This window comes from Zophobas morio, unplaced genomic scaffold (assembly GCF_036711695.1).
Source record: "Zophobas morio isolate AGI-343-1 ecotype UQ-CSIRO unplaced genomic scaffold, CSIRO_AGI_Zmor_V1 ptg000004l, whole genome shotgun sequence".
NCBI lineage: Eukaryota > Metazoa > Arthropoda > Insecta > Coleoptera > Tenebrionidae > Zophobas > Zophobas morio.
The window spans coordinates 13,897,647-14,413,113 of NW_026972109.1; the positions used below are offsets into that span (position 1 = coordinate 13,897,647).

The following is a 515,467-nucleotide window of genomic DNA, read 5'->3' on the forward strand; positions in this document are numbered from 1 at the left end:
CGTTATTCGGCTACCCTGTTTTAGAATTAAAAAAGCAGAGTTACCCGTGATAAAACCACAGCCAACTCTGATCCATTTTTTATGGGACGACATAATTTTTCTTAAACTGGTTAATTTTAATGTTTACGCTAATTAAAAAAAATCTATTGTACCAAAATAGAACATGCCGCATTTTATTTTACGTTCAGAGTAAATTATAACAGGGTTATTTTTTACACCAATACCACCCACAATATAAAAAAAATGGTCGAATCAAAACATCAAAAAATCGAAAAATTAAAATATCCGAAAACTGAAAAGGTCCCAGGGTTGTTGAAAAGTTGAGAAATGGAAAAATCTAAAAATTGGAAAGTCGAAAAATTTTCAAAATCGAATAATCGAGATGTTAAGAAATTGAAGTATCAAAAATCACAAAAAATGTACAATTTAAAAAATCGGATTATTGAAAAATCAAAAACCTGAAAAATCAAAAATTTAAAAATTCCAAAAATTGAAAAAATAGGAATATCGAAGAACTAAAAAATCGAAAAACTGAAAAATCGAAAAATCGAAACACCAAAAAATCGGAAAATTGAGAAATTCAAAAATCGGATAATCGAAGAATCGAAAAAGCGAAAAACTGAGAAATTGAAAAATTCCAAAACTGAAATGACGAAAAATAGGGAGAAATTATAAAAATCGAAACACCAAAAAATTGGAAAGTAGAAAAATCGAAACTCCGAGAGAAAATCCAAACATCGATAAATCGAAAATTTAAAAAATCAAAACATCTAAAAAAAAAAAATGGAAATCTCGGGAAATAGAAGAATTGAAAAATCGATTAACTGAAAAATCGAAAATTCTAGAATTTTAAAAATCCAAAAATTGAAAAACTGAAATTTTTGAAAGCAAGAAAACGTAACATTAAAAAACTGAAATATCAAATATTTAAAAATTCTAAAAATTGAAAAAATTGGATTATTGAAGAACTAAAAAGTCGAAAAATCGAGAAATTGAAAAATTAAAATGAAAAAATTAGGAGAATCGAAAAACTGAAAAATCTAAAAATCGAAACACCAAAAATCAGATAATCGAAGAATCGAAAAAGCGAAAAACCGACAAACTAAAAAATTCCAAAACTGAAATGACGAAAAATGAGGAAAAATAAGGAAAAATTATAAAACTGGAAACATTGAAAAATTGGAAAGTAGAAAAATCGAAACACGGAGAGAAAATCCAAACATCGAGATGCCGAAAATTCGAAAAATTGAGAAATCGTATGTAGGTGAAAATAGAAAAACTGTTAAAAATTGAAAAATCGAAAATTTTGAAATAACAAAAATCGATAAATCGAAAATTTAAAAAATCGAAAAATCGAGATATTGAATATACAAAAAATCTAAAAAAAAAAATGGAAATCTCGAAAAATAGAAGAGTTGAAAAATCGATTAACTGAAAAATCGAAAATTCAAGAATTTTAAAAATCCAAAAATTGAACAACTGAAAACTCTGAAAGTAAGAAAACGCAACTTTAAAAAACTGAAATATCAAATATTTAAAAAGATGAAGAATTGCAAAATAGAAATATCGAATATCTGAAAAATCGAAAAATTTAAACATCAAAAAATCGACATATTAAAAAATCGAAAAATTAAAAAAGCAACAAATCGAAAAATCGAAAAGCTGAAAAAGCGAAAAATTGAAGAATGGAAATGCAAACATATTGTAAAACCGCAAAACCACGATGTCAAAAAATTTAAAAATGCAAGAAAAATTGAAAAATCAAAATATTGACGAGAAACAGAGAAATTGGAAAATAAAAATATCGAGAAATTGAGAAATCGAAAAATTGAAAATTTAGCAACGTCGAAAATTGTAAAAATTTAGACATTGAAAAACTGAAAAGCTGATAAACTAAAAAATTGTTAAATTGAAACATCGAAAATTGAGAATTCATAAAGTAAATTGAGAAGTCGAAAAATTGAAAACTGAAAAATGTATCTACAATTTTGTTTTCCAATAACCAAAAGCCAATATTTCTAAATCAAAAAATTGAAAAATCAAAAATATAAAAATTCGAAAAATTAAAAAATAGAAATGTTGAAGAACTGAAAAATCGAGAAATCGAGAAATCGGAAAATGAGCATTTAAAAATCGAAACATTGAAACATTGCAAAGTCGATTAATAGAAAACCCGAGAAATCGACAAATCGAAAATCCAAAATTAAAAAAATCGAAAAAATTGAAAAATAGAAGAATCTAGAAAGTGAAAAATCGAAAAATTGGAAAATGAAAAGACCGAAAAGATGAAAAACCTAGAAATCCAAAAATCTAACATCGAAATATTCAAAAACTAACATCGAAAAAACGAAACATCAAAAAATCGAGAAATGGAAAAATCGAGAAGTCGAAAAATTGAAAAATTGAGAAATCGAAATAGAGCAAAATCGAAAAATTGAATTGTTAAAAATGAAAAAATTGAGAAATCGAAAAATTGAACAATAAAAAAATCGAAACAACGATATCTCTCGATAAATCGAGAAATAAAAAAATTGAAAAATTGAAAAACCGAAAAATCAGAAATTTTAAAAATTGACAAATTGAAAAACAGAAAAATCTGAAACAGAGAAGTCGAAACATCGAAAGATCGAGAAATCGAAGCATACAAAAACTGAAAAATCGAAAAACTAAAAATCGAAAAATCGAAATACTTATCTAAAATTTTATAAGTTGAAAAATTACAGTACAGAAAAATTGAAAAATCAAAAGATGGAGCAATCGGAACATCAAAAAACTGAAATCGAAGAACTGAAAATCGAAAAATAAAAAAAAATGGAGAACTCGAAAAATCAATAAACTGGAACAATCGAAACAATGAAAAATGGAGAAATCGAGAAATGGGAAATTTAAAAATCAATTCATTGAGAAATTGAGAAATCGAAAAACTGGAAATTTAGAACCGTCAAAAATTGAAAAATTGAACAATTTAAAAATGAAGAAACTCAAGTGTCAAAAAAATTCGTAAAACTAGAAAAATTGTAAAATCGAAAAACTGAAAAATTTTGCATTGAAATGTTGAAAAATTGAAAAATGAGGAATTGAAAACATGAAAAAAAAATGGAAAAATCAAAAAAGTGAACAATAAAAAACTGAATAAAATGGCAAAACTAAAATATCAAAAAATTAAAAATTAAAAATTCTAAAAATCGAGAAATCGAAAAATTGTTATATCTACAATCGCTTTGATTTTTTTTCCAAAAATCTCGATGTTTAGGATAGCGCATTCATAAACGACATCTTTAAGACTATGTTACTTTTTAACATTTCAGTGGGGTTTATTCCACAAAAGGAAGAGAGGAATAAGGAGGAGAATAAGGAGGGATAAATTTTGATTAACAATTTACATATGCTTCCAGTAACCTTAAACGTTTGCACGATTTCAAAGCATTCGATTTTGCAATTTTAAAATCAAATTTTGATTTTTTTTCAAAAATCTGGATGTCTAGGGTAAAAACTCAACACGAGTTCTGAAATCACATATTCAAGAGTATGTCATTCTAAAAAAATTAAGGGACATTTACTCGCCAAAATTGTAAAATAACGTCATCACTTTTTTTGGGAGGGGGGACATAAACGAAACAAATTTGATTGACGATTTACAATATTCCTAATATAGATATAAAATTTGACAACAAACTGTCCAGTAGTTTTGGAGATTATCTGTCTAGTAGGACATGACGAACAGACGGAAACGGGCGTTCTATTTTTTCAAGGATCGAGAAAACATAAAAGTAGCCAGTCACCCAATAGATTCGACTACCGTACTTCCTTAGCTTACGCTCAATGAGTTGTTGTGGAAATAATTGTGTGGAAGACATATTTTGTTAAATAGTCACTATATTATTGTTATTTTGTTTACATATTTATATTTATTAATGTAGTGTAAATTTATTATTGTTGTCCTGTAATTGAGAAATTAATCCTGTTGGACAATAAAGTATATATTATTATTATATATTATTAAAAAAAGTAAAAATGTGGCCCACGAGCGGATTAAATCCGCATCCTTCGTGTTAATACACGAATACACACTTGAACGTCTGAGCTAGGTGTTTTATTAATATAAATCATTATTATACAATTTTGAGTTTTTGCGAAAATCTAGATGCTATGACTAAAAACTCAAAGCGGATTCATAAACCACAAGTACTTAACATTTAATATTAGGATATTACACGACATGAAATATTTTGGGGCTTATGTAGTAATGTTAGTTATGTACTAACATTTTAGTTTTTCTTTTAATCCTTCTTATGCTAAATATGTATTAAAAAACAATATGTTGTAAGAAAATGAAATGTGGTAGATTGGATCGCTAGTCACTTGCTACCCAAATTTATTGCATTACTTTTTTAATCTAAAAGTTTTACATTTTGAGTCTCTACTTCGTAAAGCCATGAATTACAAACTCCGGTTAAAACTTGGCAGTAGCATATGTCTAAACAGGGCGTGTCCACTCGCACTCTAACAAGAAGAATTATAAGTAAACTTGTATTGACTATTGTATACTTAAAAAAATCCAAATCCAAAAGTGAGTAAAAGCCTTCATCAGTAAATGTCAAACAACTATTTTCTGAAACTTACGCAGATTTTAAAGCATACATGTTGCAAAAAAATTGAACGAAATGCAGAACCAGCATCTGCTATGACCACTATATTCTCATTTCTAAAAATTTCAAGAAAATTATGGATGAAACATTTTTAGAACCGAAATTGAAATCTATTTTGTCTCACCCTATCACTAGAACAAGCTGGGGAAAACACTTTCTGTTTTTTATCATAAAGTTAATTTCAATTTTCAACTTCATAATTCATGAATGAAAGATTAATAAGTGTCAAGATTATTCACGGCTGATTATAATATTTTACGTTAAAACGTGTGTACTCCGGCCTGTCCCACGTTCTGTAACTTGTAATTCCTTATATAATTTATCTGATAATGAAATAAAAAATCCTGAGACGTTAAAGCTTTTCATTTGTCGTTTTGGTATAAAGCTTTTAGAGCAAGCTTGTATTTGCAATTCAATTACGGATTCGCTGGCTGTCAGAGCGTGTAGTCCGGATCGAATGAAACATGTCGGTGTCTCCGGACTTTTTCCATTTTCAAATTGAGGGTTGGTGGTCGCGTCCTTCAATTGCGGCATTGTCAAGGCCGTCTCGCAAATTGATGTTGTATCCAGAAGAGTCGGATGTTCTCTTCTTGTGGTTATTTCGAGAAAACAGGTTTATATGGATTTATGGCGTGGATGTCGTACGTGGCAAGTACAATGAGCTTAAAAAGGCCCCGTCTATATTTATCCCATTATTGCGCACTGTAATCATTAGCATATCATTAGCGCGGAGACGGGTAATTACGGACGTAATAGAAAACAAAGTGCATCCCTTACTGCAGACGAACCTGTGTAGAACTCTAAGCCAAATTGATGGCAGACTTAATTCTATCTCGGACATCGAAATTAATGCTTTCACAGGATTAGTGGCGCTTTTAAGCCGATGCATACGCAGGGCCGAGCTTTGGATTTCTTGGAGATAACTGAAATTGAATCTTGGAGACGGTAATTCGATTAATTTCTGAAGAACTTTAGTTATTTAAAAGCGATCTCACCCGACTCGGATAAATTCCATTATCTAATGGTGAACAATTTAGTAATTGTAAAATTGTTCAAAGTTCAAACGACATTGTGAAATCCACTTTGGGGTGACAGCCGGTGTGAATCATACTCAAAATGCATCCGGAAGCTCATTTTTATTTGCTCTGCTTTTTAATTTTCCTGAAACAGGATATTAAAGAATAACGTGACGTGACTTTGAAACTGCAGGATCATGTGTGAGGTAAATAATGCAAGTGAGTCAGTCTTCTGATAAATTATGAGGTCTGTTGTGTTATGAAATTCGCCGCTGCACAGTCTGAAGGCTTGTTGAAACAATGTCGTTTGTTGTATATTCTTTTGCTTTCTAAAACTCCGCAGTTTTGTTGTTCATTCAAAGTTCAGGTAGCCGTTTGATATTTTTAAACGTTTATGCAAAAAATGTCATTTGCAATTTGGGTGTAACCTGCATGCATACATACATTTTCTGCTAATGTACTTTGACATTTACAATTAGGAAGTGCGAGAATTAATTTGCCGAAGACCACTTGTTCAGTCATGGTTAACCAAAGTTAATTTACTGTATCTCTATGGTATAATAAAAAGTGGTTAAAGGATAACCCATGACCTATGACTATCCCTTAAACCATTGTATTAGTTTATTAAATTACCATAATTTCAATAAAACATCTTGTTAATTTTAAAATCGTAATTAATACCAGTAATTAGATTTGTTGTAAAAAAAAGCTGTAGTCAATGCGGTCGTGTTGTGACCTTTTACACTTGGATGTACGTGTTATACATGCGAAATGAATATTGGTAATTCCCCAAGTGCGTTATTGAATTTTTAATCTTAAATGCGAGATATTTCATTGTTTTGAATATGATTTAATTTTTCCAAGTAAACATACATTGTCAGTACAAAACAAAGCGACTTTAAAATCTGAAAACTTTTCGAATACATTTGGAGGCTTTGGATAAAGTTTTGTATGACACCCGTGAGTTATAAATCTCTTGAGAAAGCAACTCACACTTTTCTCAGGTGACTTATTTTTTATGTATTTTATTTTTGTAATATTAACATTTGATACCAACAATGTATCTCTCGGAAATTTAGTATTCCAGAATTCAGCGAATCAGGCGGCTACATTATGCAGGAAGCTCTACTATTAGCAAATTTAATTTCCTCCAGCTTCAAGGTATACGATTCCAGCTCGCACCGGAATTGAATTTTTATTCAAATAGTGGGGTGCATGTTTAAAAAAAGTCGGTGGTTTAAAAAATCCAACTAAATTATTTCTCTCCTGCAACGAACCGAATAACACTAAACCAACAAGCCGATATCGCTCGTTCGTAGTAATTGCACAGTGCATTAAACCTCGAATGCGTACTTACTCAATCTCTCAATTAGGAAGTAGCGAATAAATTATTTAATTATCTTAATTGTCCACATTACCACAACTCGATACTTTATTGGATCAATTCAAACAAGAGTGGTCGGAATTCCACCACATTTATACTGTCGTGATGCCTATCATAGGATTTTTTTAGCCGAGACGGTCCTGCGCTTAATGAGATTACACTCAGGATCCCTCTCGATCCCTCGTTTCCTGCGACATCCGAGTGATATATCCAAACATGGGAGATGGTCATCTGGACAGTCGTAAAAGAGCACGCTTTTTATTTTATTATCGTCCTTAAACGCTCCAAGAATCTTGGCCGAAAGAGGATGGTTATTATCGTGGAGCACACGTGTCGTGGTAATTAATGGTAGTACGTGGGACGAATATCGAAGAAAAAATGTTATCGAAGGTAGAAGTGAAACTTTCACTGCTTTTCGGGTTGGGATCGGATTATTGGAAGATGTTTTACACACTGATACAAAAATGCTACATTGTAAGAGCGATGAAGCCGCAACGTTATCGTAAAGACTTTAATGGTCGTAAAATGGAGATTTTTCGTCAGTTTATGTGCCACCTAGAGGCGAAATTGTATAAATGATAATTTATTTGAGTGGTGCTCGCAAAGGTTTTTTGATTGAATTTTTAGTGTGGTTGTAGCGAAAGTTTATAACGCTGTTCCAGGGGATTCGAGGGGACAAACTTTAATATTAGATGCTCTAATAAAAGCTGAATGTTTAGGCTAAACTAATTTAGGACACGAGGGAGGCAGTGCTAAGCTTTTTACGGCTTTCATTATTTACAGAAACACCCTAACGGTAGTTTTGGGGCAAGAAATCGCCCTTTTTTTGCATAGAGGTGATGAAAAAGCACCCTCTCGTTCATACGGGGTAATTTATTATCGTCTCCATTAAGACTTTGTGTTGATTGGAGTTTTTGAAATGATTTGGCCTATCTGACTGAAACGTGTGCGAAGATAAGTTTTTTCATACTCATTAAGCGTTGATATCTCAAAGACGCTACGTCTTTGTTCTGACAGAAAATAATCGTAGAGTTAATGAGGCCCTTATAATGAAGTAAAGCTATTTTCAGGAAGTCTTATTTCCAGATGAATTTCGAGTGGATTATTTGACGTCCTCGTTTCCTGTCGTTTCGTTTTGTTTTTTTAGTGTGGTAATCGTCGAAGGTTTAAATGTCAAGTTGTCAGCGGAACAGACTACCAATGTCAGCAATTTTTTGGTACAATTAATCGTAGAACAATAAAAAAATTGGTTGAAGTACAACCCAACAAATCCCGTTTTTTTGAAAAATTGTTAATTTTTTGCGATTTTTGTTTTCTAACAACCCATATAAAGTTTGTAATTTTTCGACTTCAAATTTAAATTATCCAGTTTTTTAATTGTCGAAATTTTGAATTTTTCAATTTTTGGATTTTCCAGTTTTTCGATTTAAAATTTGTCGAGTTCTCAACTTTTCATTTATCTGCTTTTTATTTATTAATTTTTCATTTCTTCAAATTTTGCTACTTTGTGTTTCGATTTTTTATTTTCTTTATTTTAACAATTTTTCGATTTTCAATGTTCTGATTTTATAATTTTTTGTTTTTTCAATTTCAATTATTTCAGTTTTTCTTTTCTTCAATTTTTCGATTTGCAATTTTATAATTTTTTTTTCTTCTTCAATTTTTCAGTTTTTAGGTTTTCCAACTTCTGGATGTTTCAATTTTTACATTTTGCAATTTTTCGATTAGCAATTTCAGGAATTTTCAATTTTTAATTTTTCAATTTTTCGATTTTTCAATATTTAATTTTGTGGTAGCTCAGTATTTTATTAATAATAAGAATAATACAATTCAAAAGAAGGGTATGGATTCTCGAAGGGGCGGCAACCTCGGTGGGGATGGTGGCGGCTCCTGGGACTCGGAACGTTGTAGGGGATGACGGCGGCTGCGTATATGACACAGGGGACCTGAAATTTTTTTAGTTTTCATTTTAAATATGTATTATTAATTAATAATTATAATTTTTAAAATATTATACTTACAATTTTAGAATTTTTTCATTTTCCAATTAATGGATTTTAAAACTTTTTTATTTATTTGATTTTTCAATTTTTCGGTTTTTAATTTTTCAATTTCTGAATATTTAATTTATCAATTTTTCGATCTTTCAATGTTACAGTCTCTATAATTTTTCGATTCTAGTTGGTTTTTCTTCTTTCCAATTTCCGATTTTTGAACTTTTCGAATAAAAAAAACGGAAAAATTGCAAAATTGTAAATTTTAAAAATCAAAAATGAAATGATGAAAAAGTATAAAATAAAAACTTTAAGAAATCTAAAAATTGAAGATCAGAAACTTGAAAAATTGAGGAAACGAAAAATTTAAAATCTTAAAAAGAATTTAGAGTATTCGATTTGCTGTTTCAAAGTTGAATTGCAAAATGTTATACAATTTTGATTTTTTTTTCCAAAAATCTGGATGTCTATTGTAAAATCTAAACACGTGTTCATAAACCACATGTGAAGAAATCTTATTTAAAAAATTGAAATAATTTATTTATTTAATTTTTAATTTAATTTAAATGAAAATTAATATTTACTAATGTAAATTTTGAAGACGAAATCATTCTATTGTTGGTGAGGACGTTTATTCAAATTTTGCTTAGCAATATTCCTAAAAAACACATATAAAATTGAAACGTTCCCAAAATTGAATTGTTAAAAAATTGAGAAATGGCAAACATGAAAAATCAAAAATTTTAGAAATCGAATAATCGAGTGTCAAGAAATCGAAATATCAAAAAATCATAAAATCGAAAAATTAAAAAATCGAAAAATGTAAAATTTAAAAAATCGGATTATTGAAAAATTAAAAAACTGGAAAAGTAAAATCAAAAAATTAAAATGTCGAAAAATTTAAAAATAGAAATATCGAAGAACGGAAAAGTCGAAAAATAAAAAACCCGAGAAATCGAAAAACCAGAATTTAAAAAATTAAAAAAATTGAAAAATCGGAAAATTGAAAAATCGAAAAATTGGAAAATCGAAAGGCCGAAAAGGCGAAAAATCAAAAAACCGAGACAAATCGAAAAATCGAAATACCGAAATATTCAAAAACTGGAATATCGTCAAAGGATTCGAGAAATCGTGAAATAAAAAAGTCGAGAAGTCGAAAAATCGAAAAATAGAAAAACTGAGCAATCAAAAAATCGAAACATCGAAATCTCGGTAAATCTAGAAATAAAAAAATTGAAAAATCGAAAAATTGAAAAATTGAAAAATCCAAAAATCGAAAATTTTAAAAATCTAGGAATTGAAAAACAGAAAAATATAAAATGGAGAGAGAAGTCGAAAAATTGAAAGATCCAGATATCGAAACATCAAAAAACTGAAAAATTGAAGAACTGAAAATTGAAAAATTGCGAAATCGAGAAATCGAAATATCTAAAATTATAAAAATTGAACAATTACAGTACCGAGAAATTGAAAATTCGAGAAATCGAAACATCAAATTTTGCAAAACCCCAAAACTGAAATGAAAGAAAAATTGAAAAATTAAATAAAATTTGAAGAATGGCAAAAAATGGAAAATACCAAAACTGAAACATCGAAAAATTGAGAAATTGGGAAATTGAAAAATTGAAAAATCGAAATATTGAAAAATCAAAAACCGGAAAATCGAAAAATTGAAGAATTGAAAAACTGAACAATCGAAACATTGAAAAGTCTAGCAATCGAGAAATGAGAAAATCAAAAATCAATTCATCAAAAAATTGAGAAATTGAAAAATTGAAAATTTAGACACGTCAAAAATTAAAAAATTGAAAAATTGAAAAATGTAAAACTTGCAGAGTCGTAAAACTGAAATCGGAAAATTGAGAAATCAAAAAATGAAGAAATCGAGAAATCGAAAATTTAAAAAATCAAGAAATTGTAGAATTGAAAAATCCTAACAGCGAACTATCGAAAAATTGAATAATAATAGAAAAATTGAAAACCGAAAATTAAAAAAAAATGAGAAATTAAAATATCGATAAAATGAAGAATAAAAAACTGAAAAATCCCATAACTGAAATTGCCACTCCAAATTGGGAATTCAAAACGAAAACCCGAAAAATCCAAAATTCGAAAAATCGAGAAATCGAAAAATCGCTATATAGGTACAATTTTGATTTTTTTTCCAAAAATCTCGATATCTAGGATAAAAATTCATAACGGATCCATAAACCACAATTTAACATTTAACGTTTCAATAACATTTTTCGATAAAACTGTATGATCACTTTATCAATTCCTGGAGGGACACGAAGGGATACATTTTGATTAAGAATTTACCATGCTTCCGATAACCTTAAACGTTTCCAAGATTTCAAAGCATTTTAAAGTTAAATTGTAAAATGTCGCTATACAATTTTGATTTTTTTTTCCAAAAATCTGGATTTCTAGTGTAAAAACTAAACACGTATTCATAAACCATTATATAAAATATTTATAAAATTGAAATAATCTTTACTAATGTAAACTTTGAAGATGACGTCATTCTATTGTTGGTGGGGATGTTTATCCAAATTTTGCTTAGCGATATTCCTAATACACATATAAAATTTGACAACAATCGGTCCAGTAGTTTCGAATATTATCTGTCTAATAAAAATTCGGACAAACGGCAGACAGACAGACAGACAGACGGAAATAACAGACCTATTATTTCGTACTCGACGGGTCAGTCGTCCGATACACTGGATTACAGAACTTTCTTAGTTTATTTTATTACACTCAGAAAGTAATATGTGTCATATTTTTACATAGCTCTCTCGGCACGATTTAAAAGAGAATTTTATTTCCATTCTGACTTTTCTAGATATCTCTTTTTTCAAGAGCATAAGTTATATTTCAGAAGTAACTTTCGTATTGTAATTTTCAAAAAAATTTAGTCATAGCAGAACATTTTGTACACTTAATCGACCTTATTTTGTTGTACTTTCACAATTTAAACTTTTTATTTAGAATGTTTTGATAACCAGGGACGTTACTAGGTCGAGTATACAACTTGGCTGTAATGTTGAAAAGGATACTTCATAAGTCAGGCACGATGTAAAACAAATACAACAATTTTAATAAACAGTTATAAACCGTGGAATCAAGGTCTGAAAAATATTTGTTCTCAACTATTGGAGAATATCATACTGATTTTTTATAAAAGTAAAATACAGAATAGAATAATCTGTCATACCTTTCTCTTCTACATAATTTTTCAATTTTTCAACATTGAATTAGTGAGTTATTCCACCTAAGGTAAATCTGATTTGAATTTTTCTGCTTTAGTTACGAATATTTTTGTATTATTCATCACAGTGGTGTTGCTTCCGTCTTGTCTCACCAAAAAACGGAAGAAAATATTAAGTATTTAGATCATTTTCAAAGTATTAAGAAAAGATTTTTTTAAAGTTCACTATAAAAATGCTGAAATGCTAAGTAACATTATGTATAATATGTCATAAATTTTTTTCACATAACCATCACTAGTTGCGTCTATAGTACCTAAAGTTAGAAATAATATTAGCTGCTGTTTCGAGTCAATTTTAAGGGATCGTAATTAAAATAACAACAAAATTTTGCGTTCATTCTTTGTTATTATTAATAATTGAGTCATTCTAAGTGAATCTAGAAAAAACTGAAGCTGGTAATCATACTGATACAAAAATAATATTATTAATTATTTCTAGACTATAGTCTGTAGCACATTCAGAAAATTTCCGTGTTTTTCAAAATTGTATGTTCAAGAGAGGGGCTATTTTCCCACGGCACATAAATGATCGGCACTCTGTATACATAATACATAAGACGTTAATCATGCATTTTATACAAATACCGTAAAAGATTTCTTAGAATGTTCAGAGTACAGTAAATTTATAATCTGACGAACTGTGTAAAAACAGGGGTTTACTGTTTCACATTAAAATCAAATGGATCTTCACACTTATCAATTATGCACTTAATTGCAGTGTTACAGCATGTACTCCTTTCCACTTTTAAACTATACTTTTGTGGAAGTTCACTATTTCAGAACCAGAACTATAAAATCGTGTTCAATCCAAAATCCACCTGTTCTAAAGAAACTCTCGGCACGTGAGACCTTGCCCTTCAGTCTGCTGAACGATTAACCTTGCTGCGTCCCAATATCCGCCCATAACCCACCTCTCTGTCAAATTTACGATTTCCTACTTTTCGCAGAATAATTAAAAGCATCTCCGTCGCTAATTAAAGGCTCTTATTGTAAAAATCTTCCGAGCTGTGTTATCTCGAGGAAATCGAAGTTGCTCAGCAACGGAAATCGTTAAAATCGGAATAACCGCTGCTCAAATTCACGTTACATAAAATTTAACAAGAATGGCACGGCTCCAAGGCCGTCGAATTAATTAACGCGAAGATTTCGAGCAAAAGCCACAATAATTGCACGATTTCTTTATTACAAATTCCGATCGTTTGAGTGTTAAGTTCAATGGTGCGTTGATCAGATAATTGGGCGTATTTTGCAATAGTAAAAACCGAGTTAATTAAACGGGAAGCTTCGAGTGATTGAATTCTTAAGAGCTTGAGGGCGTGCGATGAATGAGATCTCGTCTCGCGTAGGGGAGGAAGTACCGTCTGAAAATCCCGAAGAAGTGGTTTTTGTTGTTGTCATCTAGATTCAGAAGAAAATGCTCGGGATTTCCGTCGGTGAAAAACAACGATTAAGATCGATACGCGATGACAAATTCGTTTTTGCATACATTCATGAGAAACCTGCAACAATAACGTATTGATTTATGGTCGGTCGTAACGAGAATATAACGCTTAATAATCGACTTTACTTGTACCTGTAAAATGTGTTAGTGACAGCAACATTTATTATCTCTGTCAATCTATCAATTAGTTTGTAAACAGATTCAGAATTCATTATCATCCTGCTACGAACGGCAGGATTATAATTAGCAGAAACTAATCCTTCGAGTTAATTCAATTACAGGCAAAAACCGTCTGATGAGTGTCACTTAAACAATGAAATTTCCAGACTTTGTTCCATTTCGAGAGGTACGATCTAGATTTGCTGGCTTACGCAAGAATTCTTCTAAACGCCGCCGGCACAAGGCCACTAAATGAAATTAATTGGGTTACTCTAAAGATGATTTGTTATCTCTAAACAATTAGCATAAATTTTAAAATATGTAATTGCCCTGCACGGGGTGACTCAGCGGAAATATTTTCGTTTTTTCAGACGCATTATATAAGCTTGGAAGAGATCTTCGTATTGTGTTAGAAATAACATAATGCGGGTGTTGTATCCGTTGAAAATTATGATTACCAAGCTAGGAATTAATTTCAAAATTGTTATTGTTAAGTGATTACGACGACGAAGATCCGTTTATAAATGCTGGTCTTCATTACCTCATTGCGTGTAGAATTTTTAAGCGAGAAAATGTTCTCTTGACCATTACGAAGAAATTTCAAGCTACATAGTTTTACATAAATAGCAAGCTTGTATTATTTATCAAATGCACATTAAGAAAAATTTTGACTGAAGGTATAAATATATATCACCTTTTTTTTTTAACAATATTGTATTTTACAAAGTGTACATTTAATGTTTTTGCCATTTTAGAAACGCAGTTGTCATATCAAAAATAATACTCAATATAATAGTATATAATTACTGACATGTTTGTGTTGTTCTTCAGATGCGAGGAAGATTCGGTATAAATATATTTATTATATCTACAAAACTTATTACTTCCCGACAGTAAGCGAAGGAAGTATTGTAATCGAGTCCGTCGGCCGACTCTCTACGTTTACGTTTTCTCGACCTTTCATGACCCCTAGAGTACGAAGCAATAGGTCTCCCTTTTCCGTCTGTCCGTCCGTCTGTCTGCCGTCCCGGATTTTTATTAGCCAGATAATCTCCGAAAGTACTGGGCCGATTGTTGTCAAATTTTGTATTTATACTAGAAATATCATAGATGGTAAAACGCAAACCAAAATTTGTCTAATCATCCCCATAATGTGATGACGTCACTTTAAAATTGTACGTACTAAATGGGTTTTAAATTGTGTAAAATAACATAGTCCTACACATGTAGTTTATGACTCTGTGTTGAGTTTTTACCCGAAACGTCCACATTTTTGGAAAAAAACAAAATTCTAAAACAACATCTTGCAATTTAATTTTGAATCTGCAAAACTGAATGTTTTGTAATCTTACAGATATTTTAAGGTTATGATAATCATGATAAATTTTTAATCAAAGTATATTTACTTATCCCTTCAAAAAAAATTTATCACGTCAGTTCAAAATTTTGCCGAATAAATCCTACGTAAAATGTGCAAAATATGATCAGTCTATACTTGTAATTCATTATTGCATTCATTTTTTTTAGATTTGCTTATATAGGGTGACTTAAAAAAAAAGAAATCAGTCAGTTTATTTTAATGAATAAATATTTGAAATCTTGCCGACGTTTTAAAGTCATTCAAAGCATGGTAAATTGTTAATCAAAATTAATCTGTTTATTCTTCCTAAATAATAATTGATGACGTTATCTCAAAATTTTAACGGTTAAATTCAAAAAGTTAAAAATATTTCTTATCGAGGATAATCTAAGGACGTAGGTACAATAATGGAGTCCGTCGGGCAATTTGGTACTTTATGCGTCCTTGCAAAAATGTGGATGACATCAACACAAAATTTTGTAAAAGAAAAACTCACTTGTAACAAATGGTTACCACGTTTCTTTACCATTACTCAAACATTAGATACATATTTTTATTTTAGTTAATAATGGTCGCCATAAAATACAATAAAATTCGCAAAATCAACTCTTTTAATTTTTCGAAAGAGCTGGATTTGACAAACTGTACTTCATGGGCGAGGGAAGTTCTGTCGAAGTAATCTTCCACCAATTTTGTTTGCCGTGTTAGTTAACGATGTCATAACTTATGACACATGTAAGTTTGAATATTAAATTTTTATTTCGAAAGATTTTTTGGTTCTTTTTAAATTGAATCAAAACCGCAACCGGAACCAATGATGATGTTTGCCAATGTGCACAAAGAACATAATAGAATAACTTTTATAAATCGTTTCATAAATCAACTTTACTGACAGTTTTAATTATGTGCATGATATTACAGATGAATCATTCCGAGTGAAGTGGGTCACCAAAAAAAATTTCATTCGATTGCAACCAAACTGTAAAAATTTCCTAGAACATTTATTTTAAGATATCACCAATTTTTTGTCTGTTCAATTTACTTTGAATGTTATAACAACGAATTTGGTTTCTGATTAATGCAGATATTAAATAATATTGTTACGTTGAACGGGTATTTAAAAACACCGTGAGTAAAACTCAACAATTTAATTCTCATTGACTCAAATTTAGCAATTATGTACAAAATAATTCCGGTGCAACTTGACTGGACTCTGTTTTCCCTCAACTCGACCCGTTAACTGAATAATAATCGTTCCCGAAGGTGGCCTCTATATAAACGTATACTCTCCTTCTAGAGGTTTCGTGATCGAGGTCTTTCTGGAACACCTATCGCGACTTTCGCTTCTAGGCTTTTCTTTAGCGAACGCCGCTCGACCGCCGTCACCGACGATGAGCACCCATCCTCGACGCATGTATTAGAAAACCCATAGGCGTCGTACCAGGGCGGCGTATTGGGTTTATTTTGTAACAATATACAGTATAACCTCGATAATCCGAATTAATTGGGGAAATGTGTGTTCGGATTAGCGATTTGTTCGAATCAGCGAATTTCCCAAAAAGCTGAAAGAGAATTGAATAACAACTTCATACATTGCTGAAAACAAATTTCAAGAAATAAAGCTTAACTTTATTAAACAGAAATCAAGTTTTCTTAACCAACAATAGATATTAGATACATTCGAAAAAAATATTACTCCGTGACCATAACCACGCTATATTTTTGGTATCAACACATCGGGATCTATATCTCTGAATTTAATCAAAATTTTTAGATGATTTTTTTCAAAAATGAAATTTCCCATTATGTATTCGTATTAATTTTCGAAATTTAACTAAATACTTTCATGTAGATTTTGGACCGCAGAAGTCACTTCTGGCTTTATTTCTTCGATAACTTAAACCGTTTTTCCAGAATCGTACATTGAAATATCGCAATTTTTAAAAATTTTAAAAAATTCGAATTTCACACCGAATTTTCCGAAAATATTCCTCCGTTATCACAAACATGCTATATTTTTGGAATCAGCACCTCGGGATATATATATCTGAATTTTTTCAGAATTTTTAGACAACTTTTTCAAAAATGAAATTTTACACTACTTGCCAAATAACCTACCTTCTAAGAAAATAAAAGGCGGGTGGGCCAGGCTAGTATTTGGCAGAATTAGACTCACTTTGGCAAATGACCTACTCTTCTAAGAAAAGGTACTAGCCCCGCCCACCCACCCTTTATTTTCTTAGAAGAGTGGGTCATCTGCCAAAATCAGTCTTATTTTAACAAGTACTAGCCCCTTTACAATTTTGGAATTTTTTGATTTTGAATTTTTCAAGTTCTCAAGTTAAAATTTTTCCTTTTCACGATTTGTCATTTTTCGTTTTTTTAACTAAAAGAACAAATTTATTCGAGCCGAAATTCTGAAAAATCGAAAAATCCAAAAATTGAAAATTAGAAACAAAATTTTCAGATGTTTTAAAGTTACGGTAAACATGGCAATCGCTGATCAAAATTACTTTTTACTCCCTTCCAAAAACTCACTGACAAAAAATCAAAAATCGAAAATTTAAAAAATAAACATCTATTTTCTCGACATTTTTAAAAATCAAATAATGGAGAAATCGGAAAACTGCCAAAATTGTAAAATTAAAAATCGAAAGTTTTTTTCAGTTGCCCAGAGAAATCAAAAATTGAAAGACAGATCAATAAATTGAAAATGTAAAAGCGAGAAATTGAAAAATTCGAAAGTTGAAAAATCGAAAAACTGAAAAATTTAGTAGTACTCGCTACGATAGGTGGGGCTAGTACTTGCCAAATAACTTACCCTCTAAGAAAATAAAAGGCGGGTGGGCCGGGCTAGTATTTGCCAAAATAAGACTCATTTTGGCCAATGACCTACTCTTCTAAGTCAATAAGTAATAGGTCATCTACTGAAATCAGTATTATCTTGGCAAGTGTAAGACTGATTTTTGCAAATTACATATCCTCTAAAAACATAAGGGCGGATGGGCGGGGCTAGTACTTGTTAAAATAAGACTGATTTTGGCAGATGACCCACTCTTCTAAGAAAATAAAGGGTGGGTGGGCGGGGCTAGTACCTTTTCTTAGAAGAGTAGATCATTTGCCAAAGTGAGTCTAATTCTGCCAAATACTAGCCTGGCCCACTTGCCTTCTATTTTCTTAGAGGGTATGTTATTTGGCAAGTACTAGCAAATTTCGTTCCATTTTCGGCGATTTCCTAAATTTAGCTATACTTTTTCTTGTAGATTTCGGGGCGCAGAAGTCATTTCCGGCCTCATTTCTTCGATAACTTCAATCTTTTTTTTAGAATTAGTTAATTAATTTAGGGTATTGAAATATCTCAATTTTAAAAAATTTCAAAAAATTTAATACAATACGTACAGAAAGAAGATCTTGCGTCATTTTTGCAAGTAGATGCATGCAGATATCGACTTCAACTAGCCTCTCTTCGGAATACTGGATGTTATACTGTATATGTAATTCTTTTTATAAAACCCTTATGATAAACATAATACTTTATTTATGTTTGATTTTGATGGTAAACAGGTAAACTAAGGAATAATTAAAATGACCAAATTTTTCAAAATTTTAAATCTATCAATCTAATTTTATCGAATTTTTTTGGATAAACTGTGGCTAATATTTGGCTTTAACTGTATTATAATATTGCATATAGAAGGTTATAGGTTAGATTTTCCGTGCCTAGTAAATTGATTCTTAATTAGAAGCGTAATTATTAATATGTCCATTAATAATTTAATTATTTATTCATTAATAATAATTAAACTAACATTATGTACTACACAGTGGTTGTGATGACATGATGTCTTATGGTGCAAGAATTAAATTCAGTAAAATACCTGACGTTAAAGAGTTTAAATTGTGGGTAAAAATTTAGTGTTACAACTTACCCCTGTTACAACAAGCCCCTAGTTCCCCTAATACACAAAATTAGTAAATTAATTTTAATTAATCAGTAACTTTATTTGTGAGATATTTCAGTGGTTAAAAATTTTTTTTATAATCCGAAAACATCGACTTAACTAAATTTTTTGAGTTCATTCTAAAAAAAAAAATAATAAATCTGGTATATTTATGTTTTCGTGGTCGTTTTACCAGTAATAAACATTCACAAAATATTCAGGAGCCACTTCTGGAAAACCTCAGTTTATTAATAAATGATAAAATGACAATATTGTGGTTGTAAATAATTGTTCATCCACAAATATTACAAGCAATTCCTCAATAAAATAATAATTTTGATCTTTATTTTTTAATTTCATTCATTAGTTTTCTTAGTTGATCAAAATTTACTTATTTAGCAGGAAAATTTATTTCCGGAACAACTTGTGTATAGTGTGCCCGTAAAATATAGCGTACGATTTTATTATTTTTTAGATTGAAAATGCATTCAGTCAATGCACTTCAAATCTCCTCTTTTGTATGCCAAACCGCCACCCACCAAGCCTAGACTCGTCAGTTTTCCGTTGCCAAAACCACATTTGTTACCTAATTTGTTCGATTATTCACCACGGTGGCGACCTGACCTGACCTTCTGTGAAATAGCCTCATTACCCAATGAACGACTTTTTCTTTAAACGCCCATTTCGATGAAAACGCCGCTTAATTTTTGAAACGTCCCTGTCGAATAAATATTTAGCATTTAATTACGCCAATCGTGAAAATTGCCCGATTTATCTGAATAAGTCATAGAAGCTGGTCCGTAGAATAGTTAATTTCAGATATTGCATTTCCAGCTGAAATCGTAATAGAACGTTCAATGTTTAATTATGCGTTGCCGTCCCATTTTCCCTTTTTCCCCTTTCCCCGGGAGTTCAGCAAAGGTCAAGCGCCATGTGCCGTGAAAATCCATTGCTTTTCCGACCGTAAACGTTTCCCGATCCATCTTTATAGCCGATATGATCCCAAATTGATTTATTTCCCTTCAGTACAAGAAAAAGCAATCCGCCCGAAATAATTATTGCTTCGCTTGCATTGTTTCGCTGTAGGAAATGTTTTAAAAATGCGCATTTAAAAATAAACAGAGAACGGATGTAAGACGACCTCAAGTACATCCCGACCTGGTCATCTCCTGGTGAATACTTTAGGAATTACGCCACGCTTCGCTAATTACTATCCACAATTATGAATAATCTATCTGAAATTATAGGATACTGCGGTCAGAATGGTGATGCTTGTTTATGAATTTATTGTTATTCGGCGGATTTTGCTGGAACCTTCTGATAGCTGATGGCTCCATGTTGTATATATTTTTCAATTACGAAGAAACGAAAATAATACCATAATGGGATATAAATAGAAATTGACGAAATCAAATTTTTTACCATCGAAGGCCGCGGCCGCGATGATGAGTTTTCTTCAGTTTTTTTATCAATAGGTTTGTTGATGAGTATCATCGTCTAGGAATTGGCCGTAGGGGAAGTGCGTGCAACTTGAAAAATTGGACATTTCGGAAATCTAATTTACGACTAAAGCAAGTAACGCGAGTAAAGATAATAGATATTTTTAAGATTTTATGTTTTAATGGTTGTCTGTCTCTCTAGGTACCGATCATTAACGTCTCAATAGCAAGGTTAAAACCAAGAAAATCTCGTTATAATAATTTCAATACCGTACCGTGTTGTAATCAAATTAAGCATTTCGAATATTTTGTATTATAAAAGACTACGTATTGACAATGAAATCGAGGTTATCATTAAAAATTATGAAACTTGGGGGAGATCAAAGTATACAAAAAGCTTTAAATGACAAGTAATAATTAAACTAAATTATTATGAATGAATCTAGTTCACTATACATATTAACGAGCAATCCTTTGTATGAAATCGTAGATACATACAGGATGTCTCAACGATCTGATAGTGAAAGATCAAATCATTGGACATTTGCCTTTGTTAATGGCAGTTTTGAAATGATACAGTTTTTTTGGAGGGAGACAAATTATTTATCATATCATTTGTTTGGTTAATAATAATAATTTTTGCAAAATTGTACAGACGGTTCTATTTATGAATAATTTGACTGTGGAAATATTTTTTAATTGAAAAGGCCTTCTGCATAAGATGATAGTATAAATAGAAGGTTTTGTTTTAAAAATGTGCAACTTTGTTGTGTAACTGTTAAATGCAACAGCCTATATAATTAGGGATAATTCTAAGTTGTACATGCAAATGGATCGATCAGATGGCGTCTAAATTTTTTTTCAGTGGCACAGGAAATGTGCAATCTTTCGTTCTCGGGACATTGCAACGTTGTATACTTAACAAGACTGAGAATCCAGAGACGAAATCATGTCATGCTTTAACGGAACTAAATTTTTTTAAAGTGTTAATTCCATGTATTTTTGTGTTTTTCTTTAAAAATAGTATTAGCAACTAAATAAAAAAAGCTCAACATTCTTAGTCACGCTAGAGGTCAGCAAGACAGAAACAGTAAAAACGAAGACACTAGAAGAAGACTAGATGATACAATTCATTATGACTAACTCGTCCATTTTTGCGATGTTTTCCCTAGCCAAAGTTAATTAACATAGATACATCTCCTAACATTCTCAAGTCTATCATTTCCTCAATTGACCCCGCAAATCACATTAACTTTTGTTTTCTCCGCCGTTAATAATTGTGTTATATTATTCAAATGACGCTTGCGTCACTACATTATGTTAATGACAGCTGGTGAGCAAGGAAACAAGAATTGTTTTCAATGTTAATTGCGCGATTTTCTCCACCAAAACGTGTTTTTTAGTTAAGCGTTACAACCTCCTCCTGAAAATTCCCATCCGCAGGTATTCCATTCCGAAGCCATGACCGTACCACTTCTCGGAACTTGCGTCTGCTGAGGTGCCATGAAAATTTTTTTGCGGCAGGTACTGCTGACCTAATAATAGTCTTAGTCATCCGCAGAATCCTGCTCACGTCACAATTATTTTTGTTTGAGAACTACAATTCATAAAAAATAAATTACACAACTAGTATGTCGTACGTAAATAATCTTGATGCGAGTCCCCCCGCTGTATGCAAATTCGACCAGATCACCTACTGTATGGCAAATATCGTTTCCACATGAGACTTAAATCATTGCTGGTTGACCTGGTGCGACCCCGTGTGTGTGTGTGCGAGGGTCATTTAAGAAGGTAAAATCGTGCAATTTTCTTCTTTAATAACACGGAATTATCAAAATTCTGCCGTTTTTGAAGATATTCCCATGAATGGCCTGATTGAAGCCGGGCTTTTCCATTGAGTCATCGTTGCCTGATTTATTGATTGTTTGCATAACAAAAACATGCAAGTTTTAACTGTATGCAAAATTGTCTGGGTCAAAGTCCCATTAAGTTCCAAAGATGGACAACGAAAAATCTCGGGTGGATTCTAATAGGTGCCATTTTTGATTTTTCGAGGATAAGATCTCATTAAAAGTTCGCCATTTTGGGACTATTATGGTCATTTTGTGAATTCATCATAATTGCATAGATAATAAAAATGTTATTAAGAAGGGCTCCTTGTATGGGTAAGTGGAACAGAATATTTACAAAATTAACATGAAAAAATCGTCCGGGGGCAATTACGGACTCGTTCTAATTTTTTTATGAATTGGTGCCACACTAAAACGGAGAAAATTAGCAGAAAAATACTGGTGAGGCGGCTGCAAGCGTCTTCCCAAAATAATTTCGCCATATTTATAGCAGTGCAAGGCAATAAACATCGTTCATAAAATAAAATCGTAATAGTGCGTCCTGTAGTTTATCACTGCATTTCGTAAACTTAAAGACGATTATGTCGTTTGGGTGTTGCCAAATTTGAACTCCAGTGGTTTCACGTTTCAATCTAAATTTAAAAATAAAAAACAATGTATTGTTTGTATTATCTCTTCTTTTCTGGACAAAACCGTCTATGAGGGGTTTTTATTCTCTCATAGTAAAACTATTTAAAACATAAAAAGTCTGCAAAATTACTCATTCAAACTTTCCTTGCCCGTAAACCACAATGCCGCAGGCCAAGACTAATTTTTTTAGTAAAGATTTATTTGTTTATTTTTTGAGATGACGGTATCAATTTTTGGGAGGGAATGAAATTCTAGTTAATGTTTACTTCTTATTAATGTATGCGTAAAGCTTCTTGATATAAATTGACTAGTCAATGGTGTTGCACTTTGAGGTGATATTTATTTAACAGGTTTTATATGACTAAACAAATTTCGGTTAGCACTTTCCGTCTGCACAATACACTTAACTATACCTAGAATTTCAAGTAAACGGTTCCACAGTTTCGGAAACTAACTGTAAAACTACGTAACGCCTGTACCACTTCGTTGACCGCTTTAATGATTCTCATTACTCATATTACAAAAAATTTCGTGTCATAGAAGGTCTTGAAAAAAGGTACTGGAAATGACGCCTAAAAACTGTAAAACTGAACTCATATTATTTTTTTCTGACAGGTGTAACACTTCTTGATCAAAGCCTTCTGTGATACAAACGTGCAAGTTATGAATTATTATAGAAACAATTAATCATGAGGTGATGATATACTTTAACGATATCGTTTTTATCTTTTCAGTTTATACTCGTACAAAAGGAAAAGGAGAAGAAGAAGAAGAAGGGGAGTAACGGATGATGTAGTTTCCAGACGAATTCATCTACATCGTGAAGAAAAGGTAAGTACGTAATCGACTGAGTCATTCCAACGTCAATGGTCCCTTCTGCTACGGCAAAATCGGTCGATGACCGTCAAGTTTAGTCCCTTCTAACAAAAATGACATCATATTCCTTAAAACACTCCATAGCGACCTTGAAACTTTCCTTCGTGATTCATTTAATTACATGGCGAATTCAGTGTTCAGGACGTCACACAATCTGGGTCGAGTTCCATTCATAAAGACCCAATTTTCGCTAATAACAGAAATGGGTAATACCTAAACCACGTCTGAAACCGTCTTTTTTATCCTGTCAATCTCTTCATTAGTGGCACCGTAATAATTTCGTATAAATTTTGAGATGACCGTTGCTCGACACTGTTCTTGTCTTTATACAAAAGATCCCAATCTCTTTTGTCTACTCCGAATGAAATTTATCTTATGACCGTAAATATGAATTTGGAAAGGTTAAAAGGTGGGTTTATCGTGATCAGAGGTTACAGGTCGGACAACAATCGTCCAGTTTACACTTTATTGACGGCGGTGCGAAACCGGGAAAAAACTTCGCAGACGAGACGCATTATATTATGTGTTCGCCTTTTTTATTGTTGTTGTAGCTAACAGGATGTGAATCGGTTGACACCCACATTGTTGTCGGGCATTAGTTAATAATCTAAGCGATAAAGACGGCAGTTATTGGATGTTTTAACAGTAAAAAATTGAAGAACGTGAGAAAAACGATCATCGGCTAAACGACGATCCTCCAGCTTCGGTTCTTTTGATGCGCACAATTTATTGAAAAGATGTAGGAGTTTACAGTTTGAAAACAAGCAATTTCTTTCTGGAGTAAAAACCGGATGTTGCACGAGCTGTACTCGGAGATGTCTACACTTCCCTTTAGAACTTTAAAAGTGATGAGCTTTTTGGGTAAAAATAAATTTATTTCCTGCGAAGTTTGCGCGAGAACTGAAAGTTGCTGCAGCAACGATAACTTTTGCGATTAATTTAATTTATTGATACGGTAAACTTTTGTCAGGGATGTTGTGAATAATTGAACATCTGAAAATGACTGAGGGTAAATTTTGAGTGTCGTGGGAGGGGTAGCTAACATCGTATATAATTTACGTGTAGATTAAGGCTGGCAGTTGCTGAAATTGTTGTTGATGGCGGTGTCTTTGCTACAATTCCTGTAGGAATTGTGGAGAGTCCCTAAAACCCATTTGCACTTGTGTACGTGCTCATGGCGTGATCTGATTTCTGTCGAGTGGCGTTGTATACATTGGCGTGTATAGAGGGGTAAAAAGACACATTTTTCTACCCTGCTAACGCAACAAATATTTCAAGACGTTTTTTATTCATTGTGGAACCTGACTTTTCTCACAATATTTCCAATACATATATAATAATAGTTTCCCGGATAATATGTAAATACTTCCATTGTGTCAAACAGTCTTTATAACTCTGGAATTTCAAACATTTTAGGAACTTGATGTGTTATTTTCTCAAACAGAAGTAAAAGTAACATCAAAAATTTGTTCAGTAAAGTTGACACGTTTATGGTAACGGTGATATCGTTTTTAAATCAGTGATACCAACCATAATATAATAGTTAGAGCCAGTTTTGAATCAAAAACTTCCCCATCACATGATACACGAAACAAGGGCTTGTCTATACGTATACCTGTTATTATAACTAAATTTTGAAATGTTTTGTAAATACTCTGTTTTCTGAAAATATTACCTCATATCTTCTCCTGTTCTAATTTTTTTTTTAAGTTTGTTGTTTTGTGATTTTTAAAAATTCAAATTTCTTCTTTGAGTATGTCAGATTTATACATGAATATTACGTTCCAAGGTGTGTCCCACTTTGTAGAATCCTCTATTTTATTTTTGAGTTTTTACGGATCTGCTATGCTATGATTTTTTTACTTTCTGAGCGTAAGCTAAGGAAGTAGTGTAATCGAGTCAATTTTTCGTTTCGTCAATTTTTTGGTTTGAAATTTTTCGATATTATTATTATTATATTTTTCATTTTTCAATTTTTCAGTTTTGCAAATTTTAATTTTTCGATTTTTCATTTTTATGTTTCCTCAGTTTTTCAAGTTCTTGATTTTTATTTATCATTATCCCGATTTTTTAATTTTCATTTTTTCAATTTGTATTAAAATTTTTCGTTTTTTCGATGTTTCTTTCCATTTTTTTATAAATTTTCGTTTATTCAATTTTTCAAATTTTTAATCGTAGATTTTTCAGTTCATAGGTTTTAAAATTTTTAAATTCCTCAAGTTTGCAATTTTTCGTTTTCCAATTTTCCGATTTTCCGGTTTTTGTTTTTTTTTTTCAATTTTTCTAGTTTTTGATTTCCAATTTTCAGATTTTTCAAAGTTTTCACTATAGACATTCCCGTTTCATTTTTGATCTTTCAATACAATTGTGCAATTTTTCCATTTTTTTTTTTATTCGAAAAGTTGAAAAATCGAAATACTGAAAAAAACCAAAAACTACAAAATCGAAAAAGTGGAAAATCGAAGAACTGAAGGAACGAAAAATTGAAACATTGAAAAACAAAAAATCGAAAAAAGAATAAATAGAAAAATTCGAAAGAGTCATCAAAATTGTAAAGTTGAAAAACTGTAAGACTGTTAAGATCGAAAAATTGAAATTAAATTACCAGAAATTGAAAAATTAAATATCGAAAAATGAAAAATAGAAAAATTCTAGAATCATGAAATTGAAAAAGTGAACTTTTTTAATCATAATTATTAGTACATGTTTAAAATAAAAAGTAGAAAAATTCCAATTGAAAAACTGAAAAAACGAAGAAATGAAAAATTTCACATTGAAAAAACAAAAATTATAAAATCATAACATTGCAAAAACCGAAATTTTGAAAAAAAACCCAATGAAAAAATTCATAAATCTAAAAATCGAAAATTGAAAAATCGAAGATCGAATCGGGTTTCACAATTTTCGTTTTTACAACTTTAATTTTTCCAATTTTTCAATTTCTCAACTTCCAAATTTTTCAGTTTTTCTAGTTTTTCAATTTGGAGGTTTTTAATTTTACAATTTTTCGACATTACAATTTTATAATTTTTCGATTTTTCAGTTTCTGAATTTTTATTTATTTTTTTTATACCACAAATTTTCGTTTTTTCGCTTCCTTTATTTTCTCAATGTTTCTTTCAATTTTATAATTTTTCGTTTATTCATTTCGTCAAATTTTTAATCTTTGCTTTTCATTTCCTCAACTTTCCAATTCTTAAATTTTTCAATTTTGTAGTCCATATTTGGATTTCTCAGTTATCCGATTCTCCGGTTTCCTTAATTTTAAATATTTCGGTTTTATAATGACATATCGATTTTGCAGTTTTTCAGTTTGAAATTTTCTCAATTTTTAATCTTTCGATTGTTCAATTTTTCGTTTTTTCAGATATTCGAGTTCATTATTTTCAATTTTAGATTTTTCAAATTATCATTTTATACTTTTTCGTTTTTTCATTTTAGGATTTTTCAATGCTACAATTTTGCAGTTTTTCCATGTTTTGATTAGAAAAGTTGAAAAATCTAAAAACTAAAAATTCGGAAAAAGATTGAGAAATCGAGAAACTGGAGAAATGAAAAAGTGGAGAATCGTAAAATTACAAACAAAATTGGAAGAAAAAACATACACAATCGTGAAAATTGTGAAGTCAAAAAACTGTAGCACTGATAGATCGAAAAATTGAAAAATCTAATAGAAAACATAATGAAAAAATTATTATTTTAACATAATTATTTTTGGATACATATTTAAAACGAAAGCTAGAAAAATCGCAAATCAAAATTTTATGAAACGAAAAACTGAAAACTCAAGAAACTGAAAAATCTAAAATTGAAAAAATGAAAAATTGCAACTCGGAAATTTGAAAAATCCACAAACTGATAAATTTCATATTGAAAAAAAGAAAAATTAAAAAATCAAAACAATGAGAAACCGAAAAATATTAAAAATAAAAAAAAATAAAAAACCAAAACGAAAAATTCCAAATCGAAAAATTGAAAAAAATAAAGATTGAAGAATCTAAAATTTAAACATCCAAAAGTTGGAAGATCGAAAAACTGAAAAATCTAAAAACGAAACCTCGATAAGTTACGCATCGTAAAATTGAAGCAATAAAAAAAAATTGAAAAATTGCAAATCGAAAATCTGAATAAGTTGAAATTGAAAAAAAATACTTATATATAAAATCAGAACATTGAAAAACTAAATAATTCTAAAAATAATGAAAATAAAAAACCGAAATAGGAAATTGCAAATCAAAAATTTAAAGAATTGAAAAACTAAAGGACCGAAAAATTAAAAAAATAAAAATTGGAAACTTGATTTTTTGACTTTTGAATTTTTCCTTAACTTAATTTTTCAAGTTCTTTATTTTTTTTTTATTTTCACGATTATTTAATTTTCATTTTTTCGGTTTTATATACATATGTAGCAATTTTTCGTTTTTCGATTTTTCAATTTTTTGTTTCGTCAATTTTTCAAGTTCTTGAATTCCAATTTTTAGATTTTTCAAAGTTCTCCTCACTTTATACTTTTTCGTTTTTTCATATTTTATTTTTCAATTTTACAATTTTGCAATTTTTCCATTTTTTTTTAATTCGAAAAGTTGAAAAATTGAAAATGTGACAAAATGAAAAATTGCACTGAAGAAACGAAAGATTGAGAGATAGGAGTGCTGAAAATCGAGAAATTTAAAAATCTAACAAAATTAATAAATCTAAAAATTAGAAAGAAAATAAACGAATCTAAAAATTTAGAGATCCAAAAATTTCGGCAAACTGAAAAACCAAAAATCGAAAAATAGAATAAATGAAAAAATAAAAAAAAATAAACTGATAACAAAAAATTGCAAATCCAAGAATTGTAGAAATGAAAAATTGAAAAATCGAAAAATTCACAAAATGAAAAACTTGTGAAATTTTAAATTAAAAATTGCAAAATCTAGAAATTGAAGAACAAAAAAATGAATGATTGAAAAATCGTAAACCGAAAAACTGAAAAATTTAAATTTAAAAAACAAAAAATTATAAAATCGAAGCATTGAAAAATTGAATACATAATTGAAAAAAAATAAAGAAAATAAAAAAACGAAAAATTGCAAGTCGAAAAACTGAAGAAACAAAATGAAAATAAAGAATTGAAAAATTCAAGTCAAAAAAGCTGCGAATATGTTATTTACACCATTGATTTTAACTTTATAGAAATTATCAGAATAAAACAAAAATCGCAAAAAATTTTTTAATCATTGTTAGACTTCACTTCACGGATGAGGGAAATAACCTCCGACCAATTTTTTAACTTTTGCAAATGTGCATTGTCTCTCCAAATTCAGACAACAAAATCACAAGCTTCAATGGAAAATGGGAAGACTCATATTTAGAGGCACGTTTTAATTTTGAAGAAATTTTTTAAATAACATTTTCTCCTAGAGAAAAATATTCAAAGAAAACCATTAAAAATTCATATGAAGCATTGGTTAAATAAAGAATAGATATAAAACCTTTTTACTAAAATTGCAACACACTAGATTTAAATTTTAATAAGAAAAATTTCCACATTGTCATGTCAGTAAGGTTGCTCATCTGCGGATAACACTCAAATTGTAAACAAATTTTCCAACCCAAAGGTGAATGATATACGTTGTAGTAGGAATACTATAAAATAGAATTATGTTGTTATTATTATTGTTTTTATGTCTCGCCCGCTGCGACCTATGTAGTAAACAATTAAAAAGCGATAAAATAAATTAGTAAAAATGTGCCAATACCGTTTCTATTTATATTGCATTTAAATTAATTAGCAAGGCTGCAGAGCTACAGGATCCCTAATTAAATTTTAAAGAGTAATAAACCGAAACCACAATTCTATTATCAGCGGGATTAATTTAAGAATAAACACGAAAACCTTGGCATATGTATTTTAATGAATTTTAAATGACTCTATTTTTCCCAAACTTTGCAACTTCGGACCCTATCATCTTCGACACAAAGAATACAATCAAACCATTCATTCTGGTAGTGACGTCGATCATACATATGCAAAAATGTAAACAATTAAGAAACATACACACAAAAGTAAAATTTAGATGTTAACACGAAATTTAAAAAAAACTATAAAGATATTACACGCAAAAAATAAAAATGTATGTATAATATGTGGAAGGGATGCCGAACTACGTCTCCAATTTAGTCTACTTCTTAATCAGTTAAATAGTTTCCTTGAATCGGTGGTTCGATGGAATAACCCACCGCTTAGGGCCGGAATTGCGAGCACTTTTCAACCACATAATCACAAACTCGGCCACTGGTTCTCCGTACTCTGGTTCAATTACCCACTGTTTGAACGACCACGAGCAATTCGGTCCCCCAGCAAAAACCCACTTCGCCCATAATCGTCCTTTGTTGTTCACGTCTTCGACGTCGGCATAATTTTCTCTTGGTGTTTTTTTCGTCATCTTTTTCCTGGCCGAAACACATGTGGGGTTTGTTAGCTTGATTGACGTGAACTTCTCAGAAAGGGGACACAATTAAGATGCACATGTTACGAATACTGTCATCGTAGAGGGTGTGCATTTCCGGTTGATATTTCGAGGCGAAAGGTCACGATCGGAGGGAAACAACCGTAATTGACAAAGAGCCGGAGCGTGGTCGTGGTGACATGAATGAAACGAATGTCGGGACCACCATGAGAGGAATATGCAAAAAAATCCGGCTGAGATTCTTGAATATTAAAATTATTGCTGAAAACAAGAGGACGAGACGTGGACAGTTTAGCATCGCATGTCGTATGACACTGAAGAAGCTGCAAAGGAGCATAAATCAAGAAGAGGTGACAAGGTATGAGGTATTTTATGGTCGACGTGAAAAAGGAGTGGTTTACAGCAAATGTGGATGATTTTAGGTTTCACAATTGGCACAGTGATATGAAAATAAACGTGGTGATAACAACTGCAAAGGGAATTTAAAGACTAATAATAACCGACTTTCTTTTTGTTGAATTTGGATTTTTTTAAATAGTCGCGAATATAACGACGCATTGTCCATTGCCGGAGACTGTAGTAGAAATACTACAGTCTCCGGCAACAAATTTAGAAAAACTTGATTTTTGCAGCATTCCTCGAATAGTGTTGCTGTCATGTTTTCAAGATAATCGTTATGTTGTGTTATATTTTTTTACTAAATTAACAAACCGTTGCCACCCACCTACTGTCACTTCAACATGAAGAATAATTACTCGTTTATCACGAGAAGAGGAACACATTTGGATGAACCGTCACTAATTTATTTTAACATCACGATGTTAAACCATGTCTTATTCACATAAATTATGTTTGTTTAAGTTGTCGATATTCAGAAATTTCTGAGACGAACAATTTGGTCCATAACATATGGACAACGGTTCAGTTTTCTAAATATAAATCCTATGTCCTTATAAGGTACCTACTTCAATTCGAGTTTCAAAAATCTTACGATTACGAAAAGAATAAAACTCTATTCTAAAGAAAGGCAAATTTGACAATCTATCTTTGATTTTTTTTGTGATTTTCACTTCGGCGAAATAATTTTAACACTAGGTAATGTGTAGTTGAAAATCAAATTTTGAATTTGAATTCTGTGTTCTAGTACGTCTCTGGATTAAGATTTTACCTGATACCGACATATCGACCCTGATTGTAATAATTAAAACTCGTTGTTAACAGCAGAGTATTTAAAAAAAACACAATATTAAATATATTTCGAATAATTAGAATGTCTTGAAAATTTTGTAAATCAAAATACTCACATTAAGTTGTTTAGTTCTTGGTTTGCACTAGTTTCATAAGATTACGCAATGAGCAATAAAGTTTGAAAAAATTAAAACTGAATAACACTGCTAGACATTTTAATCACATTTATGTCTGCAATAGACTAGTTTGAATGGATATTTCGCAAAACCGATTCCTTGGATTTTTAAAACTTCTGGTTTAATAACTTAATATACCTACTATCTAAACTGACTCATATTCTTAACATTCGTCGCTCTATTACTTATTGTTTCTTTGAAAGCATATTGAAAATGATTTCGGCATGAGTCTATCAGGAATATCTAAAAATAAAGTAGTCAGTGGTGCACAGTTGAATTTTCGGGGCACTTTGTGATTCATTCGCGATGAGAACAAATTGACTATTTGATCGCAAAAAAATGATTTTTATAATCAAAGTGGGAAAAATTCCAAAACCGCAACATTTTCGAGGTCTCATAGGTTTACATTTTTAAACAGACGCAACCCTCGAACCCTAAACCCTGCGCCGTCAATGCAAGGCCATGGACCTTCCATCTGAGCAGCCACCTCGTTTAAATTAAAACTACACAACTAAACTAAAGCCATTTAGTCGCATCCTTCTTAACGTCCACCAATAATTTATTACCCCTTCTAACACATATTACAATATTAATGCCCCATTTCGCGAATGACACAGACATGAAAGAGGGTGAATAAATTAAGCACCTACGTTGCATAAGCGGGCCTGCATTCTCTAAATATAAGTCGCATTACCAGATTTTTCTAACAAGCCGTATCTTTATCTCGAGCCGACCGGATATACTCATATACAATTTTTCTGCACCCAAGCTATCCTTCAAAGCTCGTAAAACGTTGAGCGGATGTTTTGCGACACTCTGAAAAGTTTCAGGTTTCATAGCCGGACATCAACGTAACAAAGTTAATTTATGTGTCAACCCTGAATGAGGGTGGTTTCATAATAAATGGGGTGGTTTTAGTGGAGTTCTCACAAACAGCAATGTGCCACCCACGGTGCACTTTTATCATGGGAATAACCTCAAGACGGAACGATTATTTCGGGTAAATCGCAATTGCCTTAATTAACCGTCAAATCTGAAGTAAAGTACACCCAATTATGCAATTAAAGGAAGAGGAAAGGTGTGAAATTATGAGGTAATGTGCTGGAAGAGATGTGCGAAATTTGAATAAATGTGTGGTTTTTGATGAGGGAATGTGATGGTTGTTGATAAGATGGTTTTTCTATGATCTGATGCACTGTGAAAGTGCTCTCCAGGATTAAGGTTTCGCTAGAATTGCCATTAAATATTAACTGCATATTGCATAATATAATAATAAATTGCCTTATAAACGAGAAGGATATATGTAGATAATTATATTAATAACGAACGAGTAAATTTATCGATACTTTTAAACAGAAGAATTGCTAAGTAATGTGGATTTTACGACCCGCGACTTGCAAAGTTTTATTAAATAATTTAAATTAGTCATAAGATTCTGATTTAATGTATCATAAAGTAATAACCATTTATTATCATTATTCAAATAAGGATTTCCTCTGTCATTGTTGAAAATGATCACCTTAACCAACCACAGCCGGTTCTTTGATGCAAGTTGTAAAATGTCCCGTTTCAATATTTAAATGAGTTTTTTCTTCATATTGTTTAAATTTCATAAAAAGTGTGACTTTTTTACAAACGGACATGGTCGATGCTTAATCCTTGATGTTTTAATTTATTATTATTTAAAAGCGTTGTATGAGTTTAAACTAGACAGTTTTTTTAAGATTTAGTCATATAATTGTATTAAATTGCAGTTGCATGTGCTATACTCACTAGAACCTCGTATCGTATCGCACTTATTCATTGTTGTTTTTTTTTAGTAGTAAGTCACAAGTTTAGGTAATCATAACGTAATTATTGATAAAATTCCATTACATGCGATTAATTTTCTCGGTAAACATTAGAGAACTATAATGATTATTATTTTTTTGCTAATTAATGAGTAACCTGAACATTTCACTTAGTCATTTGGACATTAAGAAAAAAAAACGTGTTTTTGTAATCGTCGAGCAAATTAGTGATTTTCAGTGGACTAGAGTAATATTCACTAATAACGTTATATTTCTACAGTTCCGACTCTTTTTGTATTTGTTGAGAAACACTGATCAGCGTTTTGTAACAGGATCTGTTTAAATATTTTTAATTAGGGGAATTTTAACTAAGGAAATATTAGTATGGTATTTTTATGCAAAAAAAACGTAGTTCATTTCAGAATCCAAACCCTGTTTTAGTTTTTTCTACTACTGAAATATAGTAGCCATTTTCCCGCTAACCATAAAGGAAATATGGGATGGAGATCTGTATAATTATACTATAACAGTATCATCATATTCATCGCCGAGGAATGCATAACTATCAGATCAGCAATTTTATCAAGAGTTTTACAGCATGTCGGTTCCCAAGAATTTACTTATTTATATATATATTTTTAATTAATTATGTTGCTTCTTATCTGGGCGCAAATTTATATAGCGACATTTTTTGCAAATTTATTTGCAAATCGTCTGACAATTTAAAGCACAACAAGGCATAAATTATCATTAAATTATAAATGCCTAAATCACGTTTTGCTGTATATCTCCAAAACATCAGCCAATAAACATTTTTATCAAGCTAAAGTCTACCGTTGCTTTAAATCAATGTTTCCGAACATTATCGATAGCATAGTTTTCATTAAATTATTAGAGCCGTTCCATATTGTTCATTGGAAGAGTTCACTAATTTGGACCAGCACTTCCATTATAGTAAATATTTCACAATTAATTAGTGCAACATGACTCACAAACAAAGCCCGCCTCTAAAAACATATCGGTTACAAAAACCTCCAACAGTGAAACAGTATCATGGGCGCAGACTTTCACAAATTTTGTCGGGGGCTTGCAGGAATTTTGATTAAATGAGCTACATATGTTACAACACATTTATATTGGGCGATAATAATCAAAATGTAAAAATTTGCATCTTCCATCGCCTGACATATAGCCATCATGGTAGTTTTTATATATTTAATTATTTAATCTGAATATTTTTAAAATGTTGTGTTTTGTATTTTGTCTAAAACTGACCATCTTAATGTTATAATTATGAAGTGGTTTTCAAAAATTCAAAAATTTTGTCAAATAATATAAAATCTTAGGTCTCACACCCCCTAGTGCACATCCTGTCGCCGCCTATGCCCGCCATACGTTACCCCATTATTAAAAAGTGTAAAAGCTCGTCGATACACAACAGCGGATTTGGCAAAGCTCGCCTCACATAAAAAACTCCGGAAGCTTCATCCGGAATATGTGCATGTTTGATTTTTGGGTCGGCTCCGGGCAGTGGCGTCCGTCGAGCCGGTGCAGTGCATCGGTCAGGCGCCGCGTCCTGCCCCTGACCTCTCGACCTGACGGTCACGATGCTAACGACCTCATCTGTTGCATATGCACACTTGCAAAACCAATTTGTCCCGTCTTCCGGCTGACTATTGCTACCATCTAAGGACAACTGGGTTACAACTAAGTACCTCCCATATTTACAATATCTAGTTAAGGAACATTATAATAGTCGGACGAGTCACGGAAGGATTTTTAGACTTGTCCTTAAAAAGGATACGTACGGTAGGGGCGGAGAAATGCATATGTATTAGTACTGTTAGAGGATTCGCGGCTGTTTGATGATGGTTTTTACGGTTTCGATCTTGGAACTGTATTGGTATCGGTTGTTCCGATTTAAAGTGGTATTGTGTTTCATGTTGACAATATTCAAAGTTATCGAAAAGATATAGTTCCCGGTCGACCATTGAACGGTATCGTGAAGGCAGTGACGGCGCCATAAAAGGGCGTAGAAAATAGGCAATGTAATAATTGCTTCATAACATGAAGTATCTCAATTGAAATGATAGTTTTCTGATATTTCAGCTTCAGTCGTCTTATTTTTTTCATTAGAACTTAATTAAAATAAAAAAATAAATAAATGTGGCGTGTCTTGTGGTACTAACTGTACACGATAACTGAAGAGTGTAAAATTCAATCAATCGACATAAAAAGACTTATGAAAACGTCTGGAACATGTCAAGCTGCATATTTTAATTTCTATATATATTTTCATAACATAGAAGATATTCCAGTTTTGACACGCAACATGTAATTTTTTTTTTTCAGTGTATAGGATGTCTCATGAATTATCGTCGGCAACAAATGACCCTGTCATCCCGCTTGATATTTTGATAATTATACAGGGTGCTATTGAAAGGTACGTACAACAAAATTGACAGTTCTTCGCGAAGTCTAAGAAGTCTGAAAAACTTATTTTGTGCTATCAAAATTATAAAGGGAAAATTAACCCTCATCCAACCTTTTTAGACGCTACTGAAAGATAAATAGGTAAAATTAATTTATTATAGTAAATCCTAGCAACTGTAACAATAAAACTTTTGTCAAGGCTAAATATTGCTATAGAAACGAGAGATGATCTTTTTATCAGAGGCGTACAACGAATTTGGACATTAATTTTAATAATTTTTATCTCTAAAAGGAGAACACTTTTACCTGAACTTTTTTTTAACTTTTAGCACCCTCACTTCGAGACCAATTGCCGATTTTATTTTGTACGTACCTTTCAATAACACGCTGTATAATATTACATAGCAAGAGTAGAAAAATATTATTTTTTTTTATATAAATCTTCCTGTTGAAATAAAAATTTGAATTTCTTTTATTCCAAAAAGGAACTGACTAAAAACTTGTACGAAAATTATGTATTCTATGACAAACATGTTACATCAAAAAATACAGAAAAAATTCAAAAGTATATTTTTTGGGGTGTTAAAAATATATGGAGTGTTTTACTTGGAATTAAATACCTAAACTTGTAAATGAAAAGTTTGCTAAAAATGCTATAGTGTTATTTGATATGTGTTATTTAATTTTATGGTCAAACTGTTGCAAAATATTCTGAAAGTAAGAAAAAAATATCAATGTTAACAGCGTTGAAAGGGCATGAAAATGTGTTGCTTTACTGTTCGATTAAGGTGTCGAACCTGAAATAAGAATGCGTGCCTCAGGAAACCCAATCTGGCTTCGTCACTGGTCCCCGGATAAAAACCTAATTTGCATTCCAAACAGGAAGACATTCAGATACATATTCGCGAAAAATGTCGTTGATCTCCGCGTTTTTTTTCCGTTTCGATTGCGGTTCGTGTCAAAACTAAATCAGAGATGAACCGTTGGTTAAAGGCTTCCCGGCAATATATCGTGATTAGCGCCGTGTTGTGTAGTACGCAACGATCATGTCAAGCTGTAGTAAAAATCATCAACAAGCTGGCTTTTGCTTTAAGGGAATACGTGGAAGAACTACAAAGTAAGAAACGAGAAATGTTCTCTTTATACTACTCGAGGAAAAACATTTCAATCCTTCTCCGTTCGACTCTAATTTATTCCTTTGGAGGCAATTAAGCCTTCAGGAGAGGCGAGTAATTGAAGAAGTAGACGGATCGGTGATTTTCGCTTCTTTTAGATCTGAGTCGGATTTTTTTTTGCGGTTATTTATGGGAAGTTTTGTCGGAGGAACTGTTGAAATTGATCCATTTAATTAGTGATGAACAGTTTAGATGGAAATTCTGACGCGATTGGTGTAAAAATATTATATTTCCCATGACACCGTATAGGTCGTTACTCTTCAAGACCATTAAACTTTGAGGTGCAAATATGGAGAAGATGTTTATTTAACATTTTATTGGCGAGATTTCCCGAATAGTAATGAATTTCAAGGTTCACGTCTCGAGTGCAAAGTGTAAAGTAGGTTTACAGTCTATTGATGTAAACTTTTTCGATTTTTGTTTACTTTTCACTCTGCTAAAATTGATGCTAATTTGGTACTTACCTACCATACTAGGGATGTCCTAATTTACCATGTTCATTATATTTTTTCCTTACATGCGGGTTTATTTTGGTCCGATTTATTGTGCCTTGACCGGAAAATTTAGTTCCTATTTTTGCAACTTCAGTATTTTCCGGTTTGGGCTAGTTAAAACTGCAGTTAGGTTCTGAATCCGTATTAGTGGAATTTCCAGAAAATGAAAAACTTTTTTCATTGAAGTTAGTTTTTATTTAACATAAAACACAGTGAATGAAAAATATAGCAAATCAGAGCAGCAGTAGCATAAATCTTTTATTTTAACCTTAATAAGTTGCTTTAATTCCTTATCTGATTTCATTATTTTTGTCGTAATGTTGTAGTTCTACTATTATATGGTAATCAAATCTAGTGCATGCATTTTCACTACTTTTAATTATGTTGTATGCATAATTTTTTCTTGACTTTTTTGTGCTTCCTGGAATTGTAGCACGATGTGATTTATTGCAGCTTGTAAATTATTCAGGTTTTAACACTAAATTATGTTAAATATGCCTATAATGTTTGCTTGTATTAAATTCTATTAATATTTCAACAACTAATACTTCTGTATAAGAAGATTATTTCACATAAGAGTTAAAACAAAAGCAATTAAATTAGTCATCACTGTCGTAAAATATTCACATGCAAATTTAAATCGTAATAAAGCTGTCATCATCTAAAGTACGTTCTTCTTCCTCATTCATTTAGTAATTAAATAAATTAACAAATTTATTCTACCACGATTTTTATATTCATAAATTCAAATTAGACAAAAGGCAAAAAATCTTGTCATGTTACGATTTATCAAGCGATAAGCATGAAGAAATCCTTGTAAACTATTTTTAATTTGTTATACAATGGCGGCATTAGTAACTTGATTGTTTTAACGATTAAAACAATTAAAAATGCAAAGTTGCATGAGTAGCGCTTTCGAACTAATAACGTCACCTATGACTGAAAAGTGGAAAAAATAGGAGCTTATTTTATGGTAATTTAAATTTTGGACGTGTAACTGAAATGCCTTTGTGACTATAATTCGGTAATATTATTAATAATAATTTAGATAAGTTATATTTTAACAAAAACCTAATTTACATTCCGAGCGTAAGAATCGAGAGTACAAAAAAATGGGTCTTCCGTTTCCGTTCGTCTGTTTGTCTGCCGACGTTCGAATGTTTCATGAGATTTTAGTTTTTTGCAGTGTTATTGTTATTATCTGCTATGTTTTTTATTTATCAAATCCCTAGAACGGCACACCCCAATGTTTTATTATTAGTATACTAAGTATATTGCATGTGTCGGAATTGACATACTGTCCTCGCTGAAATAATGTTGATCGAATTGTTTTTGAGAGTGGTGATTATCACGTTATTTTTGTAAATTTGAATAAAAATCGTTTGAACCAATTACTGTGGAGATTTGTTCATTTAAACTCGTAATTTTCCTTCGTCGTTTCTACAAGACAAAAAGTGCGGTACATCAAGATCGCTGCATTAAGCAGCGATGATAATGAGACATTACGACGTGTCATGGAAGTTGCCTGAAAGATAGATAAATCGCAAAAAATGTTATAAATACAGATAGTTACCATTTCAACGTGCACGAGATGGGAATTTTCAGCCGTAGCGCAATGCTGCTTCGAAGTAATTTTCCATGTTAATGTTAGATTACCAGGATGGAAGCCAACAACATAACAAGTATTATTTTATTGCGCAAATTTATTGCTTTTCTTCATTCCGCATTTTTTGCTCCTCTGGCATGAATGTCTCATTCTCGTTGGTCGTATCGTATAATTAACAAAGAATTCCAACGAAATTTGTCAAAATTGCCGTTTCACAATAACAGATGGTTGAACGACACATTATTCTGCAATCGGTCGCATGACAGGAGCTTTCCGAAAAAAAAAATTGAGAGATTTAATGGGCGATAAAACCATCTCCCGATAGCGCGCTAATAGTCGCAAATCAGTCGTGTTAAGCCGTGATTAGTTGATTCCGATAGATTTATACGATATTAATGACAGAAAATTAAATAATTAATCGCTACCGATCTCAAATTGACAGCCGTTATACGAGCGAATAATTGCTTAATTTTGTTCGACAATAAACGAAATTAATTTTTTGTGTGGCTGTGCCAGGTGACACCATTAGATGCGCTGTTTGGCCCCGAAATGACAAAAACCCATCAACTTTCTTTATACGGTAGTGTCGTGACAATTACACCACGATGACCTTGCACTTGGAGGTTCTAAACCTACACAAAGTGGACAGTGGATCAGGTCGAAGAAAATGTAGCATTTTGAGGGCATTGCAGACCAGTTCCCATTAACTACGAAATTTTAATGTGATCATGTATGTGGCTTATCAATGGATAAAGAACAGAACAATCTTTTTCGTTCTCATTATATTGTTCTAGAACAAAATTGAACGTATCAACCCCATCAGTCATTGTGTTGGTGGCTTCAATCGAGCATGACGCACTATATATCCTAGCACTTTCTGATTTCATACCGCACATCGGTCGGGATCCGCCGTTAATGAACCAGCCATCCTTTAATGAGTCGACGTTTAAAAATTTTTCAAGACTGTGGGAAAGCTCGTTCACTTCGGTTCCAATGAAAACCCTTTTTGTATGGTGTAATTGATAAAAAATCACCCGCTTCGCTTACAAATGTTCTTCTGTCGTGGATGCGACGAGGGCCAGCTGGAGCACTGCACACGGCAGAAAGAACATTCCTCCGACGTTTGTCAGAGAAGATGGCAGCCATCGAAAGCTGGTTTCACATTTTTTTGCGTGAACCGACTAAAACAAAGCTCGAACGGCCTTGGGGATTCTTTATTTGCTCTATGAAGATCCAGGATGAATCATTTCTTTTGTTGTTGGAGCGATTTTTCGATCGATTGCGGCAGCATCTTCACGACACATTTAAAGATACCGCGATGTTTGCGATGCACAGCCAAGGCCCAAGATTTTTTTTGTGCGGAGCGAGATTGCAGGCAAACACTCGGGTGAGCAAATATAGGTATAACAGTACTCGGCAATTTAAATAAATTTTACTGCAGCGACATGTCAAGGAAAGGATCTGCTGGGAGAAGAGCGAAATTGTTGGGAGAGGGCACCGCAAGTGCCGGAAGCGAATTATAAACAATACGACCCTGCATGCGCTCGACTTAATAAGTTAATTTGATCGTATCGCCGACAAGGAAGAGCTGTGGCTTGTGTTTGGTTAACAAAAGGGCTGGATGTTATGGTTTGGTGTGAAATTTCGCCACCGGAAAAGAACCTGCCGCTCACGTGCCTGAAATGATAACAAGAGAAGCGAAAAATAAACAGTAGGAAACGTAGAGCATGAATAAAGGTGAATAAAAAACGGAAAAGGAGAAGGAAAATCAGCATAAAAAATCTGAAGGCAATTTGAATACAAAAAGTAACAGTATCATACCAATTGTAAAATTCAATGATTTATTATTCGTACGGAGGGGAACATATGATAATATATTTTAATCGATTTTTTACAATACAAAAACTGGTGTAAAAAGTTTCGACAAAGCATGGCTCTATGCACGTTAGAATTTTTTCTTATTCAGATTTTTTGACGCGAAAAAAAATCCATATACAGTTTACTTAGCAAACCTTGAAATTAATGAAAATGTTAGTGTAGATGGATAGATAAATTTTAGTTAGCTATCTCCTAGGGTGATAACAACCTCAAAGCATGTGCTGAATTTCAGAGCCATTAGTTTATTAATTTTTAATAATAATATGGTTTAGGGGCCAACATGTAATGAAGTTACAGGACAATGAATACAAATAGAGCACAGGTGTAATTAGAAAATAGTTAATTGCAACTACTAGTACTAACATAACATAACATAACAAATCCCATGTAATGCAAATAAATATCTAACTATAGCATGAAAATATCCTCAAACAGTTTATTCATCTGAATGCACGCCCGACTCCCTGGTGACTTTTTCAGTAAATTTGTTTTGGCTCTAGGTGGAACGAATTTAACCGTCGATCGTGAATTAATTCTTGAGACCCTTGTTGGAATATACATGTTAGAATTTCCTGGCAATCTACCTCACCAAAAAGAAATTTTTAAAAGAATTTAGCGCATTGTCACTTATATCTTGTTATTAGGGTTAGGAAATTATGCTCGTGTAGAAGGGTTTCATATAGGGGTGGACTGTATCTCCTGAACCAGGGCAGGAAAAATTTAGACCGGAGCCTGAAAGGTTAAAATTTTATTTCACATAAAAGTATACAAAATTTGGTTGGATTCGAGCACCGGCGCTCTGGTGTACTACGGCTAGAGATTCCCAATCTCCAGATGGCCGAATCCACTCCTGTCCGTAATTAATTGTCGTAATTTGAAAATCTTATATGTATCTTCCCTGAAGTAATTTGAAAGAATTTTAGAGACGACTTGTGTTTTGTTTTTGAGGTAGTTTGAAAGAATCTCGGGGAACCTTTGTGCCTGGCTTTTGAAGTAGTTTGAAAGAATCTTGGGGACCACTTGTGTCTGGTTGTTGAAATCGTTTGAAAGAATCTCAAGGGCTACTTGTGCCTGCTTTTTGAAATAGTTTGAAAGAATTTCGGGGACCCTCTTTGTTTTGTTTTCGAAGTAGTTTGAAACAATCTCGGGGGCTATTTGTGTCTGGTTTCTGAAACAGTTTGAAAGAATCTCCAAGACCCCTTGTGTTTTCTTCTTGAAGTCGTTTGAAAAAATCTCACAGACCCCTTGTTTTTAGTTTTCGAAATAATTTGAAAGAATCTCGGGAACCTCTTGTCTCTGAAGTAGTTTGACAGAATCGCGGGGACCGACTGTGTCTGGTTTTTGAAATAGTTCGAAAGACTCTCGGAGACCCCTTGTGTTTTCTTCTTGAAGTAGTTTGAAACAATCTCGGAGACCCGTTGATTTTAGTTTTTGAAGTAGTTTGAAAGAATCTCGGAAACCACTTGTGTCTAGTTTTTGAAGTAATTTGAAAAAATCTCGGGGACCCACTGTGTCTGGTTTTTGAAATAATTTGAAAGAATCTTAGGAATCACTTGTGCTTGGTTTTTCAAGTAAATTAAAAGAATCTCGGAAACTACTTGTGTCTAGTTTTTGAAGTAATTTGAAAAAATCTCGGGGACTCGTTGTGTTTGTTTTGAAGTAGTTTGAAAGAATCTCGGGAACCACTTGTGTCTGGTTTTTGAAATATCTAGTTTGAAAGAATCTCGGAAATTATTTGTGTCTAGGTTTTGAAGTAATTTGAAAGAATCTCGGGGAACCCTGTTGTCTGGTTTTAGACCTAGTTTGAACGAATCTCGAAGACGTCTTGTGTCTGGTTTTTGAAATAGTTTGAAAGAATCTGGGAAACCACTTGTGTACGGTTTTTGAAATATTTAGTTTGAAAGAATCTCGGAAACTACTTGTGTCTAGGTTTTGAAGTAATTTGAAAGAATCTCGGGAACCCTTGTGTCTGGTTTTAGACCTAGTTTGAACGAATCTCGAAGACCTCTTGTGTCTGGTTTTTGAAATAGCTTGGAGGAATCTCGGAAACCACTTTTCTCTATTTTTGAACTAATTTGAAGTAATGGCGGAAACCACTTGTGTCCGATTTTTGAAGTAATTTCTAAGAATCTCGGGGACCTCTTGTGTTTGGTTTTTGAAATAGTTTCAAAGAAGTTCGGAAATCCCTTTTTTTGTTTTGAAGTAGTTTGAAAGAATCTCGGTGATCTCCATTGTTTGGTTCATGAATTAGTTTGAAAAAACTCAGGTTTTAAAGTAGAGTGAAAGGAACTGGAGAACCGCTTTTGTTTTTTTTTTTTAAGTAGTTTGAAAGAATTTCAAAGATCCTATGTTTTATTTTTGAAGGACTTAGAAAGAATATTGAGGACTCAATGTGTCTGGTGTTTGAAGTAATTTGAAAGTATCTCGGAATCCTTTGATCACGGGCGGATGGGATCTGCTGAACCAGTGTAGGAAAAATTTAGGTACCGGCGTCAAAAGGTCGAAATTTTACATCATTTAACAGTAAATAAGGCTACCCACAGCTTTGGAAAATTCCCGATTTTCAAATGGTCTCATTCGCCCCTGGTTTCATATTTACTTCCCTTTTTTGGATAACTCTCTTCCAGCGTAAAAGATGGATTTTTTAGAAACCGCTTCCGAATTCTTTTCAGATGGAAGATTTTAATAAAGTATACAGGTGGCTCAATAAAACCCCGCTATCTTAAACTTTGAGAACGGAATGAAATATTGAAATTCTGTGACAACCATTGTTCTTAGCTTGAAGGGACAAGCTTAATTCCGCACATTGTAAATTTGACGCATATGTCGGATCGGGGTAGCCACGTAAAAAAGTTTAGGGGCGTTAAATCTGGGCCACGACTTGAAAAAAAAATTCATAATAAATGTTTTTCCACAAACATCAAAGAATTATTGTAGTAGTCAAGATTTCTGATGTTAGCATTTAACAGTAGTAGCGCAATTATGTTTGCACATCTGTTACCATGACAATATATAGCAACTAGATATCTCTTCATTTAGAAGTAGGTATAATTTATATGTTTAAATTTCCCTGTACACGAACTGAATTCGTAATATTGTAAATAACATGATATAATTGATGTCATCAGCAAAACCCATCACAGTTCCTGAGAGATTTACAGTAGATCATTTATAAATAACAAAAAGGGCGGCCCCAGACTGAATCCTTGAGGTACCTGTTTTCAGATAATACCGAAAGAATGTAAAGCCTTATTACAATACTTCCTTAGTTTACGATCGGGAAGTAAAAATCAAACAAATTCACGAGTTCGCATTAATGTTAGTACGCAAAAAGCAGTATACGTAAAAAAGTGTAAATGAAAGGACTAAATAACAAATTAAAGTTCAAGTTTGTTATATCAGTATGTCAAGGGTCACATTCATGCCAATTTTTAATTATTCTCTCCAAGCAAAGGCCAGAATTTTTGAATTATGAATTATGAAAAAATATCATTCTTTTCTATTACTTATTAATAATTATTGTTGTGTTGTATAAGTTTTTAGCTAAATCTTGATTAACTGAAGAATTTTGGAAAAATTCGATCAAAACAACAGTGGTGCACAAATTGATCCTGAATCTTTCCGTTACGCTTTGAAAGAAAAAACACTTTAGGAAATAATCCATTCGAATATCTTCTTACTTCTTGCAATTTGTGTTCAATATTTACAATAAATATTTTGATCACTTTCTTTTGCCTCTCTTCGTCTGGACTTTTCGTCCGACGTTTGGGCCCCCGGGTATCTTTTCGACACGCATGTACACGCTGCAATTAGGCGCAATAAAACTAAATTTGCTGTTAAATAAGTCCGCGTTCGGGCCGATGTAAATGGATAGCCCACGTATAATTCTCGATTATCGGAGAGATCGTTTCGTGAACGTGCAACGCGGTCTAAATTACTCGCCGTGTAATAATGGCTGCTACAATGGTGGACATTGATGGATGTTAGCCGAACTGTCATGGAACGTTCGGTTTCGAACACTGACAATTTTCATGATTTATGCCCGTGTGTGATAGCCGATGAATTTTCGGTTAATTGGCTGGTTCACAGCAATTGACCATGTGGATGGGTTTGTTAACAGTGGTGCTGTTTGTATTCGGACATTTTTTGGATCGCTCCTCGGATTTCCGAAATTCTCCAGCGATCGCGTCACTAATGTAATGGTGTCACTTTTCAGAGAAGCTCTGCAGGATGAACGTTCAAGGATTTGAAGCGGTGGTCACCTCCTGTTTTATGTGTTTATTGAAGATTTTTATTGTTGGTGAGGTTTTTTTCTCGTGTTTTGACTGTGAGGGACGTGACATTTTGGTATGTGAAAAATGAGTGGCGTTCGGGAAGGTTGATTATTACATCGGTTTATGAATATATAATTAAAATTTTTACTTGCTTTGTTTGGTATGGGTTTTTACCACGAAATTTTCCAATATTATGCAGAAAATGTCACTACGCTAACTTAATTTGTCTGGTAACCCCATCAAAAGTTTAATGACGTCATTTCAAAATTTGCGTTGTATTACTTCCCTGCGCTTGTGTTTTCTCAACTTTCATGACCCCTAAAGTGCGAAGCAATAGGTCTTCCGTTTCCATCTGTCTGTCTGTCTGTCTGTTTGTTTGTATCTCTGCCGACATGTCCGGATTTTTATTATACAGATAATCTTCAAAATTACTGGACTGATTGTTGTCAAATTATGTATGCATAGTAAGATTATCGTGTAGATGGTAAAACACCAATTAAAAATTGGCCAATTATCCCCATCAACAATTTGATGACGTCATCTCCAGAATTTGCAGTACATATTATATTTGTTTCTATTTTTATAAAGTAAGATACTCTTGCATTTGTGGAGTATGAATATGTGTTAAGTTTTTACCCTACACATCCAGAATTTTTGGAAAAAAATCACAATCGTATAAAAACAATTTGTAATTTAATTTTGAAACTGTACAACTGAATGCTCTGAAATTTTGCAAACGTTTGAAGGTTATTGTAAGCATGGTAAATCTTTAATCAAAATTTATTGGTTTATCCCCTCCCAAAAAATTGATGATATCTCAAAATTTTGGCGAATATATCCTCTTTGAAATATATAAAATATTATGACCCTATACTTATGGTTTTTTAATGCACTCATAGTTTTTAGAATTACTTATACAGGGTGACTAAAAAAATTAATGAAACAGTTTATTGTATTAAAAACGACTGGGTCCAATTTGCCGAAAATTTGGAATTACAGTACTGTTATTATTAGTATTACACTACCTCAATCCAAATTGATTCACATGTCCTTGCAAAAATGTTGATGTCGTCATCACAAAATTTTGTAATGGCAAAACTCAGCTTTTTACATTTATTTTAACATTATATACATAGCTTTATTTTAACTTACAAGAAAAGCTTCATTTTAACTTATCATGAAAAAATAGAATTCGCAAAATCCAGACATTAATAATTTTTCGAAAAATCTGGATTTATTTACCTTGTACCATTTTTTGAAATCATAATTTTTCCTTTTTCCTTTTTCTTCGATTTTACAATTTTTTTTTTATTTTCTTGATTTTTTCAATGTTTTCGTTTTTCAGTGTTTCAATTTAATAATTTTTCGTCTTTGCAACTCCAAAGTTTTAAATTTTCCGTTTCTTCAAATTTTCGATTTTCAATTTTTCAATTTTGCAATTTTTCTATATTTCAATTTTTCATTTTTCGATCTTTCGTTTTCTCAGTTTTCAATTTTTCATTTTCCCGATTTTTTAATTTTCATTCACTTGATTGTATCTTCACATTTTTCGTTTTTTCATTTCCTTTATTTTTTGGTTTATTCAATTCTTACAAATTTTCAATCTTTGATTTTTTTCGATTTCTCAATTATCCGATTTTCCTATTTCTTTAATTTTCAATATTTCGATTTTATAATACATATTTCGTTTTTTCGATTTGAGTTTTTCAATTTTTAAGTTTCTCAATTTTTATTCTTTCAATTTTTCGTTTCTACAATTTTTTCTGGATTTTTTTAGTTTTCATTTTATACTTTTTTATTTCTTCATTTTTGATTTTTTCAATTTTACAATTTTGAAATTTTTCCAGTCTTTTGATTCGAAAAGTCAAAAATTAAAAAATTAACAATCGAAAAACTAAGATATCGAAAAAACTGAAAAATTGAAATTCTGAAAAATTGCAAATTCGAAAATGTGTAAAATCAAAAAATTGCAAATCGAAGAACTGAAGAAACGGGAAATCGGAACATTGAAAAACTAAAAATCGAGAAACTAAAAAAATCTAAAAAAATTAATCAATCGAAAAATTAGAAATAAGACCAAACGAATCGAATCGAAATATTGGAAAATCCAAACGAAAAATTACAGCATTGTCAAAATTGTAAAGTCAAACAACTGTAACATTGAAACATCGAAAAATTGGAAAAAATTAAAAATCGAGAAATCGAAAAAATTGAAAAATTGAGTAAATGAAAAACTTTTAAAATCCAATATTGAAAAACGGAAAGATTCTAAAATCGTAAAATTGAAAAATTTTTGAAAATAATTATTATTATTACATACATATTATTTCAAATGAAGACTAAAAAAATTTCAAATCAAAAACTGAAGCAGCGAAAGATCGAAAAACTGAAAAATGTAGAATTGAAAAAACAGAAAATTAAAAAATGTAGAAGTTGAAAAATCAAAAAATTGAACACCAAAAAATTGCAAATAGAAAAATTGAAGAATCCAAGAATTGAAGAATTCCACATTGAAAATAAAAGTGGATGGACTCGACTACTTACGCTTAGAAAGTAAAAGAAAAATTAGAATATTCGAAAATATAAAAAAATAAAGAAACTAAAAAATCAAAACCAACAATAATTGCAAATCGAAAAATTGGAGACATGAAATATCGAATTGAAGTAATGAAAAATCGACAGATTTAAAAACTGATAAACCAAAAATTTAAAAATCCAAAAATTGCAAAATATAAAACTTGGACATCCAACAGTTGGAACACCAGAAAACTGAAAAATTTAAAACTGAAAATTCAAAGAGATGCGTACCGTAAAATTAAAAAAAAAAAAAAATTAAAAAATGGAAAATTGCAAATCGAGAAATAGAAGAAACGAAACATTGAAAAAATTGAAATTGGAAAAGCGAAAAAATTATAAAGTCGAACATTGAAAACTCGAACAATTGAAAAATCTAAAAATTGAAAAATTAAAATTGAAGTATCCAAAACTTCGAAACTTGGAAAACGGATAGCGTAAAATTGGAGAAACAAAAAAAACGAAAAATTGCAAATCGAAAAATAAGGAAATTAAAAACTGAAACTCAAATCGAAAAATTGCAGAATCTAAAAATTGAAAAATTCAAAGTTCGAAAAATTGTAAACCAAAAAACTGAAGAAACAAAAAAATAAAAAATGAAGAATTGGACAATTTAAGTTAAAAAAGCTGCAGGAATATTATTTGCTCCGTTGGTTTTTACTTTGGAGTTTATCAGAACACTAAAATCGGAAAAAAATTATTGGACGATTTTTATTATGAAAAACTCACATGAAACAAATGTGTATATTGATCTTTTACCTGTAATTTAACAGTCCACACCTATCTTTGTGAGCAACTAGATTTATTTGCTTGTACTTCAGGGGCAGACGAGGGCCTGTCTAAATAAATTTAGACCAATTTTTAGAACTTTCTTCCTTTCTGTGACCCGTTGTCGTGTCAACTTTTTGAAATGCCGTGATTTTTAGTTAAACTATCAGTAATCTTGTTATGGATGACCTTTAAAACGTTTCTGTATTGTCATTTTTATTTCTAGAACGCAGCTCTCTGACAAATTGTTTCAAAAAGAAGAAAACGTGCATACTTAACATTTCAACTAAATCTGGCGCTGACATTGCGGTTATAACAAATTACCGCATTAAAGCCACCAGCGATTTCTTCAGTAATTAATCATCATTCAGAAATCTGGTGCAAATTTGTACTGTTGCACTTCCCTGGCTCGAGAAAAAACTTATTGCCCTTCATCCTAATTTATACGGAATCATTTTAATAATTTGAGGTAATTTATTGTGGCGGCGCAACCGTCTTTTAAAATAATTGCATCCCAGAGTTACTCTTTTTTAAAATAAGACCTTGTGGACTCACGGGGGATAAGAAGTCTTCAAAAACACTCAAGCTTTGCTGCAACTAGTTTCCAAGTCGTGATCCTAGGAATGCGATTTGCAAAAAACCGAAGCAATATTTCTACAAGATATCGCCGCGATCCACCTTTGATGTGCGACCTGTCTCATAATCTCGCCTTAATTAAAACGAGACGAAATCGTAAACGATTAATTAAACGGAATCATCAGTTAAAAAAATAACGGTGCAGCAATTAAAAGTCCCAGCGCGTATATCGGCCGGCAATATTTTACGCGAAGGTACGTTTCCCTCAGCGAATTGGGTAGTTAATGGGCCGATTTGCATCCGATCCGGCCGGCCCGACCCTGAGAGGTCGTTCAAATAAAACGATGGACCATTTACTTAGAATTAAACTCCAGATTATTGAAGACGTCCCTCGGTGAGCAGCGCAAATATCGACGGATAATTGTGCAAAATGGTAAGGAATGTTCAGGTGGAAATTAAGCGGTGAGACCAACGACCGGAGTTTATGAACCCCGAGCGCTTTGTTATTACAGAAACAATTACACACGAACAAGACCTAATGAGCATATTTTCTGCGTACAACAATTTCTTCTTCCTGTCTCCACGGCCGAACAATCCTACGGAACCGAGCGTCGACTTTTCTATGGTCTGGTGTCTGCACACTGCAAGTCGAAAAATTATTTCGTTGTCGTCGGCGAGGAAACAAAGATCTGAATGTACGTCGACAGCTCCCATTGCGAACATGAAAATTTTTTCTTTGATAGTATCTGGTTCCCTATTAACTTTCCTTTAAAATAAACAACGTGGTACTTCCATAGGTATCGTGTGTTTTTTCTTTGTTCAAAGTGAGTTTGTAACAATCTTGTACCGTTAGATCGTTGTTCTTGTATCCAGTAAAATTTTATTGCCTGTGAACTTAAAGACGTTAATAAATGACACTCTACCGGTAGCAGGTAGAATCTCCTGCCAGGAACGTACTATTAAAATTTCAGTGTACCGTAACTGTTACAACTTGTATTTCATTAAGAAAAATATCTTGAGTCGCGTGGGTGTCGTTTACATTGTATTTTTTCAGCAAGTTTGTATAGCATGTTTTGCTACTTTGTAAATAATTTTTTGACAACGTTAAATCTGTGTCACAAAGATTCCGTTTGTCCCTAATAACAGCTCCAAAATTGTACCCATGGAAATATTTTACAAAAAAATACAGAAAATTATTAACCGAAAACTACAGGTTTCGTAGAAACAGCGGATACCTTTTACTGAAAGTACAGTTTTGAAAATAATTAGACTGGTAGTTATACCTCTAACCACTGAAGCGGTTACAAATGTAACATGACATTTGTTTATGCAAATAAATTTGATCGTACGCCGAAATTAATGTTATAATGAAACCGTGTCACTTTTTCAACTTCTAGTTTTTGTTTTAATCAACTTTTTTTCTTTTCCTTTTATGTTAAAGTATGCTGGCAAAACATTTTGTTGACAAATTTGTTTGGAATGTATAGGTCAGGCAAAAACGAACAATTGACGCACATCCTCTTACGAAAAGTTGGAATTTCAACAGCACCCACAACGTCGGGAAGATGAGTGTTTTTGAAATAAGACGGAAACTAAAAATCCACAACGCAAAAAAAACGCGATTTCGTCATGTAAATGTAGAAATGTTGACATCATGGGTTTGAAGTTGTGGATCCGACGTTTTTGTGAAGTTTCGGTCAGAAAAAAATATTTCACTTCGGATTTATGGCGAAAATTTTAAAAATTTGTTTTCATAAATTTCAGAAAATTTTAAATTTCTAATTAAAAAAGTTTTAAGAATGTTTGCAAAGCTTGAGAAATATTATATCAGAAAATTTTAGATGAAGTTACAAACATCTTAGACTCCAGAGGACGGTTGTTTTTATTATGGACAATAATTTTTTCCCCATGATTAAACAGTGCCCTTCAACACACCACACAGGGACGGACTCGAATCTTTCCTCTCTAGTGTGCGTAAAATTGATGTCATTTAATTTGTAGCCTGTCCGTAATGCAACTCTTCGAATTTTTCGGTAAAGCCATTTTTCGATTAGCAAAGTTTTGGTTTTCAACTTTCGGATTCTACTTTTTTCGTTTTTTCAGTGTTTCAAATTTTCCGTACCTCGATTTTTAATTTTTCCTTTCTCCAATATTTTGATTTGTAATTTTTTTTCACTTTAATTTTTAAATTTTTTAGTTTTACGTTACTTCGCCTTTAAGATTTGCAGTTTCTATATTCCACAATTTTCCTACTTTTGGATTTTTCAGTTCTTCAATTTCTCATATTGTACTTTTTTTTTGAAATTTCAAATTTAAAATTTCAATTTTTCAATTTTTCGAATTTTCAGTTTTTCGATTTTTAGTTTTTCGTTTCCCTAATTTTTTGATTTTCAATTTTTTGAGTTTTCAGTTTCCATTTTTTAATTTTTAGATATTATTGCGCTTTTGAATTTTTCGATTTTTCAATATTTCGTTATTATTTTTAGATTTCTCAATTTTCCGATGTCTTATTTTCTTGTTTTTTCAATTGTTAGATTTCCAATTTTTTTGTTTTTATTTTGGATGTTCCCATTTTTCGAAGAAACACATCGAAAATAAAAGAGCTTTACAATTTTTCAAAATTTCAGTTGGAATAAACTTGTTGTTTTTGTCCAAAATTTAAAAACGCAAAAACGAGACCTTGATTATTTAAAAGCTAAAATTTGAAAAGACTAAAAATTGAAAACTAGAAAAACTGCAAGACAAAAAATTGAAGACAAGAAAATTTTAATTGTCGTTTAATTCAAATAAAGGAAAATTAAAATATCTATAAAGTGAAAAATCGAAAAATCAAAGGAACGAAAAATTGAAAAACCGGAAACTTAAAAAATCTGAACATCCAAGAAACAAAAAATTGCAGATAGAAAAACCAAAGGAACGAAAATTTGCAACATCGAAAATCTAAAAATTCGAAAAATTGTAAACTAGAAAACTTGAAAGCGAAAAATTGTAAAATCGAAAGACTGTAAAATTGATTATTCTAAATCGAAAAAGTTAAAAATCTAAGTAACTATAAAATCGAAAAATTGCAAATCTAAAAATTGTAAAATCTAACAAAAATTGGAAAATCGAAAAACTAAGGAATTTAAAAACTCAAAAATGGGTGCTATTAAAGAAATTCTCAGTGAACACAGTATAAACAAACGCGGTCAAAGCAATTAAAAATTAATTAATTAAGAAAAATTTAAATATAAAAATTGAAAACTCCAGAGACTGTAAAATCGTGAACATTTCACTTTTAATAAATTTGTTCTTTTTGAATTAACTTAAAAATTACAATATGGGAAAATGAAACATTAAACATTTGAGAACCTGGAAAATTTAAAACCTAAATTAAAAATTGAAATCTCAATTAATTAAAGTAAGGAAAAATTGCAAATCAAAAAATAAATACCAAAAATTGTAAAAATGAAAAATTAAACATTGAAAACTAGAAACCCTAAAATCGAAAAACTGTAAAGTCGAAAAATTGAAGAGACAAAAATTCACAAATGGAGAATTTGAAAATTGAAATAATAAAAATCGAGAAGCTGGATAATCCAAAAACTGAATAAACGATCTGCAAATTGAGAAATCGAACTAACTCTAAAATCGAGAAATTGAAAAAAATCAAATGTTGATAAATCATTGAAATCCCAAAAACTTATTGTACAACTTAAAAATTGCACAATAAAAACCGAAAAACTGAGAAATCGTAAAACCAAAAAACTGTATACCTACCTAATTTTTAAACATTCGAAAATGGGTGCTACTAAAAAATCCTCAGTTAACACAACAATGTAAATAAACGTGGCGAAAATAACAACATTTGAATGACACCGATGTGCTTTGTTGTCATTGTCGAAATTAATACATATACTCTCAATTCAAAATAATAAATTTAAAATTATTTAAATATAAAAATTGAAAAACTAAAAACGACAAAATCGTAAAACTGAAGTTCAAAAATCAAAAATTGAAAAACCCAAAAGTTGAAAATACGAAAAACTGCAGATCGAAAAATTGAAAATTCAAAAATTAAAAAAAAAAAATAATCAAATAGAAATTGATTTTGCGGCATAGAAACATTACACATTACACGTTTTTCAGTTTGCTTTTTGTTTCTAACTCTTTCTCTAATGTTTGTATGTAATTTTCGATATTTAGATATTTGAGCATCTGGTGTTTGCCTCATTAACTTCTCAACTCATGAGCCGCCCGTGCCAGAATTGCCGTCAATTGAGACAGTTATTGACAAATTGTCATTTACTTAAAGATTTGGAAAATATTCAAGTATGTATAGAGTTTTCAACAGTGAATTTTTTAAACCATGAAATGGGCAAAAAGTCAGAGCAAAAATGAGGAAGTTTTAAAATTTTGACGTGAAACATCTACGTGTCCGTAAGAATTCATAATCGGACAAAGCCGTGCGAGCATGCAAAGTCACGTTTACTCCAATCCGAGTAACACACGGAAAAGGTAAACAAAAAGAATAAAAATATTTTATCATACGAAAAACTTGTTGTTACCTAAAGGGACATTGCTTTGTTTCCGTTAAAATAAACACATAAAAGCACATGTCATTGCTCTTAAAAGTTAAAAAACTGTGAATCACAAAAAAACTCGAAAGAAGTCTAATCAGAGTAAACTTAATTTAATCCAAAATTTTGACTAGTCAAATGTACATTAACTGACGAATGAATATTTATGAGAATTTAGTAAAATCGCAACTGAAACGGTGACGATACAGCTGTAACTAGCAATTGATATTTTTAGTAAAATATTTAAGTTTGTCCTTCGTTTTAATTAATATTTCATGGTAAAGGTTCTCATCTGGTCCACTGATCTTAATTTCTGTTTCTATTTTCTAACCTAAAGGTGTAATGTTGACCATATGGCTTTAAATTTCGACGCATGGATTGTTGTTCTGATCTGTAACTTTGGTTATTTAATAGTCACCAACACCTTCCTGCTTTGGCAAAACTGGTTTCAGCAAAAGATCGAATGAAATGGTTGCAGATTCTGTCCACTGTGAAATCTTATCCGCCCACTGGGCAATTCTGAAAGTCAATTTCTTTTTATCGCGACTTTTATCAAAAATTGTTTCCAATCAATTATCAACAAATCAACCATTTTTGATCAAAAAGCATTTGGTGATAGTAAATTGTTTCATACTAAATACATGAGGATGGATAGATACATTGTAAAATTTGGTTGTAAAATTTTGATTTGTTTCCCGATCGTAAGCTAAGGAAGTATTGTCAAGGGGTTCATCCAGCAACAGCTAATTTCTTATTTCCTCAACGTTTCATAACCCCTACAGCATGAAAAAATAGTATCCCCGTTTCTGCCGGCTTGTTATTTGTCGTCTGTCGTCTGTAGTCTATTGGTTACATTATTATTAGACAAATAATCTCTGAAACTACTGGATTATTGTGAAATTTTAACGTGAAGAACTATAGTTTGTCTGATCATTCCTACGAACAATTTGATTACCTACGTCATATCAAATTCTTCAAAGTATCTCCTAGTTAAATTTTATAAAATAACATATTTCTATACCTGTGGTTCATGAGTATGTCTTCTTTTTAACCGTGGACATCCAAACTTTTGAGGAAAAGCACCAAAATTGTGTAACATTTTAAATTTAATTTTGGAATTGCAAAATTGAATGCTACATATATCTTTTAGATTGCATTTTTGCACCAAAATTAACCAGTGAAATCAATAACAGCTACTCATAGGAAACTGTTGTTTGCGTAGAACCTCAGGGTTTTACACTGTGGCTAATAATTTCGTCACTTATGATAACGATTTAGGTAGTTCTTTAAGAAGCGGTAGTCGTTTAATTCATATAATTATGATACCAGCTCAGTTATGACAAATAATTTTACTAAGAAAATTAGAATAAAGAAAGAAAGTTGGGTACGGCCAAATGTCTTAAGTATCTTATACATCGGTATAAATACTATTTTTTGAATTCCATAGCTCTGATACATTTTTCGTGGAACGTTTTTCCCTCCTAATTAATTTCCATCCAACGTACGTTTTTATAGCCGTGGAAAATAATATCGTATGCATCACGTGCTCAGTGTTATTTTGCCACAGCTTCGCCTCCTTTGATAAAATTGACACTCCATGGGCATGGGTGACATAAAAAACTATGTTGATGGTATCTGAGAAAAACCCATCCATATTTGTTTATGTTAAAGAACAAAACTAAAAAAATATTCTTTAGACATCGAACATGTTTGAATGTTACGCCACCACCTACAAAATCCAGATTAGTAAATTTCGCCACCTCCACAACTCACCACTTCCCACGCTTCGAAAAAATAACGAAACCCTTCCGAGCAACTCACGGCGGCCGTAAAGCAAACGATACGCCTTTCCGATAAAAACTCTGTTGTTGCTGTTGTGTTGTATGTCGAAAAGTTGTCCGAGCCGAGAGTGCAGCTCCTGCTGCGTTACACGCAGAGTTACAGTTCGCAGCAGAGTTATGGGGTTGCACACGCCGCCCTCTATCCTTGACCTCGCCAACTTGTTCTTGTCGACTCCCAGTGAGACGCACCGGCAAAGGCCCGAATTACTTATTAATAAGATACGCTTTTTTATTTGCTCGTTAGGGCATTCTTTGAACGTCTGCAAAAACCGAAATGCGAACCGAATCGCGGCGGGGAGGTCGGACCGGCACCTCCCTACATCGGTTTCGGGTTGATACTTTTCTAATTAAGTTGCTCGGTCGGACGTAGATTTAATGATTTAAGGCAAGTTGGACAGAGGAAGGCTGCTTTTTGGTTTTATTGGGTGGTGAGGCGGGATTTTTTGTCGCTGTTAAGTTTATGTTGAAATATAGAACGTTTCTACTGCCTATAGCCTTAATTGTAATGCAAATAGACACGAAATTAAACGTCGTTGAAGACGAATGTGGAGATATCTAAACGTTCATCTTGAGTTTGGTGTCTAACATGAGATAATATGGTGGTATTGTTAAAATATGAGATATCTTTTCATAAATTTTCAGAGAAACTTCTCGTCGCCTATTATGTATATGTTTTTTTTTTTTAACATATGCAACAAAAACAAAAATCAAGACGAAAAAACCCACAGATTTTTAAAACTTTTACAGAGCTTTATTCATTTAATCCCGGGTAGCTTTACTGACAAAAGTAGCTTATTTATTTAGACAAGACTACTTATACTCAGAACGTTAATTTTGTATGCACTAAATTTTTATGACGTGAGATGTTGGATGACACAATAGTGGTATTAGTGACGATAGCCGACAGAATTTTTTTTATTTACGTAATGTTTCTTTTGCTTTTCACGTTTTATTTCATTTTTAATCTGTTTTTGTAGATTTTTTTGGAATGAAATACGAGTTTTAAATCTTTCGGGATTCTACCTGTTACTGATACAATATCTTTTAGGGTCAGATAGGATGACACAATTTTATTTTATTTTATTATTATTTCTTATTCTTAGTATCCTTTTGCTGAAGATAATGTTACGTTGATCTGTGAATAAAATCGGCGTGGGTAAAACTCAACAATTTATTTTTTAGTAACTCAAATTTAGACGAGCAATTAATCATTCAGCGATTATGTACACAATAATTCCGACTGGAATGGATTTATACACCCATACAACAGACTCCTTTGACACCTGTTCCCCCGCATATCCAAACCTCAACACAACACACCATACCCCCACACCAAACGAAGCACACGCAACCACTAGTCCTTTATATATCACTCGTACCGTTCATTTATCCAGATCCCATTCTTTCCTCAAATACACGCCTCAATTTCCCCATCACTCTGATCACCCTACCTCCCAGACTCTCGACTTGCGGTCTAAAATTCATACGCTCACTAATTCTTATACCCAGATACTTCACCTCTTTCACATACTTCACACGCTTATCCTGAACCCTCACATTCGGCGATCTCGAGTCAGACAACGATCCCTTCAGAAGCATCATAACCGTTTTCTCCCTGGAGATATCGACACCCAATCCATTCCCCCAAGCAACCACCATTTCCATCACTTCCGTTCCCGCATCCTCAATCTCCTTTCTATTATCCGCCTCAATCATACACAACAGATCATCTGCATACGCCACACACACCCCTTCTTCAAATCTCTTCCAACAATCCATCCATCATTACATAATGATGGATTGTTTGGAACATTCCAAACCGCCGATCCACAGATAGATCCTTGTGGACATCCTCTACACACCTTCCTTTCCACCTCATTTGCTCCTCCTACCACACATACTTTCCGATCTCTAAAATAACTCGCCCAAACTTTGATCTCCTTACACCCAACTTCCATCAATTTACTCAACACTGTATTCCAGCTCAGATTATCAAACGCTCCTTTAAAATCAACAAAAATTCCCAACACGTACTTCTTTTCCGACCACTCCACAACCTGTTTTACTCCTATCCTGTATTCCCAATCCTTTTACGAATCCGAACTGAGCCCTCGACCTTCTTATTTAATCTTCGTTTAATTACTAAATTAGATAATTTTGGGATTCGAGGCCCATTATTGAAATGGATCAGATCATTTCTTCATGGTCGTAAGTTTTACGTCAGAGTGGGCGATTCGGTATCCTCTGAACGGGTGGTTGTGTCTGGTGTCCCGCAGGGTTCTGTATTGGGACCACTACTTTTCATCCTCTACATATCGGACTTACCTCATTTAATTTCGTCAAATCATGCTTTCTATGCTGATGACTGTAAACTGTATGCTAATCCTATTCTAAATTATCGAGAACTGCAAACGGATTTAAATACTGTCTACCGCTGGTGCTTAGACTGGTTGATTCCGTTGAATAACGGCAAGTGTAAAGTATTGCACTTGGGTACCAACAACCCCAAACACATTTACATGATAGATAATGAGGCAGTAAAGATGGTGGATAGTCAAAATGATTTAGGTGTTATAATAACATCTGATCTATCTTGGTCCAATCAAGTGGCTTACGTCGCACGAAGAGCAAATTCTGCATCCTATATGTTATTCAATGCATTTACACACCCTTCACGAGATACATTTCTGAAATTGTTTAAGTCGTAGGTATATATGGCCAATTTTGAAATACACCAATGTTGTGTGGTCACCAATTTTACAGCGAGATAAGGAATTGCTGGAAAAAGTTCAAAGAAGGGCTACAAAAAAGGTATTGGGTTATAGAACACAAAATTATCAAACCCGATTAAGATGTCTAAATCTTACATCATTGGAACAACGACGGAAGAGGGGAAACTTGATAATGGTTTACAAGATTTTTCGCAATCCAAATGTGTGCCACCTCAAAACCCTTTTTGAATTGAATACTAACCAATTGCGAGGGCACGTTTACAAATTAAAAAAGCAATCATTTAGAACTAATGTTCGAAGGTTTTTCTTTCCTAACAGGGTGTTTGATGAATGGAATAATTTGCATAGTGAAATCGTAAATGTGACAACTATTAATATGTTTAAGAACAAATTGGATCAGTAACTCTACTTAGGAAAATTTATTTGAAGGAGCATAATAGGTCTTTGACCTCTGCTCCATTTTTTTCTAATCATAATAATAATAATATTTCAAGTACCCTCGCCGATGTCCCCACCAGTACTCTCTCCAACACTTTTCCCATCACACTCAAAAGGCAGATAGGTTTATACGACCTCCGTAATGACCTACCCTTATCCATGCCCTTCAAGAGGATGACCAGTCGCGCTACCTTCCATTCGTCCGGAACCCATCCTTCTCCCATACATGCATTAAACACCTTCAACACATACTCCGGAACAGTCTTTCACACAAGCCCCATCATTTCAGGCATCACACCATCCATTCCCGGTGACTTCTTCTTCCTTATACTCCTCACCCTGCTTTCAACCTTATCATAATTCACTCTCTCCACCCCTTCATACAATTCATAGTTCACGGGAACGTCAACTGGGAAAAACTCTCTCAACATCTCCATTGTATCCCTCCACGTTCCGTCCCATACGCCTACCAGTCCTTCGTTCTTCTCACTCATAAACTGCACCCCACGGACCTGCATTGCCGAAAAACCGGACAAAATTCCTCCACCATAAGACCTTTGTCTCCTTGATGGCCTTTTTATAATGTCTGAGCAAGCCTTGATACTCGAACCTGCACCTCTCGTTTCCGTCCAAATTCCTCTCTCTGCCATTTTTTTCGTGTTTTTGCAACTCGACCTTTTAAATCTTTTAGTTGTTCGGTCCACCAGGCTGCTCTTTTACCTTTACCTTTAACAAACCTTTTTGTCGCCTTGTCTATAGCTTTCTAGCTGCTCCCCACCCAGGATTCTCGCGAAGCTTTCAGGACTGGTCATATAGGCCTCCCTCCCAATTCCAATTTGAACATCTCCCAGTTGACGTTTCCCATGGTCCTCTTTTTTTATCTTCGCTTTGATCTTCGCCCGCACACCTTCCACACCGATCAATACACAATTGTGGTAACTCACACCCCAGTCTTCCTTAACCTCCCACGTGTCACACACAAACCTCTCCAACCAGCCACCATTCACTACCGTGAGGTCAATGTCCAACTCTTCCATTGGTCCGCTAAAAGTGAACAGATCAGATTTCAACTCCCGACCCCTCCTCTCACTCTCACGACCTGTCCTCACATACTTACTATACCACAGGGGGGAGACGGCATTGGTGTCCATACCTATCATCATCGCCTTTCCCTCACATCCAACCACCACCTTCCTCATCTATTCCAAATACGGTCCAATCTCATCCCCATATCGACAATACACAGACGCCACACCCATACTACCCAACTCATTACAAGGGTGGGGTTGTTGCAGGAACCGTATGCAAGTCCTTCTCGAACAGTCGTCGTCACCGTCTCTAGGTTTATTCTAGAGCACCCATCGCGACTTCCACTTCCAGGCTTTTCTTTAGCGAACGCCGTGCGGCCGCCGTCACCGACGATGAGTCACCCGTCATCACGGCACATACTAAAAAACCCATAGGCGTCGTATCGGGGCGGTGTATGGGTTGATTTCGTACCAACATTTATAAGTTGCTGCTTTAAAACAGCAAATTATACAACTAAATAGCTCCCGAGTCCGCGCATTACCACTCGTTTCAATTTATAGCACTTTTTTTTATTAGTAAAGAGGCCAGCCTAAGTTCTAGTTCTAGCCTTAATAATATCTTATTTGAGTATACCATTTCCCATGTGTGCCTTATCTAATCCCAGCTCAGAATTTACAAAATTTTTAAATCTACCCTCGTCTAACTCTCGTTTGTTACGCTAAGTTAATTCTTGGCTCTATTACAAAATGCAAGGTTTTAAAAACAATCCAAACAATTATCCTTTCTATTTTCTTAGGTAATTACTGCTAACATTAAATCAAGCTATTATTATTGTGTTGTAAATAGTTACAGGATGGTGCGAAATTATAAAACTGCGAAAGTAATGAAAAACGCTGAAAATACATAATTTTTATAGCTGTGACAGGCGAGTTTAGTGCAAATGTCCACAATGCCTTAGTTTATTCCATTTCTATCTACGCGATCAGAAAAATTATTTTAAGGCGACTAAATTTTCATATTATCTAATATTTTTCTAGATCTCCAGGTCTTCATTTATCTTATTCCGAACATAAGAAAACAAAGTATTGTAATAGTGTGCATCCGGTAAACTAATTTCATATTTTGGCGACGTTTCATAACTTCTGGAGCATGAAACAGTAGATCTCCTGTTTCCGCCTATCTGTCGTCTGCTGGCAATTTTATTAGACAGTTAATCTCCAAAACTGCAGCACTTATTGTTGGATCTATTTTAGGAACATCCTCATATATCACCTTTATTTTTGACCTTAGACCACCAAGTTTATGGGAGAAAAAAAACACAATTATGTAACAACCTTTTATTATATAACTTAGAAACTTAGGGGCCAATTCCAAGTTGGCGGCGCAAGTCACTGGTGCAGCGCAATTTTATAATGCTAATTTGGGTATCAAATGCTGGTTGCTAGGGGTTACGGAATCAACAAACGCAGTTGTGTCGAATTTTCCATTGACATTTGCACCATGGAGTTGCGGCACCTCTAGTAGGCAGTGCAAGTTGGCGCAATTTATCTCGAAAAATTGCGTTTGTTTATTCCGTCACCCCTAGCAACCAGCATTTGATACCCAAATTAGCATTACAAAGTTGCGCTGCACCAGTGACTTGCGCCACCAACTTGGAATTGGCCCCTTAGACTTATCATAGGCATGATGAATCACTAGCCTAAATTTATCTGTTTAAATGTATAAACCGTTATGAGTGTGCACTTGTGGTTTATTAATATATTTATATTTTTACTTCCCGAACGGAAGCTAAGGAAGTATAGTAATCGAGTCCATCGGATCATCAGCCACTTTTTTGTTGTCTCGACGTTTCATACGAAAAAAGTTTCCATCTGTCTGTCTATCTGTCTGTCTGTTTGGTGTCTATATCCATTTTTATTAGACACGTAATCTCCGATTTACCGGACCGATTGTTGTCAAATTAAAATTAGAAATATATCATGTACTTAGATGATTAAACGCTGACCAAAATTTGTCTAATCATCCCCACCAAAAACGTGATGCCATATCCTCAAAATTTTTAACAAAAAATACTTCTTAAATTTTATAAAGTAATATACTCCTACACTTGTAGTTTACGAATCCGCGTTTAGTTCACATGATAATTATTTTAAAAAATGTTTCTGCAATATTAGCTGCGTGTTGTATCTCGGGCGCGTCCTTCTAGCTGCTTGGGCTGGAGCGCCGCCAACCAAGCGTCGAACAAGGTATGCGCTAGTGAGGTTCGAATCTCATTCGCATCCCCGTTACATCTTTTTTTTAGCAAATCAAGAACGAAACATAAACACTCGAAGTTAACCATGTAATTACTAACAGTTAATTTTCTCGTTAAATATACATACATATTATCTATCGTTCGCACTTCAATTTTCGCAGTTTATTTTATTGGCCAAATTGAGAACAGTTCATTCCAGTTTTATTTCCCGAGCGTAAGCTAAGGAAAGATAGTAATTAAAACCATCGGACGAAAGGCCAATTTTATGTTTTCTCGACTCCTGCAGTACGAAAAAAGTAGTTTCTCGTTTCCGTCTGTTTGTCTGTGTGTCTGCTGGACCGATTGTTGTCAATTTTTTTATGTATTTTAGAAATATCATGTAGATGGTTAAATGCTAACCAAAATTTTTGTAAGCATCCCCATCAACAATTTGATGATGTCATTTCAAAGAATTCTATGTTTATTTGATTATTTATTTCAACTGTTATACAACAATATATGTAAGTATGTATATAAGTGTGGTGTACGAATCCGCCCTGAGCTTTTCCTTAAGTGCTTTTTTTTCTTTTTCTTTTCTCTTTTTCTCTCATATTGTGTATTACCTATGTTTATGACGTCGTAACTAATTTTTTATTGGTCAAATTAAGCACGAATCACCCCATTTTCCCGAAAATGTGAGAATACGCACGTATCTATACAATAATGACAAAATAAGAATTATAATACATATTCAGAACATTTTGTTTGATTGTAGTGTAATTAATAATTTTAGTGCACTGTTTTGAGAAGGCAAACTCACCCAAATTCAACTAATTGATACGTGACATTCTTTCGATGTATAAACATAATTTAAACACTTGAACTTCAAATTACTATTACCTAGTGCTGAAAGCCATTTTATCCCGTTAGTTAAGTGCTTTACATTGTCCGTACGGCGCAGGGGCTGCGGGGGTGTTTTTTATGTCGCTGGTTTTTACTTTGCAAACGTTATTTCAAAACGAAAATCGTAAATTTTATAATTTCTTTAAAGAGCTGAAGTGACATACGTGTTCTTCATGTTCTGCCACAGCGAATTTTGTATGTGCTTAATCGTCGAACTCTTTCAGTGCATAAACATAAGCATCTTCTTGTTTCTTTACCTGTGCTTTAGCATCCCACACATCTTTAAATTTTATAATAAGAAAATAAGTTCCCAAAATAAAATTCCATAATTTTTCGAAGGATCTAGGTATATTTGTTCGACTGTACTTCAGAAGCGAGAGAAGTTATGTCTAAGTTAAGTGCCATTTACCATGTTCTTGCTTGACTCCATTTCTTAAAAACTTTGGATAATAAAAATATCAAACTGACAGATAATTTCAATGGAAAACAACAGTACTGCCACGATAGTTTTTTAAGAAATTAATTGCACTAGAGGAGTTTTTTTATCATATTGTATTTTCGTTCCTCCACCAGGAAAATAAATCCTATCAGAAAATTGAGTAAAGATTATAGACTTTCTAATTTCGATGCAAAAACTCAAACAAAGGTTCGAGTTTTTTGCACGAACTCCGGAACTATCTGATAATTTTTTGTGTTTAAAATTATTAATTTGTGAACTTGTATGCAGTGTGTACGGTAATTTTTCCGCTATCGTCTTAGAATTTTTTACCGATAACTGCAAAACTTGTGTTCGTTGCGGTTTCCAGTGTCCTCGTGTCTATTATTTAATAAACAGCATCACAATTATTGACGTGTAATATTGTAAATAATGGTTTGATTGTTATATTAATAAACTGAAGCATTTATTCATTTTAAGCAAAGTGTTAATCAATTTTCTTTTTATTTACAGTGTGTTGGTGGTTGGCTGAGGCAGAGGCGTCCGTCGGTGATTTTTTTGAAATTTAAAAGGTAGGATTTTTTATTTTTACATTATGTTACCATATGGTGCAATTATTTTTTATTTTCTTTATTGAATTAGCTCTGGTCTAGTGCATGCCATTGTTGTAATGTGTGAATGATAAATTAATAACCTCTCTAGTCGCACTACTAATTAACAGATTAACCCGAACTAATCCAAAGGAATCACCTTATTACCACACTTCAAAGTAGATGTGACAATAACAATTGATTTCATTAATAAGTTCTTCATTGCACCAAATTTACGAGATGCAGTTGCACTAAAACCTTGATATTTTCCGTCCACATTAAAGTTGAAATATCCTGTACAAACAGGATGATGAGTTACGGTAAACGCTCCATTTTTGTCTTTGCCAGAAAGAAACAAAAACTGCCATTATATAGCACAAGTAACATTAATATATTACGACAACCCTAAACAAAAACGAAAACATCGCACACGTCTAGCGTTATCATTATCCACGAACAAATTGATCTTATATGGTGGAGTTGTAATGAAATTCAATTAGAGTTTAATTAAATGAAATTATCTCAAAACTAATGATGTTATTCTTTATAATAACGTTATTAATACGGTTCTTACCAGCTGTTCAAACAGAAACAAGTAGAACGATTTTTTGTTCAAAGGAAATAATTTGTCTTGTAATTTTGGTAGAAAACTAGACACAATTATAGCAAAAAAATTAGAACAAACGGTGAAGTAGAAAAACGCCTACGATTATTGCGGGTCCTCTTTTGTGATTTTAGAAGTAATAAAAACGGGGCAAATTTAATTAAATGAAGGAGAAAATGTGGGAGGGAAGACAAAATGACGTCTTGGATTAAATTAGAAGCAAGACAGCTGGGGCTTTTGCGATGAACTTGCTACACCGGTTAATTTTTTCTTAAAAGTGTGAGTCTTTTACTTTTATTCAAAGTAAAGCAGTTATAAGTTATAATGATTAATTTTGCGGATTTGCATTTCTAACGATAGCAAATTAATTTTCGGTATAAATCTTAATTTTACAGTATTTATGATTTTAATATATGGCATTTAATTAACGCCAAAATTGGAATTTAGTGGTCTCGTATAATCTCGGATATCAGCGCCCAATAGAATATCAAATAAATGCCAAAAAAGAGCTAAATTTACGGTTTTCTTTGAACTTCTCATATGTTAATTTTTTATTTCCGAATCAAGAAAAATTGTTTCATTATAATTGGATCTTGAGTTACTTGAGTATTAATTTCAATTGACGTAATAAATTGTAACAAAAAAATACATCCTTTTACCTTTTGCGCATAAGCTAAGAATGTCGTGTAATCGAGCCAACTGGACGACCGGCTACTTTTATGTTTTCTCGACGTTTGATGACTACTAGAGTATGAAAAAATAGGTCTCTCGTTCCTGTCTGTCTGAATTTTTTTTGATCCGATTGTTGTCAAATTTACGTTTATTGGGAATATCGTGTAGATGGTAAAACGTTAACCAAAACAATAGGATGATGTTCCAAAATTTACATTAGTAAATATTATTTCAGTTTTATAAAATAAGATAATTCTTCACATCTGGTTTATAAATTAATGTTCAGTTTTTACCCTAGATATCCAGATTTTTAGTAAAAATCAAAAACAACATTTTGCAATGTAACTCTGAAATTGCAAAACCGACTACTCTGCTCTTTCAAACGTTTTAAGGTTATCGTACTAATGGTAAATCGTTAATCAAAACTTATTCCTTTATGTCCTTTCAAAAAATTCATTAGGACATCTCAAAATTTTGTTGAATAAATCCTCTCTGAAATATGCAAAATATTATGACTCTATAATTGTGGTTTTTCAATGCACGTATATAGTTTAAAATTACTTATACAGGGTGATTAAAAAAATAAGTCCATTTTCCCCAAAGATTTGGGAATACAGTATTTCTATTATTAGTATCACACTTCATTTATCCAAATTGATATACGTGTCCCCGTAAAAATGTTGATGACGTCAGTTTGTAATAGGAAAACTCATTCCATTACATACATATTTTTATTTTAACTTAGCGTTATCATAAAAAAATCAAATTTGTAAAATTGAATTTTAGAAGTATAATTTTTCGAAAAATCTGGATTTATTTACCTTAGACTAATTTTTTGATATCCCAATTTTGCATTTTTTCATTTTCTTTATTTTTAAAATTTTTTCACTTTTCAATGCTTCGGTTTCATAATTATTAGTACTTCTAGGTTTCTTTGTTCTTTCAGCTTTATTTTTTCAATTTTTAATTTCTCAACTTACGAATTTATTAATTTTTCGATTTGCAATTTTTCAATTTTTCATCTTTCCATTTTCCAGTTTCTCAATTTTTTATTTGTCGATTTTTCAGTTTTCCGTTTCTGCAAGTTTCCAAGTTCTCGATTTTTATTTTTCATTTTCCTGATTTGTTTATTTTCATATTCTTGATTCTATATCACAATTTTTCATATTTTCGTTTACTTTATTATTTCAATATTTCTTACGAATTAATTTTTCGTTTATTCAATTTTTCAAATTTTCAATCGTTGATTTTTTAGTACCTCCATTTTGCAATTATAAAATTTTTCAATTTTTGGATTTCTCAATTTGAATTTCCGATTTCTTTAATGTCCATCATTTCCATTTTACAATAGTTTGCTTTTTCGATTTTGCACTTTTTCGATTTTCAAGTTCTTGATTTTTATTTTTCATTTTCCTGATTTGTTATTTTCATTTCCTCGATTTTACATCACAATTTTTCATATTTTCATTTACTTTATTATTTCAATGTTTTTTTCGAATTTTTAATTTTTCGTTTATTCAGTTTTTCAAATTTTTATTCGCCGATTTTTGAGTTCCTCGATTTTCTAGATAAAATTTTTCAATTTTCCAATTTTTGGATTTCTCAATTTGAATTTCCCATTTTTTTAATTTTCATTATTTCTGTATATCCAATATTTTGCTTTCTCGATTTTGCACTTTTTCGATTTTTAAGTTTTTCCATTTTTTGTCTTTCGGTTTCATAATTTTTCGTTTTTCAACTTTAATTTTTTCAATTTTTCAATTTTAAAATTTTTCGATGAATTACAATTGTTCATTTTTCGATTTTTCAGGTTCCCAATTTTTTGTTCTTCGATTTTTCCGTTTTTCGTTGTTGCAATTTTTGAGGTTCTTGATTTTTGTTTTTCATTTTCCTGATTTTTTATTTTCATTTCCTCGGTTTATATCACAATTTTTCATATTTTCATTTACTTTATTTTTTCAATGTTTCTTTCGATGTTTTAATTTTTCGTTTATTCAAATTTTCAATCGTTGATTTTCAGTTCCTCTATTTTCCAGTTTTTAAATTTTTCAATTTTTGGATTTCTCAATTTGAATTTCCGGTTTCTTTAATTTTCATTATTTTCATTTTACAATATTTTGTTTTTTCGATTTTGTACTTTTTCGATTTTTAAGTTTCTCAATATTTTGTTTTTCGTTTCTTCAATTCTTCATGTTCTCGATTTTCGATTTTTAGAATTCTCAAAGTTTTTATTTTATACTTTTTCGTTTATTCATTTTTGATTTTTTAATTTTACAAGCTAGCAATATTTGAAAAACTGAAAACATGAGAAATTGCAAAATGGAAAAGGCGGAATGTCGAAAAATTGCAAATTGAAGAACTAAAGAAACGAAAAATTGAAACATTGATGGTTTCTCAATGAGAAACTTAAAAATCGAAAAAATTAATGAATCGAAAAATTAAAAAGAAGGAGAAACGAATCGAATCGAAAAATTGGAAAACACAAAAATTAAAAATCGAGAAATTGAAAAATCGAATAAATGAAAAAGTTTTAAAATCGAATAATTGAAAAATGGAAAATGTATAATTATAAATTATATTAATTGATATTTGTTACAAAATCGAAAATCGAAAAATTACAAATCGAAAAATTCAAAATCCAAAAATTGAATATTTCACACAGAAAAAAAGAAAAATTATAAAATCAGAACATTGAAAAACCGAAACGAAAAATTGCAAGTCGAAAAATGCAAGAAATGAAAAATTGAAAAATCGAAAAACTGAAAATTGAAAACTCGTAAACTGCAAATCTAAAATTTGAAATAATCAAAAGTTAGAAAATCGAAAAACTGAAGAACTAAAAAATAAAAACTCGAAGAGTTATTGAAAAAACAAAAAAAAATACTAAAATAGAAAAACTGAACAAACGAAAAATTGAAAGAACAAAAATTGAAAATTCGAGAAATTTAAATAAATTTAAATTAATTAAATAAATAATAAAAAATAATAATAAAATAAACTGCAACATTGAAAAAAATCGAAAAAAAGTTAAACTTCGAGAATAAATGAAAAAGTTTTAAAATCGCATAATTAAAAAATGAAAATTTTCTAAAATCATAAATTGGAAACGTGAAAATTAATTAGTATTTATTACATATTTAAAATGAAAACTTTAAAAATTGCAAATCAAAAATTGAAGAAAAGAAAAACTGAAAAATCTAAAATTGATGAAACGAAAAATTAAAAAATCTATAAGTTGAAAAACCCAAAAATTGAAAACCGAAAAATTACAAATCGAGAAATTGAAAATCCAAAAATTGAAATATTTCACACACAAAAGCGAAAAATTGAAAAAATAAAGCAAAAATAAGAAACCGAAACAAAAAATTGCAAATCGAAAAATTCAAGAAATGAAAAATTGAAAAATTTAAAACTGAAAACTCGTAAATTGCAAATCTAAAAATTGAAATAACCAAACGTTAGAAAATCGAACATCTGAACAACTTAAAAATGAAAACTCGAAAAGTTATTGAAGAAACAAAAAAAAATAAATAAAATAGATTAATTGAAAAATCTAAAAATTGAAGAAACAAAAAACTGAAAAAATAAATTGACAATTGAATAATTGCAAAAAATTCAAAAGTTGGAAAATGAAAAACTGCAAAAATTTAGACCTGAAAACTCGAAAAAATGCAAATCGAAGAACTAAAGGAACAAAAAAATGAAAACTTGAAGAATTAAAAAATCTAAGTCAAAAAAGCTGGGGCAGTGTTATTGATGCCACAGGGTTTAACTTTATAGAGGTTAGCAGAAAAACAATCGCAGAAAAGTTTATAATTTTTGAAGCGGCATTTGTTGGGCTGTAGTTTAGGCGCTAGGGAAGTTCTGTCGAAATAACCTTAGACCAATTTTTTTGGAAGTATTACTTTTTTAAGGTGGCAATTTTAAATTTAAACGGTTCTGATGTCATTTCAAAAAATTATTAAATAAATCTTGTTAAAAAAGCATGCCTCAAGTTGTATGCAGAAAATGCATGGTTGCCTATTTTTAACATCGGATTGACTGGAATAAAAGAACAAGAAGTAAGATAATAATTGTGCAAAGCCCATAAATGACTTAATTTACTCCCATTTCTTTTGCTTTTAGAAGTCGTATTCGTTTTAAATTTAGATTTAACTTTGAGCTCTCGGGGCCTCAGAAGTTTGTGGTCGATATACTTCAATTCATAATGTGTAACTTTTATTAAATCCAAAAGCTTCTTATTTCGTCTTGAAAGTTCTTACGTTTTTCATTTTAATATTCCACAAAAGAATAATCAGCCTCTTAAACCCCTTCTGCGCAACTAATCCCTACACAGTGCAAACCTCGCCTCCAACCATAGAACGAATCGTAGTGAATATCGAATAACAGACATAAAGAAGGATATGCGTGCTTATTATGCAGGCCATTAGCTAAACATTAATAAACGTGATGGTACGTTTTAATGCGATCTGTTGTACCGGTGGCGCCCAAGCAGCGATTTCCCTCGATCCTCGGTCGTCCTGAAACAGGACCGACTTACGTCGACTCCATCTACGAAACAGAGCTCGAACGAAAAGATGTTACCGGGATTTAATTAGAACGTGAAACAGACGGTTTGCCAATTACCGTCGGTGCCGTAGATCCGCGCACATTTCTCTTTCGTTTTGGGATGATCCGAGAAGGCCGCTGCAGGGGTCAAGGACGTCTGTGCGTGTACGTGTGCACGTGGGGATGGTGCCGGCCGCTAATTGGGTGCCATCCTGCGTCCTTGTCGCAAGGACATGTGTCATACGGTCGCAGGGTTATTACCACGACAAGCAAACCGCAGGAATCTAATAGCGACCAAAACAAAATTCCTAGGATTATTACTCCTTGCCAGTGGCGGGCCCAAAGGGGAGGTAAGGGTTTCGTGGTTGCATTATTTCTCGAATTTTTAGCGCGAGTCCCGAATTTTAAACTCCGGGTTGTGTTTGTTATGACGAATCCCCACAATGCCGCAATAAAGGAGGTTGTGAAATTTTAGATGCATTTATAATCATTTTTAAAATGCTTATCAAAATTCGCTTGATCATCGCCACCAAAAATTTGGTCACATCATCTCCAATAATTCCTACCATTTTTCTATCTTAAATGCGCAAAATAATGTGCTTCTATACTACTTGTGATTTATCCGTCTAGTCTTAGTTTTAACATTACACATGAAGATTTCTGGGAAGAAAAAATGGGTCGGAGGTTATTTATTTTTTGTTTCTTCAGTTTTTACGATTTGCAATTTTTCGAGTCTTCAAGTTTAAATTTTTCAGTTTCAGTTTTCCAAGTTTGGGATTTTTCAATTTTTAGATTTTGGAAATTTTCGATTTGAGTCTCCCGAGTTTTCAATTTTTCGATTCGAAATTTTTCGTTTTGTTTATTTTCTTTATTATCTCAATGATTTGATTTTTCAATGTTTCCAATTTACTTTTTTGTTTAAATTTGTCAGTTTTCCAACTTGTGAACGTTTCAGTTTTTAAAATCTGGAACTTTTCGATTTAAGTCTCCCGAGTTTTCAATTTTTCAATTTTTTTGATTGTCAATTTTTCGTTTCGTTTTTTTTATTTTCTTTATTATCTCATTGATTCGATTTTTCAATTTTTCGAGTTTTCAAGTTTAAATTTTTCAGAATTTCAATTTTCCAAGTTTTGAATTTTTCAATTTTTAGATTTTGGAAATTTTCGATTTAAGTCTCCGGAGTTTTTTGAATTATCAATTTTTCAGTTTTTCGATTGGCACTTTTTGGTTTTGCTTTTTTTTATTTTCTTTATTATCTCAATGATTCGATTTTTCAATGTTTCGACTTTACAATTTTTTGTTTTTTCAATTTTTCGTTTCTTCCGTTATTCGATTTGTCAGTTTTTAATTTTTCATTTTTCAATTTAAACTTTGCCGAGTTTTCAATCTTTAGATTCTTTAATTTTTCATTTCTTCAAATTTTCGATTTACACTTTTTCATTTCAGGTTTTTATTTTCTATATTTTCACAATTTTTTCAATTTTTCAGTGCTCCTATTTTATAATTTTTTATTTTATCAATTTCAGTTTTTCATTTCTTGAATTTTTCGATTTGCAATTTTTCAATTCTTTATTTTTTGTTTCTTCAATTTTGCAATATGCAGCTCTTCAAGTTTTCATTTTTAAATTTTTTAGTTTTCCCGGTATTTATTTTCTTTATTGTTAAAATTTTTCAGTTTCTCGATGTTTTGATTTTCTAATTTTTCTTTTTTTCAATGTGAAATTTATGAATTTGCGGATTTTTCAATTTTCCGATTTGCACTTTTTCGTTTTTTCAATTTTGGATTATTCAGTTTTTCGAATTTTCAATTTTTCGTTCCATAAAATTTTGATTTGCGATTTTTCTAACTTTCGCTTTAAATATGTGTCTAAAAATAACTATATTAAAAAAAACGCTTTTTCGATTTTACGATTTTACAATTTTTTCATTTTTCAGTTCCCAGATTTTAAATCTTTTTCGTTATGTATTAGATTTTTCAATTTTTTCTATTTTATTTTTTGTAATTTTTCGTTACTTAGTTTTTCATTTTTTCGATCTTTCAGTCTTCAGTGCTATAGTTTTTCAAGTTTACAGTTTTGACGATGGTATAATTTTTTTTTTAATTTTTGGGTTTTTCATTTTTTCAGTTCGATTCATTTTTTCTTCCAATTTTTAGTTTGTAATTTTACGATTTTCCTTTTTTTCGATTTTTAATTTTTCGATTTTTCGACTTTTCTAATCAAAACATCGAAAAACTGCAAGATTCTTAATCTGTTTTCTTTACATGTACCTAATCGCGCCACAAGAGGTTCTCATTTGCTCCAAGTCCCTTTCCATCGCACACTATATGCTCAAAAATCTCCGTTATGCCGCATGGCTAAACTGGCGATGGAGTATAATGATCTGAACTTTTGTGGTGTGTCAATTAATGTTTTTAAGAGGGAGCTGAAGAATGCTTTAAATATGTAAAGTGTAACTATTGTTATGATTTGTAATGGTATATTCCGTAAATAAACTATTATTATTATTATTATTATTATTATTATTATTAAGATTGTAAAATTAAAAACACGAAAAGTATAAAATGAAAACTTTGAAAAATCTAAAATTGTAAATCAAGAACTTAAAAATCTGGGAAAACGAAAAATTGTACAAACGAAAATGAAGAAATAAAGAAGGATAAAATGCAAATATTGAAACATCTAAAAATCGCAAATCAAGTATACGAAACATTGAAAAGTCGGAAGATTAAAAATTGAGAAACTTTAAAATCGAAAAACCGCAAAATCGAGAAAACGAAATATTGTAAAATCGAAACATTGAAAATTAAAGAAATCGGAAAACGGAATAATTCAGAAATTCAAAATTTGCAAAATTGAAAAATTTAAAAATTGGAAAGCGGAGGAATTGAAAAAGCAAAGATTGAAAATTTGATGAAATGAATAAACGAAAAATTATAAAATCCAAAGGAACGTTGAGAAAATAGAGGACATGAAAAACCGAAAAATTGTGATATAAAATCGAGAAAAGGGAAATAAAATCGGGAAAATAAAAATCAAGAACTTGAAAAATTGAGGAAACGAAAAAAAATTGGAAAAATCGAAAAATTAAAAATTCAGAAACTGCAAATTGAAAAATTGGAGAAACGAAAAATTGGGAAATTTGGAAATCGAGAAATTGAAAAATTGAAAAGATTTAAGTTGCAAAAACGATAAATTATGAAACCCGATTCGATTTGCGATTTTTTGATTTGCAATTTTGCGAGTCTTCAAGTCTAAATTTTTCAGTAGGTATTTCAATTTTCCAACTTTTTAATTTTTCAATTTTTATATTTTGGAAATGTTCGCTTTCAGTCTCTCGACCTTTCAATTTTCTATTTTTTAATTTTTCGGTCGGCAATTTATCGTTTTGTTTTTTATTTTTTTATCTCAATGTTTCGATTTTACAATTGTTTGTTCTTTCAATTTTAATTTTTTGAATTTTTCGTTTCTTCAGTTTTTCGATTTGTCAGTTTTCAATCTTTCATTTCTTCAAATTTTCGATTTGCAATTTTTCGTTTCGGTTTTTTATTTTCATTATTTTCACAACTTTTTCGATTTTTCAATGCTCCGATTTTATAATTTTTTTTTTGTCAATTTCAATTTTTCGATTTGCAATTTTTCAATATTTCTTAATTTTTTTGTTTCTTCAATTTGCGATAAACAGCTCTTCGACTTTTAAAATTTAAATTTCTCAGTGTTCCGGTTTTCCTACTTTTGGAGGTTTCAATTTTTAGATTTTCCAATATCTCATTTTTTAAATTTTTCGATTTGCAATTTTTCGTTTTGGTTATTTTCTTTACTTTTAAAATTTTTCTTTTTTCAATCAATTTGTGGTTTTTGCAGTTTCTCGAGTTTTCAATTTTTCGTTTCATAAAATTTTGATTTTTGATTTTTCTAGCTTTCGTTTTAAATATGTATTATAAAAAAATGGTCATATTTAAAAAAAAATCACTTTTTCAATTTTACAATTTTAGAATGTTTTCATTCGTCAATTATTGGATTTTAAAAGTTTTTCATAATGTATTATTCAATTTTTCCAATTTAATTTTTTAATTTCTCGTTATTTAATTTTTCCATTTTTCGATTTTTCAGTACAGTATGCTACAGTTTTCCACTTCACAAGTTTGATGATTGTTGTTTTTGCAATTTTTGGGGTTTTCCAATTTTTCGATTCGATTTATTTTCTTCTTCCGATTTTTCGTTTGTAATTTTACGATTTGCCACTCTTTCGATTTTGATTTTTCTCAACTTTTTCGGAATTTTTAGTTTTCGATTTCTAATTTTTCGATTCTAAAAATTGCAAATCAAGAACTTCAAAATCTGAAGAAACGAAAATTGAAAAATCGAAAGATTAAACATTGAGAAACTTTAAAATCGAAAAATTGCAAAATCGAGAAAACGAAATTTTGAAAAATTGAAATATTGAAAATTAAAGAAATCGGAAAATCGTATAATTGAGAAATCGAAAAATTACAAAATTGAAAAATTGGGAAGTGGAGGAATTGCAAAACAGAGATTTAAAATTTGACGAAATGAATAAACGAAAAATTATAAAATCGAAAGAAACGTTGAGAAAATAAAGTCAATGAAAAAACGGAAAATTTTGTTATGAAAAAAAATTAAAAATTCAGAAACTGAAAAATAGAAAAATTTGGAAATCGAGAAATTGAAAAAATTAAAGTTGCAAAAACGAAAAATTATGAAACCCGTTTGATTTTTCGATTTCCCATTTTCGAATTTTCGATTTTGATTTTTCAAATTTTCCACTTTTGAACATTTCTATTCTTCAGTTTTTTTACGTTACGTTATTTCCAATTTTTTTGCTATTCGTATTTTCGTTTTTTTAATTTTTCTATTCTGCAGTTATCGATTTTTTAATATTGTTACTTTTTGATTTCTCGAGTTTTCGATGTTTCGATTTTGGAATTTTCGTTTTTTTTTCGATTTCTCGATATGTATTCAATTTCTCGAGTTTTCATTTTTTCAGAATTCCGATTTTTCAAATTTTGTATTTAAAAATTGATAGAGCGAAAAATTATAATATCTAATAAGACACAAAAAATTGAAACATTTCAAAGTTGAAAAACAAAAAATAAAAAAATTGTAAGTTGGAAGGTTTTCGAGTGATCAATTTTTGACTTTCCAATTTTTCGCTTTTTCAAATGGAAAATTGAAAAATTGAAAAAAGTGAAAATACGAAAAATTGTAAAATCAAAAAACTGGTTAATGTATAGAAGCGCTACGCGTTTTTTCAAATGGGTTTTTCCATTACAAAATTTTGTGGAGTGAGTCGTTTAATCAATACAATAAACTGCCCCACTCATTAATTTTTTTGAGTCACCTGTATAACTAAATCTAAAAGCTATGATTGCATTGATAAATCACATATTACAGAATCATAATATTTTGCATATTTCAGACAGGCAAAATTTTAAGATGACGTCATCAATTTTTTGGTTAACGATTTACCATGTGTACGATACAATTTAGGTTTTTTTTCCAAAAACCTGGACGTATAGGGTGAAAACTCAACACGGATTCATATTATGCAAATGCAGGGATATCTTATGTTATAAAAATAAAAACAAATTTACGATTGTAAATCTGGAGCGTTTTACCATCTACATGCCAATCCTAATATACATACAAAATTTTACAACAATCGGTCCAGTTTCCTTAAAAATTTTCCCGGTTATTCAAATTCACGTGTGAAATATATCCAAAGCAGTTCACCACCATTATTTACTAGTCGTGAAATTTTTTTTATAAGTGTAATTAAGAACAGTATTGAAAATTGCATTAATATTTGTAGATTTAGCTACATGTAGTTTTGCTTTTTGAACACATTTAGTAAAACGGTAAGAAGAAATTATTTTGACAAATCTAGCACACAATTAAGATCAAAACCTGGTCAGAAAAACTACAAACTGTAAACTGTACTCAAAGACGTTATAAAAGCTACCAGGATGTATGAATCAGACTTTAAAATGTCAGAGGGACAGTTAAAAACAGATATTGCACAGTTAAGGAGTAGGTGGAATTTACGAACAAAACGCCTTTTAACCCGACTAGAAGATTTTACTAATAACGTTAATAATTTTTCTTCGGAAGATGAATGTTGTTGACTGTAGGGATTTCCAACAATTCCGGTCTCCGCTGCTTTGTTGGAAAGATTTGTTTGACAAAAACTGTACAACTTTTGAGTTTGCAATTGCAATTTAAGGTATTTCTAAACAGTTATTGTTTGTAAAATTTTGTAGAACTTCAGTTATGTTAAACACATGTTCGCATTTTGTGTGCTCCTCCACAAATGGGTCCGCCACTGCTCCCCGCGACCGTCAATTTGCAGAATTGTAGTCATCAACGACGACACAAAACGAAAGAAAAGAGCTAATTGACTACTGAAGTTACCATTGAGGCGATGAGAAAAAACCAACAGCTCTTAGCGACGGAAAGCAGCGAGTTACTGCCGAGAGAGCTTTTTTGCCACTCGAGTGTTTAACTAAATGAACGAGCGATGAATTTAATTAGCGGACAAAGGATACACGCGAAAACGAAATATGAAACATAAGCTGACTTGATGAAAGGAGGCTGTGCCAAACTGATAAACGCGGGATGCTGGAGATAGGCTCCAAGATGATTTATGTGAAGGAATAGTTGATAAAATCTACGAAGAATTATGGCCACCTTGCAGCATTTTTAACGGATAGTGTACTTGAGGAGAAATTGTTTTCTTCCCACACTTGCCCAAGGTTGCTGGTGCCATTCATCTTGCTTCGAGTGGATCCAGATCGGGCCAGCTTGCGGGCAGTCCACGCAAAACGGTGACATATGGAAACAGATACGGCCATTTGAAAACCGCTAATGATTTATGACCACGTTTGTATTTAAAAAGGGGACACTTTAAGATTAAAATAACTGTTGCGGCGGGAAAATTTACTGCGTATTTTTTTGTCTTCTACGTATTATGCGTGTGTGCTACTTGTCAACGAAATTTCCCATTCCCCGTTTTAAAGGTTCTTGTCTTTTGGAATGCGGTATAAAACAAACTTACAAAAAATTTTCGTTTATGTCTTGTCACAATGTTTCCATTCTTATCACCTCAAAATTTTGCTAAATAAATCCTATCTTAAATGCGCGAAATATGATGAGTTTTTACTTGTGATTTATCACTGCATTAATTTTTTTTGCTTATACGGGGTGTCTCAAAAAAATTAATAACTGAGTCAATTTATTCTATTGATTAAATCAAGAATTGCAAACCTGAATATGTATATTGAAATCTTGCAGACGTTTTGAAGTTAATGTAAGCATGGCAACTTTTGTACTTTTACATTCATATTACATACATATCTTTATTTTGACTTACAAGGGTAAAAAAAATGAAATTCGCAAAATCACATCTTATAAATTAATCAATAAGTTGGATTTCTTCTACTTTACTTCAGGAGCGAGGGAAGTTCTGTCGAAATAACCTTCGACCAATTTTTTATTAGTTGCCAAAATAGCCTTTTTTGAGTGATTAGTATTACAACAAGGCTACATAAAATACTCCTGTTTCACTTGTTGTAGAACGGTTGAGCTGATTCAAAACATTACCACCTAAAAATAAATGGAGACAAATCGAACATTAAGAAGACCACTGTTTTCTTTACTAAGCCTCACTAAAAAAATGTGTCATGCAATGGTTTATTTAGAATTGTATTTATTAACGAGTATACCCAAGAAGTGCCATCCTGGACGTTCTTTCCTTGCCTTGTTACAATAAACAGCAAGATTTATTAAGAATTTGATTTCCTTAATATATCGCCATCTTTCCAATTATATGGCTTGTGACTGGTTTTCTTTTCCGGGTAAATCTCCCCAGGTCGCTTTTGCGTCACGCCGCCAATAAATTTCCGGACCTCTATATACACAGCTTCGGGCTGAATAGTGCACGAGCTTTCTGAAATTGGCAACGTGTTTAACACCTTGATTGTCCTTATCTGGTCCGGGACAAGCGTCCGGCGCTCCTGGCAGTTTCCTCCGTACGAATCCGGCTCGTCGAAGAAGCGAAGTACCGTACAAGCAATCCGAGGTGTTTGACCCACGAAATTCTCACAATTATCTCATTCTTTCGATGATACTCTGTATTGCTTTAACTCGCTGTTCGGCAAAAGCGCGCTCTTCCGGTCGACCATCATCCGATTGTGTTTTTGATAGAGCAATGTCAACGTACCTGTTCGAACTTAAAAGCCTGACCTATCGCACAAATTCGATGCAAGATAAAAAAGTAAGTGGATGAGTACCACTTAAGGAACACGCATAATAACCGCTGGTAATCAGTTTGCTCCTTACGTACGCATAAATGGTAATTTCGAAAATTGGCGAGTTAAACGCAACTACCTCCGACGTGACATCATCGGGTTTTAGCCAAAAATGCAGCCTTTATCGAATTCCCCGAAACTGCCAAGACCAATTTGCGGTGTTAACATTAACTGTTTTATTTTCGTTTCGGCCATTCCACCATGGTTTTATTACTTCTGCTGAAAAATAATTACAACTAATTGCCCCCATTACATTTTTTATCTTCGCGGTAAAAAACTCCGTTCCTGCACCGAAAATGGAGACGTTGCACCTAAAACTTTCCTACTTTATTGAAATTCCATCCCAGGTAATTATTATTTCCGCGACATTTATGACCACGATAATCCTAACGGGAATATCCGTATAATTGCAGTGTCAACGCACTACCCTTTGCCCATGAAGACGACCGAAAAGGAAATTGTTCCATTTGGACAATCCCGACTGACACTCCTTCTCATTTGCACACCATTCTCGCGTGTAATCAACTTAAATTACACAAATTCACACTTTTGTCAAGTTCAAATGACTACACCGCGTATTTCTTCGGAGACTTCAACAGGCGGTCAGGCTGGTAGCCGCGAGGAAACAATGAGGTAGGTGTGTATGTGCATATGCATAAACCCTTCATTTTTATCCTTTTTCTGTCTTCTGGTTCTTCGTCTCATCGAACAATGGAGCGTTTGCTAGTTCAAGGTCTGGCGACGCCCCAGGTTCTCGCAAAAAAATGACACACGTTTCAAAGGAAATGAAAAGTTTTACTATATACACATACACATCGACAACAAGAAAAAAATTTTGAAAAAACGAATTGTTGACAAAGCAAGCAAGAACAATGGCCACAGAATCAATAAATATGATGATAGACTGAACCAAGGCGTACGTGTTTTGCGTATTTATTTGTTATTATTTTCTGACCGATAACTAAAGGAAGCACTGCTACAGTCATTTTGACGAATGTCTGATTTCACGGTTTTTTGGCACTAAATTCATTTGGTCCTTAATCTGTCTAATTGCGTGCACCTGTGTTGACGATTCTTTACACAAATAGTTTTTAGAATTACTTATCAGTACTATTTATCAGTACTTTTGACTTAAATATGTTTCTTTTTTCTCAGTAATCTATATGGATTTAAATATTTATAAAAAATTACCACCTGTATGTACGTCCAAAACGAAAATAAATTTCCGCCTTAAAATTATCGTGAGGATAATAAAATGTCAACAAAGATTGTTCATGTCTCTAAAATATGTAAGTATGACATATTCGTTTACCTGTAGTTTCATGACTCACCTTTGGCTTTACATTTAAGACTTAACATATAGATCATCAAACTTATCTCATAAGTTACATAAATGGCTTATTAAAGAAATTTAGTCTGATTATCCCCATCAACGATGATATGACTTCATTTACAAGTTTTACAATAGTAAATGTTTTTTAAGTTTTATAAAATAACACACTGCTCTACTTGTAGTTTATGAATCCGTGTTGCGTTTTTACCTTCGGCATCCAAATTTTGTACAAAAATAAAAATTTTACAATTTAACTTGCAAATTACAAAACCGAATGCTCTGAAACCTTGCAAACGTTTTGAAGTTATCGGAAACTTGATACATCGTTAATCAAAATTCGTCCGTACGACCCCCTATAAAAACTGATGACGTCATCTCAAAATTTTACCGAATCAATCCTATCTAAAATGTACAAAATATGATGAGTCTTGTATTTGCCTTTACATTTATATTTTTTAGAATTCCTTATACAGGGTGATTAACACGAACACGTACACAGACGACAGACAGGTTAAAACAAGAAACCACGATGAAATATTGAGAAAAAATGAAAGTAGCCATTCGCCCGAAAAAAATGGACTCTATTTCAATATTGCTTGCGCTTCGGAATTAAAAAGTTATTGTAAACGTAAAAAATCTAAAAAATTGTTTTTTTTTTTTTGGGGAAGGAAAAAGGAAAAATTTTATGATACCGAAATTAGTTTGTCTATTTAAATTAAAAAAAAAGTGCTGGAAGAATTCTATTCGAGAGAAATACAAAATATTTCATCTGCAGTACAGTTAGAAAAAGAAAAGAATTTATCAGGGGTCATACTTCTAGAGTATTTTATGAGTGGTTCGCCGTCAAAAAAACGTTCAAAACATAGAAGACATGGAAAATAAGTAACAAGATTTTTTAGACAACAAACAGGAACAGGAGTATATGGATTTGGATGTCAGATCAAAGTTATAGAAGAGCGTCGAAAGAGAAGACATTTGGAAAATATTGTTTCGAAATCCTGAAGAAATTAAAAATTTTCCGTTCCTGGAATTTTCTAGATTCACTGGAAAAATTCATGCTTAAAACCGAATTAGTTCTAACAATATTACGAAAATTAGAAAATTGGGCCATTTGATTCGTAATATTATAAATATCTGACATTTGACAAATGGTTAATTTCATGTTTTTCTCGACCTTTCGTAACTCCTGCAGTATGAAAAAGTAGGTGTTCCGTTTCCATTTGTCTGTTCTCTGAAACTACTAGACATATTGTTGTGAATTTATTTTAAAATGCTCATTAAAATTTGTCTGCTCATTCCCGCTAAATATGTGATGACGTCATATCAAACTTTTATTAAGGAAACCTCACTTGGAACTCACGCATCGCATGTTTGTTTAACTCTACTTTAATTTCCAATCTATTTTCATCTGAGCTTATATGGGGTATCTTAAAAAAAACAAAATTCACATAATCAAATTTTATAAAGTTATCTAAGTTTTCGTCTGTCTATGTCTATCTGTGTTGATTTTTATTAGACAGACAATCTCCGAAACTACTGGACCGATTGTTGTCAAATTTTATGTGTATATATGTATGTTAGGAATGTCGTGTAGATGGTAAACGCTAATCAAAATTTGTCTAATCATCCCCACCAACAATGGAATGACGTCATCTCCAAAATTTACAATTTTGCCGAATAAATGTTCTTTATATTTTACAAAATAGCTTACTTCTGCATGCGTGGTTTATAAATCCGTACTGAATTTTTATCACAGATATCTACTTTTTTGGAAAAAAAATTGGTAGAAAGTTGTTTCAAAGAACTTCCCTTGCTCCTGAAGTAGAATGAAACATGAAAAATAAACAATTTTACAAGATTAATAGAGACAAAATCAATGTAATCTTGACAGGTACTAGCCCCGCCCATCCGCCCCCTGTTTTCTCAGAGGACATGTCATCTGCCAAAATAACTTTTATCTTAGCAGGTACTAGGCCCGCCCACCCGCCCCCTATTTTCTCAGAGGATATGTTATGTGCCAAAATAAGTCTTATCCTAGCAAGTACTAGCCCCGCCCACCCGCCCCCTATTTTCTCAGAGCATATGTCACTTGCCAAAATAAGTCTTATCTTAGCAAGTACTAGCCCCGTTCACCCGCCCTCTATTTTCTTAAAAGGTATGTCATTTGCCAAAATGCTAGTATTTGCTAAGATAAGACTGATTTTGGCAAATAGCATAATCCTCTGAGAAAATAGGGGGCGGGTGGGCGGGGCTAGTCCTTGCTCAGATAAGACTGATTTTGGCAAACGCCATACCCTCTGAGAAAATAGAGGGCGGGTGGGCTGGGCTATAATTTGCTTAGACAAAACTGATTGTGGCAAATGCCGTACCCTCTAAGAAAATCGAGGGCGGGTGGGCGGGACTAGTCCTTGCTAAGATAAGACTAATTTTGGCAAATGATATATACTCTGAGAAAATAGAGGACAAATCTAAAAAATATGAATGCAAAGTTAATTCACAAGTAAGAACTCTTCATATTACATTTTGGGTAGAATTTATTCGGCAAAATTTCAAGATGACGTCATCAATTTCTTAGAGGGAATAAACAGATATATTTGGTTAGATTCGTACAATAACTTTAAAACATCTACGAGGATTCAAAGTATTCATTTTTGCAATTCTTGATTTATTCAATAAAATAAATTGATTGATTCATTAATTTATTTGTGTCAGCATTTATAAGCAAATCTAAAAAATATGAATACATTGATAAATTACAGGTTTAGACTGGTCATATTTTGCACATTTTAGATAGGATTTATTCGGCAAAATTTGAGATGACGTCATCAATTTTTTGGGGTTGATAAACAGATAGATTTTGATTAAATGTTAGTATGGTCACAAGTACTTCAAAACGTCTGCAAGATTTCAAAGTATTCAGTTTTGTAATTCTTGATTTAATCAATATAATATATTGACTCAGTCATTACTTTTTTTTGGGTGACGTCATCAATATTTTAAGGAGGATGAGCAAATACATTTTGAAAAAAAATTACCATACTTATGATAACTTTAAAACATTTCCAAGATTTCAAAGCACTCGGTTTTGCAGTTCCTGATTAAATAAATAAATTCACGCATTCATTAATTTGTTTGAGTTACTCTGTATAAGCAAATCAAACAAATATGAATCGAATGATAAATCACAAGTATAGACTCATCACATTTTGGACATTTTGGATTTTCGGCAAAATTTTGAGCTGACGTCATCAATTTTTTGGAGGGGATTTTGATTAAAAATTTATTATATTTATCATAACTTTAACATATTTGCAAGATTTCAAAGCATTTGGTTTTGCAGATTCAAAATTAAATTGCAAAATGTTGTTTTTATTTTTGTTTTTTTTTTCAAAAATCTGGACGTTTCGGGTAAAAACTCAAGATGGAGTCACAAACTATGTGTAGGACTATGTTATTTTACACAATTTAAAACCAATTTACTATATACGATTTTGAAGTGACGTCATCACATTATTGGTGGAGATGATTAGACAAATTTTGGTGAGCCTTTTACCATCTACATGATATTTCTAATATAAATACAAAATTTGACAACAATCGATCCAGTACTTTTGGAGATAATCTGTCTAATAAAAACCCGGGACGGCAGACAGACGGACAGACGAAAAGCATGAAGGACGAAAAAAGATGAAAAGGACGAAAAAGGACGAAGAAGGACGAAGAAGGACGAAAAAGACGAAGGACGAAAAAGGACTAAAAAGGACGAAAAAAGACCAACGGCGAAAAAGGACCAACAACGAAAAAGGACTAAAAAGGACGAAAAAAGGACGAAAGACGAAAAAGGACGAAAGAGGACGAAAAAGGACGAAGGACGAAAAAGGACGAAAAGGACAAAAAAAGACGAAGAAGGAAAAAGGACGAAAAAAACGACGGACGAAAAAAACGAAGGACGAAAAAGGGGAAAAAGGACGAAGGACGAAGGAGGGCAGAAAACGGCGAAGGACGAAAAAGGACGAAAAAAACGAAGGACGAAAAAGGACGAAGGACGAGAAGTTAAAATCCTATTTGTAAAAACATTGTACGATTTAATTTTGAAATTGCTATACCGAATGCTCTGAAATCTTGCAAACGTTTTAAGGTTATAGTAAGAATGATAAATCATTAATCAAAATTTATCATTTGTAGCCTCCCCAAAAGAATGATGACGTCAACTTGCACTTTTGTCAAATAAATGTTCCCTAAATTGTATAAAATTATATACTCCTGCAGGTGTAATTTATGAATTGGTATTGAATTTTTACACTAGAAATCCAGATTGTTAGTAAAGAATTCAGAATTGTATAACAACAACAACATTTCACAATTATTTAACTTTGCCATTCCAAAGTCTCACAATAGTCGTAACAACTACTGACTCCAAATATCGGCACGTTTTGCTCCATTCTAGCTTAATTAATTCAATAGTCCTCTTCTCTATTTCATGGAGAGAAAATTCTTTCGAAGTATATGGATAAACAGTTGAAATTTACTGAGAATACATGTTTCCCGTTGATTATTTGCTTTAAATACATACATATATTATTTCATATTGTCCGCACTTGTTCGGACCACATACTCTTAGAAATTGCCACTGGTTTTTAATTTATAGAGGTTATCACACAACAAAACTCGTAAAATATTTTTTTTAATTTTTCAAAAATGCGAGATTTGTTGGACTGTACTTCAGGGGCAGTGGAAGTTCTGTCGAAATAACTTTTGACCATTTTTTTACTTCGTCTGCTTTATATGATAACGGAACAACGGTATTATCTTTAGGAACTTTCAAACTGTTACTAAAATGTTGTTCGAGTCATGTAGAATTCATTAGTCATTGACATGTTAGTACGCGAGTGTTACATTTCACAGTACAAAATATTATTTCAGGGACAAAGCTTCTGTTTGTTGACATACCGCAAATTAAACTGACACTAGTAAAAAAACTTATAATATTTAGATATTGTGGTTAAATTACGTATTGTATATTTATTTAAAAAAAAAAAAGTGAATGTACTTAACAAACGTTGGTTCATGGTATGAGCTACGTACTGAAGTGTGAGGTCTAATAATACATAATAATAAATAAAAAAATGTAACTTATCTCCTTTTGAGATATTCCACTTTTCCCCACCTTTCCCTACTACAAAATGATAAAATATTATAATTTCAAACATATTATTTAAAATTCGTGATGTCTTTATTCATGTCAGCAATTTTAACGCTGTATATAGAAATCAAGAGTAAAGAAAAAAGGTCCCGAATTCGAAGCGATTTGGCTTGAAGTCAAACTGCATTAACAACCTAATGTTTATGCTAGTCGTATATAGTGAAATCTGGCTACCAAGTTGAAGATTTTCACCGTTTTTGCGAAAAAACATCGTTACGACATGAATAGAATCACGTCGTTGCTTCTTGATAGAGCAGACAAGGAAGAACGTCGATTTGAAGATTACGTAATGGCGCCTCGTCTACTATATGTGCTATTTACTGTTTTCTATTCCTTTCAGTATTCTACAGCTTCTTAAAATAGAATACGAACGTGATGAATAATTTAGCAGTTCGCCGTAAAGCGCATTATTATTGCGCACCTTATTTATAACCATGATTTCAGCAAAATATTTACCTTTTCATGGCACTTCTTCAATCCGAAAAGCTCTGACGCACGTCAAGCTCAAAGCTCGCTCGCAATTAATCAGACGCGAACTCTCGAGGAAAAGTAAGCGATTTGGTGAATGACCTTGAAAGTCAAGGACGCGTACAGGCAATTTTTTTCTCGCAATTAAGATGATTTGTAACCACTCGGCGGAGATTTGAGGCTAATAAAAATAAGTCATCGAGTTCGTTTTTTTATTACATAACTAACTGCTCTCCAAAGACCGTAAGGAAATATTTGCAGATGTAAAAGTGACGAAAAAAATGGTCCGTTATTAAAAGGTTGAACATTTTGCACCTGATGGCGGACACGTTCGCCGTGTGTTCGGATTTTTTGGACGAAATCGCGCCGTCGAAACGTACGGAAGCTTGAAACGTTTTAAATTTATCAGATGATTATAAATATTTCGGTTTGGTAGCCGCTGCTTGTCAGCGTTATTAAGATTGGCTGATTTAGGAACAATTAAGAGCTATTTTTAGAGATGCCGAAAACGGTTCTCTATTAATTACTTGGATTTATTGATATTGACATTAATATGTTGATGGTTCGAATTCTCCGTCGGTTGTCTAAGGTAAATAAATTATGAGATGTTGTTGTCGGTGTCCTTCGATTACGACAAATCGAGAAAACTTCTAGGTCAAGGTTTTGTTTTTATTTCAAAATTATTTGAAATTGTCGAATGTTTTTGTAATTAACATAATTAAAGCCGATAAACACTTAAATTAATTAAGAAGGGACGTGGTTTACACAACCTCAGAAACTGATGTCACTCTTGAGGTGGCAAGACGTATTTCCGGCATTTTGTTTTTCCTTTCAATGCGGACAGAGTGGTCAATTAATGATTTAACATTTTCCGACTTCTTATCTAAATGAAGGTTAACCCCAATGGGGTCTCTAATATAAATAATCTTTTGTTTTATTAATAAATTTGTGGTTTGTCATTATGTTTTAAGAAAACGGAAATGAAAATAAATTTGACGATTCGAGTAAAATACACAATGTTTATTTTTTATGCGGAAGTTTTTTGAGTTGGAGCCAAGTTCGTTTGTGGTTATTCCTGCAGCTTCTATGATTACATTTCTGCCTAAGCCGGATTGTGGTTACTTAGCGTTAAGTGTAAAAAATTAAAAATATAAAGCTGTTTACAAGGAATTTTAATGTTTGATGATAATGGACTTTGGTGGTAAGATCATTTTCAAAAATCTGAAGGCTGGTTTTTCGTTGTTGAAGTGAGTAATGAAGTTCTAGAAAAAAATCGTGATTTAATATTACAGCGAGTAATTAAATAAGAAATTTATTGAACTTGACCACAAAATTACGATTTTAATTTATTCAGTTATTATCTGACTCACTTTGATATAAAAAAGGCACATAAAAATAGAAATGAAAGAAATGTAAAAAAAACTAGTAAAGTGAAAAAAGTAAGATTTACCTGATCTAGCGTTCTTTATTAGTTTTCTTTCGACTTCACTTTTGGTTTTTCTGTTACTATGAATTCAGTTGACGAATTTATTTTACGAAGATATATTTTTCTCGTTTTTTTTTGGAATATAGTTTTGTTTTGCTATTTCTAGAATTGAATTTTTGGTTTATTGTATGTTTTTATTCAAATAGGGTCCATTTTGCGAATGACTAATTTCATGTTTTCTCCACACTATTCAAAATTTGGCTGTGTATTCCTTCCAAAAATTTAATGACGCCATTGCTACTAAATTTTCCAATATAAGTCGTATCCAAAATGTACAAAATGTTCGGAATGGGACTATTTGGCGCGGCCGACTTGGCGCGGCCAACTTGGCGCGGCCGACTTGGCGCGAGTCATTTTGGCGCAAAGCCAACTTGGCGCAGGGACACTTTGGCGCAAGCCATCTTGGCGCGAGTACGTCAGTATATAATACAAAAAATATTTATTGTTCGTACTTTGGTTGGCACCCTGTTATTTATGCTAAGTATAGGCAACCAAATACACATTTTCATTTGCACAAATTCCAATAACTAAATGATCCACGGAGCAAGAAGTTTCACGTTTAGGAATATGTTTATAATGGGGTGCAGGGCGCGAAGCGCCCGTGTGTCCATTAAAAAGTCGACATTACCCCTCCCCGCGTTGGAGACTATAAAAATTAGGTATGCTAACAACGGGTGCAATTTTTGTATATTTATATCTATTTTTGTTGGTGCGAGTTCATTCGCGCCAAGATGGCTCGCGCCAAGATGGCTTGCGCCAAAGTGTCCCTGCGCCAAAGTGTCCCTGCGCCAAAATGTCTCGCGCCAAGTCGGCCGCGCCAAGTTGGCCGCGCCAAGTCGGCCGCGCCGAATTGTCCTAGACCGCAAAATGTTGTGTACTTATCTACGCAATGAAACAATTTATTTTACCGATGAAATCAAAAACGTTTTACTTCTCGATCGTAAGCTAAGGAAGAATAATTGTAATAAAATACATCAAGCGACTGGCTACTTTCACATTTTCTCGATGTGTCATGACCCATAGACCCGTTTTCCCTCCGTCTGTCTGTGTGTCTGTCCGTCCGTCCGCCGTCAATTTTTGTTAGACAGATAATCTCCGAAACTACCGGACCGATTGTTGTCAAATTTTATGTGTATCATGTAGATGGTGAAATGCTAACCAAACTTTGTCAAATGATCCTCACCTGTGGTTTATTAATCCGTGTTGAGTTTTTACGCGGGATATTCAGATTTTTAGAAAAAAAATCAAAATTGGTTAACAATATTTTGCAATGTAATTTTGAGTCTGTAAAATCGAATGCTTTGAAACCTTGCAGACGTTTTAAAGGTCAAATTTTTAATCAGTATATACTTATTTAGCCCCCCCAGAACATTATTGACGTCATCTTCAAATATTTCTCAATAAATCTTATTTAAAATGTGCAAAATATGATGAGTTTATACTTGTGATTTATATATAAAGTGGGAGAAATTAAAAAAAAATATGCATAAGTCAATTTATTTTTCTGATTAAATCAGAAGCTGCAAAGCCGAATACTTTGAAATCTTCCAGACGTTTTAAATTGATGGTAAACAGGGTAAAAAATAAATCCTATCGAAAATATGCAAAATATGATGAGATTGATGTGAATTAACTTTTTCTTCTTTTTAATTAAATGTATTGTGATTTTTCATTCGTCGCCAGATCGGGAGGCGGAGTTTAATTGCAAAATCTATATTTGTCTACAAAAATTTACCATTTTAAACATGCTTTAAGTTTCTTCTTGTGAAAAGAAGACTACATATGTTAAGAAAAAAAGGGTACAATGTAAGCCCCGCCCACCCACCCTGTCTCAATTGTGATGATTTTTTTATTCGTCGTGAGCCAAAAGGGCGGAGCTAAGTGGCAAAATCATTACTTCTCCACAACAAAAAACTCGACAACATTTTTCAAAGAATTATTAAATAATTTAAATAGTTCAAAAAAGTGAGGTTTTACAGGAATGTTAGTTTTTTTACATAGAATTAAATATAATTAGTGTATTTGTTTAGTATTTTTTTACACTATGTTATTCTACAGTGCCTTTTTTAAATGATTGAATGCTAACCAGTGCCCTCTGGTAGACAGTTTCTACACCACATAATCTATTATCATCAAAAATCGCCCGAAACTGGTGGTCAGCAACCACCCGCACAGTACAAAGATGACGATTCCACAGTCTAGTTTTAGAACAAGATTTCTGGAGTTGCCGTTTTTTTTTATAAATGTATGTATGGAAGTAAAAGAGGTAAAAGTAAAATCCGAAAGCTCACCAGGTTATGAGGCCAGAGTGCGGCACATACAAAGGCAGTAAAACTAGAAGCAAAAATATTTATTCTGTTTTTTTTTCTTCCAAAATTTGATTACGTTATCTACAATTTTGCTGAGTAATTTGAATTCAGAATGTGCAAAATAATACGTTTTCATTCTGTCGTCGATTTTTCTTTTCTTTTTAATCAAACGTATTGTGATGAATTTTTCATTCGTTGTTAGATCGAGGGGCGGAGCTTAATTGCAAAATCCATATTTGTCTAGAAAAATGTACCATTTTAAACATGTTTTAAGTTTCTTGTTGTGAAAAGAAGTCTACACATATTAAGAAAAAAAGGCAAAATATAAGCCCCGCCCACCCGCCCTGTCTCAATTGTGACGATTTTTTTATTCGTCGTGAGCTAAAAAGGCGGAGCTTAGTTCCAAAATCCATATTTGTCTACAAAAATTTACCATTTTAAACATGTTTTAAGTTTCTTCTAGTGAAAAGAAAACTCCGTAAGTATGTTAAGAAAAAAAGGCAAAATTCGTATTTTTTAGAATTGCTGATGCAGGGTGACTCAAAGAAATTAACGAATTAGTCATTTTATTTTCCTAATGATATCAGAAACGCCTTACTCCATTTACGCGTAGCACGCTTCTTTACATTTACTTTAACATTACACACATATCCTTATTTTAAAGATTCCCTTAAGAAAAATTAAATTCGGAAAATGATGATAATTTTTCGAAGAAGTTTAATTGTACTTGAGGGTCGAAGTAACCTATGACTAATTTTTTTTGTCAGTTTTATTGGAATAAAAAATTATTTGCGTTCTTAAAATGACGTTTACTTACTCAATGAATGGGATAAGTAAAATTTATTACACTGCTTAGATAAAACAGTTTTTCTAAAATTGTCAAAATTTCACATTATTTAATGATTCTGTTTCCTATTTGTTTTGTGCAGCCTTTGCATAATCTAATTATGATCTATTTTCACATGTTTTTTTTTCTTGTTTAGTCTGTATTATTCTTCAGTTCTAATTCAACTAACACAAAATTTTGGCTATACTACATTCGAATATTCTTCACAGGCATAATATGAATAATTTTTAGTAAGCTAATGATTTTTTATGATTTAAACAAAACCATTAAACGGACATATTTTAAACACAATTTAAATAATAATTAACGATAATGCGTTGCTCATTAATAACCCCAACAAAAAATAACAATCTGGCAAATCAACGTCATTGTAGAAAAAAGTCCACGATAAATTTAATCCTATAAGTTACGTGGCCATCAGTATGTTTTTAGCACCAGCTTGGTTCGGTCCGTTTCAATTCAGTTTTGAAAATTGCTCATGACAACCGTAATGAAATCGCCGTGCACCGTAAGTTTTCAATATAAGATAACCATAATGTGATTTGACCACCCATTAAACCCATCCCAGAGCCTCCCATTATCGTAACATGCCCAGAACTCAAATAAAAATAACTCAAAAATGCAACACCTGCATTAAATTTCCAGTTTTATTGTTATTGCAAAAATTTGTCTGCTATTCAACTAAATGCACCCATAAAAAAATCCAAAAAAAATAGAAAGCTGTTTGGGTTATTATTAGACAGCGGATTTCTGTCGGGCTACGTCACGATATAGGTGGGGACGCGCTGCATCGCCGGGACTCAGTAGCGGGTGATAGGTAATCACTGAATTTAATTGGCACTTGATTCCATAAATACAATTAACGATTTATTAATCAAACGGCCAAGTAAATGAGAACTGGAATTAACAGCAGAGTGCAACGAAGCAGCGTTATTCTAATCTCAAATAAACGAAGTGCAGCCCGTAATTTCAATGAATTCCCATCCCGTACGAGCCGTACCGAGTTTGGCCTTGTCTAGCCCGACAGAAATCCGCTCCCTAGTTATTATCCAACATTAAGGCCGTAAATTCGTATTATTATAATCATTAGTGTCACAGGAACACCAAATGTGTGAAATACTTTACAATCGTGCGTCTCTCTGGTATAAACAAAACAAAAGAAGTTAACGAAATTTCGTCCATGTCATTTACCTCCCACGGTAATGCTATACATCAAACGTTACGGTTACTTCGTATATATGTAATTTTCAGGAACAGTAAACAAACAGTGGCTTAACTAAACAGCGAGTCTAGAAAGTGTTCACGGTATGTAAATAAACCCGTGGAAAAGTGTTCGCCATTCGAGAAAATGTTGTATCTCCTCGGGGCGAAAATTCGACCCAAATTTATCCCTGCACGCACTTCCGTCATGTTTTTAGGTTCATTACGGTCGTGATGCTCGAGGCCTTGTGAGTCTCATCATTGGCAAAACACAACAAACACCCGCGTAATCAAGCCGTATTACTTCACACGACCTTCGATCCGTTATAAAGTTATTACGTGTGCCATTGATTGATCATCGACTTCTTCCGTCCCTCAACCCTGGGGCACAAAGATTTAGTACCAGGTCGCGGAGGGGACAACGTTTTACACCTCTCAGGCGGTTTTTTAAAGGACAGTGTCTGAGAGCTTGAGGCGGTAATCATAATCACGGAAGTAACTCAAACTGAAATTTCTTAGCTGTCTTTCGATAAAACTGCAGGGGACAGCGATGGTACTAAAAGATTTATTCAATCTTGGCCTTGGTCAAACACCTACAATTTAAAGGGATCTTTTGTTTTTATTTATGAAGTAATCCTTTTATACTATTTTTCCTGCAGTTTGACGAGTCGTTGTCGACGTGACCTTAGAAAAAATATTAACTGTAGATGCTTAATTTTTATGTTTTGAGATGCATTGCTGTTAACTTGTTTAAGGTACGATAAAAATTATTCATGCATAAATCACGTACAACGTTTATGCTACACTTGGTTTTATTAAACTTGTAATAATTTAAAAATTAACTCAAAATTATTGCGGATGTTGTCAGTTTAAAGAGCTGGATACATATAAAACACTTCCAAATCCGGGACGAACTGATGATCTTTTTATATTTAATTATGATTGCACTTTATGCCGCTTATAAAATGATGAATAATTTACGTTTATGACAAATACGTCCTTTTACTGCTCTCCGTCACAAAAGATTTTATCAAAGATTTATAGTCGTGTTATCTAAGATTTAACAAAGTCGCAAATAAAACGTTATAATGTAAATAAAACTGTGAAATGCAGTTTGCACATTTTAAAGATTCTGGTAAATTTTGTTTTAATTTGCTGGTCAACTAACATTGAAAATTGGTGGTGTCATCTGTCATTTTTTTCATAATTCTCGTTCTGAAATAATGATTCGTAATAAAATGACTTCCAGTGGGTTAATTAGATAGATATTGAGAAAAATAAACAATATAATGATTCCAAGATGCCTACGAAATCCCCAAATGAACTCGTCAGAAGTCATTTGGGTGATGTTCACTGTTTCAAAACCAGAACTATAACCCTGCCTTTTCATTTAGTTTACACATGTTTTTACTTATTATTTCTTTCAATCAAAATCTTTTCATAGCTACAAAAATAAACAGTTCTGCAAAATATATTATTATTATTATAGCTACAAGTACCATTTGCGGTTTTTTTTACAAGTTATGTTTTCCTTTTTTGTATGGTTATCCTTTATATCCGCAATTATATGAACTAATTATTCATAATTATGAAGATATTTACCACTAATTGGACAATTTTACGAACCCTCATGAATACAGTTGAAACCGCAGACGATACTAACGTTGAGCACAGTTGTAATGGTGAGAGCTGATGATATGGCCTTTAGATATTTAAAACATATAGCAAACCGAATTTCGACAGTAAATGAATCTTTTACTTTATATTTATTATGTTTATGACTATTTTTTCCTGAAAATTCCTTTAAATATAGATTATATTAGGCAAATATTATTATTATTTTTTTAATCCTCTCTACGTTTACATGACTACGTATAGAATTTTGAAAACAAAATTGAGTATAAATCAAAATTTTACAATTTAAATAAATTCGAAACTATATAATCTATTGCTTTCAAATTTTGCACGTTTTTTATTGACTAAAAAGCACTAAAATCAGTCTTAACAGGTACTAGCCCCACCCACCCTCCCTCTCTTTTCTTAGATGGTATGTCATTTGCTAAAATCGGTCTTAATTTAACAGGTACTACCCCCGCCCACCCGCCCTCTCTTTTCTTGGAGGGTATGTCATTTGCCAAAATCAGTTTTATCTTAGCAAGTACTAGCCCCGTTCACCCGCCCCTATTTTCTCAGAGGATATGTCATTTGCCAAATTAAGAGTTATCTTAGCAAGTTCAACCTTCTGAGCAAATAAAGGGCGGGTTGGCGGGGCTAGTACTTGCTAACATAAGTCTTATTTTGGCAAATCACATATCCTGTGGGAAAATAGGGAGCGGGGTGGGCGGGCCTAGTATTTGTTAAGATTAAACTGATTTTGCCCCTATTAATCTTGTAAAAACTTGTGAAATTTAAAGGTGTTAGATTGTAAATTTCAATAGTAATCAGGTAAATTATTAAATCGACCCGAAATGGGCAAAATGTGATGAGTTTTTACTTGTGATTTATCATTGGATTCATATTTTTTAGATTTGCTTATACAGGTGGCCCAAAAAAATTATCCACTTTATTTTCTTAGATGGTATGTCATTTGCCAAAATCAGTTTTATCTTAACAGATACTAGCCCCGCCCACCCACCCTCTCTTTTATTAGGGGGTATGTCATTTACCAAATGCAGTCTTACCTTAGCAGCTACTAACCCCGCCCACCCACCCTCTCTTTTTTAGAGGGCATGTCATTTGCCAAAATCAGTTTTACCCTAGCAAGTACTGATGACTAACTTTTACCAAAAAGAATTTATTATTTTTTTGGGACTCCTGAAATCCCATACATAACGTACTGAAGAGTTAATCCGCCATTTTACAGACACCCGGTAGTGTTCCTTTGTTTTTAAATATACCTAATCTAGTTATCGTAAAAAAATAAAATAATGTTAAAGCAAATTTTACAGTTTGCCTTAAAAAAAATAGAAAAAAATTAGCCGAACGTTATTTTGAGAAAACTTCCCTCGCCCTTGAAGTGTAGTCCGACAAATCTAGCTTCTATCAAAAATTATATAATTTTAGTTTGCGATTTTCGCTTTGTAATAACCTATATAAAATAAAAACCAGTGGTGCACAATATGAAATATATTTAAATCGGATAACCAACGGGAAAAATGTAGATATTATCAGTTTCTCAATACATGCTTAACTTCGATTGTTTATGTTTATACTTCGAAGGAATGTCAAATCTGCGGTTAAAAGAAAATGAAATATGATTCATTTTGTCTCCTCGACACAGAGGATGACTAATTAATTAATTAAACACTAATTAGAACTGATTGTCTAGCGTAAACACACTCCTAAATTTATTTAGCAAAATTCTAAGATGACATCATTATTTTTTGCGGAGGAGCATAAACGGACAAATTTTGATTAAAATATCTGCAAGATTTCACAGCATTCAGTTTTGCAATGTCAAAGTTAAAATGTGAAATGTTGTTGTACAATTTAAATTTTTTCCCAAAAATCTGGATATCTAGGGGGAAAACTCAACACGGATTCATAAATCACACATCCAGGAGTAATTCTATAAAATTTAAAAAATATTTATTTGGCAAAAGTGTAAAATGACGTCATCATTTTTGGAGACGCATAAACGAAAAAATTATGATTAACGATTTTTTTTTTCAAAAATCTGGATGTCTAGTGTAACACTTCAGCACGAATTCGTAAACCACAAGTGCAGGGGTATCTTATTTTATAAAATTTAAATAACATTTACTAATACAAATTTTGGAGATGACGTCATCCTACTGGCGGTGGGGGTGATCAAACAAATTTTGGTTAGTGTTTTACCATCTACATGACATTCCCAATACAACTATAAAATTTGGCAACAGTCGGTCCAGTAGTTTCGAAGATTGTCTAAAAAACAAAGGGAATCCGGGGTGCGATTTTGTTTCTCGATCGAAAAAAACTCGATATCGATAAAATCTCGTTTGCTGATTGGTTGAGAGGCTGAGTTGGTGAGATATTTCTGTCACATTTCTCGATTCTGTCACGAAATCAAGTCTTCATGGAGTGATATTTTCTCGATCGCTCTGAATGAAGTGATAAATTTTGGAGACATAACCTCGAAATTTATGTCAAAATAGAAGATCAAAATCGTAATTCTGAGTTATAAGTTCTTAAAATTAAGGTAATTGTAAACTTTTAAGTAATTAATAAGCATATATGCAAAGAATAAATGCAATTAAAAGCTACCCAATGACATTTATCGCAAGTGATAATTTATCACTTCGATAGAGAAACAAAATCCCACCCTCGGACACCTATTTTTTCGTATTCTAAGGGTCATGAAGGGTCGAGAAAATATGAAAGTAGCATAGTTTACACTGGAGAAGTAAAAATTTATTCATTCGTTCCATCTGGAAAGTTAATGACGTCGTCCCAAAAATTTGTTAAATAATTTACATAAAAATTAAAAAGTGTTTTGAGCTTTCGTAATATACCTATGTTTATTTTTTAGTACTCTTTAAACAGGGTGTTAAAAAAATTAAGAATGGATCAGTTATTTTTATTATTTTGATTAAACCAAAAAGATTATCTAATTTTTACAAAAAACCTAGTATAACATTGTCTATTATTGTTTATTTTAACATATAAAAGTTATCGTAAAAAATAAACAAAACAACTATTTCTTGTTTAATCATAATTATTTTCTTAATTTTATAACCTCTTATGGCATTACAACCTCGTAAACTAGAAAATAATTTACATTTAGAGCACTACCAAGTGTTTATTCATTACAATTATACATAACCAGTTAAACAACAACAATAATCTACTGAGCTAGAAAAAACCTTACGTAAAACATTTAATTAAATAATTGCCATAATAACAAAATTTACCATTATCTTTACCTAAATTTGGCTCTACTTCCGCAGAACTGGAATTAATTTTGTATCTCTCTGAAAACGGTGAAAATCTAATAAAAATAGAGTAGTGGTAATAGTAGATGATTAATAATTAATTATTCATAATATTGGTGGAGTGGCATTTATTCGCCATAAAATCTTGAATTGAAAATATTACCAATAATAGTAACTACACAGTGGGCAAATTTTTACGATGTTCGATAAATCAAATTTATGCCCGCCTTGAATCATTTACGTCAAGTTTCCCACATGATCTGCGCAGATCAGATTAATCGACGATTATTATATGGCAACAAAATTATTTAATTAACGTTTATTATCATATTTCTTTTTTCACGAACCTCGAGCTTTTTATAACCTGCCAAAAATTATTGTGCGAAGGTTGTTCTTTTGCGGGCACGCGACGGTTTTATAACGGAGTTTAAAGTTTATTGTCGAAATTAAAACCATCAAACGACACATTATTTAATAAAATTTATTTTTAGAGCTTATTCACTTCTGTATACAATTACACCCAAAATGGAAAGTATAAGGTTTTACAATGTGTTATAATGTCTCGTGTAATTCCAAGTGTCAGGTGTCCAAAATAAACAATAGCAAGGAATTTCGCATCATCATAATCCTGTATAGTGCCGTCCGGTTGTGCTCTGAAAGAATATTAATTCGTGAATAGGTGCTCAATAATGCCAAATCAATTTGACTCCGATCGATCAGACGAGAACTCACCGTTAGTCACCATTGGTGGTAAAACACTTCGGACTAATCTCGACGTTAATAAATTTGTTTCTCAACGTAAAATGTAACATTAAGTCGAACAAACAGGAATAATATCAATGCGTTTAGTGGCCATTAGCATATGTATTAGCCGTGCACTAATCGATAATAAGTGTCTGAAAGTATTAATCATTTTTTTAAACAATTTTAATCACAAACGCAGCGCCCGATCGTAGACCTTTTGACCGAACATTCGTAGAAACACACACAGGCGAAAACAATGTCCAAAGTGGGAAAAGTCGATCGGTAGCAATTTGTGATCGAAGCCTGAAATTCAATTAAAGATAACTGACTGAAGCCATCACAAAAAGCTCTATTAGAATTAATGAACTGTCCGTCGTGATGCTATTAAGCGGAGTATGATTGAAAATTAATCGGTACGAGAAGATAACTTTCATTTACAAATCAATTTGTGTAGACAAATGGGAGCTTTTACGATGGAGCTTTTTACAATCGGATATTGCTGTTTGTTTAATAATTTAATAAAAGCGCTGTCTAGACGCACACATAAATCGCAGGATAATTTATTCTTTTTTGGCGCATTTCTAGCGAATTTATAGGCGTCCAAGGTGTTGAGACTTATGCGAGTCTTTAACGTTCACAAACTGGATTTCGTTGAAAAAAATAAAACAGTTTTATTGATTAGGTGTCTGAGTAGCGTTCCAGTAAAATTTACACCCTTCGTAGGCCATAAAATAAAAATTATGGCATATTAATGGCTCCTCGTATTATTAAGTCGTTTTGGAAATTTTATTTATTGTTATTATGCAGGGGATCATGTGTGCGATTAGGCAAATCAGGCGACCGCTGGGCCGAAAATCTCCTTTCGAAGAAATCCTTCCATAAATTTCTTACTGCTATTTAATTTAATTAGCGATTTTCGCCGAATCGCCGTTATTCAGACGGAGACTTTAATGATGAGTTAAGGCACGAAGGGTTTACCATTTGGGTAGTAAGCAGCGGTATATTTAAAGAATGTAAGCGGATTTTTTTTGTCTTATAGTACGTACTATGATATAAGTCTTCTAGTAACTTTTTAAGGAAGTATTGTAATCGAATCCATCGGGCGACTTGTTTCTTTCATGTTTTCTCGACGCTGATTTGTTTTTTTTTTGTTGTGATTTCTCCATGTAATCTATAGTTACACTGTTCTGTAATTATTTCTAATTTTCCTTATCAATGCAGATACACTCATAACTTTTTAGCAAATTTTCCTCTATTGCTTATTTGACATTGGGAGAAAAACAAAACCAAAAATTGGTCGAAAGTCATTTCGCTAGAACTTTCCTCGCTTCTGAAGTACAGCCCAACAAATCTGAAAAATTATAAAATCTGATTTTTCGGAATTTCACTTTTTCGTGTTAACCTCTATGGAGTAAATATAGAAGTTATTAGTCACAGTGTAACAGAAGAAAAACAAGGTTTTACCTTAAAAAAACCGTTAGGAGGCCCGAGAAGATTTAATATTCTTAAAAAAAGACACTTGGAGCCCTCGAGAAGGTTCCGCCTAGTTTAAAAAAGGACAGTTGTGACCCCCGAGAAGGTTTCACATTCTTAAAAAAAAGAACAAATGGGACCCCCGACAAGGTTTCACATTTAAAAAAAAAAGAGTTGGGACCCCCGAGAAGGTTTCACATTCATAAAAAAAAGCCATTTGGCGCCCCCGAGAAGGTTTTACATTTTTAAAAAAGATGTTAGGGACCCCGAGAAGGTTTCACATTCTTAGAAAAAAAGACATTTGGCGCCCCCGAGAAGGTTTCACATTCTTAAGAAAAAGGACAAATGGAACCCCCGACAAGGTTTCACATTTTTAAAAAAAGACAGTTGGGACCCCCAAGAAGGTTTCACATTCTTAACAAAAAAGACATTTGACGACCCCGAGAAGGTTTTACATTTTTATAAAAGACAGTTGGGACCCCTGAGAAGGTTTAACAATAAAAACGACATTTGGCGCCCTCGAGAAGATTTCACATTTTTAAAAAAGACAGTTGGGACCCCGAGAAGGTATCACATTCTTAAAAAAGACATTTGGCGTCCCCGAGAAGGTTTTACATTTTTAAAAAAGATAATTGGAACCTCGAAAAGGTTTCACATTCTTAAGAAAACATATTTGCAGCTACCGAGGAGGTTTTGCACTTTTAAATAAAAAGAGGCGTTTTCTCGGAAATGGGACCCCCGACAAGATTTCACATTCTTAAAAAAAGACAGTTGGGACCCCCGAGAAGGTTTCACATTCTTAGAAAAAAAGACATTTGGCGCACCCGAGAAGGTTTCACATTCTTAAGAAAAAGGACAAATGGAACCCCCGACAAGATTTCACATTTTTAAAAAAAGACAGTTGGGACCCCCAATAAGGTTTCACATTCTTAACAAAAAAGACATTTGACGACCCCGAGAAGGTTTTACATTTTTATAAAAGACAGTTGGGACCCCTGAGAAGGTTTCAAATTCTTTAAAAAGACATTTGGCGTCCCCGAGAAGGTTTTACATTTTTAAAATAGATAATTGGGACCTTGAGAAGGTTTCACATTCTTAAGAAAACATATTTGGACCTACCGAGGAGGTTTTGCACTTTTAAATAAAAAGAGGAGTTTCTCACAAATGGGACCTCCCAAAAGTTTCACAATCTTAAAAAAAGACAGTTGGGACTCCCAAGAAGGTTTCACATTTTTAAAAAAAAGCCATATGAGCCCCCGAGAAGGTTTTACATTTTTAAAAAAGATACTAGCGACTCCCGAGGAAGTTTTACATTCTTAAAAACGACAGTTGGAACCCCCGAAAAGGTATTACATTCTTAAAAAAAGGACAAATGGGACCCCCGACAAGGTTTCACATTTTTAAAAAAAGACAGTTGGGACCCCCAAGAAGGTTTCACATTCTTAACAAAATAGACATTTGGCGCCGCCGAGAAGGTTTTACATTTTCATAAAAGATAGTTGGGACTCCTGAGAAGGTTTCACAATAAAAAAGACATTTGGCGCCCCCGAGAAGATTTCACATTTTTAAAAAGACAGTTGGGAGCCCCGAGACGGTTTCAAATTCTTAAAAAAGACATTTGGCGTCCCCGAGAAGGTTTTACATTTTTAAAAAAGATAATTGGGACCTCGAGAAGGTTTCACATTCTTAAGAAAACATATTTGGAGCTACCGAGGAGGTTTTGCACTTTTAAATAGAAAGAGGCGTTTTACCACAAATGGGACCCCCGACAAGATTTCACATTCTTAAAAAAAGACAGTTGGGACCCCCGAGAAGGTTTCACATTCTTAGAAAAAAAGACATTTGGCGCCCCCGAGAAGGTTTTACATTTTTATAAAAGACAGTTGGGACCCCTGAGAAGGTTTCACAATAAAAAAGACATTTGGCACCCTCGAGAAGATTTCACATTTTTAAAAAAGACAATTGGGACTTCGAGAAGGTTTTACATTCTTAAAAGAAGATATATTTGGAGCTACTGAGAAGGTTTTGCACTTTTAAATAAAAAGGGGCGTTTTCTCTTCGAGAAAGTGGGGTAATTTCATCAATGAAAAGTTTATGACGTAATAAACATAGGTAATACATAATGCGAAAGAAAAAGAGAAGAAAAAAGGAAAAAAAACTATAAACCAAGTTTGGAATCGAACATGCGACGTCCGGTCCGCATTCCTGACTCGTAACCACTGGACCAGGATCGGGATGCCCTACGCTAATGCTAAACTGTTATTACACCATGCATTGTTTTTGCAAAAATTTGGGAGGTTAGGGAAAAACTCAAAGCGCATTCGTGCACCACATTTATAGGACTATAGGGGCAATTCTGAATCAAAGTTGTTAAATTTAAAGGGTGTTAAATTGCAAATTTCCAGAGTAACGAGTTAAATTCGTAAATCTGATTGGCTGTTTATTTTTTAACAACCTTTAAATTTTAACAGGTTTGATTCAGAATTGGGCCTCATATTGTTGTATAACAGTTAAGTCAAATAAATATAGAATTCTTTGAAATGACGTTATTAAACTCTTGGTGGGGATGATTAGCAAAATTTTGGTTAGCATTTGACCATATCTGCATGATAATTTTTATATACATACAAAATTTGACAACAATCGATCCAGCAGTTTCGGAGATTACGTATCTATTAAAAGTAGATACAGACAGACACACAGACAGATAGATAGACAGAAACAGGAGACTACTTTTTTCATACTCTCGGGGGGTCATGAAACGTCGAGAAAATATAAAAGTTTCGTTTCGTTCGGTGGACTCAATTACTCAATTTATTAGGAATAGAAGATTTACCACCTTCGAGTAATATTATTTCTTCTAGACTCTCGACTGTTTATCTTCCTAGTGGCTGGAATAGTTACAACATTTTGTACTGTCAGTTAGAATTGTTTGTATAATTTTCGAGCCAAATTTTGGCAATAATTAGACGAAATTTAAAGTATGTTAATTGTCTATAAACAATTATTACCAAAAAATAGTCTGTCCCTTATACGAAATTCGTTTGTTTAAGAGAATTTAAAGTTAATTCACTAATATATTCGACAGAACTTGTATTTAATTTGTATTTAACTACGGAAAAATTTTTGAAAATTTGAAAAAGGTAATTACTGAAAAAATATTGATTTAAAAACTCACCAATATCAGTCTTGTCTTAACAAGTACTAGCCCCGCCCTCTATTTTCTGTGAGGATAATTAAATTGCCAAAATCAGTCTTATCTTAGCAAGTACCAGCCCCGCCCACCCGCCCTCTATTTTCTTCGAGTGAATATCATTTGCCAAAATCAGTCTTATCTTAGCAAGCACTAGCCCCGCCCACCCGCCCTTTATTTTCTTAAAGTGTATGTCATTCGCCAAAATCAGTCTTGTCTTAACAAGTACTACCCGTCCTTTATTTTCTTAGAGGTTATTTTATTTGCCAAAATCAGTCTTATCTCAGCAAGTACTAGCTCCGCCCACCCGCCCTCTATTTTCTTAGAGCGAAATCAGTCTTATGTTAACAGGAACTAGTCCCGCCGTTTATTTTCTTAGAGGGTATTTCATTTGCCAAAATCAATCTTACCTTAGCAAGTACTAGTCCCGCCCACCGGCCCTCTATTTTCTGAGAGGGTATTTTATTTGCCAAAATCAGTCTTATCTTAACAAATACTAGTAATTCTGTTTACATGAAATGAAACTTGATCACCAAATTGTAAGTTTTGAATTGCCAGGTTGTCATAATATATATTAATATTAAACTACAAATTTTTAATGTTTTCTTTATTTCGGGTTGGAATGTAGCTTAAGAAAAAGCAACGTAAAATAAAAAGGAAAATTTTAGAAGAACGAGGTACTTCTAGAGAAAGTAGGAGTTTAGAAATGAGAGAGGTTTTGTTCGTTGTTACCATTGTAATTAAGTAGATATATGTAATTAAATCAATTTTATTTTTGTTCAAATATATTTTTAATCAATAGAGATTATTCGGGGTATGTTTAATGAGTGGTATACCGTAGTCCAAATTTTGTACTCTGATTTCTTCTATAGTTCAAGATTTCCCTTTGTGAATTTCCTCCTATTTTCTTCAAAGTATGCACCACTTTATTATAAATATGCAGCTAAGTATGCCAAACATGCATATGTAAATACTTAATTTGATTACTATAAAATGCAAAATAAATGCCTCACTCTCTGCCGAAATCTTAGATGCCCATGCAAAATTTGCATTTAGTCCAAACGAATTGAATGATATAAAAAATATGTACAGGTTTTTTATCAGAAACTCACATTGTCCCAATATATTAAAAGTTGTTAGGGCTCATATACTTCCTTAGCTTACGCTCGAGAAGTAAAAAGTAATAATTCTGAAATTTGGCAACCATAGCAGTAATGCACTTTAAATACCGCGATAAGAAAGCTTTAAAAATAATCGGTAAAATAAAATTGTTGACTTTATAAATTATTAAACAGTACCTTTCCTTGAATAGCAAAATGTCTTTCTAACGTAAAAAATCGGCGGAATCCGTTCTAAATCTTTCAATGTCACCTAACGTCATCGCCACGGATGCACAAAATCCAAGCCTCATTACAATTGTTTCTCGCCGTCGCGTCGTGCATATTTTAAAACAGAATATAAAATATTCACGGTTTTATTAATGCTTTTCAAGATTCTCAAAAGACATGTTTCTTAGGTTTTTTGCGTGTCATCAAGTCGTTAAAATTTTTGCGGTAAGATACGTGACTAGACCTACATAACATTAACTACATTTAGAAAATCCAGTTTTTTTTAACCCCCATGAAGCAAACTTTAAAATTAGAAATCTATTCTCTTATTTTTCACACTGGCATTTTTAAGTATTTCAATAATTTTATCTTTACAATATGGACAGGACCTAGTGCTACAACTATTGGGTGATTTTTTAAATTTCTGCTCTAGTGACCCTGTGAAATTGAAACTGCTGACGTAAGCGTCATGGGTAACTAGAGTAGAAATTTAAAAAATCACCCAGCTTAAAAATGCTATATGTGTTGTAAAGAAAAATCTTCGATTGGATAGGTCCGACAACATTTTCATAACACAAACTATTTTCCGAACCAAATTAAAGATATGACACATTTGTATATAAAACTGTAGAGTACGTACTGCACCAGTGGAGGGAAAATTGTATTAATTGTATATATTTCGTTGTATATTTTCCTACTCACGATATTGATTTGTACTGATAGGTACATCGGACACTTTTACGGTCTTATGTGCCATAAGAAATGATATATCGAAATGATGATTAGATGTTATATTAGTGTCACGATATGTAAAATAGTGACATATAATATCCTCCGCGTATTTTGATATATCAGTCATAATATACAGAGAGTGTGAATATTCGATATTGAAATTTATAACTTGAGTTTCCAGTAGTTTGTGGTAAACAGGAACTGGTTACCCCGCCGCTTAGACGACATTGCGACAATTTCATAATTTTAAACCCCTCTCTTAAGATAAGTTAGCTTAAGTGCTCCATCAGCAGTTAGCACTACAATTACCTTCACTATAAATGGCAACAACGTCCCGACCACAAAAATTGCACGATATATATGATTTCTACTGCTCACCGCAGCGTGTAGTAAATAATAATAGTTAATGTTCCATGTAGTCTTGTCACATTGTCTATGTTTCCCTAGTGCAACCAACAGTCAATAAACCCCAACCGGATGCGTTTAGGTGATGTGTCAAATTTGTCCGGGCGAAAAAACGCCTCCTAATGGCGCGCCGGACAAAGGAAAAAACCTGAGAAATTTTAATTCCAAACTAATTTGCCACCACGAACTGGTCATGCATTATTGGTCATCTCTGGTTAAAGATGTTTTTTTTTCGACCTCTTGTGTGTTGTGTTCGTTGTAGTTGCTGAACAGGTGTCTTCTACCCGGCAAAAACTGGACTTTAACTTCATAATACGTGGATCTCTGCTGAATGCTCCGTGAGTCACAGTGACAGATTAAACGTTATTGCTGAAAGGACCAAGGCCGTGTAATTCACGAGATGAACTTTCAAGGTACTTGCGCGCATCATCGCGTCGTGAAAAAAATTCGTCAGAATGGATGGAAGAAGGCTTATCGTGATGCCATCTCGGTTTTGGTGAGACGTTTGCGAGCTAGATTTTCCTGACGGCGGTGCGCTCGATACCCGCAGGAAATGGTAAAAGCTTCTAGGAAACTGGAACTGGAACAGGCCGAGAAGTTCACATTTTTACCCAACATATGATTATTGGGGGCACACAGCTGCCACTAGCCACATGCAAAGGTTCCATTTATATCTAAAAGATGTAAAATTGGTATACATCCATTCATATTAGAACTCAGAACTTCGCTGGAATCCCTCGAGCTTTTAGTAACCAATAAACGACGCGCTCTTGCTAACTTACAAAAATATCGAGGTAAGTTCAACATTTGAAGCTTGATTTAGTTAAGAACATTTTCTTTAATGGTCTACCATTCCGACAATAATAATAATAATAACATATTTTGCTACGTCGGGTACATAATAAATTGTAATAAAAATAATGCTGACATGTATACGAATAATAGAGGGCTCAGTATAGAGCCTTGCGGAACCCCTCTGGTAATTTTCATTGAGCTTGGAAATACATGTTCATCAAATTTCAACATTGGAATATTGTATATTATTAAAAGAGTCGGGTCCCCGAGAAAGTTTCGCAATCTTTAGAAAGACATTTGGAACGCCCGAGAAGGTTTGAAATTTAAAAAAAAAAGACACACACTTGGGACCCCGAGAAGGTTTCACCTTTTTTTTTTCAAATACACTTGGAAACCCCAAGAAGGTTACATATTATTAAAAAAGGATAGTTGGAATCCCCGAGAAGGTTTCACTTTCTTAAAAAAAAGACAGTTGGGGCCCTCGAGAAGATTTCACCTTCTTTAAAAAAGACAGTTGGGAAGTTCGAGAAGGTTTCACATTATTAAAAAAAAACAGTTGGGATCCCTGAAAAGGTTTCAACTTCTTTAAAAAAAAAGACAGTTGGGGCGCCCGAGGTTTCAATTTCTTAAAAAAAAACAAACTTGGGATCCTGAGAAGGTTTCACATTATTAAAAAAAGTGGTCGAAAACTGTTTCGACAGAATTTCCATCGCGCCTGAAGTACAGTGAAATATATTCAGCATTTTTCAGTTGAGTTTTTACTTTACAGAATTTTGTGATAATGACGTCATCAACATTTTTGCAAGGACACGCATATTAACTTGTATTGGCGCACTGTAATAAAAAATATATATAAAAATAACAATATTGTATTCCCAAAATTTTCTGGGAAAATGGAATGAGCCGTTCCTGATTCAATCAATAAAATAAATTGACGCCTTCATTAATTTTTTTGAGCCACTTGTATAAGCAAATCTAAAATGATAAATCACAAGCAGAAACTCATCATATTTTGCACATTTCGGGTAGACTTAGGAAATTAATTCGTTACTATGGAAATTTGCAGTTTAACACCTTTAAATTTCACAAGTTTTTAAAAGATTAATAGGGACAAAATGAGTTTTATCTTAACAAATACTAGGAAACTATTTTCTCAGAGGATATGTCATTATCCGTACTAAGTCTTATCTTAGTAAGTACTAGCCCTGCCCACCCACCCTGTACTTTCTTAGAGGGTATGTCATTTGCCAAAATCAGTCTTACCTTACCAAGTACTAACCCCGCCCACCCGCCCTTTATTTTCTCAGAGGGTAGTACTTGCTAGTACTTGCTAAGATAAATCTTATTTTGGCATATGACATATCCTCTGAGAAAATAGGGGCGGGTGGGCGGGGCTAGTACTTGCTCAGATAAGACTGATTTTGGCAAACGCCATAGCCTCTGGGAAAATAGAGGGCGGGTGGGCGGGGCTACTACTTGTAAAGGCAAAACTTATTATTTTGGCAAAGACATAAACTCTGAAAAAGTAGGGGGCCGGAGGGCGGGGCTAGCACGTGCTAAGATAAGACTGATTTTGCCCCTGTTAAACTAGTAAAAACTTGTTAAATTCAAAAGGTGTTTAATTGCATATTTCCATAGTGACGAGTTGAATTCCTAAATCTGATTCGATATTTATTTTTTAACAACTCAGTCATTAATTTTTCTGAGACCCTGTATATGCAAATTTAAAAAATATTAATTATATATTAAAAATAAATCATAAGTATAGACTCATCATATTTTGCACATTAAGATAGGATATATTCAGCAATATTTTGAGGTGACGTCATCAATTTTTAAGGGGGGATGAGCAAATACATTTTGATCCAAAATGTACCATGCTCATGATATCTTTAAAACATCTCCAAGATTTGACAACCATAGTAGTCCAGTAGTTTCGGAGATTACGTGTCTAATAAAAATGGATACAGACAGACAGGGAGAGGGAAACGGGAGACTACTTTCTTCGCACTGTAGGGGGGTCATGAAAACATAAAATTGGCCATTCGTCCGATGGACTCGATTAGAATACTTCCTTAGCTTACGCTCGTAAAGTTATAATATTTACATATATAACGAACAATAGAGGGCTCAGTACAGAGCCTTGCGGAACCCCTCTGATACTTTTCATTGGGCTTGGAAAACATGTTCGTCAAATTTCAACATTTCAATAAACAATTAAATGAACTTATGGATTTAGATACTAGAGTATGCACAAAAAATTGGTCTAAAGAGTTTAGACAGTACTTCCCTCGCTGTCGGAAACGTGACGACTGCATGTCTATTATGTTTTTTTTCGCAGTAGATTTCATTTTTTTTTGAGTCACCCGGTATGTGCAAATTCAAAAAATATGAATGGAATGATAAATTACAAGTACAGACTCATCATATTTTGTATATTCTAGATAGGATTTATTCGGCAAACTTTTGAGCTGACGTCATCAGTTTTTTGTAGAAGATAACCAAATATATTTTGACTAAAAATTTATTATGCTCTTTATAACCTTAAAACATTTGCAAGATTTCAAAACATTCGGTTCTGGAGTTCCTGATTAAATCAATAAAATACATTTACCCATTCATTAATTTTTTTGGGTCACCCTGTATATGCAAATCCAAAAACTATGAATGGAATTATAAATTACAAGTACAGACTCATCATATTTTGTACAGTTTAGATAGGATTTATTCGGCAAACTTTCGAGCTGACGTCATCAATTTTTTGGAGGGGATAAGCAAAAATATTTTGACTAAACATTTATTATGCTCCTTATAACCTTAAAAGATCTGCAAGATTTCAAAGCATTCGGTTTTGTAGTTCCTGATTAACTCAATAAAATAAATTCACGCATTTATTAATTTTTTTGAGTCACCCTGTATATGGAAATCGAAAAAATTTGAATGGAATGATAAATGACAAGAAGAGACTCACCATATTTTGTACATTTAGGATAGGATTTATTCGGCAAAATTTTGTGGTGAAGCCATAATTTTTTTAGGGGGGATGAGCAAATACATTTTGATCAAAAACTTACCATGCTTATGATAACTTTAAAACACCTTCAAGATTTCAAAGCATTCGGTTTTGTAGTTCCTGAGTAAATCAGTAAAATAAATTTACGCATTCATTAATTTTTTTGAATCACCCTGTATATACAAATCCAAAAAATATGAATCGAGTGATATATCACAAACACAGACTCATCATATTTTGTACATTTTACATAGGATTTATTTGGCAAACTTTTGAGCTGACGTCATCAAGTTTTTGGAGGGGATAACCAAATATATTTTGAGTAAAGATTTATGATGCTCTTTATAGCCTTAAAACATCTGCAACATTTCAAAACATTTGGATTAGCAGATTCAAAATTAAATTGCAAAATGTTGTTTTATAAGTTTGATTTTTTTTCCAAAAATCTGGACGTTTCGGGTAAAAACTCAATTCGGAGTCGTAAACTACATGTTTAGGACTATATTATTTTATACAATTTAAAACCCATTTACTATGTACAATTTTGAAGTGACGTCATCACATTAGTGGTGGTGATGACTAGACAAATTTTGGTTAGCGCTTTACCATCTACATGATATTCCTAATATAACTACAAAATTTCACAACAATCGGTCCAGTACTTTCGGAGATTATCTGTCTAATAAAAATCCGGGACGGCAGACAGACGGACGGACAGACGGACAGACAGACGGAAATGGGAGACCTATTTCTTCGTCCTCTAGGGGTCATGAAAGATCGAGGAAACGTAAAAGTAGAGAGTCGGCCGACGGACTCGATTACAATACTTCCTTTGCTTACGCTCGGGAAGTAAAAAAAGAACATTGCTTATTGGTAGTACTACATGATCAGTGATTTATGATTTTCGCAATAACAAAGGACTGTCTAAATAAACTTAAATCATTTTTTGTGATTCTGTTATACTTTCTGGTGCAACCAAGTGTAATGTTACAGTATACAATGTATGTATATACAAAATTATGTGTTTTCTAGCAATGGAAACGTATGTGTAATATCCTCTTTTAATAGTAGAAATAAAAAGAAACGCAGAATTATACAAACTAGAGAACATTTGAGGTTCATAAACATATATTCTCATTTTCAAGAGTTTAAGATTGGAAATAAAACGGATCACTACTACCGAAAGACAATAAGATCGAGGTAGCTGGGTTTTCTTGCAGTTGTGGCGATCAGCTTGAGCAGTACGCAAAATGTAGCAAAACTGGGACAGCGCCTTTCGGACCATTGGAATAGACTTTCCTAAAGTGCTAAAATCGGCGTAGACGCCCCCCTTAAATAGGATTATGTAAAAACTATTGGTAGATCCCTGATACCATAACTGACATTTTCGTATTGTGTGCAGCTCACGTGTCGCTGAGGAAATAAAAGTTGGCTTTTACGTTGCGTTTTATATGTCAAAATTCTAATTTATTATTGCACTATTGAACTTTAGTTTCTGAAGCACTGACGCAAATCCTAGTTGAGTACAATAAGTGGTTTACGCTATCCTAGGAAGAGGAAAATTTGTGGCTTTTCCTCTTTTAAATCTCTTATTACAAGAATGTGATGTTACAAGACAAGTGAATATTTTTAAAAATTAAATGAACAAAACAATTATTCGTTACCATTTTCCGTTGACTGAACCCAGGAACTACGCCATATTAAAAATTAATAAATAACCAAAAACGCTTGGGAACAACGAAATTTACCTAATTTCAAATCGCAAAGCGAGCAATTTTTATTTAATTTCCATTCTGAAAACAATCGAGACGAACGCGGAGTTTTTTCCCAAGATCACCTCGACTGTGACCCTAGAAGCAAAAATGAGAGGCGTCCCCTCTGGTGCCTTTAAATTCATCAACTCTCTCCCACGCATTTCCGATTCCATGCTTAACGGTGCGAAAAACACCAAAAGATCAAATCTTGTGTCATACTCATAGCATACGATTTTTTTGAATCTAGTAATTTGAAACGATAAGTATACGTTCATTACCGGTGCTACTGAATCGTGATTTGATCAAATCAAAATTCAAAGGGAGATGATCATTGCCAATCCCGAAATTATAACGTGCCGACAAAAGCACATTAAACTCGATTACTTTTTTACTAGTGATCAAGCCAGGTTATTATAGGCAACTCTTTCGTAGTCTCATCTTCCCATGTGCTACAGGGTGATCCCGTCACAGCTCGCAAAACCAACACTTATAATGGCGCAGCATACACACACATACACCTGAGTTTGCCGAGCTTGTTTCCATTCCCAAGGTAATTATTACGCGGGAGCAAATGTTTACCTTTTGTTGTTTATTTAAAGGTCTCGTGATATGAAACAAAAGAGTGACAAGTGCAAGTGCAACAACCGGTCGACGGTCTGGAGGCGGTGGATCGTTTCTCTTCGCATATGCACACATATTAGAACAAATTATACTGCGGAAAATTCGCGCCATATGGTAGTCGTTGCGTAAGTGTTTGATTTGCGGGCGGCTTTTTTCGACCGAAAAAGGATAAGGACACGCCGAATTTCGGCGACGTCCTGCAGGGCGGCTTGCAGTCGTAATAATTTATTGCGTGCAGAGGCTTGTCGTGCGATAATGAACGGTAGATGCTAAGACCCGTTGTCCAATAAGTCAGAAGGAAAAATTGATTTATGGAAACGGGTACGTCTTTTACGTTGGGAACGTGTGACGCCGGAATGGCGGAGATTCGAGGGTTCGGGGTCAAATGGCACGGGTGTGGCGGGCAGGATGGCCGATTGACGTCCTGAATTTTGGAAAATTTCATGAGCTTTAACTAATTTTTGGGATTATTACTTCGTGAGCGTAAGCGACTCGGCACTTTCATGTTTTCTAACCGTTTCATGACCTCTAGAATACGAAAAAAGTGGTCTTCCGATTCCGTCTGTTTGTCTGTCGTCTATATCAGTTTTTATTAGACACAAACGTATCTCCGAAACTACTGGACCGATTGTTATCAAATCTAGTATTTACATTAAGAATATCATGTAGATGGTAAAACGCTAACCCAAATTGGACAACATTTGGGAGTACAGTAAGCGGAATTAATTTTAATACCAGTAATTTAATCAATACTTAGTTAAGAAGACACTAGAAAATTGCAGAAATTGAACAATTTTTGTTTCTTCAGGCTTTCCAAACAATGTTTTTCAAAAGTCTTCTCACTCGACGCTCTTCTGTAACTTTGATTTGACAACCAAATTCATTTCCTGTTTGTTGTCAAAAAAATTCTTATGGCACTCATTTTCCATGTGTTCTGTGACTTCAAGAAATTTTTAAGCTTTTTCGTGATAACCTATCACCTCATAAAATATTGTAGAACTAAGTACATATATGAAACCTGATAAATTGTTTTCTTTTTCTCCAAGCATTGATTGATTTTAAAAATTTTTTACCTTCACATTAACTTTTTAATTCTCGAGCGTAAGCGAAAAAGTATTGTAACAGGGTCAATTTTTTCGGGCGAATAAGTACTTTCATGTTTTTTCGACGTTCCATGACCCCTAGAGTATAAAAAGTGGTCTCCCGTTGTCACCTGTATGTCGTCTGTGTTACATCTACGTTTTTGTCACTCTGTATAAGCAATTCTAAAAAATTGGTCGAAAGTTAGAACTTCCCACGCTTCTGAAGTACAGCCCAACAAATATTGATTCTCTGAAAAATTATAAAATTTGACTTTGCGGAATTTTACTTTTTCGTAATAACCTCTGTGGAGTAAATAATAATATAGATAGAACACGGAACAATATAGAAGGTGTAATAAAAAAAAAGGTTTCATCTCAAAAAAAAAACAGTTGGAAGCTCCGAGGACATTTAATATTCTTAAAAAAAAAAATGGTCTAAAGAGTTTAGACAGTACTTCCCTCGCTGTCGGAATCGTGGCGACTGCATGCCTATTATGTCTTTTTTCGTATTACATTTTTGTAGCGGGGCATTTTAAAATAAATTTATTACCTTTTTCAATTTTGTCGTTATTTGGCATTGACATCTTTGTCATTTTTTTGTGATTGATTATTAAAAAAAAATTAAATTGGACGAAGTCGTCTCTGGGGTGTATAATATATTGCGTATGCAAAAATAGCCAGGCGTGATCAGATAAAAGGAACACCTGTATAGTACTTGTAATTTAAGACAAATAGCCATAACACTTATCAATCTGTAGACGTGACGGTGAAACACAAACTAAACTAAAACATGTTTTCTACGAATTGCAATAACTGGATGACAGTGACGACGGTCCAGACTTTTTTATTGCTCTGACTTCCGTTTATTGAATAAAACACTACATTTTTTCGGTGTAATTCACATTTGCTTAATTATAACTTGTCTAGATCTAGGGGAGCATCCCCTAGCCTCCCACCAGCTACGGCCTTGTCTAGGCTTTATGAAATATCGAGAAAATTTGAAAGCAACAAATTGTCCAATGGATTCCATTACTGTACGTCCTTAGGTTATCCTCGATAAGAGAAAAAAGTATTATGTTTATACATTGAAAGAATGTCACGTAGAAATTGGTTTGATTTGAATGAGTTCGTCCCCTCAAAACAGAGATCAAAACAATTAACTAGTAAGCTACAATCAACAAAATGTTCTGAATATCATTATTATAATTCTTATTAAATAAAGATGTTTGTATTTTCACATTTTCGGGAAAATGAGGTCATTCGTTCTTAATTTGATTAATAAAAAATATGAATGCTATGATGAGTTACAAGTAAAACTCATCATATTTTACACATTTTGGGTAGAATTATTCGGCAATAACCTCAAAACGTCTGCAAGATTTCCAAGTATTCAGTTTTGCAATTCTTGATTAAAGCAATAAAATAAATTCACGCATTCATTAATTTTTTTGTCACCCTGTGTACGCAATTCCAAAAAATATTGTTGGAATGATAAATCACAGCTACAGGCTCATCATATTTTGCACATTTAAGATAGGATTTATTCAGCAAAATTTTGAGGTTACGTCATCAATTTTTTAGGAGGGGGATGAGCAACTACATTTTGACTAAAAATTTACCATGCCTATGATAACTTTAAAACATCTCCAAGATTTCAAAGCATTCGGTTTCAGAGTTTCTGCTTAAATCAATAAAATAAATTCACGCATTCATTAATTTTTTTGAGTGATGGAATGATAAATCACAAGTATAGACTCATCATATTTTGTACATTTTAGATAGGATTTTTTCGGCAAACTTTTAAGGTGACGTCACCAATTTTTTGGAGGGGAAAAGTCAATATATTTTGATTAAAAATTGATCATGCTTATCATAACAACTGTAAACCATCTGCAAGATTTCAAAGCATTCGCTTTTGCAGATTCAAAATTAAATATCAAAATCTTGTTCCATAATTTTGATTTTTTTTTTTTTTCAAAAATCTGGACGTTTGGGGTAAAAACCCAATTCCGAGTCATAAACTACATGTGTAGGACTATGTTATTTTATACAATTTAAAACCCATTTACTATGTACAATTTTGAAATGATGTCATCGCATTAGTGGTGGGGATGATTAGACAAATTTTGGTTAGAATTTTACCATCTACATGATATTTTTAATATAAGGACAACATTTCAGAACAATCAGTCCAATACCTTCGGAGATTATCTGTCTAATAAAAATTCGAGACGGTAGATAGACGGACAGACAGATGTAAACGGGAGACCTATTTCTCCGTCCTCTAGAGGTCATGAAAGATCGAGAAAACGTAAAAGTAAAGCGTCGGCCGACGGACTCGATTACAATACTTCCTTTGCTTACGCTCGGGAAGTAAAAAACAGTTGGGACTCTCGAGAAGGTTTCGCCTTCTTTAAAAAAGGACAGTTGGTACCCCCGAGGAGGTTTCACATTAGAAAAAGAAATTTGGCACCCCTCAGAAGGTTTTACATTTTTAAAAAAGACAGTTGGGACACCCGACAAGGTTTCACATTCTTAAAAAAAGACATTTGGCGCCCCTAAGAAGGTTTAACAATTTTGAATAAAGATGGGCGTACTCTCACCTTTTCGGGAAAGTGGGGTAATTTTATCAATAAAAAAATTGTTATTACGTCATAAACCTAGATAACAGACAATGCGATAGAAAAATAGAAAATAAGGATGAAAAGGAAAGGCCAAGTTTGGAATCGAACGCGCGACGTACGGTCCGCATTCCTGACTCGTAACCACTAGACCACGATCGGGATTCTGTTATTATACAGTGCATTGGTTTTGCAAAAATTTGGGCAGTTAGGGAAAAACTAAAAGCGGATTCGTACACCACATTTATAGAATTTTATTGTTGTATAACAGATATATCAAATAAACATATATTTCTTTGAAATGGCGTCATCAAATTGTTGGTGGGGATGATTAGCAAAATTTTTGTTAGCATTTAACCATCTACATGATAATTTGAATATACATATGTACAAAATTTGACAACAATCGGTCCAGCAGTTTTGGAGATTACGTATCTATTATAAGTGGATACAGACAGACGGAAACAAGAGACTATTTTTTTCATACTTTAGGGGTCATGAAACGTCGAGAAAATATGAAATTGGCCATTCGTCCGATGGACTCAATTATTAAATTTATTAGGAATAAAAGATTTACCACCTTCGAGTAATATCGTTTCTTCTACACTCTCGACTGTTTCTATTCCTAATGGCTGAAATAGTTACATTTTGTGCTGTCACTTAGAATTGTTTGTATAATTTTCGAGCCAAATTTTGGCAAGAATTAGACGAAATTTAAAGTGTGTTAATTGTCTACAACCAATGATTACCAACAAATAGTCTGTCCCTTATACGAAATTCGTTTGTTTAAGAGAATTTAAAGTTAATTCACAAACATATTCGACAGACCTTGTGTTTAATTTGTTTTTAACTACGTAGAAAATTTTTGAAAATTTGAAAAAGGTAATTCCTGAAAAAAATATTGATTTAAAAACTCACCAATATCAGTCTTGTCTTAACAAATACTAGCCCTGCCCACCCGCCCTCTATTTTCTGTGAAGGTATTTAATTTGCCAAAATCAGTCTTATCTTAGCAAGTACCAGCCCCGCCCACCCGCCCTCTATTTTCTTCGAGCGAATATCATTTGCCAAAATCAGTCTTATTTTAACAAGCACTAGTCCCATCCACCCGCCCTTTATTTTCTTAAAGGGTATGTCATTCGCCAAAATCAGTCTTATCTTAACAAGTACTAGCCCCGCTCTTTATTTTCTTAGAGGGTATTTCAGTTGCCAAAATCAGTCTTATCTTATTCCTGACTCGTAAGTACTACACCACGACCAGGATGTATATATACGCTGATGGTAAACTGTTATTATGCCGTGCATTATGTTTTTGCAAAAATTTAGACGGTTAGGGAAAAACTCAAACCGGATTCGGACACCAACCGTTAGGACTATATGTTGTTTAAATCAAATAAACATAGAATTCTTTGAAATGACGTCATCAAATGTGACAACAATCGGTCTAGCAGTTTCGAAGATTAAGTGTCTAATAAAAATAGATACAGAAAGTAGACAGACAGACAGACGGACGGAAACGGGAGACTACTTGTTTCGTACTCTAGGGGTCATGAAACGTCGACAAAATATAAAAGTGGCCATTCGTCCGATGGACTCAATAATTATACCTTATTAGCTTACGCTCGGGAAGTAAACACACATTTTGCACATTTTCAATGGATTTATTAAGCAAAATTTTGACATTTCATCAGTTTTTAAGGGTGTCGTACGGATAAATTTTGATAAACGATTTACCATGTTTCCCATAACCTTAACGTTTGCAACGTTTCAGCGCATTCCGTTTTACAATTTCAAAGTTAAATTACAAAATTTTGTTATATATTTTTGATTTTTTACAAAAGTAAGGATCGTCGACAAAACATAAAAGTACCGAACCGCCCGATGGAATCGATTGGAATACTTCCTCGGCTTACGCTCAAACAACTAAAAGTCTAACGCTATTTTATGGATCCTGTGAAAGTACAAATGAACTATTAAACAACGTAGAAAGAAGCATGCTGTGTATAATTTCCAGTGACTTTTTCTTAATAAAATTTTGTGATTACATCAACAACTTAAAGGCAATTTTCTAAGTTAAATGGTAAATCCTAGATATCCTCTTCTGTATCTATATTTTGTTTGATATGACGTAATCAGTTTGTTGATGGTGGTGATCAGACAAATTTAAATTAGTGTCTATCTAATTGTTGTGTCCCACTTGGCCCAAAATATACTACATGTACAGTTCCTATACTACATCAGTACCTAGTAAAATTTTACAACCGCTACTTTGAGGGATTGTTGGACAATGCAGGGGTGATTTATGGTTTTGTGGGTCCAACCTTCATGGTTAACTTTGAAATACCAATAAAATTTTATTAGGTACTGATGTAATGTAGGAACTGCAATTGTATTGTGTTTAACTATTATTAATAGATATACCGTACCAAGGCACTCAAGAATATTTTCAAACACCTTATAAAATAATAATAATGATAATGCAGTCGAGGTAACAACAGGGTGTATATTTTATAAGGTGATTTTAAAAATAACATTACTTTCTCATTTCATCAACTGCCGCAACCACTCTGTATATTCCTCCAAAGGATTGAAACTCCTGGCACGTAAACAATTTAAATTAACTTTCTCCATATCTAATTAAATAGCAACACGTCTAGACAAACACTGAGCTTTATCATTGAAATTCCTCATCGTACTACTAAAAATAACAACCATTATCGAGGACCTATCGGCACATCACGGTAGTTGCAACAGGCAGTCGATCAGGAAAAGCCTCCGTTCTAACGATTCGAGCGAAGATAACGCCAAATTACTGAAATTCTGCTTCTTAGCAGGAGTTCGGTGCAGCAGGAAAAAAGCCACACCCAAGAATTCGATCACTGATTGCCGGACATATTACCGTCAATTGCTTCGTGAGACGATTTCGACCACCATCACTCAAACGTCAAAATAAAAATTCGTTCTCCATCGTAACAACCAATAAAATATCGAGCCGTCGCGCATTTCTTCTGCCTCGTACCGCACGCGGACACCCTACAGTTAGCTATCTACAATCTTTTGACGTTTCTGTTGTGGCCTATGAACATGAGTTATACTCGAATTTTTCACGGCAGGGTTGGATTGTCACCAGAAGCGAAAATACGGCGTTGTCGACAATAGCGGCGGCGGCCGTACTCGCAAATATTACTGTAAATGAAATCTTGATTTGTGGCCGCGGATCAGGGCCGGACTGCGCATTGAAGTCACCGGGCGCATGGGAGTAAAACTTGCCTTTGCAACAAATCAGGGGCACAATTTAGAAAGATGGGACAGGAAAATACGAGTAAGTAGGAATGGGGCAGAAGAACAATGTACGCAGAGAAGACTTTAAAGCTATTTAAAAATAATCAACACTCACTTAGAGCTAAAACATACTTATCGTAAGTGGCATTGCTGTACTGCGATGAGTCGGCCCTGACTCTTCATTGTAGCCAGTCCGGCTCTGCAGCGCTCTAATAGAGGAAGCCAAGACTTCCAACTTTTTAATTGACTGGAAACCATTACGTATGCGGCTTCCATATTTCATTCGAAATTTTTTACACATAAAATAACCTCATTATGAGATTCGCTCGGCCATAATTAAATTACTAAGTAACATTCCGGTCCGTTATGGCGGCGATATGCGCCAAAAAACCGAAACTGATGGTGAGTGAAATCGCGCGAAATCGACGACGAGTGCTTTTATTCGCTTTTATTGTTGCAAGATGGAAGGAAGGTGAGGTTGGTGATGTCCTTAAGGGTCAAACATTCCGATCGTACAGTTATTTCGAGGATTGCGGGATTTATTGCCAATTTCCACATAATCGATTCTCTTGAATGCTGGACCGACAGGCCGACTAATTAATGCTGGAAGACCATCGGCAAATTAATTAATTGTTGGCGGAGGTCGTTATACTGCAATTAATTGGGGATTATGTGGCCGTAATCGGATGGTAATCGGCAATTTGGCAGTTGTAAGAGATGTTTGTTCAGACGACGAGGTGCTTCTGCGAACTTAACGAAGATAAAGAAAATTGGACTGATAATTAGCTTAAGAGCTTTTTTTGACAACCATTATTCGAAATTTTCAGAACGATTTTGGTTCCTACTCTTCATTCAAACGTTACAGATTATATATTATTTAATTGTTTTGTTAAACCTTTTTTACCTGATTTGAAAAACATAACCTCTTTCAAGAATATACCGTATTTTGCTATTTCGGATATAAAAGATCTCGTATTCAAGAATCTGTAAATATTATATAGTATTATTTAAAATAATAATCAATCTGATAGCAACAAATTCACATGCAAAGAAGAGAACAATGAAAGACTACCGTTTTTAGATCCACTTGTAATTAGAACTAATGATAGGTTAGAATTCGATGCTTTCAGGAAAAATACCGCTACACTTCGCTGCATAACTTCCGATTCTCATTACAAAGGAAGTCTCAAGGTTCTAGTCACAGAATTCTCACTTTCCTCCTAAATGAGCAAGAGGCTTAAAATATGATAAATTTAATAAACAGTAGAAAAGCTGTAGTAAAGGTGTTAATACGAAGTATTGTAGAAAATTTAGAACTTTGTAGAAGAAAAAAGTGTTGCAAAAATTTACCATTTTGAACGTGTTCTGAGTTTCTAAAAATAAAAAAATCATCACAATTGAGATAGGGCGGGTGGGCGGGGTTAATATTTTGCTTTTTTTCTTAATATACATAGCCAGGTTTTCACAACAAGAAACTTAAAACATGGTTCAAATGGTACATTTTTGGGATTTTTAAATTTTCTTTTTTTTCGTTTCTTCATTTTTTGATTTGCAATATTTCTTTTTTCATTTTAAATATGTACTAATAATAATAATTTTTAAAATAATTAACTTTTTCAATTTTACGATTACAGTTTATTCATTTTTCTATTTTTGGTTTCTTAAATTTTTTATTTGCAATTTTTCTAGTTTTCATTTTAAAAATGTTAATGATAATCATAATTAAAAAAAAAAATCACTTTTTTAATTTTACGACTTTAAAATTTTTCCATTTCTCAATTATTGGATTTTAAAACTTTTTCATTTATTCGATTTTTCAACTTTTCGATTTTTAATTTTTCAATTTTTCGATCTTTAATTTTTCAGTTTTCCAATCTTCGGATGATACAGTTTTTCGATTTTAGAATTTTTATGATTCTATAATTTTTCGATTTTATAATTTTGGGTATTCTAATTTTTCCATTCATTAATTTTTTTCGATTTTTAAGTTTCTCGATTTTTAGTTTTTCAATGTTTCAATTTTTCGTTTCTTCAGTTCTTCAATTTGCAGTTTTTTGATTTTCCAACTTTGCGATTTTTATTTTTTCGATTTTTCAACTTTTCGATAAAAAAAATGGAAAAACTGAAAAATTGTAAAACTGAAAAATCAAAAATGAAAAAAAATCGGAAATCAAGAACTTGAAAAATTTAAAGAAACGAAAAATGCAAATATCGAAATATTAAAAATTGGGAAACTTAGAAATTGTGAATTTTCTCCATTTTTAAGTTTCTAACAAACTGTATTTATGTATTTTAAAATCGAAATATTCCAAATTAGGGAAATCGAAAAAGCGGATATCTGGAAAACCAAAAATTGCAAAATTGAAACATTTAAAAATTGAAAAATCCAAGAATTGAAAAATCCAAGAATTGAAAAATCAAAGATTGAACAATTGAAAAATTAAATAAAATCGAAAAACACATTAAGAAAATAAAAAAGGAAAAAACGAAACATTGTAAACCCATAAAATGAAAATTAAAAAATCGGGAAAATGAAAAATAAACATAAAAAACTTGAAAAATTGAGGAATCGAAAAATTGAAAAATCGAAAAATTAAATGTTGAGGAACTGAAAAACCGAAAAATGAAAAATTGTAATATCGAAAAATTGCAACTCGAAAAATTGAATAAACGAAAAATTCAAAAATTTGGAAGTCGTGAAACTGAAAAAATTAAAGTTGAAAGAACGAAAAATTATAAAACCGAAACACTGAAAAATTACAAAATGAATAATGAAAGAAAATGAAAAAAGGAAAAATTGTTTTATTGGTAAAATATAAATATTTTAAGCTGGTTCCGCGATTATTTTGTTTTTCTGGCTTACCTGACAAATAGCTAATTTCATGTTTTCTGGACGTTTAGTAACTCCTGCAGTATGAAAAAGTAGGTCTCCCCTTTCCATTTTTCTGGCGTCTGTTGGCGATTTTGTTAGAGAAAAATTTCCGAAACTACTAGTAAGATTTGTAAATTTGTCTACTAACTACATATTTTGCCTTTTTTTTCTTAATATATGTAGCCTTCTTTTCACAACAAGAAATTTAAAACATACGTTCATTACGTTCAAAATGATCGCTACCTCTTTCATAATGAGAAAAAAACTTGATAAGATCTAGTACTTTCCAAGATAAGACTGATTTTGCCAATTGATATACCCTCTAAGAAAATAAAGGCCGGGTGGGCGGGGCTAGTACTTGACAAGATAAGACCGATATTGCCAAAATAACATACCCTCTAAGAAAATAAAGGGCGAGTAGGTGGGGCTAGTACTTGCTAAGGTAAGACTGAACAATAATGCTTGGTTATATGACTCTTTGGAAAAAAGCTAAACTTACACCTCTTTTCTCTATTTCACCGACTTATTTTGACAAACTGTAGAATCTAAGATTAAATCAAATTAAAAAGTGGCCCCGCCCACCCACCCCCATTACATTTTGATCAGTCATTCTAATTGGGTCTGAAAAACAGAAGATGAATTTTATATTGATAAATAATAGAATCTAGGATTACATTTTTTAGGAGTAATCAAATTTAATTTTAACTGAATTTTCAATTTCACGAGTTTTCAATTTTTCAATTTTTCCATTTTTCTAAATACAATTTTTCGTTTCGGTTTTTATTTTACTTATTTTTTAAATTTTTCGCTTTTCACTGTTCGGATTCTATCATTTTTCTTTTTTTTTAATGTGAATTTTTTTCAGTTTTTGGATTTTTCAAGTTTTCAGTCTCCAGTTTTCGATTTTTCAATATTAAATTTTTTAGTTTTTTGTTTTTATTTCCCGAACGTAAGCGAAGGACCCATTGTAATCGAGTCCATCGGACGAATGCCCACTTTTATGTTTTCTCGACGTTTCATGACCCCTACAGTAGGAAAAATTAGTCTCTCGTTTCCGTCCGTCTGTCTGTCTGGTGTATGTATCCATTTTTATTAGACACGTAATCTCCGAAACTGCTGGACCGATTGTTGTCAAATTATATCGTTTATTCAAATCGGTTAGAAAATAAGCAACAACAGCGTCGTGAAAATTGAACGGTTGTCTGTGAAATGCCAGTTTTGTGAACAAATAGGTTAGTTTATGTGAGGTCTGACAAGCAAGTGCCAACCTAATAATTGCCTACTTGACAAATAAATGATAAATTAAGTCAGTTTGTTTACATTGTGAAAAAATTTAATTCCCATTTTTACTGAACACAACCGTACTTCTAGTTTTACATACGTCCATTGTAATCGAGTGTACTTTTACATTTTCTCTCCCGTTTCCGTCTGTCTGTCTGTCTATCCGTCTGTCTGTCGTCCCGATTTTTATTAATCTCCGAAAGTACTGGGCCGATTGTTGTCAAATTTTATATTTATATTACGAATATCACCTAGATGATAAAACGCTAACCAAAACTTGTCTAATCATCCCCACCAATAATGGATGACGTCACTTCAAACTTGTACATAGTAAACAGGTTTTAAATTGTATACATGCAGTTTATGAAGTCGTGTTGTTTTTTTACCCGAAACGTTCAGATTTTTGAAAAAAAATCAAAGTTATAAAACATTTTGCAATTTAATTTTGAATCTGCAGAACTGAATACTTTGAAATCTTGCAGACGTTTTAAAGTTATTGTAAGCATGGTAAATTGTTAATCAAAATATATGTTTATTTCTCCCAAAAAATTGATGACGACATCCTAATTTTTTTTTCTTAATATACGAAGTCTTCTTTTCACAACAAGAAACTTAAAACATCACCAAAATGGTAAATTTTTGTAGGTAAATAAGATTTTGCAATTATGCTCCATTCCTAGGTCTGACAACGAATGAAAAATTCATCACAATTGAGATAGGGCGGGTGGGCGGGCCTTACATTTTGCTTACGCTCGGGAAGTATGTGATGACGTTAGTTTAATTTCCAATTTATTTTTATTTGAATTTATACGGGATATCATAAAAACAAAATTCACATAATCAAATTTCATAATTTATCTAACAAACTAGACTTGTCGGATGGTGCTTCTAGAACGAATGAAATTCTGTTTAATTGATTTTACAATTTTTTACTTCTCGAGCGTAAACTACGGAAGTATTGTAATGGGGTCCATCCGAAGAATAAGTACTGTAATGTTTTCACGACGTTTTATGATCCCTTAGAGTATGAAAAATTTGGTCTCGCATTTCTGTCTGTCTGCCTCTTGTCTGTGTTGATTTTTATTAGACAATCTCCGAAATTATGGACTAATTGTTGTCAAATTTTATATGGACGTCAGGAATATCGTGTAGATGGAAAAAACAAAATTTGTGTAATCGTCCCCACCAACAATGGGATGACGTCATCTCCAAAATTTACAATTTTTCCACATAAATAAATGTTCCTTAAATTTTATATCCATATTTTTGGGAAAGTAATTCTAAATTGTATAAAAACATTTTATAATTTAATTTTGAAATTGCAATACACAATACTTTAAAATCTTGCAAACGGTTATCATAAGCACGGTAATTAATCGCTGACCATTCGTTTATGGACTCAACAAAAAATTATGACGTCATCTTACACTTTTGTGTAATAAATGTTCCTCTCTGTTTTGCGGAGACAAAATCAAACAAATTTCATTTTCTTTTAACACAAATGCCGCCGCTGACGCTTGTTATCTGAACGTGCTAATAGTCGAATTGTTGAGAAGTATAAACATAAACAGTTGAAATTAAGCATTTACCCAGGATACATTTTTCCCGTTGATTATTTATTTTAAATATAGGGCGTTCAGATTGTGAGGGTATTATTTATATCACTGGTTTTTACTTTACAGAAGTTATCACAATGTGACAAAAATCGCAAAATCAAATTTTATAATGTGTAAATAACCTTCGACTACCGGGGCTTAATTTCTGTGACAGTGTGTTTGGGCGATGTATAAGTATTTCTTATACTCCGCCGAGGTTTAAATAGAATCATCGTGGTTGTCAACCATAGTAACTATGATAAGATTGATAAGTCAATACAAGGCAGTTTTTTAACGAAGGAAGGAGAGAAAAAATAATCAAAAGAATATTAATCGTTTGAAAATTTAATATTTGGATATTATATTATTAAAGTATCACTTAATCTCTTAGTAAAGTATAGTTATATCGACATATTATTTGTATATGAAAGACGTCTGGTTTAGCTCCAACCTGAGGATGTTCTTTGTTCATCGTGTCTTATATTAAACTATAATAATAAAAAATGGGTTCATTTTTCTAAAAAAAGTTTTTTTTTTCAGATTTTTGATGCGCTACTCCATGATGAGAAGGTACTGTTGCTTTTGATTCTTCGTTTTTGCAAATACCGAAATTAGTACGAGATACGATGACCTATTTTAAAGCATCCAGTTAAATCGAAAATAGGTCAAAAAAGGAGTTAACAGCAGGTAAAATCCCATTAAAATTAGTTTTTATTTTTTTTTTACTTCTGAGACTTCTCTTCGTGTATTTTTATTCTTGACGTTGCTAAAAGTTGCTTATCAACACAAGCAAGGCAAATCGTCGGCCTTCACCTTCATGTTCCAATATGGCTTCCATCATGCCCGAGAGACTCATGACATCACATTTAAATAAATCGCACCTTGTTCTTTCCCAAATCGAACGTATCCCATCCGAAGTAAAGACGGCTGTTTTGTTTTTAAGAGCTTGTAACGTAGGTGGGGGGGTCGGAGGTTAATTTGCCCCGCAGGAGAGGCGTACCAGAACTGTTCCTCCAACAATAATTTAAGAGTTCGCGCAAAAAAAAATGATTCCTAGAATTACGAATTCCATCGTAAATTCTCCAAAATTTTATTGGATGTTTAATGAGTCGATCGCATTTTCACGTCAGATCGATGCGGGTTCATTAATCAAAGCGAATAAGAGGGCCAAAGGCGGTCATCAACTTGTCCAAATGTTATGCAACGCTATGTAGGGTAAGGTGGGGCAAAGACGCAAGTCAAGTACGAATTTTTTCGTTCGAAAAATGCGGCTTTTCTTCGATTTCTTCCGTTTGGACACAATGGTCCTTGAACTTGGCCGTTCGCCACCGCGGCCTCAATTACCAGAAATTAAGCACCGAAATTGGCAAATTTTTTCACATGCAATTACCGAAAACGTTCTGAAATGGAGCTTCAAATCGTTTCCTTCCCACATTAGGCGAGGTGTATAATTTAATAATGCGAGCAGACAATCCATGGTTGAGGGCACGCTGGTCTGAGCGCTACCGTTAGATCGACTCCCGACGAAACCATGACTTTCTCGCAACAACGAGAAAAACAGTAGCGGCGCGTTCCGACACCGCAATTACACATGAAAATATTTTAATTGCGAACAATGGCGCAGTGGCGGCGCCACCTGCAATCACGCGGGCATGCGACACATTCTGTGCGAGTTTCAGCCGATGACGTCTCCACTTTTCAGGTACACTGAACTTTAATTCCACCAACTATCTATCTTCATTGTAATCAAATTTTATTAGCGTTGCCACTCAACTCGAAAATAGATTTTTTTCTGCTAGGCAGCCAAACCAGTTCTCTTTCAATTTTAAGGCCCTATTATTGCGGACGCGAAATTTTTCGACTGTCAATTGAAAACAATTGCTTGGGCACGGCTTTGTCTGCGATATAAGCGAGTCATCCTGCGATCTTCAACGAGAAAATTCACCTAAAAGCGTAAACGGTTGCGTTCTATTTTGCCGAGATTGAAACTATTGCGCTGTTAATGATACTTACGTCAACGGACATACGTTGAAGCTCGTGGAAGCTCAAATATTTATGTACCTACTGCCTAAAAAATGCTGAATACATGTAAATCGAAGATTTATGGTGATTTAAGTCAATAAGATATTCACATTCTTTGGTAAAAATTTTACCTTGGGTGTACAATACTGATTGAACTATAACATTTGATTGAGAAAAAAATCCAAAAAATTAACCTTGAAGACGATAAGACGTTAAATATTTAAAAACAATTAAGACAAATTTTTAATGCATACCTATTAAACAGATATTAATGTATGTTTTGATGATGTTACTAACAGTACTTAATCAAATGCTTTATTTGTTTATTCGAAATTTATTCATTTAACCTTACATTAGTACGATCTTGAGGTAAATTTTTTGTGGACATAAAACTGGCATTGTTAACAATTTTTAATGCTGTCTGTTCTCGAAGCGTTTCTCAATTTTCATATAATACATTCAAAATTCAAATATTTCCAGCAAAATGTGTCAAAACTATTTATCTCAAACTTCCCTCACCTCAGAAGCACAACCGATATGTGTCATTTGCAGAAGTTATTTTTGCTGTCTTTCTAATAAAGATGGTAATTTTATTCTACAGTGCTTGTAGCGATTAACATTCAACAAGAACCTGTGAGCAAAATCTACGACTACGTGTCAAAAAATTCACCCAAAGTTTTATTTGAATTGATTAGGATGTTTCTGAGCTCCGAAAAAAAGTTTTCCGAATTACCCATTTGAACGGTAGTAGTTTAAAACCGAGACCCCGCGGAGAGACCGTATTAAAAAACTGCTATCAATTTTTTTGTTTTATAACCAGTCGGCGGATTAACGTATAAATCGCATTCGAAACGAATGCGCTTACAAGTCAACTTTCGGTGATCAGTAACAGTAAATCAAGATATACAGGGTGGGTCACTAAGTGTGGTCCTCGATATATCATTAATTTTTGAAAATAGAAAAAAATTCGGAGACAAAGTTATACGGTTTTTTGAGTGGTATACACTAAAATTATTAACACACAGATTTTGTTTTAATGGAACAGCCTGTATATTTTAACGTATTCTTGTCGGTCTTTACCTAGGTTTTATAAGCATAGTTATTCCAGTTTTCTTAAAATTCTTTAACAATGCAAGGGTCCAAAAAAATCGTACCAGGGTTCTTTGCACATCTATTTTGTAGACAAATAAACAAAGATATGCACTTTGTTGTGGTATCAAAAAAACTGAGTCTTTGTATAGGATGAATTAGCTAAAAGGGAATACCTCGAATATTTTTTTATTTATTAGCCAAAAGTAATGATACTAAATTTGCAAATGAAGAATAATAGTCCGCGTGCATACGTAAATTCGTTGCTTAAAAAAAAGCAATGAAAATAAGTTTCAGGTCATCACTTTTTTGGGGTGGATAAACAGATACATTTTGATTAAAAAGTTATTGTTAACTTCAAAACGTCTGGTAGATTTCAAAGTATTCAGTTTTGCAATTCTTGATTAATAATAAAATAAACTGACTCAGTCATTAATTTTTCTGAGACACCCTGTATAAGCAAATCTAAAAAATATGAATGGAATGATAAATCAAATATAGACTCATCATATTTCGGACATTTTAGAGAGGAGTTATTCGGCAAAATTTTGAGTTGACGTCATCAATTTTTTGGAAGGGATAAACAAATATACATATTTTGATTGAAAATTTTTTATGCTTATCATAACTTTAAAACATCTGCAAGATTTCAAAGGATTCGGTTTTGCGGATTCAAAATTAAATTACAAAAATAATGTTTTATAATTTCGAAATTTTTTCCAAAAATCTGGACGTTATTTTATATAATTTAAAAGTTATTTACTATGTAAATTTTGAAGTGACGTCATCACATTATTGGTGGGGATGATTAGACAAATTTTGGTTAGCGTTATCTACAAAAATATCGAAAGAATTATATAGGGGCGCTTGCGTTTTTAGGAGTTCACATGGAAATTTTTTCCCAAAAAATTAAATTTTAGAAACACAAACAAATTAAAACTGTCTATTTTTTTTCCTATGGCAGAAAATCTAATTGTTATTGATCAAGAATTTCGTGAAGAATGTACCTCAATTTTTGTTATTTATAATTCATTTCACTGTCTTTATAACGTTTCGCCGGTAAAATATCAATATAAAATTTTTCACAAATTGTTAAAAAATTATCACTACGTCTAAATTCGCGTATTTTACCTAGTCGTTTGCAACAAATTCCTAGCTCTGAGAACGAACTTATTTGCAAAAATATTGAAAAATACCAACGTTTTCTAGAAAAAATGCACTTCGTCATTATGCTTACTTAAACTTAAATAGATAAAAATTCCAATCTGTGATAAATCATTCGTATTAACGAAATTAAATTATGACGAACCTCAAATCGCTGACTCGAAACGCAAATGTTGAAAAAATTTTATTATAACTTTCTCAGACGGTATGTCATTTGTCAAAATCAGTTTTATCTTAACGCCGCTCACCCATCCTCTATTTTTTCAAGTCTACGTCGTTTTCCACATTGATTTCTGGATGTCGATGTCTACAAGAAAATGTCTTTAGCTAATTATCGAAAATGTGTGAAAAATGGTCGAAAATGTCAAAAGCAGTTTTATCTTATGAAATACTAGCCCCGCCCACCCACCCTCTATTTTCTTGGAAGGTATGTCAGTTTTATCTTATTAAGTACTAGCCCCGCCCACCCCGTTCTTCTCATCCTATAGACTAATTTTAGTTCTTTTCAACAAAAGATCATTCATTTCATTCGGACCGAATAAGATCAATCACTGAAATAGAGGCAGGGTGGGTGAGCGGGGCTAATTATGTTTGTGGTATACTATTTGCTATAAAATATGTCTTATTTTGTGTACTTAAGGTGATGTTATCGGTTTAGTTTTCAGTGAATTTACAGTAGATTTTGTTTCACAAATACTAGACAACTAGTTGGAATCTGAACCCAATTTTTTTTTTACAATATCTTTGATATGCTATTAGTGTCCGGAACTTATAAAATTGGAGAATAAATGACCTGTTTTGCTCCAATAAAATCGCAAATATGCTCAAAATCACGCTAATATTAGGTCCGATTGTGCCGACTATAGTTATAAAATTCACATTAAAGTAAGTCATGGACATTCTTTGAAGTGTTTACTATGATATTTCAAAAAGAAAAAAAAATGCCCGATTTGTAAAACTTCATAATTTTGATTTAAAACTGATCATGTTTGAAGCTGTATTTTATTCGTTCCATTTGCTGTCTCTTACTGCGGTCTCTCTCGGATCGGGGCATAACACCCAACGAACGTTCTTGGACCGATGGGATAATTTATTACTTCCGACATCTTTTCGGTGACAAATTTAATCTTTGCATAAATTTACTTCAGTGTAGTTAGTGAACTCGTTGTGACCATTGAAATATATAAAGAGTAAATTTTGAAATGGGACGAAAGTCGAAGATTCCATTTTCAAAGCCACGAAAAAGTCGAAAAAACTTTTATCAGAATTATTATGTCAAAAACCTACTAAAACGACAGACAAAAAATGCAGTTTAATCATCATTTGATTAGTTTTACTAGTATTATGCTTTTATTTCCTAATTTCTGTACATATAAATATTATTGTTTTTTAGACCCGCCGCTGTTTTTATACACTTACATAAAGTGTAAGTCAATGTTACTAATAGAAATTTTATTATTGTTACTTTATATAATCACCAACCCTATTGTTTCTCGGCTTTTTGTCAAAGATCAAAGTGTATTACCTGAAAGAATTTTATTTTGTTGAATAAAATATTACCATAAACCTTATAATTAGCCGGATAACCATTCAGTATACACAGGTAGTTTCTATACCTCTTTAGTTTGAACTTAGCCGATACCAACCAGCTAGGGAACCAGTTATAATTGAAATATGTAAACCAAATAATTGAAGTACTTAGTTTTAAGTAAAACAATTGGGTATATTTATAAATACGCATAAATAAAAACGAAACAAGTTATTGGTCTGTAGTTTATTTTATAATTTGCATTACATCATGACATATGTATAGGTACGTACTGATGCAGAAATTGGTGATTTTCTCGTTGCATTTTAGTATAGGGACACACTCAGTAGAACCATTTGGACACTTAAAATTGATTTTGTTTTACTTGCCACAAATTTTTTTAAGTGTTGCGAAAGTGATTATTTTGTGACCGAAAAATAACTGCATTTATAATAATTTTTGGGCTGAGTGCGTTTTTTGTTGTAAATCAATCAGTTTTCCAATTAAATTATAATTGCTTCAACTTACTATTTGTTGTCTTAATTTTTCGAAGTTCATTTTTGTACACATTCAGATTTTTATTTCTTATTAATTTCTTGTGGTCATTTTTATAAATGCGTATATGAAAATTGAACTGTTGACGAACGAAAATCGAACAATAATACACGAAAAGCGGGTGCCGAACTGTTACCAGAGATTATGGGTGTCATAAATTACACCCCAGCTTTCCTGAGTTCAACCAGCTTACCACTACTTCTCGTCTTTATTTTTCTACACGCAAACTTCTTGTGAAGACAATAACACGGCAAAATTAAAAATCCGACAGTTTTCTTTTAGCAAACATCCCCTTAACCTAACGTGATCTGACCTGTACTGAACTCGCTATTGTCTAAAAGAAACAAATTTTAAACATTTCTGTGGATATATAAAAACTACAGTACATCTTTAAAACAAAAATTAATAATAATTTCTTTTTTTATCTACAAAAATTTCATACCGAGCTATTTTGATGGAACTATAAAAATTGCTGTATTTCAACTGGCGATTTTGCAAAAACGGTAGAAATCTTTGAAGAAATGAAGCCAAAAATGAATTCTGGATGTAGAAATCTGCAAGAAAATGTCTTCAACTAATTTTCGGAAATAATATAAAAATTTCCGAAAATGTCAAAATTGAGTGTTTGGAAAAATTCTCAAAAAAATCTGAAATGTAGACCTTAACGTGCTGATTCGAGTTATAGTCCCTGATTAAGAAACCTCCGGAAAATTCGGTTTAAAAATGAGCTTCAATTATCTAGCTAGCCCCGCCTACCCTCCCTCTATTTTCTTAGAGAATATGTTATTTTCGAAAATCAGTTTTTTTCTTAGCAAGTGCTAGCCCCGCCCACCCACCTGCCTTCTATCTTCTAAAATAAAGAAGTTATTCGAGGTGTCCGTTTTTAACTGACTTACCTTGTCTAGTTGCTAAATTTTTTTTTAATAAAATATTCAATTAAAAAAAATGCCTGCAAATGGTGGAGGCGCCGGGATAAGTTGTTTTTTTTTTTTTAATATCAGTTTACAATTTTTTTGGATGGAAACGGGTTAGCACATTTTGATGCCCAAACTACATTTTAGGACCCAACTGACCACATTTCATTCGAGTGGTACAACAACACAACATTACCACAACAACAACAACAATCGTAACCACAATACCAATAATGTAACACTACAGCACTATAACAACACAACAACACCACTGCAACACTACACAAACGCTGGAATTATTTTAACACGAGATCAACATTGACATAGCAAATCGACTTAAGAAAATACGAGAAACAGATTAATGAGAACATTGTAAAAATTGCTTTATTCTTCTCGACATTTTTATACAAAATTTTTACACTGCTCACACCGGATGTACGTCTCGAAAATTAATGCATTACGTCATCGTTTAATTTAATTTGCTCGATTATCTAAATTCCTTGAAATTACGGGAATTCATTAACATTATGATTATTAGTCTTAATTATTCATGTCAATAAAATCATTCAATTTGTTGCGGAGAAATAATTCTAAAAATGCTGTCCCCCATACGTTATGATCACGAAACACAATTAGGCTTCACTTTTTCCTGAAATATACAGATAATCTGTTGATTCTCGTAACGGTTACCAACAGTCGACTTAAAAAGTCCTTGAAACTGGTGCCGAAAAATTCCAGCCATCTTCACTTCCGATGCGCCGCATCGAAATCGCCAAGGCGTGGTGTTCGCGTCAAGTGGGTTCCGTCGTTCTCACGCATAGATCTTACTCGAATCGCATATCCAATACGACAAGAAGTGATGTGTGTAGATGTCTAGATCTCAGCAACACACTTATTAGTATTCAGCAATAAATCGACGCGTTGCGAATTTTCAATACAGCAATTATGCAAGACTATTCGACCGAGAGAAGGCGCATTGTTTCACGAAATATGGACTGGGAAATCCTTCGATTAAATTCGGAACGCGTCCGTTAATTCGGATAAAAAATTTCGACAGTGCGACGGTGTCGCTGTCGCTGTTTCAAATTTAGCCAATTAATTGCTGAATAGAGCTGAATTCTATCGGCTGTCGGACGACAAAAGCGACAATTAAAGCGACGCACATTATGAATGAACCGCTGCATGAGACGTGCGGTTGTCCTCTTGAACATCTAGCGACTATAAATAAACCATAATTACACACAACCACAGACTGATTGCTAACACAAACACTCGGTCATAGCGTTTCACTAATAAATGGCAGCGGGAAGAACAACACAATGTACGTAATCATATTATTTATTTATGTACAATAAATTCCTGAGCAAAACAATTGCAATAATTAACAACAGTTCATATAATTTACTTGTATAAATCCTAAATACAGTATGTAAGTTTATCTCTTAATCGTTAATAAAAAAAAAACAAACAAAAAAATATTAAGAATAAAGACAGAGATTTTTATATATTGTGATATATAAAAAAAGTTAAAATAAGTACATACATTATCTCACTAGGTGCTAGAGAAAAATAAAACCCAAGATCTGAGGGGGGTAAATACTGTGTATATAAAAAACAATCAATTTACATAAATAAAATAGAAATGGCACGATGCGCTAATTTTGTTTGTATTGTGTGTATGCGTGTTAACAACCTAATCGGGAGACACGAGGAATGCAACATCTCACAACCCGATCGAACGTGTAAAACAGTTAAAGAGGTGACGTCAAACCCCACGCTAAATTAAATAAACTACAATAACGATTAATTTAACTTAAACAAGTACATGAATTCTTGTCTAGAAGTGAGAAGTACGTAGGTCATAAATCTGGAAATGGAAAAACTTTAGACAAAAACCGAACCGATGAGATCTTAGGGTAGGTCTACACTAGACGAACAAAACAGAAACACAATCTCCACACTGTTTTGTCGACTCGTCGCAGATCCGACTCCCAGAAACTCACCGTTATCTCGAGATCTCGCCCTTTTTGCTAGTGACTGCTCTTATTAGCGCCTGGGATTCTTCGAGGTTCATCCTAGTCCGGCCCACTGCATGAAATCTACAAGCTCCCTCACGGGCACGTCCCTCGCTAGCGCTTTTACACGCAAGTTTCGGTCGTCTGTCAATAGTACCACTTCGCTAACTAATTTCTTGGGTTCATCTGGGGAAAAATCACGATTATTGGTCTTGCCTAGATGCCGACCACCACATACCACCCACGCATGAAATACTTGCCAAAAACAAAATTTCAACACAGTCAATTTTAGACCAACAAACTTTTCGCCCACTGACCTAATCCTTGATTCCTTTTCGTATATTTACACATATTTTTTTTACCTTATTCCATATTAGTATAATATAAATTATGGATAGATAACGTCGCGTTTAATTTTTCACAAGTATTTCACGGTCACTCGGTATTTGACTGCATCGGCCTTTTCAGTAAAAAAAACCTGAAGTTCCGTTAACTTTACGAACAACTATTCTCGCGCGCTAATTTATAATATTCAGGATAGATATTTTTAACTTTTCAACCGGAATTTTGATGCCAGCAGAGATGAATAAATTTTCATAATCTTCACCATTAATATTTAGATCGCGAGTTCGAATAGGACAACACTTCTTTCATTAAGTTTCAGGTTTTTTGTTTTCAAACCGCAGAAACTTAATACCAAAACGTTATTTTTTTGCATTCTATAATTTTAAAATATGAGGTCACAAGCACAGATTTATCGTTTCGTTCGATAACGGTGTTCGTTAAAAAATATGCGGATAAACGACCGCAACCCTCTATATCCTTAGAACGAAGATATATTGCAATTCTGTAAACATCCTTGTTTTCAGTTTGAAGGAGGAAGTTTAGTCGTACATTACAAATACGAAGGATATTATTTGAAATCGACGTGGGCACAATCGTAAAGAAGAGTTAGATAGAATGAAAAATGGATCAAGGTAGAATGATGAGATAGAATGAATCCACAAGATGAAGGGTGACAACATAGAATGAAGAAACAGATGAAGACACAGGAGTAAGAGACGAAGAAATTGAAGAGAAAGAATGAAGAGATAGAATAACGCCACAAGATGAAAAGATAGTAGGAAATATGATGAAGACATACTTAGAAGGAAGAATTGATGAAAATCGTGTCTTCATCTATCTCTTCATTTTGTAAAGAGATGGATGAAGGCAGAATGAAGAATAGAACGAAATAAGGTTGAAGACGTACAATTAAGGAAATAGATGAAGATCCTGTCTTCATTGTATGTCTTCATTTATTTCTTCATTCCATCATCTATAATTTTCCATCTATATTATCCTTCATCTATATTTTTCCCCCTTCTATAATTTCGATCTATATCTTCCTCCATCTATTATTCCCCCTCCCCTTCTATATCTTTCATCCATTTCTCCCTTCATCTATAATTTCCCCCCTTCTACGTCTCCCATCTATATCATCCTTCATCTACAATTTTCCCCCTTTTATATTTTCTCTCATCTATAATTTTTCGGCTTTCTATATCTTCCTTCATATATAAATTTCCCTCTTCTGTATCTTCCATCTATATCTTCTTTCATATATAAATTTCCCTCTTCTGTATCTTTCATCTATATCTTCCTTCATATATAATTTTCCCCCCTTCTATATCTTCCATCAATTTCTTCTTTCATGTATAAATTTCCTCCCTTCTATATCTTCTTTCATCTATAATTTCCCCTCTTCTACAACTTCCATCTATATCTTTCCCCTTCTATATCTTCCATCAGTACCTTCTATATCTTCCATCTATGTCTTTCATATATAATTTTCCCTCTTCTACATCTTCCTTCATATACAATTCCACCCTTCTATATATTCCATCTATATTTTTCCTCTTCTATATCTTCTTTCACCTATAATTTTCCCTCTTCTATATCTTTCTTCATTTATAATTACCCCCCTTCTATATCTTCCCTCATCTATAATTTCCCCCTCTATTTCTTCCATCTATGTCTTATTTCATACATAATTTTCTCTCGCCTATATCTTCCTTCATCTATAATTATACCCTTCTATATCTTCCATCTATATCTTTCCCCTTCTATATCTTCCGTCATTTATAATTTCCTCCCTTCTATATCTTCCTTCATCTATAATTTCCCATATATATCACCCTTCATCTATAATTTCCCATCTATATCACCCTTCATCTATATTTTCCCCCTTATATAACTTCGATCTATATCTTCGTTCATCTATCTTTCCCCCTTTCTACATCTCCCATCTATATCATCCTGCCTCTATAATTTTCCTCTCATCCTATATCTTCCATCTTCTACAATTTTTCCTTTTTATATCTTCTCTCATCTATATTTTTTCACCCTTCTATATCTTCCTTCATATATAAATTTCCCTCTTTTGTATCTTCCATCTATATCTTCCTTCATATATAATTTTTCCCTCTTCCATATCTTCCATCAATTTCTTCCTTCATGTATAAATTTCCTCCTTTCTATATCTTTCATATATAATTTTCCCTCTTCTATATCTTCCTTCATATACAATTCCACCGTTCTATATATTCCATCTATATTTTTCCTCTTCTATATCTCCTTTCATCTATAATTTTCCCTCTTCTATATCTTTCTTCATTTATAATTACCCCCTTCTATATCTTCCCTCATCTATAATTTCCCCCTCTATTTCTTCCATCTAGAAAATTATAGATGAAGGAAAATACTCCCTATATTTTTTCCCTTATATTTCTTCCACCAGTATCTTTCTTCATTTATAATTTTCTCTCGCCTATATCTATAATTTTTTCCCTCAATATCTTCCATCGCCTATAATTTCCCCCCTTCTATATCTTCCATCTATATCTTCCTTCATTTCTAATTATCCCCTTCTATATCTTCCATCTATATCTTGCGTTATCTATAATTTCCCCCTTCCACATCTTCCATCTATGTCTTCCTTCATATAATTCTTCCTCTTCTATACCTTCCATCTATATCTTCCTTCATATATAATTTGCCCTCTTCTATATCTTCCATCTGTCTTCCTTTATATATAATTTTCCCCTATTTCTTCCTTCATGTATAATTTTCCTCTTCTATATCATTTTCATCTATAATCAATATCTTCCTTCATCTATAATCTCCCCTTCTGTATCTTCCTTCATCTATAATTTTCCCCCTCTTCTATATCTTCCTTCATCTATCTTCTCTCAATCTATTGAAAAAGCTGATGTTATCTATTTTGTGAGCCAGCACTACAGATTAGATCTGATGTTGTGTACTCTACGCGTAAACATGCATTATCTATCTTTCTTTCTTATCTTATTTTCTCTCCACTGATGTATTTCTTCCATATTTTCTCTCATCTACATCACCGTCTCTGTTCTATATCTTCTCTCTTCATCTCTTTCACATTTTCCCTCTCTATTTCGTCTTCTCTTCTCTCTATCTTCTCTTCTCTCTATCTCTCTCTAGTGTGCGGTTGTGTGCACTCCTATGTGATATGTGCTCTTGTGTGCTACTTTTCTGCGGTATGTATCTTCTTGTGAAGAGATGGATGAAGACAGAATGAAGAGATAGGAAGAAGCCATAAGATGTAGAAATAGAACGAAATATAGATGAAGAATAGATCCTATGTCTTCATCTATTTCTTCATTATGTGAAAAGACAGATGAACACAGAATGAAGAGATGATGGAAAAATAGAACGAAATATGGATGAAGACATACAATGATGAAATCTATGAAGATCATATGTTTTCATGCTGTCTTAATTTATTTCTTCATTATGACTTTATCTATTTCTTCATTTTGTGAAGAGTAGAAGTAAAAGATAGATGAAGCTAGAAGGAAGTCACAACTAGAAGAACGAAATATGGATGAAGACAGAATGAAGAAAAGTGAAGAGATTGAATGAAAGAATAGATGAAAATATTGAATAAAGAAACAGAGGAAGACATTGAACGAAGAACCACAACTCGCGAACTAATCAGAAATTTTATGTTCAGTGTGAATGAAAATTGTTCAAATATTATGCTTACATAATTGTTTTTGAAACATGTGAAATTTTTTGTAAAATAATACTTTACTCAAGTTTTTTTTTATATTTGAATGAATTTTATATTTTTAATGTATTGAAAATGTTTGTTTTCTAGCGAAATATATTAAAAAAAAATACAAGTTGCAATTTAAAACACGCGTATATTTATCTACTAAATTAAGCCTCTCCGTTCAAGCTATCAACAATGGCGTTAACTTGATCATCACAGGTTTTCAATATTTAATATGGGACACCTGTTTCGTAGTCGTTCGGAAAGTTCTCAATTTCGTCCCGCAACTTACCTTCGCTTCCGCTTTGCTGCTCCCTATGTCCCTTGCTCAGCACCAAGCACGTTGCCAAAATCTTATCGTCGTTTTTGAACGTCGCGTCCAACGTAGAGTCGTCTTCCGTCGTGAACGTGGTGGAAGAAAGAACCGCCCCCTTCGTCGTGACGCATTTCACTGCCTGAGGCCTGCTCTTGAGGAAGGCGAGCGCCTTCTTCGCCGCCTGCGCCACCTTCTTAACGTGCTGGGGATCGAGCGAGCTCCTCGTCGACGGCGCCGGCGACTTGCCGCCCCTGCTCAGGCCCTCCAGCTCGCTGAGCACTGCATCAAAACAACGAGTTACGCGGAGCCGCCACAATACCGTGACCAAGTCGGAAAGTGTAAGTACGCGCCCGTCAATGTCATTGCACTCGACAGGTGCACGCACAATGCGATTTTTATTTTTCACCCAAGAGAGAAAAGAGTTATGCAATCGCACACATTCCTCGCACTTACCGACAATGGGCACCATGAGGGTGTAGACGTGAGATGCTGTGATCATGGTTATCCTGTCCAGATGGTCGATGAAGCAGTTGGTGTCGGGGACGAGGTACTTCGGCCGCACCTCGATGTGCACGCTGACCACGGCCTGACTCAAGATTTTCTGAGAACAGCCAGACGACAAAGGTCAGGTCAAAAGTATAAAAACTTGTTGACTTACAAGAGATGCGTAAAGGTTGCGTTGCTACGTGAAATGAAACGCGGATTTCGCTATTTTTCTTTTTTTTTTCTTTGCTTTGTGTACGGTTTCTGTTTCGCTAACGTCGCAACAACGAAAAAATTACGTGTACTTTCATAAAAACTCTAACCTAACAAAGATCAAACAGATGAATTATTACTATTCATTAAGCTCGGTAATGGGCAATAAATCTTTCATCTAGTCATACGGCGTCGAAACGTTTTACTACAGAGGCAAGTGAAAACCCTTTGTTGCTCTAAATAAGTACCGATGTGCTGAATGCTAGTCTTATTGTTGTATAGTCGCGATATGAACAGGACGTAAGAAACGAGACGTCGTTATAAAACCAGATGATTTTAGGCAACTGAATAGTGGAGGCATGACAAACGAAATAGATGTATATCTCTGTCTTCTGTCTTTCATCTACGTGCAAAAATTCTGGTAAATTTCTTGACAGGACATCTATGACCGATCTTGTAGTATGTGTCATTAACGCCGCATTAAGAATGCAAAAGTTATTGCTGTCATTTCTACTTTGTCTGATACATTATTCAGGTTCCTCTCTGTCATTCGTGCATATAAGGAATTCACCGACAAACCTTGAAAAGTAAAATATATCCACTAACCTTAGATGATTTTTTTGAAACGGACACTTCGTTCGCTCCGTTAAGACAAGATCAGGGGATGACAAGATTAAACGACACTAGTGACAATAAATAACATAAAAGAACATTGAATAAACTAAAACGAAAACTAAAAGAAACAGCAAAGAACTATGAAAGAACATAATAAACAATAAAACGGGAAGGAAAATTGGACGAGAAGTGGAAGCAGACTGAAGATGCTGTTCTAATACCAGCTCCAAGAGAAGCTGAAATTAATTCCAGACATTACATAATTGAAAACGATCCGCTACAAATATCGACACAGTACAATACATGAGACAGGTATAATTTCGCAAGAAATCATATATTTTTAAATAATTCACAACAGCAATGAATTTAAAGAAGATAATCGGGAAATTCACTTCGGATTATGTAAGGATATTAGTACTCGACAAGGACAAGCCGCTATTAATGTTTTATTCACAGGCGTCATGCGTGAGGCGTGAATACATATTCGGGTTTAACTCACTACTGAAAAAAAAACTTTCGTAGAGGAAGAAATAGTACAACTAGAGACTCTGCTGAATAGGAAACGTAAATAATGTAGCTGCAAAAAATAAATGAACCGATTGGAGAATTTGAATTAAGACAGGAATATGAAAAAATCCAGCAAGAACCCTGACAGTACTGACAACATTACAGGAGGTCTGGAATCTTCACTCCGAAATCGAAATCATTGCGAATTCGCGGATGAAATACAGACACAACATTATATAGCAAATTAAAATTATTTAGGCTTCCGAGAGAGATAACCAATATGATATTAGTTGGTAAGATTAAGAGCATTATCGTTTGACTCTAGGCGACACAAATATATCTCCATCCTCTTCAACACCGTTATTTTCATTTTTGTTTTAGCGAGCAAAGTAAATTACGTTGATTGGTAGGTAGCTGGAAATGAATAATGTCTTCCTTTGATAATAATTAGACGTTAACTTCATGTTATATTGATTTTAAAAGCTATATCTATCTAGCTGGCTGTCATAAATAGTTAATAATTTCGGAAAAACTTTCGTTGATACCATCTATTACATCTGGAATTAAGTAATTTCATTTTATGGCAGGTTTTTTGTGTAAAAAATAACTATTGCCTATGCATAGTAATGAGTCAAAAAGAAACAAGGCATCATGGACGTGAGAAACGAATGCTAATTTCATAAGGGTTAACTGTTAAGCGAGAATTAAAGTTTACTGAAGCCTGTGTGTTTAAAAAGTGCAGTTTTTCGTTTTTCAGTGTCTTCAGCCAATAAATAAAAACCTATGAGTGGCAAAATGGTAAAAATCTGTTAAAACTAAATTGTCCCTAGTATGCATCTTAGTTTAGTCTTCTTTGCATTCGTATTTGGTTACTTCAATTCTTCAAAAAACTTCTCTTTAAATGTTCTAAATGAGTTATTTGACATTTTCGCTTTCTTTGAGTAGGTAGTATTCTCTATTTCTTCGATATTCATTAGATATTTTTTTCCTACTACGTATAGGTTTTGTTGCTTTTCTTTCTTCAGTGGGGTTCCCTTATCATTCTATAAATTTTTTTAATTCTACATGTACTACGTATGTACTCCCCATCAGAACAATCCGTTAGGCCTGCTTATTCTCCTCTCTTTACTCCTTTAAAGTCGTTTTGTTTTTTGTCTTCTTGTCTTTTCTCCTTCGAAGAGATTACACCGCGATTATCATTCAACTCCCCTCACTTTTTATGGTTGAAATTTCTTGCTTTATTTTTGCAATAAGAAACGAATGATCACTGTCGGCATCAGCTTCTCTATTAACTTTTTACGTCGGTTATATCCTTCGCACGTCTACTTTCAATTAAAAAGTGGTCTGTATGGTTCTTTATCGTTTCATTTGGCGCCACCCAAGTTTCTTTATGCATATCTTAATGATTGAATCGGCGCTCATTATTCTGATGTTGTTTTCTACGCAAACTGTATTGATCTTTCCAATCTGAATGTTTACTAATTTTCCCTCCCATTGCTTTTCTATATTTCTTCTCTCTTCCTGTACTAACATCGAAGCCACCTGTTCGGAAACACGCTCACGATTGATTATTTCTACTTTTTTTTCTTTTCTAAATATCTCTAGTTTTTCTCCACATCTCCATATACAGGGTGTCCTACATAAAAATTTGCGGCTTTATATCCTGAGAACGAATAGAAATATTGAAATTCTGTACACGCCATCGTTTTTAGCTTGAAGTTGACTTAGGAACATTAAATTTTATCCATTGGGCAGCTTTCAGAAGAGCGAACAAGAATTTGAAGACTTATTGGTGAAGCCATACTTGCTCAATCAATGGGAAACAAAAGAGAAGTCCTAGATCTTTAGAACCACCAAATGGAGAGCAAACCTCACGAGAAACAATTCCATCCACCCCAGAAGACACAACTATTATTAGTTCATATTTTTTTTTTTTGAGTGTAGGTACTACGTGTATGTGTCATACGGTGTCGAATAAACAATATTTTTTTAAAATGAAGCCATAATTTTTGCTTTAAAAACGTTTCGATCTGTTTCCTTTCGTCTCGAATGAAGTATTGCGCATCTGTCCTTGTCGTTTTGCTCGTTCGCGCCGCACCTCCACGTTCAGGTCGACGTCGATGCGCGTCCGAGTATATTCCGCGAACAATCAAGCTGTGACAATGTTTCGTGGAGATTTATTGCATCCTCAGGGGATGTGTCTAGAGTTGCATCGGATTTAATGGGAACGGAATGGAATGCCGTCGTCGTCTGTCTCTGAGAGACTTCTTTAACGGTACACGTGCGGGAGATCCGCCAATCATCCGGCTCTCCTCCTCGACCGGTAGATTGGCACAGGTCCAAGTGTGTGTGTGTCGCACGAGGAAGTAAGTACCCGTGCACCAACACTGCTGCACGCCCACACTTTCCCACGGCCCGCCGCAACGGTTCCTGACCGACACGGAATTCGGATACATGCAAATGTACAAACAATATCAATCGGATCCTGGACCCACTGACACAATATCTCGCCTAAAATCCCGAAATCGGAGCGACGAAAAGAACCGACGAGGACACGTAGTGAAAAGTAAAAACGGCGACGATGGGATGGGAGCGTCCCTCCACCACGACTACAGTTACACGCTATGCGAATTATTCAATTTCACGATCTAACGGCTCCTTAAAGGAGCTATTATAGACTTTTTCCAATAACATACTGAACTTCACAGAACAGCCAATAACAATGGAGTACCGCTGTAATGAAATTGGCATATTGCAAAAAGAAAACGGCAGAGGATCGGCAAATTGACTCGGACGACCGTAATTGAATTCGCGTCAATTAAGCACAATCGAATCTCGGTCTCGGTAATAACGATGCGTTCCATAAACCTGTCACGCATGTCACTTCGATTCGTTAAATATCGCAAAAAGCGAGGAATGGAACACCTCGAGGGACGAAAAAAGCGTCGACGATCTACTATACCTTCACGCGCTGTTTGTGCAGCTCTTGGCGCCGCTGGGTTCTCTCCAGTTCCACTTTCCGACACAGCAACTCTCGCACCTCCGACGGGGCCTCTTCACCAGGTCCGTTCGACATCTCCTCTTCTTCTTCGTCGCTGAAGCTCTCCATCAGGACGTCGTTGTTGCGAACCTGGAAACACAAAAGACTTCCATTTAGCCAAATTCACAACCACGCACTATTTAAAAACAGTTGTATTAAACTTATTTAAACAGAACTTCCTTGATCCCTGAAGCACAATCAATTCGATAAGTTGTTTCTTAGATAAATCATAAAATTATTATTATGTTTCTGTTACACCTACTATAAATTAATTAAAAAAATTGGTCGAAAGTTGTTTCGACAGAACTTCCCCCGCTACTGAAGTAAATACAATGAAACATATCCAGCATTTTCAAGTTGAGTTTTTTCATTAATTTTTTGAGCCGCCATTTTTTTGATAAATCTAAAAAATATTAATGCAATGATAAATCACACGTAGAAATTCATCATATTTTGCACATTTCGGGTAGAATTTGGGTAGAATGGACTGATTCATTAATTTTTTTGAGTGACCCTGTATAAGCAAATCTATAAAATGAGATTCCATAATTTGATTAATAAAAAATTGGTCGAAGGCTATAAGTATAATCCGACACATTCAGCTCTTAAAAAAAATTATAAAATTTGATTTTACTATTTTCGTTTTGCAATAACCGCTGTAAAGTCAAAACCATTTGAATGAGTTTCTCAAAACAGGGCTAAAATTATTAATTAGGCCACAATCGAACAAAATGTTCTGAATATTATATACCTATTCTTATTTTATCATTATTACACACTGCCAGCCAAAAAAAACCCGACCACTTCAATATTTTCCAACTTTACGTTAATGTTTAGTATTATAACTTTTTTTTTCTGTTTCCACATGTTTTAGAATAAAGTTGTTTTCTGTGAGTGAATACATTGTTTTGCTTTTCGGAATATTTTTGACAAAAGTTCGATCAATTGAAGGTAATCACAAAAAATTCAAGTGGCCGGGTTTTTCTGTCTGGCAGTGTATAAAGACGTGCGTATTCTTCACATTTTCGAGAAAATGGGGTGACTTGTTCTTAATTTGACCAATAAAAAATTTGATGACATTGATGGATACAGACAGACAGACAGACAGACGGAAACGAGAGACTACTGTGGGGTCATGAAACGTTGAGAAAACATAAAAGTGTCCATTCGTCCGATGGCCTCAATTACAATTCTTCCTTCGCTTACGCTCGGGAAGTAAAAAGAGACTTAAGTGGGATTTATAAACTTGCTGTTGACGTTGGAGTTCCCGTTGCAGTTACTGTTCCCGCTGACGTTGCTTTTACAGCTGAAAATTGCCACTTATAAACTCCGTTGCCAAGTTGCCGTTGATGTCCAACTTTTGCCGTATTTAAAGTGGTTGTAGAAGAAAAGTGGACGATTTAAGTTGATTACGACAAACATTTACCATTTCAAACATGTCCTAAGTTTCATATTGTCTAAATAAGTCTACATAATATATTACGAAAAAAAGGCACAATGTAGCCCCGCCCACCCGCCCTATCTCAGTTGTGATGATTTTTTTATTCGTCGGAAGCCAAGGGGGCGGAGCTTAACTGCAGAATCTTTATTTCTCAACGAGAAATTAAAAACATGTTTTTGAGTATCGTGTTGTTCAAAAAATACCATGTAGGTACCCGCCACAATCTGAATTCTCGATTGTGATGAATATTTCATTCGTTGACGATCGAGGAGCGGGATTTAACTACAAGATTCATATTTGTTTAGAAGAATTTACCATTTTAAACACGTGGTAAATTTCTTGTTCTGAAAAGACTACATATATTAAGAAAAAAGACAAAATATAAGCCCCGCCCACCCACCCTATCTCAATTATGATGATTTTTCTAATCGTCCAGAGTAAAGGAGCGTAATTTAATTGCAAAATACTTATTATTGCTCTACAAGAAATTGTCATATAAGACTTGTTTTTGAGTATCGTGTTATTCAAATAATATTATGTACTCGTATTTTAAGAAAAAATTAAAGTCAAAGATTAAACCCCATCCATACCTGCCCTGATCGAAATAGTAATGAAGTTTTCATTCGTTGGCAGGCCTAGGGGCGGAGCTTAATCGCAAAATCCATATTTACTTACAAAAATTCATCATTTTAAACGTGTTTTAAGTTTCTAAGAATTAAAAAAAATCGTCACAATTGAGATGAGGTGGGCGGGCGGGGTTTTTATATTTTGCCTTTTTTTTTTAATGTACATAGTATCTTTGAACACGATACTCAAAAACATGTTTTTAATTTATTGTAAAGAAATAAATATTTTACAGTTAAGCTGGTTCACGGCGAATAAAAAAATCATCACAATTGAGATACATTTGCCTTCTTGTTTTAATATGTGTAAATTTCCTTTTTACAACATGAAAGTTAAAATATGTTACAAATGTAAAATTTGTATAAGGAAATATGCAGTTAGGCTCCACCCCATAATTGCAAGTCCATATTTCCTTCCAAAAATGTACCATTTTAACCATGTTTTAAGTTTCTTGTTGTGAAAAGACTATGTATATTAAGAAAAAAAAGGCAAAATATAAGCCCCGCCCATCCGCCCTAACTCAATTCTGCTGATTTTTTTATTCGTCGTAAGCCGAGAGGCGGAGCTTAACTGTAAAATTCTTATTTTTTTGCGACAAATTACCATGTGAAACACGTTCTTAAGCTTAAGTAATCGTGTTATACAAAGAAAACTATATGATTTATTAAAAAAGAAAACCAACCTACTGTCAACGGCAACGTAACGGCGAAAGTTAAAAGTTGGATAACTCGACTGTCACCCCAACGGCGTGCTAACTTTCAACGGCAACGTCAACGTCAGCGGCAAGTTTATAAATCGACCTTAAGAACTCCTAAGAATCTTTGAAATTCTTGCAAAAATAAAATACAAAGGACCCTAAAGATTTTTTTATATGGGTCCCTAAGGTCCTTTTTTGCGGTTTCTTTAAGGGCCAAGAAGGGTTATTTGAGCCTCCTTAAAACAAATATAGATGATTAACCCCGAGGGTCGCCGAGAGCGCACTGGAAGTTGTAGAACTGAGAAAGTTCTAGTCCAGAAAAAAAACATTATAGATAAGAGCGGTATTTGTTTTAAATAGTTAAGAATTTGGACAAGAACTGTCAGTCTATCACTGAATTTTTGTAGCGGCAAATTAGCTATATTTAATTATGTAATATTAAGCTCAGGGATATCTGTTGTGTCCGAATAAGCTAAATATAAACAAAAAACCACAAGTAAAAAAAGTTAATACGTTGGAAGAATCATTCTAGATTTAGAATCTGGTTTTGTTACCTGTAAATGTACGCAGTTGAAATAGTCCTAATTAAATCCAAGGACGAATCACACGAAGTAAATAACTTTATTGAAGATAATGCACAAACTATTCGTTTTTATCAAGAAATATCTGTTAGTTGATGTTAAGCTACAGCTATTTGAGACCTGTTTAGGTTTAAATCGAATAATTTTTACCAATTGGGTTAAAATTCATGGTGCCAATGGTGCATATCGCATTTTGATACTATAAGTTGTAAAAAAAACTTTGAAAGTATTCATAAACACGTAAACCCTCTGTAACTCCTAAAAATAATTTTTCGGTCATCTTGAACATGGTGGACCGTTTTAATAACACAGAAATCTTTCGTAGGAGTTTCTCTAATTGCTTGTCTCCTAACGAAAGTGTATTACTGTTTGAACAGGTGTCAATTAAGTAGTTTATACATCCACATCGGCTGAGCGCTTACCCGCTACTAGAATAAACAGATTTAGCTAATGAGAAAAATATTGACACAAAACAATAACAAAAACCGCAATGTTTTTCGACTTTTTTTCATCCACGTGGTACCGCTTAGACGAAGACACTATATCTTTCTCTCTCTCTCTCAACTCACCAGATCCTGGGCGGCTACCGGTGAATCCCTGCTGTTGGACGTACACACCACCGAAACGTACTCCCTGAAGTCATCTTCGATCTCGAGCTTGAGAACGGGCGGCTCCAAGCCGCATAAAAAGACCGTTCCGAAAAAGAGGAGTTTGTCCATTCGGAGGGCAAACTGCGCGACTTCGATATCTAGATCTTTGGGAGCGTAGCTGATGTCGGGCTCGTTGACCATCAACGGAGTGAAACCGCTCAAGACGCTGTCCTCCGGCAGCTTCACCTGCTCATAACCTGTAATGATTTTGGCTCTTTTTTATCGATTCCTTCTATTTTTGGAAGTTTTACGTGGGCCGAAATTGCACGTCGTCGAAATTGGCCGCGCCCAATTCGGGAATAACGAACAATCTAAATTGCAATTTAGGAGTCTTGCGGCCGGGCTAACGCAACCGCAAAAAGTTTTGTCTGCACGTATAATTATACTGTCGGCTTAGATTCGTTCTCGGAGGAACTCGTCGTGATGAAAAAAAGTTGTTTTGTTAGGTGTTTTGTACGAAAAAGTTCTGCACTTGGTCGGTACAAAAGGATTTTAAGTGGTCGATGGATGGATGGAGAGCTCGGGATCGACAAGTCAATTTGCTGGTTGTTGATGATGGTGAGGACGTCGTGGAATATTTTCTCAGTGGAGAAGAGAGGTGAAATTTGAAGCTGTTTACTGCAAATGACACCGTACAGTTAGTTTTTGGACAAATGTCCGTTAGACATATGATTGACGATGTCGTTTGTAATAAACAAATCTGAACTGGATCAGATCCGGACCTGCATTTCTTGGTACCATCAATTTGAGTTTTCCAGGTTAGGTTAAAAGTGTAATTAAACGCTTCCACATGGTTACAACATACCAGAGACATTTTTTTAACTTTTATTACTTATAACCTGCTTTCATAAATCTTTTTATCGGTTCGATTTTTATTTGTTTCGCGATAATATTTAGATAATCGGACCATAAAATTTTAAATTATACATGTATTATGAGGATTGCTCAACTCCGCTAAGCCAAGACCGGCGACTTTACGAGGCGCGAAAATGTATTTTTGTACGAATAAAACATTCTTTTTTCTCCAACCGTTTTAGCACCAATGTTTTTTTATAATAAAATAAAAACAACACTAAAATCAGTATTTTAGCATTAGCTGAATTAGAACAAACACGGGATGATTATTTCTACTATCGTCTTGATGCTCTACATACTCACTACTTCTAACATACTTGTCAGTGAGTTTTTATGCTTTTTCAAGGCAGTTAATTAGTACCAGTCATTAATGATTTAATTAGTAATGTGGTATGACGTTCGTCGTAAACAATGGCCAGTGTAGTCCTTTATATTTAGCAAATCAAAATAAGCAGCTACTTCTTGAACAGTACATGATTATTTATGGATGCTTACAACTTGTTTGTGCAATCTTCCATTTTCGTACTTAACAAAAAAAATCTTGATTTATCCATATGAGGCGGACGGAAGGCGACGTATTTTGTGTACAGCTTTAGTAATCGTCGCCTATAATTTTGTAAAAGATATGGGTTTCTTCAACTTTATGTTAAGTACATTCAACAAAAAAAACTTTGTAAAATGCTAGTATTTTGAAGATTTAAGTTTAAATATACCGGGTGTCTGGAAAATGGCGGATTAACTCTCTCTCTAACAATCAACTGGTGTGTTGTTTTTATAATAATTTGGTAAAATTCCATTTGACAACAATGTTTGCCTGATACAAAGCGAAAGTATAAATCAATAAAAATCGAGTAAGCAGTTAAAAATGTTTGAAGTATCAAAAATTGTCAAAGTTTTCAAAACCCTACATTTAAAATGTTCGTAGTTAATTTTAGGTCCCCTGGTGTTTTATTTTCGGAGAAATTTAAAGGAATCTAGACCCGATTTATAGAAAGCGAAGTTAAAGTTAATTCGTGATTAACTTTTAACTGAGGTCCGTTGCTAGGAAACGTGCATGTTTCAACCAATCACGGGCTCATATTCCACAGTTTAATTCTCTGTTAAACTAATCGAGGATTAAATATTTAACTCGCTGTTCTATAAACCGGCCCCTAATGTTTTGTCGCTGTAACTTTTAGTGTTTGGGTACCCATGGTGTATTATTTTGGGAACCCATGGAGATTTTTTTTTGTAAATTATTTAAAACAATTTTGGAGGACTTTGGTGTTCTATTTTTGGAAAATTCTAACCTGACCTGTTTTTGAGTTAATTTTGGAACCCAGCTTTTTTTTGGAAAATTTAAAACAATCTTGAGTTTCTAGGTATTCTTGTTTGGAAAGAATTTGAAAGTGCTTTGGAACTTCTAGTGTCTTTTCTCATAGTAATTTAATTATTTTTCTTACAGGATACTCATTTGCGAAAATCAGTCTTATCTTAGCAGATACTAGCCCCGCCCACCCACCCTCTCTTTTCTTCGAAGATATGTCATTTGCCAAAATCAGTTTTATCTTAGTAGGAACTGATGACCAACTTTTACAAAAAATGATCAAAATTTCGAAACATTAAGAACTTACTTAATATGCACAAGGCAGAAATTTTGAACATCTCTAGTCTTTAGTTGGTTACGCTTTTTTTTCTTTTGTTGTTTTTTTGGTTTATTTATTAATGAAAAATAATAGCTTGTGCAGTGTTGCCAATTTTACTTTTATAAAATTACGTTTTTTCGTAATCTTCACCATAAATTTTTTTATTTTTTTTGGGACTTCCGAAACTCCCGTACGTAACGTACTGAACAGTTAATCCACCATTTTCCAGACACCCGGTATATATCTCATTAGGAATCGATTAATTATCGACATTTGTTGATAAATTACATTTTCAAAAAAGCAGTGCATTTTACTATAGTGGGGTCATAAATGATTCTAACATACAAATGGGCACTACCTTTAATTTTTCTGACAGTATAATTTTCATATCGAGAAAAATGTGCTCATGCTTACTTCCTTAACAAGTGAATGGTGTATGGTTGTAAGAAACTCAACTCTGTTTTCAAGAATTTCGTTAAAAAATCCCAGGAGTTCCTGTTTTTGAAGCTAATTTTTTAAGGATTCTCAGTTTTGTGATTTTCCTGAGATTGGTAGCGTTCAGAGGAAATCCAGAAGTCGCACACTAATAAGACGAACTCCCAAAGTTGTTGAAAATTATTGATATAAAACTTTTTAGTGATGAAACCCGGTTTCATCTTTCAACCTTTATTTTGAAAGAACAACATTACATCCACAAAAGATTGATCTTCTCCCTCCCAAGAAATTGAAGAGGCCGTCTCCAAATTTTCTTCTTATTAGTTGTTGAAATTACGATAAAAAAATCATAGTTTCCCCACCCACCCACCCCGTTTTCTTTTTGATCGCTCATTTTATTGGGCGAGAAGTGGATTTTTTACCTACAATTAGTGGAATTATAACAAAAAATTGGTCTAAAGAGTTTAGACAGTACTTCCCTCGCTGTAGGAAACTTGACGACTGCATGCCTATTATGTTTTTTTTTCTCATTACATTTTTGTAGTGGGAATTTAAAAAAAAAATGTGATGACGTCATCAACATTTTTGCAAGGACACGTATATCAGTTGGGATAGATGTAGTGTAATTCTAAGAATAAAATTATTGTGTTCCCAAATTTTCGGGAAAATGAATTGGGTCGTTTAGAATATTGATTTCTTATAATCAATAAAATAACGAAACAATTTACTCACGTATACGGCGCCGGTGTGTAATATCTAGAGAGCGGATTTCTGTCGGGCTAGGCAAGGCCAAACTCGGTACGGCTCGCGCGGGATGCGAATTCATTGCCGTTGCGGACTGCACTTCGTTTATTTGAGATTAGAATAACGTTGTTTCGTTGCACTCTGCTGTTAATTCCCGTTCTCATTTACTTAGCCGTTTGATTAATAAATCGTTAATTATATTTATGGAATCCAGCACGTCCCCCCCTATAATCGTGACGTAGCCCGACAGAAATCCGCTGTCTAGTAATATGAGGGGCAACTGAAAATCGTTTATGTATAAACATTCTTAATTTAAGATGACAAGCGTAACAGCATACGTGAGAGCCAAACAGAGAAACTGTAAACAAAACGACCATCGGTTTTATTGCTTCGACTTCCGCTTATTATATAAAACATTGCGTTTTATTTTAATTCTTGACGGTGAAATTCACAATTGGTTGATTATAAACATGTCTATTTCGCATTCGCGGAACCAAGTGAACGCATAAAACAAATGCAGGTCTATAATGTTAAAGTCGATGTAAATAAGCGTGCTACTCTTATGTTTCAACCGAGTTTTTCCTTTAACAAATTTTGTGTCTACCAAATTGGGTTGGTTGGGGTGTAATACTAATAATAAGTATTGCCTTTAATTTAATCAATAAAATAAATTGACTGCATTAATTTTTTTATACCACCTCTTAAGAAAATCTAAAAAATATGAATGGAATGATAAATCACAAGTACAAACTCATCATATTTTTTGCATTTTAGATAGGATTTATTCAGCAAAATTTAAGGGTGACGTCATCAATTTTTTTAGGAGGGATGAACAAATACATTTTGAACAAAAGTTTACCATGCTTATAATTACTTTAAAATATTCCCAAGATTTCAAAGCATTCGGTTTTGTAATTCCTGATTAAATGGATAAAATAAATTCACGCCTTCATTAATTTTTTTGAGTCACCCTGCATGTGCAAATCCAAAAATATGAATGGAATGATAAATCACAAGTACAGACTCATCATATTTTGTACATTTTAGATACGATTTATTCGGCAAACTTTTGAGCTGACGTCATCAGTTTTTTGTAGAAGATAACCAAATTTTGACTAAAGATTTATGATGCTCTTTATAGCCTTAAAACATCTGCAACATTTCAAAGCATTCTGGTTAGCAGATTAAAAATTAAATTTCAAAATATTGTTTTATAATTTTGATTTTTTTTCCAAAAATCTGGACGTTTCGGGTGAAAAGTCGATTCAGAGTTGTAAACTACATGTGTAGGACTATGTTATTTTATACAATTGAAAACCCATTTACTATGTACAATTTTGAAGTGACGTCATCGCATTAGTGGTGGGGATGATTAGACAAATTTTGGTTAGCGTTTTATCATCTACATGATATTCTTAATATAAGTACAAAATTTCACAACAATCGGTCGAGTGAGTACTTTCGGAGATTATCTGTCTAATAAAAATCCGGGACGGCAGACGGACAGACGGACGGACAGACGGACAGACGGACAGACAGACGGAAATGGGAGACCTATTTCTTCGTCTTCTAGGGGTCATGAAAGATCGAGAAAACGTAAAAGTAGAGAGTCGGCCGACGGACTCGATTACAATACTTCCTTTGCTTACGCTCGGGAAGTAAAAATCTAAAACTAACGCAATCCATCTCCACTTTTGGATTTCAATGGTTTAGTTTATTTAGTGTGAGATCAACATTGAAGTTTATTTTATTAAGTGGTACAATCAACGCTAAAAAACTCAAAGTGGCCCCGCCCACCAACCCTGTTTTCATCTTGATCGCTCATTCTATTGGGCGAAAAGTGGATTTTACGTTGATAGTTAGTGGAATCTTAACAAAAAAAATGTAAAACTAACACTAGGCATCTCCACTTTTGGATTTCATTGGCTTATTTTATTTACCGTGAGATGAAGATTGAAGTTTATTGTTTTAAGTGATCGAATCAACTCTAAAAAACTCAGAGTGGCCCCGCCCACCCACCCCGTTTTCTTCTTGATCTCCCATTTTATTGGACAAAAAGTGGATTTTACGTTGATACTTAGTGGAATCTTAACAAAAAAATGTAAAACTAACACTAGCCATCTCCACTTTTGGATTTCATTGGCTTATTTTATTTACCGTGCGATGAAGATTGACGTTTTTTGTTTTAAGTGATCGAATCAACGCTAAAAAAACTCAGAGTGGCCCCGCCCACCCACCCCGTTTCTTCTTGATCTCCCATTTTATTGGACAAAAAGTGGATTTTATATTGATAATAATTAGTGTAATCTTAACAAAAAAACTCAAGTGTGCCGTTTCTCGAAGATGACTATTTGGGTCTATTTTCTTCCGTCAGTTACGGTTGTGAGATATCAGAACATGCAAGAATTGTACAACGGATATTTTCAGCATGACTGCGCAACAGCTCAAAGAAATTTGAATTATCTATAGGGATTTTATGACGACTGTTTAATTAGCTCCCACCTCGACCGCCCGATTTGACACTTTACATTATTTCTTATTCTCGACTTTCTAAAACACCATTTTGCCATTTTAAATGCAACAAGGGTTTAATTCCTGTTGACATTACAACCTAGCTTTTTAAGTTCAGACTCAGAAAACCCAAATAAAAATTATGTTGTCAAATTGTCAATTCATCACAATAATTCCTTAAAAATAAAAACTGTTAAGCTACGACTAGTTTTCGGTCGGATTTGTTCTGTCAACAAATTCTTGGGTAAATCACAAATCAAAAAAATTGGTCTAAAGAGTTTCGACAGTACTTCCCTCGCTGTCGGAAACGTGACGACTGCATGCCTATTATGTTTTTTTTTTCGCAGTGGATTTCAAAGAATTCGGTTTTGTTGTTTCTGAGTAAATCAGTAAAATAAATTTACGCATTCATTAATTTTTTTGAGTCACCCTGTATATGCAAATCCAAAAAATATGAATGGAGTGATAGATCACAAGTACAGACTCATCATATTTTGTACATTTTAGATATGATTTATTCGGCAAACTTTCGAGCTGACGTCATCAATTTTTTGGAGGGGATAAGCAAATGTATTTTGACTAAACATTTATTATGCTCTTTATAACCTTAAAACATCTGCAAGATTTCAAAGCATTCGGTTTTGCAGTTCATGATTAAATCGAAAAAATAAATTTACGCATTCATTAATTTTTTTGAGTCACCCTGTATATGCAAATCCAAAAAATATGAATGGAGTGATAAATTACAAGTACAGACTCATCATATTTTGTACAGTTTAGATAAGATTTATTCGGCAAACTTTCGAGCTGACGTCATCAAGTTTTTGGAGGGGATAAGCAAATATATTTTGACTAAACATTTATTATGCTCTTTATGACCTTAAAACATCTGCAAGATTTCAGAGCATTCGGTTTTGTAGTTCCTGATTAAATCAATAAAATATATTTACGCATTCATTAATTTTTTTGAGTCACCCTGTATATGCAAATCCAAAAAATATGAATGGAGTGATAGATCACAAGTACAGACTCATCATATTTTGTACATTTTAGATATGATTTATTCCACAAACTTTTGAGCTGACGTCATCAAGTTTTTGGAGGGGGTAAGCAAATATTTTTTGACTAAAGATTTATGATGCTCTTTATAGCCTTAAAACATCTGCAACATTTCAAAGCATTCTGGTTAGCAGATTAAAAATTAAATTTCAAAATGTTGTTTTATAATTTTGATTTTTTTTCCAAAAATCTGGACGTTTCGGGTGAAAAGTCGATTCGGAGTTGTAAACTACATGTGTAGGACTATGTTAGTTTATACAATTGAAAACCCATTTACTATGTACAATTTTGAAGTGACGTCATCGCATTAGTGGTGGGGATGATTAGACAAATTTTGGTTAGCGTTTTACCATCTACATGATATTCTTAATATAAGTACAAAATTTCACAACAATCGGTCGAGTACTTTCGGAGATTATCTGTCTAATAAAAATCCGGGACAACAGACGGACAGACGGACGGACAGACGGACAGACGGACGGACGGACGGACAGACGGACAGACGGACGGACAGACGGACAGACGGACAGACGGACGGACAGACGGACAGACGGACAGACGGACAGACAGACGGAAATGGGAGACCTATTTCTTCGTCTTCTAGGGGTCATGAAAGATCGAGAAAACGTAAAAGTAGAGAGTCGGCCGACGGACTCGATTACAATACTTCCTTTGCTTACGCTCGGGAAGTAAAAAAAAAAAAATCACACGATATATTAACCAGATTCAATTAAAACTTTAAAAATGTCCATCATTACTAAGAAGTGGCAAATATTTTTAAATTTCACAGATCACTGGACGTAAGAAACATTTATGGAAGCTCTGTACTTTCCGCCACAGCACATAAAATCACTTTTTGTCTTGATCTCTTACTTTTTTTTGCAGTTCCTACAGTGATTCAGATAATCTTTATAACATAAAATTCTGACTACCTTTTTCGAGAAACAACAACCACCCAAATTTTCTTTGAACTATGCTTACAACTTGTCTCATTATAATGTGGAAAGTGATTTACTGGGAAAAGTAAAAACAAATAAAAGCGAGAATAAGCAAGTGGAAATTAAACCTAAACTTGTGACGTTACATAAAAAATTAATCACCGCTAAATCAAGTTTGCCAGTATACTGAGTGCCAAACATGAGCAATGACATCCACCCAAAAACTAAAAAAACCTCGACGTTCCGGAAAACCCATATAACCCGTGCGTTGTCCTTTGCATTCAAACAACTACAACAAAAGTAAAACCCGCAGAGGTAAACGCCTCTTAAATGCCATGTTAAGAGGAATTAACAGTATACGAAAGAAAAAACATCAAGTACTGTATTGTTTGAAAGTTTTCTCAAAACACCTGCTAGTAAAATTCTCTTTGAATACTTGAGCGGCGATTTTTATTCACCAACATTAAAAATCCTCACTAATTACCATACGATAATTGCGTGCAATCTTATACGTTAATAACGGCGCGATTTTCCGTTGTAGAAAAAACATTATTCAAATTCCCGATATAATTATTTTTAACGAATGAGAAACAATGCTTGAATGCACCGGCGCAAATTTTTTAATGGCCCCGGTTCACTTGCAACAGCTGGAGACTTGCGGTATCGCATAATTATCACAGGAAGCACGACCGAACTCTCCAAATAAACTTTTATCAATTCGCGAAGTGCAAATATTTAATCGGACCGTATTTCCTCCTCACCAACGCAAGACAACAAAATATCCACATTCGTCCGAAACGCGAATCGACGGAAAAGTCCCGTTAGAGTTCGCTTTAATTCCGAATGAGTCCGTGCATGACGCTGACTTCGCAATCATTTTATGCACTTATTACAAAAACCATCCGATGAGGCTCTTAACAAATTAATATCGCCAAGACAAGACGGGAGAGAAGTCTTTGACTTTAATTTAGTCCCTGCCAACATCGTAATTTTCTAATATTACTTGTATTCGTTTTGCTGGTATCGTCATTAACTTAATTAACATGTCCGACGTTTGACAACTAATTTTGATCGGTAATTTCGTTTGATGTTCATTTACCTTCCTTGTATTCCGACACGAGAGCATTGGCTGCAGTTTGATGTAACTTCTCCAGAAGATTCATTAAGGTCGCCAGGCGGGCCCACGCGTCACCAGGTGCTCTATTGAAAAAAAAAAAAAATAAATAATAAATAAATAAACACTAGAAAAAACAACAAAATCTCCTTAAAAAAGCTTTGAACATAGATTTTTGGTTCAGATTTTTTTTATCATGCCGTAGTTTTGTTAGTACCTTGTATTAAAATAAAAAGAATTTGCAGAGAATATAGTTTTCGAAATTCGAAAGAACTGATTTTTACCCGATGAAAGATCTTCGTCTATATCTCGACTGCCTTTATTAACCCAACATCTATAAATTATGACGGTTATTTTATCAATTTGTTTCTTTCAATTTATTATAATCTTGAATAAATTACAATTTAATCATGACAAACAAGGCTCGATAATTTATTGGCAGAAGAGAATAGATAAATACAAAAACACTTTCTGCAGTGAGACATCAATGCCGTTGGAGACAAGATTGATTTGAATTTTCTGATTATTAAATGTGTTTTTCTCAGACTACTACATACACAATTTGTTCGTAGCTTTTAACGCTACACATACATATTTATGATTTTAATTTCTCGGAATCTCGTTATTTACATTAGGAAAACACTGACTATGAATTTATTAGTCACGATATCTTACAGTCCGGTTAATTCTGTCAATTTAAAACTAATTTAAGATAAACTTTACTAATAACAATTGTGAATACTCATTGCGACTTAAGGAAATCAATTATATTAAAAAATGTGCTCGTAAAATTGACAAATTGGTGTGTTTTGTTTATAAATGATTGGCAAACAAACATTAGACGTTATTTATTTTTCTCAAATAAAAAAAACAGCATTGAGGAAATAAGTGTTCGCTGCTTCTGCCGACCTTCGGTCTCACGCCATACTTCTACAGTATTTGAAACATTCAACAATTTTTTTTAATCGCTCTAACTTAAATGATTGATTTTCCATATATAAACGTGATACTGTGAATACTGTATTTTTGCATTAAGGCTAAACAATTTCGTTTGGGCAAGAGGGAGTAATTATTATTTGTGTTATAAATGCAGAAAGTGATCGTGTATACATAATTGCGTAGGACAGAAACGCAGCGCAAGGCCGACGATCGGGCCTTGCATAGAAGTGAGTCATGCTATGCCACTATTGGCATATAGAACATCATTTTTTATTTTGATAGAACTTCTCTCATCCCTGAAGTAAAGTCCAGTAAATCCCGTTTTTTTTTTTAATATAAACTTTGATTTTGTAATTTTTTTTGTGATAACCTCTATGTCATTTGCGAGAGGTAACAAATGGATTTTTTTGTTAATTTTTAACAGTGCTTTGGTAAACGTCAAAAATTTCACAAATTAGAAATCGAAAAATCGAGCTTTTTGCAAAGTTACCAAGCCATCTACAAATAATTTTGAAGACAGATTTCGAAGAACTGAATCGAAAAACGTTGTACCCGGGCCAAGATTGGAGGCGAAAATAAAAAATTCCCGAGCTATCAGACTATTCTTGTGGAGGATTTTTTTAGAGCAATTCCGGAAAAAATGGATAGCCCAAAATTATGAAAAAAATCGTGCTTACACCGTAACAGTATGTCTATTTGTAAAAATAATGCAAAGTTGATAGGACGCCAGTTTTCAAAATATTTGACGACAGTTTTCAAAATATTTGGGTTCAAAGTCAAATTTTCAATCTACCTCAAAATTTGCCTTATTTTACTTTGCCGATTCTGGAAAAAAGGTGCAAATTTCGGAAGAAATAAAACCGCAAGAAACTTGTGGAGGAAATTAACAAAAAGAAATTTTTTGGTAATTTTCGACAGTGGTTGGGTAAAATAAAAAATTTCATAAATTAGAAACCGAAAAATTGAGCTTTTGGTGAAGTCCGGAAAATCCACAAATAATTCTGGGAGAAGAAAGTTATTTTGATAGAACTTCCCTCATCCCTGAAGTAAAGTCCAATAAATCCCGTTTCTTTTTTCAAAAGAAATCAAATTTGGTTTTGCGAGTTTGTTTGTGATTACCTCTATGAAGTAAAAAAATGCTATGGTTACGAAAACCTTCAAACATTTGCGAGAGGTTCTGGAATTTTAAAATTAAATTGTAAAATGTATAATTTTGTTTTTCTTTTTTCCAAAAATCTGGATGTATAGAGTAAAAAATGAAAACGGAGTCATAACCCATAAGTGCAAGGGAGTGTTATTTTCTTTTTTATTTAAATAAGAGTTAAAAACTCATTATAAACGGTGCATGGGAAGCGGAGACGGCCAATGGTCACATTATTTACGATTGTGTCTTCTTGTCTGATAATTTGGCTATTTTTTTTAATGCAAAAAATATTTCTTGGAGTATTATAATTAAAGAAAACACGAGATTTTCTTATTACAAAAAATTTGGGTCCAATAAAATTTACATATCGGACAAATCGGATGTTCAATTGAAAAAGTCATCAAGTTGGCCACAATTTTTTGAGAAGTATGTCTACCATAACCCTAAAATTTATTCAATGACAGCTACCAACGCGAAAATGTCAGTTCTGCACTACAGTTGGGATTAATAAAATACATCCGTTTTCGCCAGGTTTTCTTCTATCAAAAAAGCAACGCTAACTTGATGACTTTCCAATTGAACACGCGTTATATATGGATTGCCAAAGCACAGGTCAACCAGTGACAGTGTAAGCAAAAAGAATTGGAAATGTCAGAGATCGAATAATGAATGATAAAAAATATATTAACAACAAACAAAATCAAGGCAAAGGTTTATATTTTGCCTTTTTTTTCTTAATATACTTAGTATTCTTTGAACAACACGATACCCAAAAACATGTCTTTAATTTCCTGTAAGCAGTTCTAAAAAATACGAATTTTGCCTTTTTTTCTTAACATACGTAGTCTTCTTTTCACAAGAAGAAACTTAAAACATGTTTCAAATGGTAAATTTTTGTAGACAAATTTGAATGAAAAATTCATCACAATACGTTTGATTAAAAAGAAGAGAAAAATCGACGACATATAGAAAACGTATTCTGAATTCAATTTATTCATCGTCATCAAATTTTTGGGCTTGATAAACAGATATATTTTGATTAAAAACAAAGTATTCAGTTTTACAATTCTTGATTCAATCAATAAAATAAATTGACTCAGTCATTAATTTTTTTGAGACACCCCGTATAAGCAAAACTAAAAAATATTAATACAGTGAAAAATCACAAGTAAAAACTCATCATATTTTGCACATTTCGGGTAGATTTAGGAATTTAACTCATTACTATGTAAATTTGCAATTTAACACCTTAAATTTCACAAGTTTCTACAAGATTCATAGGAGCAAAATCAGTTTTATCTTAACAAATACTAGGCCCGCCCACCCGCCCCCCCATTTTCCCAGAGGATAAGTCATTTGCCGAATTAAGTCTTATCTTAGCAAGTACTAGCCCTGCCCACCCTTTGTTTTCTTAGAGGGTATATTATATGCCAAAATCAGTCTTATCTTACCATGCACTAGCCCCGCCCACCCGCCCCCTATTTTCTCAGAGGATGTCATTTGTCAAAATAAGATTTATGTTAGCGAGTACTAGGCTCGCCCACCCGCCCTTTATTTTCTCAGAGGCTAAGATAAGACTGATTTTGGCCCTATTAAACTTGTAAAAACTTGTTAAATTTAAAAAATTAAATTAATTTATTATATATTGAAAATAAATCACAAGTACAGACTCCTCATATTTTGCACATTTAAGATAGTATATATTCAGCAATATTTGGAGGTGATGTTATACATTTTTTAGGGGGGGGATGAGCAAATACATTTTGATAAAAAATTTACCATGCTTATGATAACTTTAAAACATCTCCAAGATTTCAAAGGATTCGGTTTTTCAGTTCCTGATTAAACCAATAAAATAAATTCACGCATTCATCAATTTTTTTGAGTCACCCTGTTTAAGCAAATTTAAAAAATATGAATGCAGTGATAAATCACACACTGATCATATTGTCCACATTTTAGATAGGCAAAATTTTGAGATGACGGCATCAATGTTTTGGAGGGGATAAGTAAACATATTTTGATTAAAAATTTATCATAACCTTGAAACATCTGCACGATTTCAAAGCATTTGGTTTTGCAGATTCAAAATTAAATTGCAAAATGTTGTTGTATCATTTTCTTTCTTTTTTTTTTTTCAAAAATCTGGACGTTTCGGGTAAAAACTCAACACTGAGTCATAAACTGCACGTGTAGGACTATGTGATTTTATACAATTTAAAAGCCATTTACTATGGACAATTTTGAAGTGACGTCATCACATTATTGATGGGAATGATTAGACAAATTTTGGTTAGCGTTTTACCATCTGCATGATATTCCTAATATAAATACAAAATTTGACAACAATCAGCCTTTCGGAGATTGTCTGTCTAATAAAAATCCGGACAGACAGACAGACAGATGGAAAAGGGAGACTTATTTCTTCGTACTCTAGGGGTCATGAAAGGTCAAGAAAACGTAAAAGTAGAGAGTCGGCCGATGGATTCGATTACAATACTTCATTTTCTGACATGATTTCTTTTCATTTGTTCACATATAGTGTTACTGAAGCTTTAGGTGTATAGTGTTTCACAAAAATTGGGTGTAAGCAAAACGCCTCTGAAATAACTGATTTGATTTTTCTGAAATTTTTAAAATGGGGAACATTATAATATATTTGTATCCACTAAATCGCTGACGACAACAGGAAAAAAATATGAAATATATTTCTTGTATTTCAGCACTTTTTTGTCTTTTTATATAGACTGTCACAAATTATTTCAGTACCGAAAAAACCCAGAAACATTATACCTACTAAAATTAATATATTTATTACATATGGTTACCAGATCGTCTCAAAAAAACCTGCAAAATACGACTCAGATGCATGCGATATTGGCTGTATTTTAGAACCGAGGAGACTGAATATAAATAATTTTGTATTTTTTGTATTTATATACAGATTTATGGTTCTATTTATAGCACGTTCAGCACATTTTTTAGTACCTCAAATATAATTGAGGTACTAAAAAATGTTTTAAATGATTTTAAAACAACCTTAGTACTTCCAAAGCTTTGAACAACAATCTAACATTTTTCAGTGAACTTAATTTCAATATCTGGCACTCGCTTGACTACAAAACAATCCAAGCACTGCATTACAGTTATAACGATTCCTTTCCATGCGTTAAAATCTAATCGGGATTAATAAATTCACTCACGATTATAATTTTAAATCATCGTCTGAAGTCTGCACAAAAATCTATGTTCCACTTTTGTTCGTGGGAAATAGTCCCAACTCAGAAAATTCAACTCACCCAACCCTGAAATCCTGCGTGGACGGCGGCGGATTCCATATGGAAGAATGGCAGAGCATCCAGTCGCACCAGATTTTGACGGCCGGCAAGAGAACATGGACGTCCAGGGGCAGAGAGCTGAGATGATCACGGCTGCTCTCTTGCAAAAGGGACACGCACCGTTCCAAAATCAAGTTGAACATCTGCAAGGACACGACAAGGGCGCGTTCCTGCAATTCGGAACGGTAACCGGCCTGCATCTGCAGTTGCGGATCTGGAAAAAATGTCACGAACGTGAGAAAGTTTTTTTCGCACAAAATTGGTATTTGCGAATTTGTCGGTCTATAATTTGGAAGCCGTGACTTTTGGAAGTCGTGTTCGCTGTTGATAGAAATTGACACGTACAAGATGGAAGCCTATTCTGTCAGGATTTTAACTACGTTAACAGTATGTAATTTGTTAAGTCGGGCCGATGTTTCCTTTTCATTATAAGAGAGTCGGGGTTTTTTTGGTTGGAAATTCTCGAAAAGCCATCCGGAAATTAACAAATGTAATAGCGATCTTAGCATCCGGCATAGCTTTATATGGTATCCGAAGAAAAAAGTTGAATGTCGCAATCATTAGCTTATCGCTGTCGGAAACAACAATTCTCATCATTCTTGTTTTAAACAGTGTATATCTACACCTAAATTACGATTTTATTGTTGGCGTTAACTACGTGCAGTGGTATTATACATCCTATGGAAAAGGAAAAGTGTTATTATGTGGATTTTTTTAGAGATAAACACCGAGAGATCGATTCAGAATGTGATTCTCTCAAATAATAGCAGACACGGATCAACAAATCGGAATAAATAGCGCTACAGAATTCGGCTATTGTCTGGCGAATTTTTTTGTGGAAAGGACTTGAGAATGTACGCTTCTGGGACAGATGAATATGCAAGAAATTTCGACAAATAAAAACGAAAGCAAAAAAAATTATTAACAACATTAATTGTGACTGAAATTTAATATGACTTTGTTTTTGATTTTGAAAATTAAGTAGTACAAAATCCGTAATGAACGCACACCGGTTGCGAAAAGTAGTTTAGTCTTGAATGATAATTTTAGACAGCATTTTGATTGTACAAAGTTTGCTACTTATTATTTCTTTAATATTGCACAAACCTGTCAAACATCATAATTTTTCAGATTTCAAAATTTTACCAAACAAAAAGATTTTTATAAACACTCGGTATATATTGTAAGAGAAACTGTAAAAAGTACCTGATTGCCATTTTTTGTTGTCCCTCCACTGCCTAAAAATTTCAAGAAAATTGAAATTACCTGGCAACGTCGAATCGGAATTTCAAAAGTAAACTATAGTTAAAAAGTCTAGGAAGAGGTTAATGAGAATATTTAAAAATATATAGTCCGTCCGTCTGTCTGTCTGTCATCTGTTCGGATTTTTATTAGACAGATAATATTGTAAACTACTGGACTGATTGTCGTCAAATTTGTGTGTAGATGACAAAACGTTAACCAAAATTTGTCTGATCATCCCCACCAACGTCGTCTCCAACTTTAACAACAGTAAATGTTATTTAAATTTTATTAAATAACATACTCCTCCACTTGTAATTTATGAATCCGTGTTGAGTTTTTATCCTAGGTAACCGATTTTTGTAAAAATATCAAAATTGTATAACGCCTTAGAATTTAATTTTGAAATTGCAAAACCCAATGCGCTGAAACCTTGCAAACGCTAAGAGTTTCGGAAACATGGTAAATCGTTAACAAAATTTTTAAAATTGCTTATACAAAAGGTGACAAAAAAAAATGAATGATGCAATTTATTTTGTTGATTAAATCAGGAACCGCTCAATACAATACTGTTGAAATTGTGTCGAAATAACCTTGGACCAATTTTTCTATCTTTAAAAATTATAAAAATATCGAGGAGTGCGCGTAGTATATAAGTAATACCACAATAAAACTTTTTTTAATCACGCTATATATTTTTTAGAATTCTTGTAGACTTGTTTTTCTTAATTCATTACCATATTATACTTTCATCATCCATACTCCGCCTCCGTCAAAGATTCGAACGCATTATATTACCAAAACACTTGTTTATATGTGGTATGGAGTGCACGGACTGCTCTCATGGTATTGTATACAGATGTTTGGGTATTATTATTCCTATTATTATTTTCAGTTTTGCCGGCGACATTGGCGTTTTGACAAATGATGTTGTTTTTGGAATTTTGATGACACTACCACGAAAAACAAAGCTAGTAAAAAATTATGAAGGATAGTTCGACAAATTCCGCACATTGAAAAAATTAACTGTTAACCTCTATAAAGTGGCGTAATTAATATTTTCGCAATCCCGGCATCTTTAAGTATGAAATATATTTAAAACAGATAACTAACGGGAAAAAGTATTGACATTCTCAATTTCTCAGTAAATGCTTAACTTCGACTGTTTATGTTTATACTTCGACCGACACCAGCGGTTAAATGAAAATGAGATTTGGTTGACTTTGTTTCCTTAACGTAGAGGATTTGATTAATGATTTATCATGCTTACAATAATCTCAAAAAGCTTGCAAGTTTTCAGGGCATTCAGTTTTACAATTTTAAAGTTAAATTGTAAAATGTAGTTATACAATTTTATTTTTTTCTCCGAAAATCTGGATGTCTAGGGTGAAAATTCGACAGGGATTCATGCAGGAGTGACTAAAAATATTAAAAATTCTAATCTCAATAACATTAAAAGCAAATGTTTACGTTTCAAAGGAAAAAAACAAAAAAAAATATCCTATAAAATTAAATATACATAATACCAAAAAATAAAAAATAGTAATTTCATCCCACATTTTATTTTTTTACTTTATTGTAATGTGTTTTATCTTTTTTTTACGAAAACAGGTCAAATTTAACGTTGAAAGTGTTTTTTTTTATTTTCAAATCTTTAGAAAATCACAACTTTTTAAAAAATACTCTTAACAATGAGGTGAAATACTTAACGTGAAAATTACCCTGTTCGCTTAAAAAATGATACGGTACCTTAAAATAGATGAAAAAACAGGTAAAAATAGCTTAAATAGTTAAAAAAAATGTGGCGTGAAACTTACCATTTTACTTGCCGCTGATTTCAATTTAGAAATAATAATGCAATCCTTAAACCCCAGTTATTCAGATGAGAATTGGGTTTGATATAACAAACAATGCTTGTGGAATCACCAAAATTTATATTTGGTACGTAAATATAAATTAAAAAACATTTATTCGACAAAATTTTGTTTTAGAGGGGCATAAACGAAAAAACTTGATTAACGACTTACCATTATAACCTTAAAACGTTTACAAAATTTCAGAGCATTCAGTTTTGATTTTTTTTTCCTCCAAAAATCTGGATGTCGAGGACAAAAACTTTATCTATAACACTTGACTTTATTTATAAGACTGACTCTGGAAAATTACGTACTCTCTAAGGAAATACAGGGTGGGTGGGTGGGGCTTGTGTTTCTTAAGATAAGATTGATTCTGGTAAATAACTGAACAATGTTAAGTGCAGTGATCACTGCAATGGAGAGGGGGGTGGATGGGTGGAACTATTTCTTGTTTATATCTGACTCTGTAGGAAAAAGTTAAACTTAGCCCCGCCCACCCGCCCGTTCTCTCGTTTTTCGCTTCTGAAATCAAAAATAAGTCTTATAGCAAATATTATAACAAAAAATTCGATTAGCGATTTTTTTCAACAGCCTAAATTTTATTGGTTCCCATTCTCATTTCACAAAAGACCATGTAATTAACCCCTCCCAACCACCCGGCCTTCATTTCAGTGATTCATTTGATCTAGTCCTCATGAAAGATGGATCCCATACTAAACACAAATAAAAGGGTTAGAATGAGAACAACGCGGGTGGGCGGGGCCGGTACCTGACAAGGTAGGATAGACTGTAATAAATGACTTAATCCCTAAGAAAATAAAGGGTGGGTGGGCGGGCAGTAGTTTTCTAAGAAAAGACTTACTCTGGAAAATTACGTACCCTATAACTGTATTTTCTTATAGGGTACGTAATTAGGTAGGGTGGGTGGGTGGGCGGGGCTAGTATTTCTTAAGATAAGGCCGATTTTGGACAATGCTAAGAGTGATCACTGGAATGAAGAGGGGGTGGGTGGGCGGGGCTATTCCTTGTTTATATATATATCTCTTTATTAAATATTTACTACTACAAATTTTGGAGATGACGTCACCAAGTTGGTGGAGATGATTAGCTACTCGTAAAATTAGAGTTTTACCATCAACATGATGTTCGTAATCCACATAAAAAAATTGACAATTGGTTCAGTACTTTCGGAGGTTATCTGTCTAATAAAAATCCGGACAGACAGACAGACAGACGGAAACGGGAGACCTATTGCTTCGGACTGAGTGTACACTTTGAAAGTAAAACAATGCTCTTATTTAATATATACATATATATAGTTTTTAATGCGTCTGTTATACTTATTTGTAGAAATATTTATTGCATTTGTAATTGTAGCATCCTGTATATGTGAAAAATGTGTTGTATGAAAAAAAATTGACTGTTTCGGGACTCACCGGGAAATTTCCATGCTTCAAGATCTAAACATTGAAAACATTATTTTGTCGTGCTTGAGTTTTTACAAGTTCACACAGAAATTTTTTCGCAAAAAATGAAATTTTAGAAACATTAAGCAAATTAAAAATATGTAACCATTCTATGTCAAAAAACCTAATTTGTATTTGATTAATTATAGTATCAAACAATAATTTTTCATATTTATTGTTAGAATATAAAAAGAAGTGAACATTAATTTCAAAAAACGGTTTTAACATAACGTTCGAAAGATCATTTTTAATTTGCAAATAATGATAATAAAATGAAAGATAGTAAAAGGAAAACCGTGGATCGATCTGATAACACAACTGTAGTCAGTTATGTAAGGTGGTGTAATACTTAGAACTAGAAAAATCACTAAAAAAATATTGTTTACACTTGCACATTTTCCATCAACTGTTCGAACTTGAATAAAATAACTGATATACAAGAGTGTAACTTTTTGTTATATTAGTTGTTATGAAATAAACATTTAAAATAAATAGAAAGTTTTGTAAACTTATACAAGTATGTTAATTTGAGAAATAACTGTGAATTTGTGTTAAATATTGCAGTAGCCATGCCCACATAATACCAACTATATAAAATATGCTATCTCAGGAAACAATTTTGTCAAACTATGACTCCTACACTTAAGACTGTTGTTATGATGAAACAAACAAGAAACAGCGTCTACTTATATCCCGTAAGAAACAATGCTAAATTGATATTTGTAGTGACTACCTAAAAAATGTATTAGTTTTCTGTTTTCATAATAGTGTTTTATCATGTTTCATAGGAAAGATGAAACAAAGTTAAGATACGAGAAAAATAATCTAAAGTCAATAATATTGCGACTTTGTGTTAAATTTTTCACAAATATTTTCACCAATTAATTTATTACAAAAAAAAAACCTATGCAAACACAGCTTTATTCTTCCTCTTTCCAAACCATTAAAAATTCTCAAGAAACAATGCACAATATTATAGCAATCAGGTTTTTCCGTAAACGCTGCAAGCCATTATTTTATCACTGCTTCTTAAAGATAATATATAATCGCTGCTACGTATTTGTTGGCAATTTCATCGTACTAACAACCTTAACATATGGTCTAATTTTTTCCCCGAAATTCAACCAAGAAACAGGTGGGGCATAAAATTTTCACCTTTGATTATCCACTATTTATTTATAAACTCATTTTCACTGAACAACATTTATCCATCATAAATTCTATTCTATTACCGGGAAATTTCAATCTATCTTTACAGTAAAAACGACTTTTCATCAGTTTTCATCGACTACTCCCTAGGGTCCTTTCGGATGCATGAATTCGACAATCCAATAAAAGTGATTGGCACGTTAATTGATAATGGAATGGCGCAATGAAAAATGATGTTTTGTGTGACATGCCAGTAATGCATGATCCTCGCAGCGTAGATTGACTTGACAATATTAACAAACACCACAGGAGACCGAACCAAGTTCAAAATTTAGCCACTAAAAGCCCGTATAATGCATAATCCAAATTGAACCCGCCATTGTCTCCAATCTAATCCCGCAGCTGCAAGAAGAATTTCATGCGCCACAGCCGTTAAATATTTGTTTTGTCGTTTTATTTGCTCCATAATGATAGATGGTGTCTCATTTTTCTAATATCCGCCGTGAAATTTGTGCGGTGGACTCTCGTTCATTTAGTTTTTAATGACGTAATTATTGTTTACGTTCCCCGGTCGGAATTTAAAGAATTCAATTTGTTTTTGTTGTAATGATGTTAAATTAAAAAAGAAACAGCGAAGAGGCGTTATCCGTCCACGGGAAAAGGCCAGGAAAAAAAACGGCCTAATTGTGTGCCATAGCTCGGAGGCCTTCGCCGGCGGGTAGGCTGCGTACAGTTTGTAAACATTCCGAAACATGGCGAAACTTGTCCGTTATATAAAAGAGTGATGCTCTAGCGCGTAATTATCGGACATTCTTGTGTTCAACTGGCGCCGGCCGACCTGGACCTCATTAGCGGCGTCAATTCACCATGGCTAATACACATGTATACACCCCCCGGTGAATGTCGCTGTCGAACGGATCCACGGATCCATCGGAGGCGGCGCAGGGGACGCACCGAGATGTTTTTGCATCCGAGGCCGCGCTTTGTCCCCGATTGACCCCTGCCAAGGCCGTTTCAAGGCCGAACGTTGGCCGATCTTGCAGCTTTTACGAGGCCGTTTCTTCACTTTGCTCTCATTACGGATCGGTGGGTCCGGCTAGATTCCCTCTGCACATAATAGCGAAGAGATAGCAAGAACACCATTCGACGTCCTCGCCGGTTCGTTCAACTCCGGCAATTTAGGGGAATTTGGTGCATGTGTTGGCAGGAAAACCACAAATTTATTGTTGACAAATACACGATTCGGGGAGATGCTACGCTGCCGTTGCAACCGCAATCGAAAATTTCCTTTCAAGGATCCGTTTCCAATGATTCACACTGATCATTACCCGAGTGTGAACGAAAGACGTACTTAACTAATTACCTGAATTAAACCAAGAGAGCGAAGCTCGGGATACGCTATATACAAAACACTGTTTTTTTTTTTTTTTCAAGTGAAAAAGAATGGTTTCCAGAAGGTATTTTGCGGAGCACGAGTTTTCAAAGGGTAACGGGTTGCCGTTTATTTCCCACCACACAAGGTCCTCCAGTCCTCCGAACAATCGCCGTTCCACGCCACCGCGTCCCGGTCGTTGTCGCCTCTTCTTCGGAGGGTCCACGAATTCGTCCTTGGCCAAAGACACCAACACCGCAGAAAAAACCGTACGTCGATATGACATGTTGTCGCCGCTATCTCCGTTTCGAATCAGTGGGAATGTATGTCGAAATGTTTTGCGGTGGTATCCTGCGGGACGTAATAACATGACAACAAACATCTTGGCGGGTGTTCACCTCATCGGACGACCTTCGCAAGGTTACGGACGTTACCATCTAATCCATCCCACGACCATCGTGCCGGATTTGAACTTGACGAATTTGTCGGTGCCGGAAATCGGATCAGGGATTAATTCGGTTTCGACGGTTCGGAGGGAGATAGTAACGGATGATGTTTTATATAAGAGATATTTGCATAATAAACCGGTCGAACGTATGCAGATCTAAAATTATACCAACGCAACAACAAAAACTCGCACGTTTAGCCGGTGGATGCCGTAAATAGAAGCACGGTCGTGGTGCGGAGGCTGAAATGAATTAGAAAATTGTTAGGTAATTTCAGCCCAAAGCGGTAGGAGATTGAATGGAAATCTTCGATAACAAAAGCAAAAGTGATGGGATGCTGGGAATAGTTCCACGTATGGTGTTTGTTGAGTCGGTAGAAAAATATACCGAGTGAGTCACTAAGCAGCGGAATTACTGCTCTTAGCAAGATTAAAAGCTTATTGATCGAGGGGCTGATCCAGGTAGCGGATACTTAGAACTTGCCTGTGGAACCGATCTATTTTTCTTTTTCTATCTTTTAAAACCAGGATGAACACACATCCTTTCCTATAACTACCATACTTTCGGCGAAGAATGCTATATTTAAAGGATGGGACGACTACCAACTCTCTCATTTTGGCTATATCAGACTAAATATCTGTAGAGCTTTCCGTAGAAGGGTCCGCAAGCTGTTTCAAAGCATGTGTTTAGCTACTTCATGATATACATTCTTCTTCACGCCACTTACAGTAGGGTCGGCTTGAATTCGCAACGGGTGTAAATTTTCATCGTAATACCTAGGAAGTGAAAAACACGACTTGATTTGTTGATCGTTTTCCACAAATTGATCCACCCTCATTATCTGGCATTTATTATTGTAGCCTTACATAAATTGAAAGCCTTCGAAATATCTCGTCTCAAAATAAACTCAAAAGAAAGCTATGAATTTGGTATAAATATTAAGCCTTAATTACTTTATTAACGTTCCAGCCGTTCATTTCGAACCTATACAAATGTGCGATCGACGGAGACCTGCCGAATATTGCACACGACATCCGAGAGATTCAAAGATTTACTAACAATAATACGAAGAGTTCCAAATGATTCTAACACCTGGTGGCAACTTCTACGAATCATAATGGTTTCCCGAACTGTCATCTGATGCGTACAGAAGACAGCGATAACCAAAATTCTGTTACGGATATAAAATCCCGAAAGTTCTAGGTATAAATTCTAGGACATTTTGATGTTCTCTTATCTTTTCTTGTTCTTTAGAGCTCCTAGTATGCTAACATACACACTACGATTGCGATTGTGTTTATTCTACCCGTTTTCTTTGAGCCCGTAAGGTTTCAAAATCCAAAGTAGCAGAGCCATAAAATTGTATTAAATTGAACAACTGATGTTCCCAAAGTGTCTTTCTTTAGCGAACATTCGTCTAACAGTTATTTAGAACAATGTTGTAATTGCTGTAATTCAGTATTCGTGTTTAGTTCTCTTTAATAAGTATGTTAATACATTTTTAAATAAAAAGTTTGTTCTCCGACTAAGACAATCAAAACAAAACAAAAAAAAAAAGAGAGAAAAACGCAACAACTCACTAACTTTGCTAGAGACTTGTTCGAACACGATAGTGCCATACTACAATGCGAGTTCTAAGACAGGTCAAATTGATCGATAAAAATGATGGGGGTCCTAACATTGGTCAAATAGTCAACAAAAAATGATGGGGGTCCTAAGACAGATCAAACTGGTCGACAAAAAATGATGGGGGTCCCAAAACTGGTCAAGTAGTTGCCAGAAAATGATGGGGGTCCTAAGACAGGTCAAATTGGTCGGCAGAAAACGATGCCGTTTCTAAGACAGGTCAAATCGCTCGACAAAAAATGATCGGGCTCTTAAAACAAGTCAAATTGGTCGACAAAAAACGATAGGAGTCCAAAGATTGGTAAAATGATGGGGGTCCTAAGACAGGTCAAGTTGGTCTATAAAAATTATGTGGATCCCACTATATGTCAAATTGATCGACAAAAAATGATGACGAAGCCAAGACTGGTCAAATTAGTTGACAAAAAATGATGGGGATACCAAGATTGCTCAAATTGGTTGACAAAAAATGATGAGGCCCTAAGACACCTCAAATTAGTTGACAAAAAAATGATGAGGATCTTAATATATGTCAAACTAGTCGACAAAAAATGACGGGGATCTCAAGGCTGGCCAAATTGGTTGACAAAAAATGATGGGGTTCTAAAACAAGTCAAGTTGGTTTATAAAAAATGATAAGGATCCTAATATATGTCAAACTGGTCGTCAAAAAATGATCGGGGTCCCAAGATTGGTCAAATTGGTTGACAAAAAATGATGGGATCCTATGACAGGTCAAATTGGTCTATCAAAAATGATGAAGATCCTACTTATGTCACATTGGTTTACAGGCGCGGATCCCCCCCCTGACACACGACCGAGGTACTTTATTTTGACCAATTTCAAAATTTTGAAATCATATTTCATTTTGTAAAAACAGTACAACCTCTATAATCCGAACTCACGATTGACTCAACATCCAGTAATCCGAACACAGGCTATTTGAAGTCGATGCCTCTTTAATCCGAACAAAAACTCTGCAATCCGAACTGAACTTGAAAACATGCATCTACTTCCAAAAATGACGCAAGATCTTTCTGCATATGTTGTATGGAATATTTTGAAATTTTTAAAAATTGCGATATTTCAAAGCACTGAATTAATTAACTAATTCTGGAGAAACGGATGAAGTTATCGGAGACCCAAAATCTACAAGAGAAAGTATTTGGTTAAATTTCGAAAATCGTCGAAAATGGGTGGGAATTTGCATGAGAAAAATTTCATTTTTGAAAAATTTTCCTAAAAATTCTGAAAAAATTCAGGGATATATATCCCGACGTGCAGATTCCAAAAATATATCATGTTTATAGTAACGGAGCAATATTTTCGGAAAATTCGCTGTGAAATTCGAATTTTTAGAAATTTTTAAAAATTGCGATATTTCAACTGGACGATTCTGGAAAAATGGTTTAAGTTATCGAAGAAATGAAGCCAGAAGTGACTTCTGAGGTCCAAAATCTACAAGAAAATATATTTAGTTAAATTTCGAAAATCGTCGAGAATGGGTCGAAATTTGCATAATGGAGGTAATACGAATACATAATGGAAAATTTCATTTTTGAAAAATTCATCTAAAAATTCTGAAAAATTTCAGGGTATAGATGCCGGGGTGTTTATTCCAAAAAGATAGCGTGTTTATGGTCACGGAGTAATATTTTTTTAGAATGTATCTATTATTCATTGTAGCTTAAGAATTCTTTAATTTTTGTTTAATAAAATTTAGGTTTATGTCTTGAAGTTTGTTTTCCGTTGTGTATGAAGTTGTTATTCAATTCCCTTTCAGATTTTTGGGAAAATTGCTGATCCGAACCAAATCCTTAATCCGAACACACCTTTTTCCCAATTAGGAATTAGGGTTATCGAGGTTCTACTGTACACTATACGTGTAATGAAAAGAACCAAATGTCATCCATGTTATGTGAAAAAGAGTATACTAGCTAAAATTTTATAATTTTTTTTTGTTTAGAACGAATTTATAGATAGGTAAAATCACACAAAAATTGCCCCCCCCCCCCTGAACGAAATCCTGTATCCTATCCGCGCCTGTTGGTTTATAAAAAATGATGGGGATCCCAAGACTAGTCAAATTGGTTGACAAATAATGATGGGATCCTAAGACAGATTAAATTGGTCGACAGAAAATGATGCCGTCTCTAAGACAAATCAAATTGTTCGACAAAAAATGATGAGGGTCATAAAACAAGTCAAATTGGTCGACAAAAAACGATAGGAGTCTTAAGATTGGTAAAATTGGTTGACAAAAAAATGATGAGGATCCTAATATACGTCAAACGGACGGACAAAAAATGATGGGATACCAAAACTAGTCAAATTGGTTGACAAAAAATGATGGGGTACCAAGACAGGTCAACGGGGTCTATAAAAAATGATGAGGAGCCTACTATATGTCAAATTGGTCGACAAAAAATGATGGGGATCCCAAGACTGGTAAAATTGGTTGACAAAAAATGACAGGGGTGCTAAGACAGGTCAAATTGGTTGTCAAAAAAATGATGAGTATCCCTAATATATGTCAAAGTGGTGACAGAAAATCATGCCGTTTCTAAGACAGAACAAATAATAATCGACAAAAAGTAATGGGGGTCCTAGCAGAGGTCAAATCAAGTCAAATTCTGTTAGAACCTTCACTACATAACTACTCGCCGAGAAAAATATTGGGCTGAATTTCTTTTTTTTAATCATGAGTTATTTATCAGTCTATATAACGAGGGTACTATCAGTAGGTAGAAGCGCAGGCCATGAAGCAAATATTTACGTCGCTTTTTGCTTACCTAAGTGGATAACAGTACCAAATCCAAGTATGTGACTATTTGGAAAATATCTCATTATCTCAATTTAAACTTTTGTTGACTTAAGCTGATTGAACTCTGAGCCCTCCAGATATTACGCGTACGACTCCTAAATGGGAGAAGTTTAGAAGGGCATTTAAATCATGTAACACTTTCGAAATAATCCCGTCATCAACAGGCTATTCCTGAATGACAGCTTTTACGCAGTATACGTTCTTGTCCCTGAAATGCTTAAGAACTGCGGACATTCTTTACCTGTGTAATACAGAAATAGGAACATATCAGAGGTTGTGATTGGTATAATTTTACAACACTTTGGCAAAATTTAAAACATTATACTGCAGTTTTACACTTACAAACGAATGCGGAAGACACCCGGTGTATAGAAGTCTCTAGAACACCGTAATGCCTATCGACGTATTAATTATTATTTGTTTATAGATTGTAAATTTAAAAAAACCAAAATGAAAAAGAGAAAACCCATTTCGAGGTTAGATTTGTGCATACACGAAAAAATACAACGAATGATAGAAAATACCTATTCTACCGTATGCTCGCTGCACAAACAGCATGAAATCCACCTTTGTATCTCGCTCATTTTTCCACCCATCGCACATTCACCCATCTCAGGCCCATCACCGCCTCCTTTCCATATCGCCTCTAACTGTAACCGATTTAATTAAACAGATTACACCGTAACTCCAAAGATTACTCGTCAGCCACGAATCATCCTCCGATTATTACCCAGAAATGTCCTTTTTTCCACGACCGCCGTGTCGAACAAACGCAATTATGCATCTTGACCTGACGTTGATATCTCCATTATAGCATCGCACGATTCGCCTAGAATCGGCCCACATTGACGCATGAAACTGCGAAAATTACACGGGGTGTGTATTATAAAGTAGGTCCTTCGCCTAACGGGCCATCCTAGATCGGAGGAGTGCAGAAGAGCGCCTATTTCCCAGCGCTACCGCGTCAGAGGCGACCGAGCGCATCATCACGAGGAAATTGATCCGGTGCAACGCGTGTGTGAACGTTTCGTACTGCTAGTGCAGGCAATCCAGCCATGAAATCATGCAAAAATATGGACGTTACAATAATTCCTTAGCTTACGCTCGCGAAGTAAAAAATAATCGAAGCTTTATTATCAATCGCTGCCTACCCAAAATGCACGCTTGCCCATTTTTTAACGCCGGATTGCGTCGACCATCTCGATAATTGAATTTTCGTGCGTCGACCTCCCGCAATTATTTTCACATATCATCCGCGGGATCGTGATGGGTGCGTACACGCACAGGCCGCAGGACATCGATAAACAAAGACACGCACGATCCCTGTAATTAAGCCGCGGACAGCCGAAAATGTTACGAAATCGTGTGCATGCGGCAATGGATGTCCTTCTGCCGTCAAGGTCTAGGCCGGGTCGGGTTTTATGCCGATCGGCGCGACAGATGGACAGTTTTGCGGTTTCGATGTAAATTTGATGCGTCGAGCTACGGTTTTTTGTTGTTAACCTGAATTTTGATGGCAAAGGTCAAGGTGTCAATAGGGATGCGACGCTCGTAAATCAGATAGGTGGCTGAGAATAGACGATGAGCAAGACGAGTTGTCGTCATATGAATAACGTATGCGGATCCGGCGGCGTAGAACTCGAGGAGACATTAAAGATTGCAAAAAAGCGACGAGTTTTAATACTTCTATTTATTGCTTATTTCATTCACAAAAATCGTGGTTATTGCTGCGATAATAACTGCGTTAGTTATTCGCTGTCAATTATCTCTGAAAATAAGCGTTGCGATGAAAATGTTTTAAGGCTGTTATCACTATGAAACGGAGAAGTAGCTCCTTAAAAATCCATGGTAGTGATCACATAAGAACTTCTCTACAAACCAATAATAAAAAAAAAATAATGATTTATGTTTTTCTATTTATAAATAACTGGTGATATTTTCTGTAATTCACGCCAAACGCTTCGGTCACAATCGACAGCGGTCGTAAACGAAGCCTGGCAACAACAACTGCGTCATACTCAATATCACTTCAACACGTATATCTACTTGTCAAGTAATAAAACATTCTAAAGACCAACAATGTTGCTTTTAAATGTTTCTTCTAACACAGCATTACATCTGTAACTCTGTCACCGGTACATGCCAATGAAACATTCTATTTTCTGTTTACTAAAACTAAAAATCAAAACAAAACATCGCACACGTTCTGGTATATGTTCATGACAAACATGGTGTATTGTTAAGATAGCCATGCAAACTCTGAGAAAAGAATACATTTTTTGTCCTTGTCTCTACGGGTCTTTTGAGTTCACTTTTCGTATTATTCTACAACTGTGGTTTTTCTATTTATATCTGGTTTATAAACTTCCATTAGCATACAGCAAGAATGGTAACTTGTTCGCACCAGAAAAAAAATAGTCGGAGATAAATTCGACAGAGCTTCCCTTGTTCCTCCTGAAGTTCAGTCCAATAAATCCAGTATCTTTGAAAAATTAAAAAATTTGATTTTACAACTTCTGGTTTGTGATAACCTCTATAAAGCAAAAACCAGTGGCGCAAACATCACCCTGGCGGTCCCTGCGCCCCTGTTCAATATGAAAGTATATCTAAAGCAGATAATCAACAGGAAAAAATGTATCCTCAGTACAAACTTAACTTTAACTATTTATGTTTATACTTCGAAAGAATTCGACTATTAGCACGTTCAGATAACAAGCATCAGTGGCGGCATTCGTGATAAAAGAAAATGAAATCTGATTGATTTTGTCCCCTCAAGACAGAACCTAATTAATGAAGCTACAATAAAAGCCAAACGTTCCTAATTTTGAGTGCGTAGATATTACGAGTGTTATCAGAAATTAGTTTTGGAATTCCAAAGTTTTTATTAATTTAGAAGTATTATAATCGAGTCCATCGGACGAATGGCCACTTTCATATTTTTTCGACGTTTCATGATTCCTACAGTTTCCGTCTATCTGTCTGTCTGTCTGGTGTCTGTATCCATTTTTACAAGACACGCAATTTCCGAAACTGCTTGACCGATTGTTGTCAAATTTTGTATGTATATTGAAAATATTATGCTAACCAAAATTTTTCTATTCATCCCCACCAACAACGGATTTTTTTTTGTTCTTGTACTATCCTGGTATTTTACCGGGTGTGTGAAAAATGGTGGATTAACTCTTCATGATGTTATGTACGGGGGTTTCGGAAGTCTCAAAAAAATAAAAAAAATCTTTGAGAAGAAGATTAAGAAAAAAAACGTAATTTTATAAAAGTTAAATTGGCAACACTGGCAAATGACATACCCTCTAAGAAAGGAGAGGGCGGGTGGGCGGGACTAGTAGCTGCTCAGATAAGACTGATTTTGGCAAATGAGATATCCTGTAAAAAAAGACAGGGTGGGTGGGCGCGGTAGTACCTGCTAAAATAAAACTGATTTTGGCAAATGACATACCCTCTAAGAAAGGAGGGGGTGGGTGGGTGGGGTTGGTACCTGCTAAGATAACGCTGATTTTAGCAAATGACGTATCCTCTAAGAAATTGACTTAAATTATTATAAGAAAGGACACTAGAGGATCCAAAGCACTTTCAAATTCTTTACAAACAAGAATACTAGAACCACAAATTGTTTTAAATTTGTCAAAAAAAAAAAACGGCCTACTCAAAACTCAAAAACAGGTCAGGTCAGAATTTTCCAAAAACAGAACACCAAAGTCCCCCAAAATTGTTTTAAATAATTTACAAAAAGAATCTCCATGGGCTCCCAAAACAATACATCACGGGTACCCAAGAGTTTCTCGAATAAAAAAAAAAAAAAACACTGTGGGACTCAAGACTTTTTCAAATTGGTAAAAAAAAACAGGAAAAGCAAGTTCACCGAGCAACAAAACACCAGATTCCTTTAAATTTATCCGAAAATAAAACACCAAGGAACTGAGAATGCTTACATAATTAATTGATCCACTCATCTGTATTGAAGAGACAAAATCAATCAAATTTCAGTTTCTTTAAACACATATGCATGTATTTAATGCCACTGTTACGTACTTCAATGACGGCGCTGATACGATATGATGTGATAATGATCGAATTCTTTCGAAGTTTAAACATATATAGTCAAAAGTTAGACAACGACTAGGAATTAAGAACACATTATTTCCCGCTGATTATCTGCTTTAAATATATTTCATATTGTCCGCATTTGAGGGGGTGTTATTTAACCGACTAGAGCGAGGGAAGTTCTGTCGAAATAACCTTCCATCAATTTTTTTCTTGCATGGGTATAACGCTGTGACTACTTTTCTTTTGTGATGTGAATAGAAATATCCTTTTGATGACGTCATCACAAAATTGGTCAAATTAAGAACGAGGCGCCCCATTATCTCGAAAATGTGAAGAATACGGACGTCTTTATATAATAATGATAAAATAAGAATTATAATATTTAGAACGTTTTGTTCGATTGTGGTTTAATTAATAATTTTAGTCCTTTGTTTTGACAAGACAAACGAATTCAAATCTAATTTCTACCTGACATTCTTCCGATGTATAAACATAAATAAACACTTGAGCTTCACATTTTACCTAGTGCTGAAGGACAAGAAGCTCTGATTTTTACTTTACCGGGGTTATCAGAAAACGAAAATCGTAAAATCAATTTTATAATTTTTTTAAAGGGCTGAATTTGTCGGATTATACTTATATAGCCCTCGACCATTTTTTTATTAATCAAATTAAGAACCTCATTTTCTAGAAAATGTGAGATTACCCACGTTTTTATTTAATTATGATCAAATAAAAATAATATTAATCATATTCAAAACATTTTGATCCATTGTGGCTTAATCAATGATTTTAGTTTTCTGTTTTGAGGAAACAATTCATTCAAATTAAACAAATTTCTAAGTGACACATGTTTCGATGTATTAACATAAACAGTCGAAGTTAAGCATGCACACTAATAATAATACACTCTTTTCCGTTGGTTATTTGCTTTGAATACACTTCATATTGTCTGTATGTCTAGGCAGCTCCTTGGAATTTTGCACCGCCGAGGCCAATGGTTTTTTAATTCTTTACCAAAAAACGGGATATCTAAAAGCGGTTTACCATCTAACACGATATTCCTAATATCCATATAAAATTTGACAACAATGGGTCCAATAGTTCAGAGATTCTCTGCCTAAAAAAATCAACACAGACAGACCAACAGACAGACAGACGAAAACATGAGACCCATTTTTCGTGCTACAGCGATCATGAAACGTTGAAATAGTTATTGGTCGGATGAACCATACTACAATACTTCTTTAGCTTACGCTCGGGAAGTAAAAAATTGCATAAAGTTATTTAAACCGAACTTCCATAGTTCCAGAAGCAACATCCAGCAAGTCCAGATTCTTAGATAAATTATAAAATGTGTTCATTCTATTTTAGAATCATCAGCTTGTTTATACACCCACGGTCATAATTTTCGATTGTGGCCCTCGGGAAATTAAAAGTCCTTCCTAGTGCCATAATCTCCCTAATTATGCTCTTAATACATAAATAACTATTATGTGAATTTTCTTTTTTTATATCCCGTGTAAGCTCAAATAAAAATAGATCGGAAATTAAACTAAAGGTAAACAAACATACTATGTGTGAATTCCAAGTGAAATGTCCTTAACAAAATTTTGACATAATGCATTACATATTTAGCAAAAATGAGCAGACAAATTTTAATGAGCATCCTAAGATAAATAAATTTACATCAATCTGTCCAGTACTTTCGAAAATTTTTCGCTAACAAAATTGCCAACAGACGTCAGACGACAAAAAAATGGATTTTTTTTTGCTTAAGGACAAGGGCTGTTATTTATGCCTCTGGTTTTTACTTTACAGCGGTTAGCACAAAACGAAAATCGTAAAATCAAATTTTGTATATATTTTTTAATAGGCTTTGACTAATAATGCCGCAGGAATTATAATTTGTCAAATGAAAAAACAAAATAACGGCAGTTGTCAAAAAAAAATCTTGTCACCCATTTTCTAAGTGTTCGAAATGTTTTTAAGATGGTCTACCACCTCATAAAATATTCTAGAACTATGAAATCTGCTAAACTGTTTTCTATTTCGAACTTTATTTACTCCTGTCCTGCAGATGAAATATTTTTGATTTTTCTCAAATAGAATTCTTCCAGCATTTTTTTAAATTTAAACCGACAAATAAATCATTTCTGTGTGAAAGATAATAATTTGCTCCAAAATTGAAATCTCCCTGTATCTCTTTCTCCCAAAAAGTTTTGATCATAAATTTGCCATACTTATGAGAACTTTTAAAACATCTGCAAGGTTTCAAAGCACTCAGTTTTGCAGTTTCTGTCACCTTGTGTAAGTAATTCTAAAAAACTCATTTTGAACATTTTTGATAGGATTTATTTGTCAAAATTTTGAGATGACGTCATCATTTTTTAAGGGGGTAAATTTTGATTAACGATTTACCATGTTTTGGATAATCTTAAAACATTTGCAAGGCAAGAGCATTCGCAAAAGTAAATTGTACAATGTTAGTCTACAATTTTGATTATTTTTACAAAAATTTGGACGCCTAGGGTAAATCTCAACACGGATTCATAAACTACAAGTGGAGGAATATGTTATTTTATAAAATTTACTTAACCTTTACAATTGTAAAAGACAAATTTTGGTCGGTCGGGTAGTTTAGAAGATATATACTTTTATTATATATTAATTATATTTATAAACGGCAGACGACAGACAGACGGAAACGGAGATCTATATAGCGTCTACAAACGAGAAACAAATGCATTAAATAGGTGTGACGTAAGCCTAATAAACTATATAAAAACATAAAATAGCACTCTGACAAATTTTTGTCGTTTCCATAAATCCTTATCCCATAGATGAGTACGTGTAGGCTTCCAACACATATATAAAAAAATTGAAACTTCCATTTTAGTTTCAACGTCCGACAAATAAGGAAAAAAGTCGAGTAATTAAAAAGTGAAAAACGAGAGATCTTTATCATACAACAGCAGGTGATCAAGTGAAAAAAATCCCTAAAGTGGGTGTTGCATAGTTACGGTATGCGGTAATCTGTGGAATCACTTGTTCAAAATCAAGTTTTTCAAGAATAAAAAACGTACTTTATGCAGCTTATTAGCGTTGAACAACTGTCGCTAAAAAGACGAAGGCTTGTATTTGCTATCTGCAGTTCAACATCACCATTTCAAGGAACACGCCTGCCAAAAACCTTATCGTCTATCAAGGAACATTGACATTGAAAAATTTGTCTTTTGTCTTCGATCCAACGATACAGCGAACGTACTCGTAGGAGTTCGAGTTCGTGTGGCAAAATTCCGATTCCTGTGACGAATCGCCGAATTCCATCAATCTAGTTTGACGAAAAGAGCGCAACATCGCTCTCGTTCCGATCGACCGTCGCCGAGTTTAATAACGCCTAACAACCATGACATAATAACACGAAGAAATAATACCATCCTACGAGAAAATAAAAAGTACGCCGACAACATTAACACTTCTAAATATAGAGCAGAAGCAAGACAAGACGGCCTCAGCGGGCCCCAGAAAAACGCGAACCGAACAAATTGATTTATTAAACGGCGATAATCTTCCTCGACTATGAATAAATTTTCATACGGAATGAATCGGTGGCGCATCGCGGCTCGTACTCTCCGAAGCATAGATGAAGAAGAAAGAGGAAGATTTCTTCTGCTGAGTTTATTTAAGGCCGTTGTACCCGAGTAAAAATTACCTTTCAATTGGGTGCTTTCGATGGCGAACATGTTGAGTGCCAGTAGTTGCAAGAACCTGTTGCACGGCAGGGGCACCGGCGAGTGTTGCAACAACGCCCGAAACTCCTTCAGCATCTGCATGGCGGTCTCCTGGAAGCTCTCCATTCTGGAACAGAACAACCGAAAGTTGAACATTGTAAAAACGCACGCATTCCGCTCAAAGGTGACCATAACTGTATCGCATAATCAAAAATAGCGGTTTCTGATTTTATTTTTCAGCGCCGCTATTATGACGGACAATTATGACGGACGGAGAGGCGACCTCGAACGACCTTGACGCGCTTCTTTCGTACTTTCCGGAAGTTTTTTCGGCAGCTGGTACGGCTGGATCGACTTCAGTTAAATAGGAGCCAATTAATGACGCAGTAACTGCTAGAGAGGCGTTCTGCGTATCGAAGACAAACGAACTGTATTAGAATATAACATCTGCATATACGGCGGACAAATGAAAGAGCGAAGCGAGCGACATATGTCATACAAGCGATAAAAATGCAACCATAAACTGTACGATACGTCAAGTGCATTATTTATTTACAGAAGTCATACGTTAACGACAACGATTTTTATTAGACAGATAAAACCACAAACTACTGGACCGATTGTTGTCAAATTGTACATGTGTATTAGGAATGACGTTTTCAAAGCACAAAAAAATTGTGAGGAGTATTTTAGGTACACCCTCCACCCAGACTTGCAGAATCACATTTCCCCTAAATTTAATATTCTTACAATAACTCTGTAACTCGTTTTTAGAAATAAAAATAATTTTGTATCAGTGTTCTCCATTCTACAAACATTAAGAATAAATCCAAATTTATGGTCCCTGTATAGTGAGTCAAAAAAAAAAAATAAATAAATGAGACAAATTATTATACTGATTAAAATCAAGAACGACTGTTATTATTAATTAGTATGACAGTGCATCTATCCAAATTGATATACGTACCTTACAAAAAATATCGATGACGTCATCTTTATTTCAACTTTAAGAGTTATAATAAAAAATAAAATTCGCAAAATGAAATCTTATAATTTTTCGAAGAATTTGGATTTATTTACTTTCGACCACATTTCGATTTCACAATTTTTCGTTTTTCCATTTTTCAATGTTTCGGTTTCGAAATTGTTCGTTTTTTTAACTTCAATTTTTCAATTGCTCGACTTCCATCCAAATTTTTCGATTTGAAATTTTTCAATTTTGTAATTTTGCGATATTACAATTTTTCAGTTTCTCAATTCTTAATTTTTCAATTTTTGAATTTTTCGTTACCTCAAATTTTAAAGTTCTTAATTTTTATTAGCATTTTCCCAATTGTTTATTTTCATTTCCTGGATTTTGTACGACAATTTTTCGTTTTGTCATTACGTTTATTTTTTTCAATGTTTCTTTCGATTTTATAATTTTTCGTTGACTCAATTTTTCAATCTTTAATTTTTCAAGTTCTTCTTTCCAATTTTTATTTTTCACTTAACACCTTTTTGTTTTTTGGTTTTTTCATTTTTTATTTTTCAATTTTACAATTTACAATTTTTGTATTTTTTTCATTCGAAAAGTCGAACAATCGAAAAATTAAAAACCGAAAAACTAAAAAACCGGAAAAAATGGAAAAACTGAAAAAACAAAAAAAAGGAAAATCGAGAAACCGATAAAACAAAAAAACTGGAAATTCGAAAAAGTTGAAAACTGAAAAATTGCAAATCGAAGCACTGAAGAAACGAAATATTGAACCATTCAGAAATTAAAAAAAGAGAAACTTAAAATATGAAAAAAATTAATCGAAACATTGGAAAGCCCAAAAATTGTAAAATCTAAAAACTTTGGCGATTCAGTAATATCGAAAAATTGAAAAATGAAATATCGACAAATTGAAAAATTAAGAATCGAATAAACGGAAAAGCTTTAAAATTCAATAATTCGGAAATGGAAAAATTTTGAAAACGTAAAATTAAAAGCGAAAAATTTTTATATTTCAAATTAAAACTAGAAAAATTGCAAATCAACAAATGAAGAAACGAAGGATTAAAACGACGAGAGGAACTGAAAAATCTAAAATTGAAAAACGAAAAATGAAAAATTCCAAAAATTGAGAAAAATCGAAAAAGTGAAAACCAAAAAAAAATCGCAAATCGAAAATTGTAAATTTCACATGAAAAAAGAAGAAAACCCGAAAAGAAAATAAAAAACAAAACGAAAAATTGAACAAATCAAAAATTAAAGAATGGAAAAACTGCAAAATTTAAAAATCGAAGAAACAAGAAAAATAAAAAAATTGAAAATTGAATACATAAATGAAAAAGTTTTGAAACCAATAACTGAAAAAGCGAAATATTAAAAAAAAAAAACAATTGCAAATAGAAAAATTGAAAATCCACAAACTCAAAATTTTCACATTGCAGAAAAGAAAAATTTGAAAATCAAAATACTGAGGAACCAAAAAATTGTAAAAATTAAAAAAAATAAAAAACCAAAACGAAAAATTGCAAATCTAATAATTGAAAAAATGAAAAATAGAAAAATCTAAAGCATCAAAAATTAAAAATTGAAAACTCTTAAAATTGCAAATTGAAAAAGTGCAAAATCTAAAAATTGAAACATCCAAAAGTTACAAAATCGGAAAACTAAAAAATTTTAAAATGAAACTCGAAAAGTTAAATTTAGTAAAATTAAAGAAACAGAAAAAAGTAAAGAAGAAAAGAAACAATAAATTGAAAAAAGTGAAATCGAAAAAAGAAAAAATTATAAAATCGGAACATTGAAAAATCGAAAAATTGTAAAAAAGAAAATAAAAAAAACTGAAACGAAGAACTGAAGAAATGAAAAATTAAAGAGTCGACAAACTGCAAAAGAAAAAACGCAAAAGAAAAATTGCAAATCTAAAGATTTAGGAAATGAAAAATTAAAAAATCGAATGCATAAATGAAAAACTTAAAAAATCCAACAATTGAAAAAGTGAAAAGTTGCAAAATCGACAAACTGAAAAAATTTAAAGAGAAAACTCGAGGAGTTGCATGTCGTAAAAATTTAGAAACAAAACCAATGAAAAAATGAAAAATTGAAAAATCGCGAATAGAAAAATTGAAGAAAAGAAAAATTAAAAAAACAAAAAAAAAATAAAATCGGAACATTAAAAAATCGAAAAATTGTAAAAAAGAAAATAAAAAACGAAACGAAAAATTGAACAAATCAAAAATTAAACAATTAAAAAACTGCAAAATCTAAAAATCGAAAAAACAAAAAAAATAAAAAAATAGGAAATTGAATACATAAATGAAAAAGTTTTGAATCCAGTAACTAAAAAAGCGAAATATTAGAAAAAAAAGCAATAACAAATAGAAAAATTGAAAATCCACAAATAGAAAATTTTCACATTGCAGAAAAGAAAAATTGGAAAATCAAAACATTGAGAAACCAAAAAATTGAAAAAATGAAAACTCTTAAAATTGCAAATTGAAAAAATGCAATACCTGAAAATTGAAACATCCAAAAGTTAGAAAATCGGAAAACTGAAAAATTTAAAAATGAAAGTCGAAAAGTTGCATTTCGTAAAATTGAAGAAACAAAAAAATGAAGAAGAAATGAAACGAAAAATTGAAAAAAGGAAATCGAAAAAACAAAAAAATATAAAATCGGAACATTGAAAAAACGAAAAATTGTAAAAAAGAAAATAAAAAAAGTGAAACGAAAAATTGAAAAAATGAAAAATCAACGAGTCGAAAAACTGCAAAATGTCAAAATCGAAGAAACAAGAAAAATGAAAAACTGAAAAATCGAATACATAAATGAAAAAGTGAAAAATTAAAAAAAACTGCAAATTGAAAAACTGAAAAATCCACAAATAAAAAAATTTCACATTGAAAAAAAATAGAAAATCAAAATATTGAGAAACTGAAAAATTGAAATAAAGAAAATAACCTAAACAAAAAATTGCAAATCCAAAAATTGAAAAAATGAAAAATTGGAAACTCATAAAATTGCAAATCAAAAAAGTGCAAAATCTAAAAATTGAAACATCCAAAAGTTGGAAAATCGGAAAACTGGAAAATTTTAAAATGAAACGCAAAAAGTTGCATTTCATAAAACTCAGGAAACAAAAAAATGATGAAGAAAAGTGAAATCGAAAAATCTAAAAAACAAAAAAAGTATAAAATCAGAACATTGAAAAATCGAAAAATTGTAAAAAAGAAAATAAAAACCAGAAACAAAAAATTGAAGAAATGAAAAATTAAAGAGTCGAAACACTGCAAAATCTAAAAATCGAAGAAACACGAAAAATGAAAAATTGAAATATGGAATACATAAATGAAAAAAACTTTCAAATCGAAAAACTGAAAAATTCACAAATTGAAAAAAAAAATTTAAAATTAAAACGAAAAATTGCAAATCGAAAAACTGTAAATCCAAAAATTGAAAAAATGAAAAATTTAAAACATACAAAATTAAAAATAGAGCACTCTTAAAATTGCAAATGTACAAAATCTAAAACTGAAACATCCATAAGTTGGAAAATCGGAAAACTGAAAAACTTAAAAACGAAGACTCGAAAATCATAAGAAACAAAAAAAAAATATGAAAGAAACGAAAAATCGAAAAAAGTGAAATCGAAAAATCAAAAACTTATGAAATCCGAACACCGCAAAATCGAAAAATGGCAAAAAAGAAAATAAAAAACTGAAACTAAAAATTAAAGAAATGAAAAATTAAAGAGTCGGAAAACTGAAAAATATAAAAATTGAATACATAAATGAAAAAGTTTTAAAACCCAATCATTGCATACGCGAAAAAAAAATGCAAATCGGAAAATTGCAAATCCAAAAATTGAAAAAATGAAAAATTGAAAATGTCTAAAACATGAAAAATTAAAAATTGTAAACTCATAAAATTACAAATCGAAAAGGGGAAAAATCCAAAAATTGAAACATCCAAAAGTTGGAAAAACGGAAGACTGAATACTTTAGAAATGAAAACTCGAAGAGATGCATATCGTAAAATTGAAGAAACAAAAAAAAATGAAGAAGAAAGAAAAGACAGGTAAAATGTAAAAATTAAAAATTGAAAACTCGAGAAATTTTAAATTGAAAAACTGCAAAATCTAAAAATTGAAGAAACAAGAAAAATGAAAAATTGAAAAATCGCAAATCGAAAAATTGAAAAAAAAATCTAAAGACAAAAAATTAAAAAAAGAAATAAAAACCGGAACAAAAAATTGCAAATCGAAGAATTGACCAATTAAAAACTGGAAACTCGAAAAACTCAAAATAGAAAAATTAAGTTAAAAAATTGAAAAACTGAAAATTTAAACGTGAAACTCCGAAAAATTGCAAATCGAAGAACTGAAGAAACAAAAAAAAAAAAAAATGAAAATGAGGTTATCAGAAAACAACAATGAAAAAGATGTATAATTATTCAAATAAGCGGATTGGTTGGGCTGCACTTTCGGGGAAATAAAATAACCTTCGACAGATTTTCTTTTAACCCTTTCGAGAATATTATGTATTTGATGTCGTCATCTCTGAATTTATAGTGTGACATGTTTCTTTATTTGTGATTTAATTAATAATGTGTTCATATCTTTATATTAGCATAAAAAATGTACAATAAAACTTCATATATTTTAAGAAATGACTTGTTCTGTTTTGCTTTACATTTTCTGCATTCAAGTCTTGTAACACTTTACAGACTTAATTGTACTTAGTCACAAATCACTTCTACTTAAAATTCTAAACGTTCTGTTCGTAGCTTTCCACTTTGTGAATAACATTTTGAGTCCTTTATTTGATGGCTTAAATAAACAATTTTTTTAATTCCTTTGGTAAAAGTCTGTATTGGTAACTTACCAATGCTGACTTTTTTCACACTTTTGATATCTCAATAGCCTGAAACTATGGAAATTTCAATTTTGCGCCTTAACTTAACAGCGATAAGAAACTTGATGTTCTTGACATTTCTCACTTGACGTAAGAAATTTTTGCTTCACGATTTTCATTTAAGCTGTTTTTTTTTTAATTTTTTTTAGATACAAAATTTTGAAATTGGAAAACTACGTTAGTAACCACAAATCGGTTTAACCGCATATCACCGCCAACTACACCACACACATCCACGACATTTCGAAACCGACGTAGGTCTTGAATACGATTAACATTTTAATACAATGATGCTTATTATTAGCCAGAATGATCTATAGTGACCACGGGCGGAGCTCGGGATGCGACTAATTTAACATATTCCGATTGTTCGCCGCATTTAAATTTATGTTAGTATCAGAGAGACGGCCGTGTAACAAATCATGTATTATGCATTGTGCGCGGTCGGTAATTTGATTAGTCAAGAATTTATGTAACTGACAACGTTGTCAGCTACCAATTTTCGAGGCGAAAGCCGCGACGTCTTAACAATGGACGACAAAGAACGTTTCGGTACAACAATGGATACGGCGGGGATGAAGAAACCCTCGTACGAGTACGACGCGGTGGTGTCGTTTGATGGCAGCCGCTTAATTACAATATGAATTAGGGTGGTGTCTTACGTGGCCCAATTAAGTCTCGATCATCTTTGGGAATCTGCCCGAGCGGGGCTTTTAGGGAAATGAAAGCGGCTCGATTATAGCTGATATTGCGCCAATCCAGAGATTGAATTCGGGCGTTAAATTCGAGAGTGTTTGATTTAATTACGTTCACGAACTTGAAAATGTTAGAGGTTAAACGATTTTTAAATTAGGAGATTTGACAGTGATTTATATGCGGATTAAAGGAAAACGGAGACTGGTATTTATTATAATTATTGTTAGAAATGGCAAATATTTGTTATCCAACTGTAAAGATGAGCACATACTTGAGCAATTAAAGAATGGATAAATTATTATTATTTCTATAAAATTTGACACGAGTTTTAAATGTCTCAAATTTGCACACTATAGTTGCATATTTTTTAAGGTAATATATTTTTAGAGTCTTATATTTCTTATTAAACTTTTTTTAATTAGTAGTGTTAAACATATTGATAACTTTATATAAAAAATACTAATATAAAAAAAATCAGAGCCGCCATATTTAAAGATGGAGGTCTGGAATTTAATCCACGTAATATTTAGTTGCTTTGACGTATAAATCAATCATTGAGGGGAGTTTTAATCCATTTATACAGGCTAATTCAATTTGTAAATTCCCGATTTTCTTTTATTACTTAAATGACACACCCTGTATTTTATGATAACTTATAGAGTTTATGTTTCCGTAAACTTTCTTTCAATACCAATTGCTGGAGGTTTGTCACAATATTTTTTTAATTATTGTTAATAGCTAGGGTAAACCCCAGCAAACCTGGTATCAAAAGAAATCTTACTTATAAACAAATTCGAAAATATTATAAGTTTTTTTTTAATATAAGAAAACTGTGTATCAAATCTACATCTTTAAAAATAGTGGAACTGAAAATATGACTAATTTTTGCAGAAGTTAAAAATTTCTTAAAAACAAAAACACCTTCCGATCAACTTTTTACATTTTTTTTTAAAAAACCCAAATCTGCAAAAATATACTGTACATTTTGTTGTATTTAAAGAAATGTAGCTCCGTTTATTCGTAGACGAATTAGAGTAAAAAATGTTTTGTTTTTTTTTAATTTTATAACTGCAAAATATAAATTTGATAACGCAAACTGTGTCAGTCTTAAAAAAAAAAGTTGAAAGTTACATTTGTATAGTTCTTTTCTTATAGTTTTCTATTTATTAAAATTATTTTCAATTATATAGTGTTCTGTGTTTGAGCGTAACATACATATAGTTTTTTTTTAATGGGACGATGTCAGGTTGCCATGTTATTCCAACTGTTGCGAAAAAATCGCAATAGGCTTATTATTAAAATCTGTGTTTCAATACTATGTACTAGCTCTGTTGGGATGTAAATTAAATTGCGTTTTAATACACAGAATATTTATAAAATTTTCAAAATATTCTTTGGAGTCCATTTTTTTTTTTTTTGGTAATACGTGAAGGGATTTTCGGAGTCCCTTGTGTTTTGTTTTTGAACTAATTTAAAAAACAATCATGTTTCGTGTTTTATTCTTGAAAATTCTGAATAAATTTTAAGGACCCTTAATGTCCTTTTTTTTAATCAAAGACGGATATTTTATTTGAGAAAAATTGGCAAGGACCTTAGGAGCCCTAAGTGTCATTTTGGAATTTCGAAGAGTCTTTTGGTTTTTGTATTGGAAAGAATCTTCCTGGTTACCTCTGCTCTGTGTCTGAAAAAATTTGAAGAAAAATCGGGGTTCACTGCTGTTCTAAAAATTTTGAAAGAATCTTTGGAATCCTTTGTATTTTTTTTAAATATGTGAAAGAGTTTCCGGGGTTCTTTGTCTTTAATTTTTGAAAAAAAAAAAAAAAAACAATTGAAAAAAGGTCGGGGTTCCTAGACTGAAGAGTTGAAAGAATTTTCTGGGTCTCTTTTGATTTTTGAAATAATTTGAGAAAATCTCTAGGTTCCGTGGCGTTTTATTCATCAAAATTTTTAAAGAATCTTAAAGGGCCCGAGTTTCTCTCTTTTTTTAATACGCTAAAGAATCTTGGGCACCATTTTTGAAAGAATTTGCAACACCCTGAAGAGTCCTAAGTGTCTTTTTTGAGTTTCAAAAAATCTTAGGGGTCCTTTGGATTTTTTTTAACATTTGAAAGAATTTTCCTGGTTCGATCTGCTTTGTTTCTGAACAAATTTTAAGAAAAATCAGAGTTCACTGGTGTTGTTTTTGAAAATTTTGAAAGAATTGTGTCCATATTTTAACATGTAAAAGGATTTTCAACGTCCTTTCTCATTTTTTTTTTTAGAAAAATTTGAAAAAGGTCGGGGGCTCCTAGTCTTTTTTTTGAAAGAGTTTGAACGAATATTTGGGGTCTCTGGTGTATTTTTTTCAGGAGTCTAAAAAAATCTTGGGCGCCTACAGTGTATTTTCTTCATATATGAAAGATTTTTGGGGGTCCTTTGTTTTTTTTTTTAATAATTTGAAAAAAAATTTCGGTTCCGTGACGTTTTGTTCATCGAAAATTTGAAAGAATTTGCAAGGACCTGAAGTCCTAAGTGTTTTTTGAGTTTGGAAGAATCTTAAGGGTCCTTCGGATTTTTTAACATTGGAAAGAATTTTCCTGGTTCGATCTGCTTTGTTTCTGTACAAATTTTAAGAAAAATCAGAGTTCACTGTTGTTGTTTTTGAAAATTTTGAAAGAATTGTGTCCATATTTTAACATGTAAAAGGCTTTTCGACGTCCCTTCTCACTTTTTTTTTTTTTTTTTAGAAAAATTTGAAAAAGGTCGGGCGCTCCTAGTATTTTTTTGAAAGAGTTTGAACGAATATTTGGAGTCTCTGGTGTTTTTTTTAAGGAGTCTGAAAAAATCTTGGGCGCCTACAGTGTATTTTCTTAATATATGAAAGATTTTTTGAGGTCCTTTGTGTTTTTTTTTTAATAATTTGAAAAAAAAAATTCGGTTCCGTAACGTTTTGTTCATAGAAAATTTGAAAGAATTTGCAAGGACCTGAAGTCCTAAGTGTGTTTTTTGAGTTTGGAAGAATCTTAGGGGTCCTTCGGACTTTTTAACATTGGAAAGAATTTTCCTGCTTTGATTTGCTTTGTTTCTGAACAACTTTTAGGAAAAATCAGGGTTCACTGGTGTTCTGTTTTTGAAAATTTTGAAAGAATTGTGTCCATTTCTTACCATGTAAAAGGCTTTTCGACGCCCCTTCTCTTTTATTTTTTAGAAAGAAATTGAAAAAAGGTTGAGGGTTCCTAGTGTTTTTTTGAAAGAGTTTGAACGAATATTTGGAGTCTCTAGTGTTTTTTTTTAAGGAATCTGAAAAAATCTTGGGCGCCTACAGTGTATTTTCTTAATATATGAAAGATTTTTTGGAGTCCTTTGTGTGTTTTTTTTTAATAATTTGAAAAAAAAAATTCGGTTCCGTAACGTTTTGTTCATAGAAAATTTGAAAGAATTTGCAAGGACCTGAAGTCCTAAGTGTATTTTTTGAGTTTGGAAGAATCTTAGGGGTCCTTCGGACTTTTTAACATTGGAAAGAATTTTCCTGCTTTGATTTGCTTTGTTTCTGAACAAATTTTAGGAAAAATCAGGGTTCACTGGTGTTCTGTTTTTGAAAATTTTGAAAGAATTGTGTCCATTTCTTACCATGTAAACGGCTTTTCGACGCCCCTTCTCTTTTATTTTTTAGAAAGAAATTGAAAAAAGGTTGAGGGTTCCTAGTGTTTTTTTGAAAGAGTTTGAACGAATATTTGGAGTCTCTAGTGTTTTTTTTTAAGGAGTCTGAAAAAATCTTGGGCGCCTACAGTGTATTGTCTTAATATCTGAAAATTTTTTGAAGGTCCCTTGTGTTTTATTTTTGAAATAATTTGAAAAAAAATTCGGTTCCGTGGTGTTCCGTTCTTCAACATTTTGAAAAAATCGTAAAGGGCCCTAGTATATATATTTTTTAATACACTAAAAAATGTTGGGCACTTTTTTTGAAAAAGTTTACAAGTGACTTTTGAGTTTGAAAGAATCTTAGGGGCCTCCGAACTTTTGTTAAAATTGGAAATAAGTTTCCTGGTTCGATCTGCTTTATTTCTGAAGAAATTAAAAAAAAAATCTGTGTTCACTGGTGTTCTGTTTTTGAACATTTTGTAAGAATGGCCCTTTTCTTAATATGTGAAAGGTGGGGGATATTTTTTAATGTGAAAGAATTTTGGGGTTCATTGTATTTTACTTTTGAAATAATTTGAAAAAAATCTCTCGGTTGCGTGGTGTTTTTTTGTTATTCAAAATTTTGAAAGACTCTTACGCCCCAGTCTTCTTTTTTTATAACATGCCAAAGAATTTTAGACACCATTTTTGAAAAAACTGCAAGAACCTGAAAAGCCCAAAGTGTCTTTTCTATGAATAATCTTCCTAGTTCTTTCTGTTTTGTTTTTGAAGAAATTTGAAAAAAATTCGAGATTTACTGGTGTTCTCTTTGGGACCCTTTGTGCCTTTTCTTTTAAATGTGTAAAATAATTTTCGACGCCTCTTGTCTTTGTTTTTTGGAAAGAATTTCAAAAAAGGTCGAAGGTTCCTACTGATTTTTCAGAGTTTGAATGAATCTTTACGTGCTCATAGTATTTTTTTTTAATACGTTAAAGATTCTTTGAGCCCCTTGTGTTTTCTTTTAATATGAAAGAATTTTCGGAGTCTTTTGTTTTCATTTTTTAAATAATTTAAAAAAATCTCTGATCTGTGTTTTCCTTTTGAAAATTTTGCAAGGATTTTAAGGAGCCCAAGTACATTTTTTTCTTTTAAATGCCACAAAATCTTGGGACCAGTTTTGAAAGAATTTGCAAAGACCTTATGAACCTTTTGTGCCTTTTCTTGAGTTTGAAAAATCTTGAGGGCTTCCAGTTTTTTTTATACGTGAAAGAACTTTAGGGGTCTTTTGTGTTACATTTTTGAAAGAATTTTGAGGATGTGTCACGTTTTTTTAATATGCCTAAGAATCTCCGGAACCAAAGAACCTTCAGTTTCTTTTTTTGAGTTTGCAAGAATCTTCCGTATTCCGTATCTTTTGTTTCTGAAGAGAAATTTGAAAAAATCCTGGGATTCCCTGTTGTTTTTAAAAATTTAAAACAATCTTAGGGAGCCCTAGTGCCATTTTCAATAGAGCAGCCTGTTTTTTATCAATGCATCTGAATCTGTTTAATAGTTTTTACAATTTTTAACTTCTTTAAGAGACAGACCAACATCTCAAAAGAAAAGAGCATAAAATGGAATAAAAGTAGAACAACGTGGCAACGTCGCATCAGAATTTCAAAAATAAACTATGATTATAAAACCTCTGTACAGTTGAAAATAATTTTGATTGTTACTCAAAGAACTAACTTTTTCTTTCCAGTAGTCTCTAGTAATGACTCACTCTGTATATACACACATTCGGAACAGAGTAATAAGCAAAAAGAAAGATAATTATGCTAATAAAAAAATATATTACGAGCGATAATAAAAAAAAAATGGAGTATTCACATCCAAAACATTCAAAATAATGTGTAAATTATTCAAAATACTGCAACTGTCGACATCGATTTCTGGTTTTAATTTCTGAAATTTTAATAATTGCTCTTTTAATGTCTATCATTTAGTTGCATCATTTCTGTTATTCTGGGATAATGTTGTAATTAATTAGTACCTTGATGAATTCTTTATGATCCAAACTAACTTCATTTAAATAAAAACACATAAAATATATCAAAACGACTGCAGCGCTTTCGAGTTCAGATATGTTGGACGAAACAAAATACTACTTAGTACCCGAAACAGAATAGAAAAATGTGTAACCAGAGGACCATCGTTTCAGATTTAAGATACAGACAAAAAAAATAATGTTAGTAGAAGTTTGAAACACAATTCAATTGACAATATAGAACCAAACCTACATTTAGCTGTTTAAAAATTGTCAACCCTCACGTAAAAATTATTAAAAATGTCATTTTTTGAAAAACCATCCAGAAATACGAATAATACAAGTGTGATAATTTGCATGACACTACACAATCCATACATCGTGGCAACACCGCCACCTCGAGCTTATCCAGCTAAATAATAATTATTTAAACAGCAAATCACATTCCAAGTGTTGAGATTCCCAACATCCATACTTACATTATGCATCACTATATTTACCAAGCAAAGATTATCACACTGCTTCCGCATTGATTTCAAGTGAAGAAGCAACGCTCGAGTACTTTTTCTTAGCTCACGCTTACGTTAAACGCTGCCAAACTTGTCACCCGGAGTGGTCCTGTAAAGCATCCGCTCCGGTAATTATATGATAAATAGGCCTCCGGTAGCTAATGGTTTAACTGTACGACAACATAAACTTTTTTACTGTTTCCTCTCGTGAATTAATTGGACGTCTTTGCGATTTCCCCGGTCGGCTCGTTAAGCTGACATTAAAACAGAAAACTGCCGAGCTTGATTATGGACCGGCCCGTTGCGGACATTGTATGGTACAGTCCCGGAGACAAATTACGACCAGATTGGCGTAATTAAAATCACGATATGGATGGGTTGACACCGCTTTCAAGCTCGCCTCGCTGTCAAAAATATACAATGGTAATGACAATTTTTCTGTGACCATATGGTGTAATGGAGATTTAACCACTGATTGTAGTAATGACAGTTCCAGTCTGACATTATATGGTTAGTTAACATTACTTCTCGTGCTCCATACAAGTGTCTTTTAAATCTGGTTGATTTGAGAAGACGGCATGTTGCAAAACTGCAATTTCATGGTGCATATTCAATAATATTTAATGTGACCTTAACGATCTGATTTACAGGTTAGTAAAACGGTCACAATCAAGACGGCCTTATATTGTGAAATACTTTAAATAAAGATGTCACTGATACACATAGCAATAGAAAAAAATAATAAAAATCACTAACTTCGAGTCAGTTTCCGGTCCTTGTGGGTGTGACACAAATTTTCGGTACAAACAAAGCTACTAATTTTGATATGTACAATGTAACACTAATCACAATGTGATGCACGCGTCGGTCATAGGCCTCTATTATCTATCAGATCAGTATTAATCATCACAGTTTAAATTCTGACCGTTGACCGTCTTCGATTTTTATTACGCTTGCACCTCATTTCCATGTAACTTTTCCTTTCTTTCGGTGCACCTGTCGTGAATCACCTCTCCATTGTTTTGCTTACGATTATGCAAAAGCGCCAGGTCCCGCGATGTGGGCGCGTCCTTAAATCGATTATTTACGACATAATTACACCTTTTATCCGGAAAAGAAGATCGAATTCATCATCGTCCTGCCAGAATGTTCCCATGGCGTCTCGTGTGCAAGGAACTCGTAAGAGTTTCATTGCTCACCGTCCGTACGACGCATCTGATAATTCTCACCGTTCCCATCGTTTATTCTACTAATTTATCGACGGCTTTCGATGCAAAGCAAATCCCTAAGCTTTGCCATTTCCCGTATGCCAACTCTTGACCATAACTTGACCGGTCGCTGGCGTGGCGGTGCGCGCAAAAAAGCAACTCTTTTTTTTTCTTCTGTAGCCGGAGACGGAATGACAGGAAGTGTTAAGTCTGGCCCGGGAAACTGAAAGCTTATCTGATTGATGATTCGGCAAACGCGACTCGAACAGACCTAAGCGAAGCGTACAGCCTGTGACAAAAAGCAAGCTTCTTAATTAATAAGCTCGGATTGTGAGAGTGGTCCTTGTTCGCCCACCGCCAAATCATAATCATATTTAGTCCATTTAAATACTATAGTCGACAATAATGTATTTGTGGCATTAATGTATGATCGTATTTTGTGGTCAAGATAAATTGTAATCGATTCATCCATTTCAAGCAGAACACCGTTTTCAAATATTCGCGAAATTGAATACCTCCCACACCACATTAAGAATTAATTACAGTCATATATAAACGTTTTTTATTTCACTGTTTCATCTAGACATAATTGTACATATTTCCTTTCCAGTGCGCTATACAGGTTCTATTCCTCAACTAATTAAAATTTTTCTTTTAATTTATTGCAACTTGCTTATTCAGCGGAATATACTGGCCACTGTTTCAGGAGCTTGTTAGTACTTTTAAATACAATTTTGTACGATTTAGTTTAGTGGTGAATTCCATTACGACATTTAATAACAAAAGCACTGAAATCCATTAATCAAACCGTTGCATTTATGTTGGCTAACAACTGTTAAATAATTTACAGTCTCTGTATATTTATTGTTCATTATCCTTATTTATTTATCATTCCACACTCTTCATGCACTGAAAGCAATTACTGTTGAGAGAGATTCGATTACACCTCAACCACTGAAAGTGTATTTGCGGGCAGAAAGAAAAGAACTAGAGGATTAAAAACTCAACACCTGCCGTTTATTTGTTTTCTTCACACCTCGCTAGCCGATTTGCCGGCAATTTTGTAAAAATGACTGGTTCATTTAGCACAAAAACGTCTGCACAGTTTACTTCGTGCTAATTCGAAATCAATGATTCCAAAAGTCGTTTGCGGATCAAAATATCTTCGACTACATATTTTTTTTTGTATTTCCAAATTACAATTTGCCTTTAGTATGAATTTAATAGCACTACAAAAATAAATAACTTTGGTTGTTCAATTTTACATTGTGATTTTTTGATTTGTGATCAAATTTTCGCAAATTAGACAGAAGCAGAATTTTGATTTCAAGAAAAATGTCCTCCGAAGATTACAAGAAATTCATGCTTGAGTCGTAATTCCGTAACGACCAAGAAGTGAGTGGTGACTGGGTGCATCAAGCCCGGTTTTCAGGAATTTCGTAAGAAGTTTCCTCGTGTTGCTGTTCTTGAAGCTAATTTTTTAAAGTCACTCAGTTACGTGAGAAAATTATTTCGCGGGACTGGTAGCATTCAGAGGAAATCAGGAAGTCGCACATAAAAAAATGCTACAAGAATTTATTAACCAACTTGATCCTGACGAATTGCAGAATGGATATTTTCAGCACGACGGTGCAACAGCTCATACAAAGTTGAAGTTTCTAAGAATATTTTATGACGAGCACATAGACCATATCTACCCATTCCGATTACCGAATTTGCCACTTTTATATTATTTCTTGTTCCCGACTTTGAAAAATATTATTATTGAACAATCAGTGGATACAATCGAAGATCTTAATGTGAGAATAATACAAGAGTGTGAAAATGTTTTACCGGATTCTTACTCGAGTATTTGAGAAAATTAAATTCGAATCAATTTATGTATCGAAGCAACACTTGGAGCAATTGTTGTAAATTCAATTAAATAGGTTCCTTATCACGAATTCATCGCAATGCAGTTTTTTAAGAACAAAATGTATAAAGGGCTCTCGTTATTTTTTTTTTAATTTTGTAAAAGTAAAAACTGTGTCAAGTTATGATCTACTTTTCGGCCGAAAACAAAAAAATCACCTGGTTCAATCTACGGGATTATACAAATTTGTTAAAAGTCCGTTCAGTTTTCTCTATTTCCAAAATGTTCTTGTTTAAATGAAATGCACTTCTTAAATCTTTTTAAATACCCTATTTATTTTTTCCACATTGAGAATTTAACAAAAGAAACGAAACATAGAAATTATATGCTTCATTTTTTTTCCAAAAACATACGGGGTGATTTATAAAAATATCAAGTTAATATCACTTCTGGATAAACCGAAACTGAAAAAAAATGGAAAACTTCATATTCTTTATTTTGTAACATAAATGACAAACAAAAGAAAAGCTCCACAAAATTTTGTTACTAACAGAATGTACTTAGTGCATCAATCTGTGCTTTACAAATTGTTTGATTTATTACTAGTTAAATGTTAAGACTAGAATCCCGCCAGGATTCACCCCAGTTCTTTGAATATTCATTAACTTTGCTAATGATATTTCCCGCTTACGAAATAACTGAGCGCGATCTATTTACGATGCATAAAATTAATTCTTTGCAGATATCCGTTACTCACTATATTACGTACGGAAGTAAAAATAAGTATTACTTTTGTTTGCGGTGGATAAATTTAATGGACACTGTACGTTCTTGTGGGTTTGGCAAGTTTTAACGCAACTGAATCTCCCATTTTAGCGATTAATCGAGAAACAAACAACAAGAAAAAATGTCGGGAAATCTAAACATAAAATAAATATTAACTGACGAAAAGCACTACGGAGAATTCGATTTGATCTTAATCAAACTCAAATTTGTGATGAAGAAAAATATTTACACCCAAGAAACATATACGCAACATGAAAAATTTCAAAACAACAAAACCATGGTGTGTTGTACATTTTACAGAAATTTTGCAAAAACTGGTGCCCGATAAGCAAATTGACATTGATTAGTTAGAAGGACTTAATTTAAAAATATGAAAACAATGTTTTGTTCTACTCCAAGATTATTATTTAGAAGACATTTATTTTAAACGAAATAAAAAAAAAGAGAAATAAAAAAAAGAATGGCCAAATGGGAATATTAAAATTAATTTTGATTATAGAACGAAGGCAGAATATTTAGGTGATTTAGAAGAACAGAAGAAATGAAAAAAGAATGACATAAGGAAAATTTATGAACAATTAAGAGAAGAATGATACAGCAAAGTGTAAAAGATGATCAAATAGAGTAAAAGAGTACGATAATTACTGACGAAATTGATAACTAATAAGTTATAAAAAATTAATTTCAAAGTACATAAAAAATTGTAGGAAATATTCTCACGGAAAAAATCGCAGTGAAATTTTATTCTAGAATATGATCATTTAGATTATTAGAATATTCTTAGAAGAAATTAAAGACCAAGGAACAAAAATGGCAAACTCTGAAGATAAATACTGATTTTCATTAGAAAAAACAGGCCAGGCAAAATGTTCAGGTCTTTGGAAGAACAGAAGGAATAAAAAATTGCGGCACAGTTAATTAAAAATTGTGGTCAATTACTAGAAGAAGGAACAGAAGTGTATAAAAGATAACCAAAGAAAGTAGAAGAGCACGTATCCTCTAAAAATGTAATTACATTATTATAAGAAAACCACTTTCAAATTCTTTCCAAATTCTTCTTAAGATTGTTTTAAATAAATAAAAAAAAAACCAAAAACAAAAACGGGGTCCCCAAAATTAACTCAAAAACATGCCAGGTCAGAATTTTCCAAAAATAGAATACCAAAGTCCCCCAAAATTCTTTTAAATAATTTACAAAACAACTGAAAATTCGAGAAATCGAAAAATCTCGAATTTTAAAAATTGAAAAGTGAAAACATCGGAAAGTTGGAAAATTGAGATCTCAAAATATAAAACAGTAGAAAACATGAAAAATCGAAAGTTAAAAAAAAATTAAAAATGGAAAAATACGAAAAATCCCAAAACTGAAAGAAATATCCAAAAACTGAAGCATTAAAAACTGGAAAATTGGGAAATCGAAAAAACCAGAAAGCAAAGTCGAAAAATCGAAACATCGAAGAATTGAAGAACTGAAAACTTCGAGAAGTCGAGAAGTGGTAAAATCAAAAATAGATTGATTGAGAAATCGTTTAGCAACGTCAAAATCGAAGAATTTAAAACATTGAACAATTAAAATATCGCAAAATTGAACAAAGAAATACAAACATCAAGAAATCAAAAAATAAAAATTCGAAAATTTAAAATTTAAAAATCGAAAAACTGAAAAATCAACAAATCAAGAAATCGAAACCCCAGAATTTAAAAAATTTGAAAATCGAAAAATCGGATAACTGAAAAATCGAAACATCGAAAAATTGAAAAGCCCTAAAGCAAAAAATCAAAAAACCGATAAATCCAAAAATCGAAACATCGAACAATTCAAAAACTGAGATATTGAGAATCGAAAAATCAAGAGGGTCAAGATATTGAGGATTCGAAAGCCGAGAAAAAAAAGTTAAAAACTGAAAAATTGATGAATCGAGAAATTGAACAATGAAAACATCCAAACATCGGAATTCGATAAATCGAGAAATCAAAAAACTGAAAAATCGAAAAATTTCAAAAAAGAAAAATTAAAAAATCGAAAATTTAAACATTCGAAAAATTAAAACATCGAAAAGTTGAAAATTTGAGAAATCGAAGTGTAAAAAAGTCGAAAAATTGGAAAATCTACAGTTTAACGAAAAACTGAAAATCCAAAAACTAAAAAATCCAGGAGTCTAAAAATCGAAAAGCTGAAAAATCGAAATACTAAAAAATTGAAAAATTGAAAAATTGGGGAATTAAGGAAGTGAAAAATCGAAACTTTGGGAAGTCGAGAAATAGGAAAATAAAAAAGATTACTTCAGAAATCGGAGAACTGAAAATTTAGAAACACTTCCAAGTATTTAAAAATCATAAACTTCAAGAGGACAAAAATTGAAAAAACGAAAAATAAAAAAATCGAGAAATCGAAAATTTTAATAATGAAAAAATTGAAAAAGCCCAAAACTGAAATATTGAAAAATTGAGACATCTAAAGTAGAAAAATCGAGAAATCAGAAAGCCAATAAATCTCAATAGCCTATTTATAAGCCACAAGTTTATGCCACTTTTTAACATTTAAATAACATTTATTCGACAAAATTGTAAGGTGAAATCATCAATTGCTCCCCCCAGGAATTGATGATTTCACCTTACAATTAACATCAACTTATAAATTTTGACTAACGATTTAACATGCTTCCACTATAAATTCTGATTAATAAATTAAAACCTATTAACTTAGGAGCAGCTTTTTTGTAATTATCTTCTGGTAAAAAATCAGAAACGAATCTTCAGTTCTGATTCAAGATCATTTAAAGCATTAAAATCTTCTTGAAAGAATTTAATTTAAAAGGATCAAGAAAATTTGTACAGATTATCTACAAACAAAATCAGAAAAGAAATGTCTGTTCCGGTCCAAAATGATTTAGGAGATCGGAGTCTCTTTAGAAGTAACTAAAGAAGAACGAGAAATAAGGGAACAAAAATCGCGAAATTGAAAGACTAAAATTAGTCTTGGTTAGAAAAAAAATGTAGAAAATGTAGGAAGTTCAGAAGAACAGAAGAAATGAAAAATATAATGACGTAAAATTTATGAACAATTAAGAGAAGGATGATACAGAAACGTGTAAAAGATGATCAAATAAAGTAAAAGAGGACGATAATTACTGACGAAATTGATAAGTAACAAATTAGAAGAAATTAATTTCAAAGTACAAAAAAAAATTGTAGTGAATATTGGCAGGGAAAAAATCCGCAATCAAAATGTCTATTCCAGAACATCATTATTTAGAAGATTAGAATATTCTTATTAGAAGAAATTAAACAAGAAAAAGAAATAAAGAAACAAAAACGGCAAACTCTGAAGATTAACACTGATTTTCAGTAGAAAACAAAGGCAAAATATTCAGGTCATTAGAAGAACAGAAGGTATAAAAAATTGCGACACAGTTAATTTAAAGTTGTGGTCGATTACTAGAAGAAAGAACAGAAGTGTATAAACGATAACTAAAGAAAGTAGAATACGACAAATATTGACGAAATTGACGATTAATAAATTAAAAGCCATTAACTTAGGAGTAGATTTTTTTTGGAATTATTTTCAGGTAAAAAATCAGAAACGAATCTTCAATTCTGATTCAAGATCATTTAGAAGATTAAAATTTTCTTGAAAGAACTTAATTTAAAAGGGCAAAGAAGATCTAGAGGAAAAAAAATCAGAAACGAAATTTCTGTTCCAGTCCAAAATGATTTAGAAGATCAGAGTCTCCTTAGAAGTAATTAAAGAAGAATGAGAAATAAAAGAACAAAAATGGCGAAATCGAAAGATTAAAATTAGTCTTGATTAGAAAACAAATGTAGAAAATGTAGGAAGTTTAGAAGAACAGAAGAAATGAAAAAACATAATGACGTAAAATTTATGAACAATTAAGAGAAGGATGATACAGAAAAGTGTTAAAGATGATCAAATAAAGTAAAAGAGTACGATAATTACTGACGAAATTGATAAGTAACAAATTAGAAGAAATTAATTTCAAAGTATAAAAAAAAAATGTAGTGAATATTGTCAGGGAAAAATCCGCAATCAAAATTTCTATTCTAGAGCATGATCATTTAGAAAATTAGAATATTCTTAGACGAAACTAAACAGTAAAAAGAAATGAAGGAACAAAAATGGTAAACTCTAAAGATTAACACTGATTTTCATTAGAAAACAAAAGCAAAATATTCAGGTCTTTAGAAGAACAGAAAGAATAAAAAATTGCGACACAAATGATTCAAACTTGTGGTCAATTACTAGAAGAAGGAACAGAAATATATAAAAGATAACTAAAGAAAGTAGAAGAGTACGACAAATATTGACGAAATTGACGATTAATAAATTAAAAGCCATTAACTTGGTAGATTTTTTTTGCAATTATCTTCATTTCAAAAATTAGAAACGAATCTTCAATTCTGATTCAAGATCATTTAGAAGATTAGAATCTCCTTGGAAGAATTTAATTTAAAAGAAATTTCTGTTCCGGACTTTTTTGTTATGATAATTACGCCCTGGGTGACAAATCACGTTTTATGTAGATAGATGGATCACACCTAATAAACGGATCGAATAAATTGCATGCGCCCGTCATAATGTAAGTCACCCAACAATAACACTGGCAGACTGGCCCTCGTTCCATGTTGTTATTGAAAGAGGGATTGTAAAATGTCGCTATAAACTTTATTGCTTGTGTGCATCGCAAGTATCCGTTTGCCGCCACTTCTGTTTTGTTGTTAGATATACCACACCCTTAGCAAGTCGTATTCGCGAATTATTATTTTATCTAGAGACGGTATTTACGAGCATATGGAATTTTTTGCTAGTCATAAAAACACTCGTGTGTGTGTGCCTACACTCAACAGTAACCGATATTTCACATAGTCACCAGAATGATAACTTTTTAAAAAAATTTATAACACCGTAGTGAGTCTGTATTGTCAACTTCGACCCTCGTGTTTTTAGTTAGTGGCAATACTGGCTGCGGCTTCAACTCAATTTATTGGAAGCAAAAAAAAGTTGTTTATCGTATTAATCATAACTGTTTGAAATTTATGTGGCAAAACATGTGGTCGCTTTCCTATTGGTCACAAGTTGATGATGAACAACGTTATAATTGATGTTGCTTGAAACCATTAACACGCTGTCGCGGTTTTTGTATTTCATTTGGCCATATTTTATATATTTTTTAATGTGCAATACAGACCACATTTACTACAAAACTGTAAAATAGTGTGAAATATAAATCTAATCCAACAGTAGTAGCGAGTTTGTCTCCTCCAAGCAATGAAACTACCAACTAAGCGCCTGTACAACATATAACAATAGTTAACACACACGGTGTGAATTTTGCGTAGCGTAATAACGAGCCATAAACATAAATTGCTCGTGAATCTTGACACTTAACCTAGAAAAATGAATATTACACTAGTTTACAATGTGACAACCGGTATTACTACAGGCTGGGTCATAAAAATCCTCCACCGTCCTATATCTTTCACGCAAGTCATCTTATTTCATTCCTGAGATGTTTCGAAAAAATCCTCATACAGCTACACATAACAGCTAATAACAAATTGTAATTTATGTGGAGTTTAGATTACGGTCCCGTTGAAGGTGTCTTTTGACTGAGATTACCGGATCAAATAAATCATTTCAACTGATGGTAAGTTCATTCGTTTATGTCTAATTGGCAGAGTCACACCCGAATACGGCATGTGACAGAGTTATGACTCGAGATTAACATAACTTACGGCAAGTATTCTTTGTCATGAAAACAAGGACCACCGCGCTGCCCATTACAAGAGAAATTTTTTCATGTCAGATAGTTTTTTTTCTAAAGGCATTGTGGCACACAATTACAAAATGACTTGTAAAGTCCTGCGATATCTTAAGACCTGTCATGCACACCGATCGTTTTATTGTGAGATACTGTTTCAAGAAAAAAAGATGAACGTTGTTCGTGTTCTCGCCTTTTCACGACCAACAATTCGAAATATATATTAATTAGATTTTTCTTGTCGAAATCGACGGCCGGTGGTCATTCTTCTGTCTTCATCATGGTGAGGCGGAGGGTGTGTCGACCGATAAGAAAGAGGTCTTTTACATCTCTCGTATTCGTTACGCGTAAAGGATCGCCACCTATGCGGTGCACCCGAACGGAACGTCTACGTGCCAGAAAACGAGCGTCTCACCCATTTTGCATTTTTTAACTTCGCACCACATATCCATAGCAATTACTAATACGGCAGAAGGTGTGAAAAGCCAACGTGCGAAATGCAGAAGCTCGGCCGTGGCGAATTTATGCACACCAGTTCATCACGCATCAGACAGACTATACATCAAACATTAAACTACTGTAAAAAGCACGGTTTTTAGTTTTATTTAGATTCGACAACTCCGTACTTTTTTTGAGTCATGTTATTATTTTTTTTATGCTTGCGTTATTACAGTTTACGTAACGTATAAAATAATTTCTTTCGCTATCTTAAAAGGCATCAAAATGAATAGTGAAAAGTGGTCTAGTCGACAAATCGTCTTTTTTCTTTCGAGACAGTTAAAAGAGAATGTATAAAAGAGCGCTAGTCCGTCAACTTACGTAATTTGCAACCATAATGTAACAGCGGGAAACGGTTCTACAATGCACTTCATTTAAATCGATAAGGTGGTACATGCAAAAATCCTATCAAATTTTGACAAGCCCTAACACTGCACCTCGATTACAATTACAGTTTTTCATTAATTTATCTATCTAGCAGAATACACAGTAATGTAAAAGAATTTTGAGCGTCTCGACAACAATCGAAAAATAATTCTGTACATAAATGGATTTCTTTTTAAGCCATGTCTTCAAGCAATTCTAGAAAATAAAAGATATTATTGAAGCACTAAAAATATCGCATTCCATGGCGCAAATAAAGTTTTTCTTTTAAACAACGTAATAAATTATTTGGTCGGGAGAAATGTAGTTATTTCCAAATGACAATGAGTTTGTTGGCACGTCCTAAGTAAATAAAAGTTTATTATAAATGCGTTCGAAATAATAATAAACAATTTCAACGAAGTTTGTTATAAAGTCAATGTGGTAGAGATGCCAAGAAAACATAATATTAATCTTTCGTCAATTCTTTTGAAACATCGTATCATCTGCCTAATTTAAACTTCAAATTATTAGCTACACTCACCGGCAAAAAAAGCGAATCACCCAAAGTTTGTATTGAAAATGGTTCCTTTTTTAAACGTTTGGCTACAGTCAATATCAGTTTTGAAAAAATCACACAAAATATACTAACACTAGGTTTTTGGTTCTTTTTTGTACATGATATGAACCTCAAATCTAAACATGATAAGTTTTTTTCAACAATGAGATTTGCAGTTGTGACGTTTAGAGGGCATTAACAGACGGTTTGTCATTGTGATTTGATGAAAACTGTGTTTTTGTCAATTAACATGAGTATTGTGGCCATTAATGCAGCACGAGCAATTGCTCTTATTCAGGATGGTCGAAGTTAACGGTTCGTTGCCAATACGTTAGGGGTATCACAAGTGAGCATTCACAGAACTGTACGACGGTTTAATGAGACTGGATCATACAGCCGAAGACCTGATTCGGGTCGTCCAAAGAAAACATCGGCTCGGGATGACCGTTTTTTAACGCTGACCGCGTTCCGTAATAGGGATACGACCGCAGTTGAGGCCAGAAATCAACTTGAAGAAACACAAGGAGTTAGTGTAAGTGAAGGAACTGTAAGAAAAAGGTTAACTGCCGCTGAATTGAGGGCCCGTAGACCTGCAAGTGGCCCAGAACTTCTCCCACGACACAGAGTAGCCCGACTTGCATTTGCTCGAGAACACCTTAACTCGGATCTTGCCCAATGGGGCCAAGTACTCTTTACAGATGAGTCGCGTTTTTGTCTACGTTCTCCTGACGGCCGTCAAAGAGTATGGCGAAGAAGAGGCGAAAGGTAATCTCAGTGCAATATTGTTTCCAGACTAAGTTTTCATGGAGGTTTAGTGATGGTCTGGGCAAGAATTTCTGCCGAGGCTCGCACGGAACTTGTAGTGGTGGATAGAGGCACAATGAATGCTGATCGATATGTAGCAAATATTCTTCAAGAGCATGTCGTACCTTTTGCTCCTTTTATTGGCGATAATTTTATTCTAATGCATGATAATGCTAGACCACATATCGCTAGAGTTGTACAAACCTACCTCTACGAATTCAGGATTTCACGTATGGAATGGCCAGCACGCAGTCCCGACCTGAATCCAATTGAGCATGTGTGGGACATGTTAGGTAGACGTATCAGAGCACGTGTGCCGGCCATACAACACATAAGAGATCTTGCAAATGCGCTAGTTGAAGAATTTGACCAATTAGCCCAGGCTGAGATTAGACACCTGATAGAAGGCATGGGAAGACGTATGGCAACCATAGTGCAAGCTAGAGGCGGCAACAGTCGTTATTAATGATATATTAAGTAGTCTTTTGTTGGTTTAATGTAATGGATTTTCTGGTATTTTTGAATAAACTCGTAATTGTTGCAACTTCAGCGAAGGTGCCGTTACCTTCTCATCTCCTTTGTCCTAGATAAACTAATTTGTCTTATAAATGTGACGCACACCAGAATTTATTGAAGATTTCTACAAAAATACTAATGATTCGATTTTTTTGCCGGTGAGTGTAATTGCCATTACACATTTAGTTTTTTTCCAATCTCTGGAACAGCTAATTCATCATTATTTGTGCGCTTTACCGTTTTAAATGATATTCTGTGCTAATCCATCATCATTTGAAAAAAATTGTACACATTTCAAGTTTTAAACTGAACCAACTCTATGACACGTTGTTCAGGGCTATTTATAGATCAGAAAAAAACTTAATTAAAAAATTATTTTTCCAAATGTAGAAAATAGCCCTTCAAAGTTTTGTTTCGAATTTTTTTTTTCACATTTTTTAGACTATCTATCTAAATCGAAATTTTGTTTTTGTAAATGAACGTCAAATGTACCGTTGAGTTGATGTATCTTTTCTGAACAGCCTGTATATAATAACAATACAAGTTGAATAACCGTCAACTTCCATCTTGAATCTACTTTCAACTTAGAAAAAAGATTAACGATTGCTGCAATTTGCAGTAGCCCCAAATTCACGCAAATAAAACTTCATTTTGTGAAACTTATTTCTAATCATAATCACTATAAGTCAAAATAATACGCAACCGGGAATCTTTCTGCAAGCCTATTCCTTAGACTTTATTATGTGACTAAATAACAAGAAGGTTTAAACAATAAAAATAATAAACAAAATCGAGGTGGATTCATAACCTATGAGTACAGGAATATATTATTTTATAAAATTGAAATGGTGTCGACTAAGGAAACTTTTAAAGGGATGTCATTACAGTGTTGGTGGCGATGATCAGACAAATTGTGGTTGATGTTCATTAAATACTCCACTGCTGGTTTTTCGATTTTCGATGTCGCATTTTTTTCAATTTTTCAATTCTTCGATTATCCAATTTTCGATTTTTCTAATTATCGACATTTTGTTTTTTCCAATTTTCGATCAACGATTTTCAGAATTTTCGATTTTCGACTCTTCGAATTTTCTTTCGATATTCGATATTTAAAATATTTTACTTTTCAATTTTTCCAGTTCTTAATTTTTCGATGTTTTGATCTGTTGATAGTCTTAGGTTAAGAATTAGAGGAAATTTTACATAACTTTAGTAGGCAAGAGAATTAGAATTAGTAACTTTTATTTATTTATGTATAGTACGTGTCACTGGACACTCAATTTAATTTTTAAGTTACATACTGTCCTCTAAAGCGAATATTTATGTTCTGTTGGACAATTAATCTATTTATTCATTTATTTATTCCGAATTTTCAATTTTTCTACTTTTTGATAGTTCGATTTTACGATTTTTCAGTTTTTCGATTTTCAATTTTTCGCTTTTCGACTTTTAAATTTCGATTTTTCTAATGTTTGGTTCATCAAATTTTCCAATGTTAAATTTTGGATTTTCGATGCTTTTTCAATTTTTCGATTTTACGATTTTCGATTTTTCCAGTGTTCAATTTTTGTTTTTTCGATTTCAGAATTCTTCGATTTTCGATTTTTGGAATTTTCGGTTCTTCGATTTTTAATTTTTCTAAATGTCGATTCTCCAGTTTCGGATAAACAGTAAACACAGATATTTTTAAAACTCTTGAGGTCATGAAACGTCGAGAAAACATGAAAGTAGCCACCCATCCGACAGACCTTATTACAATACTTTTTGCCTTAAAGTTGTGAAGTAAAAATATATTACTAATGTATCTGGATACGCATTTTTAACAGAAATTTGGTTAAGAAATTTTTACTAAAACGTCATTAACTTTCTAGGGGGGGGTGAATAAATAAAATCTCGGTGATTATTAGAACCCTTAAATTAATGTTAATAATGTCTTGCCAAAATATGCATATTCCAATAAACGATTCTGGAAAAATGATATATGTTATTGAAGAAATGAGTCAAAACAAAGTCCTCTAGGTCAAAATTTATGAGAAAACGTCGGTGGTTAAGTTTCGAAAATGGTGGAAATCAGCCGAAATTTTTGAAAAATTTTGCTTTTGAAAAATTATCAAACTACCAAAAAATTCGAAAATATTGTTACAATGCTCCGGATTTAAAATCGACAATTTATTTTTCAATAACTCAAATTTACAAGACTGATTATCCAACGATTATGTACAAAATAATTCCGGCGCAACTTGACTGGACTTTGTCTTCGCTCAACTCGACTTCTTGACTGAATCGTTCCCGACGGTAGCCTCTATTTAAATCCATACACTTCTCTGAATGGATGGCGAACAACGCTTCTAGGTTTTTCTGGACCCCGCAATCGATTGTGTTTATGCGAAACCTGCGCGCCGCCGTCACCGACGATGAGTCACCCATCATCGCCGCAGATATTAGAAAACCCATAGACGTCGTACCGGGGCGGCGTATGGGTTTTTTCGTAACAATATATATATTTCAACGTGATGATGTCAAAAATATAGCGTGTTCTTTCCGGGACGAGATTTTAGAAATAATGGATTTGAAAATTGATTTTTTTTTAATTAAAAAAAAAGTACAATATTCCAATACGCGATTTTAGAAAAACGGTAAGAGTTATCGAATAAATGAAGTTAAAACTAAGTCCTGTAGATGGAAATGTATCAGAAAATGTATTTGGTTAAGTTTCGAAATTAGACGAAAACTGGCCTAAATTTTAAAAAATTGTCAAAAATTCGAAAAAACTCAGGGGCACAAATTTGGACGTGCTGATTCCAAAAATATAGCATGTCGGGATAAGATTTTAGAAATACTGGGTTCGAAAATCGATTTTTTTTTAATCAAAAACATGCAACATTCCAATTGGCGATTCTGGAAAAATGGTAGGAGTTAACAAAAACTGAAGTCAAAATCGAGTTATGTAGGTCGAAATTTATAACAAAATGTCTTTGGTTAAGTTTCGAATATGGACGAAAACTGGCCGAAATTTTTGAAAAATTTTGCTTCTCAAAATTTTCAAAAAATTCCAAAAAATTCGGGGAAATAGATTTCGAGGTGCTGATTCCAAAAATTCATGGTGTCGAGACAAGATTTTAGAAAAACTGGGTTTGAAAATCGATTTTTTTGTTAAATTCAAAAAATTGCAATATTCCAATAGGCAATTCTAGAAAAACGGTAAGAGTTATCGAAAAAATGAAATTAAAATTAAGTCCTGTTGGTCGAAATGTATAAGAAAATGCTTTTTTGGTTAATTTTCGAAATAGGACGAAGACTGACCCAAATTTTTGAAAAATTTTGCTTTTGAAAATTGTCAAATAATTCGAAAAAATTCAAGGATATAGATTTCGACGTGCTAATTCCAAAAATATAGCATGTTCATCGTCCCGGGGTAAAATTTTAGAAATACTGGATTCGAAAATACATAGATTTTTATTTATTTATTTTTTTTTAATAAAAAAATTGCAATACTCTAACAGGCGATTCTGGAAAAATGGTAATAAAATTGAAGTAAAAACCAAGTTCTGTAAGTCGAAATTTATAACAAAATATATTTGGGTTAAGTTTCGAAAATGGACGAAAACTGGCCGAAATTTTTGAAAAATTTTGGTTTTGAAAGTTGTGAAAAAATCCCAAAAAATTCAGAGATATAGATTTCGACGTTCTGATTCGAAAAATATAGCATGTTCATGGTCTCGAGGCAAGATTCTTGAAATACTGGGTTTGAAAATCGATTTTTTTGTTAAATTAAAAAAATTGCAATATTCTAATAGGCGATTTTGGAAAGACGGTGGGAGTTATCGAAAAAATGAAGTTAAAACCAAGTTCTGTGGATCGAAATATCGATATAGAGAATGTCTGAAAAATTTTGGTTTGGAAATTTACCAAAAAATTCCATTTTTTCCAATTTTGCTAAGCAAATGATATTTAAATTTATAACATAACATACTGGTATACTTGTGGTTTATGAATTCACCTTAATTGTTTTCCTTTGGCATCCAGATTTTCGGGACTGTATACTAACGTTTCGTACGAAGATAACGGGATACTAACGTGAAAGTCGTGAGTTTTATCCTGATGGGGAACTTTTTTTTTTAGAACTGAGATTGGTTTTATATTGTTTTGTTTCTAAACTGGATTTGTTTGAGTGTACTTCAGGAATGGGGGAAGTTCTGTTTAATAACATGAGATCAATTTTTTTTCAAAAACCACATATGTATCACTAAACATATTGGAAAAGAAGAAAATTCTGATTAGTGATTTATCATGTTCAATTTACAGAGGTTTTGTAGTTTCTAAATTTAAATTGTAATTTTTTTTTTGAAACAGAAGAATTTTAAGAATTTATTTAGCAAAATTTTCGTTCTTAAGTTTTTGGAGAAATGATCAGACCCATTTTGGTTAGCGTTTTGTCATTAACACGATATTTTTAAAAGACTTCTAAAATTTCATAACAATCAGTCCAGCAGTTTCGAAAATTATTAGTCTAGTAATCACCAAAAGACAGATGGATCAGAAGACCGACTTTTTCGTCTTCTACAAGTAAGGAAACGTCGAGGAAACAAAATTAGCCATTCGTCAAATGGATTCATTATAATACTTACCGATTTCACGTCCGGGAACTTAAAATAAAAAAATGTTATTACATAAAACGCGTCCCATAGCGCATATTTCGCTAAAAAAAATTAAGTTATTATAAATAAGCGCAAGCAATGTCGAACTTCAGAGCAAATTTTGATAAAGATTTAAGGTTAAATAATATCATCAACTTTTTGGAAAGAAGGAATAACTAAAATTTAGTTAAGCTTCTGTTACTAAACAAATTTCAAAGAAGTCATTATCAACTGTCATTAAAAAGTTCCTCCATAAAAAAATCACTACCGAAACATGTGATATTTTCCAATTGGGTTCGAAAAACCAAAATTCTTATGTACGTGTGTAGAATTTAAAAGCACTATTGTTCAACATAATTTGACACGACATCCTATTGGGAATTTAATCTTAACAAGCTCATTGTAAACCCGAATCGCTCACCGCCGCCTTCGCACGACTCGGACGCTCCTCATAGCAACAAAAAGCCCAAACTCGCTTCGCACCCTCCCGATAATGCCAATACAGTTACTCTGTATCTCTTAATTAATCCTCCGATCTAGCAACCAGCTGCACCTTAACTGTACCGCCAGAACAATACGAAGACGCGCACAAAAAAATTAATCTCTCCGTGTGTCCGTTTTCGCAAAACCTGTGGGAATCGGTGCCCAGGTAACGGTCGGCGTCGGCCGTGTCGAATCCGTGCAATTACGCGACTTCCTGCAGGGCTGCCCGCAACTACTTACCCAATTCTCGTTATTAGCTTGCCGTGGACGTGCAAGTAGCTGATCACGAATCTCTTGTTCACCTCGACGCTGCTGAGCGCCGCCAGGTCCTCCTCCTCGGAGTCCTTCTGCTCCTGGACGGCCTGCGTCGTCCTGTGCACCCGCCTACCGCCGTCCGGCCGGAACCAAGTCTCGTGCCGGAGCGCTCCGGGCGCGTTCTCCGGGTCCTCGGACTCCTTCTGCTTCATGTGCTGCTTGGCACGCTCCAGGCGCTCCTCGCGACGCTTGCGTTCGCCCTGTTCGTACTGAAAAATGCGGGGTTTAGTGGACGGAATGAGGCGGGGTCACGGCCTGGTAGACAATGAATGGCTATAAATCGGCCCACGTAATTGCTCACCTTGATCGTATCTCACGCAAATTATTAATTAATAAGACGAAAAATATTTTGTTTGCCAATTTGGGTCAAAAAAAAATCGATTCTAGCGGTGCTTTATGAACCTACTTTAAAAGTGTATGAAAATTTGGGACTGCACCACATGAATTTTCTAGGATAATTGTAAAGTTTAAAACGTATCGATTACAAAAACATAATTCAAGCAATCTGCAATCAATTCTAAAAACCAATTTTCTGTACGATTCGCTCTTCTTTGAAGTCTTGAATAATCAGATTTGCGAAGTCCTTGCTGAGTTACTGTGGTCAAAGCATAATTTTAAGTCACCCATAAACATACGTAATACATTGTACCACCGCAGGCACATTAAATCCACCGCATTTTTGGCAATTGCGCGGGCCGGTAAATCACGTCGATGTATCTAACAGGCCGTGGTCGAGTTATTACGACTAATCAAGGCAACGATGCCGCAAATCATGCAATCAATTGCAAATTACATACGAGTAATTCGTTTTAATCCGGTCGCACGGATGCGATCAGTCTATCGGCGTTTTAACGGAACGGGCCGTTTCACATGCATTTGGTTTATTTATGGGGTAAGTAAACGGCCCGTTTGCTATTTACACACACACTGACGAACAAGACGGAAGCTCGCTACCCGATTTGTCTAAGTCTAATCCAAGAAGATGCTACGATTAACATACAGGCTACGACAACAGTGCTGGACCACAGTGACGGAAACTGAAAGAAATGCTACAGGGTGTGGGGACCGAAAGAGAACACTTCTGAATTTGATAATGGACGTTGTTGGGGAAGTGGCAGATGATGCGAAAAATACATTGGTCGTTAACGCAATGATAAACTAATAACAAGTTTTTTGTAAATAAACTGATACTAGAAAAATATCAATCACATAAATAGAAGGTTATTTCAATAGAACTCCCCCCGCCTTTAAAGTACAATAAAACACAGATGGGTCGTTCCATACGAAAACACCAAATGAGGTGTGACATTTGATTTTGATGAAAAAAATTAAGGGTGATCTTTTAGGTACCAGAACATGAAAAAGAGTCGTCATTTATTTTTTTGAATGCTTCACTTCCGATTGGCATCCATTAACATTCTGAAGTTGTGCCATTTTCAAACTTTCCTGTTATGGGCTGTAACTTTTTTTCTATAACATATATTAACATTATTATAACTTTATTTTACTGCCCAAGAATCAATAATCGGTCTTATTTTAGCCAATACTAGCCCCGCCCACCCACCCTCTCTTTTCTACGAAGGTATGTCATTTGTTAAAATCAGTCGTATCAGGTACAAGTACCCTACTTGAACAGCACCACTGAATGCTGGCTTACTGAAATTTGGTTGTAATTTCCCGTTTTTGGTGACTTTCAGCTTTTCCTATTGCAACACTATTAACCTAAAAGAGTTTTTTCGGGTATTTAGTACATAACGGGATCCCTAAGAAGTGTGGAAACGGTTAAATAATCTTGAAAACCGATTGTATAAACCATCTGAAATTGGGTATAGGGGTACAAGAAGTTGTACTCTAATTATGCGTAAAAAGAATTAATTAATTTAATTATTGCTTAATAATTTATTGGCGTTTCCATCAGAAAGAAAGTATGAGTATATCACTGTTGGCCTTGCATCTCGAAGACAAGTGAACCAGAAAAAACTTTTTTTTGTCGAATAATTAGTGCACAACTTCTTGTACCCATATACCTAATTTCAGTTGATTTGTATAGTTTTGGAAATTTCATTCTACCCTATAAAATTTTATTGACAATAACGAGTCGATAAGTAGTACAATGGTAAGAAATATTTATGGCTCACGCCAGTTCACCCGAATTTGTCGGAGAACATGTAGCATGTAGTTGTACTCATAAAATAATGGTCATTTTCGTTCTTGAGTAACGATGGTCCCTGTCCGGACCTGGATTATTCTGCTTTCTAACATTTGAGGATTACCGGTACGCTACAACTGAAGTTGTAAATATCTCTTGCTATTGTACTAGTGTCCGTCTCGTTATTGCCAATTAAATTTTATAGGGTAGAATGAAATTTCCAAAACTATACCACTGGTTCTCTTTGTTGTATAGTACATAATAACAGAAAATGTAAAGGAAGTTTTAAGAAAAAAATGTTTGAAATTTGTAAACTTTCAAAAATAGCCTACTTTGACTCCTGAAATGTTGAGCAAAAAATACAAATTTAAAATTTGATGGGAATGATCAGACAAATGTTGGTTAGCGTTCTACCATCTACATGACATTCCTAATATACAGGATGAGTGAGCTAAAAGAGAATACCTCGAAAAACTTTTTTATTTATTATCCAAAAGTAATAATATTAAATTTGCAAATGGAGAACACGAGTAAAATAATAATAAAAAAAATTGGTCGGCAGTTGTTTCAACAGAACTTCCCTCGCTCCCGAAGTAGAATGAAAACAAAAATAAACAGATTTAAGAATTTCACTCGTTATTATGTAAATTTGCAATTTAACACCTTTTAAATTTAACAAGTTTTTACAAGATTAATAGAGGCTAAATCATTCTTATCTTAGCAAGTACTAGCCCCGGCCACCCGCCCCCTATTTTCTCAGAGAATACGTCATTTGTCAAAATGCTAGAAAAATCGAAAAATTGAAAAATCCCAAAACTGAAACAATGAAGAACTGAAAAATAGAGAGATCGATAAGTCGAAAAAACGTTAACTTGAAAAATCGAAAGACCGAAAATTTAAAAAATTGAAAAATGAAAATACTGAAAAATCGAAACATTGAAAAACTGACAAACGAGAAACTGAAGCGAAAAAAGAAAAATCCCAAAACTGAAATTTTTGAAAATTCAGAAATGGGAAATAAAAAAATCGAGAAATTGATAAAGCGAAAAGTTAAAAAATCTCCAAACTAAAATATCGAAAAATTGATAAATCAATAAATCGAAAAATCTAAGAAAAATTGAAAAATCCCAAAACTGAAACATCGAAAAACCGAAAAATAAAGAAATCGAACTCTATTTTGCAATTTAACTTTGAAATTGCAAAACCGAATGCTCTGAAATCTTGCAAACATTTTAAAATTATAGGAAATAAGGGATCTTCCAATTCTACGGAATAAATGTTCTTTAAATATTGTAAAATCACATGCTCCTGTATGTGTGATTTATGAATCCGTGTCGAGTGTGGGCATCCAGATTTTTGGGAAAAATTTTACAATTTAACCTTGAGTTGCAAAAACCGAATGCTGTGAAATTTTACAACTATTTTAAGGTGATTGGAAGCATGGTAAATCGTTAATCAAAATTTATCCGTCTTCCTACATTTGCTAAGATAAGACTGATTTTGGCAAATTACATAATCCTCTGAAAAAATAGGGGGTGGGTGGGTCGGCTAGTACTTGCTAGGGTAAAACTTATTTTGGCAAATGATATACCCTCTGAGAAAATAGAGAGCAAATCTAAAAATATAAATGCAATGATATATCACAAATCAGAACTCATATTTTGCGCATTTTGAGTAAAATTTATTCGGCAAAATCTTGAGATTTACCATGCTTAAAACATCTCCAAGATTTCAAAGCATTTGATTTAGTAGTTCTGGATTAAATCAATAAAATAATTTCACGCGTTCAATTTTTTTGACTCACCCTGTATAAGCAAATCCCAAAAATATGAATGGAATGATAAATCACAATTACAGACTCATCATATTTTCTACATTTTGGATAAGATTTATTCGATAAAATTTTGAGCTGACGTTATCAATTTCTTGGAGGGGATAAGTAAATACATTTTGATTGAAAATTTATCATGTTTATCATAACTTTAAGAGATTGGAAAATTTCAAAGCATTCGATTTGGCAGATTCAAAATTAAATTGCAAAATGTTATTTTGTTTTTAATTTTTTTTTTTCAAAAAATCTAGACGTTTTGGGTAAAAACTTAACACAAAGTCATAAACTACATGTGTAGGACTATGTCATTTTCTACAATCTAAAACCCATTTACTATGTACAATTTAGTTTTACCATCTACATGATATTCCTAATATAAATACAAAATTTGACAACGATCGGCCCAGTACTTTCGGAGATTATCTATCTAATAAAAATCCGGGACTGCAGACAGACAGGCAGGCAGGCAGACAGACAGACAGACAGACAGGCAGACGGAAACACGAGACCTATTTCTTCGTACTCTAGGGGCCATGAAAGGTCGAGAAAACGTAAAAGTAAAGAGTCGGCCGGCGGACTCGATTACAATACTTCCTTCGTTTACGCTCGAGAAGTAAAAAACAACGGAAAGAGTACAGAAACACCATTTAGCTTTTTTTTTAATTTTGCATTTTCATTTAAAAAAAAAATTAAATTAGCCTTATTAGCTTCACTATTTTCATGTTCGTAAATTTTTGCAATTTGTCTTAAAAAAAAAGAATTAATTTTCTGATTACCGTTATTCGCTAGAGCAAATTTAAAATTTGGTAAAATATTTGATTGGATAGTTAAGAAAAGCATAATAAATGAAATAATTTTATGAGTCTCAAAAATAGATGTTTCATTACTTACGCAAAGACGTGTTTAGAAAACAAAACGCAGAAAATGTTTTAAGAAACTATTATTTTACAAAAGGAAATAAAGTGTATGAGGAGTGTAAATATTGAATTTTGCAGTTTTTTTTTCAGTTTTATAGTAAAATAAAAATTCAGATAAATTAAAAAAATATGTATTTCATGTTAATGAAGTGACGCATAGATAGAACTCATTTGTCTTTATTTATAAGCTAAATTCCATTCACATAGGTTCATAAATAAAAAACTTATTTGAGGTGTCCCCTTTCAGCTAGCTCACATACAAAATTTGCCAACAATTGGTCTGGTAATTTAGGAGATTTTCCAATAAAAATCGACACAGACGGAAGACAGACAGACAAAAACGAGAGACCTAAGTTTTCGCACTCTAGGGGTCATAAAACGTTGAGAAAACCTAAAGTGCCCAATCGCCCGATGGACTCAATTACAAGAATTCCTTTGCTTACACTCTTGAAGTAATAATAAAGAAAACAGCACAGAGTAACAAATTCTAAAATGTAAAGTCGTCTAAAAGGACATAAAAAAGTAAACACAGAGAAAACACATGAAATAAAAATCTAAACTAAGATATAACGAAAATTGTAAAAGTTAAAAAGAACATATGACCAAAAGCGGAAAAAAAGAATATCAGCAATGAAGAAAGTTAAAATAACAAGATCACTGAAAAACCACTTGCTTTACTAAAGGAATAAATAAAGGCCAACTCGTGTTCATAATTTTCTTTCTGTCGATAATCGTTTCCCAAGTAGAACTTCGAAAGGTTTATTATTGAATGTAGTGCTTCCATTTTGGATTCGAATTTTGAAAAAAAAAAAAAAAAGAAACTTATTTTTATTCAGATCCAGAAAGCTGAATAATTTCTAGCCCACTTCCATTTCAAGTTCTATAAATCTTTAAATATATTACGCAAAACTACTTCATTACTACCATTGAAATTTATAATGCTCAAAAATTATGTTGGCAAAACCAACGCGTTCTTTGTTCAGTTTGACCAACAACTGTTAAAGAAACATTCAAATAGCTGCAACATCATTTTAAAAATAAATTTCCTGAGCTAGTAGACGATTTTTTTTGGTGATACTTCAAAACTACAAAAAATATCCATGAATCTAAAAATATATTTAACGAAGTTTTTTATCTATTTTGCTAAATCAAATATAATAAGGCTAGTTTTTTTTTATTAAAGATCCAAAAATGTAGAAAGAGATAAAAAATAAAAGAATATTCTCAACCACTGCCCAATCAGTATGGCCAGAAAAGAAAAAATAAAATAAGAAAAAATAAGATCAGTTTATCTGCTTCCCCGAAAATAATAATAGTCTACTCCTGATTCGTGGTTTAAAATTTATTTTTATAAGGTTTATTTGCAATTTTGGGAAGGTAACAATTTGTCCACCTGTGTATACAATGAACGCTTTTAAAATTGTAAACTGAAAAATAAGTAATAACATTTGTAATAAACACAAACACCTATTTTTCATATTTTCTTGTAGCGATTATAAAATAAAGAAGTGTTTTTTCAGATTTGTCCACCCCTGTAGCCAACCAAAAGAGACAAATTAAGCATTACTACACATGATTATTCTCGGAGTTGTACGATCTTATTCGACTACTCATACGTACGCTCATTTGATGAAGATACTGCATGTAAAAAAAATAAACAAATGAGTATGAGAAAATAAAACTCTCATGTTCTACTAAACAATAAAAACTAAAAGAAACAAATCGCCGGTTAGATAAGCTTACCAAACAATAAGCTTACGCCCTCTACCGGCACTCATACCAACACACCTCTCAACCTCTGACGTCAATTAAAGAACGTTATAACAATTCCCAGCAATGAATCTTCCTTGCACGGGAAATTACCATCGAATGTGTGACTCTTCCGTCATTAACACAAAATGAGCATAGAACAAGTTTCCTCATATTAAAACCCACACGATAATAACGCCAAAAGTTCCATGGAACCATTTAAAAAACGCAAGTCAGCGATCTTATAAATTTAAAACGGATAATTCCGAGTGCGTTTCTCAGAATGTATGAATAATCTACCTTGTTAAATCGTGTGATCTCGAGTAGTGGGGTGCAACAACGGTGTTTACAGTTACGATGTGGTGTGATGATCGTGGATGGAATGCCAGGGAAACAAAAACGAAAAAGCAAAGCCCTCTGTTATACACCAACACGGTTTTCCCCTTCCGAGTGTAAACGCATCTTCTATTGGACGCACCACAACTAAAGATGGGTTTTAATATAAAGTACAAGCTGCCAGAGTCAATTTCACCGCGAATTTACCACAGTTTTAAATAGAAGACGCTTACTCTTCCCGAATACATGCACAATGAGTCAGTTTCTTAAAAAAAAAGACGCATATGCGCAAATTCGTAATACATCTAGAAACGTTACGAAATTGTTTTGGCAGCACACAAAACAGATTGCTGTGTGTTATGACAGTACACTGGAGCAACGTGAAAATGGTAACACTCACCTTCTTCCTGTTTTCGTCGAACAAAGAAATTAAATATTCGCGGGCCGATGGAACGGGATTTGAACTCATCAAACTTCTCATGTAGTAGTAAACAGCGTCCAGTTTTCGCCTCTGGAAATGTCAAGCGATTATGACAGGTGGATCAAGAGGGAAATTCACTCCACATAGGAAATCACAATTTATTTTCAAAGTTAATATTATGTTATTGTCTTTTTATTATTATTAAGTTATCTCCTTAAAGTCAAGACAAAATCAAAACATTTTTTGAAGGCGTGATTTTCAAAGTAGAGGTGAACTTCTCCTCTTAAGTACCCAAGTGACTTACAGCATACACCGCCAGTACTGCCAACTGATTGTATGGCTTTCCGTTCTTTGGATTGATTTCGTGAGCTTTGATGTACCACTGCCGACACTTTCCATAGTTGGAAGTCTCATTAACTTGTTCCCTATATCTTCCCAGGTCTCCCAAAAATAAAAGTAACTTTTGCGCCGAGATCAACGCAAGTCCGATGTACCCTAGACCTTTCGGTTGTGCCATATTGTTGTTACCCAAATAATTATTCAACTTAAATTTGTAGGTTTCTTCCAAAGAATCAAGCAAACTCTCAAAGTAGTTCGTACCCTCATCAATCAAATAAAGCAAGAACACTTTATACTGTTCCTTATTAGCGGGATCGTTAGTGATAGCCTTCCTCGTAACCTCTATGATATTATGATAGAGAATCTTCCACAGATGCTGTTCGACGTTCTCAGTCTGACAAAACTTCAAATCCTTACACAACAAATACTGAAGCCCTTCTTTCAAAAACTGCCTCAGCTGTTCCACAGTCCCCCAATTGATCAAAACCAGCCCCGAATTCATGATATATTGCAACTCATTATCAGCCCTCTTCACGTCCTTGATCAAATTAGGATAATGGCAAGAACTAAAACCCTCCGAAGTCTCGTCGTACCACGCCGGCCGAATATTCCCAAACTGATCCGTGGTGTACATCTGAGGTGGCGCCGCCTCGGTGTTGTCTGAGAATCCGGGAACGCTCACCCTCGAGCTCTGCGACTTGACGATGATGGGTTTGCTAGGATTGTTATGGTCGAACAAGCTCTTCTGCTGGCAGGGTTTGCGCACTTCGGGGTACTTCGGTTGATCGGCTTGGGGCACCTCGGGTTGTTTTTGTGGCAGCACCAGCACCCCGGCCTTCTTCACGATTTTGTCGTTCTCCCGTTCCGAGTTCTTTCGGCTTCTGTCCGAGTCCCGTTCCGAGTTCTGGCGGCTCCTGATTTCTTCGCGCCAGTTTTCCGGCTCGGCGGTCGAACCGCGTCGATTGCGGTCGAAGCTGGGGTCGCGCGAGCGTCGGTCGAAACTCGTGTCGCGGCGGTCGCGGGAGTGGCGGCGGTGGCGGCGGCCGCGGGGTTCGGAGGGCATTTTGAAGTTGTCGGTTTGGCGGGATTTGGAATCGAGGCTGGCGTCGCGGGCGCGGCTGCTACTACGGCGCTTGTTTCTTCGACTGCTACGTCTGGAAAATGAGTTAGTAAATCACTTCCTAGAATATTGTATACGTTTTGAGGACAAAGTAAAAAAAATGGTACTTACTTTCGTGATTTTTTGGTATTATTGTTGGTAAGGTTTGGAGGCATGGATTTGACACTGATGTCGACTAAACTTGTTACTGATGAGCTGCGGGTCATCGCATCACTTAAGGCTTCGGCTTCAAGGCGGTCGTTGAGTTCGACCTCTTCGCTCCAATCCTAGTAATTGCAAATTATTTTATCATTATTATTATTTTTAATCAACAATCCAAATTAATTCAATCAAAAAGTTTTCATTTTTTGGTTTTTGCAAATGATATGTTTGTGGCAACTTTTCAGAGAATTGAACTGACAAAAGAAAATCTTAAGGTTGTAAATAAAGTCACAAATATATCGAGATCTTGATAAAACAAACGAATTCATTTACATTAGAAAAAAGAAAAGTCTAAGTTATATGATATTTAAACATAACCTCAATTACCAATGAAACACACTCAAACATATTTAGTTTAGCGGATAAATAATATAAAAGTGAATTCAGCAGAGGCAAATTTGATGCTTTATCGACGCTTCATAAGCTCTAGAGAACGAAAAAGTAAGTCTCCCATTTTCGTGTGTCGTCTATTAATGATTTTATTAGACACTACATAAGAAAAATCTACTGTGCAAATTTCGTGATTTTGACTTGTCTGCATTTAAAAGTATTTCCACCAAATCAACCATAAACATTTTTATCTTTACAATATTAACTTTCATCCCTGATTTTACACCATTTATGAAATTATGTGTTTTATTATTTATAAAGGGTGAAGCATTAACCGTGCACTGCTCGATATCTCATTAATTATTCCACATACAACAAGAAGCCAAAGTTATACGGTTCTTTATGGATTATACTCTAAAATTAATTTGAAGTATACAGAGTGTTCTGTTTTTAAAATTTTTATTAACTCAAACACCTTACATATATTAACATATTCTCTTTAGCTTCTCCCTAGATTCCTGATGCGATTTTGCCAGATTATTACAATTTTCTTGAAATTTTTTGACAACGGAGGGGTTCACAAAAAAATCACAGTAGGGTTATTTTTAAAGTCTATCTTACAAAATTTTGTGGAAAGATAAATAAAGGTACACGCTCTATTGTGGTATCAATTAAATAAAATTTTAAAATACAGAGTGATTATAAAAAATTATACACTTTACAATTTTCAAATATCAATATTTCAGTTTTTTCAAACAGAACACCTGTATTTTATTACTGCATCTTACTCTATTTTTTGTTCTCGTTTTTCTAGTATGTCAGTAACTATCAACTTTAAATATAGAAAATACTTAACAAAAAGGGAAGGGAACAAAAAAATAGAATAACATGCACTAATAAATTATAGGTGTTCCATTTGAAAACACTGAAATACCGATATTTGAAAAACGTAATATGTAATACCCAAAGATTTTTTTTATAAACACTGTGTATATGAAATTTCATTTCAGTTATATCACAACAAAGCGCATACTTTTATTTCTCCGCAAAATATTGTAACACAGATTTAAAAATAAACTGGAGTCGTAAAACCTGAGAAGAGGTATATCAAAATAAGTAAAAAAATAAATAGGATTTCATCTAAAAAAACGAAGTTGTGTGTCACGCGTTAAAAACAACACACTATATGATTAAAAATAATTTTAAAATAAAGTCTCAAAAAACCGTACAATTTTGTCCTTTGACTTTTTCTATTTCTAATAATTAAAAATACAATTAATACATGCTAAGATAGGACTAATTTTGGCAAATAATATAGACTCTATGAAAATGGAGAGCGGGTGGGCGGGGCTAGTACATGCTAAGGTAAGACTAATTTTGGCAAATGACATACACTCCAAAAAAATACAGGGCGGGTGGGCGGGGCTAGTATTTGCTAAGGTAAAACTGCAAGGATAAAACTGATTTTGGCAAATAATATATCTTCTAAGAAAAGAAAGGGTGGGCGGGCGAGCCTAGTATATACTAAAGGCCGTGTGACACGATGCTAAATTTATGACAAATTTTAGTGAGATATTTTTTGTGCAAAAAATTGTACCGTGTCATACACAATTTACATGCTAAATTTGTGTGCAAATTTTGGTGAGAAATTATTTAGGACACGTTCTAAATACTGACTAAATTTGTTACGAAAACTGCGCAGTACGATAAGGCGCAACCGGTACGACGCCATGATGAAATCAACATAACCAAACAGTTCTTTTGCCCACAAATTGAGCACCCGTTAATCTCAAAAAATTTTGATATGCAATTGGATCTTCTGGCAACAACTCGGTATTTAACATGTTTAAAATATCTCGTCCTTCTTGTCGCCTTGTTAACCAAGGTCTGCTCCATAGTGAACGTCGTTTTCTTCTTTGAATTTTCCGATTTGTTTTATTGGCATAGCAGCTTAGAACAATACTCGAAGCAGCAATAGTTGTATAAACAAGTATTTCCTCACAATTCATTATAAATGATTAATAAGTAAATAATAAACAAACAAATTGTAGGTTATGTCACAGAGGTTATGTTGAAAAACGCACCTTACCAATCACCATTACCAACACTATTTCTTAAATTCCCGAAAATTTTCACTCACTACGCATGCGCGAATGGTAAATTTACAAGAGAATTTAGTAAGGTGGCATACAGGAGATATATTGTTTAGTTGTAAATTTAGTTACATTTTTTCGAACTAAATTTCGTACAAAAATTTGTCATAAATTTAGCATCGTGTCACACGGCCTTAAGGTTAGTTTTGGCAAATGACATACACTCTAAGAAAATAGAAGAAGGGTGGGCGGGGCTAGTACATGCTAAGATAAGACGAAGTTTGGCAAATGACAAACACTCTAATAAAATAGAGGACGGGTGGGCGGGGCTAGTATTTGCAAAGGTAAGACTACACAATAATAAAAATAGTCACTGGAATTGAAAGGGTGTCAATGGGCGGGGCTACTGTTTGTTTACAAGACGCTGAAGAAAAACGCTAAACTCAGTTCCGCCCACCTTTTTTTCACTACTACCTACTTCACTGACTTATTTTATTTACTGTATAGTGGAAATGGAATTCTATTTTGAGAAACGGTAGAAACTGAGATTTAAAACAAAGTAAAAAGTGGCCCTTCCCACTCACCCCGATTCCCTTTTGATCATTCATTCTTACTGGTTCTGAAGAAAGAATTTCAAGAGTTTTCAATTTTTAATTATTCACTTTCCGATTTTTCAATTTTTGACATCTTCAATTTTTCGAACTGCATTTTTTTAATTTTTCTTTTTTTGTTAGTACGAATTTGGAAAGGTAAAACTGATTTTGGCAAATACCATATCCTCTAAGAAAAGAGAGGGCGGGTGGGCGGGCGTAGTATATGCCAAGATAAGACGAAGTTTGGGAAATGACAAACACTCCACTAAAATAGAGGGCGGTGGGCGGGGCTAGTATTTGCTAAGGTAAGACTGCATAATAATAAGAGTGTCACTGGAATTGAAAGTCAGCGAGCTGCTTGCTTAGAAGACTCTTAAGAAAAAAGCTAAACTCAGCTCCTCCTACCTTTTTTCTCTGGTTTATTTTATTTACTGTACAGTGAGAATTGAAATCTATTTTGACAAGCGGTAGAATCTAAAATTTAAAACAAAGTCAAAAGTAGTGCCAGGCATTAATATTCGAAGAACCTGCGCTTTTGAGCAAATAAAAATCATCCTCTAAATCTTAGAGGTGAAATTTACAAAAATTCTTTCTTTTTTTACCTAGGTCATAAAACAAAAATCTACTGTTATTCATTTAAAGTATTTTAACCAAATCAACCATAAACATTTTTATCCTTTCATCCTTAATTTTCATAACCGATTTTACACCCTTGAGGGATGAATACTGAAAGATTATGAAATGTGTTTCATTATTTAAATATATTGTAGACTATGTGTTTCTTATTGTTCACTTAGGCCACAACACAAATTTACTGCCCAAATTTCGTGTTTCTGACTTGAGTCAGAAAATTTCTCTTTATTTTATTTTATATTAGTATAGATATAATCTCCGAAACTACTAGACTGATTATTGTGACAATATATATATATGGTAAAACGCTGACCAAAATTTGTCCGATCATCTCCATCATCAATTTTGTGCTAATATTAAAATTTTGCAAATCAAATCCTATTTAAATTTCATAAAATAACATTTATGGCTTATGAATATTGTTTTTTATCTTACAGATACAGATTTTTCGAAAAATAAAAATCAAAATTGTGTAACAATATTTTGCAATATAACTTAGAAACACCAAAATTGAATACTTTGAAATCTTGCAAGCGTTTTAAGGTTATGGGAAGTATAAATCGCTAATCAAAACGTGTATGCTATTCCCTCAAAATAGTGCTGAAGAAATCCTACATTTTACACATTTTGAATCGGATTTAGAGCAAAATTTTGAGATTACGTCATTAAGATTTTGGAGGGATGAACAAACAAATTTTCATGAGCGATTTTCCATGTTTTAAGAGTTGTAAATTTCTTGTAATTTTGATTTTTTTTTTTTTTTCAAAAATCTTAGAGGTCCAACGGAACTATTGAAGCATATTATTTCATAAAATTTAAGTGGAATATACCTGGTGAAATTTTAAAATGACGTCATTAAATTGTTAGATTGTTTGATGAACGAATTTTCGTTTTTCTGTCAGCGGTTTCGAAGATTATGCGTCAAATAAAATCCCTAACAGACAAACAGACGGAAACGATAGACCGACATTTCCATATTGTACAAGCTGTAAAACCTGAAATCAGGTTGACATTAAACTTGATCGTGTTTTCGTCGCCAAATTTTTTTAAATGTCTAACAGGCCTTGCCAATACACGTTTGTAAATTGTAATTGTAGCTTATCCAGGTTCAACGTATCTACTGCAATGTCAAACTATTTAAAAGGTTAGTTGTTATGTTAATGTTGTCGTTGTTATATTTTATAATAACATACATTTTTCTTGGCATGGTCTAGGCTTAACTGTTATTAAGACATTGCATTCTGCGTATTCGACGTTATGTGGAAAAAAATCTAATTCCAATAAAAAAGATAACAATTAATATCTGATAACTTTTCTTGAACTGCCAACTTAAAAAAAAAAAAATGACAACACACCCATAAATATTCACGAAATTATAAAGCTTCACTTTTGCCAACTACCATAAATTATTACTGAACGTGTCATTATTAATCTAATTTTAACAGTGGCACACAGTCATCGGTTTAAGAAAATGCTCGCATTCACATGAGGTCATCAACATTTTCCACCCAACAGCCAGATAAAAACGTAAAAAACTAGAACAAACGAGCATAATCTACATAATCTCTCGCTATCACATGATACCGTAATTCAATGTGTTTATCAAAAATCACATATCACTATCTAACGCACCAAATCCCATCCTCAAACTTACCAAAATCGCATTGTTGGTAATAGGAGCTACGCTAACTTTGACCTTCTCTTCCGGCGTCGGAGGCGTCACAGGCGACGAACTCTCCTGATATTCAACTTTAGCGGGACCCTTTTCGTCCACATCGTCCCACGTCTCTTCCTGCACTTCGTAATTCTGATTCCTTCTATCATCCCTCGACCTGCCATTCCCAAAGTGGTTTCTCCTATTATTCCTCTCCCGTCCGTTCCTCCGATGCTCGTAATTCCTTCCATAAAAATTAGCAGGTGATTGTGGCCGGCTATCGGGCTTATTTAAATTATCGTTACTCCTAGCTCTACTATAGGGCGGCGTCGCTGGCCGTGAATTGGAGGGACTCGAAACACCCAAATCTGGAGTCCGCGACCTGTATGAAGGGTTCATCTCGTAATCCGACTGCAAACGGCCTCTGCCCCTCTGTCTATTAGGTAAAGTGCAGTACCCCATATTAGAATAAGACACGTTTTGGTTGGGGTATGTGTTATGTGATGAGTAACCCCCGACGGGGTGATAATTACTACTACCCTGAAACGTCATACTAGCACCATTCCAATTATCATCGACACCTTGATTTAGTTTATTGTCTTCTAGCATCTTCTTGCGCAGTCGCGGAGGCAGCTTGTCTACGTTTAAAGATTTGTGGATGGGCCTTTTGTCGGACTCCACCCCTATTGTGCTGTGGCGACGTCCGCTGGGAGGCTTCGTGTGACCTTTAATATAATAACAGTATTTAATCAAAATAAAGTAGCTAATTAGTTGCGCAAAGCAAAAAAAAAACAGTTTTGTTGAAAAAATGTCAACTTTTTCATCATAATTTTTTGTGATCTCATAAATAAGACAATAAATAAATTGGTATGTGCAGCAGATGTTCGAAAAGTATCCTACAGTTTTCTTCTAACTGCAATCTCCAAAAAATTTTTTTTTTTTTTCTCAACAGGAAGCCAATTTATTAATTCTACAGATAACGTATTTAAAAAGTGGCCTAAGTTAATCATAAACAGAATGATGAATTCTAGATGTATGCTCCAACTGAGCAAAGTACGATATCATTAATTTTTCTAAATTAATCAGTCTTAATCAATATCGCTAAAGGTCAAATTTTATTGAAATCACCTATTCATTTTCATTTATCGTATTTATTTCTTTGCTGGTTTTATTAAAAAAAAGCCTTAATTTTCAGTCACAAATTTCAATGTGCCTTATTATTATAATGATTATGATATTTAAATTGTTGTTGCCATTATAGTTACACACTCCGAAATATAAGGAACAAATCACTGCTCACTTGGATGTTATACTCCATTTACCGAACAGATGGAGTTGTAAAAGTGGGGGTTAAAAAAAAAATTTGGGGCCCCAGTGAAGTGTTCACATTCTTGAAAAAAGACAGTTGGGATCTCCGAGGTTTCACATTCTTAAAAAAGAACAGTTGGGACCCCCGAGAAGGTTTCACATTCTTGAAAAAAGACAGTTGAGACCCTCGAGAAGGTTTCACATTAAAAAAAAAAAACATTTGGGGCCCCCGAGAAGCTTTCACATTCTTGAAAAAAGACAGTTGGGACCCCAGAGAAGGTTTCACATTCGTAAAAAAGACATTTGGTGCCCCCGAGAACATTTCACATTCTTGAAAAAAAAAAAAAAAAACAGTTCGGACCCCCGAAAAGGTGATTTATTTTTAAAAACGACAGTGGACCTCCGAGAAGGTTTCACATTAAAAAAAAACATTTGACGCCCTCGAGAAGGTTTTACATTTTTAAAAAAGACACTCAACTTGGGGTACCCGAGAAGGTTTCGCTTTCTTAAAAAAAGAACAGTTCGGATCCTAGAAGGTTTCATTCTTAAAAAAAAAAAGACATTTGGGGCCTCCGAAATGGTTTCACATTCTTGAAAAAAGACAGTTGAGACCTCCGAGGTTTCACATTAAAAAAAAAACACATTTGCGGCCCCCGAGAAGGTTTTACATATTTAAAAAAGACAACTGAGGCCCCCGAGAAGGTTTCACATTCTTAAAAAAATACATTTGAGCCTCCGAGAAGGTTTCACATTCTTGAAAAAAGACAGTTGGGACCCCAGAGGAGGTTTCACATTCTTAAAAAAGACATTTGGCGCCCCCGAGAACATTTCACATTCTTGAAAAAAAAAACAGTTCGCACCCCCGAAAAGTTGTTTTATTTTTAAAAACGACAGTGCACCTCCGAGAAGATTTCACATTAAAAAGAACACATTTGGAGCCCCTGAGATGGTTTTCATTAAAAAAAAAAAGTTGAAACCTCCGAGGTTTCACACCTAAAAAAAAAAAACATTTGACGCCCTCGAGAAGGTTTTACATTTTTAAAAAAGACACTCAACTTGGGGTACCCGAGAAGGTTTCGCTTTCTTAAAAAAAGAACAGTTGTTCGGACCCTAGAAGGTTTCATTCTTAAAAAAAGACATTTGGGGCCCCCAAGAAGGTTTCACATTCTTGAAAAAAGACATTTAGCGCCCCCGAGAAGATTTCTCATTCTTGAAAAAAGACACTTGAGACCTCCGAGAAGGTTTCACATTAAAAAAAAACACATTTGCGGCCCCCGAGAAGGTTTCGCCTTCTTTAAAAAAGAACAGTTGGGACCCTCGAGAAGGTTTCATTCTTAAAAAAAAAAAATACATTTGGGGCCCCCGAGAAGGTTTCACATTCTTAAAAAAGACATTTGGCGCTCCCGAGAACATTTCACATTCTTGAAAAAAAAAAACAGTTCGGACCCCCGAAAAGGTGTTTTATTTTTAAAAACGACAGATCTCCAAGAAGGTTTCACTTTAAAAATAACACATTTGGAGCCCCCGAGATGGTTTTCATTAAAAAAAAAAAAAAAAAAAAAAAGTTGAAACCTCCGAGGTTTCACACTCTAAAAAAAAAACCATTTGACGCCCTCGAGAAGGTTTTACATTTTTAAAAAAGACACTCAACTTGGGGTACCCGAGAAGGTTTCGCTTTCTTAAAAAAAGAACAGTTGTTCGGACCCTAGAAGGTTTCATTCTTAAAAAAAGACATTTGGGGCCCCCGAGAAGGTTTCACATTCTTGAAAAAAGACATTTAGCGCCCCCGAGAAGATTTCTCATTCTTGAAAAAAGACAGTTGAGACCTCCGAGAAGGTTTCACATTAAAAAAAAACACATTTGCGGCCCCCGAGGTTTCATTCTTAAAAAAAAATACATTTGAGGGCTCCCAGAAAGTTTCTGTTTTTAAAAAAAGACATTTGGGACCTCCGAGGAGGTTTCACATTCTAAAAAAACAGTTGACGCTCCCGAGAAGGTTTTACATATTTAAAAAAGACAACTGGGGCCCCCGAGAAGGTTGCACATTCTTAAAAAAATACATTTGGCGCCCCCGAAAAGTTTTAATTTTTAAAAAAGACAGTTGGGACCCACGGGAAGGTTTCACATAAAAAAAGACATTCGGCGCCCTCGAGAAGCTTTTTAAATAAAGAGAGTATTCTCACCTTTTCGGGAAAGTGGGGTAACTTCATCAATAAAAAATTTGTTATAACGTCATAAACATAGATAATACACAATGCGAGAGAAAAACAGGAAAAAAAAAAAGAAAAAAAACGAGATGCCACGTTTGAAATCACTAGACCACAACCGGGATGCCTTACGCTAATGATAAACTATTACTTATTATATCGTGCATTATGTTTTTGCAAAAATAAATTTGGACGGTTACGGAAAAACTCAAACCGGATTCGTACACCACACTTATAGGACTATACTGTAGTATAATAGTTAAATCAAATAAATATAGAATTCTTTGAAATAACGTCATCAAATTGTTGGTGGAGATGATTCGCAAAATTATGGTTAGCATTTAACTATCTACATGATATTTCTAATATACATACAAAATTTGACAACAATCAGTCCAGCAGTTTCGGAGATTATGTGTTTAATAATAATGGATACAGACACCAGACAGACAGACAAACGGAAACGAAAGACTACTTTTTTCGTACTCTAGAGATCATGAAACGTTGAGAAAATATAAAAGTGGCCATTCGTCCTCTGGACTTGATTACAATACTTTCTTAGTTTACGCTCGGGAAATAAAAATTGAATAGGGCACGACCCTTTTCACACACCTAACTTTTTTTACAATAGAAAATTAAATCAAGTCTCTGATTAATATAGAAGAATCTGATCCCGATTCAGAATTTAATTTCTCGAATAGTGATGATTTTTTTTATATAAAAAAAAACCTTTAATAAATTAGAACAAAACTATAGTACATTTAATTTATATTTAATAATTCGGAATTCGATTGGAAGAGTGAGAGACCGTGATAGGTGAATTTGATTTTCATGCCTGCTCCTGATGAGAAACATTTTGAATCACACTGTACGTTAATTCAAAAACCAAAAATACCGGGTAAATACCCAAAAATTTGTTGCCAAAACAAATTCGCAATTTCACAACATAACTTGAATAAAGGTATTGTCTGTGGCTGAACTTCGAAAGCTAGGTTATGTTATGTCAACAAGAATTAAACCTTCGTTGAACTTAAAATGATTTATTTATGGTACACAGAACGGATATAACCAATCACCAATCAGATTTGTGAAAATTTGTATAAAAAAAGACGGATTCGGGAACATGGAGTTAAGCTTTACAATATTTAAATTTATGTTACAGAGATTGAAAAATTTTTCATCTAAAAGATACTAGGTACATAAATTATATTTACAATGTTTCAGTTTTTCGACTTTATAATTTTAACCACAAGGTGTGGGTTTTCCAATTTTTCGATTCGAATCGTTTATTTTTCTTTCCAATTTTTCGATTTGCAATTTTTCGATTTGCAATTTTTCGATTTTGCTATTTCTCATTTTTTCAGTTTTTCGATTCTAAAATTTTTCTATTCTTCAAATTTTCGAATCAAAAAATTGCAAAATTGTAAAATTGAAAAATCAAAAATGAAAAAACAAAAAAGTATGAAATGAAAACTTTGCAAGTCTAAAAACTGGAAATCAAGAACTTGAAAAATTGGAAGAAAAAAACTTGAGAAAACTAAAAAATCGAAAAAACGAAGTACATACTGTAAAGTCAAAATATTGACAATCAAAAAAATTGGAAAATCGGATAATTGGGAATTGAAACATTTAAAAATTGGAAAATCGAATGAATACACGAAAACTGTACAATCGAAAGAATCATTGAAAAAATAAAAGAAATGAAAAAAGAAACATTGTGACATAAATTCGAAAAAATGAAAATGAAAAAATCGGGAAAATGAAAAATACAAATCAAGAACTTGAAAGATCAAGGAAACGAAAAATATAAAATTTGGAAGTTGAGAAATTGAAAAATTGAAAAAAGAAAATTTGAAAAAATTAAAAATTGTATCAAAAAGCTAAAAAATTATAAGACTTGATTGAGACAGACTACGTATGGATACGTTTTCTTTTAATATATTTAATACGTGTCAGTCGTGTCTCACCTATCTCTACGCATAAAAAATTATAGCGAGGTTTTACAGTATATGTAGTCTCAAAAATATAAATATGTACATACAAATACCCTGAAACTGTAGAAACTCAAATTAAATACGAAATAAACCTTGAGCAACATTAGATCCAACTTCATTGGTAAATAAAGTAAAAATATAAATATTATTATCATCGCCGACATTCTTCTGTCTTGAATGACTCAAAACAAAAACAACTCCTACATATTTTATTATCACAAAACTGTCATCCTGAAAGCCACCGTAACTCGAGATTCTGTTTTAACATTCGCGTTAAGAAATTGACGCGCGTCTCGATAGGGTTTTCCAGATACGAAATTTCCACAGCGTTACTAGATGTAATTTTGCCTGCGTTATTTTTAGAAAACAATACGTGCCCTCGTCTCTATTAAAAACAATTAGTTAAAGGAGAAAATCAAAGTGACAGTTCTACGTAAACATTTACTCAACGTGAAATACAGACACCTGATTGAAGGCCACTGGAAAACAGTCATACAAAAAATTCCATAAAACATTGTAAGCACAAATTTGATTTTTTTTCTTGAAGATGTCAACGTTGTAAAATTATCTATACATATTTTCAAAATGTAATTATTTTATGCGACGTATTTTAAAACGGGTACGATGAAAGTGCTAGAATAAACAACAATTCCCGAACCGCTAAATGATTCACAGCTGCACGAGATGTTACGTTAAATTTATAATTATCGGTGTCACATGTTTTCATTTGCTGATACAGATTTGAGAATTTTGGACACCCATTTTTTTTTTAAATCGACAAAATACCAATAGTTGTTTTCACAGAACAAATTTGTTGCAACTAAAAAATATGAAAGACTGAAAAGTCTAGAAACAATTGGAAATTACGTAAAACATACAAAAGTTGGATTTATATTCACATAGAACTGCAACAAATGCTATTCAACAATGAAAGTCTGTAGCCTTGAAAAAAGAAGGCAATAAATTATATTGTTATAAATTATGTATTGAAAACTAATTAGTGATATTATATAACAAATACAAGGAAGAGTCCAAACAATATAAAACGAAAACCTAAATCAAAATTAGAAAATACATTTTTAGTACACAGCAATAGTGAGAACACTAAATGGTGATTTCATATATGTTAAAAATAATTGTACCTTCTTCTCTCGGTATTTTTGGTAAGTATTACTATTATTTAAAAGCAGAGGCTAAACGATTAAGCTTACAAAAGAAAATGAACATGAAATACAATGTTAAAGCTGCTGCTGTTAATAAGTAAAATTTATGAAACCTTTTTTTAAATAAAACACAACTTGGCACTGCAGTTGATGGAAATATTTTTAAAGTATATTTGATTATTTTCACTAATAGCACCAGAAAAAACAAAGATTACAAGAATAATACCGCTTTTGAAAAAATTTTGCTGGCGCCTGGCAATATTTTTCCTTACTCGTGAATTAAAGTACAGTTTGTGTCAAATTCATGAAAAGCAATTTTGAGTTTTTTCCAAATTCATTAATCATCCACCTTCAATTCACACAAAATTTAATTGTAAGCTTTTTCACACTGGATGATAATTTACAGATATGTGAAGAAACAAAATTTTAAAACACTGATTTCATTGATTAGAAATAATAAACAAACTTTAAATTAACTGTTGAGCAGATCTTTTTCATAAAAGTGTATGTTTGAAACAGATTTTACAACTACTCAGCTTAAAAGTTTGATTACACATGGTGAAGTCAAAAACCTTCTTAAAAACAGGCACTGTTTTATCAAAGTTCAAAAAACTAAAACGATTATTGATAATAATCGCAGTATGACTACTACCAATAATGACAGAAATAATAAAAATTCCGACATTTGTCATTTTAGACAGTTCTAGCAACATTAAAGAATAAAAGTCGGACCATGGTAGAAATCAACAAATTCTGTACCTTTATCGTAATTGCGTGACGGGAGCGGTCCCGAGGGTTCCACGCTCCTCGTGTCCCTTAATTCCCTCATTCGTTGCGAGCTGCCCCCGTTGGGCATGCCTTTGGGTTCGGAGCCTTGGCGCTGCCTCCACTCATCGTGGAAGTCAGAGTTGCCGCTATCGTTGCGCCTTCGGTTTGAATAGCGTTTCGATCTCGAGGTATAACGGTCGTCGTAGTTGCCGTTGGTGGCGGAGTGTCGGTCGTTGTCTTGCGACATTTCCCTGGCGTTGGCCACAGGTCGAGGAACGTAGATCATCTGTTCGGGTTTGCGGGTTTTGCGCTGGGGATTGGGTTCCGTTAAGGGCTCCGATTTGTACCTGGTCTCATCGTGCGCGTAAGTCTTGGATTTGGTCAGTATTAGGTTGGTGTCGGGTTCAGACTCTTCGGTTGCTGTGTTTGATTTTCTGAGGGGTCCACTGCCTGGTCTGTATATCTCCTGCTGTGGTTTACCACGTCTCATATTTCTTTTCTGGAAAATGAACGAAGCTAGTCGAGGATCAGACGAGAAAAGATTGTTTATAAACACGATAACTTGTGGGCATATTTAAATTTTTAGGTTATGTCAACACTTCGTGGCGATTTTGAGCCTGCGACGGGCACTTATGCGACAATTAACACACAATAAAGCCCCAATTAACTTACTACATCGGATTTATCACTTGGACATTATATAAAATTAATAATGATTGCGACAGAAGGTGACACCTACCAGCTTCTAGTGCTTTTTCCACTCTTTGGCATTGGCTAACGCGACAAACAAATTTCGTAGAAACATTCAACGATTTTCTGATAAAACTCGAATAATGTCCCCCCTTTCGAAGCACCTCATCGATAACGTTTCATTAATTAATTAGAAAAATCACGGATTTTTGAAAAATATCGCGTTGCGAAATTTTGACATTTGGCGCCAAATTCAAACTTCAAATTAACGGAATGAGTCTACGCAAACCGAAGGATAAAGATAAAGTGAAGGGCCTGCCCCAGAGAAAATCTATGGCGGGGCCCACCTTGCTGAGCACCTTCACCCAACCGGGGGCTATCAGGAAAAGCATAGCTGTTGACACGCTGGGGAAGCTAGGGGGTACTTCTTTCGAACCCGAAACTGAAACCCTCAACATCCAACACACGTTACCCTTCAAGGACTACACGGCCTTAGAGGGAAGGATTAAAATGCTATCAGTAACGTGAGTACAGTAAATTATCACAATTCAAAAATCTGACGAAATGGAAAAATTATACACGTAGAAACTGAAGTAGGGGAGGACAGGGCAAAAAGAACCACCATGCTAAATGTAGGTATCATATTGATGCATGATTCGTTCATGTTATATAAAAATATGAAATTATTATATACAAACCTTTGTTGTTAACTTATTACCTGGATTGATCGACTATTTCTGCTTACAAAAAGTTATTTTAAAGTGGTCGGGGGTGGTTGTCCTCATTACTGCACTTGCGCAGTATACGAAAGGGCAAAAAGGTTTTAACATGCACGAATGAATATAATTATACTCTTTTCTCCATGATTTTAGATTTTAACACGTACACTTCACAACAGTTTTTTTCAAGACTACAAATTTAATTTATGGAAGAAAGTAGATAATCACTTTGGCTCATGATCAATTATTATGGATGTGTGCATATAAAATAATAAAACACACGTAACATAACTACATGTCATACACGAATCGGCACTTTTATTTTTCCTTTATTTTTGAGTGCAGCGACATCGGTAAAGAAATCTTGTGCTGTAAATACAACGAAGTGTTCGACTACATCGCAGCGGGTTGTTCCGACGGCAGCATCATGATGTACAGCGTCGACGGTACCTTCAGTTCTCGATTTATAGACGAAGACATAGAAAAATCAACCGCACCTGTGACAGCAATACAACACCGTCCAGTCTCCAAAAGTTATCCCATCAACAACTGCTTCACCTGCACTTGTAAAACAATCCCTCGCAAAAAAACTTCACCGGTCATAAAAACTTTCAGACGCTAATGGTTACGTCAAGTCCTGGAACTACAACTTCGGCCAGTGTCTGTTCACAATCAAAGAAAACAGGGAGACCTTTGGAATCACCTACCACCCTCGATACCCTAAGTTCGTGACCTACGGCGACGACTGCAAAATCTATCTTTACGATGAGGAGAGCAAAACGCAGGAAAGGATCCTTTCGAGCAGGTACCACATCTAAGTTTGAAACAGTCGCACTTTGAAACTTAGTAACAATCCTAAGATTCACGACGGCCACACGTCGAGGGTGTTCGCAGCTTGTTTTCACCCCCGATCCAACTACGAGATTCTTACAGGAGGGTGGGACGACGTGGTACACTACTGGGATTTGAGGCAACCTCATGCGATCAGGCACTTGTCTGGTGTGCACATGTGTGGAGAAGGAATAGATATTAGTTATAAAGGAACAGAAGTTTTGACGTGTGCCTTTCAGACTGATAAACCTTTTCAAATTTTTGATTACGTCTCTGGGAATATGATCGGTACTTTGGCGAAGACAGAACACAATAGCAAGGTTTTAGAGACGCCATTCCTAAAGTATGAATTAATCCTTTCTTAGCTGTATATAGGGACCTACGCTTCTAAGGATTTCGCGGTGTGTGGAGGAACTTCTCCGAATCTTTTTAGGGTGATAGATTTGAGCACGTATACGGTAAGTACCGCGCTATTCAGTCACGGTTTTCTTTCTGTTCTTTGCCTTCTTTCCCACGTCTTTGTATCTCAATTTTTCTTAAAACTTTTTTCTTCCGTTTCTTCCATCTTAATTGTGGTCCTTTTATATAGACCTATTGACTTTTCTTTGTTAAAACCTAATAGATTAATTTTGTGATTTTTATTGTTCTTTCCACTGTTTTTAACCAATTAAGTGTTCTCCATAAACACTGCTAGTCCTCGGGGATTACTTACTTTCAATTTAAAAACGAATGATATCATTGCTAACTATAATCACACGAACAAAAATTCTAGAAGAGCGCCCTCAATGGGATGCTTGTAGAAATAAGCGGACCGATAACCGATCACTGAAAACATTCTAATTCACCGACGGCAGGGTTTAACGTGCTACGGTTGGCATCACTTGCTTCACAGTAACGTCAGTGACATTACGTAGAGCAATAAAAATACCTCTGCTATCCTAACCTATCACCTATCACTTTTGACAAGGTTAGTGGCGATCGATTAATGTGGTACAACGTAAATTAACTTAGAATTAGAATGACGGTGATTGGATTTAATAAAAGCTACTAGTTCTAACTCCTCTGCTTCTAGAGTGCCGCTTCTGTCCTGGGTCTGCCGTCTGCCGTCTACTCGCTGGACCTAGGGCCCCCGAAGAAGGGTGTGGCAGCGCAGCGCACCGACATCGGAGGTTTGCCACAGATGGCGTTCGTTTCGGCGAAAAAACTATACCAAGTCGATTTTACTTAAGAATCGCTTTTTATTGACATGTTCAAGCGATACATTTTATTTGATTTATACACGCTATTGTACAAAAAAGAAACTATCACACAAATACACACAAAGCAAGAACAGCATTAACTAAATGTCTATCCTAAAAAGGAAACGTACAAATGAAAGTAATAAAAAGGATAAAAAAAAGAAAGAAAAAGTTGAGAGTTTGTTGCCCAGGGCTTGAGCTTCGTGGGGTTGGGGGGCTGTAATTCCTCATTTCGCAACAACATACAGACTAGATTTTTGACAGCCAAGTCGGATTATTCCGTTTAAATAAAGTTAAAAGCAAAATTGTGATGTTGATATGTTACAAAATAAAGAATAATCGGAAACTCTCCTGCTCTCGTAGATTATTGTTTGGTTAAATGGTCCACAGTTATTTTTGGCAGTGAGAGTAACAGAATTTTTTTGTTGCTGCTATTAAACAATCACAGCAGGTTGTAAGCAGTGACAAGAAAATTTACAGTAGTCGAAAAATATTTCCGCCTATGTACACAAAGCGACACTTAACCTTAGAATTTACTTTGCACTATCGAGTTTACTGCTTAAAGCCTTTAGTGTCAACCGTATTATACACATTGAAAGAATAATAACAGCGGTTTTTTCGTTACTATAATTTCATGAGCAGTTAGAAAGAGAGAGAGTGAGAGAGAGAGAGAAAGCGGAAAGTAAAAAATCGTCACGAAACAAAATACACATTACAACAAACGCAAGAAAGAGTGCAGTCACAGCCGTATTTCTTTTTGTAATTTGAGCATTACATAGTGTTGTAAAGTGGATTGTTGTGCCTTGGTTTGATAGTTAGCCTGGCTAAGGGGTGACTTTTGCCGTACTGCTGCTGCTTCTTGTTGGCACTCGCTATCACCGACGCCACTAGACACTGAGGTGCGTTCCTAACAACCGGCGATATCGGCGGCCTTTCCGCCCCCTTATCGTTCCCGTTCTTCCACTTGGTCACCTCGACGCACGAATGTCGTGCGTTTCTCGGAATGAACGCTTTGCCGCTTTTCGGCCGCTTGGCTACTTGTGCTTCTGACTTATTATTCTCGAAAAGACCTAACAAATTTTTAAAGTTCATTTCCTCGACTTTCTCTTTGTCTTGGTGGACACTTACAGGGGACGACGGCATGCTGTTCACTTTGTTCTTCTTGTTCTCCAGGCTTTCCGCTTCGGTGTTTGTGCTCGTTTTCGCTTCGAATTCTTTTTTGAGACTACGCACGATCCCCGACGTGGAACCGTCGCACGGTTTTGCCGCCTTGTTGAACTCTCGGGGGAGGTTCTCCAAGAAACTCCGGTGCTGCTTCACGGAAGAACACTGAGCTGTGCTTATTACGGAAGTGGAGGTGTCTCTGGACAACGAAGAAACGTTCGAGGCGGACCTCGACAAGGAGCAGTCCGGGGATACCAAGTCCATCGATGACGATTCGGGAGCACTCACCGATAGCCGGATCGAATTCGGGCTCTTGCAGTCCTCCCCCGGGATTCTAATCATCGGGCTTATGGCACTTGGCGACAACACCGTCACGCTCAAGTTCTTAATCAACTGGTTGTTGATGGCTTCGACGGGTTGCTTCTCTTCCGTATAGTCGAACAGAGTCTCTGAGCTTGAGGATTTCGTCATCGCGCCTTCGTTCCCTTTCCCGTTGCTCTCTTCGATCAACTTCTTCGTCCTCTTCACCGTCCCTGGATTCCACGGAATGTCTTCTTTATCGTAGGGAAAAATCCCGGATGAGCTTTCTTCCATTTTGCCCCTTGGTCGCATGTCGTACGACCCCCACGAACTATTCCTCGACGGAAGCAACCGAGTGTCTCCCGAACCCCACGAGCTATGTCTCGACAGTCCCACTTCTGTCTGCGACCCCAACACCACCGCACTGTCGTACGAACTCCACGAACTCTGTCTAGACGGGCACTCTCTCACTTCCACGATCTGCGGCTCGACCGATATCTTCTGCTGTTTTTTCTCTTCTCGGTCGAAGACGCGATCCAACTGATTCGAAAACGGGTCACCGTCCTTCTTCACCCCCTTCTGAGGAACTTGATTAATACTATCTTGCAACACAGCACTTTCCGGTAAGTTCTTCACTACAGTCGAGGAAGTCCACACCGTCTGATTACTCACTATACTGTCAGTTCGGGAATCACAGGAATTACTTGTACTATTACAGGAAGACGCTTTCGTTTGCTCATCGCCCGGATCCCAGATCTCCTTCTTGAGCAGGTTCGCCCGGAGCATCGGCGGCGACTTCTCCGCCGGATTTTCGTCCCCGGATTTGGATTCGAGCTCGCTGACGCGCTCCTTCACGGACGGGATCTCGGATCTCTGTCCCGGAAGATGCACGATCTGGTTCGGCGAAACGCTGTACGACTCTCCGTTGTCGCAGGGCATCAGCACGTGTCGCGCTTGCCCCTGCTTCTCCTTGACGCTCTCTTTGGAGGCCGACTTCTGGCTCAGATCTTCCAAAGAGACGGAAACCGGCGACTTGTCCGCTTCCTTTTCAGTCTCTGGTAAATTGTCCGGCGACCACGACTTTGGCCTCGTTCCCAAATTCCTCAGGTCCTGCCCGGAGAGAGCGGCGTGTTTAGGCAGGGCTTGGATGATCGGCGTCGGTTCGCTGCCCGGCGGGATCTTGTCCATCTTGCTACCCTCGCTCGGGGATTTCAGGTTAGTTTCAGACTTGGATCTCTGCAATTTTTCTTTGTTCTTCATCGCGTCGAGGATGCCTTGATAGGTTTCCAGCTGCGACAAGAAGCTCGTGTTTGGTTTGATGCATGTTCTTTTTTCTTTGACGTGATGCATCGCCGTCTGGAAATCCCAGTTGTACGCTTTCATAGCGTAGGCGATCACGACCGAGGCCGACCGACTGACGCCCATCTTGCAGTGCACTAAAACCTTAGAACCGTTCTGTTTTGCGTTTGTGATGTATTTGAAGGTGTCGTCCCAGTATTTCAACAAATCGGTTTTTTCGTCGTCACACACCCGCACGTTGTAGTAGTTGAAGGTGCCGGGGAAGAAATTGTCGATCTCTCGGGTCACGTTCAAGATATGTCCAACCCTACAACAACAAACACACCATTAACATCAAGCTAAAAGTTTAACAACAATCCCGGACGAAACTAGGTCTAGGTCACTTAAATTTTGCTACCATTGTTATAAATTCTGAAGATAAGACAGACAAACAATTCAATTTAGAAGTTGGAGAGTTCTATTAGTTATTACACGGTCTTAGACGAGTTATGATTGTCAATCAAATTGTAACGACTACCATGAGATTTGGGCATTAATTTCCCAATAAGACCAAAGCAACGGATCAATGTGTACACGTCATTAATGACGTCGTTTCTTTACCAATCATCATTGAGTTAATGTTTTATGAGATTACGTTGGCACTATCGATAATAAAACCTATGCTACCATGTGTATTTAACAGTAAAGTTGTCATTGTTAATTTTTGAAACAAATAATGAGAGTTAAGAGGAGTCGCTACGTTTGGCGCATAGGATTTTCAACACATTTTCAGAATATAATATCTCCATTATTAACAGACTTATTGTTATGAAATTTTAAATGTCACCTGTCCACAATAGAAGAGCATTTTTTTCCATTTTGGTAAAAATTTTTATTATATACTTGTGGAAATTTCGAGACGCGGCTTGCACCACTGTTTTCAGTTTATAGATATCTAGACACCACGCAAGAAATATGCTGGAATTTCTCCGACCTTTGTGATACGTAACTGTACAAAATGTTACTACCAAAATTCGACTGAGAGAACCCCTCTCCTACTCACCCATTTCTTTGCAACTCCTCGTAATTGGAAGCGTTCCACTCCGACCCCAGATACACGTGATCAAAAATCTCCGTCGGAGCGTCCATCTGCCCGAGGATGGTCAGCATTTCCTGGTCTATGAAACTCTTGTACTCCCCTAGGTCCATATCCAGGTCCTCCTCGAGTCTCGTCCTGATGTATTTGCTGGTGACTTCGTCCAAATCCACCGACATCATGATCTCCTTCAATGTCGTCCGGATAACTTTTTCGGTTTCCTCACGTTCCGTAGGCTTGGTACGAATCGAATCGGGCGATGGTGGTCTTTTCGACTCGAGATTGTCCATCGCGTGCCATTCGTTGAGACAGGATCTGTCCGATTCGATATTTTTCTCATAATAATCGACCCAATCGTGGGTCAAACCGCCTTGGAAGTAGTTTTCTTCGCGCGCTTTCGAACTAACTTTGTGCAAAGTTTGCAGGGCCGACCTTTAAAAAGAAAATAGGTCAATTAAAGAGGCAGGATTAAAACGGGTTTTAATGAAACTTTAAGAGTTTCAAAAGGGTTTCGACGCTCGAGTTCGCCGTTTGAAGTGGTCCTACGATCTTTATTCAATACTTGTGGCCTCATTTTTTGCACGGATGTCATAAAAGGGTTAGGACGAATTTGTAACAAAGAATGTTCCAAGGACGCCAACTTATTATACTTGGCATTTTATTAAATAATGCGATTGAGCAACTAGTGTTGTCATAACACCTGAGCGATGGGGAAAAGCATTCTTGGGTTGTGTTTTGATGGATTTAAGGTCAATGAAGATTGCGAACTGCGGTGTCATGATCATGATTCATATTGTTATCGGAAGATGGATCGTAAATAAATATCGGTCTAAGCTGTAGTAATCCGTTTGGGTGGGCCGATAACAAAAGCCACACGAGTATGGTAAAAAGCAAAAAAAAATCCACACTCTACAGTATGATTATGCTAGGCATATATGTGTTGATGTATAAATGTATTCTAGATTGCGTTCCCAATTATGTCGGGCTCCTATTACTAGTGAATCACCTGCATTAAAAATGAAAAGTATATAAAAAATATATAAATGCAATAATGAAAAATGATGTCGAGTTTTTAATAGCAAATGAGAGGTTGCCAAGGTCTTGCAATACTATCCACAACTCTTAAAAATATCTACAAAGGTGTTGTTGATTGTGTGGGATAATTCAGTTTAACTGGTGAATTTATGTGACAGTGGCAATTACGTTACCGTTTGAAATAACCCGAAAAAATGTCACTACGTCCGTTGACATTTCTTTAGCAACTCGTGACGTTAAACCGTCGAGTTAAATACCCTTAACCGTCCATACCTATCACCATCCCACATGGATCGGTTCGTGAAGCTAGATTTGCGGTTGACAACCATTATCACATAAACATTGACGTCTGTTCCCCTCCAAACGGACGCAAGTACCGCGATAATCCACTTTTCTTAAATCCGGCGATCGTCTTTAGACGAACAGGTAAAGAAAACACGAAAAAATCACACAACCGCACAGGTGATTAATCCGAGAGCGACTGGTCGGACCCGTAGTCATTGAAGGAACCGAACATGGCCATCATCCGCAACACGACCTCCTCGCACACACCAACACTAAAATCCCGCGCGCTATATCCTTTTAGAAGTGACAGCACAAGCAAAAATGTCTAAAAAATGTTGTAACTACCACCCGATCAGGATTCACTATAGTCAAAATAACAAACCGACGGGCGGCGAGTCAGGGTTTATTCGATTCGATGAAACCGACTCAAATTCTATTATGATCCATAGTAGAAACGAGACGCGGAAAACTCGTTGACGATCACGAGAACGTCTAGATACTGAATCTAATAGTCGCATGGACGTGCAAATTAAGCCGTGGAAAGGAGAGGAGTGGCAGTAAATGCAACTTGCTTTAGATGCGAGGCCTTATTTAGACATACGACGGACAGAGGCGGACTACGGCGGTCCGGGAGCGGAAAACGGACATACCGGCTCGGGGCCCCAGGATGGGGTGCAAACGGACAGGTACGAAGTCGGCAAACACTTGACTCAGACTAAGAACGATGTGAAGCAGCCATGAATCACTAACTGTGGCCAAGATGAAGAGAGATGATTCAACAAAATATTATGACTTTAAGACCCGCTACTTCAGTTGTTGGTTAAAATCGTAATTAACAAATCATGGTCACAGTTTTACCACAACTTTAGCCAAGAAGTTGAGTATATTTTGGTTGGAGCGAATTGTTAATTTTGTCGTACGCTTGGGACCAATTTCTAAAATTCCTTGAATACATACAGGCACAGAATTAGAACATTCATTAATAAACTAGTTGCCAAAGAAGGATCTATGAAGTAATTGTCGAAAGTTACTATCACCCGTAGAAGTATTGTCGCTACCCAGCAGCGAGAGGTATTAGACTGCTCCACCTCTTCTGAGACCATACGAAAATATTTTGAATTTCACCTTCCTTTAAATAATTTTTCCAACGCAGGTTCTAACAGTTGTCTCAAAAAACAGTGCCAATGTTTACGTTCTTTAACAACAATAAAAAAGCTTCGACTGTCAACAATCGAACACTCGCCAATTAAGCTGACATGACTTATAGCTCTTTGCCCAAATCCGCCAATAATAACAAACAAAGCGCCACGCGGGGATACCAAACTTAGCAACTGCGCAGGCCGCTTACAAGCTTTTATCACCCATCCACTCTCCAACTACGTCTCCTTCTTCCTTCTCCGTACCCAAACTACGGTCTCAGTAGCCCCGTTTTGCGCCTCTTTCAGAAAAACCCGTCGCCGTCTCTACCGTCCGTTGCCCATAACAGGCAACTTTCCCACACTTGGCCCTTGCGTCTCGCCGAGTTGCCGCGACGCTTTTTCTCTTCGCTTCGGTCGTTCTGAATGAAAGCGGCCGTTTAATAATGTGTGTGGTGCCTTCGGGTACCGTTACCGTTGGGTATCCGACGAAGGAGCGCGTTTCTTCCATATATGGCCTCTAACCTTCACGACGCGCTCCATTCAGTTCGACGAGCTCGGAATTCGCGGGGATCTTCACCTCACATCTAAGACGACCTTCTGGTCGACCGGGCGAAAGCAACGACCAAGCCAAATTAAGGGCAACGGGGCCGACGCGTTTTCGCCAGCTTCCCTTATTTAGCGCGTCGATCGCCCACAGGTCTCCGAAAACGTGAAAGTCCGCAAAAATTACATCACGGTAGGTGAAAGCGCCCCCTGCTCGAGCACGTAGCAAGGGGCAGATTTCGAGTGAAAACGGACGACGAACCGAGCTAGACGACGACGCTAAATGAGTGATTAATTTATGTATCGTCTGCGTAACTAATCATTTTTGAGTACTTTACTACCGAGGAGATGTCATTAGTGTAAATTAAGAAGAATAACGGCCCCAAGACAGAGCCTTCGGGTACTCCACTTGTTAATAAATGTCATTTAGTTTGATTATTCGATACCGACACTCTGGCAACCGTTTTTAAAAATTGTCATGAAATGAAAACTTAGTAAAATACAGGTTCTTTTACAGTGATTAATTCAGAATCCCAGACTATTTTTACCGCTCTGAACACAGCTCGTAACTCATTTATTACTAATGACTCTGATTTTTATTCAAGGTGCCTCCTACATAAGCAGCATTTTAAAACCAAAAAACACCGAGCCATTTTTACGTCATTCCCATTCATAAAATGCCACAAAATAATCAGTTATCACTTCGACAATGACGACAGACGAGGCCACTAACAACGCCAAACCAATTAACAACCAATAAAACCTACTGCGGCTGTTTCGCGTTGACCACCCTGTACATTACATCACACCACCGACTGGCCAATTTCCTCAACCCAAAAAAAGCTTTTCCCTTCCTCTTCCCGAATCAAACTCCAAATCGCCACCTCCCACCACCCACCGTCACTATATCCTTAAATGGCGTCGACGAGCGACGGACGGCGTCGCATCTCTATAAAGCGCGCTAATTTTGGGACGCCTCGCGTCGCGGCGCGCTTGCCCAACATTTAAAAGTTCGCGACACTCACCACATCGCCTGGACGGACACTGGCTTGAAGATGTGATGCCGGTTGCAGACGCTCACGCTGAAACCCCTGAAAACAATATATACAGGATGTTTTAAAGGAATTGATCGGTGCAGAAGACGGCGCGACGCGTCGTCGTGTGAAAGGCGGATGACCTTTCCGTCTACACTGTACCCAAAACAAAGAATTAACAGAGAAAAATATAAAGATTCGGAGTAGCCCATGTATCGCAAGGTACATTAACCTTGGATTTTAACATGTATTTAATTTTTTCGTCTACGATGTGATTTATTTCGTTTGAGTAATTCGTTATTTTGAATACAGTATTTTTGTCGCACGTGTGTTGTTTACTTACCCGTCGCCGTCCAATCGGATGGTCGTGTCGGCCATGACTTTGAGGACGAGACCGACGGTTGTTTTTTCGTTGCAGTCGATGCCCAAGAGGCAGGACTCTTCCGCTCGTTTGCCCATCCTAGAGACGATTACCAGGTAGCGCATGCGGCCGGTGTGGACGCTCTCCAGCTTTACGGCCTGAAACGATATTCATGTTGAACACATCGTTTGCTTTTACGACCACAGACGTCAAAGTCGAGTTTTGCGACTATATTCTCAACTAGCGCATCACGTTAATTAGCTAACACACCAGAATGGAGTAACTTTATAGTAGAAGTTCAAAAATGATACTACTGATTGAGAGTTGGAAAATAAACTCGATTACCGTCTACTAACACCTACAGACCCAAAAGTAACATTTTATTGCTTAAGCTGGCCACTATGTTTTTCTACGTTTCCTTGCTTGTAGAATACGAAAATCCAGGTTTCCGTGTGTATGTCTGCCTGTTGATATCCAAAATTAACGCATTTTGAAATGTTAATCGTGTTTTTAGAATATTGTGATGGCCAAACGCTAACTAAAATTTACATAATCTTTGAAGGTGGTACTTAGGGCAGATTTCGTTGACCTGTGGAAGACAAATTTGTAAATATTGAAAGTGTTCCCGAACATTAATAGATAAGAGTTTTAGGTACCACAATATGCATCAAAACAGAAAACTTAACTCGTCTAGAAAGAACAGTTTTTTATACGGAATGACGTCAAGATCGTTAATAAATATCGGAAAAAATAACAGCCTCAATCTCGGCCCCTGGGATATGCCAAATTCAGGCGTATCTAATACGTAATAATTAAATTTAAAATCTGAGACAAATAAACCTCAATTCATTCAATAAGTTCAAATAATTATTCCACGTTTCTTCTAATTAGTGCTTAATACGTAAAAACGGTATTTTTTCAGCGGTTTGACTCATCGGATGTAATCGATGAAAAAGCCACTAAAAATCGCCAATAAAAAAGAAATCGCCTGAGAAAATACAACGCCACTGTCTCCACTTCGACTACCATCCTCGGTCGTCACAAATAAAAATTTACATGCGATGTTGGATAACGGGCGAAAGTAGTACTTGGCTGATACTTTGCGAACATCAAAGCCTTTTAATTAACAGTCATGTTGACATTTCTTTTATTAGTTAATTGCCCGTTAGAAACCTGATACGTAATTCTGCTAAATTAAGAATGACGGAAAATTTTGTCCGATTAAATTTTGTTTCCTTGGACGCTTTTTTAAATATTTGGTCCACTTTTTTATTGTCAGAAAATGTGTTCAGCGCAGCCCACCCGTTTATTACTATATTATGATAAAAACCTCAACAATATTTACATTTCCGGTAAAAAGTTGAAAACAACATAAAACTAACTTCCTGAAATAATAATCGTTTTTTATGACGTGTCCTCTTTACATAAAATTTTAAATCATGAATTTTTATCTGAAAAAATGTTAATATGAAGTCGTTTACCTACATTTTTTGCCAAAAGTAAAAACATAAAAAGTGAATAAACTTCTGCCCGAGGCGATATGACAGAATATACAAGAATGTTTAAAAATAAGTATGAATGAACACACGGTTGATTTACGAGTGCGAAATTTCCTCGACAACAAAATATAACAGACTTACAATGGCGTAAAATTAAAACATTCAACAAACATAACCTCACGATCCATATTTCTAACGATAACTGATAATAAAATAAGTCAAATATTATTATCAAGGTTGAAAATCCCGGAATCTTTTATTGATTTCTTGTTTAAAAACAACTGAGAATTTTGGGTCATTATTTTAAAAACGTTGCGAAAATTTCATCCTTGTTACATAAATGTAAACAAACAATCCTATCAGCGCTGACAATTTAATACATGTAATTAAAATCGCAGTCATTATATAACCCGAAAAATGATTTACTACAAAAACCACTAGGAAATAAATATGGAAAATAAGTTAAAAAAAAATCAGTGAGCTATAGTAAAAAAGTGACAGCCGATCTATCTATTGTAGTTATCTTCATTAATCTCGGGTTCATTACTCGCGGTTAGCAAACCTTCTAATTTAAAGCCGCACCGAAACCTTCGGATTTTAAATCTGCGCAAAAATGTCGTATTTTCGACAACGCGTCTTACGAAACCCATCAATCCGCACACACATTGTCGACACGCACAAAACACACACACATATACTTTCACTAGTCACACTACCAGCATATAAAACAAATGCAAATATAAAAAAAATATATAAACACAAACGACAAGCACGATAAATATGTATTACCTGACCCAGGGAATAAACGTCTCGCTCGTTTCGGGCTAGACCGTACCCTTTTTGATTATCTCGGATGACCTTTGTGTCGTTCGATAAACCAGTGAAAGTGCGCCTAGGTTGGGTCGTTTTTCGTTATTTTCCACTTGGATCGTGTCGATGCACTCGAAAACGTATTTATTGTTGTGATCCCCCCTAAAAAGGTCACTAGTTGCGTCGTAAACACCGCAAAACGTGAACCGTTGGACACGTCTCTATATTTAAGTTTTTTGGAAGCGGACCAAGCGAATTCAGGGCCGCACTCCGTTGAAAAAAGTTTACAATCGGACGCGGATATACAACAATAACGTAACGCTTAATTATAGATTGATTACATTTACATGTATATGTATGCCTTTCTCTTTGCGAAGAAATCGAGACCTTTAAATGTCAGGGTGCACGACGAGAGAACAAAGAACATCTTCGCACCTGAGGAGTGATAATTGATGAGCGAATGGGTACCTACCCTTGGTCACGAAACGTCTTACAAAATCAATCATGGGAGTTTAATCGATGGTGGGTTTTTATTGGTGAAGTAATGTGTGACGTACCGGGTCGTGATCGGGTTGCGTCATTAAAGGTGATAGAAACTGACCTATGGTATTTCCACCTGAATTGATTTTCCTCTCGAGGAATCATCAGGTGTACAGACGTGATTTCCCGCAACCGAGACTGTGACAAATTTATAAATAGATTTGATATTCCAGACAGAATCGATTTTAGAGTTAAAAAAGTCCCAGCGTTTCTTGCCACGGAATAAAAGAAAGAGAGAAAGAGCACTGGCACGAGAAAGGGTGTAATGAACAGTGGATTCTGGAACGACCTCCTCTACACAGAAAGTACATGCATAAATTACACCTTGGGAAAAGTTGAACTCACTTTTCCAGACGAATTCTGACCACTCAGCTCCACAGAAAAATGTCTTTGAAATCTTCTACCTAGCACGATTTTACATCTAAACTCTACATCAATATTCAGATTAATTAATTTAAAAGAAATATTTATTTCTGACGGACGTTCTGCTACAACTTTGTCTAAATTAGTTCTGCCTCCATTTTAGAACCAATTTGTTTAAGTGAGTTATGCAATTGTTTACATTAATTAAATAAATTTCTCTTTGTAAGGTCGATCGAAGGATTTCTGTGCAAACTAACTCAAGTAATTTGGAAGTTAGCTTGTTGTGAAAAAATCCAAAACTTTGTTGATTAAATTAAAACATAAACGAGATCAAAGGAATGACACAAACATCCAAAAATCGATATTGTATGGAGCTGCGAAAATTGTCCGCTTACTATAAATAACATACGGCAGTCACTTTCATTTGTGTGATAAATCGGACAAAAAACCCTTTATCATCGTTAATTTTCGCGCTTGAAAAAAATTCTCATCCTGTTTTAAATCAATTTGAAGGTCTACATTTCTGCAATGTATCAACCGCCTCCTGTTTTAAAGTGATTTATTTGCTATAAATCCCACAAATTTGACAATGATCCTATTTCGGGATTAGGAGATAATGTCACCTGATTTAAGACCGTGGAATACAATCAAGCGGTTAATAGAAATCGCCTACGAGCACCAGGGGATATATTTATGAAATTAACCTTAGTGAAATCTCATAAGTTAAAATTAGAAATGCCAGCTAATTATAATTGCTATATAATTATGCTTTTAATTTAGGAAACCATCAAAAATTTGTCGCGCACGTGACGCCAACATGGCCCCATTTAGGTTTCTGTCACCGAAACGAGATACCGAAAATAAAAAACGGTGTGTAACTAACAAGTCAAAATGAAAGTTGTGTATTTTTTTAAAGCACGCTGCGAATTTTACCTCGAAGGATGACTACTTGTCAAAGAGTACAACGTTAAGCCAGATTACCAGTTTGTTAATTGCCACTAATACCGTCTTACAAAGAAGCAACCAAATCGCTGCAATTTATCATAAGCTTGAGTATTCATTAAACGATATTTTCCGAGCACTTCACTTTTTTATCCTCGGACAGCTACTTTTATTTTTATTTACATTTGCATATTAATAACTTTGTTGAAAGTTATTTATAAGTGTTTCATTTTTTTAATATTGATTCGTGTTTGTTTGGAAACTTTGAAGTTGTTCATGGCCTAGTTACATACACACGGTGTCCAAGATTTTTTACAACACTTTACTACAATTTATAGCGACTTTTATTTTGTTTTTTTTTTTTTAATTGTCTGTAGTGTTTTCAACGGTTACGTCACATAAATACAATATTAGCTAGTAAGACAAAAAGATGTGGGTTCGTAGTAGCCTGCGAACGAAAATTCTTAAGTGTGATTACATTAAGACAAAGAATAAACGAATTATGTGACATTATGATGTTAATAAATGTTATTATCTCCGCCTAAACAAAACCGAAAACTGATGAGAGATAAAACACTATTATTGAAACGTATTTACACAGGGCTGATATATTTGACACATAAATTGTCGTTTTATCTCGATTTTTCCAAATGGGACAAAAGTCCTTATCAGATTTGTCTTTATATACTTTTCCTTCTGATATCAGCTCCATAAAAACACAATAATCTGAAGTATTAAAATTCGTGCAGACCCAGTATCAAATCGATAATGAACATTTTTACCACAACAAATCAATAAACGATAATATCCTTATCAAAATTTCGACACTCCTATAACAAAAATTACGTAACATAGCCGTCAATCCATTCAACTTCAATCACAAAACATCAACTGATGAGTAACACGCAATAAATTAACTCGTTTTAGGAACTCAAATTCGTTTGATTAACATACAATACCAAGTTATACACCGGTATTTTTCAACTTAATTAGACGCAAAACAGATTCCTTGGAAATGCATTAGAGCTAAAACTAACACAAGTGAAAACACAGCCCCACGAATCGCATGTATTGCAATGTATCCTTTCGAAATCCCTACCCAGCAAACGCTTCTTCAATCAATCACCGCCTAAGTGCCATTCGTAATTTCAAAACTAAAACGAAACCTGACCCAATTTCAAAACCGTGAAATCTGCGTAAAATTCGCGTTTACACGAAATCAGAGCAGTAGTTTCCATTTTATGCTTCAATTCATTACGTCACGAGTTATATTGTGGGCACATTGCTTCAGATTAGTCAAAGGAAAAAATGCATCTCATGGAAAAAATTTCCCTTGGTGGTTTTTAGCTTAACATAAACTTTCTTTAGGAAACCAAAAGAAAATTTATGACACCAAAGACAATTACAAGCTCCCAGCATTTTCTGCAAAATTTAGATCTCAACCAGAATGTTTAGGGTTCAATTTATTTAAGTCTATATCAAAACCAACGGTTGAAATAAATAGTAAACCGTTGACTATATCTGGCATTGATCTCACAGATAGTACCGCGATGGGTTTTACCAGTTCTTACAATTTATAGCCAAACAAAATGATGACAACGGGAAATTTCAGCAACAATTTCGCATTTCTGTTATACGGCAAAAAAACTAGCTACTAATTTACCAATTACTATAAAGTTAATCCACGGTATTATCATTCCGGGATTCCTCATAACTGACTTTAAATGTCAACACGACAATAAGAGTTACGACGGTCAATTAAAACTCACTTGAAAGCAATTAACGCTGTGTTTCTTGTTTCAATATTAACTTTATTTTCTTCATTAAAATAATCTTGTATAACATTCAAGACTAATTAGTTGATATAATCCAGGTAAGTATGCACTTTTTCTAAATTAGCATCTTTGAATTTCCATCGATTGCAATCGTAAAGAGGGTGAAATGTAATAAAAGAGTTTTTCTAAGCTTTGTTCATTAGGTATTCAGTGTTAGGTTTTTATGTCCAAGAAAATGAATCACCATGTACACATTAATTAGAACTTCTATGCGACATTACATTGTAACAAATAGTTTGCAATATAAACTGACGTACTGCGGTACTACATTTCCTACTAGATCCATAACGACTGCATTACTTTACCACTCGTAGGAAAACTAAATTCCTATTAATATTGAAATACTCGTACTAATTTCGTAATGAAATGTCGGCAGCGACACCTGGTACCACCCAACTTACCATTTTGAGCGTCTCCTCCGGTCGCAAAAGATCCACGATCGACTGCAGATGTTTCCGGATGTTGCTGCCTTGGGCGTCGGGCCGTCTGTTGGATTTTTGCGCCTCCGCGGCCGGCAGTACCAAGGCTGTACCCTTGCCCGCGAAGTAGCACTCGCTGAGGCTGAAATGAAACAGATTAGTACCGATTGAGATTTTCGAGCAGTCACCGACCCGTCGGCATTGACAGCGAAATCCGGAAAAATCGACAACTTGTAAATCGTGAATAGATGAGAAGCGGAACGATTCACGATCAAGCAACGATGCGAACAGTACTGACAGATCGCGAACGTAGGTACCGCGAGTAGGCGGGCGAAAATTCACGCTGACGTACTAATCCGCTCGCTTCCAAACAAAGTTTTGCCACGCGTTCCACACAAATCAAAAACAGGGAAAAAATGAAGAACAAGGTTCCTACGACGCTCGTTATTATTACACTCCATTTAATAAAAATAGAATTCAAGGAAAGCGTCCAAGTAGTGATAGCTATTTTTCGTTTCGTAAAATTAGAACGTTTTCGAAAATTTCTAATAAATTAATCGGCGTGACGGGGAAAAAAGCGGCTTGTTTTATAACCGCGACACAGAAATGTCGCTTTACTTGTCGACTAAAAGTGTCCATTATGGTTGTCGAGCCGACCGCGTGATTGTTGTTTATTGTAGTTCTTGTACTCGTGTGCTGCTTAAGAAGTTGGAAAAAACCACTCGACTTATTTAAATAACAAACATCTTTAATGCTTGATTTAAACTACGCTCGTATATCGCTTCATTAATATATGAAATTGCTCATGGCGATGTTTAAAGTCCAACCAACTCGTGAATTTGCATTCAAACCACAATGGCTAATAAGATAAATAAAGCAGCTGCTTTGTAATCGCTTCAAATGTCAATCACCGGAATTTCTGAATGTCTTTAAAACGCAGATGGCAGGTGGTACCCGCCAAGGCCATTATTTTGTGGAGTACCATCATGATGGGTGATGCGCAGGAAGTAAAAATTGCTTTCAAAGGTCGAAAAAATTCTAACCTGCGGTTGCTACGATGGTAATATAAACTTTAACAGGAAGAGTTTAATCAATAATCGTGAACAAGAAAAATGTTTCACACCTTTATGCGAACCGAGCATTGTGCACTTTTCCAGGTAAATTGGAATTTAATCAAGCGTGTATTTATACAACCAACAGTGTTTCAAACAACCTGAAATTTCAGTAAACCGGAGTTATTTCTTGTTCACAAACACAAAACGGGTTAAATCTTGAGAATCAACAAAAAAGGAAATATAAAGAGAGTTTCACCTAAGTTGGTCATATCCTCGAAAAAGCAACCTTAACCTCAAACACACTTACGTGTAAACTGTCCAACCACATTTTCATAACAATGCCCGATTAAAGAATTGAAACAATGTATAACTCTCACATAAATTTCTCTGGTTTCACACAGACAGAAAAATACAAAATACCACAAAAAGGTAAAGATGATGGTCATCGTAAAATGTTACAACCACCGCAATTTAAATGCGCTAAAGCTAATACGTGCTTCTGGTTTTTAGTTGAAAAATTTAACTTTCATTAGTCGGCAATTGCTTGCAATTAAAAGTGCTATGACGTTTGCCGCTTTCAAGATATAATTATTAAATCTGATTGCTGTTCTGTTTGACCAGTACCGTCAAATTAATGGGATGCTAAACTTCCAATAAGAGTTATTAAACATTTATATAAATACAACATTAAAAGTCCTATATGTAATTTTGAATTTGTTATTAAATAAAGTGGGGTCGATTCCAGTGGCGGCGTAGCGTGGTTTGGCACCCAGGGCGGTTTTCTATTGAGCCATTTTTGACATGTTTTAAGTTTCTTCTTGTCGAAATAAGTCTACACATACTAAGAAAAAAAGGCAAAATGTAGCCCCGCCCACCCACCCTATCTCAATTGTGATGATTTTTTTTATTCGTCGTGAGCCAAAGAGACGGTGCTTAGCTGCAAAATCCTTGTTTCTCTACGAGAAATTAATAACATTTTTTTGATTATCGTGTTGTTCAAAGGATACTACGTATATTAAGAAAAAAATAAAGCCAAAGAACAAGAATTTACCATTTTAAACATGTTTTAAGTTTCTTGTTATGAAAAGATGCCTACGTATATTAAGAAAAAAAAAAAAAGGCAAAATATACGCCCCGCCCACCCACCCTGTCTCAATTGTGATGATTTTTTTTTTATTGTCGAGAGCCAAGGGAGTGGAATTTAAATGCAAAATTCTTATTATTTCTCTACAATGAATGACCATGTTATACATTTGTTTGAGTATCGTGTGATTCAAAGAATACTATGTACATATATTAAGAAAAAATTAAAGTCAAAGATTAAGCCCCGCCCATACCTGCCCTGATCTAAATAGTAATGAAGTTTTCATTCGTTGGCAGACCTAGGGGCGGAGCCTAACTGCAAAATCCATATTTCCTTACAAAAATTTAACATTTTAAACGTGTTTTAAGTTTCTAAGAATAAAAACAAATCATCACAATTGAGATGGGGTGGGTGGGCGGGGTTCATATTTTGCCTTTTTTTTTTTATTCAATTACGTCCCCCAACAGGCACCGAGGCCCAATTACAGGGGAACGGGACATACACGTTACACCCAGAGCCATGGCGGGAATCGAACCCACGACCCAAGGTGTAGCGGGCAAGCATGATGCTAACTAACCCACCCCGGGTCCTCTTAATATACGTAGTATTCTTCGAACAACACGATATTCAAAAACATGTTTTTAATTTCTTGTAAAGAAATAAGTATTTTGCAGTTAAGATCCGTTCCCTTGATTCACAGCGAATAAAAAAAATCATTACAATTGAGATAGGGCGGGTGGGCGGGCTTACATTTTTCCTTTTTGTTTTAATATGTGTAGACTTCTTTGTATAAGGAAATATCGATTTTGCATTTAGGTTCCGCCCCATAATTGCAAAATCCATATTTCCTTGCAAAAACTATTTGAACCGTGTAAGCCCCACCCACCCGCCCTATCTCAATTCTGGTTATTTTTTTTATTCGTCGTAAGCCGAGGGGCGGAGCTTAATTGTAAAATACTTATTTTTCTACGAGAAATTACCATGTGAAACATGTTCTTAGCAAGTACTCGTGTTATACAAGGAAAACTGAATACATATATTAATTAAAAAGAAAACCAAAAGAGAAGCCCCACCCATCCCTCTCGATCTCAACCGTGATGAATTTTTCATTCGTTGTCAGACCGAGGGGCGGAGCCTAATTGCAAAATCGATACTACCTACAAAAATGTTACCCTTTTAAACATGTTTTACCTTTCTTGTTATGAAAAGAAGACTACACATATTCAAATGAAAGCCGTTGTAGTCATTGGCTTAATATTAGTGGCAAACTTTGATTTTCGTGGATTTAGTGCTGTCAACCAGAAAAATGTATTGTAATCAAGTCTATAGGCCACTTCTCCACTTTTACATTTTCTCGACCTTTCATGACTCCTAGAGTACGAAGAAATAGGTCGCTCGTTTCCGTCCGTCTGTCTGTCTGCCGCCCCGATTTTTTTTTTGTGTATTTTTGCAGAGTGATTCTTCTGTAAGTATTCTCTAGCTGTACCGGCGATTTGTCGTTGTCACCCCTTGATGCTTGGTAACCGGGGCGGACCGCCCCCTCGCCCCCTTTACGCCGCCACTGGTCGATGCTACCGTGGAAAGTCCATCAATGAGTCTCGTTTCTCTCTAAAATGATTATCTTTTGTCGCCGTCTTCTTTAGATAAACATCTCATTACTGTAATTATTAGTTTTTTGCCAATTCCTTTTAAAGAATATTTGACACAAAAATTCCCAACTATTTGCCCCAGAATGTTAATTCGAAATTGTGTATTATAGCGGTGGTTGTTTAATAACAGCTGCAGCTGCACTGACTCTTACTTTCAGAAAATATTTATTATTTATACTCGCTACAATGTTTACGTTTTCATTGCTGGAGCGTCGTATTTTGGTTTCCTCGGTACTAAAAAGCAAATGCGAAGGAGCTACGCCATTAAAATAAGTGTTGCTCGAAAATGACTTTGAACTAGCCAATCAGAGCCGAAACTTACGCAAATGTTAGACGTTCCACTATGTATGTTCTAAACGTGACTATGAAGAATTAGATGAATTGTGATCTAAAGAAATAAAAAATATGCATGACAACTCTTTGAGCATGTTAAAGGTTAGTAGAATACCATTACTACAAATACCATCTTTACAAAGTTATTTCACGATCTCTGATTACTAAAATGTCACTGAAAGATAGAACAATCTTTATTAAGAAACAAAGGTTTCCTTTTTTCCACTTACGTTGCATTTTTTGTAATTTCTGTCTGCAGACCATGTGTTCGAGATTTACAAAGCTCGAGATTAATATCAATGATTCAAACTTGAGGATTCAAAGCTTCAAGAATAAAAAAATCGAATCTTCAGCATTAGGTTTCAGTCTTTGGGTACTGATTTTGTATAACGAATGTTCCTATGGAAACCCTCTTGAACATGAGAACTCCAGTGTTAGAAAAGTAACAAACTCTTTGTTCTACTCATCGTTCAGAACACATAATCCCATTTACGCAACAATAAACACCACCAAAACTTGTATTTTTCAATGTACGTTCACCCATACCGCAAGAACAAGTAATGTAACCTCCAATTAACTCCAACTGGACATGTCGAACGAAACCATTATCACACCGAACACACCCAATCTAGCAGCATGAGAATTCCCAAAAACCCGTCTTCCCGTACCATTCCAAACATCAGACCAAGATCTCACGCGATCCCTTGTTTACCCTTCGAGTTAACCCTTCTTCCTCATACACAAAACCTGTACCCTCCGGCGGCATATGGCAACCCCGAACTCCAGGTAGCTACTTTGTTTGAAGAGCTCCCCCCAAGGGCTGGCCTTCGTCCTCGACCTGTTCCCGTTTCCGTGATTTTTCTCCTTTGATCTGTGACGCAACAGTGTTGGAGACGACGTCGACGACATTCACTGCCAAATTCAATTGGCCGTGACCCACATGGACGCAAATAAAGTTCGGTTCGCAAGAGATAAATGAAATACGATTGCGCAATTAATTGGCGGTGGTGAATGTTTAAATAACGAAAACTGGCGAACCGAACATAATTGTCTGGTACCGTTTGTGGGAGCTTTTTACTTTTTTTTTTGGGAGTTATTATGCGAAAGACAATGGAATGTGTAAGGCAGGGCACCGTTAATAGATAGTACTGGCATTGGTACTGTAATAAAGACGTTTAATTACGACCCATTCGTTTGCGCAAAAAAAAAGTAAAAGGCCGAATTTTTCCACGCTTGCACTCTCTAGCACGTCCGGTTTTGTTTGTTTATTTACATAATTAACAGTAAGCTACTTCATTATGTACCAATTACGGAGTCATAAAGTGTTATCGGTGATTTTTGTTAATTTGTTATTGTTAATTGTAAAAAAGCTGTGTGGTTTTGCTATCGGGTTTTGTTCGGTGGCCGGAGAGTTTGACGTTTGGTTTTTCGTGCGATGTGGCAGGAAATGGGCTCGCTTGTGGAAAAGTCGGAGAAAACGTGGGGGAAGGAAATCACGCGAAATTCGATAATGGAGAAAGAAGCTTTTCAACGTCTGTCCAAATAACCGTTCTCGAGAGACGAATTCATTTAAGTCAATCAGTGTCTATAAAAGCGAGTTGTATTTTTACTGGGCGTAACAAAAGAATGAAGACTAATACAACATCTTTATAAACATCATTGAAAACCGAATCTGACATTGTTATTCCCTTGAATTAAAGTGAATTATTTGAAGTGTCAACTGTTATTGTTGCACGTTTCTTCGGACTCTGACTTCATAAGATCTTGTATATTGGATCTGAATGAACATATTTCTTACAAACACGTTGACTTTGAAATTTTGATACGTGTTTTTTTCTTACATAAAATAAATTATTCAGAAATTAACTCATTTGAAAAATAATGAAAAGTGTACGGTTGATAATTAAAATCAGGTCATTTCGTTTTAATTGTGTAATATCCGTTTGTGTCAAAGCTTGTTAGTTTTTTTCCTCTATAATATGAGAACATGCAAACCGCCTACATTTTATTAAATTTCAAAAGCTTTATCAACTTTCACTACTAATCGGAAATGATCTAAATAAAAACTCATTTGAAATATGTCAAACTCAATAATCATTTCATGTATTCACTGTCTAGTAAATCTAAATGAAAACATTTCTCCGTATATCCGTGTTTTCAATTAACTGTTAACTTTATAATTACGCTTAAAACACAACTTTCAACGAATTCCTCGATGCAAAATAATGTATGTTCGATATTTAAGTACTCCGAGTTAAAAAAATCAAACTTTGATATACACAATAAAAACACACATTTTGCTAAACCACAAAACCAATTTACAATAGTAGCAACTTCATTGATAAAACCACAAAAAATCTAGACGCGGTTTGAAATTTATGAAGTTAATCGTCTTTATAGTTTGGGTTCATGTTCGTGTCACTTGTCAAAATCAGAATTCATCTAGCGCATTTCATTTTTTTTCTTCATTAAATAATCACAGAGAGTGGCCAGAAATGACGTCAACTTTTTTTTTTGGAATTTATAGAAGCTTACATAACAAAATCTTCGGAATCAGTTAATTGCCGACTTCAATATTAGTTTAGATTCTGAACTAAAATGCGTGGTGTCACCCCGTTTTTTTTTTGCACGTAAGTTAAAGCAATTAACGAAGTTTTTAAAAAAATTACTTCTAAATTTCATCCTAATTAATAAGTCAAGGCAAAAATCTAATTTCCCTTTTATTTTTTGAACGTATCTTCAACTTCTTAGGTTATAAACATTATCAACAGAAATTTCATTTCACACATTAATGTTTAATTTCAATCGTGTATTTTCAGTTTCATCTGAAACAAGCTTCCGTCTTAAAAGGACAATCCATTAGTTGTTAATACAAACTAGAAAATTTGACTGTACAAATATGATCACGTCACTCTAATCTAAAAAAACCATTGACAGAAACGGGAATTCTACTTTTTCATATTCTAGGAGCTATAAGACGTCAAGGAACTTTTTTGCAATATTAAACCCTCCACACGAATTTAACAAATCGTTGAAATATCGTAAAAAATTGCTTTTTGTACCCTTATTTGCAAGATTGTCAAGTGTTCTCGTCTTAAATCGTTCCAAATATATAACGAGTTTTGGCAACAGGCAAGACGGTTATACTTAGTAGATAAATAGTTGCAACGAAATTCTAAATGAACGTATTTTACACAATAGGTACTGAACACTTTTAGACCAATTTCTAGAAGAATGTTTCGAAGTGTTTGAAGCCAACTTTAATTAATTCACTAAAAACCAAGTTTAGATTGTCAATAATTTTTAGAGCAAAATTTTTGAACCCAAAAAATTAACCGTGCTTAACACGTAACTTTCTCATCCATGACATTAAGTATATTTTTGACCCAACTTGCATCGAGACCACACACCAACAACGAAACCCAAAACAAACAATGAAACAGCGTTCCGCATTTTCCAGCTTATCTTTCTAGGTTACAAGCCCCCATTTCCACCGCACTATTTAAACAAACACCTCAAAATGCACGATTCCAATTTAACTAACTCCAGCGTTTTTTGATGTTGATGACCAGAAAGATTATGAATTCCGTTAGCAGCAAGCTATGCGTGAAAAAAACAAGCAACCTGACCACAACAAAGACCGGAGAAGCTAAAAATGATATGTTGCCATTTGAGAAAAAACGAGGTGACTCAACCACATGACTCAGTCCCTCACAATTATCACTCGTAAAAAACGACAAAAGCGCGTCTTGTCCGAAGACAAAACGCAACCGTGTTGCCATAAAAATCGACACGACGTTGACTATCGGTCCATAATTTATGCCCCTGCTGCCCATATTTCATCCCGAAACAGTTACCACTCGATCAATTTCCCAAGATCAATCCATCAAGCGGCCGTCAAAACGCACCCACGTTGGCCATATTTCGCCCGACGACCCACACCGTGACATCACGTCAAAATTTTTCCCCTTCAGTCCGGTCCTGTGGCGTCATCTTCGAAGTGTTACGCTCTCACGAAATCCGGTTACCGGAATCGTCGAAGATTTACGAGCTTCGTCCCGGACCTTTGTCACCCGGAGGCCTTTCAAGATATGACCCAGTGGTACCGTCCGCTTTTTCACTTTTTACTCTCGACCATATACAGTTAGTTTCGTACAGTGCATGGGTGAACGACCATTATCGGACTCTGGAGGCATTGCCTTCACCATGGTCGGATAAGCGGGCAACTCATGCATATGCTAACACGGGGAGGAAACCGTCATAATGGCCAGTGTGTGCACTATCTGGAAGGCGGCTATTTGCATTCCGACAACGTGGAAACTCGACGCGATGCACCCGCAGGAAAACAGATAATTGCGTCGGAACACGAAGGGGAAAATTCTGTTCTGCACCGAGAATAATGTAGTCTGCAGAGACTGAAAGATGAAAACTTTTATGGATTTCCAGAGACCACAAAAATGCTACCGCCTCAATCCACGTCCTTATTTGGGAGATCCCAAGAGAGGAAAAATAAAAAAATTATCATTCAGTGAACCAAGGAAAAAATATTTTGTAGTATCTCTCAAGGAAAAAGCAGCGGCATAAATAACACCCCTTCAGCAGTCGGGGCGTAAATGCAAGGGATTGTAAAAATTCTACGAGTACGCACAATGTGAAATATATCACATAACCCACGGAAAAAAAATGGCCCTGTCAGCAATAATAACAAGCTTAACTTCAAGTGTTTCTTTACATATTGGAAGAATGTAAAGTAGAAATTTGTTTAATTTAAATGACTTTGTCACCTCAAAATAGAGGACTGCAATTATTAAGCCACAGTCGAACAGAATGTTCTGTATAAAATTATTATTATTATTGTTACTTTTATTAAATAAAGACGTGTGGATTCTCACGTTTTCGAGAAAAGGGGGGACTCGTCCTCAATTTGATCAATAAAAAAATTATTACAAAAGAAACGGCCTTAGTTTACACTCAGGAAGTAAAAATATTTTTAAGTAAAATATTGAGTTTCAGCACTGTAGAAAAAATATTAAACAGAAACAGTCCTTTTTGGGGAAATGTACGAAATGACGAAATCAAATTTTTTCGATTTTTTTTTTCGAGTATCCAATATGAATTTAGTCACACTCCGAAAAATTACTACACAAAAACTGCGTCATAGCAATCGTTTCATTAAACCAAACTAAACTATGAATTTGTTCCTAAAATAAATTTAGATTATGCACCTGAATTTTTTTTTATCCATGAAAATTTGGTAGATATATTTCTACGACCACTTATCCAGATATAATAAATAACATGTATTTCTAAATTAAAATATTAAGATTTTGGTCGCAAATTGTTTCCGAGTTCAATAAACTGGATATGAGTAATTAACTAATTTATCTTTACTATGTTTATTTGCAGACTGTACTTGTATACGTATGATTAATCAAAAATGTGTATTTAATCGCAAGGAAGACTCTCTTTTGTTTGTAAATATTAAATAATATGGTAACTGGCTACTATGAATTTTTTTTGGATCAGTTTTGGCATTGTACAAGATTTAGATAGTTAAGCTGTTATATTCACATTGTTTTTTCACCGTGTTAGAGTCGCAAAATAATCTTTTTATTTACAATGTGAAGCGTAAACATTTCACAAGGCAAAAAACAGTTTGAATACGAAAAATTCTGGGAACATTCGGTTTTAAACAACAATATTTACACAACTGGCAGGGTGACAAACAATCCTAGAAAGGTTCGAAGGAAAAGTCTTATAAAAAGTAAGTTTATAAACATTAGAATAAACGATCCTTTTCTCAATATTCTACCTTCATTAACTGAATAAATTCCCACGAAGGTGGTTAAAATTTAAAATTTAGAAGTTTACTATTTCTGAGGAGTTAATAATATTCCAATAAAATAAAGGGTTATAGTGTAACGGTCTCCCCTTTATCCTTCCATTACCTGCAAAATCTACCTGTTGCGACCCGGCAAATATTGGCCTTAAAAAGCCTGTTTATTATTTTTCAACAAACAAATTTTTGGTCACACATAAAAACTTGGAAGAGTTGGCAAATGTTTGAGTTTATTCAAGTTGTTCCTGTTCTATGTATTGTTACGAAATAAACCCATACGTCGCGCCGGTACGACGCCTATGGGTTTTCTAGTATGTGCGGCCATGATGGGTGACTTATCGTCGGTGACGGCGGCCGGTAATTAGTCGTGTAAATTGGAGTTACTAAGAAATATTGTTGAGTTTTCGCCACGTCGATTTTAAATCAAGGCAAAATATACAAATTCTAGCAAATTTTAATTTATTTCCCAACGATAACAAAAAAAAAACGTGTATTTATATATAAACATTAGTTGTCAAGCAGTTATTTAGTTGATTAGATAATAAAAAATCACTTGGCAAAACTTATGATTTATATCTACTATTTACTATAAATACTTACATTTTTGTTTTACGAAAAAATTGAAAGTACTAACTTAAGGAGAAAGATGAATATTAGAAAATGTGGCACCATAAAACGCTGTTTCGGGTTGGCTTTTGTAATGGTTCTTGTTCACCGATTATGGTTAAAAAAGACAACTCGACCAAAAAAATGCGCATTAGATACTCGAGAAAAGCACGAATTTCGAACAACTAATCTTGCTCGTCCGACGAGCTAATAGTGGTTGGTTTAACCCGCTTTCTAGCTACGATTTATTCTTAGTTCTGTTGTTTTGAATTACGAGAAAACTAAATGCAGACAAAGCCTTTGTCAAAGATTTTTGCACCGCTTTGTTGTAAAACTAAGAAACTGTTTCATTAAATACTACATCAACAAAGATAACCACGTCACGATATTTCCCAGTTTCCATTCAAATTTTGCAATTCTCGATTTATGCGTACATCAAATTTTAAATCAGCCGTAACAGCACACGATTTTTTCATGGCTTATGATACAATCTAGACGAATGATCTTCCAACACAATAAGCTGACACATTGTTCCTGAATTTAAACATTTGGAGCAAACATTTCTTACGGAATTTAATCTGAAAAAGTCGTCAGGCTGAAGATATCACCATATATCGCTCGCCCAAGTCAACATTTTCCATTTATCTTCAAATATGCAACCGCTATTTACGTAAATACACAAATTCGCCCGATAATTCACACACAACAGTTATTAACCAACCTTGCCAGCATATCTCGCATACTTTCCACATACGTTATCCGTCATTTTATTTTCGTCAATTCCGGAAAACACCGCAAACTTTCCATCCAAATAACCCAACATACGCTAACACGCACATAAATGTACCCCTACATCGATTCTCTTATCTCGATTTCATTACATCTTCGTGCTTACCCTCTAAGCACCCAATTTAGATCGCAAAAATTTCCATTCTATTTACATATCCGCGCCCACCCCTTATCCAAAAACGTCCATTCGTGGCGCCATGTAACTCGCGCTCTACATAACAATAGGGATGTTCTTGGCATTACCATAAACAGAGGGTGGAAAAACCCCAAATGGCAGCAAATTTCAATAGAGCCACTAATTCAAACAACCACGGCACGCAACCCAATTCCGGCGATCGATCCTAGACTAAACTTCTGGTTTTCGTCATCCTGTGTTGCTGGTCGATCGGAATCATCGGGTGGAAAACGTAGAAACGACGCCCACCTCTCGGATTTCCATCGTCGCGACGCCGCCGACGTCACCGACACTTTGGTGGATAATAGGGGCCAATGTCCGACGAGGCACCCTCGCGTGACCGTGCAACAACCCCTTCATGTTTGTATCGTCGTCGTGGAGGACTTGTTTGTATTTTGGATTATTAGGGATCGTAGGGAAATCGGTTTATTGATTGGAAATTGTTATGCATGAACGGTTCGGAGTTTGTTAGCTCTACATTATTAATTTATTTATACACAACGTAACGAAACGTTGTTGTTCAAGAAACATTTCCAATTAAAACAGTATTATAATTATTATACCTGCGACTTGCCACTTTCATGTTTTCTCGACGTTTCATGACCTCTAGGTACGAAAAAAGTGGTTTCCCATTTCCGTCTGTCTGTTGTCTGTATTAATTTTTATTGGAGACGTAGTCTTCCAAACTACTGGACCGATTGTTGTCAAATTTGGTATGTACATTAGGAATATCACTAGTGTTAAAAATAATTTATGGTTGTAAACATTTATGCCCATTTTATTTCTAACTAACAACAAGCTGACTGTTTCTATGAATTTGTTCACATCTACGCCAATGTTGTTCATTTCGTTTGCAAAAATCTACAATAATTAAGCATTTTTTTGCTTTTTACAGTGTTTGTATAAAAACAAGTAATGACATTCCATTTAAGGGGACTTGCTAGACGAGTTATAACTTTTTTTTGGTTTTTTTGTATGAAAAAATGATATTAATATAGATGTATCATACATCAAACTGCAGCTTTTTTCATATTCTAGAGCGCGGAGACCAGTTCAATCAACTAAAAAAATATGGTTGAGAAATATCGTAAAAAAAGCACCATTGGATGTTTTCTTTTCAAGTTTTTTGAGTCATAACCATCATAGAATCGCTTGAAAATTCGCACATGGATAAAACATCACTTTTTACAGGGCGCGGAGTCATTAAATGTTTGTTAGTGGTACAATTTGTTTAAATAATAATGCGTTTATTAAAATCAAAATATACCACAAATTAGTGCAAAGTACGTCGAATAATTTTAACAGGAATATCAGAGGAAAATTAATGATCTATTGGTTAGCAGAGTTTTTAACAAAAACTAACAATTATTGAAAAAAATGGGTATCAATTCGACAGAATTTGAGCAGTTAGTTCAGTACTTTGCCGATAGGAGCGCCACTAAAATTTACGGAAGCGACTTTGCAGGTAAAACCCTTATCGCCTGCTCTACCATAAGCTGATTGTTAAGGTTCTCGGCTGATTTTTCTAATTTATGGCAAGGAACTCAGTTTTATAACAGGCCGCCAGGACCGGCCGTAGTAATCAATTGTTAAGGAAATTAACTTTTACGCAATGAGGTACTATCATAAAACCGAATTAAAACTGGGGAACTACAATATTTTTACTCCACTCAGGATCCTGAATTCAATACACATGATTACTAAAAATTCATTGTAATATTATTGTTAATATATATTTTGCTTTGTTAATTAATAAAACTAATAAACATATTTATAGTAATAATAAAAAATATATAAAATACAGGTTTTTTTTAACACGTATAAGTAGCTAAGTGTATCTACTACTTATCCCAGAAAGGAGGTGTTTTAAAAATGCCCTACGCCCAGTAACTTTTCCCTTCATTGTTTACTCGAAAAAAGTGTTCGTATATGTTTTCATTTGCCGAGAGATCATTTTCAAAATATATTTATAATAAAAATATGCACGTCTTGGTGATGAAAAATGTACTCCTAATAAATTATTAAAGTACATAAAAAAATAGAAACAAATTTTATTTATTTTTAAAAAAATCTCTCGCAAAGGCAGGTTCCTCTTTCTTCTTGAATCAATTATTTCGGGCAATAATGCGCCAAAGTAAAATCTGCCAAGTTTATCTGCCATCTTTTTACATATATTTCTTCGTCAGTTTTTATATTTTTATTTATTTCAAAACACTTGACAGCTTTTTCCTCACTTTGCTGTCTATAGTATGTATGACTATTACCTCTAAATGTACTGTACAACAGAGACTCCACAGTTTTAGCTATTGCTGTAGTCGGTCTAAGTTTGTAAATACGTCCAAAATTTGAAGCCGTAACCCCCATTTCTCTCTCTTTAACCCTAATTTCTCTTTCTTTTGCCCAAATGTTCCTGTTGCCAAGTGTCTATTTCAATTTGGTCTAAATTCAAAGATAATTTTCTCAGAAAAACCTCTTTGGCTGTCACAAATGTTTCTACATTCATGACAGGATTTTCTAAAAAATATTTAAACCATAATCGCAGTCGGGACCAGCATACGTAAATTTTTTTAGGACTATTTTTTTTATGAATACTTTGTCTGAGACGAGCTTGTTTTATAGACAAACAATATTTTTTTGTTATTAAACCGTTTTAATCACAATATATTTACTTATCCCCTCTAAAAAATTGATGACGTCACCTCAAAATTTTGCTGAATAAATCCTATCTGAATTGTATAAAATATGATGAGTCTCTTCTTGTGATTTATCATTCCATTCATGTTTTTTTGGATTTTCATATACAGGATGACCCCAAAAATTAATGAATGCGTAAATTTATTTTATTGATTTAATCAGGAACTACAGAACCCAATGCTTTGAAATCTTGCAAATGTTTTAAAGTTATAAAGAGCATAATAAATTTTTAGTCAAAATATATTTGCTTATTACCTCCAAAAAATTGATGACGTCAGCTTAAAAGTTTGCCGTATAATCCTATTTAAAATTTACAAAATATGATGAGTCTCTTCTTCTAATTTATCATTCCATTCATATTTTTTGGATTCGGATATACAGGGTGACTCAAAAAATTTAATGAATGCGCAAATTTATTTTATTGATTTAATCAGGAACTACAAAACCGAATGCTTTGAAATCTAATGTGAAAAAAAAAACATAATAGGCATGCAGTCGTCACGTTTCCGATAGCGAGTGAAGTACTGTCTAAACTCTTTAGACCAATTTTTTTGATTTTCCCATTTTTCCATTTCTCAATTTTTCAATGTTTCAGTTTGGGATTTTTTCACTGTTTCGATTCTTTAATTTTCCTTCCATTTTTAGGTTTTTCAATATTTCAGCTTTGGAATTTTGCAATATTTCCTTTCTTCAATTTTTCAAATTTTTGATATTGTATTTTTTCGGTTTTTAAATTTTTCGATATTTTAATTTTTCAGTTTTTAAAGTTTTAGGTTTTTAGATTTCTCACTATCTCGACTTTTCGATTTTTCAGTTCCATGATTTTTCAATTTGTCGAATTTTTAAATTTTAGATTTTTTGTTCTCGATCGTTCAATTTTCTGAGTTTTCAGGCTTAGATTTTTTTTGTTGTTCAATTCTTGGATTTTTAAAATTTTTGTTTTTTAAATTTTCCTATTTATCAACTTACTGGGATTTCAATGTTTTGATTTTTTTGATTGTTCAATTTCTCGATTTTTTGAATTTTTAGTTTTTGATACGATTTTTTTTCAAAAATTTTCAGTTTTTCAATTTATTAACTTTACGATATTTCAGTTATACGATTTTAAAATTTTTTTATTTTTCAGTTTTCAATTTTTGACGTTTCTAAATTTTTCGATTTTTCAATTTTTCGATTAACTGATTTCTTGATTTTTCAATTCTTCCTTCAATTGTGATTTTTCAATTTTTCGATTTCTGGATTTTTCAATGTTTCAGTTTTGGATTTTTTCACTTTTCCGATTCTTCGATTTTCTTTCCATTTTTCAGCTTTACAAGATTTCAGTTTTGAATTTTTTCATTTTTTCGATTTTTCAATTTTCCTTCCATTTTTCTGTTTTTCAGTATTTCAGTTCTGAGATTTTGCAATGTTTCGGTTCTGCAATTTTTCCATTTTTTGATGTTTCGATTTCTCGGTTTTTCAATTTTTCGATAGGTATTTTAATTTTTCAATTTTTAAGTTCTAGATTTTCCGTTATTTTTTTTGTTTTCCTTGATGTTTTGATTTCTCGATTATTCAATTTTTCAAGTTCTCGGTTTAGATTTTTTGGTTTTCCAATTCTTCAATTTGTAAATTGTTTAATTTTTAGATTGTTCTATTTCTCGATTTATAGATTTTTCAATTTTTCGGTTTACCGATTTTCTTCATTTAAAATGTTTCAATTTTTCAATTATTAAGTTTTCGATTTTTCAATTTTGGTGTAATTTTAAAACGGTATTAATAATACATTTAGGCGAATAAACTAATAGACGGGCTTGATAAGCCTTGTTTGCTCTACAGTGTCTAAATTGTGTTTAAATAATATAATAATTATCTCGAATATTAAAATTAATATGTCAAAAGAATACGAGAAATGATTATTCTGTGCTGAAGGTATGTTGTGGGCCGCCTGTCATAAATTATCATTATTCTGCAGACGACAGACAGATAGACGGAAATATTTTTCGTACTCCCGAATCCATAAAACCTCGGAAAAACATGAAAGTGGCAAGTTGCCCGATGAACTCGATTACTACACTTGGCTTACGCTTAGTAAAAAGTATTTAGTGACTTTAGAAGTTAATATTAGTATATTTTTCCCAAGTTGGAGTTGATAATAGTTATACTACATTTCGAAAACATACGACATATCGGGATTTTAAATATAGGGACATCAAACACAAAAGCTACACTCTGTTTAATATCTAGTTTTAATGTCGATAACATTACTCTCTAGAACAGCACATCATTTGCATATATTAAAAACAACGCTGGCCTTCCCAGCAACCCTTGAGGAACGCCAAATTCGAAGATCGTAATCGACAATTTCAGCTATCGTGTTTTTATCGGTTGATTAGGTAATACTGACGCAATACGAAGAGCAAAAGGAATACGCCAAAATTTACGACTTGTTTTGACAACACGCACTAAACGATCTTATTAATCACGATCTTGGGAGACTACCCGAAGGAGTAATTGCCGTGTTAAATTTGGTCTGCGTTGGCTGGCCTTGATGGACACAATGTAACAATACCGAGAATGAAATGAATTATTAATCTCAAGCGGAACGCCCCTCGGTTTTTTATCATTCGGGGAAATACTGCCGCATTGGACTGTTCTCCATTCTTTATTCCAGATAGTGTCACCGAAACGTCAATTGCTTGTTTTGCGAAAAACTCGGCGACGTTTTTTCGTGGCTATCTCGTCCCGCATCGTCGATTAATCGATGGACACGGTTTTAGCGAAAGTCTCGGTGAAAGCACCCCAGAACCAAACGGTGGGTCAAAAGGGCAACGTTATTTTAGTGGATGTCGCTATTTATAAGTCTCTTTGTTGTGCACAAGGGAGTTTAAACGCCCTCTTGCGTGCCGCTATTCGCTTTTAATGAAATATTAAGGCCTTGTCAGTCAACGTGGCCGTATAATTTACGGTTGTATGGCCCGAATTTTTCGAGTGGTATTGAATTGTTGCTGTGGGTTTTGGAATGGTGAAAGAGGGTCATTGTCGGGTTGGGGAACAAAGATACTTTTTCGGGATAATTATGTACTGTTTGAATTATGTGGACGTCATTTTCAAGAAAATAACAAAAACGTTGTTTTGTTAAAAGGCGTGTTGAATGTTTCTGAGAAACGATTCATTGAATGCTATCGGTTTCAAAAACATGTACACTTAACGTTTGAACAACTAACAAATGTGGACAGAACAAAACAAATATTTGATCTTTATATTAATAAACAGAAACACAATTACTGTTTAATGTCCATTTTACTACGTGAGGATTAGTTTTCAGTGCTAAACAAGCCTGTAAAGGTCAGTTATTTTTCGCTTTGTAAACTTTTGTGGATATTTCTTTGTAGCCGAATTGCGTAAGAAATAGTGCGATCATTGAAATATTCAACAGTCGAGGTTAGGCGAATTTAGAAACTGGAATTTCTAAGTACATATAATTACAAGTCGGCATCGTCAATTATTACACTGTCATTTGAATTTTTTTTATACTTTAATTTTGCATTTTTTGTGTCTTCAGTTTTTCGATTTTTTAAATTCAAATCGTTCAGTTTTTCAATTTTCCAATTTTTAGAGCTTTCGATCTGAGATTCGTGAGTTTTTATTTTTTCAATTATTCGAATCTCTTTATTTTTTTCAAATTTCTGTATTTTTTGGTTTTCTCAATTTTTTGATTTTTAATTTTTCAATTTTTCGATTCTTTAATTTGTCATTTCTTTAAATTTTTTATTTGCAATTTTTCGTTTCGGTTTTTCACTGTTCTGATTCTGAAGTCAACTCGAAATTGATAATTATCTATAAATATTGTATATATTTTTATTCTATGTGTATCTCATTGTATTTGAATTTTATTGTATTTATCTCTTAACGAGGTCTTGTATTTTCTGTACAAGAAATCAGTTCGTAAAATACATACACATCTATAACGCTAACCAAAATTTGCTTAATCATCCCCACCACCAATGGGATGACGTCTCCAAAATTTACAATAGACGTCCAAATTTTTGAAAAAAAAAAAATTAAATTATATGACAACATCTTGTCATTTAACTTTGAAACTGCAAAATCAAAATATATTCTTTCATTCCCTTCCAAAAAATTGAGAACGTCATATAAAAATTTTGCCGAATAAATCCTTTCTGAAATACGCAAATAAAATGAATTTGAGTGATCTTGAATTTATTGTATTTATTAATTCAAGAACAGGCGTTCTTCTGTTATCAAGAAAATTTGGGTTACACTGCATCTATCTATCCAAATTGATATACGTGTCTTCGAAAAATGTTAATGATGCCATCAGAAAATGGAAAAATTAACTTGAAACAACACGTAGGACTCCTTTACATTTACTTTAACATTACGTACGTATGTTTATTTTAACTTATAAAGGTTACCATAAAAAATAAAATATAATTTCCCAGAAATCATATTTATCTTCATGTTCGACCAATTTTTTGATATCACAATTTTTCGCTTTTTCAATTATTTTAATTTTTCAATATTTCGATTTCATAATTTTTCGATTTTTCAACTTTGATGTGGTCAATTTTTCAATTTCTCGGCTTCCAAATTTTTCGGTTTTTTCGATTTCTCAATTTTTAATTTTTCGATTTCTCAATTTTTTCCCCAAATTTTCAAGTTCTTGATTTTTTTTTCATTTTCCCAATTTTTTAATTTTCATTTTCTCGATTTTATGTTACAATTTTTTGTTCCTTCATTTCCTTTATTTTTGCGGTGTTTGTTTCGATGTTATAATTTTTTGTTTAATTTTTCAAATTTTCGATCTCCGATTTTTTTAGTCTTTGGACTTTTTAATTCTTCGTTTCGATTTTTCAATTACATATATAATTTTGCTTTTCCATTTTTTTGATTCGAAAAGTTGGAAAATCGAAGAATTGTAAATCGAAGAACTGAAGAAATGAAAAACTGATTAATTATTGAGAAATTAAAAATCGAGAAACTTAAAAATCAAAAAGAATTAGTTAATCGAAAAATTGGAAAGAAGGAAAAACGAATTGAGTCAAAAATTTGAAAACTAAAATATTGTAAGATGGGAAAATTATCAAATCGTCAAAATTGTAAAATTGAAAAACTTGACATTGAAAGATTGGAAAAATGAAATATAGAGAAATTGAAAAAGTAAAAATCGAATAAGTAATGAAAAACTTTTCATATCCAATAATTGAAAAATGGAAAAATAAAAAAATCATAAAATTGAAAAAGTGACAATTTTTTAAATTATAATTATTGTTACATATTTAAAATGAAAACTAGAAAAATTGCAAATCAACAATTGAAAAAACGATAAATTAAAAAAAAACCTAAAAGTTGAAAATAAATTCAAAAATCAACAATAAAAACCAAAAAATTGAAAAATCATGAAACTGAAAAACCTAAAACTGAAAAATTAAAACATCTGAAAGTTGGAAAATATAAAAATTGAATACCGAAAAACTGCAAATCGAAAAATTGAAAACTACAAAAATTGAAAATTTTCTCATTGAAAAAAGAAAAAATATAAAATCAGAACATTGAAAAACCGAAACGAAAGATTACAATGAAAAAACTGAAGACATGAAAAGGGAAAAAATCGGATAACTCAAAATTCAAAATTGAAAACTTGTGAAATTGCAAATCGAAACATTGCAAAATCAAAAATTGAAACATCCAGAAGTTGGAAAAATGAAAAACTGAAAAATTTGAAAATGGAAACTCGAAGAGTTGCATACCGTAAAATTACAGAAAAACCTGAAACTGAAAAATTAAAACATCTAAAAGTCGAAAATTCTAAATATTGAATACCAAAATGCAAATCGAAAAATTAAAAACTCCAAAAATTGAAAATTTTGTCATTGAAAACAGAAAAATTATAAAATCAGAATACTGAAAAACCGAAACCAAAAATTATAAATCGAAAAACTGAAGACATGAAAAGAGGAAAAATCGGATAAATGAAAATCAAAAACCGAAAACTTGTGAAATTGCAACTCGAAAAATTACAAAATCAAAAATTGAAACATCCAGAGGTTGCATAATCGTAAAATTGAAGAAACAAAATAAATGGCAAACTGGAACAATTTAATGGAAAGAACAAAAAATTATAAAATCGGAACAGAAAAATCCAAAAATTTGAAGAAATAGAACATTAAGGAATCGAAAAATTGCAAGATCTAGAAGGTAAAGAAACAAAAAAATGAAAAATTGAAAAATCGCAAAATTGAAGAAACGAAAAATCGAATTAATAATTAAAAAACAAAAAATTATTAAATTGAAACAAGGGATAATTGAAAAAATAAAGAAAATAAAAACAGAAACGAAAAATTGCAAATCGAAAAATCGAAGATATGAAAAATCGAAAAAAACTGAAAAATTGATAACTCATGAAATTGCAAATCGAAAAATTGCAAAAACTAAAAATTGAAAAATCACGAACTGAAAAACCTAAAACTGAACAAATAAACAAAAAATTAAAACATCTAAAAGTTGAAAAATCTAAAAACTGAAAACCGAAAAACTGCAAAGCGAAACATTGAAAACTCCAAAAATTTAAATTTTCTCATTGAAAAAAGGAAAATTATAAAATCAGAACACTGAAAAACCGTAACGAAAAATTGCAAGTGGAAAAACTGAAGACATGAAAAGCAGAAAACTCGGAAAACAGAAATTTAAAAATTGGAACATTCAGAAGTTGGAAAATCTAAAATTGAAAAATTTAAAAACGAAAACTCGAAGAGTTGTATAGGTATTGAAAATTGAAGAAACAAAAAAGATGACAAATTGGAAAAATTGTAATTGAAGAAGCAAAAAATTATACAATTGGAACAGAAAAATAAAAAATTTGAAGAAATAAAAAATTAAGGAATCGAAAAATTGCGAAATCTAGAAAGTGAAGAAACAAAGAAATGAAAAATTAAAATTTAAGAAACACAAAATTATAAACTCGAAACATCGAATAATTGAAAAAATAAAGAAAATAAAAACAAACGAAAAATTGCAATTCGAAAAATTGCAATTCGAAAAATTGAAGATATGGAAAATTGAAAAATTGAAAAATTATGAAACTGCAAAAATCTAAAAGTGAATAAACGGAATATTAAAACATCTAAAAGTTGAAAAATCTAAAAATCGAAAAACTACAAATCGAAAAATTGAAAACTCCAAAAATTTAAAATTTTCTCACGGAAAAATAGCAAATCGAAAAATTGAAGACACCAAAAATGGAAAAATTGAAGATTAAAAATTGAAAACTTGTGAAATTGCAAACCGAAAAATCGCAAAATCAAAAATTGAAACATCCAGAAGTTGAAAAATCGAAAAACTGAAAAATTAAAAAAATGAAACTCGAAGAGTTACATGTCGTAAAATTAAGGAACAAAAAAAATGACAAATTAGAAAAATTTAAATTGAAAAGTCGAGAAACCAAAATCGAAAAATTGAAAAACTCAAATGTTGAAAATTGAAAAACTGAAAAATTTAAACTTGAAAACCAAAAAAAAAAAAGTAAAACTGAAGAATTGAAAAATTCTATTTTAACCTTCGACCAATTTTAATGCAATGTGTTAAAATTCTGTAAATTGTAATACCTTATCGTTGTATATCTCAATGCCGCAACCCAAATTTTGAAAGTATTACGACGTAATTGGCCTTTCTTGTCTTCGCGGTTGTACATGTGGCCTTTTAAATCGACGAAAGTTTGAAGTAAATATGTGTTGCGACCTTGAGATATACAACACTTCGCAATTCTGAATAAATTGTTATTTCTGTATTCTTTAAACAGTTTTTTTTTTTTCGTCAAAACAAACCATAATAACCCACTTATTCCTTCGAAATTAAAAGCTCACACAAAAAAAAATCTGGTAACAATTACATAACACAAAAATAAATGTCTAAATCGTGCAGAGACAGGTGAGGATTTCTTTAAATTGTATCGTACAATACATTCACAAATAGAATTTGTCCATTGTAATGGGTCGCTTCCAATCGCATGCGACCGATCCGCTCCACAATGCCCCATATAAGCCCACGATAAACCCATTCCAGAGGTCGTTACGATTCAGCTTTCATGTTAACAATAAAAAAGCCGTTTTCACTCGCAATTTCCTAATAATAATTGTATTTTTTCCAGCTGGTTCACGTATTCGCTCGAATTAACGCTCGGAACAAAGAACAGACAGGCACTTTCTAAAGGCGCCTCCACTGACATTTATTAAATCAATCAAGAGAGGAAGTACGTAATAGTCCAGTTACGTGCTACCGCAATTCGCAAGAACAGGAAAACGACAAAAGGACGGAAAAAACATGGAAATAGAAAAACGAGGCAATTTACGTAATTTGCCTGCAACGAGAACACACAAACGATGCACTTCTGACACGATTCTCACCGTTCACGATGCTGCAATCTTGAAATTGCTTTGTTTTACGTAACAACTGCTATTTTAATGTGAGAGCATTTGAGACGCAATGTTCAAACAATAATCCTCGCTGAAAAATTCGTGATGCAATGGCACCGACGAACGCCGCCTTTTCGATACAACACGAGCTTTTGCCAAGAAAGAGAAGTTCTTATAATGTTATTATTTTTCAATTTTTAATTAGAGTGGTATTTTGGTATTATATTATAAGCGAGTGATACTGCTCTCACGAGCTGATAATAAAAATACGAATAGTTGCATTAATTACTTCACTTGTTAATAATGTTGAATTTTTGTCTCGAACAACATTTGCATAAACTACCGCAAAACCTACTACTGTAAGAAAAATTATTAATGAACATGACTGTAAAAAACTTACTGAACTGCGATTAGGGTTTAAATTAGAAAAACCGTGAACTGTCACCCACCTTATCACTGGTGGTGTCTAAACCACACCGAATTCCCCGAAATAAAATATAACGCAATATCCTTTTACATGTATTTATTTATTTATTTATTTATTTATTCTTCATCAAACTCAGCTGAAAGTTAATTACCCCTATTCAACTTTGACGAGTTGAAACTCTCTCTCTAAAAAAAAACTCCGGTCCTGTCTTCCACAGTTTTGATTCTGACAAAAGCGTGCTTGTGGAACATCTGCACCGTGTCGGACAACACCAAGCCGAGATTAATGGACGTGCCAAGGTTGCCAATTTAGCCCAATAAACAAAGCGAGTCGCTGCGTCCATAAATCACAACGTGTGAATTTGGCGAAAAAATTTCAAACTTTTCCGCAGTTAGAGAAGGTGCAGGCCGAGAGGTGGCAAAAGTTGGTTGCATTTGTGCAGCGCACGTACTCGATTGGTTAACTCGGCACGTCGACGAATGAGTTTTGAATTTTCTGCGTATGAAAATGGCTGGAAACACGGGTCACTCACATTGTACACATGGCCCATTTGAGCCACTCGGTGCAAGACTGTGGATTTTAAATAGCTTGGGCTATTATCTGCGGACGTGGTTGCAGCGAGTGCATGTGCACGCGATTCCGAAAGCACAAAGCGTATTCCTGCGGCAGGATGTTTGTTTGCTTTTTCTGGTTTTGCTGGAAAATGTCACATTGTGCAATTGCGACAAAGTGGTATTTCTGTGGCGTGAGGGAAGGGAAAAAGTTGGCAGAGGTCGAGAAGGCAGATGGTCGCTGAAATTTTAAAAGGTTGGGAAAGGGAACGAGCAAGTTCGATCTTCGAAAGTTCACGGACGTCTAGGTGGAAGAGTTTTGGTGGAGGAATAATGTGATTCGAATCGTTCGTTCTGATGAGAGTAGATATCATGACATTTCCGTTCCTAATTACACAGGCCTGCGAAATATAACTTTTAAATTCCCTTTTAAGTAATATTGTTTTTTTTTTAGGTATTTATGTATGCCGAATTAAAATATAACTCTAGTTTTTTTGTAGCACATCGAGATTTATTTTTATGTAGGCCTAAATATTCATAGGTTTTCAAACAATTTTTATGAAAAAATAAAATATAAAGAATATAAAATTGAATGTATATTTATTAAATGAACTAAATTAGTTATAAACAAGACTTAAAAAAACAAATAAATCAAGAAGCTTCTTTTTTTCTTTCTTCAAAGCTCTGATTTAAGCGTTTTCTCTTGTATTCACGATAGGATATGTTATTGCTGTTATATTTTTCGCATTATATCATTTTATATTTGAACAGCAAAAGTAACAATCGTCTGTATGATTTTGTGGCTCCATCCAAATCATTGGTGTCAGCAAACTTATCTGAAGAATTAACCCATTTCCGAGAAGACATTAGTAATTTTTGTTTAAATTCAGGGTAATAAGCGCATAGTCGACACACATAACTCTTACTAAGCTGAACACGAAATGAAATATCAACACCATTATCCATAGATATTATTACCACAAAATCTAGAAGTTAATTTTTATAGTACTAAGAACAAAACTGAAAAAAATATTTTTTGCAGAAACTGTACGTGATAGAAACTTTTGCAATTTTTTTTTATACATGAGTGTCTAAGACCTACCAAAATTACTACTTGATTTTGTTGGGGGAAAACCATCGCAGGCCTGTGTTATGTATTATAGAGGTGAATCTTTCTCTAATCGTAAATTCAAAATTCTCAGAACCCTCAAACAAAACTACGTATGGAAAATTATGAAATCAACAATTCTTCATTAAACTCATTTTTTCTTTCTTTTTATGCCGATTAAATAATCTATATTGTTTATTATGACAAAGTGATGACATCGTTAAACATTTTTTTAGCAGAATTTTTGTCAATTTCCTTCATTATCGTTCTAACTTGCAATAGAACTTTTACGAAATAACTAGTTGATTGTTGAAAATTTGACGCATTTTTAAATTACTTTAGTAAAAATCGCGAATATAACTGGGACGTCAAAAATTGTCCTTTTCACTTATAATAACCTGATAAAAAACTTGATGCCACTCTGGAACTAATCGTGGCTTTCTTAACGAATGTCCTTTTCAATGTTCACATTCAAACCATTTTTAGAATTTGGCTTTTGTATCTTCCTGCAATTTTGGCAAGACACTGGTAACATTGTTGCAATAATCACAAAATAACTAAAATTTATTTCAAGCTATTTTGCAAATCATTAGTTTCTTTTGCCGGTCAGTATATGTAAAAAAGATAACCAACGCGAAAATAGTATATTATGATACGAGTTTTATAAGAAGCATTTTGGAGTAAGTGCGTATCATACAGTATTTGTTCTACTTTGCCCCTTTTTCAGAAAAACACAGCAAATTCAAAATCTGGTTATTTTCACGACAGTTAGCAGAACATATCTTTTATTTCATTAAACACTGTAAAAAAAAATAGCTTTCACTACGTTTACTGAAATTATGATAGCACCTAGCGTATTTATTACGACACGCGATTGTGTATCGCAATAGACTTATTAAGAACGCGAAGTAGAAAAAATTCTTTTCGAACAATCGAAACACTGAAAAATCGAAATATCAAGAAATCGAAAAACTGGATCATCGGAATATCCATTAACGAGAAATTGAGAAATCAAAAATGTTTAAAAATAGGAAAATTCAAGAATCGAAAAATTGAAAAACCGAAAATTCGAAAGATCGAGCAATTGAACTAAAAAATTGAAAAATCAAAATACCGAAAAATTGAAAAATCCAGAAATTGAAAAGTTCCGAAAATTGAAATGTTGAAAAATGGACCAATTGAAACAACAAAAAATCGAAGAATTAAAATATCCAAAACTTTGAAAATCCAGAAACTATAGTTTTCAAAATTGAAATATTGAAAAATTGAGAAATCGAAAACTTGAAAAATCCAAAAACATAAAACTCGAAAAAACGAAAATTTTAATAATCGAAAGACCGAGACGTCAAAAAATCGAAACATGAAAAAATTGAAAAATCAAACTGAAAAATAGAAATATCGAGGAAGTGAAATTCAAAAAATCGAGAAATAAAGGTATTGAAAAACCAAAAATTTAAAAAATGGAAAAAATTAAAATACATACCGAAAAATTTAAAAACCGAGAAATCGAAACATCACAAAATCGAAAAATAGAAAAAAGGAAAAATTTAAAAATTGAAAAATCAAAAATCGAGAAACCGAAAATCCAACATTCAAAAAATCGAGAAACTGAAAAATTCCAAAACTGGAAATAAAAAACTGGAAAGTCGAAAACTGAATTTTGAAAAATCGAAAAACCGAAAAGTCGAAAAATGGAAAATTTTAAAAACTGAAACAGCAAGTAAACGAAACATCAAAAGAGAAAGGGAGAAATCGAAAGTCGAGAACTCGAAAAAATTGAAAAATTGAGAAATCGAAGTGGGTCAAAATCGATAAATCGAAAAGCTAAAAACTGAAAAATAAAATCGATAAATCGAAAAATTGAAAATAAAAAAATCGAAACACCGAAATCTCGTTAAATCGAGCAATCGAGAAAATGAAAAATCAAAACACTGAAAAATCGAAAAACCTAAAAACCGAAAAATCGAGAAATTTAAATATTGAAACATCAAAGATCAGAAAAATCGAAAATTTAAAAATTCGAAAAACTGAAAAATAGGAATATCGAAGAACTGAAAAATCGAAAAATAGGGAAACTGAAAAATCGAAAAAGCAAAACATGAGGAATCGAAAATTAGAAAAGTGAAAAAATCGGAAAATTGAAGAATCAAAACATTTATTGAAAAATCCCAAAACCAAAATACCGAAAAATTGAAAAATCCCAAAGCTGAAACATCAAAAAATAGAGAAATCGAAAAATAGAGAAACGGGAAATTGAAAGAATCGATTAATTCAGAAATTAATAAAATGGAAAAATTGAAAATTCGAAGAATTTAAAATTCGCAAAACTGAAACAGCGGAAAATTGAAAAATGAGGAAATCCAGAAATAAAAAACAGGAAGAATCGAGAAATTGAAAAATACCAACATTGAAACATCGAAAAATTGAGTATGGAAACTGAAAATCCATAATTTTGAAAATCAGAAATTCAAAAATCAGAAAATTGAAGAATCTAAAACTGAAATGTCGAGAACTAATGGAAATGACGAAAAATTGAAATTTGATAAATCTGAAAATTGGAAAAGTGAAAAATTTAAAAGCCGAAAAGGCGAAAAATCGAGAAATCGACAACTTCAAAAACTGAAACATCGAGTAATAGAAAGATCCAAAGGCAGAGAAAGGGAGAAATCGAAAAGTAGAGAAGTTGTAAAATTAAAAAATTGAGAAAAATTAAAATAAAAAAAAATAAACAGATAAAAATCGACAAATCGAAAAATTGAGAAATCGAGAAATTGAACAAGAAAAAATCGAAATATCGAAATCTCGATAAATCGAAAAAGTGAAAAAAGAAAAAATCGAGAAATTGAAAAGTAGAAACATCGCAGGACTGAAAAATCGAGAATCAGAAAAACCAAAAATTTTAAATTCGAAAAATTGAAAAATCGAAAAAGTAAAAAAATGGGAAATCGAAAAATAAAAAAGCCGAAAAATTGAAGAATCGAACATTTATTGTAAAATCCCAAAACTAAAATATCAAAAAATAGAGAAATCGCGAAATTGAAAACTCGAAAAATACAAAAATGGAAACTCGATTAATCCAGAAATTGAAAAATGGACAAATTGAACAATAAAATAATCGAAAAATCGAAAAATTTAAAAACCGAAAGATTGAAAAATCAAGAACTTTAAATATCAAAGCATCAAAGAACTGAAAAATTGAAAAATCGAGAAATCGGAAAAATCAAAAATTTTAAAATCGAAATGTTAAAAAATTAGAGATCGAAAAATAAAGAAGTCGAAAAATAGACAAATGGGAAACTCAAGAATCGATTAATCCAGAAATAAAAAAATGGAAGAATTTAGAATTTACGAACGTCAAAAATTCAAAAATCGAAAAATTAAAAAATCGTAAAGCAGCGGAAAATTGAGAAATCGAAAAATGAGAAAATCCAGATAAAAAAATTTGAAGAATCTAGAAATTGAAAAATCCCAACACTGAAACATCGAAAAATTGAGAAGAAAAAAACTGAAAAATCCCAAAATTGAAATATCGAAAATTTGAGAAATCGAAAAAATTGCAATATTGTTATATTTACAATTTTGATTTTTTATTTACCAAAAATCTCGATGCCTAGGATAAAGGAATTAAGACGAATTCATAAACCATATGTTCAGGACTATGTTACATTTTAACATTTAAATATTAATAATATTTCAATAATTAACAACTTAGCATGCTTCGGATAACCTTAAAACGTTTGTAAGATTTCAAAACACTCGATTTTGCAATTTTAAAGTTAAATGGTAAAATGTTATACAAGTGTTTTTTTAATCTGGAAGCTTAAGGAAAAACTCAACACGGATTCATAAATCACAACTGGAAGAGTACGTTATTTTATAAAATTTAAATAACATAGACTACTACTACTATATTGTAAAATTTGAAGATGACGTCATTCCATTGTTAGTGGGGATGAAATTTTGGTTAGCGTTTTACCACCTACACGTTATTTCTAACACATAAAATTTAACAACAGTTTCGGAGATTATCTGTCTAAAAAAAAAATCCGGACAAACCGCAGTCAGACAGACGAAAATGGGGGACCAATTTTTTCGTACTCTACGGATCATGAAACGTCGAGAAAACATGAAAGTAGCCGGTCGCCCGATGAATTCCATTACAATTATAATAAAGTAAAAACGGAATCAATTTGTAAAATTTACCAAAAAATTGGATTTATTTAACTGAGTGTTTTTCAGGGGCCAGGGGAAGTTTTTTTTAGGAAAAAACTGTCTGTGACCCCAAAATGTAACAATCTGTTTATTTCGCATCAAATCCATCCCTTTATTTAAATTATCCCGTGTTACATCACACCCAAAATCCGCCCTACCCTCCAATTGTCCATTTTCACCCACACGCTCCAATTAACTCCGACCTAACGAACCACCCCGCACACAATCCTGGGGACAAATCCATTTTCCACTTCAAACCTCGTTCGGAGATTCATTAGCGAGCGCATCCCAACTCCTCCGATTTAAATTGCTAATGAAGAGAAACCTATATCCACGAGTTGTGCAGAAACCACCAATCCATCACCACCCATCGAACCGTCCCAGACTGCTCCTCGGCATATAATCGCGCCGTATCGACATCAACCTCCTTTGTTCTCGCCGACCTTCGGCGATTAATTAGGACATCCTGACGGTTCTGAGGCCGCGCCATTTGTCCACATCTTCATAAGAAATCCGACCACGTCCGTCGTTCCCGTTCCCGTCCAACGGACAAAAACCCATGCATTATTCCTTCCACGTTTCGCATCCGATCGTGGAGAAACATCTGCTGCCCATTCATGGGCGCGTTTATACCATCGACCGTCGCCCATCCACGCATCTCATTCACTTTTCTAATAGCTTTCGAACGGATTTTTATTTTACCCCGATTGGTTTCACCCGAGTAATTCACGGTTAAAGTGCTCTTGTGCAATTATCGCGGCCCGTTAAAACGAGCGATTTGCACAATTATGAGTCGCTCCCTTTCTAAAATTCCTGCTTGATCAAGGAGAAAAATGGGGAGATGATTGTTTTAAATGCTGCTACTTTGCCCGTATTTGTATGGCGATTATGTATTTAATGGGTTTTTTAGGAACGAATTATTATAATTGGAAAGTGGAATTGCTCCGAGAGTTTATCACTTTTCCTTTTTCAACGTTTATCTTTCGACGCGATTAAGAAAAATAACACGTATGCTTATGGAACACGTTCGTTAAGACAATAACATTTCTTAGAAAGTGTTGTCTGTGCGTTGTTTAACCACATGTTACTGTTGTATAATGGCGTTACATAAGTTTTGTTTTATCTCTGGGTAATTACGATGTATCAAGTGTATGGTTGTGTCGCCGCTGTCGGCAAAACGACTCAGCACAATATCAAAATATTCTACACACTTAAGTCACAGAAGTGCACTTTTCCTGACTGCAGATCGCAACTAAAATGATCCGCCCTTTTGATTTCAGTACTACGACACGATATTGAAGAATACTGCCTGAAGATCCACATCAATACATTTAGCACAAAGCAAACAAAATTAGATCACCTGTTACCGCAATATTTCGTATAAAAAATTAAGTGTAGTACCTCTTTGAAGTAAAGTTGATTGGGCTGGTTTTTCGAGATTGTGATGTACTAAATTCTAAAAGATAAAGCTTATCACTGAAGCACAAACCTACGCCTCAATACGATTTATGAATACGTTTTTTAAAATGACGCCATCAACTTTCAAGGAGATGAATAAATCAATTTTATTTAATGTTCTGTAACTCCTAAATTACGGTTAGTGTCGTATGTGAAGTTAAAAATAGATGTGCAATGTTAAACGATACGTGAACGACAATATTTCAAGTTGGATCCTTTTCATAAAATTTTGCGATGACGTCATCAATATTTCAGGGTGGATGAAAGCTAGTTTTGAAGTATACTCAAAATTCTAATACAGTCGCTAACACACACGGTAGACAGAAATGTCTACAATATTTCTGTTGGCTGTTTCTTTGCTTTGAAATATTTTACACTAAGTTATCATTCATCAAATTGAAATTGTTCGTGAAAAGTTTGCGTGCACGAACATACCCAGGATTTTTCTGATAAGAGCCAACTATGAAATTCAAATATCCTCGCCCTTTTAAAACTTTTATTCCCAAATGTAAATCATACTTTTCTGTGCTCATTTTCGAGTTGATAGAACTCGTGACCAACAGCTTTGTTGCTAGTTTTAACGGTATTTTATTGAATAAATTACACTTTCTAAACTTGACATTAACTTAAATAATACTCCAATTTGAATATTGGATCTAATTAGAATTTCCAAAACAACATGTACACGGCATACAGCTAGCTACCTACTTAATACCACTAATCGAAATTAAGGTTATTCACAGTTAGATGCAATGTAACTAAATAAGCGTGCTGGTGTGGCTATGCGGTACCATCCATCTTTCTACATTATCATTCAAAATTCATATCCCTCCAACTACTTGCGAAGAATTATTTGTATCAATAAGCGTAAATGCAGTAAACCCAAAAAATTTTCAATTGTGTTCAGATTGTTTCAGATCCTTACAGATCCTTACAAGTCCTTTCAGATTTTGCTAGATTCTTCGAGATTCTTTCACATTCTGTGGAGGAATCTGAGGGAATCTCGACGAATCTCGAAAATCTAGAAGAATCTGAACGATTTTGCAGGACTTTGAAGCGATGTGGAAAAATTTGAAAGGATATGAAAGATGAAAAATTCTTAGAGAATCTGAAAGAAACGAAAAAATCCGAAGGAATCTGAAAGAACCTGTGAGAATCTGAGAGAATTTTGAAGAATTTCGACGAACTTAGAAAAATCTAAGAGAATCCATAAAAAAAAAGTCGAGGAATCTGCAGGGATCTGAATAAAACTGAAAATTTTGAAAGAATTGGAAACAATCCGGAAGCTTTAAAAAGCATCCGGAGTAATCGGAAAGAATTAAAAAAATCGAAAAAATCTGAAAAAGAAAATGAAAGAATTTGGAGGAAAAATTTTCGATATAATGTGAATTTTTATTTTAATGTAGCATGTAGTTGCCAGCACTGATTGGGTCTAATTTGTCTGATGTAGCTGTCAAATCAGTGATGCCAACTACACAGGTTGGACATGGCTTTGGATTTCCATTAAAAATAGTGATCGATGACCGCATAACCCTGACGTCATTATCTAAAAAAATTAAAGTTGTTTATTTAAAAGATTTTCCTCTCGTTCTCTACTAGCCCCGCCTACCACCCCTTTATTTTCTTAGAGGAAATGTCATTTGATAAAATCAGTTATATTTCAACAAGTCCTAGCCCCGCCCACCCGCCCTTTATTTTCTTGCATATTTCATTTGGCAAATCAGTCGTGTCTTAGCAAATCCTAGCCCCGCCCACCCCCCTTTATTTTTTTACAGGATATATCATTTGCCAAAATCAGTCGTATCTTGGCAAGTACTAGCCCCGCCCACCCGCCCTCTATTTCTTTGGAAGATATGTCATCTGCCAAAATCAGTCTTATCTTATCAAGTACTAGCCCCCCCACCCGCCCTCTATTTCCTTGGAAGGTATGTCATTTGCCAAAATCAGTCTCATCTTATCAAGTTCTAGCCCCACCCACCCACACTTTATTTTCTTAGAGAGTATGTCATTTGCCAAAATCAGTCTTATCAAGTATCAGCCCCGCCAACCCGCCCTCTATTTTCTTAGACAGTATATCATTTACCCTAAGGGCGGGTGGGTGATGTTAGTTTGTAAAGATAATGCTTATTTTGGCAAATGATATACCCTCTAAGAAAATAAAGGGGAGGGGCTAGTTCGACAAAAACCATACCTTTTAAGAGAATAAAGGGTGGGACCGTGGGGCTCGTATTTGTAAGATAAGACTGATTTTGGCAAATGACATACCTTCCAAGGAAATAGAGGGCGGCTTTATTTTCTTAGAAGTTATATCATTTGGCAAAATCACTCTCACCCTTTATTTTCTTGCATCATATATCATTTGGCAAATTTTTCTCTTAGAGAGTGGATCATTTAACAAAATTAGTTTTATCTTAGCTAGTATTAACCCCGTCCACTCGCCCTTTATTGTCGTTGAAAGTAGATGATTTCGCAAAATCAGTCTTATCTTGGCAAAAATTAGCCCCGCCCACCCGCCCTTTATCTTCTTACGAAAATATTTGAAGAAATCTGAGCAAACCTGTAAGAACCTGAGAGAATCTGGAACAATCTAGATAAATCTGAAAGAATTTGGCAAAGTCCACAGGGATCTGAAATATCTGTACAATTTAGAACGACCTGGGAGATTCGAAAAAAATTTGAAGAAATATAAAGGAATATGAGAGAATCTGAAAGAATATTGGGGAATCTGAGAGAATTTTGAAGAATTTCGTCGAATACAGAAAAATCTAAGAAAATCTATTAAAAAAAAAAAGTGGAAGAATCTGCAGGGATCTGAAAGGGTCTGAAATGATCTGAATAGAACTGAAAATTTTTGAAAGAATTGGAAACAATCCGCAAAATTCGAAAAGCATTCAGAATAATCGGAAAGAATAAAAAAATCGACAAAATCTGCACCAGAGAATCAGATAGAAAAGGAACGATTCTGGAGGAATTTGGGGGAATCTGGAGGAATTTGGAGGAATCTGAGAGATTCGGAAAGTATCTGAAGGAATCTGAGGAAACCTGTGGGAACCTGAGAGAATCTCAAAGAATCTAGAAAAATCTAGAAGAATTTGGAAAAGTCTAAAGGGATCTAAAAGTATATGTATGGTTTTAAAACGACCTGAATAGAACCCAAAAATTTGAAAGAATCGTGAGGATTCCTGACGGTGTCTTTGAAAGAATTTGAAAAAATCTGAAACAATCTAGAAGCATCCGGAATAATCTGAAAGAATAAAAGAAAAATCGAAAGAATCTGAAAGAGAGAATCTGAAAGAAAATGAACGAATTTGAAGGAATCTGGGAGAAATTGGGAGATTCAAAAAGAATCTGAAAGAATGTGAGAGAATCTGAAGAAACTTGTGAGAACCTGAGAGAATCCCGAAGAATCTAGAAAAATCTGGAAGAATTTAGAAGAGTCTGCAGGGATCTGAAAAAATCTGTAAGGTTCTAAAACGATCTGAATAGAACTTGAAAAATTGAAAGGACCTTGAAGATTCCTGACGGTGTCTTTGAAAGAATCTGAAAAATGCGAAAGAATGTGAAACAATCCGAAATCATCCAAAAGCATCCGGAAAAATCCGAAAGAATCCTCAAGGAAGAATTAAAAAAAAAAAAAGAAAAAATCTAAAAACATCTGAAAAAGTCTAGAAGAAAATCTGAGGGAATATGAAACTAAGAATCGGAAAGAATTAGAAAGAATCAGAGGTGTCAGGAAAGAATTTCAGAGAATCTAAAAAGAAACTGGCAGAATCTGAAACAGTCTGCAGGGACCTGAAACGATCCAATGCGATCTTGAAAAATTTGAGAGGACCTGAACCGATTTGTAAAGATCTGAAAAATTCTGAGGAAATCTAAGGGAACCTTGAAAAATATTGAGAGAATCTGAAAGAATAGAAAACAATCTGTAACAAAGTGTACTTTTTCTAGAAACTGTCGCATTAATTTTTCAACATATTCTCAGAGCCAGGAATTTGCTGTAAACTACATCAGGTAAATTACGCGAATTTAGACACAGTGACCATTTTTAACAGAATTTATGGAAAATTTGATACTTATATTTTACCTCTGAGACTGTAAACGAAGCGAAATGAATGATAAACAGAAATTAAGGCAATTTTTTTCCGAAATTCTTGATATTAAAATTAATCAAATACGAATTAGATTGTGTGGCATAGAAAAATTATACATTTTCGACGTGCTTAGTGTTTCTAAACTCTCATTTTTTCCGAAAAAATTTCCAAGTCAATTATAAACGCAAATAGGACAATATATTTTTTTTCGAGATTTAGATATTGGAGCATTTTGTGCTTTGCCTCATCGAGTTCTCAACTTATGAGCCGCCCCTGTTACAGCCAATATGTTCATAATCTACTATAGGTAAAGTTTTTGAATCATTAATCAGTGATCGAATTGTTACAAAATTTCATAACTCTGTCTGCAAATCAACATGGATAGCTATTCTTCCTATTTAAATGCTCATTATCGACAAATAGTTGCGGTTTATACAGATTTCAGAAAAGAATTTGATAGAGTGAACTCTAATGAACTTGTTATCTTACAAAGTCCGAACTAAAATGTGTGTAAAACAAAGAATAAATGACTTTATTAACAATAAATTATCAAAATCTCCTCAGTCTCCTGAATCAAATGAATTTGCACTAAATTCAAATGCATTCCCTTTTTAACGTGGACGTTCTCCGATTTAAACCCTTAATAAAGACAGAAAGACAAGCACAGAATGACCCAATTCTAAAAGATGGCAAAACAGGACAAGATCATTTTTCGAAAAATCTGTACTGATTCAAATGTACTTCAGAGGCGAGGAAAGTTCTGTCTAAACAACTTAGACCAATTATTTGAACTTGACACTGTAGCTCGTACAATTTTTTCCAACTAATGACGCATCAATGTCATTTCTTAACAAAGGCACCCCACAGAAACCCTCTTTCTCGTCCTGAAAAGCCCATATCCGATATCCTCGACAAACACACAAAATAACTAAAGCAGGAAAACCAACAATGACCTTTTTTCGCAACTCGATCTCGCGGTTTCGCCTCTGCTCCATGCAACTGATATTTTATGCCTTTCGGTCCCCACAGAAAATTAATACCCTCTTCAAGGTTCTTCCAGCCGACACACAACCCCAAGGACATCTTCGCGTGATATGCCACTTGCTCTTCGCGGTAATTACACCATGTAAGGCCAAATCCTACCAATTCTAATTAAACTCGTGTCAGCCACACGTTATACCTCCAATCTTATATAATTTAGGATGTGGGCCAAGCTTCATGTTACGGTTTCTTAATCGATTACTTCATCGACACGATAGAAGGAACACCGTGACAATTAACTTCTGAGCGAGAACGAGAAAAAAAAAAAAAGATTTGTCATGTACCGCGAGCAATTATTTCGTCGATTTCACCAAGAATGGATTCGTTTGACAATTTCCATCGAGAACGCTTTTGGTTGCGAAGCTCACATTAAAACGCCAACGCGGCGGGGATTTAATCGAGATCGAAATTAAAAATGGCCTTCTACGGCTCATTAACACTCCATGAAAAGAAACATTATGCCTAAATCGACGGAGTAATGGTTTCGTAGGATTTCTGTAGGTGGTGTTATCGTCCGAACAACACGGTGACATTGCTAGTGACGATAAACGCATACTTTTGCTACTGATAACGCAATGGCAACTTCCACATGAGTCACTACGGTCGCGGTTAGCCCCAAGCCATCCGTGAAGACGCTTTTGACATTTGTGGACGCATCATGCCACTAGATCGAGTGATAAAGTCGTCCTTGAAGTTTCCTCTCCCGTGATAAAGTTAATAGGGGAGAGGTCAAAAACTTCTTTAGTTGCGGTGGGTGGCGACCAAAGCACTTGGTAAGCTCTGTTGGCACATTATGCTTACAAAGGCTATTATTATCTGGTCTGATTTCGAGAACCATGTTCGTTCACCCTGTGACATTATCGGGAGATCCGAGTGGAAAGGTTGAAAAATTGCAACACAAAAACGAGGTCTGGATATAATCAAAGCCTTTTTCGTAATAAAGGGGTTGGTCTTTTTATTGGTGTTAAATTGAGTGTGAGTGGCGCTGCGTTTAGGAATAGAACGCTTGTTTTGTAATCGTGGGGACATCTCAAAGTCTACATAGTTGAATCAAGGTCGAAGTTTTATGTTATTATAGAGTTCATTTTCCTGGAAGAATTGTCTCACTTGGTTAGACTGTCTGGCGGCGCGCACCATACCTGGTGACTGTTTGCATGACCCTGAAAATTCTATCACGATATTTTTGTGCACACCTGTTCTTAAAAAATACAGAGAATAAATAGGATAAGGCGACAAGTTGAAGACCGAACAAACTATGCCCGGTGTAATACGCTTTGTCGCTTCCACCTTCAACTCTTCCACGATGCTCATTTTGCGCAATCCGCTGCGAGTATCACTAAATAATAATTAACGCAAGCCCGAATATTGTGAAACGAGTGTTGAAGCAAGGCCAGCAGGGAGAGTACGGTCTGACACGCACCCAACCACAATGTTATAATATTTATTACGTAGTTTTCGGCAAGTCGTTACTCGGTGCGAAAATCGCGACCTACTTCTTTTGTCTGTACGAATCCGGAACACGTGTCCGTAACTGTAATCATAATGAAAACATACGACGTAGTCATTTCTCCGGAAACCTCAACACCTTCCGGATTTTTTGTCAACATTTCGGGTCGGAGATAAAACAGCAACGTGATCGGTTTTAAGATAAATAAATACCTTTTCGGGTTCCGATTCGTGTCCATGTTGTCATCTTGCGCTCCGGTTGATTCGTCCTGAAAAAAAAAATTAGTTAGTGATGGAGACAAAGTTGAAATCGGGTTTTTACAGTAAAATTGTCATTTTCCAAGAACTGTCGCTACACAGGAGTCATTTTTGCGATTTTTACCACTTACTTTTGAGTTTTCCACTTAACAAATTAGTGATGCAAGTCTACAGTCGACCATTATTATTCAACATATTGCCATAATAATTAACATATTAATTATTCTAGCAATCGAGTTGAACGATTTGTTTATTTTCACAAAATAAATATATTTAATAACATGATAAATGATTACGAGTCATGGCCGGTGACTGAAGCTCGCGTTTCATCCGGAAGACACAACCGCAGCGTTTCCTTTACAATACAAGCTAATTCAACGAGTTGAAAAAGCTAGTAACTCTTTAGATAAATTAAAATTACACATTGTTATTGGGGTGGAGACAACCCTGAAAATCAACGCTAGACTCATCTCAATATTTTTAATTGAGCGTGATCCTGTTCCGTTGCGCTGCGCTGCACACAGCGTATCGACCTCACAATTTCTAAAAAATAGTCTGTTTTGACAGCTACACGTAAATCTACTTAATACCTCGCTACAGATGAACGCTAGAAATTCGAAGGATCTGGCGTACTACGTTTACATTAGATGTAAAAGTTTAATAAACATTTAAACGACACGTGTTTCGAGCGACTTCTGGGAAATGAAGATGCAAATTTCAAGGTTGGAAGATAACAGCTATTTCCCATTTGTTGGCGTGATAACATTTTTGCAAAAAAGTCTTATCGTCCTACTAACCCTCATCCACGCCGCAGCTTAATGCATTTTTCGACCTCGAATTGCATGTGCACAAATTCGCACATCGTACGGCGGCCTTTACACATCCAATAACAGTTAAAATTATCGGTATTGTGCAAAGTCGTCTGTTTGCGCCCCAAATAAATCCCGTCTAACGGATTACACTTACGCGTCTCATTATAATAAGTTATTGTACACATAAACGTTCTAAAAAAGTTAAACACTTAACGGGAAGTACAATTTACAAGGACAGGCGATAATCTAAATTGCGCTAACTGAATTAAGCAAAAAGTTTCACCGACTCTGCCAAAATATACAGTTACAAAAGTCTACATAATTATTTCACAGTCATAAATATTTTATTTTATGGCATAACTTAATGTTTCCTTTTTCAGCGGAATCAAGTAAAGCAATAGTCATTTTTGCTTGTTTTTTTTGTTGCAGTGTTACGAAATAGTTCCGTGTATATTCAATTAACTTTCAGATTTTATAATTGACAGCAGTAATGACCCCTGAATGGTTACGGATGAAGTGCTGGAGGAACAATTACAACAGTGCTTGATTATACAGAGGTGTGAAGAAATACTGAGTGGTAAATGATACTGTAATAAGAAGACGTGAATACAATTTTGCAGATTTATGAGGTTTCGCCTTGTATGCGCGGGTATAACGTTGTGTGGAAATAATAGGAAGAGGTTTTGATGGGCTTTAGGTGAGAGGTCACAAAGTGGTGAATATTTCAACGAGAATTGTTCGAGTAACTAATGCAACGCATATGTAACGATCAAATTGGAAACCAACACCAATGGAAACGTAATACACACACTTTTTTTGATATTTTTAAATTTTGAGCCTTTACATTATGTAAATTTTTTACTTTTTTAACTCAGCTCTAATCGTTTAATTTTTGCAACAATAGTGAGAAAATTAGATGCATCATCACAAATGAGTTTTCAATAGAAACAATAATGTAGTAAGCGAAAATGTAAAAACTTAAAACAATGCAGACAATTTTTTTGCACAAAATAAAATAACAAGGAAGCAAACATCCAGGATATTTTCTTCTATTTATAAATTGTTATTATTATAATGAATCATTGTAGGCAACGTTGTTAATTGGCGTGTCAAGAAACTGTAAATAATTAAATAATAAATAATTGTTTATAACAGCCGTCTAAGATCAAACTTGACCCGACGAGATCGATCCTTTGTTGCTTCTTTTTTAGCACATAGAAAACGTTTAATGAACGTATTGTTGCAAGAGAATAGGCAAAATAATGGTTACAGTTTTAAAGACTCAAATCGAAACAGATTTTAAAACAAATATTAATTATCTGTTGTGACAGTTTAAGTCTTCTACAAAATTAATTAAACAAGAACAATAAATTTCATCTATGTGAGGCGCTTCAACTGAAATGAATCCGACATCCATAAAATATTTCATTTAAATCTTCCAACTGATACTTCCCGCTAGACGGCAGTCATTAAAAAAGCTCTATTTTTTTTAAGTGACGTTTATTCCTCCCCTCTGTAACCCTCCCATAGTGTTTTTATTGAACACACATTTAACCACCTATTTAGCTTCACCTTGTACGATCGATTATGTTGACTATGTTACGAACTTAATTTTGCTATGTTTAGTTTTCTGTTCATCAATCTTAACCACACACAAAAAGCTACACGCGAAAACAAAATAATTACATAGGGATTTTTCACGAATCCCAGTGCATTGTTTTATCATTTATCACACGTAATTAATTTACCGCCCCAGCGTCTTTACTATTAACAATAACCCGAAAAATTAAACTGATAACGTTGATAACACAAGATAGCTCCCAGTATTGCAGCGTGGAAAATTCAACGTTGCATCAATATGAATGATGACAAGATTATGGCGCTTCTAGAAACCGCTGATAAATAAATCCACAAAAACCTCCGTGATTCACATTTTCTCGTTATCTCGTGCCTCTGTAAATTAAAAAATGACACACATACACTAATACTAATCGAATAATTTTGAGAATAGCCGATTTTGTATAATTGAAGTGAATTGTTTTTTCGTTGGGTAATGGTTTCCGGAAATCGGGCATGAAATTAAAAGCAATTTTTGCATTTTCAAAACTGACCGGCAAAAAACTTTAACTAAAAATTATGAACATAATCAGTGATTGTTATTTTATTAAAGAACCATTCACTTTTGACACAGGATGTGCAAATTAGCTGAAAAAAGACAAATAAATACAGAACGATACAACGCAATATTGTCTATGACTATTTTTTTTTTTAATTCACGTTTAGTTGTAATAAAACCCCAACATCATCACCGTTACAAAAACCCCGTCGACCAATGCAATCACCTCTATCTCTAACCTCAAAAACCTCCTCAAACGCTTCGTTTCAATACCGTGACTTTTTTAAAAAGCCGACATGCTTTCTCTCGCCGACACGACACACTGGAGAATCCGTATATCCTTATATGGAAAAGTTGTGCAGCGAGGAGAGCAACAAGCGAACTTATTCCTTATCTGATTCGATAAGGATAATTCAAGCAATAAACGCACACGAGCTCGACCGGATCGTAAAATTCGGAAATAGAACTGTAGGAGACGTTCTCCGCTAATTCGTTTTTAATGGAAGAGTTGTGACGTCAGCGATAATGCTTTTCCGCAGGAAAATCTTTCGGTCAAGGTTTGGCGGTTTCGCGTTGAAAATTCGAAGTTCATGACGCAGGGGATGCTATCGATTTGGCTTCGGTTCGAATATCAGCGAAGAGGTATCCTCGAGGCATTGGTTTCGTAAGATAACTGTTCCAGCGGCAGTGCACTGCCACCGACGACTCGTTGACCCGATTTTCTTTCGATGATTGCGAAAGCGAGGGTTTTTTCTTGCGAACAGACGGAGCAGTTCGGTGTTTGGTAGTGGAAGTAGGCTTTGTAGGAATCTAGTCCAAAATGGAACGAATGTGACATAATAAATCATAAAAGTATAGCGGCAAAAGCTGCTTAGGGCCAGTTTCATGATCAATTTAAAGTTTGCCTGCCTTTCAGAAGTAATGGGATGAATTTATGAACAGTTATGAAAGGCAGAGTTAGTCCTAGTATCAGTGATTGTTTTTTTTTGTACATACATTGGATGACAACATTTGTGATGAATTCCACGCATTAGGATCAATGATCATAATCACCCCACTTAATCATTAATCTACAAAACCATTTCAGAAACTACACTCAAGATTTTTCAACTGAACACTGAACTGTGGAACACAAAATTGTAAAGACGCCTTTCATCGAATTGTTCAAATATAAAAAGGAACAGCGTACGGGTGTGTAAAATATGATTGAAAATTTAACGTTTCGTAGAGAAACAAATTTTGTGGCGTGAAGTAAGAAATAAAATTCTTATCAGCAGATTTATTTAACAATCACGTAATTAATTCGTACCTATTACGAAAAATCCCACAATTAATTATTGCTTTTAACGAACCTGAATCACGCGTACAAATTCGAAGTTTTTGCCAAAAGCTAATGAGGAAACTAAAAAAAAATTATATCATACATATAATCAGACACACAGTACACTCACACTGATAAGCGGTTAATTACTGTTATCCAACACATTTATTCTACGAACTAACAGATGGTTGAAGTGACAACAATTTAGTTCCAAATTCCAAAATTATTTAAGGAATAGATAAACTCTTGATAGAAAAAAAGAAGAATTTAAAACTCATTTTTATAGACTCAAAATTCTCACCTTTTGACCATCCAGGGTATCGGAAAATGTTTGTTTATAAGGACGAATTTTAAATTTAAACAGTAATTAAAAATTGTAAATTGCAGGGTTGGTCGTCAGTCAATCGACTAATATATAGTTTCATCATGTTGATTACCGCCTTACAAACAAAAACAATTTAATATTTTTACAGATGACCTTCGGTGAAATTCGTCATAGAATAATCTAAAACCGCCCCTGTTCACCATTTGCCGACCGCCAGGGTTCGACCGAGGGTCCATATTTTATGGTTTTATAAATTATGGGCTTAGGCTTTTTCACTAACGTAATTCATGCGAATCCTAAAGGATTTAGTTGTCATATTAATAATAATCGGTTACAAATTACGTATATTCTGGACTTCACTAATACCCAACAGAGTTCGTTTAATGATTTTTGATATTTCAACTCTTATTTTTCTGGATCTGGTTTTTAGAGGTCCCCGAAGTTTCACGTTCTAAAAATATGTTTTCAAAAATTATTTCGATATAAATTCCCTCGTCTTTGAAGTGTAGTCCGACATATCCCGCTTCTTTAAAAAATTATAAATTTTCGTTTCTCCTCTCTATAAAGTAAAAACTAGTGGCATAATTAACACCCTATTAAGATGAAGGACAAATTTTGATTAACGATTTACTAGGCTTTCAATAACCTTAAAATATTTGCAAGATTTCACAGCATTCGGTCAAAACTCAACACGGATTCATGAATCAGATATGCAGGAGTATGTTATTTCATAAAATTTAGAACTTATCATGCTTCCTGTAACCTTGAAATGTTTGCAAGATTTTCAAAGTTAAATTGCAAAATGCTGTTACACAATCTTGATTTTTTTTGCCAAAAATCTGGATGTCTAGGGAAAAGTGAACACGGATTCAGAAACCACATATGAAGGAGTATCGTATTTTATAAAATTGAAATGTTAATTACTAACTATAAATTTTGTAGCTGACGTCATCCTCCTGTTGGTGAGGTTGTATATCCAAATTTTAGTTAGCGTTTTACCATCTACACGATATTCCTAATACACGTATAAAATTTGAAAACACTCGATCCAGAACTTTCGGAAAGCATCTATAAAAAAAAATCGGTATTCTAGGAGTCATCAGTGGTAAGTCGTCCAATAGGCTCGATTACAATACTTCCTTAGCTGGAGGCCAGGAATTAAAATAAATAAAATCATACAATACAAAAGTAAATCCCGGCAAGGAAAAGTTTCCTTCGAAATTATTGTTGGAAAAACTCGGTTGTGAGGTATAAAATTTGCAATTTTTTAATTAAAACCTTACTGCAGTCATAAATATATTCTGCGCACGGTGATGTCGTGATTTCGAATAAATTTCATACAAACAATTTAATAATCCAATAAATATATTATACAAATTATTTGGATATCATTCAACTATTTGGTCCAAATGGGTTACAGTGTATTGAATTCTGCGGTCAAACCGCTGAAACTCAAATTACTGCATACATTTAAAATTTAGTTTTAAAGTCATCTTTAACAGCGGGTCATAATTTACGCACAACGCAAAACGTTTCTCGCGACATCCTCCATAAAACAGCAGTTTTATAGAAACCTCTATAAAACTGACATAAAACCCAAATAAAATCTTTAACATTTAAGACGTTTCCTGCGAACTTGCTATAAATGACTATTCGATTACACTATGCTCACATGACATACTACAAAACAATCAGTCAGTCATAAATGAAGGTTAAAAATTCCACATTTGCATTAAAGTCTAAGCAATTAATCAAACTCTTGTTGACAAACCTCCAAGTGCAAGTGTACACCAAAAAAAGAAATTTTTTAAATTCCTTTTAAATTAACATATTAATGCGAATTCGTTCTCCTCGAACCGCAAGTCGAGAAAACGCATTAATTAAACACGGGTTACTTTATATCAACATTAAAACGTCGAAGGAAATACAGCTATTGTCGAATTACTCATTAAATTATTCGCAAGGATCTCGTACTTTATTGCTGTAAAAAAACGTGGTTCAAGTCGGTAATCTGAACCACCTCCAACATCAACATTTCTGCCTCATGTCCCGACCACAAAACAATACACCTTTTAACGAGCAACGAATATGCAAGCCCATGTCTTGATTAAGTTTCGGTTCTTGGCCCGTGGTGGTTTTTGGTCATTGAACCATCCGCGTTATTCTTGGTTTACGTCCGCGAAAAATGTATCTAGACGGAACTCGGTGGTGATAACTTAACCATTTGGGTTTTTTCTTCGCTGTCTTGCACGATTACGATAGGAAGAACCGCATGCATGTGATCAACGGTTGAGTGAACTCCGTTTTTGCCGGTTTTATGTTAACTAATTAAAGCTCATGAATCATGTTATTATGGCACTTAATTATGCATGTATGAGGAGTGTTAGTGTAGGAATCGTATGTGCTTGATTACAAATAATTACATATGTGGTGAACGGTTCTTTCGACCCGATAGAATTGCACATCTTGTGCAACGACCTAGCTTAAAAGGAAAAAGAGAGAACAGAACCGTCTGCGGTGGAGTGTTTTGCTTTTGCTCGTTCGCTGGCTTGCCAAGAGATTCGGGAGGTTGGTTATTGAAAAAAGAGCCAAAAAGTGGCAATTATGGAAGGACTCGTGGACGCTTGGAGCAAGTGAACCACGAAACTGCTTGGGTGCGGTCACTAGTTTTCCATTTTTACTTCCTGAGCGTAAGCCAATCGAATCTATCGGACGACTTGTCACTTTCATGTTTTTTCGACGTTTCATGACCTCTATAGTATGAAAAAATATGATCTCCCGTTTCAGCTGTCTGTCGTCTGTCGTTTGACACATAATCTCCGAACCACTGGACATATTGACATTAAATTTTGTATGCAAATATTTATGGAATATCACGTAGATGGTAAAACGCTAACTAAAATTTGGATAAATAACCCCACCAACAATGAGATGGCGTCATCTGCAAAATTTACAATACATTTTTTAAATTTTATAAATTAAGATACTCCTGCATTTGTGATGTATGAATTCGTGTTTAGTTTTCACCCTAGACATCCAGATTTTTGGAAAAAAATCAAATATAACAGCATTTAGCAATTAAACTGCAAAACCAAATGCTCTAAAATCCTGCAAGCGTTTTAAGGTTATGATAATTGTGGTAAATAATTAATCAAAATTTATTCGTTTATCCCGTCCCAAAAAATTGATGACGTCATCACGAAATTTTGTGCAATAAATCCTCTCTGAAATATGCAAATATTTTTGACTGTTTATCAATGCTTTCATAGTTTTTAGAATTACTTATATAGACTGACTTAAAAAAATTAATGAACGAGGAAATTTATTCTATTAATTAAATCAAGAACGGCTACGTATTTCCATTTTCTCAAAAATTTAGAAATGCAGTGTATACTGCACCTGAAACAATGGCGTAGCAACGCTTCTTTACATTTACTTTAATATTACATACATATATTTAAGGGTTATCATAAAAAAATTAAATTCGAAAAATCTGGCTTTTCGACCAACTTTTTGACATGATTTTCGATTTTTCTATTTTTCCCTTTTTCAATTTTTCGTTTTTCCAACTTTAATTTTTTTAATTTTTCAATTTCTCGACTTCGCAATTCTTTAATTCTTCAATTTGCAATTTTTGAATTTTCGATTTTTCAGTTTCCCAATTTTTAATTTTTCATTTTTTCGATTTTATAACACAATTTTTCGTTTTTTCATTTGCTTTATTATTCAATGTTTCTTTCGATTTTATAATTTTGCGTTTAGTCAATTTTTCAAATTTTCAATCCAAATTTTCCCAATTTTAAATTTTACAATTTTTTGGGTGTCCAGTTATCCGATTTTCCGATTTCTTTAATTTTCCATGCGATTTTACAATACATCTTTGATTTTTTCGATTTTGCAATTTTTAATCTTTCAATTTTTTAATTTTTCGTTTCTTCAATTTTTCGAGTTCTCGATTTCCAATTTTTAGATTCTTCTAAGTTTTCATTTTATACTTTTTCGGCTTTTCCTTTTTGATGTTTCAATTGTACAATGTTGAAAAATCGAAAAATGTAAAATGGAAAAACCAAAAAAATCTAAAAAAAAATTAAAAACAAGACATGAAAACACGAAAAAATTAAACATTGAAAACCAAAAATGGGGAATCTTAAATATCGAAAAAAATTAATGAATCGATAAATTGGAAAGAAAAAAAACGAATCGAATAAATAAAAAAGTTTAAAAATCCAATTTTTGAAAAATGGAAAAATTCTAAGATAGTGAAATTGAAAAGATCAATAAGTTTAAAAATTACAGAGTTATTAGAAAAGCAGGAAAATCGAGAATCTGAAAAATCTTAAATTTGAAAAAACGAAAAATTTAAAAATCTGAAAATGGAAAATCCAAAATTTCAAACCTGAAAATTTTGAAAAAATGAAAGATTTCAAATTGAAAAAAAAAATTATAAAATCAAAACATTTAAAAACCGAAAAATTAAATAAATTAAGACAATAAAAAACCGAAACGAAAAATTGCAAATCCAAAAATTGAAATCTCGTGAAATTGGAAATCCAAATATTCCAAAATCTAAAACACGGTTTCCAGAAGCTCAATTATATTTGTTTGCGAATAAATTTTTAACATGGTACCACGTGACCGGCTCTACGCCAATAAGACGTCGCTAAACGCCTGGTTAAAACTTAATTCAGTTAAAATATTCTATAAACTGCCTCTTAAAACTGAAACATCCAAAAGTTGGAAAATCAAAAAATTAAAAAATTTTAAAATGAAAACTAAAACAGAGTTGCATATCGCAAAATTGAAGAAACTAAGAAAAATGAGCAATTGAAAAATTGCAAATCGAAAAATTGAAATTGAAAAAAAATTATAAAATCGGAATACTGAAAAATGAAAAAACTGTAAAAATAAAGCAAATAAAAAACCGAAACGAAAAATTGCAAAGCAAAAATGTAAAGAAATGAAAAATTGAAGAAACGAAAAACAGGAAAATCGAGAAACTCAAAAATCTAAAATTGAAAAAACGAAAAATTTAAAAATCTGAAAATGGAAAATCCAAAATTTCAAACCTGAAAAATTTGAAAAAATTAAAGATTTCAGATTGAAAAAAAAGAAAAAATATAAAATCAAAACATCCAAAAACCGAAATATTAAAAAAATTACGACAAAAAACCGAAACGAAAAATTGGAAATCCAAAAACTGAAATCTCGTGAAATTGGAAATCCAAAAATTCCAAAATCTAAAACTCGGTTTACAGAAGCTCAATTATATTTGTTTGCGAATAAATTGTTAACATGCTACCACGTGACCGACTATACGCCAATAAGACGTCGCTAAACGCCTGGTTAAAACTTAATTCAGTTAAAATTTTCTATAAACTGGCTCTTAAAATTGAAACATCCAAAAGTTGAAAAATCAAAAAATTAAAAAATTTAAAAATGAAAACTTGCACAGTTGCATATCGTAAAATTGAAGAAACAAAGAAAAATTGCAAATAGAAAAATTGAAATTGAAAAAAAAATTATAAAATCGGAATACTGAAAAATGAAAAAATTGTAAAAATAAAACAAATAAAAAACCGAAACGAAAAATTGCAAAGCAAAAATGTGAAGAAATGAAAAATTGAAGAATCAAAAAATTGAAAAGCAGAAACAATAAAAAAATCCATTAATTGAAAATGGGAAAAATTCTAAAATTGAAGGTGAAATATTTAAAAAATTATTATTATTACATTTTACATACTTAAAATAAAAACTAGAAAAACTGCAAATCAAAAAATAAAGAAACTAAAAGTTGAAAAATAGAAAAATTGAAAACCGAAAAACTGCAAATCGAAAAATTGAAAAATGTTATGTTGAAAACGGGAAAATTATAAAATTAGAACACTGAAAAAGCGAAACGAAAAATTGCAAACCGAAAAAATTGAAAATTTAAAAATGAAAACTTTCAGAGTTGCATATCGTAAAACTGAAAAAACAAGACAAAAGAACCGACGAACAAAACTGAAACGAAAAATGGAAACATAGGAAAATTGAACATTAAAATTTGACATTTTTAATTGAAAAATTGCAAAATCTAAAGATTGAAACATTTAAAAGTTAGAAAATCGAAAAACTGAAAACTTCAAAAATGAATACTCGAGAAATTTTTAACCAAAAAATTTCAAAATCTAAAAACTGAATAAACAAAAGACTGAAAAACTGAAAAAACGGAAATCGAAAAATTGAAACGAAAAACTGAAAAGATTAAAATTGAAAAAACAAAAAATTAGGAAATCGAAACATTGAAAAATCGAATAACTGAAAAAATAAAGAAAATAAAAGAGCGAAACCAAAAATTACAAATCAAAAAATGAAGAAACGAAAACATGAAAAATCATGATACTGAAAAGTCTAAAACTGAATAAACGAACAATTAAAAAAATCTAAATGTTGAAAAATAGGAAAATTGAAAACTGAAAAACTGCAAATAGAAAAATTGAAAAATTTTACGTTGAAAAAAGAAAAATTAGAAAATTAGAACACGGAAAAAGCGAAACGAAAAATTGCAAATCGAAAAAATTGAAAATCTAAAAATGAAAACTTGCAGAGTTGCATATCGTAAAACTGAAGAAACAAAAAAAATGATATATTGAAAAATTTCAAATCGGAAAACTGAAAAAACAACGCAAAAGAACCGATGAACAAAACTGAAACGAAAAATGGAAAAATCGGAAAATTGAACATTAAAATTTGACATTTTTAATTGAAAAATTGCAAAATCCAAAGATTGAAACATTTAAAAGTTAGAAAATCGAAAAACTGAAAACTTCAAAAATGAATAGTCGAGAAATTTTTAACCAACAAATTTCAAAATCTAAAAACTGAATAAACAAAAGACTGAAAAACTGAAAAAAAAACGCAAATCGAAAAATTGAAGAAACGAGAAACTGAAAAGATTAAAATTGAAAAAACAAAAAATTATGAAATCGAAACATTGAAAAATCGAATACTGAAAAATAAAGAAAATAAAAGAGCGAAACCAAAAATTGCAAATCAAAAAATTGAAAAATTCAAAAGTTGGAAAACTGAAAAATATCCAAACTTAACTAGAAAAATTGCAAATCGAAAAACTGAAGAAAAATAAAAAAAAGAAAAACTGAAGGAAAAAAAAAGCTTAGGGGGTATTCCTATTTGTGCTCCTGGTTTCTACTTTCTAGAGGGAATCAGAAAACCAAAATCGTAAATAATTTTTATAATTTTTTAAAGAAGCGGGATTTTTTGTTTCTTCTATACGGAAATCATTGGAATATCCAAAAATTTTCGATCTGCTGAAGGCAAGTTTACAGAGTATTTGTGTAGATAAATTGCCCAAATTTTTATCTCTCGTTAACAGCCGATTGTTTTAAATTCCCGCTCGAAATCTTGTATAGAACAGTCGCACATAATTCAACTGCCGACATCCCTCGAGCAATAATACTAGAGTTTTCAAAGATCACGTAAAAATCACGCACTTTTACAACTCCATCTATTCGATAAACGGTCTTAGTATACATAAAATCCTAAAAAATGTCTTCAAAAAAAAAAAAACTCGAACTGATCAGGTTATTTGGTAGGTTTAGAAGGGTATATTTGTCAAATTTTAATTAAAATTATACTATCTAGATGACAAAATGGTAAGCAAAGTTTAAAGAAGTGCTGTTTAAACAGTTTAAATTTATTTTTGTCCAACAGCATCAACATCAAAACCTTTCAAGATTACGTGACAAAAATTGCCTTAATAAATTCGCATTTCTAAACCCCAATATGGGTTCTTATCAAGCTCTTTGTGCTATCTATAAACGATGATAAAAATGTACCTCGTTTAGTAGCAAAATTTCAATCAAAAATGCGGCTTCGGAAAAAGAAAAATGCTTCGTATTCTTGTTTCCGATACGATCTCGCAGTTCGTATCCCTCTTGGCCCAATATTTTTTTTCCACTTGTATCTAAAACCGCCTTAGTCCACTTTTCATCTCGCTGGGGCACCTTTTTTCGGCAAATTAATAGCCTTTTAACTTTTAACAAGAGAGAACACATAACAACATAACCTGCGGCGTCGGTCCGTGGACAAACAAACCGCAAAATTTCACTTCGAAATCGGGCGCTTTTGTACGATTCCATAATAGCAAAAGTAGGACGCGGTGTTGATTAAAACGGATGCGCTTTGGTTTCGTTGCATACGACCACCCTTTTTCTTTTTCGATGGCATTGCGGCTCCTACGTTTATGTCTTAATTAAGAATTTTATGTGGAAGCACGGGTTTCAGATTTGGTCCGACGAAAACCGTTTCGAAACCGGGCTGACTGTCATTAGCATTGTGAATAAAAATTCACAGAGATGGTATAATCAAAACGAAAATAACTGTGTTTTGTCGGAGAGGAGAAAGCAGAGATGTAGTGTAACCCGTAATCGGGTTATTAGCACCCTTCATCAAGGAACTTTGATGTCATTGTACGAATTAATGGACGGAGAGAAGTAGTTTTGACAGGACAATGGTGGGTTGTATGGGTTGGGTCAGTTTTCTATGCTGATTGCGGTTTTTTGTGGACAGTTTTTGATGTATTTAGTTCAGAGATCGGGCTGATTTGAGCTTGAGGTAATTAATTCGTACTCACGAAAATCATGCAGTGTACCTGTTGGATTGTACAGTTGGTTAGGAATAAATAAATAATAGGTGTGGGGTCAGATTTCTACGAGAAACATTTTCTTTTTGTTAGTTGGGTGTAGCTTTAGTTTTTTGCTTTATCTCGAAAAAACATATGCCATATATTTTAAAGGACACGTTAAGAGAAAAACTAGAACACACACTAGAAGAAAGCCAGAGCGGATTCACAAGAAAGAGAGGAACAAATAAAGATATTCATATTTAGACAAATATCGGCGAAAGCGATTAGAACCGGAAGATTGATAGAAACATGTTTTATAGATATGGAGTTCCATAAAAAAAAGAGAAACCGTTTGGAAAACATTAGAAGAAAGAAAACTTGGCAAAGGGCTAATTTACAATACACAAAGCCAATAGCGCAAAACTAAAAGTTTTGAAACGAAGAATCAAACCGGTTTAAAAAATTGGTCGATGGTTATTTCAAGCGAGCTTTGAAAAACTAAAAATTTTTTTGGGATTTTTCATATCATCTACAGTGTAAAAGCCGCAGCATTTGTGACTTGAATTTTTCAATTCATTAATTTTTCATTTTTTTGTTTCTTCAGTTTTTCGACTTACAAGTTTCTCAGTTTTCCAATTTTTGAATTTTTCAATTTTTCGATTTGACTTTCTCCAGTTTTCAATTTTTCGTTTCTTCAATTTCTGATTTGGAATTTTTCTAGTTTTCAATTTAAATATGTAATAATAATAATCATAATTTTTAAAATTTTTCGCTTTTTCAATTTCATGATTTTAGAATTTTTCCACTTTTCAGTCATTGGATTTTAAAACTTTTTCGATTTCATTCGTTTTTTTTTCCAATTTTCGATTAATTAATATTTTTCGATTTTTAGTTTTTCATTGTTTCAATTTTTCGTTTATTCAGTTCTTCTATTTGCAACTTTTCCATTTTTTTCATTTTGCAATTTCTTCTTTTTTCAGTTTCTCATTTTTTTATTTTTTCCGATATTTTAGTTTTTTTATTTTAAATTTTTCGATTTTGAAAAAAATTGCAAAATTGAAATATCAAAAATGAAAAAATAAAAAGATATCAATCGAAAACTTGGAAATCAAGAACTTGAAAAATTGATGAAACGAAAAATTAAAAAATCGACAGTTTAAAAATTGAGAAACTTAAGAATCGAAAAACTGCAAAATTGAAAACGAAATATGTATTCGATGTATGTCCAAAAATTTCATAATTGAAAAATTTTAAAATTGGAGAGGAATTGAAACATCAAAGATTGAAACTTTGAAAAATTGAATAATCGTAGCTTTTTTGACTTGGATTTTAAAATTTTTCAACTTTTCATTCATTTGTTTCTTCAGTTTTTACATTTTGCAATTGTTCGATTTAATTTTCTCGAGTTTTCACTTTTTAAATTTTTAATTTCTTCTATTTTTGATTTGTAATTTTTCTAGTTTTCATTTTAAATATGCAGGTAATATGTTATAATCATAATTTTTAAATAATTTCACCTTTTCAATTTCACGATTTTAGAATTTTCCACTTTTCAATTATGTACCTATTGGATTTTAAAACTTTCTCATTTGTGATTTTTCAATTTTTGGGTTTTTCCAATTTTTCGTTTTCATTCGTTTTTTGTTCTTTCCAATTTTTGATTAATTAATATTTTTCGATATTTAAGTTTCTCGATTTTTATTTTTTCATTGTTTCGTCGCTTCAGTTCTTTTATTTGCAATTTTTCCATTTTTTTCATTTTGCAATTTCTTCTGTTTTCAGTTTTTCATTTTTTATTTTTTCCAATACTTTACTTTTTTGATTTTAAATTTTTCGATTTTGAAAAAAATTGTAAAAATTGTAAAATTGAAATATCAAAAATGAAGCGAAAGTCCAAAAATTGCTTACGAGAATTGAAAAATTTAAAAATTGGAAAATCGAAATTGAATAACTGCAGCTTTTTTGACTTTTTCAATTCTTCAATTTTTTATTCTTTTCGTTTCTTCAGTTTTTAAATTTTGCAATTTTTGATTTAATTTTCTCGAGTTTTCAATTTTTAAATTTTTAATTTTTCGTTTCTACAATTTTTGATTTACAATTTTTCTAGACTTCATTTTAAATATGTAATAATCATAATTTTTAAAATATTTTGCTTTTTCAATTTTACGATTTTAGAGTTTTTCCATTTTTCAATGATTGGGTTTTATTAAACTTTTTCATTTATTATATTTTTCAATTTCTCCATATTTAATTTTTAATTTTTCCATCTTTCGGTGATAAAATTTTTCGACTTTACGTACAAATTTTGAAGTTTTCAATTTTTCCATTGGATTCTTTTCTTCTTCTTTCCATTTTACGGGTCATTATTTTTTTCCATTTTTAAGTTTCGAGACTTTGGTTTTTCAACGTTTCAATTTTTTCGTTTCTTCAGTTCTGATTTGCAATTTTTCGATTTTCCACGTTATTCGATTTTGCAATTTTTGTTTTTTTTTTCACTTTTCCGGTTTTTTAATGATGCGATTTCATAATTTTTTGTTTTTTCAATATCAATTTTACATTTTTCTTTTGTTTCTTCAATTTCACGATTTCGAGTTTTCATTGTTAAATTTTTCAGTTTCTCTGTTTTCCAACTTTTGGATGTTTCAATTTTTAGATTTGGCAATTTTTCGTTTCGGTTCTTCAATGTGATTTCTTTTCAATTTTTGAATTTTTCGATATCCAATTTTCGGTTTTTCAATTTCGGATTTCTTAATTTTTCGTTTTTTCAATTTTGGATATTTCAGTTTCCCATTATGTATTCTATCTTTTAGTTTTTCGATTTTTATAAGAATTAAAAGAAAATGGAAAAATTGCAAAATTTTAGAATTGAAAAATCAAAAATCAAAAAACGAAGAAGTATAAAATGAAAACTTTGAAAATTCAAAAATCGAAAGATTAAAAATTGAGAAACTAAAAAATTGAAAAAGTGCAAAATCGAAATAAAAACAAAAATGTATAACTGAAATACGGACGATTGAAGAAATCGGAAAATCGGATAATTGGAAATCCAAAGCGCAAACTGAAAAATTAAAAAATTGTAAAATCGAGGAATCAAAAGATCAAAGATTGAAAATCTGAAAAATTGAATAAACGGAAAATTATATAATCGAAAGTATATTAAAGTATTTATTCAACGGGCATAGCCCACATACGAAATATAGTACAAAGAAAAGAAAAAAAATTATAATACAATAAGTTACATTAAAATACAAAAATAACAAATGAATTACACATAATTACAATAAATTATAACTAACAAATGACTTAAACCATATTACAAATTCAAATTACCAAAGATTGAAGCAATAAAGGAAAAAATAAAGAAAATGAAAAAATCAAAAATTGTAACATAAAAGTAAGAAATTAACTTAAAAAATTGGGAAAATGAAAAATAAAAGCCAAGAACTTGAAAAATTCAGGAACCCAGAATTTGAAAAATCGAAAAATTAAAAAATGAAAAATTGTTATATCGAAAAATTTGAAAACTGAAAAACTGCAAACCGAAAAATTGAAACATTTGGGAGCCGAGAAATCAAAAAATTGAAAAAAATTAAAACTGAAAAAACGAAAAATTATGAAACCGAAACCCTGAAAAATGAAAAAATTAAAAAATTGTAACAAACAAAAAGGTATAAAATGAAAACTTTGAACAATCTCAAAATTCAAGAAACGAAAAATTCAAAAATCGAAAGATTAAAAATTGAGAAACTAAAAAATCGAAAAAGTGCAAAACCGAGAAAAACGAAAAATGTAACATTGAAATACTGACGATTGAAGAAATCGGAAAATCGAATAATTGGAAATCCAAAATGCAAATTGAAAAATTCAACAACTGTAAAATCAAGGAATTAAAAGATCACAGTTTGAAAATCTGAAAAATTATAAAATCGAAAGAAACATTGAAGCAATAAAGGAAAAAATAAAGGAAATGAAAAACCAAAAATTGTAACATAAAAAGAAGAAATTAAACTTTAAAAAATGAGAAAATGAAAAGTAAAAGCCGCGAACTTGAAAAATTCGGGAACCGAGAATTTGAAAAATCAAAAAATTAAAAATTGTATCGAAAAATTCGAAAATTGAAAAACTGCAAACCGAAAAATTATGAAACCGAAACCCTGAAAAATGGAAAAATTGAAAAATGAAAGAAAACGAAAAAACGAAAAACTGATATTAAAATATCGAAGGAAAAGCAAAAAATGAAACCTTGTGATATAAAATCGAGAAAATGAAAATTAAAAAATTATCGAAAAATCGAAATATTGAAAATTAAAGAAAATCGATTAATTAAAAAGTCAAAGAATGCAAATTTAAAAAACTGCATAAACGAAAAATTGTGTTATAAAATTGAGAAAATGAAAAATAAATATTTTTCAAGAACTTAAAAAAATGAGGTAATGTAGAAATTGAAAAATCTAAACATTAAAAATTGGGAAACTGAAAACACAACAATGCAAAATTGTACTACCAAAAGATTACATAATTGCAAAATCGCAAATCAAAGAATTGAAGAAACAAAAAATTAAAAACATCAAAGTTGAAAAAACTAAAAATATGAAACCGAAACATTGAAAAATGGAAAAATTGCAACGTCAAAAATTGATCGAATGAAAATACATAAATCCAAATTTTTCGAAAAATTATAACTGATTTTGCGGATTTTATTTTTTTTATGATAACCCTTATAAGTTAAAATAAAGATGACGTCGTCCCATTGGTGGTGGGGATGATTCGTCAAAATTTGACAATAATCGGTCCAGTTTCAGAGATTAAACGTCCAATAAAACTTGATACAGACGACGGAATCAGGAGACCACTTTTTTAGCTTACGCTCAGGAAGTAACAAGGGTCAGTATTGACTCCCCTTGTCTTCAACTTAGAATTGGATGACGTTTACAATAAAAATGCAGAAAGAAACTCAGGATTTACTACAATGTGGGACACTGAAGATTTAAAAATATAAAAGAATGATAGATCAGCACCAGAGAATTTGTCAATGAATAATTCAAATTGTCTTTATTTCAGTCACCGGTTGTTTCTACTGGTGTTTCTGGTGCTTTTACCTTTGTCAGTCTTTTGTCCTCGTCTTTTTAACCCAATATTTCTATAGACATAAGCTTCCGATGTTTATAAACCGATGACCTATCCTCTATCCATATGTTAGTTTAATAGACCCAACTGTAGAACACCTTCTGTGTAAGTTCGAGTTGATCCCTAATGCGGTAGTCAACTCATGCGCGTACGTAACAGCACATTACTTAAGTAACCGGCTTAAGCCATATAATTGTTGCGTTCAAACATCTAATTTCCTGTGATTACGTTATACGTCGTATCGTACATAAAATCTGACGTGAGAAAGATTATTTCTCAGTGGTCAATGAGATCACGGCGGTGTCTTTTTCTAGAAAGTTGACAGATCGAAATCGATAGATTTTGTTGGCCGGCAAAGCGTGGAAGTTCTGCGAACCGTTACATGTCGATCAAAAACCGCGTTGTAATAGCACATATTAAAAATTGATGTCATGCGGAAATGAGCGTGTTTTGTATTGTTTGTCCGCCATTTTAACCCATTTCGTATGAAGTCGTCCACAATAAAGCTGATGATGATGATGACATTATGATTGTTGCGCCGGGGCGTCGCAGTAGGCGAAAGTAATCATTTTTAAATTACCGTCACCCGCAGGCGCTAGATGAAAAATCAGCGCAACATCCGCACTTATTAAATTTCCAACAACAATAAAAAGTAACGTTGTTCAATTTACATTTTTTCGAGTCGGGAGTTCGCATACTTTATCGATCAAAAGTAATCGAATATTTTAATTAAAGTAGCATTAAAATGCAAATTATGACGATGGAGATAAATAAAACATGTCGTTCATAGTAGGTATTGTTTTTTTCCTGGGTCTTAAGCGGATTTTTATGCAAATCGGGCCGGCGTGCATTGTAATTAGTCTGTTTGTAAATAAACCTACGCACTTTGTGCGTGAAATATCCATTTTTTTCCGAATTGAGACACAAAATCACGTCTCGAACAATCGGATCAGAACAAAGAGAGAAAGTGGCGCTGGTTTCATTACCGTGACGTTCCGTTTGTTATTATCCTGGCAGGGTATCGAAGTCGCGGAATGGTTCCGAGGTTAAAAGGGAATAAACAATCGGATGCCATGCTGGGTTTTTTCATAAACAGCTAGAAATAGGTGTGTATTATCTTGTACGAACACCCCGCCGAGCTCAAATTCAATTTCGTAGGAATTTAAAAAATCCAACTTTGATGCCAGTCGTACAAGTGGATTTGAAAATCCAAGGATCACAGAGATATTTACCAGATACTGTCTTGCAAATTACGTCAGGTGTGAGTCAGGTGTTAAATTTCCATAAAAGGAATCCATTTTATGGAAATACTGGTGTTTCACGTTTAAGGTTTGCTAAAAATGAAAACCGTAGCGGGAACAAATGCTTGCACAACGTTTAGTACAGAAAACGCCAAAAGTTCATATTTTAAAACACGTATTTGCTTCGAACAAATACAGGTTGAAAATTGGTTTTCAACAATGCGAAATTATGTCACCAATTACCATGAGAACTGATTACTGTTTGACGAACAAATGAACATTCCAACTGCACTTTTATAGTGGCCATTGTTTCAGGCGTTGTTGAAAAACAATTTTTTAACTCGAATTTGTCTACAAAACTTGATTACATAATTTGTTGTGTATTGGGTATTATAATAGCAAAGCAATAAAATATAAATAAAACTTGAAAACAGTGTAACTAATTTAAACAGTCGTCTTAATTTTTGAAAAAAAAAAGTATTGCAAACTATACTACAATGTGTCTAACAATTACTTCCTGGATTCTGCGTTGCATAATTTATTTCGTAAACAGGTAATGTATATAGTTTACCAAAGTTTAGTAACATACAGAGAAAAGTGTTTTGGTAATCAAGTGTGTTTGGGTAACACAACTTTTTATTTATTTAAATTAAATACGATAACCACAGTACAAATAATTCTATAATAACTTTGGGGTTTTTGATTTCTGTTTACAGTGTCATTGTGCTTTTTTCTGTCTTTCTTTCGTAGTTTATTTACGATTTCGTAAATATAATATGCAACGGAACTCTTTATCTCTTGATTCTGCTATGTAGATGTGACATGACGTACTATCAAAAGCACACAAATATTCGACAATTGGTTTGAACTGAAACGCTTTTAATTTTTACTTCTTGACCGTAAAACTATGTACTTGTAATCGTCCATTGGACAACTCGCTACTTTTACGTTTTCTTGACGTTTTATTATCGGTAGAGTACGAAAAAATAAGTCTCCCGTTTCTGTCCGTCTGTCTGGCCGATTGTTGTGAAATTTTATATCGTGTGGATGGTAACACGCTAACCAAAATTTGGATAAACATCTAATTAAATATTATTTCAATTTTATAAAATAATAACCCTTCACATGTGGTTTATGAATCTGTGTTCGGTTTTTACCGTAGACATCCAGATTTTTGTAATTTAACTTTGCAACTGCAAAACCGACTTGTCTGAAACCTTGCAAACGTTTTAAGGTTATCGTTATCACGGTAAATCGTTAATCAAAATTTATTCCTTTATCCCTTCTAAAAAATTGATGATGTCATCTCAAAATTTTGCCTTATAAATTGTCACTGAAATATGCAAAATATTATGACTATAATTGTGGTTTATCAATACACTCATAGATTTTAAAGTTATCTATATAGGTTAACTAAAAAAAAAAAATAATAATAATAAGTGAGGCAATTTATTGTATTGATTATAGAACGACTTACCTCATTTTCCCGAAAATTTGCCAATACAATTGATACGTGTCCTTGCAAAGATGTTGATGAGGTTTTTACATTTTATATCATAATTCTTCGATTTTTCAATTTTGAATTGTGCAATTTTTGGATTTCTCAATTATGCGATTTTCCGATTTCTTTAATTTTTAATATTTCGATTTTACAATACTTCTGGTTTTTTATTTTGCACTTTTTGGTTTTTTGTTTCTTCAATTTTTGAAGTTCTTGAGTGTACCGATTTTTGAAATTTTTACAATTTTGCAATTTTTCTTTTTTTATTCGAAAAGTTTAAAATAAAAAATTAAAACAAAATAGAAAATAAAAAACTGAAAAAAGAAGAAATTGCAGAATGGAGAAAATGGAAAATCGAAAAATTGCAAATCGACGAACTGAAGAAGCGGAAAAGTGAAACATTGATTAAACTAAATTAAAAATCGCGAAACTTAAAATCGAAAAATTATGGAATCGTCGAAATTGTAAAGTCGAAAAAATGTTTTAAAATCCAATAAATGAAAAATGGAAAAATTCTGAAATCGTAAATTGAAAGAGAGAAATTTTAAAAATTATTACATATTTAAAATGAAAAATAGAAAAATTCCAAATGAACAATTGAAGAAGTGAATAGAATAGAATATGTTTATTCGTACATTACAAGCAAAAAGAATGAAGAAATGAAAAATTTTAAAATTGAAAGGTTGATAAACCGAAAAATTGTAAATTGAGAAATTGAAAAATTCAAACATTTTAAAAAATTCATATTGAAAAAATAAAGAAAATAAAAAACCGAAACGACAATTTCAAATCGAAAAATTGAAAAATCCAAAAATTCAAAACTCGTGAAATTCCAAAATCTGAAAATTGAAACATTCAAAAGTTGGAAAATAAGAAAACGAAAAATTTAATAATAAAAACCCTAAACCAAAAGTTGTCTATTCATCCCCACCAAAATTTTTATGACGTCACCCAAACATGTGCTAACTGAATTCTACTTAATATATCAATATCTGATGCGAGCGAAATTCCGTCTAATTAAAGTTTCAGCTAATTTTATCGTTAATGAATTTTTAGCTTCTCAAGGTCAATGGTAAATTATTTTCAAAAATTCCTGCACATACTCGCTGCACTCGCATTCTTTTTTGTAATTTGGTCTCATCGAAGTGACGAAGCTTTTTCTGCGACAAAAGAAAATATCACGAAGAAAACACGTCAAAAAAAGTGTAAAAAAATAAGGAATAAATAAAATGAACAAAAAAAACGGTGACAAAGGACAAAAAAGACGAAAAAGAAGGTGACAACAATGTCACTGAAACAAGGTCAAAACAAACGAGACTAGAACAAAAGGAGCACAAAAAAAGAGAAAAAAAAAATGCAGAGAGAAAAGGTACTAAAAGGGAGCATAAGAAAGTAGGTGAGTAAAATGCCGCTGAAAAAAAAAAGGAATTTAAAAAAATACAAAAGATGGCGACAAAAAAGACGATCAAGAAAGATCTCACCAAAAAATGAAAGAAAAATGCGCTAAAATTAAGGGAATCAAAAAGGTCAGAAAAAATGTGACAAAAACTGAAATAAGAAAAACGTCGAAAAAAGGCAATAAAAATTCCACTGAAGAATATAAGCACATAAGCCAAAAATGGTACAAAAGGGCGGTAAAAGAAAGGAGGTGGGAAAAGCGACAAAAAAGGGAAAAGTAAGGCGGAAAAAGAGGATAAAAATACTACAAAAAGCCACAAAAAATGCAATTAAAATATAATACTAAAATAACGCCAGTCAAAAGAGTGGCAAAAGTCGCTAAAAAAAAAGGGTATGAAAAAGCGACAAAAAATACGAGAAAAAGGCAAAAAAAACGATCAAAAAGTGACGACAGAAACGACAAAAAACGGGATGACAAAAAAAGACGGAAAAAGATGAGAAAAAATACCAGTGACAATAAGAAACAAAAAAGGCGGGAAAAAGCTAGAGAAATACGCCAAAAAATGTACAAAAAACATGAAAGAAAAATTAAGATTCCACCAGGAAACACTTCGATATCCTGAAATTGAAGAAACAAAAAAAAATTGAAAAATGTAAAACGAAAAATTAAAGAAACGAAAAAATTGAAATTGAACGAACGAAAAATTAAAAACTCTGAAAGCTGAAAAACCCAAAATTGCAAATCCACAAATTGAAAAAATAAAGACAATAAAAACATCTGAAAATTCAAACATCCAAAAGTAAAGTAAAATAAAAAAACAAAAATTTAATAATAAAAAAATGCAATAACAACTCCACTGAAAATAAAGCCAAAATGGTACAAAAGAGGCGATAAAAAAAAATGACAAAAAAAGGAGATGGGCAAACCGACAAAGGGAAAAGAATGACAAAAGTCGCTAAAAAGGGTATGAAAAAGCGACAAAAACGGACAAAAAATACGAGAAAAGGGCAAAAAAGATCCAAAAAATGACGACAAAAAAATTTAATGAAAAATAAGGGATAAGACAGTGACCAAAAAATGACGACAGAAACGACAAAAAGAAACAAAAAAAAGGCGGAAAAAGGTTACAAAAAATACGCCAAAAAAGGAACAAAAACACGAAAAAAGAATTAAGATTCCACCAAAAAAAGACTATCCTGAAATTTATGAAACAAAAAAAATTACAAAATTGTAAATCGGAAAATTAAAGAAACGAAGAGGCTGAAATTGAACTAACAAAAAATTATAAAATCAGAATATTGAAAAAACGAAAAACTAAAAATTTGGAAATTTGAAAGCTAAAACAAAAAATTGCAAATAAAAAATTTGAAGGAATGAAAAATTAAAGAATCGAAAAGTAAAAATTGAAAACTCGAGAAATTTTAAACCGAAAAATGACAAATCTAAAAATGGAAAAATCGAGGGGAAAATTCAAAAGGTAGAAAATTGAAAAAGTGAAGAAACAAAAAAATGGAAAATTGAAAAATTCGAGTAAAAAAAGGCGAGGGAGTGTCATTTACACCACCGGTTTTTACTTTATAGAGGTTATCAGAAAACAAAATCAAGCGGATTTGTTGGGCTGCACTTCAGGGGCGAGGGAAGTTCGAAATAACCTTCGACCAATATTTTTCACTAAGAACCGCGGCTCGTTTTACGTTAAGGATCTGCCCCCAAAAAATACAAACGACATTCTGCAACTTTTAAAAAACCTTCAAACTTTTCTCATTACTAGTTCTTTTTTAAATTCCACACTGTAAAAGGCACGTTCACCTTCATCACGTCGACTCCACAAATTATAAAAAATATCGCAACGTAACGAAGAATTCCTCATTACTCCATGAAAGGTTAATTTAAGATAATTCCAACTCGCACATTTGAGATTCTGCAAATGCTGTTATGTAACATTCCATTACAAGAATTTTAAAGCAGAGTTTAATTACTTATTATTACAAGGTTATGTTGCAATCTCACCATGAAAAATTTCCAACGCCGGTTCCTAAATTACTTTTCTACTGTCAATTTTTTTTATCGATTAATACCACGCGTGCACTTATTCGTATCGCAACAATAAAATCTAGATATTAATTTTTCGAGTGCATGATGAAATTTGTTTCCTTTCAAAAGACGCCTACCGTTACCATTGTGTGCGCTGCATGAAAAAAATGCTTGCGTAAATTAAAAAAAAAGATGGCTTCCTCCTACAATTAATTTTAATGTAAGAGACGATTTTTGTGGTTTAAATTAAAAGCAATTACCGAAAGAAAACCGTTTTAAATCACCAAAACCATCTACCTTGGAATCTCCAGGGCGCGATAAACCGTCAACGCAGGAACATTTTATCACTATACAACCACGCTAACTCAAAACAAACACGCTGTGGTCCGTCTGTCTACTCCTAACACACTGAAACCATCTTATCACAACGTACGTTTATAGTGCATTTTTTCAAATAAATTAAATAAGGGCGCGCCCACGACTCCCGTTAAACAATCGAGATTTTGTTTCTTAATCAATAATCAGCGACAATTTTCCTTAATCAAACAAATACCCAAATTGTAACTGATAGTCCTTATCACTTATGTAAACATACCGCTTGTCACTGTAACCTTGACCATTTTGTTACACCCGCTCTCTAATTACCATCCTATTCCCTAATAACTTTCTCTTTACCATGACTCATTCCCTTCGGATCCCTTATCAGTTTAACAGGGTAACAAATTAGCAAGATTACTCAGAGGTATTATCATCATCAGCATCATCCACCCGTTGCCTGCTTTGTCGCTACCAAACCAAATCCCATATTCCAAACTTCCCAAAACCGAACGTTATCCTTTTACGATGGTGATTCATCGGAGATTATTTATCTAGGAAATGTACGAAATACCAGCGACGAATTTAGACGAGATCGTTTTACAGTAAGTTTGACTTTTGTACTCTTTCTACAGGATGTGACAGTGCCAAAAGGAAGCACAAGATTCGTTACGGTAATTTCGAGTCTGATCTTGCAATTTCGCACCAGAGTTGATCTCACGGTGTTCTTTTTTGCCGCACACGATGATGATGGATGTAGATCGATGCGGTTTTGGGCGATATCCAAAAATCGATCTAGGTTAATTGGATCGGTAGTAGCTGTGAGAAGAATTCGGATTTGGTCGAGTTTGTTGTTGCAATATTGTGTTACGGTGCACAAAAATACACGGCCCGATGAAAAAGTCACTGCCAGTTGAAATTATCCATCATTGACATTATTTATAGCTGTAAAAAGGTCGGTAACAGTTACTGCGTTAACTGTGCTTTCTATAAAATCGAGAATTGAATTTTTTGAGCGGCACCCAACAAAATTAGGATTGTGGTGTTTGGATTGATGGTTGACGCCTTGGGCGAAACAGTTGTTGATTTACGAGTGAAAAAAGACTTAGCTAATGCAATAATGATTAAAGTAATATAGTTTTATGACGTGATTATGAGGGGTACAGCTGTCAAATATTTACAAGTTTTAAACGTGTGACGGCCCAGTCAAATTTTACAAGCACACCCCTGGCACCGGATTCTACCTGCTCCTGGTACAGTGCCGGTTAGGGATTAAGTTTACAATTATTTATTACTCTCTTTACCTGTGCAGGGCAATAAAATTTCCGTGTTTGTAAAAGCAAATTGGCAATTTATCTAATATTCTCGGAAAGGATTATAGATTTGAATCCTCAGGTAGTCCTAATTCCAGGTAGAAAACTAAATTTCTTATAAAGACATGAACCGTAAATAAAACCCTTTTCGTTATTACCTGTACATCTGGGAAGACATATTTGTGTCTGAATATGGTATTAAGATTGAATCTAGGAGCTTGTATTACTTACAGATTTGAAAATTTCGAAGGCCAAGGTCATGCCACAAAATAGACTGTGTAATATAACTTGAAGAAACAGATTTTTATATAACTTTATGATGTGCATTATTTTTTTATAATTAAGGAAAACCATGCAGGTAAGTAATAGACCAGAAAATTGAACATATGTTATTCTCAAAGACATTGAGTCTCTCTCCTAGTTCGAGAATCAAAGTATCCATTATATCAAAAACTTACTTTACTTACATAACAAATAAAAAAAAATTTAGTTCATTAATAAAATTGGTCGAAGATTATTTAGACAGAACTTCTCTCGCCCTTGATGTATAGTCCACCAAATCGCTTTTTCTTTTTATTTTATGGCAATCGCTGTATGTTAAAAAAAATAGATAATGAGGAGTCGAACCGGCGACCTCTCCCTTATTAATTTTATGCTCGAGTTGCTCTTATACCTACTGGTATAAAATAAAATTACATAATTTGGATTTTTTTGTGAGAAAATTTGACTGTCTAGGATAAAAATTCAAGCCGCATTCATAAACTACAAGTATAAATTTAAATGGTGATTTAAATTCTGAGGTGACCTCACCAAATTGTTGATGGGGGTGATCAGATGAGCTTTTTAGCATCTATAAATATTCCTAACAGACATAATATTTAACAAAAATAGGTTTGGAAATTTAAGATCCCTAATAAAAATCGCTACAGACAGACGGAATCGAAGGCTTTAGGGATCATGAAACGCCAAGAAAACATGAAAGTAGCTATTCGCAAGATGGACCCATTACAACACTTTTTTAGCTTACACTCGGAAACCTCTCTTGGTGTTTAATTTTGTTGTTTCACAATCTCACGTCAGAAATACAAAGTTTTTCCAAAAGTCTGAGTTTTTGTTGAACGTACATTATAGTATTTGAAAACTTATGAATATTTAATTTTCAAGCCATTTTAAAGATTTTTATTATAACGAAAAATTACCACGTAAGACATGTTTTTGAGTATCATGTTGTTCAAAAAATACGAAGTATATTAAGTAAAAATTAAAGCCAGGTTGAGATGGAGACGAATGGGTTTTGCCTTTTTTTCTTAATATACGTAGTCATCTTTTCACAACAAGAAACTTAAAAAATGTTTAAAATGGTACATTTTTGTAGGAAAATACGGATTTTGCAATTACGCTCCGCCCCTCGGTCTAACAACAAATGAAAACTTCATCACTATTGAGGTCGGGGCAGGTATGGGTGGGGCTTAATCTCGTGATGAATTTTTTAATCGTTGCCGATCGAGAGGCGAAACATAACTGCAAAATCTGTAATTCCCTACAAAAATTTACCGTTTTAAACATGTTTTGAGTTTTTGTTGTGATGATTTTTTTGATTCGTCGTGTGCTAAGAAGGCAAAACCAAAAGTTTTTGTTGTGAGAAGACGACTACGTATATTAATAAAAAAAAAGCAAAATATATTTAAAGTAAACCAAAAGCTATAAGGTTATATGGTCATCTTAAAATTATCCTATTGTGTGGAAGTTAAGTCGTTTACAATAGAAAAGGCTTTAGGGTCGTAAATAACGTGTTTACTGAAGCTCGACCGGCTGCTGTCGTTTCGTTCAGGGGCGGCTTTCACTAAATATCTAAATCTAATAAGCAAGAAATGTTTAGAAGATGATTTATTGCCAACTGATAAGCTTAGTGCAAACCACACAAATCCCGCTTTTTTTTAATTATATATATATATAATTTTGTGATAACCTCTATAATTTACAAATATATAGATAATAAAGAGCCACAGTTTAAAAAACCGTCTAATATAAAACGTTATTTATTATACAATTGGCCTTTTTTACGAAAATCTGCATGCCTAGGGTAAAAATCAAGGCGGATTCATAAACCACAACTATAGGAGTATTTGTTGGCGAGGACAAAATTTTGGTTGATGTTTTATCATACACATTATATTCCTACAGTACATATAAAATTTGACAACAGTGGTTTGGGACGTTATGTATCTGTCGGACAGTTAGACGACATACAGACGGAAACGGGAAACCTATTTTTGCCTACTTTATTTGCGATGGTATTTGTGAATGAATAAAAATTTAGTAGTATCGAATATTTTAATAGTAATAGCGTAAGTAGGTATATAAATCTTTCACTTCGGTCTGTCGTCTGTTAGTGATTTATTATATAGATATATCCGAAACGACTGAACTGATTGCTGTGAAGTGTAAACTGTAAAACGCTAACAAAAATCTGTATGTCCACCCCCACCCAATATGATGACATCAAGCCAAAATTTTACTAATAAATTATATAAATTTTGGAAAAAATGCACGGGTTATCATAAAAAAAAATGTTATGCTTTATTTATGAAACTTTAATTGTTTAATTGTACTTTCGGTGGAGGTAAATTCTATGCAAATAATTTTAAATCCTCTTTGTTTTCATAAAATGTTTATAAAGTCGTAACGCTGAAGTTGTTACAGTAAGAAATATGTCAACAAATTATTTTTATAACAAATAATAATAGACTAAAGGTAGCTTTCCTTGGTGAAACCCGATATTAATATTTCTAAGGCGACATTCGTTATATAACTTGTTTTTACTGAATACTTTGAAAGCAACATAAATTTTCGGTTTTTTTGAATTTGCAAAAAATTACCCACTTTACAAAACTTAATTATTCTCGTTTTGTAATTACGTATGTATTACAATTTCGAAACTGTAATTATATCACTTCCTTCATGTTAATTTGTAATTTTTTTTAATTTTAACATTAATACTAAAGGAATTAAGATTTACTGGAAGTTTCAAACTTTTCAACACATATGGCAGGGATTAATTAGTGCATGTATTAGGAATAATATAAACGTTTTTCCTATAACATACATATACGCTGTAAACTAAAATGATAAGATTAAACTTTTTATTGCGTATTTGGCTAGGAATTTGCCAAACCGATCAAATTTCTTTTTAATAACATATATCTGGATTTGCAAGATCTCAAATATTAATTATTATTATTATTATCATTTTTTTAATACACGACTTACATATAGGTATTATCTAACAAACTAAAAGAAACCTTAATTATTTTTCAACAATTACATTGTTGTATAACAAGTTAATAAGATTTTTTTAAATTACATATCAACAAATAAAGAAAGATGAGCATTAAATTGAAATTTCACATTATGAGATTATTGTAAATAATAAAGGGGTGAAATTTTAAAACGTCACGATCTGCCCTATTCTCTTGTTAATTTTTCTACCAACACAATTATATTTAAAATAAATTTTCAAAATATACGTACAAATATCCACACAAAGTCTATGGCAATGAATTTATCATTTGAAGCGCGAGCACATCATGATCACACAAAAGAATATACACAGACCGAAAAAATCGACCCATTCAGGGTGGACTACCTGAATTCAATAAACTTGAACCACTTCGACGATTCCCAAGTTCTTTAAAATTAAAAACAAAACCTTTAAATCCAAAAGTTCAATGCACCCCATTCTCACCCCATAGCCGCCCCTCGACCATTAATCACCGCATCTTCCCAGCCTCCGATCAATGAATTGCAAATCGTATCTCTAAACCGGTCGAACATCTATCGATTCCTGGGACAGAGCCAATGCATTTCGATCGCTTCCTCGTGCCGGAGGCGGCAAAAAAACCGCCACACTCCGCTTCCCCATTCAGTGACGCAACGGCATACTCACATCATTCTTGGTCGGCAAGTTCCTCAAACGCACCCTCGGCGGCTTCCTCTTGCCCTCCCAGGAGGCGGCGCCGTTGGCGCTGCCGCCGCCACCGCCGGCACACAGGATGCTCTCCCACGGAGACGGCGGGTTGGGGGTCCTCGGGGGCGGCAGGATGTACAGCATCGTCACCAACTAATCACAAGACATTGCCGCGAAGGGGGTGGTTAATATTTGGGTTTTGTTGTACGCACGCACGCATTCACCGAGGCTGCCTGAAGCAAACTGACAGAACAGCTGCGAATGCGATCGGAGTCTCAATAACGACAACCGCACGGTGCTAAAAACCCTGGTACCGTTATTGTCCATGTTGGGAATAAACAGGTCGGAAAAGGTGACAGCAGTGGCTTTATGCCTTTTGAGGAAGGCGATTTTATTGTTATGGAAAAAAGCGATCGATTGATGGGTTTGTTAATTGTTAAACGGAGATGGAAGCGTTTATTATTGGTTTATGAATTATGATTACGGCGGCTCTGATTAGATAAGATCTTAATTAAATATCAACCTATTGGGTTCGATTTAAATTAAATGTGTGGGGTGTGGACGCGTCAATTATTAATAATGCTGGATTTTTAAGTGTTTCTAAATATAAACAATGACTGGGAGGAAATTTAGGGACTTACGAGGCTCGCTGGTGAATTATTGGTGCTGGGGCTCCGCTGCACCGTAACTAGGGCCATTTCTCCCAATTGTCACAACACTGCCACATCAGTCCCGTTCTCTCCTCAAAAAAACACTTTTCGAAAAAAATTACTCAAATATTTTTGACAAAACGAAAGACAACAAACGTCACATCCAGCTCCATGTTCAATACTTTCAGTTCGACCAATCAGAGGGCTCGTCACGGAAATTAACCAATCACGGTTTTTGGCATGCAACCTGCGCCCTCTACACACCAATACGTGAACTCCGTGATCTGTCAAATGTGCATCCAAATAAAAAACCTCAAAAATGTCCAAAATATTCACGCCAACAAACCAAATCAGACTGACGAATATTGCCGTAGTGCGAATAAAAAAAGGAGGAAAACGTTTCGAGATCGCCTGTTATCGCAACAAAGTTGTGTCATGGAGAAACCAAGTGTAAGTAGAGCGGACATTTCGAATTATTGCACAACGAAATTAACATGTCCAGGGAGAAAGACATCGATGAAGTCCTCCAGTCACACACCGTTTTCATGAATGTGTCGAAAGGGCAAGTTGCGAAGAAAGAAGATTTAATTAAAGCGTTTGGAAAAGATGACCAAACAGAAATCTGTAAAGAAATTCTGATGAAAGGGGAGCTGCAGGTCTCTGATAAAGAGCGCCAAAGTCAAAACGACCAACTTTTCAAGGATATCGCCACCACGGTAGCTGAAAAATGCCTCAACCCGGAGTTGAAACGACCATACCCTGTCACAATCATTGAAAAAGCGATGAAAGATGCGCACTACTCTATTAAACCTAACCAATCCGCTAAACAACAAGCTCTTCAGGTGATTAAACTCCTGAAAGAGCAGATACCGTTGGAGAGGGCGAAGATGCGGCTGAAAGTTATCTCAAAAGGGAAAATAGCGAAGAAATTTAAAGATAAAATTAGCAAATTTGAAAGCGTTGAAATAGAAAAAGAAGATCGTGATGAGGACCAATTAACTCTGATTTTTGTAATAGATCCTGGCTACTTCAAAGAAATCGATCAGATGGTCCAAGCAGAAATAAAAAACGGCTCCTACCTTGAAGTACTATCATATAAGGAAATGGCTTCAGGGCTTGAATACATGTAACGCTTGTAAATTAATTTTATTAAAATCTCTGTAAACTTCCTACTTGTCAGTAACAATGTATATACAAAATATAAATACACACCTACACTAATTATTGAGCTTGCACTTTTTCATCAGGTTTGGGAATATAAATTGACTCAGTTCTCTTATCAAGCTTAGCAGCCATTCTAGACACAACAAACAAAAAATCACCCAATCTATTCAAGTAAATCAGAGCTTCGTCATGCAGGCGCCCTTCTCTAACCAGGGGCACCACTGTGCGTTCCGTCCTGCGACATATAGACCGTGCTACATGCAGCGACGCACTCGCCACCCCTCCTCCCTACAATTCACTCATTAATAACCAAATTAATCAACCCCATCACACTTACCGGAATAATGTATTGCTCTGGTGGTGGCAGTTCCTTTGAGTATTCGTGAATCCAGTCTTCTAGTTCCTTGGTGTAGTTTTTCGGTATCAACTTTTTAGAAATATCATGTGAGCGTGAAATCGCGGTACTTAAATCTATAACGATCGTTTGAATGCGTTTGAGCTTATCTGCATATTCATGTTCGACTTCTTGGGCGTGTTCGCGAGCTAAGCCTATGTAACTAAGTAGTTCTTCAGTTGCCCCAATTGCGTTAAAAATTCGATCGTCTTTAGGCAAAAGATTAGACGTGAGGGTCCGAGAACTTCCGGTATCGCCGTTTCGGTTAAAATATTGGAATTGTTTCCTTCGATTTAGAAATTGATGGCTAGGGGTTATTAAATAGTAGTACTTACTTGTCGCAATAATTTCGGAAAAAAATAGTCACTTGGGGATGAAAAATACGCCGAAAAACCATCTCAGTTGTTGAAATTGGGAGGACAACACTGAGGGGGATTGAGGTTAGGGTGGCCAGGGGTTGACAGCGGTGGCAAAGGTTACGTCACGTAATGTTTTCAAAATTTCAACAAGTTTTTTTATTAATTCAGTATGGAGACAATTAATTGTTTGCATATAGAATTATAGATAAATAGACAAAATAATGAACTGTTCACTCTAATTGTGTTACTTTTATTGACACTCAATAGCGATAATAAAAATGTGTTGTAAAACCTAATTATACATAAATAAACCGTGTCATGTCAATGCGAAACCATTTGTAGGAGTATGAAATGCTGAAATAATAGTCAAAAAAATTGACACAATAACCATGGTAGAAGGAGACTCCTTCTACCATGACAATAACCTCACTACCATGTGTCAAAGGTTACGTCACTTAACCCAGAAAATTAATTTTAATTATTAATTCACGTGAATTACAAAGAAACAGTTGTTTATATTTATAATAATTCTAATTATTACAACACCTGTTCAAAGGATTATAGTTAATTATTTGTAAAATAATGATGAACCTAACCTCACCTAACCTAACTTTTTGTCAGAACATGCTAAAACTTTGTTATCGATATTTCCAGCCACGTTTCACCCGAAATACAATAAATTTTTGCACATCGAAAGGTGACACGCCCCCGAAAGTTTTATTCAAGTATTTAATACGTCAGTGTGATAAATTACCAGAGGGCCCCAAAAAACATTACAAATTTATGATTAAACAGGTAAGTTCCACGTCCTCTTATCAATATAATATAAACAAAGCACTTACAGAGTTTTAAACAACACGTAAAAGAATCAGATCCAGAGAGAATTAGACAAATTGTAGCGCGATCATATGAGGATGCTGACTGGGTTTTAAAAAAGGTAATACATTTTTTATTATTTAATAACACGTGTAAACAAATAATAATTTTCTAGTACCTTGATAAGAAGAACTAGAATGGACCAAATTCCACTAGCGACTAGTTCTACCCTCCTCCCTTTAGAAAGCTTCTGGAATTCAGTTTTAGTGTACCATGATAAACCCCACGTAGTCAACAGGAAACTAGCAACGGTTTCCCCAATTTTTTTCTGCAAAATTGGCTTCCATTGCCCCCGCATTAAACGCCTCCATGAAATTTTTACATGGGAAGCGCTTATTTACAAAATTCGCAAAGCACAAGACTTCACAAAACTCACGCCTGATTTTATCAAAGCCGTTACAGAAAATTACGACAAAGAAGCCACAATCACAAACGTTACAAGAGAAGATTTTCACAACAGCGTCGATGGCCAGTTCATTTCATTGCGCGTTTTATTTCCAAGACAGTCCCCACACAAATGTCTCGAGGTTGTGATTTTTGACAAAGAAAAGCGAACGGCGACGTTCTTTGCAGTGCAAGAGCAAGATCACCCACTGGTAGCGCCTCGTTTTCCGTATCACATAGAGTTGACGCAAAGTGGGAATCTAAGAATCGTTTTGAACAATTTTGAGGATGCTGACACCAGTGCTGCCGAGTGGCTATCAGATAAATTGTTTCCAAAAGTCTTGAAATGGGCGGAAAATGGTGTTCTTGAAGACGCAGGTGTTGGGTCCTTGAGTTTGATAGCGTCTGACGAGTATTACACGCTTTATTCCAGTCTCAAAGAGAAGTATGGGGAAAAGTTGGTACGACAGTGGCCTACCAAAGCAAAAACTGATCCCCAAAAATACATTTTTGAGGATATTGCTATTGCGACGTACTTAATTTGTTTGTGGCGTAAGATTGGAGCTCAGGATATCAATTTCGTGGATTGTGGCTGCGGTAACGGTCTATTAGTGTACATTTTAAACCGAGAAGGTTATACAGGATTTGGGTTGGATGTTAGGAGCCGTAAAGTTTGGGAATTGTATTCAGATCAAGCTGATTTAAGAATTGGGATTGTCAAACCGGATTCTACATTTCCTCAAGCAACATGGGTTATTGGTAACCATTCCGATGAATTGACCCCTTGGATTCCCATAATTGCACTCAATAGTTCAAACAGAACAAACTATTTCGTTTTACCTTGTTGCCCATATGATTTGAATGGTTGTAAGTACGCACGAGTGAACATTAAGTTGAGTCAGTATGGAGACTACTTGGATTATGTTGAAAATCTTTCAAATATGTGTGGCTTTACAACTTCCATTGACAAATTAAGGATTCCGTCGACAAGGAGAGTCTGTTTGGTGGGTGTCAGAGACAATTTTGATGATTCACAAATTGGCGAAATTAAAAAACAAATTTCGAATTTAATTTCTGACAATTTGAAGGAGTTTAAACCCAGAAATGCGGTTGAACCCGTCCAGAATTGCTCTCGTCTGAACAGAGACTTAATCACACGAATAACTAACTTTGTTGTTAAGGAATTATTGGAAACTTTGTCTCCTCTAAGACGGGAGTTTGACGGAAAATCTTGGAATCAAGGTGGAACAAGAAACTTGAACGAACTTTGTGATAAAATATCCCCTGAAGATAAACAGTCACTGAAAAATGAATGTGGAGGGCTACAAACTTTGCTCAAGAACCGTAAATACATATTTAATGTGCGCTGGGGCATGGTAAATTTACAGAAACCTTTAAGTTTAAAGGAATCTAGCAAATATAAGGACAAACCTTGTTGGTTTTTCAAAAACCACCCAGATGGGTGTCTCCATCAATCAGAAACTTGTGCTTACAAACACATAGACGATTAATTTTATTGTTTATTAAAAAAGTTTATCAATAAACTTAAGAAAGAGCATCTCCAACTTTATTCATGTCATAAATGTACAAAAAATTAAAATTGAAGATACCTTTTATATTATCCCAATCTTGTTGGCAACATCCAGCGCGTCGTAGTCCCTCGCTAATCTGACGTACGCCTTCTTCTTCCCATCAGGCCTAATCAAAGTATTGACTTTAGCCACATTAATGTCATACAACTTTTTAACTGCAGCTCTGATATGGTGCTTGTTTGCCATAGTGTGGACCAAAAACACCAAAGTATTATTATCCTCAATCTTCTTCATCGCTGCTTCCGTAGTCAACGGAAATTTAATAATGTTATACGCGTCCATCCTAGTCCTACTCGGTACCGACTTCCTCGGGTATTTAGGATTTCTGGGTGGTCTGAATGTCTTCGGGCGATGGAAGTGCACCGAAGTCCTGATCTTCCTTGCGTGAGTGCCATGAGGCCCCTTGATCACCTTCTTCTGTATTTTCAACGCCTTCTGAACCGGCGCTGCAGGTGCCGCTACCTTCTTTCCAACCCCCTTTTGCTGTTTAACGGGCACCGTCTTCTTGGGCTTCGTCACCAGTGCCTTTGGTGGAATTTTCGGCTTAGCTCCAACCTTAGCAGTCGCCTTCTTCACTGTCGCTTTAGCCGTAGGTTTAGCAGCGGCTTTGGCAGCAGGTTTAGCCGCGGTCTTCGCTGTGGGTTTAGCTTTAGCCTTGGCGGCGGCGGCAGGGGCCGGCGCCGCTTTGCCAGTTGTCGCAGCTTTAGCGGCGGCCGCGGGCTTAGGCGCTGGAGTTTTGGCAGTGGTTTTCTTCTCAGATGGCTTCGAAGATCCACTGCTTGCAGCTTTGGCGGCGGCTTTAGGGGCCGGAGCTGGGGTTTTGGAGGAAGTGCTAGCGCCAGCTGCAGCGGCTGGGGCTGAGGCGGGCTTCTTCTTCTCTTCTTTTTTGGGAGCTGGAAAAGTGTGACTTGAGTATGGAACGACATAACCTCAATTATTGGAGGATGTAAACAGGGTCAGATTTGTGTATTGGGTATTTTCACGGGCTTCAAAGAGATTCCCACACATTTAATCATCATTGTAAGGGTGAAAGGTAGGGTGGTTTGGGAGATTTAGGGCTACAAAAAGGGGCATGTGGACACGGCCGCGTGGTTCGAGTGTCAAACACTTTACACGGGTGTTAATTCGCGTAAATCATGCTGGAACTTATTCATAATGCAAGGATTATGATTTAAGCCATTCATTTCAGTGTTTTTTAGTGAAAGTAATACTACTTACCGGACTTTTCCGCTGATTTTGGCTTTGTAGGAGCCATGTTTGTCACGAACACACGGTAAAAGAAATAGTTATAGTGGTGGCCGCCGGAAGGTGCCGACAGCGCCACGGTAATGTCATTATCAGCGCGCGAAATTCAATTTAAACTAGTGATTTCGGGTTTTAGTAAATCAATACTTTTCTAAATTCTGTTGCAGTTGTCTGGGTGTTAGTCTCAGCATCCAAGCACTGAAAACACTTTATTGTCATTGCTAGTTTAGCATCTGATAACTGAATGCTACATTTCTTGCACAATATCTCCGTAAATGATTCTTCGTACATAGGGTGGATCACTTTATCACGGGTAATTGTTAATACACTAACCGCGGGCGAAGCTGGGCTTTTCTCAGCCTCATCTGTGGAAGTATTTGTGTAATTCTGCGAGTTTTCCAAATACTCCAAAGCGCATTTTAAAGTTTCAATATCGTTTTTGTCGTAGTAAAAGTGCTCTTCTCCACACTCGTTATACGTAGTCGTGCGACAGATAAGCAGGGAGGATAAGGTGGTGAGTAGTGGAAAAATGAGTTTCAGCATTTTCAGAATTGGGATTATTTCACTGGGAATTTAGGAAACGGTGACAGATGAAGTGATGATGTCAGTGAAACTTAACAATGTCAAATTGTAGACTGATGATTTTCCTCAATACTGCTGATTCACTGGATGTACTGATGATCATTCCTCGTCCAGAAAAATAATATTTCACTTTAAACGATCCTCGAGAAAAAGCGAGCAACCTGTCGTGTCAGGACATGGGCGCAAGATTATAAAAATCCGAAGTTTGAGCGCCTAAATCTATATTTGATCCTGACGGGCGTTCCGGAACAACTACTGAAAATTGCGAAACTTAGGGAAAGGTGGGGTGAGAAAAACGTTTCTTTTCGAAACTGCTGTTTTGCATGTTAACGGGTAAAAAAGTTTTGTTTTGTCGAGACTATTTTAGTGTGTTTTAAGAACATTCCATCATAATAGAGCGATATTGTGAAACATTTAACTTTTGTTTTCATCGATGCAGAGAGGCGACAAAATACCCTAACACCGTGAAAAACAATGTGAAGTGTATACACTTGAAACTTTAGTTTATGTTTTTGTTGTTGTCTGCCGTTTCTTAAATTTCATTTACAAGTTTCTTTATCATCCTATAGTTCACCAGTATATTGTAAACATACAACAATAAGTGTTCAGAATAATATCTTTACAAATATTGATGTCTACTTTAGATAGTCAGGGTCTTTATCTACTATCGCATTACATATTGTGTTTTAATTATTTTTTCCTTTTTCTTTCTTATTCGAGAAATTTATTAAACTCCTCTCTCAGTTTTATTATTAATTCCTCTTAAACCTTTAGGAAGAGTAATAAACGCACGCATTGAGACGTAAAGTCTGCACTTTAATAAAATTTCACTCTATAAAATTATAGTAGCTACAAAAGAAAAGGGATTCATGTTAAAGACGCATATTTAATTTTGAGAACAGTTAACATTCCTAAGCGGAGAATCGAATTTGGTTTTAAAGTGGTTAGCTGCGCTTGAACTGGGTCCCAGCTTATGGTCGAATTAAGTCCACCACATCCAGCGAATTTTTAAGTCGCTTATTTAGGCAGAAATTCGTTCATTGGGTAGATACTATAGCAAAACACACACACATGCGGATGTTTTCATTTAATTTATAACTGCTTGTTTTAAACTTCACATAAATGGTTGCAGGTTTTGAATGTTTAAACCAAACACTAAAAAATTGCTGTTGGAGATTTTTCCAGGAATTGGTGCATATTGCGGACTGGGCATTCAATATTTATTGTATTTAATCAATGCAACTAACAATAGCGCAGGTTGTGCTCGAATTATTTCAATTTTATGCAGCAACTTTTGTAATAAAGCGTATTTACAGCGTTACGGTTCTTGGGCATAAGACCCTGCAGAGAATGCCTCATACGTGCAGACGTTAAATCTTGAATATATGTTTTTTATTATAAACTTGCCCACGTTTTGCGCTGGATTCTGTTATTAAATTAAAATAAGACCTAAAGTGAAAACATAAACCAGAAATTCATCCGGTTTTATTATTTGTGGTTTTATTTAAGAACACTTTATAGGCTACGTTGTGTTAATATCGATTTTATCGTAATTTATTTATACCAATCTTAACAATTAGGAGAGCCTGGAGCTACCATAAACCCACTATCAGAACTAAGTGCTACAAAGTAATAATTTATGGAGTTCTGGAAGAGATCCGTTGTATAATACTTCCATTGTTGTTTAATGTTTCCACCTGGCTTAAGTATTTCTTCTTTGCAATAATAGCCCTAATCGTTGCATATATCTACAACACATTTAGTTCCCCTACGTTTATTATGCATAAGTTCTTAACCCCTACCGCTCCAATTAATTCCTACGCACAAGCGCCCTCGTACCTGTCATCTGGTTCTATTTCATAAATTATTCTAGAAAAGATATGGTCTACAATGGGGAAACCACCCATGGATTAATTTCCGAGGATTACCTACTTAAAAACTAATAAAACGGCAACGTGACATTTGTATTTATGCTTTTTCTTTAATTAGCAAGACCGAAAATGTTTCATGTGAAATAATGCCCAAATAACCGTCAAGTTTGACAGTGAATTTGCAAGAATTCCAACATTTCTGCATTTTTACTTCCCAAGCGTAAGCTAATGATGTAATCAAATCCATCAGGGGACTTTAGTGCTTTGTCGATGTTTCGTAATCATAACCCCTGTAGTACGAAAAAATAGGTCTAGGTGTTGATTTTTAAATTAAGCAGATAGTCTCCGCATCGGCTGAAGCGATTGTTGTCAAATTTGGTATATACATGAAGAATTAGAAATTTTCTCACTTAAACGCCAATGTTTCCATGAAAGGGTAACGACATGGGCCGTTTTATTTATCATCCTCGATTGTCCTACCCTGTTACAGTTAAAGTCACTAGATCTACTATTACTTTTAGAAAGTACGGCAAACTGCCTGTGGTCGGAATTCGACAGAGAGGAACCTAACCTATGTGTTAAACAAAGATAGCGCGAGGCTAGTAATTTTCGCTATCTGTCAACGAAAGGTTGATGTGTTTACGATTTGAGGTTACGACAGACTGTACTAGAATTATTGAGTTAACGGACCGGAAAGAACACTATTCCAGTCCCAAAGTAACTCCAGCCCTATTCAACGAGAAAGTGTCACCGGTAACCAGCAAACAGTCGTGGAAGACGTGTTACCACCAAGGCAATTGACGGCCAAATGACAGTAACAGGATCGCCATACTGGAAGCAAAAAATACCTGCTGTCGAAAAGACGGAGCATAACAAGGACACAGATATATTTCTATTTCATAAAAGTTACTAATTGCCACACATTTCAAGATCGAGTCACATTAGTTACAGTGCCGTCCAACCTCTTATAATCATGTTATTAAATTTTAGTGCATACCTACAAAAAAATTGGAATCTCTCTAGATTAAAAACCGGTGGCTTGACTTGAATTTTTTAATTTTTCAATTCTTCGATTTTTAATTTTTTTTGTTTCTTCAGTTTTTCGATTTGTAATTTTTCCACTTTTCAAGTTTAAATTTTTTAGTTTTTCAATTTTCCAACTTTGGAATCTAGATTTTGCAATTTTTCGATTTGAGTTTCTCCAGTTTTTAATTTTTAATTTTTCAATTTTCGTTTCTTCAATTTTTGTTTCTTCAATTTTTGATTTGCAATTTTTTTAGTTTGCATTTTAAATAAATGTCATAATGATTATAATTTTTAAAAGTTGGATTTTAAAACTTTTCGATTCGATTTGATTTCGATTCATTAATTTTTTCGATTTTTAGTTTTTCAGTTTTTCGTTACTTCAGTTCTTCGATTGTAATTTTTCGATTTTCCACTTTTTCTACTTTGTAATTTTTTGTTTTTTCAGTTTTTCGATTTTTGAGTTTTTCCGATTTTTTAATTTTTCAATTTTAGGATTCTTGGGATTTCCAATTTTTTGATTCGATTCGTTTTTCTTCCAATTTTTCGATTCCCTAATTGTTTTCGATTTTTAAGTTTCTCGATTTTCAGTTTTTCAGTGTTTCAATTTTTCGATTCTTCAGTTCTTTGATTTGCACTTTTATGATTTTCCACTTTCACGGTTTTGCAATTTTTTGTTTTTTCATTTTTTCCCGATTTTCTAGTTTTTCGATGTTTAATTTTGCAGTTTTTCAACATTTCGAATCAATACAATGGAAAAATTACAAAATTGTAGAATTGAAAAATCAAAAATGAAAAAACGAAAAAGTATAAAATTAAAACATTGAAAAATTTAAAAATCAAAAACTTAAGAATCGAAAGAGTGCAAAATCGAAAAAACGAAATATGTGTTGCAAAATCGAATTAAAATCAAAGAAATCGGAAAATCGGATAACTGAAAATCCAAAATTTGCAAAACTGAAAAATTTAAAAATTGGAAAATCGAGGAATTGGAATTGAAAACTGAATTGAGAATTGACTTGTGAATTGAAGTGAGAATTAAATTGAGAATTGAAGTGAGAATTGAAGTGAAAATTAAAGTGAGAATTGAATTCCGAATTGAACTGCGAATTGGAGCGAAAATTTGAGTGAAAACTGAAGTGAGAATTTAACTGAGAATTAAACTGAAAATTGAACTGAGACCTGAACTGAAAATTGGAGTGAGAATTAAAGGGAGAATTGAAGTGAGAATTGAATTGAGAATTGAATTGCGAATTGAACTACGAATTGGAGCGAAAATTGGAGTGAAAATTAAAGTGAAAATTGAAGTGAGAATTAAACTGAAAATTGAACTGAGACCTGAACTGAGAATTCGAGCACAATTTACAAAACTGATAAAATTTAAAAATTGGAAAATCGAGGAATTGAAATTGAAAACTGAACTGAGAATTTTAGTGGGAATTGAAGTGAGAATTGAAGTAAGAATTGAAGTAAGAATTGAACTGAGAATTGAAGTGAGAATTGAAGTGGAAACTGAAGTGAGAATTGAAGAGAGAATTGAAGAGGGAATTTAAGGGAGAATTGAACTGAAAATTGAACTGAAAATAGGCCTGAGAATTGAATTGACAATTGAAGTGAGAATTGAACTAAGAATTAAACTGAAAATTAAACTCAGACTTGAACTGAGAATTGGAGTGCGAATTGAAGTGAGTATTGAATTGAGAATTGAACTGGTATTGAAATGAGAATTGGAGTGAGAATAGCACTGAGAATTGAACTGAAAATTAAATTGTCAATTAAAGTGAGAATTGAATTGAGAATTGAGATGAGATGAGAATTGAATTGGCAATTGAACTGAGAATTGAACTGAAAATTGAACTGAGAATTGAACTGAAAATAGGTCCGAGAATTGAAATCGAAAAAGTGTAAAATCGAAAAAACGAAATATGTGTTACGAAGTCGAAATAAAATAAAAGAAATCGAAAAATCGGATAACTGGAAATCCAAAATATACAAAACTGAAAAATTTAATAATTGGAAAATCGAGAAATTGAAATTGAAAACTGAACTGAGAATTGAAGTAAGAATTGAACTGAAAATTGAAGTGAGAATTGAAGTGAGGATTGAAGTGGGAATTGAATTGCAGTGACAATTGAAGTGAGAATTAAAGTGAGAATTGCAGGGAAAATTGAAGTGAGAATTGAACTGAGAATTAAATTGCGCATTGAACTACGAATTGGAGCGAAAATTGGAGTGAAAATTAAAGTGAAAATTGAACTGAGAATTAAACTGAAAATTGAACAGAGACCTGAACTGAGAATTCGAGTGAGAAGCGAAGTGAGAATTGAAGTGGAAACTGAAGTGAGAATTTAAGAGAGAATTGAAGGGGGAATTTAAGGGAGAATTGAACTGAAAATTGAACAGAGAATTGAACTGAAAATAGGCCTGAGAATTGAGGTGACAATTGAAGTGAGAATTGAACTAAGAATTAAACTGAAAACTGAACTCAGACTTGAACCTAGAATTGAATTGAGAATCGAACTGCTATTGAACTGAGAATTGGAGTGAGAATAGCACTGAGAATTGAACTGAAAATTAAATTGTCAATGAAACTGAGAATTGAATTGAGAATTGAGATGAGAATTGAATTGACAATTGAACTGAGAATTGAACTGAAAATTGAACTGAGAATTGAACTGAAAATTGAACTGAGAATTGAACTGAAAATAGATCTGAGAATTGAAATCGAAAAAGTGCAAAATCGAAAAAACGAAATATGTGTTGCAAAGTCGAAATAAAATAAAAGAAATCGGAAAATCGGATAACTGGATATCTAAAATTTACAAAACTTAAAAATTTAATAGGAAAATCGAGGAATTGAAATTGAAAACTGAACTGAGAATTGAAGTAAGAATTGAACTGAGAATTGAAGTGAGGATTGAAGTGGGAATTGAAGTGAGAATTGAAGTGAGAATTAAGTGAGAATTGAAGGGAAAATTGAAGTGAGAATTGAATTGAGAATTGAATTGCGAATTGAACTACGAATTGGAGCGAAAATTGGAGTAAAAATTAAAGTGAAAATTGAACTGAGAATTAAACTGAAAATTGAACTGAGACCTGAACTGAGAATTCGAGTGAGAAGCGAAGTGAGAATTGAAGAGAGAATTGAAGGGGGAATTTAAGGGAGAATTGAACTGAAAATTGAACTGACAATTAACTGAAAATAGGCCTGAGAATTGAAGTGACAGTTGAAGTGAGAATTGAAGTGAGAATTGAATTGAGAATTGAATTGCGAATTGAACTAGGAATTGGAGCGAAAATTGGAGTGAAAATTAAAGTGAAAATTGAACTGAGAATTAAACTGAAAATTGAAGTGAGACCTGAACTGAGAATTCGAGTAAGAAGCGAAGTGAGAATTGAAGTGGAAACTGAATTGAGGATTGAGAAATCAAGACTGAAAATTTGAAACATTGAAACACAAAGGAAATGAAAAACGAAAAATTGTGATATAAAATCGAGAAAATGAAATTTAAAAAATCTGAAAAATGAGAAATAAAAATCGTGATCTTGAAAAATTGATGAAACGAGAAACAGATTCATATATCACAAGTGTAGAAGTAGCTTAATTTATAAAATAAAAAAAAATATGTAATTATTCTGAATTTTGAATGATGTCATCTTATTGGTGGAGGGGATGATTAGCCAAATTTTGATTAGTGCTATACCATCTACATGATATTCATAATATCAAAACTTGACAACATTGGGTCCAGTAGTTTTGTTCGATGGACTCGATTACTATACTTCTTTACCTTACGCTCAGGAAGTAATAATGTAGTAAAATAAATACTTCTTTGGGTATTTTTTTTTTTAACAATTTGATCCCAGTAGTACTGACCCAAACACTACATTATTAAAAAGTTTTCACTCTTCCCTCCCGTACTAATATATTATCTCTCACATTGCTTATACCCATTATTTTCCATAAACCCTTCTCAAGCCCTAATTATTCTTCCTCCTCCCCCAGCACCCTCATACCTGTCCATCCCATGTCCACCCTTGACCATCCCGGTACCCTCACCCATCCTCTTTAATCGCCCCATCATTCAAGACCGCTGAACGTGCACTCGCGGCCCCGTACCATTGAAAGGTAACAAAACGCGCCAAAGCCTTGGCGTGTGCCCCTTCCACAAGCCACCATCTCCGCGGGACGAGGGGACCCCAACACAAACAACAACCAGCACACAACATGGTGCCCGAGTCAGTTGAACACCGTCTCTCTTTCGGGCAACTGTGTTGCCGCTTTGTCCCCCGTTGTTTACGTCCGTCGGTGCCTCCGCCCCTGCAAGTATCCGCCCGAGTTGCGAAAGCATGTGCTGGACCGTGTGTGCGCCCCCATGTCGTGCCTCGGTGACCAGGTGAATTCGGAAAAGATGTACGCCAGACACCGACGAGTGTTACAGACTGTTTCTTTGGCCGCTCTTCTGGCGTACAGCGCGCTTCTGGCCTACCAGACGCTGTCACGTGGGCTCGTCGACGAAGAGGTAAAGTACCTTTTACAAAAAATTGTCACGTGGGTTTGACCTGCCGGCTGTGGCGCACGTCGCGGATCGATGAGGGTTTTTATCGAAGTTCTTGGAAATCATGTCAAAAATTAAAGTGTGACAGACAAAGGCACTGTTCTAATTCTGTTCTAGTTCTAATTGAATAAAAATGCAAGACGTATAAATAAAATAGCGTAAGTCTGGGTCTAGGACCTACCATTAATGTGGTGTGATTTATGGTTCTTGGGTGCAAAAAATGTAGTATGAAATAATAAAAATAGATATTAGTGCTTTTTTTTGCACTAGTCGTAGAAAAGTATAGTATTCCACTCGAGTGTAATGGCGATTACTCATCCAGCAATGAATAACAACAATGTGAACTAATGCATAACATAACATGCATAATTTTACAAATTCTCTAACAACATGTAGAGTGTAGGTACCGTCGACAATATTTATAACTGTGGGTTTGCCTTATACAATACCTGAATTTTATAATCGTTCAATATTTGGCAGACTATACATCATTCTGTATCCTTCTCGGGCATTATTTTTGATCTGCTATTAAAGTTGACTTTTGGCCAAAGTGTTCGCTGTTTCACTTTTGGAAAAAATCGTCACGAAGTCGCCACTCATTGGCATTCGGGGCTCTTCTGACTATTGTCACCACTTGTTGATGGAGGTGGTGCGCGCCTGGCACCGGCCGAGGGGTGGCGTTCCCTGGGGATGTACACGCGAAGAGATCATTTCAATTTGTCAGAAGGAACGTTTTATTATCGGACATTAATCTGAACAAGAGTAGATTAGAAAGTGTCGTGTAAAGTAGATCGTTTAAGCGCGTTTTTCTTGCAGAGTGGAGTGAAATATTCATTTCACGCATGGAATTTTGCTTGGATCAGCTAAAAATAGGGAGAGGTGCCAGCTCGCGATAAGAAGTTGTCACGGTTGGATGTAGATTTAATTACTTTGCAGGTTGCAAGTTTTACCGCTTTTTGTCCGAAGTAATAAACGTTAGTCATGAGCGTCGGTGCCAAAAATTCTTAAGAATAGGGTGCAGCGCATGATTTTCAAACTCTCCTGTTATGGGTTGTAGTTCTTTTTCTGTAACACCTATTGAAATTATTCTAATTTTATTTTACTGCATAAGAAGTGTGCTTTCAATAATAAATATAAATACCCTACGTGAACACGCACCAATGAATGGTGAGTTATTGAGTCTTCGTGTGCCGACACTATTGATCTGAAAGAGTTACATTTTTTCAGACATTTAGTACTCGTACAATAGAAAATGTAACGGAAGTTTTAAACGAGCCAGGTTAAAACTACCAAAATCAAGAAATTATAGCGAAGTTTCAGATGACTTGCCCAGATAAGGTATAAATATGGTATAAATTGAAAAATGGAAAATTTAAAAATCGAAAAATTAAAGCAACGAGATATCTAGAAACACAATTTAAAAAATCGAAACAATGAAAAATCGGAAAGTTGGAGAATCGAAAACTTGAAACCTCGAGAAATCTAAAAACCGAAAAAAAATCGGAAAATTGAATAATCGAAACATCGAAAAATTTGAAAATATAAAAATCGAAAAATTGAAAAACCGAAAAATTTAAAACGGAGAAGTCGAAAAATCGAAATATCGAGAAATTGACACGTCAAAAAGTGTAATATTACAGTATACAATACAGTGTGCCCGAATTTAGTGCCAAATGATGTCAGATATGTGGAAAAGCAGCGTCGGCCTGGCACATTTAAGGCCCCTGGCAAAAAATATTTTCAGGCCCCCTTTGGAAAGATTTTTTAGAGAAAATGTTTTTATTACAAAATTAAGTTAAATTAATACTTCTGTATTAGTACCAAAAGTGCATTAAGATACAACCGGTGTAGTATTGCTGTGGTATTCTAAATTTTCATGATCATTTAAAGCTTTATACGTATAATAATGCTTTAAGTCCATTTTATAAAACCGTTGTGAAAGGTGATTTAGTTCTGTTTTTCATCAAATAGCAGACAATTGCAACAAAATCTTTTTTCAAGACCAACAGAATACGAAAAAAATTAACAGAAAATAATTTTTTCTCACCAATCAATGTCCCTAAAACATATTACTCTGGGGTCAAATGGTGATTTCTATTTCCAAAATTGGTCGGTTTCCAAATTAATAGATATTTTCGTATTAAAGGTACATTGGGATTTGGCTTTATAATATAAACAAGGTACTTTTTTTTAAATGTCTTCAAGTAATTTTTTTCCGAATTTCAAGTTTTTTCTTTGGACACCGCTTACTATTGTTTATTCCTGAGTAAGCTAAGATAGTATAGTAATCGAGTCCATGGGACGGACCACTTCTATGTTTTCTCAATCCCTAGAATGCGAAAAAGTAATCTCCCGTTTCCGTCTGTGGGTCTGTCTATCTAGCGTCTGTGTCAATTTTTATTAGACACGTAATATCCGAAACTACTCGACAGATTGTTGTCAAATTTTGTATGTATATGAGGAAATCATGTAGATGGTAAATCGCTAACCAGAATTTGGTTAATCATCTCCACCAAAAATTTGATGACGCCATTTCGTAGATTTCTATTTTAAAATTATTTAAATACTTCCCTAAACGTCTATAAAAAAATCAGCACATTATATTAACAGTTTACCATTAGCATATGATATCCCGACCGTGGCTCAGTGAGTAGGTAACCGGTGGTCCCACGTTTGATGCCAAATTTGGCGTCATAACAAATTTTTTATTAATCAAATTAAGAACGAGAGTGAGAATACGCACGTCTTTATTTAATAAGAATTATAATAATAATATTCAGAACATTCTGTTCGACTGTGGCTTAATTAATAATTTTAGTCCCGTTTTGAAGCGACAAACTCATTCAAACCAAATATATTACCACGTGACATTCTTTCGATGTATATTGAAATTAAAGCTTGTTATTACTGCTGAGAGGCCATTTTTCCCGTTGGTTATCTGCTTTAAATATATTTTACATTGTTCATACTTGTATAATTAGCACAATTCTTTGCATTTTGCGCTCTCTTGGCTTAGGGGCTGGAAGGGTGTTATTTACGCCGCTGGTTTTTATTTTATATCAAAATCTAATTTTATGTTTTTTCAAAGATCTGTCGAAATAAACTTCGACCAATTTTTTACTCATGGTGAAAATTTTATTATATAATATTAGTCAGTTTTTTCGATTCCCATCTTCTCTATCTGTAAATTTTTTTAAATAAATATTCATTTATGTTTAGTTTATAGTTTAAAATATTATCTCAAAAAGTTTTCCTTTCAATTTTGGTCTTTGTCAGCATTTATGGGATTATGGAAACCGATAGCGAGGAGGCGGAGAAGACTAATAATATCTCTTGCTAGTAGATAACCGACAATACAACGGAAAAATGCTTTTTCTATAATCGAAATATGTAGAAATCGAATCATCGAAAAATTGAAACATGGGAATATCGATAAATTGACAAACTGAGAAATCACAAAATTTTAACAGTTTCTCAATTTTTCGACACTTCAGTTTTGGGATTTTTCAATGTTTAATTTTTTTCGATTTCTCGATTTTTTACTTTTTCGATTTTTCAGTTCTTCGATTCTATTGTTCAATTTTTAAATTTTAGATTTTTCAGTTTTTGGATGTTTCGATTTCTCGGTTTTTCGATTTTTTGACTTCTCGGTTTTAGGGTTATAGATTTTTCGATTTTTAAAATTTTTGATTTTTCGATTTTTCAATTTTTTAATTTCTCAAGATTTAGATGTTTCAGTTTGCTGGCTTCTCTTTAATTTTCAAATTTTCAATTTTTCAGTTTTAAATTTTTCAGTTTTTAAAATTTCGACTTCGGGCTATTTCCATCACTCAATTTTTCCATTTTTCGACTTCTCAGTTTCTTGATCTTTTGATTTTTCGATTTCTCGATGTTTCAGTTTTTCATTGTTAGATTTTCTCCTTTTCGGCTTTTCGATTATTCAATTTTCCAATTTTCCCATGTTTCGATTTTCCAATTTTTCGTAATTTGTTTTGGAATTTTCCAATTTCTCGATTTTTCAGTTTTTCAGTTTTTTTAATCTTAAATTTTTCTAAATTTTAATTTTTCAATTTTTTAATTTTTATTTTCGATTGTTTGATTTCTCGATTTTTCGATTTTTCAGTTCTTGGATGTTTCTATTGTTCAATTTTTTTTAATTTTTCGACCAGCTAAATCGAAAAAATCTGTTGATGGTCCCGAATTAAGGATTATTATTATTATTATATATGCGGTTTCAAATTGACTTTTTCAAAAAACCCCAAAAAATTACCGTATTTTATTTTGACGATCCTAAAAAAATCCTAAGAAATTTGAAAAATAAAGCCGAAAACAAATTCTGGAATTCGAGATGAAAATTAGCATTCTAAATATTTTGGTAATTTTTGTAGCTGCTCTGGAAAAGCTCAGTTAAAAATACATCTTTCGGCAAAGTTGTATATTGAAAATTGGAAAAATTGCCATATTTTATTTTAGCGACTCACAAAGATTGGTAGGAATGTGGCTAAAAACAACTTTCAAAGTTCAAAATGAATAATATTTTTTTCGCTATAGCCTTTAACTCCCTACTGGGTTAATTTTCTAAATATTTCCTATCAGAGCATATAAAATTAATCAATGAAATGGAAGTGGGGAGGGTGGGCGGGGTTAATTAGATATTCTTCTGTAGAGTTGCAGGAGGGTGGGTGGGCGGGGTCAAGCATAAATTTTTCTGTAGACTGAGACTGGGAACTAATAGAACTAGGCTGTAACCAAAATACAAAAGCGGAAATTGTAACTTTTTTTGTACTATTTACTATAAAATTTACTTATTTCAGAACAAAAAAAATTGAAAGAACCGGTGGGTGGGTGGGGCTAAATTTAACTTTATACTTACAATATTTCGTTTTATCTTAGGAAGTACTGCTCCGCCCACCCACCCTCTATTTTCTTAAAGGGTATGTCATTTGGTCAAAATCAGTCTTCTCTTAGCAAGTACTAACCCCACCCACCCGGCTCCTATTTTATTACATTCTATTTTATTAGTGTCATTTGCCAAAATCAGTCTTATCTTAGCCGGTACTGGTCCTTTCCACCCGTCCTCTATTTTCTTAGAGGGTATGTCATTTGTTAAAATGAGTGTTATCGTAGGGAAGTACTACTTCTTCTTTGTTGATTTTTCAAAAATTCGGCAAATTTTAAAAATCTAAAAAACAAGAAATTGAAAATTCGAAAAATCCAAAAATTAAAAAAGCCGGAAATCGAAACATCAAAAAATCGTACAAATATAATATTTATTATTGAAAGCAAACTGCTCAAGCAGTAGAACAAAATTACAATCATCTCTATACGTGTGATAGAAAAAAAAGTTACATCCCATAATAGGAGAGTTTGAAAATGACGCAACTACAGACTTCAAAGGGGTGCCAGATTATCCTCAATTTTTTTCATCAAAATAAAAAATCATATGGGTCACTTTTTTATTTAAATTTGGCATAATAAATGTGCCAGAAAATGACATATTTAGCAAAAAAGATGTTTTGTGGGCAATAACTTATTTTTTAACACAGTGGGCTTTAAAAATGCGAATTTTGCATATTTTTCAATCTTACTCCATATTTATGCATATTTTTGTAAAATTTTCAAGTTGTACCTTTATTCAACAAATACCAAGACATTTCGGTAGAATTTTTACCTGCAAAAACCAGTAATTAAGACATCCTAAACCGAACTGGAGACATTCCGTTTATTGGTACAATGAACAGGCCGCATCCGGCTTAAAATTATCTTAATTCTCCCTTATTTAACCCTTCAGGTAGCATCCTTTTAAAAATTACTGCTTTTGTCATTTACCCGTTTCATTCTTAATTTTGTCTTATTTTGGTACTGACTCCAACACCCAGAAGCTGACAGATCAACAAGAATATTGTTTCGAATTGTGTGAAACATTCCTCAGTGCCGATATTCCTTTATCAAAACTGAATAACCCTTACTTAGTACCTTAAGAAAAAACTACGTGGACAAAGTATTTCAAAAAACAAACTAAGCTATTCGTCAAATTATAGGCGATAATCTAATTTATTTTGATGTCGATGAAACAACCGATGCATGTGGACGTTATGTAGCAAATTTGTTCATTGGAACCAGCAAAAAATATGGCACTTCATATTCCATTAGTACAAAAGCTTTGGAAAAGACAAATAATAATAGCATTACAAGGTTTATTCATGAAGGTTTAACGAACTTTTTTCCCCGGAACCAGTTCCAGTTGAAAAAATCATTTTAATGTCATCGGATGCTGCTACATACATGTGTAAAGCTTCATGTAACCTAAAAATATGTTTTCTTCGCTTAATCCATATTACATGCTTAACTTATGGTGTAAATAGAGTGGCTAAGGAAATTACAAATTTATTTCCACTGGTAAATGATTAGTCAATAATGGAAAAAGAATTGTTGAATCATCTTTGAGAGTACAATTTTATTAGGTGGAAATAGATCGACATATAATAGAACAATTTTGAAAAACAACAACAACAAATCAACATTTCTTCGATATTTTGATGACGTTTATTGGAGTCCCTTTAACTTTCATGTAGTATCTATCAATAAACACGTAATTATTATTTGATGTAATGATAAACAGTCTTTGTAAAGACTTCTGAGTTATTTTTAATCACTTTTTCCACAAATTGTTTACAATGTATACATAAAATTCACGTTATCATTAAAATATTATTTCTTTAAAAGTTCGCAAATTCATCTAAAGAATATCTTGCAAAAATGCTCTTCCACACAATGTACACTAAATGAAGCTGCGGCGATAGTTTTAGACTTATTATGTGAAAAATCCATCAGTTTGATTTTAAATAGTTCGTGGTTAGTAAGAGGATTAATGAAAATGTTGAACCCTCCTCAATACTAAAATGTTGCTTTAGACCCCGCATATTACAAACAAAATTCATATCAAAATATATAAAAAACTGATTTTCCATTGATCGTAGAACCCTTGTAAAGTAAACAAGATGAATTTGTTTTCGTTATCGATGACCTTAACTTCTTTCTAGTAAACACGAGTTCGTTTAAATGAGTAAATAAATATCAAAGAATGAGAGTTTCGTTTCGTCTTATTAAAAATAAGTACGCATCATATTTACGTGAATTTTTTCTCAGTCGTTTCGCAAATAACACGCTGCAACAAATCTTGGAGTTTACAATGTCAAAAACAGCGATTTATGGTCTGGCACCAAGCTTGCATATAATTTAAACTGAGGCCATTAAACTAATGATATATACATACCTTCCAAATATTCCAGAGTACATTTACAGGCAAATATCCGGAGGTGCACAAATAATACCATTTTCCCGCACATCTCCCTTAGAACGTAAATATTAAATAGAGAAAGCTCTCAATTTTTTATTTCCTTCTGTAAAACCCCATTTTATTTTTTGCGTGTGTTTTTTCTTCCCTCCCTTTATTCCTATTATTGGAAATATTGATCTCGTTTGATACGTTTGTTATCTTGCACCTTTTTCTTTTCCTGCTAGTACGAATGAAATAACTTTCCTTTCACGTTTTTAAGTAGCTTTATTTTAACTTCGTGTTTGTGAATGTTCTGTGTATGTTAAACAGGGTCTTTGTAGGGTAAACAGTTCTGCGGTTGAAATAATAAACCGGAGGGGAAGAAATTTTCATGCGGCATGTGAATATTAGAAGGGTTGTTCGGAAGCAATTGAGGGTGTTATTTGAGATTTTAGGGATAATAGGCCAGGTAAATTCCACATTAGAAATTAGTTTGAACGCAAATCGGCACGTTTTTCAGTTTTTGAAATTTTGTTTCATGTTTTATGCATGTATCCAGTGTTTGATTGGAGACTGTTCCACCTAATGTTAGAAAAATTACAGCAGCAGCTCAGCCGTAATTATATTTAACTATCAAAAGTCTTGGTAGTTAAAACAAGAAAAAAGCGAAAAAAGATGTGGCGTTTAGCCATTATTAAAAAAAATGTTTACCCAACTCGGAGCAAAAGGTAAATTAATTTTCGCAGTGCATTTCCCTCGTTATGTGAAAAACACTTCCAGTAAAAATCCCCTTTAAAACAAACTTCTTCCAGACGCACCGGAAGCGTCGTAATTTAAATGTTTACACAACACCTTTGTTTCCGCCAACAATAAATTTGTACACACCAACGCACAAAATTACCATCCAGTTCTTGCTCCGACCATCCTTTATAAGGCGCTTTATTCCCTTTAAAACAGACCGCGCTTCTGCTAATATTGATATTACCACAAATGATTCTTGAAGCTTCTGGATGGATCATTTACACTCGACTGCCATTACCGCTTCGACTGTGGAAAGATTATTTATCATTAGATTATTCCAGCAGCTACTATAACCTCAAACACCACACGTATGTTTCCCATTTCCCTGCGAACTTGGGAGTTTATCCCAAACGAGATCGACTTGATTAATCGAGCCGAGGAAAGTTGCACGATTTCTTCCATCCAGCAACCATAAATTAAAACGTTGATCGCTGTTTCGGCAACGTGTGAATGAGAACCTCCGCCCTCCACTTTTCGCCCACATAATAGACAATTCGTAAATACACTTTGCCTACTTTCTTAATTCGTGGGTCGTCTCCCACGGGAAAGAAGCAGAAGGAGCGCTTTGAAGAATCCACAGAACACCCAATTTCCATTAGGTATGCGAAAATGTTACGCAATAGCCGGCTCGTTACCGAAAATGTGAAACACATAATTTGGAAGGATCCAATTTGGCGATTAAGTTGCTCCAAGTGCAACAGTGGATTCTTTGGAAATTCCGGCGATTCCGATGTCGCCGGAATGGCTACTGCTCGTATTTAAAATTTAAGCGGAGTAGCCGCAAATGCCGCGATTTGGTGGTCAGAGAACTTGCTTTTAGATACGATTTGTGTTATTGTGGAACAGAATTTTAAGTGGTTTCGGTGAGAAAATTTCGTGTGATTAACTTTTCGTGTTCAAATTTTTGGAGCTGGCGCACTACGAAGCAGCTGTAACGGGTTTAGTGTTAAAGTTGGGTGTTGTAGCCTTTAGATTTAATAGGTTTGTCTTTGCGTAATTCGTCAACAATTCAAAACTAACTTATAATAATACATACATTTGGTGGATGTGGTAAACGACACACACAACTGTATTTAATACGAAATATAGGATCGTATGCCTAATTTCATGTTTCTTGCGTTTCTCAATTTGTCGAATACGAAAAAGGCAGGATTTTTTGATAATGTAGGCAAGCAGTGGTTTTACAACAAACGGGAAAGAAATACAAATACCTACCCAATGTTGTCTTGTCCATAAGGAGGAACGTAACTTAACATTACTTTTTGCAGCAAACTGGTTTTCAATTTGTTAATAAAATTAAAATAATCAAATAATTGCCACAAGATACGCCGTACTTAATACTAATTACAACTGAAGTGATTAATCTAGTTGGGATATAAATTATAAATTAAGCACTGTATTGATTTTCTGCAAGAACGTTGATTAAGGATATCAAATGCTTCTATTAGCTTAATAAATCAGAGTTATGGAATTGCACACGTTTTGAGTCACCAGAACATCAACTTCCGAATATTAATTTTTTTATTGATTTTTGATTCATGATTTTTGGACATTTACAAATCGTAAATTGCGAAAATACTAATTCCCTTTTGGAAAACCATTGTACAGATAATACCCGAAACTATCGGACCGATTACAGTAAGGATATCTTAAAATTGTCGTGAAAATGGTAAATAAAATTGGTTTAATATATCTAACTTTTTCGAAAAATTATAAAATTGGATTTTGAAATTTTATTTTTTATGACAGCTCGTATAAGTTAACCTTAAATATGTGTGGACTGTTAAAGTACATAAAGAATCATGCTATGCGTATGTTTCAAGTGAGTTTTTCTACAACAAAATTTTGCGATGACGCATCAGTACTAACAGTGCATATTGTATTCTAAAAATTTCTGGAAAGTGTATTGAACACTTCTTAATTTGGATCAACAAAATAAGTAAACTGCTTCATTCATTAATTTTCTTGAGTCCCTTGTATTACTAATTCTAAATTAACTGTACGGTCCTCAGAATTTACAAAGTTTTTACAACAAAAATACAAACTACGGCGTTCAGCAGGTACAAAGTATCCCCTTCGTCGCTTATAAAGTACGCCGTTCGTTGTTTATGAATATTGCTAATAAAAATTTAAAAAATTCGGATGTGTTTACTATTCAAGATTTAGGGGTTAAAAGGGATAAATTTTGATTAACTACTTAAACCTCACCCACCCATCACTATCTCAATTATGAGGAATTTTTCATTGCTTGTCAGATGGAGGGGCGGAGGTTAATTGCAAAATTCATATTTGTTTGAATCTTAAAAGTATTAAAGAATCTCGGGTGTCCCCAGTGTGTATGTTAAGAAGATTATAAAAGAATCTCAGGGGCCACAAGTGTCTATTTTAAATTATTGTTATGACACTTACGAACTTTTTATTTAAGCTCCGCCCCTCCGTCTTACGTCGAATAAAAAAATTAATCATAATTTAAATGGGGCGGGTGGGTGGGGCTAATCCTTCTTTTCCTAATATACATAAGGGGTCCCGAGTGTCTTTTTCAGAAGATTATGAAGGAATCCCGGGCCACCAGTGTCTATTTTAAATAATTTTGACCCAATCTCGAGGACCACTTGTGTTAATTTTAAATGATCGTGACACTAATTATGAACTTTTCATTTAAGCTCCGCCCCCGTCTCACGTCGAATAAAAAAATTAATCACAATTTAGATGGGGCGGGTGGGAGGAGCTTATTCTTTGACTTTCTTTTCCCAATATATGTGTATGTACAGAATCTCCGTTCAATAAGACATATAATACTTAAATTATCAAATGATGAATTTGAGGTTGGAATTATGTTTCGAATATCGTGTTGTTGAAGGAACACTATATAGTAAGAAAAACAAACCAATTATTAATTAAACCCCACCCACCCACCCTTTTCTCAATTGTGACAAATTTTTCATTTGTTGTAATATCGAGGGCGGAGCTTAACTGCAAAATTCATCCGCCCCCGTCTCGCTAACTTGTGTCAACTGTAAAAATTGCTATACATATTTCACTTGGCGATTTTGGGAAAACGGTAGCAATTTCCGAAGAAACGAAACCGAAAATGACTTCTGGATATCGAAATGTACAAGAAAATCTTTTCAACTAATTTTCGGAAATAGTAGAAAAATGGTCGAAAATGTCAAAAGTGCCAAAATCAGTCGTCTCTTATCAATACAAGCCCCGCCCACCCACCCTCTATTTTCTTCGAGGCTATGTTATTTGCCAAAATCAGTCTTATCTTAGCAACTACTAGCCCCGCCCACCCCCCTCTTCTCAGTCTAACGACTAATTTTATTTCTGTTTAGTATAAGATCGTTCATTTCATTCAGATCGTATAACGTCAATCACTGAAAAGGAAACAGGGTGGGTGGGCGGGGCTAATTATGTTCGTCTGTTGAGTAGGAGTGGAAACTAATACATAATAGAATTTAGGATGTGAAAAAAGTAAAAAAAAAGCGTTAACTTTTTTGTTATACTATTTGCTATAAAATTTATTTCTTATTTCATGCACCTGATCTGACTTGACCTAACGTGACCTGACCTGCCCTGTCCTGACTTCTCTATTGTCTCAAATAAATAAATTTTAAACATTTCTGTAAATATAAACAACTACAAAGTACGTTCTTGAGACAATTGTATTTCGCGAAACAAAAAATAATAATAATTTCCTTTTTTATCTACAAAATCTTTATAGCGAGAAACTGACGAAACTGTAAAAATTGCCATATTTCAATTAGCGATTTTGGAAAAACGGTAGGAATTTCCGAAGAAACGAAACCGAAAATGACTTCTGGATATCGAAATGTTCAAGAAAATGTCTTCAACTAATTTTCAGAAATAGAAAAATGGTTGAAAATGTCAAAAATGCCAGAATCAGTCTTACCTCTTCAACTAATAACCCAGCCCACCCACCCTCTCTTTTTTTAGAGGGTATGTCACATAAAAATTTTATACTGAAGGATTTTGACGGAGCTTTAAAAATAGATGTACATATTTCAATTGGCGATTTTGGAAAAACGGTAGGAATTTTAGAAGAAAAAAAGCCGAAAATGGCTTCTGGTTGAAAAATGGTCGAAAATGTCAAAAGTACCAAAATCAGTTTTACCTTATCAATACAAGCCCCGCCCACCCTCCCTGTATTTTCTTAGAGGGTATGTCATTTGCCAAAATCGGTGTTATCGTAGCAACTACTAGCCCCGCCCAGCCCTCCTCCCCTCTTCTCATTATAAAGACTAATTTCATTTCTATTTAGTATAAGATCATTCATTTCATTCTTATCGGATAAAATCAATCACTGAAAAGGAGACAGGGTGGGTGGGCGGTACTAGTTATATTGTTCTGTCGAGTGGGAGTGGAAACTAATACATAATTTAATCTAGGATATGAAAAGTAAAAAAAAAAAAACTTAATCGCAGCTTTTATTGATATACTTACTACGAGATATGCTATAAAATTTATTTGTTATTTCATGCTCTAACGTCTCTATTGTCTCAAAAAAATGTTTTTAAACATTTCTGTAAATATATGAAAACTACAAAGTTCATTCTTGAAATAATTGTATTTTGTGAAACAAAAATTAATAATTTCCTTTTTCATCTAGAAAATTTTTATCGAGTTTATTTCGAGGAAACTTTAAAAATTGCTATATTTCAATTAGCGATTTTGGAAAAACGATAGGAATTTCCGATGAAAAGAAGCCGAAAATGACTTCTGGATATCGAAATGTACAAGAAAATATCTTCAACTAATTTTCGAAAATAGTCGAAAAATGATCAAAAATAACAAAAATGCCAAAATCAATCTTAACTTATCAAATACTAGCCCCGCCCCCCACCCTCTATTTTTTTAGAGGGTATGTCATATAACAATTTTATACCGAGGGATTTTGACGGAGCTTTAAAAATTTCTGTATTTCAATTGGCGATTTTGGAAAAACGGTCGGAATTTTAGAAGAAGAAAACCTGAAAATGACTTCTGGTTGAAAAATGGTCGAAAATGTCAAAAATCAGTCTTATATTACTAACTACTAGCCCCGCCCACCCACCCCTCTTCTCATTCTAACGACTAACTTTATTTCTGTTCAGTATAAGATCATTCATTTCATTCAGATGGGATAAAATCAATCATTGAAAAGGAGACAGGGTGTGTGGGCGGGGCTAATTACATATGTTCTTTTGTGCAATGGGAGTGGAAACTAATCCAGAATAGAATCTAGGATGTGAAAAAAGTAAAAAAAAGCGTTACTTAATCGTAACATTTTTTTGATATACTATTTGCTATAAAATTCATTTATTTCATGCACCTGATCTGACTTGACCCAACGTGACCTGACCTGTCCTGACTTCTCTATTGTCTCAAACAAAACTGTAAAAATTCCTATATTTCAATTAGCGATTTTGGAAAAACGGTAGGAATTTCTAAAGAAACGAAGCCGAAAATGACTTCTGGATATTGAAATCTACAAGAAATTGTCTTCAACAAATTTTCGACAATAGTTGAAAAATGATCAAAAATGTCAAAAATCCGTCTTGTCTTAACTTATCAAATACTAGCCCCGCCCACCCACTCTATTTCTTTAGAGGTTATGTCGTACAAAACTTTTATACCGAGGGATTTTGACGGAGCTTTAAAAATAGCTGTATTTCAATTGGCGATTTTGGAAAAACGGCAGAAATTTTCGACGAAAAGTCGAAAATGACTTCTGATTGAAAAATGGTCGAAAATGTCAAAAGTGCCAAATTCAGTCTTATCTTATAAAATGCTAAGATTTTTGAAAAAAAAAATCAAAAGTGTACGATTTAACTTTGAAATTGAAAAACTAAATGCTCTGAAATCTTACAAACGTTTTAACATATTGTCTTTGCCATTTTTATTGAAACACCACGTGTTGATTTTGCTTAAAATTTAGCAGTTGGTAACAGCTTTCGGTTGATTGACAACGGCTTTTAGTTAGAAAATTCTCTGAATATGAACGTTGCCAAATTTACGATTAACAAGTGGTGTTTCAATAGAAATGGCAAAGACTATAACCAGAAATATGCTTGCACATGCAACTTTGCAACATTGGTAAATATAATCAATCTGATTGACGTTACTAAGATGCAATTTGAACAATAAGGCAAGTGGAAGTTAATTTACAAATATAAAATAAAATACATATACAATTTAACAATAGATTCCGAGATTTCTGTGTAATAAAAATTGACACAGACGACAGACAGACAGATAGACGGAAGTAGGACCTACTTTTTCGTACTCTAGGTGTCATAGAACGTCATCATATTACATACAATATTACCTTAGCCTACGAGAACTAAGTTTGTTTTGTAAATTGTTTAATATCCTCTGTAATAACTAAAAATTAAGTCAAAGAATAGAATATAATTAAACAGTGTTAAAAAAACAACCAAAATAAAATGGAATTAATTTTGATGACTGCTAAATGCCTGATTCTTTTAATGGAGTAATTTGTAAATTTAAATTTACATATGGAACAGGATGTGAAAACACCTTTCGGAGACGTTTGGCACATGGCAGCTATGGTCTACTAGACGCCCCCTTTAACCGAGGCGCCAGCCGAGTTAATAAATCATCTGAGAATTTCGCGAACAAGACACACACTCACACACAATCTTACGAGAAACTGCATTTTAACAATAAAATACAGTAGAACTGATTTATACCGCAAGGAATACGTAAACAGCACAATTAACGACATCAGAAAAAACTACTTTAAGAAACGACTTTCTGTATTTTTCGTATACAATAACTCACGTTGGGACTTTCTCTACCTGTCGTTAACAACCGTAATAAATATTTTTTACTTTCCGTAAAACAAGTTTGTACCAAATCTGCATCGCCGTCACTGGCTTTGTTTGTATACAATTCCAACAAGAAACATCGAAAGTGAACGAGCAGTTTTTATCCTCACTGTACCGTTCGATCCGTTTTCACGTCGACCAGACGTATTGTTTGTCGACCATTTAACATGATCCCGCCGATAGATCACAGATTTGTTGCCACTGTCAACAAAAATCACGAAGACCAGTCGACTGGAAACTGTCCAAATACCAAAATTTTTTAAAATTTACACCGTCTTCTCTCGGCTTTGTTTTCTTCCACGTAACATCTGTTATTCATGAGGTATAAATTTATAGCTTGTACTGTTTATATTAAACCATGATGAAGTGCAGCGACAAGAAATACATTTTTGTTTAAATTCCGACAAGCAATTAAAATTTATGACCATTGTTTGCAGGATGTTCTTACTGAGAAGGTGGCACGCCGAAGGGCCCCCTTCGACCGGAGCTTGCACGAAGACCCTTCGGTCGCCGTCACCAGTGAAGCCTCTTCGGCGACGGCCACTCTGCGGCCGCCCACCACCGTCCTCCACGACGTCTTCATCAGCGTCAAAACCACCAAGAGCTACCACCGTCAAAGACTGCCCATCATTTTGAAGACGTGGTTCCAGCTGGCAAAAGCTCAGGTATGCTTAGTAGACGTTTCGAAATTAAAATTACTATTATTATTATTAGACTACAAGATGACAGCTGAAAAGAATGTTTTTTAATTAAGCAACGTCACGGCTTGTTGTAAAAAAATCCGTCTTAGGTGGAACACCCTATACACATAAAGGATTAATTTGGGTGACCACATTCAAACCTTTTGATTGCGGGATAATCCTCTGTCCACTGATCAACTCAACCACCCAACAATAAACCAACCTCTTGTGAAATCCGAGCCTCGTCCTAGACGTTCCGGCTGGAAATTTGTGTGTCCTGGCAGTTTCCAACTATAAAAATAATGTTTCGATCAGTCGTTTTTATCGAATCACAGCTTCCCATTTCCGCGACCGGAAACACCCTCAAATTGACTTTATGCAAGGTAGACTCCCTAAATGATCCGGCCGCCGTATGCTGGACGCGTGTCTGCCCCGTGGGAACGTTTCGGTCCTCACTGAATTATCAAAGGGCGCTTATTAGGACCCATCGACCGGAACGCGTTACGTACGCCCTATTATCCACAAAACAAAAACCCCAATCGCACTCCCACGGGTGCCGTTTCGGCAGTGGCGTATCGCAAATCGCGCTGGGGTTGTTCACCGTATGACTTGCCATTTTCATGTTTTCTCGACGTTTCTTGGCCTCTTAAAGTACGAAATAAGTGGTCTCCCGATTCCGTCTGTCTGTCTGTCTGTCTGTATGTCTGTCTGTTGTCAGTATCAGTTTTTATTAAACACATTATCTCCCAAACTACTGGATCGATTGTTGTCAAATCTTGTAAGTATATGTAGATGAATTTTTGGAAAATTTACAATAACTATTTTTTTTTAATTATAGAAAATAAGATACTTCTGCACTTATGATGTATGAATCCCTGTTAAGTTTCACCCTAAAGGTCCAGATTTTTGGAAAAAAAAATCAGAATTGTATAACAACATTTTGCAACTTTGAAACTGCAAAACCGAATGTTTTGAAATCTTGTAAACGTTTTAAGGTTATTGTAATCGTGGTAAATCGTTATTCAAAAATGTATTGTTTTGCTCTTTCCAAAAAATTGATGACGTCATTTCAAAATTTTGTCTAATAAATCCTCTCTGAAATATGCAAAGTATTACGACTGTATACTTGTGGTTTGTCAATGCACTCATAATTTTTAGAATGGCGTATACAGGGTGACTCAAAAATAATTTATGACAGGTGATTTATTGTATGGATTAGATTAAATCAAGAACGACTCGCTCCATTTTGCCGAAAATTTGGGAATACAGTACTGTTATTATTAGTATTAACGCTACATCTATCCAAATTAATGTACTACTTGTCCTTCTGTTAATTTTTTGATAACATAATTTTTTGTTTTCCCTTTATCTTCGATGTTACAATTTTTTGATATAAAAATGTTTCGTGTTTTCATTTTCTTTCATTTTTCAATTTTTCCATTTTTCGCTGTTTCAGGTCCATAGTTTTTCGTTCTTTCAACTTTAATTTTTTTAATTCAATTTCTCGACTTCCAAATTTTTCAATTTTTGTAATTTTTCGATATTGCAATTTTACGTTTTTCAAATTTTCAGTTTCTCAGTTTTAAATTTTTCGATTTTGAAGTTTCATTTTCCCGATTTTTAAATTTCAATTTTTCAAGCTGAATTTTATTTTTCGTTTTCCGATTTGATATCACAGTTTTTCGTATTTTCGTTTTCTTTATTTTTCAGTATTTCTTTCAATTTTACAATGTTTCGTTTATTCACTTTTTCTAATTTTCAATTTTTGATTTTTCTATTCTTCGATTTATCATTTTAAAATTTTTTCAGTTTTGCAACTTTTGGATTTTCATTCGTAGGATTTTTGGATTTTTAAGTTTCTCAGTTTTTAAACTTTCGATTTTTGAATTTTTCGTTTCTTCAGTTTTTCAAGTTCTTGACTTCATTTTAAACTTCTTTCATTTTTGGTTTTTCAATTTTGTTTTTCTTTTTATATTAACCGTTAATAAACATTACAAGCATTAAAAAACCATTTACAACAGCAAAAACCAAAATCGGAAAAAATTGAAAAATCGAAAAACTAAAAAAATTAAATATTGCGAAATCGAAAAAGTAGAAAATCGAAAAATTGCAAATCGAAGAATTGAAGAAACGAAAAATCGAAACATTGAAAAACTAAAAAATCTAGAAACTTAAAAATTGGAAAAAATTAATTCATCGAAAAATGGGAAAGAATAAAAAACGAATTGAATTCAAAAACTGGAAAATGCAAAAAATGTAAAACCGAAAGATTAAAGATTCGTCAAAATTATAAAGTCGAAAAATTGTAACATCGAAAGATCGAATAATGGAAAAATTAAAAATTGAGAAATTGAACAATTAAAAATAAAAAAATTGAAACATCGAATAATTGAAAAAGTTTTAAAATGAAATAATTTCAAGATGCAAAAATTCTCAAATCGTAAAACTGAAAAAATTGAAAAATTTAAATACTATAATTTTTATTAAAATAATAAATATTTTTTACCATGAAAACTAGAAACATTGTACAGCAAAGACTGAAGAAACAAATTGAAAAATAGAAAAAGTAAAAAATCGGAAAAAATTTAAAAATCAACAAATTGAAAACAGGAAAAATTGCAAAATCAAAAAATTAAAATATTGAAAAACTAAAAATGGAGAATGAAAAATCGAAAAAAATTAATGGATCGAAAACTTGGAAAGAAGAAAAAAGGAATCGAATCGAAAAATTGGAAAACCAAATACTGTGAAACCGAAAAATTATAGAAGTCGAAAAACTGTATCATCTAATACCGAAAAAGTGTAAAATTAGATATCGGAAAATTAGAAAAATTGCAAATCAAAAATTGTAGAAACCAAAAATTGAAAAATCTTAAATTTAAAAAATGAGAAATTAAAAAATGTAAATGTTGAAAATAAAAATTTTTGCAATTTTTCGAAAAACACAACGAAATATTGAAGAAATAAAATATTGAAAAATCAAAAAATTGAAAACTCGTGAAATGAATCGCCAAATATAAAAATTGAAACATCCAAATTTGAAAATCGAAAAAATAAAAATTGAAAAATTGCAAAATTGCAAATTGAAAACTTGGAAAAAAAATTTAAATTGAAAAAGCAAAAAGGTATACAATCGGAACATTGAAAAATCGAAAATTTGTAAAAATAAAAAAAATAAAAAACCGAAACGAAAAATTGAAGACGTGAAAAATTTGAAAATCGTAAAATTGAAAACTCCTGAAATTGCAAATCGAAATATAGCAAAATCAAAAAATGGAAACTCGAAAAGTTGCATTTTGTAAAATTGAACAAACCAAAAAAATGGAAAATTGCTAATCGGAAAAATTGTAGAAACGAAAAATTGAAAAAACTAGAATTAGAAAAACAAAAAGTTATAATCGGTACATTGAAAAATAGAAACGAATCATGGCAAATCGAAAATTTCATGAAAAAAAGAATTACAGTCAAAAATTTAAAAATTCAATATTAAAGAAACAAAAAAATTAAAAATTGAAAAAAAAAACAAATCAAAAAATTGAAGGAACTAAAAATTGTAAAAGCAAAAAATCATTAAATCAAAACATTGAAAAATCGAATAATTGAAAAAATAAAGAAAAAACCGACACGAAAAATTTCAAATCGAAAAATTGAAAACTCGAGAAACTCAAATCGAAAAATTGAAAAATTCAGAAGTTGGAAAATTGAAAAAATGGAAAATTTAAATTTGAATAGCCCGAAAATTGCAAATCGAAAAACTAAACGAATAAAAAAATGAAAAATTGAAAAATTGCTGATCTGAAAAATTGAAGAAACGAAAAACTGAAAAAATTAGAATTAGAAAAACAAAAAAATTATAAACTTGGAATATTGAAAAATCGAAAATTTGTAAAAACGAAGAAAATAATAAACCGAAACGAATCTTGGCAAATCGAAAGTTTGATTAAAATGAAATTCACACAGTCGAAAAATTAAAAAATGAAAAATTGAAGAAACAAAAAAAATGAAAAATTGAAAACTCGCAAATTAAAAAATTGAAGAAACGAAAAATTGGACAATTCAAAACTTGGAAAATTGAAAAACTAAATGAACAGAAAAATGAAAAATTGAAAAATTGCTGATCGGAAAAACTGAAAAAATTAGAATTAGAAATGCAAAAAATTATAAAATCAGAATAGAAAACAGAAACGAATCGTGGCAAATCGAAAGTTTGATGAAAAGGAAAATTACAGTCGAAAAATGAAAAAATGAAAAATTGATAAAACAAAAAAAAATGAAAAATTGAAAACTCGCAAATTAAAAAATTGAAGAAACAAAAAAAAATTGGAAAAACAAAAAATTATAAGATTAATACATTGAAAAATCGAATAATTGAAAAAAATGAAGAAAAAACCGAAACGAAAATTGAAAAATTGAAACTTCAGAAATCGAAAAATTGCAAATCGAAAAACCAAAGAATAAAAAAAAATGAACTGAAAAAATGCAGTCAAAAAAACTGCGAGAGATATTTACGCCACCGGTTTTTACTTTATAGAGGCTATCAGAAAACAAAAATCGCAGAATTTTTCAAAGAAGTGGGATTTGTTGGGCTCTAGTTCAGGGGCGGGGGAAGTTTTGTTGAAATAACCTTTGACCAATTTTTTTAATGGGAAATGTAAGGCCTGCTAAAAAAGTATGACGCTGGTTGTGGGTAGTGTCGCGTCTCGGTCTCCCAGTAGAATGAAATGGACTTAATTTTCAACTAATTTTTGACAGGTTTGTTTTTTACTTTGAAAATATATGCGATAAAATCGAAGAGTTTAATTTGTCTATAAAATGGGTATAACGAATGGGAAATTTAATAGTTAAGCCGACGCTTTATCAGAAAGCAGCATAATATCTCCATTTGTGCATTAATTACCGTAGTTCATTTGCCTGTCGCGCCACTGCCTGGCCCCGCCGCCGAATTTCCACCGACGTCGTTGTCCGCCCAGTAAATTGACGACATCCTCGTAATTATTATAATAAACATTACTAGGCCGGAGTCTAACTAGGTTCATTGTATTTGTGTTGAGAGCTATTCCGTTCTCTCCGATTCCCACGGGTCTTATCTCAACACGGTGAAATTTCGATGACCAACACGCCCTTATCAAGGAAGACGCTGAGTTTACTTTCCACTATCTTATTCTTAAGACTGTGTTTGCCCAAGGATAAGGGGTTCCTTAGCGCAAAAATTCGAGGAAATTGCGCAGTTTTTTGCGATAAGATCGGACAGGTTCTCATTGTGACGAATATGGCGGTGATGTGAAAAACGCTATCAAGATTCGCAATTACTACTGCAACGGTGTAAAATTAATCCACCGGATGCCCTGAGCCAGACAAAACCGAGATTACTTTGTAATTACGGGCCAAAGAAAATTAAAAGAAATGTATTAAAAATATAAACTGTATCCGGGAACTCGTTTTATTATTTATCTTTCGTTTCGGTTCCCGGAAGTTTTTTCATTAGGTTTTTTGTTTGTTTTACCTGGATTCTCTACGTGTAACTTGATGTAGCCTGAGTTATGTTACAGCGTAGTATGCATAGTTAATTGCGTTAATGTTTAAGCCTATTTTTTGTAATCCTGTCGTTTTCGGTTTAATGTACGACTGCTAATGAGCTAATGTAATCCGATCGCGGATCCTCCACCGGAAATGGCAGTATTTCATTTTTCCTAAGGCCGCTAAAAATTCTCTTGTCTTTACCCGATATTAAAATTTTTATCACAGTCTCACGATCATCTACTAAATTATTAGTTGTCGAGAGGAGTATCATTATCAACGATTTTCGTCTCGCTATATCAATAATATATAATTTAATTCCGTTAATGGAATCGCGGTGACAGCACCACGATGACGGATATTTTTGTTTTCCCACAAAAGCCCCATTGACGTGAAATCGACGACAATTAATCATCGAAACATGAACATGAATATTCTACGGGAAATTACGAAATTGAATGAAAGCTCCTACATTTTTGATTATCTTAATCGATTTGATATAGAAAATGGCTGGCAACAAGATTGTCGTGACCCTTCAAAGATGATCATTCAAGCGGAAATCTCCGGAAATCCTGATAGAATTCACTTGAAGAGCTTTCAGTGTTTCTTTGCTACAAAAGAGGTTGTTTTGGTTTGGGATGATCAAAAGTTTCGATGTTTATGTTGAGAATTAGAAGGTCTAATAGTTGAGTTCAATTGGTCAGTTCATCAATTCGAGTAAATTGAAACCTCCGCAGGAATATGTTTGGAGGAGTATAATAGAAAATAATAAGCTTGCTTTCTAATTGAAAATGTAGGGTTCGTCCTGAACTCCGGTTAGTTAAGTTCTGTGACAAGAATATTAACAAGAGTAAAGTCGTTACTAGAGTCAAGAAGTAATATCTACTTGCGTCTACTAAACGTGAGCACAAATTTGAAAAAAAGTTGAATAATTTACAAGTGTGATGATTGTTTTAGTAACTTTTTTTGAGAATTGTTTTATTTATGTTTGTTAAGACCAGTAGTCTATTTAAAGTAAGATACTTTTATGTAATTATGTGTATTCCTATAAATCTTAATCTTATAAAGTTTGCGGAACGCCCTTTTCGTAGCCACCCACCTGTCCGCCTTCCATGTCAAATACCAAACTTTCAACTGCGTACTTCGCTATCACTTTTTGTACCCGGGCTGTAAAAATTGAAAATCAAGTCCTTGTGTTACATTTAAGTTTAATTGTAATTCTTATTGTAGTTTTAGAGTAGTGCATGCTTGTGGAATATTGTTAAAAGCACGTATTCAAGTTTAATACACTAGAAAACTTTGCGGAATTCGTAACAACCGAGCTTCTCTGCCAAGTGTTAAGTAAGTTCTGGTTTCAGTTTAAAAAATACAGCAAGTTTAACGTAGTTTTTCACTTTTTTCCGTTCGAAGTTTATTATACAAATTATCTTCGAAACTAATAACCCGATCACTTGGAAATTTAAAATTACCCTGATGATGTTAAAAATTTATTTCCATTCTTATTTTTGATTTTACTTGGACGGGTTGTTAAAAAAGTTTTTTCACTAGCAGCCATGACGCATGCAAATGTCGACTCATTTAGAGGTAGCAAATTCAACTTTTGCGACCACCGGTTCAAAAAGAAAAATTGAGGTTATGTACGCAATGTTTGATGTGATTATTTCTTAAAAAATGAACAAATGTGTGCTACAAACATTACTTGAGTATACGCATGGTAGTTGGTAGACGGTAGAAGATAAAATGATTAACTCAGCGACAAGTATAAACGGTTTTCTTTGTGTTGAAGATTTAGATTAAGTTTGATTAGAAATCAAAACAAAATCATGTTGCGTCAAAAAATTTAACGTTTATTTTTTCAGTTTATTGTCTTATGTTTTCTACTAGTGAAAAAAATAGTATATCAACCACGGTTGCAAAGCCACTTCTAGACCTCGCGCTTCAGAGCCCTTGACGCTGCGCGTCTCGGGTTCTAATTTGCGCTCGGTCTAGAATGCTTGGCTCTGCAACCTTGGCTAATAATATACTATTTGACCACGAAATTGTATAACTTTTCTTAACGATTACATAATGGACTTCAAACAAAAATTTTGAGCATTGATTGTTGATTTTCTCTGGAAAATTTTATTACCGTTTCAAAAAATTAAATTCAGTGTGTTAAACACAGATTTCTAGCAATACACGTCGAGCAATTATGGAACATTATGAAATGTATGGAAACATTTATTTCAAATAAAAAGAATACGTTTACAACACGCAATAGTGAAATTTTAGAATGTAAACGTCTTCTTGATGTCTGATCAATGATAACAATATGTAGTAATTACTGAGATACATATAAGGCTGTGAGGAGAAAATAGCGTGAACTTTTTTTGCAAAGAAAAAAAGAATATTATTGTAGCCAATTAAAAAACTTAAAAAAGAAATCTTATAAAATTGTAAAAAAAATGTGATAGGTTAATTTATGAATCGTTCTATTGTTTAAATTGAATTAAAATTGTTTACAAGCATTTTAATAAAAAGTTAACTCTCTCTGGAGTACGAGATGTCGCACAGCATTAGATTCAATTAAAAAAAGCAAATTAATGAGCAATTAGGAAGTGCGTGGGGCAGCATCTTGGGGCTACTGTTTTTCGTGAATTACATGAAACATGTTAATATTAGTAACATTGAACCTATTAAAAATGCCACAAATTTCTAGGAATTATAGTCGACGATAATTGAGCTGATCTGAGCACATTAATGCTACATTAAAAAAAATTGGTCGAAGGCTATTTCTACAGAACTTCCCTCGTCCTTGAAGTATAAGCCGAAAAATCCAGCTCTTTAACAAAATTATAAAATTTGATTTTACGGACAGGGGCAATTTTGAATTAAACCTAAAAAATAAATAGCCAATCAGATTTACGAATTTAACTCGTTATTATTGAAATTTGCAGTTTAACACCCTTTAAATTTAACAAGTTTGATTCAGAATTGCCCCTAATGTAAAATATATCTATTTAAAGCATTTAACTAACGGGATAAAATGTCCTTCAGCACTAGGTAATAGCAACCTGAAGCTCACGTGTTTATGTTTATATAATTATATATCGAAAGAATGGCACATAGAAATTAGTTTGATATGGATGAGTTTGTATTCTCAAAACAAAGGACTAAAATTGTTAATTAAACCACAATCGAACAAAATATTCTGAATAGTATAATTCTTGTTTTATCATTATTATATAAAGATGTGCGTATTATCACCTTTTCGAGAAAATGGGGTGATTCGTTCTTAATTTGACCAATAAAAAATTTGTTATGACGTCGTAAACATAGATACACAATACGAGAGAAAACGAGAAAAAAAAAAAGGAAAAAAAAACCAAGCCAAGCTTGGAATTGAACGCATGACATCCGGTCCGTATTCCTCAGTCTTAACCACTTACGATGCCTTACGATAATGGTAAACTACTATTATACCGTGCTTTACGTTTTTCCAAAAATTTGGACGGTTAGGGAAAAACTCAAAGCGGATTCGTACACCACGCGTAGTTTAGTTGCAAAATCCCCATTCTCTACAGGAAATTATCATGAAATATGTTTTTAAAAGGGTAGAATTTTTTAGGGCAATATTAATAAACTCATCACGATTGAGATCGGGGCGGGTGGGTGGGGTTTAATCTTTTTTTTTAATATGCAGAGTTTTCTTTCAACAACAGGATAGTTAAACATATATTTAGTTTCTTGTTGGCAAAAGTAGACTTCGTACATTAAGAAAACATGGACAAAATATAAGCCCCGCCCACCCACCCCTTCTCAATTGTGATGAATGCTTTATTCATCGTGAGCTGGAGGGCGGAGTTTAGTTGCAAAATCCTCATTTCTGGACAAGAAATTACCATATGAAAGATATTTTTAAAAGGGTTGAATTTTCTAGAGAAATATTGATGTTACAATTAAACTCCGCCTCTCGTCTGATTAGGAATGAATAATTGATTATAATTGAGATCGGGGGTGGGTGAGGCTTAATCTTTGTTTTCCTTTTTAAAATACATATTTTGTTTTTGTTCAACAACAGGATAGTTAAACATGTTTTCAGTTTCTTGTTGGAAAAACAAGACTTCCTATATTAAGAAAAAATGGACAAAATATAAACCCCGCCCACCCACCCCTTCTCAATTGTGACGAATGCTTTATGCATCGTGAACTGAAGGGCGGAGTTTAGTTGCCAAAATCCTCATTTTTTTTTATAAGAAATTATATGAAACATGTTTCTAAAAGGGTAGAATTTTTTTAGGGAAATATTGATGTTACAATTAAACTCCGCCCTTCAGTCTGATTAGGAATGAAAAACTCATCACAATTGAGATCGGAGCGGGTGGGTGGGGCTTAATCGTTGTTTTTTCTTGTTTGTTTTTTTAGTATATAGTTTTCTTTTCAAGAACAGATTAGTTAAATATGTTGTCAGTTTCTTGTTGAGAAAAGAAGACTTCGTACATTAAGGAAAAACGGACAAAATATACACAATATACAATATATACATATGCTATAGCAGTATATTGTTGTATAACAGTTAAATCAAATAAACATAGAGTTCATTGAAATGACGTCATCAAATTGTTGATCGGATATTACGTGTCTAATTAAAATGGATAGACGGACGGATGGACGGACAGACGGACGGAAACAGGAGACTACTCTTTTCGTGCTGTAGGGGTCATAAAACGTCGAGAAAATATAAAAGTGGCCATTCGTCCAATGGACTTGTAAAAAAATTTAACTAGTTAGGTTGTGAAGGTAAAAGTAGGAATAAAAATATCTAACAATCTTCCATGTAAAGTTCCCCGAAAGCTTTGGTCCGATTATGGCCAAATTAATACTCGACTAGCGATCATTTTTACGAGTTCGTCATAGTTGCAGTAAATCCGCTTGCCCAGGAAGACCGTCCGATTTATGAGAAAAAATTACAAATTATTTTGGCCACCAAGTTTTTCGTCTAAATTACTCTACTATCGATTTGAGTATGAATAACTCCAAATTAATAAAAAGTATTTACATTTTTTTTGCAAATTTAGAATTATAAATAGCTGTGAAAAACACCGGCTGATTTTTTTTTATTTGTATTCTAGTTACCCAAGAATTTGTGGATAGAACAAATTCGACCGAAAAGAAGTAACTTGATCGTTTTTAATTAAAAAAAAAAAAAATGTACAATTTTAATGAATTTAGCACATAGTTCACTTTATTTTTATGGTGTTGTCAATATATTTTCACAATGTAATATTTCCATTATTGACACACTTATTGTCATGAAATTTTAAATGGAACTTATTCACAACTTTCACTACATAATTGCTAGGACAGTTTTTTTAACAGTTTATTATCATATGTTTTTTAAATTTTGTTGACATTTTTGTAGGTATCGCGTATTTTAAAAAGTCAATATATCAACTAGGGTTTTATTGAAATTTTGGAATGCGGTTTTCACCACTGTTTTCAGCTTGCAAAACTTTAGAAATCGTATCAGATCTATTTTCGACTTTATTTGTTGAAACTGAGATATAAATGACACAAGCTTGTTTTACTATGTATCGTTTCTAATGAAAAAGTCGCCGATATATCTGGTACTATTTCTGTAGTTTTCTGAGCTGCAAACAGTATTGAAAACCGTATTCCGAAATTGCCTTAAATAATTGAGATATTGATTTTTAAAAATACGTTATGCAAAAATTTCACTAAAATAAAAGAAATGATGACCATGACCTGTTTTTAACAAAAGTCCCCTTGCGTTATATACAGAAAGTTATGCATAGCTTATATTTAAAATTTCACAACCATAGGTCTGTTAATAAGGGAGATATGTACAGAGTTTCTATAAATGATTATAGGGTCGCAGTAGGTCATGTAAACGTGCCGCCTCTCAGATTTAACTGTACGGAGATCCGTACTAAGTGCCCAAGGACCCATGACAAAGATCACACATGGACCACACACATGTGTATAACTGGTTACCTAAACGCTCCATATGTTTTTAAAAAATAAAACTAATTCATTACGATAAAAAGAAACAAATTCTGTAACATACTTTCGTCAATCTTGTTCAATTGTTCAATTCTGCTCAAGTCGTCTCAAATCGTCAACAACTTCCTCAGATACTAAAAATCATTCACGAGGGTTCTCTTTATTGACACTTCAGTTCGAACAAATCTGTTGATTACATCTCTAATGTGGGCCTTCAACGATTTTTCTTGAATTCTTAAATTACGGTATTTCGCCAGATATTCTGGCTTACAAGCGGTTACAGATAATAATAATAATTAATATGAAATTACGTCCTTAGTAGATACCCCAGAAACTAAGATCACCAAGCGGTTACAGAATGCACTCACTCTTCCTTTACAAAGTCCCATTGCGATAATAAGACATGATGAAAGTGTCTTGTTCAACAGAATAAACCATTTCAACAGTCTTCGCTTCCTAGCACAAAAACAAAATTTTCGTACGCAACCACCAAGAGTTCTGAAAATGACTGTTTTGTTGTTTTGAGCTTGGATCAACAAGAATTATTGTAATTCGCACTTGAAAAACAATAAAACAATAAAAACGACGACTTCAAATGACAAGTTACAAATGACATTAGACATTAATGTGACAAGTGAGAACTAAGCGGGATTTTTGAGATCCATGGCCAACTACGCCCTTAGAATAATTTATGACAGCCCTGTATTACATTCTGAAAATGTAAAGAAAATTCCATGCAGAAAACGTAGCGGTTGGCCTTAAAAATATGCATTATTGTGATATTTTTATCCAATTTTATGAGTTCTGAAGTATATTTTGGTTTGTTTTGACGATTCTGATTGTTATGGGGCTCTCGCGATATGCCGAATTGTTATTTTGCGAAAAGGGGACTATTGGGTATATTGTTCCGAAATAAACCCATATGCCGCCTATGGGCTTTCTAATATGTGCGGCGATGATGGGTGACTCATCATCGGTGATGGCGGGTGGGCGGCGTTCGCATAAAGACAAGTCTGGAGCGGGTTACCAGAAGTGTTGATTGCGGGGTCCAGAAAAACCTCGAAGCGGCGTTCGCGAACTACCCAGAGGAATGTATGGGTTTAAATACCTTTGGGAACGAGTCTTAATCAACGAGTGGACTCCAGACAACGGGAGAAGTAGAGTCTAGTCAAATCCATTCTATTCCAGTCGAGTCGGAATGATTCTGTATATAATAGTAGTTGCTAAGATAAAACTGATTTTGGCAGATGACATAGCTTCCAAAAAAAGAAAGGGTGGGTGGGTGGGGCTAGTACCTGATATGATAAGACTGATTTTGGCAAATGAGATACCCTTGAAGAAAAGAGAAGGTGGATGGGCGGGGCTAGTACTGTTTGGAAAGAATTTAAAAGTGCTTTGGAGCCTCTAGTGTGTTTTCTTATAATAATTTAATTAAATTTTTTAGAGGGTACGTCATTGTTAAAAGTAGTCTTAAGGGGTACTAGCAGCACCCACCCCTCGCTATTTTCTTCTCATTTGCCCAAAAGTTTTTAAATACATGTTTTACAGTTTTCCCGATTTGTTTGAGGAGCTATGTCAAGAATAATAATTTTACACAAATTCTAGTAAATATATTATATATTATTATTGTTCTAGTATATTTTAGCAGGTACAAGCCCCACCTACCCGCCCTCTCTTAGAGGATATCTCATTTGCCAAAATTAGTCTTATCTTATCAATTTCTAGCCCCGCCCACCCACCCTTTCTTTTTTTGGAAGCTATGTTATCTGCCAAAATTAGTTTTAGCAAATGACATACCCTCTCAATGTTTACGATTTTCCAAAAATTTGACTTTCAAACAAAATATTTGAGAAATAAATTGTTGAGTAACAACATTTTCCCTATTCTGGCGTTTGTAGATTCAAGAAATTCCTAAAAAATACTTCAGAAATGTTACTTTTAGAGCTTTTCTTGTGTTTTTTGCGGTAGTCTGCGGGACCGAAATTACTAAGAAAATCAACAAATTTTATCTGAAGATCCTATTTTTGTCGAATTTTATGAGTCTTGAAGTATATTTCAACTTGTTTTGACGATTCGCAATGACACAACATAGCCTGGTAGGCTATGTTTTGTCAACAAGATAACAAGGATTAGACCCTCGTTGGATTTAAAATGATTTATTTATGATAAGTAACATATTAATTATTATTAATTGAATTTACAACTGCTGGAAGTGTTGAGCCCCAGCTTCGATTCATAAATTGAATCGACGTTTCATATTCTCAAAACTCAAAAAAAAGAACTTTTGGGGAAACATTTCCACATTCTTGTATGATTCTCAGTTCGAGGTCTTCAATTGTATTCACTGATCGTTTAAAAATAGTGTTTTTCAAAATATTGTTCTTTATATAACATAGCACGCAAGCGAGTCACTGCATGGCGCAGTTATACTGCTTTTACCTTACGACCAAGGGTGGACCGATTGAAAATGTGAAAATACGCATGAATTTCTACGCGACATTATTCTGAAATACAAACATAAACACTTCAAGTTCAGGATGTTCTTATTGCTGAAAGACCACTTTTTCCCGTTGATTATCTGCTTCAAATATATCTTACATTATCCCTTGGAATTGTGCTGTGTAATGGAAATAATGAGGATTTTCTCCACTCTTATATTTGGCTAGTTTATAACCTCGATCGATAAAACTAAGTTTCATTATTAAAAAACGTTATATCGCGAAGATCATTGTTCATTTTTTATCAAATCAGTTACAATAAATCAGTGTGTAAAAAATTAACTTCAAGAAGAGCAACTAGGACTTTTTCACGAAATTCCTGAAAACAAGGTCGGGCTTCATACATATGTACTTGCTGACCGTTACGGAAATAAGATTCAATCATGAATTTTTTATATTTGTCGAAAAACAATTAACTTCTGTGTTAAAACACACGTGGATAATCTTGATTAACTGTCAAATAACGATGTAGCCCTAAAAAAGCAGATTTTTGTCGAAAATTTGATAATTAAGTAGCGAATGAATTCACGAAAATGAAAACAAAGCACAGGGTATGTTCTAAGCAACGACATACGTAATTTGGTGTCATAATGGGCAGCGAAATTGTATTTAAAATTACTTGTGTGTAATTATTTTACTCCTATACTTAATTATAATGAGTATGTTGTGTAGGTATTATCTGTATATTGACGTTTAACTAAATGAAAATTATATATATATTGTGCAAATGACAACATTTTGACGTACTAAAAGGCTCAGAAAATCTATCTATCTATACATTTTGTTTTTTTTTTATACGCCTGAGTATAAAACTAAATGTTTAAACTTGGCGTGCGTCCTTCCACCCCTCCCACCGGCCCAGAATCCGCATTTGTTTTTCCGCAAACGCTGAACTTCCCCGTCGATCCATCTAAAAGAAAAATAGTATTTGGCGTCGGCGTGCAAATGTAGCCTAATGTATTTTTCCGGCAAATAAAGCCCGATTCCGTGCAGGTATAGAGGTATCCGCGTAGCGTGCATTCCTCCCTTATTTATTTACTTGATTGTATGCAAAGCCCGAACCCTGCTCTTCGCCACTTATCCAAATATTTTACAATAGGTATCTCCGGAAAATGCTTGAGCACACATTTTCGGGCAGGTCCGTTCGGCGCGGCGCTCACTCAAATTAAAACAACAAACGTTTGGGCCTCGCCTAAAAGCATTAAAATGTCTCACCCCTATATGCCTATGCCTAGTCAGCACACCCGCACCCGGCGAACCGCCCCATTCCGGCAGTATCGAATTTCTAATCGATGTTTGCATCTCGACCCCCATACGCACGCACCTGAACCCCGGAGATAGATACAGAGGGGACTGTAAATATTTTTATATGTTTTAAATTTTGATGGGAGAGGGGGTGACGCGAAATGGGAAGCGGAGCTTTAATTTTTTTTTTATTGTTTGATAAACAAAGAGCCAAAAAGCGAAAAACTGTGTTATTCTGGGTGAATAGGCGTTGCGAGATTTCCGGAGCGGTTTTAATTAGTGGTAAATGAAAAACCAGTTGACAGGGTTTATAATTTAGTATTTTTGCGTGATCGGGAAACTTCTAAATATTGAAGTTGGGGCGAAGGCGCCGCAATTAATTACCACAGACGAGCCACTGCTGCCGAAAACTCTACAACCACTTCATAACACTTTAAACATATAAAAGCATCAGATTAACGAGTAATGTTGTTTACGGTTACACAACTCGAGATTGATCAATCGGGCTATTCAGCTTTATTACCGACGTGCACTTTACTAGAAAAACCTAATTTATGTTCTGCTAAGAGACACGACAATGACGTAGTTATAAATCGCGTGTTACATTTTCGTGGACCAAAAAATCTAAAAACGGAATTCTATGTAAAGTTAAACCAAGAATCCATCTACTCGGTAAACGAACTATAATTTTAAAATTATTTAATACTTTTTTTATTGAAAGTAACCCTTTTAAAGTATGACATTGATTTGAAGGCAAGAGATCTGATTTTTTATTGTTTGACGAAAAAATATTAATGGCTGGGGTGAGTCTGGAATGAAAATTGTTATTCTGTCGAAAGGGAAGAATTGATAAAGTAAATAGATTTCCGGAACGGGTTTAATTATTGGCAAATGAAAGATTCAATTTGAATGAGTTGCCCGGCTTTTATAATTTAGCAATTTCGCCTGTCAATCCCTGATCGGACCAAGTTTTGAATTAAAAATGGCGTACCGATTTTCGAATGGGGTTGCGGTTTCTTTTAAATATTTAACAGTGGCTAGTGGCCTGGACGTGTCTGTTTTTTTGCGAAAAATTCGTTATTAAATTCACCAAAAAAAAAAATTTCAAGACAATTTTTTGTTGCCTCAGAAAATGAACATCTCAGTTTGAAGTCTGCGTACATTAAAATACAAAAAATTGTCTCTAAAATAAAATTAAAAAGTTTCGTGCTTGTTAAAATATACAACGAACTCCACCTAGTTATCGCACAGCCGTAATTTTCCTCAAAAACCACTAGACGCCTTTCATTAGCTCTGTCGATTCTGGAAGCCGCCCTTAATGACTACTCTTTTTGTTATCGGAAGAGTCGTCATCTGTGCACGCTCCAGGACCGAAATATCGAAATTTCACGGCCTTAAACGACGGAAATCGTGCATCTTTGGCTTGTCGGAAAAAAGTGATTCGCCGCGAATAATTAAAGATGACGTTCAACTCTGCGACAATGACTCAGTAATTTGGGGAAAAAACTCGCGCCACGTCAGTGACGTAACCCTAGAAGAAAGCAGCTCCACTTAATTAACCGCCATTTTTCTTTTATCCTCGGTTAATAATTTTTTTATTGTTGCAGACATGGTTCTTCACGGATACGGACGATCCGGAGTTCCAGCTCAAAACAAGTGAGTTATTAAGGGAGGAGGGTGCGTGAGGGCAATTTGGCAAATTAAGTTTTTGCCAGAAGCTAAAGTTTTCTATGGAGATTGTGTTTAGTAGGGGGGTGCTTGGAAACGGTTGTTTTTATCTTGTTTGTGAAGTTTAGTTTTGTTGGTGTGTAGTCAGGGCAGGTTTTTGGAGGGAATAACTTTTGATGAAGTCAATAAAATGCATATGTATTTGGCAGTTTTGGGAAGAATAGGAATCTCTCCACAAAAGGGAACAACAGTATTTCGTTAGTGGTATTAAATAGGGTGAATAATTTTTAAATTTTGTTGATGTATCAATCACCATCGTAAAATATTGGATAGCTTTCTGGAATTAACACGATTTCGAATTCGGATCGTGAATATGTGTGTCGAGTTTCATCTGTGTGTGTTCACAAGTTACCCAACACTGTGGTGTTAAATTATTTACAATAAAGTCACGATTCCAAAGCTTTTGGAACACAATACAGTTAATTAATTTCCAACTTTCCTATTCATCATTTTCTTTGATATTCCGTGCTTATGCTAATTGCCTCTCTAAACCCATTGTTCATTCTTTTTGTAGGACTGTCATTTATATGGACGGTAAAAGGTTTTTCGTCTACAATCCATTTCAAATGATACATCCATTTATCTTTTTTGATTTTTGAAGATCACATTGCATCTTCGAAAGATTCTGGTTGTAGTTCTTCCATTTTTGTAACTTTTGTGTCGTTATTCATTGAACTTCGAATCAGCCAAGTATGCAGAATCATCGATTCCAAACGACAGTCCCATTGTGTACACCCAGACTCTAATTAGAATAAAACCTCCACTGTTGCTATTGTTGCTGTCGGACTGAGACATCATCACGTTTCGCTTAATTCAGTCCGGCCCTGCACGCCAGCATTTAATGTAAAATAGGCGGAATAAAGAAGATCTCTAATCAAAGAGTTTCCTGTAGTTGCTTTCCTGTGTGGAACGGCTTGGTTGCGATATGCAGGTGCTCTCCATGCTTCAGCTAGCACATTTATTTATAAAATCGCCACATTCCAACCCTCCTAGGAACGATGTTTTTCGTATCTCCAACTCTTCCCTCGCTTCGAGGACCTTTCCTAAGGTCATTGCCATCCGTTAATCCATTTTTTGTTAAACGAAAGTGTGGTGCATGTGTGCGTCTGCTTTGTGAGACACGCACTTAAAGAAAGTCGAAACAGTAATTCACTCTCGATTCCAGATGGCCACATGATCAACACCAACTGTTCTTCGTCACACAACAGGAAGGCTTTGTGCTGCAAGATGTCGGTGGAGTTCGACACGTTCATCGAAACCGACAAAAAGTGAGTACACACTAATTTTGGTGAATCTTGGATTCGTCTTGAGTATGTCTTCTTAAATATGAATTTAATTAAATATATAAAAATCAGTGTATCGGTTTTCTGTAAGTTAAACCGATATCAGCGCGGAATCCGGCCGCATTCATAATCAGGAAAATAATCCCTTTGGCGGTTGAGTTGGCACGCCTCAAATCCCCCGAGAATTCGAAAAATTTTGTTAATCAAAATCAAGGGCGCCGATGACGTAATTGGATTTTTAGGGTGGCTGTGGTCCAACTCTTTGTTTGCACACACCTGCTGGTAGGCGGTTAATTCGAGACCTGTTTGAATATTCATAGGTTAAATGAGGGTACCTTCATCTAGAACTAGTTCGCCTTCTTTTCGCGTCGAAACTGAGCAGAATCAACAACCTCAATTTTTCACTCTTCCCCTCTCTCTCAAGATTAATGAAAATCGCCGATTTTAGGTATTATTGTAATTCCGAACTTTGTAACAGCCACTTGATAAATGATACTCAAATTAAGCTGTAAATTATCCCGAAATTCATACACAAAGGACTGGATAGGCTTGAAATATTGTTTCTTTAGTTACGGCGCTCCTACATAACTTTGCGCTCTGACGAGTTAGTCTTGAGAGTTGTTTCGTATTTTGATGGTTCTCTCGCCAAGTTTCAACTCGGAAACTCACATAACGAAAAGAAAAAGTGTCTTTGCTTGATAAGCGGGTTTGTGGTGGCGTCGTAGATTCTGGATAACGAAAGAAAATTGAAAACTAAAGTGCGCTTGTATTGTTGGGAAAGCGCATTGTGGAGCAGGGGCGGCGTTGAGATGGGTAAATCCAGGGGAATAAGGCGCAAATTTTGCCACCACTGCACTGTGAGAAATACATTTTTTTTTACTACGTTACAAGACTTTATTGAAATCATAAAATTATTTACGTTTTAATTAATAATGGACAAACTATTAAATAAGTTAGAGTAATTTTTATAGGTGTATTGTATAAAATAAATTTGCATTAGCGATTTACCATGCTTAAAACTTGTAAAAATAGTCGAAAGTTATTTCTACAGAACTCCCATCGCTCCTGAAATGTAGCTCAACAAATCTCGCTTCTTTGAAAAACGGCATTTTTCGTTTCAGCTTTTTATTTTCTTTATTTTTTCAGTTATTCGATGTTCAATGTTTTTCCATTTTATAATTTTTTGTTCTATCAGTTCTTCGTTTTTTCAATATTGTGTTTAAAATCTTCAATTATTCAATTTTTCGTTTTATTTTTATTTTTTCAGTTATTCGATTTTTCAATATTTCGTTTCTTCAGTTTTTCCATTTGCAACTTTCCAATTTTTTTCGTTTCTTCAATTTTTGGATTTTGAAATTTTAGATTTAAAATTTTTCCAGTTTTCAATTTTTTTCAATTTTTCGTTTCGTTAATTTTTCAGTTCTTCGAATTTTCGTTTTGCAATTTTTCCTTCCGGTTTTTTATTTTCTTTATTTGTATAATTTTTCAATTTCTGAATGTTACGATTTTATAAATATTTGTTTTTTCAATTTCAGTTTTTTTCTTTCGTTTCTTAAATTTTTCGATTTGAAATTTTTCACTTTTGATTTTTTTTTTGTTTCTTCAGTTTTATTATACCACGTGTTTCTTTTATTTGATACAACCCCCGAAATTTTTTTATTTAAAAAAAAACATAGTTCTTTGACCAAATTTGTATCATTTTAAAAGATCACCTATGTGAATAAATGACATGAGTGTCAATTTTTCAAGCTACTAGATTGTCATCAATTAATATGAATTTTTCGTGTATTTTATTTAATAACTTTTTAAGTATTGATTTTAGAAATATTGGTTGCCTTTGATTTTTAGAAAAAATCAGTCTTTCCATTTATGAAAAAATATAACTAGGGTTCCATGAAAAAAAATAAAGTTGATGTCATTTCCAGTTCTACCGGAAGTGATAATTTAAATGTGAGGTTGCCATCACATAGATCTTTTAAAATGATACATTTGCTCAAAGAACTACAGGTTTAACTTTAAGAATAAAAAAGTTACAGGGGTTGTATCAAATAAAAGAAACACCCTGTATGTAACTCTTCGAGTGTTCATTTTAAATTTGTTCAGTTTTTCGATTTTACAACTTTTGAATATTTTAGTTTTTATTTTTTGCAGTTTTTAGATTTGAAATTTCACGAGTTTTCAATCTTTAATTTTTCAGTTTTTCGTTTTGCAATTTTCGTTTTTTATTTTCTTGATTTTTTGAGTTTTTAGATTTTTCAATTTTAGATTTTTCGGTCGCCCGATTTTTCAAATTTTTGTTTCTTTAATTTTTGATCTGCAATTTTTTTAGTCTACATTTTAAATATGTAATAATAACTATAATTTTTAAAAATTTTCATTTTTTTCAATTTTACGATTTTAGAATTATTTTTGCATTTTAGAACGTTTGGTTTAATTGATTTTTCAGTTTTTCTATTTTAAATTTTCGATCGTTAAATTTTTAATTTCCCCATATTTAATTTTTCAATTTTTGATCTTAAATGTTACAAGATTTTCGACTTTACAATTTTGATGGTTCTATAATTTTTGGTTTTGGCACTTTCGGGTTTATTTCCAAGCTTATTTCCAATTTTCTGATTAATTTTTTTTCCGATTTTTAGTTTTTCATGTTTCATTTTTCATCTTTTCGTGTAATTTTTCGTTTTTTCAATTGTTCTATTTTTTAATTTTGTCCGATTTTTGAATTTTTTTATTTTTAATATTTCGATTTTTCAATTTTGTCCGATTTTTAATTTTTCGTTTTTTCACAATTCCGAGATCAGAAAAATGGAAAAATTGCAAAATCGCAAAATTAAAAAATCTTAAAACTGGAAATCAAGAACTTGAAAAATTGACGAAACGAAAAATTCGTTCAAAAATCGAAAGATTAAAAATAGAGAAACTTAAAAACTGAGGAATTGCAAAATGAGAAAAACGAAATATGTATTGTAAAATTGAAATATAAAAAATTAAAGAAATCGGAAAATGGTATAACTGGAGATCCAAAAATTACAAAATTGAAAAATTTAGAAATTGGAAAATCGAAGAATTGAAAAATCAAAGACTGAAAATTTGAAACATTTAATAAACGAAATGTAAAACCAAAAGAAACGTTGAAAAAATAAAAGAAATGAAAAAACGAAAAAAAAAACAGCGAAAAATTCAAAATTTTAAAAATTGAAAAACCGAGATAAGAATTCCAATTAAAAAATTGACAAATCAAAAAACTGGAAAATAAAAAAAAATAAAAATTCGAATAATAAAAAATAGAAACAGAAGAACTGAAAAATCGAGAAATCGAAAATCTAAAAAACTGAAAAATCGAAAATTTGGGGGATAGAAAAAATCGGGACATCGAAACCTCAAAAAATCGAAGAACTGAAAAATTTTAAACTTAAAAATCGAAAAAATGAAAAGTCCGAAAACTCTGAAAATTGAAAACCCAAGGAGTCAAAAATGGAGAAAACGAAAAATCCAAAATTTTAAAAATTGTGGTATCCTCCCTTGTTCGCGGCCCCACGTGAGGGCGACAGATTGTGGTAGCTCAGCGGTTTATTAATAATAAGAACAATACAAATCAAAAGTAGGGTATAGGTTCTCGAAGTGGTGGCAATTCTCGTCGGGGATGGTGGCGGCTCCTGGGACTCAGAGCGTCGTAGGGGATGACGGCAGCGATGTATGTAGCACAGGGCACCTGGACAGTGCGACCCTGGAGATGACGACGTCGGCGATGCGGTACAGGAAACCTAGAGAATGCGACCCTGGAGACGACGACGTCGGCGATGCGGCACAGGGGACCTGGACAGTGCGACCCTGGAGATGACGACGTCGGCGATACGGCACAGGGGACCTAGAGAGTGCGACCCTGGAGATGACGACGTCGGCGATGCGGCACAGGGGACCTAGAGAGTACGACCCTGGAGATGACGACGTCGGCGATGCGGCACAGGGGACCTAGAGAGTGCGACCCTGGAGATGACGACGTCGGCGATGCGGCACAGGGGACCTGGACAGTGCGACCCTGGAGATGACGACGTCGGTGATACGGCACAGGGGACCTAGAGAGTGCGACCCTGGAGATGACGACGTCGGCGATGCGGCACAGGGGACCTAGACAGTGCGACCCTGGAGATGACGACGTCGGCGATGCGGCACAGGGGACCTAGAGAGTGCGACCCTGGAGATGACGTCGTTGAAGCGGCGCAGGGGACCGTAAAACAGTGCAGCCCTGGTGAAGATCTCGAAGCGGCGCAGGGGACCGTAAAACAGTGCAGCCCTGGTGAAGATCTCGAAGCAGCGCAGGGGACCGTAAAACAGTGCAGCCCTGGTGATAATATCTCGAAGCAGCGCAGGGGACCGTAACACAGTGCAGCCCTGGTGATGATCTCGAAGTAGCGCAGGGGACCGTAACACAGTGCAGCCCTGGAAACGACCAGAAGGGGACCGAGACAGTGCAACCCTTAAGGTGGAGATGGTGGAGTTCCATCTGCCTGGAAAGCGTCCGAGTTGCCCTTTTATAGGCAGGGTTGAGATGCGTGGGAGTACCTGCACAATGAAGTAACTTCAGGTGGGGTGCGTTCCAGTGGGGGTGAGCTTGGTGGGGTTGATATCGGCGCTGCCGAGGACAGCGCCCTCGAAAGGGTACTAGCGGAGCGCTTTGAAAGCTCCGCTACAAAATGGAAAAACCGAGAATTCAAATCAAAAAACTAAAAATTAAAAGATTTAAAAATGAAAAATTGTAATATCGAAAATTGCCAACGGGAATTTGAGGAAACCAAAAATTGAAAAACTTGGAAGTCGAGAAATTGAAAAATTGAAAAATTAAACTTGAAAAAACGAAAAATTGTGATATAAAATCGAAAAAATGAAAAATTAAAATCAAGAACTTGAAAATTGAGAAAACGAAAAATTGAAAAATCGAAAAATCAAAAATTGTAATATCAAAAATTTGAAAAATTGCTAATCGAGGAATTGAAGAAACGAAAAATTGAAAAACTTGAGAGACATGGAAGCATAAAAAAATGGAAGAAAAATCTACAAATCTAAAGTTTAAATATAGAAAAATTGTAAAAGTGAAAAGCCGGAAATCGAGACCGCAAAATTGAAAAATTAAAGAACCGAAAAATGGAAAAATTAAAAATTCGAAAAATTAAAAAATAGAAACATTCAAGAACTGGAAAATCGAAAAATCGAAAATTTAAAAAAAATTAAAAATTAAAATATCGGAAAATTGGAAAACAGAAACATCGAACTGAAAAGACGAAAATTGGGAAATCAATAAAATAAAATGTTACAAATTAAAATATCGAAACATTGGAGGATGGAAAAAATCGAGACAGTGTAACATTAAAAATCGATGAACTGGAAAATTTAAAATTTAAAAATTGAAAAATGAAAAGTCCGAATATCGGAAAATCGAAAAACCGAGTTGTCGACAAAGTTAGAAAACGAAAAATCCAAAATTTGAAAAAATGTAAAATTAAAAAAATCGCAAATTTGAAAAATCAAAAAACTGAAAAATTAAAAAATAAAAAATGAAAATTTTGTAATATCAAAAACTTCAAATCGCCGGGAAATTAAAGAAACGAAAAATTGTGACATCAAAAAATTGTACAATCGAAGATAAAGGGAAACGAAAAATTGTGATACCAAAAAGTTGGTCGATGGTAAATAAATTCAGATTTTTCTAGCAATTAATTTTGCGAATTTTATTATTTTTTGTTATAACCCTTGTCAGTTAAAATAAAAATACGTATGTAATATTCAAGTTTTTCCATTACAAAATTTTGTGATGACATAAAAATTTTTGCAAGGACACGTATATCTATTTGGGTGAATGCAGTGTGATAATAATAACAACAGTACTGTATTGGCAAATTTTCGGGAAAATCGAGTGAATCGTTCTTGATTTAATTAATAAAATAAATCAAGCCTCATTCATTAATTTTTTTAGTCACCCTGAATAATTTCAAAAACTATGAGTGCATTGATATTTTTCATATTTCAGAGAGGATTTATTAGTCAAAATTTTGAAATGGCGTCATCAATTTTTTGAGAGTGGATAAACGAATATATTTTGATTAACGATTCACCACGATTACGATAACTTTCAAACGTTTGCAAGATTTCAGAGCATTCGGTTTTGTAGTTTGAAAGTTAAAACAATTTGAGAATAATCGGTCCAGTAGTTTCGGAGATTATGTGTCTAATAAAAATCTGGCAGACAGACTCGATTACTATACTTTCTAAGTGTATGCTCAGAAAGGAATAAGGTGGATTCGTAAACCACAGGTTGGTTAACGCTTTACGATATACATGAGGTTTCTACAATATGTATATCTAAAATTACAACAATCACCAGTATTTTCGAAAATTATTTGTCTAATAGAATCGTCTACCGACAGACAGAAACGGGGACCCACTTTTTCATTTTCTAGGAATGAACCGTCGAGAAAACATGAAATGAAAAAGATCAGACAAAGTTAGGGGCTATATATTTTAATATTGCGTCCCTCTGTATATAGTAATAAATTAGAGCTCAAAAAGCGTGTCACATTTAGTCGTAAAGTGTCACTCTTTGTTAAATTTGGCAAAGTTACCCATCATCATGTCGATTTGGCACTCGACAGGTGTTAGACGAAATCTGAAATTTAATACTTGAAAGAAGACTACAAGGAAACACCTGAATGACATTTAGCGCGCAGGTGAAATCGGGACCCAACTACCTGACTACCACTCGATATCCAACTTCCTTCTTATAAATTCCAGCTTGTCTAGTTTTCAAAGCTAGTAATTTGCGACCAATTCCACCATCGACCGCATAACGAATAGTCCATCTGGCAAAAATAATTGGACCCATAATGATCCGAAATCACTGGGTGTTTAGGGATGGGCGTCCGAAAACATCTGCTGTGAATATGGGGGTTGGTCTCAATAGTTTTAACCCACCACCGTGACAAAAAACAAAATCCACACGTGGAACCTATTGACTCCCCAAATCTAGATTTTAAATCGCTTCAGTCTCGTCTCTGTTTATTCAATTAACTCCACCCTTCGCCGTTCAATTTCTACATAAACACCTCCTCCACTTTCTTGCAGGCTTTTAACACCTATATTTAGTAATTACGCACGCAGTCGGCGTTAACCTCGCGTTTCGACCTGAAACAAGGGCGCGATAAAGCTGTCGGTTTTTGTGCACCATCCCACGTTTCGTGCTTCGTGCCGGGCATCTTCTCTGCACGAGGCGCGAATCCGTGGAGAACTTCATCTGGTAATTGGCGGACCGGTTGAGGCAATTTATTCACAGATTACGGTTCATAAACACACAATTGAAACATCCGCTCTTCATTACGAACAACTGCGGCTTGCATCCAAAAAAAGAAAATATCGCGTACCGGCTTTCAGAACGAAAGATTAATTTTATGGTAATCACCGGGAAGTGGGCATGTAGGTGTAGCAATAACTCATTCTAACACAACAAAATTAAAACGCGCGGAAAGCTTGCCAGGAAGATGGTTTTTCAGCGCCCCAATTTCGTCGGGGTCAAAGAAAACGCCGTTTCAGAAAATGCGAAACGTCAAAAGAGAAGGTGGGTGGTAAAAGGCGGCTGAAACCTCAGGTGATTCTAGCAGTGCTCGAGTTAGCTAGGAAACGACGAAACATCCTTTGGTTATAAAGCCATTTTGAAATTAAAATGCCATTTCAGCGAGCCCCTTGAGCCATTAGAGCATCTGCCCACTCTTTGTGTCTTTTTATGTTGTTTTTAAAAGTGGCCGGCTTGTGTGGAAAAGGATACATGTTTTAAGCAGAGATGCCAACCGCTGAAAATTTCAAACGGGTTGTTTGTTCATCCTAAGATAAAACGGAATTTTAATGCGACAGCGGAATGTTTTGTAACAAGTCCCAAGCTTCGCTCGCTCTCCAAAGAATAGAGTTCTCGTTTGTATGGTATTATTAGTTCATAAAAATGATCATGTGGAAGCTAGATTTTCCTTTACCTTTTTGTAGTATAAATAATAAATATTTGTTTTATTAATGTTATAAAGTGACGTCGAGACTACTGCATACAATGTCTTGAGTTCGCGGCCTTTATGATTTACCTACTAATTTACTTAACAGTCGTGAAGTGGAGAAAGTTCTGTTCGCAGGAAATACACTCCATATTAGTCTGGTTATGGAAATACGGACGAATTATGATGCCAAACGCGAACACGACTCTAACTAGTACTATCTGTTTTTTTTTTTTTCAAAAGAAATGGATGTTTTTATTAACATTGTTAATTTTTTTTATAATATGAATAATGTTGATTGTATCCATCAAAAGTACATAAAATGAAAGCAAGTAAACGAAGAAAATAATGACATTCAAAAAGAAGAATGAATGAATTTTAAAATTGGACAATTTTTAAGCTGTCACAAATTGATAGATCCTCTTTATTTCCTAATAATAAATTCCGATTATAGTGCGTGTGGCAATATTGGCTGCGGATTGCATTCGATTTATGTGTAAGGAATCGTAATGAAAAAAATATGGTCGAAGATTGTTTTGCAAATACTGCAAAACGGATGAAATGAAATACGAGTATGTTTAAAGCAGATAACCGAAACACTGAAAATTCGAAATAACGAACCATCGAACAATCGAAAAATTGAAACAACGGAATATCGATGGATCGAGAAATTGGGAAATCAAAAAATTTTAAAAATCGAAAATTTGAGAAACCGAAAAATCGAAATTCGAAAAGTGGAAAAATCGAAAAAATTGAAAAATCCAGAAATCTAAAAATTGAAAAGTCGATAAAATTTTAAAAATCGAGACATCGAACCATCAAAAAATCGAAGATTTGAAAAACATTGAAAGGCGAAAAGTCGAACAACCGAGTAAACGAAAAACCAAAATTTTAAAAATCGAATCAGAAAACTGAAAAATGTAAAATTTCAAAATTGAAAAATAAAAAAATTGAAAATTCTAAAAATTAAAAAATAGAAATATCGAAGAACTGAAAAATAGGAAATCGAGACATCGAAACATCAAAAATCGAGGAATAGAAAAATCTAAAATTTGAAAATTGAAAAGCCGAAAAGTCGAAAAATCGCAACACCGAGAAATTTAAAAATTGATCTCTTGACAAAATGAAAAAATGAAACATCGGGAAATCGTAAATTCGAAAAGTCGAAAGAGAAATCGAAATAACACAAAATCAAAAATTTAAATATCGAAAGTTGAAGAATTTGAAATTAAACAAAAAAAAAAAAATAAAAATCGAAAAATTGAGAAACCTAAATAGCCAAAACTTGAAAAGTTAAAAATATAATAAAAGAAAATCGATAGATCGAGAAAGTGAGAAATTGAACAATAAAAAAATCGAAACATGGAAATCTCGAGAAATCGAAAAATTGAAAATTCGAAAAATTAAAAAATTAAAGTATCGAATAATTGAAAACTTAAGAAATCGAGACATCGAAACATCAAAAAAATGGAGGAATTAAAAATCTAAAACATAAAATTGAAAAACCGAAAAGTAGAAAAATCGAAAAAATTAGAAAACCGAGAAATCAAAAAATCGAAATCTTTAGAATTTGAAAAAATGAAACATCGGGAAATTGTAAAGTCGAGAAGTCGAAAAATCGAAAAACTGAGAAATCGAAATAAAACAAAATAAAAAATTTAAAGATCGAAAGTTGAAGAATTTGAAATTAAAAAAAAACAAAAAGGAAAATCGAAATAGCCCAAAATTGAAAAGTTAAAAGTATAATTAAAAAAAATCGATACATCGAAAAATCGAGAAATTGAACAATAAAAAAAGCGAACATCGAAATCTCGAGAAATCGAAAAATTGAAAAATTTTAAAATTTAAAAACTGGAAAATTGAAAAGCTCGAAAAATCAAAAATTTAAAAATCGAGGACTTGAACAACCGGAAAGTCTAAAACCGAGAAGTCGAAAAATCTAAAGATCGAGAAATTGTAAAATCAAAAAATTGAAAAATAGAAACAGAAAAATCGAAGAGTTGAAAAATTGCGGAAGCGAGAATCCAAAATTTTAAAAATCGAATAAAAATACTGAAAAATATAAGATTTAAAATTTGAAAAATAAAATAATAATTGAAAAATAAACAAATAGAAAATTTGAAAAATTAAAAAATTGAAATATCAAAGACCTGAAAACTCGAGAAATCTAGACATCGAAACATCAGAAAAATCGTGGAATTATAAATCTAAAACTTTAAAATTGCAAAACCAAGAAGTAAATAAATCGAAAAATTGAAACATTAGAAAATTGAGAAATTGATAAACTGAAAAATCAAGAAATTAAAAAATTCCAAAACTGAAGCCAAAAAATTGGGAAATCGAATAATCGATAAATCGGAACATCGAAAAATTGATAATTCCAAAATTGGAAAAGCCGAGAAATAGAAAAATCGAAACCTTGACAAAATGAAATAATGAAACATCGGGAAATCGTAAAGTCGAGAAGTCGAAAAATCAAAAAACAGAAATCGAAATAATCCAAAATCGAAAATTTAAAGATCGAAAGTTGAAGAAAATGAAATTAAAAAAAAAAAAACGAAAAATGGAAAACTTTAGAAATCGAAATAACCCAAAATTGAAAATTAAAAAAATCGATAAATCGAAAAATCGAGAAATTGCACAATAATAAAATCGAAACATCCAAATCTCGAGAAATCGAAAAATTGAAAAATTGAAAAAATCGAAAAATCAAAAATTTTAAAAATCGAGAACTTGAACACCGAAAAATCTAAAACCGAGAAGTCGAAAAATCGCATACAAAAACTAAAAAATGTAAAATTTAAGAACTGGAAAATTGAAAAATGAAAAAACAGAAAATTCAAAAAATTAAAAAATTGAAATATCCAAGAACTGAGAACTCGAGAAATCGAGACATGGAAACATAAAAAAATTGGGGAATTAAAAATCTAAAACTTAAAAATTGAAAAATCGAAAAATTGCAAATTTGGAAAATCGATAAATTGATAAACTGGAAAATTGAAAAATCGAAAAATTGATATTTCGAAAAATCGAAAAGCCGAATATCGAAAAATCGTAAAGTCGGAAAGTCGAAAAATCGAAAAATGAGAAATCGGAATAACCCAAAATCGGAAATTTAAAAACCGAATGTTGAAGAATTTAAAATTAAAAAAAAACGAAAAATGGAAAAATTGACAAATCGAAATAGCCCAAAATTAAAAAGATAAATAAAATATATAATTAAAAAAACTTGAGCAATAAAAAATCGAAATATAAAAATCTTATGAATTGAGAAATCTAAAAATTGAAAAGTTGAAAATTTCAAAAATCACAAAATTTTGAAAATCGAAAACTTGAACAACCGAAAAATCTAAAAAAAGTCAAGAAATCGAAACATTCAGAAGTCCTAACATGGAAAAATTGAAAAATCTAAAACTAAAAATTAAAAGAATTGAAAAACAGAAATATCGAAGAACTGCAACATCGAGAAATATAAAACCTAGAATATCGAAAACTGGAACATCGAGAAATTTTAAGATCGAAAATTTTCGAGAAATTGAAATTTAAAAAATTGAAAAATCGATAAATCTAAACAAAAAAACCGAAAAATTGAAAAATTATAAAACTGAAATATTGAAAAGTTGAATAATTTAGAAATTGAAAAATTCAAAAATCGAAGAATTTAGAAATTCAAAAATTAAAAAGTCGAAAAGTCGGGCAATTGAAACATTGAATAGTCGAGAAATCAAAGTCGAAGTCGACAATTCAAAAAACTGATTAATCGAGAAATTGAGAAAAGGAAAAATCGAAAAATTGAAAAATTATAGAACTGAAATATTGAAAAATTGAATAATTTAGAAATTCAAAAATTCAAAAATCGAAGAATTTAGAAATTCAAAAATTAAAAAATCGAAAAGGCGAGCAATTGAAACATTGAATAGTCGAGAAATCAAAGTCGAAGTCGACAATTCAAAAAATTGATTAATCGAGAAATTGAGAAAAGGAAAATTCGGATAAACGAAAAATCTTAAAAACTAAAAAATCGAAAAATGAAAAACTCGGGAAATCGAAAATTTGGAATATCGAAAAACTGAAAATTGAGACATTGAAAAATTAAAAAATCGAGAAATTGAAAAATCTAAAAATGAGGAATAAAGAAACTGAAAAATTCCAAAACCGAAATATCGACAAATAGAGAAATCGAAAGTCAAATAATTGAGAAATGAATATTTGAAGAATTGTTATATTTCCAATGTTTTTGTAATATAATTGTATACGATTTTAATTTAATTTTTTTTTTAAATCTGGATGTCAAATGTAAAAACTCGACACGGATTCATAAATCACAAATGGCGGAGTACAATATTTGATAAAATTTAAATAACATTTCCTCTTTTAAAATTCGAATATGGCGTCATTTCATTGTTGGTGCAGATGAGCCGACAAATTTTGCTTAGCGCTTGACCACCATATACATGATATTCCTAATGTACATACAAAATTTGACAATCGTTCTGGTAGTACGGAGATTATCGGTCTCATAAAAATCCGGACAGACGGAAACGGCAGACCTACTTTTTCGTACTCATGAAACGTCGAGAAAACATGAAAGTAATCAGACGCCCGATGGACTCGATTACAATACTTCCTTAAACTTAGATGTTTAAAGTTTAGCAGTGATTGTTATGATTAATTAAAAAACCACATGTTGAGTTAAAACTAGAGTTTGTAGATTTTTTCCCACAAGCAGTTTGTACACAAAAACGAGATTCTGTTGACAATGAACATTATCTTTGTTGTAAGGATGCATTTGTCTTCATTCAGAATAACTCACACTTTCCCTAAATATGAATTTATTTTCGTCATCGGTATTCTATTCATTCTCTGTTCTCGAGGGAAGCCACTTAATTTTGTAACTTCAACAAAAACACCTTCAAAATAAGATAAATAGAGTTCCGTAATATTCACGGTGTATTATAAATAACTACTTGGTGAAAATGCTATTGTTTGCAGCTGAATTTAAATATTCTTTCAATTAGTCTATACATAGTTTATTTTCATTTCTGAACACCCCTGCTAAATCCAGCTCTACTTAGTGTTTTTCTTTGCATACCCTCCGGCTTAACCACTAGCCGGACAGCATGAGCGTCTGAATAAAATAAATAAGTCTCTGCTCCTTATAGACCTTCACTTTCTGAATAAATTTCTTCAATGTATTCAAGTTCCAATCGCCCTCGAATTAACACATCGGATGTCAGCCGAGGCGGTGCATCCGTCGAGCTACTTAAAATTTAAATCTGAATACATCTCGCGTTACTGTCAGCCTCCAAATGAAAATTTACGATAATAATCTGTACAAAATGGGCGGTTCATGATAATTACTTGTATATTTTTCTCCGTGTTGCCGTTATTTACGGCCCTCCCGAAAAAAAATCACTATCTCGTCCGAGTTTTAACACCGAATCACGGCCGTTTTAATTGGAAAGTTAATTCGAATCCGGTCGTTATTAAACCCGAACCTCGCACGGAAGACACTCATACGGGTAACAACATTTTTGTCTTGGAAATAAATCACCTCCCGTGATTAAAATCGATTAGGTTCGGATGATTTGCGGCCATCTCGTAAATTGCGTTGACTTACCGAATTTGACACGTCCTAAATTTCCATTCTTTTCGAGTCTTTCAACTTTTTGCAAAAGGTGTTCCTCGCCGTGTTAACGATTTCAGGCACGTAGTGGAGGCCCGGTTTCGGTTTTTATCGGACCGTTGTTTGTTGGTAGCAATTTCGGAATGTCAGAATTGTTTTATTGTTGCTGTTTACCGTTACGTTTTAATTAAAGCTCGCTCGCTTAAATGCAGATGATTTTCGGTGGAAGTGGCAGGTAGCGGTGGATTGCTTCGCGAAAAAATACGGAGCGCTTCCGTGATGGAAGGAGTTGAAGACTTGATCGTTGCTGGGTTGATTTTGACAAGATCAAGAGGAAAGCTTAATTGTGGCGGCAATGAATGTAGTTTTTGTGCTTCCGAGTGTTAATGGACTTTGGATTGTGGATGTTGACGCGGTTGTTAGATTAAAAGGTGATTTGTAGAAAAACGTTAATAAATGGCCTGCTTGTTGTTACTGTGTACTTAAGTTATTTCCAGTAAACGGAATTATTCACGGATTATTGCTTTAACTGTGTTAAACGTATTATCTTCAGTAATTCTATTCGCGTGACAGCTGGATATTTATGACAGATAATTACAGCTCTAGGGGTAATGTAATAACGTCGTTAGTGCACACTCGTCCGGACATTTTGCTCATTTTCGGAATGCATATCAGGACATGCTGAAACGATGGCCCTTTTAATATGTCGCTGGTGGCTAGACGAGGAAAATTTAAAGTAAACGTGATTTGATCACTTGCGCAGACTTTAAAATAAAACAACCTCAGGACTGGTTGCTACCTATACTTACACGACTCTCACTTTCCGTTTCTACAAGGGTGGGTAAGGCAATATGAGTGAAAAAATGGGGTTTTTATTAATTAGACGCTACTTCAATTTTATAAAATAATGTACTCCTACACTTGGCCTTATGAATCCGCATTGTTTTTGTTTATTATTATTATTATATATTTTTTTGTTTTAACCTTCTTATTTTTTAGTCACATAATGCATAGATAGGTACATATCGCCAGCAAAAGTGTTATCCGTACATAATCTCATATACGCTTACATAGAATAAAGTAGACGCGGACCAAAATTTTGTGGTTTGATTGCATACAGTTTTGAACTTGAAACAAGAACTGTGATTTTTTAACAAAAATGAATTTTAAAGAAAAAATATTGACAAGTAGTATTGTTTTATTATGTGACCAGCTTGATCCAGTGAACCATCGCAAAAAGTGACGAATATCGACATTTAGAAAATTATACAATACGAATTCTCTCTGAATGAAATATACTCCGTGTCTGTTCAAATAGATGATGAAACCTGCTCTCAATTATTTAATTGTTTTTTATGCTTCTTTTTAAATTTCATTTTCTTCTTCATTGCTTTCATATTATAATTTGTTGTACTAATAAGTCCTTTTCTACATATATGCATTATTTATAAATGGAAAAGTTTTGATTAACAATTGATTATGCTGTCGCAAAATCAAATTTTATAATTTTTCAAAGAAACGGTATTTGTTGTACTATACTTCAGGGACGAGGGAAGTTCTCTCGAAATAACCTTCACCAATTTCTTACTTCCCAAGCGTAAGCTAGGGAATTATTGTAGTAAGGTCCACCCGGGAACGCCTAATTTCATGTTTACTCGACGTTTGAAGATCTCTAGAATGTATGATCATTCCCGTCAACAAGTTGATGATCTCCGTAAAATATGTTTTAGAAATGGTCATTTAAATTTTATAAAATAGAGTATTTCTAGACTTGTGGTTTATGAATCTACCTTTATTTTGTTTATTATTCTATAGATTTTAATTGTTTAATTCGTCCTGTTCTTTAGACTTATAATACGAAAATCGCAGATGAGAGGTCAGGTCGGGTCAGGGCCGGCTCAACACGGTAAGCGAAAGATGCACCGCATCGGGGCGCCCGTGACAAGGGGCGCCGGGCGGCGGACGCCGCCTATGCTTTTATATTAACTCTATAAAAATAAATTAATATTAGATTTGCATTGAACCACTACCAACAAAATATTATACCAGTAACAGACCAAGGAGCCCATCAAAAACTTTTCAGAAAAAGCTACATTTTAACATTCCACTATGACCACCAAAACAGATCCCAAGTCAATTCCTGGCACTTTTAAACTGTAATAATTAAAAAGAGTGCGCCTTTGGGTTGGATGATGGGACCTTTATTAGATCAATACCGACAAAAAATAACCAGATTTATGATGCATTATCTGGGTAACAATTTGACGAGACAGCGGTATGACCACAACCAGATGTTTTTCCTAACATTTGTCACGTTTGTTTTTACCATAAAAGTCCATATCGGCATACTTAAAAATTTTATTTTCCTAGTCTAGTCGGTTGGTTTTGGTTGAGGTGGTCGTTCAACAGTTTTGTTATATTTTTCACTGTTCCTGTTTGTGGCCGAATTTGGTTCTGTGTATCATTTCGTGGCTTTTTGTCATCATTAATTTTAAATTTAAATTTCGATTAACATTGAGGTAAGTCTAAATTAAAAATAACTTGGAAATCGTATCAATTTTACAGTATTAAAAATTGAAAAACGTTTGCAATATAAATATGTTTATACTTATACTATGTATAGTTTAGGAAATATCGTTGTACCCTATAAAATTTTATTGACAATAACGAGACGGACAGTAGTACAATGGTAAGAAATATTTATGGCTCACACCAGTCCCCCCGAATTTGTCGGAGAACATTTAGCAAGTAATTGTACGCATAGGGCGGACTTCCGCTTTAGAAATTTAAGGTCTGCGGATTACCACCACGCGACAACTTTAAGTTGTAAATATCTCTTGCTATTGTACTATTGTCCGTCTCGTTATTGTCAACAAAATTTTATAGGGTACAACAATATTTCCTAAAATATAGAAAAGTTGTTGCCCGCAGCTCCGTTTGCGTGGAATTCGCAATTAGGACTCATCATTTTTCATACACGATAGTTTTCCGGGTTGGAACCGTGTAAATTGAGTTTTTGGGCTCAACGTTTCGCACACTTTCGTAAGTGGTATCTTCAGGAGCAGGGTTAAGAATAAGGCAAAAGAGCAAGGTAACTCAGTATGTCAACCATATCAGAGGCGAAACTTTTTTGAGAAATTACACGGTTCGAACTCGGAAAACGATCATGTATTGATTCCGACCGTGGAAACCTCCGAAATTATCATTTTTCATCTCGTTCACTCCTCCCTCCTCAGTGAACCCGTCTTAAAAACTCACGGGATTTATGCACAAAGGTTCATCCCCTATTTTGTCCCCGTAGGGGCGGAATTTCCAGAAATCTTTTCTTAATGGGTGCTTATGACACAAAAGGAACCTACTGTCCAAATTTCATGTTTGCAGCTTCAGTAGTTTGCGTTGATGAATCAGTCAGTCTGTCAGTTAAGACCCGTGGTTAAGACAAACACTTTTATATATTAAGATTGATTCATCATAATTTTTTGCCTGTTTGTTAATAAAAAGTATCTCTCTACAAAAATATGTGATTACAAAACTTTATTTGTTTTTTTTTACAAAATTTTTTTTAAGGGCGTTGAACAGTAAGTTGCATCGGGGCGTCTGGTCCCTTAGAGCCGGCCCTGGGTCGGGTCAGGTCAGGTCAGGTCGGATCAGGTCAGGTCAGGTCGGATCAATGCCGAGCCGCAGCTTTTTTTTGACGAATCAAATCAAGAACCGTTCATCCTATTTTCCAGAAAATTTGAGAATACAGTACTATTCTTATTAGTATTAAACTACACCTATCCAAATTGATATGTCCTTACTAAAATGTCGATGATCTCAAAAAACTTGTAATGGAAAGACTCACTTGCAACATACGCACAGCATGGTTTTATCATTACTTTGATACCACAGACATGTCTTTATTTTTAACTTATAACTGCACTTGTGGTTTATGAATCCGTGTTAAGTTTTACCTTAGACACTCAGATTTTTGGAAAAAAAAGTATAATATTTTACAATGTAAGTTTTAAATTGCAAAACCGAATGACGCAAGGGGTTCCCGAGATTCTTTCAAAGTACTTTAAAAACCAGACACAAGAAGTCCCCAAAAGTCTCTCAAACCACTTCAGCAACAAAACAAAAGTGTTACCCCAGATTCTTTCAATATACTTCAAAATTAGAGACAAGGTATCCCCGAGGTTTTTTCAAAATACTTCAAAAACCAGAGACGTGGAGTCCCTAAGATAGTAAACTACTTCAACAACAAAGTAGTACCGAGATGCTTCAAACTACTTTAAAAACAAGACAAGGGCTCCACAAGATTCTTTAAACCTACTTCAAAAACAAAACACAAGGGAACCCCGAGATTCTCTCAAACTACTTCAAAAATCAGACACATGAAGTCCCTGAGATCCTAAACCGCTTCAACAACGAAAAAAAAAAGTACTCGAAGTTCTACAAATTACTTCAAAAACAAAACACAAGGGAACCCCGAGATTCTCTCAAACTATTTCAAAATCAAAGTTCAAGTGTCCCCCGAGACTCTTCAAAAATCACAGACAAAGGGTTGTTGAGATTCTTTCAAACTACTTCAAAAATCAGACAGAAGGAGTCCCCGAAAGTTGGTCAAACTACCCCAATAACAAAACAAAAGAAATAGCCCAGATTCTTTCAAGCTACTTCAAAATTAGACACAAGGAATTCCCGAGCTTTTTTCAAACTACTTCAAAAACCAGACAGATGGAGTATATCTAAGATTCTAAACTACTTCAACAACAAAAAAGGGGTATCCGAGATTCTTTCAAATTACTTCAAAAACCAAATACAAGAGATCGCGAAAACTCTTTCAAACGACTTCAAACACGAAACACAAAGGACCCACGAGATTTTTTCACAATACTTCAAAAACTAGACACAAAGGGTCCCTGAGATTCTTTCAAACAACTTCAAAAACCAGACAGAAGGAGTCTCTTACAGTCTTTCAAACTATTCCAACAACAAAACAAAAGGGATACCTCAGATTCTGTCAATCTACTTCAAAATTAGACAAGGAATCCCCGAAGTTTTTCAAACTACTTCAAAAACCAGACACATGAAGTCCCTGAGATTCTAAACCACTTCCACAACAAAAAAATAGGTCCTCGAGGTTCTTCAAATTACTTCAAAAACAAGACAAGGGGTCCCCAAGAATTTTTAAAACTACTTCAAGAACAAAACACAAGGGATCCCGAGATTCTCTCAAATTATTTCAAAAACAAAATTCAAGGGTCCCCGAGACTTTTTTACATTATTTCAAAAACCACAGACAAAGGGTTGTTGAGATTCTTTCAAACTACTTAAAAAATCAGACAGAAGGAGTCCCCGAAAGTTGTTCAAACTACTCCAACAACAAAACAAACGGGATACTCCACATTCGTTCAATCTACTTTAAAATTAGACACAAGGAATTCCCGAGCTTTTTTCAAACTACTGCAAAAACCAGACACATGAAGTCTCTGAGATTCTAAACCACTTCCACAACAAAAAAGGTGTATCCGAGATTCTTTCAAATTACTTCAAATACCAAACAGAAGAGATCGCGAACACTCTTTCAAACGACTTCAAACACGAAACACAAAGGACCCACGAGATTTTTTCACATTACTTCAAAAACCAGACACAAAGGGTCCCTGAGATTCTTTCAAACTACTTCAAAAACCAGACAGAAGGAGTCTTACAGTTTTTCAAACTACTCCAGCAACAAAACAAAAAGGATACCCCAGATTTTTTCTGTCTACTTCAAAATTAGACACAAGGAATCCTCAAAGTTTTTCAAACTACTTCAAAAACGAGACACATGAAGTCCCTGAGATTCTAAACCACTTCAACAACAAAAAAAATAGGTACTCGAGGTTCTTCAAATTACTTCAAAAATCAGACAGAGTGCCCGAAAGTTGTTCAAACTACTCCAACAATAAAACAAAAGGGATACCTCAGATTCTTTCAAGCTACTTCAAAATTAGACACAAGGAATTCCCGAGCTTTTTTCAAACAACTTCAAAAACTAAACACAAGAGGTCGCGAAAACTCTTTCAAACGACTTCAAACACGAAACACAAAGGGCCCACGAGATTTTTTCACAATACTTCAAAAACGAGACACAAAGGGTCCCTGAGATTCTTTCAAACTACTTCAAAAACAAGACAGAAGGAGTCCCCGAAAGTCGTTCGAACTACTCCAACAACAAAACCAAAGGGATACCCCAGATTCTTTCTATCTACTTCAAAATTAGTTGCAAAGAATCCCCGAGGTTTTTTCAAACTACTTCAAAACTCAAACACATGAAGTCCCTGAGATTCTAAACCACTTGAACAACAAAAAAAGAGGGACTCGACATTCTTTCAAACTACTTCAAAAACTAAACACAAGAAGTCCCCGAGATTCTTTCAAATTACTTCAAAAACCAGACACAAGGAGTCTTTTAAAGTCTTTTAAACCATTTCATCAACAAAACAATAAGAGGTACCCCAGATTGTTTCAAAGTACGTCAAAATCAGATACAAGGGATTCCCGAGATGCTTTCAAACTACTTCTAAAAGCAGACATATGGAGTCCCTGAGATTCTAAGCGACTTCAACAACATAAAAGGAGTACCCGAAATTCTTTCAAACTACTTCAAAAACAAAAGTTATCTCCCAGATTCTTTCAAACCACTTCAAAAACCAAACACCAGAGATTACGGAGACTCTTTCAAACGACTTTAAAAACGAAACACAAGGGTCCCCCGAGATTCTCTCAAACCACTTCAAAAACGAAGTACAAGGGGTTCCTGAGATTCTCTTAAATTACTTCATTACTTCAGAAATAAGACACGAGTGGTCCCCGAGATTGTTTATATTACTTCAAAGACAAGGCATGACTCTAGGGGTCATAAATAGAACAGAAAACATGAAAGTACCCATTCGCCTTCAAAATTGATAACGACATTTTATAATTTGGCCGAATAAATGTTACTTAAATTTAATAAAATAATACTCCTGCAGTTGTGGTTTATGAATCCCTGTTCAGTTTTTACCCCATGGGATGAATTAATATATGTGTGTGTCCTTGATACATTGTTGATGACGTCATCATAAAATTTTGCTATGGAAAATTCACTTGAAACAAAGGCATATCATGCTCCTTTACCTATACTTTGGTAGTCCACACATATTTTTATTTTAACTTATAGAGGTTATCATAAAAAAAATAAATTCGCAAAATTTAATTTTATAATTTTTCGCCTATATTTCCGGGGCGACGGAAGTTCTGCCAAAATGGTTTTAGACAACTTTTTGTTAAAAAGTCAGTCTAGTGTGTACTTTAACATATTATCTAAAAAAATTCTCGTTTGGAATTCAAAACTTTCTGTGATCAACCTCGGAAATTTTGATCCTTATCGACCTAAGCGTTTATGGGATTATGGAAACCCGTAGCAAGGAGGCGGAGAAGATTGATTAAATCAAGAACAATACACTGCACGTGTCGGAATTGACATATCTCTTCTTGCTGAAATGTTCATTTCAATATTTTTCAATGGGAAAATTCACAAGAACCAGACATAACCCTGCACTTTATCATTGCGAACTGATATAATGCGTTTGAATCAAAGGTAGTGGCGGAGTATGAATGATGATACATAATTGAGTTTCGAAAAACAGGCTTCCTAAGTTTTTTTCTTACATTGCCATTGGTATTGTCTGTATTGTTTTTTCTAAACAACTGGCTTTATTTAATTGCACTTTTGTTGTAATAACATAAAATGAATTTTTTGTAATGTCATTTAAAAAACACTATAAGAGTACAAAATTCCTCTCTCTAAGTTCACTTTCAAATCGTGATAATTTATAAAATACGAGGGCGTATTGATAAGATCGCAGTTAAATTTTACTGGATAAAGTTACAATGATGCAACTAAATATAAAACGAGAACAAAGGTGGATCTCAAACTTGCATATTTAGTTTTCAATAGAGTCACGTTCTAGGAGTCTTCTTTCTCAGTATTACAAAACTGGAACACCTAGATACACTTTTCTAATTATTTTTTTCGTATACTTACACATTAGCCGTTTATATTTTCAATTTTTTCAGATGTAACAGTATTAAGAATATTAGTAAAGTTATGATATAATTCAATATTTTGTTTGCTTTGCTCTATAAATGGAGAAGTAATTAGTGGCATTTGAAGCTTTGACCGACTTTCTAGGAGGGCGTTCCTTGATTAACTTCGCGATTCTGCGGAGCGACTGAATCTAATGATATCATCTCAAGTTTGTTTACAACCCTGATGTAGAATTCTTTGTGTTAATAATAGTTGTGTCATTCCGTCATGTCGTATTCCGTTATTTCAACGCAACGAAACTGCACAATTTCTTTCGACGATTTTGTAATTTAATTTATGTAAATTCGGAGGACGAAAATTCGATCGCTGATTGCTGTGTGGCTTATGTTAATGAAGGCAAATGCAAAATTACTTTGAAGTTCAACTTTAGCAAATGGTTTGATCTAGAGGAACGAAATTGGACACATATATCCTGAAATATATCCTCGTTCCGGGAATTCGTATTTCACAGTACCGTCACCTCTAACTTTCACTTGAATTTAAAAATTCGAGTTAATATCGAACAGTGTTATGCCTTTTATGCTAATTTTATTACCGTGGATAATAATTCTGTTATGAAAGTACGTAATTTACAACAATAATTACAGCGTAACGAGGGCACTAAATTATTTTATTATAAGTTGAGCACACTTAATTAAATGATTTATGGATTGTTCGAGACAGAAAACCAGCTTACATCAATTTTCTTACGTCAGATTATTCCACAAAGACAAAAAAGAGCAAAAAGCCAGATACAGCTTTCAAAGATTATATTAACTGTTATTCTTCCCTATCAACTTATTCATTCAAACGAAGTTAACGACTCGACTCCAACCCAACTTTGTAATCTTTCCTCTAATTCATACATTCTCCGTGAACACGGACTTACTTCCAAAATTTAATCCGCCGCAAATCCTCAAATACCAATCACGAATATTTATCAAACCCGCAGTGCACCTGACATCAACTGTCAAAACCCAACCCGCAGCGCCATGTCGGATTTACGATAAGGTGGGAAAACGCGCTCCATTTAGCATCTTCTTGGACATTCTTGCGCTCGGATAAAAAAGACAATAACTTTCGAAGGATCCGTTTTTTTATAGTTTCACGATTGAGCAACGCCATCCCGACTTCCGTTTCGTCCAACCGATCTTGCGTAATTATCCCGGGGGGACGTTGTACGAAATAATAGCAGATAGACATGCGGGCCCTCTGTGAACGCCACGTCGAAAATTTCTGATGGGCCATCACCGTTTGAATAATCCTTCGTAGCTGTCGGCTTTTCAAACCACGAAGATAAACCATCTCGCTTGTATTATGGCCGGTAAAAAGCGGGACACGTACATGTCTTTGGCATTGTTGGAGACGCGCAGGGGCGATGTGGGGGTTTTTGCGATAATACAAAAAAGGCGTGTCGTTCTGATCACGGGTCAAAGCACACAACCGTATTTTTCGTCTTGACAGTAAATTATATTTGTCGTAATGGACGTTGGAAGTGCGGCGATTTATTATTTTATTTAAGTCGCTAGGGACCTAAAAACCGCAATACAAGTATGCGATCAACCTTCCATTCCTATTGGTTAGAAAACACGTGTCTTGAAGCCGGACTTCGATTCAATAAGGCAATCGCGTTGGGGAAAATCTCATCTGAAACGTTTTTGACAAACCTGAGGAATTTGTGTTAAGGGGACTCGCTCGAGGAGGTATAACATTTTTTTCCTTTTTTTTTTCTTTTTTCTATAATACCATGATATTATTTTAGAGAGAGTATCAAAACGTAGTCTAGGCCTTCATTATTAGTACAAAATAATTAGCTAACTCCTTGAGCAGCTGTTAAACCGTAATCTTAAAATTTTGTTATAAATTTCAACAAACCGAAGAAGAGCCATTGAAAAGCATGGTGCTTGGAAAAATTCCACTAAAACCACGAGATGTGGATTTAACTAAATCAAAAAGAATTTTTCAATTACCGCAAAACTTAAATGTATTTCAAATAACTATGGATTATTATTTTTTTTTTTTTATTATATTATATCAAGTATTTCAGTTGTCGGTTAAAGCAACAAATTGTGGTTAAGAATATTTGATGGTTAAATTTTTTGGTTAGTTGATTATGCCCAACGAGCAGGCGCGGATCCAGGGGGGGGGGGGGGCAATGGGTGCAATTGCCCCCCCCTGACACACGACCGAGGTACTTTATTTTGACCAATTTCAAAATTTAGAAATCATATTTCATTTTGTAAATACAGTACAACCTCTATAATCCGAACTCACGATTGTCTCAACATCCAGTAATCCGAACAGAGGCTATTTGAAGTAGATGCCTCTTTAATCCGAGCAAAAACTCAGCAATCCGAACTGAACTTGAAAACATGCATCTACTTACTTCCAAAAATGACACAAGATCTTTCTGCATACATATGTTGTATGGAATATTTTGAAATTTTTAAAAATTGCAATATTTCAAAGCACTGAAACACTGAATTAATTAACTAATTCTGGAGAAACGGATGAAGTTATCGGAGACCCGAAATCTACAAGAGAAAGTATTTGGTTAAATTTCGAAAATCGTCGAAAATGGGTCAAAATTTGCATGAGAAAAATTTCATTTTTGAAAAATTTTCCTAAAAATTCTGAAAAAATTCTGGGATATATATCCCGACGTGCTGATTCAAAAAATATACCATGTTTATGGTAACGGAGCAATATTTTCGGAAAATTCGCTGTGAAATTCGAATTTTTCGAAATTTTTAAAAATTGCGATATTTCAACTGGACGATTCTGGAAAAATGGTTTAAGTTATCGAAGAAATGAAGCCAGAAGTGACTGCTGAGGTCCAAAATCTACATGAAAATATATTTAGTTAAATTTCGAAAATCGTCGAGAATGGGTCGGAATTTGCATAATGGAGGTAATACGAATACATAATGGGAAATTTCATTTTTGAAAAATTCATCTAAAAATTCTGAAAAATTTCAGGGTATAGATCCCGGGGTGTTTATTCCAAAAAGATAGCGTGTTTATGGTCACGGAGTAATATTTTTTTAGAACGTATCTATTATCCATTGTTGCTTAAGAATTCTTTAATTTTTGTTTAATAAAATTTAGGTTTATTTCTTGAAGTTTGTTTTCAGTTGTGTATGAAGTTGTTATTCAATTCCCTTTCAGATTTTTGCGAAAATTGCTGAACCGAACAAATCGTTAATCCTAACACACCTTTTTCCCAATTGGGAATTAGGATTATCGAGCTTCTACTGTCACTATACGTGTAATGAAAAGAACCAAATGTCACCCATGTTATGTGAAAAAGAGTATACTAGCTAAAATTTTATATTTTTTTTTTGTTTAGAACGAATTTCTGGTAGATAGGTAAAATCACACAAAAATTGCCCCCCCCTGAACGAAATCCTGTATCCGCGCCTGCCAACGAGGTATATTAACAATTATTTTCTTCTTAACATACGCTTTAAAGAAACTTGCTCGAGGAATATAATATAATAATTTTTTCCTTTTTTCTAAGATACAGTGATATTATGATATTAATATAGTATTATACATCAAACTGCAGCTTTGTTCATGTTCTAAGCCCCGGAAAACAGTTCAATCACCCAAAAAAAATGTGACAGAGAAATATCGTAAAAAAGGCACTATTGTCTTCTGTTTTCCCCCTTTTTTGTGTGTTAAACATCATAGAATCGCTTGAAAATCCTCACACTGATAAAGTAATGTTTTCTAAAGGCCCTTGTTATATTAAATATTTGTTAGTAGTACAATTTATTTAAACAATAATGTCTACCATTAATTAATTCAAAATACGCCGAATAATTTTAATAGGAGTATTAGTGGACAATTAGTGATGCAGACCTAGGCAGAGTTTTTAAGAAAAACAAACAGTTATTGAAAAAAATGGGTTTGACTTCAAGTTTCTGTAAGCGCAACAAAATCAAAAGAGGAAGTGCAAATATTATTAAAGAAAGTAATAATATAATACCTAGTTTAAATCTTGATATTGTTCAGTCTTATCTTAGAAAATACTAGCCCCGCCCACCCGCCTTTTATTTTCTTAGAAGGTATGTCAGTTGCCAAAGTCAGTCTTATCTTAGTAAGTACTAGCTCCGCCCACGTGCCGTTTATTTTCGTAGACAGTGTGTCATTCGCCAAAATTAGTCCTATCTTAGCAAAAATTTTATAGTACCGGAAATATTAAGATAAGACTGATTTTGGCAAATGATGTACCCCCTCTAATAAAATAGAGGGCGCGTGGGCGGGGCTAGTACTTCCTAAGATACCACTGATTTTGGTATGACATCCTATAAAACAGTAAAGGCGGGCTAGTACTTGTAAAGATAAGACTGATTTTGGCACATGATATACCCTTTAAAAAAATAGAGGGTGGGCGGGTGGGGCTTGTATTTGCTAAGATAAGGCGGATTCTGGCAAATGATATAACCTCTAAGAAAATAAAGGGGGGTGGGCAGAGTTAGTACTGTCACGTTGAACGGGAGAATAAAATCGGCGTGGGTCAAACTCAACAATTTACTTCTTAATAAGTCGAATTTACACGACCGACTATTACAGTGGTTATATATAATATATTTTGTGCATTTTTTCGTAATATATACGAAGTTTTCTTTTCCCAACAAGGAATTGAAAACATGTTTAACTTTCTTGTTGTTGAAAGAAAACTCTGTATATTAAAAAAAAAAAAAAAAATTAAGCTCCACCCACCCGACCCGATCTCAATTGTGATGAGTTTTTCATTCCTAATCAGACCGAAGGGCGGAGTTTAACTACAACATCCTCATTTCTCTACAAGAAATTATTATATGAAACATGTTTTTACACCAATATTTTTCTAAAAAATTCTACCCTTTTAAATACATGTTTCATATGGCAATTTCTTGTAGAGAAATGAGGATTTTGCAAACTAAACTGCGCCCTTCAGCTGATGATGAATAAAGCATTCATCACAATTGAGAAGGGGTGGGTGGGCGGGGCTTATATTTTGTCCATTTTTTCTTAACATACGAAGTCTTTTTTTCCCAACAAGAAACTGAAAACACGTTTAACTTTCCTGTTGTTAGAAAAGAACTCTATATATTAAAAAAAAAAAAACAAAAATTAAGCCCCACCCATCCGCCGATCTCAATTGTGATGAGTTTTTCATTTCTAATCAGACCGAAGGGCGGAGTTTAATTGCAAAATCCGCGTTTCTCTACAAGAAATTATCGTATGAAATATGTTTTCACATCAATATTTCTCTAAAAAATTCTACCCTTTTAAAAACATATTTCATGTCTTTTTTCTTAATATATGGATATAGTTTTCTTTGTATAGCACGATTACTTTTTCACATGGTAATTTCTCGTAGAATAATCAGGATTTTATAATAATTAAGCTCCACCCCTCGGCTGACGACGCATAAAAAGAAACATCAGAATTGAGATAGGGTGGGTGGGTGGGGCTTATATTTTGCCTTTTTTTTTCGTAATGTAGATACTTTTTACCACAAGAAACTTAAAACATGATCAAAATGGTACATTTTTGCAAGAAAATATGTATTTTGCAATTATGGTGCGGAGCCTAATTGCAAAATTAATATTTCCTTATACAAATTTTCAATTTTAAACATGTTTTAAGTTTCATGTTGTGAAAAGAATTCTACAAAGATTGAAACAAAAAGACAAAATATATGCCCGCCCACCCGCCCTGTCTCTATTGTGGTGATTTTTTTATCATAAAAAAGGTAAATCACGTTTAAAATGGTAAATTTTTGTTAGGAAAAATGGATTTTGTAATAAGGATTCGCTCCTACGTCTTCCAACGAATGATTAAAACAAATCATTACAATTGAGACAGGGTGGGTGGGCGGGGCTTATATTTTGTCTTTTTTTTTTAATATATGTAGACGTCTTTTCAGAACAAGAAACTTAAAAATGGTAAATTCTAGTAGATAAATATGCATGTTGCAATTAAGCCCCGCACCTCGATCTGACAACGAATGGAATATTCATCTTAGCTTACGACGAATAAAAAATAATCAAAATTGAGATAGGGTGGGTGGGCGGGGCTAGATTTTGTCTTTTTTCTTAAAATGTGTAGATGTATTTCGACAACAAGAAACTTAAAACATGTCTAAAATAGTAAATTTTTGTAGTAATCAAAAAATTGAAAAATCGAAAGTTTAAAAAACGAAAAACTGAAAATCCAAAAAATAAAAAATCGAAAAATCCAGAAGTTGAAAAATCGAAATATTAAAAAATCCCAAAACTGAAAGAAATATCCAAAAAATTTTGCAAACTAAACTCCGCCCTTCAGCTCATGATGAATCCAACATTCATCACAATTGAGAAGGGGTGGGTGGGCACAACTTCACTGAGTTTTCTCGGCACTCGTTGGACTCGGTCCCGACGGTGTCCTCTATTTAAAGCTATACGTTTTGTCTCGATGGATCGAAAACGCCGCTTCGAGCGTTTTCTCGGCCTGTCGCGACATGGCTTCCAGGCTATCACTTAATGAACGCCGCGTCGCCTGGCCGATGAGTCATACTTCATATTAGAAGAAACACATAGGCGTCGTACCGGGGAGGCGTATGGGTTTATTTCGTAAGAGTACTTACAACTTAAAATACTTTTACACTTTTGAACTTCACATTAACGAAAATCCAACACGAACTAATTGATACAGGAAGAGAACTCGAAAAGAAACTTGTAACCTCTTTTACCCAAAACTCAACTGTTACCTTGATCCCCCAGTTCGAGTGGAATAGTGCTGGTTGTATTAACTATCAATTTATCAATCCCTACATGGTCTTTTATAAACTTTACAATTTCGGTGTCAGAGCCGATAACATGAGTGATCAAAACAGAATAGGGGTGGGTGGGCGGAGCCGCTTCTGACTTTGTTTTAAATCTTAGGTTCTACCGTTTTTCAAAATAGAATTCAAGTCCCATTTTAGAGAAAATAAAATAAGTCAGTGAAATGGAGAAAGGAGATGGGGAAAGGTGGGTTTAGGTTTTTATACAGAGTCTTGTAAGCAACCGGTAGCCCTGCTTACACACCCCTTCTTCATTCTAGTGACTACTCTTGATATTGTTCAGTCTTCTCTTGGCAAATACTAGCCCGCCCACCCCCCTTTTATTTTCTTTGAAAGCACGTCATTTGCCAAAGTCAGTCTTATCTTAGCAAGTACTTGATAGTACCGGAAATATAAAAATAAGACTGATTTTGGCAAATGATATACCCTTTAAGAAAATAGAGGGTGGGTGGGTGGGACTTTTGTTTGCTAAGATGAGACTGATTCTGGCAAATGATATACCCCCTAAGAAAATAAAGGTGGGTGGGCGGGGTTAGTACTTACAATACTTTTACACTTTCGAACTTCCCTTCACGAAAACCCAACACGAACCAATTAATACAGGAAGAGAACTCTAAAAGAAACTTGTAACCCTTTTTACCCGAAACTCAACTGTTACCTTGATTCCCCAATTTGACTGGAATACTGCTGGTTGTATTAGCTATCAATTTATCAATTCATATAGGTTCATAAGCAAGCAATAGCTTTACAATTTCTGTCTCAGAGTTGATAAAATGAATGACCAAAACTGACTTTGTTTTAAATCTTAGGTTCTACCGTTTTTCAAAATAGATTTCAAGTCCTATTTTACAGAAAGTAAAATAAGTCAGTGAAATGGAAAAAAAAGATGGCGGGAGGTGGGTTTAGGTTATACAGACTCTTATAAGTAAGCAGTAGCCGTGCCCACGCACCCCTTCTTCATTTCAGTGCCTCCTCTTGATATTGTTCAGTCTTCTCTTAGCAAATACTAGCCCCGCCCACCCACCCCTCCATTTTCATAGAGGGTATATCATTGGCCAAATCAGTCTATCTTAGCAAGTACTAGTCCCGCCCACCCGCCCTCTGTTTTCTTAAAGGGTATATTATTTGCCAAAATCAGTCGTATCTTAGGAAGTATACTATTTTTGGTATTACACTGCACCAGTCCAAGTTGATATACCATGATTGATGCAAAATGTTCATGACGTCATAGCATTTGTAAGATTTCAGAGCATTCGGTTTTGCAATTTCAAAGTTAAATCTTAAAGTGTTGCTATAGAGTTTTGTTTTTTTTTTCCAAAAATCTGGATGTCTAGGATAAGAACTCAACACGAACTTATGAACTACAAGTGCAGGTGTATGTTATTCTATAAAATTTAAACAACATTTATTCGGCAAAATTTTGTGATGAATAAACGCATAAATTTGGATTAACCTTTTGCCATGCTTACGATAACCGTAAAACGTTTTGAAGAATTCAGAGCTTCTGTTTTGAAGTCAAATTCATATGTGGAAAAGAACTAATTTGTAATACTTTATTAATAGGATGTCAATGAAGAAAAACATGAAAATTAAAAAACAACATATAAAACAATAAAACAACCGGGAACATGTTTCATTATTTGAACAGACACAAACGTTATGTTAATTTTTATATATTTCATTCCGAAGTTTCTTCCTGTGTCATTTTTAAATTGTCAATATTCGTGCGATTTTTCGAAAAATACTACTTCCCATCTAAAATCTACCCGTAATAAATTTATTAAATAAAGATTCATTATTGTTAAAAAAATCACTCTACTGTTTGGTTTAAAATATCTCAAAAAGTTCTCGTTTCCTATTCAAAATTTTGTGTAATCAAACTAGGAAATTTTGATCCTTGGCCACTTTATTCTGTCTAAGTGTTTGGGGAGGTGGAGCAGTCTGATACCCTTCCTACTGGATATCGACAATACTTTGGCATGCGATAGTAATTTTCGACAATTACTTCATAGATCTTTCTTTGACAAATAATTTATTAGTGAAAAATAAAAGAATGTCTGTCAATAAAAGGTATAAAAGTATATTTACCTACCGACGGAAGAGCATTCAATTTTATTCACATTCTTAAAAAAAAACAAATTGCATTTAGAACTACACAGATCAAGATTTTGGAGTAAGGGAAAAAATGTATAAAAAGTAACACCATTTTGTATTCATGTCGGATATTTTAATTTTAATTGTAATTTTATCATTATATTCTTTCAAGTGTTAAGTTCCATGTTACTAGTTTGTTGAATTTATGTATATAGAACCTGATGATGACTTTAAATAAAGTCGAAACATGTCGTAAAGAACTACAACTATTTAGTCTCCTAATCATATATTACGTTCAAGAGGCGGACAAATATCCAAAAATTAAATATAACTTTAACAGAATGGATCTCCAAAGATTAATTAAAGATCTATTTATTTTTTTCTTAATAAAAATCTATTAATAATAATAAGAACAACATTGTGTCTACCTGCTCCACTTTTGTAACAAGTTTGACCATTTTTAGAGTTGCCCGATTTAATAAAATTTGCTTTTTTTTATTGATAACACAAATTTGCTTCATTGATGTGTCCATTTTACATAATTTACATAAAAAAGCATAGTATGTAACACGTTTATAAACTTTTCTAGACACTCGTTTTTTAAACCCTCTCTCCGCTCCTGCTTACACAACTGTGACTAAAGAGGCGTTTATAAAACTTGTTACACAATGTACTATTGTCATACCTAACTTTGTTTGCTATTTTTACATGGGGGGGTAATTTTGCACACAACTTTATATCCCTACTGTGCCAAACTTAGTGTGGGCCTTTATTGCCCTTTGTAACTAATTTTAATGTTATTTAAGACAAGAAGACCATAATGAAGTAGTCAACAGTGCATAAAAAAAATCTACTTAAAAATATGTCAAACAGATATTGGAAAAAAACGTGTTTAATTTTCGTTCCGGTGCTCGTGGAAACGACGTCGCCCCTTCCCCAGCCGATCCTGACCCTCGTTCCCGACCTCGTCCATGTTCTTGATCGACATAAAAATATTAATTGCCGTGTTTAGCGCGGCGGGTCGCACCAAACAACAGCTTTCGAGTCCTACACGTAGTCAGGATAATCACAAGAGCAATTAATCTGAGACGGTATCAATAAAATCGACCGACGTCCTACACGATTCGCCCGTTTATTAATCTTATTACCGTCGGACGGGCGATGTCCATGACTGATCCCTTCTCATTTTTCATTCGAAAACGATTATGTCTGACCCGGGGGGTATACGCAACAAGTTCTCCGCTTGCGGAAGAGACGGCCGTTTGATCGCTGCCAACTGCTGTCAGTTGCAAGCGGCAATAACGAAACTCGCATTAGATGGAATGCGAAGTTTACAAGCAGATCGTTCCAGTTGCTAACTTGGAAAAAGTCGGCGGAAAAGGGGAGACGGCGATGTGAAGCGGGCGGAAGAAATGGGTTAGCGGTAGCAGAGTTACGGTGGACGGATTTTGTTATTAACCAATGGAAATAAATGGTGGGGCTTCATGAGGCGATAAGAGCAGGTTCGCGAGGTTGGGGTGGGTTTTTGGCGGAGTTTGAAGTGTTTTGATGAAGTTGCTAGAGCACGTCGTGGATTGTGACCGGTGTATGATTGAGCTATCGGAGGTGTTCAATCCGGCGGTTTCGACAGTGCAGGCCTATCACAAACCCTCAAATGTTAAAGCTGATCACTTTGAATTCATTGTTGAAGAAAGTAGTCCATATATTTTTAATAATAATAATAATAATTGTTTGTGTTGATAACACAATAAAGTTACTTCCTGAGCGTAAGCTAGGGTCTTCCGATTCCGTCTGTCTGTCTGTCATCTGTATCAATTTTAATAGACATAATTTACGAAACTACTAGACTGATTGTTGTCAAATTTTGTATGCACATAATATATCCAGATTTTTGGAAATTAATCAAAATTGCATAACAACAATTCGAAATTTTACTTTGAAAGTGCCAAACAGGATGTTGTGAAACCTTGCAAAAGTTTTAAGGTTTAAAAAATTTAAAGGTACATCCTGTCCCAAAAAATTCCTGACGTCATTTCAAAATTTTGCCTAATAAATCCTCTCTGAAATATGCAAATATTATGAATCTTTCATTTTTCAATTTTTCCTTTTTCATGTTTCGGTTCCACAATTTTTCGTTCTTTCAACTTTAATTTTTTCAATCTTTCGTCTCTTAAATTAAATCTGTTTGTAATTTTCAATTTATTAGTACAGTTTTTCATTTTTCGTTTTTCAGTTTTTCAAATTTTCCTTTTCTCAATTTTTCAAGTTCTTAATTTATATTCTTCCCGATTTATTAGTTTTCAATTTCTGGATTTTATATCACAATTTTTCGTTTTTTCATTACCTCTATTTTTTCAATGTTTCTTTCTATTTTATAATTCTCCGTTTACTGAAATTGAATTTTTCAAATTTTTAGTCTGTAATTTTTCAATTCCTCGATTTTCAAAATTTTAATTTTTTTTAATTTTGCAATTTTTCAATTTCTAGTTATCCGATTTCCTTAATTATCAATATTTCGATTTTGCAATATATATTTGGTTTTTTCCGATTTTGCACTTTTTTGATTTTTAACTTTCTCAATTTTTAATCTTCCGATTTTTTTATTTTTCCTTTCTTCATTTTTTTCAAGTTATGAATTCCATTTAGACTTTTCGAATATATTTATACGTTTTCATTTTTTCACTTTCGATTTTTCAATTTTACAATGTTGCAGTTTTTCCATTTTTTTTTTAATCGAAAAGTTGAAAAATCGAGAAACTAAAAAATCGGACAAAATTGAAAAATCGAAATTGCAAGTCCAAGAATTGAAGAAACGAAAGATTGAAACAATGAAAAACTAAAAATATCGAGAAAATTAAAATAAAAATCAATGGATCGAAAAATTGGAAAACCCAAAGATTGAAAAATTGAAAAATTAAATCTCGAGGAATTGAAAAATTAAAAATAGAAAAATTGGAACATTGAATAAATCAAAAAGTTTTAAAATGCAGTAATAGAGAAATTGAAAAATTCTAAAAAAGATTCTAAAATAAAAAAATATGCATATTATTACATATTTAAAATGAAATTTAGAAATTGCAAATCAAAAGTTGAAGGAACAAAAATTGAAAAATCGAGAAACTGAAAAATCTAAAATTGAAATAAATATGAAAATCTCACATTGAAAAAAAGAAAAGTTATAGAATCAGCACATTGAACTGAAAAATTGAAAAATTAAACATTGAAAAATCGTGAAATTGTAAATCGAAAACTTGAAATATCCAAAAGTTGGAAAATTGAAAAACTGAAAAATTTTAAAATGAAAACTCGAAGAGTTGCATGTCGTAAATTTGAAAAAACAAAAAAAACATGAAAAATTGAAAAATTGCAGATATAAAAATTGAAATTGAAAAAAACAAAAATTATGAAATCGTAACATTAAAAATTTGTAAAAATAAAGAAAACAAAAAAACGAAACGAAATATTTCAAATCGAAAATTTTAAGAGATGAAAAATCGAAGAATACAAGGAGTGAAAATTGCAATAAATGAAAAAGTTAGAGACACCAAAAAACTGAAAAATCATGAAACTGAAAAATTTTAAATTGAAAAAACGAAAAATTCAAAACCTAAAAGTTAAAAAACCCAACAATTGACCCAAAAACTGAAAAATTTCACATGGAAAAAAATGATTATACAATCAGAACACTGAAAAACCGAAAAAAAAATTGAAAATAAAAAACTGAAACGAAAAATATCAAAATGGAAAATTGAAGACAAAAAATTGAGAAAACGAAAAATTGCAAATTCTTAAAATTGAAACATCTAGAAGTTGAAAAATCGGGAAACTGAAAAATTTTAAAATGAAAATTCAAAAATTTTCATATTGCAAATTTGAAAATACGAGAAAAAAAGGGATAATTAAAAAAATGCAAATCGAAAAATGGAAACATTGAAGAAACGCAAAATTGACAAAATATAAAATTATATAATCGAAACATTAAAAAATCGAATAACAGAAAAAATAAAGGCATTAAAAAAACCAAAACGAAAAATGGCAAATCGAAAAACTGAAGAAACGAAAAATTGAAAAAATCGAAATTGAAAAAACAAAAACTATAAAATCGGAGCATTGAAAAATCGAAAATTTGTAAAAATAAAGAAAACAAAAAACCGAAATAAAATATTGCAAATCAAAAATTCGAAGACATGAAAAATTGAAGAATCCAAAAAGAGAAAATTTCAATACGTGAAAAAATTATGAAATCCAATAATTGAAAAAGTGAAATATTTTAAAAATTATTATTATTATATATTTAAAATGAAAACTAGAAAAAAGCAAATCGAAAAATTGAGAACTCCAAAAACTAAAAAATTTCACATTGAAAAAAAAAATTATTATAGAATCAGAACACTGGAAAAGGAAAAATTAAAAAAAAAAACGAAAATAAAAAACCGAAACCAAAAATAACAAATCGAAAAATTGCAAGTTCTAAAAATTTAAACATCTAGAAGTTGGAAAATCGTGAAACTGAAAAATTTTAAAATGAAAATTCAAAAATTTTCATACCACAAATTTGAAAAAACGAAAAAAAAATGGATAATTAAAAAAATGCAAATCGAAAAATGGAAAAATTGAAGAAACGAAAAATTGACAAAATATAAAATTATAAAATCGAAACATTAAAAACTCGAATAATACAAAAAATAAAGGAATTAACAAACCAAAACGAAAAATGGCAAATCGAAAAACTGAAGAAACGAAAAATTGAAAAAATCGAAATTGAAAAAACAAAAATTATAAAATCGGAGCATTGAAAAATCGAAAATTTGTAAAAATAAAGAAAACAAAAAAACCGAAATGAAATATTGCAAATTGAAAATTCGAAGACATGAAAAATTGAAGAATCCAAAAAGAAAAAATTCCAATACGTGAGAAAGTTATGAAATCCAATAATTGAAAAAGTGAAATATTTTAAAAATAATAATAATAATTATTATATATTTAAAATGAAAACTAGAAAAAAGCAAATCGAAAAATTGAGAACTCCAAAAACTAAAAAATTTGACATTGAAAAAAATAATTATAGAATCAGAACACTGGAAAAGGAAAAATAAAAAAAAGGAAAATAAAAAACCGAAACGAAAAATAACAAATCGAAAAATTGTAAGTTCTAAAAATTTAAACATCTAGAAGTTGGAAAATCGTGAAACTGAAAAATTTTAAAATGAAAATTCAAAAATTTTCATACCGCAAATTTGAAAAAACAAAAAAAAAATGGATAATTTAAAAAATGCAAATCGAAAAATGGAAAAATTGAAGAAAGGAAAAATTGACAAAATATAAAATTATAAAATTGAAACATTAAAAAATCGATTATTGAAAAAATAAAGGAATTAAAAAACCAAAACGAAAAATGGCAAATCGAAAAACTAAAGAAACGAAAAATTGAAAAAAATCGAAATTGAAAAAACAAAAATTAAAATAGGAGCATTGAAAAATCGAAAATTTGTAAAAATAAAGAAAACAAAAAAAAAACGAAATGAAATATTGCAAATCGAAAATTCCAAGACATGGAAAATTGAAGAATCCAAAAAGAGAAAATTCCAGTACGTGAAAAAGTTATGATATCCAATAATTGAAAAAGTCAAATATTTTAAAAATTATTATTATTATATATTTAAAATGAAAACCAGAAAAAAGCAAATCGAAAAATTGAGAACTCCAAAAACTAAAAAATTTCACATTGAAAAAAATAATTATAGAATCAGAACACTGGAAAAGGAAAAATAAAAAAAAAGGAAAATAAAAAACCGAAACGAAAAATAACAAATCGAAAAATTGCAAGTTCTAAAAATTAAACATCTAGAAGTTGGAAAATCGTGAAACTGAAAAATTTTAAAATGAAAATTCAAAAATTTTCATGTAAATTTGAAAAAACGAAAAAAAATGGGTAATTAAAAAAATGCAAATCGAAAAATAGAAAAATTGAAGAAAGGAAAAATTGACTATATAAAATTATAAAATCGAAACATTAAAAAATCGAAAAATTGAAAAATTAAAAATTTGAAACTCGAAAAACTCAAATCGAAAAATGACCAAATCTCAAAATTGAAAAACTCAAAAGTTGGAAAATTGAAAAACTGAAATTTAAACTTGAGAAGTTGAAAAACTGTAAATCGGAAAACTGAAGAAATAAAAAAATATATAAATTCAATTCAAACAAGGGGGATTTGTGGGGCTACACTTCATGGACGAGAGGATTTTTGTCGAAATGACCTTCGACCAATTTTGATCACTAAAGGAATCGTCAGATGAGACTTGCTGCACATGAAATTCTTCTAAAATTCTTTTTTAATAGAGTCCAGAGAATAATAAAAAGGGCAATAATTTGGTTTTATCACATTTACGAGGTAATAATACACTGCGATAAATATAAATCTGAAGCAACTATCTGTAACCTCAAGATCCCGATAAGATTTCGCGGCAGATAGTTTTGTCGAGTGTGTTAAACGAGGGTTGTTTTGACCAAGATGTAGAATATGGGAAATCTGCTACGTATACAACAAAAATACAACTGGTCCCAGGACAAATTCCTGTGGGACATCCAATACATCTAAAGAATTTGTTATACTCGGTTTTAGCTTCCTTGTTGGGTCCTTCTAACGTACAATCGTTATTATGAAACGGTAAATCATTTATAAAAGAGTAATATGATTTCTGGCACAAATAATGATGGGGATGGGCAGAAAATATTTGTTTAATTTTTCCTGTAAATATTTGTAACCAATTATTTAATAAATAATATTTCATTTGCGTTCTTGGTGAATTCCACCAAAATTAAGCATCGCAAACTCCTTATTGCTGCGGAATTTTCCCAGGCAAAATAAAATTAAGCTTTTCAGCCGCCTCCGTTAAGACCTCCTTAAATACATCTTTAAAAGCAAATAAAGCAGCAAATAATTGAAACGTACCTTTGAAATTCGTCCCCGAATACCATTACTCCCGCAAAGGCCCGTTCGTTCCGGTTGTGCTTCCATTAAACACCTCAGCGCATGTTCTTTTAGCATCCGTTGGTGGTCTCTAAATTTCTCATTTTGAAAAATTTAATTTACCTACCTTTACGCTTTAATAAAATCGCAATATATCCGCTTTCGTCTTTGCTAAGCTGCTTACGTTAATATGTTCGCCTCACCTGAAATTTAAGTGCGTGTCACGGAGTCTCAAGTCAAAGCGGCCCCTTTTCTCCACGAATTGTTTCATTAAAGAGGTGAATCTGACACGCTCATCAGATTTTTATGCACGATCTCGGATTTTAATCGCGCACAAATTCCGATTATCCGCTCAAATTGGATTGTTTTGATCATGATCGGCCGTTTAAGAGATCATTTTACGCCGGTTAATCGGGAAAAATTAACGGAAATTCGAGGCGTTCCGGTCGTCTGAGCAGCACATGTCGCGATATTTTGTTACGTATACTGGCGTATTGTCTTGCGGTGGTAACGTGAGAAGCGAGAAGACCCCGAAGACGAAGGGAAGCGGCAGCTTTTAAGGTCGAGTAAATTCGATGAATGTCAAACGTGGGCGATGATGGCTATGTGAAGGGAAGATGACAATGGGATTATTGGGGGAAGCGCCTAAATTACCTGACCGAGCCGATGATCCTTGTAATTATTACGCCCTTTGGATAATTTGCTTGACCCTTTATTGAACTGGAGGAGTCGGTGTCGTACTGTTATTAATCTATAATTGATACGTTTTCTAGAAGGGTCTGAATGTCTTCAGGCGATCAATTTTGGTTGTGATAGGATATATCGAATAATATTTTTTTTATCCCGAAATATTAAAGATTATTATCTAACCGAGACTATATTTTAATTTAATTATTTTGAGAAACGCGAACGAAAATATTCTTATGTAACCCATCTATAACTTCCGTCAAAAACTATGACTTTCCTAGGTAGATTTTTTACATAGACCTAGATTGTATAATCTTGTTCCCTTTACAGGTAGCAGTTTTGAATTAGTTTAATCGGCTGGTTGGGATGGAACATCCTGTGCACACATTATAATTCGTTCATCACACACAAAAAAAAAAAACACAAAACGAATTTATTCTTTAGCTTTGGCAGACATTCAAATAAATCATGCGTTCCATGAGAAAAGAAAAAGTGATTTGCAGCTAATTGCCCAGGTTGTTGTTACAAATTGCCTTTACTACAATACGCTTTACGTAACAGCAATTTGCCGGAATTAACCAATTTATTATCTACGCCGTTAATTAATTAATTAATGGTCGGCATTTACGAACAATTAACCTGGAATAACAATAATAATGAACTTTGATGGTTCGCTTTCGATGAGATCATCGCGTTTTGTGCCATCGGTAAAATAGTTTCATTGTACGCCCCATTATTTATTAAAAAAAAAAAAAAATACTATTATTTTTTTTTATACGACCACGTTTAGATTAAAAATCTTGTCCTATGACAATAATAAGTTTCAGGGACTAACTGTGTCTGGTTTTTTAATAGATTAAAATGATCTCGGGAACCCCTTGTGTTAAATTTTTGAAGTAGTTTGAAAGAATCTTGTAGATCCCTTGTGTCTGGTTTTTGAAATATATAGTTTGAAAGAATCTCGAGGACCTCCTTTGTTTTGTTTTTGAAGTAGTTTGAAAGAATATCGGGGATCCTTTGTGTCTAGTTATTAAAGTACATAGTTCGAAACAATCTCGAGAACCACTTTTGTTTTTGAAGTAGTTTAAAAGAATTTCGGGAACCAGTTGTGTTTTGTTTTTGAGGTAGGTTGACAGAATGTCGGGATCTCCTTTGTATTGTTATTGAAGTAGTTTTGAAAAAATCTCGGGGTCAACATGTGTTTTGTTTTTAAAGTAGTTTGAAAGAATCTTGGGGACTACTTGTGCGTTGTTTTTGAAGTAATTTGAAAGAATCTCAGGGATCACTTATGTTTTATTTTTAAAGTAGTTTGAAAGAATTTCGGAGATCGCTTTTTGAATTTCTCGTTTTTTCCACTTTCGAATTTTGCAGTTCTTCGATTTCCAATTACCAATTACATATTAAATTTTCTGTTTCAGTTTTTTGAATTCAAAGTTCTTCAATTTCATTTACTAGGTTTTTATTTCGACTTCCGATTTTTAAGTTTTTCAGTTTTTGATTTTTCATTTACTCAGTTTTTAATTTCGACATTTTTCAAAGTTTAAGAACCAAATTTTTCTATTCTTTGATTTTTTTGAACGAATCGTGGGCACCCCTTGTGTCTGGTTTATGAAGTAATTTGCAAAAATCTCGGAGACCACTTACGTTTTATTTTTGAAGTAGTTTGAAAGAATCTCGGAGATCCCTTGTGTCCGGTTTTTGAAGTAGTTAGAAAGAATCTCGGGAACCTTTTGTGTCTTGTTTTTGAAGTAAGTAATTTGAAATAATCTCGGGGAGCCCTTGTATTTTGTTTTTGAAGTTATTTGAAAGAATCTCGGGGAGCCCTTGTATTTTGTTTTTGAAGTTATTTGAAAGAATCTCCGGGACTCCTTTTGTGTGTTTTTGAAGTAGTTGGAAAGAATCTCGAAAAACCCTTGTGTTTTGTTTTTGAAGTAGTTTGAAAGAATCTCAGATCTTTTGTGTCTTGTTTTTGAAGTAATTTGAAAGAAACTTGGGAACCCCTTGTGTTTTGTTTTTGAAGACATTTTAAAGAATCTCGGGAACGGTATCACTTTTGTTTTGTTTTTGAAGTAGTTTGACAGAATCTCGGGCACCCCTTATGCTTAGTTTTTAAAGTAGTTTAAAGGATTTCGGGAAACCATTGTTTTGTTTTTGAAGTCACTTGAAACTTTAAGAATCTCGAGAACTCCATGTGTCTGCTTTTTGAAATAGTTTGAAAGAATCTCGAGGACCTAGATTGTTTTGTTATTGAAGTAGTTTTGAAAAAATCTCGGGATCCCCATGTGTTTTGTTTTTGAAGTAGTTTGAAAGGATCTCGGGGACCGGTTGTGTCTAATTTTTTAAGTAGTTTGAAAGAATCTCGGAGATCCCTTGTGTCTGGTTATTGAAATAGTTTGAAACAATTTCGAGGACCTCCTTTGTTTTGTTATTGGAGTAGTTTTGAAAAAATCTCGGGATCCTCATGTGTTTTGTTTTTGAAATAGTTTGAAAGAATCTTCAGGACCACTTGTGCCTTATTTTCGACGTAAGTTGGAAGAATCTCGGGGCCCACTTGTGTTTTATTTTTGACGTAGTTTGAAAGAATCTCAAGGACCCCTTGTGTCTTGTTTTTGAAGTAGTTTCAAAGATCTCGAAGATCCGTTGTGTCTGGTTATTGAACTAGTTTGAAACAATTTCGAGAACCACTTTTGTTTTTGAAGTATGTAGTTTAAAAGAATCTCGGGAATCAGTTGTGTTTCCTTTTTAAAGTAGTTTGAAAGAATCTTGGATACTTGTGCGTTGTTTTTGAAGTAATTTGAAAGAATCTCAGGGACCACTTGTTTTATTTTTAAAGTAGTTTGAAAGAATCTCGGAGATCCCTTGTTTTTAGTTTTTGAAGAAGTTTGAAAGAATTTCGTGGACCGTGTGCCCGGTTTTTGAAGTAGTTTGAATCTTAGGACCACTTGTCTTGTTTTTGGAGTAATTTAGAACATTCTTAGATTACCTAATTTTTGGGTTTTTCAATTTTTCTATTTCCCAATTTTTAGTTTTTCGATTCGGTGTATCGATGCTACAGATTTCCATTTTTTCAGTTTTTCGATTTCTCACTTTTCTTGATTTGTAAATATGTATTTCGATTTTTTAATTTTTAATTTTTTAGCTTCAATTTTTGGATTCGCAATTTTTAAACTTTTCGTTTTTTCAACTTTCGAATTTTGGAGTAGGTACTTGGATTCTCAATTATTAAATTTTCTGTTTGAGTTTTTTGAGTTTAGAGTTTTTTTGAATTTAAAGTTTTTCAATTTTTAATTTTTTATGTACTAGGTTTTTAATTTCGACTTCCGATCTTTAAGTTTTTCAGTTTTTAATTTCGGCATTTCTCAATGTTCAAGTACCCAATTTTTCGATTCTTTGAGTATTTCAATGTTTAAAATTTTGTAGTAAGTAGTTAGTTACTACTCAAAAATGTAAACACCTAAAAGAATTTCGGGAACCACTTGTGTTTGATTTTTGAAGTAGTTTGAAAAAATTGGTTTTTGAAGATGTTTGAAAGAATTTCGTGGACCCTGCGACTGGTTTTTGAAGTAGTTGGAAGGATCTTGGGGACCTATTTTTTAATTATTTAATTAATTATCTTCCAATTTTTAATTTTTTAGGTTTTTCATTGTTTCAATTTAAAAAAATCCCTTTTTTTTAATTTTTCAATTTCTCACCTCGATTTCTCAATATTTCGATTTTTCAATTTCTTTACTTTTCAATTTCTGGATACGCAATTTTTGAATTTTTCGGTTTTTCAACTTTCGAAATTTGTGTTTCTTCAATTTTCAATTAAGTATTAAGTTTTTTGAGTCTAAATTTTTTTTGAATTTAAAGTTCTTCATTTTTGTGTACTAGGTTTTTAATTTCGACTTCCGATTTTTAAGTTTTTCAGTTTTTGATTTTCCATTTACTCGGTTTTTAATTTCGACATTTCTCAATGTTCAAGTACCCAATTTTTCGATTCTTTGAGTTTTTCGATGTTTCAAATTTTGTAGTAGTTAATTACTACTCAAAAATGTAAACACCTAAAAGAATTTCGGGAACCACTTGTTTGATTTTTGAAGTAGTTTGAAAAAATTTTGGAAATAATTCGTGTCTAGTTTTTGAAGTAGTTGGAAGGATCTTAGGGACCTATTTTTTTTGTTTGTTTTTGTTTTTGAACTAGTCTAAATCTTGGGACCACTTTTCTTATTTTTGAAGTGATTTAGAAGAATCTTAGATTATATAATTTTTAGGTTTTTTTAAATTTTCAATCTCCCAATTTTTAGTTTTTCGATTTTTCACTGTTTCGATTTAAAAAAATCTCTTTTTTTACTTTTTCAATTTCTCACTTTCTCGATTTCTCAATGTTTTGATTTTTAATTTCTTAACTTCTTCAGTTTCTGGATACGCAATTTTTGAATTTTTCGGTTTTTCAACTTTCGAAATTTGTGGTTCTTCGATTTTCAATTAAGTATTAAGTTTTTTGAGTTAATTTTTTTTTTAATTTAAAGTTCTTCAATTTTTAATTTTTCGTTTACTAGGTTTTTAATTTCGACTTCCGATTTTTAAGTTTTTCAGTTTTTGATTTTTCATTGACTCGATTTTTAATTTCGATTCTTTAAGTTTTCCGATGTTTAAAATTTTGCACTAGTTAGTTACTACTCCTCTTAAGACTTCAGGTCTCAATAAATCGAAGACTTATTCTTGACTATGAAGAGTGCAAAATTTTAAAACATCGAAAAATTAGAAGTTGAAAAATCTAAAGAATCTCGGGAATCAGTTGTGTTTTGTTTTTGAAGTTGTTTGAAAGAATCTCGGGAACGGGATCACTTTTGTTTTGTTTTTGAAGTAGTTTGACAGAATCTCGAGCCCCCTTGTGCCTGGTTTTTGAAGTAGTTTGAAGGATTTCGGGAAACCCTTGTTTTGTTTTGAAATTTTAAGAATGGACTCCTTCTATCTTGTTTTTGAAGTACATAATTTGAAAAAAATTCGGAGTCCCGTTCTCAGGAGCGGGAAAAATTTAGACCGGCGCCTGAAGGGCCGAAATTTTACTTCATTTAAATGTAGTATATAAAATTTGTATTCGGACACCCGATCCCCGATTTCTAGGTTGTCCCATCCACTCTGGCCGGTAAAATTAGTTTAATGACATAGAAAATCTTAAAATGATGTAATAACCTCCCTAAAATTAGTTTCACCCCTGAGTTTTTACTTTTAAATTCTACATTGTTTTCCAAAAAAGAGCCAAAAAGTTTTCATCGAGCGTAATCTAGGGAACAGGTTCCATCCGCCGAACGGCTAATTTCGTGTTTTCACGACGTTTCGTAATACCTAGAGTATGAAAAAGTAGGTCCTATTTCCGTCTTTTATTGGGTAGAATCTGTGAAACTACTGAACTAATTTTTGTAAAATTTTAAAAGTAATTTAGAAATATCGTGTTGTAAACGCTAACCAAAATTTGTTTTTTTCATCCCCATCAGACAAGTGATGACGTCATCTCTAAATTTTGTGAAGGAAATACTATTTAAATTTAATGAAATACCCTGTGGTTTATGAATCGATTTTTATTTTCACAATTTAACTAGAAACTAGTTTACCAATCCGCACATAATCTTTATTTTAATGTACAGGGGTTGTCGTCAAAAACTGAATTTGTTTGATTGTACATTCTGTCTCTTTAGAGTAATTTTAAATGTCATTTGTGCAGAAATACAATTTTTATTTTTGGACACATTTTGGTTTTACAATGTGATGAAATTTGATTAAAAGCGTACTAAAACGCCTCTGTGGAAGTCTGAAAAGCCTCACCGAACATGCCACAACCTCTTAACAAGTTGATGTCGGCAATATGAAGAAATCACATCGGATGGAACCGGTGATAATTAAGCAAGAAACACAGCCTCCGCTTTAATTAAGCGTTAGAACAAACTTGATGGATGGTAGTCCACGTAGAAAGTAAAAAACTATTAAAGATCACGAAAAAAATTCTTAACCATAATTAATGAAACAGTAAAACATTTTGGGTGCGGCTTCAAAATGAACCGTGTCAAAATCGACAGTAATCCGTGATCATAAAACCTGAAATTTCGGCTAATTAAAATAAATTAATAGCTGTTTTGGTCGAATCTATTTTGATCGTATATAAATCGAGATTATAATTACGCAGCCTCCGCAAATTACATTTTTTCTCGCAGACGCCACGCAAAAAAGTAACCGGAATGAATGTGATTATCGAGTCCAGAACTATCTTGCTCCGTCCCAACTCGCGAATAAATTCCTCGCGTCTCCCGTAAAATATGAAACCAATTCCAGAATCGGAGTTATGACCCATTCGGGACCGACGAATGGGACAATGCAATTCGCTAAAATATTAACAACAAACTCATCCGTACCTAAAGCGGGCGTCGGCCGTAAAGTCCTCGTCCTTCATTTAATTGAAATCGAATCTGTTTAATATTTAATGATGTTAGATAAGGTTTTGAGTGGACTCGATGAGAACGGGTTCTGTTAATTATAATCCTGTCCGCATCTGCCCCACGTCGCCCCATCGGACATTATAAATCACTACCATGGATACGCAATGATCGGATAATTGGTGCCCCCGTTGCGATTTTATAATTTATTCAGGAGGAGAATGCGCTCGCGGTGCGTCATAATTTCAGTGTTTGACTTTTTCGTCCATTTGGTCTTGTGTGCATCCTGTACCACCGACCAGGCTATTATGTGTCGAAGTATCATTAGTGATTGAGGCTAGGACGTGATACATATTGCTTGAAATTGTATAAAAATAAAGTAATGAAAGAAGTCTTTTATTAATATACCGAAGTATTCAAACCTAGTAATGCTTGTATTAAAATTTAGTGCAGAGGTATTTTGCTATAGTAATATGTATAGGAAATAACGTTCACTGCACACTATTTCCTCGCAATGTTAGACAACCAATACAAGATGTAACATCGCTATTACATTGTTCTTTGACAACACATCACGTTCCAACAGCGAGATCCGTGTTTTGTCAACTTGATTAGCGCATTTTTCTCTTTTTAGCCGTCTAATCAAATAAGAGATCTTCGTTCGGGCATTCATCAGTCACGAGTCAAGATTCGTATTTATCAAGCGCACTGTATCTGCTTATCCGTCCAGTTATCCATCAAAGCCCAACTCAACTGTCACTCTCTTACACACTCCGATCTTTATATGTAAATCATAGAAATTCCCTTGCGATAGTCTCGAACGTCACTTTTACAATCAATCATTTGCTCGCAGGTGGTTTTGCCACTTCGACGACGACAACTACGTAAACGTACCCAGGCTGGTGAGGTTCCTGGGGGACTACAATCCGAGGGAAGACTGGTATTTGGGAAAGCCCAGCATCCAGGCGCCGCTGGAGATTATTAATAAGGAGAAGAAGCACACGGTGAGTGGCGATTAGTGAAGTTTTATTTTTGGAGATTTTCTTTTATGTGTTTTACGACTGGGACTGGGTACGGGCAAAAAATATATATGTTAATTTATACGTATTATTTATGGAAATGCAACTAATTTTTTGGACTCGCAGGGTCAAATTTGGCAATATCGGTTTAGCATAAGATTAATCTAACGATACTTTAATTGGTTTGGACATAAAACAGTTTTTTTTAATTGATTAAAGAATTTCTGTGTAATATTTACGATTGAGATTTTGATCAGCGAAATTTGAACATGTAAACTGATATCTAGCTAGATAATGCCGCTACCCAAACTTCTGATTTATAGTGTATTTTGCCAAACGTAAATTTGCGACGATTTTTTTCCTGTTAAAAGTTTATAGCGTTTATAAGACATTTTTTTGATAAAATTTTTATTGATAATAAGTATATCAGGCGGTTTTCAGATCTCCAACCCGTAGAAATCGGAATAAACGGGTTTCATCAGAATTTTACTCATCAAAGTAGGATACAGCGGGCTATTTTAAAACTTCCGGTCAAGTCGGAAATTCGTGAAAATTTGACGTACAATTGAAAAACATGAATAAATTCTAATTAAAAAGTTGACACATCAAATTGAGATATTAATGATATACTAATTAGGGGCTAATTAATTTAAGTTTAATTGTAATTAACTAGGGGAAACCCATTAAAAAGTTGGCAGAGCAATAGGAAGAGAACCAATTAAGGTTGATTCAGTCGTGTGTGAAAGTTTGGGGGTCTTTTTTTGCAGCCCTCAACCCTTAATATACTTAGTCGCCATTCACAAATGTTTTCTTATGGATATGTTGAAACTGGCGAAATTTAATGAGACTTATTACTATGAAAAGACATCTAAAGTTAAACATTGATATGTGTCTAGACTAAGTGGTAACGGTAGTTATTTACTATAATTTTTGTAACTTTTTTTTTAAACCACACTTATTTTCAAACATTGCTGAACAAAAATTACAACTCTAATTTAAAAAACTGTTAATCTAACACAAAATTTAATTTAATTTCTTGACGCAAAACCGGTTTATTTTAAAGCTGGTTGCAGAAAATTTCGCGCTATTTCAAAATTGAAAAAACCCAAGGTGGTGATTAGATAAATGAAAAATTGTTTGTTTATCTAAATATTTACGTATTATCTTATTATAGTGATGCGTTATTAATTCTCTCTTGTTTCTAGAAAATTATCTTTTATTCTGTTCTTGTAACAACAGCATTAATTTTTACACCGCTTCTGTTGACTTTTCTATAATTTTCAGAGTTTTCAGCATTTGTTTTTTGGGTATGTTTAATCACCCAGTATCTTTCAGGTGTGGGGAGTTTAGAATATTTTTTAAAAATTTTAACAGTTTTATATTATACGAGTCTATGGACTTGGATGCTTAAGATGATTAACACGCAATTCTGGAAAATTAATTATTTGTATAAATACTAAACCGAATTAGTAAAATTAGGTTTTTCGGAATTCTTAGGTACTAAAATATCGCATTTTCAAAAATTTTATATTATAAAAGTCCGTGGATTTTGGATACTTAAGGCAATTCTAGGATATTAATTGTCTGTATAAAAACTAAGTTGAATTAGTAAAATTAGGTAGTTCGGAATTCGTACACAGAAATATTAATGCTTAAAAAATACACAATTCTAGGATACTAATTTTCAGTATAAATACTAAGCTGGATTAGTAAAATTAGGTGTTTCGTAATTCTTAGATACTACTTAAAATATCACATTTCCAAAAATTTTAAATTATAGAAGTCTGTGGATTTGGATACTCAAGATGATTGATACGGAATTCTGGGATATTAATTTTCTGTATAAATACTACACTGAATTAGTAAAATTAAGTTGTTCGAAATTCTTAGACACTAAAATATCACATTTTCAAAAATTTTTAATTATAGAAGTCTGTGGAATTAGATGCCTAAGATGATTGACACCCAATTCTAGGATACTAATTTTCTATGACTGCTAAGATGAAACTGATCTTGGCAAATGACATATCCTCAAAGAAAAGAGCGGGTGGGTGGGCGGGGCTAGTACCTGCTAAAATAAGACTGATCTTGGAAAATCACATATCCCCAAAGAAAAGAGAGGGTGGGTGGGCGGTACTAGTAACTGATCTTGGCAAATGACGATTTTCAAAGATACGTGATCTAAAAATTACACTACAATTAAAAAAAAATTGGTCGAAAGTTGTTTCGACTGAACTTCCCTCGCACCGAAAGTACAATGAAACATATCCAGCATTTTCGAGTTGAGTTATTACTTTACACAATTTTGTGAAGACTTCATCAAGGATACGTATATGAACTTGGATTGGTGCAGTGTGGTACTTGCTAAGATTGATTTTGGTAAATGACTGAACAATATTAAGAGTATTCACTGGAATGAAGAGGGGGTGGGTGGGCGGGGCTATTGTTTGCTTATAAAAGATTCTGTCTGAAAAACTTAAATTTACCCCGCCCACCCACCCCTCTCTCATTTGTTCTTCAGAAACAAGAAATAAATGTTATAGCAAATAAGTAGTACAGTATAATCTCAATAATCCGAATTCATTGGGGAAAAGGTGTGTTCGGATTAGCGATTTGTTCGGATCAGCGATTTTTCCAAAAATATGAAAGGGACATGAATAACAACTTCATACATTGGTAAAAACAAACTTCAAGAAATAAACTTTAATTTTATTAAACAAAAATAATGTTTTCTTAAGCAACAATGGATAATCAAAATATTACTCCGTGACCCTAAACACGCTATATTTTCGTAATCAACACGTCGGGATCTACATCCCTGGATTTTTTAAGAATTTTTAGACGACTTTTTCAAAACTGAAAATTTTGACTATTTATACCTACTCCTTATGCAAATTTCGACCCATTTTCGACAATTTTCGAAATTTAACTAAATACATTGATAAGATGTTGCGTCATTTTTGCATGTTGGTGCATGTTTGCAAGTTCAGTTCGGATTGCAGAGTTTTTGTTCGAACTAAAGAGACTTCGACTTCAACTAGCCTTCGTTCCGATTACTGGATGTTCGGATAATTGTGGGTTCGGATTATAGAGGTTATACTGTATAACCAAAAATTACGATTAACGCTTTTTTAATAGCCTACGTTCTATTAGTTCCCATTCTCACTTTACAAAACACATATAATTCACCCCACCCTGCGTCCATTTCAGTGATTCATTTTGTCTAGTCCGAATGAAAGGTGGATCTCAATTGAAGCCTAAAACTTACTAAGCTAGGACGGAATAATATTAAAAGAGTGGTCTCTGGAACGAATAAGAGGTGGGTGGGCGGGGCTACTGCTTGCTCATAAAACTAGAAGAAAGCTAAATTTACTTGACGTATTTAGTTTAGTGTAAAGTGGAAATTGAAAAATAACAGTATTGTATTCCCAAAATTTTCTGGGAAAGTGGAGTTCCTGATTTAAACAGTAAAATAAACAAACCCATTCATTACTTTACTTTACTTAAAAAATATGAAGGCAATGATAAATCATAAGTAAAAACTCATCACATTTTGCTCGTTTTGGGTAGAATTGATTCGACAAAGTTTTGAAATGACATCATAAATTTTTTGAGGGATAAGCAAATATATTTTGATTAAAGATTTAATATACTTATCATAACTTTAACACATCTACAAGATTCCAAAGCATTCGGTTTTATAGATTCCAAATTATATTGCAAATTGTTGTTTTATAGTTTTGATTTTTTTTTTTAAATCTGGACGTTTTGGGTAAAAACTCAACACGGAGTCACAAACTACAGTGTAGTACTATGTTATTTTATAGAATAAACGTTCTAAATTGCTACAAAATTTATCTGCATATATTCGTAAAACATTGTGCACCCACATTTGTGATTTATCAATGTACTTCAATTTTAATCCTCCATACGTAGTTTAAAAAAATTATAAAATTCGATTTTTCAAAATTTTCAGTAAAATTCAAGGCGAATTCATAAACCACGAGTACAGAAGTATACTATTTCGTAAAATTTAGGTAACCCTCACTACGCAAAGTAATGAGGGGACTCTACACCATATTCTCAATATACATATAAAATTTAATAATGATCGGTCGGGTAGTTTCGGAAATTGCATGTCTAATAAAAGTCGAGACAGAAGACAGACAGACGGAAACGGAAGATAAATTTATCGTATTACAATACTTCCTTAGCTTTCGCTTGAGAAGTAAAAAAATCTAAATCCTACGACAAAACTTGCAATTGCGCTGAAATTAAGCACACTATATTTTGAGGCTATCATTAGATGAATTGCTATCCAAAATCGGGCGACTGGCGAGTTTCATGTTTTCTTCACGTTCCATTACCCACAGAGTATGAAAAAATAGGTCTCCCGTTTTGGCCGATTGTCAAAATATGTATGTATTTTAGGAAACCTAAAGCGTTAACCAACAATTTGATGACGTCCCGTTAATTTTTTTTTGTAAACGCCTTTTAGATGTTATAAAATAACATACTCTTATAATTGTGGCATCCAGATTTTCGCAAAAAAATCCAATTTGCACATTTTATGCCAGTATGAATTTGGGAATACAGAAATGTTGCGCCCGCCTGTATTTATTAATAATAACCTGATAATTATCATAAGAGCTACTTATCCAATATAATATTTATAACCTTTTGCTCAATTGCAGCTAATTTAATAATTTTAGTTGCCTCCTCTGTTTTGAGGAGGCAGCTTATTACGTGCTCAATCGTCGCATTCTTTCAATGTATAACCACAAATTGAAGTTAAATTCTTTACCCCTACTTTAACAATCCACACAACCTGAATTTTGTGTCTAAATAATTTTAGACCCATTTTTACATATCGAGTGCCAGCTTTTAATTTATTTTAATATGGTACGCGTCATAATAAAAATAAAATTTGCGTGTTCAACTTTTATAAATTATCTAAGAAACTGCACTTGTTTGATTGAGGTGCGAGCAAATTGACGAAATTCCAATTAAGGAATTTCAGCCACCCATTTCCATGATTTTCTGCGGTTGTCGCTTTTTCCATAAACTTGTAGTTCGTGTCACAAACCATCTAGTAGTATTGATTTCTTTTACTGTCTTTGTAAATGTTTTGGTTTTTGTTCTTTTATATCTTGTAATGCAAATTGTTCTCACTTGACTGCGATTTGTCGCCATTACCAACACGACAATTTAAAAAATAATAATAATAATAATAATCAATCCCATCGATGCATATAATTACGTTTTCTTAATATCTGCAGTGATATGTGTTGCCTGAATTCTGGTCATTGTCGGTCAATAGTGGTTCTTAAAGAATGATTCACACAGGCTAAATTGTACGTACTTAGTAATGTGACTAAAACTCACGTAAACCACCACGGCAGGTAACAACTTTTAAACTGGTTAAAATTATACACATATATGCAAGTTTTTCTGACCGTTCCGCGCAACTGACCGGTGGGATTACAACCACCTGCAGATATTTCTGACCGTGGCGCGCAACTGACCCATGGCCTGAGTTGGTACGCTTTTCACCATCTTTGTACCTATCCAGTCAATTAATCAGTTTTCAAGTTATGAAACTAAAAGCGAATATTTGAAAAATAACGGGTCCTATACATATCTAAAAAGTATACGTAAATCCATCTTGAATTTTTCCTAACCTGTACTTAAACCTTTACAACTGTGAAATTTCCCTCTGGCAGTCGCCCGTCTCCTAATAACAAGCACCTAGGTGCACCCACCCAACCCAGCCGTTGATGAACGACTGCGTGTGCCAGATCTGTAGGCGCGCTCACCCAAGTGGAAAGTCCGTCCCTATCACCTCCAGCTATCTGCGGTCGACCTGGCTGCCGGCCAGGAAGCGATCCCCAGCAACGTTTGAAGTTAATAAATTGCAATCAACGACTTTTACTAATCTAGCATCGAGGCATTTTTGTCGTTCCAGCGACGTTTTCTAATTGGAACATGTCGTTGTTTTTCCTACTATGGCACTACGAAAACGTTAAAACCGACTTCATTAGCTCGCGGTTGCGGTCTCTAATTGTAATTGCATAACACCGCGGGAAGATGAGAACGAGATTACTGCAGTCCAAGCGATGGAGACGGTGCTCGTAAAAAGATTTCCGAAGGAGGAATCATTTACGGGACCCCCGGGTTCGACCACTACGACCGAAAAGCCATCAAGAGATTGCAGTTAGTCTGAAATGTTGCTTTATAAAATTTTACTACCAACAGATGTTGGGCGGTTGTTTGGGCGATGGCAATGCGGGACCTGTAGGATGGAGAGATACAGGAAGGTCGAGGAATAAGGAGGATTTATGAAAAATTGCAAAAGTCGCACTTTTGTATTATATATATTATAGTATTGTTTCCCGACTGCTCTATTTGATGATTTTCTAGTCGTAATTGTAAAGAATTATAGCTGAACTAGTGAGCCAACCGTCTAAAAAATTAGTAAAAGGAATTATATAAGATTATATAGACGACAATATTTGTGGTCACTATTTCAAAACCAGAACTATAGCTTGAAATTGATGTGAGTTTAAACATTTAAAAAATACAAGCAAAGAATCTTCATTCAGTATTTTTTTTTAAGAGAAATATAAATTGACTATAATATGCCTCGAACTCCTGAGTCTTACTGTCAGTTAGTTAATTAATAAATTCTTGAAAAAACTATACTTTGAAATTTGATAATTTTTCAACCGCAACCATCAACATTTACATTTTATAGTTTAGGTAAATGTCCAAAGGTAACAAGGTGAGCATGAATCCCCCTCCATGCACTTAAGGGGCAATAAAGGCAGACATTTGCGGAATGGCACACATCCAACTAGAATCGCTTGATTTCACGGCTGACCAATACGATCCTAAGCGCTTGAAAGGCTTTCTCAACTTCCGTGAATGTAAACACTGATACAAACGCTACTCTAGTTTAACTAGTAAAATAACTACGCACAAACAGCCTTTAGCGAGGCAGTCTATTGGAAACTAAAGCTTCTTGAATCAAAGTTTGGTGCATTTTTGCTCTTTGTGGCTTCTCTTTGGTGCAGTGTGACGCCACTGGTGGTGGAACGTCTGCACGCACGCCACTCGCGTGCATTCTAAGGCGTGGTCCACCAGGAAAACCTCGAGGCAACGCTACCAGGCCGATAGGTCATACTCTTGCCACGCCACGATTTATGAGCTATCGAGTTCCGCATTTGAGAGGTTTACCTAGATCTCGAGCAAATGAATGGTGAAGGGGAGCACGAAGATCATGCAGTGGATGACATGAGATCTTTAACAATATGCGGGATATTGCTTTGAGACTTATTTATAAGTTACACTGACTTATATGTAATAAGTTTACTCTAGAACAGAGAAAAAGAAGTTGATTTTTATTAATACAGTTTTCTCTGTAGAGCTTTGTTTTTCAAATATGTCGGGAATTTAGTACTTCCAAAGTAGCTGATACGTTGTTAATGGACCTTGGGGAACGCAAACGTAACGCCTTAAAAGCAGACAGAAGGTATCAACATAAATGTTACGCATCATGTATAAACACGAAAAAACGTTCAAGGAGCATTTAAACTCGTTTAACTGGAAGACGAACGTTGAAAGCAAATATTATAACCAGAGTGTTTGTGGTAATTTTAAAACGTTCACTTAATTTGCGATGTCAGTCAAAAATAAAAGTGGAGTATGTAAAATACGTAAAAAAATCTTATCAAAAGCTGTAGTTTAAAACAAGAAGGTTCGTCGTGAAAAATGTATTGAGAAAATTCAGCTTACTTTTTTATTTTCAATATATCCAAGAGCTTGATATGTAGTTGTGAGACAGCCTGTAATGCCTAATTCATTCCATCAAAGCCGAGCTTTAGAGACCACAAAACACTAGAAGGTGGGTCATGTGCGATTCAATGATTTAGAATCCGGTGATTCCGACAGTATTTACTAAATACGAGTATTTTTTTTCAATTGAGCCACTAAAAAGACGTTAACTTAATAAAGTTTTTAAGTTTTACTTCCCGAGTGTAAGTTAAGGACGTATTGTAATCGAGTCCATAGGGCGACTGGTTGCTTTCATGTTCTCTCGACGTTTCGTGACCCCTAAAAATAGGTCTCGATTTCGGTCTATATGTCGTCTGTCAATTTTTTATAGACAGATAATATACGAAATTCCCGCACTGATCGCTGTCAAATTTTGTATGTAGGTATGTTAGGAATATCGTGTAGACGATAAAACGTTAACCAAAATTTGGCTGATCTTCCCCACCAAATTTTACAACAGTAAATATTATTTGAAAAAAATCAAACTCGTATAACAATTTTTCGAAGTTTCGATTTCTCGATTTTTCAATTGTTGATTTCTCAATTTTTCGATATTTCAGTTTTACGACTTTTCAATTTTTCGATTCTTCAACTTCTTTTTCGACTTTTCGATTTTTCGACTTTTTATTTTTTGACTTTTTTATTTTCCGACTTTTCGATTGTTCAACTTTTCGATGTTTCAGTTTTGAGATATTTCAATTTTTCAATTTTTAAATTTTTCTTAGATTTTTCAATTTTTATTCAATTTTTCAATTTTTCTTAAATTTTTCAATTTTTCTTAAATTTTTCACATTTTCGATTTATTGATCTATCAACTTTTCGATATTTCAATTTTGGTATTTTTCAGTTTTCAATTTTTAGATTTTTTTGATGTTTCGTTTTCCCGATTTTTCGATTTCGATTTTTCTACTTTTTAATTTTTCGAATTTTTGAATTTTTTGATGCTTCGATTTGTCTCTCCATCTTTCGATTTTTCGAGATCTTGGTTTTTAAATTTTTCTGTTTTTAACTTATGTTCAATATTTTTGTTTTTTGATTTTTGCGTTTTTTCGAATTTACAGTTCTTAGATTTTTTTATTTTTCATTTTTGTGATCTTTAGATTTTTTGACTTCTCGGTTTTAGATTTTTCGGTTTTTCAATTTTTCGTTTTTTCCAATTTTTGATTTTTCGATTTTCCAATTTTTGGGTTTTTAAATTTATCGATATTTCAAATTTTCGCTTTTTCATTTTTTTCTATTTTTCGATTTTTCGAGATTTCGTTATATGTATTGCATAGGAATATCATGTAAACAATAAAACTAAAATTTGTTTCATCATCCCCACCAACAATGCAATGACGTCATCTCCAAATTTTACAACAGGAAATATAATTTAAATTTTATAAATAACGTACTCCTCCACTTGTGGTTCATGAATCCGTGTTAACTTTTTATCCTAGACATTTTTGGAAAAAAATCAAAATTGTATAACAATTTTTCGAATTTTCCATTTTTCGACTTTTCGTTTTCTTGATTTTTCGACGTTTCGATGTTTTTCAATTGTATATATCAGTTTTACGATTTTTCAATTTTTCGATGTTTAGGTTTTTGACGTATCTATTTCCCATTTTCTGACTCTTCAATTTTACAATTTTTCGATTTTTCGGGTTTTTAATTTTTCAGTTTTTCAATTTTTTTAATTTTCGATTTGCAACTTTGACTTTTCGATTGTTCAATTTTTCCATGTTTCGGTTTTGAGATACATATTTTAATTTTTCAATTTTTCTTCAATTTATCAATTTTTCATCAATTGTTCAAATTCTCGATTTTCGATTTATTGATCTATTTGAGTTGTGGGACTTTTCATTTTTCAAATTTTTAAATTTTAGATTTTTCGATTTTAAGTTCTTCAATTTTTTGATTTTTCAACTTTTTAATTTTTACATTTTTTGATGTTTCGGTCTTTCGCTTTTTCGTCTTCTTGGTTTTAGATTTTTCGGTTTTTCAATTTTTCGCTACCTATTTTAATTTTTCGTTTCTTACGATTTTTGATCTTCTAATTTTTCGGTTTTTAAATTTATCGATTTTTCAGGTTTTCGATTTTTCTATTTTTCTATTTCTCGATTTTTTCGTTGTTTCGATTATTTTGCAAGTATTGTAATCGAGTCCATCGGGCTTTTATGTTTTCTAGACGTTTCGTGACCCCTGGAGTATGAAAAAATACGTCTTCCGTTTCCGTCTGTCCATCTGTCTGTCTGCCATCTGTCAATTTTTAATAGACAGATAATATCCGAAATTACCAGAACGATCGTTGTCAAATATTGTAGGTATGTTAGGAAAATCTTGTAAATAACAAAACGCGGTGGTTCATGAATCCGTGTTGAATTTTTATTCAAGACATCGAGATTTTTGGAAAAAAATCAAAATTGTATAACAATTTTTCGAATTTTCGTTTCTCGATTTCTCAATTTTCCGATATTTCAGTTTTACGATTTTTCAATTTTTCGATTCTTCAATTTTGGATTCTTCTGTTCGTAATTTTCGAATTTTCCATGTTTCGATTTCTTGACGTGTCGATTTCCCATTTTTCGATTTTTCAGTCTTCAATTTTTTCGATTTTTCAAATTTTTGTTTTTTCAGTTTCTCGATTTTTAAAATCTCTGATTTTCGATTCTTCGATTCTTCAATTTTGCGATGTTTCAGTTTTGAGATATCAGTTTTTCGATTTTTCAATTTTTCTTCGATTTTTTATTTTTTTCATTTTCAATTTATCGATCTATCAGTTCTTCGATATTTCAGTTTTGGGATTTTTCATTTTTCAATTTTTTTTTATTTTAGATTTTTCGATTGCAAGTTTTTCGATTTTTGGATTTTTTGATGTTTCAATTTCTTGATTTTACGATTTTTGAATTCTTCGATTTTTCTACGTTTTCATTTTCCGAATTTTTAAATTTTTTTATGTTTCGATATCTCGATCTTTCGATTTTTCGAGTTCTTGGTTTTGGATTTTTCGGTGTTTCAATTTTTCGATTTTTCAATTTTTAAATTTTTTGATATCTCGGTTCCTCGATTTTAGATTTTTCGGTTTTTCAATTTTGCGCCACCTATTTTAATTTTTCGTTTTTTACAATTTTTGATTTTCTAATTTTTCGGTTTTTAAATTTATCGATTTTTCAGGTTTTCGATTTTTCTATTTTTCTATTTCTCGATTTTTTCGTTGTTTCGATTATTTTGAAGTATTGTAATCGAGTTCATTGGGCTTTTATGTTTTATAGACCTTTCGTGACCCCTAGAGTACGAAAAAATAGGTCTCCTGTTTCCGTCTGTCCATCTGTCTGTCTGTCATCTGTCAATTTTTAATAAACATATAATATCCGAAATTACCAGACCGATCGTTGTCAAATATTGTATGTAAGGAAAATCATGTAAATGTCAAAACGCCAACTAAAATTTGTCTGATCATTCCCACCAACAATGCATCTCCAAATTTTACAACAGTGAATATTATTTAAATTTTATAAATAACGTACTCCTGCATTTGTGGTTCAAGATCCGTGTTGAATTTTTATTCAAAACATGGAGATTTTTGGAAAAAAATGAAAATTGTATCACAATTTTTCGAATTTTCGTTTTCTCGATTTTTCGATTCCTCGATTTTTCAATTTTGGATTCTTCCGTTCGCAGTTTTCGAATTTTCGATGTTTCGATTTCTTGACGTCTCGATTTCCCATTTTTCGATTTTGCGTCTTCAATTTTTTCAATTTTTCAGATTTTTGTGTTTTCAGTTTCTCGATTTTTAAAATTTCTGATTTTCGATTCTTCGATTGTTCAATTTCGCGATGTTTCAGTTTTAAGATATCAGTTTTTCGATATTTCAGTTTTGGGATTTTTCATTTTTCATTTTTTTTTATTTTAGATTTTTCAATTGTAAGTTTTTCAATTTATGGATTTTTTGATGTTTCAGTTTCTTGATTTTTCGATTTTTCAATTCTTTGATTTTTCTACGTTTTCATTTTCCGAATTTTTAAATTTTTTTGTTTCGATATCTCGATCTTTCCATTTTTCGAGTTCTTGGTTTTGGATTTTTCGGTTTTTCAATTTTTCGATTTCACAGTTCTTCGATTTTTCTATTTTTAAATTTTTTGATATCTCGGTTCCTCGATTTTTCGACTTCTCGATTTCTCGATCGTTTCATGATTTGATTTGCCTGGTTTTCAATTTTTTTTTGCTTTTTTGATTTTTCGGTTTCTCTATTTTCCAATTTTTCCACGTTTATTCTTCTTAGTTTTTCGATTTCCGAACTTTTTGTCATTTCAGTTTTGAAAATCTTCAACTTTTTAAATTTCAGATTTTTCGACTTTGCGTTTTTTTAACTTTCCATTTTTTAAAATTTTTCAAATTTTCGATTTTTAAATGTTACATTTTTCGATTTTAGTTTTTTGATGGTTCCAATACCTTAGTTTTCAATTTTTTAATACATAGTTCAATTTTTCGATTTTAGATTTTCGGTTTTTATATTTTTTGATTTCTCGAGTTTTAAAGGTTTCGATTTGTCAATTTTTCAACATTTCAATTTTGGGAATTTTTCAGTTTTTCGATGTACAGTAGAAAGAACTTGTATCGTAGAAGCTAAGTACTAAACGTTTATTTTTACTGTATCTCAGTTCCAACGAATGAAGTTCAAAATATATTTCATAAGTTTCTTAAGATTTGTAAGCTGAAAACAGTGGTCAAAACCGCGTTCCAAAATTTCCATAAATAACTGGAATATTAATTTTTTAAGATAGGTACGTGATGCAAAAATTTCAACAAAATTTAAAAATTTAATTATGACAATAAACTGTTTAAAAATATTACCCTCGCTTTATGTAGTGAAAGCTGTGGACAGATTACATTTAAAATTTCATAACAATAAATGTGAAGATATCATATTCTGAAAATATATTAACAGCCCCATAAGACCCAAACGTAGCGACTCCTCTTAAAGACCTCTGATGATTCTAGTCACAGTTCAAAGAAAATTCTTCCTAATTCTTCTTTCGGAACTTGCAACCTCTCCTTCCCTGCTTACTTCCACACCCTGTGAAAAATATTTCTCCCCCATCCGGGGCTTGGTTCCTCTCGTCCACGTCTGATTTATTTAAGGCCTCATTTAACGGTCGACCGCGCTCGACATTTGCTTTGAAAAGTCGAAAACTGGGCGTGTTCGCGATACTGACGACCGACAACGTTGCTAACACACATGTCAGATGGAAATAAATTGATATACAAGACAAAGTGCGCGGATCGTGACTGGAACACTTAGGCCTTTCTAATTTCTGCACAGAACCGGACCGTTAGAGGCAGAGTAGCGAGCGACGGGCGGCAGAACCGCGGGATCCACGCCAACGCCCATGTAATCAAACCCATGAAAAAATTCACTTCTGGTATTTCCAAGTGCCGCCGCCAATTACAGATCACATCCATAACGTGCCAGTTGTTATCATCCCATAAAGCGTTCGTGTTGCCCGTTTATTACGCCGTTCATCTAAAATTTCGTGCAATTTGCGGATTCGAATGTGCAATACGCAATTTGGAGGGGCTTGATTGGTTTTAAACAAACATGGCCTCGATGGGATTACTGGGATTAGCGATTCTTGTGAATAGTTTACACAATTGACTATAAAATTAATTGGCTGTTAAGGAAGCGTTTGTTCGTGGTAAACTAGCTCGCCAATTATGATGGATCTTTTATGGGACGTTTTTTGCTTGAACCGAAAAATTATGCCAGTCAGACAGTGTTCGCGAATGTTCAATTGGTAATAGATAATGAGATACAAAACAAAAACGGTCCAAAGGACTTTCTAGATCTCTCCGTATCTTATCTAATAATAATACCTCTGAGTGTTTATTTTCGTTCAGACGCTAGATTCAAAAATCCAAAATTTTGATTTCCAATATTATTTTCTGTAGCGGAAAACTTCAAAGCATCAAAAAAAAAAATGAAACAAACGTTAATGAGGAAAACTACAAGGGAAGTGGTCACTAGCAACATAAAATGGGTTGGATATGCAGAACCTCGTCAATTAGAAGTCCTGGCGCGTAAATCATCGTAAACGTAATAATTATGTAAGTACGAGTTCAGCAGACTGAAAAGCACTCAACATAGTGGGAATCCAAACTTAAACTTAATTCTAAAACATACTTTTAGTTACGTACGTAAATGGTAACCACCCATCGAAAATATAGCTATTACTAAAAGAGTCAATTTTTACTTGAAAATTAAATTCGTTCCAGAACAAGCCTAGGATTAATTTTTTTAATAGTGATTGATTACACTAAAGCTTGCTTTATCCGACCGTATTAAAGAAAGTTGTTAGTTAATTATGTGAGATCAATATTCCTGTCCAACCGTCGGGACACAGATCCGGGAACTTCGTGCATAAATCATTTCAAAATCATAGAGAATTAAATGACCTCTGATAGACTCTCATCTACGCACCGATGACACTTCAATAAAGAAAATCGATTAATCAAGGTGCGTACCTGCAATTACTGACTGTATTTTTCATGGCTTAACACTCCATTAAGCAGTATAAGGAAATTTCGGTAGGTTCAGGTACTATTATTACTTCGGTTTTTTTTTTTCAATTTTTAACGTTAAACTCAATGTATAATTGATAAGCTACGAAAAAGTTACTGCACTTTAAGGGCCACTTTATACAATATTGTAATTTTTTTAACTAATCAAGTGATCACGCATTTAACGAGGCGTTTAGCGACGTCTGATTGGCGTAGAGTCGGTCACGTGGTACTGTAACGCCGTGTTAAAAATTTAATCAGCTTCTACACAAAGTTTACAAACAACGAAAGTGAACAAATGAAAAATGAAAACATCGTAATGTCGATAAATTTAAAAATCCAGAAATCACAAAATTTTAAAAATTGAAAACCGGAAAAGGTAGAAATCGAAAATATAAAACAGTACCTCGAGTTTTCAAACAATGTTTTAGAAGGGCAGCTAGATGCGAAAGGGCCTCTAGGGGTTCGAGTTCATTTTCCTAACCCGTGGGTCGGTAGAAACAGCCCAGTAGCTTGGCCTCCGCGTTCACCTTATCTCAATCCGTGTGATTTTGGTCTGTGGGGTTGGATGAAACAATTTATGGAAATCAACTGCTTGTCTCTACGTGCGCGAGATATCGGTTATATGAACATGCTGTAAAGTTTGCACAAGCAATTTCATTAATGTAATTGTGATTGAAAATCAGAGCGGATTCATAAACCATAAGTGTAGGAGTATATTTTATAAAATTTAAAAATATTTAATGTACAAAATTTTGAGAGCACGTCATCAAATTATTAATTAGACAAATTTTGGTTAGCGTTTAGACGATAACTCCAAAATGCAAATACCGGGTGTTTGGAAAATGGCGGATTAACCCTTCAGTACGTTATGTACAGGCGTTTCAGGAGTCCCAAAAAAATAAAAAAAATCTTTATAATGTAAGTAGATTACGAAAAAAACGTAATTTTATAAAAGTAAAATTGGTTTAATTTCTGATTTCTTAGTAACGATGTTGACTGAAATCCAGCTTTTATTTTTTTATGACAATAATCGTAACAACCAGTAGTCGCTAAGCGTTGTGCATTAATATTAATAAAACAAGCTGTTATTTTTTATTAATGAATAAACTCAAAAAAAAACATTTAATAAGACATAAATTATAAACAAAAACAAAAGCAATAAAAGAAAAATCCATTAAAGCATAATCAACTAAACCTAGAGAAGATGTTCAAAAGTCCTGCCTTCTGCATACAAGTAAGCTCGTACTATTTCCCAATTTTGATCATTTTTTGTAAAAGTAAGCTAAGTTTAGATTTTTTCAATTTTTTTTTAACAAACCGTAGCCTCGCCCACCCACCCCTTCATCATTCCAGTGACTACTCTTAATATTGTTCAGTTCTATTTTAGCAAGTTTTAGCCCCGCCCACCCACCCTCTCTTTTCTTAGAGGTTATGTCATTTACCAAAATCAGCCTTATCTTATCAAGTACCAGCCCCGCCGACCCGCCCTCTATTTTTTAAAAGGTATATCACTTGCCACAATCAGTCTTATTTTACGTTAACAAGTATTTGCTCGCCCGCCCAGTCCTCTATTTTCTTAGAGGGTATGTAATTTGCCACAATCGGTCTTATCTTAGCAAGTACTAGCTAAGATAAAACTGATTTTGGCAAATGACGTACCCTCTAAGAAAAGAGAGGGTGGGCGGGCGGGGCTAGTATCTGCTAAGATAAGACTGATTTTGGCAAATGAGATACCCTCTAAGAATAGAGAGGGCGGGTGGGCGGGGCTATTACCTGCTAGGATAACACTGACTTTGGCAAATGACATACCCTTTAAGAAAAGTGAGGGTGGGTGGGCGGAGCTAGTAGCTGTTAAAATAAAACTGATTTTGGCAAATGACATACCCTCTAAGAAAAGAGAGGGTGGGTGGTGGGCGGGGCTAGTACCTGCTAAGATAAAACTGATTTTGGCAAATGAGATATGACTTAAATGACTTATCCTAAGAAATTGAATTAAATTATTATAAGAAAAGACACTAGATACACCTTTCAAATTCTTTCCAAACAGGAGTACCTAGAACCTCAAGATTGTTTTAAATTTTTCAAAAAAAAGGAAAAACGGGGTTCCTAAATTGACTCACAAACAAACAAAAAATTACAAAAATAGGACACCAAGCTCCCCCAAAATTATTTTGAAATATTTACAAAAAAAAACTCCATGGGCTCCCAAAATAACACACCAAATACTGCGGCACTTAAGACTTTTTCAGATTCCTAAAAAGCAAAACACTAAAAGCTTAAAAGATTTTTTCAAATTTATCCAGCAACAAAACACCAAATTCCTTTAAATTTATCCGAAAATAAAACACCAGGGGACCTAAAATTAACTGCGAACATTTTAAGAGTAGGGTTTTGAAAACTTTGACAAGTTTTGATGCGTCAAACATTTTTAACTGATCACTCGATTTTTGCTGATTTGTACCTTCGCTTTATATCAGGTAAACATCGTTGTCAAATGGATTTTTTTCTACCGCGTACGTTTTTTGGTTTTCTAATAGAGCTATTAAAGCACGCAAATGACGTCACAGCAGTTCGTTAATAGCGGAAAGGCGTTCTTTAATAGATCTGGTGTAATTTAGATCGGTAAGATTGGTAGCCATGACGAGAAATGTCAGTGGCAAATGTCAAATTAAAATTTCCTGTATTTCCGGAGGCGTAAGGACTTCACTAACTTCTTCACAAGACATTTTAACCAATTTTAACTTACAAAAACTCGAATTGATTCGAATTACAGTTGTTGTTGTGAAAATTCGAACCTCAAATATTTCGTGGTTAGTGTCAGATCAACCCATCATCAACCGCGACAAAATTCCCCAGATTTAAAAAAGTGCAAATTTCAATTAAATTTTGTGAAAAAACGTGCGCGGTAGAAAAAATAGTATAAATTATTCATTGTGGCACTCATCCTTTATGTAAACTTGGATTCGGGTCTCAATATTTGCCATATGAAACTCGTTCTTTAATATACTATTATCAAGTTATTACAAAAACAACACAACCATATCTTTGTACATTCTAACTGAAATGATAATTAACCATGGTCATGGACGAGAGAAATATTGACTTAAAGTTTTATTACTAGTTGATGTGATAATGAATGTGTTGTTCAGTTGTTAAACGTAGCAAAAGAACCAATTTTAAAATCACTATAACTCCACCAAAATGTGAGAAGGAATTTTTTACTATTTTTTCCAGACTCACCAGTTGATTATTAAGAGCGGAGAGTTAATCGCACATTTTCCGGACACCCGGTATATAAAATTCGCTAATAACCGCTTCAGTAGTTTCGAAGATTATCGGTCTAATAGAAATCGATACAGACGACAGACAGACAGACAGACGAAAACGGGAAACCAATTTTTTCGCACTTCAGGGGTCGTGAAACCTCGAGAAAACTATTGTATTTTCAAGAATATTTTTTTTATAAAGTTGGTATTCAACAGATTAAGTTATAATTTTTAAACTTGTTACAGTTTCCTAGAATAACAAAATACTGTAAATTACTCGTATTCACGAAGGTTCGGATTACACAGCTTGGGGTTGTTTCATAATTATCTCGTCTAAGCTGTCAATTTGACGGAGCACAAGTTGCCCCTTTGCCAAAGCTGAACTTTTTTCTGACCATGGTTTTACCTTTTAAAACTCTGGAAATTTCAGTCAGGGACAGAATATCTCACTAGGGGTGCGATTTTGTTTCTTGATCGAAAAAAACTCGATAGCGATAAAATCTCGTTTGCTGATTGGTTGAGAGGCTGAGTTGGTGAGACATTTCTGTCACATTTCTCGATTCTGTCACGAAATCAAGTCTTCATGAAGTGAAATTTTCTCGATAGCTCTGAATGAAGTGATAAATTTTGGAGACATAAACTCGAAATTTATGTCAAAATAGAAGTTCAAAATTGTAATTCTGAGTTATAAGTTCTTAAAATTAAGGTAATTGTAAACTTTTGAGCATTTAATAAGCTTATATACAAAGAATCAAAATTGTGCATTTAAAAGGTGCGCAGTGACATTTATCGCAAGTGATAACGATAAAATCTCGTTTGCTGATTGGTTGAGATGCTACATTTCTGCCACATTTCTCGATTCTGTCACGAAATCAAGTCTTCATGGAGTGATATTGTTTCGATAACTCTGAGTGAAGTGATAAATTTTGGAGATATAACATGGACATAACCTCGAAATTTATGTCAAAATAGAAGTTCAGAATCGTAATTCTGAGTTACAAGTTCTTAAAATTAAGGTAATTGTAAACTTTTGAGCATTTAATAAGCTTATATGCAAAGAATAAATGCAAACTTTTTCATTTAAAAGCTACGCAATTACATTTATCACTTCGATCGAGAAACAAAATCGCATCCCAGGGGTGCGATTTTGTTTTTCGATCGAAAAAAACTCGATAGCGATAAAATCTCGTTTGCTGATTGGTTCAGATGCTACATTTCTGCCACATTTCTCGATTCTGTCACGAAATCAAGTCTTCATGGAGTGATATTTTCTCGATAACTCTGAGTGAAGTGATAAGTTTTGGAGACATAACCTCAAAATTTATGTCAAAATAGAAGTTCAAAATCGTTCTTGAAATTAAGGTAATTGTAAACTTTTGAGCATTTAGTAAGCCTATATTAAAATAATAAATGCAAACTTTTGCATTTAAAAGCTACACAATGACATTTATCGCAAGTGATAATTTATCACTTCGATGGAGAAACAAAATCCCACCCCAGAAGTATGTAGGTGTATGCCATATGAGAGTTCTAAATTGAAGCCTAAAATTTAGTTACTGTAAACATTTAAAATAGGGCTTTAGCGCAGGCTGTTCATGCGACTTTCACGGGATCGCGGTATCTGTTCTGTGCTTTGTAGAGTGTAACACAAAAGCTTACCAGTTTCCCTGAAATAACTTGTAACTTTACAAGACATTCCAAATAAGAATCTAATTTACACGTTTTGTGTGTTTTTGCGCTTATAGTATTTTTCCCATAAATAAAAACAATCCAACCATTACATTAATGTCAGATTTTCTATATCCAATATATATTTATATGAATTCCACATTCAGAATAGAGAGGTTAACCCTGTCCCGCGTAACTGCAGACAGTTTTAATGCAAAATTAATTAACATTCAAATACCTCGCGGTGATAATAAATCAAACGAACCATTATTCACAGCAACAAATAAATCAGCTAAGCGAAGCAAACAGCCGGCACTATTTCGACATTTTTGCGACCTGCACTTTTTATCGAACAGACATTTAGAAAAATTCCTCGGTTTTTAAACCGGAAATCTGCAATCAGCTCTCTCCGTACTTTCGACCAACCACCGTAATTTATTTCAAGCGAAAAATAAAATTATTGCTTATCTGTAATTATTTTGTGTCGGGAAGCTACGTTCCAATCGTTAATCGCTGTAAGTAGTTTCCCGCAGTTGCATCGTTTAATTGTAATTTATTGTATGCACAGGTGTTCCATCACAGAAACTTTATCCTTAAGTAATTTTTGAGTTATGACGTACGATTTTTCACTCTTTTGACGTTTGACAATAATAAGCGTATACAGGATGACTTATGAACACCTAAGCTTGAGACTATCACTAATGCATTTGGAAGATTAACGGACCAAAACAAAGTCCCATGTCAACTTTGAATGTAAGTTTGTAAAACGTCGCTATGATTTATTCTTAGTTGACATATAATCCGTGTTGGTTGCAAGAACACGGTCATACGTGTAGTCACGACGTGTTACTAGAGACGAAAAAAAAATGTGCTCTGCCATTTCATTTATATTAAGTGGGAAATTAAATTTGTGATACGAATCTAGAAAAATTATGGGACAACAAAAACGAGGATGGAAAGGATCTTTGGAAAAAATTTCTAGGGAACGTAAAATTTTGAACAAGTAGAGGAGTAGGGCAAGGAAAGATCATAAGTCCCCTACTATTTATTACAGTTAAGTACTATATATTAAAGGAAGTGAACAAGGAAGTAAAAGGTCTGCACCTGGAATACAGGAAATTAAAACCAACACACATAAAACAGCTTATATATGCAGATGAACTAATACTGTTTGCTAGCAATAAAATGAAATTGCCGGAAAGAATGTTAATAAAAATCGCATATTCAAGATGGAAGAGACGAAAAATTGACATAGTTGGGAACACCGACAATCACAAAAAAAATACAATGCATTTTCATTACTGCGTTTTATAGGTACATAAAATCCTTTGTATTTTTGATGGTTATGCACGGTAAACAATGCAATATGTCTAGCAAGCCATGCATGCATTGTTTCACTTGGCGCCATTTGCAACCGCGCCCTCTATCGGTGCACCATTGCATTTGGGCGCCGATTCCATCCACCCTGGAATTTCATAGAAATTCCGGTTCCGGCTCATAATAAGGGTTTTATTCTGAACGAAGCGCGGCCCCAGCAGTTAATAAATTTCATCCAAGTCGCAAGTTGCATTTCCATGGAAATATGATGATAGAATTACAAGAATAAAATTGAACTAGAAGTTCAATTGCACATAAAGTATACATCTCGCATAAGTAACTTAATCCATTTTATTAAGAGCATGTGAATAGGCACTTAAAGAGAAAAGGTTAACAGAAAAATGACACATTCATGAATAATCATGTTTCATGGCTACTTGAGGTCACGAAATGCATAATTACGCATATATAGGGTGTAGCTTTACAGACTTTAATGAATAGCTATAAATCATTGTTTCATGGTGGTCACCGATTCAAAGTCGCAATTTTTTCTATTAAATGAGACGAGTTTCTGGATGACACACAAAGCGGTTAGATCAGATGACACGGGTTTTATGATTCTCGCTATTAAGTGTCTGATTTACCGGACTATACCGTAAAACTGGGTACACGCCAGCAGTGCGCATGATCGATTGCCCGGATGCTCACTCGTTGTGAGGTTATGTCTCGCAACATCGATTCGAATCGGTTTAATTAGATTAAAAACGTCACCAATTTGTTACAGATAGAGAAAGCATCCGTTTCATTCCGCTCACGCTGATTCTCTTTCATTATTTAATTGTGTGGGCCACGGTCACCGGCCTCTAAACTGTACATTTAGTGTGGCGAACATTTTCCAAATCAGCCTTAAATCCTGCAAGAACTAATAAACATACAAAAGGCTAATTTCTCGACTGCGATTTCATAAATAATCCTCTTGTAGCGTTTTTGTTTGTTTGAGTTTTACAGCAGGTTGTTTAAGTAGATTTGGCGAAAATGTTCGGTATAATTCTAATCGTTTTCGATTTTTTCAGCAAAAAATCAAGTTCTGGTTCGCCACAGGCGGCGCCGGTTTCTGTCTTAGTCGGGCGTTGGCCTTGAAGATGATGCCGGTAGCCAGGTGAGTCCTTAGACAATTAACCATAATTCCGGGATGTCGTGGAACACATTATGTGGAGGTTAATCAAACGTGACACCGAAGCGTTACTCCAACTCGGTAAAGCGACACTAATTGCCAGGCGGGAGGAATTTACATAGCCATAAACAATATCGCGTTTACCAAAGAGGCGCTACGTAGATTGTTATAGAAAATAACTGGGAGAAGGAATTTGTGGAAGTGACAGGCGTTTGTGCAAGAGGAATTTGATCGGAGTTGTATGGCGTTTCTAATTTTGATTTTGTTGTTTTGTGATGAAGAATGGTCGGTATGTGACCCTTCTATGCATTTATATAACAGTTCAGAACTTTTTCTCAAAATTTAGGGCGATGGCCAGAAGTTAAGGTTTTATTATAAAACGAGGGCTAACATCATTAAAAAAACATTAAAGTTAATACACTTACCCAAAGTACAAAACTTGGTAATTACATAATTAGACAAATTATGCTTGAGAGCTGCTGTTAACAGCAACCTCAAGATCTAACTAGCACGTGAAAGGAATGAAACATGATTAAAAAACGTAAATTAAAGACGTGTAACCAGTATTCTATAATTAAAAACGTTATTGGCGCCATCTGTCAAATATTCTACAAATAAAAATATAAGTAGGGCCATCTATCTAGGATTCTAGAAAAAGTTTTTTCGACAGGAGTTCCCTCGCTTCTGAAGTACAAAATTATAAAGTTTTATTTTGCAGAATTTTAGTTTTTCGTGATAACCTCTATGGAATAAAAACAATTTAGAAGCTGTAATAGAAAAAAGAAGGTTTCACCTTTAAAAAAAATACAGTTGGGAGCCCAGAAAAGATTTAATATTAAAAAAAGACATATGGGGCCCTCGAGAAGATTTCACCTTGTTTAAAAAACGACAGTTGGTACCCCCGAGAAGGTTTCACTTTCTCAAAAAAAGATATTTGCGGCCCCCGAGAAGGTTTCACATTCTTAAGAAAAGACATTTCGCGCCCCAGAGAAGGTTTTACATTCTTAAAAAGGACATTTGGGACCACCGAGAAGGTAGTACATTTTTAAAAAACACAGTTGGGACCTTTGAGAAGGTTTCACATTTAAAAAAAAACCCTTTGGCACCCCCGAGAAGGTTTTACATTTAAAAAAAATACAATTGAGACCCCCGAGAAGGTTTCACATTCTTAAAAAATACATTTGGTACCCTCGAGAAGGTTTTACATTTTTTAAAATGACAATTGGGCGCCCCGGGAAGGTTTCACATTGTTAAAAAAAGAGACATTTGGGGCCCACGAGAAGGTTTTACATTTTTAAAAAAAGACATTTGAGACCCTCGAGAAGGTTTTAAATTTTTTAAAATGACATTTAGGCGCCCCGGGAAGGTTTCACATTCTTAAAAAAAAGCGAGATTTGGGGCCCCCGAGAAGGTTTTACATTTTTAAAAAAGACAGTTGGGACCCCCGAGAAGGTTTCACAGTCTAAAAAACCCTTTTTTCGCCGCCGAGAAGGTTTTACAATTAAAAAAAAAGACAATTGAGATCCTCGAGAAGGTTTTACATTTTTTAAAATGACAGTTAGGCGCCCCGGGAAGGTTTCACATTCTTAAAAAAAGAGACATTTGGGGCCCCCGAGAAGGTTTTACATTCTTAAAAAGGACATTTGAGACCCCCGAGAAGGTAGTACATTTTTAAAAAACATAGTTGGGACCCCCGAGAAGGATTCACATTCTAAAAAAACCCTTTGGCGCCCCCGAGAAGGTTTTACATTTAAAAAAAAAAAATACAATTGAGACCCGCGAGAAGGTTTCACATTCTTAAAAAATACATTTGGTACCCCCGAGAAGGTTTTACATTTTTTAAAATGACAGTTGGGCGCCCCGGGAAGGTTTCACATTCTTAAAAAAAGAGACATTTGGGGCCCCGAGAAGGTTTTACATTTTTAAAAAAGACAGTTTTAACCCCCGAGAAGTTTCTAAAAATACCCTTTTGGCGCCGCCAGGAAGGTTTTACATTCTTAAAAAGGACATTTGGGACCACCGAGAAGGCAGAACATTTTTAAAAAACACAGTTGGGACCCCCGAGAAGGTTTCACATTCTTAAAAAATACATTTGGTACCCCCGAGAAGGTTTTACATTTTTAAAAAAGCCAGTTTTGACCCCCGAGAAGGTTTCAAATTCTAAAAAACCGTTTTGGCGCCCCCGAGAAGGTTTTACATTTTTAAAAAAAGACAATTGAGAGCTTCGGAAGGTTTAAAATTTTTTAAAATGACAGGCGCCCTGGGAAGGTTTCACATTCTTAAAAAAAAGAGGCATTTGGGGCCCCCGAGAAGGTTTTACATTTTTAAAAAAAGACAATTGAGAGCCTCGAGAAGGTTTAAAATTTTTTAAAATGACAGGTGCCCTGGGAAGGTTTCACATTCTTAAAAAAAAGAGACATTTGGGACCCACGAGAAGGTTTCACATTCTAAAAAACCCTTTTTTCGCCCCCGGGAAGATTTTACACTTTTAAAAAATGACAATTGAGATCCTCGAGAAGGTTTTACATTTTTTAAAATGACAGGCGCCCCGGGAAGGTTTCACATTCTTAAAAAAAGAGACATTTGGGGTCCCTGAGAAGGTTTTACATTTTTAAAAAAGACAGTTCGGACCGCCGAGAAGGTTTTACTTACATTCTAGAAAAAAAAAACATTTGGCGCCCCCCGAGAAGCTTTTACATTAAAAAAGAACAATTTGGAGCCCCGAGAAGGTTTTAGATTAAAAAAAAAGACATTTGGCGTCCTCGAGAAAGATTTACATTTTTAAATAATACATTTGGGGCTCCCGAGAAAGTTTTACATTTAAAAAATATTTGGTACCCCCGAGAAGGTTTAACATTTATAAAAAAAAGACATTTGGGACCCCCGACAAGGTTTCACATTCTTAAAAAATACGTTTGGGGCCCCCGAGGAGGTTTTACATTTTTAAAAAAGACAGTTGGGAGCCCCGAGAAGGTTTCAGATTAAATAAAAAAGACATTGGTTGCCCTCGAGAAGGTTTACATTAAAAAAAAAAACAGTTGGGACCCCCGAGAAGGTTTCACATTCTAAGAAAACCATTTGGCGCCCCCTAGAAGGTTTTACATTTTTAAAAAAGACTATTGGGACCCCCGAGAAGGTTGCACATTCTTAAAAAAATAAATTTGGCGCCCCCGAGTTTTACATTTTTAAAAAAGACAGTTGGGAGCATCGAGAAGGTTTTACATTAAAAAAAAAAAAAACAATTGGGGCCCCCGAGAAGGTTTTACATTTTTAAAAAAGACAGTTGGGACTCTCGAGAAGGTTTTATATTTAAAAAAATATATTTTGGGGCTCCCCAGAAGGTTTTACATAAAAAAAAAGATTTGGTGACCCCAAGAAGGTTTTACATGTATAAAAAAGACATTTGAACTCCCGACAAGCTTTCACATTCTTAAAAAATACATTTGGGGCCCCCGAGGAGCTTTTACATGTTTAAAAAAGACAGTTGGGGGTCCTGAGAAGGTTTTACATAAAAAAAAAACATTTGGTGACCCCGAGAAGGTTTTACATTCATAAAAAAGATATTTGAAACCCCCGACAAGGTTTCACATTCTAAAAAAAAACATTTGGCGCCCCCGAGAAGGTTTTACATAAAAAAAAACCAATTGGGTGCCCCGAGAAGGTTTCACATTAAAAAAAAAAACATTTTGCGTCCTCGAGGAGACTTTACATTTTTAAAAAGAGAGAGGCGTATTCTCACCTTTTCGAGAAAGTGAGGTAATTTCATCAATAAAAAATTTGTTGTGATGTCAAAAATGGATAACACACAATGTGAGAGAAAAAGATTAAAAAAAAAACAAAAAAAAAAAAACGAAAGGCCAAATTTGGAATCGAACACGCGACGTCCGGTCCGCATACCTAACTCGTAACCACTAGACAACCACCGGAATGCCTTACACTAATGGTAAACTGATATTATACCGTGCATTATGTTTTTGCATTAAATTAATAATTAACAATAATTTTGTTGTATAACAGTTAATTCAAATAAATATAGATTTCTTTCAAAAGACGTCATCAAATTGTTGGTGAGGATGATTAGCAATATTTTGGTTAGCATTTAACCATTTACATGATATTTCTAATATACCTTTATACTTACAAAATTTGACAACAATCGGTGCAGCATTTTCTGAGATTACGTGTCTAATAAAAATGGATACAGACATTAGACAGACAAACAGACAGACAGACGGATGGGCGGACGGAAACTGGAGACTACTTTTTTCGTACTCTACAGGTAATGAAACGTCGCGAAAATATAAAAGCTTACGCTCGGGAAGTAAAAATGTATAAAGTTATTAAAAAATTATAATGCAATTGCCTTTGTCAATTTTTGATACCACCAGATTCTCATTTTTTATTTTGGCGTGTAAAAACTTTATTGATCGGAGTTCAACTTTTGAGTTATTATTATCACCATTAATGATTTTATAGTTTATTAGATATTTAAGTGAGTTTTGTAGGACAGAATTTATATAGATTATAGCGTTTTTTTCTCTTTGTTTATCAGTAGCCGCAACAAGGGTAAACGACAATTTTAACCAACTTCGAGATAATGGCAGAGATAATTATCGACTTTGCATAATTGATGTTGTTTCATCTGAAACTTCGGCTACAGGTTTCAGTTTTCCCAAAGTATAACTTACGTCCTACAAACACTCAACACAATTGACAAGTAATCAAATCAGATTCGTTTATCTGCGACCTTCTTGTACTAACAGTATATTATTTCTTGGCACGCTGAAAATAAAACACGAGAACGTGAAGCTCAGTTTCCGTCTGTTCTGTTTGCTTTAAAATTATCGAGTAGGTGGTAAAGCGCCAACCAGAATTTATCCACTTACAGCTTCCAAAAAATTGGTGACGTCTTTTGTACACTGTAAACACTCAACTCATCATGCTTTAGCGATTTAGCAATATAGTTCTGCTTTAATGTTACGTGTAGTAGTAGTTCATGCAAAAGAAAGTTTCAACATGATACATAAATACTGCGCTCGTTACACAGTATATTACTTCCCCATATTTGTGAGTCTTACGTAAATATGTTAATTAAACCTCTCTCTGAAAGCAAAATTAAAATGCATTCAGTTGAGAAAAGTGGATGCTCGCTTCGCTCGCGTCATACATATACGGTTTTCACTTATTATTATTTTATCGTGACGAATCTAGAGGCACTCAACTTGCGTTTTGCAACCTTAATGACGAACATCAAAGACATCATGTCGTAGAAATAAACTTCGGGATTCTTGTTATAGCAAGTATTTCGATCATTTATTCATCTACTAGTTTCTAGCAACTGGTGTAATTTCCAAGTGCATATAGTAAATTTCCAGGTGACTTCGCACTGACACACGTTTCTTCGGAATCTGCCCAATGCCGTCCCTATTAAGCTAAATGAAAAATCGCGTGCACGCTCACTTTATGACGTTGATCGCTACTTAAACCACCTCTCGGTAGTTGCCTCGGCGCAATTATGTCATTAAGTGGTCCGGTTTGATGTGTAATTACGACGGGCTGACCGTTAAACTGTTAATGAAATAGGTCTATGACTGACCACTTAAGGGACTGACATTACCTAAGACCCTAAACTTAGTTTCGGACCCATATTAGCCGCAAATCCGTGATTTACCCCAAGGGTGATGGCTTTTAGTTCTTGTGAATTTTTAAAATGTCCACATAAATAATTCAAGACGGGAAAAAAACGATAAAGAAGGCCGTTACGGGATAGACAAAGTGAATGAAGTGTTTGTGAGCTTGAGGCTTTATTAAATTTACAGTACATTATATTTACCTCTTTAGAACCGGTTGACTTTTTTCGTGGTCGACTTGTTAAAAGCGACTGCTGTAGTTATTATGAAGCGTTTAGTTTAATTAAGCGAGTTATTAAAAAGAGAACGGTTATTTGGGTGGACGATAACAATCTAGATTTTTTGGATGGGTTGAAGTAATGGGTTTAAAGATGTAATTATGGACGAAGATTGCACGAAAAAGTTGCGGCAGAAAAGTGGACATATTATCTCCGGGAGCACCAAGTTTATTAAATACACGAAGCGGAGGAAATTGTGCTTGTTATACAGAACGAAATGTGGTCAGACATACTGCGACCGTAAGGGCCTTTCATGACCCTCTTTGTGGTCAAATCATCTTCACAGCTTGCTCAAAACAAGATGTGTGATAATAATTAGACGTCACAAAAAGTAACGTCTTTTATAATAGCAATCTTCACACTGACGCTGACCTTTTCAGTCACCACTATATATACTTGAGGTGTCTGGCCACACCTCCTCTCCCCACTCTTTGTCAAACAAACGCATAGGAGTGGGGTTTGTATATACCAGTGTTTTAAATATTTCTAGAGACTCTAAAGCATCAACTTTGACAATTGTAGAACGATCCGACAAAATATGAAAAATTGGCTCAATCATCCAAAAATAATTAAGAAAAAAACTGCAGAATTAATAAAACACGATAGGGTTGGCAACAGCTGGCCGGCTTTTTGTTTGCAGTCGTATTTCGAGCAAATCCCTTAATCGTCCAGCTGCCCTCTAGCGTCCTAAAACATTGTATTCACAATGTTTGGCCACAATGCGAATGTGCGAGCCTCTTATTACACGGTTGCACCTTAAGCATCCGCCCGTCGAGCCTTTGAATCCTTTTATGACGTCATAAAGTTCAAGCTCGGGAATAAAGAAGAGTGATGGATCCCCGACAGTGTGGCTTTTTTCCTCTCGCTTCTAAATTGACAAACGTGATCGAAAGTTTTTCGATCGAACCCTTCGGTTCGCCACTTAAAATTCTTCGGTGCAAAAAGCGGCGGTTGGACGAAATCGATTAATCCTTACTAAAGGCTGAAAAGAGTGCTCATTACGGAATACTCGGGCCGTTCTAATTCCGACAACAACAGAAACACTATATTTTATGGGCTCGTTAGGGAACGACTGGCATATTTCAGATAATCCGCATTACTAACGGCGATTTTGTCGGCCAATTACCGAAGTGTAATTATTCTTTTTAAAGTTAGGGCGCTGGGGCCAGAATTAATTCTAATTTGATGAATGGCGTGTGCAATGCATGGCCCGTGAAAAATCGACCATGTAGATTAGGTTAGGTTGACATTAAATTTTGTGTTATAAGTCGTATAAGGAGGGATGTGTATGGATGGAAAGTGGGACAAACTGTATAAACGCCAACTTAATATAATGTACATACAATTGTGCACCTATGGTCCGCTTTCACTTCGTTTAATTACCAAATTATATTTCAGCTTTGTTTCACCGCCAGTGTAAGTGTGAATTTTGGAACACGTCCTAAATGTAGCTTTGAATAATGGCCATTATCGCCCTGGAACCCCGCCAGATACGAGTTCAAAATTGATTTCAAATTAAGAGTGTTGTTTTATTTTTTACTGCAATGATAAGTTTTAAGCTCGACGCAGTACTATTTTCAGTATCGACTAATAGCCACCAAAACAACAAATCTTCGCGGTCTTTCTGCACAGCCAAATGATTCGGAGCGATTATTTTTTTGCCGCCATGTGCGTGAACGGAACCACATCGCAAATCTGATGGGAAATAAATTTTTTTCGCCTTTGTGGTGGTGTTAAACTTCAAAAACGAAATAACCACGGATTGTCGACGATGCAAACGTGTAAGAATCCGGCGAATAAATTGGCTTTGTTCATTTCACACTTGTCCATTATCATAATAGCGAGACAGGAACGAAATTACGCGGTTTAACAGAAATGGGTGGTCAATGCAGAAAAAAGGTCCGAGAAAAAAGGAAAAACAGAAACGATTTCACCCGGCTCGGATAACAGTGGGGAAAACCGGCTCGCTAAATTGAAATTAAATTTGATTATTCGCACACAAGCTCGTCTTATAGAGCAATTTACTTGCTTCTTATTCCCGGATGAAAAACGGAAAATTTGAATATTTCTCTCGTTAGCGCAGCCATTCCTAATTAATGCTATGATACTTATTTAGCAAGTCTTGCTTAATAGCCGCGGGCGCACGGAACGCGTTACAGAAAGGGAAATTTTTCGCGGCGAGTGAGTAAACGTTGCAGAATCGAAGCTTTGGACATTCATTGGGTAGCGTCCGATTAATAAATTCAGTCAATATTGACTTAAGGCTTGGGGAAAATTACGCTTTTTCGGCCGTTTTTCTCCGCTTTATTAACACAGAAGAACATAAACTCTAATTTGGAGAAATTATACCCAACGTGGAAATATTTATTAATTAATTTATAGCGCCTTGCTCATTTTATTACGAGGATAAAGTAGCGGCTATAAATCATTGTCTGTCAATTAAAATTTAATCCCAAAAGTTATTATGCTGCTTTTTTAGCCAACATTCCGAAATTTGATAGAAGAATAAATATTTTTGCTAATTATGATATTTGTTCGAGGAATTTATAATAAACAGATAACATTTCGATTAAAAAACAGATAAGGTAACGGTTTTTTGAATTTCAGCCTGGGCGAACTAACAGGTGCTTTGATGAATACCTAATAAATAAATTGGCAAAACTGACAAAAACAGCGGTATATGGATGAATAAAAATAGAATACAAGTCAGAAACTTTATGTACGAGAGTAGTATACTGAATTCTAGCAATATTGCATCACTTAACTTTACCGATATGCGGATGCTAGTTTTTGTTGCATGTATGGCGAAAAGCTTCGGCCGTTTTTACTGTTACTTCCGCTCGACTTACATATGCATGTCCGCTAAGCCAAGCTTCCGTGTTCTAGAAAAAGCTTCTCGGGAATGTTGAAAATTATCGTTAAAACTTAGCATCTGATCATTTTAAAAATCAGGAAGAAAGTGAAAAATGAGACTACAAAAGATTACTGTGTAGCCGAGAAGTAAATCGAGTCGTAAGACTTAAACGGCTCTGATTTCCGAAGAAATAAAAACGAAATTGTTTCCGATCGTTCCAATTTCGACGAAAAAAAAAAAGTTCTTTAATACTCTTGGAAAAGGACAGTTTTTATTAGATTTGGTAAATTATAATGAGTTATATACGAGTAGGAGAAAGTCATCCTGAGAAGATTATCCAAGATTACATTTACACAGATAGAGGAAACGTCTTGGTAATTAAGAAAAATGACTCACTTAAAAACTTAAATCAATTTTATTCAGGAGATCGTGGACAATTACACTAATGAAGCACTTAAATGCCAACGATGACGAATCCTGTTAGTTTATCAGAAAAATCCCGAAAATAGGTAGCTATGTAGCGGACTTAATTAAAACAAACATAGCAGTGACGTTTTAATGTTCTCGTCATTACCATAACTTCCTTGATCACACTAAATTGAAATTTATTTAATTTCCTGCCAGTCGAGCAAAGCAAACCCTGTTAAAAAACCGTCGGAATGAATGAAAACACGAAACTGTTGATTTATGAACCGTGTCAATCTCGATTACATGAACCACATGTTTTAGCAACGAACGAATTTTTTTTAACGAGCACCGATTTTGCCATACGCGATGGGCCTTTCGATTATTGCGAAAATTTATCGTGATTGAAAAAGAAAATGAAAGATGAGATCATAAAAGCGGGGCACAAAAGTATTCGGCGGAAATAAAAAACCAAGAATCGATAATGTAACTGCAGCGAACGGAAGCTTCATTTATTATTTACAATTTTTGATGGAAAATGTGCACATTAAATTATCGATTAGGCTGCAGCGCTTCACTTTAATAACTTAATGGCATTTATTTTTCAATCGTTGAATTTCAAAACGTAACTTCGAGCTTTCCATAAATTATATTTTTTTCTTCAGCCTCAACTAGGAAATGAATTCAAAACAAAGAAGTTATTCGCTTCGCAATAAAATGTTGAGTGGAACGCCTGCGGAGGGCACTGTTTTTAAACAAATTGTGATACACGAAGTTGAAAAGTAAATATTTGCCTACATTACAAAGGCTGACCCCGAAAATTTTACAGTTTAAATTATTATCAGGTGACATGGGTCGGCTTTATCAATACAACCAGTCATAAATCAAAAATTTAAAACGATGTTCTGTTGACCTGATTTTAAGCCAGCGTAGTGTGCTTATTTTACGTCTCTTTTGTTTACTGCTAAATATGAAAAAACTGTCGTCGAGGGGCTCTCGTTCTTAATATCTGCTCTTTCTATGCACTAACATTCGTAACTTCGTGACAGATTCCATATAAATCTTCTTTTATTGATACAGTGCAACGAAAGGTGTGGAAACGTAAGCCGTTTTGGATTTTATGCGTCAATAAATAAGGAAATAATAGGGGTTGAGGCGCTCTCTACTGTCACAAGCTATAATTATTTCTTGAAAGGGACATCAATTGGATGCGGGGAAAGTGTCACGTTACGGGAACAGATAATGGTCCCGTATAAGGAAAATTTCGAGTTTTGAATGCGATAATTGAGACGGCTATAAATTTTATTTTCTTGGTTCGATATAGTGTTTCCGGTCCATTTCGGGTATTAAGTAGTTCCATAGTTCAAAAGTGTCAATAAAGTTTACCCATTCTTTAGATTTTGAGCCGAAAGTTGAATTCACACCAGTAAAGTTATGATTCTTCGATTTTCAACAATTCAATTATCTTTTTTTTTTGATATTACGATATTTGTTTTTTTTTTTTGTAATCTCTATAAAGTGAAAATTAGTGGCAAAAAACACCCCCGCAGCCCCTGAGCCAAGAATTTGCGCTCTCAAGTACGAACCATTAATGCAGATAATCAACGGGAAAAATATCCTCTCAGCACTAACAACAAGCTTCAGTTCAAGTGTTTATATTGATACATACATCGAAAGAATGTCACGTAGAAATTAGTTTGATTTGAATGAGTTTGTTTCCTCAAAACAGAAAAAATTGTTAATTAAGTCACAATCGAACAAATTGTTCTGAATATTATAATTCGTATTTTATCATTATTTGGATGCTTAGAGAAAAAACTCAAGGCGGATTTATACACCACAGGTATAGGAATATATTATTGTATAACATTTAAGTCATTTCAAAATAGAATTATTTGAGATGACGTCATCAATTATTGGTAGGGATGATTATCCAAATTTTGGTTAACGTTTAACCATCTACATGATATTCCTAATATTCTTGATACAGACGCCAGACAGGTAAGACAGTCCGATGGACTCGATTACTATACTTCCTTAGCTTACGCTCGGAAAGTAAAAATACACTCGTATGTCTTTGGCACTGGGAAGAGGAGGAGATTATATTATAATAGATATAAGACACTGACGGAAATTGAAATTTCTCTACGATAAAGTCGATGTATTGTAATATTTCCTGTAACGTTATAAGTTATGGTTCTAACGTCACGACATAAAGCTTTGAAATGTTTGAATTTATCATCTCCAAATAATTCTGTTTTATTACAATTTTAGTATAAAATTGTATACAACTATATCTATAGTTGAACAGAAACTTCATAAAATTCGTAAGTATTTTGTTTCTTTTTGGCGATTTCATTCGATTGTTCCATAATTTTAATTTTAGTTTGCCTCTTTTCTATCAACAAAAGCAGTTGGTTGCTATGACAGCTGTGGCTAAAATCTTATACTATTAAACGAGCAAAGTTTGTATATATATATATATCTAGGCGGCAATTTGGCATCGAAAACATGCATATTGTAGGCAATTCGGTAACTTCGTGGTTACTTTCGCACCTGTGCCAAATTGCCACTTTCATCAAAGCGGAATTTTGGCATAAATAAACGTGAAATTTGACATCGTTGCACACGTTTTCTTATTTCATATGAGAACCTGGCTTGCTTGTCGATAATCTGCAATGTGCTGCCTCCATGCGAAACATGTTACTCATTAAAAGGAACTTTCGCACATTCACATGGCAGGCATTGCATTTGCATGTTTTAAAAGTTGTGGTTAGTCAAACTATTATTTTTGCCATAATATTACTCGATCGAGCCATAATCACGTATAAATACTTATTTACAATAATCAAATTTAAGTGAGTTTTCGGAGTTGAGAATAAAGACTGAAACAATATCAAAAATGATATTGTTTGGTATCCAGTCCAGTACAAGTTTTTCAGACACGATATTGTTGAACAACTGTATTGATGTTCACTTGTTTAAAATTAAACTTTCTAATTAGTGGAGAAAATTTTGTATCCATCAACTTCAGCAGAAAATTCACCAGAGGAGTGCCAATCAACCACTGAGACTATGAATACTCTCAACAACTGAAATTGTGTGAAGACTTTAGAACTCTTGAGTGAAAAATGGGCAGTGAAGACGTTTCAATTTTTCACTAGTTTTTGATTTTAAAAAATTCCTTGTCCTTTAAATTCTGTCGACTATTCGCCAGAGGAGTATTGGTCAGCTGCTGGAGTAAATGGTGATTTTATCAAAAACTGTGAACTAGAAATAAAATTTTTTGAGATGTCTTCAACCTTCTCTGTGAGGCAGTGAAACTATACAGTGTTCGTTAAGTTTTCTCAATTGGTGGAGTGACAAATAAAAGTGTGAAAATTATTTGCAAAAATTGGTTGAAAAAACATCTTTAAATTTGTGTTAATATAGAAATTTTGTTGAGAACTACACAAACACATTTTCTGTCCTTTTTTCTATGTAAACTGTTCACATTTTAAATGTGTTGTTGAAAATGTTTCTTACTATTCAGGAAATTTGGCACCCTCGTTATTAATACAGTTTTTTTAGTAAAAATATTAATTTATAACACATTTGTTAAAGTTCTTTTTATAATTATGTTGGCCACTTCGAAAAAAAATTAGATGAATTTGCAGCAGTTGAAAAAGACGAAGTTCTCCTGTGTGCCAAACTTCCTTACTGTTAAGAGATGTCCTCGTAAAGTTTGGCAACCGTCCGAAAACTTAGTGTATTTTCAAAAAAATTGGTCTAAAGAGTTTAGACAGTACTTCCCTCGCTCTCAGAACCGTGTCTCTATGTCAATCATAGTTTCTTCTCATTAGAGTTCTGTGACGGGACATTTTAATGAAATTGCTTTCAGTCTGAAAGTCACGGCTCGTTCTTTATTTGATCAAAAATAAATTGACTGATTCATTAATTTTTTTGACCCACCCTGTAAAAGCAAATCTAAAAAATATGAATGCAAGGATAAATTACATGTATAGTCTGATCATATTTTGCACACTTTCAAAAGGATTTATTCGGCAAAATTTTGAGATGACGTAATCAATTTTTTGGGGTTGATAAACAAATACATTTTGATTAAAAAGTTACCATGCTTACAATAACTTTAAACCGTCTACAAGATTTAAAAGTATTCAGTTTTGTAATTCTTGATTTAATTAATAAAATAAATTAACTCGGTCATTAATTTTTTAAGGCACCCCGTATAAGCAAATCTAAAAAATATGAACGCAGTGATAAATCACAAGTACTGACTCATCATACTTTGCACATTTAAGATAGGATTTATTCAACAAAATTTTGAGGTGACATCGTCAATTTTGTAGGGGGGATGAGCAAATACATTTTGATAAAAAATTTACCATGCTTATGATAACTTTAAAACATCTCCAAGATTTCAAAGCATTCGGTTCTGTAAAATCCAAAAAATATGAACGGAATGATAAATCACAAGTACAGACTCATCATATTTTGTACATTTTAGATAGGATTTATTTGGCAAAATTTTGAGCTGACGTCATCAATTTTTTGGAGGGGATAAGTAAATATATTTTGATTAAAAATTTATCATGCTTATCATAACTGTAAACCATCTGCAAGATTTCAAAGCATTCGGTTCTATAATTCCTGATTAAATCAATAAAATAAATACACGCATTCATTAATTTTTTTGAGTCACCCTGTATATATAAATCCAAAAAATATGAATGGAATGATAAATCACAAGTACAGACTCATCATATTTTGTACATTTTAGATAGGATTTATTTAGCAAAATTCTGAGCTGACGTCATCAATTTTTTGGAGGGGATAAGTAAATATATTTTGATAAAAAATTTATCATGCTTATCATAACTGTAAACCATCTGCAAGATTTCAAAGCATTCGGTTCTATAATTCCTGATTAAATCAATAACATAAATACACGCATTCATTAATTTTTTTGAGTCACCCTGTATATATAAATCCAAAAAATATGAATGGAATGATAAATCACAAGTACAGACTCATCATATTTTGGACATTTTAGATAGGATTTATTTAGCAAAATTTTGAGCTGACGTCATCAATTTTTTGGAGGGGATAAGTAAATATATTTTGTTCAAAAATTTATCATGCTTATCGTAACTGTAAACCATCTGCAAGATTTCAGAGTAGTCGGTTTTGCAGATTCCAAATTAAACTGCAAAATGTTGTTTCAACATTTTGATTTTTTTTTCAAAAATCTGGACGTTTCGGGTAAAAACTCAATTCGAAGTCATAAACTACATGTTTAGGACTATGTTATTTCATACAATTTAAAATCTATTTACTATGTACAATTTTGACGTGACGTCATCACATTATTGGTGGGGATGATTAGACAAATTTTGGTTAGCGTTTTACCATCTACATGATATTCTTGATATAAATCCAAAATTTCACAACAATCGGTCCAGTACTTTCGGAGATTATCTGTCTAATAAAAAGTGGAGACGGCAGACAGACGGACAGACAGACGGACAGACGGACAGACAGACGGACAGACGGACAGACAGACGGACAGACGGACAGACAGACGGACAGACAGACGGAAACGGGAGACCTACTTCTTTGTCCTCTAGGGATCATGACAGGTCGAGAAAACGTAAAAGTAGAGAGTCGACCAACGGACTCGATTACAATACTTCCTTTGCTTACGCTCGGGAAGTAAAAAGAAAAAGAATGTATAGATTAGAGTCACCGATGAATAGATTATGCTTTTAGACATTTTTTCTTGTAATTTGTAATAAAGATGATACATAGACTTTACATGGATATTTTTTTATCCTTATCTCAAATACTTATTGTGTGAAATTGTTTTTTTTTTATTTATTGTAAATATGCTCAATAATTTATGTTCAGAAGGTTTTATCAATTAGTGCAAGTTTAATGCAACTAAAAAATTTATGGGTGCCATACTTCTTGAATGATAAAAAAAAATCTTATAAATACGCAACACTGGCAACTCCTAATAATAATAATACAAGAATAAAAATGAATAAGGTGGATGATTACTTTTTTACTTCGCTTGTATAAGTTAAGGAAGTATTGCAATCGAGTACAACGAGCGACTGCCTACTTCTTTGTTTTCTGGAGGTTTCATAAATCCTAGAGTACGAAAACACTGGTCGTCCATTTCCGTCTGTCTGTCTGTCTATCTGCCGTTTGGCCGTTTTTTTTTATTAGACAGATAATCTTCGAAACTGCGGTCCCGGTTGCTGTCAAATTTTTAATGTGTATAATGAATATTGTGTAGATGGTAAAACGCTAACCATAATTTGGCTAATCATCCCCATCAATAATATGATGACGTCATCTCCAAAATTTACATTAGTAATTATTATTTAAATTTTATAAAATAGGATACTCCTGCACAATTGGTTTATGTGGTTTATGAATCCGTGTTGAGCTTTTACCATGGACATCCAGATTTTTGAAAAATAATAAAGCAAAGTTTTGTAACAACCTTTTATAATTTAATTTTGAAACTACAAAACCGAATGTTATGAAATCTTAAAAGGTATCCGTGTTGAGTTTTTACCCTAGACATCCAAATTTTTGGGAAATATGTAGTTCAAAATTGTATTTTACAATTTTAATTTGAAACTGCAAAACGCAGGGCTCTGAAATCTTGCAAATGTTTGAAGGTTGCACCAGGCATGACAAATCGTTAATCAAAATTTGTCCGTCATTTTACAATTTTGATGAAATCTTCTAATTTGTAACTGTTTTCGGGAAAAGAAACTGATTAATCACTTCTCTCCTCTGTGTTGTGGAGACACGAAGTAAAAACATAAACAGTTGATGTTAAGCATGTATTGAGAAATTGAGAATTTCAATCATTTTTTACAGTTGGTTATCTGCTTATTTAAATATATTTCATATTGTCCACACTTGTGTACCCTCTTGAATTACGGCTTCGCGGCGTAGGGGCCACAGGGGAGTTATTTACGCCAAAGATGTTTACTTTACAGAGGTTAACACAAAATGAAAATCGCAATATTAAATTTTATATTTTTTTAAAGAAGCAGGATTTCTCGCACTGTCCTTCAAGAGAGAGGAAAATTCTGTCGAAATAATTTTCGACCATTTTTTTAAATAAATTAAACTGTTTTAAATAGCTTTCAGATGTTATTTTTAATTATTTCTAATAAAGTTGATTATATGGTGTGTACATTTGTTTTTTTTTTTTAGAATTTATTCTAAATACATGCAGTAATTTATTTTTATAATATTGCGTCAATAGCAGAAGTTTCATGTACTCGAAAATCTGATGTGTGCCAAACTTCCTTGTTGTTGAGAAAAAAAAATTGTAAACACGGTATTCTGAAAACTCCCTAAAATATAAAAAATACTTTCTTTTTTCAAAAAAAACAAAATTAATAGAATGATGTGGATAATTACTAAATAGTATATTGTTTTATTAGGAGCTAAAATGAGACTTTTCGTGGCGAATCTGTAGGTTTGACGGCCGAGCGCGCGAGGCCGGCAATTACAGATGAGCCACGAAAAGTCATTTTTCTCCGAATAAAACATGCTATTTTTTCTTCAAACGTCTGCAATTCAATTAGAGAAGTAATTTAAAAAAATGGAATTACATATCAATTCTTTAAAACGAATGAATTAAGTTAACTGTTACTATGGTTTTTCAGTGTGCTTTGGAATGATTTGTATGCTGTTGCTATGGTTTTACTTTTGCTGCCGCCTGTAGCGGCAGCAAAAATTTTTATCTGTCGGTGGTGAGGAGCGGCTGAAATGTCATACTTTAAGTTCATTTGTTGAGGTACATAAAGTCATGTTTTTTTGACGTTTGAAGAAAAACAATATTTTTCGATGTTTAATGAAGTAAACTGATATATATAAATACACTTTGTAAATTGATCAAAGTATATTTCGACAGGATTTCCTTCAGCCCTAAAGTACAGTCGAACAAATCCAGCTTCGAAAAATTATCAAATTTAACTTCGAATTTTTTTTGATGACGTCATCAACATCTTAGCAAAGACATGTATATCATCAATTTTAGTAAATGCAGTGTATTACTATTAACAACTAATAAAACATGTCCCATCCATTAATTTTTTTAATAACTTTGTATAAGAAATTCAAAAAAACATGAATGCGTCGATAAACCACAAGTACCTACTTTTAGTAGTAGTGTGCACATTTTATATATATATCAACTTTTTACAAGATATTCGGCTTTTCAGTTTCAAGATTAAATACTTTGTTGCTATACAATTTTGATTTCTTTCCAAAAATGTGGATGTCGAAGGTGAAAACTCAACACGGATTCATACAGCACAAGTGCAGACGTATCTTATTTTATAAAATTAAAAACAAATTTACCATTGTAAATTTTGGAGATGACGTCACCCCATTTGTGGTGGGGCTTATTAACGAAATTTTGGTTAGCGTTTTATCATCTACATGATTGTCCTAATCCTAATATATATGTACAAAATTTGTCAACAATCGGTCCGGTAGTTTCAGAGATTATGTGTCTAAGATTAAAAATCGACACAGACAGACAGGCGGACAGACAGATAGACGAACAGACAGACGGAAACGGAAGACCACTTTTTTCGTACTTTAGGGGCCATAAAACGTCGAAAAAACACGAAAGTCGCAAGTCGCCCGATGGACTTGACCACTATACTTCCTCAGCTTACGCTTATGTAAAAATCAAATTTGTTTAACGACATGTTACAGTTTAATTTTGAAGTTTCAAAACCGAATGATATGAAACTCTGCAAAGGTTTTAAGGTTATCGGAAACACGTAGGTAAATCGTTAATAAAAATTTATGGGTTTACGATCCCCCTAAAAACTGATGACATCATTTTACAACTTTGCTGAATAAATGTTATTTAAATTCATCTTGTGTTATTGTGATCTTAAACATGCAAATTTTTGAAAAAAATCAAGACTGCGTAACAACATTTTGCAATTTAACTTTGAAATTGCAAAAAACTCATTTCAAAACATAGGCGTAGCACGCTTCTTTACATTTACTGTAACACCACATAATACATATGTTTATTTCAACTTACAAGGCTTCTCGTAAAAAAACTAAAATTTGCAGAATCAAATTTTACAATCTTTCAAAGAAGCTGGATATGTTGTACTTTAGGAGCCAGGAAAGTTCTGTCGAAATATCAAGTGATCAAGTGACCCCAAAATAATTAATCAGTGAAGTGTCATGTTTTATTCACATCCCATTTCCTTGAAAATCTGAGGGTAACAGTACTGTTACTAAAATAGTGTTATACTGCACCTATTCAAACTGACATTCATGTCTTTGCTAAAATGTTGCTGACGTCATCAAAAAAATTTTATATAGAAAAACTCATAAGAGACATATACACACTATTCTTCTTTACCTATACCTTAACAATCCACGCATGCTTATATTAATTTTAGCCCATAGGAGTGATGATAACAAAGTTCTCGAAGTCAAATTTGATCATTTTTGGAAGCTGTACTTGTTCGACTGTACTTAGTGACGACCAATTTTTTTAAGTAATTTTCAATGAAGTTGATAAAAACAGGCTCTACCCTTATAGTTTTGTAAACTTATCTTAATTGTATAAGTATACTAAATAGTACAATAATTTATATTTGCAACATTTCGTCGATTAGCAGAAGTTTTATTCACTTGACAAATCTAATGGTGCCAAACATCCTTATTGATGAGAAAAAATTCTGTAAATCTGGAAATCTAAAAACTCTAAAAATATGAAAAACATAATTTCATCTAAAAAACTGTCAGAATGAATGGAATGAAGCGGGTGATTATTTTCACCAGTAATTTTACAAAAAACAGAATGTATCTATTTTAGTATACTAAACTCATTGTCAACTAGTATGGGGATTATTGTAATTTAATATGTACTACATGTAAATACCGAGAACAGTTTCAAAACATCACCATTTAGAAAAAACTTTTACTACTATTTAAATTTACAAAAATATTGCGACAGCTAAATTTCCCAATTATATTATATGTTCTCATAAAAACGGAAGTTAAACAACACAAAAAAATGAATAGTTACCATATTGATATATAACTTGTTTTCAAAAATTATCAATTTTTATGAAAATAGTCGAAAACATAAAAATAGCCCAACTGATTCTCTGAAACCACTCTTTGTTCCCGTGCGGATGTTTTGGCTCCCGTGCGCGCTGCACGTGTTATTGCTATTGTTATTTAGAATCGGTTGATCTACTGAAACTATCATTTTTACAAAGCGCGTCAAAGGTGATGTGTGCAGTGCATTCGCTGGGCTTCAGGGCGTCGCAGAAGCAGAACAGAACTTATGGAAAACAGATCAGCAGTTTGTCAGTTACCGTTGTTGCTTGTTAACAATTTTGGTGTATAGAAGGATAACGGAGGATATTTGACAAAAAAGAGTGAATAAATAAACGTCAGTTATCGTAGATTTTTTTTATTACAACTGTAATTGTAACAAATGAAAATTCCAAAATTTTTGAGAAAAAAATCTTATGTTTTAGGCAGTTGCCAGAATTCTGTATTTATAGATTTTTTTCTCATCCATGAGGAAGTTTGGCAGCCACTAGAATTTATTATTGACGCGCATGAGACTTCTGCTAATTGACGACATGTTATAAAAACATTATTTTAAGTTTTGAGAATAAATAATAAAGAAATAATATTTTTAGATACCACTTGAGATGAATTTACAAAAATATACGACGAAAGTCTGTTTATATCAGCTTTAATAGAAGTTATAAAAAAAAGCCTAAAAGCATTATCTATGCAGTAGTTACCCCAGTGTACACATTCTCTCATTTTTTTTAAATACATACATCACGTTTTGAGGTGTTGCCGAACTTCCGTATTTATGGGAATCTCTCCTAACAGCGAAGAAGTTTGGCACACCCAAGATTTTCGATTTTTTCAAATACTGAAAATTTTTTCGTGACAAATGATTTTTATAAACACAAATTATTGTGGTCTATTAGAGTGAGAAATATAAAACACTAAAAATTAAATTTTAAATTTCATTTAGAACTCCTTTTACAGTGAGAGGTGGGTATACCAATAAAATCAATTTTCTTAGAACAGAAACATTAGTCCCGAAATATAGTACATTGATGATAAACTCATGTGGTGAATCTTTTTGACATTCTTGAATAACAATTATATATTTATGTATTCAGGAGTTAGCGAAATTCTGCGTTTACAAACAAGTATTTTACGAATGAGAAAGTTTGGCACTCACACCACATATAGACCAAAAATATTTCTAATATTTGACAAAATTCATAAACGCAAAATAAGTAATTAGAAGACATAATACTGAGCCAAAACAATTGTTTTGTACACATTATTTGAGATTCGCTTTAAACTAGTACACAAGCATACGAATAACGTCCACTTAGGAAAATATGTAAAATTTGATCTTTATTTATTCATTTTTTTACTTCCCGAGCGTAAGCAAAGGAAGTATTGTAATCGAGTCCGTTGGCTGACTCTCTACTTTTACGTTTTCTCGACCTTTCATGACCCCTAGAGGACGAAAAAATAGGTCTCCCATTTCCGTCTGTCTGTCCGTCTGTCTGTCCGTCTGTCCGTCTGCCGTCTCCGATTTTTATTAGACAAATAATCTCCGAAAGTACTGGACCGATGTTGTGAAATTTTGCATTTATATTAGGAATATCATGTAGATGGTAAAAGGCTAACCAAAATTTGTCTAATCATCCCCACCAATAATGTGATGACGTCACTTCAAAACTGTACATAGTAAATAGGTTTTAAATTGTACAAAACAACATAGTCCTACACATGTAGTTTATGACTCCGACTTGAGTTTTTACCCGAAACGTCCAGATTTTTGAAAAAAAAAAAAACAAAATTTTGAAACAACATTTTGCAATTTAATTTGGAATCTGCAAAACCGAATGCTCTGAAATCTTGCAGATGGTTTACAGTTATGATAAGCATGAAAAATTTTTAATCAAAATATATTTACTTATTCCCTCCAAAAAATTGTTGACGTCAGCTCTAAATTTTGTTGAATAAATCCTATCTAAAATGTAGAAAATATGATGAGTCTGTACTTGTGATTTATCATTCCAGTCATATTTTTTGGATTTGCATATACAGGGTGACTCAAAAAAATTAATGAATGCGTGAATTTATTTTATTGATTTAATCAGGAATTACAGAACCGAATGCTTTGAAATCTTGGACATGTTTTAAAGTTATCCTAAGCATGGTAAATTTTTGATCAATTGTTTATCAACCCCAAAAAATTGATTACGTCATGTCAAAATTTTGCCAAATAAATCCTTTCGAAAATATGCAAAATATGATCAGACTATACTTGTAATTTATGGTTGGATTCATATTTTTTAAATTCGCTTATACAGGGTGACTCAAAAAAATTTATGAATTAGTCAATTTATTTTTGATCAAATTAAGAACGAGCCGCGACTTTCAGACTGAAAGCGATTTTATTAAAATGGCCCGTCACAGAACTCTAATGAGAAGAAACTATGACAGACATAGAGACACGGTTCTAAGAGCGAGAGAAGTACTGTCTAAACTCTTTAGACCAATTTTTTGAATTTATGACCCTGATCGTAATCACACATCTTATGGAAATAAAACGTGTATTTATATTAGTTCACTCCAATAAAATTAGGAAGATATTGTTCTAGTAGTTATCCACATTATTCCATTCATTTAGTCTTTTTTTGAAAAAAAAAAATGTTATTTATTATCTACAAGAGAAAAGTGATCATTCACTAGTGGACTATTTTTCACGAGTACATAAACATTCTTTATCATCGAGTGTAATATTTTATTTTATTTTCTACCAGATTTTAACTAAAACTTTAAAACTGTTCGAATGTGCTGTACGTAATATTTTTAATACGCTGCGTCGCGCATCGGCGAATGCAAACGTGTTGGCTAATACATGTGTTGTCTTGGTTTGACTTTGGTTTCAATTTGTAATCTTAACAAATAACAAAATAAATTGTAGATAAAAGACTCCTTTATCTACCGGTAAACAAGACTTGTTTATCTACTAAACATAAGGCCAAACGACCTACTTTTAATGGCTGGTACAAAATAAAAGATTTTTTTAAATTTATTAGGAGTTTCCAGAGTTCCGTATTTGCAAATTTTTTTCTCATCAATAAGGAAGTTTGGCACGCATAAGGTTTTCAAGCCCATGAGACTTCTGCTAATTGACGAAATGTTAAAAAAATAACTTAATGTAATTATTTAGAATAAATGCATAATAAAAAACCAAAAGAAATTTTACACACCATTTGAGGTTCCAAAAATATACTCGTAAAATTTATTTATATCAACTTTAATAGAAATTACATACTTATTGACAAAAACATCTAAAAGCTATTTATAACAGTATACTTCATTAAAATTAAAAAAAAAACTCAAAGTTTAATCATACACAAATTCAAGATTTGTAAACCACAAATACAAGAGTATATCATTTCATACAATTCTGGTAATGTTGACTATGCAGCATAATGAGCAGACGTCATCAAATTGTTGGTGGGGATGGTTAACCAAATTTTGGTTCGCGTTTTACCATTTACATGATATTCGTAATATACAAACAAAATTTGACAACAATCGATCCAGTAGTTTAGGAGATTATCTGTCTAATCAAAATCGATACAGACGGACAGACAGAAACGGTAGACTATTTTTTTTGTACTCTGGGGGGTCATGAAACGTAAAGAAAACATGAAACTGGTAAGCCGCCCGATGGATTCCTTCACTTACGTTCGGAAAGTAAAAAATCCTAGTAATCATCCACTTCATTCAATTTTAATTTTTCATTATTAGGGAGTTGCCAATGTTGCCTCTTTATAGAAATTTTTTTTACCAATCAAGAAATTTGGCACACACTAAATTATTCAGTTGCATTAAACTTCTACTAACTGACGAAATCTTGCAAACATGATGCTAAATGTATTTATAATAAATACAAAAAAAAAAAACAATTTTACACAATATGTATTTGAGATGAGGTTACAAAAATATACGGCTCCAGACTATTTATATTAACTTTATTAGAAAAATAAAAAAAAGTCTTAAAGCACAACCTATACATCAGTGACTCTAATCATATTCCTTTTAATTTTTTGAAAATACATTATATTTTGATATTTTCAGAAGGTTCCCGAACTTGCGCATTTACGCGAACATCTCTTGACAGGAGGGAAGTTTGGCACACAGGAAGATTTCGCTTTTTTCTAATGCTGCGATTCCATCTAAATAAAATAATAATTTTGTTTCAAAGTAGACAAAAAATTAAAAAAAAAATACAAAATGTGTTATAAATAAATGTTTTTACTATAAAAACTGCATAAATAACGAAGGTGCCAAATTTCCTGAATTGTAAGAAAAACATTTTTATAAATATGACTCAAAAAAATCAATGAATGCGTGAATTTATTTTATTGATTTAATCAGGAATTACAGAACCGAATGCTTTGAAATCTTGGAGATGTTTTAAAGTTATTATAAGCATGGCAAATTTTTTATCAAAATGTATTTGCTCATCCCCCCTAAAAAAATTGATGACGTCACCCCAAATTTGGTGAATACATTTTATCTAAAATGTACAAAATATAATGAGTCTGTACTTGTGATTTATCATTCCGTTCATATTTTTTGGATTTGCATATACAGGGTGACTCAAAAAAATTAATGAATGCGTGAATTTATTTTATTGATTTAATCAGGAATTACAGAACCGAATGCTTTGAAATCTTGGACATGTTTTAAAGTTATCCTAAGCATGGTAAATTTTTGATCAATTGTTTATCAACCCCAAAAAATTGATTACGTCATGTCAAAATTTTGCCAAATAAATCCTTTCGAAAATATGCAAAATATGATCAGACTATACTTGTAATTTATGGTTGGATTCATATTTTTTAAATTCGCTTATACAGGGTGACTCAAAAAAATTTATGAATTAGTCAATTTATTTTTGATCAAATTAAGAACGAGCCGCGACTTTCAGACTGAAAGCGATTTTATTAAAATGGCCCGTCACAGAACTCTAATGAGAAGAAACTATGACAGACATAGAGACACGGTTCTAAGAGCGAGAGAAGTACTGTCTAAACTCTTTAGACCAATTTTTTGAATTTATGACCCTGATCGTAATCACACATCTTATGGAAATAAAACGTGTATTTATATTAGTTCACTCCAATAAAATTAGGAAGATATTGTTCTAGTAGTTATCCACATTATTCCATTCATTTAGTCTTTTTTTGAAAAAAAAAATGTTATTTATTATCTACAAGAGAAAAGTGATCATTCACTAGTGGACTATTTTTCACGAGTACATAAACATTCTTTATCATCGAGTGTAATATTTTATTTTATTTTCTACCAGATTTTAACTAAAACTTTAAAACTGTTCGAATGTGCTGTACGTAATATTTTTAATACGCTGCGTCGCGCATCGGCGAATGCAAACGTGTTGGCTAATACATGTGTTGTCTTGGTTTGACTTTGGTTTCAATTTGTAATCTTAACAAATAACAAAATAAATTGTAGATAAAAGACTCCTTTATCTACCGGTAAACAAGACTTGTTTATCTACTAAACATAAGGCCAAACGAATGGACATTGGGATTGGAAAAGTATACGCCGGGGTATATAGTGAGAGAAGAAACAAAAAGGGAGAAAATGAGAGTGGAAGCGGGTAAAAGGGCGGTTGGATTTGAAGAGAAGTTCAGTGAGAGAGGTGATTGCAAGATATTGCAAGAATGTTGGAAAGAAATAAGAAAGGAAGGGGGAAAACATGTTTGGAACGAAAGGGACAAGTATTATGAAGGAAAGGGATATGCGTGTGAAGAAATAGAGAGAATGAGGGAAATGGGAAGGAGTATGAAAGAAGAGCTGAGTGTAAGAGATAAGGATATAGATAAGCAAGAACGTAGATCGAGAATATCGGAGTCTAGATATAATGCAGACTATAGAAAAATAGTAAAGGATGAAGTACCAAAGTACACACAGAGAGAAAGTATAAAGGAGAAAAGAATGATGGCGAGATTTAGGTGTGGAAATGAAGAGAAAGAGAATAATTTTTGGATGGATGAAACTGACAGAAGGTGTAGGATATGTTGGAGAGAGGGAGAAACAATAGAGCATATGCTGGAAGGATGTGAAGGATTGAGAGAATCGGAGGAAAGTAGGGAAGAAGTGCTAAACGAGGATGGAAGAGGACTGGACTGGATGAAAGAAGTATGGAAGATAAGAGAACTATGGCAAGGGGTGGGCAAGCAGAAAGAATAGAATATTTATTATATAACACTCGAATTTTTATTTTATTTTATTTATTTTATTGTTATTGATTTATATGAGGTAGATTAAGTTAATTTGTACCCCTACTGGGAATATTATTAAGCCTGTAAGGCAAATAATAAATTAATACTACATAAGGCCAAACGACCTACTTTTAATGGCTGGTACAAAATAAAAGATTTTTTTAAATTTATTAGGAGTTTCCAGAGTTCCGTATTTGCAAATTTTTTTCTCATCAATAAGGAAGTTTGGCACGCATAAGGTTTTCAAGCCCATGAGACTTCTGCTAATTGACGAAATGTTAAAAAAATAACTTAATGTAATTATTTAGAATAAATGCATAATAAAAAACTAAAAGAAATTTTACACACCATTTGAGGTTCCAAAAATATACTCGTAAAATTTATTTATATCAACTTTAATAGAAATTACATACTTATTGACAAAAACATCTAAAAGCTATTTATAACAGTATACTTCATTAAAATTAAAAAAAAAAGTCAAAGTTTAATCATACACAAATTCAAGATTTGTAAACCACAAATACAAGAGTATATCATTTCATACAATTCTGGTAATGTTGACTATGCAGCATAATGAGCAGACGTCATCAAATTGTTGGTGGGGATGGTTAACCAAATTTTGGTTCGCGTTTTACCATTTACATGATATTCGTAATATACAAACAAAATTTGACAACAATCGATCCAGTAGTTTAGGAGATTATCTGTCTAATCAAAATCGATACAGACGGACAGACAGAAACGGTAGACTATTTTTTTTGTACTCTGGGGGGTCATGAAACGTAAAGAAAACATGAAACTGGTAAGCCGCCCGATGGATTCCTTCACTTACGTTCGGAAAGTAACAAAGCCTAGTAATCATCCACTTCATTCAATTTTAATTTTTCATTATTAGGGAGTTGCCAATGTTGCCTCTTTATAGAAATTTTTTTTACCAATCAAGAAATTTGGCACACACTAAACTATTCAGTTGCATTAAACTTCTACTAACTGACGAAATCTTGCAAACATGATGCTAAATGTATTTATAATAAATACAAAAAAAAAAAAAACAATTTTACACAATATGTATTTGAGATGAGGTTACAAAAATATACGGCTCCAGACTATTTATATTAACTTTATTAGAAAAATAAAAAAAAGTCTTAAAGCACAACCTATACATCAGTGACTCTAATCATATTCCTTTTAATTTTTTGAAAATACATTATATTTTGATATTTTCAGAAGGTTCCCGAACTTGCGCATTTACGCGAACATCTCTTGACAGGAGGGAAGTTTGGCACACAGGAAGATTTCGCTTTTTTCTAATGCTGCGATTCCATCTAAATAAAATAATAATTTTGTTTCAAAGTAGACAAAAAATTAAAAAAAAAATACAAAATGTGTTATAAATAAATGTTTTTACTATAAAAACTACATAAATAACGAAGGTGCCAAATTTCCTGAATTGTAAGAAAAACATTTTTATAAATATGGAAGTTTAACAACACATTTAATGAGTACAATTTACAAAAAATAATGAACAGAAAATGTGTTTGTTATAGATAGTTTCCAACCAAACTTCTACATTTACACAAATTTTAAACTGTTTTTTCATCTAATTTTTTCAAATAGTTTCCACACATTTATTTGTCAGTCCACCAACTGAGAAAACTTAACTAACATTGAAAAACTTCACTGTCTGTTTCTCACAGAGAGGGTTAAAAGCATCTCTCAACTTTTTATTTCTGGTTCAAAGTTTTTGATAAAATCAACTTTGGTTGAGATATTCCCCTGGTGAATTGTCGATTGAATCTGAAGGACAGGAAATTTGTTTTAACCGAAAATGCTGTCTTTACAGCCCATTTTTCTCTTCAAGGGTTTAGAAGTACTAACACAGTTTCAGATGTTGGCAGCACTCCCAGTCTCGATTATTAACTGGTATTCCTCCAGTGAATTTGCTGCGGAAGCTGAAGGATGGTAAATTCTTCCTACTAATTAGAAAGTATAACCTTAGCAAGTAAACATTAAAACATTTGTTTAACAACATCGCGTTTATAAAACTTGCACTGAACTGGTGAGAAAACCAAATCTTTCTTGATAATATCTCAATATCCACTGTCAATTTAGAAAACTCACTTATATTTATTATTGTAGATAAAAATCTATTTATCGTGTTGTTATGATTTCGAGTAAGTTCCATTCCACACTGTTCACACAAAAATAAAAATTTGACTGACCTCTACAAACTACAATGGCTGTAAACACTTGCAATGATGCATAGTTTTCTACAATTTAGTCAAAACAGTGTTTAACGAAGCTAGCAAAATTACGTGCTGCTATCACTGAGCAAGTGGCCAAACTGTCATTTCAGGTGAGATGTAGCTAAGATATAAACCAAGACGGCATGAATTGCGCTGTTGTCACATGAGCACCCTATGCGAAACTGCCTGATAGATGAATATATATATATATAAATATATATCTATATATATAATGGGTTTCTCGAAAACGGCTCTAACGATTTCGATGAAATTTACAGGTTGGGGGTTTTTTGGGTCAAGAAATCGATTCATCATAGTTTTAACTTCTGAAAATTACAGCTTCATACATTTTCAGCAATTTTCAGGCAGTGAATTATATTCGTTGCTAGGTAACATCGGATGACACTACACGAACACGAGATTGTTTTATAAGAGAAGTTTGGGTGACAGTCTGACAGTACGTTTGACGTACCTTTTTATCTTCAATTGTACGTACCGAAACATACTCCACTGTATAGAGGACGTTAAAATTCACCCTCTGAGGTGACAAAATTTACGGAAAACTAAACAGTGAGCGGATAAAAGGCAGACGAAAGTGCGTTGAGTTAAGGTTATGTTGTCAAGCATTCATTTCAGAGGTTCGACGGTCAGGGTCAATATGTGATCGTTTTCCGGGATGGGACCGTATTATTTCAGTTTTTGGGCTCAACTTTTCGCACACTTTCGTAAGTGGCATTTTCGGGAGCAGGGTTGAGATTGAGAAATTAGAAATAACGCAAAAGAGCACGGTAACTCAGTATGTTAATCACACCAGAGGCGAAACCATTCTGGCAGTAAGAAAGTGGTTGTGACCTTTTTCTAGAGTCGAGAGAGAGAACTAGGAAAAAAAGAGAACGACAGAGAGAGAACTTGGGTAACAAATGAGATTTTAATAAAAATGTCAAGCAATAATTCCAGTTTTCCATTCTTTAATCTCTACATGTCACTCATCACTATTTAAAACAAAGACTGCTTATGGAATTTCTTTTTTAATGTGTATTTTTAACTAGCGCGTGTACTTCAAAATGCATACTATACGCATATTTATCTGTCCTAATCTGATCTAATACTACCAAACGAGCCGAGTGAAGCTCGGTCAACCAGATATTTACTCATAAGGCGTGGTTTTTCAGTTAATCACGTTCCCGACATTTGACGATTACCATTTAAATTATCAGTGACATTTTACGTAAAAAAATTGAAAAGTCGTGTACAAGATCTAGGGCCGGTTTATAGAAACGCGAGTTAAATATTTAATCCTCGATTAATTTAACACTGGATTAAAATGTGGAATGGTAGCTCGTGATTGGTTAAAACCTGCACGTCGCCTAGCAACGAACCTCAATTAAAAGTTAATCGCGAATTAACTTTAACTTCGGTTTCTATAAACCAGGTCCTAAAGACGTGTTAAATGTAAAAACCGCTATCAATCATCCAAAAATGACATTTGAAAACTTCCATAACTATCACACATCATGCATGTAGTAAGTACATTACGAATTCAAGGGATATTCTCAATGACAGGAGAATGTAGATTTAAATACTGCAACGAATAAATGAGTCTCTGCAGGCATGACTGTATTAGATAATAGATGACGATACATAATTTGAAATAGTAACAAGATTAATCTAACTCAATATCGGGTACCTATTTTAGTATTCTTATCTTCTCAAGCTAATTTCCCGAATAAGTTATGATTACCAAGAGGATTATTACCAATACCATTTTAGTACGAATTTAGTATCGTTCCTTCGATAAAAATCTCCCCCGAAAACCATATGGCGCTAATTCCACAAAAAATCCCACCGGCCGATTGATAAAATATTCCATCTCAATTTCCACGATGACACGCAATCGAATTTATGTAAAATTCCGCCTCTCCGCAGCGCCAACCCAAGACCCACGCGTTTTTAATTGGGTCCGGATTTTTCGGTCCTCATTAATTTTTATCTAAAGACATTTTAAGAATTTTTTCCGAGAGATCCAACCGCCGCAGGAATTAATGCGATCCGTCCTTTATCTAATCACTTGTCAATTAAAGAGATCACCTCCTCGAAAATTTGTCGAATAGTTCGGACGCGAATTTTTCGGTGGGCCGACTGTGCAGAGGATGAAAACGAGCCGACGGACCTTTTCTTCTTTTCTTCCTTCGACAGACGGGATTGGAGCGATCGACCGTGGCAATTTCGAGATAATGATGGACTCACACGACCACCACCTGCCACCTGCCGATTCTCTATCTCGGAAACGGGCACGACATGTGCTGATCAGTGGCGTATCGAGCGAGGGAGCTGGGGATCTTCGACCGATAATGGATTAGATAAGACGATTGATGCGCCGAAAAATTGAGACTGAATCGCTGGAATTACTTTGTTTGATCGAGATGAAGACTGTTTGATAGTGCAACACGCGACTTAGGGCTCGTATTCTAGTTTCTATAGGGTTGGTGAATTAACTGAAAGTACGTAAACTTGAATGTGCAGAATGTGCTTAATAGTCGAATTCTTTCGATGTATAAATTACATAAAAAGAACACTTCGCTTCGTGACGCTGCTGCTTTTGGAGGGCAGCCCTTCATCATCTTAGTATAACATTTTCATTTGGTGCTTAAATCAAACTTTAATCTTGGTTAGAAAAAGGTGAATTTTCTTACAACAGTCTCAACAACCCTTGCCTTACCGACTGTCGCTGAAAGCCGCTCAACCTCGCCAAGTCGTACATTTTCAGCTTTTTTTGACGTTCCGCCGTCACGTTTCTAAAATTAATTAAACCGCCCCCAGACGGCCGCGCGTATTAAAACATTAACCAGAGTCGCAGTTCCTTAAATTCGTGTTGTGAACTTTAATATGGGCTTTAACGTCCTAATCGCATTAAGACCTCGAAATTCGAGACAAAGATGGTCGCCTCCACCACTGCTCGCCGCAGCTCCGGGGATTACAGAACTGGTTGTTTTGTATGCGCGTTTATCACTTATAACACGGTTTTTTTCTTTTAATAATGATTTATTTCTTGTTTCAGTGGCGGCAAGTTCATCAGCACCGGAGAGAAAATACGGTTGCCGGACGACGTAACCATGGGCTATATCATTGGTGAGTAAAATAAGACGAGGTGGTTGGGGAGTCGATAGACTTCTTACATGTTTAATATTTGAAGGAGAGCGGCTTGTACTTATCATAAATTCAAATATGTTTGCTTTGAGCGGGTGTTTACTTAGTGACGATCTTATTGAAGTCGCAAGGTCACAGTTTGAGTAGGGGAGAGTGTCATATGTTGGCTGTGCTATCAATCTTGTAAGATAAAATGTAGACATTCTGATATATGACTCATGCGACCGTAAAGGTATTAAAAGATTTACACAAGGCTTCCAAATGTCTGGGAAGCTTTATAAGGTCCAGAATTCAGCGTCTGAATGATATTCTCTCAGTGGAACGATAGTTGTAGCTTCCGATGCGTAGGATCCGTTGACATTTTAAAAATGTGTTGATTTGCGTTGGTGACGGAATAAATGTATTTGATAATAAATAAAAATAAGCTTGTAACTTTTTAAATTGTTTGCACGCCTTTTTGAAAAATGTACACAGGAATCTGGAATGAAGATAATGCGCAGGAGCACTGTCCTGTTGAAACCATAACTTTTGAATACGACATGCAAAAGTTGTGGACTAACAAGAAGTCATTGACAAGACGTCTTGCAAAACATACTTTCTGATATCAATTATCTGCATTTCCTTTGTCATCACCTGAATAAAGTAAACCTCCTCAGTAAACACCTCACACCGGGAAGCAAATATTTGCATTTGTAATGTCCTTGGGCCTTCCGTGGGCTGCCACAAGCCACAGATTAAAATTAATGTAGAAATCTCACGGAAATGCACGATTCTAATCAACGCCTACGAATTTATTGCAGAGCACCTGCTGAAGAAGCCGTTGACGGTCGTCGACCAGTTCCACTCTCATCTCGAGCCGATGAAGTTCATCAGGCGGGAGATTCTCGAAGACCAGGTATGCCCATAACATAATAAAATCTAACCACCCGGGGGCCGAATTTATGGTTTCCTCTCGCCAAAACCATAAAAATCCAATATAATCCGAGCTAATTAGGCGGGACTCCCGCGGGCCATTGCAGCATTAATTAATAGTATGCGGCAAAAAATTTCGATCTTTGGCGGATTCATTTTGAGAAGTTGTTTGTCTTGGTTGTGGCTCTTACGAATGCAGAAGATGTAGAGTGCGAATGACACGATGCGGGATTAGAAACCATGGGAAGGTGCGCAGAATTTTAATATGATTATGGCTTTGAGCGGAAACGATTTTTTAAAGCAAAGATTTTTTATTTATCTGGAAAGCTTGTCCGATCGACCGTATATCAGAATTTTTATTCATGTTTCGAGCAATAAAATGACACGATCAAAGATGAAAATGATTCAAATTGAAGTGTGAAACGTCGGTCGTTTCCACAGCTCGCTTCTGGGGTCAGTTGTCGAGAATCATCATGTAGATTAACCGTGAAATCTGAGCTAGCTCCCAATTTTTAACAAATCATGAAAAAAACCTGACGAAGAATGTTGCACACTTCGCTTCAACTGTCAGTCGACAGCTGCTTTTGTCTTTGACCATTCATTAGAAAATTAAAATGGAATTCATCTACCTACTTACATTTTATTTTTGTTGTATTCGTAGGTAATATTTTTAAATTCTGACGTTCAGATTATTAACCACGAGAAGCCAGAAGATTACTTCCAAAGTAATTTTTATTTTGTGTGTTTTTCAGTTATAAAAGATTGTTGAGCTTCCGTGATAATTCAATTTAACATTTTAATTTGAATCTCAGTATTTTGCTCTTTTTAATCTGGATATTTTACTTTCGACCGCAGTTTCATGCATTTTAGATTCTAAAACGGTCGCTTTATGTACTCATATCAAATTTAATATTGAATTTTAAACTTTGGAGCTTTGAATTATTTATTAATCGCAGAATTTCAGTGAGATTATTTCCGAAATTCGTACTTTGGGTTCTGTTTTTTATTTGAAAACTCCGCTTTATGACATTAGTGGAAGTTTTCGTATTTATTTATCGTTGTATTCGGGTTTTGAATAACAAGTTGCGTTCTGCTTTTCAAGCTTAGCATTTAACTTTTATTCTATTCAAGATTTTTAAATAGTTACCATTCTTGGTGCTGATTTCTATTAATGTTTAAAGCCAACGTTTATACAGTCGTTTTACTTTAATTTCATAATCTGTAGCGTTACGACTTGGTTGAAAATTACAGACAGTAATTTTGTTTGGTCTTAAAACTTTAAAGCAGTCGGGATTTGTAATTGTGAGCTCTTACGTTAAAATTCCACCAAACAACATTTCAATCTTTAAAATACTTAGATGTTGCATTTTTTCGACTTTTCTATTTACGGTGAACATTTTAAACTACAAACTTCCGAAAGGAAAAGTTAAAGTCCCCAGATAGTAAAATTTTATATCTTGAAAAACTAGAAATTCGTTGTTTTCTAGTGTCATCTCATAAGATTTGATTGGCCTTTTATTGTCTGATTTGCATTTGTAAACTCTCACAAGTACTTAAAACAATCTTGAACTTCTGACTTTAGTTACTGCAACTTTAAACTTATCTTAATCTGAAATTCGCGAACTTCATTATTAAAATATTGCAGTGGAATAAAACTGCCAACATTAAAACTGCAATTGAGTTTAAGCGCTTAGTATTGATTTTTGATGGTTTAATATCCACACTGCCGAGAGCAACGGTTTATTTTTTTTTAATTACAGAAGATTACGCTACGTGCATATTTTAGCACGAAATATGAAATTTATTCTTTAGAATTTTATAATTTATATTTGTTTTTCGCTGCTGACGGCAGTTTCCGAGACTTGAGTGTAAGCTCTGATTTTAAACTAGTTGCATGTTTCGTTTGAAAATTGCAACCGCTTTTATTTATTTATTTATTTTTTTATTTATCGGAGAACTGCGTCACTTCGATTTAAAATTTTACTTTCCATCACAAAGTGTCAACTTTTTGTGGGTTCAATAAAAAATTTAGTATAAGAACTTCCACGGTATTGAACCCTTCAAAAGCGTTGACGTTAATAAATTATTGGTAGTTTTCGGTATTTGGTTGGGTAAAGCCAAGATTACGAATGAAATCCTCTTCAAACTTTCAGAGCATTGAAAAATTTTTAATTAGTGGTTATAGAAACCAGAATTTGCTGCTATCAAATAAAATTTTAGCTACTACAATTTTAAAATAACTCCTACACTGTTAAAAAATCTCGATATTAATCGCAAACTGGATTATATTTAATCGCAACTCTTGAAGCGTTTCAGAATGAAAGCTTCCACTCATATTGTATCAGTTTTTTCAATGTAAAGTCTAAAAATTTTGTTATTTTTAGACCCTTGACATTAATCTTGACCTTTCAGTTTTTGTGTAATCGGAGGGTAAAGGGAAGTGCTACCTCCATACGCCTACTCAGTTATGTAATATTCTTGGTTTTCGTGGGTTTTAATATATGCGGGGGCTTGCTTAGAAACACATTTTACAACTTTCTTGTGTCTTCTTTGTATATTTCAATTACTATAATTTCTTGACGCCGCCTTCAGTGATTACATTTCCTTTGACTCAACTCAACAGACACTCCAGAAATTATTTCTTTACGAACAGTGCTTTTATCGAACTTTTCAAGCGTAGAATTGTGTTGTGAAAAAGAACCTTAAGGCTGCATACAAAAGTAATTCTAACAATTGTAAACTAGTTCGTACAAAAGATCCGTTAAAGCGAATAACAAACAGATTCGTAGGTTTAATCGACCAAAGTTGTCACTTTTATTTTAATATTTTGCTTCATACATTGTTTTCAAGCTTCAACCTCAATCTTGGGCTTCCAGTTAATATTAAATTTATTTTTAAAGCAGCAACAAGTCGTCGCCTTGAAAATTTTGAAACTCACTATACACACAAACAAGACCAACCATGCCACTAGTCCGGTATTTCTTAATTACTGATCTTAATTTCGATAAGCCGTTTCCTCCACTCCCATCCAAGTTTCCGAGGGTCACGAATTTTTTCGTTTTTTCCTTATCTCGGCGTGTACTACTTGTTGTCCGTTTCACACCAATTAATTTATTAATTTCGTTTTCGCAGATCTCGTTCAGCTACGCCCGTAACAAAGATGAATGGAACGTCGTCAAGATCGAAGGATTCGATACGAAATACGACACGAACAGGTAAATATCTAGTCGGACAGGAAACGGTCGGCTTTAATTAGAGGGAATTTATCGCCCCCACGAATTAAATATCAGCGTTGAAAAGACAGTCTTTTTCGTTCTTCGCCGTCGACTGCAGACCCTTATTAACAGCGATGACGGGACGTTTTATTAAATGTTCGAAATTTTTACAGGTTCCTGTCGCTCCACTGCTTCTTGTTCCCGCATTTCAACTTCTGTCCGAGATGAGAATGGGAAAGGGGCGGTTTTTTGCGAAGCTGGTCGCTGAATTTATCTGTGATGCTGTAAATACGTTCAAAACATATGGTATACCTTAATTCTACGTCGGTTTTGTGGTGACTAGTCGATAGAGAGCAACTTATATTAACGGAATTTTATAATTGGGCGCTTGTAGACGCTGATTAGATGACTTTTAACGATTCGTTAACAACCAAGAATTAACATATTATTAACTCTTTTTATTAGTTTGTTGGCAATTTTTTGTGATAATCAAATTGTGTAGCTATTTTCTTGTATCTCCTTTTAGGTTTTAGGTGCAATTATGTTATATATTATTTGCTCAAAGTGTATATTCCATTGTACAGTTTTGTATATATTGTATGAACGTTGAATGTTTTTATAATTTTTAAAATAAACGATGTATGTTATGGATTGTTGTTTCACTTGAAAATCACACATTCATACACTGATAGACAGACAACAGTGATCAGCCGAGGTCGCACTCAGTAAAAATTTGAAGCACAATGACACTTCTTATGTACATTGTTATAATTTTCAAACAATCGCCGAAATATAGACTGTTTCGGAGATTATCTGTCTAATAAAAATGGAGACAGAGGCAGACAGACAAACGGAAACGAGAGACCACTTTTTCCTACCCTAGGGATCATGAAACGTCGAGAAAATGTGAAACTGGTAAGTCGCCTGATGAACTCGATTACTCTATTTCAACTTCTGGGGATGAATTTTGTCCCTTTTAATTGTTTTAACTAATGAATTACATGTTGATTCTCTGTACTTGATAAATTAATTATAGTGGTCAGCCTGATAAAGTATGTCATTTTGACATGCATAATTATAATACGCGAGTAAATAAATTGTTCTAGTTAATTAACTTCGACCAGCGTGTGTTTAGAGTTTATTAGGCTCGAGTTTATTTTAGCCAATTGCAAAATTAATTCACACACATAACGTACGATCAACAGGAAACAAAAGTAGGGGTTAAGAATAAAACAGACATAAAACAAAACAACGAAATAAAAATAAAACAGAACCAAAAAACACCATAAAAATCCATTCACGTTGACAGTAAATAAATCCACACAAACTGTACACACGTAATAACACTCCCCCGGCTCACAACCCCCTTATCAGTACACGAAATCAAGCAAAGTAAATTACGTAGTTTTACATAAAGTTCACGACTAATGCACAGGAAGTTCTTTATCAGATAAATACCGTCCCCCCCCTATTTTAAGAACAAAACATAAAACCACCCCAATCCATCCAGATCCGTACTTATCTCCTTTTCAATGGCCCATCGCCGGTCACAAATCAAATCCAGAAGCTCGCAGACGTTCATTTACCCAAATGCGCAGTCCTACGATCGGTTTATTACCGGTTAGTTTCATCCGCAAAATCCTCTCCTCACTAACAACGGCCATATTTAACCAGCTTTAAGCAAACACAATCAAGTACGATTATTCAAATTTCGCCTCCATTGTTCGTCGCGGCCATAATTTTGCTACTTTAGCAGATAAAAATCCATTTCGGGTCGAACGGTTATTTCAATGGAAAAAATTCTCGAACGGGGGAGAGTAGCCCACTTGTGATGGGATTCGAAACGATTGCAATAAATTTAAGGGTGTGGAGCCGAAGACGCTGGACTGGCGTGCGCGTTTACCTATATTCGGGATCAAATATGGAAACTAGACTGAATAAAGGGCATCTGTAGAGGATCCGGGCACTCTCGCGTCGAAATGTCAATAACAGACCTCCACAACGGGGAAAAAGTTCACTTCTTATATGGAAAAGGGGATGCGGGATGTGACACAGATCGAAGTTTAAAATAAATCACGCGTGATGGCAGAGGCGAGATTGCGGAAATATTTCATAAAAAATTGTTAATATTGCAAAAACTGAGGTTTTGAAGAAATGGTGGAGGCGCCAGGACCAGGTTGCTGCCACACTTCCAGAACAGTGCCCGGGTTCGCATTAAATAAATATATGAAAATGTTAGAATAGCGTGCGCTAAGTGAAAGTAAACAAAACAGGACCGCGGTGTTATTCGTTCAGTCGTTCAAAAAAACACTTTTTGTTTGTTCATTCGGTTGCTTAGCAGTCACCTAATGAAAAATAACTTTTTTAAAACTGATCGCTGAGCTGTTTATCAATCGACCAACAAAACACGTTTTTATGTTTGTCCTCAATCCAGTTTGTCTGACAGAAGGCTGGTAATTTTGTTTTTACTTTTAAATCACGTATTAAAATATGTGGCCGCATTTTAAAATCACTCGGATGATTGAAAAATAGCGCACCAACTCTATAACACGTTGTTAAGAACTGTTTACTCGTATTGAACAATGAAAAAATAATTTAAAAAACATCCTGTAACCCAAATATAGATGACGTAGGCGTTTAAATTTTAATTTTTCTTTTGGTTTATATTTGACTATCGACGAAATGAAGCCGAAATGAACTCGTAGAGGTCGAAATCTATAAGAAAATGTCTTTGGTTAAGTTTAGAAAATTAAACTAAATTTTCATACTATTGAAAAATTTTGTGTTTGAAAACGTTGCAAAAACTTCCATAGAACATTCTTAGGGTATAGATGTCGACGTGCACAGATACAGCCTGTTTAAGGGCCAGGGGAAAATTCTCTGAAATATGGATTACAACGCGCAGATTTCAAAAATATAGGGTGGCAAGATTTTAAAAATCTTCGGTCTGAATTTTTTCTGATACAAAAAAATACAATGTTTCAGTGAACGATTCTGCAGAAATTATAGTAGTTGTCAAAGAAACACGGCCGAAACTAACTTTTTTATGTCGAAATCTATAAGAAAATCTCTTTAATTAAGCTTCGAAGATGGTCGAAAATAGACCGAAATTTTCATAGGTTGGTGAAAAATTTTGCTTTTGAAAAAGTTGTGAAAAATTTTCCAAAAAAAATTTGAGGTATAGATTTCGAAGTGCAGATTACAAAGATATAGCGTGCTTATTAGTTCCGGAAAAGATTTTAAAAATGTTCGGCTTGAACATCTTTTTTTTAATCGACACCATTGCATTTTTTCTTAATTTCATAATATTACAAAAAACTTAAAAATCATTGAGAATCTATCTGACCGAAGTGGCTAATTTTTGGCCTTTTTTAATCTATCTGTCTAAATTCATGTTTTATATGTTTTTGTAAGTAAACGTCAAATTGACGTAAGAAATTGTTTAACGAGTTTTCCCGAACTTGCACTTGTGAACTTACTAACGTACCATTTAGTGCGCCATTTTTGAATCACCTGTATACCGAGTGTCTCAATGCTCTGGTGGTGTAAGATTTAAACATACGTTGTTACGCTGTGAATTGTTGAAATAAAAATTTGACGTATTTTCATTGAACGCATTTAGGATTACAGTTGACACTATTTTCAAATATATAGGTGGTGTCTTGCCTTTGAAGTAATTTGAAAGAATATCGGGGATCTTTCTGTGTATTGTTTTTGAAGTACTTTGAAAGAATCTCGGGGACCCTCTTTTTTTCGTTTTTGAAGTACATAGTTTTCAAAAATCTCGGTGATCGATTGTTTTGTTTTTCAAGTAATTTGAAAGAATTCCGGGTATTCCTTATGTTTTGTTTTTGAAGTAGCTTGAAAGAGTCTCGGGTTTCTGATGAGTGTTTGAAATCAATTGGACTTTCATTATTCAAGATAATTTTGAAGGCATCTTGTTTTTATTCACAGATATCTTCATTTTACAGCATTACAAAAAACTTTAAAATTGTTTCAGATGAATCTGACCAAGGTAGCTAAATTTTCAGGTTTTTTGATCTATTTGTGTAAATCGATATTTTGTTTTTGTAAATGCACATCAAATTGACGCAAAGAAACTTTCAATGATTTTTCTCGAACTTACACGTGAATTTAAATCATGTATTGTTGAATTGTTGCGTCATTTTTTGACACCCTGTACATATCCTTAACTTAAGATATAAGGGTTTTATAAAAAATAATTTCACAAAATCAAATCTTACAATTTTTTGAAAAGTCTGGATTTATTTACCTTCGATCAATTTTTTGTTATCACAATTTTTCGTTCTTCCCGTTTCTTCGATTTTTCATTGTTTCGATTTGCAACTTTTCGATTTTGCAATTTTTCTATTTTACAATTTTTCGTTTTTTTATTAGATTTTCGATTTTTTAGTTCCTCATTTTTTTATTTTTCAATGTTTATTTATTTTTTTTCGTCTCTTCAATTTTTCAAGTTCTTAATTTATATTTTTTTATCTTCTCGATCTTCAATTTTTCAATTTTTTGATTTTACAATTTTATGGTATCACAATTTTCGTTTTTTCATTTTCTCTAATTTATCAATTTTGCAATTTTTCAATCTTTCGGTTTTATAATTTGTCTTTTCTTAGCTTTAATTTTTTCAATTTTTCAGTTTCTCGACGTCCAAATTTTTCAATTCTGCAATTTTTCAATACTATAATTTATTCATTTTCCAAATTGTTGTTCCTGAATTTTACAAAATCTTGATTTTTATTCTCCTTTTCCAGTTTTTTTTTTTAATTTTCATTTTCTCTATTTTATATACGATTTTTTGTTAATTCAATTTTTCAATTTTCAATTTTTGATTTTTCAATGCCTCTATTATCCAGTTTTTAATTTTGCAATTTTGCAATTTTCGAATTTCTCGATTATCCGATTTTCCGATTTTTTTTTAATGTTCAATATATCGATTTTACAATATTGCGTTTTTTTAATTGTGCCCTTGTTCAATTTTTCTGTTTTTCGACTTCCAAATTTTTCAGTTCTGCAATTTTTCGATATTACAATTTTATCATTTTTCGGATTTTTTAGTTTCTCAATTTTATAATTTATTGAATTTTCAAATTTTCGTTTCATGAATATTTCAAGATCTTAATTTTTGTTTTTTCATTTCCCGATTTTTTTTTTAAATTTTCATTTTCTCAACTTCATATACCACTTTTCGTCTTTTCATTTCCTTTATTTTTTCAATGTTTCTTTGGATTTTATAATTTCTCGTTGATTCAATTTTCCAATTTTCAATTTTTGATTTTTCAATGCCTCCATTTTCCAATTTTTAATTTTGCAATTTTTGAATTTCTGAATTATCCGATTTTGCGATTTTTTTAACCTTCGATACTTCGATTTTGCAATATTTCCTTGTTTCAAGTTTGCCCTTTTTCAATTTTTAGTTTCCCGACTTCCAACTTTTTCAATTCTGCAAATTTTCGTTACTACGATTTTATGATTTTTCCGATTTTTCAGTTTCTCAATTTTATTATTTATTGATTTTTTTTTCAAATTGTTGTTTCCTCAATTTTTCAAAATCTTGATTTTTATTTTTCATTTCCCGTTTTTTTTTTAAATTTTCATTTTCTCGACTTTATACCCTACAATTTTTCGTTTTTTTCATTTCCTTTATTTTTTCAATGTTTCTTTCGATTTTATAATTTTTATTTAATTCAATTTTTCAATTTTGAATTTTTGATTTTTCATTGCCTTGATTTTCCAAATTATAATTTTACAATTTTGCAATTTTTTAATTCCGCAATTATACGATTTTCCGATTTTCTTTAATTTTCAATATTTCGATTTTACAATACTTCATTTTTTCAATTTTGGGCTTTTTCGATTTTACAATTTTTCAGTTCTTCAATTTATCAAGTTCTGGATTTCCAATTTTTAGATTTTTCAATGTTTTCATTTTATATTTTTTAGTTTTTTCAGTTTTGATTTTTCAATTTTAAAATTTTGCAGTTTTTCCATTTTTTTATTTCGAAAAATTGAAAAATCGAAAAACTTCAACATCGAGACACTTAAAAATTGAAAAATTGGAAAGAAAAAACGAATCGAATCGAAAAATTGGAAATTCGAAAAATTGAATTCAAAAAGTTTTAAAGTCCAATAATAATTGAAAATGGGAAAATTCTAAAATCGTAAAATTGGAAAAGTGAAAACTTTTAAAAATCATAATCATTATGACATTTATTTAAAATGCAAACTAAAAAATTGTCAAAATTGTACAGTCGAAAAACTGCAACATAGGAAGACCGAAAAAGTGAAAGATTAGATATAGAGGAATTGAAAAATAAAACATGGAAAAATTGAGAATTCGTATAAATGGAAAAGATTTAAAATCCAATAATTGAAAAATGGCAAAATACTAAAATCGTAAAATTGAAAAAGTGAAACATTTTAAAAATTCTTATTAATAAAATAAAATAAAATAATAAAATAAATAAAATAAATAACTTTATTAGTACGTAGTTACAAAATATGTTTCGTACAAGTCATATCATTACCTATAGCTATGAACAACTCAGTCTGTTTATATCTTTATCTGTAAGAAAATCTTCTATGTTAAAATATGCTTTCTTACCTAAATATTCTTTGATTTTTGTTTTAAAGTTTGGCATATTAAGTTCTTTAATAGACATCGGCAATTTATTAAATAGTTTCACACAAAAATAATTTACACTATTTTGATTTTTTTTTAATCTAACCTTACTTAAACATAGCGCACTATTGTTTCTAGTGTCATGACTATGTATTTCGTTGTGTCGTTTATAGTCTGCAGTGTGAGATTTAACATAAATAAGGCAATTGAGAATATAAATACTAGGTAGAGTAAGAATATTTAGTTCGATAAAGTGCTTTTTGCAGTGTTCCCTAAATTTAGCTCCTGCCAAAATGCGTATTGCTCTTCGTTGTAGTTTGAACAACCGCTCGAGAATGCACGAATGACCCCATACAAGAATTCCGTATGTTAAATGAGACTGGCATAGTGCAAAATAGGCCATTCTCATCATACGATCTGAAACCTGTCCCTTCAAATTTCTTAACAAAAAAATACTTTTACAGACTTTCTTGGCGGTTTCTTCACCATGAGCATGCCACTGAAGTTTATTGTCTACATGAATTCCCAAGAATTTTACTGAATGAGCAAAATGGATGGGGTTCTCGAACCTTTTTAATGTAAAAATCATATGTTCCGACTTATCTTGATTAATTTGAAGCCTATTGCTTTTGAACCACTCAAAAGCTTCCGACTGCGCATCCTCGCCCATTGCTATGGCTTCGATAACTGATGTCGCCTTGTTTAACAAAGTCGTGTCGTCAGCATAAAGTACTGCCCTTGTAGAGAGAGAAGAGGGGAGATCATTTATGAATATTAAGAATAAGAGCGGGCCTAGAATCGATCCCTGAGGTACCCCTTTATGAATAATTAAACTTCTTGACAATTTTTCATTTTGTTTAACCACCTGAGATCTATTGTTTAGATAAGAAGAAACCATATTGATACTAGACGGTTTTAAATTATAAATGGCTAATTTTTTCAATAAAATATTATGGGAAACGCAGTCGAACGCCTTCGAAAGGTCCAAAAAAGCTGAAACGCCCACTTGTTTCTCTTCTAAACATGTGGACATAAAATCAACAAGTTCTTGCACAGCATCAGTTGTGGAAGACTGTTTCCTAAACCCGTACTGGCTCCTTGAGAAAAGGTTATTTGTTTCAAAAAAGCTGTTTAGTTGATTGAACAGTATTTTTTCAAGTACTTTGCCAAATATTGGCAATAACGCTATAGGCCGATAGTTTGACGGGTTATTCGGATCTCCTCGCTTATATATTGGTACAACTACAGCTTTTTTTAAACAGTCCGGAAACGTGGAACCCGCTATGCAAAGATTTATCAGCTTAGTAAGTGGCGATATGATGATATTCTTAATGGACTTTATAATTTTTACATTGATGTTGTATACATCATTAGAGTTCTTACTTTTTATATTCTCAATTGCCTCTCTAACTATTACACAAGATACTGGTTTAAACTCAAAACTGACATGTAAGGGACGACACACATTTAAAAAAGACGTATTAGATAGTGGTAAATCAGGTACATCAATATCACAGACGGAGTTTACATTTTGATCACAGTTAAAATCACAGCTAGTGCCTTTGTCTTCATTATCGTTACATGTGATATTTGATGCAGCATTTACAAAAAAATTATTAAATACATCACATGGGATACTGCACTTATTTGATTCACTATTTGGGACTGCGTATTTACTACGGTTTGATTAACTATTGCCCACATTGCCTTGATTTTGTTACTTGCTGTAGCAATCGTTTTTTCATTGTATATAAATTTCTTATATTTAATTTTTTCACGATACAGTAATTTAAATTTGTTTTTGGCTTCTTTTGTTTTATCAGTTTGGCATATTTTGTCGATTTCTGTTAAAGCACGCAGTGTACTGCGCATGTCAATTAACTCCTTGTCAAACCATTTAATTGTGTTCATATTGCTAGAGCTGGATACCTTAATTGATTTTGTTGGTAATGCCAAATTTACATTATGTATTACTATGTCTATAAACTTAAGGAATTTGGTATTCAGTTCTAGGTCTTCTGAAAGAATAAAACTCCAGTCAGCTACAGATAGAAAATGAAAAAGATTGTTTTGACCAGACACTGTTATCGGTCGTACTATTTTATATATAGGATTGTTTGTCACATCTGCCGCTAACTGGAGCTCTAGTGCAATTGCCAAATGATCAGATATGCCTGTGTCTACGGGTCTAGTTTTACAATATACTGGATCTAAATTACTGAATATATTGTCTAGACAATTTTGTTTTCTTGTGGGAAAGTTAACCATATGATACAATCCATAGCTGTGCATAAAATCTAATAATTTGTCTTTCTCTGGATTTTTACAATTAAATTTTACGTTAAAATCGCCTGATAAAACTACTGTAGATGTATAGCTATCGATAGTATCTAAAATATTATAAAGAACATCTAAAAACACGTTAAAATCTCCAGACGGCGGACGATATATGTTAATAAAATAAATGTGATAATTACTTATTAAGACGCCAGATACCTCGCAATGATTTTCGCGAGATAATGTCTGTATGTTTTGTAGTGGTAGACAAGTGATGTTGTTGTTGGACATTATCATGGAACCTCCGTAAGGTAATGGCCTCGCAAAATGTGATTTTGATGAGTACTCCTGGATTCTAAGTTCTTCAGCTTCATAGCTTGTCAACCAATGTTCGGAAATCGCTATGACAGAGTAGTCTTCGTTTGAAAGGATTACCTCCAATTCGTTGATCTTTGACCTCAAAGACTGAGTATTAATAACTAGTATATGTAGTGGACGTATCATTTTTGACTTATTAGCTGAAGATAATTTTGCGATTGATTGAGTCAGTTGGTTTCCTGCAAATTTCGGCTCTTCTGAAAAAACCTTGTTACGAGGATTCCATTTGGCCAATTTAATGGATCTGTTGCTTTTGTGAGATTGTGATGGTAAATCGAGATTTTATATGATGAGTATGAGCTTGGGTGCTTCGAAATTAACTTTTCACAAGCAACTTCCGGAAATTTCTTTTGTACATAGTTCACCAATTTTTCTTTAGTAATTTCAGGATGTAGTCTTGATATAAACAAAGATGCCATTTTGGGTACTGACTTAATTTCGTCTGGGGACTCTTCCGTTGAGCTTCCAATGACAGGAGGTTTCCTTTTCCTACTCTTTTTGCCCACAACCATACTCCAGTTTTCGTCGTCACTTTTCTGCACAAAGTTTGTAGGATGTTCATTTCTGGCATTGTTAAAATTTTCCTTTTTTTTATTTTGACTATTTTCATCGTTCATTGAACTCTTTTGTTTTTTCTTTTGGGTATCAGTGGATTTGATAGTGGCCTGGGAATTCTCTGTTTTTTCGGAACCAAAGAAACTCACCGGTTTGTCTCTTTTCTCTTCAACTGTTTCAAGGTTTCGTCCATTGGCTAACGTCTCTATATGTTTATTTTGTAGCTTGATTGTTTCTCGCAATTCTGCTATTAGAAGATCCTTTTGCTTTATTATATAGGAAAATAATTTTCCATCCAGTGCTGAACCGGGTAAATTCTCGACCGCATCCCAGAAATCTGCTTCGTCATTAACTTGTTTTTCACAACATTCGAAATGTTCGTTGGTAGAAACTTTTGCAATTATTTCCGCACAACTAGGATGATATCTGTTACCACAAACTGCACACGTAACAGCATCAACTACCGTTTTTTTGCACTTTTTACACTCTGTAGCTAGCGCACCGATACGTTTGCCACCCGCCATCTTGGTGTTTTTACATATTGAAAAGCAAAACTAGAAGAATTGCAGCTCAAAAATTGAAGAAATGAAAAACTGAAAAATCTAAAAATTAGAGATGTACCGACTAGTGTCGGCCGACTAGTCGGCTTTGTCAAAACCGGTTAAAATTGGTTTAATCGACCGAAGATTGGTGTCAAAGTGTAGATAATCTTCCGCTAGTTACGATTCTGAAATCGCTGTCACGATATCTGGTCCAATAAACAGGCAAAGCGAATTCAAAATTTCAAAAATTTTCCAAAAAAGTGGTTAAAATTGGTTAAGTAATGTATAAACTGCCCTAAATTGTGTTATTCTTTATTTTTGTACTGAGTTAACTACAAAAAATTATCCAAACAAATTTAACACATTTTTGGGAAAACAAAGAAACTTTAGTTATTTCTTTTATTAAAATAAAACAAGTTTTTAAGGTAGTCAGAGAAATTGAAAAAAAAAACACACTGTCCTTTGCATTTATACACCGGTTTTGACAAAGCCGACTAGTCGGCCGACACTAGTCGGTACATCTCTACTAAAAATTGAAAAATCGGAAAATTCAAAACCGAAAAATTGCAAATCGAAAAGTTATAAAATCAGAACATAAAAAACCTATAAATTGAAAGATAAAGAAAATAAATAACCGACAGGAAAAATTGCAAATCGAAAAATTGTAAGTTCTAAACACTGAAAAATTTTAAAATGAAAACTCGACGAGTTCCATATCGTAAAATTGAAGAAAGAGAAAAAATAGAAATTGAGACGGAAAATTGGAAAAATTGAAATTGGAAAAACAAATAAAAATCGAAAAATTGTAAAAATAAAGAAAATAAAAAACCGAAACGAAAAATTGGAAGTCGAAAATCTGAAGAAGTGAAAAATTAAAGAGTGGGAAAATGGAAAAATTAAAAGCTGAAAACTCAAGAAATTTTAAATCGAAAACTGTAAAATCTAAAATTTGAAGAACCAAGAATTGAAGAAATTAAAATTGAAAAACAAAAAATTTATAAAATCTAAACACTGAAAAATCGAATAATTGAAAAAAATAAATAAAAAGGGGCCAAAAAAATGGAAACATACTAACAGTAAAGAAAATAAACCGAAACGAAAAATTGCAAATCGAAAAGTTATAAAATTAGAACATTGAAAAACCTATAAATTGAAATATAAAGAAAATAAATAACCGAAACGCAAAATTGCAAATCGAAAAATTGTAAAATCTAAAAACTGAAAAATTTTAAAATGAAAACTCGAAGAGTTGCATATCGTAAAATTGAAGAAACAGAAAAAATGAGAAATTGAAACAGAAAATTGGAAGAATTGAAATTGGAAAAACGAATAAAAATCGAAAAAATGTAAAAGTAAAGAAAATAAAAAACCGAAACGAAAAATTGCAAGTCGAAAATCTGAAGAAGTGAAAAATTAAAGAGTGGAAAAATTGAAAAATTAAAAGCTGAAAACTCAAGAAATTCTAAATCGAAAAATTGTAAAATCTAAAATTTGAAGTAGCAAGAATTGAAAAAATTAAAATTGAAAAACAAAAAATTTATAAAAACTAAACACTGAAAAATCGAATAATTGAAAAAATAAACCGAAACGAAAAATTGCAAATCGAAAATCTGATGAAATGAAAAACTGAAAAATTAAAATTGACAATTCGGGAAACTGAAATCGAAAAATTGCAAAATCTAAGTTTAAAAATTTATTAGTTGGAAAATTGAATAATTTAAACTCGAAAACTCGAGAAAATGCATTTCTAAAAACTGAAATAACAAAAAAATGAAAAACTGAAGAATGAAAAATGCAAATCAAAAAAGCTGCGGGAGTGTTATTTACGCCACTGATTTTTAGTTTCTACTTTTCAGAGCTTATCAGAAAACAAAAATCGCAATTTTTTTAATAATTTTTTAAAGATGGAAGTTCTGTTGAAAGGACCTTTGATCAATTTTTTTGATGTAATTTTGGAATGGACGAACTTCTGGAATGGAAACTTAAGCAATTTTTTAGTGAAAAAATACATAACGTAAGTGGAAGGATCCGTCGGTTATTGAAACCGTCTGCAAATTGCAGAATCATCATGCACTACATGTTGTCTGGTAAGTATTTTTCTTCCACAGTATTAGAAATTTGTCTCGACTTCGAATGAATTCTAGTTCCAAGTTTAAAATTACGATTCTTTTTAAAATTTGTCAGAGACAAAAACAAACCCTTTGCTAACCGCTATCGGCTAACATTCAAACTTCTTTTGATAAAACACGCCTCAACTTAAAGTTAGAACGTCAGGAGATTAGCAGCCCTGCGTGTCATTCACTCTGCCAGTCAGTAATAGAGTTTTCGCACGGACACACTCCACTTGGTCCAGGATGAAAACACGTTATTATATCAAATAAATTTCCTTAAACTTGAAAAGCGCTCATTTGCTTCGAATCCAAATTGCCGTGTTTATGACTTGAACTTTTCATAAATGGGGCAATAAATTTTAACTTTAAGCCAAAACTTCAACGCTCAATTATATCAAAGTCGGTTTACAACATATCACATATCAAAATTCAAGTGTTTCTACGTGCGTATTCCCGGGAGCTAAAACTTTCCATTTTGTTTTAAAGAAACTTAAATTGAAACAGATTATTTCATGGCGACAGTGGTCGTTCCATCTTCACCGCTTTTCCACTAATAGAGCTGTTTCGTACCTCGTGCCAACTTTACATGCTGGAAATTGCAAAGTACGTGCGGTTGAAAAGCGGAGAGTAAGTTAGTAGATTTGGGGCCGGTCTCAACATGTTTGAACTTCATTTCACCGGAATTTGTACTAGATGTGGACAACAGGGGTTTCCTTACTCGAAACATTAGAGAACAGTGGGGCCGAATAAATTTTGAACAGATTTATTAAAGCAGTAGAATGATAATTGATACTGCAGTTGGCAGTTATTTCGTTGGTGCGTATTGATTTTGTATTTTATGAGTTCAACCGTGATAATTAATTTCGGTAATAATTATTAATTTAGCTGTTTTATTCACTTATGACCTTTATAAATCGTGTAACAGAAATACGTACTGTAATTTCAACAGATTCCCGCTTATGAAAGCTACACATTTTTTGTTTTTAGTGAGGATAATAAAAATTCCCAACGCTATTAATCGTAATTGTCTAAATGATGTAAGCGCAACAGGTAAAGCCTGTATACAGTAGAAATGCGTTTATAACAAAACTTTAATTCAATGTTTTTTTTTTAATTTATATGGTTATAACACGTACTTGTCGTTTAAGACTTTGCGGACCAATGAATTGTTTTTTGGTGTCATTAAAATTGTCGCAAACTGTACTCATTTAAAACTTAAATTGTTGAATTTTTACTTAGATCAGTGATCCTTTGAAATGCATCTACTCAGATTTTTTCTGTCCCCTGTGTCGTAATAATGGTGTTTACATGTTTTTAGGTCGTTAATATAAATAAAAGCATCTGCTTATCGTTTGTTAACACCATTCATTATGATCTGGTAAAAAATTAAAAAGTAACCACCTGTTGCACTATGTTGTTAAATATTAAACAGTCTGAAAGTGAGTCTTAAGAAAACTCTAGCGGCCTTTGTAATGATCTCCTCTTTCGCATTGTTTTGCATCTCTTGAATTGGTTGCCCTTAATTGATTATTATTAAAGTTAATTAAACATTTTCTCTTCGGTAATTGTTACCTAATATCCTGAGATAAATAACTGCAGCCTTCACTTAAGAGAAAGGAGCGGGTAGTGTTAAAGTTCGATTTCATTATAAATAAAAAACAAAATAAATAAAAACGCTGCAGTTTGTGCTGTCACCTGTCAGCTTCGCAGTCGCACAGTCACGCAAAAATGTCTAAAATAGTAAAATTTGCGGCACAGGTGACCCCAAAACTGCACACAGTTTGGAAATACACAAAGGGAGAATTAACGCCTCCCGCTTTGGCTATTCGTAATGGAATCAGTCATTTTTTGAATGGAAAAATCAACCGGAAAATTAGAGCCGATGTCTGGAAAAAGACTCCAGTGAAAAATGCCTGGAAGAACACTGTGGTCGCTGTTGAAATTTTGTCCTTCACGTGTGCTGGTGAGTTCATTCTCAGGTTATGAATGTGGAGATTTACAAATGCAGCATTTGCAGTTAATCTTTTAACTAGCCATAGGACGAACGTGTAAAGGAATGAAAACATTCTGTAATAGGTGATAGCAACGAAAGTAAAAAGAAGAAATTGTGAGTGACCAAATCTCACACAGTGAAACTGTCAAAAGAAGGCTTGAATTCTTGTTACAACATACGCAATAAACATCTAAAAAAAATAACTCTAAAAGTAAATGTAGAAATCAAACTGAGTGTTATGTTGCAATAAAACAAATTAAACGTTGATATTTCCAAAATAATACAAGTTTGATTACTTCCCGAGCGTAAGCTAACGACTTGCCAATTTCATGTTTTCTCGACGTTTCATGACCCCTAGAGTACGAAAAATAGGTCTCCAGTTTCCGTCTGTCTGTCTGCCATCAGTCCGGATTTTTATTAGACAGATATTCTTCGAAACCTCCAGACCGACTGCTGTCAAATTTCTCATGTATGTCAGGTATATGGTGTAGATGGTAGAACGCTAACCATAATTTGTCGGTAAATCGTTAATCAAAATTCATCTGTCGATGACCTTCTGGAATTGATGATGTCATCTTAAAATTTTGTCGAATAAATATCACTTAAAACCAAAAAGAAACATAGTCCTTAACTTGTGGTTTATGAATCCGTGTTGAGTTTTTATGCTAGATATCATATGTATAAGATTTTTTAGATTTCTCAATTTTTCGATATTTCAATTTCTCATTTCTTCAATTTATAGATTCTCCAAATATTCGATATTTCAGTTTTACGATTTTTCGATTTTTCAATTTTTGACGTTTCTTAATTTTGTATTGTCTCGATTAATAGATTTTTTTATTTTTCCCATTTCTCGATGTTTCGATTTTTCAGTATTCAATTCTCCAATTTTTGGATTTTTTTAAATTTTCAATTTTTGGATTATTTATTTTTTTTGCATTATTCAATTTTTCAATGTTTGTATTTTTTACTATTTCGATTTTCCAATCTCTGGATTATTTACTATTTCGATTTTTCAGTTTACCGATTTTTAAATGTGTCGTTTTTTCGAATTTTTGACTTTTCGATTTTTTCATTTTCCTGTTGTGCGATGTTTTGATTATTCAATTATTAGATTTCCCAATTTTTTGTCATTTCAGGTTTGTATTTTTTTAATTTTCCAATTTTTTAGCTTTTCGGTTCTTCAATTTTTCGATTTTTAAATTTTTCAATTTTATAAATTTTGGATTTTCGATTTCACGATCTCCAATTTTTGAATTTTTCAATATTTCGATTTTTTAATATTTCGATTTCTCTATTTACAATTTTTCAGATTTCAGATTTTTCGATTTGTCAATTCTTTAATTTTCCGAATTTTTAAATTATTAATTTTTCAATTTTTCCATTTTACGATTTTTCGATGTTTCAATTTCTTGACCTCAGTTTGTCGATTTAAAAATTCTTCCGACTTTTTGGTTTTTAGTTCTCGATTTTTCAGGTTTTGCATTTCTGAACTCTTCAACATTTCAGTTTTGAGAACTTTTCACATTCGGGATTTTTTAATTTTTTGGCGACTTCTTGGAGTTAGGTTTTTTGGTTTTTCAATTTTTCTAGATTTCACTTTTTCGAGTTCTCGGTTTATCGAAATTATTGATTGTTCAATTTCTCGATTTTTAATGTTTCATTTTTTCTGTTTCTTCGGATTTTTAACTTTTCGATGTTGGCCTTTTGATGTTTCAATTCCTCGACGTTTCGGTTTCTGAATTCTTTGATATTTCGATTTTCCAATGTTTCATTTCAGTTTTTGAATTTTTCAATTTCTCGATTTTTCGGTTTTTGGAGTCTTAACTTTTCAATTATCAATATTCCGATTTTTTAAATTTTGGATGTTCAATTTTTCGATTTTTAAACTATAGATTTTTGAATTTTTGTATTTTATTTATAATTATTTATGTTTCGATTTCTAGATTTTCAGTTTGTCGATCCGTCAGTTCTTCAATCAATCATTCAATTATGTATTTAAATTTTAAATTTTACGATTTCTCGATTTTACGACATTTCTATTTTTTAATTTTTCGAATTTTTAAATTTTACCTTTTTCGATTTTTTTTAATTTCTGGATTTTAAAAATTTTTTGACTTTTCGATTTTTAGATCTCTCGACTTTATAAGTTTTGTTTGCGAACTTCAATTTCGGGATTTTTCAAATTTTCAATGGTTTAATTTTTTGATTTATTGACGTTTCGACTGCTTGATTTTTCGATTTTTCTAATGCTCGGTTATAGATCTTTTGGTTTTTCAATTTGTAAAATTTTTGATTTTTCCGATTTCTCGATTTATCGAGATTACGTTTCGAATTTTTAATTGTTCAATTTTTCGATTTTTGATTTTTCAATTCTTCGATTTATCTATTTTTTTTATTTTAAATTTTTCAATTTTTAACTTTTAGATTTTGGCCTATTTCGAATTTACAATTTTTGATATTTCGGCTTTTCAATTTTTCCTAATTTTTGGTCATTTCAATTTTGGAATTTTTCAATTTCTCGATTTTTAGATTTCTCGAGTCTTCAATGTGTCCTCAATTTTCAATTTTCATTCTTTCGATTTTTTAAATTTTGGAGTTTCGATTCCCTATTTTTTCGATTTTTTAATTTTTCGATGTTTATCTTTCGAATTTTCGCCTTCTCGCTTTTAGTATCCTCGGTTTTTCAATTTTTCAATTTTTAAAATATTTCAATTTTCCCATTTTGGATATTTCTGTTTTTCGATTTGGGGCTATTTCGATTCCTCAGTTTTTCGAATTTTCTACTTCTCGACATCTCGATTTCTCCATCTTTTGATATTTCGATTTCAAGATGTTTAAATTTTTCAATTTTTCGATTTCTTAAATTTTATATTTTTCACTTTTTTGACATTTCGATGTCTCTATCCTTCGATTTTTCGCTTTCTGATTTCTTGGTTTTTCAATTTTTCAGTTTTTAAATTTTTCGATTATTTAATTTTTCAAATTCTCGATTTGTCGGCTTTATGACGTTTAAATTTTTAAATTTAGAATTTTTCTTAATGTTGTTTCGATTTCGCGATGTTTGAATTTTTCGAAATTGATTTATCGGTTTTGTTTTTTCCCCAATTTGTTTTATAAATTTTCCATTTTTCCATTTTTCGATTTTTCAATGTTGTTTCGATTACTCGATTAAAATTTTTTTATTGTTTTTCAATTTTTCGACTTTTTGTTTTTTCGATTCGAGTTTTCAAGTTTTCGATTTCTTAATTTTTAAACACTTCAATTTTGACATTTTTTTCAATCTTTCGATAGTTTCATTTTTCCATTTTTTAAATTTTAGTTTTTTTGATTTTTCGAGTGTTCAATCTTTCAATTTTTCGAATTTTTGGAGTCTTCAATTATCAATTATCAATATTTCGAGTTGTTAAATTTTGGATGTTCAATTTTTCGATTTTTAAATTATAGATTTTTGAATTATTTTATTTTATTTATAATTATTTGTTTCGATTTCTAGATTTTCAGTTTGTCGATCCGTCAGTTCTTCGAATCTTTCAATTATGTATTTAAATTTTAAATTTTCCGATTTCTCGATTTTACGATATTACTATTTTCCAATTTTTCGAATTTTTAAATTTTACGGTTTTCGAATTTTTAAATTTTACTTTTTTCGATTTTTTTAATTTTTGGATTTTATGAGTTTTGATGTTTCGATTTATCGATTTAAAAAATTTTTCGAGTTTTTGATTTTTAGATTTCTCGATTTTACAAGTTTTGTTTGGGAACTTCAATTTCGGAATTTTTCAAATTTTCAATGGTTTAATTTTTTGATTTATTGACGTTTGGACTGCTTGATTGTTCGATTTTTCTAGTGCTCGGTTTTAGGTCTTTTGGTTTTTCAGTTTTTAAAATTTTTTATTTTTTAAATTCTTCGATTTATCTATTTTTTTTATTTTAAATTTTTCAATTTTTAACCTCTAGATTTTGGCCTACTTCGGACTTTTTCATTTTTCGATTTCTCTGTTTTTCAAGTTTTCGAAATGTCGACTCTTCAATTTTTCATTTCAATTTTGGAATTTTTCAATTTCTTCATTTTTCGTGCCCTGGAGTCTTCAATGTGCCCTCAATTTTCAATTTTCATTCTTTCGATTTTTTAGATTTTGGATTTTCGATTCCCTATTTTTTCGATTTTTCAATTTTTCGATTTTTATCTTTAGATTTTTCGCCTTCTCGCTTTTAGTATCCTCAGTTTTTCAATTTTTCAATTTTTAAAATAGTTCAATTTTCTCATTTTGAATTTTTCTGTTTTTCGATTTTGGGCTATATCGATTCCTCAATTTTTCGAATTTTCGACTTCTTGACCTCTCGATTTTACGATCTTTTGATATTTCGATTTTAAGATGTTTTAATTTTTCAAACTCGATTTCTCGGTTTTTCAATTTTTCAATTTTTCGATTTCTTAAATTTTATATTTTTCACTTTTTTGACATTTCGATGTCTCGATCCTTCGATTTTTCGCTTTCTGATTTCTTGGTTTTTCAATTTTTCAGTTTTTAAATTTTTCGATTATTTAATTTTTCAAATTCTCGATTTGTCGGCTTTATGACGTTTAAATTTTTAAATTTAGAATTTTTCTTAATGTTGTTTCGATTTCGCGATGTTTGAATTTTTCGAAATTGATTTATCGGTTTTTCAATTTTCCGATTTTCCAATTTTTCGATATTTCGACTTTTCAATTTTTCCCAATTTTTCGTCATTTCAATTTTAGAATTTTTCGATTTCTCGGTTTCTCGAGTCTTCAATGTGTCCGCAATTTTCGATTTTCATTCTTTCGATTTTTAAAATTTTGGACTTTCGATTCCCTATTTTTTCGAGTTTTATCTTTCGATTTTTCGCCTTCTCGCTTTTAATATCCTCGGTTTTTCAATTTTTCAATTTTTAAAACATTTCAATTTTTCCATTTTAGATTTTTCTGTTTTTCGATTTTGGGCTATATCGATTCCTCAATTTTTCGAATTTTCGACTTCTCGACCTCTCGATTTCACGATCTTTTGATATTTCAATTTTAAGATGTTTTAATTTTCAAACTCGATTTCTCGGTTTTTAAATTTTTCAATTTTTCGATTTCTTAAATTTGATATTTTTCACTTTTTTGACATTTCGATGTTTCTATCCTTCGATTTTTCGCTTTCTCGATTTTAGATTCCTCGGTTTTTCAATTTTTCAGTTTTTAAATTTTTCGATTATTTAATTTTTCAATTTCTCGATTTGTCGGTTTCATGACGTTTACATGTTTTAATTTAGAATTTTTCTCAATCTTATGTTTCGATTTCGCGATGTTTGAATTTTCCGAAATCGATTTCTCGGTTTTTCAATTTTTCGATATTGCGACTTCAATTTTTCCCAATTTTTCGTCATTTCAATTTTGGAATTTTTCGATTTCTCGATTTTTCGGTTTCTCGAGTCTTCAATGTGTCTTCAATTTTCAATTTTCATTCTTTCGATTTTTTAAATTTTGGACTTTCGATTTTTCGCTTTTTCGCTTTTAGTATCATCGGTTTTTCAATTTTTCAATTTTTAAAATATTTCAATTTTTCCATTTTGGATTTTTCTGTTTTTCGATTTTGGGCTATTGCGATTCTTCAATTTTTCGAATTTTCGACTTCTCGACCTCCTGATTTCTCGATCTTTCAATATTTCGATTTCAAGGGGTTTTAATTTTTCAATCTCTATTTCTCGGTTTTTAAATTTTTTAATTTTTCGATTTCTTAAATTTTATATTTTTCCCTTTTTTTGACATTTCGATGTCTCTATTCTTCGATTTTTCGCTTTCTCGTTTTTAGATTTTTCGGTTTTTCATTTCGATTTTGCAATTTTTCGATATTTCGACTTTTCAATTTTTCCGAATTTTTCGTCATTTCAATTTTGGAATTTTTCAATTTCTCGATTTTTCGGTTCTTCCAGTCTTCAATGTGTCTTCAATTTTCAATTTTCATTCGTTCGATTTTTTAAATTTTGGACTTTCGATTCTCTATTTTTTCGATTTTTCAATTTTTCGATTGTTATCTATCGATTTTTCGCCTTCTCGCTTTTAGTATCCTCGGTTTTTCAATTTTTCAATTTTTAAAATATTTAAATTTTCCCATTTTGGATTTTTCTGTTTTTCGATTTTGGGGTATTTCGATTCCTCAATTTTTCGAATTTTCGACTTCTCGACCTCTCGATTTCACGATCTTTTAATATTTCAATCTCGATTTCTGGGTTTTTAAATTTTTCAATTTTTCGATTCTTTCTCGCTTTTTCAATTTTTGTTAATTTTTCTCAATCTTATATTTCGATTTCGCGATGTTTGAATTTTTCGAAATCGATTTCTCGGTTTTTCGACGATTTTTGGAATTTTTCAATTACTCGATTTTTCACTTTTTCGATTCTTTTAACTTTTGGATTTCCCAATTTGTTTTTTAAATTTTACATTTTTCCATTTTTCGATTTTTCAATGTTGTTTCGATTACCCGATTTAAATTTTTTTAATGTTTGCTCGACATCTCGGTTTTCGATTTTTAAAAATGTTCGATTTTGGTTTATTCGATTTCTCGAGTTTTCAGGTTTTCGATTTCTTAATTTTTCAACATTTCAATTTTGAGATTTTTTTCAATTTTTCGATAGTTTCCTTTTTCCATTTTTTAAATTTTAGTTTTTTGATGTTTCGAATGCTCAATCTTTCGATTTTTCGACGTTACGGATTTCGATTTTTTGATTTTTAAAATTTTCTTCCTGGATCTTTCTGTTTTAAAGTTGCTGCCCACTGTCCATATTAAAATGGTTATCAGGATACATAAAATCCACCATATTTTTGACAAATGCATGGACGAATAAACAACGTCAATACTTCAATTAGTTACCGGTGTGCACATAATTTTGCTGGTGAAAATATTCCGCACGCCTTCGTAATAGGCTTTTTACCACCTCCGATCTGTAATATCCCCTTTTTCGACTTTACCTTTTTATTTTAATATCGCGACCTTCTAAAATCTCATCCTCCCATAAAGTTTCTCTCAGTAGAAAACCAAATTTGCTTTACAAACCGAGATTACATCGCAAATTCCCAAGCACTAGCCTGCAACTATAAAACGACCATCCCCGACTCCGCCGCCCGTTTTATTTTGTTTTACAACCCGAAGTTTTAGTGCTAGAAGTTCCAATGAAATATCTCGTTATACGTTACACAAAAGAACGATCGTGAAAGCTTTACTTCTTCAACGAAAGAATACACTCCGAACAATCGAGATGCTGGTATAAATTTCATCTCGTGTCGCCGCCGAAGCGATATTACACCGCCACCGAGCCGGAGTTCAAAATTGGCCCCTCTCCTGTCAAAATCCGCACTCGTCGATTGCCCTCTTAGATAAAGTGATTCTAAGTGCGCCTTTAACTCGTGTCGTTTGCGAGCGCTTCGCCGCCCCCATCAACAGTTGTATCGATCATCCGGGAGCGGCTTTTAGTTTTGTTAATCTGGCGGCGGCACTGCGTTACGTGGCCAACATGTGCGACGACTCATAATTGGTTTATAAACGGGAGGACCCATTTCATGTCGCCGTTAATTCGATCAGGGAAAAGTTCACGGGGGCGGCGACGAATTAGTTTGCTCTAATTAAAAATAAACTGTGAAGGTACTGGAAGAGGGGTAATCGCTTTAGGATTTTCAACTGGATTATGTTCGTTCGGTGATCACAGGCTTTTTGGATGACTTATGGACGTAATGAGAAAGTTGCGGGGGTGGTTTTTTCAAATTGAAGCGTAACACGTTCTGATTTAATGCCACTTTTTTTACTTGAAAGGATAACTTTTTTAGATTTTTATTTTCGCTAACATTTGCGTATATGTCAGAGCTCTTTTAACTCCGATCCACTAACTACATTTCTACTCAAGTTGAAAAAACTAGAAAAGAGGGAGTTTTTACGAAACTCTAGCAGCTTCTGTTGATAATACAATAGTTATAGAAACTCACTGTAAAAGAAAGTTGCACTCGAGAGAATACGTTTAAAATACTTTGGTAAAATTATATAAGTCAACACAAAAGTTACAAATTTGGTAAAAACCGGTGTCCCTGTCTATTCCACTTTAACTTCTCAGTTATTAAGTAAAGAGAGAAGTTTGAAATTTAGAACGGTGAGTTAGCGTAAAGAAGACTATAAAGTGTAAAATGACATTAATTTATTTATCTTAAGAACGAAAAAATTAAAGATTCTAACCCTTTAATCCATAAAACTATAAATGACATACCTCGGCCGCCAAACACTGAAAAAGGCCGTAATTGCATCACTTCATAATGAATATAACTGAGTATATGTATATGTACAACAGAAATAGAAGAACGATAATATGAAATATATTTAAAGCTGATAACCGATACGAAAAAAATTTATATCAATAGATCTAGAAATTGAGACATCAAAAAATTTTTAAAATCGAAAAATCAGAAACTGAAAAATCGAAAAATCAAAATTTAAAAATTGCAAAATAGAAATCGAAAAATTCAAAAAGTCGGGCAATCGAAACATCAAAAAATCGTAAAATGGAAAAAGTGAAAAATAGAAAACGTAAAATTTAAAAATTCGAAAAATTGAAAAACAAATATTAAAAAATCTAAAAATTTAAAATTTAAATAATTGAAAAATTGAAATGTCGAAACATTGAACGATAAAGGATCGAGAAATCGAAACAACACAAAATCAAAAAATTCAAAAATCTATAATTTAAAAATTGAAAAATTAAAAAATCTGAAAAATCAAAAAGCCGAGAAATCGAAAATTCAAAATTTAAAAAAAAACGAAACATTGAACATTGCAAACTCGAAAAACTAAAATATCGAGAAATTGAAGAATTTGAAAACTTGAAATGACGAAAAATTGAGAAATCGAAAAGTTAGAAATTGAAAAATTTTAAATAAAAAGTGGATAAATCGAAAAAATGAAAAATCAAAATTCGAGAAATTGAACAATCAAAAATTCCAAACGTCGAAATCTGGATAACCAGAGAAATCGAAAAACTGAAATCTCGAAAAATTTAAAAACCAAACAAATGGAAAAATCGAAAAATTGAAAGATCGAGCAGTCGAAATATCAAAAAATCGAAAAACTGAAAAATCCCGAAATAGAAATGTTCCGAAAATTGAAATGTTGAAAAATTAAGAAAAATCGAAAACGTAAAATGTAAAAATTTGAAGAACTGACAAATAAAAATATTGAAAAATTGGAAAATTAAAATACCGAAAAACTGAAAATTGGGAAATCAAAACATCAAAAAATCGAAAAATTCAAAATCTATAACTTGAAAATTGAAAAATTGAAAAATCTAAAAGTTTAACAACAGAAAAATCAGAATATATATATTAAAAATCGAAAAATTGGAAAACCGCGAATACTGAAAGCGAGAAAACGAAAAATCGAAGTATTAAAAAAGTGAAAAACTTATAATTTAAAAATTCGAAAAATTGAAAAATAGAAACATCGAAGAATTGAAAAATTGAACAATTGAGAAATCGAAATATCTAAAATAAAAAAAGTTGAAAAACCGAAAAATTGAAAAACCGAGAAATCGAGACTGACAAATCAAAATATCATGAAATCAAAACATCAAAGGATCGAGAAATCGAGAAGTCGAAAAATCGAAAAACTGAGGAATCGACATGGCCCAAAATCGAAAGACCAAAAAATTTAAAATTGAAAAATTCTAACATAAACCAGTAAATCGAAATATTGAAATTTTCTATAATCGAGAAATCGAAAAACTAAAAATCCAAAAAACAAAAATTGGAAAACTGAAAAATCGGAAAATCAAAACTGTTAAAATAAAAAAATGAAAAACTGGAAAATCTAAAAGCGACAGGGCGAAAAATCGGAAAATGGAAAAATCGAAACATCAAGAAAGTGAAAAATCTAAAATTTGAAAAATTCAAAAATAGAAAATTTAAGTTACTGAAAAATATACAAAAAATCGAGAAATCCAAGTAGCTGAAATTTAAAAAATCGAAAAATTGAAAAATCGGAAAATCGAAATTGAGATATCGCAAACAAAAAAGATCGAGAAATCGAGAAGTCGTAAAATTGAAAAATTAAGGAATCGAAATAACTCTAAATCAAAACATTGAAAAATTCAAAATTTAAACTTCATAAAATAGATTATCGAAAAATTGAAAAATCGAAACATCGAAGTCAGGATAAATTGAAAAATCGAAAAATTTAAGAACAGAAAAATCAAAAAATCAAACATTTTAAAAATGAAAAAACTGCAAAACTGAGAATACCTATTGAAAGCGAGAAGGGGAAAAATCAAAAGATGGAGAAACCGAAACATCAAAAAAGTGATAAATCTAAAATTTAAAAATTCGAAAAATTGAAAAATAGAAACTCGAAGAACTGAAAAATCGAATAATCAAGAAATCGAAATATCTAAAATTTAAAAAATCGAAAAACCCAGAAGTCAAGACTGAAAAATGAAAACATCATGGAATCAAAACATCAAAGGATCGAGAAATCGAGAAGTCGAAAAATGGAAAAATTGAGGAATCGACATTGTCCAAAATCGAAAAATCGAAAAATTTAAAATTGAAAAATTTTAACTTAAACCAATAAATCGCAACATCGAAATTTCGATAATCGAAAAATCGAAAAACTGAACAACTGAGAAACTGAAAATCAAAAAATTAAAAATCGGAAAACTGAAAAATCGGAAAATCAAAAATAAAAAAAAATGTGAAACTGAAAAATCTAAAAGCAACAAGGCGAAAAATAGGAAAATGGAGAAATCGAAACATCAAAAAGTGAAAAATTTAAAATTTAAAAATTCGAAAAATTCAAAAATAGAAAATTCGAAGGATTGAAAAATAGAAAAAAATTGAGAAATCCAAGTAGCTGAAATTTAAAAAATCGAAAAATTGAAAAAATAAGGAATCGAAATAGCCCAAAATCGAAAATTTGAGAAATTCAAAATTTACACTTCATAAAACAGATTTACGAAAAATTGAAAAATCGAAAAATTTCAAAACAGAAAAATCAAAAATCAAACATTTTAAAAATAGAAAAATTGGAAGACCGAGAATACTGAAAGCGAGAAGGCGCAAAATCGAAACACCAAAAAAGTGAGAAATCTAAAATTTAAAAATTCGAAAAATTGAAAAATAGAAACTCGAAGAACTGAAAAATCGAATAATCCAGAAATCGAGACTGAAAAATTAAAACATCATGAAATGAAAACATCAAAGGATCGAAAATTGTCCAAAATCGAAAAATTTTGAGTCAAACCAACAAATTGAAACATCGAAATTTCGACAATCGAGAAATCGAAAAACTGTAAAATTGAAAAACTGAAAATCCAAGGATTAAAAATCGGAAAACCGAAAATTCGAAAAATCAAAAATTTCAAAAATAAAAAAATGTAAAACTGAAAAATCTAAAAGCAACAGAGCGAAAAATCGGAAAATGGAGAAATCGAAACATCAAAAAAGTGAAAATTTAAAATTTAAAAATTCGAAAAATTCAAAAATAGAAAATTCGAAGAACTGAAAAACTGAAAAATCCAAGTAACTGAAATTTAAAAAATCGCAAATTTGAAAAATCAAGAAAATGAAAAATATCAAAAGAGAGATGTCGAAAAATTGAAAAATCGGAAAATCGAAATTGAAAAATTACGAGATCGAAACAAAAAAGATCAAGAAATCGAGAAGTCGAAAAATTGAAAAATTGAAACAAGAAAAAACTGAAATCGAGAAATTGAAAAACTGAAAATTCGAAAAATCAAAAATTTCAAAAATAAAAAAATGTAAAACTGAAAAATGTAAAAGCAACAGAGCGAAAAATCGGAAAATGGAGAAATCGAAAAATCAAAAAAGTAAATTTGAAAAATATCAAAAGAGAGATGTCGAAAAATTGAAAAATCGGAAAATCGAAAAACCGAGAAATCGAAATTGAAAAATTAGGAGATCGAAACAAAAAAGATCAAGAAATCGAGAAGTCGAGAAATTGAAAAATTTAAACACGAAAAAACTGAAATCGAGAAATTGAAAAATTGAAAAACTGAAAAATCGAAAAATTTAAAAACGCAAAAATTGGAAAATCGAAAAATCCAAAATTTTAAAATTCGAAGGACTTTAAAATCTAAAAATCGAAATATCTAAAATTTAAGAAATCGAGAAATAAACAAAAAATCAAAATCGGGAAATCTTGAATTTAAAAAATCCCAAAATTTAGAAAGATCGGAAAATTAAAAAAAATCGAAGAGTCGAAAAATACAAAAATTGAAAAATCGAAAAATTGGAAAATCAAGAAATCGTAAAGATGAAAAATCAAATCGATTGAAAATTGAAAAATCCGCAAAAGGAAATATGGAAAAATTGAGTAATCGAACTATCGAGAAACTGAGAAATCGAAAAATTAAAAGTTGAGTAATCCAAAAACTGTTATTCAATTTTTGTTTTTTTTTTCAAAAATTTCGATGTTTATGATAAAACTTTAACACGAATTTATAAACCACAAATTCAGGGCCGTTACTTAGATATTATTATATAGTTTTAATTTTTTTTTCTCAAAAATCTGGACGCCCAGGATAAAAACTAGACACGAATTTAGGAGTACATTATTTTATAAAATTTACGTACTATTTACTATTGCACGTCTTTCCATTGTTGGTCAGGATGATCACCCATATTTTAATTAGTCTATATATCTACATGTCATTCCTTACATACAAAATTTGACAACAATCAGTGCCGTAGTTTCGGAGATTATCTTATTCTAAGTGCTCATGAAATGTCAAGAAAAATGAAAGTAGCCAGTCGCCCGTGAACTTGTTTCGTACTTCCTCATCTTACGCTCGCGAAGTACAAACAACAATTTTGTCACAACCTTTTTCAATATGCAGTTCGTCAACTTTTCGTCAAGCTTAAATTAATTCTGCGCCTTCATCACCGCTGTGAAGTAAATGGCGAGCCCTTTGGGCCCCTGTTGTGAAACGAAAGTTGTTCTTTGTTTTAATATTGATTGTTCGATTTTAATTAATTCTTAAAATTAACTGAAAACCCAGTTAACCATTTTCTTTATCAAAGATTAAATTTATCGACTTAAGGTCCAATTTCACGTTGACACCGTGTCACCGCAAATTTAATTTGGTACATAATAACACCAATCAGACTATTTATAACCCAGCAGTAGTCCCAAATTTGCGTTAACGCAACAACTTGAAATTGGGTTACCAAGGTTTCAAAGGAGTTCGCTAGTGTAGAATTTTGAACTCTTGACCATAAACGGAAGAGAAGAGCATTTATTACTAAAATTTTAGGATGACGAATTTTTGAAGGGATCAATACATAGAATGTGGTATGTACGGCATAACGTTAATAATACCTCTGTGTTCCTGTAATAATTTCATAAAAATTAGATGCTAATGACTTAATCAATAAACAAATAAAAATTATCAAATTTTTAGTCTATCTATTTATCTTTACACGATAATCTTAAAGTACGCCCAAAATGCTATTGCAATCGGTGCAGTACTTTCGGAGGAACGGGTGACCTACTTTTTCATATTCTGGAAGCTATGAAACGTCACAAAAACACGAAATTATTTATCAAATGAGCCCGATTGACTTACGCTTGAGGAGTAAAAAAACTTGATAAAGAAGTACACAAAATCCAATCACATTTCCTTTATCTTATCGCAATCTGCATCGCCTTCAACTCCCGCCTCGACTTCCCTCCCCAACTACACAATCACATCATTCATCTTGCTTCCGTGCTCAATCAGCAACCCACAGACCACTCCATCAGCACGGGTTGCATACACACCTCCCATTCAGGGGGATTGTTCCAGTCCCATTTATCCTAACCAGCGAACGCCTCTATCCCAGCGACAATGACCCAGGACATCGATCGTTACACCACGTCCTAATGACATAATTTCTGCGTCAATACCGTCAGATTTGATATACGAGGGTCGTAACTCCGCATTAGCAGCTTATTAGACCTCCTGTGATTTTTTAAGGTGAATATCCACTGACGATCCTTTTACTGCGTTTACCGAGCCGAGTTCTGATTTCCCCTTTGGCACGAGAAGACAATCCCGTGGAGACTCTCACCCTACCTGAGTCGTAACTTCGGGCCATAAACGTTCCTTCGGCCGATAAGCAATAGCAAAAACTGGACGAAGCGTAAAACAAGGAAGCATCATGGAGCTAAGTGAAATTTCGGCTCGGGGCGATTGTGGATGATGGCATTGTGTGAAGGGAAACTTTAATTTTAACGAGAGTTGCGAGTTATGGAAAAGTTGGGGCTGTGTGTGACCCACGAGCGACCATTATTCATCATGAGGACGTGCATTCAAGATCTCGCAACTTTTTTAGCCGCTCTGTCATGTTCCACAAACAGTTACTTTGTTTGTATATTAATGAATGGGGCGACAGTTTTAAAAATATATGGTATGTCTTGTAACTACGTGGTCAACCTAATCCAAAGTGGGATACTGGTTAGTTTAATATAACGTTTATTTCTACACTTCGAAAATACATAAAATATTTGTCGACGCGTTTCGCCAACCACGTTGGCATTATCTAGACAAATGTAAACTAAAGTTAAAGTAGATGCTTATTTATACTCTAACTAGGACTTCTTCCACTCCACCAGTGGTGTAGGTTTTCACCAATGGCGTAGAGGGACTATTTTAATATTAACTTCCTTCAACTTCCTTGTAAAAAATTCCACGACGTTGATGAATGTCTCAAAATTTACAATTATTGACAGATTTAGCGTCTCTCTACGCCACTGATGAAAATCTACACCACTGGTGGAGTGGAAGGAGACCTAGTTAGGGTATAAAATAAACGTTCAGTTGTAATTTAACTTTAGTTTAGCTTTGTCTGTGGTTGGCGGTGGAGAAATATGTTTGTGTATTTTTGGTGTTGTGGGGATAAACGTTATATACTTATTACAGCGTACCGAGTGATCAAAAGATTCATGGTTAGTTTAAGATACATATTAAATAATTAAAACAATTAATAATTATTTTAAACTTAGGTTGTAACCAGGAGTGGCGTGTTCTATAAGGCAGGTGAGGCAATGGCACGTGAAAAATTATTTTTATTCTTATCTTGATAGATGAATCTAGAAGAAACTAGAAGAATCTCAAATGATATGAAAAATGCACAAATCTGAAAGAATCTTAGAGAATTTAAGATTTTTTCAAATTCTTTCATTTTCTTTACGACTTTTCTTTTCGAATTCTTTGGATTCTTCCTGATTCTCTTTTTCGGATTCTTTAGAATTTTTTCAGATTCCTTCGAACTTTTCAGACACCATCAGAAATTCTCAAGATTCTTTAACACTTTTCAGTTGTGTTCAGACTGTTTCAGATCCTTACAAATCCTTTCAGATTCCTGCAGACTCTTCCAGATTTTTCAAAAATCCTTTAGGTTTTGCTAGATTCTTCGAGGTTCTCTCACATTCCCTGGAGGAATCTGAGGGAATCTCCAAGAGTCTTGAAAAATCTAGAAGAATCTGGAAGAATCTGAACGATTTTGCAGGATTCTGAAGTGATGTGGAAAAATTTGAAAGGATCTGGAAGAATATGGAATGTGAAAAATTCTCAGAAAATGTGAGAGAATCGAAAAAATCTGAAGAAATCTGAAATACTTAATGTGAGAGAATCCAAGAGAATGTGAGAAAATCCATCCCAAGGGGATAGGGGCTGTAGAAAGGAAATTTTTTAAGTTCTTATTCTTTTCACAAGACTGTGTTTACCCCCCACGTTCTGTAAAGCATTCAGCTCTTTTAGAGATTTAGGGTGAGATTCATAGTCGTCACTTAAGTTTAACTCATCCTCCACACAGACTTAAATCACTTGAGTTGAAGGTGAGATTGAGTTTGAGTCAAAATTAGTATATTTTTAGTTTACTTGGTTTCTGTAATTGGGATCTCTTCCTGTTGAAATTAGTAAATATTATTATTATTATTATTAAAATAGAGAGAACACTAGAGATTCTGAGGTAATCTAAGAGAATTTGAGAGATTCGTAAAGAAACTGAAGGAATTTGAAGGAATCTGAGAGAATTTTGAAGAATTTAGAAAAATGTAAGAGAATAAAAAAAAAAAAACTGGAAGAATGTGGAAGAATTTTGAAGAATCTGCAGGAATCTGAAAGGATCTGAAACGACCTAAATATAACTGAAAAATTTGAAAGAATCGGAAACAATCCGGAAGCATCGAAAAACATTTGGAATAATCGGAATGAATAAAAAAAAAAATCGAAAAAATCTGAAAGATAGAATAAGAAAGAAAATTAATGATTATGAGAGCATTTGAAAGAATCTGGAGGAATTTGTGTGAACCTGAGAGATTCGGCAAGTATTTGAAGGAATCTGAGGGAACTTGTGAGAATCTGAGAAAATTTTGAGGAATTTAGAAGAATTAAAAAAAGCTGGAAGAATTTGGAAGAATTTTTAGGATTCCTGACGGTCTCTTTGAAAGAATCTGAAAAAATTGGAAAGAATCTGAAGGAATTTGAGGGAACCTGTGAGAACCTGAGACAATCTCGAAGAATCAATCTAGTTAGAAAAATCTGGAAGAATTTAGAAGAGTGTGCAGGGATCTGAAAGTATCTGTAAGGTTCTAAAACGATCTAAACCTTGAGAATCTGAGAAAATCAGAAAAAATCTGAGGGAATCTGAGGGAATCTACGAGAATGTGAGAGATTCTAAAGAATCTGAAGGAATCTGAGGGAATCTGGGAGAACTTGAGGGAACTTGTGAGAATCTGAGCGAATTTTGAGGAAGTCGCAAGAATTAAAAAAAAAACTGGAAGAATTTTGAGGATTCCTGACGACGTCTTTGAAAGAATCTGAAAAAATTGGAAAGAATCTAAAGCAATTCGGAAGTGTCGAAAAGTATCCGTAATAATCCGTAAGAATAAAAAAATCCAAAGAACTTGAAAGAGAGAATCAAAACGAAAATAAAAGAATGTGGAGCAATTTGAAGGAATCTGAGAGAAATTGGGAGATTCGAAAAGAATCTAAAGGAATCTAAAGGAATATGAGAGAATTTGAAAGAATCTGAGGGAATATGAGAGAAATTGAGAAATTAGGAAAGAATCTGAGAGATTCGGAAGGAATTCGTAAGAATCTGAAGGAATTTGAGGGAACTTGTGAGAACCTGAGACAGTCTCGAAGAATTAATCTAGTTAGAAAAATCTGGAAGAATTTAGAAGAGTGTGCAGGGATCTGAAAGTATCTGTAAGGTTATAAAACGATCTAAACCTTTAGAATCTGAGAAAATCATAAAAAATCTGAGGGAATCTGAAAGACTCTGAGACAATCTAAGAGAATGTGAGAAAATTGAGAGAATCTGAGGGAATCTACGAGAATGTGAGAGATTCTAAAGAATCTGAAGGAATCTGAGGGAATCTGGGAGAACTTGAGGGAACTTGTGAGAATCTGAGCGAATTTTGAGGAAGTCGCAAGAATTAAAAAAAAACTGGAAGAATTTTGAGGATTCCTGACGACGTCTTTGAAAGAATCTGAAAAAATTGGAAAGAATCTAAAGCAATTCGGAAGTGTCGAAAAGTATCCGTAATAATCCGTAAGAATAAAAAAATCCAAAGAACTTGAAAGAGAGAATCAAAACGAAAATAAAAGAATGTGGAGCAATTTGAAGGAATCTGAGAGAAATTGGGAGATTCGAAAAGAATCTAAAGGAATCTAAAGGAATATGAGAGAATTTGAAAGAATCTGAGGGAATATGAGAGAAATTGGGAAATTAGGAAAGAATCTGAGAGATTCGGAAGGAATTCGTAAGAATCTGAATGAATTTGAGGGAACTTGTGAGAACCTGAGACAGTCTCGAAGAATTAATCTAGTTAGAAAAATCTGGAAGAATTTAGAAGAGTGTGCAGGGATCTGAAAGTATCTGTAAGGTTATAAAACGATCTAAACCTTTAGAATCTGAGAAAATCATAAAAAATCTGAGGGAATCTGAAAGACTCTGAGACAATCTAAGAGAATGTGAGAAAATTGAGAGAATCTGAGGGAATCTACGAGAATGTGAGAGATTCTAAAGAATCTGAAGGAATCTGAGGGAATCTGGGAGAACTTGAGGGAACTTGTGAGAATCTGAGCGAATTTTGAGGAAGTCGCAAGAATTAAAAAAAAAACTGGAAGAATTTTGAGGATTCCTGACGACGTCTTTGAAAGAATCTGAAAAAATTGGAAAGAATCTAAAGCAATTCGGAAGTGTCGAAAAGTATCCGTAATAATCCGTAAGAATAAAAAAATCGAAAGAACTTGAAAGAGAGAATCAAAACGAAAATAAAAGAATGTGGAGCAATTTGAAGGAATCTGAGAGAAATTGGGAGATTCGAAAAGAATCTAAAGGAATCTAAAGGAATATGAGAGAATTTGAAAGAATCTGAGGGAATATGAGAGAAATTGGGAAATTAGGAAAGAATCTGAGAGATTCGAAAGGAATTTGTAAGAATCTGAAGGAATTTGAGGGAACTTGTGAGAACCTGAGACAATCTCGAAGAATCAATCTAGTTAGAAAAATCTGGAAGAATTTAGAAGAGTGTGCAGGGATCTGAAAGTATCTGTAAGGTTATAAAACGATCTAAACCTTGAGAATCTGAGAAAATCAGAAAAATTCTGAGGGAATCTGAAAGACTCTGAGACAATCTAAGAGAATGTGAGAAAATTGAGAGAATCTGAGGGAATCTACGAGAATGTGAGAGATTCTAAAGAATCTGAAGGAATCTAAGGGAATCTGGGAGAACTTGAGGGAACTTGTGAGAATCTGAGCGAATTTTGAGGAAGTCGCAAGAATAAAAAAAAAACTGGAAGAATTTTGAGGATTCCTGACGACGTCTTTGAAAGAATCTGAAAAAATTGGAAAGAATCTAAAGCAATCCGGAAGTATCGAAAAGTATCCGTAATAATCCGTAGGAATAAAAAAATCGAAAAAACTTGAAAGAGAGAATCAAAACGAAAATAAAAGAATGTAGAGCAATTTGAAGGAATCTGAGAGAAATTGGGAAATTCGAAAAGAATCTAAAGGAATCTAAAGGAATATGAGAGAATTTGAAAGAATCTGAGGGAATATGAGAGAAATTGGGAAATTAGGAAAGAATCTGAGAGATTCGAAAGGAATTTGTAACGATCTGAAGAAATTTGAGGGAACTTGTGAGAATCTGAGACAATCTCGAAGACTCAATCTAGTTAGAAAAATCTGGAAGAATTTAGAAGAGTGTGCAGGGATCTAAAGTATCTGTAAGGTTATAAAACGATCTAAACCTTGAGAATCTGAGAAAATCAGAAAAATTCTGAGGGAATCTGAAAGATTCTGAGACAATCTAAGAGAATGTGAGAAAATTGAGAGAATCTGAGGGAATCTAAGAGACTTTGAGGGAACTTGTTAGAATCTGAGCGAATTTTGAGGAAGTTGCAAGAATTAAAAAAAAAACTGGAAAAATTTTGAGGATTCCTGACGACGTCTTTGAAAGAATCTGAAAAAAATCGAAACAATCTGAAGCAATCCGGAAGCATCGAAAAGTATTCGGAATAATCCGAAAGAATAAAAAAAATCGAAAGAATTTGAGAAAATTTGGGAAATTCGAAAAGAATCTGAGAGATTCGGAAAAAAATTGAAAGAGTCTGAAGGAATTTGCGGGAACCTGTGAGGACCTGAGCGAATCTCGAAGAATCTAGAAAAATCTGGAAGAATTTAGAAGAGTGTGCAGGGATCTGGAAGTATCTGTAAGGTTCTAAAACGATCTAAACCTTTAGAATCTGTGAAAATCGGAATAAATCTGAAGGAATCTGAAAGACTCTGGGAGAATCTAAGAGACGGTGAGAAAATCGAGAGGATCTGAGGGAATCTAAGAGAATGTGAGAGATCCTAATGAATCTGAGAGAAATTGGAACATTTGAAAAGAATCTGAAGGAACCTGTGAGAATCTGAGAGAATTTTGAAGAATTTCGAAAAATTTAAGAGAAGCTAAAAAAACCTTAAGAATCTGGAAGAATTTGGAAAAAATCTGCAGGCATCTCAAAGGGTCTGAAACCATCTGAATGCAACTGAAAAATTCGAAAGAATCTTGAGAATTCCTGACGGTATTTTGAAAGAACCTTAAATTTTTTTAAAGAGTTGGAAACAATCCGGAAGCAACGAAAAGCATCCGGAATAATCGGAAGGAATAAAAAAAATCAAAAAAATCTGAAACAAAGAATAAAAAAGCAAATGAAAGAATCTGGAGGAATTTGTGGGAATCTGAGAGAATCTGGGAGAAATTGCGAGATCGGAAAGAATCTGAGAGATTCGGAAAGTATTTGAAGCAATCTGAGTTTACCTGTGGGAATCTGAGAGAATCTCGAAGAATCTAGAAAAATCTGGAAGAATTTGGAAAAGTGTTCAGGGATCTGAAAGCATCTGTACGGTTTTAAAACGACCCGAACAGAACTCAAAAATTTGAAAGAATCGTGAGGATTCCTGACGGTGTATCCGGAATAATCTGAAAGAATAAAAAAATTGAAAAAATCTGAAAGAGAGAATCAAAAAGAAAATGAAAGAATCTGAGAGAATTTGGGAGAATCTGAAAGAATCGGAGGGAATCTCGGAGAAATTGGGAATCTGAAAGAATCTGAAAGATTACGAAAGAATATGAAGGAATCTGAGGGAATCTGTGTGAACCTGAGAGAATCTCGAACAATTTAGAAAAATTTGGAAGAATTTAAAAGAGTATGCAGGGATCTGAAAGTATCTGTAAGGTTCTAAAACGATCTAAACCTTGAGAATCTGAGAGAATCAGAAACAATCTGAGGGAATCTGAAAGACTCTGAGAGAATCTAAGAGAATGTGAGAAAATTGAGAGAATCTGAGGGAATCTGGGAGAATTTGAGGGAACTTGTGAGAATCTGAGTGAGTTTTGAGGAAGTTGCATGAATTAAAAAAAACCGGAAGAATTTTCAGGATTCCTGACGGTGTCTTTGAAAGAATCTGAAAAAATTCGAAACAATCTGAAGCAATCCGGAAGCATCGAAAAGTATTCGGAATAATCCGAAAGAATAAAAAAAAGAGAAAGAATCTGAAAGAGATAATCAGAAAAAAAATAAAAGAATCTGGAGAAATTTGAAGGAATCTGAGAGAATTTGGCAAATTCGAAAAGAATCTGAAGGAATCTAAAGTAAAAATATGAGAGAATTTGGAAGAAAATCAGGGAATTTGAGACAAATTGGGAAATTCGGAAAGAATCTGAGAGATTCGGGAAAAATTTGAAAGGGTCTGAAGGAATCTGAGGGAACCTGTGAGAACCAGAGGGAATCTCGAAGAATCCAGAAAAATCTGGAAGAATTTAGAAGAGAGTGCAGGGATCTGAAAGTATCTGTAAGATTCTAAAACGATATAAACCTTTAGAATCTGAGAAAATCGGAATAAGTCTGAAGGAATCTGAAAGACTCTGAGAGAATCCAAGAGACGCTGAGAAAATCGAGAGAATCTGAGGGAATCTAAGAGAATGTGAGAGATCCAAATGAATCTGAGAGAAATTGGAACATTCGAAAAGAATCTGAAGGAATCTGAAGGAACTTGTGAGAATCTGAGAAAGTTTTGAAGAATCGAAAAGAATCTGAAGTAATCGATAGGAATATCAGGGAATCTGAAAGAATCTGAGGAAATCTGAGAGAAATTGGGTAATTCGGAAAGAATCTGGGAGATTCGGAAAAGAATTGAAAGAACCTGAAGGAATCGGAGGGAACCTGTGAGAACTTGAAAGAATCTCGAAGAATCTAGAAAAATCTGGAAGAATTTAGAAGAGGTTGCAGGGATCTGAAAGTACCTTTAAGGTTCTAAAATGATCTAAATCTTGAGAATCTGAGAAAATCGGAAAAAATCTGGAGGAATCTAAAAGACTCTGGGAGAATCTAATAGAATTGAGAAAATCGAGAGAATCTCAAAGAAATTGGAACATTTGAAAAGAATCTGAAGGAATCTGAAAGAATCTGAGGGAACTTGTAAGAATCTGAGCGAATTTGGAGGAATTTGGAAGAACTAAAAAAAACTGGAAAAATTTGGAAGAATTTTGAAGAATCTATAGGGATTTGAAAGGATCTGTATGGATCTGAATAGAAGTGAAAAATTTGAAAAATTTTTGAGGGTTCCTTACGGTGTCTTTGAAAGAATCTGAAAAAATTCGAAAGAATCTGAAGCAATCCGGAAGCATCGAAATGTATCCGGAAAAATCCGAAAGATTAAAAAATGGAAAAAATCTGAAAGAGAGAATCAGAAAGAAAATAAAAGAATCTGAAGGAATCTAAAGGAATATGAGAGAATTTGAGGGAACCTGCGAGAATCTGAGAGAATTTTGAAGAATTTCGAAACATCTAAAAGAAGCTGAAAAAAAAACTGGTAGAATCTGGAAGAATTTGGAAAAGTCTGCAGGGATCTGAAATGATCTGAATAGAACTGAACATTTTAAAAGGATCTTGAGGATTCCTACGGTATCTTCGAAAGAATCTTAATTTTTGTTTAAGAATTGGAAACAATCCGGAAGCATCGAAAAGCATCCAGAATAATAGAAAAAATAACAAAAATTGAAAAAATCTTAAACAGAGAATCAAAAAGAAAATGAAAAAATCTGAAAGCATTTGAAAGAATTTGGAGGAATTCATATTTGAAGGAATCTGAGGTACCTGTGGAAATTTGAGAGAATCTCGAAGAATCTAGAAAAAACTGGGAGAATTTGGAAAAGAAGTCCACAGAGATCTGAAAGTATCTGTACGGTTTTGAAACGACCTGAATAGAACTCAAAAATTTGGAAAGAATATGAAAGAATCTGAAGGAATCTGACGAAACCTGTGAGAACCTGGGAGAATCTCGAAGAATCTAGAAAAATCTGGAAGAATTTAGAAGAGTTTTCAGGGATCTGAAAGTATCTGCACGGTTCTAGAACGATCTAAACCTTGAGAATCTACGAGAATGTGAGAAAATCGAGAGAATCTGCGAGAATCAGAGAAATTAGAACATTCAAAAAGAATCTGAGGAAACTTGTGAGAATTTCAGCGAATTTTGAGCAATTTCTAAGAATTAAAAAACAACTGGAAGAATCTGGAAGAATTTTGAAGAAACTGCAGGGATTTGAAAGCATCTGAAACGATCTGAATATAACTGAAAAATTTAAAACAATTTTGAGTATTCTTGACGGTGTTTTTGAAAGAATCTGAAGCAAAAATCGAAAAGATAAAAAAAATATCGAAAGAATTTGAAAGAGAGAATCGGAAAGAAAATAAAAGAATCTGGAGGAATTTGAAGGAATGTGAGACAATTTGGGAGATTCAAAAAGAATCTGAAGGAATCTAAACGAATATGCGAGAATCTCAAAGAATTTGAGGGAATCTGATGGAAATAGGGAAATTCGGAAAAAAATTGAAAGAATCTGAAGGAGTCTAAGAGAATGTGTGAGATCGTAAAGTATCTAAAGGAATGTGAGGGAATGTTGGAGAATCTGAGAGAAACTGGAACATTCGAAAAGAATCTGACTGAATCTGAGGGAACTTGTGAGAATCTGAGCGAATTTTGAGGAATTTCGAATAATTTTAAAAAACTCTAGGATCTAAAAAAACTGGAAGAATTTGGAAGAATTTTGAAGGATCTGCAAGGATCTGAATAGAACTGAAAAATTTGAAAGTCTTTTGAGGATTCCTGACGGTGTCTTTGAAAGAATCTGAAAAAATTCAGAAGAATGTGAAACGATCCGGGAGCATCCAAAAACATCTGGAATAATCCGAAAGAGTCCGTAAGAATCTTAAAAAAAGGGAAGAATCTGAAAACATCTGAAAGAATCTGAAGGAATATGAAACTAATAATCGGAAAGAATTATAAAGAATCATAGGCGATAGGAAAGAATCTCGGGGAATCTAGACGAACTGAAAAAATTTGCGAGAATCTAGAAAAATCTAGAAAAACTGGAAGAATATGGAACAGTCTGCAGGGATCTGAAAGGATCCAAAGCGATCTTGAAAAATTTGAGAGGATCTGACACGATTTGTACAGATCTGAAAAATTCTGTGGAAGTCTGAGGGAAATATTCAGAGAATCTTAAAGAATAGAAAAAAATCTGTAACAAAGTGTATTCTTTCTAGAAACTTTCGCATTAATTTTTCAACATATTCTCAGAGCCAGGAATTTATTGTAAACTACTTTGGGTACATTACGCGAATTTAGACCATTTTTAACAAAATTGATGGAAAACTTGATATTGATATTTTAAAGCTGAGACGTTACAAACTAAGTGAAATGAATGATAAATAGAAATTAAGGTAATTTTTAGCATTGTGTAGGATACAGAGACAAGACGACAACATAGCTGAAACGGGTGGACAGTTTATTGAAATTTTGGGTGTTCCAGAGACAATAACGTGGTATTATTTATTTCAGTCATTGTTTAACCTAATAAAAAAATGTTTGGAGAGTCAGCTAAGCATCAAGCCCGAAGCTGTCATTAGGACTATCAATTTTGACAATCTTTTGGGCGGAGATAAGGGGCGTATTGATAATGCTGATAAACAAATTACGCTCATTTGTATACATCGTATAACATGTAATCAGTTCACTACAAATGATAACTGCAAATCATCAGCGTTCCATTTTACTAATTACACCTAAATATCACAAACTAATATTTAATAAAGAAAGAAATCGCCCTCGTAAATTTAAAGCAATTTTTAAACAAGAAAAATAAATCAGAATTCAAAGCTTTATTTTAAGATAAATTCGTTTTAATTCAAGGCAACTAAGCTACCGTATTTTTCGTTCTAATGAGCCTAATGAACAATTCGAACCGGCACCCCATCTACAACGACGATCGATGCAGCCACACAAATCTGTCGATGCAACGATTCATCGAATCGATGGAAGCCATCCCCAGCATACTGAAAAGACGCACAGCTAATCAACTGTTACGCGTATAGAATGGGTAATTTGTACTCTTCATCAGACGCAGGCACTTCCTATAGCAAACTAAACTTATTCGCTAACACTGCATTCCCCGCCTTTATTTCTTTTTGACTGAGCAGCCGGAGCTAAGATTTTAGGAAAGTAAAATTCAAATTCTGGGCTAAGTATACAAAGCTAGACTCTAACGTAAAAAGTTGCTAACAAGTTACAGTTTAACTGCCACCCATTTGCAATTCCTATCAAAGAGTAATATATTTTGTATCTAGTCCATCTGGTTGTTAGCAGAGCAGGACCGGTCCTTCTATCGGGATCTTGTTATTAACTCAGTATTGACGTAGACAGCAACAACAATATTCGTTAAAGCCTTCAGCACTCTTACCCTCGACAAGTAAAACTTCACTCTGAGTTCAATATCCGGAATTACGGGCGATAGGTGGTTAGAATTGCCCCCGTTCGATAGATAATTCAACCAATTTAACTTGGTAGTGGATGACGGCAGATAGTTTTCGTGAGGCGAGGTGGTGACGAGGGACTTCATGACTCATGGGACGAATGATGTTTGTGTTTGGGGATGAAGTTAATTGAGAAAATTTCCCGTGTTGCTGATGCAAACGTGGACCTAAAGTAAACATGACGTTCAAGGTATGATGGATTAGCTAAGCGCTAGTTTACGATAAAATCTTTCATCTCAGGGAATACAAATTAGGGTTTCTGTCCTTTATTAGTAAATGGTCGAAGTGATTGTTGTTGGTGTATCTAGTATTAGAGATGGGGTGTTGGGAGTTATTTTATTTTAAAGGAAACACGGCTGATCTGTTTTAATGGGTAATGTCGTAACGATTTCTAGATGGAGACAGTGATAAATTTAGTTGTCGGGAACAGAATGGAGTGTATAAATAAAACACAGTTACGGATTTGCGGTAGAAGAATGAACAAATGAATGGAGGAAAAATTTTCAATCTTGTAATACGATTTCCCGAGTTGATAACCGACGTTTGTGGTTGTCAAAATAATTTCTCATTTGCTACTTTATCCAACATTTTCTAGTTAAAACGTTGCAACTGTGGCCATTGTAGTTTTAGCTCACTGTTATTTGAAAAATCGAAACACTTATTTACTATGTTGTTGTAATTAAAAACTATTAACACCTGTTTGCCAACACAATTACCGAAGAACGTCTGAGACTATGACCAGCATATGGCTGAGGGGAAACATTAATATATAGTGGATTTCTTAGTATTAGACATACATTTGCTGTAAAGCTAAATTGTATGTTGTGAAAAAAGTTAAATCCATAGGCTACTTTTTCTGCGGTGAGGCAACTAAAGGATATATCGATATTTGGTAACTAGTCCGGATATTCACAAAACTGTGAGTAAAAAACAAAGACTGTCAGTAACAGGAGAATTGTATATTTACTGAAAATGTGTACGTGTTAAGCTCTAATGGTTTCAAATGTATGTATGTTTACACTTCTCAGTTGCAGATACAGGAATGCATTATCACAGACTGTTCTATGTAAATACCAGTTGGCGTCTAATGCATTGGACGTTCAACAAGGACACAAATGTCGTAGAACTACATAGTTTACAGCGCGGCGACGCAATGCAAATACCAGAAAACCAAAAAGGTGGGAAAATATATTGTGGTGTCCCAGTTTGAACTAAAATTTCGCGCTGAGTGAAAAAAACGAAGCCACGAAGCTGCATTTGAATAACTTTAATTTGAAAACTGAAATTGTGTGAAATTTTGATGATGTCGTCAACACGTTGTGTTTTTTTATGGCTTGCAAGTTCACAAATCCATGTTAAGATTTTCCTTGTATACGAAGTATTTTGAAAGAATTTCGACAACTCCTTGTGCTTTGTTTTTGAAGTATTTTGAAAGGAATTTTTTCAGGTTTTCGGTTTTTCAATTTTTGGATGTTTCGATTTCTCAATTTGTCAGTTTTTCGATTTATCGATTTTTTGACTTTTCGCTTTTATGATTTTTCGGATTTTTGAAGCCCAAATTTTTCAGATTTTAAATTCTTCAATATTTCTATTTCAGTTTTCAACTTTTCGATTTTACCATTTTTCCATTATTCAGATTTTCGATTCTTCAATTTTTCGATATTTTTATTTTTGGATCTTCCTAGTTTGCGATTTCTCAATTTTCCGACTTTTCTACTTTCCAATTTTTCGAGTTCTCGATATTTCAGCTTTGGAATTTTTCAATTTTTTAAGTTTTAGGTTTTTCAATTTCTCGATTTTTTTAGATTTCGATTTCTGTATTTTTCGACTGTTCAGATTTTCGATTTTTCAGTTTTTCCGTATTTCAGTTTTGCGATTTTTCGATTTTTTGACTTCGATTTCTCGAGTTTTCCATTTTTCGACTTTTCGACTGTACCATTTTCGATTTTTCAATTTTTCGAATCTTCTTTTTTTCGATATTAAGTTTTGGATTTTTCCATATTGCTACATTTCGATTTCTCAATTTTTCCTTTATTTTGACTTTTCGATTTTCTGATTTTTCTAGTTCTCGATATTTCAGGTTTGGGATTTTTCAATTTTTCAGTTTTTTTAGTATTAGATTTTTCGATTTGTGGATCTTTCTAGGTTTCGATGTTTTAATTTTTCGATTTTTTGATGTTTCGGTTTCTCCATCCTGCAATTTTCGATTATGAGTTTCTTGATTTTCCGAAATTTGAATTTTCCAAAAATTCATTTCTTCACTTTTTCATTTACCAATTTCCACTGTTCAATTTTTCGATTTCTCATCTTTTCGACGTTCCTATTTTCCAGTTTTTCTCAAGGATTCCTTATCTTGTTTTTGAAGTAGTTTGAAAGAATCTCGAGGACCTCTCGTGTTTTGTTTTTAAAGTACATACTTTGAAAGGATCTTGAGGATTCTGGTTTTTTAAGTAATTTAAAAGAATCTCTGGGATCCTTTGCGTTGATTTTCGAAGTAGTTTGAAAGAACCTCCGGCACCCCCTTTGTTTTGTTTTTGAAGTGGTTTGAAAGAATTCTGGTGACTCCATGCAGGAATTATTTCTGAAGTAATTTGAAAGAATATCGGGGATTCCTTGTCTTGTTTTTGAAGTATTTTGAAAGAATTTCGAGGACTCCTTGTGCTTTGTTGTTGACGTAATTTGAAAGACCTTGGGGTCACTCTGTGGGGTTTGTTTTTGAAGTAATTAAAGGAATTTCGAGGGTCCCTTATCTTGTTCTTAAAGTAGTTTGAAAGAATCTAGGGTCTCGTTGTGTTTCATTTTTGAAGTTGCCTGAAAGAATCTCGGGAACCATTTGTGTATTATTTTTGAAGTTGCCTGAAAAAATCTCGGGGACCATTTGTGATTTATTTTTCAAGTTGCCTGAAAGAATTTCGGGGACCATTTGTGTTTCATTTCTAAAGTATTTTGAACGAAAATATTTCATGGATTCGATTTTTTGATGTTTCAATTTCTCGATTTTTCGGCTTTTCCATGCCTTGGGTTTTCAGATTTTAAATTCTTCAGTTTTTCTATTTTCAGTTTTTGGATTTGAGTTTTCAACTTTTCGGCGTTTCGACTTTACGATTTTTTGATTATTCAGATTTTCGATTCTCCAATTTTTCGAGTCTTTTTTTTTTAATATTTTTCGAATTTTTAATTTTTCGAGTTCTCGATATTGCAGCCTTGGAATTTTTCAATTTTTCTGTTTTTTTAGTATTAGATTTTTCAATTTTTTTAGGTTTCGATTTTTTGATGTTTCGGTTTCTCCATCCTGCAATTACGAGTTTCTTGAATTTTGACTTTTCTATTTTCAGTTTTTCGATTTAAGTTTTCAACTTTTCAGGTTTTTTACTCGACGTACGAATAATTTTTCAATTTTTCGATGTTACAATTTCTCGATTTTTCGGCTTTTCGATACCTCGATTTTTCAAATTTTAAATTCTTCATTTTTCTATTTTCAGTTTTTCGATTTGAGTTTTCAACTTTTCGGCTTTTCGACTCCATTATTCAGATTTTCGATTCTTCTTTTTTAGATTTTTCGATTTTTCAATGTTTCTTTTCTTTGTTTCGATTTCTCAATTTTTCGAGTTCTCGATATTTCAGTTTCGAAATTTTTCAATTTTTCAGTTTTTTTAGTATTAGATTTTTCGATTTCTCGATCTTTTTAGGTTTCGATTTCTCGATCTTTTTAGGTTTCGATTTCTATATTTTTCGATTTTTCAAATCTTCGATTTCTTGATGTTTCGGTTTTTCCATCCTGCAATTTTTCGATTACGAGTTTCTTGATTTTTCGAATTTTGAATTTTCCAAGAATTCGTTTCTTCACTTTTTTAATTATCAGTTTCCACTCTTCAGTTTTTCAATTTCTCACTTTTTCGACTTTTTTACTTTCCAGTTTTTCTCGAAGATTCCTTACCTGGTTTTTGAAGTAATTTGAAAGAATCTGGAGGACCCCTCGTGTTTCGTTTTTAAAGTAGTTTGAAATCTCGAGGATTTCTTGTCTGGTTTTTGAGGTAATTGTAAAGAATCTCGAGGACCCTTTGTGTTTTGTTTTTGAAGTAATTTAAAAGAATTTCGGGTATCCTTGGTGTTTGGTTTTTGAAGTAGTTTGAAAGAATCTCCAGGACCACTTTTGTTTTGTTTTTGAAGTGGTTTGAAATAATCTCGGGGACTCCCTGTAGGAATTATTTTTGAAGTAATTTGAAAGAATATTGAGAAGATCTTGCGTTTTGTTTTTGAAGTAGTCTGAAAACATCTCGGGGATTCCTTGCCTTGTTTTTTAAGTATGTTGAAAACATTTCGAGGACTGCTTTGTTTTTGAAGTAATTTGAAAGAACCTCGGGGTCACTTTGTGCGTTTTGTTTTTGAAGTGAATTTCGAGGGTCCTTCGTCTTGTTTTAAAGTAATTTGAAAGAATCTCGGGGACCATTTGTGTTTTATTTTTGAAGTTGACTGAAAGAATCTCGGGGAGCATTTGTGTTTCATTTCTAAAGTATTTTGAAAGAAAATTGTTCAGGTTTTCGATTTTTGGGCATTTCGATGCCTCCATTTTTCAGATTTTAAATTCTTCAATTTTTCTATTTTCACTTCGAGTTTTAAACTTTTCGGCTTTAAGCATTTTCGATTCTTCTTTTTTAGATTTTTCGATATTTTAATTTTTGGATTTTTCAATCGTTCTTTGTTTCGATTTCTCAATTTTTGAAATTATCGATTTTCCAATTTTTCGAGTTCTCGATATTTCAGCTTTGGAACTTTTTCATTTTTCAGTTTTAAATTTTTCGATTCGTCGATCTTTTTAGGTGTCGATTTCTATATTTTTTGATTGTTTAGGTTTTCGATTTTTCAATTTTTCGATTTTTTGATGTTTCGGCTTCTCCATCCTCCAATTTTTCGATCATGACTTTCTTGCTTTTTCGAATTTTAAATTTTCCAATAATTCATTCACTTTTTCAATTATCAATTTCCACTCTTCAATTTTTCGATTTTCCACTTTTTCGAATTTTCTGTTTTCCAGTTTTTCTCGAGGATTCTTTATCCTGTTTTTGAAATAATTTGAAAGAATCTCGAGGACCCCTCGTGTTTTCTCTTTAAAGTAGTTTAAAAGGATCTCGAGGATTCGTTGTCTGGTTTATGAAGTAATTTGAAAGAATCTCGAGGATCCCTTGTGTTTTGTTATTTGAAGTAATTTAAACGAATATCTAAGATCCTTTGTGTTTGGTTTTTGAAGTAGTTTGAAAGAATTTCTGGGATTCCTTTTGTTTTGTTTTTGAAGTTGCCTGAAAGAACCTCGGGAACCATTTGTGTTTCATTTCTAAAGTATTTTGAAAGACAATTTTTCTGGTTTTCGATTTTTTGATGTTTCTATTACTCGATTTTTCAGTTTTACGATTTTTCGGCTTTTCGATGGGTCCATTTTTCAAATTTTAAATTCTTTAATTTTTCTATTTTCAGTTTTTTGATTTGAATTTTCAATTTTTCGATATTTTAATTTTTGGATTTTTCAATTGTTCTTTGTTTCGATTTCTCAATTTTTCGAGTTCTCTATATTTCAGCTTTGGAATTTTTCAATTTTTCAGTTTTTTTAGTATTATATTTTTCGATTTCTATATTTTTCGATTGTTTAGGTTTTCGATTTTTCAATTTTTCGATTTTTTGATATTTCGGTTTCTCTATCCTCCAATTTTTCGATTACGAGTTTCTTGGTTTTTCGAATTTTGAATTTTCCAATAATTCACTGCTTCACTTTTTCAATTATCAATTTCCACTCTTCAGTTTTTCGACTTTTCTATTTTCCAGTTTTTCTCGAGGATTCCTTATCTTGTTTTTGAAGTAATTTGAAAGAATCTCGAGGACTCTTTGTGTTTGGCTTTTGAAGTAGTTTGAAAGAATCTCCGGGATCACTTTTGTTTTGTTTTTGAAGTGGTTTGAAAGAATTTCGGAGACTACTTGGAGGAATTATGTTTGAAGTAATTTAAAAGAATATCGTGGACATCTTGCGTTTTGTTTTTGAAGTAGTCTGAAAACATCTCGGGAATTCCTTGCCTTGTTTTTGAAGCATTTTGTACAATTTTGAGGACTCCTTGTGGTCTGTTTTTTAAGTACATAATTCGAAAGAACCTCGGGCTCACTCTGTGAATTTTGTTTTTGAAGTAATTTAAAAGAATCTCGGGTCCCCTTGTATTTTGTATTTGAAGTTGCCTGAAAGAATCTCGGGGACCATTTCTGTTTCAGTTCTAGAGTATTTTGAAAGAAAATTTTTCAGGTTTTCGATTTTTCAATTTTTCGATTTATCGATTTTTTGACTTTCCACTTTTACGATTGTTCGACTTTTCGATTTGAGTTTTCAACGTTTCGGCTTTTCGACTTCACGATTTTTCGATTATTCAGATTTTCGATTCTTCAGTTTCTCGATTTTCTTTTTTTACATTTTTCGATATTTTAATTTTTGGATTTTTCAATCTTTTTTGTTCCGATTTCTTTATTTTTTGAAATTTTAAACAAACGACTAGAGCGCTTAAACCTCAATTTAAATATTGTCATTCATGTCATTGTAAGTTTCACGCGATGAAATGTAAACGATTTTTTTGTTTTTTTGTCTGAGACACTTGTGAATTATTGTCTAGCGAGACAAAAACTCGTTCTTGATCTTCTCAAATATTCAACATATAGGCTAGCAACGAGAAAATTTAT

The 515,467-nt window shown here is 33.3% G+C and overlaps 9 protein-coding genes and 1 long non-coding RNA gene across 19 annotated transcripts; 6 read left to right on the forward strand and 4 right to left on the reverse strand.

Annotated features, from left to right (window-relative positions):
- Positions 1-57,999: 57,999 nt before the first annotated feature.
- On the forward strand, positions 58,000-58,757 carry LOC135136058 (uncharacterized). Its single transcript, XM_064065187.1, has 4 exons — positions 58,000-58,005; positions 58,074-58,403; positions 58,561-58,608; positions 58,650-58,757. The coding sequence occupies exons 1-4, from the start codon at positions 58,000-58,002 to the stop codon at positions 58,755-58,757; spliced, it is 492 nt and encodes a 163-aa protein (XP_063921257.1).
- A 31,630-nt stretch (positions 58,758-90,387) lies between these two features.
- On the forward strand, positions 90,388-133,723 carry LOC135142206 (uncharacterized). Its single transcript, XR_010282474.1, has 3 exons — positions 90,388-90,462; positions 123,399-123,545; positions 133,015-133,723. It is a non-coding gene; the product is annotated as an uncharacterized LOC135142206 (long non-coding RNA).
- LOC135142109 (telomerase-binding protein EST1A) lies at positions 131,453-233,016 on the reverse strand. 4 transcript variants are annotated; one of them, XR_010282464.1, is made up of 17 exons: positions 232,927-233,016; positions 232,179-232,686; positions 224,748-225,472; positions 219,355-219,509; positions 218,089-219,277; positions 217,764-217,874; positions 216,899-216,916; positions 210,307-210,590; positions 179,845-179,990; positions 160,045-160,297; positions 154,648-154,748; positions 145,301-145,578; positions 141,311-141,478; positions 136,984-137,131; positions 136,507-136,809; positions 132,134-132,331; positions 131,453-131,997 (listed from the first exon to the last, which is right to left on the reverse strand). XR_010282464.1 is itself a non-coding variant. In XM_064073779.1 (16 exons), exons 2-16 carry the CDS (start codon positions 232,675-232,677, stop codon positions 132,201-132,203), a joined length of 4,509 nt encoding a protein of 1,502 aa, XP_063929849.1. In that variant the 5' UTR covers positions 232,678-232,686; positions 232,927-233,016; the 3' UTR covers positions 131,453-132,200. The 4 variants fall into 4 exon arrangements, 1 of the variants encoding a protein (XP_063929849.1); XR_010282465.1 differs by lacking the exon at positions 232,927-233,016 and adding an exon at positions 232,860-232,920; XR_010282466.1 differs by lacking the exon at positions 216,899-216,916.
- A 104-nt stretch (positions 233,017-233,120) lies between these two features.
- Positions 233,121-235,759, forward strand: LOC135142158 (uncharacterized WD repeat-containing protein alr2800-like). Of its 2 annotated transcripts, none has more exons than XM_064073831.1 (6): positions 233,121-233,401; positions 233,942-234,162; positions 234,212-234,401; positions 234,444-234,747; positions 234,793-234,885; positions 235,500-235,759. In XM_064073831.1, exons 1-6 carry the CDS (start codon positions 233,151-233,153, stop codon positions 235,653-235,655), a joined length of 1,215 nt encoding a protein of 404 aa, XP_063929901.1. In that variant the 5' UTR covers positions 233,121-233,150; the 3' UTR covers positions 235,656-235,759. The 2 variants fall into 2 exon arrangements, with proteins under 2 accessions (XP_063929901.1, XP_063929908.1); XM_064073838.1 differs by having other exon boundaries at positions 234,803-234,885; positions 235,500-235,587.
- Positions 235,646-318,444, reverse strand: LOC135142125 (protein phosphatase Slingshot). Of its 6 annotated transcripts, XM_064073810.1 has the most exons (8): positions 317,612-317,875; positions 287,494-287,549; positions 250,291-250,450; positions 243,883-244,058; positions 243,531-243,596; positions 239,471-239,935; positions 236,794-238,735; positions 236,610-236,735 (listed from the first exon to the last, which is right to left on the reverse strand). In XM_064073810.1, exons 1-8 carry the CDS (start codon positions 317,774-317,776, stop codon positions 236,700-236,702), a joined length of 3,066 nt encoding a protein of 1,021 aa, XP_063929880.1. In that variant the 5' UTR covers positions 317,777-317,875; the 3' UTR covers positions 236,610-236,699. The 6 variants fall into 6 exon arrangements, with proteins under 6 accessions (XP_063929869.1, XP_063929863.1, XP_063929872.1 ...); XM_064073799.1 differs by lacking the exon at positions 317,612-317,875 and adding an exon at positions 318,274-318,444 and having other exon boundaries at positions 235,646-238,735; XM_064073793.1 differs by having other exon boundaries at positions 235,646-238,735.
- An 80-nt stretch (positions 318,445-318,524) lies between these two features.
- LOC135142189 (ribosome maturation protein SBDS) lies at positions 318,525-319,506 on the forward strand. Its single transcript, XM_064073864.1, has 2 exons — positions 318,525-318,732; positions 318,785-319,506. Exons 1-2 carry the CDS (start codon positions 318,602-318,604, stop codon positions 319,410-319,412), a joined length of 759 nt encoding a protein of 252 aa, XP_063929934.1. The 5' UTR covers positions 318,525-318,601; the 3' UTR covers positions 319,413-319,506.
- LOC135142198 (corrinoid adenosyltransferase MMAB-like) lies at positions 319,414-320,596 on the reverse strand. The gene is made up of 3 exons (XM_064073874.1): positions 320,176-320,596; positions 319,784-320,126; positions 319,414-319,734 (listed from the first exon to the last, which is right to left on the reverse strand). Exons 1-3 carry the CDS (start codon positions 320,235-320,237, stop codon positions 319,504-319,506), a joined length of 636 nt encoding a protein of 211 aa, XP_063929944.1. The 5' UTR covers positions 320,238-320,596; the 3' UTR covers positions 319,414-319,503.
- Positions 320,597-320,625: 29 nt separating this feature from the next.
- On the forward strand, positions 320,626-323,017 carry LOC135142150 (probable tRNA (uracil-O(2)-)-methyltransferase). The gene is made up of 3 exons (XM_064073823.1): positions 320,626-320,994; positions 321,044-321,136; positions 321,191-323,017. The coding sequence occupies exon 3, from the start codon at positions 321,213-321,215 to the stop codon at positions 322,968-322,970; it is 1,758 nt and encodes a 585-aa protein (XP_063929893.1). The 5' UTR covers positions 320,626-320,994; positions 321,044-321,136; positions 321,191-321,212; the 3' UTR covers positions 322,971-323,017.
- Positions 323,000-324,378, reverse strand: LOC135142172 (large ribosomal subunit protein uL23). The gene is made up of 2 exons (XM_064073846.1): positions 324,270-324,378; positions 323,000-323,944 (listed from the first exon to the last, which is right to left on the reverse strand). The coding sequence occupies exons 1-2, from the start codon at positions 324,304-324,306 to the stop codon at positions 323,073-323,075; spliced, it is 909 nt and encodes a 302-aa protein (XP_063929916.1). The 5' UTR covers positions 324,307-324,378; the 3' UTR covers positions 323,000-323,072.
- A 7,581-nt stretch (positions 324,379-331,959) lies between these two features.
- Positions 331,960-469,502, forward strand: LOC135142214 (fringe glycosyltransferase). Its single transcript, XM_064073888.1, has 10 exons — positions 331,960-332,295; positions 347,700-347,927; positions 364,813-364,861; positions 366,099-366,201; positions 411,803-411,953; positions 433,669-433,754; positions 464,638-464,708; positions 465,527-465,621; positions 468,771-468,853; positions 469,027-469,502. The coding sequence occupies exons 1-10, from the start codon at positions 332,149-332,151 to the stop codon at positions 469,079-469,081; spliced, it is 1,068 nt and encodes a 355-aa protein (XP_063929958.1). The 5' UTR covers positions 331,960-332,148; the 3' UTR covers positions 469,082-469,502.
- Positions 469,503-515,467: the final 45,965 nt, after the last annotated feature.

Excerpts from the sequence above, each read along its gene's own strand:
- LOC135142109 (XM_064073779.1), bottom strand. The coding sequence starts at position 232,677 with ATGAGACGTGGTAAACCACAGCAGGAGATATACAGACCAGGCAGTGGA. Across the intron at positions 219,510-224,747 it reads TTACCAACAATGCGATTTTG|GATTGGAGCGAAGAGGTCGA; the intron begins GTAAGTTTGAGG and ends TGCAATTACTAG. Across the intron at positions 137,132-141,310 it reads TGCACAAACAGCGCGTGAAG|AAAATCTTGAGTCAGGCCGT; the intron begins GTATAGTAGATC and ends GGCTGTTCTCAG.
- LOC135136058 (XM_064065187.1), top strand. Across the intron at positions 58,404-58,560 it reads ATCTATCTTGGTCCAATCAA|CGAGATAAGGAATTGCTGGA; the intron begins GTGGCTTACGTC and ends CCAATTTTACAG. Across the intron at positions 58,609-58,649 it reads AAAGAAGGGCTACAAAAAAG|ATGTCTAAATCTTACATCAT; the intron begins GTATTGGGTTAT and ends AACCCGATTAAG.
- LOC135142150 (XM_064073823.1), top strand. The coding sequence starts at position 321,213 with ATGGACCAAATTCCACTAGCGACTAGTTCTACCCTCCTCCCTTTAGAA.
- LOC135142214 (XM_064073888.1), top strand. The coding sequence starts at position 332,149 with ATGTCGTGCCTCGGTGACCAGGTGAATTCGGAAAAGATGTACGCCAGA. Across the intron at positions 464,709-465,526 it reads AACCATGGGCTATATCATTG|AGCACCTGCTGAAGAAGCCG; the intron begins GTGAGTAAAATA and ends AATTTATTGCAG. Across the intron at positions 468,854-469,026 it reads ACGAAATACGACACGAACAG|GTTCCTGTCGCTCCACTGCT; the intron begins GTAAATATCTAG and ends AAATTTTTACAG.
- LOC135142172 (XM_064073846.1), bottom strand. The coding sequence starts at position 324,306 with ATGGCTCCTACAAAGCCAAAATCAGCGGAAAAGTCCG. Across the intron at positions 323,945-324,269 it reads AAAATCAGCGGAAAAGTCCG|CTCCCAAAAAAGAAGAGAAG; the intron begins GTAAGTAGTATT and ends ACACTTTTCCAG.
- LOC135142198 (XM_064073874.1), bottom strand. The coding sequence starts at position 320,237 with ATGGTTTTTCGGCGTATTTTTCATCCCCAAGTGACTATTTTTTTCCGA. Across the intron at positions 320,127-320,175 it reads TTCCGAAATTATTGCGACAA|GAAACAATTCCAATATTTTA; the intron begins GTAAGTACTACT and ends TCTAAATCGAAG. Across the intron at positions 319,735-319,783 it reads CAGAGCAATACATTATTCCG|GGAGGAGGGGTGGCGAGTGC; the intron begins GTAAGTGTGATG and ends AGTGAATTGTAG.
- LOC135142125 (XM_064073793.1), bottom strand. The coding sequence starts at position 317,776 with ATGCTGTACATCCTGCCGCCCCCGAGGACCCCCAACCCGCCGTCTCCG. Across the intron at positions 244,059-250,290 it reads CGGAGGAGACGCTCAAAATG|GCCGTAAAGCTGGAGAGCGT; the intron begins GTAAGTTGGGTG and ends ATATCGTTTCAG. Across the intron at positions 243,597-243,882 it reads ATCCGATTGGACGGCGACGG|GGGTTTCAGCGTGAGCGTCT; the intron begins GTAAGTAAACAA and ends TATTGTTTTCAG.
- LOC135142189 (XM_064073864.1), top strand. The coding sequence starts at position 318,602 with ATGTCCAAAATATTCACGCCAACAAACCAAATCAGACTGACGAATATT. Across the intron at positions 318,733-318,784 it reads GTGTCATGGAGAAACCAAGT|GGAGAAAGACATCGATGAAG; the intron begins GTAAGTAGAGCG and ends TAACATGTCCAG.
- LOC135142158 (XM_064073831.1), top strand. The coding sequence starts at position 233,151 with ATGAGTCTACGCAAACCGAAGGATAAAGATAAAGTGAAGGGCCTGCCC. Across the intron at positions 234,163-234,211 it reads CAACTGCTTCACCTGCACTT|ACGCTAATGGTTACGTCAAG; the intron begins GTAAAACAATCC and ends AAAAACTTTCAG. Across the intron at positions 234,886-235,499 it reads TAGATTTGAGCACGTATACG|AGTGCCGCTTCTGTCCTGGG; the intron begins GTAAGTACCGCG and ends CTCTGCTTCTAG.